The 572,194-nt window shown below is 41.9% G+C and overlaps 4 protein-coding genes across 10 annotated transcripts; 2 read left to right on the top strand and 2 right to left on the bottom strand.

Annotated features, from left to right (window-relative positions):
* Nucleotides 1-125,997: 125,997 nt before the first annotated feature.
* LOC134356293 (17-beta-hydroxysteroid dehydrogenase type 2-like) lies at nt 125,998-184,974 on the bottom strand. 3 transcript variants are annotated; one of them, XM_063067137.1, is made up of 5 exons: nt 184,319-184,974; nt 147,819-148,031; nt 137,434-137,619; nt 132,841-132,978; nt 125,998-129,220 (listed from the first exon to the last, which is right to left on the bottom strand). In XM_063067137.1, exons 1-5 carry the CDS (start codon nt 184,578-184,580, stop codon nt 128,868-128,870), a joined length of 1,152 nt encoding a protein of 383 aa, XP_062923207.1. In that variant the 5' UTR covers nt 184,581-184,974; the 3' UTR covers nt 125,998-128,867. The 3 variants fall into 3 exon arrangements, with proteins under 3 accessions (XP_062923207.1, XP_062923209.1, XP_062923208.1); XM_063067139.1 differs by lacking the exon at nt 184,319-184,974 and adding an exon at nt 177,423-177,582; XM_063067138.1 differs by lacking the exon at nt 137,434-137,619.
* On the top strand, nt 177,591-249,078 carry sdr42e1 (short chain dehydrogenase/reductase family 42E, member 1). Of its 5 annotated transcripts, XM_063067135.1 has the most exons (5): nt 186,671-187,577; nt 189,528-189,730; nt 193,779-193,858; nt 240,305-240,402; nt 242,568-249,078. In XM_063067135.1, the coding sequence occupies exons 4-5, from the start codon at nt 240,329-240,331 to the stop codon at nt 243,664-243,666; spliced, it is 1,173 nt and encodes a 390-aa protein (XP_062923205.1). In that variant the 5' UTR covers nt 186,671-187,577; nt 189,528-189,730; nt 193,779-193,858; nt 240,305-240,328; the 3' UTR covers nt 243,667-249,078. The 5 variants fall into 5 exon arrangements, with proteins under 5 accessions (XP_062923204.1, XP_062923205.1, XP_062923206.1 ...); XM_063067134.1 differs by lacking the exons at nt 186,671-187,577; nt 189,528-189,730; nt 193,779-193,858 and adding exons at nt 177,591-177,607; nt 227,231-227,317; XM_063067136.1 differs by lacking the exon at nt 193,779-193,858.
* LOC134356391 (uncharacterized) lies at nt 220,825-222,724 on the top strand. The gene is made up of 2 exons (XM_063067326.1): nt 220,825-221,434; nt 222,462-222,724. Exons 1-2 carry the CDS (start codon nt 220,927-220,929, stop codon nt 222,722-222,724), a joined length of 771 nt encoding a protein of 256 aa, XP_062923396.1. The 5' UTR covers nt 220,825-220,926.
* Nucleotides 249,079-249,159: 81 nt separating the features above from the next.
* Nucleotides 249,160-466,272, bottom strand: plcg2 (phospholipase C, gamma 2). The gene is made up of 32 exons (XM_063067131.1): nt 465,799-466,272; nt 325,061-325,213; nt 318,888-318,981; nt 314,907-314,954; nt 309,423-309,507; nt 307,124-307,207; nt 305,408-305,451; nt 301,634-301,706; nt 300,755-300,856; nt 295,181-295,299; nt 294,284-294,369; nt 293,594-293,714; nt 291,671-291,839; nt 289,320-289,430; nt 288,361-288,456; nt 283,931-284,112; nt 281,512-281,712; nt 279,283-279,402; nt 279,015-279,195; nt 277,772-277,837; nt 272,241-272,344; nt 269,657-269,753; nt 269,325-269,391; nt 269,031-269,191; nt 267,132-267,237; nt 265,549-265,764; nt 259,149-259,273; nt 256,499-256,619; nt 255,676-255,849; nt 253,164-253,252; nt 251,820-252,046; nt 249,160-250,324 (listed from the first exon to the last, which is right to left on the bottom strand). The coding sequence occupies exons 1-32, from the start codon at nt 465,992-465,994 to the stop codon at nt 250,279-250,281; spliced, it is 3,864 nt and encodes a 1,287-aa protein (XP_062923201.1). The 5' UTR covers nt 465,995-466,272; the 3' UTR covers nt 249,160-250,278.
* Between the last annotated feature and the right edge of the window lie 105,922 nt (nt 466,273-572,194).

The raw sequence follows: 572,194 nt of genomic DNA, 5'->3' as shown, positions 1-572,194 counted from the left end.
TGCAGAAGAGCATCTCTGAACCTTAGGTACATGTTGACGCTGTGCATGGTTGGGCCATAGCAGCAGAAGACCACGAATATGCTGTACCTGATGAAATGGCCACTGATTTAAAGTCCCTGTACCAATATTCCTCAATTTCAAATTCAGAAGACTAAAAAGAAATCTCTACTTTTTTTCTCTACCACCTCCTTGACCTCAATCACTATAGACTTCTGAGCAATTTGCCCTAGTTTCTGTGCGTACTATACAAATCTATGGATCATTCTTACTAGCAACCTACAAAATATTGCTTTATTCAGAATTAAAATTATGCAGTGTTTCTGGGAGGCTAAAGGATGAAGTGCAAATTGGACACATTGTTGTTCAGAAAATCATATGTACTGTATGCTGTATTTTTGTCATAATTGCCAAGAGATCCCTCTCAGGACTGTATTCTGCATTACACTTTTGGTTATATGCATTTGGCTATAACTATAGTAAGCATTATATTTTATTCATTACTTAACTAATCAACTATACATGTCTTCCAAGAGAATCTTTAGTGAATCACCTTGTAAAACTAATTTACTCTAAAATCTACTGCATTATCATTGTGTAATATTGTGAAGGAATTCAGGAAGTTAGTAAGAAAGAGCTTTATTCTTAAAGCTAATATTTTTATTATAACATCGAAGGATCCCTTTGGCCCATCAAGTCTATTCTGGCTCAAAGCGATACCATTAATTCTATTTCCACCATTTACTTCCTCATGACCTATTCTCCCTCACGTTCAAAGTTTTTCAAGGTACATTTATTATCAAAGAATGTATAAATTATACAACCTGGAGAACTGTTTGTGTGCAGGCAATCACAGAGAAAGAACCCAATTTTAAAAATTGAAATAAAGGCCAACACCTGGTGCACATAGAAAGGGGGAGGAGGGGAACACAATTCATGCAAACAATAGAAGCAAGCGACAACATTCCAGACCAAAGTGAGTCCTTGGATCCAAACCCTGGAGCAGTCTGGAGTAGGCCCAAGCCTCAGTATCAGTCCATTATATTAGCAGGCATGGAATAGAGCAGCTGGGGGCAGTCTTTGTAGCCTCAGCACCATAGGGAAAAAAGAGTGAACATCAGGGGAGAGCAAGTGAAATTGGCTTTCACTGCCGATCCTGACACCCTGCCTTTCCAGTATATCATTACAATTGTCCAAACAGCACATCGTACCTCACACCAGGTCCCAGGCACTGCTGCCGTGAAAGACTAGAACGTGCCATCCAGCAACTTGCTTTAGGCACAGATTTTGCTGCCTAGCGGAAGCCACCGTCGATTTCTCCAAATCGGATCGGTGCCTAAACCTCGCACTTGATCAATCCCATCATGACTTCCTTGCCAACCACTTAAGCTAGGGCCAACCTAAGTAGCTAAATTAAGCTACCATTCAAAAATTCTTTGAAATGCGGGAAGAAACTGGAATACCAGGGGAACCCATATAGTCGCAGAATATATGCAAGCTCCACTAACAAAGCAAATAGATAAGGGATTTCATTACAATGGAGATGTGAGGCAACACACCTTCTGGGGAACCACAGAATCCTCTCCCTAAGTGCTTTAGAACAGGTAATTCTCGAGATAGGGACATGAATCTGCAGAGAATGGAGGGGTACAGACATTGTGTAGGTAAAAGTAATTAGTTCAATGAGTCACTTACTTAGTTTGGCACAACATTTTGCTTGAAGGGCCTGTTCCCACATTTTACTATTCTGTTCTAGCTGCATTGAACAGTCAGACAATGGAGCTGCTAGGAGATCATTAGCACTGTACAAGAAAAATTTCTCTGTGTGTACATTAAAACAAAATTCTAAAAATACTTGGCTTAATTTTTGGCTGGGTTAGTCTCTTTCTTTTTGTGTTCCTTGATAATTGGTATAGAAAGAAATTGCTTGCAGGTTATCAATTACTCAGCAAGAAGAATTCATCTTCTGGTCTGCATCACCTAATTCTTGATATGATCAACACATACAAAACACTGGAGGAACTCAGCAGGTCAGGCAGCATCTATGGAAATGAATGAACAGTCAATATTTCAGGCTGAGACCCTTCTTCAGGACTGAAAAGAAGAGGCAAGACTAGCTGGAAGGTGATAGGTGCAGCCAGGTGGTTGAGAAAGGTAAAGGGCTGGAGATGAAGAAAACTAATGGGAGTGAAGAGTGATCCATGGAAGAAAGGGAAGGAGGAGTGGCACTAGGGGATGGTGTTAAGCAGGTGAAGAAAAAAGGTAAGGGGCCAGGGTGGGGAATAGAAGAAGAGGGAAGGGAAAAAAATTTACTGGAAGGAGAACTTGATGTTCATGCATCAGGTTGGAGTCTACCTGGATGGAATATGAGGTGTTGCTCCTCCATCCTGAGGGAGAAGCTTCATCATGGAAAAAGAGGAGGCTATGGGCTGCCATGTCAAAATGGGAATGGGGATAGGAATTAAAATGTTTGGCCACTAGGAAATTCCGATTTTAGAGGATGGAGTGGTACCCCAATTTACAGCAAGTCCAGCAATGTGAAGGAGATCACATCAGGAACACCGGATACAAAAGAGGACCCCAGCAGATTCACAGGTGAAATGTTCCCTCACTTGTATGGACTTTGCAGCCCTGAATGGTGTAGGGGAGGACGCGAATGGGCTGGTGTGTTATTTCTGTACCTTGCAGGGATATGTACCAGGAGGTAGATTAGTGGGGAGGGATGAATGGACAAGGGAATCGAGGAAGGAGTGATTTCTGCAGAAAGCAGAGAATGACGTAGAAGTTAAAGATGTGCTTGTGGTAGGTTCCCACTGAAGATGGCAGAAGTTGTGGAGAATGATGGGTGTGGTGGTAGGCGAGAACAAGATGAACTCTACCCTGTTAAAGGCTGTGGGAAGATGAGGTGAGTGCGGGTGTCCAGTATTTAGAGGAGATATGGGTGAGGGCAGCATCAATTCTGGATGAAGACAAACCCCATTCTTTGAAGAAGGGGGACACTTCTGAGGTCCTGGAAAGGAAAGCCCCATCCTAGGAACAGATACAGCAGATACAAAGGAACTGAGAAAAGAGAATAGCATTTTTACAGGAAACAGGGTTGGAAGAGGTATAGCCAAGGTTGCCATGGGAATCGTAGGTTTATAAAAGATGTTGGGAGACAGTTTGTCTCCAGTGATGGAGACAGCGATCAAGAAAGGGGAGAGAGGTGTAACAAATGGAACAAGTGAATCTCAGGGCAAGGTGGAAATTGGAGGCAAAGTTGATTAAATTGAGGAGCTCAGCGTGGGAACATGAAGCAGCACTAATGCAGTTGTCAAGGTAGCACAAGAAGAGCTGGGGAGCATTACCAGTGAAGGCATAAAATATTGACTGTTTTACATAGCCAATGAAAAGGCAGGCATAACTGGAGGCCATGTGTGTGCCCATGACTACCCCTTGAGTTTGGTGGAAATGGGAGAAGCTGAAGGAGAAATTATTGAAGGTGAAGACCAGTTCTGTCAGCTGAAAGATGATGGTGGTAGAGTGGAGCTGGTTGGGTCTGTTGTTGAGAAAAAAGGTGGGATAAGGGTCATTGTCTTCCTTCTTCTTCAGTCACCAGTCAGGATTGAGGATGATTTGTTTCCTTTCCCTTTCTGTTGGATCTGAGGTAACTAAGGAAACCAATATAGGTTATGCCCCCCCCCCCCGGGATACTGTCACTTGATGTGATTGGTAACTTGGGCAAATTTGTAGTTTCTGAGGTGGTGCACTTCCTCCACTATTAGCTGGACTTCTTTCTGCTTCCAATACATCAAATTGAGGTCTATAGCTTTGTCCAAAATGCCCTTTCTCCGCTCTCCCAGATGTTACTGTAGATGTTGCATTTTTTCAAGGATCTCTTGAGAAATTCATTCATTCAAAATTTACCTCATAATTTCTTTTTTGTGTCAACAAGAGTGTCCAGTTTGTGAATATGGTGTCATACATTTGAACATTATCATCTTGCCAGTGGAGTTCGGCTAATGTGCTCAGAGCCTTGACTGTCAGAATAAGGGCCAGGAGAAGATGTTAACACTGGTACATATCTTGCTAGTGGTTTTGGAGAGGGCACTGGGGACAAAATTGGTGATATATTAGGTGCCTGTTAGAAGTAGTTAAATTAGCAGAAGGAGAATGGGAATCACTGTTGCCTAGTAGACCATGATATTATACAAGGGTTACCAACTTCAAAATCCATTTCTTCGGATTGCCAAAGGCTGCCAATGATGGTGAATTTCGTGGCTGATGTTTGCTGTCATTGAATGGTGGGTCCTGAGATGTGAAAGCGCTCCATGTATTCCAGTCTTTTTGTGGGTATTTATTACAGGAACACAGTACTGGATGTATAGACCCTTTGTTTTACAAATGGTGAGTGTAAGGCCATCCTCTTTAGTAAATGACTTGACAATAGTTTGGTGCTCAGCCTCTCAACATGCAAATCTGCAAACATTCAATAGAGCTTAATGGACTATCCATTCAAATACACAGAGCATCTTGCAGATCACACTGTTTATCCCAGTGAAGGTGAAGTTTTTAATGAATCATAGACTGCGCAAAAAAATGAGGTAACTGATATTTCAGTTTTCATGATGCATTTTAAAAACAGAACTCCTAAGAGATCAAAAAGCACTTATTTCTTTAAATATTCAATCTCGTGTACCTGAAGGCAACATGAATGTTATATTAGGTTTGAGAAGCAGATTTTTTAAAGTTGCAGAGATATATTTGCTGAAGAAATGTTTTCTGAAAGTTTAAAAGAAATATCATGAAAGGTATAGATATCTCGAACTGTTAGATTTGTTTTAAAAAGATGGTTCCTACAAAATATGTATCTAGACAATCAGGTGTGTTTATTTACTGAATTGATTCTACACTACCACAAAATTCACAGACTAATATGGTTAATATTGTGCCAATATAAATAAGCTCCAAGACTTTTCCCTTAACTCTTCCTTGTGCAACTGGATCCTAGATTTCTTTACTTGCAGATCTCAATTGGTTCAGATTGGCAACAACATTTCTTCCACAATCTCCCTCAGCACAGGTGCACCACAAGGCCATGTACTTAGCCCCTGCTCTACTTGCTCTGCACTTATGACTGTGAGGCTAAGCACAGCTCCAATGCCATATTTAGTTTTCCCATGACACTACTGTCGTTGACCTAACCAATAGTGGTGACTTATCAGCGTATAGAAGGGTGACATCAACAACCTCTCATTCAATGTCTGCAAGTTCAGGAGGTGATTATTGACTTCAGGAGGAGGAAACTGAAGGTTCATGAGGCAGTTTTCATCGGGAGATAGGAAGGGGAGAGGGTCAGCAACATTAAATTCCTCACTTCAGAGGATCTGTCCTGGGTCCAGCACCTTAGTGCCATTACAAAGAAAGCATGGCAGCTATCCTTCCTTCACTCAAGAGTTTTCCCCCATTTCTTAAGCTAAGTGGATAGGTTTTATTGAAAACCAACACATCACAGTATGCAAGGAGCTGAATAAAATACAGTACTTCCTCACGAAAGATAGATTCAAATATTAATTAAAATCTCTTCAACTCATAAAAGTGCTTCTGATAAATGAAAGAATAAATATACAAGTGTTTATATAATGACCAACCTGGTGTCCAACGCAATAGTAAGTGATGAACAACAGCTGTAAATTTACAAATAAGCAATGTGATATAGTAGCTAGAAATAAAATAGCAAACCATAACAGCAGCATTTCTACTTTCTTAGAGGTTTGTGAAGATTTGGCATGTCATCTAAAACTTTGACAATTTCTGTAGATGTGTGGTGGAGAGTATATGCCGAAGGGTCTTGGCCTGAAATGCCGACTGTACTCTTTTCCATAGATGCTGCCTGGCTTGCTGAGTCCCTCCAGCATTTTGTGTGTGTTGCTTGGATTTTCAGCATCTGCAGATTTTCTCTTGTTTGTCTTTTTTTTCCCAACCCTCATATGACTCAGTTGGTTAAACCAATGAGAAACTAGACCACACATACTTCTAAAAGCAAAATGCTGCAGAAGCTGGAAGTCAGAATTGAATGGAACCACTTTTTACAAGCTTGTTTTAAAACAGGGGTCGGCAATCTTTTTGCCTCTGTGGGCCAGATCGCATATTAATGAGCAGACGGCGGGCCAGATAAATGTCATAAAAAACTCGAAATATGGAAATTATCCATTTAAATACATCTAGTTATGTTTTGCCTCAAATTAATGAATAATACATGCTAGAAAATCATTTGTGCTTAACCAAGGATGCCAGTTAGTAATCACAGTTTAGTTGCAATTTGTGTCAATTAAGGCATCTTTTGAATCTATTAAAAGGACGCAAAGAATCTTTGAACATAAAACATATGAACATGATGCATTGAATGGTGGTAAATTACGTATAATAAAAAAGAAAATTTTAATGCAAAAACAGTGGATAAATCAATGTGAAACTTGATGCTGTTTGTTGCTTGAAAGCTTCTCAATATTGGGTGTCAGACTTGTTGATGCCAAGAGCAAGACATTATCCAGATGGGCATCAGTCAATCTTGTTCTCAAATGGTTCTTGGTGTGCTTCATTTTTGAAAATAATTGCTCACACAGATGTTTCAAGATTATCCCAAGTCACAAAGAAATCCCATTTTCCCTGCAAATTTGCCAGTAACATATTCACCCCACATTGCCATCAAATTCCCAGAAAGTTTTTAGACTCACTCATTCGGCGATGCAGGAAGAGCTTCTTTCCCTCTGTCATCTGATTTCTAAATGAACATTGAACCCATGAACACTACCTCACTACTTTTATTATTTCTGGGTTATTTTTACACTATTTATGTTTTAACTTAATAATAAATTAAATTTAAGTATTTAATAGACATTTATATACTTTATGTAATTTAGTTTTTTTCTCTATATTTATTTATTATGTATTTCATTGTACTGCTGCCGTAAAGTTTACGAATTTCACGACATATGCCAGTGATATTAAACCTGATTCTTATTGTGAATCTGATCGTCCAAGACCCATGTTCAACAACACTCCATGTCTCCCAGAGAGTCACTGACTTCATTTCCTCCGAACCCTCACCTCCATAATCCTGACTTCTACTTCCTCCTCAAGACCCGCAAGCAGGACCATCTTGGTAGGCCATTATTTCAGCTTGCTCTTGGCCCATATACTGCCATTTATTTCTTTTCCCTTGACTCCATTATTTGTCATCTTATCCAGTCCCTTCATACTCACATCCATGACACCCCTGATGCTCTCCTTCACATTAACAATATATAGGTTCCTGGTGACAACTAGGAAGATGGCAATGGCAAACCATTTCTGTAGAAAAGTTTGCCAAGAACTATCATGGTCAAGACCATGATCTCCCACATTATAAGACATGGCACATAAGGAATGAATGATACCAATCAACTCATCTTCACTATAGATGTCCAAACCCACTATAATTCCATCTACACAAGATCAATCACAGAGTCATTCACGTTCTCCATGAACCCCTTTCTCCCACCACTCTCTGCCTGATGTAATTTCTTCTCACATTGAACAACTTCTCCTTTAACTCTACTCACTTTCTAAGACAAAGTTGTAGCTGCAGGAACACATGGGCTATGTGTGGCTCTTCATTAGATAAAGAGAAGAGTACTTGTTTTGGTTCTATTCAGACTTCTTCACTCAACTATGTTTCTCCGTTACTTTGATGACTGCACTGGTGCTGCATCCTGCACTCACATACAATTCCAAAATTTATGTTGCTGCCCATTTCCATTCTGTTCTCATTTCCTGAACCCCAGTTGTTAATGGTGCAAACGCTTCCTACATCTGCTCAGATTAAAACAGCACCCAAATATATTGTATACTGTAACTTCCCACAATATTATAATAAACTATAAAAAGACTAATGAACTACTGGAAAAAAGAATATTCTGTTACATTTTTCATAGCCTTGATTCATTTGAAAGAGTTACACACTTATAAAATATCAATGTTATTACAATGCAGGAAATAAATATTTCTAATTTAAATTAAACAGACTCCAGAAAGGATCAACGTGAACATGACCAGAGAATCTCTTTTTGTGGTATTGTTCAATGTTTGAAGGCTGGCCAAGACAATAGAAATAATTACCCCGTTCTTCAAAAACAATGTCATATGATTTATGCCTGTCTACAAGGGCAGAAGAGGACTTGGTTATTGCATTGCATCTGAACTCAATATTTCTCATAACGCAGCACCTAGATCCTTTGTTCAGGTCCAGGGAAAGAAATTTGCATCCACAATATCTGACAGAGACGAGATTATTATAAACTGAACAATGGGAGGCAGTTAATAACAACCTACATATTCAATGTACCAGAATACAAGGGTGCTCAAATTATTACAGTTCTGTACAAAATCTTGGTTGATCATGTGTACCTAGGGTACCGTGAACATTTCTGAGCAGTATACTGTTTGATGTCTTTGAGTGGTTGCATTGTAAATTTACTATGCCTATAAAAAGTATTTACCCACTTTGGAAGGTTTCATGTTTTATTGTTTTATAACTTTGAATCACAGTAGATTGAATTCGGCTTTTTTGCCACTGATCAACACAAAAAGTCTCTTGTGTCAAAGTGAAAACAAATCTCTACAATGTGATCTAAGTTAATTACACAAAATAATTGATTGCATAAGTATTCACCCCACTTTAATATGACACACCAAGTCATCACTGGTTCAGCCAATTGGTTTTAGAAGTCACATAATTAGTTAAATGAAGATCGCCTATGTGCAGTCAAGGTGTTTCAAATGATACACCTTTATATGGAAGGTCCTACTGCTGGTGAGTCAGTATATTGGTAAAAACTATATCTTGAAGACAAAAAAACAGTTCAAGAAATTCCACAAAACTTGTTGAAAAGCACAAGTCAGAAGATGGATTCAAGAAAATTTCCAAGCCATTGAATATCCCTAGGAGTACAGTTAAATAAATCATCAAGAAATGGAAAGAATATGGCACAGCTGTAAATCAGCATGAACAGGCTGTCCTCAAAAACTAAGAGACTGTGCAAGAAGGGGACTTGTGAGGGAGGCCTATGGCAACACTGGAGGAGTTACAAGCTCTGGTGGCTGAGATGGGAGAAAGTGTGCATACAACTGTTGCCCGGCTGCTTCACCAGTTGCAGCTTTATGGGAGAATGGCAACGAACACCTGAAATCCCAGCTGGAGTTTGCCAGAGGTCAACTGGAAACAGGTTCTATGGTCTGATGAAACCAAAATTGAGCTTCTTGACCATCAGACTAACCACTATGTTTGGCTTAAGCCTAACACTGCACATCATCAAAAACACACCATCCCTACTGTGAAGCATGGTGGTGGCTGCTTCATGCTGCGGAATGCTTCACTACAACAGGCCCTGGAAGGCTTGTGAAGGTAGAGGGTAAAATAAGTGCAACAAAATACAGGGAAATCCTGGAGGAAAACTTGATGCAGTCTGCAAGAGAACTGCGATTTGGGAAAAGACTTGTTTTTCACAAGACAATGACCCCCAAACATAAAGCCAAAACTACACAGGAATGGCTTTCCAACAACAATGTCCTGGAGTGGTCAGGTCAGAGTCCAGACCTCAATCCAATTGAGAATTTGTAGACGGACTTACAAAGGACTGTTCATCTATGATCCCCATGCAATCTGACAGAGCTTGTGCAGTTTTGTAAAGAAGAATGGGGAAAAATTGCAGTGCCCAGATGTGCGAAACTGATAGAGACCTATCCACACAGACTCAAGGCTGTAATTGCTACCAAAGGTTAATCTACAAAATACTGATTTGAAAGTGGTGAATACTTATGCAATCAATTATTTTGTGTTTTATACTTGTAATTAATTTAGATCACTTTGTAGAGGTTACTTTTTACTTTGATATGAAAGAGTCTTTTTCTGTTGATCAGTGTCAAAAAAGCCAAATTAAATTCACTGTGATGTCAATGTTATAAAAACAATAAAACATGAAAATGTCCAAGTGGGTTGAATTCTTTTTATAAGTACTGTACCAGAATGACAGCTGCTCTCTATGAATTATTTTTAAAAAAACAAAGAGACAAAGGCTGTATTCCCTAAAATTTTGAAGGTTAAGTGGTGATACAATTGAATATTTTAACATATTGAAAGCATCTGCTATGTGAGGTCAAGGGAAAGCTATTTCTAATATTGTTGATGTAGAACTAGAGGTCCTTTTCCAAAGATTAGAGCAAGGAGTGGATTTTCAGAATTAATTTATGAAGTGGATGACGTAAAGTTTGATCTTCACTTCTATGAACAAACGGTGGAAAGCTGCTTATTAATTTCAAATCTAGGGTTGTTGGGAAAGCCACAACTGACAGAGAGGAAGGTTAACTCTGATTTTTAAGGACGGAGTAAAGACACAGAAAGGAAGGATCTTACGTCAGGAAATCAAGTCGATCAGTTTGCATTGAGCTGAGAGACAGCAAGGGCCATAAAACATTGATGGGACTTGTATGTAAATTTCCAAACAGTATTAGTTAAAGCAGGACATAATATAAATCATGAAACAAGATTCCTGTGACAAGAATAACAAAAGAATCATGGAGGACATTAACATACAGGTAGATTCAGAAAACCAAATTGGCAATAATAGAATGGAAGGCATATTCAGAGTGTGGGATGTAGTTTATTAATTTCCTGTGGTGAGCAACTACCAAGGCAACAAAAAATTTAAACACAAGAGATTCTGCAAATGTTAGCAATCCTGAACAATAAACACAACTGCTCAGTAGGTTAGGCAGCATGGGGTATAAATAGTTGACGTTATGGGCCAAGACACTTCATCAGGACTGGAAAGGAAGGGGGAGGGAAAGGAAGGAGTACAATCTAGCAGGTGATGAGCAATAGGAGATTTTAGATTAGTATTGTAGAATGAGGAAAGATTAATTGATGGTTAAGGAGTTTTAGGGGAACAGTAATCATGATAACATTTTATGGAATAATTGATTGTGATTTTGTACATTTGGGGAGAGGTTGGACAAGATGTAAGTAGAAGAAGATGAATGGAAACTAAAGAAAGAGAAAAAAATGCTAAACTGTGAGATACAAAACTCTAAGCTGTTAGAAAACAGAAATAATAACTTGGAAATACCCAAGTGCAGGCTGCATTAAAAAAAGATACTAAGTTAACGTTACAGGTTGCTGACCTATTTTGCACCTTTTTTAAAATTGCAGACATGCTTTTTAAATAGCAGTTAGTTGCTGAGATCTATTTGCAAATAATTATCTTGCAGACAAATGTATAGTGCTTTGATTTAAAATTAATTTGTTCAATCCTTTAGTGAAGGACAAAGTAAGATGTCAAAATTTCAATTTGTGACCTGGATATTCTACAAAATTTCATTCATTTATTTCCTTTTGACATTGCCAACAGGAACCTTCTGAATATAATTGGCACACAAATATGCCTAGGATTTTTCTCTCAGTTTTAATTTACAATTTTGTTCCAGTTTTTGTGCACTTTCAAAAAATCTGTGTTAATGCTGAAACATATAGTACTTCTCCATTGGTGAACAAGCACAATCTCACGAAAGATTGATTGTTCAATAACATGAGTGGCCTTTGATAATCACAGGAACATGAAGTAGACCATTCTGCTCCTCTAGGCAATCTGCTCTCTAGTTAAATAATAGCTGAAACTCCCCTTGCCCACTGTAGTTTCAAATCGTTTATCCCCCTAACTAATCAAAAGTTTAGCTATAAAACTTTGATCCTCCTAACTTAGTGTCATCCCAGCTAATCCGTGCTCACCATAACTTTGGAAGGGCTATTAAATGTTGGACTTGTCAGTAAAGTCAGCATCTTTTGTAATGAATAGATAAAAATAGATCAACTTTAGTTTAATTATTGGTTGATTAGCATTGCCTGTGTATCTTGGGAACTGCTTATACAGATCAAATCATTATACTATGCATTGAGCTAGAAAAAGGTAAAATAATAACAATGCAGAATAAAGTGTAAAAGCTTTCAAAAAAGTGCAGTGCAAAGAAATGGTACATTGCAAGATTATAATGAGGTATATTGTGAAGCTAGGAGTCCATCTTATGGTACAAAAGGTCTGTTCAAGAGTTTGATAACAGTTGGATAGAAACAGACCTTAGACTGGTGCTTCCAGGCTTTTGTATCTTCTGCCCAGTGGGAGAGGGGAGAAGAAGAAAGAAGGTCCAGGCTTGGTGGTGTCTTTGATCATCCTGGCTGCTTTCTGGAGGTGGTGAGAAGTATGGATACTGTCCATTGAGGGTGGCTGATTCCTGTGATGTGTTGAGTTGTGCCCACGACTCTCTGCAGTTTCTTTGGGCCACGTGCAGTGCAGTTGCCCTAACAAGCCGTTGTGCATCTAGACAGGATGGTGCGTTGATTAAAATTGCTAAGAGTCCACAGCAGCATGCCAAGTTTCTTAAGCCTCCCGAGGAAGAAGAGGCAGATCATTTGATACCAGATTGTGAGGGAATGAGTTCATATGTGAATTTCTAACTGACTTAGTTAATGAGAGATAAAACCACTAATCAATGATCCTTACCTGCTCTGCTCCTAAATTCTTTTGCAATTTACCCATTTGCATTTGTATTAAATGTTCTCTTCTGATCAAGTTTGTACATGAATAAAACAAATTCACAAATAAAATGATAGATTATAGCTGACTTAATGTAATTTAAAAAGAATGATTATTTAGTTTGTAATTGCTTTGAATGTCATGATTAAATATCATAGCTGCTACATGAAAAATGCTGGTTCTTTCACTATAAGTTCTAATTGCAATAACCAAAGTAGAATTAGTAATATGCAGCTTGAATATAAATAGACTAGAAATTCTTTTCATATTTGCTTTCAATTTGTGGTATGTGGATGGTGTTGGCAAGCCCAATATTTATTCTCTATTCTAATTGCCCCTGAACTGAAAATGCCATTACAAGTTAAGTTCAAGTTCAAGTTTATTATCATTCAACCATACACATGTATTGAGCTAAACAAAATATTGTTCCTCTTGGGCCAAGGTGCAAAACACACTACATATAAAAAGGGATTGAGTGCTTTCCCTGCGTATATGATAAACTCTTCTTGGGTTTCCAGCCAAGTACTGGTACCAATTTTAACCAACGTTTCAATGACAAACTCTGTCATCTTCATCAGGGATGATGCCTGGGCGTGTCTAGTCTGCTGGTATTTATAGCCCCATCGTCCATCCCTCATGATTGGTTAGTCCTCAATTAGGTTTCCGCTGTCCCAGCTTGTTTACAATCGAATTCCAGTTCTTAATTAGAGCGAGACCTTCGTCTTAACTAAAATTCTTTCCCTCTAGTTTTATTTCAAAGGCTTCCTTCAACAGACAATCCCAAAAGCCATTGGTTTTTTGCTGTCAAAGTCAATCCTATAGCCTAACGAATGCAATGTTCTGCTACTGCTGATTTCTCCGGGTAATCCAGACGGATTCTCCCTCCTATACTCCTTCATGCAGATTTCCACTGTGAGTCCCGTCTGACCAATATACGCTGCTCCGCATTGACAGGGTATCCCGTACATATTGTGGGATGCAATATGAGGTGTATCCGTGTGGGTTACCCAGAGAAATCAGCAGTAGCCGAACGTTGCATTTGTTATGGCTATAGGATTGGCTTTGATGGCGCAAAGCTACTGTGCTATGCCATTGGCTTTTGGGACTGCCTGGTGAATGGAGCCATTGAAATAAAACCTGAGGAAAAGAATTTAAACAAATATGAAGGTCGCACTCTAAGTAAGAACTGAAATTCGAGAGCAAACAAAGTTGGAGAGCGTAAACCTGATAGGATGAAGATGAACCAATCAGGACAGACTAACGATGTAAATACCACCAGATTAGACATGCCCAGGCATCATCCTTGCTGAAGATGGCAGAGTTTGTCATCGAAAAGGCTAGAAGCCCTAGAAGAATTTATTCAACACTACATATAGTCACAAACAACATATATAGTTACAATCCAGCACATAAAGTTATATAATAATATTAGCACAAGTCCCTGAGTGACGTGGCCTGAAGGTTGGCAGGTTGACATGTACGAGCGGTGATCGATAAGTTCATGGCCTAAGGTACAAGGAGTCAATTTTAGAAAACTAGCTCATTTATTTTTCCTACATTTACTTAGTCCAGCAGTCGTGGAGCATATGGATCCCTTCTTTGTAGAAGTCGGCATCTTGGACCTCCAGAACTGGTCCACAGCAGAGGTGATTGATAAGTTTGTGGCCTAAAGTAGAAGAAGATGAGGAGAAACCTCAAACTTTCTGCATTTTTACACAGAGTTGAACTGCACATGCATGTAACGAGAGCTGTATAACTCATCCCCTTCTACCTTAGGCCACAAACTTATCAATCACCCCTGCTGTGGACCACCTGGAAGTCCAAGACGCTCTCATTACATGCATGTGCAGTTCAACTCTTTGAGTGATAATGTAGAAAGTTTGAAGTTAATAACTCATCTTCTTCTACCTTAGGCCACGAACTTATCAATCACCCCTGCTGTGGACTTCTCCTACAAAGAAGGGATTCGTATGCTCCACGACCGCTGGACTAAGTGTGTAAATGTAGGAGGGGACTATGTTGAAAAAATAAATGTGCTAGGTTTTCTAAAATTGACTCCTTCTACCTTAGGCCACAAACTTGTCAATCACCCCCCGTAGTGCAAGGAGGTTGTGTATGTAGGACAGTATAATGTTACTGCCACTATTATAATGAAACAAGCAGTAGAATAATTTGTGAAATGATAACAATAGAAGATGAAAGGTGAGCCGTGCAGGGTATTCAGGTGTACAGTATCTGTTTGCTGGGTGGCAGCAGGGTGTTAGGAAGTCTAACATCCTGCAGGAAGAAAACGTTACCCAGCCTGACAGTTCTGATTGGTATGCTGCGCTACCTTCTGCCGATGGGAGGTCAAGGAAATTGTGGGAAGGATGGGAGGGCTCTTTGACAATGCTGGATTCACATCAATGAATCTGGATTCATATATCAACTAAGCTGAAAGGATAGCCAATTTCCTTTTCCAAGGACTCTTAGTGAAATTATATCAGTTTCAATGGAGATCCTGTAGTTTCAGCCTTACAACTACTGTTGTCAGTCCATTATCCAAAATTTATTTACTAACTCTAATTTAAATTACCTTGCTGCCTTACTGCTTCAATGCTTCAGGTCTCTGATACAAGTACAATAAATTAATTATTAAACTACCCTTTCTATTACTTTAGGGAAGGAGGCAATTATAGAAACCTACAATACAGAAAGAAGCAACATAGTCTATTGACTTTTTGCCTGCTCTTGGTACAGCAATGCTCCTGGCAGAGTGTTGGTTCCCTTTCCATAGACTTCTAAACTATTCTCACCCAAGCAGCTTCCAATTCCCTTTTGAAGTCACAGAATGAATTTGTTTCCATCATCCCTATAGGCCGTGAATTCTAGATCAAAACTACTATCTGAGTGAAAAGGATCTTCTTAACCTCTCCCTTGTGTTTTCTTCCCAAAATTTCATATCTTTGCCCCTCAGTTCTTGAAAACCTGCGAACGAGAACAGTTCCCTCTTCTTTTTCCATCTAAACTAGACATGATGTTATAAACCTTTAAGAAATCTCTTTAGTTTTCTCCAGGGTGAGTAACACCAACGCGTTCAGTCACATTAAATACTTGAAATGTTTCATCCCAGGAACCATTTCTCAAATAAAATAATTAGGAACCATAATCAACATAATTATTCAGGTGAATAATTATGGCTGTGTAGCCTTTTCACTAAGATTGTTTTGTAAATGTGAATATGATTTTATCAAAATGTCGCATCTGTTATCTGTTGTTGTGTGTCCTAATATGGTTCTTGACCTAAAGTATTTAAGAGTAATTGTTAGTATTTTTGATGATTATAATTATATTAATATTCCTGTATAACCAAGTGCATTGTTCTTCAAAGAATTATATATTAAGATAGCTAAAACACAGAGCATTGGTTCTGTATTTTTGATTCAAACACCTAAATTAAAAGTGCTCCATTGCAGATTATTAACAGTGTGCGTAAGCAGATATCTGCTTATGCTTTACATGTGCCAGAACAGAAGGTCACCTTCATTTCTGCAAGATGATTAGTTGCTTCGAAGTTGTGTCCCTGTCCTTGTCAAACTAAACCACACTGAAATGTAAATGCATGGATGACAGTTATCTGATTGAAGTTCCTCTCCCTGATGAAACACGCACTGTATTTGTTTAGCTTTAAGAAGCAGCACTCACCTCCAGGTTCAAGGACGATGCTGTGTGTTTATTGATTTTAATTTACAACACATTAAAGTTAGTCGGCAGTGATTGTTTCAGGTGGTCGCTATGTAAGATGACATGCCAAACAAAGAGATAGTAGCATCTGCTATATAACAGCTGCTACTTTGTTGGTTTTGAAAAATGTTGAACTAGAGAGCCCTGGCTAATTTCATTCATTATCATTCACCTGCCCTACAATGTACAGGAATTTTGCAAAGTAGTTATCAGATCTGAAACCACAGACCTTAACATAACATGCTTCATTACACTGCTGCCTGTTTCAATTTAACATCTTGCACTTTGTCTCTGTATGTGGGTATATTTTATGTTCCTCATATATCATCCATAGGATTGCTCACACATCTGAGGTACAGCTGAGATATGTGGCTGCTGACCTGTACTGCTTCTGAAATGAATAAGCAAATTCAGCTACTTAAAACCTGCTGAGCACAACCAGAGGGCAATTGAAATTGATTCTAAATTCCAGGTCAATAAGCCTTTTTTTCGTGTGAGAGCTGATGATTGATGCATGTGGGCTAGACTGTTATTTGTGTATTAGCTGAATGCCCCTGGCATCGCGTATGATGGACTTGTTTCAGAGAATAGGGTAATACACAATGTATTTTGGTGCCAAGGTGCAGCTGTCCTTTCAAGGCCCAGAAGCTTGGATTTTGATAAATAAATATAGTATGAGGTTGCAGTTCGGTACCTCTGTGATTTTAATATTATTTTGCATCTATATCTAAGTGTGATGTGCCTCAGATCTGCATGCTTTCAGATGACTTTTTTAATACATTGTACAATCTATGAAAGTGCATAAGATGAATATATGTCCCTTCCAATGCTATAGGTCAATATAGATTTGGGTCAATCAAATTTTATCAGCACTTTGGTTATGAAACTACAAATGTAAAGTAAATTACTGTTTGGCTTCAGGTTCATATTTAGGAGCATGCAGGAGGTTGAGATTGATTGCTGCCTTTGAAAATACTAAATGTACAGGAATTTAAACATTTAAATATACATTATTGAGAAGATATCTAAATATTGAAAGGTATTATTTCATGGCTCCTTTCATTTCCGTAATCTAACAATGAGGAGATTCAGATTCCTTATTACTTGTGTTTGAAAAATTGTAAACCTCACTAATGTGTGAAGTTTAAAATTGGTCGTTTTTCCCCCAGGAAGACAGTAACATTTAAAATGGTGTTGGCATCCATGGAGGTTCTGTGGAAGAAAGATATTCTGGGTACCTTGGGTCCATTTGAAAATCAAATATGGTGTGAGACTGCCCTGACACATGGGCAAGGTCAGATGAATTATAGCAAGGGGAGTATGTCTAATGGCCCTGGGAGAGCAAATTGCATGCAAAATTGGGATTTGAAAAAACATTAGGAATGTTAGTAAGAGAAGAAAGTGCCTCCAAGTATCAGAACATTCAGTTATTTCTGCATTATTATATCCTTTTGCTGGTTTATAACTGAAAACAAAAGGAGAAAGGCAAAATGTAAAATGAATATCTTTTTAGGTGTTAATTAAAAATAATATCGTTCTTAAGTTATGAAGGAGCAGTGCAATTTATTTCCAAATTAGGGACAGTGGGCTGAATTTTATCATTCCTGTGCAGTGTGTGTTTTGGAGATAGTGAATTGGTCGTTTTTATAAGTAGTCTTTGCATAAGTACTTTTTTAGCAAGGCTATTGTATTAACATAATATCCCTGGGTTTTCCAATTAAGTTACCATATACTATCCTGAGATTCATTTGTTTTGCAGGCATTTATAGGAAAAAAGAAGTACAATGGGATATAACAAAAAAAACTATACATAAACAAACAACCAACATGGAAAAGAAGACAAACTGTGGAAATGAAGATAATACTGAAGAACATGAGTTATAAAGAATCCTTGGAAATGAGTCTGTAGGTCATAGGATCAGTTCAGCGGAGTGGTGAATGAAGTTATCCACGCTGGTTCAGGAGCTAATAGTTGTAGAGTCTTCCCCGTGGATTGTCACCTTGTCGTGGTTGAGATGCTTGTGTGGTCCTGTGATACCGAGAGCAATGCCGTCTGGAGCTATGCTCCTGATAGGGTCACCCATGGCGGTAAGGTCGAGGGTGAGGTCCCTGACAAAGAACAATCCAACCAAGACCTCAATGGTGGAACAGGCAGACAAAGTTACTTCAAACTCAATGGCTGTGAAGGCGAATGAAGGCTGCAACAAATCCATCAGCTCCAATTGTTGTGGTTTCCTTGTCATTGGAATCAGTTGGTTGATTTGTGAAGTATCGTGCGCTTCTTGGAGTGCAACGTCAAGTACATGTTAAACAAATACACGCACAGTCGTCTTCGCTCTGTGGGCCACTTCTTCAGAACGAAGACCATCATCCTCGACCTCGAGGGATAGCCACGAGTTGTAGAGTAATAACTGTTCCCAAACCTAAGGCTTCAGTACCTCCTACCAGATGTTAGTAGCAAGAAGGAGGCATGGCCTGGATGGAGGAGCTCTTTGATGCTGGTTGATGCTTTCTTGTGGCAGCACTACATATGAATGTACTGAATAGAAGGGAGGGCTTCACCTGTGATGGACTAGGTTTTATCCATTACTTTCTGTAGCCTTTCTGTTTCTGGGCACTGGTGTTTCCATATCAGGCTGTGATGCAACCAGTTAAGATACTCTCCACTGTGTATCTGTAGAAGTTTGTCAAAGTTTTGGTGCTGAATCCACGCAGACTTCTAAGAAAGTAGAGGCACTGTCGTGACTTCTTTGTGATGACATTTATGTGCTGGTGCTAGGACAAATCCTATGATACAATAACGCCAAGGAATTTGAATCTACTGACTTTCTCTGTCTCAGTTCCCCTGATGCAGACTGGCTCCTGGACCTCCGACTTCTTCCTGCTTTAGTCGATAATCAGCCCTGTGGTTTTGCTGACATTGAGTGAGAGGTTGTTGCTGCAGCACCACTCAAACAAATTTTCACTCTTCCCTCTATATACCGATGAGGACAGATATCAAAGCGGTAACTTTGAAATGGAAGGTGCAAAGTTGTCTAAGCTCTGGTTCAGCAGGAAAAAGAAACTGCACACCGGGGCACTGCTATAGAAATGTAGCAACAATAAAAACATTGGATATCCAGTCACTGTGTACTCTTGCTGAGAGACAGCAATCCACTTGAAGCATAAATGGAAAGCTGTCACAGTTGTTTGAAAATATATCTTCATCAATAAAACAGTGTCTTCCTGTTTGTGCCATCAAAAAGTTATTTGCAAATTTTCATGAGAGCATCATTATTACAAATGCTTGCTTGCTTAAGGGCATCTTCAAGAGGCAGTACCTCAAGAAGGCAGCATCCATCACAAAGTACTCTCACCAACTAAGACATGCAGTCTTCTCATTACTACTATCAGGGAGGTGGTACGGGAGCCCAATCCACACTCAATGATTCGGAAACAGCTTCTTCCCCTCCACCATCAGATTTCTGAACGAATCTTCAACACTCCCTCATCCTTCTCTTTTTGTGCACAATTTACTTATTTTTGCAATTTTTAATAATCTTATGGCTTTGCACCAGATAACAACAAAGTTCACATTGTATAAGTCAGTGATAATAAACCTGATTTTGATTCTCGACACACCAACTCACTGCTACAAAGAGGTCAGCAGCTCAAGCCTCTGAAAAATGGTTTTTAGATAATCACAATTTTGGTGCCACTGGCTAGTATCTAATAATTCTGGAGTTCACAAACCACTGGTTAATGTAGGGGATCATGGTATAAAAAAGGTTGGGAACTCCGACTAATACAGGGTTCCTTTTTTACCTGTCAAGATGTATGCACTAAATCTTGCGTATGTTGATGTTTGCTTATTTGGCTATCTTGATTGTACAGATTTTGGACTCATAGAGTCATACTGCATAGAAACTGGTCCTTTGCCCCACTAAGTCCATGCTGATCATCAAGTAGCCTGCAAAACTAATCCTGGTACCAGCATTTGGTCTGTAGTCTTCTGTACCTTGGGGATTTAAGTACTCTTCCAGATGCTTCTTAAATATTGTGTGAGTACCTGCCTCTACCATCCATTTTGCAGTGTGTTCCAGACCGTCTGCATGAAAAAGGTTCTTGCTCCAATCCCTTTTAAACCTTATTTGTTATATTCTTTAATAGGTCTAATTAACTATAATTGAAGGGACAACCCTCATTTTGTAAAATCAGCTGTGAGTTGATCTGCTCCCTTTTCGCCCTTGTATGGAAACAGGTGATGTCATGATGTGCGCTGGCAATATCACGACTCAAGTGAGGAGGAACGACAGACTCTGATATAGAGACATCAATAGACAATAGACAATAGTCAATAGGTGCAGGAGTAGGCCATTCAGCCCTTTGAGCCAGTACCACCATTCACTGTGATCATGGCTGATCATCCACAATCAGTACCCTTTTCCTGCCTTCTCCCCATATCCCTTCACGTCGACTAGAGTCTATTCATAGTAATTCCAAAAGAACATCGATGGCTCAGCTGAGCAACACCACGAGGAGCAACATTCTCAAAACTAGGACCCTGCGATTAGCACCAGTCGGGCGTCCGCTTAAAGAATGCAAGTAACGTGGGATCCCCGAGCCTATAACAAGTTTAATAAGAAAACACCAGGAAACTGCATTACAGAGTGAGTTGCTCAAGGAAAGCACAAGGAAATCGGAATGATTAATAATTCTCATTAAACAACAATTAACCAATTCAGGTGCTCTAAAAACCTCATACCCCAGCGCTCTCCAGCGACTCACACAGCTAAGAACAGGATTTTATTCTGATAGTATTTTCGTATTTCCTTATGGCAAAGGCCAGTCAGCTCAACAAATCCATGCCAACCCACAGAACAATCCCAGCAGCCCTGACCACTTATTTCCCTGCACCCCATTCTCTCTCAGACATCTAATAACATTCCATCTGCCCTCTGTTTCACCCCGCTATTCTGCAGGTAGTAAACAGAGCCAACTAACCTAACAAGAGGCACATTGTTGGGGGGGGGGGGGGGGTGAGAGGTAACAAGTTACCAAGGGAAGCACAGCAGTCACAAGGAAAATCCAAACAGACAGCACCAGAAATACGCGTGGAAACCTGATCACTGGAGCTGTTAGAGCTGCAACATCACTGCCATGTTTGGTTGAGATGTTTTTATAGCTGAATGGTCCTAGGACGATACTTTCCAAACCTATGCATGAAGGAATAGTAGTGTCACTGCTTAGATAAGTTGCCAGAAGGCTGCCTGTCTATACGGCTTGTATCTCAGCAAGGGGTCAATGCTTCCAGGAGAGGAATCATAAATAAATTAATAGGACAATTAAGAGGCGACGTTAAATTTTACTTGTAATGTGATGTACATTTTCGGTTGGAAGCCAATCAAGGAGGGCCCTGGAGGGGGGGGATTCTGCAGGTGCATATGTTGAGTTTAGTTGAATTAAATAGGGCAAATGAAGGTTATATTGCAGTGAGGATCGTAATATTGTCATGATTGGTGTCCGGACAACATTGGAACATTGACAGGATTTCACAGAAACACACAATCTCTGCAGACTGCTTGGATTTCAGCAGCAAGCAATTGGGATTGTTGTCACCTTTATTTAGGTGTTATGAATCCTATCTACCCTGTTCACATACTCATGAATGCATGCCAGACGTTATTGCTGGAGGGAAGCTGAGCATACGCTCACTGATCTTCCACGAGATGCCTGCAGACCCGGTAGCTTTTGACATCAGTCATTGCACAACCTTGATGCTCATGTTGCCATTTTGACAGTGAACCTTCCATCCAATTTTGCCTTCACTTAACTGTTGATAGCTAAAAATGGGTTCAACAACAAGAAGAACACTTTCAGCAGAGTTATTCCAAGGGATGATGTATTACTTGAAGAAAAAGAAGAAGAGGAAGAAGAATATCTTTATCGTCATTGTTTTGGAGAAATGAAACAAAGTTAAGCAGCTCAATGTGTTGCAGTATGACAAAGAATATATACATAAAATAAACTCTAAAACCTCAGGAGTGCAGTCCAAAATTAATAATATATGGATGGGGGGGTAGGACTATTGCACACCTGCCATTCCTGGAAGTGTGATGCATTTAGCTGCCACTGTCTTAGGAGGGGGGCGTTATATATTTCACTGCTTGTGGGTAGAAGCTGTTAAGGAGTCTCTTTGTTTTTGTCCTTAGTGCTCTGTATCTCTTCCCAGAAGGCAGAGGGGAAAACAGGTGATGTCCAGGATGAGTGGGATCCTTTGAAATACAAGTAGCCTTCTTTTGAAGTCTGCCAGTATAAATGTCTCTGAGGGAGGGTAATGTTGTGCCAATAACCCACTCTGCTACCCTCATCACCCGCTGCAAGTCCTTCCTGTTCTGTTCTGTGCAGCTGGCAAACCACACTGCACAGCAATACGTCAGGAGGCTCTCTATAGTTGTCCGATAGAAGTTGATCAGCAGGTGATGAGGGAGGAGAGCGTGCTTTAGCTTCCTTAGGAAGTAGAGCCTCTGTTGGGCCTTCCCCACCTGATAAGAGATATGGGCAGTCCAGGTGAGGTTAGCCGAGATGTGGACGCCAAGGAACTTGAAACTCTCTACTCTTTCCACCTCTTTCCCATATATCTGCAGAGCAGAGTGCCCGACGTGCTTTAATTTCCTGAAGTCTACTATCAGCTCCTTGGTTTTTGTGATGTTCAAGTCCAGGTTATTATGACAACACCATTCTGTCAAATGCTGTATCTCCTCCCTATAGGCTGTCTCATCACAGTCTGATATGATACCTATTAGGGTGGTATCGTCAGGAAATTTGACAATGGTGTTGGTGGAGTAAATGGTAGAGCAATCATGGGTGAAAAGAGAATAGAGAATGGGGCTGAGAACTCACCCCTGTGGTGTACCGGTGTTCAGGATGAGAGTAGATGATGTGTGTTCTCCCATCCTGACACTTTGGGGTTTGTTACTCAGAAAATCCAGTATTCATGAGCACAGTGAGCTGCCAAGGCCCAGGTTGCTCAATTTCTGCACCAGTTTGTAGGGGATGACTGTATTAAAAACTTGCAGACGCCATCCACCCCTCCCCGCCCCCCCACACCTGCAACTCAGTTCACTGAGATCGTATATTCTGGATTCCAGCACCTGCAGTCTTTTGCATCTTTTTATCTGTCTATGCCCTCTCCACCATTAGAAAAATGCCCAGAATAATCTTGAGGACCGGCATGTATAGCTTTGGAGATTCAGAAACAAATTTTACAATTTTCCTTTCAGTATCTGAACTGGCCATTTTTTCTGCAAGTCATCGGCTTGTGACATTGGCATAGTTTCCCTTTCTCCTGCAGGACATGAGCTATTTTGCAACTTTCCACGCTCCTTTGTTTGTAATTTTATTAATCACCTTAATTTCATAGCTTTTGTTCATTTTCTCTCTTTCTAACTGCCCCCTTTTAACTCATTGGCCAGACAAACACTACAATTTTCCTCTTCGGCAATCATGACCTCACCCTATCAGAGGTGATGAGGAGCTCCTGTCATGAGCTCTGCCGGCTTGTACAGGGAACCGGAGAGTATTGGGATCTGAGGTTTTTAGAGCACCTGAATTTGTTAATCATTGTCTTAACAAAAGTTGTTTATTGTTGGTGCTTTCTGTTTGATTTTGAGCTGATTTTGACTGGCATGGGTTTTCTGCACTCTGTAATTATCTAAGTGGTCTCCCAATTAGCACTTATCACTGGGCCCTAGCTTCGAGATTGTTATGTCTCATGGTGTTGCTCTGCAGAGCCACCAAAGTTTTGTTGGAACTCTTATGTATAAACCTTGTTCACCATCTTGACGTGGGGGTCTGTATTTTCTCCATTTTTGGGTTCAGTCTTTGCCAGTGTAGCCCCCCTGGCAAGCCTCAGTATCGCTCAGCTCGCTGTCATCTAGGGAAACAGCCCTCAGCCCCACCAAACTGGGTAATTAGTTTGTGTGGATGCTGTGTGATGTACCCCACCCTGCCAAATAACAGATAATACACCAGATACGATTAAGTGAATTACAGTTTATAGATATTACTGGAGCTATATAATTAATAGAGATAAAATATAAAAGGAAGATAAAAGGCGCCACACTTATCAAAGTTCAATCTCTTCATGCACAAACAGTTGGAGCTCGGGACCCTCCTTCTTCACCCCGCGATCCCCTTGAACCACCTCGACCTGCCGTCTGGGACCAACAACGGTGGTCGACCAGACACTCCACATGAGTCCGTCTCCGTCTCCGTCTCCTCACCTCAGCGAACACCCTGTACCTCGGACTCCTGCTCGGGGTCCGACCCCGTTAGCCTACTCACAGCACCTTGTCCATCCTCTCTCTCTCTCGTGCCTTCCGCCCAAAACCCACGCATCACAATAACTTATAGACACACAGAAAGAATAACATCTATCCCAATTGGTTCGTTCATCCTCTTATCAATAACATAATCCAAACAATCTGCTAGCGGGAGGACTTTCTCAGCAGTTAACATAACAAAGAAGCCATTTTAATTAGCCTACGCAGTAACGTAAAAGAAGAAACCCCTTACACCAGCACTCACTGGGACAAATTCCTTTGGCCTATTAATCCCTAACACAGCTTAAGCCTTAACTTGTTTTTTCTGCTTTCCAAAGAAGAGTATTCAACCTAAAATCTTAAATCTGTTACCCTTTCTACCATGTTATGTTGCTGTGAGTCTCTAAATCTAAATCTCACTGTTGGGAAGACATTGAACTTTCTCGTGGATTGAATTATTGTCCTCAACATTTGACTCCTAGCATGAAAGTTCATCACTTTCTGGTGCCATTGCCTTATTTCATTTACTTAGACATACAACACGGCGACAGACACTAACGGCAAGATAAGCCCAGGCACCCCAGTCACACCCATGTGACCAATTAACTTATTAACCTGTATATCTTTGGAATATGAGAGGAAACCAGAGCACCCAGAGGAAACTCATGTATTCACAAGGAGAACACGTGAACTCCTTACAGATAGTCGCAGAATTGAACCTGGGTTGCTGGTGCTGTAATAAAATTATGCAAACCATTACGCCCAAAAGATTATTTCTCTGTAGATATCGACAAACTCTCCTGCTTTCCCTCTCATCTTGTGCAGTGTACAAAAACCTTGGATACCTCTTTTACATGTTGTGACTTTCTTCACATTCCTAAGTTAGATTTGCATCCTGCACAATTACTAGGACCTGCCACAGCCACAATTCTCTCTCCTTTCAGGAACAGGTAGACCATGGGCAGAATAAGCATAAAAAGAGTATGTGGCCCCCGCAATATTTATTCTATGCTGTTGTATCCGGCCAATCAGTAACAACATGGTTAATGTTGACTGGTGAAAGAAACCATTCAAATAAACAGTTAATGGGAAATTGCAATCATCTGGCATGGTAAATTGTGATATCATTATTTCTGCACCCATTTTTAGGGCTTTTGAATTAAGCTGCCAACTTATCTAATTACTACAAGATAATAGAACTGTAATTGGTTCATTTTCGTCATGTGTACTAAAATACTGCAAAAAGCTTGTCTTGCCTACAGTTTGTACAGATCAAATCATTACATAAGGCAGTGTGGTAGAAAAATAGAATGGAGACTAGAGTGTAATGGTTACAGAGAAAGTGTGGTGCAGATAATCAATAAGGTGCAAGATCACAAGGTGGATTGTGGTCAAGAATCCAGTTTATTGCACCAGGGCACTATTTAATAGTCTTATAAAAGTGGGGGTGGGAGAGAAGCTTTTCATGAGCCTGGTGGTATGTGATTGTTGTGTCATCTAACCAAAGGAAGAGGGCAGAAGGCAGAATCGGGAGAGGACTTTGATTATGCCAGCTACTTTCCTGAGCCAACACAAAGTATTGACAGAGATCCTAGAGGGGAGGTTGGTTTCTGCGATCTGCTGAGCTGTGTCATCAACTCTCTGCAGTTTCTTACAAGTACGTGCAATTACGAGCAGTTACCATACCAAGATTGTACATACGCAGAGAGGATGCGTTCTGTGGTGCTTTGAAAAAATTGTTAAGAATCGATGGAAAGATGCCAGATTTCTTTAGCCTCCTCAGAAAATAGGAGCATTGGCAAACTTTCTTAGCATCTATCTGGTTGGAGTAATATAACAATCGTATTAATAATCATAATGATTATATTAATCAATTATATAATTCATTGAAACATGAATAATTATTAAAAATCAAAATACTGGTATTAAAACTAAACCAGCGTAGAAATGATACAGATACAAAAAGACAAGTAAATGCTAGCTGCTTATTTCTTTGCATTGACAATTATTTGAATTAATGTCACTGTATGATGCACCAATTCAGAGTGCAGGACATAGTTAATATCTTACATCATCATTATGGCTCAGGTTTTGTTGTCAATCTATGAATTGGAAAATCTATGAATTCAAGAGCAAAACACTTATAAAAACAAAATATATAGGAATAATTTTTATACCCTTTGCATCCCTCCCCATCTTGGATTTTGAAATACTTTAATGACCTTGTGTTAATTTTGTTTGTTTTTATTTACAAATATTTGACTAACATATCCTATGGATACCAAATCCCCACCACCCAGGACATGCCCTCTTCTCGTTGTTACCTTCAGGAAGGAGGTACAGAAGCCTGAAGGTTCACTCTTAACGATTCAGAAGCAGCTTCTTCCCCTCTGCCATCCGATTCCTAAATGGACATTGAGCACTACCTCACTATTTTTTATTTCTGCTTTTGCACTGCTTATTTATTTTAACAATTTTATATCTATGCTTACTTACTGGAATTAATTTTAGTTTCTATATTATTATGTATTGCATTGTACTGATGCTGCAAAGTTAACAATTTCACGACATATGCCGATGCTATTAAACCTGAATCTGATTTTGCTGCTAGACAATGTCTTAAAATCTATAAAAAGACTCCCTTTAAAAAACTGTGATTTTGATTTGTCATTCTGTATGATCTGCTACAACCAGCAGCTTATGCATCTCAAATGCTTTCCATATTCTTCATTGATTTTGTTGGAAGATTTCACAGAGCATCAAGTTCTCTTTGTTAAATTAAAAGAGTCAGACACAAACTAATAGATTATTCGAAGGGAGAGAAAACGTGCCTATTGGATTAGAACATTGCCTAAGTGTTTGCAAAGGTCAAAGAATAGCTAAGGAATGAAAAGGCACAAAGTAGAAGTTTAGTAGCTGGATGACATCAGGAGTTCGGCAATTTGCAACTGAACTGATCAAGCAGCTGGCAAGCTGAACTAATAAAGATGGAGCATCTGCCATAAAAACTGGAAGAAAGTAACTGTATGAAATGAGACTGAATATATTACCTGGCAGCATGGTGACCTTTTCTTTTTACATTTTGCTGAGAATGAACTATAAAACTGAAGAAAAATATTACCTTTCATATAAACAATAAAATGAGTTTAAATTCTCAGATATTTCTTTTGACCCTGGCCAGCTTCAGGAAACTAAGTGCATCCGTGATGTCCCTGTGCATTTGGTTCAGTGCACATTTAAACTGTGCATCAATGTAAAAATGTCAATTGTACTGAGAGGAGGAAAGGTACCCAGCTGGTTTGCTAAGTCTCTGCATGTTATATTGTCTTGGAATAGATGTCAATCACCATCTCAGAATACTCATATAGGCAGTGATATTTCCTTTCCCTGCATTTCCCTTGCTGATTATGGGCTGGTTTCCACCAGATATTCTTCTTCCAGGCAAATGGCACGTTCTGAAACTATATGCATAAGGAAAGTTAGACCACTCAAAATCCTTCTATACAGGAGGTAGGAGATCAAAGGAAAATAGACAACTGCCAAGCATATGTGATTGTAGCAATCCAAGAAGTTATAATGAAACCAGTTTGTGTTGTCAGCATGAGAGATAATATATCTTTGATGTTCAGTTTTATCAAAGTGCACCCAAGTGACTGGCTGATTTCACTGATGAAGAACACTGGTACATGAAGAAGTCTGGGATTTAATCCAATGTAAATGGAATATTTAACTAGATTTAATATAAACCGCATTCATCTGGAACTAGACCCAAATGAATGTCCATTCTGCTGAGAGGAGTACTGGTACAGTTGGGTTGCAAAGTTTGCACTGGAATAGGTCAATCACCACCTCAGAATACTATAATGGACAGTGCTATTTCAATGCTTCTGTTTACGTCTGCTGACTAAAGGCCATTTTCTGCCAAACTCATGATTGTGATTATGGTCATACAAGTTACCTACCACTGATAGAAACAAATATTGAACTTTTGGACACCGACAGTTCAGTTTTTAATCTATGTGCCTCGACAGCTGCTGAAACAAAAGCTACTGCCTCATGAATATGTTGTGGATTCCTTTTAGAAAATTATCATTCTACCATTCTTTGAGCGGTGTCACAAAAGGATTTAGCCACCTATCGATAGTCACAGGGCCTCTCCCGACTTATGAATCATCCCCATATCCAGACTTATGACATCAGTGAAACAGTGAGCAAAGTTTGTTTCACAATGAAGTCTGTGTGCAATATCATAAAATATCTATTTGTTTAAATAACAAAGCTACTTCAAACGAAAATAACTTATTTATTATTGATTCAGTTTGATTTGAAATTCTATAAAATATTCACAATATCCTCATGTATTTTCCCATGTTATCATTGTTCTTTCTTTAACATTACCTTCATTTTTAGATATAAAACATAGAACGGTATAGCTCATAATAGGCCCTTCGGTCCACGATGTTGTGCTGACTTTTTAACCCCATGAACAATCAATCTAACCCTTCCTTCCTACATAGCCTATAACCCTCTGTTTTCCTTGTTTATGTGTATCCATAATGTATCACCCTCTACCACTACCCCCAACAGTGCATTTCGGGCACTTATCACTCTCTGTGTAAAATTACTACGGTGCCTATAAAAAGTATTCATCCCCTTGCAAATTTTCATGTTTTATTGTTTTACAACATTGAACCACAGTGGATTTAATTTTTTGACACTGATCAACAGAAAAAAGACTGTATCACATCATAGTAAAAACTGATCTCTACAAGGTGATCTAAATTAATTACAAATATAAAACACAAAATGATTGATTTACTGTATGTGAGCATCGCCTGCTAAGCCAGTATTTATTGCCCATCCCTAGTTGTCCTTGGGAAGGTGGTGATGAGCTGCCTTCTTGAACCGCCGCAGTCCCTGAGGTGTAGGTATACCCACAATGTCATTAGGGACGGAATTCCATGATTTTGTCCCGGCGACAATGAAGGAACAGCAATATATTTCCAAGTCAGGACAGTGAGTAACATGGAGGGGGATTTCAAAGTTCAAAGCGGTGGTGTTCCAGGGATCTGCTGTTCTTGTCCTTCTACGTTTGTAGATGAGAGTGGTCATGGGTCTGTATGGTGCTGCCTTAGGAACTTTGGTGTGTTGTTGCAGTGCACCTAGTAGATAGTACACACTGTTGCAACTGTTCATCAATGGTGGAGGGATTGGATGCTGGTGGAAGGGGTATCAATCAAGTGGGCTGTCTTGCACTGGATGGTGTCAAGCTTCTTGAGTGTTGATGGAGCTACACTCATCCAGGCGAGTAGTCCATTACAATCCTGACCTGAGCCTTGTAGATGGCGAACAGGCTTTGGGGAGTCAGGAGGTGAGTTACCTGCTACAGTATTCCTAGTCTTTCATCTGCTCTGGTAGCCACTGTGATTATCTGGCTAGAAGAGTTCAGCTTCCTGTCAATGGTAATGCCCAGGATGTTGATAGTAGGGGATTCAGTGATGCCACTAAGTGTGAAGGAACGATGGTTAGAGCCTCTCTTGTTGGAGATGGTCATTGCCTGGCGCTTGCATGGCTCGAATGTTACTGGCCATTTGTCATCCTAAGCCTGGATATGGTCCAGGTCCTGCTGCACTTGGGCATGAACTGCTTCACTCTCTGAGGAGTCACGACTGGTGCAGAACATTGTGCAGTCACCTGCAAACATCCCCACATCAGACTTATGACAAAACGAGGGTCATTGATGAAACAGCTGAAGATGATTGGTGCGAGGACACTCTCTGAGGAACTCCTTCAGTGATGTTCTGAGGATCAGATAAATGACCTCTAACCACCACAACCATCTTCCTTTGTGTCAGGCATGAGTCCAACCAGAAGAGCGTTTTCCCCTTAATTCCCATTGTCTCTATTTTAGCTAGGACACCTTGATGCCATACGCGGCAAAATGCTGCCTTAATGTCGAGGGCTATCTCTCTCAACCCACCCTGGTATTTAGCTCTTTGGTCCATGTTTGGGCTAAGGGGGTGATGAGGTCAGGAGCTGAGTTGCTTTGACGGAACCCAACCTTGATGAAACCCATAAGTATTCACCACCTTCATCAGTGTTTAGTAGATGCACCTTTGGCAGCAATTACAGCCTTGAGTCTGTGTGGATAGGTCTCTATCAGCTTTGCATATCTGAACCCTGCAATTTTCCCCCATTCTTCTTTACAAAACTGCTCAGGCTCTGTCAGATTCCGTTGGGATCGTGAGTGAACAGCCCTTTACAAGTCCAGTCATAAGTTCTCAATTGGATTGAAGCCTGGACTCTGACTTGGCCATCCCAGAACATTAACTTTGTTGTTTTTAAGCCAATCCTGTGCAGCTTTGGCTTTATGCTTCGCATCATTGTCTTGCTGAAAAACAAATCTTCTCCAAAGTCGCCATTCTCTTGAAGACTGCATCAGGTTTTCCTCCAAGATTTCCTTGTAATTTGCTGCATTCGTTTTGCCCCCTAACCTTCACAAGCCTTCCAGGGCCTGCTGCAGTGAAGCATCCCCACAGCACAACGCAGCCACCACCAAAGGGAGGGTGTGGTGCGTTTTTGATGATTTTGCTTTATATAGCATTTAGTCTGATGGCCAAAAGCTCAATTTTGGTTTCATCAAACCATAGAATCTTCCTGCAGCTGACTTGCGAGTCTCCCACATGCCTTCTGGCAAACTCTAGCCGAGATTTCAACTGAGTTTTTTTTTCAACAGTGGCTTTCTCTTTGCCACTCTCCCACAAAGCTGCGCCTGGTGAGCCACCCAGGCAATAGCTGTTCTATGTGCAGTCTCTCCCATCTCAGCCACTGAACCTTATGACTCCTCCAGAGTTGTCATAGGTTTCTTGGTGGCCTTCCTCACTAGTCCCCTTCTCATACGGTCACACTGTTTTTGAGGATGGCCTGCTCTAGGCAGATTAATACCTGTGCCCTATTCTTTCCATTTCTTGATGATTGACTTAACTGTACTCCAAAGGATATTCAATAACTTGGAAATTTTCTTGTATCCTTCTCCTGACTTGCGCTTTTCAATAACCTTTTTGTGGAGTTACTTGGATTATTATTTTGTCTTCATGGTGTAGTTTTTGCCAGAATACTGACTCACCTGCAGTTGGACCTTCCAGATACAGGTGTATTTTTACTACAATCAATTGCAACACCTTGACTGCACACAAGTCTCCAAAAACTAATCTCCATTTTTTCCCAAATTATGTGACTTCTAAAACAATGTGATTGCACCAGTGATGATTTTGTTTGTCATGTTAATAGGGGGTGAATACTTACGCAATCAATTATTTTGTGTTTTATATTTGTAACTAATTTAGATCACTTTGTAGAGGTCTGTTTTCACTTAGACACAAGAGAGTCTTTTTGTGTTGATCAGTGTCAGAAAAGCCAAATTACATCCATTGTGATTCAATATTTTAAAATAATAAAATATGAAAACTTTCGAGGGGGGGTGATACTTTATAGGCCCTGTACATCTGACATCTCCCCTAATCTCCCCTCCACCTACCATAAAAAGATGGCCTCTGGTTTTAACCATTGCTGCCCTGGGAAGAAGGTGCTGACTGTTCACTCTATATCTCTTATAATTTTGTACACCTAATCTGTCCCTTTTATAACCTTATCCTAACTTTTCAATTACTCCAATTCTTTTGAAAACTTTGAACAGTCTTCTCCATTATTTCACAAATACAAGAAAATCTGCAGATGCTGGGAATCCAAATGTCCTGATGAAGGGTCTTTATTGAATTGAAAATACATGTGGACTAAGATGTTAACTGTCCTGTGCTATCACCAGTGGGATCATCAGTTGATCTGCCACCTGTCTTCAGGAGTTTCGGCCCGCTTATGATCAAGACTCCCTCGAGGTGGTGGGCCAGCAGTGCTAAAGCACCACCTCCCACTGGTGAGCTTAAAAACTTGGCATCTGCCTCTATCAGAGTTGTTGGTCACTTCCATCCAACAGATAGTCTACTCTTCAGGTGTCTATGCAACTACTGAAGGGTTTGCAAGATATGTATACACTGTCTGACTACCTGCCCCTCTGGATGTACTTGGTCCACACCCATGCTGATCCTTTCTCTGCTGCCTCAGCTACAGCCCTGCTGGTTGACTTGATCTCTCTTCTAGTGAAGTCAAGTTCATGCAGCCACTTCTGGAAAGTGACCACAATAAACCCACGGCAGCCTACTTCGAATGGATAGCATGAAACCTTCCACCCTCTGTCTCTGCACTCTGGTCTTAATTCTGCATACTTGGTTAACTTGTGCTCATGGGCTTCATCAATGTTGTCTTCCCAGGTGATTGTGAGTTCACCAGTAACCACTTCTCTACTGCTGTCAGACCATACTATTATATCTGGACGCAATGTTGTGAAAACTATTTGCTCTGGGAAACTGTCTTTCCCGTCCAGGTCAGCCTTGACACACCAATCATTGGCTGAAGAAAGTATGCTTGATCGTGAGCCTGCGCTGTACACCCTTGACTTGGAGCCTCCTTTCACAAATAATATGCGATGTTCTGTGCAGCATGGGGCATGAGATAAGTTGTGCTGCAGTTCTCTCCGCTCAACCGCTTCTGTTACAACTTTGAGAACGTTGTTATGTCTCCAAGTGTACATGCCGCTGGAGATATTGACTCTGCATGCACTCAAAATATGTTGAAGTGTTCCCTTCTCGCCACAAGCAGCACACCTGTCTGTCTTACCTTCACACCAGGTGCTGAGGTTGGCAGGTGTTGGGAGCAGATCGTACGTTGCTCTGCATAGAAATGAAATGCAGAGTGGTTCCATCTGCCACAGAACATTCCAAGATAGATGTCGTTGTTCAACACTTTCCCACCAGGTCCAAGCCCCTTGTTTGGCCAGGCCAGCTGTTTTAGTTAACCTCTTCTCCTCTTCTACCTCTTGTATTTCTTGTGCTACAAGCTCACGGTGCTCCTTACCTGTACAAGATGACCACCACTTGTGGCTTGTCCATCCCAAGTTCCTGGCGGTCTAGCTGGATAGCCCCAACTGCCTCCTTGTGCTTCAATCTAGACTCTGCCTCATCAACTGCTACACGGGCTGACCACTTCCTACCTGATCTCACATCCGGCTGGGTGTTCTTGATGACATATATATAAAGAAAACCTGTTCCACTTGCCGTTTTTCATGATTCGATGACATTGTTACCTTGGAAACACCAGAGACTGCAGGTTTTTGACCCAAGAGATCAGCAATCACACGAATGCTGCTCAGCCTGCTGAGTTCCTTCAGCAGATTTTTGTTGCTATTGTTACCATAATTATCATAATTCAACTACTTTCTGGGAAGGTAATATGGTTGTCATTCTTTCAGAGTTAAAGAATCTTTCATGAAACAGGATGACTGAAAGGTGGGACCTTTTAGAAACTAAAGACCATTCAAAGCACTTTAGAACTAATGAAAAATTTTATGCAATATGGAACATTACAGCACAAGACAGGCCTACGATGTTGTGCCAACCTTATAAACTACTCTAAGATCAATCTAACTCTTTCCTCCAACATAGCCCTCCATTTTCTATTATCTATGTGGCCATCTAAGGGTTTCTTAAATGTCCCTAGTGTATCTGACTACCACCACAGCTGACAGGGTGTTCCAAGCACCCACCATTCTCTGTGTAAAAATCTTACTTCTGGCATCCACCTATAATTTCCTCCAGTCTCCTTAAAATTATGCCCCCTTGTGTTAGCCATTTCTGCCCTGTGATAAAGTTCCTGTCTGTTCACTTCACCTATGCTTCTTTTTGTCTTCCTCAAGCCACCTCTCTTCCTCCTTCGCTCCAAAATGACATGCTCTCTAATCCAGGCAGCATGTTCTGCATTCTTTCTAAACCTTCCACATCCTTCCTGCAATGAGGTGGATAGAACTAAACATAACATTCCAAGTATGGTCTAGCCAGAGTTTTTTAGAGCTGCAACATTACCTTGCAGTGTTTGAACCTAATCCCCTAATTAATGAGGGCCAACACAGCATAGGCCTTCTTAATAATCTGATGATCATTGTGACATTAATAAGGAAAATATTTTGCACACAATAAGCTTCCACAAATAATAATATCCTAATAACCAGATAATTAGTTTTCAAATGATATTATTTGAGGCATGAATATATGCCAGGACACCATGAAGAATTTCCATGCTTTTCTCTGAAAAAATACATAAAGGGGTCTTTAATTGCTTCCTGCAAGAGCAGGTGGGAAATTTATTAATGTCAACACTCCTGCCACAACAAAAATTTCTCAGCAATCCATTGATGTGAGAGCCTATCATTTTTGTTCTCATATCTCCGGAGCAGGATTTGAACTGATTCAGATGTAAGAATGTCACGAGTTGAGCCTTCACTGGCTGATATTAATTAATAATATTTTAATCCTGAGGATGAAGTGAAAACATTATGTAAATATTTGGAATGGATGTCTTCTTTAAGATGGCTTGATATGTCAAAGTGATAACTAATTTAATGATAAATTGGAAATTTATCAATAAGTACATATATTGAATGGCAGATAAAGGCTGATTAAGTTTGAACTCTCAACCTAGTAAAGGAATGATAACTAAGATGCAACAAAGCCAGCAGGCCAAATAATATGTGATACTCCTGAGGAGATACGTTTGACATTTTTGCCTCTATATTTAGTACAAATCAGCACTTTGTTACAGAGAACTTCATACAATGGTCCAGTCAAATGCTTAAGGCCAGGTAAAATTTGAGTGGGGCTAAATGTCAAACTTGGTTTCTTTTGTTAACGCAAACACAAGGAATTCTGCAGATGCTGGAAATTCAAGCAACACACATCAAAGTTGCTGGTGAACGCAGCATCTCTAGGAAGAGGTACAGTCGACGTTTCAGGCCGAGACCCTCCTTCAGGACTAACTGAAGGAAGAGCTAGTAAGAGATTTGAAAGTGGGAGGGGGAGGAGGAGATCCAAAATGATAGGAGAAGACAGGAGGGGGAGGGATGGAGCCAAGAGCTGGACAGGTGATTGGCAAAAGGGATATGAGAGGATCGTGGGACAGGAGGCCCAAGGAGAAGGAAAAGAGGGAGGGGGGGGGAAACCCAGAGGATGGGCAAGGGGTATAGTCAGAGGGACAGAGGGAGAAAAAGGAGAGAGAGAGAAAGAATGTGTGTATAAAAATAAATAACGGATGGGGTACGAGGGGGAGGTGGGGCATTAGCGGAAGTTAGAGAAGTCAATGTTCATGCCAACAGGTTGGAGGCTAGATGAAGCCACACTCAGGTTAGAGGAACAACACCTTATATTCTGTCTGGGTAGCTTCCAACCTGATGGCATGACCATTGACTTCTCTAACTTCTGCTAATGCCCGACCTCCCCCTCGTACCCTATCCATTATTTATTTTTATACACACATTCTTTCTCTCTCTCTCCTTTTTCTCCCTCTGTCCCTCTGACTATACCCCTTGCCCAGCCTCTTGGTTTTTTTCCCCCCACTCCCCCTTTTCTTTCTTCCTAGGCCTCCTGTCCCTTGATCCTCTCATATCCCATTTGCCAATCACCTGTCCAGCTCTTGGCTCCATCCCTCCCCCTCCTGTCTTCTCATATCAGTTTGGAGCTCCCTCTCCCCCTTTCAAATCTCTTACTCGCTCTTCTTTCAGTTAGTCCTGACGAAGGGTCTCGGCCTGAAACGTCAACTGTACCTCTTCCTAGAGATGCTGCCTTCACCAGCAATTTTGATGTCAAACTTGGTTTCTTTTGTTAACTTGGCTTTTCAGTACAACATTTCAGGTAGGAAACTTGTCTTCCTCACACCTCTGTTCTCATTACATTTTAACACAAGAAGTTTTATACAAATATTAGACAGGTGCAGGAATTTTGGATAGGAACTTCAGAGACAGAAAGGCATAGTCAATTTTGTGTTGTATCTTACGGTTTTTGAAGGTATTGACTGAAAAGGGAATATTTGCAAACAGTAAAACGACAAATGTAAGGAATATTCTGCAGGTCAGATAGTATCTGCGGAAAGAAAAAGCAGTTAACATTTGAGAGTCTTGGGTCACTCAATAATTCTGAATATTTCTCTTTCCACAGTTGCTACCTGACTTGTAGAGTGTTTTCTGCATTTTCTGTTCTTGTTTCAGATTTCCACCAAGAGCAATGTTTTTGATTTTTATGTTAGCCAAGAAATTGGGTTTGTGTTTGAAAAGTTTCATGGAATATTTTACATGCATGGTCCAACTCTGAGTCCAGAGTTCAGTATTTCATCATGAATAAATCAGTGAGAATTTGGCATTCTTTTGTGCTATACTGAAGTACTGAAGATTTTAGGTTTAAATTCCATTCTGGGATTTCACCAGTGGATTTTAAACCTAAAATCTTCTGGATGAGAATATGTATGCTTCAATATAAGGAAAGCTGTCACGTTATAGTCTTATCCTATGCAACTTAAGCATTGACAAGCTCAGTCCCTTCCTCACACACATCTTTTCCTTGATTTGTCAAATTGTACCATGATCCAAAAAAAGCAGTTTTTTCATACTTTGTCAACCTTGCAATGTGTTTGGGAATTTATTATCAAAAATATAACTTATACCTTGAGAATTATTTATACTTATTTTCAGGATGGTGGCAGGTATTTCCAAAAATTAGCAAATTATATGCTTTTGTTTACAAATGACTTTTGAGTGTACTGATGCCTGACTTAGTTTAATGTAGCTAATAGCATTGCTAATACTAATTCTTTTCATTAATTGCTAAGTTGCTTCACCAAAGTTAATATAAAAAAGCAATAATTTACAAATCTTAAATCTTTTGAGTAATTTCAGTCTTCAGTTTTCAACAAATTGCTTATAAAAGCTTAACACTGCTCAAGGCAAACTGAACGCTTGGAACAATATATATTGTAGTTGAAGGTATTTATACCTTTTTACTGCCAAGCTATTCAGGATCATTAAAAATGATTCTGACCATCACAAATTTTCAAGCTAGCATCAATTAGTTCTCCTTAAATGAATGCATGTTCTCTTTTAATGAGGTCCTTAGAAGATTTGAGACATTTAGAAATAGTTTTGTCAGCATTTTGTAAAATGAGTCATGAAGATTCCATTGGTCTTATACTTGAGAACTCTGTACAGTACAAGATAAGAATATTAGACTGTATTGAATATGTAACTGGATTAATGCTAATACATAATATCGAGTTTTTAGGCAGTCTTCCATTTTCAATGTTGATCTTTACTTCACGGTTCAATGTTCAATGTAAATTTATTATCAAAGTACAAATACATCACCATATACCACCCGATATTCATTTTCTTGTGAGCATACTCAATAAATGATTAATAAAATAATAACCATAACAGAAGCAATGAAAGACCACACCATCTTGTGCATTCACTAACATGCAGCCCGTTACGATGCTGGTGTTTACGGCAGCAATGTATGTCTTCCATTTCTGGTGGTGTTCAAGGCTTCCATCATCATGGCAATAGCTTCCTTCCAGTTTTCACTACTGACAGTCATTCAAGTCCCAGTTGGAGACTCAGGAATACCATCGCACTCAGATGTAGAAGGATTTGTTGATGCAGTCAGGGTTGTTGGCCCTGCATTGAATCCCTGAACCAGGAGAACTGGTGGACTACACTTAGTCTGGCCTCTACCCTTTGATCTGTTTGGCCTGGGTGACCTACTAAGATCCAAAGTATAATGGCCTGACTCCAATCAACATAGCTCTCTGGATCACAGAGGCATGCAAACCTCCAAACTCTATCACAAAGTTATAGTCCTCTTCGAGGTTGGGCTTCAACCAGTGAACAAAAGACAACATAACAACAATAATAATAATATTGATGAACAAGCAATAAATATCAAGAACATGAGATGAAGAATCCTTGAAAGTGAGTCCATAAGTTATGGGAACTTTTTAATGATGGGGCAAGTGAAGCTGAGGGAAGTTATCACCTTTGGTTCAAGAGTCTGATGGTTGAGGGGTAGTAACTGTTACTGAGACTAGTGGTGTGAATCCTGAGACTCTTGTAACTGCAGTGAGAAGAGTGCCTGCCCTGGGTGGTGAGGGTCCCTGATAATGGATACTGCTATCCTGTGATGAAGCTTCATGTAGATGTGCACAGTGGAGGATAGAGCTATACCTATGATGGACTGGGCTGTATTCACTATTTTTAGTAGGATTTTCCATTCAAGGGCATTGGTAATTCCGTACCAGGCTGTGATACAGCCAGTCAGCACCTATAGAAGTTTTTCAAAGTTTTAGGACCATAAGATATAGGAGCAAAATTAGGCAATGGGGCCCATCAAGTCTGCTTTGCCATTTCATCATAACTGATCCATTTTCCCTCTCATCCCTTTCTCCTGCCTTCTCAAGGCAAGGAGCATTCGTAACAAGGTTGATAAATTAAAAGTGCAGATTGTTATTAATGAATATGATATAGTTGGGATCACAGAGACATGGCTCCAGGGTGACCAAGGATGGGAGCTCAACATTCAGGGATATTCAATATTCAGGAGGGATAGACATGAAAGAAAAGGAGGTGGAGTGGAGTTGCTGGTTAGAGAGGAGATTAACGCAATAGAAAGGAAGGAAATAAGCCGGGAAGATGTGGAATCGATATGGGTAGAGCTGCATAACACTAAGGGGCAGAAATCGCTGGTGGGAGTTGTGTACAGGCCACCTAACATTTGTAGTGAGGTTGGGGATGGTATTAAACAGGAAATTAGAAATGTGTGCAATAAAGGAACAGCAGTTATAATGGGTGACTTCAACCTACATGTAGATTGGGTGAACCAAATTGGTAAGGGTGCTGAGGAAGAGGATTTCTTGGAATGTATGCAGGATGGTTTTTTGAGCCAACATGTTAAGGAACCAACTAGAGAGAGCAGGCTATTCTAGACTGGGTATTGAGCAATGAGGAAGGGTTAATTAGCAATCTTGTCGTGAAGGCCCCTTGGGTAAGAGTGACCATAATGTGGTGGAATTCTTCATTAAGATGGAGAGTGACATAGTTATTTCAGAAACAAAGGTTCTAAACTTAAAGAAGGGTAACTTTGAAGGTATGAGACGTTAATTAGCTAAGGTAGACTGGCAAATGACACTTAAAAGGTTGACAGTGGATATGCAATGGCAAGCATTTAAAGATCGCATGGATGAACTACAACAATTGTTCATCCCAGTTTGGCAAAAGAATAAATCAAGGAAGGTAGTGCACCCGTGGCTGACAAGGGAAATTAGGGATAATATCAATTCCAAAGAAGAAGCATACAAATGAGCCAGAAAAAGTGGCTCACCTGAGGACTGGGAGAAATTCAGAGTCCAGAATAGGAGGACAAAGGATGTAATTAGGAAGGGGAAAAAAGATTGTGAGAGAAAACTGGCAGGGAACATTAAAACTGACTGTAAAAGCTTTTATAGATATGTGAAAAGAAAAAGATTGGTTAAGACAAATGTAGGTCCCCTACAGACAAAAACAGGTGAATTGATTATGGGGAGCAAGGACATGGCAGACCAATTGAATAATTACTTTGGTTCTGTCTTCACTAAGGAGGACATAAATAATCTTCCGGAAATAGTAGGAGACAGAGGGTCCAGTGAGATGGAGGAACTGAGTGAAATACATGTTAGTAGGGAAGTGGTGTTAGGTAAATTGAAGGGATTAAAGGCAGATAAATCCCCAGGGCCAGATGATCTGCATCCCAGAGTAGCTCAAGAAATAGTGGATGCATTAGTGATAATTTTTCAAAACTCTTTAGATTCTGGACTAGTTCCTGAGGATTGGAGGGTGGCTAATGTAACCCCACTTTTTAAAAAAGGAGGGAGAGAGAAACCAGGGAATTATAGACTGGTTAGCCTAACATCGGTGGTGGGGAAACTGCTAGAGTCAGTTATCAAAGATGTGATAACAGCACATTTAGAAAGCGGTGAAATCATCGGACAAAGTCAGCATGGATTTGTGAAAGGAAAATCATGTCTGACGAATCTCATAGAATTTTTTGAGGATGTAACTAGTAGAGTGGACAGTGGATGTGGTATATTTGGATTTTCAAAAGGCTTTTGACAAGGTCCCACACAGGAGATTAGTGTGCAAACTTAAATCACACGGTATTGGGGGTAAGGTATTGATGTGAATAGAGAATTGGTTGGCAGACAGGAAGCAAAGAGTGGGAATAAACGGGACCTTTTCAGAATGGCAGGCAGTGACTAGTGGGGTACCGCAAGGCTCAGTGCTGGGACCCCAGTTGTTTACAATATATATTAATGACTTGGATGAGGGAATTAAATGCAGCATCTCCAAGTTTGCGGATGACACGAAGCTGGGCGGCAGTGTTAGCTGTGAGGAGGATGCTAAGAGGATGCAGGGTGACTTGGATAGGTTAGGTGAGGAGGCAAATTCATAGCAGATGCAATTTAATGTGGATAAATGTGAAGTTATCCACTTTGGTGGCAAAAACAGGAAAACAGATTATTATCTGAGTGGTGGCCGATTAGGAAAAGGGGAGGTGCAACGAGACCTGGGTGTCATTATACACCAGTCATTGAAAGTGGGCATGCAGGTACAGCAGGCAGTGAAAAAGGCGAATGGTATGCTGGCATTTATAGCGAGAGGATTCGAGTACAGGAGCAGGGAGGTACTACTGCAGTTGTACAAAGCCTTGGTGAGACCACACCTGGAGTATTGTGTGCAGTTTTGGTCCCCTAATCTGAGGAAAGACATCTTTGCCATAGAGGGAGTACAAAGAAGGTTCACCAGATTGATTCCTGGGATGGCAGGACTTTCATATGATGAAAGACTGATGAACTAGGCTTATACTCGTTGGAATTTAGAAGATTGAGGGGGGATCTGATTGAAACGTATAAAATCCTAAAGGGATTGGACAGGCTAGATGCAGGGAGATTGTTCCCGATGTTGGAGAAGTCCAGAACGAGGGGTCACAGTTTGAGGATAAAGGGGAAGCCTTTTAGGACCGAGATTAGGAAAAACTTCTTCACACAGAGAGTGGTGAATCTGTGGAATTCTCTGCCACAGGAAACAGTTGAGGCCAGTTCATTGGCTATATTTAAGAGGGAGTTAGATATGGCCCTTGTGGCTAAAGGGGTCAGGCGGTATGGAGGGAAGGCTGGTGCAGGATTCTGAGTTGGGTGATCAGCCATGATCATACTGAATGGCGGTGCAGGCTCGAAGGGCCGAATGGCCTACTCCTGCACCTATTTTCTATGTTTCTATGTTTCTATGTTTCCTCGTATCCCTTCATCCCTTGACCAATCAATAATCTGTTAACTTCTGCCTTAAGTATACTTAATGACTCGGCCTCCATAGCCATCTGTGGCAAATAATTTTCTCTGGCGAAAGAAATTCCTCCTCGTCTTCGTTCTAAAAGGACTCTCTTCTATTCTGGAGCTGTGTCCACTGGTCCTAGACTCTACCAGCATAGGAATTATCTTCTCCACATCCACTCTATCAAGGTCTTTCACCATTTGATAGGTTTCAATGGGGCCACCCTCATTCTTCTGAACTCTAGTAAATACAGGCCAAAAGCCATCACTCACTCTTCATATGACAAGCCATTCAATCCTAGAATCTTTCTCGTGAACCTCCTTTGAATCCTTTCCAGTGTCAGCATAGTACTTCTAAGATAGGCGTCCAAAAATGCTCACAATACTCCAAGTGAGGCCTCACCAGTACTTTATAAAACCTCAACATTACATCCTGGCTTTTATATTCTAGCCCTCTTGACATGATTGCAAACATCACATTGCCTTCCTCACCACAAGTTTAACCTTCAGGGAATGGTACACAAGGAATCCCAAGTCCCTTTGTGCCTCAGTTTTTTGAATTTTCTCTGCATGTAGGAAATAGGCTACCCTTTTGTTTCTTCTACCGAAGTGCATGACCATACACTTGCTGACACTGTATTCCACCTGCCACTTTGCTCCTTCTCCTAATCTGTCAAAATCCTTCTGTAGCCTCTTTACCTCCTCAAAACTACCTGCCCCTCCATCTGCAACACGGCCATTTTAATTCTGTCATCCAAGTCATTGGCATATACATAAAAAGAAGCAGTCCCTACACAGAACCCTGTGGAACACCGCTAGTCACCAGTAGCCAACTAGAAAATGCTCTCTTTATTCCCACTTTTTACCCCTGGCCAGTCACTGCCTTATCCATGCTAGAAATTTTCCTGTAATGCCATGGGCTCATAGCTTGTTCAGCAGCCTCATGTGTGGCATCTTTCAAAGGCCTTCTGCAGATCCAAGTACGCAGCATCAACTGATCCTAGCAACACACATCAAAGTGGCTGGTGAACGCAGCAGGCCAGGCAGCATCTGTAGGAAGAGGTACAGTCGATGTTTCGGGCCGAGACCCTTCGTCAGGACTAACTGAAAGAAGAGCTAATAAGAGATTTGGAAGTAGGAGGAGGAGGGGGAGATCCAAAATGATAGGAGAAGACAGAAGGGGGAGGGATGGAGCCAAGAGCTGAACAGGTGATTGGCAAAGGGGATACGAGAGGATCATGGGACAGGAGGCCTAGTGAGAAAGAAAAGGGGGAGGGGGGAAAAAACCCAGAGGATGGGCAAGGGGTATAGTGAGAGGGACAGAGGGAGAAAAAGGAGAGAGGGAAAAAGAATGTGTGTAGAGTAGAGGAGGCCGTAGATAGACATATCAGAATGGGAATGGGACGTGGAATTAAAATGTGTGATCCTGCTTTCTCTGGCAGACAGAGCGTAGGTGTTCAGCAAAATGATCTCCCAGTCTGCGTCAGGTCTCGCTAATATATAAAAGGCCACATCAGGAGCACCGGACGCAGTATATCACTGATTCCGTTTTGTCTGTCCTGCTTATTATTTCTTCATAGAATTCCAACAGATTTGTCAGGCAAGATTTTCCCTTGAGAAAACCATGCTGACTATGGTCTATTTAATCATGTACCTCTAAGTACCCCGAAACCATATCCTTAACGATCAACTCTAATATCTTCTCAACCACTGAGGTCAGCCTAACTAGCCTACATTTTTCAATAGAGTGACATTTGCAATTTTCCAATCTTCTGGAACCAATTCCAGAATCTAGTGATTCTTGAAAGATCACTACTAATGCCTCCACAATCTCTTCATCCACCTTTTTCAGAACCCTGGTGTGTACATTATTTGGTCCAGGTGACTTGTATACCTTCAGACCTTTCAGATTCCCAAGAATCTTCTTCCTGACAACTTCACACACTTCTGACCCCTGACTTTCTGGAACTTTCACCATACTGCTAGTGTTTTCCATGGCGAAGACTGATGCAAAATACTATTCAGTTTGTCCATCATTTCCTTGTCCCCATTACTACCGCTCCAGCATCATTTTCCAATGGTCTGATATCCATTCTCACCTCTCTTTTACACTTTATGTATCTGAAGAAACTTTTGGTTTCCTCTTTAATATTATTGGTTAATTTACTTTTGTATTCCATATTTTCCTTTTAATTCCTTTTTTAGTTGCCTCATGTTGGTTTTCAAAAGCTTCCCAGTCCTCTAATTTCCCACTAATTTTTGTTCTATTATACGACCTCCCTTTGGCTTTTAGGTTCTCTTGACTCCCCTTGCTAGCCATGGTTGTGTCATCTTGCCTTTGGAATACTTTTTCCTCTTTGGGATGTATATATATCCTGTGGCTTCCAAATTGCTTCCAGAAATTCCAGTCATTGCTGCTCTGCCGTCATCACTGCCAGTGTTCTTTTCCAATCAATTTTGGCTAACTCCTCTTTTATGCCTCTGTAGTTCCCTTCACTCCACTGTAATACTGATGTATCTGGCTTTAGCTTCTTCTCAAATTTCAGCTGAATTTGATTGTACTGTGATCACTTGCACCTATGGGTTAATTTTACCTTAAGGTCTCTAATCAATTCTGGGTCATTGCACAACAGCCAATCCAGAATAGCTGATCTCCTTGTGGGCTCAACCATGAACTGCTCTAAAAAGCCATTTCATAGGCCTAGAAATTTCCCCTGTTGAGATCCAGCATCAATCTGATTTTCCCAAGCTGCCTGCATATTGAAATGTCATAGACAATAGACGATAGACAATAGGTGCAGGAGTAGTCCTTTCTGCCCTTTGAGCCAGCACCACCTTTCACTGTGATCATGGCTGATCATCCACAATCAGTAGCCCGTTCTTGCCTTCTCCCCATATCCCTTGACTTCACTAAGTTTAAGAGCTCTATCAAACCCTTTCTTGAAAGCATCCAGAGAATTGGCCTCCACTGCCTTCTGAGGCAGAGCATTCCACAGATCCACAACTCCCTGGGTGTAAAAGTTTTTCCTCAACTCCGTTCTAAATGGCCTACCCCTTATTCGTAAACTGTGGCCTCTGGTTCTGGACTCCCCAACATCAGGAACATGTTTCCTGCCTCTAGCGTGTCCAATCCCTTAACAATCTTATATGTTTCAATCAGATCCCCTCTCATCCTTTTAAATTCCAGTGTATACAAGCCCAGTCGCTCCAATCTTTCAACATATGACAGTCCCGCCATCCTGGGAATTAACCTCATGAACCTACGCTGCACTCCCTCAATAGCAAGAACGTCCTTCCTCAAACTTGGAGACCAAAACTACACATGACACTCCAGGTGTGGTCTCACCAGGGCACTGTACAGCTGCAGAAGGACCTCCTTGCTCCTATACTCAACTCCTCTTGTTATGAAGGCCAACATGCCATTAGCTTTCTTCACTGTCTGCTGTACCTGCATGCTAACTTTCAGTGACCAATACACAAGGACACCTAGATCTAGTTGTACTTCCCCTTTTCCTAACTTGACACCATTCAGATAGTAATCTGCCTTCCTGTTCTTGCCACCAAAGTGGATAACCTCACAACTAGCCACATTAAACTGCATCTGCCATACATCTGCCCATTCACTCAACCTGTCCAAGCCACCCTGCATTTTCATAACATCCTCTTCACATTTCACACTGCCACCCAGCTTTGTGTAATCTGCAAATTTGCTAATGTTACTTTTAATCCCTTCATCTAAATCATTAATGTATATTGTAAATAGCTGTGGTCCCAGCATTGAGCCTTGCAGTACCCCTGTCTGCCAACCAGTTTTCTACCCATGTCAGTACCCTACCCCCAATATCATGTGCTCCAATTTTGCCCACTAATCTCCTATGTGGGACCTTATCAAAGGCTTTCTGAAAGTCCAGGTACACTACATCCACTGGCTCTCCCTTGTCCATTTTCATAGTTACATCCTCAAAAAATTCCAGAAGGTTAGTCAAGCATGATTTTCCCTTCGTAAATCCAGGCTGACTCAGACCAATCCTGTTACTGCTATCTAGATGTGCCGCTATTTCATCTTTTATAATTGACTCCAGCATCTTTCCCACTACTGATGTCTGGCTAACTGGTCTATAATTCCGTTTTCTCTCTCCCTCCTTTCTTAAAAAGTGAGATAACATTAGCTACCCTCCAATCCACAGGAACTGATCCTGAATCTATAGAATATTGGAAAATGATTACCAATGCGTCCACAATTTCTAGAGCCACCTCCTTAAATACTCTGGGATGCAGACCATCAGGCCCTGGGGATTTATCAGCCTTCAGTCCCATCAGTCTATCCAACACCATTTTCTGCTGAATGGGAATTTCCTTCAGTTCCTCTATTACCCTATGTCCTCTAGCCACTATTACATCTGGGAGGTTATTTGTGTCTTCCCTAGTGAAGACAGATCCAAAGTACCTGTTCAACTCATCTGCCATTTCTTTGTTCCCCATAATAAATTCATCTGTTTCTGTCTTCAAGGGCCCATCTTTGGGCTTAACTAATTTTTTCCTCTTCACATACCTAAAGAAGCTTTTACTATCCTCCTTTATATTCTTGGCTAGCTTACCTTCGTACCTCATCTTTACTCCCCGTATTGCCTTTTTAGTTATCTTCTGTTGCTCTTTAAAAGTTTCCCAATCCTCTGGCTTCCTGCTCATCTTTGCTATGTTATACTACTTCTCTTTTATTTTTATGCTGTCCTCAACTTCCCTTGTCAGCCATGGTCGCCCCTTACTCCCCTTAGAATCTTTCTTCCTCTTTGGAATGAACTGATCCTGTACCTTCTGTATTATTCCCAGAGATACCTACCATTGTTGTTCCACTGTCATACCTGCTAGGGTATCTTTCCAGTCAACTTTGGCCAGCTCCTCCCTCGTGGCTCCATAGTCCCCCTTGTTCAACTGTAATACTGACACTTCCGATTTTCCCTTCTCCCTCTCAAATTGTATATTAAAACTTATCATATTTTGGTCACTACCTTCTAATGGCTCCTTTACCGCAAGTTCCCTTATCAAATCTGGTTCATTACACAACACTAGATCAAGAATTGCCTTCTCCCTGGTAGGCTCCAGTACAAGCTGCTCGAAGAATCCATCTCGGAGGCACTCCACAAACTCCCTTTCTTGGGGTCCAGTACCAACCTGATTTTCCCAGTCTACCTGCATGTTGAAATCCCCCATAGCAACCGTAGCATTACCTTTGCAACATGTCAAGCTTAACTCTTGATTCAACTTGCACCCTATATCCAGGCTGCTGTTTGGAGGCCTGTAAATAACTCCCATTAGGGTCTTCTTGCCTTTACAATTTCTCAGTTCTATCCATACTGACTCTATATCTCCTGATTCTATGTCACTGCTCGCAAGGGACTGAATTTCATTTCTCACCAACAGAGCCACTCCACCCCCTCTGCCCACTTGTCTGTCCATTCCATAGGACGTATACCCTTGAATATTCATTTCCCAGCCCTGGTCCTCTTGCAGCCATGTCTCTGTTATTCCTACAATGTCATACTTGCCAATTTCCAGCTGAGCCTCAAGCTCACCCACTTTATTTCTTATACTTTGTGCATTCATATATAATACTTTTAATCCATTACTCCCCTCACATTGCACATTGATTCCTATTGCACTTGGCCATACTCTCCGATCCCTTCCTGAGCTTTCTGCCCCGTTAATTCTGTTGCCTTTCTTAACTTCTCTTATTCTCTCTTTCCCTTTAACTCCATCCTTATATTTCCAGTTCGTCTCCTTCCCCCCCCCCCCCCCACTACTTAGTTTAAACACACCTGTGTAGCAGTGGCAAACCTGCCTGCCAGAATGCTGGTCCCCCGTCTGTTAAGGTGCAACCCGTCCCTTTTGTACAATTCATCCTTGCCCCAAAACAGATCCCAGTGGTCCAAGAATCTAAATCCCTGCTCCCCGCACCAGCTCCTCAGCCACACATTCAGATCCCCTATCTGTCTGTTCCTGCCCTCACCAGCATGAGCAACTGGAAGCAAACTGGAGATAACCACCCTAGAGGTCCTGCTTTTCAGCCTTCTTCCAAGTTCTCTGAAGTCACACTGCAGAATTTTCTTCCTCTTCTTTCCGACGTCATCTGTACCGACACGCACTTTCACTTCACTTTCACCCTTGAGGATGCCCTGCAATCGGTCCGTGGCGTCCTGGATCCTGGCACCAGGGAGGCAACACACCATCCTTAAATCCTGCCTGTTGCCACAGAAACCCCCTTTCTGTGCCTCTCATGCTGAGTCTCTGCAAACTTCGAAGGAAGTTTGCTGTGCCTTCTTTGTAGTTGCACTTATGTGCTGGGCCCAGGACAGGTCCTCTGTAATGATAACACCTGGGAATTTAAAGTTGCTGACTCTCTCCACCTCTGCTCGTCTGATGAGGAATGGATTATGCATCTCTGGTTTATTGGCTTCCTCCTGAAGTCAATAAACACTTCCTTAGTCTTGCTGATATTGAGTAAGAGGATGTTGTTATGACAACACTGAGCCAGATTTTCAATCTCCCTCCTTTATGCTGATTGATCACCACCTTTGACTTAGTGGATATGTCATTCATGATATCATATGTAAAAACATAGAGACCAATGGTAGTGTAATCAAAATTTGGAAAATTCATGAATTTTAAAGTCTTAATGTTAAAGTGAAAAATGTTGTTTCTTGAAACAAATCTGTGAACCAGGAACTGCGGTGCAGGCTCAAAGGGCTGAATGGCCTACACCTGTATCTATTTTCTATGTTTCTATGTTTCTAAACGACAGCTAAATGGTGTTATTCAATGGAAAGTTCCCTGTGTATGGAAATCTGTTTCTGATGCAGTGGGGTCATCCTGCTGAGAAAGAATAATGATTTTACATCTCATTGAGAAGCCAATTCCAATGATGAAATTCTTTGAAATGTATAACAAACAGGAAAGGTTAATTAAATTACTATTTAGTCACCTGGGATCACTAAATAGCAATTAGCTGAATAACAACCCAAGATCTGGGGATTTGTCAGCGTTTTATTTTTGAAAACCATCTGGTATGGAAATTGCCAGGCAACTGCTCGCAAGGTCCTGCAGCGGATTATGAGGACTGCTGATAGAATCATTGAGGTGTTCCTCATCCCCATCCAGGACATAGACCAAAGGTTGCATTTGCAGATCACTCAGCATTGTCAAGGAGCTCGCCCATCCATCCTTTGACCCCCTCTACTGGTAAGATGGCGGCGCGCTTTTCCACAGCAGCCTCTCTGTGGCCAACCAAAGGTGCTTTTTAATTATTTAAAGATCTTTTTTTTATGTCCACAAGACACTACTGGACATTGAGAGTTTCAGGTAACCTCCCAACAGTGCTGCCCTCCAGTGTTCACTCAGTGGAGGATAAGCTGGATTGCATGCTTGCGTGCATGAGTTCGTCTGCGGACGGCTGAGGGCTTGTTCTTGCCTGCAACATTTATGCTCCATCAATCCATGGAACATGTCACTCAGGACATGGGCTATATTAATTTCTTTGTGTGACTGTATATTTACTGCTATCTTATATGTGCCTTCTGCTGTGTATGATTGTTGGTACTGAGTTTTGCACTTTGGTCCTAGAGGAGCACTCTTTTGTTTGGCTGTATTCATAAGTATTAATGTATTGTTCAATAATAATTAAATTTGAACTTGAATTTGAACTTACTATCATGCTGGAGGTACCGTAGAATTAGGTCAAGAACTGTTAAGACAGGAAACAGCTTCTTCCCCCAGCTGTTTGACAACTCTACTCCCTGCCACCACTCAGGTCTCATCACGCAGGAAGCAGCAGTAGCATTGTACTGTGTACTTTTTAACTTGTGTTGCAAATGCACCTTATTATTCGTTAATTTGCTGGTGGTAACATTATGTTATCTACTATGTGTGTGAGTTATAAGCACTGTGTTGTGCACCTTGTTTCGCTTAGTGGTATACAGGTATACATGTTACGGTTGAATGGCAATAAACTGAACTTCAACTTGAACAAGGACTGTTAGGCAAGGTAACAGCTTCTTCCCTCAGGCTACGACGCCTGCTACCACCCAGTACACATTATTTATGACGGTGCCAGTAGCAGTATACTGCTGTATATTTGTTGCATGAGCACTTTGTAATTTTTAGCTGTTAATATTGTTATGTTAATATCATTTTATGTGCTGTATGTGATATATATACTATGTGTTGCATCTTGGTGCCTGAAGGATGTTATTTTGTTTAGCTGTATACGTGTGTAGGGTAGAACAATATTAAACTTGAACTTGAAATTAAATAAGCATAAACAGTGAATAATAGTTATAGAAAAGTTCAAAATCAGAATCGGAACAAAAATCAGGTTTATTATCACTGAGAAACGTGTTGTTCCATGGCAACAGTGCAATGCAATGCATAGAAAGTTATATTTTACAATAAAAAATATATAAAGATTAAATAAATGGTGCAAAAAAAAATTAAACTAATGATGTAGTATTCATAGATTCATGCACTGTTCAGAAATCTAATGGTGGAGGGGATGAAGATGTTCCTAAAGTCTTGAGTGTGTATCCCTAGGCTCCTGTACCTCCTCTCTGATGGTAGTAATGGGAAGAGGGCATATCCTGCATGGTGAGGGTCATTAATTATGGATGCCGCCTTCTTGCAGTCCCACTTTTTGAAGATGACTTTGATGTGGGGAGGCTGGTACCCATTATGGAGCTTTCTGAGCCTGCAATCGTCTGCAGCATTTTCTGATCCTGCGCATTGCAGTCTCTGCTCCAGCTGGTGATACACCGGTTCAGAAAGTTCCTAATGGTACAGCTTAGAGAGTGCTCCTAGCATTCAGGGACTGTTTAGTATTTTTAAAAGCCTATACTTTTGGCAGATATATTTAATTCCAATCTTTCTGCATTTGCCTCATGTCTTCATTGTGAGAAAAACATATCGAGACGATATCTAATGTACAGTGAAACTGAGCCTTGAGTCTTTAGACACGGGTCACGTAGGGCAGCAAATGAAGGGAATTATAATTATAATGTGACAAAGATTTAGGATTGAAGCAAAAAGGGTAAAAGCAAATTTAAAAGGCTGGAGCACTGGACTGGATTGGAATATGCACTCAGTGACCACTTTATTAGGTACAAGACCGGACACCTCCCCCCCCCCGCCCCCCCCGCCCCAGTGTGATCTTCTGCTGCCTTAGACCATCCACTTAAGGTTCAATGTGTTGTGCATTCAGAAATGCTCTTTTGTACACCACTGTTGTAATGTGTGGTTCTTTGAGTTTGGCAGGTTCGTCATTAAACCTGTGGGGTCAAAGTCTCTTAGATTACATTTCTTCCCTATTCTGATGTTTGGGCTGAACAACAACTGAACCTCGTGACCATGTCTGCATGCTTTTCTGCATTGAGTTGCCGCACATAATTGGCTGAAAATATATTTGCATTAATAAACAGTTGTATAGATGTACCTAATAAAGTGGCCACTGAGTATTCACTGACCTACAGTATGTCATAGAGTCACATACAGAGCCAGTAAAGAAGAAGGCCCTATAGCTCATCAAGTCTACCCTGAACATCAACAACCCATTTACACTAATCATACATTCAACCTATATTACTCTCTTTATAATCTCATCTACTCTCCCAAATTCTACCACTTGCCCACACAGTAGGGGCAATTTACAATGGCCAATTAACCTACCAAACCAGACATTTTTACCAGCTGAAGGAAACTGGTGAAGTCACAAGGAGAATGATGCTGAGTTTCAAAGAGAAAATGACACCATTTATATTTCATGTAAAGTTCCAAGTTCTTAAGGAGAGCTGGAAGTACCACGAGATTGAAGTCCATGGCTTTCTATACCCTTGGAAAGTTGGCAGTCCATCTCCCCACTCAACCTGAAGCTGAAAGCAATAGTGATCTCTCCCCATGATGGAGTGTTTACCACCCTGCAATAAATGACATAGATGTAGTGGACTGCCTGGGCTGGTCCAGAAGCTCGGAAGTTCAAGATGCCAGTCACCATGTCCACAACAGGTAAGGTCCAGCAAGGTCAAACATGAGTAGAGCTCTGGTCACAGAAGGTTAAAGATCTCAATCACTATTGAATCTGAAAACCATGGTCTACGAGAGCGGATAAATGGGGGATGTATAACGTACTGGAGTGAGTTTATCTCCCATCCTTCCTTGGGTTCCCAGGACACATCTGCCATGTCTCTGCCATCTATCCTGCACTCTGCTTAATGGGACCACCTCAGAAGCACCCATAACAAGAAGAAATACTAAAGCACACCCGAAGAAGTGTTGACCTGATAGTAAATAACATGCAAGCCAGTAGTATTTCTTAAGACGGGTTCCTTTAAATATATTCTCAATGACACAGGCTAGTAGTTGCTCCTTTCCCATGAGTTTATAAGGCTCCAAAAACATAATTTCCTCTCATAAAATTCACTGTTTTCGTTTTTATCTGCAAAAAGCTAATATTCTTTTTTTTTAATTACATTAAAATGGTTCATTGAAGTTCATTAAATGATTGGAAGAATATGTTTTGGTCACTACACGCTGATTTGATATAATTAATCATGTATTTTAATTGATATTTTCATTCCCATGCATGTTATAAACATATGCTGTTCTATTCAGCTGCAATTTATGGATTGTGAAGAAGTATTCCTTTGCTGCCTGTGGATATGAGATGATATGCTGTCATTGCCTTCAAATCTTACAGTATTTTCTATCCGAGCCTCTTTTCCTCTCATATCTTTTGATGTGTGGCCATAACATTTAACCATTTATGCATAAGAAGACCATAAGATATAGGAGCAGATTTAGGCCATTTAGCTCATCAGGTCTGCTCCAGCACTTCATCATAGCAGATCCATTTTCCCTCTCAGCCCAATCTCCTGCCTTCTCCCCCCACCCCCACTCCCACCCCATAACCTTTCATGCCTTAACTAATCAAGAAGCATTCAACCTCTGCCTTAAATATACATAAAGATTTGGCCTCCACAGCTGCCTGTGGCAATGAATTCCACCGATCACCACTCTCTAGCTAAAGAAATTCTTCCTCATCTCCATTCTAGAAGGATGCCCCTCTATTTTGAGGCTGTGTCTTGTGGTCTTAGACTCTCTCACCATAGGAAACATCCTTTCCACATCCACTCTAACGAGGCCTACCACAATTTCAATGAGGTCACCCCTCGTTCTTCTGAATTCCAGTGAATACAGACGCAGAGCCATCAAATGCTCTCTATATGACAACCTGTTTAATCCTGGAATTTTTATGTGAACGTCCTTTGAACCCTTTCTAGTTTTAGCACATGCTTTTTAAGATAAGGGGCCCAAAACGGCAGACAACACTCCAAGTGAGGCCTCACCAGCGCTTTATAAAGTCTCAACATTATATCCTTGATCTTATATTCTAGTCCTCTTGAAATGAATGCTAACAACGCATTTGCCTTTCTCACTACAGACTCAAACTGCAAATTAACCTTTAGGAAATCTTGCACAAGGATTCCCAAGTCCCCCTGTGCCTCAGATTTTTGTATTTCCTCTCCATTTAGAAAATAGTCAACTCTTTTATTCCTTCTAGCAAAGTGCATGATGATACACTTCTCAACACTGTGTTCCATCTGCCACTTTTTTGCTCATTCTCCTGATCTGTCTAAGTCCTCTGTAGCTCCCCATTTCCTCAAAACTTCCTGCCCCTCCACCTGCAAACACTGTAACAAAGCTATTAATTCCATCATCCAAATCATTCACATATAACATAGAAAGAATCAGATCCAACACAGACCCCAGCAACCAAACAGAAAAGGCTTCCTTTCTTCCTTTATTCTTTGCGTTCTGCCAATCAGCCACTGCTTTATCCATGCTAGAATCTTTCTGTAATACCATAAGCTCGTAGCTTGTTAAGCAGCTTCATGTATGACACCTTGTCAAAGGCCTTCTGAAAATCCAAATACACAACATCAACCAATTTCCCTTTGTCTATCCTGCTTGTTATTTCTTCTTAGAATTCCAACAGATTTGTCAGGCAAGATCTCCCCTTGAGGAAACCATGCTGACTACGGCCTATTTTAAAATGTGCCTTCAAGTACCCTGAAACCAGATCCTTATCAATTGACTCCAATATCTTCCCAACCACTAAGGTCAGACTAGATAGCCTATAATTCCTTTTCTTCTGCCTCTCTCCTTTCTTCAAGAGTTTATTGAAGGTACTGTATATTAAAGATATAGAAAATATGAATTACCAGTACTGGGAAGCAGCATTGCATTAGATCCTAATTCTTTTTGCTTGTGTAGTAAAATGAGAAATGAGAAGCATTTGTGAATGGTTATAGAAGCAAAGAGTTAGGACAAATGCAGGGAAAAATCCAATTCAGGAGCAGAGTTACTATCATTAATATATGTCATAAAATTTGATGTTTTCTTAAATGTACTGAAACAGATTGCCAGAATGTGTCTTGTAAAGGGCTCATAATAGATATCCAAATAAGCTCTGTGAGAAGAAGACAATTCAAATGATTGAAACTAGTTAGGTTTTTAAGGACGTGGTAATAGATGTTACCAGAGTCTCCACCACTTACTTCATAACTTGCACAGAACAGAGAAGATCACCCTCCTCCCCAAATTCCCCAAATACATCTGAAAGTATCTCAGTTCATTCCTACGATGGGGAGTGGGGGAAGGTTGGGTAGAAGCAGGAGTTTTTGGATTCGATGTGTTTAGATTTAGTACTCTGTGTGTCACATGAAGGCTTAGCAGGTGTGTCTGAATCTCTTATATTTTGTTGCAATGTTCTTATTTGTCTCAATCCTTTGCCGTGACAATTTTATCAGGAGGTTTTTAATGACCAATGTGATTACAATTTAAACTCCTGATCTATTAAAACTGAATGGAGTGAATCAATATACCACTAGATGTCCTCACAATCCTTCCCATCTAAGTTAATACGGTTAAGTGAGCCTAGTTACCTTTGTTTCTTAGAATGTGTTAATGACCTTCAGAGACAAGATCTTATCAAATTATTATAAGAGCACTTCAATGTTAATCAAGAATGCAGCCAAATAGTATCAGAATATTTTGAAACTACTGTGGGAACTACATTAAGAAAACATTGGGTGCATTATTTTATTGGGGTAAAATTTAATTTTTTAATACATTCATTTAATACATACATATTCTCCTTGGAGCGACAGAGGATGAGAGGTGACCTGCTAGAGGTTTAAAAGATGATGAGAGGCATTGATCGTGAGGATAGTCAGAGGCTTTTTCCCAGGGCTGAAATGGCTGGCATGAGAGGGCATTTAAGGAGCTTGGAAGTAGGTACAGAGGTGATGTCAGGGGTACGTTTTTTACGCAGAGATTGGTGAGTGCGTGGAATGGGCTGCTGGCGATGATGGTGAAGGCGGAAACGATAAGGTCTTTTAAGAGACTCCTGGATAGGTACTTGGAGCTTAGTAAGAGAGGGCTATGGGTAACCCTAGGTAATTTCTAAGGTAAGGACATGTTCAGCACAGCTTTTTTTTATGATTCTATGTTTCTATACGATTTGGGAGCCTGACAATTTCAGTATTTATTGCCAATCCCAATTAAGTGGTCAGTTAATTAAACTGAACTAAATGGCCATTTAAGTTCACTGGGCAAGGAGAGCAGATCTCATAGCTATCATCTTATTCTCCATTTATTTCATTGATTGGATATCTATTTCTCAGCTACCATGGTAGGAATTGAACTCATGTTAATGGATTTTAGGTCACATTTCCAGTAAGTTAACTGCTGTTATCATACCCTCAATTTCCTTTCTCAAGGAGAGCAAATAGTGATGTTGTAGTGGTGTGATACACACAGCGCTAGAATAACCACACGGAGTCGGTGAGTTAGAGTTGCAATGAAAGCGATTTATTCAAACTTCGCAGCCTGCTTTAAAGCCTTCCCGTTCCCACCCTCCCTGGGCGGGATTGCTGTGGGGAATGCATATTCCCAGACCTTTTCCGCGCGCGGGATTTTCCCCCTACTGGTGAAGATGGCCTGGCGCCCTTTTTGGGGCCGGCCCTCTGCCTGCACGTGCTGTTGTGAGCCGGTTTGTGTGTGCTAGAAAGTGGGTCGCCACATAACCCCCCCCACCCCCCAGAACCGGTGATACCTCCCCCAATGTCCACAGTCTGGATCGGCCTCTGTTTGGGAGGTCTGCCCCTGCGCCGCGATGCCTGAGCCTGGACCGGCTGCGCCAAGTCCACATGGGCCGGTTTGAGTCGGTCCACCGTGAAAACCTCCTCCCTCCCCCCAATGTCCAGCACGAACGCGGACCCGTTGTTCCTGATCACCTTAAATGGCCCCTCGTAGGGCCACTGTAGCGGTGCCTGGTGTCCACCCCGTCGTACAAAAAGAAACTTACAGTTCTGCAGGTCTTTGGGTACGCACGTCGGGCTCTGTCCATGCTGTGAAGTGGGTATGGGGGCCAGGTTACCGAGCCTCTCACGTAGTCTGTCCAGGACTGCTGTGGGTTCTTCCTCTTGCCCCCTTGGGGCTGGTATGAACTCTCCTGGGACGACCAGGGGCGCGCCGTACACCAACTCGGCCAACAAGGTGTGCAGATCCTCTTTGGGTGCCGTGCGGATTCCGAGCAGGACCCAGGGAAGCTCGTCCACCCAGTTAGGCCCCTCCAGGCGGGCCATGAGAGCCGACTTCAGGTGACGGTGGAAACGCTCCACTAGTCCGTTCGACTGTGGGTGGTAGGCAGTTGTGTGGTGTAGCTGTGTTCCTAAAAGGCTGGCTATAGCTGACCACAGGCTGGAGGTGAACTGGGCACCCCTGTCGGAGGTAATGTGGGCCGGTACCCCAAAGCGTGCTACCCAGGTTGCGATCAGTGCTCGGGCACAGGATTCGGAGGTGGTGTCGGTGAGCGGGACTGCCTCTGGCCATCTGGTGGTGGTCTATCATAGTTAGGAGGTACCGCGCTCCTTGCGACACTGGCAGGGGCCCCATGATATCCACATGAATGTGGTCGAACCTCTGGCGGGTGGGTTCGAACCGCTGCGGCGGAGCCTTGGTGTTCTGCTGCACCTTGGCCGTTTGGCACTGCATGCACCTTTTGGCCCATTCACTGACCTGTTTATGAAACCCATGCCACACGAACCTGCTGGCGACCAGCCGGACGGTTGTCCTGATGGAGGGGTGCGCTAAGTTGTGAATGGATTCGAAAACCCGCCAAGGCTGCTGGGACGACGGGGTGGGGTTGGCCGGTAGCTACATCACATAGTAGGGTCCTCTCACCTGGGCCTACGGGGAGGTCTTGGAGCTGTAAACCGGAGACTGCAGTCCTGTAACTAGGGATCTCAATGTCTGCCTGCTGTGCCTCTGCCAGCGTTGCATAGTCCACCCCCTGGGACAGGGCCTGTATGGTAGGTCTGGAAGGTGCATCCGCCACGACGTTGTCCTTTCCAGAAGACATGCCGGATGTCCGTCGTGTACTCGGAGATGTAGGACAGATGTCGCTGCTGGCGGAACCACCAGGGTTCGGACACCTTCATGAATGCAAAGGTAAGCGGTTTGTGGTCTGTGAACACAGTTGAAGGGCCTACCTTCTAAGAAGTACCTGAAATGCCGGATTGCCGGGTATAAAGCCAATAGCTCCTGGTCGAAAGCACTGTATTTGAGTTCAGGTGGTCGTAGGTGTTTGCTGAAGAACGCCAGGGGTTGCCAACGACCCTCGATGAGTTGTTCCAGCACTCCACCGACTGCTGTGTTGGATGCGTCCACAGTGAGGGCAGTAGGAACGTCCGTTCTGGGGTGCACTAGCATCGCGGCGTTTGCCAAGGCTTCTTTGGTTTTAACGAAAGCGGTTGCGGCCTCTTCATCCCAGGTAATGTCCTTGCCCTTACCCGACATTAGAGTGAACAGGGGGCGCATGGTTTGGGCTGCTGAGGGAAGGAAACGGTGGTAGAAATTCACCATACCCATGAATTCCTGCAGGCCTTTGATTGTGTTGGGTCGGGGGAAGTTGCAGACTGCGTCTACCTTGGCAGGCAGTGGGGTTGCCCCGTCTTTAGTAATCCTGTGGCCCAGGAAGTCGATGGTATCAAGTCCGAACTAGCACTTGGCTGGGTTGATTGTAAGGCCGAATTCGCTCAGGCAGGAGTAGAGCTGGCGGAGGTGGGACAGATGCTCCTGCCGACTACTGCTGGCTATGAGGATGTCGTCCAAATAGATGAATGCAAAGTCCAGGTCGCGTCCCACTGCGTCCATTAGCCGCTGGAAAGTCTGTGCGGCATTCTTTAGACCAAACGGCATTCGGAGGAATTCGAAAAGTCCGAACGGGGTGATAAATGCTGTTTTGGGGATGTCATCCGGATGTACCGGGATTTGATGGTATCCCCGGACGAGGTCTACCTTGGAAAAGATCCTTGCGCCGTGTAGGTTTGCTGCAAAGTCTTGAATGTGCGGCACAGTGTAGCGGTCTGGTGTTGTAGCCTCGTTCAGTCTGCGGTAGTCACTGCATGGTCTCCAGCCCCCCGTTGCCTTGGGCACCATGTGCAGGGGGGAGGCCCATGGGCTGTCGGACCATCGTATGATCCCCAATTCCTCCACCTTCTTAAACTCCTCCTTCGCCAGTCGGAGCTTGTCCGGGAGAAGCCTTCAAGCACGGGCGTAGAGGGGTGGTCCCTGGGTTGGGATGTGGTGCTGTACTCTGTGTCTGGGCATGGCTGCCGTGAACTGCGGTGTCAGTACTGATGGGAAATCCACCAGGACCCTGGTGAATTCATCGTCGGACAGCGTGATGGAGTCCAGGTGTGGGGCTGGCAACTGTGCTTCACCCAGGGAGAACGTTTGAAAAGTCTTGGCGTGGACTAGTCGCTTCCCTTGCAGGTCGACCAGCACGCTGTGGGCTCACAGAAAATCCACCCCCAGGAGTGGTTGGGCCACGGTGGCCAGTGTGAAGTCCCACGTGAACCGGCTGGAGCTGAACTGTAGCCGCACCGTGCGGGTGCCGTAGGTGCATATTGTGCTGCCATTTGCGGCCCTCAGGGTGGGTCCGGGTTCTCTATTGCGGGTGTCGTAACTCGTTGGAGGTAAAATGCTGATCTCTGCTCCGGTGTCGACCAAAAATCGGCGTCCCGACTGCTTGTCCCAGACGTACAGGAGGCTGTCCTGATGGCCAGCCGCCGTAGCGATCGGCGGCGGCTGGGCCTTGGCGTTTCCCAGGAATTTGCAGGGTGGTCTACAGCGGCGGGCCTCTGTGCCCCACCGCTGGTGGTAGAAACACCATTGTTCGTTGGGCTCTGCTGCCGGGCCTGGTCTGGTCTGTCGTTGGGCACGCGGCTTGGTGATCTGTGCGACGGATGCCCCTCTCTCCTTCTTGGCATTCCACAACACATCTGCTCGGGCCGCCACCTCCCAGGGGTCGCTGAAATCTGTGTCGGACAGCAGCAGGCATATGTCCTCGGGCAGTTGCTCTAGGAACGCCTGCTCAAACATGAGGCAGGGTTTGTGTCCTTCAGCCAGGGCCAGCATTTCGTTCATTAATGCTGACGGCGGCCTGTCTCCCAGACCATCCAGGTGCATTAAGCGGTGTGCTTGTTCGCGCTGTGAGAGTCCGAAAGTCCTTATGAGCAGGGCTTTGAATGCTGTGTATTTGCCATTCGCCGGGGGCGACTGTATAAACTCCTCAACTTGTGCAGCAGTCTCTTGGTCGAGTGAGCTCAGCACGTAGTAGTAGCGAGTGGACTCCGAGGTTATCTGCCGAATGTGGAATTGTGCTTCTGCCTGTTCTCACCCTGTCTCTTGCAAAAACGCCATCCCCTTCTCACAATTCCTCCGTCTCCGCAGCATCTGCTCTCAGGGTGAGGCTTTTCATTCTAGGATGAGGGAGATGTCTTCCTTTTTTAAAGAAAGGGGCTTCCCTTCCTCCACTATCAACTCTGCTCTTAAACGCATCTCCCCCATTTCACGTACATCTGCTCTCACTCCATCCTCCCGCCACCCCACTAGGAATAGGGTTCCCCTGGTCCTCACCTACAACCCCACCAGCCTCCGGGTCCAACATATTATTCTCCGTAACTTCCGCCACCTCCAACGGGATCCCACCACTAAGCACATCTTTCCCTCCGCCCCCCCCTGCATTCCGCAGGGATCGCTCCCTACACAACTCCCTTGTCCATTCGTCCCCCCATCCCTCCCCACTGATCTCCCTCCTGGCACTTATCCATGTAAGCGGAACAAGTGCTACACATGCCCTTACACTTCCTCCCTTACCACCATTCAGGGCCCCAAACAGTCCTTCCAGGTGAGGCAACACTTCACCTGTGAGTCGACTGGGGTGATATACTGCGTCCGGCGCTCCCGATGTGGCCTTTTATATATTGGCGAGACCCGATGCAGACTGGGAGACCGCTTTGCTGAACATCTACTCTCTATCCGCCAGAGAAAGCAGGATCTCCCAGTGGCCACACATTTTAATTCCACATCCCATTCCCATTCTGACATGTCTATCCACGGCCTCCTCTACTGTAAAGATGAAGCCACACTCAGGTTGGAGGAACAACACCTTATATTCCGTCTGGGTAGCCTCCAACCTGATGGCATGAACATCGACTTCTCTAACTTCCGCTAAGGCCCCACCTCCCCCTCGTATCCCATCTGTTACTTATTTTTATGCACACATTCTTTCTCTCACTCTCCTTTTTCTCCCTCTGTCCCTCTGAATATACCTCTTGCCCATCCTCTGGGTCACCCCCCTCCTTGTCTTTCTTCCCGGACCTCCTGTCCCATGATCCTCTCGTATCCCCTTTTGCCTATCACCTGTCCAGCTCTTGGCTCTATCCCTCCCCCTCCTGTCTTCTCCTATCATTTTGGATCTCCCCCTCCCCCTCCAACTTTCAAATCCCTTACTCACTCTTCCTTCAGTTAGTCCTGACGAAGGGTCTCGGCCTGAAACGTCGACTGCACCTCTTCCTACAGATGCTGCCTGGCCTGCTGCGTTCACCAGCAACTTTGATGTGTGTTGATTGAATTTCCAGCATCTGCAGAATTCCTGTTGTTTCCTATTGATATGTGATATTAAAAAATAAATTACCATATAACCATATAACAATTACAGCACGGAAATAGGCCATCTCGGCCCTTCTAGTCCGTGCTGAATGCTTACTCTCACCTAGTCCCATCTACCTGCACTCAGCCCATAACCCTCCATTCCTTTCCTGTCCATATACCTATCCAATTTTTTTTTAAATGACAAAATCGAACCAGCCTCTGCCTTTACTTCAATAGTAGCAGGGTTCTTGTGGTGGGAGAATTTAATTCCTCCAATATTCATTGGCGAGGGGTTTAGATGGGGTGGAGTTTGTTAAGTGTATTCAGGAAGGTTTCCTGACACAATATGTAAACAGGCCTACAAGGAGGCTGTATTTGAGAAATGAACTTGGTCAGGTGTCAGGTCTCTCAGTGGGAGAGCTGTTTGGAGATAGAAATCACAATTCTATCTGCTTTACCATAGCATTGGAGGACAGGAATAGACAAGTTAGGAAAGCGTTTAATTGGAGTAAGGGGAAATATGAAGCTATCAGGCAGGAACTTGGAAGCATAAATTGGGAACAGATGTTCTCAGGGAAATGTATGGCAGAAATGTGGTAAATGTTCAGGAGATATTTGTGTGGTATTCTGCATAGGCATGTTCCAATGAGACAAAGAAAGTATGGTAGGGTACAGGAACCATGGTGTACAAAGGCTGTTGAAAATCTAGTCAAGAAGAAAAGAAAAGCTTACGAAAGGTTCAAAACACTAAGTAATAATAAAGATCAATTACCTGTTGTAGTGGCTATTTAGTTAATTGATCTAGCTGTGCACACCACATTGAATATACAACATAGAACTGGGACACTTAGAGGAAGCAGTATGTGTTGATCTATTTATTTTACACAGCAAGTAATCCTGCAACCTTTCCTGTTCCTTTTAACCATTATAACAATGGTCTCTGCTTCAAGCATTTCCTCACCCCAGCCCACTTAATCAATCTAATCAGGTTAAATATCATCGGCATAGTCATGAAATTTGTTAAATTTGCGGTAGCTGTACAATGCAATACATAATAATATAGAAAAATACTGAACTACAGTAAATATATTCAAAGATTCAAAGTACATTTCTTATCAAAGAATGCATAAAATATACAAGCTTGACATTTGTTTGTTTACTGGAAGCCACAAAACAAGAAACCCAAAAGAACCCAATTAAAGAAAAGGAATAAAAGACCAACACCGGAGGTGCAAGAGAGAGGAAAAAATAAACACAAATCATGCAAACAATTGAAATGAACAACAACATTCCTAAACCAAACTGAATCCTCAGATCCGAATTCCGGAGCAGCCTGGATTAGGCCCAAAGCCTCACCACCAGTTCATTCATCAACTCCAGCACGGAACACAGCAGCCAAGAGCATTCCTCATGGCCTCAGTGCAATGGGGAGAGGAGTGACCATCACAGAGAGCAAGCGAAATCGGCTCTCACCTCAGATCCGGACACCCGGTCTTTTTCCGTCTATCTGGGCCGGCATTTAAATTGACCAAACAATGGAACAGTGAAAGGTTCTGGTGCCCTGGAGAGAGGAGATAACATCATGGACAGCAAGTGAAATTGACTCTCTCCTCCAAACTGGGCTGCCGTTTAAATTGTCTAAACAGCAGATCGTACCTCTCACTAGGACCCAGCTGCTGCAAAGGGCTCGGAGCCTAGATCACACTGCTCAGCCCAAAACTGCTCTCAGGCTCTTCAAATCAGCTCATCGCCTAGAGCAATCCAAACTCGCACCCGGGCCAGTTGTATGGGCATCGGAACTCCACTGCCCAGACCTCTCCTCCCCGAGTGGCTCACTGCATCTGTACCAATTCTGCATCACACCATCCTGGTTCATTCCCCAACCTCGCCACATCACCACTTGCCCCCTCACTGTTTGCAGCAATAATTTAATGCAATTTACCTCAGAAAAGGTGCTTTTAGTCAAATTTCTTAACTTTTTAACTACCCATGAGCTGTCACACGCATTCGGTAGCGTCATCTTAACTGGAAGTGCACGTATACCAAATAGTTAAATTAAATAAATAGTGCAAAAACAGAAATTTAAAAAAGTAGTGAAGAAGAGTTCATGGGTTCAATATCCATTCAGAAATCGGATGGCAGAGGGAAGGAAGCTGCTCATGAATCACCGAGTGCGTGCCTTCAGGATTCTGTACCTCCTTCCTTATGGTAACAGTGAGAAGAGGGCATGTCTTGGGTGGTGGCAGTCATTAATGATCAGCGTCGCCTTTTTGAGGCACAGCTCCTTGAAGATGTCTTAGAGACTACGGAGGCTAATACTCCATGATGTAGCTGACTAATTTTATGAGTTTCTGCAGCTTACTTCAATTCTGTGCAGTAGCACCACCCCCCCACCCGATGCAGCCTGTCAAATGCTGTCCTTGGTACATCTGTAAAAGTTTTCGAGTACTTTAGGTCACATTCCAAATATCCTCAAACTCCTAATGAAATATAGCCACTGTCTTGCCTTCTTTATAGCTGTATTCCTACATTCGCAGTAAACATTTTATACACAGAAACTGATTTTCTTACATGGAATGATACTTTGCCTCTCACAGGCTCATACTGTACACAGTCAATAGTGATGTTAATTCAACTGTGAGAATTTAAGGAGCCAATAATTGCAAACGTGGTAGGTTCCATTTGTGTAATTGATCCTTTGGCATTGATCATTTTTCATCTCATTCAGTTGACTCAGAAAAGTAATCTCATAAGAAATTGTGAAGAACAAGATCTTAAAGGTCACTTCTGTTTTCTGAAATTGAGATAAATAGTCTTGTTGGACACTTTGCATTATTAATGAAGATAGTTATTCAGATTCAATTAACACCAGGTCTATAAAAGATTTGCAGAGCAATTCTGTTCAGTCTGCAAATTTAACCCCCATTTTCTGGTTGCTATCTACTTTAATTGCCAATTCTGTTCTCCTCTGACCTTTAAATCTTTGTCGGCTCACTTGTTATCAATGATAAATTATTAAAAGTTTGAACATCACCTCAACTTTTGATTATGTAATTTGCAACCTGCTGGACTCAGAAATGATTTCATCATCAGGTCATAACCATTTTCCTACTTTTTTAAACAGCAAAGCTAATATTTTTGTGATTTTTTTTTGTTCTTATCTTTTTTTAATTGTTATTTAATTTTTCCAGTTAATCCTGTCAAAGTCCTTCTCTTTTGTTCTTTTCACTGGATCACTATCGTACATGTCTAGCCACGACTGCGCCATATAGGATATCACGAGAAGGCATGTGTGTGGAGTTAAGTGGGATCCAGGGTCAGCCATGATGGAGTAGACTCGATGGGCTGAATGGCCTAACTCAGTTCCCATGTCTTATGGTCTTGTAGGGCAGCACAGTATTGTGTGGCTAGCACACACTTTATTGCATCAGCTATAAGACTGGGGTTCAATTCCCAGCACTGTCTGTAAGGAGCCTGCGTGGATTTTCTCTCAGTACTCCTATTTCCCCCACCTTCTAAAGACATATGATTATGGTTAGTAAGTTGTGGGCATGCTATGTTGGTGCCGGATGCATAGCAACACTTAGCATCACATAACACAGCACAATCCTTCCAAATGACGCATTTTGGTGTATATTTGTACATGTAACAGATAAACTAATCTGCTATATCTCGAACATCCGCCAATCCTGACGAATATTCATTGGAATATTAACACTCTAGACCTGCTAGTTTCCGACAACTTTTAATTTTCCTTCAGATTTGCAACTTACTTACTATTTTGTTCTTGCAAAAGAATGAGTAGCCCAGGCCAAAGCTCAATCTGATGGCACTGTAGTTAGTTCTGCTGCTTGGCAGTTTCGGAATTGTAGCTCGGATCCTAACTGGAGTTTGTACTTTCTCCTCCAGATATTCTGTAGTTTCCTCCCTCATTCCAATGACAAGCCTTAGGTAAAGTCAAGTTTAGTTATTGTCATATGCACAAATGGGGAGGTACTTGCACAATGAAAAGCTGGCTTGTAGTAGCATCACAGACGTATAGATTCAGACAGCCCAGGGAATATACTGTATATACTTAAATTATACATACATTATACCAGAGAGTGAAATAAAAAATGATCTACTGTGAATTACATCTTTGTGTAGGTAAGTGGAAAAGAACAAAGGGAGAATAAATTGGCAGGTTACAGGGAAATAAGATGAAAGGAAGTTGGCCTCTTGGGATTACTTTCCTGGGAGCTGGCATGGACTTGATGGGCCACATAAAAGGTACATATATCACATCATTTTCAAGGATTTTGTCTGTTCTTTTGTCAAATAGGTTCTTCTAATAGCTTGACTGATGGACGTTTTCTTCTGAATTATTCAAGTTTGAGGCCTCATTTGTGTTGACAGACAGAGAAGAATAAAAATTTGAGATATGCTGGAGGTTAGATGCTGGTGCATCTGAAATAGTCCCCGTCACTTGACCCAGAAGATAAGTAGTGCTATGCTGAAGTGAGATCCTCGAAGCTCTTCACATCAGATCCTTAATTCATCATTAGATGAATATCAGCACTGAATCACTGACTCTGTAAGAAAGGATAAGTGCAGGTAAGTGACAGTTTTATTAGTTATTTTAAGTATCTGTGTTTCAATATGTTTCTAATTAAAATTATTTCATTTTACTTTGCCCTTTATTTTTACACTACTTATTTTTGTATCTTTACGCTACTTATTTTTGTGAATTACGTGTACTGGTTTAAATATTTTCACAGATATTAATAAAGCATTAAAGCCTTGCCACCTAGCAAACTAGTAAAGGTTGTCTGGCAATCTGAAACCTAGTTGGTAGCTCGAGCTTATTCTGCCTCAACACACACGTGTGGTCATAAAACACAAGAGGTTCTGCAGATGCCGGGAATCCAAAGCAACACACACAAAATGCTGGAGGAACTCAGCAGGTCAGGCAGAATCTTTGGAGATGACATTTCGGGCCGAGACCCTTCTTCAGAACTGAGAAGGAATGGAGAAGATGCCAGAATAAAAAAGGCCGGTCATTCAGTGGCCAGTACCTAGGAAAAGTACAGGTGGACAGAAGCAGCAGGTAGTTACCCTGCAATATAAAACTGTCCAGCCTTTACCTCAGTGCAATGGCTAAAACAGGCTGGTATAGTCAAATATTTGAAATTTAATTTGATAAATTGGACTGATAGGTTTGCTATTCATCTTACTCTACATACTACTTATTACACAGTACTATAATTTGCACATTGCACATTCAGACGGAGACGTAATGTAAAGCTTTTTGCTCCTCATGTATGTGAAGGATGTAGGAAATAAAGTCAATTCAATTCAATTCAATTCTTTCAGGCACTGTCATGGATTTGATGGACCTAGGAGCATTTTTTCTCTGGTGTGTATACGTAATTTTGTTTCTAATTTCAAACATTCTTTTCTAATATTGTACTTGTATTATAGTAATATGATAATACTGTTTCTTTATGCAAAGTAATGTACTTTGGGGTGTGGGATGATGCATTAGAAAATGACTAGCCAAGTTGTTGTAATATTTTCAGAATGTCCATCAAACCCTGAAGCAGGGTTTTGACCTGAAATATCAACAATTCCTTCCTTCCTACAAATGATGCTCAATCCACTGAATTCCTACAGCAGATTTGTTGTTAGAGAGTCATGGAGCAATATAGCACAGATACAGGCCCTTTGGCCCAATGAGTCAATGCCAAACACAGCGCTAACTCAATTAGCCCTAATTTTCTGCATTTGCTGTATATCCCTCTAGGCCTCACCCCTGCATATGCCAATCCAAGTGTTTCTTAATTGATGCTACTGTACTTGCCTCAACCATTTCCTCTTCCACTTCCACTCTATATCTTCCATATACCTCACTATCATCTCTATTTTTAAAAAAAAATTGCCCCTTGGGTCCCTTTTGAATCTTTCCCCTCTCACCCTATACTATGTCCTGGTTTTGGATTCCCCTACCCTAAGGAAAAGACTGTTACCATCCACCATGTCCATTCCTCTTGTAATTTTAAACATATCTGTAAGGCTGCTTCTTATTCTCCCACATTCCAAGGAACAAAGGCCTAACTCCGTAAACCTCTCCCTGCTCGTGGCAACATCCTTCGTGCATTCATTCTATTTTGTTGTTCTAAGAACATAATTGGTTCCAATTGTTTGAAAGTCTACAATAAGGATTGGTGAAAGTTTATTATGGTGATTACAGTGGTGTTAATTATCTATAATTGTTAATTAGAAACCTAGAGCTCATCTTTTCCAAAGATCCTGAAAAATACAGTTCCTTATCTCCTTCATATAATATCTTTTTCATACAATTGACTAAGTAATCTTGTCTTTTTTTTTGTCCAATTTGCAAAAATAGCCCTTCAGCTTTGACATGTGTTATTTGTTAACATCAAAGGAAAGCAGAGCAAATTGATTGCTATCTTTAGGATATTATTGCAGTAATCTCATGTTTCTGCATCCACAGGGAGCTCATAGTAGGAAATGATGAATGTAAAGCATTTGGTATTTCATCTCTTCAGTTTGATGGAGTAGTGGAAAGATGCTTCCGCAATAAAATATAATACATATGCACTGGAATTCTTCATGGTTTAGGGAATACAAATGAAAGAAAAGGCAGGAAATGTCAAAGCTGTTTTAAATTGGAGCAGCAGATTTCACTGGATGCAATAAAATGGTATAGGTTGTGAAGTTCATTGGACCCTTAAGATGGGGATAGATAAATAATTGAGATGACTGGGGTTCCATCCTGACGTCTGGTGCTGTCCGTAGAGCATGCTTGCTCTATGCCCATGCTGGCTTCTTCCGAGTGTTCCAGTTTCTATACAGATTAACTGGCCACTATGAGTTACCCCGTTGCAGGTGATTAGCTGGAGAATTAATAGACATTGGAGATTGAATTGCCCTGAAAGCTCACATAGACACAATGAGCCAAATGGCCTCCCTTTAAAGAAATGGAGTGGAAACAGCTTGGGTGCTCAGGGATAGGACACCACTCAAGTAGACGCTGTAAGTTAATTGTATGACATGTATAGGAAACAGGGAGTAAATAAGGTGCTTGAGGAGTATAAGAAGTGCAAGAAAATACTTAAGAAAGAAATCAGGAGGAATAAAAGAAGACATGAGGTTGCCTTGGCAGTCAAAGTGAAGGATAATCCAAAGAGCTTTTACAGGTATATTAAGAGCAAAAGGATTGTAAGGGATAAAATTGGTCCCCTTGAAGATCAGAGTGGTCGGCTATGTGCGGAACCAAAGGAAATGGGGGAGAACTTAAATAGGTTTTTTTGCGTCTGTATTTACTAAGGAAGCTGGCATGAAGTCTATGGAATTAAGGGAAACAAGTAGTGAGATCATGGAAAATGTACAGATTGAAAATGAGGAGGTGCTTGCTGTCTTGAGGAAAATTAAAGTGGATAAATCCCCGGGACCTGACAGAGTGTTCCCTCGGACCTTGAAGGAGACTAGTGTTGAAATTGCAGGGGCCCTGGCAGAAATATTTAAAATGTCGCTGTCTACAGGTGAGGTGCCGGAGGATTGGAGAGTGGCTCATGTTGTTCCGTTGTTTAAAAAAGGATCAAAAAGTAATCTGGGAAATTATAGGCCGGTAAGTTTAACGTCGGTAGTAGGTAAGTTATTGGAGGGAGTACTAAGAGACAGAATCTACAAGCATTTGGATAGACAGGGACTTATTAGGGAGAGTCAACATGGCTTTGTGCGTGGTAGGTCATGTTTGACCAATCTATTGGAGTTTTTCGAGGAGGTTACCAGGAAAGTGGATGAAGGGAAGGCAGTGGATATTGTCTACATGGACTTCAGTAAGGCCTTTGACAAGGTCCCGCATGGGAGGTTAGTTAGGAAAATTCAGTCGCTAGGTATACATGGAGAGGTGGTAAATTGGATTAGACATTGGCTCAATGGAAGAAGCCAAAGAGTGGTAGTAGAGAGTTGCTTCTCCAAGTGGAGGCCTGTGATTAGTGGTGTGCCACAGGGATCAGTGCTGGGTCCATTGTTATTTGTCATCTATATCAATGATCTGGATGATAATGTGGTAAATTGGATCAGCAAATTTGCTGATGATACAAAGATTGGAGGTGTAGTAGACAGTGAGGAAGGTTTTCAGAGCCTGCAGAGGGTCTTGGACCAGCTGGAAAAATGGGCTGAAAAATGGCAGATGGAGTTTAATACAGACAAGTGTGAGGTATTGCACGTTGGAAGGACAAACCAAGGTAGAACATACAGGGTTAATGGTAAGGCACTGAGGAGTGCAGTAGAACAGAGAGATCTGGGAATACAGATACAAAATTCCCTAAAAGTGGCGTCACAGGTAGATAGGATCGTAAAGAGAGCTTTTGGTACATTGGCCTTTATTAATCAAAGTATTGAGTATAAGAGCTGGAATGTTATGATGAGGTTGTATAAGGCATTGGTGAGGCCAAATCTGGAGTATTGTGTTCAGTTTTGGTCACCAAATTACAGGAAGGATATAAATAAGGTTGAAAGAGTGCAGAGAAGGTTTACAAGGATGTTGCCGGGACTTGAGAAACTCAGTTACAGAGAAAGGTTGAATAGGTTAGGACTTTATTCCCTGGAGCGTAGAAGAATGAGGGGAGATTTGATAGAGGTATATAAAATTATGATGGGTATAGATAGAGCGAATGCAAGCAGGCTTTTTCCACTGAGGCAAGGGGAGAAAAAAATCAGAGGACATGGGTTAAGGCTGAGGGGGGAAAAGTTTAAAGGGAACATTGGGGGGGGCTTCTTCACACAGAGAGTGGTGGGAGTATGGAATGAGCTGCCAGACGAGGTGGTAAATGCGGGTTCTTTTTTAACATTTAAGAATAAATTGGACAGATACATGGATGGGAGGTGTATGGAGGGATATGGTCCGTGTGCAGGTCAGTGGGACTAGGCAGAAAATAGTTTGGCACAGCCAAGAAGGGCCAAAGGGCCTGTTTTGGTGCTGTAGTTTTTCCATGGTTTCTATGGTTTCTATTAACATTGGTTTGTTAGGTTGAGTGTTCCACTTTTGTTGTAAATCTCATTTCAATGCTAAATCATAAGTTGAGCATCTCCAATGTCGATAATGTGATCTTTCCTGCACAGAAAGGATAGGGAACTGTTGAATCAGTTTTAGTAACTTTAAACTAATTACACATCTTGTGCTTGACCAATCTTTTATTTACATGAAAACTGAAAGGAATGTAACAAATTTTGTTACCGGCAATAGAAATAATGAAAGAATAGGTAATAAATGAAATTGGGGAAAGGAGTATATTTGCCTCATAAATTTCAACCATATTTCTAGTCATATATGGATAACATTTTGATTTTAATTTCTTTTTCTTATAAGGCCTTGAGCTTTTAATATTTCTCAATAGCCTAGAACTGTCATATGACAATTTAAAAACAGAGACATCGCGAAGTAAAATGCAATTAAGTATTAAACAAAGACTTTTGTTCGGAATGGCTCAGAATTTTACAACATTTACAACATGATGGAAAGGAGATGGTGGAATCAGAAACATATGTTAATAAGAGACATTTAGGCAAACATTTAAGTCTGTAAGGCCTGGAGGGACATGGTTCTTTTGCAGGCAGATGGGTTTAGAGCATATGGACAAAATGGTTGGCATGGACAAAACGGGCTAAAGGACCTATTTCTATGCTGAATGACTCTATGAATGCATTCTACAGAAAAAATTGAGATGAATTTGCTCTCATTGCAATAGATTCCTTTGAAAATTTACCAAACAAGTATTGTCATATCATTAGCAATAAATCAAGATATCACAAAAAACTCATACTTAACTATAGAGAACAATGACTTTCTGTATATATATTTACAGTGCTATTTATTTACCGCCTATGACGTGGAAAAAATGCAAATTTCTCTGAATGTATTTACATTGGTAGTAATTGGTAGACGGGGGAAGCGTGGAGGTTTGCATGTTAGGCTAAGGCTAAATCCACACCAGCCAGCTTCTTCACCAGTGTTCGGTCTCTGATGAACAAGCTGGGTGAACTAAGGACTTGGATCCTTACTCAAAGAAGGCTTATGGATTGCATCGTCATGTTTTTTACAGAGACATAGCTAAACAGTGATGTCCCAAACAATGTGGTGGAACTGGAAGGGCGCACAGTCTTCAGGGCTGACAGAGGTGCAACAGCAACAGGTAAAAGTAGAGGAGCTGGTTTATGCATCTACATGAATCGATCATGGTGTACTAACTCAACCATTGCTGACACTTATTGCTCTGCTGATCTGGAATACCTGATTATTAAGTGCAAACCTTTTTATCAACCATGAGAGTTTACATGCATCATTGCTGTCGCAGTTTGTGTATCACCAGATGCTAATGCTAAAGTAGCCATGAAAGACCTCAGTGTCGCTATTAGCAAGCTGCAGACATTGCAACCAGATGGAGCCTCTATTGTCGCTGGGGACTTTAATCATTGTAACCTACGTACCATGCTTCCAAGATTTTACCAAAATGTATCATGCACCACAAGGGAAATAAAACCTTAGATCATGTCTACACAAATGTGGCTGACGCTTACAAAGCCACTACCCTCCCCGACCTAGGACAGTCCGACCATCTTTCATTGATTTCTTCGGCAGTTTGAACGGGGCACGACTGCGCAAGCACATGAAAGTCGGCCCTTGAGACAGCAGGAGAGTTTAAAAAGCGAGCAGATTGAGAAGGGGCAGTCATTTCTTCAGCAATTTGAATGGGGCACGACTGTGCAAGCACGTGAAAGTCGTCCCGTGAGACAGTGGGAGAGTTTAAAAGCAAGCAGATTAACAGAGCGGGCGACAGAGTAGGAAGGCTTTGGCTCAAGAGGCTTCGGCGAGCAGAGTCTGAGGACGAGCTTACTCCCAGTGAGGTAAGGCCGGGTAAATTCCTTTAATTACTCTAATTAACTTAGGAGTAGGTAATGGAGGCAGCGGTTAGGATAGTCGAGTGCTCTGTTTGCAGTATGTGGGAAGTCCGGGTGAGGACAATTGTCACTGATGACTACACCTGTAAAAGGTGCATCCAGTTGCAGCTCCTGACAAACTGAGTTAGGGAACTGGAGCTGGAGCTGGATGAACTTCGGATCATTCGTGAGGCAGAGGCAGAAATAAACAGGATTTACAGGGAGATAGTCACCCCTAAAAGTCAGGAGGCAGGTAGCTGGGTGACTGTCAGGAGAGGGAAGGAGAATAGAAAGAATGAGCAGAGCACCCCTGTGGCTGTTCCCATCAACAATAAGTATACCGTTTTGGATACTGTTGGTGGGGACGACCTACCAGGGACAAGTTGCAGTGGTTGTGTCTCTGGCACTGAGACTGGACCCTCAACTTGGAAGGGAAGGAGGGAAAAGAGGAGAGCAGTAGTGTTACGGGATTCGATAGTTAGGAGGACAGATAAGAGGTTCTACGGAAGAGATCGAGAATCCCGGATGGTCTGTTGCCTCTCTGGTGCCAGGGTTCACGATATCTCGGATCGAGTTCTCTGTATTCTCAAGAGGGAATGTGGGCAGCCAGATGTCGTGATCCATGTAGGGACTAACGATTGCTACGCGTGCCACGTGCTAGTGAGGCTAGAAATAGGAAGATAATGCAGATAAATACGTGGCTAAGGAGCTGGGGCAAGAAGGAGGGCTTCATGTCTCTGGACAATCGGGTCTTATTCCAGGGAAGGTGGGACCTGTTCCGACAGGACGGGTTGCATCTGAACTGGAGGGGAACTAACATCCTTGCGGGAAAGTTTGCTAGTGCTGCTCCGGGGGTTTAAACTAGATTTGCAGGGGGAGGGGAACCAGAGTGTTAGAGCAGATAGTGAGGTGGAGGAGGATAAAGGTCATGAGAGAAATGCAAGTATAGTGCATGGAGTAAAGCCAGATCTAACATATAAAGAGACTTTGAGGAATGGGAAACAGAATAAAGGGTGTAAAGGTAGGAAGGTAGAAGGGCTAAAGTTCGTGCACTTCAATGCAAGAAGTATCAAGAACAAAGGTGATGAACTGAGAGCTTGGATACACACATGGAATTATGATGTAGTGGCCATTACAGAGACTTGGCTAGCACCAAGGCAGGAATGGATTCTCAATATTCCTGGATTTCAGTGCTTTAAAAGGGGGGGGGAGGGGAGGAGGGGTGGCATTACTGGTCAGGAATACTATTAGAGCCACAGAAAGGGTGGGTAATATAGCAGGATCCTCTTTTGTCAGTATGGGTAGAAGTCAGGAACAGGAAGGGAGCAGTTACTCTATTGGGAGTATTCTATAGACCCCCTGGTAGCAGCAGAGATACCAAGGAGCAGATTGGAAGGCAGATTTTGGAAAGGTGCAAAAATAACAGGGTTGTTATCATGGGTGACTTTAACTTCCCTAATATTGTTTTGCACCTGATTAGTTCCAATGGTTTAGATGGGGCAGAGTTTGTTAAGTGTGTCCAGGACGGATTCCTGTCACAGTATATTGACAGGCCGACTAGAGGGAATACCATACTAAATCTAGTATTAGGTATCGAACCGGGTCAGGTCACAGATCTCTCAGTGGGAGAGCATCTGGGTGACAGTGACCACCATTCCCTGGCCTTTACCATTATCATGGAAAAGGATAGAATCAGAGAGGACAGGAAAATTTTTAATTGTGGAAGGACAAATTATGAGGCTATAAGGCTAGAACTTGCGGGTGTGAATTGGGATGATATTTTTGCAGGGAAATGTACTATGGACATGTGGTTGATGTTTAGGGATCTCTTGCAGGATGTTAGGGATAAATTTGTTCCGGTGAGGAAGATAAAGAATGGTAGGGTGAATGAACTATGGGTGACAAGTGAGGTGGAAAATCTAGTCAGGTGGAAGAAGGCAGCATACATGAGGTTTAGGAAGCAAGGATCAGATGGGTCTATTGAGGAATATAGGGTAGCAAGAAGGAGCTGAGGAGAGCAAGAAGGGGGCATGAGAAGGCCTTGGCGAGTAGGGTAAAGGAAAACCCCAAGGCATTCTTCAATTATGTGAAGAAAAAAAGGATGACAGGAGTGAAGGTAGGATCGATTAGAGATAAAGGTGGGAAGATGTGCCTGGAGGCTGTGGAAGTGAGTGAGGTCCTCAATGAATACTTCTCTTCGGTATTCACCAATGAGAGGGAACGTGATGATGGTGAGGACAATATGAGTGAGGTTGATGTTCTGGAGCATGTTGATATTAAGGGAGAGGAGGTGTTGGAGTTGTTAAAATACATTAGGACAGATAAGTCCCCGGAGCCTGACGGAATATACCCCAGGCTGCTCCACGAGGCAAGGGAAGAGATTGCTGAGCCTCTGGCTAGGATCTTTATGTCCTTGTTGTCCATGGGAATGGTACTGGAGGATTGGAGGGAGGTGAACGTTGTCCCCTTGTTCAAAAAAGGTAGTAGGGATAGTCCGGGTAATTATAGACCAGTGAGCCTTACATCTGTGGTGGGAAAGCTGTTGGAAAAGATTCTTAAACATAGGATCCATGGGCATTTAGAGAATCATGGTCTGATCAGGGACAGTCAGCATGGCTTTGTGAAGGGCAGATCGTGACTAACAAGCCTGATAGAATTCTTTGAGGAGGTGACCAGGCATATAGATGAGGGTCGTGCAGTGGATGTGATCTACATGGATTTTAGTGAGGCATTTGACAAGGTTCCACACGGTAGGCTTACTCAGAAAGTCAGAAGGCATGGGATCCAGGGAAGTTTGGCCAGGTGGATTCAGATTTGGCTTCTTGCAGAAAGCAGAGGGTCGTGGTGGAGGGAGTACATTCAGATTGGAGGATTGTGACTAGTGGTGTCCCACAAGAATCAGTTCTGGGACCTCTACTTTTCGTGATTTTTATTAATGACCTGGATGTGAGGGTAGGAGAGTGGGTTGGCAAGTTTTCAGATGACACAAAGGTTGGTGTTGTGGATAGTGTAGAGGATTGTTGAAGATTGCAGAGAGACATTGATAGGATGCAGGAGTGTGCTGAGAAGTGGCAGATGGAGTTCAACCTGGAGAAATGTGAGGTGGTACACTTTGGAAGGAGAAACTCCAAGGCAGAGTACAAAGTAAATGGCAGGATACTTGGAAGTGTGGAGGAGCAGAGGGATCTGGGGATACATGTCCACAGATCCCTGAAAGTTGCCTCACAGGTGGATAGGGTAGTTAAGAACGCTTATGGAGTGTTAGCTTTCATAAGTCGAGTGATAGAGTTGAAGAGTCACTGGGTAATGATGCAGCTCTATAAAACTCTGGTTAGGCCACACTTGGAGTATTGTGTCCAGTTCTGGTTGTCTCACTATAGGAAGGATGTGGAAGCATTGGAAAGGGTACAGAGGAGATTTACCAGGATGCTGCATGGTTTAGAGAGTGTGCATAATGATCAGAGATTAAGGGATCTAGGGCTTTACTCTCTGGAGAGAAGGAGGATGAGAGGAGACATGATAGAGGTATACAAGATATTAAGAGGAATAGAGTGGAGAGCCAGCGCCTGTTCCCCAGGACACCACTGCTCAATACAAGAGGACATGGCTTTAAGGTAAGGGGTGGGAAGTTCAAGGGGGATATTAGAGGAAGGTTTTTTACTCAGAGAGTGGTTGGTGCGTGGAATGCACTGCCTGAGTCAGTGGTGGAGGCAGATACACTAGTGAAATTTAAGAGACTATTGGACAGGTATATGGAGGAATTTAAGGTGGGGGGGGGGTATATGGGAGGCAGGGTTTAAGGGTCGGCACAACATTGTGGGCTGAAGGGCCTGTACTATGCTGTACTGTTCTATGTTCTATGTTTCTGCTTCCCAAGTATAGCCCGGTCATTAAACGTGTGAAACCCACAATGCTGAGGTCTGGCTGGAGGGGGCTGACTCTGCTCTTCAGCACCAATTCCAGCACACAGACTGGAGCACGTTCGCTGCCCATGCCACCACAGACTCTCAGATTAACATTGACTTCTATACCAACTCTGTCCTTGAGCACATCAACAAGTGTGTAGATAGAGTGACATCACAAAAACAAATAAAAGTTTTCCCCAATCAGAAACCATGGATAAACAGAGAACTTTGCCTCCTGCTCAAAGCCAGAGATTCAGCCTTCAGGTTTGGAGACTGGGAGGCTTACAGCTCAACCAGGGCCAACCTGAGGAGGGGAATCTCTCAGGCTAAACACATATATAAACAGAGAATTGAGGAGCATTTCAACTCCTTGGACCCCCGGTGCATGTGGCATGGCATACAAGTCATTACAGACTTCAAACCACCTAGTACTGTGCCCCCTTCCAGCTCTGCTTCCCTCCCTGATGAGTTCAATTACCTCTACGCTCGCTTTGACCGAGGGAACAAGGAGGTCACCCTCAAAGCGGATCTCCCACCTGGTGAACTGCCTCTCTCACTTTCCACCTCCGATGTTTGCGCCACCCTGAGCAGGGTGAATGTATGGAAGGCAGCTGGTCCAGATGGAATACCTGGCCGTGTGCTCAGAGCCTGTGTAGAGCAGTTGGCCGGGGTCTTCACAGACATTTTTAATCTGTCCCTGGCCCAGGCAGTTGTCCCCACAAACTTCAAGATCGCCACCATCATGCCAGTGCCGAAGCATTCCACTGCCATGGGCCTAAGTGACTTCTGCCCAGTTGCACTCACCCCCATCTTTGCAAAGTGCTTTGAGAGACTGGTTCTATCACATCTGAAATCCTGTCTGCCCTCTACCCTGGACCCTCATCAATTTGCCTGTCGCACCAACAGGTCTACAGAGGATGCCATCTCTCCACGACACTTCACTCTGCCCTGACCCACCTGGACAGCCCCAACTCTTACATCAGGATGCTGTTCATTGACTTTAGTTTGGCATTCAATACTGTGATCCCCTCCAAGCTGATCACCAAACTTCGCCAGCTTGGTATCAGCGTATCCCTCTGCAAGTGGACCTTGGACTTTCTGACTAACGGACCTCAATCAGTTAAGTTAGACAACCTCTCCTCCTCCACTCTCACCCTGAACACTGGCGTGCCTCAAGGCTGTGGGCTGAGCCCTCTTCTGTACTCCCTTTTCACCTATGACTGCGTTCCTGTACACGGTTCTAACTCCATAATCAAGTTCGCAGATGACACCATGGTTGTTGGCCTGATCAGAGGGATGACGAGATGGCCTACAGGGACGAAGTCCAGCACCTGGCTGCATGGTGTGCTGACAACAACCTGGCCCTTAACACCCAGAAGACCAAGGAGATCATTGTGGACTTCAGGCATGCCAGGAGTCACACTCACGTCCCCATCTACATAAACGGAGCTGTAGTGGAGCGTGTATCAAGCTTCAAATTCCTTGGTGTCCACATTTCTGAGGATCTCACCTGGTCCCTGAACTCCTCCATCCTGATCAAAAACGCACAAGAGCGCCTTTATTTCCTGCAGAGCATGAAGAAAGCTCACCTCTGTCCCAGGATACTGACGGACTTTTACCGCTGTACCATTGACAGCATACTCACCAACTGCATCACAGTGTGGTATGGCAATTGTCCCGTATCGGACCGCAAAGCACTCCAGCGTGTGGTGAAAACTGCCCAGCGGATTATCGGCACCCAATTGCCCACCATTGAGAACGTCTACCATAAACGTTGCCTGGGCGGGGCGAAAAGCATTATCAAGTATGCATCTCACCCTAACCATGGATTTTTTACTCTCCTCCCATCCGGTAGGTACTATAGGAGCCTCCGCTCCCGCACCAGCAGGCACAGGAAGAGCTTCTTCCCTGAGGCTGTGACCCTGCTGAACCTCACATCACAGCGCTAAGCAGCATTGCATCCATATTGTACTGTCTCAGTACTTTTATATTTGTGTGCTGTAGCACTTACTTTTTATTCGCAGGTATTTTGTAAATAACACTATCCTTTGCATTTCTGGTCAGATGCTAAATGCATTTCATTGGCTTTGGATCTGTACTCGGCACAATGACAATAAAGTTGAATCTAATCTAATCTAATTAATGCTGGGTAATCATGCTGAAACTCCACGCTCTCTCAAGGCACATAAACAGAATGTGTTAATGTCCATAAAGCTTCATTTTATGTGACAAAGCCCATTTTAATAGCTGGTCTCTTCAAGCAGTACAATTGAATGTGGCAGCCAGCATTTTGCTCAATTGAAAAATGCAATACATTGAAGAGGGCGTACATGTGATGTATCATTCAAAAAAAGCAATCATTTCAGCTTTCTCTTTATTTGTTTGAACTGTTAGCAGACACTTGAGTGAGGAGTTTTTTCTCTCATTTGACAACATGGAGAAAAGCAAAACGGAAAAGCAAAACTCACACTAAAACGATAAATAAAATTAAATTCCTTGCAGTAAACATTCTGCTAACACTCATGCAACGAAAAGTGGGTAAGCTAAAAAAGAAATATATCTAATAAGCTTTATCTCAATGAAGGAATTGTAAAGTATTAATTGGTTCTGTGTTACATAGGTCCACGGATTTTGCAGCTATACCACTCATAAATGTATTTTCCCATTGAAACGTAAAGTGTTTACAGAGCATTAATGCTTCCGGGATGAAATGAGACCTTCAGTTAGGTTAACCATAAACAGACTACTATTCACTTGAACACAAGGAAATCTGCAGATGCTGGAAATTCAAGCAACACACACAAAAAGTGCTGGTGAACGCAGCAGGCCAGGCAGCATCTATAGGAAGAGATACAGTCAATGTTTCGGGCCAGATCTCTTACTATCTCTACTTTCAGTTAGTTTGTTATTATTATTTCTTTTCTCGCTCTCTCTTTTTTCTCCCTCTGTCCCTCTCACCATAACTCCTTGCCCATCCTCTGGTCTTCCCTCCCCGCTTCTTTCTCCCTAGGCCTCCTGTCCCATGATCCTCTCCCTTCTCCAGCCTCGTATCCCTTTTGCCAATCAACTGTCCAGCTCTTGGCTCCATCCCTCCCCCTCCTGTTTTCTCCTATCATTTTGGATCTCTCCCTCCCCCTCCCACTTTCAAATCTCTTCTTTCAGTTAGTCCTGACGAAGGGTCTCGGCCTGAAATGTCGACTGTACCTCTTCCTAGAGATGCTGCCTGGCCTGCTGAGTTCACCAGCACTTTTTGTGTGTGTTACTATTCACTTAAGACTGTCCTGCCAGCTGACATAGAAATCCAATCTTAAATTCTAGGTATTGTTACCACTGACTCAAGATGGTATTGTGCTGAAACAAACTGGCAAAGCTACACTGCAATGGAATATGTATTGAGTTATTGAAATAGTCCCAGTTCAACTTCAGGTAAAGGCTAAATCAGTGATACGATTTGGATGTCAAGGTGGGAGGTGAAGATGACTGCTTCCAAATAATTAACAGAAGAAAGCTTCACCTTATCTAAGATTGGATTTTGAATAGCCAGTCTGACTCTGTAGATTGTGGTGTGTACAATGTCTGGTTGGGGCAGGCTTTGTCGATCAAAGGACCCCTTCTTGTCCCATTTACTTCCTGAAACTTGTACAGCAAGATGACCATAGGGGAATGTTGCCAACTGCACATTTTGGACTGCAAGAGAATAAGTCAAGAGATCCATTGAAGCCCTACCATAACCAAAGCAAGAGCTTTGTGGGAAGGACCTCAGTCACAGTTCATTCTGTCTCTCGACATTGAGTGACTAATTCCAGTGCAGAAGCTGCTCAAAGGCATGGTTTTTTTTATTCATTCTCAGGAGGCCACATTGGTCGTATCTGTGCCACATACACAAAATGTTCTAACATGACCAAATTATTGAACTGATAACACAGGGCATTCAATCCTGAAAAGGTGAAATGATGCACTTTGGAAAGTCCAACTTGAAGGCAGATTGCAATGTTAGTAGAAGGACTGTTAGCAGTGTGGATGAACAGAGAAGTCTTGGGGTTCAAGTCCAAATGTCCCTCAAGGTTTCCATGCAAGTTGATAGAGTGGTTAAATGGTGTTGCCCTCATTGATGAGTTCAACAGACACGAGGTAATGCTGTGCTTATATAAAACTCTTCTTAGATTCCACTTGAATCACATTGTGTACAGTTCTGGTTGCCTCGTTTTAGGAAGTATGTGGAAGATTCAGAGAGGGTGCAGAGGAGATTTACCAGGATGCAGCCTGGATTAGAGAACATGTCATGTGAGATAGGTTGAGCGGGTTAGGAACAAAGAAGGGTGAGAGGTAACCTGATAGAGAGGAATAAAACGATAAGAGGCATAGATAGAGTGGACAGCCCTACCTTTTTCTCAGGGTGTGAAAGGCAAATATGAGAGGAAATAATTTTAAAGTGATTGGAGGGAAGTATAGGGGGATGCCAGAGGTATCGTTTTTAACAAGGAGTGGTCAATAGTCTGGAATGCATTGCTGGTGGTAGTGGTAGATGCTGAAACATTATGGACCTTTAAGTGATTTTAGTTAGGCACATGGATGAAAACAATGGAGGGTATGGATACATTGGCGGGAAGGGTTAGATTGACCGTGGAGTATGTTCATTATGGATGTAAGGGCCAGTTTTGAGCTGTACTGTTCTATGTTCAAACACTGAATTTATCAACTGAACAACACTACAAATGTAGAGAGAGCTATGCACTGTCTATTTTGTACTCTAGTTTAGAAATTAAAAAGTACACAAACAGCTAACTAAGATAGCTAATAGGAATGAATTTCAGGAGCAGAATAAATCATGTAAACATTTCTATACCTGTGAGTTAGGAGCCATTGTCCCGAGGATGAACTTCTACCTCATTATCATTTATTAGAAGTAGCAAGAATAAGGAACCTGTGGTTCTGAGACTTCAATCTGCCTGAAAAGAGAGCACACCACACAAATTAATAGACTGTAGCTTAATGAAATGTTTAAGTTAAATGAAATGTTGGAAAATTTTCTGTTGACTTTTGGTATAAAAATACTAATAAATAATTGTTGAAACATTTCATTAATGATCAAAGGTTCATTCAAAATCTAAAATCTTTGAAGATGTTTGAAATATTATTTAGTGTGTTGTCTCAAAACATAGAGGGAAAGGAAACGTTAGTGTTTTTTGTAACCCAGTAGTATTAAATTATCAGTAAATTCTGCTATGAAGTTAGTCTTCTTTTAACTTAGATAATTTAGAGTTTAACTTCCGGCCTTTCAAGTTGCACCACTAGCAACTCACCAGTTTAACCTTAGCCTAATCACAGGATAATTTACAATGATCAGTTAATCAACTAACCCATTCATCGGTGTTTCCAAACCTTTTTTAGTGCAACACCCCTCTAAAGCACTTTCATACTTACCAACATCACCATAAAGCACCTTCATACTTGCCAATTGCTGCTCATAGGCACAATATACTTTCCCGTGCCCCCATAGTGTAAAAGCATGTCTACCATATGCTGACATAAGAAAAATCATTCTGCTTTAAATTTTTATTTGTCTTTAAACCTAGCTTACACAGTACCTGTGCACTATACAGCAGCTTTGATAGCAATGTGATTCTTGAGCTTGATGGTTTTTAGCAAGAGCTGAAACATCTGTTTCGGTTTGTGACACCAAAAGCTTTAAATCCCCACACATAACAATGTCCAAGCGGTTTCTGATTTTTGTGAGTATAGGGTTCACTGCACTGAAGCCTCTTTCAGCAAGGTAGGAGGATGGAAATACAATGCAGAGGAGTTTGGCTCTTTTCCAAAGACCAGGAAACTTCCTATGACAGTGTAGTGACATACCTCAAAAGCCGACATTTTTGCTGCTTCATCCTTCTGAATTTTGATCATTTCTTCTTGCAAGCTCTCTTCCTGTTCTTCCACCTTGCAAAGAAATAGGTTAATTACCCAGTCTGAAATTTCCAGATCGTTCAAATTCATCTGAAAATTCTTTTCCTGTGATTGCAGGTGTAAGCAGTACTCTTGTAAATCTCTGTCTGTAATTACCAATGGGGCTAAATTAAAATAAAAGATTAACACAAACGGGGAAGGCCTACCGGATGTTGATGATGGCAGTGAGTTGACATGGTTGGTCAGGTCTCATATCTCAAGTTAGTGTGCCATTACCACCACCCACCCCTGCAAGAATCTTGAACTTCTTGAACCCCCATGACTTCTATTTCCCCTAACACCCCCTTAACTACCCCTGCTGGGAATCACTGCTGTACATCTTTGGACTATGGGAGGAAAGCAGTGCACTCAGAGGAAACTGTTGAGTTCATGGGGAAGACATACAAACTCCTTCCAGATGACATCGAAATTGAAGTCCAGACTCCAATGGCCTGAGCTGTAATAGTGTCATGCTAACTGCTATGTTCCCGTGTTACAGTTTCTGATTGAGAGGATTTCCTCCCTAGAATGTCCATTTTGGGTGAAACTGGGAAATTATTTCAATTTGCATTGGTCAGGTTTCATTTCAAGTTTCTAATAAATGTACCTGCATAATAATAAAATTCTCTATGAACCAGCACCATCAGTCATTATAGTAGAATCATTAAATCATTCTCCTTATTAACCTATGAAAGAGATAGCTTCATCAACAGCTAATCACCACGACAACCCTTGTGTCACCTTGTCAAAGGCATAGCATTTGTCACATCCACTTCTCCCGCACTATGACTGCAACTTTAAACTAATGTTTTTTTCTCTCTTCCCACATTCCAACAAGGGTCATTGACCTAAAACTATTCTTATTTGAATGACAGAATTGATGGCTTTGTGGCCAAGTTTGAGGATGACATGAAGATAGATGGAGGTGAATGTAGTGTTGAAGAAACAGGAAGGCTGCAGAAGGACCTAGACAGACTTGGAGAATAGGCAAGGAAGTGGCAAATAGAACACAGTGTCAGGAAGTGTTTGATCATGCAATTTGGTAGAAGAAATAAAAGCATAGACTATTTTCTAAATGGGGAGAAAATGAGGTGCAAGGAAATTTGGGAGTCTTCGTACAGGATTCCCTAAGGGTTCATTTGCAGGTTGAATCGGTGGTGAGGAAGGCAAATGTAATGTTAGTATTCATTTTGAGAGAACTAGAACATAAAAACAAAGATGTAATGCTCAGACTTTATAAAGCACTGGCGAGGCCTTACTTGGAGTATTGTGAGCACTTTTGGCCTCTTATCTAAGAAAGGATGTGCTGACATTTGAGACGGTTCAGAGGAGGTTCCGGAAATGAAAGGCTTATCATTGAGGAGTAATTGATAGTGTTGGGCCTTCACTCACTGGAATTTAGAAGAATGAGGGGAATCTCATTGAATGCTGAAAGGCCTGGATAGAGTGGATGTGGAGAGGATGTTTTCTAAAGTTGGAGAGTTTAGGACTAGAGAACACAGCCTTATAATAGTGGGACATCAATTTAGGATGGGGATAAGGAGGAATTTCTTTGGCCCAAGGGTGGTGAATCTTTGGAACTTGTTGCCACAGATGGCTGTAGAGGCCAGGTAATTGGGTATACTTAAGATGGAGGTTGATAGGTTCTGTATTTGTCAGGGTGTGAAGTTTATAGGGAGAAGGCAGGAGAATGGGGTTGAGAGGGAAATGGATCAGCCATGATGAAGTGGCAGAGTAGACTCAATGGGCTGAATGGCCAAAATCTGCTCCAATATCTTATGGTCTTTTCCTTTTTCCACAGGTGCTGCCTGACCCTCATAGAGACATAGAATACTATAGCATAGAAACAGGCTCACCTAGTCCATGCTGACCTGTTTTACTGCCTAGTCCCATTTACCTGCACCAAGCCAAAGGCCCCTATACCCTTCTCATCCACGAACCTATCCAAACTTCTCCTAAATGCTGCATTTCAACCCGCATCCACTTGAAGGTTCAATTTCAACATTCCACACTCACACCATCCTCTAAGTGAAGAAGTTTCCTTCAGATTTCCCCTAAATATTTCACCTTTTCATCCTAAACCTATGTCCTCTGGTTCTAGTCTCACACAACTACAGGAGAAATGCAAGTATTTACCCTGTCTCTGGGTGATGGCTATGTGGGTTGCTGCCATTTAGTCTACATCCATGAGTTGTTTTCAATCATTATTTTCAAGTGAAGAGAAAATCTGCATTTTTACTTGTGCATTTGAATCAATGATTTAAGGTCTCACACAAGGTAGCATTATAGAAACCATAGAAACCATAGAAAAACTACAGCACAGAAACAGACCTTTTGGCCCTTCTTGGCTGTGCCGAACCATTTTCTGCCTAGTCCCACTGACCTGCACACGGACCATATCCCTCCATACACCTCCCATCTATGTATCTGTCCAATTTATTCTTAAATGTTAAAAAAGAACCCATATTTACTACCTCGTCTGGCAGCTCATTCCATACTCCTACACTCTCTGTGTGAAGAAGCCCCCCCTAATGTTCCCTTTAAACTTTTCCCCCCTCACCCTTAACCCATGTCCTTTGGTTTTTTTCTCCTCTTGCCTCAGTGGAAAAAGCCTGCTTGCATTCACTCTGTCTATACCAATCATAATTTTATATACCTCTATCAAATCTCCCCTCATTCTTCTACGCTCCAGGGAATAAAGTCCTAACCTATTCAACCTTCCTCTGTAACTGAGTTTCTCAAGTCCTGGCAACATCCTTGTAAACCTTCTCTGCACTCTTTCAACCTTATTAATATCCTTCCTGTAATTTGGTGACCAAAACTGAACACAATACTCCAGATTCAGCCTCATCAATGCCTTATACAACCTCATCATAACATTCCAGCTCTTATACTCAATACTTTGATTAATAAAGGCCAATGTACCAAAACTTCTCTTTACAACCCTATCTACCTGTGATGCCACTTTTAGGGAATTCTGCATCTGTATTCCCAGATCCCTCTGTTCTACTGCACTCCTCAGTGCCTCACCAGTTACCCTGTATGTTCTACCTTGGTTTGTCCTTCCAGAGTGCAATACCTCACACTTGTCTGTATTAAACTCCATCTGCCATTTTTCAGCCCATTTTTCCAGCTGGTCCAAGTCCCTGTGCAAGCTCTGAAAACACTCCTCACTGTCCACTACACCTCCAATCTTTGTATCATTAGCAAATTTGCTGATCCAATTTACCACATTATCATCCAGATCATTGATATAGATGACAAATAACAATGGACCCAGCACTGCTCCCGGTGGCACACCACTAGTCACAGAACTCCACTCTGAGAAGCAATTCTCTACTACCAGTCTTTGGCTTCTTCCATTGAGCCAATGTCTAATCCAATTTACCACCTCTCCATGTATACCTAGCGACTGAATTTTCCTAACTAACCTCCCATGCGGGACCTTGTCAAAGGCCTTACTGAAGTCCATGTAGACAACATCCACTGCCTTCCCTTCATCCACTTTCCTGGTAACCTCCTCGAAAAACTCCAATAGATTGGTCAAACATGACCTACCACGCACAAAGCCATGTTGACTCCCCCTTATAAGTCCTTGTCTATCCAAATGCTTGTAGATTCTGTCTCTTACTACTCCCTCCAATAACTTACCCACTACTGACATCAAATTTACCAGCCTATAATTTCCTGGATCACTTTTCGATCCTATTTTAAACAACAGAACAACATGAGTCACTCTCCAATCCTCCGGCACCTCACCCGTAGACAGCGACATTTTAAGTATATCTGCCAGGGCCCCTGCAATTTCAACACTAGTCTCCTTCAAGGTCCGAGGGAATACCCTGTCAGGTCCTGGGGATTTATCCACTTTAATTTGCCTCAAGAGAGCAAGCACCTCCTCCTTTTCAATCTGTACAGTTTCCATGATCTCACTACTTGTTTCCCTTAATTAGACTTCATGCCAGTTTCTTTAGTAAATACAAATGCAAAAAACCCATTTAAGATCTCCCACATTTCTTTTGGTTCTGCACATAGCTGACCACTCTGATCTTCAAGACGACCAATTTATCCCTTATAATCCTTTTACTCTTAATATACCTGTAAAAGCTTTTTGTATTATCCTTCACTTTGACTGCCAAGGCAACCTCATGTCTTCTTTTAGGCCTCCTGATTTCTTTCTTAAGTATTTTTTTGCACTTTTTATACTCCTCAAGCACCTTATTTACTCCCTGTTTCCTATACATGTCATACAACTCTCTTCTTCTTTATCAGAGTTGCAATATCCCTTGAGAACCAAGGTTCCTTATTCCTATTCACTTTGCCTTTAAACCTGACAGGAACATACAAGCTCTGCACTCTCAAAATTTCTCCTTTGAAGGCTTCCCACTTACTGATCACATCCTTGCCAGAGAACAACCTGTCCCAATCCACACTTTTTAGATCCCTTCTCATTTTTTCAAATTTGGCCTTCTTCCAGTTCAGAACCTCAACCCTAGGACCAGATCTATCCTTGTCCATGATCAAGTTGAAACTAATGGTGTTATGATCACTGGAACCAAAGTGCTCCCCTACACACACTTCCATCACTTGTCCTAACTCATTTCCTAACAAGAGATCCAATATTACATCCCCTCTAGTTGGTACCTCTATATATTGATTTAGAAAACTTTCCTGACACATTTTACAAACTCTAAACCATCTAGACCCCTAACAGTATGGGAGTCCCAATCAATATATGGAAAATTAAAATCCCCTACCACCACTACTTTATGTTTCCTGCAGTTGCTTGCTATCTCTCTGCAGATTTGCTCCTCCAATTCTTGCTGACTATTGGGTGGTCTATAATACAACCCCACTAATGTGGCCGTACCTTTTCTGTTTCTCAGCTCCACCCATAAGGACTCAGTAGACAAGCCCTCTAATCTGTCCTGCCTGAGCACTGCTGTAATATTTTCCCTAACAAGCAATGCTACTCCCCCACCTTTCATACCTCTGCCTCGATCACATCTGAAACATCGGAACCCTGGAATATTAAGCTGCCAGTCCTGTCCCTCCTGTAGCCAAGTTTCACTAATTGCTATAACGTCATAATTCCACGTGTCAATCCACACCCTCAACTCATCCACCTTCCCCGCAATACTCCTAGCACTGAAATATATACACCTCAGAAGATTTTTACCACCACTCACAACTTTTCTATTTGCGGCTTTGCTTGAACTTTTAACATCATTTATCTTCACCCCAGCCACACTGTCAGCTCTGGCACTCTGGTTCCCATCCCCCTGCAAATCTAGTTTAAAGCCTCCCCAATAGCACTAACAAACCTCCCTGAAAGGATATTGGTCCCCTTGTAGTCCAAGTATAACCTGACTCTCTTGTACAGGTCCCACCTGCCCCAGAAGAGGTCCCAATGATCCTGAAATCTGAAACCCTGCCCCCTGCACCAGTTCCTCAGCCACTTGTTCCTCCTCCAGAGCATCCTATTCCTACCCTCACTGGCACCTAGCACAGGTAGCAATCCTGAGATTACCACCCTCGAGGTCCTGCTTTTCAACTTCCTACCAAGCTCTCTATACTCACTCTCCAGGACCTCCTCACTCTCCCTTGCTATGTCATTGGTACCGACGTGCACCACGACATCTGGCTGGTCACCCTCCCACTTCAGAATGTCATGCAAGCGATCAGAGACATCCTTGACCCTGGCACCCGGGAGGCAACAAACCATCCTGGATTCTCTGTCACAACCATAGAACCTCCTATCTGTACCTCTAACTATCGAGTCCCCTATCACTACCGCTCTCCTCTTTTTCCACCCTCCCTTCTGCACTGCAGAACCAGACTCAGTGCCAGAGATCCGGCTGCTGCAGCTTGTCCCAGGTAAGTCATCCCCCCCAACAGTATCCAATGCAGTATACGTTGTTGAGGGGAATGGCCACAGGGGAACCCTGCTCTGCCTGCCCTTTCCACTTCCCTCACCTGAGAGTGACCCAATTTCCTGTGCTTTGCTCCTTTGCCGTAACTACCTCCCTGTAGCTACTATCTATAATCATTGTCCAGAATGATCCGGAGGTCATCCAGTTCCTGCTCCAGTTCCCTAACGCAGTTTGTTAGGAGCTGCAGCTGGATGCACTTCTTGCAGGTGTCGTTGTCAGGGTCACCGGAGGGCTCCCTGACTTCCCACATGCTGTAAGAGGAGCATTCCAACATCCTGCCTGGCATTCTGTCTACTCTAAACAAACCGGACAAAAAAACTTACCGGAACCTACCCTGGCCTCTGCCTGTTCACTCCGAAGCCTGTTGAGCCAAAGCCGTCCCACTCTGACTCAGTCCATTCTGACGATGGCCGCTACAATGATGGTCGCTGTATATGGTGGTCTGTTTTTAAAGCTTGGCGTGGTACGTCATGCGCCTGCGCAGTGCAGACCCTTCTCCCCAAGCAGTGTTTAAAAAAAAAAGACTTTTTCTACCCAATTTCTTCACATCCCTCTTCTCAGCTGCTTGCTTCGACTGAAACAAGAACCATTGAAGATTATGAAATCAAATTCATAAAATCTGCTGAACATTCAACTAATTCCCTAAAGATCATCAGGTAATGGGATGTATTACCTTCACTTGACTTAGACATAATTCTAATTTCAGACTACACATTTGATTCCTAATTCTCTCTGAGGTGATCTGCAAAACTGTTTGGTTGTAAAGAAAACTACCATTGTATAGGAATCCCCACCAGTTTTGCAGGTCCATATAACCATATAACCATATAGCAATTACAGCACGGAAAAAGGCCATCTTGGCCCTTCTAGTCCGTGCCGAATTCTTACTCTCTCCTAGTCCCACCCACCTGCACTCAACCCATAACCCTCCATTCCTTTCCTGTCCATATATCTATCCAATTTAACTTTAAACAACAACATCGAACCTGCCGCAACCACTTCTGCTGGAAGCTCATTCCACACAGCTACCACTCTGAGTAAAGAAGTTCCCCCTCATGTTACCACTGAACTTCTGTCCTTTAACTCTCAACTCATGTCCTCTTGTTTTAATCTTCCCCACTCTCAGTGGAAAAAGCCTATCCACGTCAACTCTATCAATCCCCCTCATAATTCTAAACACCTCTATCAAGTCCCCCCTCAACCTTCTACGCTCCAAAGAATAAAGACCTAACTTGTTCAACCTTTCTCTTAGGAGATGAAACCCAGGCAACATTTTAGTAAACCTCCTCTGTACTCTCTCAATTTTATTGACATCTTTCCTATAATTCAGTGACCATAACTGTATACAATACTCCAAATTTGGCATGACCAATGCCTTATACAATTTCAACATTGCATCCTAACTCCTATACTCAATGCTCTGATTAATAAAGGCCAGCATACCAAAAGCTTTCTTCACCACCCTATCCACATGAGATTCTACCTTCAGGGAACTATGCACCATTATTCCTAGATCCCTCTGTTCTACTGCATTCTTTAATACCCTACCATTTACCATGTATGTCTTACTTTGATTAGTCCTACCAGAAGGTCAGCTAGAGGACGGTGATAAATCTGACCAGTTCAGCCCAGCAAATATCAAGTCTGGCATGAAATAAATAACCCTTACTCTGACTTCCTATTTCAAAGAGAAACCGCAATTTACTTGTACTTCTTTCAATTTATCAAGCTATTTTTTGCTCTCAAGATGATCTCCTTAACACAGAAGAGACCACTCAGGATGGGTGATGGCTTTGTGGGTTGCTGCCATTCAGTCTACCTCCATTTCTGGACACCTGTCATGTTATTTCCCTGTACCGTTCCTACTTTGTCTATTCTGTCCTCAGCCTCCTTCATCCTTATACTGAGGCTCAACAGCAGCCTGAGGAATAGCAGTTGATCTTTCAGTTAAGAACATTAATCGCAACCTTCTATACACAACAATTGTTGCTATGGCTGTTGTTCCTTGCTTCCGCCTTTTTGTTATCATCATCATCATCTGTTTTGTCATCTAGACTCATTTGCCTCTATTGTAGGTGTTCCTCTATTCTTTTCAACTCACTCACCCCCTCTATTTTCCTATATTATTCCGGTTTTGATTTAGTTATTTTAGCCAATTCTTTTCTTTCTCTTTGGAGATGCTGACTGGCATCATTTCCAGCTAATTCTGCTGTTCAGATTTCCATCATCAGTATCTTCTGACTTTCATAGACCACTGTCTAACTGAGTTTAAAAAGTGTGTTAACCTCTCCAAGCTCTTAGGCTTTATTTAAGTCAAGTAAATTGACAATATCCAAAAAGCAAGTTAACACAGCTGTTGTCATGTTACAGGGGAAAACAGTGGATAAAGCCCTAAACCTTCATACTCTGAAACTTTGCTCAAGGAGGCAGTGTATAATAAATATGACATTGTTAGGGTAAGTCTGGGATTCCCCAATAAACTGAGAAATAAGAACAAAGAAGGTTTAAAGAATTTTGGCAAGTAAGACATGTAAACTTGATGGAAAACAGCAGCCCCTATTCCATAAGTAAAGAAAGTAGAGCTTGCTTTTTAAAGGAATATATTCCAGCACCAGAGGTTTCATCAGTGTTGTGATGTCTCTCACTTATTGTTAGCACAACACTTTACAGTACTAGTGTGACCTGGTTTCCTCACACAGTCCAAAGGCATACCAGTTGGTAGGTTAATTAGTGATTATAAATTGTCCTGTGATTAGGCTAGGATTAAATCAAGGGCTGCTGGACAGTTCAGCTCAAAGGGCCAGAAGGGTTTAGAACGTGATGGATCTCAATAAATAAGTAAAAATAAATACCTTTATCTCTTTATGGCTGGTCTTTTTAAAGTTTTTTTTTCTGGATAAAAGCAATTTTTGAATTTTAGCAGGTACCTCCCTGAACATAGTGGCTTAGGGACTCTGTGACCAATCTTTCAATAATATTCCTTTTGCAAAGAGGACTTCGTAAAGTTGTTCTGCTTAGGAATAAGAAAGCTGCTGTGTTCTTTGTGTTCAAAGCTAATAGTCGCATTTAGTTAAACTAAAAACACAGCCCTTTTAATTTTACTCTAGTCCAAAAAGTGTCACAGCCACGGATTCAGCAGCGCAGCAGATACGGCAATTGCACTCATGAATATGCATGTGCCAGCTAATTATTTCATTGTGATAGTATTTAACTCCATTCATTCCTTCATAGTATTTGTTGAAATTTGGACACAGTAACGCTTCACTGCCTGCTTGCATTCCACCTTGCCTGAGAAATTGGGCGGTCGAGTCAACTGACTCTGAAGGCTAGCGGTATTCATTTTTATTCTTAGTTGTTCTTTTCAGCCGCAGTGTAGGCTTCGTTTTCCATTTGGGACTTTTAGTTAATGCCCCTGTTTAGCCTGGCATTTCCTGTTTTCTTTTCCTTTTAACACTGATCGCATTAAAGTCTGTGAACTATTGAATTGCTTCAGTGTCTCTCACTCCATACTTGGGCCATATCCGAACCTGGCGACAAAAAGAGCCTAAGATGTTTTAGATACATACATCTCCACAGAAGGTCAAAAAATCTGAGTTCTCTAAGTTTTTTTTAAATTAGGAAAGGTACTGCCAAATTATATACAGTGGATTCCAGTTGATTGAGCCATCGGTTAGTCAGGGCAGCAGCATATTTGGGACAACTCTTGAAGAACAAAATCTAATTGAGAAAATAGCTGGGATTTGCTTCATTTAGTTGGGAAACTTCCCTGCTTAATTGGAACAGGAGGTTGTTGCTGAGCAGTTTCTAACTAGCATCGATCATGTGCACTTGTGTGGCCATTAGACACTACACTGTACTTACAGCAAACAGTTCTTAAATAGCGTCAGTTGCGTGTGTTTTTATTCAAAAAGTAATGATTTTTATCACTGATAGTTGGTGAAAAATAAGTAGTAAGACAACTCAGAATTACTTTTGCTCACTAAAGTGGCAAGCATTCAGGCTTGAAGATGCCAGAAACAATTCAGAGTGAAAATAAAATAATTTCACTACTTCAACAAGTTAGGAACTATGAATAATTTTAAGGAATCAACGATCATCATGTACGTTCCAATGAAAATGGAGATTTGGAAGATGCAATCATCAAAAGTATCGTACGAAGGCAGCCCATTATCTAAACTTGGTATCTGCGCTAATTTTGTTCATTTACAGTCAATCATAAGAACACGGCAGCGTACACTGTATGAATTCCTTCATCGATAACTATTACGAACCAATACACAACTTTATGGTACTGTAGTAGTATTGGTAATGTTCTAATTGTTAGTGTATTTCATTTATATAGATAATTTGTTGCTCAGTTAAATGGTAATTTGCCTTTCTTTATACCTTTATAACTATTTCCATGAAACTTCAGTTAATTGGGGCAGCTACTTAATTGGGCCAAAATATACTGCTCCCAATGTATCCCAATTAACCTGAATCCACTGTATATTAAATTATACATGCGGCTTGGATGCCACTTTCCTTCCTAAAAGACCAAACTAAAAAAGACACACTAAATTAAAAATAAACTCCAATTATACAAAAGCGGGATATTCAGAAACTATCAGCATGAATCATGTTTTGCGTGTGTTCTTTTTAATTCCCTCTTATGCATTAGTATCTATCTTGCTCCTATTCCACTATATTTATTGCAGTTTAATGTGTTGTGCAATGTTAAATGGATTGTTTTTCACACATTTTCATTAGCTGTTAATCATCACAAAAGTGCAATCCATTTCTGTGCAAGAAATGAGACAAGCAATCATTTAAATACACTGTTGAGAATGTATTTGCTTCGAGTACAATGCTATTATCATTAATAACAGTAATATGCAATATTAAATATAAACACTGTATTCTTACCAAAACATATTGTACGTATGTGAAGCAAGAGAAAAGGAGATGAATCTCACAGCAATCTGGTACAACATCATGGTACATATTTGTGACATGTACAAAATGGACATTTCATTGGTCTGGTTTTGAGAAATCTGCAGATCATCGTTTGGCATAAGCTAAACTTGAAATATTCATCAGTCTCCTATAAATTATTAACTGTAGTTCTGCTGTGTCATACATAATCCAGAGGTTGCTTTGTTTAACCTATTCTAGTATTTACCCAATATTACTGAAAGCAGTTGCGGAGAAAAACAATTCATCCTATACCTTGCCGAGGCACAGCGACAACTTGTGGATACCTCCTCTTATTTACCCCTCGATCGTGACCCCACTAAGGAGCACCAGGCCATTGTCTCCCACACCATCACTGACTTTATCCACTCAGGGGATCTCCCATCCACTGCTACCAACCTTATAGTTCCCACACCCCGCACTTCCCGTTTCTACCTCCTACCCAAGATCCACAAACCTGCCTGTCCTGGCCGACCTATTGTCTCAGCTTGCTCCTGCCCCACCGAACTCGTTTCTGCATACCTCGACACTGTTTTATCACCCCTTGTTCAATCCCTTCCAACCTATGTTCGTGACACTTCTCACGCTCTTAAACTTTTCGATGATTTTAAGTTCCCTGGCCCCCACCGCTTTATTTTCACCATGGATGTCCAGTCCTTATATACTTCCATCCCTCATCAGGAAGGTCTCAAAGCTCTACGCTTCTTTTTGGATGCCAGACCTAACCAGTTCCCCTCTACCACCACTCTGCTCCGTCTAGCGGAATTAGTCCTTACTCTTAATAATTTCTCCTTTGGCTCCTCCCACTTCCTCCAAACTAAAGGTGTAGCTATGGGCACCCGTATGGGTCCTAGCTATGCCTGCCTTTTTGTTGGGTTTGTGGAACAATCTATGTTCCGTGCCTATTCTGGTATCTGTCCCCCACTTTTCCTTCGCTACATCGACGACTGCATTGGTGCTGCTTCCTGCACACATGCAGAACTCGTTGACTTTATTAACTTTGCCTCCAACTTTCACCCTGCCCTCAAGTTTACCTGGTCCATTTCCGACATCTCCCTCCCCTTTCTAGATCTTTCTGTCTCTGTCTCTGGAGACAGCTTATCCACTGATGTCTACTATAAGCCTACTGACGCTCACAGCTATCTGGACTATTCCTCTTCTCACCCTGTCTCTTGCAAAAACGCCATCCCCTTCTCGCAATTCCTCCGTCTCTGCCGCATCTGCTCTCAGGATGAGGCTTTTCATTCTAGGACGAGGGAGATGTCTTCCTTTTTTAAAGAAAGGGGCTTCCCTTCCTCCACTATCAACTCTGCTCTTAAACGCATCTCCCCCATTTCACGTACATCTGCTCTCACTCCATCCTCCCACCACCCCACTAGGAATAGGGTTCCCCTGGTCCTCACCTACCACCCCACCAGCCTCCGGGTCCAATATATTATTCTCCGTAACTTCCGCCACCTCCAACGGGATCCCACCACTAAGCACATCTTTCCCTCCCCCCCATCTCTGCATTCCGCAGGGATTGCTCCCTACACATCTCCCTTGTCCATTCGTTCCCCCCATCCCTCCCCACTGATCTCCCTCCTGGCACTTATCCGTGTAAGCGGAACAAGTGCTGCACATGCCCTTACACTTCCTCCCTTACCACCATTCAGGGCCCCAAACAGTCCTTCCAGGTGAGGCATCACTTCACCTGTGAGTCGACTGGGGTGATATACTGATTCCGGTGCTCCCGATGTGGCCTTTTATATATTGGCGAGACCCGACGCAGACTGGGAGACCGCTTTGCTGAACATCTATGCTCTGTCCACCAGAGAAAGCAGGATCTCCCTGTGGCCACACATTTTAATTCCACATCCCATTCCCATTCTGACATGTCTATCCACGGCCTCCTCTACTGTAAAGGTGAAGCCACACTCAGGTTGGAGGAACAACACCTTATATTCCGTCTGGGTAGCCTCCAACCTGATGGCATGAACATCGACTTCTCTAACTTCCGCTAAGGCCCCACCTCCCCCTCGTACCCCATCTGTTACTTCTTTTATGCACACATTCTTTCTCTCACTCTCCTTTTTCTCCCTCTGTCCCTCTGAATATACCTCTTGCCCATCCTCTGGGTCACCCCCCCTTGTCTTTCTTCCCGGACCTCCTGTCCCATGATCCTCTCGTATCCCCTTTTGCCTATCACCTGTCCAGCTCTCGGCTCTATCCCTCCCCCTCCTGTCTTCTCCTATCATTTTTGGATCTCCCCCTCCCCCTCCAACTTTCAAATCCCTTACTCACTCTTCCTTCAGTTAGTCCTGACGAAGGGTCTCGGCCTGAAACGTCGACTGCACCTCTTCCTACAGATGCTGCTTGGCCTGCTGCGTTCACCAGCAACTTTGATGTATGTTGCTTGAATTTCCAGCATCTGCAGAATTCCTGTTGTTTGCGTTTAAATTCATCCTATTTACAGCTTATGTCTGGATAAAACGTTCGGAGCCCGTTAGATCGGTCATTGTACTCTGGAGAAACAGTTAGAAGTGTTACTCAGTGGATGTGCAGGCGTGAGTGGATGCAATCTGTTCAAGGTTTTCAGAAGAAATCCTATCTGATAAAGGAGTTTAACAATTATAATTAGAAACAGATAAAGTGTGATTTTAATACGTGCTCGATGCCACCTTTGAAAGGCGATGTCTCAGAAAAGGCAGCATACTTCATTAAGGACACCCCAGCACCCAGAGCATGCCCTCTTTTCATTACTACCATCAGACAGGAGGTACAGAAGCCTGAAGACACTCACTCAATGTTTTAGGAACAGTTTTTTCCCCTCTGTCATCTGATTCCTGAGTGGACAATGAACCCATGAACACTACTTCAATATTTTTGCTCTTTTTTTCACACTACTTGTTTAATTTTTTATATATATTTCTTTTTGTGATTTGTTGTATTTTTAATGGATTGTAGTGTACAGTGGCTGCAAAACAACAAATTTCATAACATGACAATAAACGCGATTCTGATACATCCCATCTCAATTTTTGCTCCCATTGTCCAAAACCACTTGTTACAAGCTGAATGGTGGCCACTGTGTGTGATATTGTACAGAATCCTCAGCTATTAAAGTAAAGCTATGTCAAGATGTTAGAGTCATTTTCTCACAAGATCACAGTGCATTTTTAGCCTAAGGGATATGAAAATGCATAAATCAGTTTGCTGTAAAAATATTTACTCATCTTATTGAAAATAGCTTTAGATTACAAGAATCTAGAGGTTCAGCAGATATTAGAGTGGCACGGCGTCAACCCTCAGGCAGTAGGAAACATTCTTCGTACTGAATGAAGCAGCAGGCCTTTAGTTCAAGGTGAAGTACATCATCATTTAGTGCTGAGAGAAGCTCATTATACATTTATGTCTGGGCAATTTAAATATTAGCTGGTATTAAAGCCTAAGCAGAGATAGCAGTGATGCAGAGCAATGTTATTTGAACACTAGTGGATCATTTTTTTCTGCTCATTGGTTTGTAAAACGATGTACAGTTGGACTTGCATTGGAATGCAGTACAGAGTGAAGAATGGCATGATTGATAGCTATTATATATAGTAAATTTACCTATGGTCCTATATTATCGATATTGCTAATGTCTTAGTCCGGAGTACATATTGTTATGCTAAGCAACGTACAGTGAGAATTTAGAGTACTTTGATACATTGGCAATTGTGGGGATGACTTAAGGCAGACAGAAATGCTTGAGCATATGGGCATTAAGAAAGAGGATGTGCTGGAGCTTTTGAAAGGTATTAAGTTAGATAAGTCACCAGGACTGGACGAGATATACCCCAGGCTACTCTGGTAAGCAAGGGAGGAGATTGCTGAGCCTCTGGCGATGATCTTTGCATCATCAATACGGATGGGAGAAGTACCAGAAAATTGGAAGGTTGTAAATGTTGTTCCCTCGTTTAAGAAAGGGAGTAGAGCTAACTCAGGAAACTATAGACCAGTGAGTCACATTTCAATGGTGGGCAAGTTGTTGGAGACGATCCTGAGAGGCAGGATTTATGAGCGTTTGGAGAGACATAATCCGATTAGGGATAATCAGCATGGCTTTGTCAAAGGCAGGTTGCGCCTTATGAGCCTGATTGAATTCTTTGAAGATGTAACAAAACATATTGATGAAGGTAGAGCAGCGAATGTAATTAATATAGATTTCAATAAGGCACTTGATAAGGTTTCCCATGCAAGGCTCATTCAGAAAATAAGAAATCCTCGGATCCAGGGAGACCTTGCTTTATGGATCCAGAACTGGCTTTCCCACAAAAGGCAAAGCGTGGTTGTAGATGGTTTGTATTCTGCATGGAGGTTGGTGACCAGTTGTTTTCCACAGGGATCTGTTCTGGGACCCCTCCTCTTTGTGACTTATATGAATGACCTGGATAAGGAAGTAGAAGGGTGGGTTAGTAAGTTTGTTGATGACACAAAGGTTGGGGATGTTGTGGATAGTCTGGAGGTTGTCAGAGGTTACAGCGGGACATCAATAGGATGCAGAACTTGATTAAATGGCAGATGGAGTTCATCCTAGATAAACGTGAAGTGGTTCATTTCCATAGGTCAAAGTTGAAGACAGAATATAATATTAAAGGTAAGACTCTCGGCAGAGACTGCAGGAAGGATATGGATGCTATACAGAGAGTGCAGAGGAGATTTGCAAGGATGTGGCCTGGATTGGAGAGCGTACCCTATGAGAATAGGTTGAGTGAACTTGGCCTTTTCTCTTTGGAGAGATGGAGGATGAGGGGTGACCTGATAGAGTTGTATAAGTTGATAAGAGGCATTGATTGTGTGGCCAGTCAGAGGCTTTTTCCCAAGGCTGAAATGGCTAACATGAGTGGGGTATAGTTTTAAGGTGCTTGGAAGCAGGTACAAGGGGGAGGTCAGAGGTAAGTTTTTCACACAGAGGATGGTGGGTGTGTGGAATGCACTGCCAGTGATGGTGGTAGAGGTGGATACAATAGGGTCTTTTAAGAGACTCTTAGATAGGTACATGGAGCTTAGAAAAATAGAGGGCTATGTGGTAGGGAAATTCTAGGCAGTTTCTAGAGTAGGTTATATGGTCGGCACAACATTGTGGGCTGAAGGGCCTGTAATGTGCTGTAGATTTCTATGTTCCACATCCTATATTCTATACCTAGGATGCATGAGACTTTTGCACAGTACTGTATAATTGCCAACTGATATACCAACCTACACATAAAGACCAGCATATTGCTGATCTATTTGCAGAGAGGAATTGTGAGTTTGCATGTTTTCCACTAATATTCCTTTTTTCTTGGTGCTGCCAGTCTCTGCTCTGCAACTTAAAACATGCAGGTTTTAATTTTTCTTGATTTTGATGGAAGGTCAGAATTATTCCATTGGTTGAGCTAATGGCTGATATGACCCAGATCTGATGGTTTGTTTCCAAGAAATGCCTAGAGGGATGGTGGACATATTGGTTATAATCTCAAAGATTTCAAAAGTACATTTAATGCCAGAGATATGTATATAATATACATCCTGTAATACCTTTTCTTCGCAACTATCCATGAAAACAGAGGAGTGCACCCAAAGGATGAATGACAGTTACATGTTAGAACCCCAAAGCCCCTCCAGCTCCCCGCTCCCACGTGTAAGCAGCAGCAAAGACACAGACTTGCAGTACCCCAAAGACTACTCGTTCACCTGGTATTCAACATACCACAGGTTCTCTCCCTCTCTCTCCCCCTAATAAGGGAAAAAGAAGTGTCTCCATTTCACTGCGAGAGGGGAGACATAACAAACAACTCACTGATTTACAATGTTATAATCTGTTGCATCACTTTTTCCAAGCTCTGTTTCCAAAGAACTCAGGTCTCTGGGCACACAGCCAGCAGCCAACTTGCTGCGTTCTATCTTCCGTCTCCCACGACGCACCGAATTCCTGCAGAGACACCGACCTTCAAACCGCCCGTCTCCAGAGCCATGAGATCCCGGAACTCCGAAGGTGAGCTAATCTCCAAGGCCGCATCCTTGGCATATCGAATAACGGCCAGTCGTGAAACCCCGAGAGCGGGTCCCATTCCCACAAAGAACCGATGTCAGCGTGTAACTCCAGGTCAGGGTCTTCAAAAAAAACCCTGAAAGGGTAAAATAGAGATATTAAAGATGGAAATATAGCTAATTCCAAAGATGTAAGCAAAGGAGTTGCCGTTAGGCGCCATTGTCTCCCCCTAAGCTCCTCCTCTTGTTCTTTCAAGCAATCCCTAAATTCTGGAATAGCACTCATGAATTGCAGAACTACCAATGCTTTATCCTACTCACTAAGAAGTAAAATACTAAAAGTGGATAACCAGGCTAGTTAGCCAAATAACTATTTTAGAAGAATATTAGAATCACTTATTGTGGAATAGTAATGGAGCATTTGGAAAAATATGATCAGATCAATATTACTTCAAGATGGAAAAATAATCCTTGAATCACAGAGCAATAGAGTATGGATACAGGCCCTTTGGCCCAATGAGTCCATGCTGACCATGGTGCCCATCCAGCTAGTCCTAATTTCTCTCATTTGGCCTACTTCGGGATGTGGAAGTCAAGAGAACACACAAGAGTCCACATTGAAGGTCAGTGGTGGAAAGGGTGAGTAGCTTCAAGTCCCTGTGTGTCAACACCTCAGAGGATTTACCCTGGGTTCGGCACATTGATGGAATCACAAGGTCACCTCTGTGGCTGGGCTTTGCCATGAATTTTAGAATACTTGGTATGAAGGCTGACAAATCTTTTGGAGTTCTTTGGGGAAGCATCAGCCAGTGTGAATAAAAATATCTGTACCTTTAGTTAGATGATAACAGAAGTGTTTGTGGACCTGGGTGACTTTTCCAGTTCATCTGTGAAACAGTTTAAATCTTCTGTCCTCGTGCCTCTTTTTCCCCCTTTTTAAGGTGGATGGGATCCTGTTGGAGTCCGTGATCTACAGCTGCGCTCAAACTATGTTCTTCACTGGCGGTGGGTTCTCTCTCAGAATTCGCCAAGCCTGGCATTTCAGTATCTCCAGCAATGGCTTAGAACACCCTGTGGTGTGGCCCTGTGGATGACCCAATTCCTCACTGATGATACCGACTGAACCGTTGTGGGAGATCGAAATATCAAGACAACATGTGCAGCTGTTGGGGGCCTCTGCTCTCGAGCGATCACTCTCTCTTTCTCAATGGTGAGAGAGAGAGTCTGCTGGTCCTCAAGTCGGGGGAGCTCAAATAAGCAATGCCACAGATTGTAGTATTGAAACCATGAGCTTTTGGCCTCCCCTCTTGCTGTGGCAGGAGAAATGTCTCTCTTTCCCTCAGAGAGAGAGAGAGAGAGCTTGTTGAGATGTTGAAGTGTTGGAACGGACAGTGGTTTTTGATGGACTCTAGATCATGGTCACTGGGGACTTCCTATTGTTTGTGTGGTGGGTGGTGGGGGAGCTTACACATTTTGCTGGAAGAAATGGGAGAGAGCGAGGTTTGATGCTGCTGTTTTTGCATGGGAGGGAGAGGGGTTTTGTGGTTCTAATATTTCTGTCATTAATTCTTTAGGTTTTTTTGTCTCTGTTTCATGGATGGCTACGAAGAATAAGAATTTCAGGTTGTATACTGTATACATTCTCTGATATTAAATGCTGGAGGTCTGAATTCAAGCCAGCAAAAGCTGGGGGAAGAAAGCTCAGAGTCAAGCAGGATCTGTGGAAAGAGAGACCATCAAAGCTGAGAGTAAAAACAAGTGAGTCAAGGGTGCAGAGAAAATGGAGGAGCTTGGTGGAAGGAACAAAGAGAATCTCTTTGATAGAGTGAAAGAATCTAGCAGTTAAAATCAAATTAAGGTTTCTTTCTATCAGCCAAAGTAGATAGAGGGAAAAAAGATGATGCAATATATTTGGATTTTTCAAAAGCTTACAACAATGTGATACCCTAAAGGTTATTCCATCAGGTGGGAGCTCGAGATGTTGGAGGTAACATATCAATATGTATGGAGGATGAAATAACTCACAAGAAAGAGCAAAGAGGAATAAGGGGATGGTTTTCAAGTTGGCGACCTGTGATGAGTTGTGTGGTGGGTCTGAGGCATCCCTAGTATTTACAATATACGCTCAGTGGTCACTTTATTAAGTACAGTAGTAAAACCCTGTGTGAAGCCCGTTCACTTCAAGGAGAAGTGGAAGGAGCCTAGAAAAGATGGTGCCAGAGGTTTTGCAGACCTAGGTGACTTCGAGTTCATCCACGAAACAGCTTATTCTTTTCTCATGTCTCTCTTTTGAAGTTGGCTGGGGTCCTGTCGGAGTCCATGATCTTCAGCTGCTGCTCGAATTACGGTTCTCTACGAGTGGGTTCTCGGACTCACTACGCACCCTGGGGTTTTAATACCTCCAGCTGAGGCCTGGATGACGTGCGCCTACAGAGTGGATGACCTGGTTCCTCGCCAATGTCACCACACGAAGCGTCATGGGATACTGATATATCAAGACAGCAGGTAATGTGTGTTGCAGTCAGAAGAAAGCCCCTGCACTCAAGCAATCCTCTCTTTCCTGCTTTCTCTCTCGCTCTCTCTCTCTCTCTCTCTCTCTCTCTCTCTCTCCCTCTCTCTCTTTTGAAGGTGAGTGAGCGCCTGATGCTCCTGGTGTCGGGTGTCTCGGAGAAGCAATGTGGAAGATTGTAACATTGAAACTGCAAGCTGCCTGGTCTTCTACTCTTGTTTGTTGCAGAAGCAACCTCTCTCCCTCGCTTGTGAGAGAGATCCTGTCTGAGTTACCAGAAGTGTTGGGATGGGCTGTAGTTTTTTGGTGGACTCTGGATCATGTCCTCTTTGGGGGCTTTGCATGGTGGGGAGGAGGGGTCAGTGCTTTTGCTGGAGCAAGTGAGGAGAGGGTTGATGATTTTGCTGCTGCTTGTAGGTGGGAGGGGAGGGGGGCTTGGAATTCTGATGTTTCAGTCATTCATTCTTTCGGGTTTTTCTGTTTGTGGATGTCTGCAAAGAGTAGGAACTTCTGGTTGTATACTGTATGCTTTCTCTAGTATTAAATTGAACCATTGAAGGTTCAATGTGCTGTGCATTCAGAGAGACTCTTTTGCACAGCACAGCTGTAATGCAGGGTTATTTAAGCTACTGTGCCTCCCTGTTAGCTTGAACCAGCCTGGCCATTCTCCTATGACTTTCTCATTAACAAGGTGTTTTCACCCAGAGAACTTCACTCTACCAGAAGTTTTTTTTGTTTGTTTTCACACCATTTTCTGTAAACTCTAAATTGTTGTGCATGAAAATCCCAGGAGGTTAGCAGTTTCTGAGATACTAAAACCACTCCATCTGGCACCAACAATCATTCCGTGGTTAAAGTCAATTAGATCACATTTCTAATCCATTTCCGATTTTGGTTTGAACAACAACTGAACGTCGACCATGTCCGCATGCTTTTATGCATTCAGTTGTTGCTAAATGACTGGCTGATTAGATATTTGCATTAATAAGCAGGTGTACAGGTGTATCTAATAAAGTGAACACTGCACGTATATTAATGACTGACAGAACAGGAAATTATGTTAAAGAGTTAATGGTGAATGGGAAGTGGGATGGAGAGGAGGATGCAGACTGTGTACAGAGAAATAGGTTAAATGAATGGGCAAAAGTTTGGCAAATATTGTATAACAGGAAAATTGCAAAGATGTGTACTTTAGTGGGAAGATTTCATAACGTATAATTTATATTGATAAAGACTGCAGAAATCCACAGTACAAAAGGATCTGAGGATACTTGTACATGAAAGACAGAAAGTCAGAAAACAGGTGCAGAGGGTAGTTGGGAAGACTAATGGAATGTGAGATTTATTGCAAGGGTTTGGATTATAATAGTGGAGAATTCTTACTACAACTGCACAAGACACTGGTGAGACAGTAAACAGGCTGAGAAATGGCTTAGCACGGTAGTGTAGTGGTTAGCACAATGCTTGACAGTACAGATGACCTGAGTTCAATTCCCATCGCTGTCTGTAAGGAGTTTGTATGTTCTCCCAGTGATTGTGTGGGTTTCCTCTGGGTGCTTCAGGTTCCTCCCGGAGTCCAAAAACGTACTGGATGGCAGATCAATTAGACAGAGTAAATTGTTAGCCTAGATTAGGCTAGATTTAATTTGGGGGATTGATGGGCCGTGTGGTTCAAGGAGCCAGAAGGACATATTCCATACTGTATCTCAATAAATAAATACAATTATGAGAGACGTAGATGTGGTCGAGAGTCAGATTCTTCCACCCAAGATGAAAATGTTAAATACCAGAGGACATAGTTTTAAGGCAAGATGGAAGAATGTAAATTTAAAGGAGATTTAAAGAAGGTTTGCAAGAAGAGCAGTAGTTTCCTTGAACGTGCTGCTGGGAAAAGTGATAGAAGCCAATCCAATAGCGACTTTAAGAGGCATTTAGACAAGTACATAAAGGGAAATGGACCATGTTCAGACATACGAGCTTAGTTTAGATTGCCTTCCTGTGCAGTACTGTTCTATGTTCTATGAAAGAGTGTCAACTCTTACGGGGTTGACAGGGTAAGCACAGAGAGGATGTTTCCACTCATGTGTAAATCTAGAAGCAGAGGGCATTGCCTTGGAATAGGAGGGTGCATTAAGAATAAGGTGAGGAAGGATTTCTTCTTTCAAAGGGTTGTGAGCCTTCATAATTCCTTACCTTGGAAAACTGTGCAGGCAGACGTCTTGAATATATTCAAAGCTGAGGGAAATCATTTTTTGATGCATGACAGAATCCGGGATTATGAGGATAAGGCGAGAAATTGGAAAACTGAGTCGGTTATAATTCTGATTCATCTTCTACAGCAGAGTTACCAGAGTATTTCCAGCAATTTGAGTTTTTATTTTAGATTTCTAGCATCTGCAGTTATTTGATTCAATTTTGGAAATAATATATGATTGTAGTAAAAAAGCAAAAAAGCAAACTGTCTGGTATGCCTCAATTACTCAGTACTAGTTAAAGAATCACAGAAGTTCTCTTTCTTTCTTCTTCAAGGATTCATTGTGTAATTTTCATTTACACAAGGCTGTTTTCCTTGGCACTGAAATCATTTCAGGTTTCCAGCAAAAGAAAACAGTGGAGTTGACCAAAATGTAGTCTGACACTGTATTAGAGTGTTAAACATCCAGAAACAGCCTGGAGCATAAACAAAATCAATCTAATTTTGATGCGTACTCTCTTAAGTGCTTGAATCTATAAGTCAATTCCATTATACAATATACTAAGAACGCAAAGACTGTAACTTTAAATGGTAGTGAAAGCTGAGTCCATTTCAAGAACTTTACTATGAAAAAGAGGCCAGAAATTTAAGTAAACTGAAAATAAATTCTGTAAATTCAGTAAATGGAAACGTTTCGATATCCAGGCTATAAATTGGAGCCTTTGGCAGAAACTACCAATGTCGGCAACCGTCTCTTCCATTTCCCTGAAATTGTTAATGATATCATTCCTTCAATCTCAACCAACTCTCTAATGTAATAGTAAGCATGCTATGTTGAGCTATGACAGAGACCTGCTGTGGCCATTGGAAGGTTTCTCCGGTGAAGAAGTCCACACAGGGGCACAGCAAGTGAGGAGCCAGGTCATCCTGCAGACCATCATATCTCTAACGCTGGAAATATGTTGGAATGCCTAACATAAATCACAGCAGGAATTGGCATCCAATTCCCCAGCTGCCCCAATTTCACTCAGAAATTACTACTAACAAGATTCAATCAAGTTAAAATCAAAATTTGATGAAATACAGTCGGTTTGACATTTTTGGTGGTAATTGATTCTATTTCTAGTCAGTAATGTCATACAATGATTCTGCCAATCACTCCTCAGCTGTGCAATCATTATCCACACAATGACTTACCTAGGGTATATTGCATCAAAAGGTGCAATGCAGCACTTTATTTCATTCTCTGAACAGCATGCTTACATTTCTCTCAAGAGGATCCAGATCAGGTTAGCTTTTGCATTCTCCCAAAGGCTAGAGTATCATTACACAATCAGTGAAGAGAAGGGAGGTCCCTTAGCTCAGTTTGGCCAATCCAGAAATAAGACATAGAATAATACATCTCAGGCACCGGAACAGGACCTTTGGCCCTCGATGACTGTGCTGAGCATGTTTCTAATTTAAATTAATCCCTTCAGCCTGTACAGGATTCATATCCCTACATCCTCTTCATATTCTTGTGCATTTCTGACAGTCTCTTGAACACCACTGTTGTATCTGCTTCCACTACCATCCCTGAAAGCACGTTCCAAGCACCTAACTCCCTCTGCGTAAATCAAAAATTCTCTGCATATTGCCTTTATACCTTCCCGCTTTCACCTCAAGTCACAAACATGAGAAAATCTGCAGATGGTGGAAATTCAAGCAACACACAAAAATGCTGGAGGAACTCAGCTGCCTAGGCAGCATCTATAGAAAAGAGTAAACAGTCGACATTTCAGGCCGAGCCCCTTCATCAATATTGCTTTGCTCCTTACACATCGAGATCTCTGTATTAACAGTATCTAGTGTAACACCAACACTTGAAACTACATCAGTTTTCTGTCAGTTAAACATCAAGCACACAAGCTGATACACATGAGTGTAATTTTATTTAGTAAATCAAATGCAGATTTGAAAATACTTTTTTCTTATACTCTTAGTTCTTTTTACAGCATGATTTACAATGAATGATTCAATTCAAGTTACAACACACAGAATTTTACTGTAGCAGAAGAAAGTGGTTCTCTAACAGGTTTCAGAACACAACAGGTCCAAAGCAGATGCATTTCATTGCCTTCTCAGTGAACCTTGGAACAGCAGGACAGTGAAGATGCGTACATCAGGATGCTCTTCATTGACTACTGCTCACTTTCATTGCTATCAGTCCCTCAAAACTAATCAATAAGCTTCAAGTCTTTTGCCTCAATACCTTCTTCTGCAACTGGATCCATGATTTCCTCACTTGCCTAACCCTGTCAGTTCAGATTGGCAAGAACATCTCCTCCTCAATCTCCATCAGCATAGGCATATCACAAGATTGTGTGCTTAGCCCCTGCTCTACTCACTTTGTACTTATGGCTGTGAGACTAAGCACAGCTCCAATGCCATATTTAAGTTTGCTGATGATACCACTGTTGTTTTCCATATGAAAGGTAGTAATGAATTAGCATATAGGAGGGAGATTGAAAATCCGGCTGGGTGGTGCCACAATAACAGCCTCTCATTGAATGTGATTAGATGATTATTGACTTCAGGAGGAGGAAACAGTCCTCATTGGGGGATCAGAGGTAGAGAGGGTCAGCAACTTTAAATTTCTCAGTGTTATCATTTCAGAGGATTAGTCCTTGTTCCAGTACATAAATGTCATTACATTTGATAGAGTTGATAGAGAGGAGTTGCAGGCAGGTGGTCATGCCGGGGCCACGGGAGGCAGACAAGTGGGTCACGGTTAGGAGGGGGAAGGGGAAGAGTCAGGTAATAGAGAGTACCCCGGTGGCTGTGCCTCTTGACAATAGGTACTCCTGTTTGAGTACTGTTGGGGGGGACAGCTTACCCGGGGGAAGCGACAGTGGCCGTGCCTCCGGCACAGAGTCTGGCCCTGTAGCTCAGAAGGGTAGGGCAAGGAAGAGGAGGGCAGTTGTGATAGGGGACTCGATAGTAAGGGGGTCAGATAGGCGATTCTGTGGACGCAGTCCAGAGACCCGGATGGTAGTTTGCCTCCCTGGTGCCAGGGTCCAGGATATTTCTGATCGTGTCCAAGATATCCTGAAGTGGGAGGGTGAGGAGCCAGAGGTCGTGGTACATATAGGTACCAATGACATAGGTAGGAAAAGGGATGAGGTCCTGAAAGGAGAATATAGGGAGCTAGGAAGGGAGTTGAGAAAAAGGACCGCCAAGGTAGTAATCTCGGGATTACTGCCTGTGCCACGCGACAGTGAGAGTAGGAATGCGATGAGGTGGAGGATAAATGCGTGGCTGAGGGATTGGAGCAGGGGGCAGGGATTCAAGTTTTTGGATCATTGGGACCTCTTTTGGCGCAGGCGTGACCTGTACAAAAAGGACGGGTTACACTTGAATCCTAGGGGGGCCAATATCCTGGCAGGGAGATTAGCGGGGGCTACTGAGGTGACTTTAAACTAGAATGGTTGGGGGGTGGGAATCAAATTAAAGAGGCTAGGTGTGAGGAGGTTAGTTCACAACAGGGGGATGGGAACCAGTGCAGAGAGACAGAGGGGTGTAAAGTGAGGGTAGAAACAAAAAGTACTAAGGAGAAAAGTAAAAGTGGCAGGCCGACAAATCCAGGGCAAGCATTAAAAAGGGCCACTTTTCAACATAATTGTATAAGGGCTAAGAGAGTTGTAAAAGAGCGCCTGAAGGCTTTGTGTGTCAATGCAAGGAGCATTCGTAATAAGGTGGATGAATTGAAAGTGCAGATTGTTATTAATGATTATGATATAGTTGGGATCACAGAGACATGACTCCAGGGTGACCAGGGATGGGAGCTCAACGTTCAGGGATATTCAATATTCAGGAAGGATAGACATGAAGGAAGGGGAGGTGGGGTGGCATTGCTGGTTAAAGAAGAGATTAGCGCAATAGAAAGGAAGGACATAAGCCGGGAAGATGTGGAATCGATATGGGTAGAGCTGCATAACACTAAGGGGCAGAAGACGCTGGTGGGAGTTGTATACAGGCCACCTAACAGTAGTAGTGAGGTCGGAGATGGTATTAAACAGGAAATTAGAAATGTGTGCAATAAAGGAACAGCAGTTATAATGGGTGACTTCAATCTACATGTAGATTGGGTGAACCAAATTGGTAAATGTGCTGAGGAAGAGGATTTCTTGGAATGTATGCGGGATGGTTTTTTAAACCAACATGTCAAGGAACTAACTAGAGAGCAGGCTATTCTGGACTGGGTTTTGAGCAATGAGGAAGGGTTAATTAGCTATCTTGTCGTGAGAGGCCCTTTGGGTAAGAGTGGCAATAATATGGTGGAATTCTTCATTAAGATGGAGAGTGACATAGTTAATTCAGAAACAAAGGTTCTGAACTTAAAGAGGGGTAACTTTGAAGGTATGAGACGTGAATTAGCTAAGATAGACTGGCAAATGACACTTAAAGGATTGACGGTGGATATGCAATGGCAAGCATTTAAAGGTTGCATGGATGAACTACAACAATTGTTCATCCCAGTTTGGCAAAAGAATAAATCAAGGAAGGTAGTGCACCCGTGGCTGACAAGAGAAATTAGGGATAGTATCAATTCCAAAGAAGAAGCATACAAATTAGCCAGAGAAAGTGGCTCACCTGAGGACTGGGAGAAATTCAGAGTTCAGCAGAGGAGGACAAAGGGCTTAATTAGGAAGGGGAAAAAAAAGATTATGAGAGAAAACTGGCAGGGAACATAAAAACGGACTGTAAAAGCTTTTATAGATATGTAAAAAGGAAAAGACTGGTAAAGACAAATGTAGGTCCCCTGCAGACAGAAACAGGTGAATTGATTATGGGGAGCAAGGACATGGCAGACCAATTGAATAATTACTTTGGTTCTGTCTTCACTAAGGAGGACATAAATAATCTTCCAGAAATAGTAGGGGACAGAGGGTCCAGTGAGATGGAGGAACTGAGCGAAATACATGTTAGTAGGGAAGTGGTGTTAGGTAAATTGAAGGGATTGAAGGCAGATAAATCCCCAGGGCCAGATGGTCTGCATCCTAGAGTGCTTAAGGAAGTAGCCCAAGAAATAGTGGATGCATTAGTGATAATTTTTCAAAACTCATTAGATTCTGGACTAGTTCCTGAGGATTGGAGGGTGGTTAATGTAACCCCACTTTTTAAAAAAGGAGGGAGAGAGAAACCGGGGAATTATAGACCGGTTAGCCTAAGGTCGGTGGTGGGGAAACTGCTGGAGTCAGTTATCAAGGATGTTATAACAGCACATTTGGAAAGCGGTGAAATGATCGGACAAAGTCAGCATGGATTTGTGAAAGGAAAATCATGTCTGACGAATCTCATAGAATTTTTTGAGGATGTAACTAGTAGAGTGGATAGGGGAGAACCAGTGGATGTGGTATATTTGGATTTTCAAAAGGCTTTTGACAAGGTCCCACACAGGAGATTAGTGTGCAAACTTAAAGCACACGGTATTGGGGGTAAGGTATTGGTGTGGGTGGAGAATTGGTTAGCAGACAGGAAGCAAAGAGTGGGAATAAACGGGACCTTTTCAGAATGGCAGGCGGTGACTAGTGGGGTACCGCAAGGCTCAGTGCTGGGACCCCAGTTGTTTACAATATATATTAATGACTTGGATGAGGGAATTGAATGCAGCATCTCCAAGTTTGCGGATGACACGAAGCTGGGTGGCAGTGTTAGCTGTGAGGAGGATGCTAAGAGGATGCAGGGTGACTTGGATAGGTTGGGTGAGTGGGCAAATTCATGGCAGATGCAATTTAATGTGGATAAATGTGAAGTTATCCACTTTGGTGGCAAAAATAGGAAAACAGATTATTATCTGAATGGTGGCCAATTAGGAAAAGGGGAGGTGCAACGAGACCTGGGTGTCATTATACACCAGTCATTGAAAGTGGGCATGCAGGTACAGCAGGCAGTGAAAAAGGCGAATGGTATGCTGGCATTTATAGTGAGAGGATTCGAGTACAGGAGCAGGGAGGTACTGCTGCAGTTGTACAAGGCCTTGGTGAGACCACACCTGGAGTATTGTGTGCAGTTTTGGTCCCCTAATCTGAGGAAAGACATCCTTGCCATAGAGGGAGTACAAAGAAGGTTCACCAGATTGATTCCTGGGATGGCAGGACTTTCATACGAAGAAAGACTGGATGAACTGGGCTTGTACTCATTGGAATTTAGATGATTGAGGGGGGATCTGATTGAAACGTATAAAATCCTAAAGGGATTGGACAGGCTAGATGCAGGAAGATTGTTCCCGATGTTGGGGAAGTCCAGAACGAGGGGCCACAGTTTGAGGATAGAGGGGAAGCCTTTTAGGACCAAGATTAGGAAAAACTTCCTCACACAGAGAGTGGTGAATCTGTGGAATTCTCTGCCACAGGAAACAGTTGAGGCCAGTTCATTGGCTATATTTAAGAGGGAGTTAGATATGGCCCCTGTGGCTACGGGGGTCAGGGGGTATGGAGGGAAGACTGGGGTGGGGTTCTGAGTTGGATGATCAGCCATGATCATAATAAATGGCGGTGCAGGCTCGAAGGGCCAAATGGCCTACTCCTGCACCTATTTTCTATGTTTCTATGTTTCTATTACGAAGAAAGCACAGCACCACCTCTACTTCTTTAAAGTCTGTGAAGATTTGGCATGACATCTAAAATTTTGATAAACTTCTATAAATATATGGTACAGAGTATATTGACTGGCTGCATCACAGCCTAGTATGGAAGCACCAATCCCCTTGAACCATAAATCCTACAAAAAATAGTGGATACAGTCCAGTCCATCACAGGGAAAGCCCTCTCCAATATTGAGCACAGCTACATGGAGTTCAGTTGCAGGAAAGCAGCATCCATCATCAAGGACCCCCACCATCCAGGGCATACTCTCTTCTCGCTGCTGCCATCAGGAAGATGGTACAGGAGCCTCAAAACTCACACCAGCAGGAATAATTATTACCCCTCAACCATCACGTCATTGAACCAGAGGGGATAACTTCACTCAACTTCACTCACCCTGTCACGGAACTTTTCCACTGTCCCACAACTATTGACTCACTTTCAAGGGCTCTTCATCTCATGTTCCTAATATTTATTACTTATTTATTTATTATGATTTTTTTCTTTTTCTCAGCTCAAGCTGGTTCGACCTGAGATACGGGCATAGCCAAGCACACTCATTTCTCAGTTGGTAGGAAACTCCAGGCTATTCTAGTGGTGTTTAGTACTGTGGCTTTCTGGAGATTTACATAAATATTGCTCTGTCAGCCTAATTATTTAATACTATTGTGTAGTGACATTGTGATGATATCAGTGGTGGATATTACTGTTGAGATAACATATACCCTGTTCGTGTTCCATAGTCTCTTAAATTCCTCTTTTAATTCAGCATTTTTCTAGTGTTTTTCACTGATTGATGTCTGTATTTTTATGTGTGTTTGGAATGGCCAAAGCTATCAAGTAAATTGTTCTTGCTTGTTTATTCTGCAATATTATGTCCAAATGGTTATTGAGGATAGTCCTATCTGTAATAATGGATCAGTTGTAATATGCTTTGTAGGACTTTGACTCTAAAACTGGATCAGACTAGTATTTATAGTAAGGTATGGTATCTTTTTTGAGTTTGTATTTTAAAGCAAGATTTTTGGTGAATGATGTTTGCCACTTGATTGTGCCTGGGTAATAATCATATTGAGTTAAATTGCTGCAGGATCCTTTAATGTGTTGGATTGTTTCTGGTTTCTCTTGGCATTTTCTGCATTTATTGTCTTGAATTTGTTGGTCTTTTATTATGTATATTTGATAATTTTGTCTGTTAACCACCTGGTCCTGTATTGCCACAAGGAACACTTCTGTTCCTGGGAGAGGTCTCCAACTCTGAGCCAGATGTTCAACGCTTCCTTGTTGATATCTACTCTGCTCATATCGTGGGATGTCCTCCATAGAGGGTCATGCTCTTCCATTGGTTCACTTTTTCTTCAATAGTGATAATGTCTTCATTTTTCTGGGCTGCACTTTATTTAAGTTTAGTGGTGTATATTTCTTATCAGAATTGCATATGCTCACATGGAGTGCTGAATCCTGTTTTTGTTGATGAAAATATATCCTCAGAAATTTTATCTGACTGTTGTGTAGATTTTTAATGTCTGTTATTCCTCTTCCCCCTTCTGTCCTAGGTAGTGTTAATCTATGTGCATTCGAGTGTACATAATGCTTTCTGAAATTTGTCATTTCAGTTCTTATTTATCTTTGTAAATTTTCCAGATTGGATTCAGACCAAGGTATTATGCAAAGAGAATATGTTAATATAGGTATAGCAAAATTGTTTATTGCCTTTTTGGCAGATTTTCTTAAGCCTTGAAGTAAATTCTGTCAGAAGTTTTCCTTTAATAACACTATGATCTATTAACTTTCCTTGTTGATATCCCAGATACTTACTGTATATGTTTCATATTCATCCATCTGTTGTATTGTATCCTGCTGCTCTGTTTTATATTCTATTAGCTCTATGGCACCTTTCTCTATGCTTAGTATTCTGCATTTATCCAGACCAAAGTTCATGTTTATATCTTTCAAAAAGAATTCCTACTGTTTGAATTAATTACTTTTCCTTTACTGATGAAGGAGCATATAACTTCAAATCATCCAGAAGGTGTGCTAAAGTATAGTTCATTTTGTTGTTTCTGATTTGATAACCAATTCAGTAAATTATAGAGCAGGTTCAAAGTTAGACAGAACCATAGTGGACTTAGAGAGTCACCGTGGAAAATGCCTCAGTTTACTTTGATAATGGTGGTTAACAAAATTCTTGTTATTACTTATTAATAAGGAGGGAGAGAAGATGGTGGCACGACGCAGCGCATGCAGCCGTTCTGAATGATATCGTATGTGTTAACTAGGGGGCCGTGCACAATCTTGATTTGACAGAGACAGCCGTGAGAAGCACGGAGGAAGACCTGGAGAAACTTCTGAAATGCTCGCTTCGTTGCCACTGCTACTGTGCGATTGAGAATCTCCGGAGGGGAAGGCCCCAAATCCTCGGCTTTGCCTACTGCCTGCTGCTGGGGCCGGGGTCAAAGCGCTCGGCAGAGATGGTGCTCAGTGCTCGGTGTCGGAGAGCTGGTTCGAGGCTCGGCGTTTTTGGATGGACTCGGAGTCGGAATGTGGTCGGATGCTTCCAGGATGCTGCATCGGCAAGTTTGCGGCGCTAGAGGTTTACCGTCTGCGTGAGATGATGGGACTTTCAAGAGTCTTTGAGACTTTTTACCATGCCCATGGTCTGTTCTTTTTCAAATTACGATATTGCTTTGCACTGTTGTAACTATATGTTATAATTATGTGGTTTTTGTCAGTTTTTCAGTCGGTTTGTCATGTGTTTCTGTGATATCATTCTGGAGAAACATTGTATCATTTCTTAATGCATGCATTACTAAATGACAATAAAAGAGGACTGTGTGTCCTCATAAGCTAATCTAATTTTTTCTCAACTCAAACTGGTGAAACCTGAGGTACGGGCACATCCAAGCACATGGGGATGACAATTGCTAAGAGCTTTCAGACTATTCTGGTGGTGTTTAGTATTGTGGCTTTCTGATAATGTCTTCATATTTCAGGCTTGTGCTTTCATTTAGGTTTAGTGGTTTGCACTTCTTACCAGAATTGTATATGTTCGCATGGAGTGCTGAAACCTGTTTTCATTGCAGAAAGTATATCTTCAGAAGTTTAATCAGACGGTTGTGTAATTTTTAAAATGTCTGTTATTCCTCTTCCTCCTTCTGTCCTAGCTACTGTTAATCTAAGTGTTCTTGAGCGTACGTACAGTTTTCTAAGATTTGTCATTTCAGTTTGTTGTATATCTTCAATGATTCAAAGATTCATTTTATTATCAAAGGATACAACTGTGAAATTCTTCAGTTCTCTGGGTAGCCATGAAACCAAGAAAGCAAAAGAAAAGAAAGAAAACACAATAATCAACCCCCTAATCCCTCCCCTATAGAAAAAACATGAACAAAACGAATCAGACACACCAACCCCCTAATCTCTCCTCCCACACAAAAACACGAACAAAATGAATCAGGCACATCAACCGCCTAATCCCTTCTCCCTCACAAAACCACGAACAAAACGAATCAGACACATCAACACCCTGATCCCTCCCCAACACAAAGATACGAACAAAATGTATCAGGCACCTCAACCCCCTACTCCCTCCCCAACACAAAAACACAAAAAACAAATCAGGCACGTCCACCCCCATAATCCCTCCCCAACACAAAAACACGAGTAAAACAAATCAGGCACATCAAAACCCTAATCCCTCCCTGGCACAAAAAGCAGGAACAACATGCAGGTAGACTGGAAAAATCAGGTTGGTACTGGACCCCAAGAAAGGGAGTTTGTGGAATGCCTCAGAGATGGATTCTTAGAGCAGCTTGCATTAGAGCCTAGCAGGGAGAAGGCAGTTCTGGATTTAGTGTTGTGTAATGAGCCAGATTTGATAAGGGAACTCGGAGATACTAAAAAATAGTGACCAAAATACGATAAATTTTAATCTACAATTTGAGAGGGAGAAGGGAAAATCGGAAGTGTCAGTATTACAGTTGAACAAAGGGGACTATGGAGCCATGAGGGAGGAGCTGGCCAAAGCTGACTAGAAAGATACCCTAGTAGGAATGACAGTGGAACAACAATGGCAGGTATTTCTGAGAATAATACAGAAGGTGCAGGATCAGTTCATTCCAAAGAGGAAGAAAGATTCTAAGGGGAGTAAGGGGCGACCGTGGATGACAAGGGAAGTCAAGGCAGTATAAAAATAAAAGAGAGAAAGTATAATATAGCAAGGATGAGTGGGAAGCCAGAGGATTGGGAGACTTCTAAGGAGCAACAGAAGATAACTAAAAAGGCAATACAGGGGGAAAAGATGAGGTACAAAGGTAAGCTAGCCAAGAATATAAAGGAGGATAGTAAAAACTTCTTTAGGTATGTGAAGAGGAAAAAAGTTAGTTAAGCCCAAAGTTGGGCCCTTGAAGACAGAAATGAGTGAATTTATTATGGGGAACAAAGAAATGGCAGACGAGTTGAACAGGTACTTTGGATCTGTCTTCACTAGGGAAGACACAAACAATCTCCCAGATGTAATAGTGGCTAGAGGACCTAGGGTAACAGAGGAACTGAAGCAAATTCGCATTAGGCGGAAAATGGTGTTGGGTAAACTGATGGGACTGAAGGCTGATAAGTCCCCAGGACCTGATGGTCTGCACCCCAGGGTACTTAAGGAGGTGGCTCTAGAAATTATGGATGCATTGGTAATCATTTTCCAATGTTCTATAGATTCAGGATCAGTTCCTGCGGATTGGAGGGTAGCTAATGTTATCCCACTTTTTAAGAAAGGAGGGGGAGAAAACGGGCAATTATAGACCAGTTAGTCTGACATCAGTGGTGGGGAAGATGCTGGAGTCAAATATAAAAGATGAAATAGCGGCATATTTGGATAGCAGTAGCAGGATAGGTCCGAGTCAGCATGGGTTTACAAAGGGGAAATCATGCTTGACTAATCTTCTGGAATTTTTTGAGGATGTAACTATGAAAATGGACATGGGAAAGCCAGTGGATGTAGTGTACCTGGACTTTCAGAAAGCCTTTGATAAGGTCCCACATAGGAGGTTAGTGGGCAAAATTAGAGCACATGGTATTGGGGGTAGGGTACTGACATGGATAGAAAATTGGTTGGCAGATAGGAAACAAAGAGTAGGGATTAACGGGTCCTTTTTAGAATGGCAGGCAGTGACTAGTGGGGTACTGCAAGGCTCGATGCTGGGACCACAACTATTTACAATATACATTAATGATTTAGATGAAGGGATTAAAAGTAACATTAGCAAATTTGCAGATGACACAAAGCTGGGTGACAGTGTGAAATGTGAGGAGGATGTTATGAGAATGCAGGGTGACTTGGACAGGTTGGGTGAGTGGGCAGATGCATGGCAGATACAGTTTAATGTGGATAAATGTGAGGTTATCCACTTTGGTGGCAAGAACAGGAAGGCAGATTACTATCTGAATGGTGTCAAGTTAGGAAAAGGGAAAGTCCAACGAGATCTGGGTGTCCTTGTTCATCATTCACTGAAAGTAAACGTATATGTACAGCAGGCAGTGAAGAAAGCTAATGGCATGTTGGCCTTCATAACAAGGGGAGTTGAATATGGAAGCAAAGAGGTCCTTCTGCAGTTGTACAAGGCCCTGGTGAGACCCAACCTGGAGTACTGTGTGCAGTTTTGGTCTCCAAATTTGAGGAAGGAAATTCTTGCTATGGAGGGAGTGCAGTGTAGGTTCACTGGGTTAATTCCAGGGATGGTGGGAATGTCATATATTGAAAGATTGGAGCGACTGGGCTTGTAGACACTGGAATTTAGAAGGATGAGGGTGCATCTGATTGAAACATATAAGATTACTAAGGGATTGGACAAGCTAGAGGCAGGAAACATGTTCCCAATGTTGAGGGAGTCCAGAACCAGAGGCCACAGTTTAAGAATAAGGGCTAGACCATTTAGAACGGAGTTGAGGAAAAACCTTTTCACACTGAGGGTTGTGGATCTGTGGAATGCTGTGTCTCAGAAGGCAGTGGAAGCCAATTCTCTGGATTTTTTCAAGAAAGAGTTAGATAGAGTTCTTAAAGATAGCAGAGTCAAAGGATATGGGGAGAAGGCAGGAACAGGGTACTGATTGTGGATGATCAGCTATGATCACAGTGAATGGTGGTGCTAGCTTGAAGGGCTGAATGGCCTACTCCTGCACCTATTGTCTATTATCTAATCTCTCCTCCCCTGCACAAAAATACAAACGAAACGAATCAGGCATATCAAACCCTTAATCCCTCCTCCCGCACAAAAACACAAACGAAACGAATCAGGCATATCAACCCCCAACCCCTCCTCCCACACAAAAACACAAACAAAACAAATCAGGCACGTCAACCCCCTAATCCCTCCTCTTGCAAAAAAAGATTGGCTTCAGACTAAGATATTATGCCAGAAGAATATGTAATATGGGTATAGCGAAAGTGTTTATTGTCTTTGTTATATTTTTACTATCAAGCTCTGTTTGGCAGATTTTCTTAAGCCTTGGAGTAAATTCTGTCGAAAGCTTTCCTTTTATTCCATTATGATCTATTTTCTTCGTTTTTTGACATCCCAGATACTTAGATGTTTCATATTCATCCATTGTATTGTATCCTGCTGCTCTATTGCACCTTTCTTTATGTTTAATGTTCTGCACTTATTTTGTCCAAAGTTCATGTCTTTAGAAAATAGCTCTACTACCTGAATTAATTGTTTAGCTTTACTGATGAAGTAGCATATAATTTCAAATCATCCGTGTATAGAAAGTGCGTCAAGGTATAATTCATTTGGTTCTTTCTGATTTGATACCCTCTTTTCATCCAATTTAGTGAATTAGAGAGTTGATTTAAAGCTGGACAAAACCATACTGGGCTTAGAGAGTCACCTTGGAAAATGCCTCAGTTTATTTTGATAACCATGGCTGTTCTTTTTTGGTTGTTAATAGATAGGGTGATTATAGTACACCAACATTTCATCAGATGTCCTAGGAATTTCACAAGTACAGGGCGTAGCTTTCTATGTTCAGTCAAGTTTGTTGTCCTTTAGCTATATACACGTATACCATCAAACTAGACAATATTTCTCCGAACCAGACTGTAAAGCACAATAGAACACATAACACACATATAACATGTAATAACTTTGAAATGTATGGATAAAACCTACAGATGAACTTTGCATAAATAAATAAAGTGCATAAATTAAATACTTTAAGGTATAGAACAGATTAACTGGTGACACTTCAAATGTGATGCAGCAGGGAGTTCGGAAGCCTATTGGCCTGGGGGAAGAAACTGTTTCCCATCCTGACCATTCTTGTTTTTATATATTGGGGTCTCTTGACTGATGGTAGAAAGTCAAGGGGATTCTTGATGGATGAGTAGAATCCTTGGTAATACTAAGGGCCCTGCATACGCAGTGCTCCTGATAAACATGCCCGATGGCTGGTAGGGAGACCCCCTGTGATCCTCTCAGCCTTTTTTCACATTCCTTAGTAGGGACTTCTGATCTGCTCAGCTGCTCCCATACCGAATGGGAGATTAAGAGCTTCTATTAACCGTAAGCGTAGGATAGAATCAAATGCTTTGTGGTAGTCAATATAACAACATGAAAGAATTCTAGCTTTTCTGCCGGGCTTGACTTAGAATCACAGAATCGTTGATCTATTATTCTTTACATCTTTTCCCATCCTTCCGTCATCGCTTTGCTCTTCTGTAAGTATATACCTGTAGTGGCAATCTAAGTGAGTGGTGATTAGTTGCGAGATGCATGATATTACAATTTTATATATATTTTATAAACAAGTCATAGGACGACATTTTGATGGGTCATTTGTGATTTGTCCTTTAGATAAGAGATATGTTTTACCTTCTGTTAAAAATTTCTGTACTTCAGGATTTTTAAGAAAATTGTTGATATGCATTAATAGGTATTGGTACAGATGAAGGCAAGTAAATTTTTATACCAATAATTATGAATATTATCACTGCTGGTACTTTTCCAATTGTGGGCATTTTTTTATAACCTCTTTTAGCATATCCATCGTAACTTCCAGTGTTTGCATGTCTTCAGTTGTGTGGAGTGTCCTATTTTCCCTCCTTAATCCAGCTTGCTTCTTAATTGTGCTTTATCCTGTTTGACCAAAAGTTCATTATTTCTGTGTCTGCTGGTAATTTTGTGTGAGAGTTGGTGACATCTTGGTGCATTCAATTTAGTTTCAATGTCCTGCATTTTCATTGTTCCTGAACTGATAGTTCTGTTTTCTGCATCTGGTGCATTTCATTTATCTATTTACTCTGGTATTGTATGCACCAAGCTTTTGTTTTTGTGTATTTATAAATTCTACAATGTTTTTGTTGTGTGGGTTATATCTTGCATGAACCTTATACTTCCTAGTATTTTTTACTTACTTTACTCTACTTTATTGTCACCAAACAATTGATACTAGAGCGTACAATCATCACAGCGATATTTGATTCTGTACTTTGCGCTCCCTGGATTACAAATCAATAGTAAATATTAAAAATTTAAATTATGTCATAAATAGGAAATAGAAAAAGGAAAGTAAGGTAGTGCAAAAAAAAATTGAGAGGCAGGTCCGGATATTTGGAGGGTACGGCCCAGATCTGGGTCAGGATCCGTTCAGCAGTCTTATCACAGTTGGAAAGAAGCTGTTCCCAAATCTGGGCGCATGAGTCTTCAAGCTCCTGAGCCTTCTCCCCGAGGGAAGAGGGACGAAAAGTGTGTTGGCTGGGTGGGTCGTGTCCTTGATTATCCTGGCAGCACTGCTCCAACAGCGTGCGGTGTAAAGTGAGTCCAAGGACGGAAGTTTGGTTTGTGTGATGTGCTGCGCCATGTTCACGATCTTCTGCAGCTTCTTCCGGCCTTGGACAGGACAACTTCCATACCAGGTTGTGATTCGTTAGCTTTTTCCTTACCTTTCTTATTATTATGATTTTATTTTTTCTAACCTCAAGCTGGTAAAACCTGAGGTACAGGCATAGGCAATTACACTCATTTCTCAATTGCTTGGAACTTTCAGACTATTTTAGTGGTGTTTAGTATTGTGATTTTCAGGAGTTATTCATAAATGCTGCTGGGTAGGCCTAATGGTTAGTGCTATTGTGTAGTGGCATTACGATGATACCAGTTATGGATATTACTATCGAGACAATGTATACCTTGTTCATGTTCCATAATCTTTCAATTTTCTCTTTTAATTTAACATATTTCTAGTGTTTCTCACTTATTGATGTCTCTATATTATGTTTGTTTGGAATGGCTATATCTATTAGGGAAATTGTTCTTCTTAGTTATCTTGTAATGTTATATCAGGACAATTATCATGGATTGTCTCACCTGTTATAGTAGGTCGGTTGTAACATAATTTGTTGAACGCTGACTCTAAAACTGGATCAGGCTTGTATTTGTAGTAAAGTAATGTGACATACATAAGTTTGTATTTTAAAGCAAGATTTTGATGAATGATGTGAGTATTCTGTTGTATACAATAATCATCCTTCATTTTTATAGATGATTGTACTATACAATAGTACACTTCTGAAGATTGTACATTGAATCTTAAATTGGTGACAGCACAGAAGGAGGTTATTTGATTCATCTTGTCTCACCACTTATGCACCAGGGAAGAAATAGATCATACTACCTATATTCCAGAACGCGTTTAAGATAAATGTAAAATTAAAAAAAAGCAAAGATTTTTTATTTAAAATATGTAAGCAAATAAAACATCATTTGGTTCATGTCTTTGCAACGCTTTTAAATAGAGTGTCGCTTAGGTGAAAGATACTTCATAATGCAGGTACCAGTTTGATTTGAGTTTCTAATATTAAAGATGTTTAACACATCTGATACTCCAAATCAGTTTTCAAAGGACATTCAAAATAGAAATGAACAGAAATCACACAACTGTTGTGTTAAAAGGGACTCATTCCAATTTGGAGCAATGATTGACATGCCAATCTATTGTTCAGTTAAATTAATATTTTATTTTGTGTAGCTCATAGATAGACGATTTAGCTGAAGGGATAGCATTCACATGTAATGGTTGTGTAATATTGTCTACAAATTCATTTAAAGGCATATCTAACACCTTAATGTTTACAGGATTACTTACTGGTGAGACAGCATTTCAGCAACAAGGCCACTGAAGACTAAGATTTTGCAAGTTACAAATCATAAGAAAACTGCCAAAAACATCTCACTAGTGAGAATTGATATAACTCTATACTAAACCTTCATACCCTGGAGTGAAATAAAACTAGTGTTCATGTTACATTGAACAATGCAGCCATGATGCAAAGTTAAAGCTTTGATCAGTAAGATGGTGCTCAGCAAAATATTACTGCCTGTTGTAAGAAGGCACCAGAGGAATGAATGAAATAAGCAGAAATAATAAGCTGCCCACATGAAGTTTGGTGCTTACATCTCAGTAGAATTTTATGACTTTCTCCATTATATCATGAAAGCTAACAGGCAATAAACTCGGAAGATGAAATTAGCAAACCCACAGAAACCCACAAAGATAGGCGAATATTTTAAAAACTACTTGGCAGGCTGATAGTGTCAATCATATATGGCTTGTCATTTTCTTATTACCTTTTTGGTTGGTCTAACTGTTTGAATTGTGATATAGAAGTTACTTGAAAACTGAAGCAATGCAACAGTAAAGCACGCAGATGAAGTCTACAACTAAGATGGCTGCTTCTTTTTAATTTAAGGCGCATGTCTAGGAACAGAAGCTCCTGTCTGATCATAGTCAGTCTTGTAAGTACACTGAGGGAATAAATGAATCATGACCAACTGTAGGAGCTATGTATCTGTCCCCCATCTGCTTTGCATTCTGTGATGCTGGGTTTACTGTGTTTATTATGGTCACAAGTCATATATGTGGGGATGTGGTAAAAGTGAAGGAAATAAGTTATGTATTCTTGCGTATTTTATGGCAGTTTGTAGCTTGGGACCGGCGGGGTCTATACTGACTGCTGAGATAACGCTCAATAATATTTAATTGTATGTTTACTAATTGCAAATAAAGGGCTCAACTTTTGGAGCGATCATTGGAGCTGTGGGCGCATCACGCACGTACAACAGTCCATGTGGTTGTAGGCAAGTGGCTAATGTTTTCTTCTGATTTTGAATTAGTTTTGCTGCTACATCAGCAGTGTACTGCAAACAATAGCATAACCAGGTTACCACTCAACAATGAAGTCACATTGAAAATCAAAAATAACCTGCAGATGCTAGAAATCAAAAATAATAACAGAAGATGCTAGAAATATTCAGCATGTCAGGCCACATCATTTGGAAGAGAATTAGAGGTAATGTTTCAGGTTAAAAAACCTCATGCAGAACTGGGAAAGAGAGAAAATAAATAAGGAGGGTGGGGAAAGGTGATGTCTCTGATAGGATAAAACCGGGTCAGTGGTCAATGAGTAAGTGGGACCAATTAGAGAGTGAGAACATTCAGTAGACAAGAACAAGCAGAAGAGGAAGGCATGTCCAGCAGGTCAAGAGGGTTATGCCCTCCACTCACAGAGGAATAAAGAAAAGAAAGAATTCCTATCCCTTTTTGCTCTCCTGGAGTGGAGGATATGCCAAGCCTCACTGAGTAGGTATGTATTCCTTGTTCTGCATTTCCCATTTCCTGCATTCATAAGCCTTTGTTTGACTTTGTTCTCACCCTATAACTGCACCCATTCACTCCATAGAAACCATAGAAACTACAGCACAGAAACAGGCCTTTTGGCCCTTCTTGGCTGTGCCGAACCATTTTCTGCCTAGTCCCACTGACCTGCACACGGACCATATCCCTCCATACACCTCCCATCCATGTATCTGTCCAATTTATTCTTAAATGTTAAAAAAGAACCTGCACTTACCACCTCATCTGGCAGCTCATTCCATACTCCCACCACTCTCTGTGTGAAGAAGCCCCCCCTAATGTTCCCTTTAAACTTTTCCCCCCTCACCATTAACCCATGTCCTCTGGTTTTTTTCTCCCCCTGTCTCAGTGGAAAAAGCCTGCTTGCATTCACTCTATCTATACCCATCATAATGTTATATACCTCTCTCAAATCTCCCCTCATTCTTCTACACTCCAGGGAATGAAGTCCTAACCTATTCAACCTTTCTCTGTAACTGAGTTTCTCAAGTCCCAGCAACATCCTTGTAAACCTTCTCTGCACTCTTTCAACCCTATTTATATCCTTCCTGTAATTTGGTGACCAAAACTGAACACAATACTCCAGATTCGGCCTCACCAATGCCTTATACAACCTCATCATAACATTCCAGCTCTTATACTCAATATTTTGATTAATAAAGGCCAATGTACCAAAAGCTCTCTTTACGACCCTATCTACCTGTGACGCCACTTTTAGGGAATTTTGTATCTGTATTCCCAGATCCCTCTGTTTCACTGCACTCCTCAGTGCCTTACCATTAACCCTGTATATTCTACCTTGGTTTGTCCTTCCAACGTGCAATACCTCACACTTGTCAGTATTAATCTCCATCTGCCATTTTTCAGCCCATTTTTCTAGCTGGTCCAAGTCCCTCTGCAGGCTCTGAAAACCTTCCTCACTGTCTACTACACCTCCAATCTTTGTATCATCAGCAAACTTGCTGATCCAATTTACCACATTATCATCCAGATCATTGATATAGATGACAAATAACAATGGACCCAGCACTGATCCCTGTGGCACACCACTAGTCACAGGCCTCCACTCAGAGAAGCAATTCTCTACCACCACTCTCTGGCTTCTTCCATCGAGCCAATGTCTAATCCAATTTACCACCTCTCCATGTATACCTAGCGACTGAATTTTCCTAACTAACCTCCCATGCGGGACCTTGTCAAAGGCCTTACTGAAGTCCATGTAGACAATATCCACTGCCTTCCCTTCATCCACTTTCCTGGTAACCTCCTCGAAAAACTCCAATAGATTGGTCAAACATGACTTACCACGCACAAAGCCATGTTGACGCTCCCTAATAAGTCCCTGTCTATCCAAATGCTTGTAGATTCTGTCTCTTAGTACTCCCTCCAATAACTTACCTACTACCGACGTTAAATTTACTGGCCTATAATTTCCCAGATTACTTTTCGATCCTTTTTTAAACAACAGAACAACATGAGCCACTCTCCAATCCTCCGACACCTCACCTGTAGACAGCGACATTTTCAATATTTCTGCCAGGGCCCCTGCAATTTCAACACTAGTCTCCTTCAAGGTCCAAGGGAACACCCTGTCAAGTCCCAGGGATTTATCCGCTTTAATTTTCCTCAAGACAGCAAGGACCTCCTCCTTTTCGATATGTACAGTTTCCATGATCTCACTACTTGTTTCCCTTAATTCCATAGACTTCATGCCAGTTTCCTTAGTAAATACAGACGCAAAAAACCTATTTAGATCTCCCCCATTTCCTTTGGTTCCGCACATAACCGACCACTCTGATCTTCAAGAGGACCAATTTTATCCCTTACAATCCTTTTGCTCTTAATATACCTGTAAAAGCTCTTTGGATTATCCTTCACTTTGACTGCCAAGGTAACCTCATGTCTTCTTTTAGCCCTCCTGATTCCTTTCTTAAGTATTTTCTTGCACTTCTTATACTCCTCAAGCACCTTATTTACTCCCTGCTTCCTATACACGTATACAACTCCCTCTTCTTCTTTATCAGAGTTGCAATATCCCTTGAGAACCAAGGTTCCTTATTCCTATTCACCTTGCCTTTAATCCTGACAGGAACACACAAATTCTGCACTCTCAAAATTTCTGCTTTGAAGGCTTCCCACCTACCGATCACATCCATGCCAGAGAACAACCTGTCCCAATCCACGCTTTTTAGATCCTTTCTCATTTCTTCAAATTTGGCTTCTTCCAGTTAAGAACCTCAACCCTAGGACCAGATCTATCCTTGTCCATGATCAAGTTGAAACTAATGGTGTTATGATCACTGGAACCAAAGTGCTCCCCTACACAGACTTCTGTCACTTGTCCTAACTCGTCTCCTAACAGGAGATCCAATATTGCATCCCCTCTAGTTGGTCCCTCTATATATTGATTTAGAAAACTTTCCTGAACACATTTTACAAACTCTAAACCATCTAGACCCCTAACTGTTTGGGAGACCCAATCAATATATGGAAAATTAAAATCCCCTGCCACCACAACTTTATGTTTCTTGCAGTTGCCTGCTATCTCTCTGCAGATTTGCACTTCCAATTCTCTTTGACTATTGGGTGGTCTGTAATACAATCCCACTAATGTGTCCATACCTTTCCTGTTTCTCAGCTCCACCCATAAGGACTCAGTAGACAAGCCCTCTAATCTGTCCTGCCTGAGCACTGCTGTAATATTTTCCCTTACAAGCAATGCCACTCCCCCATCTTTCATTCCTCTGCCTCGATCACATCTGATACATCGGAACCCTGGAATATTAAGCTGCCAGTCCTGCCCCTCCTGTAGCCAAGTTTCACTAATTGCTACAACGTGATAATTCCACGTGTCAATCCACGCCCTCAACTCATCCGCCTTCCCCGCAATACTCCTAGCATTGAAATATATACACCTCAGAAGATTTTTACCACCACTCACAACCCTTCTATTAGCGGATTTGCTTGAACTTTTAACATCATTTATTTTCACCCCAGCCACACTGTCAGCTCTGGCACTTTGGTTCCCATCCCCCTGCAAATCTAGTTTAAAGCCTCCCCAATAGCATTAACAAACCTCCCTGAAAGGATATTGGTCCCCCTGTAGTTCAAGTGTAACCCATCTCTCTTGTACAGGTCCGACCTGCCCCAGATCATGCTACTTTACCTGATCAGAGACATCCCCCTCCCCACCTATGGTACAATGTTACAACTTCTTTTGTCTTCATCCTAGTTCCGACAAAGAGTCTTCAACCTAAACCCTCTTTTTCTCTTCCCAAAGATACAACCGGACCTGCTGAGTAGTTCCGGCATTTTCTGCTTCGATATTACGCTGCAGTCACTGTACTATCATTTGCATTGGTACAACTTGGGTAAGACAGTGGGCAACACAGATCACTTTGGCAATGTGAGACCAGAGTATTCTAAAAGCCAATATTCACAGCCTTCAGTGAGTTTACAACAGACTGGCCCGATCAATCTGCACCTAAAATGACCTGTTAAAGCAATAGTTTAAAAATTGCAATGTAGTATTTCCTTATACTCTTTAGAGTTTCCTAAGTGAATAAAAGGGACATCTTGGAGAAGCTCCAATTATGCCACTGGACTCTGTTGATGTGAAGCATGACATGAGGCATTGCTTGCTATATAACCGTCAGCTAGCTGTACATCACATTTAAGATTTAAGACCAGTAATTACAATATAACAACCTCTGTCAATAATAAAGCTGAATGTGGAATTGTCTCATGCTTACCAATGTCAGCTGGCGTACCACAATTTGCCATTTTCAACTAAGTAATATATGCAGAATTTTGCAATACCACCTCAGGTAAAAGTATTTTATATGAAGCTTTATTTTAATTGAATATACACAAAAAAAGAATTCTCAATCCAATCCTAATTCTCCATTGTAAAAGGAAATTATTTAGTATCCCACAAAATGAGTTAGTTGGTCTGCATGCAAATTAAAACTTAAAACAGAGACAAACTGATAAATAAAATTTTAAGAAGTCAATTTTCTCAAAGACATGCACTTATTGCATAAGAGTTAACAAAGGTCATATCAGAAAATGTATTCCAGAAGCCACAATAAATGTGCTGTTAAAAACCCAAAGGACAACAACAAAAGTACATCAAGATGTACTGAAAACAGAAACATGATTGGAGGTTGTCCTTCAGTTCATGCATATGATCTATTCAGTTTTGAAAAATCTTAATACACCTTTAAATACAGTATTGTGCAAATGTCTACGGCACATATATATCACTAGTGTGCCTAAGACTTTTGCATAGTACTGCATTTGTCAGCATGGAGCAGAGAGCAAGTTTGTAAATCTGGAGGGAGCAAAGGATGTTGGGAATGGTGAGAATGGAGTGTTACAGAGAGATGTGGGACGGGTGGCAGAGAAGGAATGCCAGGGACAGGGGTGGTGTGGGTGAAAGCACACCCGCCCTGAGACACCAGGCAAAGTTATTTGATTGCAAGCAGTTGGTACTGTGCAAATGTCCTAGGCACCCTAGTTATATATATGGGCCTAAGACTTTCACACAGTACTTTTGTAATTTTATGCATTGCACTATACTGTAGCCACAGAAAAATCTGGTAAATCTGATTCTGATATGGGTCTCTATTGTGGACAGAGTGTCTAAGAGTGAAAAGGGGGCAGGGAGAGGGGAATTATAGTTGGGAAAAGGGGAAGGAAGAGGGGAGGGAGCAGGAAGCACCAGAGTGAATTTCTATAATGCTCAATAAACCAATTGTTTGGAATCAAATGATCTTGCCTGGTGTCTCAGAGCTGGGTGTGTCTGCACCCATATCACCACCCAACCCTGGCACTCCTTCTCTGCCACCTATCCCAACCCAACCCATGGCACTCCACCCTCACCATTCTCAATATCCTTTGCTCCCACCAGATTTACAAACTCACTCTCTGCTCCACATTGACAAATACAGTACTGTGCTAAAGCCTTTCTTTCTTTTTCAATCTTTTTAATTAGTTTCATAAAATATAAACATAACATAGCAATAATACAAATAGTTGGAGATACATTGTTATACTTAAAATGAGTAATTATAAAACCAAATAGTATAAATTGACAAAACTCCCAATCGTGTAGGATAACAATGAATAATACAGGACAAAAAAAAAACTGGAGAAAAATCATGAAAAAGAAAAAAAAAAGAAAAAAAAACAAACCCCACTCCCCCAAAAAAACTAAACTAAACAGAATTAGTCAACTAAACTAAAAAGACATGGGCAATTCTAACAACGTAAAAATGGAAGAGAAGAAAACCTTAGTGTCAATGACTCCATTCCTCTCAACCAACAGTACAGAGAAGTAAAATAAGTCTGGAAATGGTCAAATTCCATCAAATGAAAATGCTGAATGAATGACCTCCAAGTTTTTTCAAATTTAATGGAGGGGTCATAAACCAATTCAGCAAAATGGATCTTCTAGCCATTAAAGTAAGAAATGCAATCATCCAGCGTGCTGAAGAGGTTAAATGATTTGAGTCTATCATTGGTAATCCAAAAATAGCAGTAATTGGATGAGGTTGTAAGTCTGTATTCAAAACCGTTGAAATAATATCAAAAATATCTTTCCAATATTTTTCCAACAAAGGACATGACAAAAGTCTTAAGCACCCTAGTTATACATAGTATTTGGTAAGTTTGCTTGCTCATTAATAACACAGAAATACAAACTAAAGTAACATGCTAAATCCCACTAAAACTAAAGGTGTAGCAGTACTGAAATTCCAATAAGGGAAATCTTCCTGAGTGAACAAGAAGAGAGGTAATAGATGAGCCAGTTCTCAGATCCAATTAAAGTGATTTGAAATTCTCTAGAGGTCAAGTGCATTCCACAAGCAGAGATTATTAACAAACTCCATTGTGGTTAGTACTGATTTACATCAGAAGCACCATGTGATATCTTTTGAGACCTGAGATCAAGATTGGCTAGAATGCAAACATTTATAGAATGTATGCAAAAAAAAACCCTGTGTTCCTTAATGCTAATTAAAAATAATGCAAAGTTTTCAGAGTATACAGAATCACAGATTCATTGCAGGATGGTTGGGGATATTTGATCCACTAAGTCCATACATGCTTCATGTAAGAGCAATCCAACTAGATACATTCCCAATCCTCTCTACATATTCCTGCAAATTTTGTCTAATCATCCAGGTCCTGTATGAACACAACAGAATGTGCCTCCACCATTATCTTTGGTAGTGTGTTGCAGATCCCAAGTGCCAGAGGCATAAAATAGTTTCTCCATTTTTCATTTTTTTGCTGAACATCTTCATTCATTAACTTCTGTTTCCTAACCTTCTACCTAGGGGACTGATAGTCCTGGAGTGTGAGATGTTGTTTCACTCTCTATTTTAAAACATTGTTTTAGCACTGATTCTAGATACTAGACAGCCAACTTCATAACATCTCGTGCAGTTTCAGTATCAATTTTTTTTTCTTTGGCTACTGAGTTTTGTATCTGTTCTTTTACATTGTGAAATTAAATATTAATGGCATGAGCTTGATGCTTGATAGCAAATTATTTTCTTAAGCAACTGTGAAAAAGATGACAGATTTGTCATCAAAGCAACATCACCTAGATAATGAATTACAGTACAAATAGGAATTATTTTAGTTACATTGAAAAATAATCCTGATGACAAGAGATTAAATATGCCAAAATATTTCCCTTAGCCTTGAATAAAAATCTACTTTCATTACAATGTCTAGGAAAGATTATACAATGTGTAAAATATACAATTAACTTGTAAAAACATTTTTCTGCATAATCAAATAACCATATTTGTTTGAAATGAACAAAATATTATTAATTCCGGGTCTGTATTCAGTGAATTGCAAAGTTTCATAGTCTGTTAATCAAGCTGCAAGTTATTTTTAATTTGTAGAGTAGAAATTGGTAAGTCTGTTATTTGGATATAAAACAAGCATACAAGAATCTGGGACTCTGGTTAATTTACAGAGAACCTTTTTCTCCTGAGGCAGCGGTAACAGGGGCATTAGAGAAATGTTGTAGGCAGTTTATAGCCATTTATGAAAGTCTCTGGGATACTGTCTGTTGAACAGAGCAAATGTGTCTGGTTTGCTCAGGATTTTATGTACATAAAATAGATAGATGCGAGGAAAAATTGTTTTATTAGTAGAATGTACACATCTGTGCTTACTGTAGAGTAGGCTGATGGCAGCTATTGATAGACTCCTTTTTGTTTAGCTCCATCTGGCACATTCTGAATCAGGTCAAATAGCTGAAAAATAAGAAAATCAGAGATAAAGGTGGGAAAATTGTGGTAGAGGAACGGGATCAAGAATGCGCCTAACCCAGGTGTATATAACCTCCTGGGGTTGTTTGCCAACAGTGCAGTGAGTATGTCCTTCAGAACAGGTTGCAGAGTATCAGATACATGACTCTGAAAAGCAGTGTACTGTTCTTTGAGTAAATTTAGATAGCTTTCACCATAATCTTTTCTAACTTCAGGAGAGAGCTGTTGGAAGATTTTCGTGTGCTGTTGGTTCCATTGGTCAATGGTGCCAAAGATACCTGCGGGAGAAACAAAATGGTGAAGATTGTAGGTGGTGCAACATCTGTGGTTCTATGTAAAAATAACATCAGCCAGTCAGCAGAGCTAGATAAATCGCTAACTTACCCAAAATAGTAATTCCTGGATTTTAAGAAACAAAAATCCGTAAAAGATATGGAACGATTTAAATGCCAAAATTCATATACATTTTTGCCATAACAAGTTTTATTCTCCATGCCACTTTAACACTGAAGACAATACAGAACTCATCTCTGTGCTCTTTTAACACACAGGTCGGATGCGAAGATAGTTGCAGAAGGGAAGTATTTGTTGTTACTGATTTTGAGTGACCAAATTTAAGGAAATACAAATTGAGGTGTTGGATTACTAGAGTGGGATTTAGTAGCAGGAACTTTGCTGGTGAAGCAGGGTGGTGGAGGGTGGAAATAGTAGGAATTATGGGCCCAGGATAAATCTTCAGAGATGTTGATACTCAGGAACTTGAAGCTGCTCATCCCTTCACTGCTAACAGCTTGATGAGAACCACTGTGTGTTCTGATTTCCCCCCGAAGTTCATAATCAGTTCTTAATCTAACTGAAACCGAGTGCAAGGTTATTATTGCAACACCACTCAACCAGCGAATCTCTCTCACTCCCACAAACCTTCTCGTCACCATCTGAAATTCTGCCAGCAGCAGCTGTGTCATTGGCAAATTTATATATTGTACTTAAACTGTGTCTAGCCACATGGTTATGAGTGTCAAGAGAGTAGAACAGTGGGCTAAGCACACATACTTGAGCAGCTTCTGTGCCGATTGTCAGCAACGTGGGATGTTATTTCTGATCTGCTCTAATTGGACCCCCGAAGAGGAAGTCAAGGATTCGGTTGCAGAGGGAGGTACAGAGGCCCAGGTTTTGAAGCTCGTTGATTAGTACTCAGAGGATGATGGTGCTGAACGCTGAGCTGTTCCGGTGTAGGTATCAGTATTGTTACCATTGGATCCATCTGCTCTCACTCCTCCTCTTCAGTCTAGGATAGGATTCCTACTTTCTTTACCTTCTACCCCACTAGACTCGACATTCAATGGATGTGTGTCCTGGCTCCTCTGAACCAGATTCCCAATACCTTCAGGTTATCAGACCTGACGCGAAGGGAACAAAGGATTTGACGGACCATTTGGTAAAAAAACTGTGGCTTCATTTTTCCTGCTATTGTCTCTGGCCTCAAAAGCCAGTTTCAGCCCCATTGTGGATGCCGATTAATCTGCCGCCCGTTAGTGGTTCTGAGGTCAGTGTACAGTTAATTTGAGTGCCCCTGCTGCCTGGGCTTGACAGCCTTCCTATTCCCATGATCTTCAATGGATTCAGCAGAAAGGTCAATAAAAAAACAACCAGGTCAAGATGACAGGATTTTAGAGAAACCCATAAAGGAATCAAAAGAGTGGAATGATGGAGATATTTGAAGATGTTAAAGGAAATGGTCTGGAATTTGGATACTTGGTAGATGAAGGATTGGTTGTCAATGTAAAAGGTATTAAGAACATGCAATACTGAAAAGCACAGAATCAGCGTGTATAATCATGTCTGAGGGTTATTGGGTTAGAGCCAGGGAAGAATGATGGCAGATAAAAGGTATTTGGACAGGTTCATAGGATAGAAAAGGATAGGAAGGAAATGGGAAAGTGGGGCTAGCTTAGAGGCTATCTTGTTTGGCATGGACCATTTGGGCTAAAGGGCCTTGTTTCCTGTTGTATGAATGTAACAATGTGAAAACACACAAACAAGACAGAAGAGAGAGGGCCCTGCACATTTGATCATGAGATTTTTCATTTCTGTGTCAGAGATTTTCTTGTTAGATGCAGCTCAAATCTGGTCCAGGTGGATCAGCTGCCCTAGAATAGACTTGACTTGATTGGCAATGGCCTTGGACCAAATCTTGTAATACACGTTCAATAGTGAGATGGATTGTCAATTTCTGATCTCCTCACTCTGCTCTTTCTACTTGTAGTTGAGGGTGATGATGCCCTTCTTCATGGATCCTGACATGCTATCAAGCTAGAAGCATAGCACAGGTCTGAGCCCTCAGGTTAAACGTTATAAAGCTCGCCGTAATTCCCAGTGTAAAGTGGGTTGATTTGTGACTACTTGAAAAAGTTGCACTTTTCCAACCATATTTCTTTCCTGATGATATTAAGACTGAAAACAGCCAGGCAAATTGCCATAAAGATTCCTTAGATTCATTTGAAGGTCTGGTCACACAAGCTTTGAATCAGCTTAGGAAAATATAATATTAAGCATTGTACATTATGCAAACACTGTTACAGTCTAGGCAAATGCAATTTAGCACTATTGATACTTTCAAGCCCAAAAAAATGTATGCACCTTCTCTGTTTTATTAATGAACAGTAAAAATCCTAATACTTCTCCTGTGTCTTATGGTCTTATGGTCTAAGGTAGGGTAGTGGATGTAGCCCATTTGAATTTCAGCAAGATCCTGCAAGATAGGCTGGTCCTGGAATCCAAGGGGAGCTGGTTAGGCGGATTCAAAATTGGCAGAGAGGTAGAAAGCAGAGGGTGGTGATTGGAGACCGATGATTTGTGGTGTGCTGCAGGAGTTGGTGTTAGGATCTTTGCTATTTGCAATTTTTAAGAATGGTTTGGTTGTGAATGGCTTGCAGATAACATGAAATTAAGAGCTGTTGTTGATAGTGAAGAATGTCATCACAGGAGGATTTTGATCAGTTAGGAAAGTGAATTGAGGGATAGCAAATGGATTTCATTCCAGATTAAGTGGGAAGTGATGTATTTTAAAGTCAAACTAGCACAGGATTTATACAGTGAATGGTAGGGCACTAGGGAGTGTACTGGAACAGAGGGGCCTATAAAAGTAAAAGTTCATTGAAAGCAGCATCACATTTAGCACAGTAGTGAAACAGGCATTAAGCATGCTGGTCTTTATCATTTAGGGCACTGACTATAGGATTTAGGACATTATGTTGTAGTTGTATGCAAATAAGTCATTGGTAAGGCCATGCATGGAATACTCTGTATAATTTTAGTCACCCTATTATAGAAGAGTTATGACTAAACTGAAAAGAACACTGAAAAGATTTATGAGGATGTTACTGGGACTGAGAGAGAAGTTGGCCAGACTAATCTTTCTAAGTAGGAGAATGAGGTGTAATTTTATAGCAATGTTTAAAATTATGAGAGTCATAGATAAGATGGACGGTTACAGTTTTTTCCCCAGGGTAGGGGAGTACAAAACTAGGGGGGCATAGATTTGGAGTGAGAGAGGAAAGATTTAAAAGAGACATGATGGGCAACCTTTTCACAGAGAGGGTGGTGAATATATGGAACGAGCTGCTTGAGGAAATGGTTGAGACAGGCACAGTACTACCATTTATGAAGCACTTGGATAGGTATGTGGAATGGTGTGGCTTAGAGGGATATTGGCAGAATGCAGGAAATTGGGAATAACTAGATAGGCGGAATAGATTCAGGACCGAAGAGCCTGTATTCGTGATGTAGTGCTCTGTGACTCACGAATTTAGACCTGTCCATCTGCAAAGAATATCTAGGTAACACAAAATTAATCAGGATCTTCACTGCCTTAAACCCTCCCTATGTTACTACTAACCTGTTTTGAAGCCAGATGGTTGGATGATGACCACTTTAACTCCCCAGATGGCAAGTTCGTATCTCAAAGTATTGAAAAACATGCTTAAAGCAGCTTTTGAGGCATTATATGATACATTCCTCATAAATGGTACACTTCCTGCATTGAGACAGATCAGAAAAACTTTGAAAAAGTCTTGACATTATGAAAGTTTGCCTGGGCTTTCTCAGAACATAACTGTTCATTCTTACCGTTGTTTCATGCAATGCCAGATTAGGCTTTAGATATTTAGAGTCGCATATTTAATACTGCCAAACATTAGAATCAAGGGCCAAAGGTATACTTTAAAAAAAACACTACAACTATTAAGGTCCCAAAATACTAATATCATAAATTGAGCACACTATCTGGATAACCACTTCTCTGGTTTGCAAGAGTTTGGTTGGATAGAATGTCATTTTTTATATAAATCTAAAAACTATTCTCAAATTCACTTAATTAATATCCCACAGCCTATGGACTCACTTACAAGGACTCTTCATCTCATGTCCTTGATATTTATTGCTTACTTATTCTTATTTTTTTCTCAGCTCAAGCTGGTAAAACCTGAGGTATGGGCATAGCCAAGCATACTCATTGCTAGGAACTTTCAGACTATTCTCGTGGTGTGTAGTATTGTAGCTTTCTCGAGATTTATAAATACTGCTGAGTAGGGCTAATTATTTAATGCTATTGTGCAGTGATTTTGCAATGATACTTGTTGTAGATATTACCTACACCCTGTTCATGTTCCAAAGTCCTTCAATTCCTTCTTTTACTTCAGCTTATTTCTGCTGGTTTTCACTTTTTGATTTCTGTATGTTATGTGTGTTTGGAATGGTTATATTTATTAAGTGTAAGTGTTGATTCATACTTCTGGCATCTCTTGTATTTTTCAGGCTCATGTTGCATTTGACGTGTTAATTTCTTCAGCAGAAAATGTACATGGTGTTCAACATCTAAAACTATTCAAAGTTTAAAGAAAGACAACTTGTTACGAGAAGCTCCCAACCATGACAACTTCCAAGATTTAAACGTTCTAACTCTGCTGGATCTGCACGGAATGTAGCAGTTAGCCGTCTACCTGGCATGGCCCCTTTCAAGGTGTAAGATGTTCCCATTAATTGACAAGCATGTTTTGGATGCCAAGAAATGAGTACTTAAGGAACACCGGAACGTAAGTTCAGTGCTCAATCATAAGCCTACTAGTGATTTTTGTCTAGCACTTGTTTTCTGCTCAGTTTCGTGACCCTGTTTGAGACCATGTCTCGATCCCAGCCTCAGATACTCCAGCATTTGGGTCCAAGCCATCCTTGTCAAGGACTCTCATCACAGTATAATCGAACCAATGTGGGCCCAGTGGGGTATCAGAGTTTATCGTCCACTGTGACCAGCCACAGAAAAGATATTCCCAGGCAGAGCCTGGCAACCCAGCACCTCCAAGTAGCCATTGGTCAGCTTTGGCAAGGAGGAAGCCAGAGTCGCCTGGGAGAACTAGTTGGTCCCACTCCAGAGCCAGTACCTCTTTCAACCCCGGAGAGATTCGACGGTAAACCGGGCTCTTGCTATGGCTTCCTCATTCAATGTTTGCTAATATTTGAACTTCAGTCATCCCAGTTCCTTTCGCAGCGCGGAAAAATGGCCTTCATTGTCTCTCTCCTGACTGGAAGATCTCTGGCCTGGGTCACAGCAGATTACGAATATAGGTCAGAGTACTGCACAGATTTGGAAGAGTTTATGACCACCATGAGGAAGGTGTTTCATCACCCTGCCAGAGCCAGCCAAATTTCAGACCTTGGCCCAGGAGACTGGTTGGAACAGGGAGGCTTTGGCCACACTATACCACCACAGACTTCAAGACGAACTGAAGGATGCCCTCACCTTGGGAGAGCCACAGAGAACTTAGAGGTTCTCATTGACCAGTCCACCCGTCTCAATAATTATCTGGCACAGCAAGAGTGGGACAACTTCAGGAGGTTGAAGAGAACCCGGTCCAAGCCCAGTGGACTTGGGGGCAGCAGATAATTTTCTGGATTTAGAAACTGCCCGTTGGTTCAACGTACCGCTGCGAGAGTTGAGCCAGTCCTTGCCCGCAACTGTCGTAGACGGCTAACTGCTACATTCCGTGCAGATCCAGCAAGACTGTGGAATTGCAGATAAGGATAGGGGATCATGTGGAAGATATCAGTTTCTACATTATTGACTCTCCACTCAGACCCCTGATCCTCAGGTACTCTTGGCTGTCCCAGCATAACCATCTATGAACTGGAGTGAGGGGAGAATCATTGCTTGGTCCAGTCATCGTAAGGGGCTTTGTTTATGGCATGGTGTACTAATACCCAGGCTCTCTAGTGACTAGCAACCTATAAGGGGGGAGGCTTTGGTGCAAGGGAACCTGAGACCTTCTAGAGACCTAGTCCAGTCCTCAAGAGCGTACAAGCTGTTCCGGCCAGCTCCCGACACAATCTAGTCAGAATCCCACAGGATCTAGAGAAAGGGAATTTCTAGGAAAGGGGAAGACCAAGCCTGAACGGTCTGGGAGAATTGCTGCTAAGCTGAAGAGAACCAGCTGAAAGGTCTCTACACTGATCCTTGAAGCCTATTCCCGGGAATGCAAGAGCCCTCTGTAGTGCCTCGTTGCCATTGGCTGAGGATACAGACAGGGAGTCAGACTTTGATTTGGCCACTGTTTCCTCAGATAAACTTTGTGAGCTCATAGAGAGGACTTTGAAGCCCGTCGAATCACCCCTGTCACCAACAAAGTCTCAGGAGTCGACCTTGAAGGAAGGTCTGGAGGAGAGAGCAACAACCAAGCCAGTCAAAATCCCTCTGTTTACAAGGACTTAGAGTGAGATCTTCAGCTGAGCAGTGTCACCATTTGATGTGGGTGGAGATCATCCACAACACCTCACAGCACTCGGTGCATGGAATGTCACCATTCGAAAGCCAGTTTGGTTATCCTCCCATCTCTCTTTCAGGAACAGAAAGCAGAGGTTGGGGTCCCTGCAGCAGAAGATCTTGTCTACCACAGCAAGGAGAAATGGATGAGGGCAAGAGAGATTTTGCTGGCCTCTACCCAGGAAGCAGAGACAAAGGCATACCGAAGGAGAAATCTGGGTCCCACATTACAGCCTGGGCAACAGGTCTGACAATTCATTCATGATTTGCCTCTCTGAGTGGAATCTAGAAAGTTGGCACCCAAGTTCATTGGTCCCTTTAAGACCCTGAGGAAAGTAAACCTGGTGGCTTATACGCCAAGTCCCTAAAGATCAACTCCAACTTCCACAGCTCTAAATTAAAACCTGCCTGTTCTAAATTAGCCCCACCACCATCAGCCCTGCCACCACCCAGGTTTATCGAGGAGGAGCAGGTCTTCACAGTGAAAAGACTTTTGGACTTGTGTACTGTTCAAGGTGTTGGGCAATACCTAGTAGTCGGACTGGAGGAAAGGTGCTGAATGCCGGAAAAAGACATCCTGGATCCGACTCTCATCCACGATTACCATCACCGCCTCTCTGAGCAGCCAGGGCCATCAGGAGTCAGCCATAGGGGAGCAGGTCCCATTATGAGATGCTCCCAGCCATGCCAGCTTCCGAGATTTAAATGCTATAACTTTCTGGAGTACGGATGGCTGGCATGGCCTCCTTAAGGGTGTAAGACATTCCTGTTAGTGATAAGCATATCTTGGGCACCAAGGATTGAGTATTTAAGGAACATCTGAACATAGGTTTGGTGCTCAATCATAAGCTTACCAGTGATTTCGTCTAGCATTTGTTTTGTGCTCAGTGTCTCGATCCCAGCCTCGGATATTCCAGTATTTGGGTCCAAGCCATCCTCGTCAAGGATTTTCATCATAGAACACAACATAAAGATTTTTACTCCCTCTTGTTTTGAGATGGATGTAAGAAATAAAATTCTAATTTTGTGAAGGGCTATTATTTCAGTGACGTAGAAAGAAATGGGGATCTCCTCGCTGGCTCTCAGATGATGTAGGATTATATGGAGTAGAGTGGAGCTAATGATGGTGCAACATTGTTCAGAATGGATTCCAGCAACATGGGGTGGAAGGCTTCCTTGACTCTGGAGTCAGCAAAAGGTCTTCAATGAACTTTGTAAGCTGCACTAGAAAGCCCAGCAATAATATTAACCTACTAGTTGAAATAGTTGAACACACAACAGCAAGTCAATCGATGTACCATGAACATTTTCATTTGTGGTGTTGCAGAATCTCAAGGCAACATAATATTCAACAGGATTTACTGAAGTACTTTTAACACAGTTAGAAGTACTTATTAATTATATAGTTGTAATCCTACCACAGTATTGATCTATTCTTAAATCAAATTCTTATTATTACACTGTAAACTAGCAAATGAGTTTTTTTTGATAAACATGAGATTAAAAACATTGGGTTTCAAATATATCTTGCACATTTTCTTAAGAATGTGTATTGACAACTTAACAACATTGCTTTCTGCTAACTAGTTCCTCTATCAGTATTAGCATATTGTGGAATGGATTACAAACAAGGAAAATTGAGTGCATGTTGTGTCTGGATACATGAAAGTACCACACCTGCAAGGCTTGAGATGCAAATGAGCCTGCCTTTGGTTTGCCGAAGTAGTGGAAGAAATACTTTAGTGACTTCCACAGCCCCAAAGAAATTCACCTCCATGCAGCGTTTATAAGTGTTCATGGGGATAAGTTCTGCATCAACTAGTATTTCTAGTACTCCAGCATTGTTTACAATACCCCAGATTCCTAAAGACAAAGAAACATGCTTCAGAGATCAAAATCACATTGCAACAGCTTTACCTGGAAGTTGTGTGTGAAAGGAAGTGGAGAAGAAACTCACTAGTTAAAGAAAATCACAATAAAAATATAAACTAAAGGAGTTAGGGAAAATACGACACACAGCTAGTAAAGTTTATAAGATAAAATGATATCCGCGGTTTTTCTGATTTTCATGTATTCAGGAAACTAATGAAAACTGAAATAAATAAAATGAAGGAAGAAAAAGAAAATAGAATTCTGAAAATGTGAAGTATGAAACTAGCCAGGGGTAAGGATAAAGAAGAAAAATCTTATAAAAGAAGTTGTCGTGGTCCAGTCCGTGAAGTCCGCATTCCCGTTCAAGGTCCAGTCCATCGTTCCTTATTCCAAGTTTTCTAGTTTTCACTTGTCCTTTTGTGTGCCTTAATTGAGTCAGATGATTCCCATTTTGGGCTGGCTACATAAACAGCTCCTGGGTTCAGCTTCAGTTGCTGGACTGTTCCGTTCCCTTCCCCTTCCTTCTGGAGCCTTTGCCTACCTTCACCTGCGTCCACGCTGTGAAGTTCTACTGCTGGAGGAAGACCGGAGCCTTGATGTGTCTAGATAAGGAACTGTCTTTCGTTGCTTGAAACTGTCTCTGTGTCCATGCCTCGGCTGGGTAGGTCCAGCCGTTTGCTGCTACCTTGAGTGAAGATCTGTCTCTCAGTGTTCTGTGTATGAGTCCCAGCCCTATGCCCTGCTCCCTAGGAGGGGTCCTGACTCTGTGTAGAGCCCTGGCGCCAAGTCCTGTTGCCATGGAGGGGTCCCGGCTCTGTGTTCTGCATTCCTGTTCTCTCACGACCAAGGCTCTGCATTCCTGTTCTCCCTCAACCAAGTCAAGACTTCGTGTTCATGCCCTGTCCATGTGCCTCGCCCAGCCCAGAAGAACCTCACCCAGCCTGGTGCTGGGGTTCCCTCGTCCTGTGCTGAGGTTCCCTCATCCTGTCCAGGAATCTCACGTCCAGTCCTGTTGCCACTCCTCGTCCTGTAGCCATGACTTGTCCTCGCCTAGATCCGGGGTCCGAGCCCGAGTCAAGACCCAGGTTCTGCGTCCCTGTCCAGTCTCTGGCTCGGAGTCCTTGTCCAGGTTCCAAGTTCCTAGTTCCTCATCCAGGTCCCGCTTTCCTAGTCTAGTCCTAGCCCAGGCCCTGTATCCTAACCTCATCCAGCGTCGTTTCTTCCCTACTTCCCTTGCTTTCTTGACACACATAGTCCTGTTCCTAATACTTCATTGTCTGTGTCTTGCATTTGGGTCTGCTCCCAGCGCCCCCCTTATGACAGAACAGTCCAGCCAAATATGGACCCAGTGACACAGACACTGTCGTTTTATTCTTGCCACCCGGGTTTCCCTTCTGTTAAATACCCTCCCACCCACCTGTGTTGCCCTTAGTCCTGGATAGCCTGGTCGTTCGCCAGGAGACTCCCATAGATGGGGTAGTACTGTCATGGTCCAGTCCATGAAGTCTGCATTCCGGTTCACAGTCCAGTCCATTGTTCGTTATTCCAGGTTTTCCAGTTTTCCCTTGTTCTTTTGTGTATCTTAATTGAGGCACATGATTTCCATTTTGGGCTGGCTACATAAACAGCTCCTGGATTCAGCTTCAGTTGCTGGACTGATCTGTTCCCTTCCCTTCCCATTCCTTCTGTAGCCCTTGCCTGCCACCTTCACCTGAAGCCTCACCTGCATCCTTGCCGTCAAGTTCTACTGCCAGAGCAAGACCGGAGTCTTGTTGTGTCTAGATGAGGAACTGTCTTTCATGGTTTGGAACTGTCTCTATGCCCATGCCTTCACTAGGCAGGTCTGGCCATTTGCCGCTACCTTGTGTTGGGAACCATCTCTTTGTGCCCTTGCCTCCGCTGGGTAGGTCCGGCTGTTTGCCACTACCTTGAGTGGAGATCTGTCTCTCAGTGTTCTGTGTATAAGTCCCAGCCCTACGTCTTGCTCCTTAGGAGGGGTCCTGACTCTGTGTAGAGCCCTGGCCCCAAGTCCTGTTCCCAAGGAGGGGTCCCGACTCTGTGTTCCGCGTTCCTGTTCTCCCATGACCAAGGCTCTGCATTCCTGTTCTCCCTCGACCAAATCAAGGCTTCGTGTTCTTGTCCTGTCCATGTGCCTCGCCCAGCTCGGTGCTGGGATTACCTCGTCCTGCTCCAGAGTCTCACATCCAGTCCTGTTGCCACTCCTCGTCCTGTAGCCACGTCCTGTCCTCGCCTAGATCCAGGGTCCAAGCCCGAGTCAAGACCCAGGTTCCGCATCCCTGTCCAATCTCTGGCTTGGAGTCCTTGTCCAGGTTCCAAGTTCCTAGTTCCTCGTCCAGGTCCCGCTTTCCTGGTCTAGTCCTGCACCAGGCCCTGTATCCTAACCTCGTCCCAGGCCTGTGTCTTGTCCAGCGTCGTTTCTTCCCCACTTCCCTTGCTTGCTTGACACAGCTAGTCCTGTTCCTAGTACCTCAGTGTCTGTGTCTTGCATTTGGGTCCACTCCCAGGGCCCCCCGTTATGACAGAAGTACTCTAGAGACGTAGGGAGCAATAACCAAGGAACAACCATCTCAGAACTACCACTACTACTGGTGATAGTTCTGAGTAGACTACCCACTCAGAACTCAGAGAAGACTAACCCATCCCCAATAGGAGTGAGCCTGGTAACTTTATATGAATAGCATTTGAGTCTAAACTATGAATCTTGAAATTTAGTATAAGAAGTGATAAGCTAGAACAATGGATCAAACGTGAAGTTATTACAAGGCAGTGTCATGCAAAACAACATACACAAAATGCTGGAGGAACTCAGCACGCCAGGCTGCACCTGTGGAAATGAATAAACTGTGAATGTTTTGGGCTGAGACCCTTCTTCAGGACTGAGAAGGAAGGGGGAAGACACCAGAATTAAAAAGGTGGGGAGATGGGAAGGGGGCTAACTGGAAGGTGATAGGGAAAGCCAGGTGGGTGGGAAAGGTTAAATGCTGGAGAAGAAGGATTGTTATAGGAGAGGACAGTAGACCACAGGAGAAAGGGAAGAAAGACAGGACCCAGGGGAAGTAATAGACAGGTGAGAAGATGTAAAAGGTCAGAGCAGGAAAAAGAGGAGGGGGGGAGGGGGAATAATTTTTTTACTGGAAGGCAAAATTGATATTAATGCCATCAGATTGCACATACCTATATGGAGTATAAGTGTTGCTCTTCCACCCTGAGGGTGGCCTCGTCTTGGCACAAGTAATATAAAGTTATGGCTACATTAATGGGGTGATATTACAGACTGCCCAACAGCCAGAGGGATTTGGTGGAGCAAACTTGTAGAGATTGCAGACTGCTGCAAGAAACATAAGGTTGTTACAATAGGTGATTTTAACCTTCCACATATTGACTAGGACTAGCTGGGGAACACATTGTCAAATGTGTTCAGGAAAGTTTTCTTAACCTGTACTTGGAAGTCCCAACTAGAGGGAGTGTGATACTAGATCTTTTATTAGGGAATGAGACAGAACAGGTGACGAAGTTTATGTAGGGGAACATTTTGTATCTAGCGATCACAATGCCATTAGTTTCAAAATCAATATGCAAAATGTAGGTCTAGGTCAAGGTAGGTCTAGGCAGAGAATCAAAGTGGGATGTCCAAGAAGAGGAAGAGGGATGAAAACAGGAGAAGGAGTTATTCTTGTGGGTTGTAGAATCCTTGCCAAAGAATTGGGTTCAGAGATGGAGGCGACAGAAGAAGAGTTTGACATTGTGGCGGGGGTGGAACTCACTCAGGTGCAGATGAAGGGAGACAAAGGTAAGGCCCTTGCTGAAGACAGAACAATCTGTTTCAGTGGTATGCAAATGTACTTAAGTAATTCAAGCGCAAATAAAGATTAAGTAGGGTCAACAAGCTTTAAATTACAGTCAGATTCTGACTAAAAATGTAAATCTGTTTAATGTGCAACAGGAGAATGATGCCTAAAGTTCTGGACTTCTCATAACGAACTATTCTACTAAAACTGAATTAACATAATGAGTTGAATGAATAAAAGAAAATGAACTAATGACTCTTATTAAGTTAAGTTTAATGGCTTTGCAAATGTGAACATCATGTAATGTTTCGGAAGTTGTACATTCCTCAGTTTCGTGTAGTTACTGGCTTTAAGGAACAACTCACTGAAACGGGAAGCAATTTAAATACATAAATATATGCAAATTTCTCAGGATTGGGTTATAAATCGGCAGAGTGTTCTTCAATTTCAAATGCAATGCTTTTTATAACATTTCAATGAGTAAATTGGACAGATTTTTTCATTTAAATATAGTGGTTTATGATTAGCAATTAATATCAATATAATGCATTAATCTGCACAATAATTTTTGGTCACTGTGCCAAATAACATGTAGCTGTAGATCAGAGGGTATGCAGTAGCAAACAGAAATGATCTAAAAGGAAATCAAGCCTTGTCGGGAAGGTAGAGGTTGCTGAAATTACTGAAACACAAAGAAGGGTAGGGAAACAAAACGTGAAGAGGATACTTGGAGATTACAGAGGGATATAGATGAGTTTTGTGAGTATCAAGTGGGAAGATGATATGAAGTTGTCCATCTTGTCAAGACCATTTATGTAAAAACATTTTATCTAAATGTTGAGATTACAGAGCTTCAACAATTTATTGGCCTTGATGGAAATAAAATATGTAAAAAGAACATCTAACTAGAATGACTCAAGGTCAGTGAAAGCAGGCAAGCTAAATGTCTTTGTTCTTGCCATGCACTGGAAGGAATGGAGACTGCTATTTTGTGAAACTTCTGCAACCTTCATTTTGTGAACTCCTAAAGCTCATGTATTAGCTAGATCAAAGCATTTAAACATGGACACAATGAAGCACCAACTGCTAAACTACGAAACTAGAGATAATTTCCATAGCTTTTTGTCAGACTCCAAAAATAAGAATATTATAGCAATTATGACCTTTCTGAGTGTTTATGCTGAGGAAAACTTTGGACTCTTCTTCCATCTCCATCTGTAGGTAGACCTCAGCTAATTCCACTTTGCTGAAGTGTCTTCCTCTAGAAAGGTCTATAAAGATATCCTCTATGCTGGGTAGAGGGTATTGATCTACTTTCAGTACTGGATTGATGATGATCTGAAAATCACCACAAATCTTGACAAACGCATTCTTCTTGGCTACTGGGACCACTGGCATTGCCCATAAGACTCCACTCAACTTTGGAAGAATTCCTTCAGCCTCCACTGATCTAACTCACTAGCTACTTTATCACGGATGATATAAGGAACCAGACAGGCTTTGCAAAACTTGGGTGTGGTATTTTCATTTAACACTATTTTACCCTTAATGTGTTTGACTTTTCCAATGCCATCCTTGAATACTGCTGTGGCAACATCCAGTGTGGTTTTCAATTTGGTTCCAGTTGACTCCATTGCAGGGGATGAGGCATGCAAATGGTGGGTGGATCTCCTATCAAATTGTGGTTGTCCCAGCCAATCACGCACCCACAATGCTGGCCCTCCTGTTTTTACCCACATACAGCCAAATGTGGCTTGCTGGTTGTAGCATTCCACAGTTCCAAATGCCATTATCACAGGAGTTAACTTTTCTTCAGTGTAAGTTCTTAGTTGGATATCTTTAGGTTGCAGTTCAGTATAGTACTCAAACTCATTTTGTGGAATGACTGGAACAGCCAAGCCAGCATCCAATTCCATTTTAATTAATTTACCATTCACTTCTGTTACAAGGTATATTGCTTGCCTATTAACACACAAAAATTGCTGGTGAACGCAGCAGGCCAAGCAGCATCTATAGGAAGAGGTACAGTCGACATTTCAGGCCGAGACCCTTCATCAGGACTAATGGAAAGAAGAGATAGTAAGAGATTTGAAAGTGGGAGGGGGAGGGGGAGATCCGAAATGATAGGAGAAGACAGGAGGGGGAGGGGTGGAGCTAAGACCTGGAAAGTTGATTGGCAAAAGGGATATGAGGGGATCAGGGGACGGGAGGCCTAGTGAGAAAGAAAGGGGGAGGGGGGAAGCCCAGAGGATGGGCAAGAAGTATAGTGAGAGGGATAGAAAAAATTAATAATAATAAATAAATAATGGATGGGGTACGAAGGGGAGGTGGGGCATTAGTGGAAGTTTGAGAAGTCAATGTTCATGCCATCAGGTTGGAGGCTACCCAGACGGAATATAAGGTGTTGTTCCTCCAACCTGAGTGTAGCTTCATCTTGACAGTAGAGGAGGCCGTGGATAGACATATCAGAATGGGAATGGGACGTGGAATTAAAATGTGTGGCCACTGGGAGATCCTGCCTTCTCTGGCGGACAAAGCATAGGTGTTCAGCAAAATAGTCTCCCAGCCTGCGTCAGGTCTCGCCAATATATAGAAGGTCGCATCGAGAGCACCGGACGCAGTATATCACCCCAGCTGACTCACAGGTGAAATGTCGCCTCACCTGGAAAGACTGTCAGGGGCCCTGAATGGTGGTGAGAGAGGAAGTGTAAGGGCATGTGTAGCACTTGTTCCGCTTACAAGGATAAGGCCCGGGAGGGAGATCCGTGGGAAGGGATGGGGAGAACAAATGGACAAGGGAATCGCGTACAGAACGATCCCTGCGGAAAGCAGAGGGGAGGGAGGGAAAGCTGTGCTTAGTGGTGGGATCCCGTTGGAGGTGGCGGAAGTTACGGAGAATTATATGTTGGACCCGGAGGCTGGTGGGGTGGTAGGTGAGGACAAAGGGAACCCTATTCCTTGTGGTGTGGTGGGAGGACAGGGTGAGAGCAGATTGCGTGAAATGGGAGAGATGCATTTGAGAGCAGAGTTGATGGTGGAGGAAGGGAAGCCCATTTCTTTAAAAAAGGAGGAAATCTCCTTTGTCCTGGAATGAAAAGCCTCATCCTGAGAGCAGATGCAGCGGAGATGGAGGAATTGCGAGAAGGGGATTGTCTATTGTTAGTTTCACATTGTAAATCTCAAGGTTACTCAGTTCTGTGTCACTCTCATCATTATCAGATTTTTCATCAACAGCATGCAGAATAGAGACTTTTTTAATCATTTCATCTTCCCTGTGCAGACTAATTATTTTTGCCTGTCTAACAACTCTTTGTAGGTGCCCTACTTTGTTGCATTTTCTGCCAGTTTCACCTTCAAAACTGCATTGGTCAGGTGTATGAAGCATCTCATACACCTCAGGATCTTCCCTCTGTTTTTCTACCTATGCCATTGGTATCAACATGTACCAAGACTTCTGGCTGTTCACCCTCTCCCTTCAGAATACTCAGCACCTGATCTGAGACATCCTGTACCCTAGAACCTGGGAGGCAACACATCATGTAGGTATCTCTATCAGGCTGACAGAACTTCCTGTCTGTTCCCCTCACTATGGAATCCCCTATCACTGCCACATTCCTCATCTTCCTCTTTCCCCTCTGCACCACGGAACCAGGCTCAGTGCCAGGGACCCAGTCTCTGTGGTTGTCCTCTGTCAGGTCATCCCCCTCAACCACATCCAAAACAAGATAATGATTACTGAGGGGGATGGTCACAGGGGTGCTATTTACTTTCTGAACACTTCCCCGCGCTTCCCTAACCGTCACCCGCTTATCTAACTTCTGCAGCCGCAGGATGACTAACTCCATGTAGCTCCTAATTTATTCAGTTCACTTGAATTCATTTATTCAGTTTCGTAAATGCTGCCTGACCTGCTGAGTTTCTCCAGCATTTTGTGTGTGTTGTACTGGTTAGATCATAGTTGGCATAGTATTTAGGTCACCACATTGCAGAAAAATGAGATCATTCTAGAACGAGTGCAGAAGAGATTTGTGATGATATTGGGTTTGCTGAACGCAAACTTCTAAACTCGTACAAAGTTATTAAGCCCCATATGATATAGTTATGGGTACTCTCACTAAAAGGAGGCTATGCTGTTGCCACTTTATCTTCAAAGACTAGTTCACTTCCCTGTTCACTCCATGGTGAATTTAGCTGCCAATACCCATGATTTGAGCAGTGAGACCCCTCCCTACCAAGGAGGAGATACTTGCAGCTAACAAAGTAATTTAAACACAGTTCATTTATTCTTAGATACATGTTTAAATTTGGATAAAGATGTTAAAACACATTTAAAACTCACAGAGGATTCCTATCTTATAAAAAAAATTTCAAATTACTAACAATTTCTAAAGCACCAAGGAGTTCCAAAACACAGATAAAATTCCTATAAGCTTAGATGACATACCAGTGAGTTGCTGATGAATGAATCATCCATCGCAGAAATCAAAGGCAGGTGAATGGATTCTAGTTTCCTGTCCGTCTGTCATTCTTCTTGATGTTCCTGGCCATTCCTAATAAGCCTGACTCTCTCTTACATTTATAATGGGTTTTTTTCTCCCCACTTGGGTGATTTCACACACATTTGACAATTTTTTCAGATACCTTTTTCAGATAGGTGGTCTAAAAGTTTTTGGGGACAAAGGTACCCAGATAACCATAATTAATGTTGTGATATTAATTCTTTAAGCACTCAAACCTTCCAACTATTAATAGATCAGCTATTTATTGTGTTCAGTGATGGTATCAATCTGGTCTGCAAGCTTACAATTTAGCCAGTGAATGCCAATCACTGGTTTGCTTTAAGCCAATTAACATAGCCCATTGTTTTACACTGCAGCTGTTACATTTAGTCTCATGCTGTGAGTCAGCAAGATGTGCTCTATAGACAGTGCTGTTTGTTTGGAAAGCTATCCTTTTAACTTCAGACTGATTATTGCTTGCGGTTTATATTAAGAACTGAAGACTGGCTCCCATTTATGACAAGAAGCTAATCAAAGAGTATTGGTTGGAAGTTTAACCTACGTAAAAGCTACACTTTAAACTTTAGAAGTGTTAGCTGTGATGTTTAGAAAGCTGAGTTTGGTGGAAGAGAAAGGCCCCCTGCCCTTGGTTCTATCATAGATTCACCAGAATGTTGCCTGGAATGAAGACTTTACTTATAAGGAGAGGTTGGTTAAGATGGGACATTTTACACTGGAGTTAAGGAGGCTGACGCGTGGCCAAGTGGTTAAGGCGTTTGTCTAGTGATCTGAAGGTTGCTATTTCGAGCCTCAGCTGAGGCAACGTGTTGTGTCCTTGAGCAAGGCACTTAACCACACATTGCTCTGCAACGACACCGGTGCCAAGCTGTATCGGCCCTAGTGCCCTTCCCTTGGACAACATCAGTGGCGTGGAGAGGGGAGAATTGCAGCATGGGCAACTACAGGTCTTCCATACAACCTTACCCAGGCCTGCGCCCTGGAAACCTTCCAAGGCGCAAATCTATGGTCTCACGAGACTAATGGATGCCTATATAAGGAGGCTGAGGGAAGACCTTTTACAGGCTTATAAAATTATAAGGGGCATAGATAAGGTAGACATCACAATCACTTTCTAAGGGTAGAAGTGTTTCAAAATATAAGACATAGGTTTAAGGTGAGAGGGGACATATTTATAGGTGTGTCTTTGATGATGGGTCTCAACCCAAATATGTCCACTATTCCCCTCTGAAGATGATACCTGACCCACTGAGTTCCTTCAACATGTTGTGTGTTGCTTCAGATTTCCAGCTCACTTGTGTCTCCATATTTACAGGTAATCTGAGAGGGAATATTTTCACAGAGACAGATATATGGAACAAGTTGCCAGAGAACTGATGGAGGTAGGTACAATCCTAGCGCTTGAAAAATATTTGGACAGGTACCTGGATAAAGAAGGAGTAGAGGGTCATTTGTCAAATGCAGGAAAATGGGATTAGTGTTGATAGGAATTTATGTGCTGCATGCTCTCTCTAAGATTAGACTTAAGTATTTGACAACCTGTTTAATATTTATATATTCTCATGTTTCTATCAATGAATATTATTACATAATCTATTTAGGACCCTCAAGATTTCACTTCTTGAAAGAAATCCTCGTTTACAATCCTGTCACACTCGGTTTAGCATACCACACCTTGTGTTTCCACATATTCCTTTCCAAGCCAACTTTCAGACTTTTCTCAAAACAAAGGAATTCCAAAGCTGAAGCAAACTCTGCGTTACAAATATGGAAGCATAAGAGAATGTTTAATTCCGTCCACACAGTGACACATCAGTGCAACCAAACCAAAAAAAAAGACTGATATAATGTATTTATCACCAACCTTTGTCCTCTACCTGAGCTTTTACAGACTCAAAGGATTGAGATATCTGCTGTGAATTTGTGACATCCATCTGCAGCACCGTGAGCCTGTCTGACCCATACCTCTTCAAGTCCTGAGCACCAGGCCCATTGAGGAAGAGAACACCAGCAAATACAGTGAAGCCTAGTTCATCGAGGTATTTTGCCAGTGCGTGACCGAATCCAGAATCACATCCTGGTTTATGATAGAAACAAAAGATAATGTAACCTCTGCAGGAAGCAGATCCTATGTATTGCAGACTATATCCTTTCTGAAATAACACATGATATAAAATATTAATTTGTATGGAAAATTATCAGAAAAGATCTCTATAACATGATCAACCAAAAGTACTTATGGCATCTGAGGTTGTGTTCAGAACAAAAACAAAATACCTGGTGTATTTTCAAGAAGAAACTCCTCATGTCAAATGTACAGAAAGAATTTTAATGGAATAAAGGATAAAGACCACCTTTTGCAGCTCTAAGCATAACCAGTGGACTTTGTTCAACTTTTTACATTTACATCCTCTGAATTTAGCAGTGAGGTTTATTTGCCATGAGTGTTCCATCTATTCCAACAAACATTATTTTAGCTCTTTCCTTTAAAGTCAATTCTAAATTCTTAATAAACTGCAAATCTTGTAAATCTTAAGTGTTTTTCAAAATGGAAGCTTCCTGCAGTTCAGGCTCTGATGAGGGATCTTCAGGAAAGTTACATATTAGAAGAAAGTCATGTGTACTCGGCAAGTTATAGATATGAGAAGACTGGCAAAATGCCAAAGAGTTCCAATGAAAGGTCTTTGATTTTTAAAAAAATCAGTTCTATTCCTCTTTCCACAGATAGAGTCCAACTGTTGAATGTTTCCAATATTTTTTCTGTTTTTGTTTTGTTTCCTTAAAGTCCTCTCTTCCTCTCAAACAGGTTTTAATTACTAAGAACAATGTGAATTTAAATTGCCAAAATGTTGTGATTAAAAAGTCTTCGCCCACAATGTTAGTTGTTCATTTCCCTCCATAGATGCTGTCTGAGACTAAGGCTTTGGGCCTACTCCCGGCTGCTCAGAAATTTGGATCCAAGGACTCAATTTGGTTCAGAGTGCTGTTGCTCACTTCTATTGTTTGCATGATTTGCATTTTTTCTCTTTCTCTATGCATTGGGTGTTGGAACTCTTTTTTAATTGGGTTCTTTTGGGTTTCTTGCTTCATGGCTGCCTGTAAGCAGACAAATCCCAAGGTTGTATTATTTATAAATACTTTGACAATGAAATGTACTTTAAATCTTTGACCTGCTGAGTTTCTCCAGTGTTTTGTGTGTGTTGCTCCATGTTTCCAGCATCTGCAACAACTTCTTTTGTGTCTCTCACAGATTTATGTTGTCAGGTAACATAGCTGAATCCTGATTCAAGGTGCTTCAGGGCTGTGGTCCAATTAAACTGATAGCTAGCTGGAATGGGATCGTAAACTCTTGAGATGTTTTGAACTGTCATCGTCCCATATCACACATACCATAGCTGCCTTTTGCTTCACTGCCTCACTGGAGGATCTTCATGTTTTTCATGCAGAGAGAAGATGACTTGTTCAGGTACTGTCCTTCACTAGCCTGTTCGGGTTTCACTGACCCTAAGTCACTGCAGACCCATTCACTCTGGAATGACATTCCCCTGGAGAATGGTATGTTTGTAGAATGGTATGTTCCTTAAGCGTAACACATGGTAGAAGGGGTAGCATAGCAGTCAGCATGACGTTTTACCATGCCAGCAATCTGGCTTCAATTCCCAACACTCTCTACATGGAGTCTGTACGTACACTCAGTCATCATATAGGTTTCCTCCCACATTCCAAAGATGTATGGGCAAGTTATGGTGGCACTGGAAGCATGGCAACATTTACAGACTGCCACCAGCCCGTCCTTGGATTGCGTTGGTCATTGATGTAAGCAATGCATTTTACTGTATCTTAAACAAGCGAGCTTCTAGAAACATAGAAAACCTACAGCACAGTACAGGACCTACCTTAGAAATTACTAGGCTTCTCTATAGCCCTCTATTTTTCTAAGCCTCATGTACCTAGCAAAATTCTCTTAAAAGACACTATTGTATCCGCGTCCACCACAGTTGCCAGCAGCCCATTCCATGCACTCACCACTCTCTGCGTGAAAAAACTTACCCCTGACATCTCCTCTGTACCTACCCCCAAGCACCTTAAACCTGTGCCCTCTTGTGGCTGCCATTTCAGCCCTGGGGAAAAAGCCTCTGACTATCCAAACGATCAATGCCTCTCATCATCTTATACAGCTCTATCAGGTCATCTCTCATCCTCCATCGCTCCAAGGAGAAAAGGCCGAGTTCGCTCAACCTGTTTTCATAAGGCATGATCCCCAATCCAGGCAACATCCTTGTAAATCTCCTCTGCACCCCTTCTATGGTTTCCACATCCTTCCTGTAGTGAGGTGACCAGAACTGAGCACAGTATTCCAAGTGGGGTCTGACCAGGGTCCAATATAGCTGCAACATTACCTCTCGGCTCCTAATTTCAATTCCACGATTGATGAAGGCCAATACACCGTATGTCTTCTTAACAATTCTGCATATGTTGGAAATCCAGAGGAACATACACAAACTACTGAAGGAACCCAGCAGCTCAGACAGCATCAATGGAGGGAAATAAGCAGTCAACATTTCAGGCCAAGACCCTTCATGAGAACTCACTGTATCTTTTCATGTTTTGCAGTACATGTGACAAATAAAGCTAATCTTTAATCTGTACTCGACTGCACTGTGTTCTCTGACTTTCATCACATCAATAGGGAAAGGGACACTAGAACTTAGTGTTTTCAGCAAAGCGTAATCAACAGAAACCCAACAATACTGTTCTGAGAACCTTGCAACTGGAGTTCACACTCTTTATTCAGCTTTTACTGAGATCATTTGGGAGATACCAATAAAACTGCTTTAATACCAAACAAGAAACAAGAAGCATTTTCTAAGAAAAACGCGGCAAAAAAAAAGTCAGACACACCAAGCACAGAAGCACAAATATTCAGTTAAGATTTATTTCAGTCTCAGCGATCTAGATTAAACAAATGCATTTATATTTAAAGTATGTTCTCTAAAAAGAAATCCTTCCAGGGAAGCATATATTTTTTGATATTTTAAAGTACCCTCCTGACTCCAGGCATCTCGTTTCTAAGTTTGTACATTTGTTTGATGGTTGTACTATAGCCTCTACTGCGAAGATCAGGGAGGCTTGGAGAGAGGAATTGGGCATTGAGCTATCTGAAGCTGCCTGGGACAAGAGTTTGTCTATGATACAGGCTTGCTCTGTTAACAGCAGACACCAACTGATCCAGTTTAAAGTTGTCCACCGTCTTCACTAGTCTAAACTCAGGTTGCACAGGATTTACCCTTCAGTCTCGCCAATGTGTGATAGATGTCAAGGGACAGAGGGCACGTTGTCACACGCCTTTTGGTGACTGGATTTTGGTCCAAAATATTTGACTGGTACTCAAAGGCCTATAAAAGATCCTTCCCCTTGGAAGCTGATCTCGCTATCTCTGGCTGTTCACAATCCACTCTATGCTTCCCTATAGCCATACAACAGTCTCTGAGGTTGGGGATGACTGTCACCAATAGACTTATCTTGAGGGAATAGAAATCACCCTCTCCCCCTTCTTTTCGGAGATGGCTGGCTGACATGATTTCAGTCATACAGATGGAGAGACTCAGGTTCTTGAGAACGAATTCAATTATAAAATTTTCGGCTGTCTGGGATCCATTTCTTGCTTACCTGGACGAGGCTGGGGGCAGATGAGCAATTTCCCCCCAGCTAATCTCTCACAGCCCTCATTTGAGACTTAATGTTTAGCACTTTTGAGCACTTTGTACAGCAGGCATCCTTGTAACGTTATGTTCCTTTTTTTTTGCTTATTTTATTTTTACACATGTCTGAGCTTATATGTTCTTGTTGATTTTATTGCGTTTTTGAACATTTTGAAAAGAAAGTATTTAAAAAGAAAACTCATTCATACAGTTAGTGGCTACTTAGTTCACCTGCACACCTGGATGATAATACAAATATCTAATCAGCCAATTATGTGGCTTCAGCTCAATGCATAATAGCATTCAGACATGTTCAAGAGATTTGGTTGTTGTTCAGACAAAACATAAGAATGGTGATCTGAGTGACTTTGACCGTGGAATGATTATTGGTGCCAGATGGGTGGTTTGAGTATCTCAGAAACTGCTATTCTCATGGGCTTTTCACACCTGCTAGTCTCTAGCATTTACAGAGAATGATATGAAAAACAAAAATAAAAAATTCAATGAGAGCCAGTTCTGTGGATGGAAATGCCTTGTTAGTGCGAGAGGTCAGAGGACAATGGGTAGACTGGTTCAAGCTCACAGGAAGGCCACAGTAACTCAAATAACCACCCATTAAAACAGCGATGTGCAGAGGAGCATCTCTGAATGCACAACACATTGAACCTTGAAGAAAATGGGCTGCAGCAGCGTAAGACCCCATAGGGGTACATTGTATGTATGCAAAATAATACAACAATTTCAATAGGTCTGTAAGGTACTGTATAAGAAAATATTTAGTAATATAAGAAGCGCCTTTCAGGATGTTCCAAGGACTGTAGAAATTATTGTCTGCTTTTGAACTGTAGTCATTTATGTTTGGTTAATGTCCTCAATTATTGTGGCTTTTCAATTTAACAGAAGATTGGTGATTCGTTGTGGCAAGGTTGTTGAAGAATTATTTAGTTGATCTTTTAAACAATGCTATTGGTATTGCATTCAAAACAAAAAGTGTTTTGAGATATGATGCCTGCCGGTATTGGAGACAGAAGATTTTGTAGTCTGAAAATGAAGGGTCTAACAATGACTATACTCTTCCATAGATGCTGCCTGGCCTGCTGAGTTCCTCCAGCATTTTGTGTGTGTTGTTTTGAGCTATGGGTAGCTTTCTGGGTGTAACTGGTATGTGGATTGGAAAATGCAAATACAGGTGTCCCCCGCTTTTCGAACATTTGCTTTACGAAACCTCGCTGTTACGAAAGACCCACATTAGTACCCTGTTTTTGCTTTCAGAAGGTGTTTTCACGGTTATGAAGAAAAGCAGCGCGTGCCGCCAGCAGCCACTCTCCCCCGGATTCGGAACGGCATTGCTTTAACACGTTGCATTGAGCAGCCATTTGCAAGATGAGTTCTAAGGTGCCGGAAAAGCCTGAAAGAGTAAGGGTGTTACACTTACGGTAAAACTAGACATAATTAAGCGTTTCGATCGTGGTGAACGAAGCAAGGACAAAGTGAGTTTGGCTTGTGGAAGTTGACGAGGATGATGTTGAAGAGGTTTTGGCATCCCATGACCAAGAACTGATAGATGAAGAGCTGAAGCAATTGGAAGAGGAAAGGATAACAGTCGAAATCGAATGCAACCGAATGCAGAAAGTGAAGCAACTGCGTGAGATTTTCGCTGCAATGATAAAGTACGACTTTAATTTTGAAAGGGTACATAGGTTTAGGGGATATTTGCAGGATGGTTTGAGTGCTTACAAACAACTGTATGATAGAAAAATGCGCGAGGCTCAGCAGTCAAGCAAGCCTTCCACATCGGCCACAGCAGATGACGAACCTCGACCTTCGACATCGAGGTGGGCAGTCATAGGAGCAGATGAGCTGCCTTCCCTGATCGACGATGAGATGACACCCCCGTGTCCCACCACCCGGGCCTCAGACAGATACTGTACCGATTCGCAAAGAACGTAGCGGTAGCCGGGAGGCACACAGCACATCTTTAAGAAAAAAGCCAAAATAAACATTCTAATTAATTAGGTGCCGCCTAGCACGTAATTGTTGGCCCAGATCAGAGGCGATGCAATTGGCAATCGCCTCTGATCTGCACCGACATTTACGTGCCGGGCGGCACCTAATTAATTAGCACGTTTATTTCAGCTTTTTTCTTAAAGATGTGCTGTGTGCCTCCCGGCTACCACTGCATTCTTCGCGGCAATGTATCAGGTCGGCGGCCCGGAGGGTGGGGGCCACTACACCACCCAAACTCTGACTACTCGGCCTAACACACCATCATCAGTGTGCTCAGTGCTGTCTTCCCGATTCCCGTGAGTGATACCGCACTGTACATATATTATATATACTTTATATAGGCTGTGTATTTTTACATGTTATTTGGTAGATTTGGCAGCTTCATAGTTTAAAGGTTACTGGAGAGTGCGCTTATGCCAACAGCGCTTGCGTGAGATTTTCGCTACGGAGATCTTTACAGGCAATCGTTGTAGAGAAGTATTTCTACTTTATATAGGCTGTGTATTTATCATATCATTCCTGCTTTTACTATATGTTACTGTTATTTTAGTTTTTATGTGTTATTTGGCATGATTTGGTAGGTTATTTTTGGGTCTGCGAACACTCACAAAATTTTCCTAGATAAATAAATGGTAATTGCTTCTTCGCTTTACTACATTTCGGCTTACGAACCATTTCATAGGAATGCTGTACCTTCGGATGGTGGGGGAAACCTGTAATTGGAGCAAAAGAATGCAGACAGTAAATGCAAATTATTTAGGTTTCTTTCAGAGATACAGTATACTCATAATTTGAAATGTAATATATGATAATTGGAGCAGATTTGGAAGGTACATATAACTTCAGACCTTTGATACCCAAAGATTCTAACCATCAGGTTTTCTTTGCAGTGGGTATAGTCTTTTGTATGATGAACATGCAAATAATTGTAGATCAGCAAATTCATATTGCAATGAAATCCCGACATCACCCCTAGATTTCAAAATTTTATCAACACAGTGAGTTCTGGTTAACCATTGGTTAATCAGGGCTGGCGCTTATTTGGGACAACTCTTAATGAGTAAAAACTAATCAAGAAAATAGCAGGGATTACCTTTGTTTATTTGGGATACTATGCCATTTAATTGGGACAGGAGCCTGTTGCCGAACAGCTTCTAACTTGCATCAGATGCGTGCATTTGTGTGGCCATTAGACACTACACCGTGCTTAAAGAGAACAGTTAAATAGCATCATTTGCATGCACTTGTGTTCAAAAACAATCATTTTTGTCACTGATAGCTGGTGAGAAATAAGCAGCAAGACAATCCAGAACAATTTTGCTGACTGCGGTTTCAAGCATTCAGACTTGGGAAGGCCAGAAACGGCCGGGAGCAATATTCCCTCTGTGGTGTGCGCATGCACACATTTTTGCTACTAGCGCACAAAGGAATTTAAACAGCACACAAAAGTTGTCACCAATGTTCCCTCTAGTTTGCGATGATCAGTGTACACAAAAATCTTCTGCTGTGCAATTTTTTGCCCAGTGACAACATGTGTGCACTAAATAATTTCTTCAATAAAAGCTACATAAACAAGCCAGTTCTAAAAATCTACAGACAAATCATCGCAAACTCCATGTTGTCAACACCATCCACATCAGAAACTGGAAAAGGAAATGTGATTGTGTAATATACTTAAATATACTTAACATGCCGATGAGGTAAAGGGTGGCAAACTTTTGTGCACTGTTTAAATTCCTTTGTGCACTAGGAGCAAAAGATGTGTGTGTGCACAGAAGTACAGCACAGAAACAGTCCCTTCAGCCCATCTAATCCATCATCATCATCATCATCATCATCATCATCATCATCATCATCATCATCATCAGATGCTGTGCCCAATTTGAGTTTTGACTGCCATGGCCCACACATTCCTGCTTCGGGTCAAGTGGATCAATTCTTTGGTATTCATTTCCAGTTCTCTGGCTGCTGTCTCCATCATCATTTGTCTTTGTCTTCCTCTTGCTTTCTTCCCTTCAATCTTTCCCACAATTACCGTGCATTCTAACTCCTCTTTCCTATACACATGAAGTTACGTTGCCTTTTCATGATCTCATACATTATTTCTCTTTTTGTGTTTGCTCTATTCATGACATCCTTGTTAGATATTCGTTACATCCATGATATTCTTTGCATCCTCCACAAAAACCACATCTCTGCTGCTACACAGTTTACTTCCTCATGTTACTAGATACTGTCCAACATTCTGAGCCATATAACATCATTGGATGAATGTAACATTTCAGGACTCTGAGGCAGGTTGTCATGCCTAGTTTAGTATTGGTCGGTATACTCTTCATTCTCGTAAAGGTGTCTTTTGCCATCCCTATTCTTCTTTTGATGTCCATGCCATCTGCCATCTGATGCCACCCAGCTTCCTAAGTAGCAAAAGTTCTGTACTTGTTTTGTGTCTTTCTCGTTTATTCCCAGCCTGCAGATAGGATTCTTCTTCTTTTTGGATATCACCATACATTGTCTTTTTGCAATTGATAGATAGACCCATTTTTGCACTTTCTTCAACAATTATATCAATTAAGTTTTGTAGTTCTTCCTCCATACTTGCAATTAACACAGTGTCATCCGCATATCTGAAATTATTGATGTTTTCACCGCCAACTTTGATTCCCAAAATCTCTTATTTTTTGTAATATTGTTTCACTGTACACATTAAATAAATCAGGGGAGAAAACACACCCTTGTCTATTGCCTCCCTTGTTTTTCATAAACTGACTCACTTCTCCATCTATTCTTACAGTGGCAGTTTGTTCCCAGTACAGGTTTCTGATTAAGTGGAGGTCTTTCGAATCTAGATCTAGAGTTTTCTGTAATATTTCAAATAACTTATTGTGCTTCACTTTATCAAATGCTTTTGTGTAGTCGATAAAACAAACAAACGAATCTTTTTACACTTAAATAGCTCGTTCTGATAGTATCTCTAACATCAATATTGCATTTTTTGTACAGTCAGCCCTCCTTATCCACGAGTTCCGCATGCGCGAATTCAACCAACCGCGAATCGAGAAAACCCGGAGGTGCTCTTCCAACACATTGTTCGAGCATGTACAGACTTTTTTCTTGTCACCCCAAACAATGCAGTATAACAACTATTTTACATAGCATTTACATTGTATTAGGTATTACAAGTAATCTTAGAGATGATTTAAAGTATACGGGAAGATGTGTGTAGGTTATTGTGGATTGGGATCGGAAAAAAAACCGTAAGTTCTCTTACTAAGTAAGTCGGAACAGGTACATCGATATTATTTAGCGTCAGTTAGTCAGATGTTTGTCTTAGTATATAGTATATATTTTACATTTCTATGCATATAAAACACTTTAGAAACGTATGTTTCAACGCTGGGTCAGGATCGGAATTTCCCAAGTTCGATCCAGTGACAGACCGCTCCCGAGCGCGCTCTCCATCCGTGCCGGGTTGATGTGAAGGATCAAAAACCCAAAACCCCAAAACCCAATAACCCAATAATTAAACCACTGTGTTGCTTAGTAATAATTGTAGCTTTCATCAGGGCAGTGCCTTTCTCACTTTATCCTTTAAAATTGTTCCGATCGTTGACCGACTGTAGCCTAACACTTTTCCAATGACCAATGGCGTTTCAGCTCTTTCTGATCGCTTTTTTATTTCCACTTTATTGTCAATCGTAATTGTGATTATTTTTGAGAACAGAAACACTGCGGATTCAGAGCTCCTCCGCCGGGTCCTAATGTCCACCGCACTGAAACAGGTTAAATAAGGTCCAGGGTTCCGCTGGATCCGAAGGTCCACTGAATTAAGACTGGTTGAATAAGGGAGTGGAGCATCCGCCTTTTTTGGTATCCGCGAGGGGTCCCGGAGCCAATCCCTCGCGGATAAGGAGGGCTGACTGTACATTTGTTTTTCACAAAACCACATTGTTCTTTACCTATTTCAGCTTGTATCTTACTTTTAGCTCTTGTCATCAAAATTCTTAGAAGTATCTTGGTGATATGACTCATTAAACTTATGGTCCTATGTAATTCACATTCTATTGCTCCAAGTTTCTTAGGAGGAGTGATAAGTACTGATTTTTTCATCTCTTCTGGTACTATTCCAGTCTCATAAATGTCATTGATTAAATCAGTCAGTTTTTCAATTCCATAATCTTTGGTATCTAATCCATATCAAAATTATTTAAACTGCCTACTCCCGTTGACCTGCACCGGGACTATAGCCCTCCAATTCCCCACCATCCGTGTACCTATCGAAACTTCTCTTAAACATTGAAATTGAGCTCACATGCACCACTTCTGCCAGCAGCTCATTCCACACTCTCACGATCCTCTGAGTGAAGAAGTTTTCCCTTACGTTTCCTTTAAACTTTTCACCTTTCACCCTTAACCTCTAGAGGCATTAGAGGAAGACCAAACAATTCAAAGAGAGAGAGAGCTTTGCATAGGTCGGGGAAAAAAGCTTAACAAAGGAGCGTTTCATGGGGCTCGGCACATTAGAATAGTGGGTATGACTGCGAGGCCAGTTTTCCATTCTGTGTTTCAGATGTGCGGTGTCCCGGAGGCTTCCAGCCTCCCTGATGGCCACATCTACACCAGGTGCGTTGAGGTGGAGCTCCTTAGAGACCGAGTTAGGGAACTGGAGCAGGCACTCGATGACCTTTGGCTTGTTAGGGAGATTGAGGAGGTGGTAAGACAGGAGCTACAGGCAGGTAGACATCCCAGGGCCAGAGGAGATAGATAAGTGGGTGACTGTCAGGAGAGGGAAGGGAGGGCGTCCCTGTGGCTGTCCACCTTAAGAATAAGTACTTCATTTTGAATGCTGTTGGGGAGGGCAACCTACCTGGGGGAGGCAGCAGTGGCACTGAGTCTGGCCCTGTGCCTCAGAAGGATAGGGAACGGAAGAAAAAGGCAGCAGTAATAGGGAACTCTGTAGTTAGGGGGACAGACAGACGATTCTGTGGGCTCAAAAAAAAAACAGGGATGGTAGTTTGCCTCCCAGGTGCCAGGGTTTGTGATGTTTCTGAGCATGTACACAATATCCTGAAATGGGAGAGTGAGTAGCCAGAAGTCATGGTAAATATTGGTACCACCGACATAGGTAGAAAGAGGGTGGAAGTCCTGAAAGCAGAGCACAGGGGGAGTTAGGAAGGAAGCTGAGAAGCAGGACCTCAAAGGTAGTAATCTCGGGACTGCTGCCTGGGCCAAGCGACAGTGAGAATAGGAATAGAATGAGGTGGAGGATAAATGTGTGTCTGAGGGATTGGAGCAGGGGGCAGGGATTCAGATTTCTAGATCATTGGGACCTCTTTTGGGGAAGGTGTGACCTGTACAAAAAGGATGGGTTGCACTTGAATCCAAGGGGGACCAATTTCCTGGTGGGGAGGTTTTCTATTGCTACTGGGGAGGGTTTAAACTAGATTTTCTGGGGGGGTGGAAACCGAAGTGAAGAGTCAGAGGATGGGGAGGTTGGAGCACAAGTAGAGACAGCTTGTAGGGAGTTTGTGAGGAAGGATAGGCAGATGTTAGAGCAAAGATGCACTCAGCCTGATGGTTTGAGATTGTGTCTATTTTAATGCAAGGAGTATCATAAACAAGGCGGATGAACTTTGAGGCGTGGATCAATACATGGAACTATGACGCTGTGGCCATTACGGAGACTTGGATGTCTCAGGAGCAGAAATGGCTGCTCAGTGTGTAGGCTTTAGAAGTTTCAAAAAGAACAGAGAGGGAGGCAAAAGAGGTGGGGCATGGCATTGCTAATTAGGGATAGTATCACGGCTGCAGAAAAGGAGAAGTCATGGAGGGATAGTCTACTGAGTCAGTGTGGGTGGAAGTCAGATACAGGAAAGGGGCAACAACTCTACTGGGAGTTTTTTATAGACCCCCAATAGTAACAGGAATATCAAGGAGCATATAGGAAGGCAGATTCTGGAACGGTGCAATAATAATAGGGTTGTTGTGATGGGAGATTTTAACTTTCCTAATATTGATTGGCATCTCCTTAACGCAAGGGTTTAGATGGGATGGAGTTTGTTAGGTGTGTTCAGGAAGGTTTCCTGATGCAATATGTAGATAAGCCAACTAGAGGAGAGGCTGTACTTGATCTGGTATTGGGAACTGAACCTAGTCAGGTGTCAGATCTCTCGGTGGGAGAGCATTTTGGAGGTAGTGACGACAACTCTATCTCTTTCACCATAGTGCTGAAGAGGGATAGGAGTAGACAATTTGGGAAAACATTTAATTGGGGTAAGGGGAAATATGATGCTCTTAGGCAGGAACTTGGGAGCATAAATTTGGAGCAGATGTTCTCAGGGAAATACACGGCAGAAATGTGACAAATGTTGAGGGAACATTTGCATGGAGTTCTGCATAGGTATGTTCCATTGAGGCAGGGAAAGGATGGCAGAGTTCAAGAGCCATGGTGTACAAAGAATGTGAAAAATCTTGTTAAGAAGAAATTAAAAGCTTATGAAAGGTTCAAAACACTACCTGGGAAAAAGACCTTGGCAATTGTCGGGATGACTTACAGTCATACGCTTGAGCATATAGACATTAAGAAAGAGGATGTGCTGGAGCTTTTGAATAAAAGCATTAAGTTAGATAAGTCATCGGGACTTAATTAGATATACCCCAAGCTACTGTGAGGAGCAAGGGAGGAGATTGCTGAACCTCTTGCGATGATCTTTGCATCATCATTAGGGGCACGAGAAGTACCGGAGGATTGGAGCGTTGAAAATGTTGTTCCCTTGTTCAAGAAAGGAAGTAGAGATAACCCAGGAAATTATAGACCAGTGAGACTGACTTCATTTGTGGGCAAGTTGTTGGAGAAGACCCTGAGAGGCAAGATTTATGAGCATTTGGAGAGACATAATCTGATTAGAGATAATCAGCATGGCTTTGTCAAGGGCAGGTTGTGCCTTATGAGTCTGATTGAATTCTTTGAGGATGTAACAAAACACATTGATGAAGTGTTTGTAGTGTTTATGGATTTCAGTAAGGCATTTGATAAAGTTCCCCATGCAAGACTCATTCAAAAGTAATGAGGCGTGGGATCCAAGGAGACCTTGCTTTGTGGATCCAGAACTGGCTTGCTCACAGAAGGCAAAGGGTGGTTGTAGATGGTTTGTATTCTGCATGGAGGTCAGTGACCAGAGGTGTTCTGCAAGGATCTGTTCTGGGACCCCACCTCTTTGTGATTTTCATAAATGACCTTGATAAGGAAGTAGAGGGTGGGTAAGTAGGTTTGCAGATAACACAAAGGTTGGGGGTGTTGTAGATAGTCTGGAGTGTTGTCAGAGGTTACAGTGAGACATCAATAGGATGCAGATCTCGGCTGAGAAGTGGCAGACGGACTTCAACCCAGATAAGTGTGAAATGGTTCATTTTGGTAGGTCCAATTTGAAGACAGAAGAAAATATAAATGGTAAGACCCTCCTGGCAGTGTGGAAGATCTGAGAGATCTTGGGGTCCATGTCGATAGGACACTCAAAGCTGCTGCACAGGTTGACAGAGTTGTTAAGAAGTCATATGGTTTGTTGGCATTCATCAACCATGGGATTGAATTCAAGAGCTGTGAGATAATGTTACAGCCATATAAGACCTTGGTCAGACCCCACTTGGAGTACTGTGTTCAGTTCTGGTCATCTCACTACAGGAAGGATGTGGATACTATAGAGAGAGTGTAGAGGAGATTTACAAGAATGTTGTCTGGATTGGGGAGCATGCCTTACGAGAATAGGTTGAGAGAACATGGCCTTTTCTCCTTGCAGCGATGGAGGATGAGAGGTGACCTGATAGAGGTGTATAAGATTATGAGGAGCATTGATTGTGTGGATAGCCAGAGACTTTTTCCCAGGGCTGAAATTGCTAACACGAGGGGACATAGTTTTAGGTGCTTGGAAATAGGTATCGACAAAATGTCAGGGTAAGTCTTTCCACACAGAGAGTGGTGGGTGCTTGGAATCACTGCCGGTGGCGGTAGTGGAAGCGGATTCAATAGCATCTTTTAAGAGCCTCTTAGATAGGTACATGGAGCTTAGAAAAACAGAGTGCTATGTGCTAGGTAAATTCTAGACAGTCTGTAGAGCAGGTTACATGGTTGGCACAACATTGTGGGCTGAAGGGCTGTAATTTACTTTAAATTCCTTTGTTCTATGTTCTATGTTCTAGTTGTAGTCCCACCCAATCTCAATAAGAAATGCCTCCTTTCACGTACCCGATCTATACCCCAATTTTCCCTGGGATTAATAAAGTATGACTATGACTATGACTCATAATTTTGTATACATACATCTAACAAATCTCCTCTCAATCTTCTACATTCCAAGGAATAAATTCCTAATCTGTTCAATCTTTCCATATAACTCAGGTTTTCCACACATCCTTGTAAATTTTCTCTGTACTCTTTCTGCTTTGTTTACATCTTTCCTGTAAGTAGGTGACCAAAACTGCACACAATACTCCAAATTAATACTCCTTACCGACGTTTTATGCTACTTCAGTGTATCAACCTATCTTCTGTAATCTACTAAATCATCAAACCTGAGTGAACTGAGTGAACTTCTCAGGCTTCTGATCCTAGCTGGCTGCTGCTCAAAGCTCCAAACTGCCACGAGTTGCTGCCTTTTCTACTCAATTGGCGAACCTGGGCAAACTACGTCTTTTCAGCCTTCTGATTCCATTTGAGCGCTGCTCAAAGCTCCTTAAGTCATCTTGAATGTTGCAATGAAAAGGAAGATTTTGAGGATGCAATTGCTGGCAGCATTGTATGAAGGCAGTCCATTCTCTTCAGAAGGCGTCTGCACAACTTTTGCTAGTTACAATCCATTAAAAGAATGCATACACTGGATGAATATATCTGTTGATATCTATTAGGAACTAATACACAGTTTTATAGTACTGCAGTAGTATTGATCGTGTAGTATTCAGCAGAGGAGGACAAAGGGCTTAATTAGGAAGGGGAAAAAAGATTATGAGAGAAAACTGGCAGAGAACATAAAAACGGACTGTAAAAGCTTTTATAGATATGTAAAAAGGAAAAGACTGATAAAGACAAATGTAGGTCCCCTGCAAACAGAAACAGGTGAATTGATTATGGGGAGCAAGGACATGGCAGACCAATTGAATAATTACTTTGGTTCTGTCTTCACTAAGGAGGACATAAATAATCTTCCAGAAATAGTAAGGGACAGAGGGTCCAGTGAGATGGAGGAACTGAGCGAAATACATGTTAGTAGGGAAGTGGTGTTAGGTAAATTGAAGGGATTGAAGGCAGATAAATCCCCAGGGCCAGATGGTCTGCATCCCAGAGTGCTTAAGGAAGTGGCCCAAGAAATAGTGGATGCATTAGTGATAATTTTTCAAAACTCGTTAGATTCTGGACTAGTTCCTGAGGATTGGAGGGTGGCTAATGTAACCCCACTTTTTAAAAAAGGAGGGAGAGAGAAACCGGGGAATTATAGGCCGGTTAGCCTAACGTCGGTGGTGGGGAAACTGCTGGAGTCAGTTATCAAGGATGTGATAACAGCACATTTGGAAAGCGGTGAAATGATCGGACAAAGTCAGCATGGATTTGTGAAAGGAAAATCATGTCTGACGAATCTCATAGAATTTTTTGAGGATGTAACTAGTAGAGTGGATAGGGGAGAACCAGTGGATGTGGTATATTTGGATTTTCAAAAGGCTTTTGACAAGGTCCCACACAGGAGATTAGTGTGCAAACTTAAAGCACATGGTATTGGGGGTAAGGTATTGGTGTGGGTGGAGAATTGGTTAGCAGACAGGAAGCAAAGAGTGGGAATAAACGGGACCTTTTCAGAATGGCAGGCGGTGACTAGTGGGGTACCGCAAGGCTCAGTGCTGGGACCCCAGTTGTTTACAATATATATTAATGACTTGGATGAGGGAATTAAATGCAGCATCTCCAAGTTTGCGGATGACACGAAGCTGGGTGGCAGTGTTAGCAGTGAGGAGGATGCTAAGAGGATGCAGGGTGACTTGGATAGGTTGGGTGAGTGGGCAAACTCATGGCAGATGCAATTTAATGTGGATAAATGTGAAGTTATCCACTTTGGTGGCAAAAATAGGAAAACAGATTATTATCTGAATGGTGGCCGATTAGGAAAAGGGGAGGTGCAACGAGACCTGGGTGTCATTATACACCAGTCATTGAAAGTGGGCATGCAGGTACAGCAGGCGGTGAAAAAGGCGAACGGTATGCTGGCATTTATAGCGAGAGGATTCGAGTACAGGAGCAGGGAGGTACTACTGCAGTTGTACAAGGCCTTGGTGAGACCACACCTGGAGTATTGTGTGCAGTTTTGGTCCCCTAATCTGAGGAAAGACATCCTTGCCATAGAGGGAGTACAAAGAAGGTTCACCAGATTGATTCCTGGGATGGCAGGTCTTTCATATGAAGAAAGACTGGATGAACTGGGCTTGTACTCGTTGGAATTTAGAAGATTGAGGGGGGATCTGATTGAAACGTATAAGATCCTAAAGGGATTGGACAGGCTAGATGCGGGAAGATTGTTCCCGATGTTGGGGAGGTCTAGAACGAGGGGTCACAGTTTGAGGATAGAGGGGAAGCCTTTTAGGACCGAGGTTAGGAAAAACTTCTTCACACAGAGAGTGGTGAATCTGTGGAATTCTCTGCCACAGCAAACTGTTGAGGCCAGTTCATTAGCTATGTTTAAAAGGAAGTTAGATATGGCCCTTGTGGCTACAGGGGTCACGGGGTATGGAGGGAAGGCTGGGTTCTGAGTTGGATGATCAGCCATGATCATAATAAATGGCGGTGCAGGCTCGAAGGGCCGAATGGCCTACTCCTGCACCTATTTTCTATGTTTCTATGTTTCTATGTGTTCTAATTTTGTTCAGTATCTATATACTACTAAAACTCTCATTCTCCGTTTGTCTGTTTGTGACCTCCAATTAGCACAAACGGTGCATTACAGTGGCACTATTTTTGGCTAAATCGACTTAAAATGCACTAACTTACAGAATGCAGGCAAAGTTCAGGGTCATATATTCGTATAAAATTGCTCACTCGCCAAAATCAACAACCCCGCTTTCACCCGAGAGCCAATGTCAGCCATGATGGAAACCACGACGCGACACCACGACGCATGCGCACGGCCAGCCTCAGAAGCAACTCAAGCTCACAGCAGCAACACCAACCAGAGCAAAAGGGCAGGGCAGCTCTATTTCGAGCGGTCACATTCTGCTAATCACCATCAGCATGTGCAGGATTGGGACAGATCAAACTGTGACCCATCAATAAAAGATAACTAAATCTTATTGTAATGATGTACTTCAAGACACCCATCAAACCCTCTGCTGTAGTCCAAGGACAGCGGTGATCATATCACGTCCATTTAGGAGAGCACCAACCACATCATCAAGAGTAATCAGCATCCTGGAGGCTTTGGTGTTACTGCTTCCTATCCTCTATCCAGCATTAGGTAAAAAAAAATATGGTCAACCTAATTATGCCACGTGGAAAGAGAAGGGGGACAATATGGTCAAGAGATGATGCCAAACGTCGTGGGGAAGTGGCAAGGAGAGGGAGAGAACAAGAATCGGATGAAACCAGGGCCGCATGACTTTAGGATCAAAGAGTCAGAAGAAAAAAGATGAGAGAAGATGAGACAGAGGAAGAGAGGCATGCACATCTCCAAAATGACAACAACTGGCATAGGAGGAGGAGAGACGAAGAGACAAAGGAGCTGAGAAATGCATCTCTCCAGGATCAGAGACAAAGAACAAACAGCAAAGGAGATGAAGAGACGGGGGATGAAAGGGCTGCACATCTCCAGAATGACAAAAACAGGCACAGGAGGAGGAGAGAGGAAGAGACAAAGGAGCTGAGAAATGCATCTCTCCAGGATCAGAGACAACGAATAAACAGCAGAAGAGATGAAGAGATGGGGGATGAAAGGGCTGCATGTCTCCAGAATGACAAAAGCAGGCACAGGAGGAGGAGAGAGGAAGAGACAAAGGAGCTGAGAAATGCATCTCTCCAGGATCAGAGACAACGAATAAACAGCAGAAGAGATGAAGAGACGTTGGATGAAAGGACTGCATGTCTCCAGAATGACAATGAGAGGCACAAGGGTGGCAGATCAACCAGAAATGATGCCATCAAAAGTGTCCTTCATTAAACGAGGAGGAGCTATATTTGCCTTGCCACTCGTCGTTCTTCTTTAATAAACTGAGGTTTTCTTCTTCAATTTCCAAATCAAAGTGATACCAATAGCATTCAGGAAAATTTAATGTTCATTCTGGTCACATCAGACTGCATTACCCTTCTCTCAAAGAGTGCCCCAACAGGTCACCCCATTGTCTAGTTTCAGTTAAATGCATGATTTGTTACTCATTTAAAAGGTAGTTTGTCTTTTTTATACAAGTTCCTTTTTAACCACTTCCATGAAACTTGGTCTAATTGTACAGCTGCTTAATTGCACTAAAATGTATAGGTCCCAATGTGCTCCAATTAATTGTTATGAAAGATCAAGACACTCGGAAATCAGATGTGGGTATTAATACAAATTCTATTCCAAAATTAAATAAGAAAAACCTTTCTGCGGTAACTGTCAAATCCAGTGAGGTGGTCAGCTGTATTTCCTTGTCTTAAGGTACAAATGTCCAGCTTACAAGCTGTGCAGAATTCAGTAATCAAATACTCAAAGAAGTTGCAATTAAACTTTAGTTTTTGATGTTTTCAGCTTGGTAATAGAATTATACAAGGGTGTTTTTTTTTTAATTGTATTCTCCCCAAGAAGCCAGTTTGTTAGCATAAAAGATAATGTCAACCTGTAAATCAACAATCATTTACCAATTGCGAAGCATTAAATAAATATCTTAGCCATTATAAATGACCCGTTTCTTAAATACCTATGTGAAGCTTGAGATGTAAGTGCATCCAAATATATCCATTTATTTCTTCATGTACTTATGTATTTCAATCGTGCAAACAATTTAATTTTTAACCAGAAGTTGCCTTGGAACAACAGGAATTCTCACGTATGTGTGCTTAGTCCACTGCCCTACGCTTTGTATACCCATGTCTGTATGGCTAGGCAAAACTCTGTTTATGGGTCCACAGCTTCGATTCCTGTGGATGTCACGTGATATTAGTTTCATTTACTAAGTGTGATCTATCTATAATCTTGCTTTGCCGGAAGCTTGTAGTTTTGATTCCTGGAGGCGCCACGTGGTTTACTGGGAATCCATGACTTTGTTTCCATGAGGGTCATGTGACGGTATAAGAAGAGTCGCAATCGTTTATTGGGCAGTGGCTCATGAGGGAGTCGCTCAGTAAGGAGTCATTAAGGAAACGACAGGAAAGGAGAGTGAGAGTGCAGATTGCAGGCTTCGAACGAACCCAAAGCCAGCAACACTCTGTGCATTTCGAATGTGACTGACATTTTGTATAATCCATACGTGGATTGTGGCACACACTTTTGGTTAACCCCTGCATGGTCTCGGTTGTTGTGTGGTGACCATTTTGGCGAAAGGGACACTCCCCGTCAGTTATTCTGTGAAATCTCACTCTTCCTGGACTCTTCGAAAAAGGTACTCTGCAGCTGCAAACTCCAGTAACTGTTTCTTCAAGATCGCCTCTCCGCCATATTGTGAATCTCCAAGATCGTCTCTTCGTTACATCGTAAATATACAAGTCTCTCCTTTCACTTATTTCATGAATCACCTGGACTTTCAAAACTGCCACTCTAAAACTGTGATTGAGTAAGACTTTGTTAAGAATTGTTTCTAAGTTTGACTGTTTGGGAACTATAGACGCATAACGCCGTTAACTTCTGTTTATGTTAGTCCTTTGTTTAATTTTCTATATTTCTGCATAAATGTTAATAAATTTAGTTGTTTTGCAATAATCCCCTGACTCCATTCTACATCTATTGTTGCTGGTCCGTAACAACTCCAGTGCTAGCTGCAAATTTGCTGGTGACGCAACTATTGTTAGTGATGTGAGGTGAAGGCATACAGGAGCGAGATTGATCAGCTGGTTGAGTGGCGTTGCAGAGACAACCTGTACTCAATGTCAGTAAGATCAAAGAATTGAGGTGAACTTTAGAAAGGCTAAGACGAGGGAATGCACACCAGACCTCATAGCAATTTCAAGTTCTTTGCTTCAGCATCTCTGAGGATCTATCCTGGGCCCAACATATCGATGCGGTCACAAAGAAGGCATGACAGTGGCTATATTTCATAAGGAGTTAAGGGAGATTTGTTATGTCTCCAAAAACACTCATAAATTTCTACAGCTGTGCTGTGGAGAGCATTCTAATTGGCTGCATCACTCTCTGGTATGGGGAGGCGGCACAGGATCGAAATAAACTGCAGGAAGTTGTAAACTCAGTCAGCTTCATCATGGACAGTAGCCTCCCCAGCATCCAGAACATCTTCAAGGAGTGATGCCTCAAAAAGGCACTATCCATCATTAAGGACCACTATGCCCTCTGTTCATTTCTACTATCAGGGAGCTGGTACGGGAGCCTGAAGGCACACAATCAATGGTTCAGGAACAGCTTCTTCCCCTCTGCCATCAGATTTCTGAATGGTCATTAAATCCAACAACACTACATTACCAGTTTTTAACATACAAACATAGAATGCCGAACATGTCCTGACCTTAGAAGTTACCTAGGGTTAACCATAGCCCTCTATTTTTCTAAGCTCCATATACCTATCCAGGAGTCTCTTAAAAGACCCTATTGTTTCCGTTTCCACCTCCACCACCGCTGCCGGCAGCCCATTCCACACACTCACCACTCTCTGCATAAAAAACTTACCCTGACATCTCCTCTGCACCTACTTCCAAGCACCTTAAAACTATGCCCTCCCGTGCTAGCCGTTTCAGCCCTGGGGAAAAGCCTCTGACTATCCACATGATCAATGCCTCTCATCATCTTATACACCTCTATCAGGTCACCTCTCATCCTCCGTTGCTCCAAGGAGAAAAGGCCGAGTTCACTCAACCTATTTTCATAAGGCATGCTCCCCAATCCAGGCAACATCCTTGTAAATGTCCTCTGCACCCTATGGTTTCTACGTCCTTCCTGTAGTGAGGTGACCAGAACTGAGCACAGTACTCCAAGTGGGGTCTGACCAGGGTCCTATAAAGTTGCAACATTACCTCTCGGCTCTTAAACTCAGTCCCACGATTGATGAAGGCCAATACACCGTATGACTTCTTAACCACAGAGTCAAACTGCGTAGCAGCTTTGAGTGTCCTATGGACTCGGACCCCAAGATCCCTCTGATCCTCCACACTGCCAAGTCTTACGATTAATGCTATATTCTGCCATCATATTTGACCTACCAAAATGAACCACCTCACACTTATGTGGGTTGAACTTCATCTGCCACTTCTCAGCCCAGCTTTGCATCCTATTAATGTCCCATTGTAACCTCTGACAGCCCTCCACACTATCCACAACACCCCCAACTTTGTGTCATCAGCAAATTTACTAACCCATCCCTCCACTTCCTCATCCAGGTCATTTATAAAAATCACGAACAGTAGGGGGTCCCAGAACAGATTTCTGAGACGCACCACTGGTCACTGGCCACCAAGCAGAATATAACCCATCTACAACAACTCTTTCAAAAAATACTGGTGAACGCAGCAGGCCAGGCAGCATCTATAGGAAGCGGTACAGTCGACTTTTTGGGCCGAGACCCTTCGTCATGACTAACTGAAGGAAGAGATAGTAAGAGATTTGAAAGTGGGAGGGGGAGGGGGAGATCCGAAATGATAGGAGAAGACAGGAGGGGAAGCGAGGGATACGAGGAGCTAAGAGCTGGAAAGTTGATTGGCAAAAGGGATACGAGGCTGGAGAAGGGAGAGGATCAGGGGACGGGAGGACTAGGGAGAAAGAAACCCCCTTTTGATCGGCAAAAGGGATACAAGGCTGGAGAAGGGAGAGGATCATGGGATGGGAGACCTAGGGAGAGAGAAATGGGGTTTCTTTCTCCCTCAGCCTCCCATCCCATGATCCTCTCCCTTCTCCAGCCTCGTATCCCTTTTGCCAATCAAAAGGGGGTTTCTTTCTCCCTAGTCCTCCTGTCCCCTGATCCTCTCCCTTCTCCAGCTTTGTATCTCCCTTTTGCCAATCAACTTTCCAGCTCTTAGCTCCATCCTTCCCCCTCCTGTCTACTCCTATCATTTTGGATCTCCCCCTCCCCCTCCCACTTTCAAATCTCTTACTATCTCTTCTTTCAGTTAGTCCTGACTAAGGGTCTCAGCGTGAAACGTCGACTGTACCTCTTCCTATAGATGCTGCCTGGCCTGCTGCGTTCACCAGCATTTTTTGTGTGTGTTGCTTGAATTTCCAGCATCTGCAGATTTCTTTGTGTTTACAACCACTCTTTGCCTTCTTTGGCAAGCCAGTTCTGGATCCACAAAGCAGTGTCCCGTTGGGCCCCATGCCTCCTTACTTTCTCAATAAGCCTTGCATGGGGTACCTTATCAAATGCCTTGCTGAAATACATCTACGGCTCTACCGTCATCAATGTGTTTAGTCACATCCTCAAAAAACTCAATCAGGATCGTAAGGCATGACCTGCCTTTGACAAAGCCATGCTGACTATTCCTAATCATATTATGCCTCTCCAAATGTTCACAAATCCTGCCTCTTAGGATCTTCTCCATCAACTTACCAACCACTGAAGTAAGACTCACCGGCCTATAATTTCCTGGGCCATCTCTACTCCCTTTCTCGAATAAGGGAACAACATCTGCAAACCTCCAATCCTCCAGACCTCTCCCGTCCTCATTGATGATGCAAAGATCATCTCCAGAGGCTCAGCAATCTCCTTCCTCGCCTCCCACAGTAGCCTGGGGTACATCCCATCCGGTCCCAGTGACTTATCCAGCTTGATACTTTCCAAAAGCTCCAGCACATCATCTTCCTTAATATCTACATGCTCAAGCTTTTCAGTCTGCTACAAGTCATCCCTACAATCGCCAAGATCCTTCTCCATAGTGAATACTGAAGTAAAGTATTCCTTAAGTACCTCTGCTCTCTCCTTCAGTTCCATACACTCTTTTCCATTGTCACACTTGACTGGTCCTATTCTCTCACGTTTTATCCTCTTGCTCTTCACATACTTGTAGAATGCCTTGGGGTTTTCCTTTATCCTGCCCACCAAAGGCCTTCTCATGGCCCCTTCTGGCTCTCCTAATTTCCTTCTTAAGCTCCTTCCTGCTAGCCTTATAATCTTCTAGATCTCTATCATTACCTAGTTTTTTGAACCTTTCGTAAGCTCTTCTTTTCTTCTTGGCTAGATTTACAACAGCCTTTTTACACCATGGTTCCTGTACCCTACCATCCTTTCCCTGTCTCATTAGAATGTACCTGTGCAAAACCCCACACAAATATCCCCTAAACATTTGCTACATTTTTTCTGTACATTTCCCTGAGAACATCTGTTTCCAATTTATGCTTCCAAGTTCCTGCCTGATAGCCTCATATTTCCCCTTACTTCAATTAAACGTTTCCTTAACTTGTCTGTTCCTGTCTCTCTGCAATGCTGTGGTAAAGGAGATAGAATTGTGATAGATTTTTTCTCTTTTTGCACTACTTTTTAAACTTTTTAAATAAAATACATTTCTTACTACAATTTACAGTTTAAACATAGAAACATATGTATTATTATGTATTCCAATGTACTGCTGCTACATAACAACAACATTTCACAACATATGCCAGTTGTATTGAAATTGATTCTGATGCTGAAATAAATCAGATTAAATTGACTATGATTGAAGTGGAATGATAAAACTTAAGGGAATTAGGTCCCTGCCAAGTACGTAAACATGTGGAAGCAGATGCTGAAGGGTTATACAAGAGTTTTATTACAAATGGATAAACAAATCAGTCCTGATTGATATCATTCGAAGTCGTGAACTACGTCTTGCAAGTGAAACAATGGGACAAGTCTTTGACTGTCTGAAGAACACCTGTTCTTCCATTGTGGTCCCCAAAGCAGTCTGTCTGCTGGAAGGCCAGAATTGTGTGGCCCAAGACAATGTAGTGGAGTGTTGCATCTTCCCTGGAAGAAGTAGCCATGTTCCCTCATGGAGGGCTGGTTGCCTTCCACCACAGGCTTGCTGACTGTCAAATCTCTCACTGGAATTGACCACTCCTTGACATTCACACATTTTTTAAAATACCCAAAACTTATTAAAGACAGAGATATTTGAAAAGTTCAGATTGAAATTTATTTATCACGTGTAGGTACATTGAAATACGCAGTGAAATGTGCCATATGCATTAACAACCAACACATTAGGGATGTGTTGGGGGCAACCCACAAGTGCATCCACAGATTTCAACGACCATATCGCATTCCTTCAATGCTTAGCAGAACAACACAGAATACAACAAAGCAGAACACAACAAGCAGAGGAACAACAGCAAAAGCAAGTCCCTTTCCTCCATCCCACCCACTCTGGCCATTGACCTTTGACTTCCACACTTCCAGTTGACCTTCAGACTTTGATCTCCTGGACTAGCTGAGGACGGAATCCCGAAATCCAGGTTCTGTCGCTGGGCACGCCAACTGACCAGCCCTTGTGCTTCCTGGTGCCTTAACCTCACATAGACATCTGATTCTGGGACAGCCCGACAACCACAATCGTCCTTTGTCACCCATCCACATCAATGCCCTTTGTGCACTTGAGTGGAGGACTAGACTCAGGATGACATTCATCATCCATCCATGTCGCTGGACTTTGAGCATGGAGTGGAGCAGCAATGCCCATGTTGTTGGCCTTTGAATGCAGAGTGGAGGCCTGTAGTCCACATCCCTGTCCCTAAACCCTATCCTGATCCTTAACTCTTCTTTCTGTCCCCAAAACTATCAGTAGTTAAAAGTAACATGCACAAAATGCTGAAGGAACTCAGCATCCATGGAAATGAACAAATTGTCGATGTTTCAGGCCGAGAAAAGGAAGGGGTAAGGGCACCAGATTAAAAAGGTGAGAGCTGTGTAAGAAGGATAGCCAGAAGCTGATAGGTGAATTCAGGTGGGTGGGAAAGATAAAGAGCTAGAGGGGAAGGAATCCAATAGGAGTGGAGAGTGGACCATCAGAGGAGGAGGGGCACCAGGGGCAGGTCAGGGGCAGGTGAGAAGAGGTAAGAGGCCAGAATGGGAAATAGCAGAAGGGGGAGGGGAGGAATTATTTTAACCAGAAGGAGAAATCAATATTCATTTCATCAGGTTAGAGACTACCCAGATGGAATATTACTTAAAAATATTAATATTTTTAAAGAAATTACAATACTAGTCTTCTCAAGCTTGTTGCTGGGTTCTGTTCCTGAGAACAGTTGATAGCCTGGACAGTTTGCAAGTTGCAGATGAGGCCACGAACCTAGTTCCCAGGGAGTAGAAGATGCCTGCAGTCTGTAGCAGTCAGTACATCTATCTGCTGGTCTCCATAATGGTTGTTCAGATGCACATAAATCAGTCATTTGTAAACTGAGGAGGACCTGTTCTATGTAACAGTCACTCGTACTTAAAAGTTATACACTTAAATTGCTAACTCAGGCATTGTTCCTCTTCATTGAAAGTACACTTAATCTACATTCCAGGTGCAACTTTTCTGGAAGGCATAAGGACAATTTTAGTTTACATGGAGATTTTGACAAGAGATTGCCAGGTTCTGTTAGGGATCATTACTTGGACAGTGAACAGCGTTGGGCAGTCTAACTATGGATTAACTAAAATGAGAACTCTTCTTCAGGAAATAAAACCTGAACACGATATTTAACTTTCAGCTGATATCTTTTGGCTAGAAAAAACAATCATTCTGATTCTGTCTCATTGAAACTACATGAGGAAAGACAATAGATGAATGTTCCTAGTATTATCATATTGTTAAAGGTGTTTTCCTGCCATTTACAGCACAGTTTAGAAGATAATCTGTTTGTCACTTGACCTGTAATTGCATAGTCAGAGAGGTATCCTTCAACAGAGTCACAAAAGGAGTATAGTTTAGGTGTTTGGCTTTTGGAACCAATGTTGAATATTCAAAGATGTTCTGATAGTTGGGATGTGCGACCATTGTAAATATGTAATTCTGTAAATTTACCTCACTATATTTCAAATGTTAAATTAAGTAGGAGATTACAATTGACAAAGTATCTCGGCCTGAAATGTAGACTGGTTACTCTTTTCCCTCGATGCTGCCTCTGGCATTTTGAGCGTGTTATGTAGCAATTGAAACTCCAGTTTATCATTTAATGTTATCTTTGTGCCGCTCCCTCCTGGATGCTTGCTTTGTAAATAAAGACTTTTATATTTCCCAGTTACAGCTTCCACATGGCTCAATTTTAACCAGTCACACAATAAGGGGGATATTAGAACAAATCAAACTGGTAAATCATAATAATCACCACTCCACAGCCACACTTGACTCTGGAAAAGTCACAGCCTAAGAATAAGCGCGTTGGAATGGCATTTTAGTAACCTCAATCCCTTCGTCAGGAGCACGAAGTAAGTAGTGCCAAAGCCTGCGGACTTCACACTGGCCTCATTAGTCACCTTTGAACCCAGAAAACTGAAATGGATGTCATCTCCAGAACCAAGGGATATCCTAAAAAGAAGGCAAAAGATTGAAAAGAACTCCAACTGTAAAATGCACTTCATTACAGATTTACAGATTTATTCAACAAAAAGGCAAAACACCCTTCTTCACATTTGGAACATTTGGAAATCTACCTCTAGGGAGGTGGGTCTGAGAAAATAGCACAAAACAATGATATCTTAGGCTCTTAGCTTGCATATTTGATTAATACATTTTCACTAAGATTTACAAAAGTAAAGGTTTGTCCAATTGTGAGAAATTGCCGACAATTCAATTGCCGCAGAACAGAGGAACTTTGCGCTTCAGGTTTAGACACGTGATCGAGCTGAGTCAAAAACAAGGAAAAATCCAGCAGCATGTTCTAAGAGCAAATGCAGTCATGTAAGCCAAGGGAACTTTGTACCAGTCCCTACTTCACAGAAGACACAAGCCTTACCTTTCAGAACGATCCAGTAACAGCTTCTCCCCGTCCACCCATTCACCATCAGATTTCTGAACAAACCATGAAACTGTTACTCCTCTTTCTTGCATAATTGATTTATTTTTTGTAATTCATAATAATTTTACATCTTTGAACTGTACTGCTGCTGTAACTGAACAAATTTCATGACACCTAAGTCATTAATGATAAATTTGATTCTGTTTCGCATCCTATCCAAGGCAAGGACAGAGTTATTTTAACAAGCTCATTTAATAGTTAAAAGGCCTACCACTTCTTAAAGGGAGAATGAACTGCAGTATATTTTTCTAAATTCTAAATGGCAGTGGAAGGGCACCCTGGCTTTTGTCCTTGAAGGAAGTGGGAGGAGGAAATGTCTTATCTTTCCACCACTGCAGCAAGCTGATATCCTGCCACGTGTGTGGTAACAGCAGCCAGAGGTGGGAGGGAGGTGGAAGAAAAATCAATGGATGTCATTTGCATCGGGTATTACTGAGGGTCCGGCTTCTGGATATCCGAAGGAATTGTGCTGTCTTCCTTTTCACTTTCTTAAATCTTACACCACCATGCGATGTAAAATGCTACTGCTTTGAATAATTACAACTTTTTCATGATTCTAACTGCACAGTGTGAATGGAGAAGGACAAGATGGGGAGAACACCCTCAACATGAGTAGGATATTCATATACAGAACCAAGACATTGGAAGGATATAACTGGCAGAAGCATCAATGCAGTTCAATGTCCTAGTACATCAATCACATGGAAGGCAGGTGAGAGAATTGGGCAAAGAAGAGATATAAAACTGAAGCAATATGGATCCTAAATGACGCTATAGCCACGGTTCTATACACCATTCTTACACATCTGTAGAAGAAGGATACTTATGTGAAAATGCTGTTCTTGGACTACAGTTCAGAACTCAACACTATTAATTCCCTCCAGACTTGACAAGAAGCTCAAAGACCTCGGCCTTCACCCTGCCTCATACAGCTGGATCCTGGATTTCCTGTCAGATCGCTGGCAGGTGTTAAGAGTGGGCTCCCTCACCTCTGCCCCTCTGACCCTCAAAACAGGAGCCTGTCAAGGCTGTGTCCTAAGCCCCCTCCTTTACTCTCTATATACTGTGATGCCATCCACAGCTCCAATCGGCTAATTAAATTTGCTGACGATACTACATTGATTAACCTAATCTCAAATAATAATGAGGCAGCCTACAGAGAAGAAGTCGTTGCCTTGACACAGTAGTGTCAAGAAAACAACCTCTCCCTCAATGTCGCAAAAACAAAGGAGCTGGTTGTGGACTACAGGAGGAATGGAGACAAGCTAACCCCTCTTGACATCAATGGATCTGGGGTTGAGAGGGTGAACAACTTTAAGTTCTTCGGCATCCACATCACCGAGGATCTCACGTGGTCTGCACATATTGGCTATGCAGTGAAAAAAGCACAACAGCGCCTCTTTCACCTCGGATGATTGAAGAAGTTTGGTATGGGCCCCCAAATCCTAAGAACTTTCTATAGGGGCACAATTGAGAGCATCTTGACTGGCTGCATCACTGCCTAGTATGGGAACTGAACTTCCCTCAAGCACAAGACACTGCGGAGATTTTTGCAGACAACCCAGAGCATCTGTAGATGTGAACTTCCCACTATTCAGGACAATTACAAAGACAGGTGTGTAAAAAGGGTCCGAAGGATCACTGGGGACTCGAGTCACCCCAACCACAAACTGTTCCAGCTGCTACCATCCGGGAAACAGTATTGCAGCATAAAAGCCAGGACCAACAGGCTCCGGGACAGCTTCTTCCACCAGGCCATCAGACTGATTAACTCACGCTGATACAATTGTATTTCTATGTTATATTGACTGTGCTGTTGTACATACTATTTATTTCAAATTACTAGAAATTGCATGTTGCCCATTTAGAAGGAGATGGAATGTAAAGATTTTTGCTCCTTGTGTATATGAAGGCTGTAAGTAATAAGGTCAATTCAATTCAATAAATATCCTGCAGTCTATCTGCAAAGCCAAGAGAATCACAGCTACAAAAAGGTTTTCTGGCCCTTTCCTGTCCAGGAATCCAGTGCCTATCAGCAGCCTCAGTTCCTTGTGTCCGATGATCCTAGAGTGGCCATTCAAATTGTAATCATGATGCGAACAGTCTGGCATGACAATGTGATCCCCTACTTACTCCAGTCAAAGTGCTGTGACCACCAGAAAAAAAACAGCCTTTCAGACATCTGTCATCACTGTACCACTTCCACTGCCCCAATAGTTCTGGTTCCCTAAAAGTGGAAATCAGATCAATTTCCTTTCGATTTCAAGCAACACACACAAAATGCTGGAGGACATCAGCAGGCCAGGCAGCATCGATGGAAAAAAGTACAGTCAACATTTCGGGCTGAAGGTCTTCCTGGCCAGCTCAGTTGCCCTAGCAGTTTGTGTGTGTTGCTTAGGTTCCCAGTATCTATAGATTTTCTCTTGTTTGCCCTTTGGATTACAGTTTATCGGCAATTCTCTAAGGTATTCCAAGGGCGTCAGTTTGCTTTAAAGTATGACGCAGTCCAAATCAAATAGTTGAAAAAATTAACATTGAATCTGTTTGTTAGCTTATTGGGTTTTGTTGTTCAGCTCAGTTCAATAAAGTTGTTCTTTCACAACTTCTATGCATGCAACTCACCATGACAGTTGGCAACAGTCCACTGAAAATCAGATGACATGAACGGATAAATAAATTAAGCAATCTTATTAATGCAACATACATCAAAGTTGCTGGTGAACGCAGCAGGCCAAGCAGCATCTATAGGAAGAGGCGCAGTCGACGTTTCAGGCCGAGACCCTTCGTCAGGACTAACTGAAGGAAGAGTGAGTAAGGGATTTGAAAGCTGGAGGGGGAGGGGGAGATGCAAAATGATAGGAGAAGACAGGAGGGGGAGGGATAGAGCCAAGAGCTGGACAGGTGATAGGCAAAAGGGGATACAAGAGGATCATGGGACAGAAGGTCCGGGAAGAAAGACAAGGGGGGGGGTGAGCCAGAGGATGGGTAAGAGGTATATTCAGAGGGACAGAGGGAGAAAAAGGAGAGTGAGAGAAAGAATGTGTGCATAAAAATGAGTAACAGATGGGGTACGAGGGGGAGGTGGGGCCTTAGCGGAAGTTAGAGAAGTCGATGTTCATGCCATCAGGTTGGAGGCTACCCAGACGGAATATAAGGTGTTGTTCCTCCAACCTGAGTGTGGCTTCATCTTTACAGTAGAGGAGGCCGTGGATAGACATGTCAGAATGGGAATGGGATGTGGAATTAAAATGTGTGGCCACTGGGAGATCCTGCTTTCTCTGGTGGACAGAGCGTAGATGTTCAGCAAAGCAGTCTCCCAGTCTGCGTCGGGTCTCACCAATATATAAAAGGCCACATCGGGAGCACCGGACGCAGTATATCACCCCAGTCGACTCACAGGTGAAGTGATGCCTCACCTGGAAGGACTGTTTGGGGCCCTGAATGGTGGTAAGGGAGGAAGTGTAAGGGCATGTGTAGCACTTGTTCCGCTTACACGGATAAGTGCCAGGAGGGAGATCAGTGGGGAGGGATGGGGGGGACGAATGGACAAGGGAGTTGTGTAGGGAGCGATCCTAATGCTAATGTAGGAATACTAAGCACATCTTTCCCTCCCCCCCCCTGCATTCCACAGGGATCGAGAGTAGCAGTCAAATACGCTGGGTTTACCCCGAGAAAGACTACAATGACCATGAAGCCTTGCGCGGGCACCAGCGCGCATGCGTGTACGGTTTTTTTCTACAAATCGTTTTTGGCGATTCTGTTCGGGGGATCTTAATCACGACCGGAATATCGGTGATAAGTAGCTAATACACTCAATTTCCTTTCTAAAAGGGTTTATCTAACGAATTTAATATTAAACACACAGCGCATATTTTCCTCACATGAATATAGCGATAAGTCAATTGTCAGGGGAGTTTGAAGTAAGTTTTGAACGAACTTCCAGTAGAAGTGGTAGAGGCAGGTTCGATATTATCATTTAAAGAAAAATTGGATAGGTATATAGACAGGAAAGGAATGGAGGGTTATGGGCTGAGGGCAGGTCGGTGGGACGAGGTGAGAGTAGTGTTCGGCACGGACTGGAAGGGCCGAGATGACCTGTTTTCATGCTGTAATTGTTATATGGTTATATAAGTCAATAGCATCATAACATTTTAAGTAACGTTTGGATATTAAACATGCAGCGCATATTTTCCCCATATGAACATATAAAATCATTGCAACGCACCAATATCGCTGAATCAGTGGGAGCCCTGAGCTTGTTTCCCTGCAACAATATGGTCCTATTGAGGGGTGATGGGAGACAGAGATACTCAAAGGGGGTTCCTTATGTCCAGTCTATTCCGCAATTTAGTTTTCGTTGCATTCATTGCAGAGATATGTTGGAAATGGAAGCAACGTCTTCAGTGCCTTCGTGGCTATCTCAGGATTTTTACCCTTGACTTTGATACAGAATGCCGGCAGAGATGTCAGGTCAAACATACTTTTCAGCACACCGTCATTTGCAAGCTCGAGGAGTTGATCTCCTTCCTGCGCGGACATGGATGATGCGCGGGTAATGACCTCGCATGCGTAATGGCTCAACAGTGGGCATGACAAGGAATGAGGAAAGGTGCAGCTGACTCCTATCGCCAAATCATATCGCTTCCTCATGGCCTGGTAGCGCATGCTTTGCGGCCCGGTGGTTGGGGACCGCTGGGCTACACGATTGCACCTAATTTTTATTAGCCTGCTTCCAGCAATCAAACTCAGAAAATGAACACAGTTAGCCTCTAATTTTATTGAAGTGATCACATTTACAATAATAGAATAGGCAGAAAATGAATGAATCACAATATTATAACACAATATTTCATAATGCATTTTGCTCACATGTCACAGTGCATCGAACAGTGTCACCTATTTTTCACTTGCTGCTTCCAGACACCTGACATCTCTTGGCTTTAACCAGCCTGTCAACATCAGGAACCAGTTTCTGGGCAGTTGTGATTTTCATAATGTCATTTAGATGTCTGTGCGTCAGCTGTGTGCGCAGTTTGGATTTGTTAATGTTCATTATAGAAAACGCCTGCTCACAGAGATATGTTGTACCAAACATGCAAAGGATCTTTGAGGCAAAGTCTGTCATCTTGGGGTACATCAGTCCCAGGTATTGATAGAATGAGTCCAGACCCACAGTCTCAAATTTATATTTCAAAGCCGAGTTACACTGAATTTCAATTAGTTCCATTTGGAGTTCCTCCGGCACATGTGATGCTGCGTTGGTGGCAAACGGCGAGCAAAATAGTGAGAATTCCTTCTCGAGCTGAGTGAAGACTTGGAAACGATTCTGTAACTCACTTTTCAGCCGTGATATTTTGTCCTTGTACCTGTCCATGTTGTCATTATTCCCATCAGCGACACGCACAGACTGCAAAGAGGGGAAATGGGCTGGGTTGCTCCAGGGTAGTTGCCTCTCCCACAGGCCTAATTTAATTTGAAAGGCACGAATGCTGTCGTAGTATTCCGTAACAAGTTTGTAGCGGCCTTGCATGTTAGCATTAAGCACATTTAAGTGCTCTGTTATAACCATCAAAAATGTAAGATCATGAAGCCAGTCTGGGTCATCCAGCTCTGCCACTGGCTTCCCTTTCTCGTTCATGAATAGTCCAATTTCCGTACGTAATTGAAAAAAATGTTTGAGCACAACACCTATGCTGAACCAGCGAACTTCAGTGTGGTAGGGTAGGCTGTGTCCAATATTACTTTTGGACAAAAGAGTGTCAAATTGCCAATGGTTGATTCCCTTGGCTCTAATAAAAATTTACCGTTTTGATTACTCCATCCATGACATTGTCCATTTTCAGGCTCCTGCTGCATAAGGCCTCTTAGTGTGTAATACAATGAAAATTCCGGAATTCCTGCTCTGGATTCTCTAACTGAACTTTCTCTCGGAGTTTCACAACAACACCTGCCTTTTCCCCGACCATCCCCACAAACTCCTCGGTGACGGTCAAAGATGCATGTACACCACAAATAAATATTCCCAACTGAGCTACATCAGTCACGTCGGTGCTCTCATCAATTGCAATAGGGAAGGCAATAAATGACTTCACTTTGTCTTTTAGTTGACTGTTCATATCTCCTGCAAGGTCCCCGATTCTCTCTGCCACAGTATTTCTTGACAAGCTGATATTACCAAAAGCCTGTCTCTTCTCAGGGCACACCAGCTCAGCCGACGGCAGCATGCGTGCTTTGATGAATTTCCCCTCTGAGTATGGCTTCGACGCAGCAGCTATTTTGTTGGCAATAATATAGCTGGCCTTGACAGCTCCATGAGTCTCTCAACTTTTGGTGAACACTGATTGCTGTTTTTTCAGAGCTGCTTCAAGTTCATTTACCTTTTAGTGTTCTGAGTCGTCCAGCTTACTTGTCATATTTTTCTCCGTGTGAAGTCTCATAGTGTCGTTTGATATTGTACTCTTTTGCCGCAGCCACTTGTGAACATGTCAGACACACAGGTTTGCCGTTGAGCTCACAGAAGAAAAAACGATCTTTCCAATCAATTATCGTTGAATATCCGACCTTCGATGTCAACTTTTCTTGCAAAGCATTTTGAACCACAGCAGCAAACAGTCTCAGCCTTGCTACAGATGTTACTTATCTGAGTACTCTGTATGTTTATACTGTGTCTGCTGACGTAAGTGGGGCCCTGGTGGTCTTCAGTGCGGGGCGGTAGGTGCTTATGCACAGCGGGTGGTTAACAGCCGCTTGTTGTTTTCTAAGTACACACGACAAGCTGCCGGCGCAGCAGGCGACACAGACAGCGGTGGGAGGGAGAGAGCAGCTGCCGTACAGATACATAATAAATGGTTGTGAATACATGCTTTTTTTCCCCCAAGTCATCCCGCGGGGCCGGATTGGACCCCTTTGCGGGCTGGATTGGACCCCTTTGCGGGCTGCATCTGGCCCGCGGGCTGGTAGTTTGACACCCCTGGCTTAGAGTCTGTTTTATTAACATAAAACAATCCAGCACAGGAATAAATCGTTCAGCATACAAATGCTTGTGATTAACATGCCAATTTTAACGAATTCCTTCTGCCTGCGTATGGTCAATATCCCTCCATTCTCTGCCTGTCTCTTTAATGTTGTTACTGTCTGCTTCCTGTCAATGTCAATGTATTCCAGCACCTACCCCTGCCTGTGTAAATAAACTTGCCTCGTAAATCTCCGTTAAACTTTTCCCCTCTCCCTTATAGATAAGCCCTTGTATTTGACAGTTGCACCCTGGAACAAAGTCTTTTAATTATGCATCCATATCTATGCCGCTCGTAATTTTATATATTTTACCACCCAGCCTCTGACACTCCAGAAAAAAAATTGAACTTTGTCTCCTTATAACTAATAGTCTCAAATCCCGATGAGTCTCTTCTGTTCCACATCCTTCCTGCAATGTGACAACCAGACTGCACACGATACTCGAAACTAAAGTCTTACACAGCTGCGACACAACTTTTGTATTTAATATCCTGACTGATGAAGATAAATTAATGCCACACACTTTCTTTACCATGTGTTGCCACTTTCAGGGAATGATTAACTTGCACCCCAAGATTCCTCTGTATCTTAATGCTCTGAAGGGTCTTGCCATTTAATGTATACCTTCCTCTTACGCTTGACCTCCCAGGGTGAAACACCTCAGACTAGTCCAGATTAAACTCCATCTGCCATTTCTCTGCCCACATTTCAAATTACCATGTTGAATCCTTTATGAAAATTGTCCTCACTGTCCACACCACCACCAAATTTTGGGCCACCTGGAGATTTACTAATCACCCCACTTACATTTTTGTCCAAATTGCACATTTCACAAGCACAAGAGGTCTCAGCATTTATCTAATGGTCACAGTCAGAATAACATCTCTCCACCAGTACCCAGTTCTCTACTTCCATGCATCCTTTACTCCTGATTTATTTTCCTGCACTGTACTTTCTCTGTAGCTGCAACATTACATCGTACATGCGGCTTTTGTTTCACTACCTCAGTATATCTACAGTACTGTGCGTTGTAGCGTAGATGAAATCACTGGCGATACAGAGTCACTGGTAGATACAAAGCAGCTTCTTTATTCGACACAACAAGGCATAGCAGGCATCATATGGACAGAGACAGTTTCGGTAGAAAGGTCTGGGAGCCCAATGTGAGCTCGATATTTATATGCTAAGCACAAAGGCAATCGCTACTTAAAAAATAATAGACAATGCTTCCTTTTGAAGCTACGTACAAAACATCACACCTTCTGACTTCATCCTCTCCTCCTGATGCCAACATGTCTGGGTTGGTATCCACAGCCTTTAGGAATGCAAGTTAAATCCACAGTACATTTATTTGGCATTTTACATGCTAACATAGAAGACAATTAATATTTATAAAGTATAGATAATATTGTCTTTGAAACTATGGCGCCAGAAGCATCTGGTATTCACACCTTTTTAGGAAGTGCATTGTTGTGAACTCAATCCACAGTACTTTGTTGAATAGAAGTCTGGTGGCCAAAGTCATTTAAATGTAAACAAATCATCTACCCAAAAAAACTCACTCTAACACTGTGTCTTAGTAACTTATATATAGCTGAGGTGTCAAAGACTTATTGCACAGTACTGTAGTAACTTTGTGCATTGCACTATACTGCTGCCATGAGAAAAACAAACTTCATGACATGTGTAAGTGATGATATACCTGATTCTGATATGGGTCTCTATCGTTGACTGAGAGTGGGAAGGGGGGCAGGGAGAGGGGAACCATGGTTGGGAAAAGAGGATGGAAGAGGGGAGGGAGCAGGAAGCACCAGAGCATCATTCGGTAATGATCAATAAACCAATTGTTTGGAAGCAAATTACATTGCCTATGTCTCAGGGCTAGGTGTGACTGGACCTGTGTTCAGCACTCCTTCACTGGCACCTGTCAACACACTTTTTTTTACCATTCTCAACATTCAGGTTTATAAACTCGCTCTCCACTCCTCATTGACAACCACAAAAGTCTTAGTTTATACATATGTGCCTCAGGCAGTTGCTCAATACAGTATGTATGGCATGATCTGCTTGGAAGACACACAAAATAAGTTTTTCACTGTATCTCAGTACATATGACAATAAATTTGGTAGTTGCCTTAACCTTCTGGATAAGGGACATTATCTAAAAATTTACCTAATTCCATGTACACCACATCACTGATCTACCCTCATCAATCAATCATCTTTATTAACGCAATCATTTTAAGGCATTAATTGAAAACAAACATTTCTAACTTTTATACCTGTTAAAGCTTTGATTTGTTTTTTTTACCCTTCCTTGTCGGTTGAACATGTTTGCCTCTGTGAGTGCCGCTCGCTGTTTCATTTTAGCTTTGACCATTGCGGAGAGCTCTTTTCAACGCACGATAGCAATGAATGGGCTGGGTGTATCGTTCAGTCTCGCTGACTGAAAGCGGAGACACAAAGTGTCGACGGGCTGAAAGGGAACAACCCGCTTCACTCACCTGTGATGAGAACAGCCTTTTCCTGGACAGGTAGCAACCCGGACATGGGCAGTTTCCAGTAGGCGAGCAGACAAGCCAGGGAGAAGAGACAAAAGCCGAGATAGCCAGGCATCACCTTGTAGCACAGGGGCTCGAAAAGGAGTAGGAGCAGGAGAGCCAGAGCAATTTCCAGCCCCACCTTTAGCTCCTGCCTCAGCAGCAACCGCAGCACCGCGCCTCCGAAAGCTGCTGTAGCTAGAGTGTAGAGTAATGGGAAGAGCATGTTGGCCAGCTGATTCTAGTGCTTGACAACTCCTTTTCTCCCTCAAATCTTTCCTCCCCTCGCTCTCTTTCTTGTACCCTCACTTTTTCTTCCCTCCCTCACTCCTCCTCTCTCCCTCCTCCTTCCTCTCACTTTTTCTCTCCCTCTCGTTCTCGCTCACCCTCCTTTCCTTCACCTCTCTCCCCGCTTCTCTCGTTACCTCTTGTTCCTTTGTTCCCTGCTTCCTTTCCCCCTTTCCTCCGCCCCTTTTCCTCTCCCCGTCCAATGCTAATCTTCGCAGACACTTAGCCTGCAGAGGTGCCGCGCTCCCCGTTCCAAGCGCTACCCTCAGCAACAACCTCCTCCTACTCCACAGTCTCCACAGCCTGTCCCTCTGAGCTCCCGGCAAGTGCAATCGCCGGCTCCTAACCTTTGCGATTGGAAAAACACCGAAGACAAAACCCCGCCCAAAGACAGACAAGGAGATAAGAAGGTTCCAATTAATCACCTCCTGATCTGCTAACAATTCCCACGTAGGCATTGTGAAGGCACGCACACGAAAGCGGTGAACAAATTCAGTGAGTTTGTGATGGGATGTGGCCTTCCTGGTACCAGGAAGGTGTCCTGAAAGATGAGAGGTACCCTTGCAGAGAAAGGAAAGGACACCTACAAACCATCGAGACGGGGCTAAAAAGCAACAAGATGAGGAAAATATTGATGGAGTTTATATATAACTCCAGTGCCAGGCGAATGTGAATCGGAATGAAGACATTTGCCACGATGATGAACGAAACTGAATTGAAAATTGTCTGTTCCCAGGGCTTTAGCACATGTGATAAGTAGGTATCGGTAATATAGCCAGGCCAGGGATTGATTACTTATGGACAATAGACAATAGGTGCCATTCGGCCCTTCGAGCCAGCACCGCCATTCACTGTGATCATGGCTGATCATCCACTATCAGTGTCCAGTTCCTGCCTTATCCCTATAACCTTTGATTCTAAGAGCTCTATCCATCTCTTTCTTGAAAGCATCCAGAGACTTGGCCTCCACAGCCTTCTGGGGCAGAGCATTCCATATATCCACCACTCTCTGGGTGAAAAAGTTTTTCCTCAACTCCGTTCTAAATGGCCTACCCCTTATTCTTAAACTGTGGCCTCTGGTTCTGGACTCACCCATCAGCGGGAACATGCTTCGAGCCTCCAGCGTGTTCAATCCCTTAATAATCTTACATATTTCAATAAGATGCCCTCTCAGCCTTCTAAATTCCAGAGTATACAAGCCCAGAAGCTCCAATCTTTCGACATATGACAGTCCCGCCATCCCGGGAATTAACCTTGTGAACCTACGCTACACTCCCTCAATAGCAAGAATGTCCTTTCTCAAATTTGGAGACTAAAACTGCACACAGAACTCCAGGTGTGGTCTTACCAGGGTCTCAAACCTTTCATATCTATATCTCACTGTGTGGGGGACATTAATCCGAGCTCCAGCTCCAGCAACCCATCCATACGTACTCTCCCGACGCAGCCCCGATCACACCACATGCACTGATTCCAGTGGCCAACGATAGGTATTCAATTTTGAGTACTGTTGGGGGGACGACCTGCCTGGGGGAAGCAACGGTGGCCGTGCCTCTGGCGCTGAGTCTGGCCCTATAGCTCAGAAGGGCAGGAAACTGAACAGAATGGCAGCAGTTACTTACTTACTTAATTATTTCACTTTATTGTCGCCGAACAATTGATACTAGAGCGTTCAATCATCACAGCGATATTTGATTCTGCGCTTCGCGCTCCCTCGATTACAAATCGATAGTAAATATTAAAAATTTGAACTATAAATCATAAATAGAAATTAGAAAAGGTAAAGTAAGGTAGTGCAAAACAAAAACCGAGAGGCAGGTCCGGATATTTGGAGGACTCGATTGTTAAGGGAAACAGGCGATTCTATGGACGCGAAAAGGAACGCAGATGGTAGTTTGCCTTCCGGATGCCAGGATCCGCGATGTTTTTGAACGCATTCACAATATTCTGAAAAGGGAAGGTGAACAGCTAGAGGTCGTGGTACATATTGGTACCAACGACATAAGTAGAGAAAGGGAGGAAGTCCTGGAAACAGACTGCACGGAGTTAGGAAGGACGCTGAGCAGCAAGGGTAGTAATCTCCGGATTGTTGCGACATTGAGGATAGGAATAGAATGAGGAGACAGATGAATGAGTGGCTGAAGACTAGGAGAACAGTGCAGTGATTCCGATTTCTGGATCATTCGGACCTCTTCTGGGGCTTGTAGGACCTGAACAAAAGGGACAGATGGACTTGAATCCGAGGGGGAGCAATATCCTTGCGGGCAGGTTTGCTAGAGCTGTTGAGACTGGTTTAAACTAAAATGGTAGGGGGATGGGAACCAGTGTGATAGAGCTGAGGATAAGCCAGCTGGTTTACAAGTTGATGTTGGGTGTAACGTGAATGTAAGGAAGGACGAGGCAATAATTAGATACAAATGCAGACAGAGCAAAGGGCTTAGTTGTACACGGAGGCTAAATTCATAAGGGCGAAGAATGCAGGAGTGAAAGTGCAGTATTTAAATGTTCGTAGCATTCGGAATAAAGTGGACGAACTCATGGCGCAATTATAGATTGGTCGGTATGACGCTGTGAGCCTCACTGGGTGGTGGCTGAAAGAAGGTCAGAGTTAGAAGATTAACATTAAACGATATACTTTGTATCGAAAGGACAGGCAGGAAAGCACAGGCGGTGGTGTGGCTCTGTTGGTAGGAGGTGGAATTACTGTACTTCTTTAAAAAGCGGTGACATAGCGTCAAAGAATGTCGAATCGTTGTGGGCGGAGTTAAGGAATTGCAAGGGTGTAAAAACTATTATGGGAATAATATATAGGCCTCGAAATAGTAGCCAAGCTGTGGGGTTGAGATTCCAAAGGGAGCCGGAAAAGGCATGTAATAAGGGTAATGACACAATTGTAATGGGGGACTTCAATATGCAAGGCGATTGAGAAAATCAGGTTAGTATGAAATCACAAAAGAGGAAATTTGTTGAATGCCGACGAGATAGCTTTGTAGAGCAGTTTGTGCTCGAGCCTACTAGGGAAAAGGCTATTTTAGATTGGGTGTTGTGTAATAACCCAAATTTTATTAGTCCGTTTAACTTAAAGGAGACCTTAGGGGGAAGTGATCATTATGTAATTGCATTCATACTGCAATTTGAGAGGGAGAAGCATAAGTCACGCGTATCTGTATCGCAATGGAATAAAGGGCATGAGAGAGGAGCTTGCCGAGGTGGATTGGACGGCGATACTGGCGGGGATGACGGTAGAGCAGAGGTGGTTGAAGTTTCTGGAAGAGTTCACAAAAGAGGATAGATAGGTCCCACAGAAGTTGCTCTCAAACGGTAGGGGTAGGAAACCGAAGCTGACAGAAGTTAAGGACAAGGGAAGCCAAGGAAAGGGCATATAAGTCAGCAAAAGTAGGTGGAAAGTTGTATGATTGGGAAATTTTAATCTCCAACAAGGCAACTAAATCAGCTCTAAGAATGGAAAAGATGAAATACTGTATGAGGGCAACACACACAAAATGCTGGAGGAACTCAGTAGGTCAGGGAACGTCTATGGAAAAGAGTACAGATGACGTTTTGGGCCGAAACCATTTGGCAGGACACAGCAGAGATCACGGGGGGGGGGGGCGGCAGAGAGAGAGGGTTTCACTGAACTCCTGTTGAAGGGAAGATTTAAACTTCTTCAGGGTAGGCATCCCTGGAAGAGAATTCACAGAGTAGTAATCAATTACAAACAAGAGAAAATCTGCAGATGCTGAAAATTCGAGCAACACACACAAAATGTTGGAGGAACTTAGTAGGCCAGGTAGCATCTATGGAAAAGAGTATAGTCAACCTTTCAGGCTGTACTCAACTGTACTCTTTTCCATAGATGCTACCTGGCTTGCTGAGTTTCTCCAGAATTTTGGGTATGTTGCTTGTATTTCCAGCATCTATAAGACCGTAAGATATAGGAGTAAACGTAGGCCATTTGGCCCATTGAGTCTCCCCAGCCATTCAATAGTGGGCTGGTTATCTGCAGATTTTCTCTTGTTTGAAGCATAATGGCAAACTAGCCAATAATATAGAGCGAGGCACTGGAAGATTTTTTTCAGTTTTATAAAGAATAAAAGGGAGGGGAGAGTTGATATTGGAGCACTGGATACTGGTGAGGTAGTAATAGGGGACAAATAAGTGGCAGATGAACTTCACTGTGGAAGACACTAGCTGTATGGCAGAGGTCCGTGAGTGTCAGGGAGGATGAGTGAGTGGCATTGCCATTGCAAAGGAAAAAATGCTTGGCAAATTCAAAGGTCTTAAGGTGGATAAGTCACCTGGACCAGATGGACTACATCCCAGAGTCCTGAGAGAGTTTGCTGAAGAGATAACGGATGCATTGGTCATGATCTTTCAAGAATTACTTGATTCTGGAATGGTCCCAGAGGACTGAAAAATTGCAAATGTCACTCCAGTCTTCAAGAAAGGAGGAAGACAAAAGAGGGGAAATTATAGCAACACATACAAAAAATGCTGGTGAATGCAGCAGGCCAGACAGCATCTGTAGGACGAGGTACAGCCAACGTTTCGAGCCAAGACCCTTCGTCAGGACTAACTGAAAGAAGAGATAGTAAGAGATTTGAAAGTGAGAGGGGGAGGGGGAGATCCAAAATGATAGGAGAAGACAGGAGGGGGAGGGATGGAGCTAAGAGCTGGAAAGTTGATCGGCAAAAGGGATACAAGGCTGGAGAAGGGAGAGGATCATGGGACAGGAGGATTAGGGAGAAAGAAGGGGGGGAGCCCAGAGGATGAGCAAGGAGTTATAGTGAGAGGGATAGAGAGAGAGAGAGAGAGGGGGGGAAGGGGGAAAAAATTTAAAAAATAAATAAATTATCATGGTCTGGTCCATCGATCCTTATTCCAGGTTTTCTGGTTTTCCCTTGTCCTGTTGTGTGCCTTAATTGAGGCACATGATTCTCATTTTGGACTGGACTGTTCCCTTCCCTTCCCCTTCCTTCTGAAGCCTTTGCCTGAAGACTTGCCTGCAACCTCGCCTGCATCCTCGCCTGTATCGCTGTCAAGTTCTACTGCTGGAGCAAGACCGGAGCCTTGCTGTTTCTAGATAAGGTACTGTCTTTCGTTGTTTGGAACTGTCTATATGTCCATGCCTTCGCTAGGTCAGTCCGGCTATTTGCCGCTACCTTGTGTTTGGAACCGCCTCTGTGTCCATGCTTTCGCTAGGTAGGTCTAGCCGTTTGCCACTACCTTGTGTTGGGTACCATCTCGTCGTGTTCAGCATTCTGTGTATGAGTCCCGGCCCTACGTCCTGTCCCCAAGAGGGATTCCCGGCTCTGTGTTCTGAGTATGAGTCCCGGCCCTACGTTCTGTTCCCAAGGACGGATACCGGCTCTGTGTTCCATGTCCCTGTCTCTCAAGTCCAAGGCTCCGTGTTCCCATGCTCTAGACCAAGGTTCCGAGTGTCCAGTCCTCGTCCAAGGCTCCAATGTTCCTGTCTCCCAAGACCAAGGTTCTATGTTCTGCGTTCCTGTCTCCCAAGATTACCAAGGCTCTGTGTTCTGCATTCCTGTCTCCCAAGACCAAGGTTCTGTGTTCTGCGTTCCTGTCTCCCAAGATTACCAAGGCTCTGTGTTCTGCATTCCTGTCTCCCATGACTAGGGCTCTGTGTTCTGCGTTCCTGTCTCCCAAGACCAAGTCAAGGCTTCGGGGTGTCATCCTGTCCTTATACCTCGCCCAACCTAGGAGTATCTCATCTAGTCCAAGCCACATCCAAGTATTTCATCTAGTCCAAGCCACGGCTTTGTGTTCTTGTCCTGTGCAGGAGTTCCATGTCCAGTCCTGTAGCCACATCCAGACCTGTAGCCTAGCCACGTCCAGTCCTGTAACCATGTCTTGTCCTTGCCTAGATCTGGGGTCCGAGCCCAAGTCAAGACACAGGTTCTGGGTCCCTGTCCAGTCTCTGGCACGGAGTCCTTGTCCAGGTTCCAAGTTCCTTGTTCCTCATCCAGGTCCTGTTTTCCTAGCAACACACATCAAAGTTGCTGGTGAACGCAGCAGGCCAGGCAGCATCTCTAGGAAGAGGTACAGGCGACGTTTCAGGCTGAGACCCTTCGACATGTACTTGAGTTTTGGGAAGACCTTTGACAAGGTGTTACACATGAAAATGCCTAACAAGTTAAGAGCCCATGGTATTACAGGAAAGGTACTAGCATGGATAAAGCAGTGGCTGATTGGTAGGGGACAAAGAGTGGGAATAAAGGGAGCCTTTTCCGGTAGGCTACCGGTGAATAGTGGTGTTCAACAGAGATCTGTTTTGGGACCACTGCTTTCTACATTATATGTTAATGATTTGCATGACAGAATCGATGACTTTGTGGTCAAGTTAGTGAATGATACAAAGATAATTGGAGGGGCAGGTAGTGCTGAGGAAGCCGAGAGGTTACAGGAGGACTTAGACAGATTAGAAGAATGGCCGAAGAAGTGGCAGATGGAATACAGTGTCAGGAAATATACGGTCATGCATTGTTCGACAAAATAAAAGCATTGACTATTTTCTAAATGAAGAAAAAGTTCAAAAATCTTAACTGCAAAGGAACTTGGGAATCCTTGTGCAGGACTCCCTAAAGGTTAATTCGCAGGTTGAATCAGTGGTGAGGAAGGCAAATGCAATGTTAGCACTCATTTCGAGAGAACTAGAATATAAATGCAAGGATTTAAGGTTGAGACTTTATAAGGCACTGGTGAGGTCCTGCTTGTAGTATTGTGAGCAGTTTTGGGCCCCTTATCTAAGAAAGGATGTGCTGACATTGGAGAAGGTTGAAAGGAGGTTCATGAAAAAGATTCTGGGATTAGAAGGTTTATCATATGAGAAGCATTTGATGGTTCTGGGTCTCTAGTCAATGGAATTCAGAAGAATGGGGGGGCGGGGTTGGTGGGATTTCATTGAAACCTAACGAATGTTTAAAGGCCTTGATAGAGTAGATGTGGAGAGAATGTTTCCTGTGGTGGGGGAGTCTAAGACCAGAATACGCAGCCTCAGAATAGAGAGTTGTTCATTTAGAATAGAGATGAGGAGGAATTTCTTCAGCTAGAGAGTGATGAATCTGTGGAATGCATTTCTACAGACTGTCGTGGAGGCCAGGTCAATGGGTATATTTAAGCCAGAGGCTGAAAGATTCTTGATTAGTTGGGGTATGAAAGGATCCAGGAAGAAGGCAGGAGATTAGAGCTGAGAGGGAAATGGATCAGTCATGATGTACTGGTGGTGTAGACTTGATGGCCTCATTCTGCTCCTACATCTTATGGAATTATGGTCTGTTGCATATAAGTATTGGCCTTCATCAGCCAGGCTTCAGAAACCTTCATCTAAGTTATTTTGCGTTTGATCCAAAATCCATGAAGCTTCCAGACCAAACTTAATTTACCCCTTAGCGCATCAACCATGGTTATAGACATTTTGCCTTGGGTACCCTGACAATCAACCCTCACAACACTGAGTGACTGGGCTTTCTGTCCTCAAAAGCTTTTAGTAAACCATGCCAGCTACTTTTTTCTAGCAAAAGTGTTTGTATTTCTAGAGTTGACTTGTTACTCCTATTGATAATCTACAAATCAATTGAACAATTTGTCTACCTCGAGGGTATTGGAGAAAATGTTGTCAAGGTAACGATTAAAGTTGTGTTGAATCACCTGTTGTTCTGCTTCTTCCTAAAAGTATAAAATATGATTGTACTTAATGTCAGGGTGATTTTACTGAGAGCCTGTCCTCCAGAAGGCCTGCTTATCGTAATGAGTAAATACCTTTTACAACCATTAGTTTTGATCTCCAGTGACTTAGTCACAGACACAGCAGACAGAACTGGAGGTCAGGATCAAACCCAGGACTAGAGCTGTATGGCAGCAGCACTGTCAGATGTGCCACACTACACCTTGTTGGGTCTATTCAGAAGTGGAGAGAGGAATCAATTTCCTGGGTGTCAGTATATCAGAGGATCGAACCTGGACCCAACATATCCATGCAGTGATGAAGAAGGCAAGACAGTAGCTATATTTCATTAGGAGTTTGAGGAGATTTGGTTTGTCACCTAAAACATTCAAAAACTTCTACAGGTGTACCGTGGAGAGCATTCTGACAGGCTGCATCACCATCTGGTATTGCGGATGGGGTGCTACTGCACACGATTGTAAGAAGGTACAGAAAGTTGTAAAGTCAGTCAGCTCCATCATGGGTACTAGCCTTCGTATATCCAAGGCATCTTCAAGGACTAGTGCCTCAGAAAGGTGGCGTCCAATGTCCATTATTAAGGACCCCCATCACCAGGACATGCTCTCTTCTCATTATTATTATCAGGAAGGAGGTATAGAAGCCTAAAGTTACACACTCAATGATTCAGGAACAGCTTCTTCCCCTCTGCCATCCGATTTCTAAATGGACATTGAACTCATGAACATTATCTCACCTTTTAAAAATTATTTCTGTTTTTGCACCACTATTTTTAATTTTAACTATTAAATATACATACATATATATATACACACACACTTACTGTAACTCTTTTTTTCTATATTTATCATGTATTGCATTGTACTGCTGCCGTTAAATTATGCCAAATTTCACGACATATACTGGTGATATTAAACCTGATTCTGATTCTGATGGGCACATCATTCAACTAACATCACCAGTACTTGTGTGTCACTCTCTACTGGTTTCAGTCCGATCATGTTCCTTCCACTTAGGTGTCCCTACTCTGTATGCCCATAATTAAACAATAAAGCTTACTATCTTACAAGACCCCATAAAACATAGCAACAGCAGTTTATTGAGCTCAGATCCTTATCCAGATGGTTGTAAATAGTCAGAAGATGTGATGCTTCTTTGAAACGAAAATTAAGGATAGAGAGGTCAAAGTGGAAGTGAGGTGAAGAATTAAAGTGATGGGCAACAGGAAGCTCGGGGTGACATTTTTTGACAAAGAGGGAAGATTTATGAGTGTCTTCCTAGAGCAGGATGTTTAGTTAAAGATTAGTTGGACTTACATTGTTTTCTTTACACAGAGGAAGCTGGGGGAGATTTAATCATAGTGTATAATACAATAAACGTATAGGTAAGATAAAAATCAAACCTACCAAGGGTGAAATTTTTTCTGTATGGCAGGTGGCTGGGATCCTTAATGTACTCCCAGGTATTGTGGCTGCAGTACAACTCTTCAAGAGATCTGAATAAGTTGTTGAAAGGTTAGTATGTGCACTTATGGGGAGTGGGACTGGCTAGCTTGCTCTTACAAAATCAGTATGAACTTAAAAGACCAACTAGTCTCCTTGCCGTACCATTTTGTGATTCTGTGAATATCTTGTAGCTTAGATTAAAATGTATATATAGAGGAACTAAAGGATAATTGTTTTTTCCCCTCCCAGAAAATTGTGGGGTTTAGAACTCACTCTCTGAAAGATTGGTTTAGGCAGAAATCCTCATCACAGTGAGAAGTATTTGATGGGCTGTAGCAGAGAGGTCTGCGTGCTGAGAGCTAAACAAACAGAATTAAATTCAATAGTTGTTTATGGTTAGTGTGGATACAATACAGTGAGCAGAGTGGGCTTCTGTTGTGTGGTAAATTCCCATGACTCGATGATGATTAATACATATCTATAAAGAAAGTAATGCATTTAACAGCTACAATGCAAACACGAGGAAATCTGCAGATGCTGGAAATTCAAGCAACACACACAAAATGCTGGTGGAACGCAGCAGGCCAGGCAGCATCTATAGTGAGAGGTACAGTCGACATTTCGGGCCAAGACCCTTCGTCAGGACTAACTGAAAGAGGAGATAGTAAGAGATTTGAAAATGGGAGGGGGAGGGGGAGGGGAAGGGGGGGATCTGAAATGATAGGAGAAGACAGGAGGGGGAGGGATGGAAATAAGAGCTGGAAAGTTGATTGGCAAAAGGGATACAAGGCTGGAGAAAGGCGAGGATCATGGGACGGGAGGCCTAGGGAGAAAGAAAGGGGGGAGGGGAGCACCAGAGGAAGATGGAGAGCAGGCAAGGAGTTATAGCGAGAGGGACAGAGGGAGAAAAAAAGAGAGAGAAAAAAGGGAAAAAATAAAAAATAGTAAATACATAAACAAAGGATGGGTTAAGAAGGGGAGGAGGGGCACTAATGGAAATTAGAGAAGTCAATGTTCATGCCATCAGTTTGGAGGCTACCCAGACAGAATATTAGGGTGTTGTTCCTCCAACCTGAGTGTGGCTTCATCTTGACAGTAGAGGAGGCCGTAGATAGACATATCAGAATGGGAATAGGACGTGGAATTAAAATGTGTGGCCACTGGGAGATCCTGCTTTCTCTGGCACACAGAGAATAGATGTTCACCGAAACGGTCTCTCAGCCTGCGTCGAGTCTCGCCAATATATAGAAGGCCATACCGGGAGCACCGGACGCAGTATATCACACCAGCCGACTCACAGGTGAAGTGTCGCCTCACCTGGAAGGATTGTCTGGGGCCCTGAATGCTGGTAAGGGAGGAAGTGTAAGGGCATCTATAGCACTTGTTCCGCTTACAAGGATAAGTGCCAGGAGGGAGATCGGTGGGAAGGGATGGGGGGACAAATGGACAAGGGAGTCACATATGGGGCGATCCCTGCAGAAAGCAGAAAGGGGGGGGGAGAGGGAAAGATGTGCTTGGTGGTGGGATCCTGTTGGAGGTGGCAGACGTTACAGAGGATTATATGTGGGACCCCGAGGCTGGTGGGGTGGTAGGTGAGGACAAGGGGAACTCTATCCCTAGTGGGGTGGCAGGAGTTTGGGGTGAGAACAGATGTGTGTGAAATGGGAGAGATGCGTTTGAGAGCAGAGTTGATGGTGGAGGAAGGGAAGCCCCTCTCTTTAAAAAAAGGAAGACATCTCCTTCGTCCTGGAATGAAAAGCCTCATCCTGAGAGCAGCTGGGGCAGAGACAGAGGAATTGCGAGAAGGGGATAGCATTTTTGCAAGAGACAGGGTGGGAAGAGGAATAGTCCAGGTAGCTGTGAGAGTCCGTAGGCTTATAGTAGACTTCAGTAGATAAGCTGTCTCTAGAGATAGAGACAGAAAGATCAAGAAAGGGGAGGGAGGTGTCGGAAATGGACCAGGTAAATTTGAGGGCAGGGTGAAAGTTGGAGGCAAAGTTAATGAAGTCAATGAGCTCAGCATGCGTGCAGGAAGCAGCGCCAATGCAGTCGTCGATGCAACGAAGGAAAAGTGGGGGACAGATACCAGAATAGGCTTGGAACACGGATTGTTCCACAAAGCCAACCAAAAGGCAGGCACAGCTGGGACCCATACGGGTGCTTATGGCTACACCTTTAGTTTGGAGGAAGTGGGAGGAGCCAAAGGAGAAAGTAATAAGAGTAAGGACTAATTCCGCTAGACGGAGGAGAGTGGTGGTAGAGGGGAACTGGTTAGGACTGGATTCCAAAAAGAAGCGGAGAGCTTTGAGATCTTCCTGGTGTGGGATGGAGGTATATAGGGACTGGACATCCATGGTGAAAATAAAGCGGTGGGGGCTAGGGAACTTAAAATCATTGAAAAAATTCAGAGCGTGAGAAGTGTCACGAACATAGGTGGGAAGGGATTGAACAAGGAGGAATAAAACAGTGTCGAGGTATGCAGAAATGAGTTTGGTGGGGCAGGAGCAAGCTGAGACAATGGGTCTACCTGGACAGGCAGGTTTGTGGATCTTAGGTAGGAGGTAGAAATGGGAAGTGCGGTGCGTCGGAACTGTAAGGTTGGTGGCAGTGGATGGGAGATCCCCAGAGCTGATAAGTTTGGTGATGGTGTGGGAGACAATGGCCTGGTGCTCCTTAAGGGGGTCATGATCGAGGGGTAAATAAGAGGAGGTATCCGTGAGTTGACGCTGTGCCTCGGCAAGGTAGAGATCAATACGCCAGACTACTACAGCACCCCGCTTATCAGCGGGTTTTATAGTAAGGTTAGGATTGGTGCGGAGGGAGTGGAGAGCAGAGCGTCCAGAAGGAGTGAGGTTGGAATTGGAACAGGGTGTGGTGAAGTCTAGATGGTTGATGTCCCGTTGGCTGTTAGCAATAAAGAGATCCAGAGCAGGCAGAAGACCAGAGCGGGGTGTCCATGAAGAGGAGGAGGGCTGAAGACTGGTCTCTCCTCCAGCCCGTGGTACTTCTGATGGATTATAGAGAACTATTGTTTTGTAGGGGACAAAGCAGACAATGTGATAATGGCCAGGTAAACTGTTTTAGTGAACTTGAGTGAGCAATGAAGATTAACCAGCAAGTGTGGCTAACTTCACTTCACACCTCTTCAGAGTGATCCCAAGGGATCTTTTACATCATCAGATGTTGAAGGTCTGTTAGTCTGGCTTGAACAAATGTGTCTGTGCAGTCATGCAATTAAATATAACAATTAATCATTCACCCGAAGACTGTAGCTGCAACAGTAATAATTTTCATTAATGCAGCATCATTAATGTAGCAAGGTTGTCCTTAGCCACTTGAGAAAAACGTTACTAAACTAATCCAGTTGTCAAATGGCTGGAATTGATTGATGTGAATGTAAGCGTTTGCATAAGGTAAACATATTTTTAGTTGCATCAATACAAGTTTTATCTTCTAAAAAACCCACAACCTTTCCTTCCAAAATAGCCAATTTTTTTTTCTGTTTAATTAATATGCAGAAGGCCTTGGGTTTACTTCTGCATTTATGCTTTCAAAGACTTTACACTGAAGTTACATTGAATGATCTGGAGAATTGCTGCTGGAAATTCAACATTTCATCTCAGTATTATGTTCTGCATTCACACCTATGGCTGTGTGGTTAAGTGTACTATATTCTTATAATATTTGTGATAAGTTACAAAAAATGCTTGTAAATGTACAATGACATCTATATTGTCTCTGTTTATTTACTCCATAAAATGAGCTATGCCTAATAGATTCAGAAAATATCTGTCTGAACATCACTCATCATAAATTGCACACATAGATTTATATCTGTATGCATAACTAATTCATTAGCAATATGCAATTGCACTTATTATATTTTAGTTATTTAAAAATACAGCGTGGAATGGGCCTTTCTGGCCAAATAAGCCATTCCGCCCAGTAACCCACCTATTAAACACGAGCCTAGTCACACAATTTACAATGACCAATTAACCTACTAACCAGGATGCCTTTGAACTGTGAAAGGAAACTGGAGCACCTGAAGGAAGCCCACAGGGTCACAAGTAAAATGTACAAATTTCTCACAGGCAGCACTGGAACTGAACTCTGAACTCTGACTGTGATGAGCTCTTTGGGCCTTTGCAGGGCACCAGAGAGCGTTAGGCTCCGAAGTTTTAGAGCACCTGAGTTGGTTAATTGTTGTTTAACGAGAGTCATAAATCATTTAGTTTTTTCTCCCGAGCGACTTGTTCTTTATAACGGCGCCTCCTAGTGCCTTCTGCTTAAACTTGTAAAGTTTACTTTGATAGGCTCAGGGATTCCGTGTTACTCGTAGCAGATGCCCGATTAGCTCTAATAGCAGGGTCCTACTTTTGAGGATGTTACTTCTCACTGTGTCGCTCAGCCAAGTCACTGATATTTTTTGAATTATAAACTCATGGCACCATCACAACTTCAGCGCCTGTCTTTCCTCTGCACTTGGGTTCTGATATTGCCAGCACATGTTGTGACACTGATACCCTGAGCTGTAATAGTGTTGCACTAACAGCTACGCTACTGTGGCACACTGAGACATACAGTAGCTCCCCAAAATTGAGACCTCTGCTAACTTATAACTGAAGCACAAGTCAAATTTTAAGAATTTTTCCTTTCCTTCTGTACTTCAATGGTCATATTATACTTGTAACTTATCAAGAAAATAGTATGCTCAAAATTAAAATAAATTTATTAAAACACCACAGATAGTAGAAAACTGAAATAAAAGCTCTCTGGAAACAGGAAGGCTAAGTCACAGCACAGCTTGAAACTGTTCGGATCACTGATTTGCAATGCAGTTTAGTTGATGAATTTTTCTGTCAGCTAATCCTTTAATTTTTTGTCTCATTCCCACTGCAATCTTTCGATGGGTTCCTGCATTATTGTAACAAGAAATCATTGTAAATTTAAAGAATGGTACCTTAACCCCCTTCTAGGCATATTACAGCCTTCAGACCTCAATATCAAATTCTGCAACTCCCGGTAGCTCACTCTGTCTGTCTGTAATGAGAACTGCCCACTTCTAATACATCTGTATTATTGGCTTACTTGTTCTCTCTGTATCTCTGTACTAGAATGGCCTGACATACTAGGCATTCTTACAGTTTTGTATCTCACAGTTTTAACAATCCTTACTTCAATTTTCTCTATTAGCCTATAATCCAGAAGATTTAAACCGAGTTTATCCGAGTAGGAATGCTGGCCTCATCCTATAAAGGATATTTCATATCCTTTCCACTCCCACTGTCACTGAAACTTCAAACATTTCCTTTCTCCCTTTGCCAGTTCTAAGGTCCTTAATATAATACATTAAGCTTTATTTCTCTTTCCATTGATAGTGCCTAATGTTTTGAGTTCGTCCATTATTTTGAACTTTTATTTCAGTTTTCCTGCAGTTGCAGTTTTTTAAATTTCTTATTGAAACACCCTGGTTTCCTGGGCTGCGTAAGTCTAGGAAAGACACTCTCAAGTCTCGCCAAATTTGTGAGATTGAGACTGCTCGATCCCACCGCTAACCCCGGTTTGTGTGGAAACTGTGTCATTTGTTACCCTGTTACAAATCAGTGCCATGAAATAACAGACAGTACATGCATACGATTAAAGGAATTATATTTATGAGTCTTAACTTAACTAAAAGGTTAGTAAAGAATAACAAAAAGAAAAGGGCCCAATCTAATTAAACAGTCAAATATGCACAAGGTGAAGCTCATCTTGAACTTCTCTGGCACTCACGCACTGTGACATCACCTTACGAATGTTGCTCACAATCCATCTCAAATCGGGTCTCCCACCAGATCTATGCTACAACTGGTTCTCCCCAGCATCTTCTCTCTTCACCTCCTGCCGAACAAAAGCCCAAACCCAACCTTAATGTCCCTCACCAGACAAACCGCCCCTTATTTCAACCATCCTAATTGGAAGGCACACATTTCTCATCTCTTATCTTCAACAATAACCCAAACAAGCTGCTCTTACAGAACTGCCAAAATGAAATACATACAGCATAACAGTAAAAATATGAACCAGGGCATTACATTATTGTACTCAAAGTGCTTTATTTCGGCTCTTGGTAATAATACAGCATTTGATTCTACTACTTGGTTGTGAATATAAGGATAATTTACCGAACAGATTAATTTGATTTAGAGTATTTCAATTGCAGAATTAAAACAAATTTGGACCATTTGAGATTTAATATCCAAACTGGTTATGTTTATGATTAAAGTAATACTGTTTGTGTAGCAGCAGTCATACAAAACTTCAGGTTCTTGTGAATCTGTCATTGTCATAGTCGATTTCATCAGGAGGTAGTAATCTTCCGACTAAGTTTATGCGATATTGTGAATGTGAAATGTAAACAAGGAAAGGAACAACAATTTTATATCTATGATTCCTTTCACATCCTCAGGATGTCCCACAGCACGTGAAGTAAATGCAAGTGTAATCATTTTTACAATGTAAGGAAATAGAATTCAATGCATTTACAATCGCAAACAAACCCTAGGGTGTTGATGGTAGGGTGCTTGGCAAAAAAGGGGCACCACTTAAAAAATTTTTGTTTAGATAAAGTGAAAACAAACCTACGTTGCATATACAGAATTAACTCCTTCACAATCAAACATCAATTGATGTTGTTAATTTTTAAAGTCCAATTATTAAAATGATAGATAGGACATATGTAATTCTGATTTCTGGAGCCATTAAGCTTTATTTTGCATCCTGTTGTTGTTTTACCTTGATCTACTTCACTGTGTGATGATTTTTATGTATGAACAGATAATATGACACACTTTTCACTGTATTTTGGTATATGTGACAATAAAGAACAAATTCCAGTTCTAAATGAAGGGAATTACATTGACAGATTCCCAAGATAGAATTTCAGATATTAAAGCTTGATGTTTAAGAGATGGTAATTATATGACCATAAGACACAGGTGCTTAATTAGGCTATTCAACCCATTGAATTCGCTCCGCCATTCCATCAAGTCTTTCAACCTCATTCTCCCACTCCTCCCTGTAACCTTTGACACCCTGACTAATCAAGAACCTATCAAATTCAACTTTTAATATACTCAATGACTTGGCCCATCTGTGGCAATAAATTCCACAAATTCACTACCCTCTGACTAAAGAAATTCCCCCTTCTGTCTTTTAAATGAACGTCCCTCTATTCTGAGGCTGTGCTCTCTGGTTGTAGATTCACCCACTAAAGGAAATACCCTATCCACATCCACTTTATCCAGGCCCTTCAATATTTAACAGCTTTCCATGAGATCCCTCTCATTCTTTAAACTCCAGTGAGTACAGGCCCAGAGCTGTCAAATACTCCTCATGCATTAAACTTTTCCTCCCCAACATCATTCTCATGAATCCCCTTTGGACACTCTGCAACACCAGCACATCTTTCCTTAGATAGGGTGCCCAAAACTGCTTATAATACTTCAAGTTCAGTCTGACCAATCACTTACAGTACAAAGCCTCAGCATTATATCCTTGCACTTATACTCTAATCCGCTTGAAACAAATTCTAACATTGAATTTGCCTTCCTTACCACCGACTAAACCTGCAAGTTAACTTTAGGGGAATCCCAAGTCCCTTTGCTTCTCTGATTTTTGAATTTGCTCCCATGTTCAGAAAATAGGCTATGTTTTTATTCCTTCTACCGAAGTGCATGACTATGCACTTCACGACACTATATTCCATTTGCCACTCCTTTGCCCATATTCTCAATCTGTCCAAGTCTTTCCGCAGACACTCTGCTTCCCCAACACTACCTGCCACTCCACCTATCTTCATACGGTCTGCAGATGTGGCCACAAAGCTATCAGTCCCTTCATCCAAATCTTTGACATATAACGTAAAAAGAATTGGTCCCAACACCAACCCTTGCTGAGCACCACTTGTCACTGGCATCCAACCAGAAAGTAAAGGAATCCGTTAGTCTTGCAAGACCATGGATCTGCACCTGGAAAGTCTTCACTCTCCAGCGCGCAGGCCTGGGCAAGGTTGTATGGAAGACCAGCAGTTGACCATGCTGCAAGTCTCCCCTCTCCACGACACCAATGTTGTCCAAGGGAAGGGCATTACAGCTTGGCACCAGTGTCGTCGCAGAGCAATGTGTGATTAAGTGTGTTGCTCAAGGACACAACACACGTAGCCTCAGCTGGGGCTCGAACTCACGACCTTCAGGTCGCTAGTCCAGTGCCTTAACCACTTGGCCACATGCCCACACAGCCAGAAAAGGCCCCTTTATTCCCACTCTTTGCCTCCTGCCAGTCAGCCAATCTTCAATCTATGCTAATATCTTTCTTGTAAATGCATGGATTTATCTTGTTAAGCAGGCCCATGTGCAGCAAATTCTCAAAGGCCTTTTGAAAATCCAAATAATCATCCACTGACTCTCATTTGTCTATTCTGTCTGTTTTTTCTTTAAAGAATTCCAGCACATTTATCAGGCAAGATTTCCCTTCAGGAAACCATGCTTTGGCCTACTTTATCATGCACCTCTAAACACTCCAAAACCTCATCTTTACTAATGAACTCCAACATCATTCCAACCACTGAAGTCAGACTAAATGGCCTATAATTTCCTTTCTTCTGCCTCCATCCTTCCTTGGAGTGGAGTGACATTTGCAATTTTCCAGTTCTCCAAAACCATTCCAGAATCTAGAGATTCTTGAAAGAACATTACTAATGCCTCTTCAGCTACCTCTTTTGGAACCTGGGGGTGTAGACCATCTGGTCCAGTTGCCGTACCTACCTTCAGACCTTTCACTTTCCCAAGTAACTTCTTTGTAGTAAAAGCAACTGCACTCACTTCTGCCCCATGACACTCTCAAATTTCTGGCATACTGCTAGTGTCTTCCACAGTGAAGGTTGACCCAAAATATTTATTAGGTTCATCCATTTCTTTGTCCCTCTTTACTACCTCTCCCGCATCATTTTCCAGTGCTCCGATATCCACTCGTCTCACTTTTATTCTTTATATATCTGAAGAAACTTAGTATCTTCTAATATTATTGGCTAGCTTACCTCCATATTCCATCTTTATGACTTTTTTAATTGCCTTCTGTTGGTTTTTAAAAGTTTCCCAATCCTTCAACTTCCCACTTTTTTTTTGCTCTATTATATGCCCTCTCTTTGGCTTTGATTTTTCTTGTCAGCCAATCTTGTGTCACCCTGCCTTTAGAGTACTTCATCTTTGGGATGTATGTTTCCTGTGCTTTCCTAATGGCTCCCAGAAACTGCAGCCATTGATGTCCTGCCATCATCCCTGCTGATGTCCCTGTCTAATCAGCTTTGAACAGCCCAGTCGTCCCACTGCCTCTGTAATTCCCTTTACTCTACTGTAATACTGATTTAGCTTCTCCTTCACAAACTGCAGTGAATTATTTCATATGATCACTGCCTCCTATGGGTTCCTTTACCTTAAGTTCTCTAATCAAATCTGAATCATTACATTACACCCAATCCAGAATTGCCATTCCTCTCTTGAGCTCATGCACAATCTGCTCTAAAAAGTCATTTCATAGGCATTCTACAAATTCCCCCTCTTGGGATCTTATGTCAACCTGATTTTCCCAATCTACCTGCATTTTGGAAATCCCCCATGACTATTAAAACATTGTTCTTTTTACATGACATTTTTATCTCCCATTGTAATTTGTAGCCCACATTTTGGCAACTGTTCAGAGGCTTGTAAATAACTCCCATCAGGGTCTTTTACCCTTGCAGCTTGTTAAGTCTATCAGAAGGATTCTACATTTTCTGATCCTTTGTCACTTCTAAGGATCTGATTTTTTTAAATCAAAGAGCCACCCCATTTCCTCTGCCTATCTTTTCAATACAACTTGTATCCTTGGATGCTAAGCTCCCAACTATGATCTTCCTTCAGCCACAACCCAGCAATGCTGACATTATACTTTCTAAACTCTATCCGCACTGCAATATCATGTACCTTATTCCATATACTATGTTAATTCAAATAAAACACCTTCAGTCATGTATCCTTCACCCTTTTCCATTTTGGCCGTTACACTTTAACTCATCCCACTGCCTGTCCTTCCTCACAGTCTCACTGCATCTACTTGTATACCAACCACTCTATCATTCCAGTTCCCATCCCCCTGCCAAATTATTTTCAATTCTCCCCAACCGCTCTAGCAAACCTGCCCACAGGCTATGGAACCCCCATGGTGTAACCCATGCCTTGGTTGTCTCAGTAAAGATATAACAAGTCTTTTTAAAGCAAATGTTCTGCAGCAATGATTGGAATTAATCCCTGACCTCAGATTACTTAGCCATAGTGATAGTAAAGAACAACCCATGTGGATATTTTTTGTATATTATTTAGTGAAGTAATTGCAACATCACAAGATGAGCTTTTCAAGAAAGTTAAAGTATATGATATGGCTCCAGAACCACTCATACACCTTCAAAGAGATTTTCCACATAGCGTATCACAATACTTACTTTGGTGGATCTGTTTTATAATATATGGTTTCATATCTTGGAACATTGGAGTGTTCTATTGCAAATGGTTAAATATATTCATATAGCACTTTTTTCTGTTAGTTAAATTCTTTATGCAGTATAGACATGGTTTTAGGATACACAAGAGTGTGCAGAGCAAATAGTAGTGTTTCAATAATCAGGCAATTATTTTATTGAAATTGAGTGATGCATGTAGGTCAAGACATGGGAGATAACTTCCCTTGCATTCTTCATTCCAATGTTTTGTTCAAAAAGCATTGCAGCCCTTCTGCACTTTGTACTGAAGAATCAGCTTGGAATTACGAGTTGGTGTCTTTGGCACGAGCGTTAAGCACAACCACAGCATATCAAAATGATGTACGAGATAGACACTATAGAAATCAGCAGATTTTTAAGCTTTAATGTACCATTTCTTCCTGATGTCCAAGAGGCTCATCTTAATTGTATTGGACTTTATTTCAATGACTGAGTTTTCTCTCTATACAATGAGATTGGATCTGTTCTTCCCTTCTTAAAGTTCTGCATCACCAAAACCCTGCTCCCAGGTTTAGATTTTACCCACTGCTAGAGGGGAAAATTTACTTCTCAAGCGACTGGACCCAGCAAACGCACTGATTTAGGGATATTGTTGATTGTCTGAACTTAGCTTTAAACTGTATCCTGTGAATTGGATATTATCAATTTTATATTATAGACTGACAAAAAGCTGCAGTGAGTTGTAGGCTCCAACTCCATCATAGGCATTGGCAAGGACATCTTCAAAATGCAATGGCTCAAGAAGGTGGCAACCATCATTAATGACCCCCACCATTCAGGACATAATCTCTTCTCATTACTATCAGCAGGGAGGAAGTATAGGAAACTGGAGACACACACTCAGTGTTTTAAGAACAGCTTGTTACTCTCTGCTATCAGATTCACTCCACTGTCTGTAAGATTGTATTTCTCCCCGTGACCCTGTGGGTTTCCTCCGGGTGCTCAGGTTTCCTCCTAGAGTCCAAAGACATGCCAGTTAGGTTACTTTATAAAGAAATAGACTTCTAAACAGTCCGTTAACCCATGAACACTACCGCACTATTTTGCTCTCTTAATGTACTGTGTAACTCAAAGCAAATTTTTTTTAATGTATTGCACTGTACTGCTGGTGCAAACCAACAAATTTTATGATGGATGTCAGTGTGATAATTAACCTGATTCTGATTCAGTTAAATTCAATTAATATTTACTTCTAAATGGGTAGCAAGGTTTGCCAGGGATTTGGTCCTCATTATTACAACAAATTTCCAATTGACAACACTGTGTAGGTGTTCTGCCATGCAGTAACTGAAATGCTCCCATGCATGGCCTTTGCTGCTGTGCAGCTGGAGTTTTCTATTCTATGTCTTATTAAAGTGATGTGCAGGTTTCGAGCAATGGTTGGTCCACGCAGCTGTAAAAAAATTAGAGGGAATATTGTTTGACAAGTTGTCAGAGAGCACATTTAGTGCTTTCTCTTGAAATCTCAGTATCAAATTATATGTTTTCTTTCCAACAATGATAAAAGATAAGTTTATTCCATTACACAGTAGAAATTGAGCGCTGATATAGGATCATTTAAACAGTTTTGATAAAGAGACTAATTAGTCAGAATTCTTTAACAAAATTTTATTAAAAAAAGATAACAATTAAACCTGTAAATGTTTAAAAAAAAATGGGGTGTGAAATACTGGCAGCTTATATACAGGGAAATGAATTTTGCTGGGCACACACACTAGAAAATAAATTAAGTCTATGAGTAACACACATCAAAGTTGCTGGTGAATGCAGCAGGCCAGGTAGCATCTCTAGGAAGAGGTACAGTCGAATTTCCAGCAACTTTGATGTGTGTTGCTTGAATTTCCAGCATCTGCAGAATTCCTGTTGCTTGCGTTAAGTCTATTAGTATCTGATTTTTCTATTTAATAAGGCATCTGTGTTAGTGAGTGGACTATTATTTTGTATACTCTATTTTTCCACAAGTCCATTGATTGTACATTAACAACTCATTTTAAACAACCAGTTCCTGACATTTCAGGACTGGGACATAATAAAACCTCGACAGATTTTTAACTATAAATACATAATCTTCAGTCCATTGGATTGACAGCAGCACGTCTAACCTCTTCCTGAGGCTTGAAGGCTGTGATAATTGGTTCTATGCTCTGCAACAAAAGATTTTTTAAAATATGGAGTCAGTGAGATTTCAAGAACTTGTTTAATTAACATGTGACTAAGTTGTACATTACTCAGTACAGTTAAAAGAAACAAATCATATAGCAACACATTCCAAACAAAAAGTAAATAAAAGTTAGAACTTGTTGAAACATGCACAATTCTGAAGGACAGGTACCATGAGGATTAAAATCAAGAAAAACTGCAATGGCTGGAAATCCAAAATAAGAACAGACAATGTAGGAAGTACTGAGGGCAGGAAGCAGACGCAACTTTGATTTTTTTTTGTAATTGCAGAAACCCTTGGGACGGTCATTGACAGCAGTGCATGATTAAGTTTTTGACTGCTACCTACACAGGACTTCTTAAAATTCTAAGGCACCAAGTTATAGCAATTCCCTACACATGCAGTTGGGAATCCAGTCAAGTAACCCAAATGAACCTGCTGAAAGGGAATATTCTCCCCCACTTTCACTGGAGAGAAATTACTGCTTCCCTTAATTCCTCCTAGTTGAGTTTAGTATTTAAAAAAAAAACCTGTTGAATGATTTTCAGTGTTTGTTTCAGTGCCTTATTGAAAAATCAATTTTGACAACCAGCTGTCATAGCCTATTGTCAGCCTTATGAGTTCCTTTGTAAAGAGTGTCCTGTAGGACAGGTCATTACTGTTGCTGAAGGCCATGTTGTTAAGTGTTGAGCCCCAAATGAGAGAGCTGGCTTTTCCCTCAGGCTTCCACTGAGGAAAACACACGAGAGAAGTGGGAACACTTTATAAATCAACGGTAAGCAAGGGTCGTTTTCCCATGACCTCATCTTATGGGCTTTCAGAAATGGCTATTCGAAGAACTATCATTGCGATTTCTTATCATGGACATCTCTAGATCGGCATTAAGGCAATCCACACAGACCCACATAATTTCAAATATACCATGTTGCTGACAAAACTCTGCATTTGTAGAATGGAGTTCTGCAAGACTTCAGAAAGCAGAAATATTACATTCCTCAATTATGAGACAAAGGTAAACATTCCCTTCATATCTCATCAACATTCAGCATTTGTAATGTAATAAAACATTAATAATGTTCTTGTGCAGCAATTCACAAAAAATGTCCTCAAGCCATAGAAACTGTAATTAAAACCTCGAGATGCTTCAAAGCAGGAGTTCCTTACTTTTTTTACAAAAATGGCATGAACCCCTACCACTAACAGAGGGGTCGGTGGACCTCAGGTTGGGAACCCTTGCTTTAAAGGAATACATTTGGAAAGACAGATAGGGCAGCATTCCAGAGTTTAGAGCCAACTGAAGGCAAATGAGGAAAAGTAATACAATTAAATTTAACGATTCCGCAAGAGTCTAGAACTACTGTACCTGATTAAGCAATTCTTGACACTGAATGGACTTTTTCATCACCTTCTGGGAGCCATTTAATTTTTCTAACAAGGATCCTGAAATAAGGAAATTTATAGAATTTGTTTCAGATATAGTGGGGGAAATTGTTTTATTGAAACACTCAAAGCAGAGAAGAACATTTCCTCATTCACAATAAAAATAAAACATGCACTTTGGTTTGGTTAGGGTAGTTAGGAATTTAAATTAATGTGGATAACATTCTGACCAAAGTAAAAAGCAATTTGCAAGCCGGAATGGGGAAAAAAAGTGACATGAGCAAGGAGCAACACACACACAATACTGAAGGAACTCAGGAGGTCAGACAGCATCTATGGAACTGAATAAACAGTCACCATTTTGACCCAAAATATCAACAGTTTACTCATTTCCATAGATGTTGCCTGACCTGCTGAATTTCTCCAGTATTTCGTGTGTGTTGTTTTAGATTTCCAGCATCTACAGACTTGCTTGTATTTATGAGTGAGGAGTCCAAGCTGAGGATTGGGAAAACATAAAACTTAACCCAATTTATTTAAAAAGGGGGAGGCCATTTGAAAAGTAGTTGCAAATAATTTAAATATCTGTGCCTCTATGGACACTGGAAAATGATGATGAGAAAACATTTTTGCTCAAAAAGGACCAAATTATCTTTGTAATTTTGCAAGGTACTACAGATGCTAGAAATCCATAAGATAATAGTTCAAACTAAAAGTCATTAATTTGAATTGTTAGCCCTTTTACCACAGATCCTGTTAGACCCAAATACTTGCTGCATTTTCTATCGTTAGAAATAGTTACAAAATTTATGAAATTCGATCACGTTTGTACTCTCAAACCATGGCACATTTATGGAAAGATTCCAGCAGTATTAGAATCTGAAACAAATTTGAGAACATCCCTCTTCCGGTTTTTGCAGAATTTGTTTGGTCTGAAATTGCCATGCTATATGAGGTGCAGGATAATAACCCTGTTACAATATGAAGGTTCATGAAATGCAGTGCAAAGCTAACAATTTTTATGGTATCTTTCTTTACAAAGCATCGTGAAATATTTTTCTGTTAAGTACAAATCCATAGAAAAAGAGAACTTAGATCATATAAAGTACTTTTACAACACAGACCATCTCAAAGTGTCATAATTTTTGATGTGGTCATTCAAGCCTGGCCCTGACATTGCCTAGGTTGGTTTAGGCAGTCTTGATGATCGTGCTAGTTCTGGGCAGGTGTTCACCTTTGAACTAGACACTTTAAAGTTGCTGGTTGTCTTGGTCTGCATTGGACAATTACTGGGGAGTGGGCTGGAGTTATTGAATAGTGAATGACAAAAACAAAGTATTGTACTGCAAAGTGGTCCAAGTGTTGCTGTACTGAGGTAATGATCAAGGTCATTCAGGGACCAGATAGTTGAAGGTAAGTGACTGCTCCTGAACCTGCTGGTGTGGGATTTCAGGGTTTCATTGCCTAATTCTGCAGGACGGTTCCTGGCTCACCAAATTAGGTAAATAGTAACACTACAAGCATCAATAAGGTATTGCTGCTTAAGTGGCTAGATTGTATCCAAGCAACACGCACAAAATGCTGGAAGAACTCAGCAGGCCAGGTAACGTCTATGGAAAAGTACAGTCAACGTTTTGGACTGAGACCCTTCATCAGGACCGGACATGTTCGGGTCTTGGCCCAAAACATCACTGTACTCTTTTTCATTGATGCTGCTTAGACTGCTGAGTTCCTCCAGCATTTTGTGTATGTTTCTTGCATTTCCAGCATCATCTGCAGATTTTCTCTTATTGTTCAAATCTTACCATTGCAGCTAGGAAACTTAAATTCAAGTAACTGTCAATTTGGAGTAAAGAAAGACCGACAGAAGAGACCGTAGATGTTACAAAAGGCAGGTTCAGTCCTGCTGACTGCGAGATCAGCGTACCATCTGCACCACCCCTGCATGGTCATGTAATGCAGAAGCTGAAACAGGAAGCAGCCATAGTGAAACCATCCACTAGCGGTCCAACCAGTCAGACTCAATGTTACAAGACTGCTTTGATAGTGTTACCTGGAAGGTACTTCGAGCTGAGAACATCTCTGAATACACATGTAACCCTCAGGTTCAGCTAGTGGCCTCTGGCCCAGCCAAACTTGAGAAATCTTGTCTGGGTGGATGCTGCATGATGTGTTCCCCTGTTGCAAATCAGTACCACGAAATAACAAATAGTACACAATATGCAATTAAACAATTGAGCTGTATAATTCTGAAATGACGATAGGGTTAGTAAAGAAAACAATAAAAAAAAGGCCCATTTTCATGAAACAGCCTAATGTGAATGTTGGAGCTCACTGTTCCCATCTATCCGTTCTCCATCGATTTCCCCCGAGCATCGTCAACTCTGTCCTGCAGTCTACAACTTGCCCGTTCTGGTATCTTCTCTCTCCATCTTCCACCAAGCAAAAGACTGCAAAACCTTCTCTTGGGCACGTATGAAAGAAAAACACCTCCCTTCACTGTCTAGCGCGCATTCCAAGCCCCCATTACCTCTAGTCATAGCCCAAACACTGCACTACAGAGAAACCATTACATTAGCAGTGAAACCTTTCCCAGGTTGTTACACTACCCCCCCAAACCCCCCCACCAAATTTAGTCATATCCTCATGACTTTGAAATAATTTACCAACCCTTCCTGCAAAACACAAAATCTAACCCAGATGTAAAAGACAGTGACATAGCTCCCCAAAATGGTGGGGGTCACACTCTGTTCCCCCGATGCTACATAGGCCAGCCTATCCAGTGGTCTTCTGATTCTGTGTGCCCTCTGTACCCCCTCGTCTATCACTTCATGTTCTGACACTACTGGGGATACCTCTGGTCCACTGGGCGAAGCCTCCCCGTGCCCACCCGCCACTCGACCTCTCTGTCCCTTGGCTAAGTCCTGCTTCATCCCTTACAGGGTCCCACTGCAACCCAGGCTGTCCACAGTTAGTCCTCCCACCCCCCAATTTCACCTGACTCAGCAGGAGAAGGGCTGGGAGTTAGCAAAAGGCAGCATATACCACACCTCCAGGTCCATCCTCTGAATCAGTATTTCTCTCAGGGGTGGGGGCTGCCCTAACCACTCCTGCTGTTGGCCCTGAAGTCACCCCGCGTTTCCGCGGAGTCCTCTTACTAGGTGTAAGGTCCAGGTTGAGCTCTGGATCAACCTGCACCTCTTGTCCCAGAGGCAGCAGGTGGTTCCGATGGAGAATCTTGACAGGCCCTTTCCCATCCTCTGGTTTCACCCGGAAAACTGGTAGGTTTGGCATCTGACTCTCCACCACATAGGGCACAGCTGCCCAGTGGTCAGCAACTTATGCTTCCCAGGCAGCCCCAAATTTCTTATGAGAACTTGGTCTCCCAGTAGGAGTTGGGAGAACTTCACCTTCTGATCATACCTCCTGTTTCCTTGATTCTGCTTGGCAGCCGTGACCCCAGCTAATTCATAAGCCTTTTTCAGCTCTCTTCTCATATCAGACACATACTTCAGATAAGTCTTCAGTGGTAAGTCACCCTCATCAGTCCCAAAACGAAGGTTAACAGGCAAACTTGCTTCGTGCCCAAACATAAGGTAGTATGGCGAGTAGCCTGTAGCTTCATTTTGGGTACAGTTATAACTGTGGACCAGATGTCCAATATGTTGACTCCACCTGCTCTTCTTGCTGATCTCCAAGGTCCCAAGTTAGTCTAGCAAGGTCTGATTAAACCTCTTGGGCTGGGGATGATTGGGAGTGGTCCGAGACCTCTCGACTCCAAGCATGCCCAGCAACTCATGGATGTACCTGCTATTGAAGTTCCGTTCCTAATCACTATGTATCTGCCTGGGAAGCCATAATAAATGAAATACTTCTCCTATAACACTTTGGCCACTGTGGATACCCTCTGGTCGTTGGTAAGGAAAGCCTGCGCATATCTAGCGTACTGATCCGTGATGACCAAGACATAGGCCGTGTTGCTGGCATCCGGTTCTACTGACAGGAAATCCATACACACCAGGTCCAGGGGCCCCGCGCTCGGCAAGTGGGATAAGGGAGCTGCCCATGTAGGCAGCATCTTCCGCCGAATGCATCGAATGTACGACTTGCAATATTCTTCGATCTCCGAAAACTCCAGTTTCACTGACAAATAACCATCGTATGGATAATCACCAGCACTAAGACCCCAGATCTCCAGTATCCATTGAATGGTGTCAATGGTAAACGCATCAGATATCAGTTGTAAAACCAACGGTACAGCAACATGATCTGCGACCCGGTGTCGAGTATGGCTTGAGCAGAAATACCTTCTATCCGTAGCGATACACTGGAGCATGGCCCCACTAAGCCTTCAGGAATAGAGTCTTTTGCTTTCGGGGATTCCTTGGTATATTACTGGGAATGGATTCCCCCAGAGACATCAGGCCGTTCTCTCACTGGGTCTCCTCTAAGTTTTCCCACGACTCTCTCTGCTTAGGTACCAGGGTCTCACTCTCCTTTTCATGTGACACTGGCTGCTAGCAGCCCTCCTGATTGTTTGTCCCCTTAGAGAATCCGCCTCCCCCCATCCGCTCCATCATGTGGGGGGGGGGGGTCACACCTGCTGATAACAACTGAGACATCCCAGTTTTCAACTCTGCCACAATCTCCTCTACCGCTCCCCGGGGCAGGCTACCCACGGTCACTTCACCGCAGGGAACCATTACCAAGGACTGTACCCTGCTGACAGAGGCCTCCTGCACCTCCAACGCATTCTCCTCCTCTCGTACTTCTCTGATCAGTTCAACAAACAAGGGAGGGGGATGTGTCTTATGAGACAATCGGAGACCCAAGTGATCAGGTCCTGGGACCGGGCGCCCTTTGCTATCTGGTCCATTCTTAACTGTTTCACCTCAGCCGCCTGAATGGCCCCTCTGTATCGCTAGCAATTTAGCTGCCTCTCTAGCCGAAAGATGTAGTCAGAAAGCTTCTCCTCCTTCTCCTGACGCGTGTTCTGAAACCCCGCCATGTGATTCATTGGGCTTCCTGTCGTGCAAAAGGCATTTTCCAGTGCTTCTGTAATCAGCCGTATTTGCTGGAGGGTACCATGACATGACAGTTCTCACAATGTCATCAGCCTGCCCAATCAAACTCTCAACCAATCGCTGTCACCTTGTCATCAGAGCACTGCCACTCATCCAACAACTGAGAGATCTGCTCTGCCCAAGTCTCATACTCCTCTTCGCCTTGTGGGCGTTATTCCAGCGATTAGGTGGAGCCTACCACAGCTGGGACTTTGGACCTGGGCACCTTTCCACCTATTTACCAGAGGTAAGGGCGGATAACCAACTCTTCCCTGGGGACGTGGACTAATCAGACATTCCAAATCCGACCACTCCTTCCCCTCACTCATCACAAATGATAGAACCTTGCCTTTGAAATCTCTGCCTTCAGCTACGGGAAACTCGATTTGAGATTCGGCTGGCCCCGCTGCCGCTACGTCAACACTAGTCTGCAGTAAAATGAGAGCTGAGCCCGCCATTTTATGAAACCTCCGCCAAGCAATCACAACTTTGTCAACAACTTTAACAGTACTTAACAATTCATTCGGAGTACAAATATCTACCCCACTCAACATGCATGCACTAGTTACCAGTAACCCCTGCAGATGAGCACTATCACTCTACCCCGGCAGCCATATTAGCACAAACTTAAAACACACAACCCACTGGTTCAATGTTTGGGACAATCACACAGCATCCAACAGAATCAATCCCGAACGATACCCCACAACTGTCAACCTCAGGTTCAGCTAGTGGCATTAATCTAGGGGAAGACAGTGTTACGTACCCCGTAACTGGGTTGCCAAACCAGCAGAAATGGATCACTCAGTTGGAGTTTGGAGTACTAGAACTAAGAAAGTTTTATTAAAGAAATAAGCAACACAGTAACCGAAAGGATAATAAATGCAACAGTTCAGCAATGATAACCACACATGTGCACAGAATTAAGATAACAGCATCAATCAAGCTCTATCGTTGTCTAGGGGTAAATGACCAAATTTCAAAGTGACTCAAAGTTCAGTCCAGTTTAGTAGTTCAGTTCGCAGTAATCGTTGCCATGGCGATGGATGACGTGGGGGAAGAGAGAGAGAACAGGAACAACTGATCATTCAGACACTGCTTCACTCACAGACCGGCGAGATGGCTCACAAGCAGCTTTTGGGCGGGTCCTTGGTGATGTCACCTGAGGTCACCGACTGTGACCCCTCCTCCAGATGCGGTCGATCCTCTGCAGTGAACCCGGCACCCAGGCAAGGGCGGACACACACCGGGTTCCCGCTGATCGTACCTTTCCACCCTGGGCGTTGTCCGGTACTTCCCACCGACTCGTGAGAAGCGTACCGCTTCCAGGGTCTTGTTACCTTGGGTGGCGTGTGTGTCGTGCCTTAGCGAACCGGTCCCTTTTTATCCCCCTGCTGGGGTATCGCCTGTCCATCACTTCAAACAGTTCAAGGTTCAAAGGGGGGAGCCGCTCCAGACAGCTCTCTCTCCCCCGTCCCTTCATTACACATCTCCAGACGCTGCTCCAGTGTTCCTTATCTCTCCTTCCCCTGAGGGCAGGTGGCAGACCACTTGCTGATGTCACTGATGCTAACCCAGGCCAGCAAACATCTTAATTTTATGTGTATTCTCGTTACAACAGCCTCTGGTCTGATCAAACTTGAGAAATCTTGTTTGTGTGGATGCTGTGTGTGATGTGTTCCCCGTTACAAATCAGTACCACAAAATAACAAAACAGTACACAATATGCAATCAAATGATTGAGCTTTATAATTCTTAATTTCTCAGACCAACATGTAATTGCATTTGTTACATTATTGGCCAGAAGGGCTATTTTATTGAAATGGAAAGATGCCTCTGCTCCCACTTTGATACAATGGTTCTCTCAGGTGATGCTATGTCTTAGTTTGGAGAAAATCAGAAGTCGAACTTTTGATCCTCGATTTGACTTTGAGAAAAGGTGGGTTTCTTTTGCCCGCTACTATCATCTGATGTGAGTTAATTAAGATGGCTCCCTTCTGATTCTTGTTTAAATGGAATTGAGTTGGTGGATTGATGTTTTTCTTTTATGGAAGCTTGTATGGTGTATAGCTCTGGGGTTGTGCTCCCAATGGTTTTTTTTGTTAGCGGGTTTTTTTTGTTTTAGTTAGTAGGGGTTCTTTTTTTCCTTCTTTCTCTTTTCCAAAAAAAAAGTTTTAACACTTTATTTTTTCTTATTATTATTGGTATATTGTTTAGCTTTGTTAATCAATTATTTGGTAATTTAATTCCTCATTGTACATATTGACATGATTACTTTAATGTATTTTTTTGATCTTCAATAATAATTAAAAAAATTTAAAAATGAAATGAAATAATTCTTAATTTGCCTATAGGGTTAATAAAGAAGACAAAAAAAAGAAAAAGGGTCCATTTTCATGAAACAGTCTAATGCGCATGTTGGAGCTGTTTTCCTGTCTGTCCATTCTCCATCAATTTCCCCGAGCGTCGTCGACTCCCAACCCCATTCCAAGTTCACTCCGTCCTGCAGTCTACGACTTCCCCGTTCTGGCATCTTCTCTCTCCATCTTCTGCTGAACAAAAGACTGCAAAACTTTCTCTTGGGCACACAAGAAAGAGAAACACCTCCCCTCACTGGCCAGCGCACATTCCAAGCCCCCATTATCTCTAGTCATAACCCAAACACTGCACTACAGAGGAACCATTACATTAGCAGTGAAACCTTTCCTAAATTGTCACACACGGAAGTGGTCACAAGCTTCATTCAGAAGTGCATTGAAGACATCGTTCCCCGAAAACTGGTCCAGGTTTACCCAGGAGAAATGTTGCTCTCAGTGCATGGGTTAAAGCCTTTGCCTCCAGAGAACAATAGGAGCTCAAGAGATGCCACTATGACTTACGTGGTCATCAAGGTGTCAAATGGCAACACAAGGACAAAATTCAGTCACAACTCTGTGACAATGACACTTGCAGCATGCGGCAAGGACTGCACACCATCGCTAACTTCAAGAGGAAACACAGCAGTACAGCCAACATTGCCGCCTCACTCCCTGACGAGCTAAATGTATTTTTTATGTTCGATTTGAGGTTGATAGGATTGATTCTCCAAGAAGAGCTGCTCCTTGGTCATCTCTGAGGCTGCAGCACAAAGCGCACTCCAACTTGTCAACAGCTGCAAGGCAACAGGGCCAGACAGCATCCCAGGTTGCGTCCTCAAAGCGTACGTGGAACAGCTGACTGGTGTATTTATGGACATCTTTAATCTTTCCTGTCCAAGTGTGTGGTGCCTTCCTGTTTCAAATCATTCATCAATGTCCCTGTATCCAAGAACAGGGGTCCCCAACCTTTTTTGCACCGTGGACCGGTTTAATATTGACAATATTCTTGCGGACCGGCTGACCCGGGGGGGCGGCGGGGTGCGTGTTCAAGTAGGGTTAAACTCACCTCAACATGTCTTTTACATTTAGGGTTGCCAACTTTCTTACTCCCAAATAAGGGAGAAAAGTAGCAGTCAAATACGGGACACTTGTATTTACCCCAGGAAGGACTACCATCAACATGAAGCCTTGCACGAGCACCTGTGTGCGCATGCGTGATGCACATACGTGTTGACTTTTTCCTCACAAATTGGTTTTGGCTCAATCTTCCCGACTACACTGTACATACATTATTTCTACTTTACATAGGCTGTGTATTTATCATATCATTCCTGCTTTTACGATATGTTAGTGTTATTTTAGATTTTATGTGTTATTTGGTATGATTTGATAGGTTATTTTTTGGGTCTGGGAACGTGAAATTTTTTCCCATATAAATTAATGGTAATTGCTTCTTCGCTTTATGCCATTTTGGCTTACGAACGGTTTCATAGGAACGCTTTACCTGGAGAAGAGGGATGCATACCTTAGAATGCTGTTCCTGGAATACAATTCAGCATTCAACAGCATAATTTCCTCCAGACTTGACAGGAAGCCAAGAAATAACGATCTCCACCCCACCTTGTGCAGCAGGATCTTAGACTTCGTATTGGATGATTGACAGGTGATAAGGATGGGCTCCCTCATTTCTGCCCCTCATAACAGGTGCCCCCCCCGCCCCCAGGGTGTATAGGAGGAACAGAGACAGGCTTGGCCAGATCAACATCAATGGGATTGCAGTTGAGAGGGTGAGCAGTTTCAAGTTCCTCAATACACACATTTCTGAAGACCTCACCTGGACTGTAAACATTGACTGTGTGGCAAAAAAAGCACAGCACTGTCTCTTCCACCTCAGGTGACCATCCGAAGTTGTTCAGCATGAGCCCCCAAATCCTTAAGACCTTCTACAGAGGCACCATTGAGAGCATCCTGACTGACTGTATCACCGCCTGGTATGGGAACTGCACCAACCTTGACGGCTGAGCACTGCAGAGTGATATGGACAGTCCAAAGCAACCGTGGACGTGAATTGAGCACACTGACAGCAACAGGTACATAAAGAAGATCTTGTGGGGACCCACTTTCTGGCACACACGAACAGGCTCACAACAGCGCGCGCAGGCAGAGGGCTGGCCCCAAAAAGGGCGCCAGGCCATCTTCACCGGCAGGGGGAAAATCCCGCGCGCAAAAAGGGTCTGGGAATATGCATTCCCCACAGCAATCCCGCCCAGGGAGGGCGAGAACGGGAAGGCTTTAAAGCGGGCCGCGAAGTTTGAATAAATCTCTTTCATCGCAACTCTAACTCACCGACTCCGTGTGGTTATTCTAGCGCTGTGTGTAGCACACCGCTACAATTGGTGACCCCGACGGCCCAAACGATATTTGGACCAGAGATGACCGACGCTGCATCTGTTCATGCAGTTTCGTTAAAACTGCCAAGCTTCTGGACGCTGCGAACCCAATTATGGTTCGAACAAGCAGAAGCACAATTCCACATTCGGCAGATAACCTCAGAGTCCACTCGCTACTACTACGTGCTGAGCTCACTCGACCAGGAGACTGCTGCACAAGTTGAGGAGTTTATACAGTCGCCCCCCCCGGAGAACGACAAATACACAAAGGACTTTCGGACTCTCACGGCGCGAACGAGCACGCCGCTTAATGCACCTGGATGGTCTGGGAGACAGGCCGCCGTCAGCATTAATGAACGAGATGCTGTCCCTGGCTGAAGGACACAAACCCTGCCTCATGTTTGAGCAGGCGTTCCTAGAGCAACTGCCCGAGGACATATGCCTGCTGCTGTCCGACGCAGACTTCAGCAACCCCCGGGAGGTGGCGGCCCGAGCAGATGTGCTGTGGAATGCCAGGAAAGAGAGAGGGGCATCCGTCGCACAGATCACCAAGCCGCATGCCCAACGACAGACCAGACCAGGCCCGGCAGCAGAGCCTACAAAACCCGGCGACGGGAGTGAGGAGCCCAACGAACAATGATGTTTCTACCACGAGCGGTGGGGCACAGAGGCCCGCCGCTGCAGACCACCCTGCAAATTCCCGGAAAACGCCAGGGCCAGCTGCCGCTGATGGCTACGGCGGCTGGCCATCAGGACAGCCTCCTGTACGTCTGGGACAAGCAGTCGGGACGCCGCTTTTTGGTCGACACCGGAGCGGAGATCAGCGTCTTACCTCCAACAAGTTACGACACCCGCAACAGAGAACCGGGACCCACCCTGAGGGCCGCTAATGGCAGCGCAATATGAACCTACGGCACCCGCACGGTGCGGCTACAGTTCAGCTCCAGCCGGTTCACGTTGGACTTCACACTGGCCGCCGTGGCCCAACCACTGCTGGGGGCAGATTTTCTACGAGCCCACAGCCTGCTGGTCGACCTGCAAGGGAAGCGATTAGTCCACACCAAGACTTTTCAAACGTTCTCCCTGGGTGAAGCACAGTTGCCAGCCCCACACCTGGACTCCATCATGCTGTCCGACGATGAATTCACCAGGGTCCTGGCAGATTTCCCATCAGTACTGACACCGCAGTTCACGGCAGCCATGCCCAGACACGGAGTACAGCACCACATCCCGACCCAGGGACCAGCCTTCCATGCCCGTGCTCGAAGGCTTCCCCCGGACAAGCTCCGACTGGCGAAGGAGGAGTTCAAGAAGATGGAGGAATTAGGGATCATACGACGGTCCGACAGCCCATGGGCCTCCCCCTTCACATGGTGCCCAAGGCAACAGGGGGCTGGAGACCATGCGGTGACTACCGCAGACTGAACGAGGCTACAATGCCAGACCGCTACCCTGTGCCGCACATTCAAGACTTCGCAGCAAACCTACACGGCGCAAGGATCTTTTCCAAGGTAGACCTCGTCCGGGGATACCATCAAATCCCTGTACATCCGGACGACATCCCCAAAACAGCACTTATCACCCCGTTCGGACTTTTCGAATTCCTCCGAATGCCGTTTGGTCTAAAGAATGCCACACAGACTTTCCAGCGGCTAATGGACGCGGTGGGACGCGACCTGGACTTTGCATTCATCTATTTGGACGACATCCTCATAGCCAGCAGTAGTCGGCAGGAGCATCTGTCCCACCTCCGCCAGCTCTACTCCCGCCTGAGCGAATTCGGCCTTACAATCAATCCAGCCAAATGCCAGTTCGGACTCGATACCATCGACTTCCTGGGCCACAGGATTACTAAAGACGGGGCAACCCCGCGGTCCGCCACTTCCCCCGACCCAACACAATCAAAGGCTTGGAGGAATTTGTGGGTATGGTGAATTTTTACCACCGTTTCCTCCCTTCAGCAGCCCGAACCATGCGCCCCCTGTTCACCCTGATGTCGGGTAAGGACAAGGACATTACCTGGGACGAAGAGGCCGCAACCACTTTCGTTAAAACCAAAGAAGCCTTAGCAAACGCCGCGATGCTAGTGCACCCCAGAACGGACGTTCCTACTGCCCTCACGGTGGACGCATCCAACACAGCTGTCGGTGGAGTGCTGGAACAACTCATCGAGGGTCGCTGGCAACCCCTGGCGTTCTTCAGCAAACACCTACGACCACCCGAACTCAAATACAGTGCTTTCAACCGGGAGCTATTGGCACTATACCCGGCAATCCGGCATTTCAGGTACTTCTTAGAAGGTAGGCCCTTCATCGCGTTCACAGACCACAAACCGCTTACCTTTGCGTTCACTAAGGTGTCCGACCCCCGGTCGTCCCGCCAGCAGCGACATCTGTCCTACATCTCCGAGTACACGACAAACATCCGGCATGTCTCTGGAAAGAACAACGTCGTGGCGGACGCACTTTCCAGACCTACCATACAGGCCCTGTCCCAGGGGGTGGACTATGCAGCGCTGGCAGAGGCACAGCAGGCAGACACTGAGATCCCTAGCTACAGGACTGCAGTCTCCGGTTTACAGCTTCAAGACCTCCCTGTAGGCCCAGGTGAGAGGACCCTACTATGTGACGTAGCTACCGGCCAACCCTGCCCCATCGTCCCAGCAGCCTGGCGCCGGCGGGTTTTCGAGTCCATTCACAACTTAGCGCACCCCTCCATCAGGACAACCATCCGGCTGGTCGCCAACAGGTTCGTGTGGCATGGGCTTCGTAAACAGGTCAGTGAATGGGCCAAAACGTGCATGCAGTGCCAAATGGCCAAGGTGCAGCGGCACACCAAGGCTCCGACACAGCAGTTTGAACCCACCCACCGGAGGTTCGACCACATTCATGTGGATATCGTGGGGCCCCTGCCAGTGTCGCGAGGAGCGCGGTACCTCCTAACTATGATAGACCGCTTCACCAGATGGCCAGAGGCAGTCCCGCTCAGCGACACCACCTCCGAATCCTGTGCCCGAGCATTGATCGCAACCTGGGTAGCACACTTTGGGGTACCGGCCCACATTACCTCCGACAGGGGCGCCCAGTTCACCTCCAGCCTGTGGTCGGCTATGGCCAGCCTTTTAGGAACACAGCTACACCACACAACTGCCTACCATCCACAGTCAACGGACTAGTGGAGCGCTTCCACCGTCACCTGAAATCGGCTCTCATGGCCCGCCTGGAGGGGCCTAACTGGGTGGACGAACTTCCCTGGGTCCTGCTCGGAATCCGCACGGCGCCCAAGGAGGATCTACACAGCTCGTCGGCCGAGTTGGTGTACGGCGCGCCCCTGGTCGTCCCAGGAGAGTTCATACCAGCCCCAAGGGGGCAAGAGGAAGAACCCACAGCAGTCCTGGACAGACTACGGGAGAGGCTCGGTAACCTGGCCCCCATACCCACTTCACAGCATGGACAGAGCCCGACCTGCGTACCCGAAGACCTGCAGAACTGTCTTTTTGTACGACGGGGCGGACACCGGGCACCGCTACAGCGGCCCTACGAGGGGCCGTTTAAGGTGATCAGGAACAACGGGTCCACGTTCGTGCTGGACATTGGGGGGAGAGAGGAGGTTTTCACGGTGGACCGACTCAAACCGGCCCATGTGGACTTGGCGCAGCCGGTCCAGGCTCAGGCACCACGGCGCAGGGGCAGACCTCCCAAACAGAGGCCGATCCAGACTGTGGACATTGGGGGAGGTATCGCCGGTTCTGGGGGGCCGGGGGGGGGGTTATGTGGCGACCCACTTTCTGGCACACACAAACCGGCTCACAGCAGCGCACGCAGGCAGAGGGCCGGCCCCAAAAAGGGCGCCAGGCCATCTTCACCGGCAGGGGGAAAATCCCGCGCGGAAAGGGTCTGGGAATATGCATTCCCCAGAGCAATCCCGCCCCAGGGAGGGCGGGAACGGGAAGGCTTTAAAGCAGGCCGCGAAGTTTGAATAAATCGCTTTCATCGCAACTCTAACTCACCGACTCCGTGTGGTTATTCTAGCGCTGTGTGTAGCACACCGCTACAGTCGGGAAGATCATCGGGGACACCAGTCACCCCATCCATAAACTGTTTCAGCTGCTTCCGTTTGACAAACGGTACCGCAACATTAAAGCCAGGACCAACAGACTACGGGACAGATTCTTTCTACAAGCTATTCACTTATAAATTCAGATATCAGTACTCTGCAACGGAGTCATAACGCAAAGATTTTTAGTCCCTCACGTTATGGGACATGTAAGATTTAACTAAATAAATATTACCAGTGACGTCCACATCCCAAAAATACACCTGTAAGCAATGCTCTGGGCTAACATCGCCAGCAGACGCACCTCACCTACCGAAAGTTTCATTAACAGCCGTTAACTCAGCCAGTACCGCCGTGTACTCCGCAGCCTTCAGTTTACCCGCCATCCCTGTCCCAGCATTCACTGCGCTGAGCAGTCAATCACACAACGGCCAACAGCTTTGATCAACTCTACCCGCGCCATCTTTGATCAAGGCATCACCAAATGCCACTCCGCCACGCGCCATCTTCGATCAAGGCAAAATGCCGCTTACTGCCATGTCGTGCTGTCTTTTCTTCTGGCAGTATTAACAACACGTTTTATTGGTCCGCTGGCAGCGTCGCGAACGGATTCACTAATTTTGCATCTCCTCCAGCCACGATAAAAACACGGATGTAAACGCCACCACCCCGATCATTTCGCTGAGCAGATGCTGTCAGAGCCGCTGGATCCCCTCAGCCTGCTCCCGTGTGGCTGCGCGTTTGCAGTCGTTACCGGCCGGAGCCCGACTACGTGACCCGACCGGAAGCAGCGGCCAGCGGGCGGCTGAGGGGAAGTGAGCCGGAGCGGAGCAAACCCGGTGAGTCTGGCGGCATCTGGGCAGACAGAGGGGCGGTCGTCGTTGCGGTTCGAGATCCTGCATGGGGACTGCGTGTGATGGAAGGGAGCCGCTGTATTGAAGGGGAGGGTTGAGACTGGGGCAGGGGAGGTGACAGTAGAATCGAGTGAGTTGGTGGGGGCGGGGGGGAAGAAGGAGCCTTGAACAAAGCAGCTGGTGAGCGATAAACAGGAGACAAGGGGGTCAGGTGGAGGGGTTGGTGAAGCTGGGGGGGGGGGGGGGAAACCACGGCGGATCAGGAGAGCGAAAAAAAAACACAGGGCGCAGGTTACCTGAAATTGGAGTATGAACTGTTGTTCATCCATAGAACACAGCACATCAAAGTACAGGCCCTTCGGCCCACCAAGTTGTTCTAGCCTTTTAACCTACTCTCTAACCCTTGCCTCCATAGCCCTCCGTGTTTCTGTCATTCAATGTTCAAAATTAAGTTTGTTGTCAAAATCTCCATATACAACCCAGACATATTTTCTTGAGGGCATGCTCAGTAAATCAAAGAAACAAAATAGAATCCAAGAAAGACCACACCCAACAGGACAAGCAAGCAGCTAACGTGCAAAAGACACCAAATTGTGCAAATGTAAAAGAAAAAAAATAACTTGAGAACAGGACATGAACAGTTTGAAAGTGAGTCAAAGAAAGAAATCTGCAGATGCTGGAAATCCATGCAGGACATACAAAACAAATTGCTGGAGGAACTCAGCAGGTCAGGCAGCATGTATGAAAAAGAGTAAACAGTTGATGTTTTGGGCTGAGATTCTTCATCAGGAAAGTGAGCCCAGAGGTTTTTTGGAATGGTTCAGTGATAGGGTGGGTGAAGTTATCGCAACTGATTTAAGAGCCTGACGGCTGAGGGATAATAACTGTTCCTGAATTTGGTGGGATGGGCTGTGAGACTCCTGTACCTTCTACCTGATGGTAGCAGTGAGAAGAGAATGTGTCCTGTGTTGTGGGGGTCATTGATGATGTGACAGCAATCTGTCTAGATGTGCTCCGTGGTGGGAAGGGCTTTACTGATTATGGACTGGGCTGTACCCACTACTTTTTGTTGGATTTTCTATTGAAAGGGGCTTTGGTGTTTCCATACCAGGCCAACAAGTCAATGTACTCTCTACCACACATTTTAAGAAGTTGGTCAAAATTTTGGATGACATGCCGAATCTTTGCAAACTTCTAAAGAAGTAGAGGCGCTGTTGTCCTTTTTTCATAACGGTACTTAATGCTGGGCCCAGGACAGATCCTCTGAAATGATAACACCAAGAAATTTAAAGTTGCTGACCCTGTCCACCTCTGATACCTCATTGAGGACTGGCTCATGGATCTCTTGTTTCGTCTTCCTTAAGTCAATAATCAGCTCCTTGATCTTATTGACAGTGGTTGTTATGGCACCGCTCAGCCAGATTTTCAGTCTCCCTGTTATATGCAGATTTGACATCATCTTTGATTCAGCCAACTTAAATATGGCATTGGAGCTGTGCTGAGCCTTACGGACATAGATATAGAGCGAGTCAAGCAGGGGCATACAGATTTGTGGTGTACCTGTGCTGATGGAGATGGTGGAAGAAATGTTGTTGCCAGTCCAAACTGACTGGAGTCTGCAAGTGAGGAAATTGAGGATCCAGTTGCACAAGGAGGTTTTAATGCCAAGGTCTTGAATCTTATTGATTAGTTTTGAGGGGATGGTAGTATTCAATGCTGAGCCGTAAACAATAAAGAGCATCCTGATGTATGCATCTTTGCTGTCCAGATGTTTGAGGGTTGCGGGAAGAGCCAATGAAATGACATCTGCAGTGGACCTAAGTTGCTTTTCAGGTAGGAGTTGCTACATTTTGTCACCAACCTCTGAAAGAACCTGATCATAGTAGATGTAAGTGCTTCTGGATGATAGTCACTGAGGCAGGTTACCATGTCTTTCTAATCACCAGTATAACTGAAGCCTGCCTGAAGCAGGTGGGTACCTCAGATTGTAGAAGTGAGAGGTTAAAGATATCGGTGAACACTCCATCCAGTTGATTAATGCAGGTCTTAGTAGTAGTTGGCCAGGTACTCCATCTGGGCTGGATGTTTTTCATGGGTTCACCCTGCTGAAGGCTGTTTTTATGTTGGCCTCGTTGACTGAAATTACCGGGTCATCAGGGGCTGTGGGAGTTAATGGAAGTTTTTCCATGTTTTGATAGTCAAAGCGAGCATAGAAGGAAACAAACTCATCTGGGAGAAAGCCCTTGCTGTCATCTATGTTAATTTGGTTTCACTTTGTAAGAGATAATAGCATTCAGGCCCTGCCACAGCTGTTGAGCATCCTTCAGTGATTCAAGTTTTGTATAGAATGGACACTTTTCTAATGAGATGGCTTTCCAGAGATTGTACCTGGACCTCCTGTATCTTACTTGGTCAGTGGATTTGAATGCCACTTATCTGGCCCTTAGCAGATTATGGATCGCATAGCTCATCAGAGCTTCTGTTTGGGGAGGACTCTGAATGATTTTGTGGGGACACAGTCATCTACAACTGTTTTTATAAAGTCTGCGACAACTGTGGTGTATTCATTCAGATCCTCTGATGAGTCCTCAAACACAGTCCAGTCCACCGACTCAAAGCAAAACCATAGCCATTCCTTTGGTCACTGATCTTCAGGTAGAATACTTTCCATCTGCTACCACCCTCTGCCTTCTATGGGCAAGGCAATTCTGTTGTCAATGCAGCCAAGCCAAGTTTCCCTGGATCCCATGCATCCTGACTTTCTGAATGAGCCTACCATGGGGAACCTTATCAAACTCCTTACTAAAATCGAAATACACCACATCTACTCATTATTGTGCTTTGTCACTTTCTCAAAGAGTTCAATCAGGTTCATTAGGCGTAACCTCCACCTCTCAATGGCATGGCTGACTATCACTAATCAGACTATGTGTCTGCAAATATTTGTAAATCCGGTCTCTGAGAATCTTCTCCAATAATTTGCATACCACTGAAGTGAGATTTAGTCTAAGGTTATGTCCACACTACGCCGGATAATTTTGAAAACAAAGCTTTTTCTCTTCATTTTGACCCTCCGTCCACATTGAAACGGGCGTTTTCATCCCCTGAAAAGTGAGCTTTTCTAAAACACTCCACAGAGTGTGTGAATTTGAAAACGATTATTGTGCGTTGTAGTGTGGACAGGGTAAACGGAGAGATTTAAAAACGCTGTCATGACAACACCACAACAACAATGCTTTTTCTGCTTCTGCTTGGTACTGCGCAAGCACTGCCGGACGGCTGTTGTAACGCGCAGACGGTGTGAACGGCGTGAGAGTTAAATTGTAAAGTGAGCTTTTTTGACTATTTAAAAACGCTGTCACGATGTGCCAGAATAGATGGTGGCAGTGCGGCATTTCATTGTTTTCTTGAACACAACCCCCCACACAGCCTAACAATTTCAGAACAGGCGGCAAAGAGACTGAAGCCAGAAGAGTTAGAAATGTACTCACCAAATACTTTGACCCATAGCTTACTGAATAAATAAGTATACTCACTTTGCCCTGTTTTCTGTCCTTGCTTGTATGCAGGTGGTTTACCTATTTATGCAAGTACTTCTCTGACAATAGATGTGTAACAGCTTAATGTAATGTTGTATGGAAATACAAGATAACACTGATGCAGACATGTTTTATACATTTAACAAGGTGCTTTATTAATGCAACAGAGTTAGTCAGTTTTTCAATGTTCGTCGTCAGCCGGGTGCTACTGTGCGTGAACTCCCTGTTGGTTGCCTCCATATGCTCCAGTATTTGTTGTTTTTTAGTTTTAAGTCCTCCTGCGCGAGAGCCAAGAGCAATTCCTTTAAAGTTTTTCTAGCCTGTAACTGGACAAACGCGCACCAAGTATACTGTTTCCTCTTCGCTTGTTTTCTGCGTGTCCTGTGCATGCCAGTGGAGGAGATTCACCCAAATATCAGTTCTAATGTGGACAGAGATATTTTGAAAAACACTTGGTGTGGACCCCTGTCGTTCTCACTCGAAACCAGTATTTTCAAAATTATCCCGTCTAGTGTGGACGTAGCCTAATTTTCAGGGTAATCCCTACCCTCCAGTGATCTGTAAATGGCACAAAGATCATCGCCAAAGGTGTAGAAATCTCTCAGCTCGTTTCCCAAAGTAACCAAGGGTATAGGGGTATACCCTGTCTGGTGCTGGGGACTTAGTTATCCTAACTTTTTTTTCCCCAGAAGTACTAGCTCATCCTCTTTCTTAACGTCAGCACTTTCAGGCATATCAGCCTGTTTTACGCTGTCCTCACAGATGTCAAGGTCCCTCTCGCTGGTGATTACTGAAACAAAGTATTGATTAAGAATCTCCTTTATCTCCTCCAACTCCAGGCATAATTTTCCTCTTTTATCTTTGATTGGTCCTATCTTCACCTGTTGTTCACGTGTACAACACCTTGGGGTTTCCTTTATCCTACCCATTAAGGCCTTCTCATGCCCCCATCTAGTTCTTACAATTCCATTCTTAAGCTCCTACCTGGCGACCTTGTAACTCTCTAGAGCTCTGTCTGATTCTTGCTTCTTAAACTTTAAATAAACTTATTTTTTCCTCTTGCAGATCTTCAACATCACTTGACAACCATGGTTCCTTCACTCTCCCATTCTTTTCCCTATCTCATTGGGACAGACCTATCCAAAATCCTCAGTAAGTGTTCCTTAATCAACCTCCACATTTGTGTTGTGTATTTATGAGTCCATCTGTTCCTAATTTATGCTCCCCAGTTCCTGCCTAATTCCCCCCCCTCCCAATTAAATACTTCCCTGTACTGTCTGCTCCTATCCCACTCCAAGGCCAGTTTATACTTGGTTTCAGCTGTAATGGTTCAAGTTCAATGATCATTCAACCATGCATGAATATAGCCAAACAAAATGGCGTTCCTCTGGGGCCAAGGTGCAAATTATATTACCAATGACACACAGCACACTGCAAATAGCAACTAACACAAATAGCACACTTAGTTATGATTTCAGAAAAAATATATAGCCCAAGTTCCTGAGTAGCCTGACTCTAGATTGTTCTGGCCCAACTTGTTCTTCCACAGAATGAACACTGGGGGCAGCACTGAGTGAACACTGGAAAGCAGCACCAATAGGTGGAGCCACCCCCCCTCCCAACCCAACACGATTCCAGCCTGCCCAGCAGAGGCCTGTACTCTCTTTCCTGGGCAGCTGCAGTAAGTTGCTGTGTCCGAGGTGACCCACGGCTGAGGGCTAATCTTCACCACAACCAAGGCAATGTAACTCCCTTACCGTCAGTTTCCGTATCAAACAGATTTGCGGTATCAGTGTCCAACAGGGTCCTGTGATCAAAGATAATCACTCACTCTGTTTATTGCACAATGGTATGCAACAACACAACACTACTGCTATCGAGCAACTCCCTGATGGGACAGTCCTGCAGTATGATATCTTTTGTATCCAGCAGTGACTTGCGATCGTAAGCAGACAAAAGAGGAACATATGTGCTTTTGATTGTACCCCTGAGTGTGCCGCCATCGTACTGGAAGTATGTGAAGGCAGACACGTCGATATGGAAAGGGAAGTTGAAATGATATGCAACCAGGAGCTCAAGATCGTCACTGTGGAGAGAGCACAAATGTTCAGAATGACGTTCACCTACTCTATACTTGGTTTTGCTGATCTAGAGGAGGTTACATTGAGAGCACCAAATGCAGTACAATGGGTTGGAGTTGGTATATATGAATCTTTACCTCACCTGGAGGGGCTATTTAGGTGCTGAGGGAGGAAATATCGGAACAAATGTTTCAACTAATGCTTTTGCAGGGGAGAATGCCAGAGGACTGGGAGGGCTGGCTGTGTTCCCAGGGATGAATCAATCTAGAAGTCAACGGAGGAAGTGGTCACCTTGGAAAGCAGACAGGGGAGGTGAAGATGCGACTGGTGGTAATAGGCTGGATGTGGAGACAGTCAGGGTGAAAGCTGATGACCAAGGAAACTGTTTGTTCTTTCTGGGAGTGAGGGAGAACAGATGTCCAAGATGTTTTGGAGATGCGAATGAGGGCGCCATTAACCACAGTAGGGGGGAAAACACATTTCATAAATAAGATATTTCAGCTGTCATGGAACAGACAGCTTCGTGCTCACTTAAGATGTGCAGACATCAAGATTCAAGGTACGTTTATTATCAAAGAATATATGAATTATACACCTTGAGATTTGTCTACTTGCCTGAAGAACCCAATTTAAAAAAAAGAAAGACCAAAACCACTGCGCACAGAAAGAAAAAAACACAATCATACAACCAATAGAAGCAAGGGATGGCATTCCAAACCAGATTGAATCCTTGGATCTGCTTCCTGGAGCAGCCGGAGTAGGCCTAAGCCTCGGTCTCAGTAGCACAGCAGCCAGAGCAGTTCACTGCCGAGAGATGAATGAACATAGCGGGAGAACAAATGAAATCAGACCGACCCTCGCCTCCAATCGTCACACTTTTGCTTTCCGGTGTATCTGGAGCGACGTTTATATTATCCGGGTAGTGGCTCACTATAGGACCCAAACCCTGGTGTAACGATAAGCTCGGGCCGCTCAGCCCAAAGTTGTTCTCGATCTCACCAAATTGGCTTGGCGCTTGGAGCAATCCAACCTCTCACCCAGGTTAGGTGTGGGGGCATGGAAACGATTCTGCAATGACTCCTCCCCAGATTGTTCACTCCGACTCCATCTGCGACCCCATCTTGAACATGTTGTGCTTTGACTTTGCAATGCACTCGCATGGCACATCCTTCGAATCAGCTTCGCCTCCGCCTGCTTCTTCATTGTAGTGATAGTTTACCACAAATTTCTTCAGAAAAGTTAATGTTTTTAGTTGAATTTCTCATCATTCCAACTACCAGTAAGCCTTTGGTAGCACCACCTTAAACGTGAAGCTGATAGAAATGGATGGCATCTTTTTGAGAGACTGAGTGGGAGGAAATATGGGGAAGGTAGCTATGGGATTCAGTGAGCTTGTATTAAATATCAGTGGTTAGTTTGCTAAAATTGAGACCTGTGGAAAAGCAGAGATGTTAGAAAAAGGCTGAATTTGAAGGTTGCGTGGGACTGAGTAGTGAAGGTGATAAAATTGATGTTCTGTAGGAGTGCGTGTGATGGGACAAATACAGTCATTGATTCAGGAGACAGAGTTGGGGACTGATATCAGTGTAAGTTTAGAAGTAAAACTTGAGACAGCAAAAAGTCACGCGTAGCTTAGGCCCAAACAAGTGCCCATGGCTGTAAATTTGATTTGTAGAAAATCAAGGGGATCAGGAGTTGCTCAGGATATCAAGTTATGGCAGGCAAATGATTGTTAGTGGAGTGGAGCCTGTTGGATTTTTGACCAGTCTATTCTCCCCTACATCTAAACATAGAAACATAGAAAATAGGTGCAGGTGTAGGCCATTTGGCCCTTCGAGCCTGCACCGTCATTCAGTACGATCATTGCTGATCATCCAACTCAGAACCCTGTACCTGCCTTCTCTCCATACCCCCTGATCCCTTTAGCCACAGGGGCCATATCTAACTCCCTCTTAAATATAGCCAATGAACTGGCCTCAACTGTTTCCCGTGGCAGAGAGTTCCACAGATTCCCCACTCTCTGTGTGAAGAAGTTTTTCTTCATCTCAGTCTTAAAAGGCTTCCCCTTTATCCTCAAACTGTGACCCCTTGTTCTGGACTTCCCCAACATCGGGAACAATCTTCCTGCATCTAGCTTGTCCAATCCCTTTAGAATTTTGTACGTTTCAATCAGATCCCCCCTCAATCTTCTAAATTCCAGAGAGTATAAGCCTAGTCGATCCAGTCTTTCATCATATGAAAGTCCTGCCATCCCAGGAATCAATCTGGTGAACCTTCTTTGTACTCCCTCTATGGCAAGAATGTCTTTCCTCAGATTAGGGGACCAAAACTGCGCACAATACTCCAGGTGTGGTCTCACCAAGGCCTTGTACAACTGCAGTAGTACCTCCCTGCTCCTGTACTCGAGTCCTCTTGCTATGAATGCCAGCATATCATTCGCCTTTTTCACCGCCTGCTGTACCTGCATGCCCACTTTCAATGACTGGTGTACAATGACACCCAGGTCTCGTTGCACCTCCCCTTTTCCTAATCGGCCACCATTCAGATAATAATCTGTTTTCCTGTTCTTGCCACCAAAGTGGATAACCTCACATTTATCCACATTAAATTGCATCTGCCATGGATTTGCCTACTCACCTAACCTATCCAAGTCACCCTGCATCCTCTTAGCATCCTCCTCACAGCTAACACTGCCACCCACCTTCGTGTCATCCGCAAACTTGGAGATGCTGCATTTAATTCCCTCGTCTAAGTCATTAATATATATTGTAAACAGCTGGGGTCCCAGCACTGAGCCCTGCGATACCCCACTAGTCACTGCCTGCCATTCTGAAAAGGTCCCATTTATTCCCACTCTTTGTTTCCTGTCTGCCAACCAATTCTCTATCCACATCAATACCTTGCCCCCAATACTGTGTGCTTTAAGTTTGCACACTAATCTCCTGTGTGGAACCTTGTCAAAAGCCTTTTGAAAATCCAAATATACTCCATCCACTGGTTCTTCCCTATCCACTCTGCTAGTTACATCCTCAAAAAAGTCTGAGATTCGTCAAGACATGATTTCCCTTTCACAAGTCCATGCTGACTTTGTCCGATAATTTCACTGCTTTTCAAATGTGCTGTTATCACATCTTTGATAACTGACTCTGGCATTTTCCCCACCACCGATGTCAGGCTTACCGGTCTATAATTCCCCGGTTTCTCTCTCCCTCCCTTTTTAAAAAGCAGGGTTACTATTGGCCACCCTCCAATCCTCAGGAACTAATCCAGAATCTAAAGAGTTTTGAAAAATTATCACTAAAGCATCCACTATTTCTTGGGCTACTTCCTTAAGCACTCTGGGATGCAGACCATGTGGCCCTGGGGATTTATCTGCCTTTAATCCCTTCAATTTACCTAACACTATTTCCCTACTAACATGTATTTCCTTCAGTTCCTCCATCTCACTGGACCATCGGTCCTCTACTATTTCCGGAAGATTATTTATGTCCTCCTTAGTGAAGACAGAACGAAAGTAGTTATTCAATTGGTCTGCCATGTCCTTGTTCCCCATGATCAATTCACCTGTTTCTGACTGTAAGGGACCTACATTTGTCTTAACCAATCTTTTTCATTTCACATATCTATAAAAGCTTTTACAGTCAGTTTTTATGTTCCCTGCCAGCTTTCTCTCATAATCTTTTTTCCCTTTCCTAATTAAGCCCTTTGTCCTCCTGTTCTGGACTCTGAATTTCTCCCAGTCCTCAGGTGTACTGCTTTTTCTGGCTAATTTGTATGTTTCTTCTTTGGAATTGATACCATTCCTCATTTCCCTTGTCAGCCACGGGTGCACTACCTCTCCTGGTTTATTCTTTTGCCAAACTGGGATGAACAGTTGTTGTCGTTCATCCATGCGATCTTTAAATGCTTGCCATTGCATATCCACCGTCAACCCTTTAAGTAGCATTTGCTAGTCTATCTCAGCTAATTCACGTCTCATACCTTCAAAGTTACCCTTCTTTAAGTTCAGAACCTTTGTTACTGAATTAACTATATCACTCTCCATCTTAATGAAGAATTCCGCCATATTACAGTCACTCTTACCCAAGGGGCCTCACACGACGAGATTGCTAACTAACCCTTCCTCATTGCTCAATACCCAGTCTAGAATGGCCTGCTCTCTAGTTGGTTCCTCGACATGTTGGTTCAGAAAACTATCCTGCATACATTCCAAGAAATCCTCTTTCTCAGCACCCTTACCAATTTGGTTCGCCCAATCTATATGTAGTTTGAAGTCACCCATAAAACTGCTGTTCCTTTATTGCACGCATTTCTAATTTCCTGTTTAATGCCATCCCCAACCTCACTACTACTGTTAGGTGGCCTGTACACAACTCCCACCAGCGTTTTCTGCCCCTTAGTGTTATGCAGCTCTACCCATATCGATTCCACATCCTCCTGGCTAATGTCCTTCCTTTCCATTGCGTTAATCTCCTCTCTAACCAGCAATGCCACCCCACCTCCTTTTCTTTCATGTCTATCCCTCCTGAATATTGAATATCCCTGAATGTTGAGCTCTCATTCTTGGTCACCCTGGAGCCATGTCTCTGTGATCCCAACTATATCATATTCATTAATAACTATCTGCACATTCAATTCATCCACCTTGTTACGAATGCTCCTTGCATTGACACACAGAGCTTTCAGGCTTGCTTTTACAACACTCTTAGCCCTTATACAATTATGTTGAAAAGTGGCCCTTTTTAATCCTTGCCCTGGATTTGCCGGCCTGCCACTTTTACTTTTCACCTTACTACTTTTTGCTTCTACCCTTATTTTACACCCCTCTGTCTCTCTGCACTTCTTCCCATCCCCCTGTCACATTAGTTTAAATCCTCCTGAACAACAGTAGCAAACGCACCCCCTAGGACATTGGTTCCAGTCCAGCCCAGGTGCAGACCGTCCTGTTTGTACCGGTCCCACCTCCTCCAGAACTCATTCCAATGCCCCAGAAATTTGAATCCCTCCCCATTGCACCATTTTTCAAGCCACATATTCATCTGAAATATCCTCCTACTTCTACTCTGACTAGCACGTGGCACTGGTAGTAATCCAGAGATTATAACCTTTGTGGTCCTACTTTTTAGTTTATCTCCTAACTCCCTAAATTCACCTTGTAGGACCTCATCCCGTTTTTTTTTTACCTATATCGTTGGTACCTATGTGCACCACGACCACTGGCTGTTCACCCCCCACTCCAGAATATCCTGCAGCCGCTCAGAGACATCCTTGACCCTTGCACCAGGGAGGCATCATACCCTCCTGGAGTCTCATATGCGGCCTGTCTATTCCCCTTACAATCGAATCCCCTATCACTATAGTGCTCCCACTCCTTTTCCTTCCCTCCTGTGCTGCAGAGCCACCCCTGGTGCCATGAACTCAGCTGCTACTGCCTTCCCCTGATGAGACATCTCCCCCAACAGTATCCAAAACAGTATATCTGTTTAGGAGGGAATCATAAACACAAAATAATCTGCAGATGCTGGGGTCAAAGCAACACTCATAACATGCTGGAGGAACTCAGCAGGTCGGGCAGCATCTGTGGAAAAGATTGGACCACGTTTCGGGCCGGAACCCTTCGTCAGGACTGCAGGGGGAAGGGGCAGAGGCCCTATAAAAAAGGTGGGGGGAGGGTGGGAAGGAGAAGGCTGGTAGGTTCAAGGTGAAAAACCAGTAAGGGGAAAGATAAAGGAGTGAGGGAAGGGAGGCAGGGAGGTGATAGGCAGGAAAGGTGAATAAAGAATAGGGAAAAACACAATGGGTAGTAGAAGGAGGCGGAACCAAGAGGGAGGTGGTAGGCAGCTGGGGGAGGGGGCAGAGTGATATAGGGATAGGGGAAGGGAGGGGGTGGGAATTACTGGAAGTTGGAGGATTCTATGTTCATACCAAGGGGCTGGAGACTACCTAGACAGTATATGAGGTGTTGCTCCTCCAACCTGAGTTTAGCCTCATCATGGCAGTAGAGGAGGCCATGTATGGACATATCTGAATGGGAGTGGGAAGCAGAGTTGAAGTGGATGGCTACTGGGAGATCCTGTCTGTTTTGGCGGACGGAGCGGAGGTGCTCGACAAAGCGGTCCCCCAATCTGCGTCGGGTTTCACCGATGTAGAGGAGGCTGCACCAGGAGCACCGGATGCAATAGATGACCCCAACAGATTCGCAAGTGAAGTGTTGCCTCACCTGGAAGGACTGTTTAATACTGAGGACTTGCACTCCAGAACTACCTCTGCCCCAAGCTGTTTCAATACCATGTCAACACTGCCCTCTGCCCTTCAGCGTGGAAAACAGCCCAGCATTGTGATGTTCACATGAGGCCTTCGTTGGTTAGAGTTGACCACGGATATTGCATCCTCGCTGTCTCAATATACAAGCCTGGGTAGTACATTATGGAGAGCAAGCTTTTGCCCATGTAGCAAGCTCCCCCTCTCCACACAACTGATGGCAGAGACCAATATAGTTTGGGTCCAGTAGCATCACAGGAGTTGCAAACAGTATTGAACTCAATGTAGGACTGCTTTAGGGTCTGGATTTTTCCCTTGGGGTTTATTCCCGAACACCCGCCATGCTGTTCATTACCAGGAATCTGAGATCTAGCATAGACCTCCTGAAACCAGACCTACGGATGGCAGTGCAGAATAAACAGTTCAGCTGGTTGACAAGTAAAGCAGCAAAGAGCTTCATGATTGGACAGGAAGTCATAGGGCATGATTACAGAAGACAAGTAGACACCTGGTAGGATAGCTACAAGAACTGGACCAGTGATGTACACAGTGGATGCTGGAGATCATACATGGAGATGTCACATGGACCAGCTACTGGACTTGTGACTGAAGAACACACTGACTAAATTGCATCTGACAAGATGGGACACATTACAGCCACCGGACTTGCCCCTCAGTGATGATCATGTCACTGACAGCAACATGACAATGGTAACTGAAAGCGTTGTCTTTGGCAAGACACCTGCCAAAAGTGATGCCACTCCGTGGGTCCAGAGGCGCAATCATGAATGAAACAGAGCGCCACTCAGAAGACTGAACCTTTAGAACTGTGAAGTTAGTTGTGGACTGTTACTGTGAAAGCGTGTTTATTTGGAATATGGGTTGTGAAAGGGAAATTGAATGTTTTGTATATATACAGTTTTATTTTGCATTTATCTAAAGGGGGAGGAAGTGTAATGTGTGGGTCTATTTCTTTTAGAGTAATGCCTCCCCTGAGCACTATGTATTGATCTGTTGTCTATACGTGTACATTGTTTTCTTTCTTTCTCTCTCTCTCTCTCTCTCTCTCTCTCTCTCTCTCTCTCTCTCTCTTTCTCCCCCCCCCCCAATGTAAAGTAGTAGAAGGAGGCAGAACTATGAGGGAGGTGATGTGAAATAGGGATAGAGGAAGGGAGGGGGAGGGAATTTATCGGAAGTTGGAGAATTCTATGTTCATACCAAGGGGCTGGAGACTACCTAGACAGTATATGAGGTGTTGCTCCTCCAACCTGAGTTTAGCCTCATCATGGCAGTAGAGGAGGCCATGTATGGACATATCTGAATGGGAGTGGGAAGCAGAGTTGAAGTGGATGGCTACTGGGAGATCCTGTCTGTTTTGGCGGACGGAGCGGAGGTGCTCGACAAAGCGGTCCCCCAATCTGCGTCGGGTTTCACCGATGTAGAGGAGGCCGCACCAGGAGCACCGGATGCAATAGATGACCCCAACAGACTCACAAGTTAGTCTGCATTTTTGGGGAAATGTAGCTTCCCCTTTATTGTGGTCAATGGAGCCCTCTCACATTTCTTCTACGGTCTTCCTCTCCTCTTCCTAGACAAATCTGAGATGGAGTTTCCATTGCACCTCAGCTTTCACCTTACCAGTCTCCACATCCAGGTATTGGCCATCTCCATGCAATCCTGATACAGGGTCTCTTCTTGAAACCCTTTTACCTCCACAGATGCTGCTGCTGCTTGACCTGCTGAGTTCCTTCTACCGATTTGTTTTTTTTTTGTTGCTTCAGATTACAGCATCTGCAATCTCTTGTATCTCTAGGTTAAGTATTACAGGTATCAACTGGCCAGTCTGTTGAAGGTACTTGTTGCATTTGTTAAATTTGTTAACTTAGCAGCAGCAGTTCAATGCAATATATAACATAGAAGAAAAAGAGTAAAAATAAATAAGTAAATCAACTACAGTATGTGTATATTGAATAGATTAAAAATTGTGCAAAAACAGAAATAACACAATGGCATGCAAAAGTTTGGGCACCCCTGGTCAAAATTTCTGTTACTGTGAATAGCTAAGTGAGTAAAAGATGAGCTGATTTCTAAAAGGCATAGAGTTAAAGATGACGTGTTTCTTTAATGTTTTAAGCAAGATTACTTTTTTGTTTCCATCTTTTACAGTTTCGAAATAACAAAAAAGGAAAAGGGCCCGAAGCAAAAGTTTGGGCACCCTGCATAGTCAGTACTTAGTAACACCCCCTTTGGCAAGTATCACAGCTTGTAAACGCTCTTTGTAGCCAGCTAAGAGTCTTTCAACTCTTTTCATCCTGTTGTTGCTCATTGCGACCAAAAAGTTCTATTTTAACCTCATCAGTCCACAGGACTTGTTTCCAAAATGCATCAGGCTTGTTTAGAAGTTCCTTTGCAAACTTCTGACGCTGAATTTTGGCCGCAATGAGCAACGGTATGTTTGGAGAAAAAAGGGTGCAGAATTTCATGAAAAGAATGCTTCTCCAACTGTTAAGCACGGGGGTGAATCGATCATGCTTTGGGCTTGTGTCGCAGCCAGTGGCACAGGGAACATTTCACTGGTAGAGGGAAGAATGAATTCAATGCCAGCAAATTCTGGAAGCAAACATCACACTGTCTGTATATAAAAAAAACGCTGACAATGAAAAGAGGATGGCTTCTACAACAGGATAATGATCCTAAACACACCTCAAAATCCACAATGGACTACCTCAAGAGGCGCAAGCTGAACGTTTTGCCATGGCCCTCACAGTCCCCTGACCTAACCATCATCAAAAATCTGTGGATAGACCTCAAAAGAGCAGTGCATGCAAGACGGCCCAAGAACTTCACAAAACTAGAAACCTTTTGCAAGAAAGAATGGGTGAAAATCCCCCAAACAAAACATTAAAGAAATGTGTCATCTTTAACTTTATGCCTTTTGGAATTCAGGTTGTCTTTTACTTGCTTAGCTTTTCACAGTAACAGAAATTTTGACCAGGGGTGCCCAAACTTTTGCATGCCACTATATATATTAAAAAAGTGAGATAGTGTTTATGGATGAAATGACCATTTAGGAATTAAATGGCAGAGGGGAAGAAGTGTTCCTGAAATGCTGCATGTGTGCCTTCAGATTTCTGTACCTCCTATCTGATGGTAACAACTAGAAAAGGGCATGTCCTGGGTGCTGGGGGTCCTTAATAATGGATGCAGCCTTTCTGAGACGCCGCTCCTTGAAGATGTCCTAAGAAAGACGTAATTTATACATGTTGTGGTTTTTATTCTCAAATGTTTGACAGCAATGTCCTGATCTTATTTTAGTTTTCCTGGAGACCTCAGATGAACTGTGAAGGCTATATCTCAAAATAAAGTATGGGTATGGAATAAAATGTGCATAAATACCAGCATGTAGTACACTGTAAGCAACATTATAAAAATTGGTTTGAAGTGAATACAGTGCAGTGACTGGGGTAACAGAGAGGATGTGAGGGCTAACAAGAGTGGTTGATCAAATTAACTGCCTGGGGAAAGAAACTTGTAAGATGTTGTAAAGATCTTTGTCCTGGGCACATTGAGGTCTTGCAGTGATGGTAGACTGCAGCCAGCTAACCTCTCGGCCTGAAACGTCGACTGCGCCTCTTCCTATAGATGCTGCTTGGCCTGCTGCGTTCACCAGCAACTTTGATGTATGTTGCTTGAATTTCCAGCATCTGCAGAATTCCTGTTGTTTACTGATAGTTTCTAGCAGTTTTCGTATATTGTACGAATGTGCTGCACCAAACCAAACAGTAATGGTTGATGCAACACACAGCAAAGTTGCTGGTGAACGCAGCAGGCCAGGCTGCATCTCTAGGAAGAGGTACAGTCGACATTTCGGGCCGAGACCCTTCGTCAGGACTAACTGAAAGAAGAGATAGTAAGAGATTTGAAAGTGGGAGGGGGAGGGGTAGATCCAAAATGATAGGAGAAGACAGGAGGGGGAGGGATGGAGCCAAGAGCTGGACAGTTGATTGGCAAAAGGGATATGAGAGGATCATGGGACAGGAGGCCCGGGGAGAAAGAAAAGGAGGAGGGGGGAAAACCCAGAGGATGGGCAAGGGGTATAGTGAGAGAGACAGAGGGAGAAAAAGGAGAGAGAAAAAAAGAATGTGTGTATATAAATAAATAATGAATGGGGTACAAGGGGGAGGTAGGGCATTAGTGGAAGTTTGAGAAGTCAATGTTCATGCCATCAGGTTGGAGGCTACCCAGATGAATATAAGGTGTTGTTGCTCCAACCTGAGTGTGGCTCCATCTTTACAGTAGAGGAGGCTGTGGATAGACATATCAGAATGGGAATGGAATGTGGAATTAAAATGTGTGGCCACTGGGAGATCCTGCTTTCTCTGGCGGACAGAGTGTAGGTGTTCAGCGAAATGATCTCTCAGTCTGCGTCGGGTCTCGCCAATATACAGAAGGCCACATCGGGAGCACCGGACGCAGTATATCACCCCAGCCGACTCACAGGTGAAGTGTTGCCTCACCTGGAAGGACTGTCTGGGGCCCTGAATGGTGGTAAGGGAGGAAGTGTAAGGGCATGTCTAGCACTTGTTCCGCTTGCAAGGATAAGCGCCAGGAGGGAGATCTGTAGGGAGGGATGGGGGGGGGAACGAATGGACAAGGGAGTTGCATAGGGAGCGATCCCTGCAGAAAGCAGAGAGGGGGGGAGGGAAAGCTGTGCTTGGTGGTGGGATCCCGTTGGAGGTAGTGGAAGTTACAGAGAATAATATGTTGGACCCGGAGGCTAGTGGGGTGGTAGGTGAGGACAAGGGGAACCCTATTCCTAGTGGGGTGGCGGGAGGTTGGAGTGAGAGCAGATGTGCGTGAAATGGGGGAGATGCGTTTGAGAGCAGAGTTGATGGTGGAGGAAGGGAAGCCCCTTTCTTTAAAAAAGGAGGACATCTCCCTGGTCCTGGACTGAAAAGCCTCATCCTGAAAGCAGATGCGGTGGAGACGGAGGAATTGCAAGAAGGGGATGGCATTTTTGCAAGAGACAGGGTGAGAAGAGGAATAGTCCAGATAGCTGTGAGAGTCAGTAGGCTTATAGTAGACATCAGTAGATAAGCTGTCTCCAGAGATAGAGACAGAAGTACCTAGAAAGGGGAGGGAGGTGTCAGAAATCTCTTCTCCTATCATTTTGGATCTCCCCCTCCCCCTCCCACTTTCAAATCTCTTACTAGCTCTTCTTTCAGTTAGTCCTGACGAAGGATCTCGGCCCGAAACGTCGACTGTACCTCTTCCTGGAGATGCTGCCTGGCCTGCTGCATTCACCAGCAACTTCGTTGTGTGTTGCTTGAATTTAAAGCATCTGCAGATTTCCTTGAGTAATGGTTGATGTGTGGATGCTCTCTGGCAGTGTAGAATGTTGTTTTTTGTATATGAATTCATTATATCTCAACTTCTGCACCAGTCTTTTTTATATCCTAATATTTATTTTGTTTAATATGTTAAAAAAATGTTCTTCAAATAAGTATTTTACTTTCTTCCTTGGTTCTGGTTTGTTTTTAGTAAGAACAATCCAATCTGGTTTCTGTTAAATTACAAACCAAGTCTTTGTTGCTTAATATTAGAAATCCCCAGTAGCTAAACTGACTGCAGGAAGGGTGAAATCCACACGATTTTTTTTCCTGTTTGATAACCAAACCCTTTCCCTGCTTCTCTACAATAAATCCAAAAGCCCATTTCTAGATAAGTTATTTGTCGATATCTGATATTGTGATTTTTTTTTCTTCAGAGGAGTCATATTTACATTTATTTTAAACAGCTCAGTATTGGACATCTAATCTCAATGGAGACATCAGAAAAGATTACAGCACCTGAAACAGTTCTGATAACTGGTGGAGGAGGTTATTTAGGCTGCAGGTAAGACCCTTCATGATATATTAGAGTTAAACTATAATTACATATTGTAGTTTCAGTTGGAAACTGACAAATAATAATTACATTTTAAAAGAATGTTTCTGTGCCGGGAATTTGCCTTTACATTGTGCAAAGTAAAAAAAAACCCATTCACAGTTGTGGTTATGTGCTATTTTGTTTCTGAGCATTCTGCTATTTCAAAATTTCTTGGCAGGAAACAAAATTAGATAATTTAAAGTATATTTAATCTATTAACAGTAGTGGAATAACAAGACAACATTTAATGGATTCCATTTTCCTATTTGGTTGTTCTCGAATTTTTCATCAGATGAATTGATTCCTGTTTGATTATCAGTTCGCTATCAGTTCACAGTTGAAGGATAGGAAAAACTATCACGTAACATTAGCAAAGCCATAAAATTCAATGCACATTAGGATTGTTAAAAATTCTAGTAACCTTTATCTGCAATTAGATATTCTAAAGGTTCTAGTGGATGCAAAATCTGCCTGCTGGAGTAACTGATGAATATTGAAATATTCAATACCTAAACTAAAGGCATCCATTAGTCTTGCAAGACCATGGATCTGCACCTGGAAAGTCTTCAGCTGGGCAAGGTTGTATGGAAGACCAGCAGTTGCCCATGCTGCAAGTCCCCCCTCTCCACGACACCAATGTTGTCCAAGGGAAGGGCATTAGGACCCATACAGCTTGGCACCAGTGTCGTCGCAGAGCAATGTGTGATTAAGTGCCTTGCTCAAGGACACAACACGTTGCCTCGGCTGGGGCTTGAACTCACGACCTTCAGGTCGCTAGTCCAATGCCTTAACCACTTGGCCACGTGCCCACATTCAATACCTACACTCTGCTTTACATGGTTAACTGAATGATATAGAAGTCACCAATGTGATGAGGTAGCAATAAAAAATCATAAATATGGAGTAAAAAGACCCATCAAAACTTGTACTTATCTTTCATAGAAACATAGAAAATAGGTGCAGGAGTAGGACATTCGGCCCTCTGAGCCTGCATCGCCATTCAGTATGATCATGGCTGATCATCCAACTCAGAACCCTGTACCAGCCTTCCCTCCATACCCCCTGATCCCTTTAGCCACAAGGGCCATATCTAACTCCCTCTTAAATATAGCCAATGAACTGGCCTCAACTGTTTCCTGTGGCAGAGAATTCCACAGATTCACCACTCTCTGTGTGAAGAAGTTTTTCCTCATCTTGGTCCTAAAAGGCTTCCCCTTTATCCTCAAACTGTGACCCCTTGTTCTGGACTTCCCCAACATCGGGAACAACCTTCCTGCATCTAGCCTGTCCAATCCCTTTAGGATTTTATACGTTTCAATAAGATCCCCCTTCAATCTTCTAAATTCCAACGAATATAAGCCTAGTCGATCCAGTCTTTCATCATATGAAAGTCCTGCCATCCCAGGAATCAATCTGGTGAACCTTCTTTGTACTCCCTCTATGACAAGGATGTCTTTCCTCAGATTAGGGGACCGAAACTGCACACAATACTCCAGGTGTGGTCTCACCAAGGCCTTGTACAACTGCAGTAGTACCTCCCTGCTCCTGTACGCGAATCCTCTTGCACTCACACCTTCCCCACATTATTTTCCTTTGCAACCTTTTAGAGAAGTGATAACCCCACTCTTTAGCATTGCTTAACTTCAATCCCTAGACTGTATTTTCCCAGCATTTCCTACAACTCATATACTCTCAGAAAAGCTTTGTGCAGAATTTTGTTGGAAAACATTCTTTTCTATTCCGGTAGATTTTACAAAAGCTTGGTCAATATCTGGAATTCTTAGTGCCTGTGATTTTTTTGGATGCACTTTTCCTTAATAACCAGCATGTAGAGACTTCTTTCACTGTCTCAACGCTATTCCACTCAGAATGTACATCTGCTATGTGCCCCATTTATTTTGTAATAATAGAGCACATAGTTATGCGGGTGGAATGCAGTTGCACGGTAGTGGTAGAGACAGAGTGATTTAAAAGATTCTGAGTGAAAGGGCGATGTGGTAGGAAAGCATTAGATTGTTCTTTGAGCAGATTAAAAGGTTTGCCCGACATCGTGGGTTTAAGGGCCAGTACTGTTCTATGTTCTATAAACTAGTTTTGGCAAATACCTTTAAGCTGTCTTTTTTGTGTTTTAGATTGGGGTGCACCCTGCAGAAGATGGGCCGAAAGGTGATTCTGTTTGATATTCACAGTCCTTTAGAGGAAGTGCCTGATGCAGTGAGCTTCATAAAGGGAGACATCTGCAACTATCTGGAGGTGGAGGCTGCACTCAGGAATGTAGATTGTATTTTCCATTTAGCTTCATATGGCATGTCTGGAAGGGAGCAGTTAAATATAAAGCTGATAGAGGATGTCAATCTTAAAGGAACAGATAACGTAATCAAGGCATGCATGACGAATGGCATATCAAGGCTTCTTTATACAAGTACATACAATGTTGTGTTTGGAGGCCAAGTAATTGAAAATGGAGATGAATCACTCCCTTATCTTCCACTGCATCTTCACCCAGATCACTATTCAAGGACCAAATCTTTAGCAGAGATGAAGGTGCTACATGCAAATAGCACAAAGCTAAGGAAAGGCACTGGCGTGTTACGAACTTGTGCTCTCCGGCCGGCAGGCATCTATGGACCTGGTGAGCAAAGACATCTTCCAAGGATAGTTAATTATATAGAGAATGGACTCTTCAAGTTTGTATATGGGGCAGCAGATTCTCTGGTAGAGTTTGTCCATGTTGACAACCTCGTTTCTGCAGAAATACTGGCATCAGAAGCTCTAAAAGGAGGAAAAAATTATGTAGCGGCTGGCCAAGCTTACTTTATCTCTGATGGCAAACCAGTGAACAACTTTGAATTTTTCAGACCTTTGGTGGAAGGCCTTGGCTACAAATACCCCACAGTTCGGCTGCCACTGTGGCTGATTTACTACTTTGCTTTCCTAACTGAAATCATTCATTTTTCTATTGGTCACATGTATAATTTTCAACCATTTCTAACTTGCACAGAAGTCTATAAAACAGGAGTCACTCATTATTTCAGTATACAGAAGGCTCGAAAAGATCTAGGGTACCATCCAAGGGAACACAGCTTTCTGGAAATAGTGGAATGGTTCAAAGCACGTGGTCATGGGCGGAAATCATCGCAGTTTAACATTAGGCGCCTTATGTCGGATGTCATATTTTTACTGTTGCTGTCGCTTGTTATCATGTCTTGGCTTCCTGTTGTTTCAGCATAATATTTTGTGCAATTAGTATTTTGCTGAATGTTCCTTACAGCTCAGAGTTTACTGGTAAAGTTTGAAATTTGACATGGGTTTGAAAATAGAGGAAACAACATGACTGTTCATTGTATTTTCACGATACAATGAGCTTCAATTATCTGACAGACTGAGCTCATGAGAGTTACCTTGTTTTAATTTTCCCGTCAAGATAAATTAGTGGGAAGAAAAGTTGCGGCCAGAAGGGGAATAAGAACTTAGATGCTATGAAATAAACAAGCAATGGTGTTCCTAGTGCCTGCTGCCTTTGCCCTCCTTGTTGGAAGGGTTGGAGATGTTGTTAGACTAGCTGAGGTCAGTAACTCAATAACCATAAGCATAGATGGTACGTACTGCATCCTCAGTGAGCCAATGGCAAAGGGAATGAATGTTAATTGAGGTTGAAGGGGGACCAGTTGAGAGCTATTTTGCTCAATCGTACCAAACTTCATAAGCATTGCTGGAGCTGCATTCATCCAGACAAGCATTCCTGACTTGTAATCTGATTGGTTTGAAGCTATTATTGCTTTGCAGTTTGTCTATCATAATTATAAGGAATATATTTATATGTTGAAATAGAAAAATGTAGAAACATTCTAATAAACTTAAGGAATTTAATGAAATTTCTCTCTAACTGAATTAATGGGTAACAAAAAGTGGAATATTAATTTAAAAAGATATTTTATATTAATTATTTTTTAAATAGCATTTAAAATAAGTAACTTCTCTCATTTTTGTATTCCAAATAGCATGAAGGCCACTTGGCCTATTAAACCTATGGCAGCTCTCCAGAAATTCCCATTTGTCTCATTTCCTCACTTAGTTCCCTGAAACCTATTCTCTTTTATATGCCTATTAACTTTACCTTGAATCTACTGCTACCCACCTCCAGTACAAATGATCTTTCTGCAAGCAATTAACCTACTGAGCAGCACGTCCTTGAGATGTGGGAGGAAATGAGCACCTGTCAAATGCTCGAGTCACAGGAGGAGCAAATGAACTGTGTACTGGAAGTCAGGATTGAAGCTGGGTCGCTGGAGCCATACAACAGTAGCACCACTATTATGCCATTGTACCACCAAAAAAAAAATCAATGTCTAATCTGAGTGAACTCAGTCACTAGCCTTCCAGTTATTAGCTGAATGCAATAACCAGTTGCAGTGTTGAGCCTGACATACGCCATCTTCTTCACAATACTTTGCATAAACTTAAATCACTTTGATGAATAATATATATGAATTTTAAAATAGTTGAGAGCATTTTTTACAGTTAAGCAGAAGTGAGAGAGACCTTGATGATATGAAAACATATGCAGCAAAGATTATATTATCACCTGAAGGGAATTTGGCAGATCTTTTGGCTTTTATCATGTAACTCTTACGGGGAAAGGCAAATCTGGGTTGAGGTCTTTTTAACAATTTTTATTTTAGATTTCTGGTAGTTTCTAGCAACTATTTTTGTATGAAATATTTGCACTAATAGTAAAGGAGGTAAACTTAAGCAAGATAATTTGATGGACTAATGTTTAGTAATAATTTCTGTGTAGGTACAATGCTGCATTTTAAAATAAAAATGATTGTCAGGCAAACCTATAGCAAAAAGTTATATTTTTAATATGTAGCATTTTTAAAGGTATTTATGTAAAATGTGCATTTATTAATAATAAATTTATCTTGCAAATTTCTGTTTAATAGATTAGATGACTATTTTGTGTATTGTGTTTTTAATATGAAAAATAGTGAGATTCAATATGGAAACAGGCCTCCATTAATCATCAAGTACCTTAACTAGTTGAAAATGTATGCACCTCATTTCATTGGATCTGCTTCATAAATAACTGCTTTGGCCACACTCTTTCAGAAAGAAATGTAACATTTATTGTGGTTGGCAAAACTTTGTTGTCATTAATATTCTTGATACCCACCAAGATTTATCTTTACATAGCACTTTTATATATTTAAGCCACTGCACAGAAACAAGGAAAGAAGAGAATCCCTAATCATAGGGGGAGATGTCAGGAGGGATTGGTAAGAGGTGCATTTGCCATTTGACACACTGTTTTACAACCAAAAATGTTACACAGGAATGGACAATACACAATAATGTATACCACTTTAATTATTTATCTCTCCCTCTCACAATAACTCCTTGGCTGTTCTCCATCTTCCTCTTGTGTTGCCTTCCCCCTTTCTTTCTTCCAGGCCTTCCGTCCCATGATACTCCCCCCTTCTCCAGCCTTGTATCCCTTTTGCCAATCAACTTCCCAGCTCCTGGCTTCATCCTTCACCCTCCTGTCTTCTCCTATCATTTCGGATCTCCCCCTCCCAAATGTCTTACTATGTCTTTTTTCTATTAGTCCTGATGAGGGGTCTCGACCTGAAACATCGACTGTATTTCTTCCTATAGATGCTACCTGGCCTGCTGCGTTCCACCAGCGTTTTGTGTGTGTTGAATGTATACCACTTGACTGCTCGATATTGTGGTGGCCCTTGTGTGATATCATTGGTCCAACTGACTGAAAAATATGGTACATTCGCATAAGGCAATTTTGGGATACAAGCTAGTAGCTTATATCATGGTAAAGCTTGTCTTAAGCTTCATAGTAAATAAGACATCTTTACAATTGAATGTTCATGGTGCAATTTCATACATGTAATTATATAATCTTACACAATGCTCAGATACTATGGCAGTTAATATATAATTGCGAGTACTTAATCATATTTTAGCAATCAACATACACTGAATTGGAAACATATGAATTATTTATTTGTACATGTTAAATAATTGAGAATACAAAGCAAAATCCACAATGTTCAGAACTGTTTCTCTTTTTAAAATAGCAGGAAACTACTTAAATTTATCCTTAAAAATATTGACATGTATGTCTATATTTAACCAAATCAAATTTAAAGGCAACAAGGCACTTTTTTTTCCAGAAATAAATGAAAAAAAATCAGATTCTGGAAATAACATGACCTACCTTTCATTTTGCAAGGATTGCTTCCCTTCAATTATGTGGAATTTAACTGCCAAATTGCCATAACTAGAAATCATTCATCAAAAGTTATGTAACATAACAGAAAGCAAAAAGAAAAATAAAGACACTTTCCATCAGGTCAAGAAAGTAATTAGCATTCCTTAGATTTTTATTTGAGCCAAAAATTCTTCACTGTTGTTTTGTACTTCAAATGTAGTTTTATAATTGAACATTTTAAATGCATGAAATGAAAAACTGGATTGGAAGGAAAAAGTATTATATGCTCCAAAACAAAAAGTACTTAAAATGTAAACCAAGTATTTTGCATCGTACGCCCAGTGGCTCATTTCCCGCTTACTGTGTATTTTGAGCTATGTGGGTTTGTTTCAAGTTACTATTATTGCAGTTTTGCTTTTCTGCTTGCACAATGGCTTCTTACATATATAACAGTCTAATATTGCATCGATTTACTGTTCAATTGTGTTTTTTATGGGAGAATATTGCCTCACAAAGTACAATAGTGGGATGGCTTCAATAATGTCATTCCTTCAGTATGTGACCAAATCATAACTTCAGAAGTGCATGATCTCAAATTAATATTCAAATAAATTATGTATACAACCTTCTTGAAATTTCTGCACTAATTTCTGCAAAGAATGGCCCAAAGTACACATTTTGAAGAGTGACACCAAACGGTAAAAACTAATCAGATTTACAACCGTATTGCTAAAATATGTAATTCTGTAAATACAAAGGTGTAATTCTTAAATACAATTTTAAATGATTGGAACAAGCAGTACCTTAGCATTTTGTAACTTTGGTACTTGATCAGAAAAGGTGGAAATTGTGTTAATTATCCAGAGCAGTGTTAAAAATATCTTTCAAAGAAAATTGTAACCTATTTTCAGTCTGATATTTAACAATGACTTAGACATTTATTACATAGTATTATGTAGAAGTAATGCACTCAGAAAAAGGCACATTAGAAATGTTTATATTTGTATTCCTCACATTAAATTTAGTTAAAACAAAAATAACTCACAACAACCTGGTATGACTTTTGTCAGTATAAACCAGCCACTGATATTTACATATTTAAGCTACCATCACCCTCAAAGTCCCATTTTTTTTCCTCTGTGAAAATAAAGTAACAAAAGTTGCAAACATACAAGAACTTAATGAATTTTAAATTTTTCATTGCTGAATGTATTGAAAATCTTTAGATTTTATGACAAATATACATTCATAAAGAAATTATGTAGCGCATTTATAAGAATGTACATTGAGCAAATAACTTAAATGCATTCTGTTTCTGATGAAAACAATTGCAAATATTGTAGAAATACTTGCACAGAATGCTAAATGAAGTGTCATTAAAGGATTTTTTAAAAACTTCTACACCACAGAGTTTTTAACTGTAATTCAGTTTTTTGGTAAATTATTTAGCTTCTTGTGACTTATCATTCCATATAAGATACACCTCCAGTTTTCGTTTCCATAGATGCTGCCTAACCTGCTGAATTTCTCCAGGATTTTGTGTTTCTAGCTCCAGTTTCCTTAAATCCCTGACATATTACCTCAATTATTAGTCACAGTGCACAATTAGGGTCTGTGGATGTGGTAGCATACATAAAGTGATAATTTTGAGCTACCACAATTAGGTAGGAAGAAGCTAGCCAGTGATTTTCAAGCCGTACAAAAAGTTGGAATCAAAATTATTTTTTCTTATACTTTCAATATCAAGATGCTGGGCTGGTGAGAAATATTTTTGTTTCAGAAAATAACCAAGAAGCCAGTAATGGAATACTCTCTACATTGAGTTAATAGAGACCGTTTTAGCAACAACCATAAAAATAGTTGAAGTTGAACAAATTAATCAAAAATTCAATGTGGATAATGGCTTATCAAAAGGTCAAATGCAGTTTTATACCGGAGATTAATGTTTCTTGTGGGAGAATTGGAATTTTGCAAGCCTACATAAGTTAAGCTATATAAAAAAAATTTTCATTAAATTTTTCATTATAAAAGGAGGAAGCTATTCATGTTTTAACACAAACTATAAATTAAAATATACTTATATTAGTATAAATACAAAAAAGTACTTGGTTTTCTGAACTCCATTTACTCGAAACATAGAATCTTAACATGGCTGATATAAATGGCGTATGCTGTGCATAATTCTCTGAATTTTCAGCTCAATCCATTGATTCTATCTGTTTATGTCACGATGCAATATTTTCAATAGCTGAATGCCAATCATAATCTTTAAGATAAATTATAATTTACAGTACTGTAGTATTTCCATTGAAATTATGACATAGCTGATGTACTACTATTTTTGCAACATACATCAAAGTTGCTGGTGAACGCAGCAGGCCAAGCAGCATCTATAGGAAGAGGTGCAGTCGACGTTTCAGGCCGAGACCCTTGCGAAGGGTCTCGGCCTGAAACGTTGACTGCGCCTCTTCCTATAGATGCTGCTTGGCCTGCTGCGTTCACCAGCAACTTTGATGTATGTTGCTTGAATTTCCAGCATCTGCAGAATTCCTGTTGTTTGCGTACTACTATTTTTCCTCACTATCCGAGGCCAAGCTAATTCTGTCTCTGTTCCACATTCATTGGGTATAATCATGTTGCTCACTTGATCTTTTACCAAGTTTTTTTTTACCTCTTTGAAAAATGTTTAACTTGTAAAGCAAGGCACCTTTGGTCTTTTGTTTTCTTCTGCATTGAAGATATGGGATATGTCATTAACAGTTTCAGTGCATTTTAGTTATAAGCCAATGTCTGAGCTCAAATCCTGACTCCATATGATATCCTGTTCTATATTGGACCAGTACTCCGAAAATTATCTAAAGTTGGAACACAGATAATGAGGCATATTCAGTTCTGTGCACTTTCCTATTTAACACATAATTCATTACGACGATCTCAACCCTTCATAAGCTAATCATATCAAATATGGGATAAACAAGTTGATCAGACAGCGTCTATGGAGTTAAACACAGTTAACATTTCAAGTTCTTAGACTTTTCATCAGAACTTGAGTGCTGGCAAGATTATCAACTTTAAGTTTCAGTTCTATTTCTCTTTCCACAGTTACTGACTGACCATGAGTATTTCCAGTACCATATATTTTCATTTCAGGTTTCCAGTATCTGCTTCTCAATCCTTCATATTTATTCTTTATTCATTGTTTTAATATTTAAATTCTAATCAGCAATAACTTTGAAATGTTGGTTTCTGTCTCACTTAATTTTATTAGAGTTCTTAATTGAAAAGGACTACTTGTATATCACTGCACTATAGGTTAACGTGATACCATTCAATTGATTAACATCTGTAGGACAGATTCCTTTGAAAGACTTTGGAATCAACAGGCCATCTAACGTGGAAAATGAAAGGAGCTTCATTGAAGTGGGAAGGCAGTAAATTAATGATTTTAATTACCTGATCAAAACAATAATTAGGTATAGTGCAATAAATTCATTAAATCCATTGATATACTGACCACCAATTTCCTAAAAACAAAATCTTTTAATTTACAACAGTAAATACTTTTGCTTTACAATATGATGGCACCATGCACTGATGACAAAGGCAGTCTTCTTTCATGGATAATATTTGTTGTGAGGTCTCTTCTCTTTATCTTTGCCTCTGAAAAGCAATAGTAGTACAGAAAGTATTTTTTAATATTTAACCAAGACTTCTAAAGGTCAATAGTGTGAAAGTCCAGCAACAAATCAAGCATGAAATGATTTTAGAATTCTCACTGTGGCAGTTTAATGTCTCAAAAATGATGCAAGTTCCTTTGTCTCTTGAAGATATAACTGAGAACCTTGTATTATTCTCACTGAAGCAGGCATGCTTAAGGTAACTTGCACAGGCTTTCACTATTGAGAGGCTGCTGTTGAGTAGATAAGGATAAATCTTTAAATGACAGATTTGTTGGAATCAAATTAAGTATATTTTTGGTATAAAAATCACTGGGGAATGCAGCACCTGCATTTAGTCTGTGAGGCGTTAAGATGTGGAATACACTGCCTGGAACAACTTCATTAGTAATATTCAAAATAGAACTGAATGAATATTTGAAATACCGTAGGGAAAGAGCAAGAGTTGGGGACTTGTGGTAATAATGGAACCAGTGATGATACTCTGTAGGCATGTAGGAAAATGAGTTTACTAGAATATAAATATTTACTCTGCATAATATGCTTTGAACCTTTTATGTCAGGAAAGAATATCTTAACCTGCTGTGACCAATAAACACTCAATGCCTATCCATATGTAGAATGTGGTATCTCTTAAGAGTATTGTTTGTGTTGTTTTGTTAAGACATTTTAATCAGAATAACTAGCTTATTTGTAATGTATTTACATTTTATTGTTAATCTATGCAGGCTAGAAATGTTTCAACGACAAGTTTGCACTTTTGAAACATCCCCCTTCTACTTCATTGAATTATCTTATGTATGTATAAAAGTTTATTCAAATGATTACACTACTATACAATATTCAGAACTTCATACAACACACAAATTACAGCTTCAAATTAAAATACAGTTATCACTGTCCACAGCATATTAAAGTCCCTAGCCATCCCTGGGAATTCCCCATTATACCACTGGATATATGTTATGTGGATTTGGATTGGATGAAAGTGACAAACTATGTGCCAATATATTAAAAAACTAGGCAGTGTTTGGGAGTTTTTGAGCTGCTTTTTAGCTGGTTTGGCATAACACTGTGGGATGAATGGCCTGTTCCTGTGCTGTACTCTTCTACCTTTAAGGTAGACATCAAGTGCAGCAAGGGGCTTCATTTTTACCTTTTGGGGACCCAGTCAGCACAGTGTCATGGATAATCACCTTTAAACTCACCATAAGTGCCCGCAGAACTGATCGATGCATGGAGGCAGTAGCTTAAATATCTGGAAACCCACAAATTAAAAGGGGCTACCAGCGGAAGTAGGCAGACAGCAGTCAGCACCATTCGCTGGGATTAAAGGGGAATAAGAATGTCCCTGCCTGTAATGCAGGATGTAATAAGTTAAAACTACCAGTGATAGACCATAAGACATAGGTAGTTCCTGAAGTCTGTTTATTTATCTTCCCATGGATGTTCAATGATTAGAGCTTTTACATACGTACCTCCTCTTTGGAACTTCTGGCAGTTGTTCTCTCTGACCTCCGCTCCTGAGAACTGGCAGTGTATTGGAATCATATAACATTGGATCGCATGCTTGCCTCTGACGGGGAATACTGCTACTGTATAATCCTTCTAATGTCCGTTGCCTAATCGGGGCAGTATCGTATAACCCTTCAACCGGCCGCTGTCGTAACTGCTGACGTGAAGAGTAAAGGTCTTCTTCACCTACCTGCAATGATTAATGAGAGAAAGTATTGTTTCTCTAGTTAAATAGCACATACTCTTTCCACGGATGTGATACTGGAACACAAGAACTGCATAAATAATCCTATCCCGTCAGTCTAAATCTTACTAGAATGTCAGAATCTAATGTTTCTATGTTTCTATAGGGTTCTGAGTTGGATGATCATACTGAATGGCGGTGCAGACTCGAAGGGCCGAATGGCCTACTCCTGCACCTATTTTCTATGTTTCTATGTTTCATGTGCATATTTCAAAAGACATGATTCCTGAGAAAATGGTTTGCTTGACCTCTGCTTTAAGTGGGTGTCATATTTTTAAAATATTTTCTCAGGAATCATGTCTTTTGAAATATCTTACTCAAGGGTGAATGGAAACATTCTCTAAATATTTTCACAAACGAGGTAGCTAGGTCCTTTATGAGTAAGGGGTTGGAAGCTTTCTTGAGGTAGTCAATAGGCAGGAATGCCGTGTTGAGCTGCTGCCACGAAACAACAAATTTCATGTCATATAAGACACTGGTAATAAACCTGATTCTAGTTTTGAGCTTATGGCCACATCAGGCAAGTCCTTAGTGAATGGTCGAGGGGCCAAACAGCCTCCTGCTGCTCCTAAGGTGATTGTTCTTATGTATGCTTGTGTGGAGAAGGAGGCTCCATCCTTAATATTGGTGGAGCCTGGAGTGCTAATGTCAAGGAAAAGACTGAAAGTAACTACTGCCATCTTTAGCCAGGTATGCTGCTTGAATGAGATATCTTGGGTTCCCACCATCAAGGAACCAGTAGTCAGCCCATTCAGTTCAGTCCATGTGATATCAAATGTGTCAAATTTTGTACCTGTTTGAAAAGGTAGGGTGAAAATTCATAACATTGTGCAAAATGTCTGAAGTAAATCCATGTCAGTGAATAACAACAGTAGAAAAGCTATTAACACTGTAAGCGTGTTCAGTGTGGATTTGTACTGTCAGTGAAGAACGTCTTTAGCTCATTTGTCTCTGTCGATTCATTCATGATCTTATATACTAAATTGCATTATTTGAGAAGTTTCACACTATTTAAGCTAGCACCCATTAAACAATTAGTACTATGAAGATAAACACCATTTACCCCTAAATGATTCACTTCACATTGGACTAAAAGAGCTGCTAATTCAATATCTTCATTGTAACCATTCTTAAGAGGAACAGACCTGTACCCTGGAAAAAAACGGAAAATAAAAAGCTTATTAAACATTTAAACTTATGAACACTGAAGTGACACTACAATAGCTTTTCAATTACACTGTTAAACTGATTTCACACCTAAATTCTTTGGATATTGCAACAGAAGAACAACAAAATCATGCTCCATATCCTAAGAATTTTAATATATTTTTACATTATTATTTAAAGGATAACGATTAGGTGAATTTGTAATCAAACTCTTTAAGCAATTTTTCATAAAGACTGCATTTGGAGTAATAATAGTGTACATTTGTGTCTCAGAGGTAGCTGTGGATATTTTGAGGGAAAATGGCGACTGGTACACGAAAGGATGAGGCTTACAGGGATACGAGCTGGGTGCAGGAAATTGTGACCAGCTAGGTGGGCAGCTGGTTGGCATGGACTCGATGGGCTAAAGGACCTGTAAACGTGTTGTATCGCTCTATCATTCTAGGACCATTACTGCTGGTTCGTTTTATAAAATTCCATGGTTAATTAATTAACTCAACTTAAATTCTCTAATCAATAGGGTGGTATTTAAATTCATGTTCATATGTTACAAAGGACCATTAACCAGGTCATCTGGATTACCAGCTTAGTTACATAATCATTATGTTACTATACCTTAGTGTCTCTTGTCACAGGTACTGTTAATTAAATGTATTATTATTCTGTAATAAAGATAACTAGACTTGACAAATATGATTTGATTTTCCATTCTTGCATTATTAACAAGAGATGATTTATATTTTGCCCTAAAATATGCAGATGTTTCATAGCGTATTTTATGCTAAAGAACCTTTGAACTAAATTAATGTATTCACTATTTTGGAAGCAATGGTATGGCATGTATATCTTCGAATTAAATTGTAATATTGCAAACATACTAATCAAAATAACTTTAGCCATCTGTGAAGGTTTATTCCTCGTTAGAATTAAAGCATTACGAAATTCAGTGCTGATGGCTACAATGTAGCTGGTAAATTGGAACTAATTTGGATCATGTAGTTCCATATATCAGAAGGATCGTTCAATGAAACTTCAGATCCTCCATGTAGATAATGTAGATAAGAAACATCACAAGCAGGAACTGTCACTGAGCAGATGAGAAAAACTATGAGCAAAGAAGCAAGTTCTAAGAAATACTTACAGGAAAATAAAAGATCTAGGCTAGGAGTTATAGGTGTAAATTTTAATGTTTATGGCCTTAGAACTCAACCTGTGATGTGATGACTTAACCTGGGGAAGATCATGAGGCCAGAATTTGGATTTCATTGAGTTATGAGAATGCAGAGATATGACGGGGTAAACCATGGAAAAATTTATTATCAGCAGAAAATTTCAAGTTGAGGTAAACCTAATCAAGGACTGAGATAATTGGCAAGCACAGGGCTGACGGGTGAATGGGAGTAAGGCAATTTGAATGACCTCAGAAATTAGACAGTAGATTGAGGAACAATGTCATGGGATGAGGTTTAAAGAGCAGATGAGAGATGAGCAGACAATGAAAAGCAGTCATTTTAATGACTTACTTAGTCACTTCAAAGTTTTCACTGTTTAAATACAACCTGGATTCTTCCCCAAGTATACAGCTTCAAAAATTAATTGAACCTTCTGTAATGGTATTCAAGGACTAGAGAGAAAGTGAAAATTAGGTGTTGTTCTCACATACATGGCTTAAATTGAGCTTCTGTACTTTAAAAATGGAGACACCAAAACAATCAGGCAAGATAAGTTACCCAGATATATAGAGGTAACCAAACTTGAAAATGATTTTTTATGCACCAAACTATGCTTGTGTGTAGCAATGAGGTTAGGTTGTGTTGGGTCTCAGGTGACTGCAGTGGTGGAGGCTCTACTTTTCCCCTGTACAGATACACAGATTTGTACACAGGAAAAACAGTGAAGAATTTGATAAAAATTTAAAACTAGAATTGCTGGAAATCTTAAAACGAAATAGAAAATTGCTGATAACACTCAAAGGGCCCAGCAGCATCGCTGGAAGGAGAAAAAAAGTTAATGTTTCAGGTGGAGGTCCTGACAAAAGGTTTTCAATCCCCAATTCTACTCTGTTTCTCCTTCCCGAGATGATGCCTTGACCTGCTGAGTGTTGCCAGCATTTTCAGTTTCTCTTACAGAGAATTATTTCTTCAGTCACCAATACTAAACGTGTGTGAGACTAATGGTCACCTGTTGTACTTTCCTGCACACATTGGGAACTGTAGTTAAAATGCAAATATCCAAGAATACTAGGGCACACATGGGAAGCTTCTGGCTTCTGTAAACTGATTACATGTTCTCCAACCCCATTTTTCTGCCACGGCTGAATTTAGCAGGTCTTTGCCTTTATATCCAGCTCATCTTTATGCTACTTAACATTGTTTGCTTCCACTAAGTATTTGATCTGTCAAACTAACCAGTTTTGATTCCTTTGATGGGGAAAGTAGCATGAGCCAAGAAGTTTGGATCACTGAACATGTCCTCTTCATACACAACAAATCGAAGAAATGCTAAAGAGGGATCTTGGATGACAAATTCCTTAGTTGACTCTTCAGTTGCTCCTGACCAAACTGGATTCAGGCCATTATCATCTGGAATTAAGATAATTTGAGATTTACAAGATTCCTTTTTTACAATACAAAACATTCCTAACTCTTTTTATGAATAATGGAATATTAATTTCCTAATATTGAACATTTAACAGAGATGATTATAACACAATAACTTAGACACAGAATAACAAAAATATTGAATTGTATGCTTCTAGTCTTTTAGGGCTTTTTTATGAATAAATGAGGAAAAGAACACAAAATGTCCAGTTCTTCAGTATGTTTATTACTGAAACAATATCCACATAATTACATGGTGGCGCAATAGTAGAGCCACTGCCTTGCAAGGTGCAAGAGACCTTTGGTCAACTTTGGTCTCAGTTGGTGTTGGTGTGACATTTTCACACTCTCTTTATGACATGATCCAGTTTTCTTGCACATCTCAGGTCACAGGTTGGAGGCCACTTTAAATTGCTGCTTGTGCGCAGTTAAATGTCTAAGCATGTGTAACAAATTGACCAGAATAAGGGGAGAATCATAAAGGATTAGTATAAATGGTTGGTTGTTTGTCAACACAGACTTGGTGGGCTGAAGGAGTTACTTTTCTCTGTAATTCTATGAGTAATTATATATTTGCAGATGTGTGTGTGTGTGCACGCACACACATAAACACACACACACTCAGACTTACTTATCACCACTGTCTTGAACTTCTTGTTCTCATTCTCATTCTCAGGCCCACACAGTTCCATTTCTACAAAAGGACAGACTATACTCCTGCCAGGTTTGGGTAGATGGCGGGCACCAAGAATCTGCAAAGTTAATGGGAACAGTAAATATAAAAATATTCAATAGGTTTCTAAGCCAATTGTTAAAGCAAAATGTGTAGAACTAATTGATATCTCTGCCAAGAATTGCACAGGAGCTTCCTTTGATCTTCCCCATTTGTGATGTGGGCACTGACTGCAGAGGGTATTTTAAGTGAAATAAGGTGTTACTTAAACAATTATCATGAATCTTGATATCACTTGCTAAGGAAAAGGAAGCTATGCTTTGTCACTGCTGAGAAAAAGATACAAATATGTGGCATTCAATAGTTAATGGACACTACACAAAGAACAATCTTCAGAGCAAAATATTTATTGTTAAAACCTGGCACCATTACTACGTTGTAATCTATGTGATACCACTCATAAACCTTGTGGCATTATCTTGAAATGTTTTATATAATACAATTGCGTGCAACAGTGCATTGTGTTATTTGCATCTTTCACCCATCATCCCTTTGCCCACTACACTGGCTAGTAGTTTAGGAAAGCCTTTAAATTTTAAATTTCTCATTCTTGCATTTAAATGCCTCCTTGGCCCTCTATATCTCTACATTCTGTGTTTTGGCAATGCGTTTAATAATGTGTTTTTCCTTCAAATCTTGTCTAACTTCTTCCACTTTAAAATTGGTCATCATGCCTTTATCTGCCCAGGCATAATCTCTGAGATTCCCTTCCTATACACCTTCATCTAAACTTCCCATGTATGCTAAATTAAATCAAATGTACAGTTCTATTTACTGCTGAGTTTCATGAGCTAAGTAAATGAAAATCTCAGACTGATCATCATTTGGACAAGGGATTCTATAGATTGGAAAGTTCTGGTGATATTTCATACATATTCAACAGCTCCCATTTATATAAAACTTTCAAAATACAATCGGCCCTCCTTATCCACGAGGGACTGGTTCCAGGACCCCTCGCGGATACCAAAAAATGCGGATGCTAAAGTCCCTTATTCAACCTGTCTCAATGCGGTGGACCTTAGGACCCAGTGGGAACCCTGGACCTTATTTAACCTGTCTCAGTGCAGTGGACATTAGGACCCGGCGGCGGAGCTCTGAATCTGCAGTGTTTCTGTTCACGAAAATAATCACAATCACGATTGAAAATAAAGTGGAAATAATAAAGCAATCGGAAAGAGGTGAAACGCCATCAGTCATTGTTACATCGTTAGGCTACAGTCGTTCATCGATCGGAACAATTTTAAAGGATAAAGTGAGAAAGGCCCTGCCCGATGAAAGCTACAATTATTACTAAGCAAAGCAGTGGTTTAATTATTGAGTTTTGGGGTTTTGGGGTTTTGGGTTTTTGATCCTCCACATTAACCCGGCACAGACGGAAAGCGCACTTGGAAGCGATCTGTCACTGGATTGAACCCAGGAACTTCTGTTCCGGAGCCCGATGCTGAAACATACATTCCTTAAGTGTTTTATATGCATAGAAAGGTAAAATATATACTATATACTGAGACAAACGTTTAACTAACTGACGCTAAATAATACCAGATGTACCTGTTCCGACTTACTTAGTAAGAGAACTTCCGTTTTTTATCGATCCCGATCCAGGATAACCTATGCACATCCTCCCGTGTACTTTAAATCATCTCTAGATTACTTATAATACCTAATACAAAGTAAATGCTATGTAAAATAGTTGTTATACTGCATTGTTTAGGGAATAATGACAAGAAAAAAAGTCTGTACATGCTCGAACAGCAAGTGCTGGAAGAGCACTTCCGGGTTTTCTCGATTTGCGGTTGGTTGAATTTGTGCATGCGGAACTCGCTGATAAGGAGGGCCAACTGTAGCAAGAACACCCCAAAGCGTTTTGTGAGACTTAAGCAATTCAAAGAAGCCAATCAATACAAACAGTAATTAGGCACAGAGGTAGGTTTTAAGGCATTTTACTTTGAAGTGGAAAGGAAGCCAATGAGGCAGATAACATTTGGTATTTACAACCAAGTACCATATTTCTCCAGTGTGTGATGTTTATGGTGCGTGTGCTAAAAAAAAAGTACAAAAATTGGCTTACTGAATAAATTCAAGACAAAATAGATGAAATTTATCTGAATGATTTTGAAAATATAAGAATAATATAAGAATAAAGTAGGTACAGAGGAGATGTCGGGTAAGTTTTTTTACGCAGGGAGTGGTACTGGTGGAGGCGGATACGATAGGGTCGTTTAAGAGACTTCTGGATAAGTATATGGAGCTTAGAAAAATAGAAGGCTATGGGTAACCCTAGGTAAATTCTAAGGTAATGACATATGCGGCACAGCTTTGTGGGCCGAAGGACCTGTATTGTGCTGTAGGCTTTCTATGTTTCTATGTTTCTAATAATGTTCCTTTTGTTTAGTTTACAATGGTCAAAATTAGTAGGTAGTGTTTCTTGAAACGAAGAGCTTATCCACATAATTTTTACAACCATTCTCTCCCAACACAATGGCTTTATTCCATAAGTAGTACTAATCTGAAACAAATAACACAATATATATGGAATTAACTTCCTTACTTTTATTTTAATGGAATATGGTCGGTGTTTATTGGGATTGTCACTCCTCAGTGATTCAGGCTGTAGTAAATACCCTGTTTTTCCATTCATAGAAAACAAAGCTTGATTCAGCTGCATTGACTTATCTGTAACAAAATTGGAAGGATATGTTAAAGCAATTGTCGATACGATGGGTCTGGCACACCTCTGGGATACTGCATGCAGTCTTTGCTTACGAAAATGAGGTACGGTACTTCTGAACAAATCTTTCAGCTTCTAGCCACTGGTGTAGAATTAAGTGTAAAACACCTCACCAAACATGGAACAGAAGTCATCCTCTTAACAGCATAGGTCTTTTCTAATTTTTATTCACAGTTAATATAGTAGAATTCCAGTTAATTGGAACACATCAGGATCGGCGTATTTTAGCCTAATTAAGTGGCTGCTCCAATTCACCGAAGTTTCATAGTAATAGTTAAAAAGGCGTAAAAAAGACAAACTGAGTAAAAAATTAAGTATTTAAATGAAATACAGAACAAATTGGAACATTATCAATACTACTACAGTACTATAAAACTGTATATTAGTTCCTAATAGCTATCAATGGAGGAATTCATCCAGCTGCTGTTCTTTTGACTGTAACTGAACAAAATCAGCACAGAAACCTAGTGCAGATGATGAACTGCCTCCATGCAAAGGATGCACCCTCCAAATCTTTATTTTCATTGTAATATTCAAGACAATCATTGATACCTTCAAATTCTTCATAGTTCCTAACGATGAAGTATTGAAATCATCTCATTTTCACTCCTGGCTGTTTCTGGCGTTTCCAAGCCTCAATGCTTGAAATCACAGTGAGCAAAACAGTTCTGGACTACCTGACAAATATCACTGCCTTTTGAACACAAACACATGTAGCTGACGCTATTTAAAAACTGTTTGCTGTAAGCACAATGTAGTGTCTGACCACATAAATGCATGTGACTGATGCTCATTAGAAACTGTTCAGCAACAGTCTCCTGCCACAACTAAGCAGCATAGTGCCCCAAATAAACAAAGGGAATTCCAGCTATTTTTTCCATTGAATTTTTGTTCTTTAAGAGTTGTCCTAAATCAGCAGCTGACCCAATTAACTGATGACCCAACTTTATAGTGAGTAAACTGATTAATCAAGTAAAATATTTTAGAACAGAAGTTTAAACTTTTCCCACAAATTTTGTTTGTGTTGTCCATTCAGTAGGAGATAGTCCATCTTAGACCCCTTGCCAATGGAGCAAGACTGCTCTGTCAAGACCATGCTGCTGTACACAAACATCCCAAAATGAATAAAATTACCTACAGGTATTTTACAATGCAATTTTTGGATCTGGCATGTCAGCACCTCCATGGACAACTCTATCGGCATTAGATCTGAACATCATACCACTCTCACAGCCCAAGAAATCAGAGCTATGAATGTCACCACTACTACAATGAGTGTGACATGAGCAAGCAAGATAACTTAAGGAACTTTACTTAAGTTCCAACTTAAGGAACAAGTCAACTGATATACCTTCATCAAGAAGTGCAAACCCCAAGAAGAATGTTGCATTCACAGTGCTGACTTAACCATAAAAAAATGAGGTAATCTGCATCTCATGTTTAGATTAGCTCTGAATAATTAAATGTCTCAATATCCTTTGGCGTAATCTGTTACGGGACCACAAACAATGGTCATTAGCAACCCTGAATCCATAAAGAAATTCTGCTTCCACTCTGAGGAATCCATGGCCTAAGTCAAATGGGGGGTATATTGATCCTTCTGGACAATTTCACCACGAGGATTAGAAAGGACATGAACCTCTGAGAATGTGGCATTGGCAGGTAAGGCTGAGGGAAAGCTAACTCCTGACAGAACACATGCGACAACCAATGCCCTGTTTAGTCAAAGAGACACTGTGTGTTTCATTACCTCAACACCCTCACGACAGACATTGGTAGGTGCATCATCTTCCAAACAAGGGACTGCAAGGACTAATTGTGCCACAATAGAAGTTAGACTGATCACTAACTAATAATCTTTGTCATCATCTTCATCAGCCTGGCCCAAAAGAGAAATATAGTCAGAGGATGAACATGGCTGAGGAACTCAAAAACACCACAAGAAACATTCTACCTAACACCCCATAGCATCCCAACGAGTCCCAACCTTCAGGTGCCTTGGTGCATGGACTGTGCTGGCTCAGAGTAAGCATTAGTTTTACAATTGTAGAAAATTTATGACGTTGGCAGCTATTGGCCTATTTTGTCCATGCTGTTTGAAAATTAGCTATGCAGGAACAACACAGAGCCACATTGCCTAATCTCGCCTTCTGGCATTTGCCCTTTCTTTGCTCCTTTACTCTGCACAACAGTACAATGTCCATCACATCTTTGGCACTCCTCCAGGCTGACAAAAGTTGGAAAGGTCAACCAACAACTGAATAACTAGGCTTCTGGAACCTTGCCATTTTCCACCTCAATTTACTCCAAGCTCATACGTCTAGTTACAATGTACAGACCCTCTTTGTTGGAGCCAACATCCAAATCGACATTGATTCCTTCAATGAAGATGAGTGCAGTGCTAAAAACCCAGAAGCCATCAGTTCTTCACCAACCTGCCTTGATGGCATAAAACTGCTTGCCATATTTGCCCTTCAATCAAAATCTTTACCTAACATGCATCAAGATGGATCACTTCCCATAACTTAGGAATGATCTCTCAGTGAGAGTAATCATTGATAATTATATTCACCAGAATCTCCAGTCCACCAGCACAACCTGTATATGACTAAACTGTCAGTTTTGAGACATCATTGTCCTCCGTATATTCCTGCCCTCCTGTTCATCTCAGAGACATGGGCATATTACAGTAGACACCTCAGGCCATGGAAGGAATAGCATCAGTGTTTTGAGAAAGCTGCCTCCACAAAGCCTCCAAACCCACAGGCTCAGTAAGCAACATCAACATCAGTAGTTGTTCCTGTGCCAACATCTCCAGCATCAAGGCCTTGATCCTGCTCAACAGCACTGCTGTAAGTGCAATGTTCACGTTGTCTAGTGCCCAACACTGGGCTTCCAAAATATGTACTCTGTTCTGAGCTCATTGGGGAAATAATATCAAGGAGAAAAAAAGAAAAGACTTCAAAGATACACTCATGGACTCCTTGTAAGGTGCTCCATATTCTTTCTGAAATAATATACAACATACACGCCATCAGGTTATTGTCTACCACTGACAAATCGACAAAGCTTTCAATAATTTTATCCAAGGATAGAAGCTCCATCTAGAGGTGCCTGTGAGCAAAAGCAGTTTCTGAGATTTAACCACAATTGATGCAACAAATCTAAAATCTTCATTGTGTGTGATGGACCAGGGAACAACCATAAATTTTCATCTCATATAAATATTATGTGGAACTGAAAGACCAATACCCCTTCATAGTTACCAATCAGGAATCATCTTCACTTTGATGCTGTCTAATTTTTGGGCACACACTCCATAAAGGACTGAGGTCCTTTAACATCTGTCGGACGATGCTGAGGATGTTCTACGAGTCTGTGGTGGCCAGTGCTATCATGTTTGCTGTTGTGTGCTGGGGCAGCAGGCTGAGGGTAGCAGACAACAACAGAATCAACAAACTCATTCGTAAGGCCAGTGATATTGTGGGGATGGAACTGGACTCTCTGACGGTGGTGTCTGAAAAGAGGATGCTGTCCAAGTTGCATGCCATTCTTGGACAATGTCTCCCATCCACTACATAATGTACTGGTTGGGCACAGGAGTACATTCAGCCAGAGACTCATTTCACCGAGATGCAACACAGAGCGTCATAGGAAGTCATTCCTACCCGTGGCCATCAAACTTTACAACTCCTCCCTTAGAGGGTCAGACACCCTGAGCCAATAGGCTGGTCCTGGACTTATTTCCTGGCATAATTTACATATTACTATTTAATTATTTATGGTGCAACTGTAACGAAAACCAATTTCCCCCGGGATCAATAAAGTATGACTATGACTATATTCAGTTAATTTCTTCTTATAAAAATTCAAATCTTCTCACAATTTGCAGCAAATGTTTGAGGATTAATAGATCCCATGACCAGCTCCTATCCTACTGTTACCAGACGCTTGCAGAGACTTCTTGTATGATAAGATGAGCTCATAATCTACCAGTTTATGAGCTTGCATTTTATTGTTTACCTGTGCTGCTTGTTATTGTTTTACTTTATTCTAGCTCAATGCACTACGTAATGATTTCATCTACATAAAAGTATGCAAGACAGGTATTTCACTGTATCTTGGTACCTGTAATGACGACAATAAACCAACACCGACAGCAATACGCACAAAATCCTGGAGGAACTCAGCAGGCCAGGCAGCAACTAGGAAAAGACAGAAACGTCTGCTATACTCTTTTCCTTAGATGCTGCCTGGCCTGCTGAGTTCCTCCAGCATTTTGTGTGTGTTGCTCGGATTTCCAGCATCTGCAGATTTTCTCTTGTTTGTGATTGGGTTACCAATAGCAATATTTACTTTAATCCTAAAAACGTAATTATGGCAGTAAAAATCATTGTTAAACTATTTTTTAAGAGTTTCACATATGTAAATCTATGGATAGATAGCCATAGACCTTGTCCCATGGCAGCATAAAAAAGACTCTAAAGGTAGAGGGTATAGGTTTAAGTGAGAGGGAGGTGGTATAAAGGGGATCTGAGTGGTGAATGAGGAGGTGGTGTAACAGTAACACACCCAAGCAGCATCCGGACAGGAATGTAGGGAATGGAAGTGATGCAGGCAAGTGGGAGAAGTATAGCATGACGATTGGCACAGACACAGACACAATAGGTTGAAAGGCCTATTTCAAAACTGAACAACCCTTGGATTAGACTTTCTTAAACATCATGCTTAATGTGATTTAATAATGCTTTGATAATTTCAAACTTTTATTTCACGTAAGGGAAGGCACAACGATGCAGCAAGTGGTGCTGCCTCCTCACAGTTCTACGACTCGAGTTCAATTCTGACCCTGGGTGCTGCGAATTTGTACATTCCCCCTGTGACTCTGTGGTCTTCTTCTGGGCGTTCCACTTTACTCCTGCACCACAAGACATGTTGGCAGCTTAAATGAGTATTGCAAATGAACCTTCCTTGTAGGTTAAAAAGGATCAAGGTGAAAATAAGCAACACACATCAAAGTTGCTGGTGAACGCAGCAGGCCAGGCAGCATCTCTAGGAAGAGGTGCAGTCGACGTTTCAGGCCGAGACCCTTCGTCAGGACTAACTGAAGGAAGAGTGAGTAAGGGATTTGAAAGTTGGAGGGGGAGAGGGAGATCCAAAATGATAGGAGAAGACAGGAGGGGGAGGGATGGAGCCAAGAGCTGGACAGGTGATTGGCAAAAGGGGATACGAGAAGATCATGGGACAGGAGGTCCAAGAAGAAAGACGGGGGGGGGGGGACCCAGAGGATGGGCAAGAGGTATATTCAGAGGGACAGAGGGAGAAAAAGGAGAGTGAGAGAAAGAATGTGTGCATAAAAATAAGTAACAGATGGGGTACGAGGGGGAGGTGGGGCCTTAGCGGAAGTTAGGGAAGTCGCTGTTCATGCCATCAGGTTGGAGGCTACCCAGAAAATAAATTGCAGGGGCATAGGGAAGATTAAAATGAGGGAAAAAATAGTTGGGTTGGTTTCCATTGGAAATGCCATGGACAAAATGGGCCAAAGACTTCTTTCTGTTTTTGTGATATGTATAAGATAAGAACATAAGCATTAGTACTCATTGCTGTGATTACACTTATGAATCTACCCTGAAAGCACTTTGAAATGTTTTTTCATCAAGAAGGGAATTATATTAATGTTTGTTTTCCTTCTGTGTAGAGAGACCTAGTTGAGGAAAATAACCATCACATTTTCCTTCAGCCTAAGAAGTTCATCAACACTTGTTCAGTCTAGACTCATACAATCATGGATAAATCCAAAATATAATCGGGAATTCTTGGGTTATATTGCTGTTGTTCATTCTTCACACACATTCAGAGTTACTTGCATACACATGGTAGTGTGGTGGTTAGCACAATGCTTTACAGCACCAGTGACCGGATTTCAATTCTCCCCACTGTCTGTAATGAGCTTGTACGTTCTCCCCGTGGCCTCATGGGTTTCCTCCAGATGCTCTGGTTTCCTCACACAGTCCAGTAATGTACCAGTTAGTATGTTAATGGTCATTGTAAATTGTTCTGTGATAAGGCAAGGTTAAATTGGGGGTTGCTGGGCGATGAGGGCTTGTAGGGCCGTAAGGGCCTACTCTGCGTTGTATCTCAATAAATAATTAACAAATAAATAGCATTCTTTGAAACAGTAGCAGAAATTCAATAAGCCAATATGAAGAATTTGACATACCTGGTGTTTGGAAATTTAGAGCAGCCATTTGGGATCCATGTTGCCACAGCAAAATTGGGTCGTAGTTGGAAGATTCAATGCGTTGTCCTTTGGGATAGATTCTGGAAAGTTGCTTACGGTTGTATTCTCGAAACTCTTTGGGTTTTTGCTTGAGGATAGCTTCTGCCTTATTTTCTGCAAATGATCTCATTTCCTTGTAATCAATGACATCCTTCGCTGAAAAAGAACAGATAGCACTTGTGAGAAAGGTTCTTTCTTGGCTCTATCGTTAACAAGGCAAGTGCTTGAGTTACGGGATGAGCAAAACTTGCTGCTTCAGTGGGGATGTAAGGCGACCACTGCCAATGGAAAACAAAATGAAGTGAGGTTGCATTGGCGTGTGTGTGGAGGTGGGATACAGTCAGCTTTACATCTCAGCTGAGACTAAATTCAATGAGATGCACAACTTGGGTAGGAGGCAGAGGAAACATTGATGCTGAAAATTGTGATGTATTACAGAATGAAAGAAAAATACATTGTATCAATTAATTAGTTGAGAATGAAGCTGAAAGAAACCAAGGAATTGATCTTAAATATGCACAGCGACGACTTACAAGGGAAACTGCAGGTTGTATCACAGCAGGAATAGCCTGATGGACAATACATTTCTTGAAAGCTGTGCTAAAAAATTGATTGAAATTCAAATACTAGAAATACTGCAGAGGAGAACTGTGAAGTTGGTCTCCAATGTCATAACTCTGAATGGTAAAAATGAACTAGAGAAGCATAGACTTCTCAACTTAAAAAGAAAGCATTAGGGAAATGACCTTATGAAAGTAGAGAAGATTGTTAATGGTGAAAGAAATGTTAAACTGGAATATGCAATCGACATTTCAGGCCATGATCCTTCATCCTGAGCCCCATACCCCTTCAGTCCAAAACGTCAACTGTTTATTCCATTAATGATGCCTGACTTGCTGAGATCTGTCAACATTTTGTGTGTTTTGCTCAAGATTTCCAGTACCTGCAGAATTGTGTTTAATAACATGGACTATCAAGTCAACCCATGCGAGTAGAACTAAGCAACATTGGTTTAAAATTTGTACAGACTTTGGGAAGCAATTCCTTGCAAGAAAGTGACCATCACGTGGCCTATGATTACAAACAGACTTTGGTAGCAAAATATTCTGCAGCATTGAATGAGCAAATGGATTTAACTATAGAGTGGATGGATGAATAATGTTTTTTCTCATCCATCATTACAGTGATCTTACTTTCATGTAAAGAATGTTCTGTAGAGTGAATATTATACTCCCTTTTCTTCTTTTAGCCATTGTCTGAATCTTATTTTTAAAGATATCAGGAAATAAACTACAAGGGATTTGAACATAAATCCAAGCATCACTATTCCAGTAGTACCCAGTGATCTGTCACCATCATCATTAGTACTCATATAACATACAAATTAAGCAATATTATCATTTCTGTTATGTTGCTACTAGGTTTCAGGGAAATAGCAGGTGAACAGTTTTGATCATTCTATTTCAACACAAAGAGAAAAGTCTTCAAAATAAACTAAGTAGTTAAGTTATTATAAAAATTACCAGTTGGAAAGAAGTCTTTGCACTTTGCTGGTTTGCAGTACACAACTAAGTCAGACAACTCTTTGGCAATCTGTTGTTTCCTCTCCATCTCATTTCGATTCTCCTCCTGTTGAAACAGAACTCATATCAGCATTTGTATTGTTCAGGAGAAAATTACCACTTCATTATTATGTACGTAATGAATTTCACACACAAATCCATTCATCTATAAATCAGGAGCAGAAAGACACTTAATAAGACAATTTCTAGCTCAGCTCTAACTTCTCTCAGTACCCCTCGATCCCTCCAACAGCCCAAATCTATCCATCTCTGATGAAGGGTCTGGGCTGGAAATATCCACTGTTTATTCCCCTCCATAGACATTACCTCACCAGCTGATTTCCTCCAGCATTTTGTTTGTGTTCCTTTGGATTTCCAGCATGTGCAGAATTTTGTGTCTTTCAATCTCAGTCTTGAATAGACTCAAGAATTGCACATTCACAGGCCACAGGTTTTGTTCATTCTGAAGGTCCACAACCATTTCACAAAAAATATTTTTCTTCCTTATTTGGGACTGTGACTGGTGCTTCTGATGATTATATATAATAATCCATATTTCTTTGCAGATAGGAGGCCATTTTAGTTCATCTATCCCAGATCACAGATTAATCCCATTCTCCACCAATTTTTCCTGTGACCTATTCTTCCCAAGTTCCAACTAACCCCTACCACTCACCTGCACAGCATGGGTAATGTACAGTGGCAAATTAACCTACCAACATGGGTCTGTGGTGAAATTAGCTGCACATAGGGAAAACCCAGGTAGTCAGAACAAGGTGCAAATTCCACACATCAGAGATCAAGATTGCACCTGCTGCATGCGGCATCATTCTGCTGCCCATCAACAGCATAGAAAAGCATATCCAGAATATTATTTTAAATTAAATTGCAAAGGTTAATTGAGCACAATTAACAGGATGTGTTGAATCATCTCAGTATGTATAATATCTTCCTTAACTGCAACAATTCTAAGTTTATTCAGACAACTGCTCAACACTTCTAAGACCATGGCACCTGTCAGAATTCTGAATTGGTTTTTATAATAAATTCATATAAAAACACAGCACAAAACAGGCCCTTCAGCCCATCTAGTCTGTGCTGAAACTATTTAAACTCTCTGCTCAACACCAGGACCAGAGACCTCCATATCCCAACCATTCATGCACCTACCCAAGCACATCTTAAACAATGAAATTGAGCTCGCATGCACCACTTGTGCTGGAAGCTCATTCCATGTTCTCATGACCCTTTAAATGAAAAAGATTCCCCTCATGTTCCTCTTTCACCCTTAACCAATGGCCTCTTGTTGTGGCTGCACCCAATCTCAGTGGAAAAAGCTTGCTTGCATTTATCTTTGTAATTTTGTATACATCTATCAAATCTCCTCTCAATCTTCTACGTTCCAAGGAATAAAGTCCTAACCTATTCAATCTTTCCTTATAACTTATCAAAGAGCTTGCCATTCTTCAAATTTCCACATTAAGTTTTTCATCGGGGAGGAGAGAAGGGTAAAAGACTACAATGTCTAAAATGCCCCTTGGTTTGAAATTAGTTTGAAACCAATGCTACAACTGCACTGTTGTGAAGAAGTACTTTGGCTAGGAAATTAGATCAATAGCAAATGCTATGAATTGAAAAGAGTACAGGAAAATACTAACTGAGAAGCTTACACATGGTCACCAGAGGAATTCTTACTTCACAGTGGGCAGAATTTTCTGCTTTTAATTCGGTTGTAACAATTCAACCCAAATGTACTAAATTAATCAATATTATTGATATGAGTTCAAACATAGTCAAAGGATAGGTATTCTTTATTTATAGTTTGCTTTACTTTTAAATAAGCTTTCCGCGGAGGCGTACCTGTACATATATCTTCTGAGAGCACTGTACCACTTCATGGTACCAGGAGAACAAATCTTCCAGTGTTTCAGTAGCAATATCCAGGGCCGGTGCATCCACAGGTACTTTTGGTTGGATAGTGAACACGTAAGTCATCTCATTCATCCCATTTACCTGTTTAACTGTTTTCAAAGTAATTATTATTTCAGATCTTAGAGTGGCTCTGCACATGTGAATTCCAACTGAAACTGACCAGAACAATCTAAATAATTACACATTTTCATTATTGTATATTAGCAGATTGGGCATACGTACCAACAGAACAGTTAGCAAGTTCGACAATCCCTCTGCAAAATACACCTAGGGGATTATCTTCTGTTAGCTGAACAACAAAGTGAAAAATGAAAAAAAATACAGTGATGAGATCTGCAAACTGGACAAAGTTAATTCAAGATCATTATTAGTTTAGAAGTTGTAAGCTCCATGGTCATGATGGCAAAAATAACAGTAATAGAAACAAAACTACAAGAAAAATCCATCTATGGGATTGCATTGATACGTTTAAGTAGAATTGTGCAGTTACATATGTCACGGTCAAGTCTTCGAGTCTATGAGAATATGGAAACCAACATTCAAACAAAATATACCTGGTTGTTTACTTCCTCTTGAATTTCAGCTGCTATTTCTTCCACATAGTTGGCTGGAAAGTATTTTTGTATTTGATCTCCATAGTCCCCTGTCCACCTAAACAAATTATGCAGATAGAATTATTGAGCTGTGCGAACTAAAGCAACATTGTGCCTGGGAAAAGAGAAAGTAATGCAACTGGTTGGGAGGGAACTCCTCTGAGGATTTAGCTAATCCGGATTGTGGTTATATTGCTGGAAATTAAGAGACAACCTAGAGATGGTGATAGATTGAAGAGTCAGTTCTTGACCTTTGTACTCCAATCACTTGAGTGGTATCTGAAAGCACAACATTTTGATTCTGAGGCACGAATTCTGTCAACTAAGCCAAGGGTGAGATTAACAATTATACACTCACTCTGTGGTCACTTTATTAGGTACAGGAGTAGAACCCAGTGTGGTTTGCTGCTGAAGTCCTTCCATTTCAAGGTTCAACATGTGTTCAGAGATGCTCTTCAGCACAGCACTGTTGTGACACATGGTTATTTGAGTTACTGCTGCCTTTCTGTCAGCTTGAACCAGATTAGCCAGTCTCTTCTGACCTCTCATTTACAAGGCTTTCTCGCCCACAGAACTGCCGCTCACTGGATGCCCTTTGTTCCTAGTACCATTCTCTATAAACTCTAGAGACTGTTCTGCGTGAAAATCACCGGAGATCTGCAGTTTCTGAAATACTCGAACTATTCCATATAGCACCAACAATCATTCGTGGCTTAAGTTACTTTAGATCAAATTTCTTTCCTATTCTGATGTTTGGTCTGAACTACACTGAACCTCTTGACCATGTCAATATGCTTTTTATGCATTGAGATGCTGCCACATGATTGGCTAATTAGCTATTTGCATCAACCAGCAGGTGTACTGTTGTACTTAATAAAGTGCCCACTGAGTGTATTTCCCTTCAGTCCGCCCAGAAGCTGCTTTATTTATGAATAAGTAATCTAATTTTAAGGAAAGAGTAAAGTTATAATATTGCTTCTTAGCTGCAGTAAATTGTCAATCCAAATTGATTGCTATCTTTTGCATGAAAAAGAGTTGGGCATGTGACCAAGTGGTTAAAACGTTCGTCTAGTTACCTCAAGGTTGCTAGTTCGAGCCTCAGCTGTGGCAGTGTGTTTGTGCCCTTGAGCAAGGCACTTAATCACACATTGCTCTAGTGTCTGTGCGAGGAGTGGCGACCCACACAGACTTCCAATCTGCGCCTTCTAAGGCATGAAAATGCCAGACGCTGGCCTCTCATGGTCTGAATCAACGTTCCCTCCCTCCCCTGCATGAGAAAGTTCAGCTGAGATTCTATCTAATCTCTTGTCTAGATGTAAAAAGGTCCCATCGCACTACTTTGAATAAAAGCAGGCTAGTAGCTCTGATGTCCTGGCTGAAATATGTATCCCTTACTAAGCATTTTGTGGGAGCTTTCTGTGCATAAATTGGATGCTGCTTTTCCATTTTACACTAGTTTAGAAACCACACCGTTCTGAGATACTATGCTCATGACAATGCTATATGGACAGAAGACAAGGCAAATATCAGGCATGAACTATTTCTAGATTAACAGAAAACATTTTAATGGTAGATGTCAGAATAAGTTGTGACACAAAATAATGAAGCAGAACGCAACATGACTTCAAAAATTCCTAGATCTTCTTCTAAGCTGCAGGCTAGGCACATTGTTTATGAAGAGGCAGTCAGGCCATACAAGACACACACAGACCAGGAGAGGAAGGTAATGTAATACCTATTATAAAGGCAGATGTTGGTCCCGAATGTCCTTGAAGTTGTCAGGGGCATAAAAGCAAAAATGGGAGAAATGAAGAAATTCCATTGAAGGGCTTGAGTGGAGTGCAATGGGCAGTCACTGCTTCATTGAATGCTTAGTGTACACACACACACACACACACACACACACACACGCACACACACAACAATGGGATGTCATACCCACTGCAGTTGAAGGGGAAATACTTGCTGGAGAATGCAGGAAACCCAGGAAAGAAGGATGGAAACTTGGCGACACTATAGGCTGCAGATGCTGAAATGTGGAGGAACAACGAACAACTGGAGGAGCTCGGTGGGTGGAAAGGAATTGCCAATATTTCAGATTGAAACCCTGCATCGGTTTAGGAATTTGATGATGGCATATAGCTGTAAATTTCAGGGATGCTGGCCAAGGGAGATGTTGTCCAGAGGGAATGAGGTACGTGCAGCTCGGGGATTCGTCAAAGATCTGTGGAGGTGAAGAGCCATGGTTATCAATGCAAAGTTGTTCAAAGCTGATCAGCAGTGCCAAAAAACATCTAAAGATCACACTGGAACACTGAAGCTCTACAGACTTTGTCTTTGAATATATGCTACATGTTACCACCGTCAGGATGCCCTTGGACAGTAATATGAACCTCCTACATCTTCTTCTTGCTAACTCACTAAATGAATTTCTTGTCACTGTGTCTGCTTTCCGAATCAGTCCTTAGTTTCACTATTCAAATGAAGAGGAAAAACCCTGATAAATTACCAGTTTATTTACTAGTTGCAAAACAAGAATCCTTACCATCCTTGGTCGTGCTTTTTGACATTGAAGATGATGGCACCTCTAGGAAAAGAAAGTTCATCTGGTTGTTGAGCTTGATAATCGTACAGAGCTTTCACTGAACCCTAAGGATAAAGAAACACATGGTTAAAGTCTTTAGAGACTGAATCACATTGAAGAGGACTTGTATTTATAGTTACCATACAAGGCATCTAAACAAATAATTTTATTACTTATGAGTCAATGAAGGAAGCCTTTGAATAGGTCTTATATCATTAGGATTAAGGAAATTTTGGAAGAAAGAAGTTTATAAGATTGGATACATATTAAGATCAAAGTAAATTTATTGCTAATATTGAAAGGAGAAAAATTGTATATTTAATTTTATGTAAACTGCACACTCCACCTTTCTCCTATCACCCTACATAAACCATCAACTCATATCAGCAAACTCGAATTTCATTGGCAAGTGAATATATTTGCGAGTAAGACATTTTCCTGCGTTAAAATTGCTTTTAGCGTTTTTCTTTTGATCTTAGTGCATAGCATTGAAGGTACTTTCCTCCCACTGGCAATGTCTTTTCATACTTTAATCTTTTTAATCAGCCATGAATTTGCATATTAGCATGAACAAAGTTGGTAAAGAGAGAATCAAAGTTCAAAACTATTTGCAAACCTTTAATCTACATTCCTAATTATTCAAGATCAAATGCCACAGTATGTATCTAATAAACCACCTAGAATTTTGCGTTCTAGGAAATAGCTTAGACATGAGGCTGGCCTCTGTGCTGACAAAAATTCAGTTGCTTCAAAAGTCCTCAATTGTTCAATTACAATCCCTTCCCTACTCCTTCAACAGCCCAAGCAGAAAGAGATCACGAGTCTCAATGCTTCCATTTTCCTTATTGTGAGGTAATGAGTTCCTGCATTCTTAAGACAAGAGAACGAAACTAAGGTACCAGCTGTAAGGCCCATGTCTAAACGGTGGAAAGGATGAAAATATTCATTGGAGTCCAAATTACAGTTTCCACCTTTGTTACTTCTAGTCTTGACTATTTCATAACACTCCTGACCATCCTCCATAGTCTATTCTTTGTAAAATAAGCCTGCTGTTTATTTTCCCTTTTCACCCATGCCTCAAGGATTCCCTGAGCAACACTATGAATTTAGGAAAGGTGTTTTTTTTATGTTTGCTTTCTTATGTTTGTTTTCAAATTTAATCACTCTCCTATTTGCAGTGGTGTCAACTGGTCAACACCCTGTACATTGGGTGGAATTCCCTTCCTATACTTCTGTTTTATTGGCTTGTCATAAGATCATCTTTAAAACTGTTTCAAAAAGCTGTTAGTAATCTTCTCTCATATAACCTAATGAGGCTTACAGCTCCTGGGGACCCCTCAGATGTGTTTGCTGTATTAAAAATGCTAAATAAATTTAAATTATTGTTGTCCATCATGCATACCAGTCTCAATCATCTACAAGTGTCGTAGAATTATAGAAAAATATAGCACATTAACATGCCCTTCGGGCCATCTAGTCTATGGCGAACTATTCATCTACCTAGTCCTATTGACCTGCACTTGGACCCTAGACCTCCACACCCCCCCCCCATCCACGTACCCATCCAACTTTCTCTTAAATGTGAAATCGAAATCACAGTCACCACTTCCTTTCTTTCTTTTTTTTTCAATCTTTTTATTAATTTTAGAATATATAGACAAAACATAGCAATGATACAAATAATAGGAGATAAATTGTTACACTTACAAACAGTAATCATAAAATCCAATATTGAAATTTGACAAAGCTCCCGATCATATAAAACTAACAACGGATAATACAAATCAAAACAAACTAAAAAAAAACCATGAAAAAGAAAAAAAAAACCAAAACCAAAAAAAAAAAATCCCATCCCAAAAGAAAGACAAAATTAATCAACTAAACTAAAAGACTTGGGCAAATCTAAGAACTTAAAAATGAAACAGAAGAAAACCTTATTCCCCTCCAACATTAATACAGAGAAATACAATAAGTTTGGAAATAAAGATATTACATTAAGTGAAAATGCTGAATGAATGGCCTCCAAGTTTTTTCAAACTTGATGGAAGGGTCATAAAATGCACTACTTCTAATTTTCTCCAAATTCAAACACAGCATAGTTTGTGAAAACCAATGAAATACCTTAGGAGGGTTAATCTCTTTCCAATTCAACAAAATAGACCTTCTAGCCATTAAAGTAAGAAATGCAATCATCCTTCGTGATGAAGAGCTTAAATTATTTAAATCTATCATTGGTAGTCCAAAAATAGCAGTAATTGGATGCGGTTGTAAGTCTATATTTAAAACCGTTGAAATAATATCAAAAATATCTTTCCAATATTTCTGCAACAGGGGACATGACCAAAACATGCTGGTTAGAGAAGCTATCTCGAAATGACATCTGTCACATATTGGATTAATATAAGAGTAATAGCGAGATAGTTTATCTTTGGACATATGAGCCCTACCACTTCCTCTGCCTACTTGATTCACACTCTCACCACCCTCTGAGTGAAGAAGTTCCCCTTCATGTTTCCCTTAAACATTTCACCTTTCATTCTCAACCCATGACCTTTGGTTGTAGTCTCACACGATCTCACTCACTACAACGGTCGGCTGGTGGCACAGTGAGATCAGCCGCGGGCTCGAGAACAGAGGTTCCCCAGTTCAGTCCGGTGGCAGATCGCTCCCGAGCGCGCTCTCCATCCGTGCTGGGTTGATGTCGAGCTCGCAACTCAACCTCGTTAAAAAAAAACACTGCCACCTCCAGTTTAAATTCCCACACGGAATATTGTGGAGGATCAAATACCCAAACCGAAACCTTAGTGGAAAAAGCCTACCTGCATTTTCCCTATCTATATGTCTCATAATTTTGTATTTCTCTATCAAATCTCTCCTCAGTATCCTATGCTCTAAGGAATAAAGTCTTAACCTATTGAACCCTCCCTATAACTCAAGTCTTCAAGTTCTGGCAAAACCCTTGTAAGTTTTCTCTGCACTCTGTCAAGCTTACTTTAATCTTTCCTGTAGGTAGGTGACTAGAACTGCACACAATACTTCAAATCAGGCCTCACCGACATCTTGTACAACTTCAACACAATATTCCAACCCCTGTACTTAATACATTGATTTATAAAGGCCAATGTGCCAAAAGATCTCTTTACGAACCTATCTGCTGTACCTATGACATCACTTTCAAGGAATTATGGATCTGTATTCCCAAATCCTTCAGTTCTACCACACTTGTCAGTGCTCTATCGATCACTGTATAAATCCTACCCTGTTTGGTCCTCTCAAAAGTGCAACACCTCACATTTACCTGCAATAAATGTCATCTGCCATTTTTTAGAACCCACTGCAATCTTTGATAGCCCTCTGCGCTGTCCACTACATGCCCAATCTTAGGGTTATCTGCAAATTTGCGGATCCAGTTTACTACATTACAGACATCCCACCTCTCCTGGAAGTTCCAGGAGTCTCCCGCATATTAATAGTGGCTCCCTGATGCCCGCAAATTATATACAATATCACGGAAATCAATTTTTTTGAGAGCGAGTGAGCAAAAGCAAGAAAGAGCGCGAGAGAGAAAGCAAGCGAGAGAGCAAGAGAAAAAACAAAAGCGCGCGAGTGACCACGAGAGCGAGCGTGCGAGCGAGACAGAAAGCGAGAGTGCGCCATGGCAGAGTGTTCCAAAAAAAAAAGAAAATATAAAACATACATCATCCCAGACTACACTAAAGTGGATCCCTGCCTAATAGGGGTCAAAAATAATGACAGTGTTGCTCGCTGCACTGTTTGCAACAGTGACTTTTCTATTGCCCATGGTGGGTTAAGACTGTAAAGGACGTGTTGAGGTGAGTTTAACAGGTGTCATTCATTCATTAGCGTAGCTAACGTTATTTAAACTAGCTGGCTAGCTGTTAAGGAGCTACTCTATTGCAGATATCCCACCTCTCTCGCAAGTTCCAGGAGTTTCCCGCAAATTGATGGTGCTACCTCCCTGAAATGAGTTTTTGTAGGGTGGGATGTCTGACACTATCATCCAAATTGTAGATATAAGACACCATAAGACAATAAGACAAAGGAGCAGAAGTAGGCCCATCGATGAACAAACAGCAATGGACCCAGCACCGATCCCTGCAGCACATCACTAGTCACAGGCCTCCAGTTAGAGGCAACCACTTAATACCACTATCTGACTTTGCCCGTAAGACAATGTCTAATGCAATTTACTACCTCATTCTGAATGCCAAGCCACTGACCATTCTTGATCAACCTCCCATGCGGGAGCTTGTCAACGTCCATGTAGGCAACATCCACTGCTTTGCCTTCATCAACTTTCCCAATAACTTCCTCGTAAAATTATATAAGATTAATTAGATACATACTGACTATCCTTAATCAGTTCTTGTCTATCCAAAAGCTTATATATCCAGTCCCTTAGAACACCTTCAATAAATTTCCCACTATTGCTGTTGGACTCACTGGTTTACTCTTACAGCCTTTCTTAAACAACAGAGCAACATTAGCTGTCCTCAGTTGAATCCAAGGTCCTTTCAGAAATCAGGAAAGAGGCAAAAACTTGTTGCTTCCTGATTGTTTTATTAAACGGTAATAGAAGAAAGAAAAAATTAATAGGAACAGAGGCTAGTAGCTGAAGGGAGAAGCAAAAGAAAGAGAAAAAAGATGGTGCTACCTTATAGTCAGTTCTTTTTATACTCAGAAATGGAGATAAGAAAAAATCCATTCAAATTCACAGATAAGAGTCAGCCAATCAGAAAGCCCCTATTCAAATAATACAGCACTATAGAAGCTTCCAGGGCTAGGTGTCAGTCAACACTTTGGTCTTCTGCTGTATATCATTTTGTACTTCAGAATATTTTAATTGCTGCAAAATAATGTGGGACATCATGAAAGACTTGTGCAAGGAGCAATAGCAAAGTCTTTGATTCTTTCGGAGGAGGAATGAGCTGAGGGTAAAATTAGGAGGGAATACATTTTTACTTATATTCAATTTTTTATCACTCAATAATCAATTCTACTGGAGGTTCCGCTGAGTACTTGTTGCATATGATGATGTAGTGGGCAATGTCTACTTCGCAGTGAGGTTCTTCCTTGAATATATCAAACAATATATTGGTGTTTGTATAATGTATTTGTGGTCCTGATGGCCAAAGCACTGGTCATTTTGACAAAAAAAAAGCTGCTAATTACCTAAAAGGCAGCAAATTATTGGAGAAGAATCAATATTTCTGAAGAAAGATTTGAAATTTATGTTTTATTCATAAATCAGTTTTCAAAACTTACACAATATTCAAATACAACTTAATAGTGTAAAATAAAAAGGAGGGATGCTTCTCCAAACATTTGTCCCGTCTCCCATTTGAGATTTTGGTATAAAATTTTGAAACCCAGAACAAGAATTTCACTTTAAGTTTTCTATTTCTGCCTCTCAGAACAAAATTTAGTCAATATTACCATAAGCACAAGAAAAGTCAATTTCAGAATCCTACCTTTGAAGGTGCAAGTTCATTTGGATCCACATAATTTATCCCGTAGAGACTGCCATAGTCTTTTACCTGAAAGCAGAACAAAACTGTAGTTATGGAGAATAATAAAGATTGATATGCGTGTGGTTTCAGGGCATTTTGAGGAGACCTTTCTATTAGAATAATGATATGTTAATTCTTTGAACTTAATCAAAAATCCTTTTGTGATTTATGCTTTCTTTAAAAACATAAAAGGGAAACATAATCTGAATTTACACAATGGTAGGGCTAATCTGCATTCAACAATGACAATGCCTTTGGATTTTAAATTTAAAAAGTTGAAGTCTGTCCCAAGGCCGGTGCTTATGCCATCTGAGAATATGAGACTCCACCTCCTCCCCCCCCCCCCCCGGATAGGATGCCAGTCTATCGCAAGGTTAACCCCCAGCATTTTGCTGGTACCCATTTTCAGCTGGGTGCACTGGAGCAGTGCTGCCTTGGCTGAGACTCAAACCCATGACCTTCAGATCATGAGCCCAACCCCCTAACCACTCACGCACCACACCCTTTGGATTTTAGGTACTGTATAAAATGGAGGCAAGTCCACAATTTGCTGCCGGTATTAAGCAATAAGAAAGCTAGGCATAATTTTACTTGAGTTTTTGGAATTAAGAGGATAACAAAAAATCATTTAACAAACAACAGGACAAATACAAGATGCACAGGCTCAATTGCAAGGATTAAACCCTCATTCTCTACCATCTAGAGCGCAAAGAACAGCAGGCACATTGGAACACCAGTGATTCCCCTGTGTATCATATAGTTTTCTTACCGAGTCAGAATTTTGCAAGACCCTCCCTAAAAGTACCGGAGCTGTTCTTATGAGCTGCCTACCCTCACCTCCTCAAGAGGTAGTTGGAATGGTCAGTAACTGCTAAATTCCATAAATTACAAATTAATTCAGATGTCCGCTTTCCAATCCTTATAAATACCAGTTGAGTTTTATCCTCAAGGTTTTTGTCAGGGTGCAGAAGGAGTCTTTTAAAATAGAGCTGTTTGGACGAGGACAAGCTATAAGCATCAAGTCACTCCAGTATCATGAATGATCATGAACTGATGCTGAAGACAGCCAGTTAACCTCAGGGTTAGGGAAATGAATTATTATTTTTTTTTTACACACTTTCTTGCCTGAGGAGAGAAACATATCAGCAATAACATATCACATCAGTGAAAAGAGTATTGTTAAGAAAATAAACAGAACACTTACCACACTGTAACGCTCAAGCATTTTTTCTGTGACTGGATAACGGAGTTTCATTTTTCTATATAAGGGATGTTTTTTATGATAACTGATAAGTTCCACAAGGCTGTCAAACTCTGCTGAGGTCCCTAGTATGTACTTGCCTTCGTCATAGTTAATGCGGCAGTGCTTAACCTTACTGTCGGCCCTGGGGGTAAGTCACAAAATTAAAGTTTCAGTGATGGTGCGACAGATATATTTGATTAAAATGTTTAGGAATGTTTAGTTCGCTTACCTAAAGGTAATAGCATAGGAATTTGCCTCATCTCGCTTTCGAACCAGAAAGGCCCCATCTCTGGGTATCCTCATAAGCATGTCCTCGGCTTCTCCCCGACTTAGATTTTTATAGTACCATCTGGAAATAACAAAAAACTATGCAGTGATTCAGTTCATTGAGAAATTGCTTTTCATTTCGTGGAGCTGTATTGAAACTTTTCAACCAACTTCCTGATCTTCAGCGGATCAGTTGAGGAACATCTCTCAGCAGTACTACAACCAGAGCGCTCCCTGCCAGAACAGAGCTAAATTACAGAACTAATAGGAAACCGTTGAACCTGTACTCAACTCCAGAACCATAGTCTCTACGATCGAGCTGAAGTGCCGAGATAATGTTAACACTCAGAAGCCAAGTTCCCAGACACTGTCAGCTCATTCACTGAAGCATTCAAGATGCATCTTCCAACCTATACAACCATGCCCCCAACAATACAGGTCAATGGCAGGAACAATGGAAAACACACCTCTCAGAGAAGGCAAGCATTAATGGTGAAATACATCACTGCCTTCATTAGCCTTTGACTGACTGTGGAAAATGGTGCTTGCATATTAAAACCCTGCAAAATACAGTACTTGTGGCCTGCTGGGCAGTAGCGATTCCTACCATCACATTTGCTTCTGGGAGTTAGACTGCTAACAGAAGGCATGGTACGACCAATATTTGCTCTGCAAAATCCTTCAAATCCAGTGAACCAATATTTATGCTCTCTCCCAGCCAAACATCCCAACATGGAGGCCTTATTTACACTCAGCTCTGCTGGGCAGACATCACTTGCAGACCCAGCTCCAGCTCCCAGAACATGCAATCTCCTCTGAGCACTGTCACAGGATGAGATTATAAGCGAAAAGATTAAAGGAAGTTCATAAATTGCTTAGCAAAGTTCTCAGACTGACTGCTTAACATGGAGAAGAATCAGAGGACGGCACTAGACACTTTTATTCCATGCACCAGGAGCATAACAGAAACATGGCGGACATGATGGAAGAAGCATGTCACCTCACAAAGCTACCAGCTGCCCGTCCCATCAGGCATTTCACATTCTTTCTTCAAAGGGTCTGTGTTCCCACACTAGACCTATCAGCCAGCGCTGAACCCACAGAATCAGAGTGAAAGCAAGTTTCCTCGATCTGCGGGACGACCTAAGATAAGTTTTGCAACTACTAATCTCTAGGTGTGATAATTAAACAAAGTTTGATTTTCATGATTTTTGATTATTTTTGATGTGCAACCATTATTGCTCCTTTTCCAGTGAATGGAGCTCTCACATGTTGGATCTGACTGTTTAATTCTTAGATCTGACTGTTTTATTTTTATTTTCCTTGCAGCTTAACAATTAATTGTCTGCTTGTATTTTATGTAATTGCTTATACACAAGCAACTGCTTACTACTATTCCTAGTGGCTATACGGAGTAAGATTCTGGAAAGCCTTAGAAATTTCTTTGTTCTCCATTTTCTCAAATGTGCTTTCTCATTGGTTAACTTAGCACTGTAGTATTCAAATGAGTACTTTCTAATTGATTGTCTCTTATCTACAGATTTGAATCCGTTTATCCTGAATATCCATCCATTGGCAGTAGAAAGATATTTCTGATATATGACTTCTAGATCTCTCTGTTTTTGATATATTTACGAGGGATTATTGATAACTTTGTGGCCTAAGGTAGAAGGAGTCAATCTCAGAAACCCGAGCACATTTATTGTTCAACATAGTCCCCTCCTACATTTACACACTTAGTCTAGCGGTCATGGAGCATACAGATCCCTTCTTTGTAGAAGTCGGCATCTTGGACCTCCAGAAAGTGGTCCACAGCAGGAGTGATTGATAAGTTTGTGGCCTAATGTAGAAGGAGATGAGTTATTAACTTCAAACTTTCTGCATAATCACTAAGAGTTGAACTGCGCGTGCATGTAATGAGAGCTGTATAACTCATCTCCTTCTACCTTCGGCCACGAACTTATCAATCACCTCTGCTGTGGACCACTTTCTGGAGGTCCAAGACGCCGAATTCTACAAAGAAGGGATCTGTATGCTCCACAACTGCTGGACTAAGCGTGTACATGTAGGATGGGAGTATGTTGAAAAATAAATGTGCTAGATTTTCTAAAATTGACTCCTTCTACCTTAGACCACGAAATTATCAATCACCCCACGTACATTAAGTGCAGATTTTTGATGGTGTACTTACTCCTGAGATTCATGAGGATTTGGGCAAGGTACTGCTTCAGTTAAACATAATTCAAATTCACTGCATCGTAAAGGTGTATTCTGATAGTATTGCACTAGGTCATAGACATTATGGAAAGTTAAGTTATCCGTCAGGAAGTATTTAATGCCCTCTTCATCTGTGACAGAGCGAATGCGACAGTGCTGAACTCTTCCGTTCCTCCTAGTTTCAAAAACACAGAGAAAAGAATTAAAGTGTCAGTTTTTATTTAATATTTAACATCTGTTGGAACATAACATTGTCCATAGAGTTTAGTTAGTAGATGAGAGTGTGATTAGGTGAACTGCTCTAATGCTGTTCTACTTCTAAGCGTTTTATTGGAGAAACTTGTCCCCTCACTATTTTTGGGACAGACATAGACTGTTTAGCATTTGCAGAAGTCTATCTGAGACCTGGAAGTCATCTTACAAAGCATTATGATCTGATCACAAGATACAAGTTGGAGGAGGAATGTGAGAAGGGAAGAGAACTAGTCACAAAAAGAGTATTTTTGTCCAGCTATCTGCACTGACTGATGTAGTCTTTTTAGCCAAATCCCACTTTCCAGCTTTGGGCCAATAGACATGGAGGTTCTTAAACAAAGATATTCTGAAAATGCTGGAACTCCGGAGTAACAAACAGAAAATGCCGCAGGAACTCAGCAGGTCAGGCAGCACCTGTAGAGAAATCAAGAGCTGGTGTTTTTTTGGCCGAGAAGGTCCCGATGAATAGTGTCAGCCAAAAATGTTGTCTCCTTATTCCTCTCCAAAGGTGCTGCCTGACCTGCTGAGTTCCTTCAGCATTTTGTGTGTGTCACTTCAAATGCCTATCCATGCCTACAGGGACACAGTATTTCCTTCTGCAATACAATGTGCTCCAAACCTCTGCTCCTTTGAAAAAAGAATGCCTCATCACAATTCTTTTCAGTATTAGTTGTGTATTTGTACAATTTTCTCCCATAAAGATTGCTATAAGACCACAAGAGCAGAATTAGGCTATTTGGCCGATTGAGTCTGCCCCACCATCTCTTCGTGGCTGATCCATTATTCCTCTCAGCCCCAATCCCCTGCCTTCTCTCGCTACACCTTCGTGCTTTGACCAATCAACGATCCATCAACATTCACCTTAAATATTCATAAAGACTTGGCCTCCACAGATTCCGGTAGCAACCCATTCCACAGATTCACCAGTCTCTGTCTAAAGAACTTCCTCCTCATCTCCATTCTAAAAGGATACCCCTCTTCAACTGAGGCTGTGTCCTCTGGTCCTAAACTCTCCCTCATAGGAAATATCCTCTTCACATCCACTCTATCAAGGCTTTTTACCATCCTATAGGTTTCAAATACTTTTATCTGTTTAACTCCTCTAACACCGCCTTGTTCTCCAAAATGACTTAATTCTCCTAGGAACCTATGTAAAGTTAATAACTCTGCTGATAAATCATCTTGTCCAAACACTTGGTGAAATATAAATAATCATTAACTGTCAAGTTCTTAGGCAATATATATTCATGGCTATCCAAAGGTTATGAATACCAATCCATGCTACTATTAGCAGGAACAAGGCTTAAGGTTGCATTGTCAAATCATTTAAAGAAGTTTACTGTGATGATCACTGGCAAATGATGACACTTAAACATTTTCAGTCCTTATTGCAGAAGCACTGGGCACAGGCTGGTTAATTTAGTTACACACAGCTACTTGCCTCTGCTATTGTAATGAAACTAAATACATGCTTGATCTTCTTTGTTTTGTTGACTAATTTGTCCGATTGTCCAAGACATGTTCCCAATGTGGGAGACTCCAGGACCAGAGGGAACAGCCTCAGAATAGAAAGACATCTCTTTAGAAAAGTGATGAGGATGACTTTCGTTAGCCAGAAGGTGGAGAATGTGTGGAATACATTGCCGGAGATGGCTGTGGAGGTAACATCAGTGGGTATACTTAAAGAGAGGTTGACAGGTTCTTGATTAGTAAGGGATTAAAGGTTATGGAAAGAAGACAGGAGAGTGAAGTCAGGAAGGAAAATAAATCAGCCATGATCAAATGGTGGAGCAGACTTGATTAATCGAATGGCCTAATTCTGCTCCTATGTCTTATGGTATAACTTTATTATTTTAATATCTTTAATGAATGCAACGGTTTAGTATTTTTGCTGCTATTTCTGCACTTCTATAATCACATTTTACGACAACACTTTCAATCCATTATATGGATAAGTGAAAAGCTAGAGTTTACCTTTTATTAGATTGTTTGCCATTTTATCTTTTTTTGCCTTTTTTTTTAATAAACTTTCTTCAAATATTTCTGCAGCCAACACTGTCATATAAACATTGCTTTTATGGAATAATTATGACTGAGGAAACTTTGGTAGATAAAGTTTAGTGAAAGTACAGCAATACCAAAATGACAAGGTGAAGTCTCCGGGGAATGTATCACTCTCACGGACCAAAAACGTTCCGTCTCGTCCCGATGTTTCTGCACAGAACTCCTGTAACAGCTTCTCTGCTCGCTGTCTGCCATCCTTGCCCATTTTCCCATGAAACCATTTCTCATTGAAGTGACGAGTCATGCTGTCGATTTTCTAAATAGAAAAATTTCATCGATTAATTTTGTACATGATTATGAGTTAAGAATTACAGTAAAGGAAGTATACAAGAAGTAAGCCAAAGAGTACAGCTGTCTTACTGAAATTTTGTAGGGCCCTGCACTATTGAATACAGGTCTGGTTTCTCTTGCTGAGGAAGAGGGGGAGGATACCTTCACATTAGCATTTACTAAGAAGAACATTGCAGCAGGAGAATTCAGTAAACTGGGTATGGGGGCAGGGAGAGTGAAATTCTAGAATATTTTAACATTTTAAATGAAGTATTAGGTATCTTAAAGGGCTTAAAGATGGATAAAGCATGAGGACCTGATGAGATGCATCCCAGACTGCTGTAGATGACAATAAGCTTGCTGGAATCCTGACGGAGACACCCAAATCTTAGCTGGCCACAAGTGAGGTGCGAGATCACTGGAAGGCAGCTGGTATGGTAACTTTAATCATGAAGAGCAGCAGGGTAAGCACGATAACTACCAGTAGCTGTGTGGGGCTGAATGACGTACACCTACTTCAATTTATGTTCTTTTGTTCCTACGTTAAGTCTTTGGGGTTCAGATCTTTGAGAGATCGCGAACTTGAGTTTTTGGGAGATATGACTAAGAGGATTTCCGAGGACAGGACAGTAGATGTTGACTACACGGCTGCCCTGGAAAGTATGATCACATGGGATACACAGTAATCTAGCCAACTAGATAGAAAATTGTCCTAGTGGTAGGAGGTTTCATTTTCACATTGAAGGGATGTGACCAGTGGTGTGTAGCAAGAATCAATGCAAGGTCCTCCGTGGTTTCTCATCTATATTAATGTTTTGCATGAGCAAATAGGTGGCATGATTAGCAAGTCTGAAGAGGACACCATAATTGGTGGTGTAGTGACAGTGAAGAAGTTTGTCTGAGTTTACAACAGGATATCATCTTGAAATATGTGCAGGTGGACTTTAACTTAGACCACTGTTAAGGAGATGCATTTTGAGAAGTCAAACCAAGCAAGAAATATACAGTAGATCGTGGGGCACCAGGGAATAATTTTGAACAGACAGACCTTGGGGCACAACCACATAGTTCCCTGGAATTTGAAACACAGATAGTCAGAGTGATGAAGACGGTGTACAATATGTTTGCCTTCATTGGCTGTGGTAGTGAGCACAAGAGTGGTGACATCACGTTACAGTTGTACACAATATTGGCTAGACCATACTTGCAGTACTGTGTGCACTTCAAAGCTCAATGTAAATTTATTATCAAAGTACATACATGTCACCATGTACAATCCTGAGATGCATTTTCTTGCGGGCAGTCACAGTGAATACAAGAAACACAATAGAATCGATGAAAGACCGCACCAAAAAGGACAGACAAACAACCAATGAACAAAACATAACACACTGTGCAACTCAAAAGAAAAATGAAATAATAATGATAACATTAAACAAGCAATAAATAGCAAGAATGTTAGATGAAAATTCCTTCAAAGTGAGTCCATAGTTTGTGGAACAGTTCAGTGTTGGGGCAAGTGATGGTTCAAGAGTTTGATGGTTGAGGGGTAATAGCTTTTCCTGAACTCGGTAGTGTGGGTCTTGAGGCTCCTCTACCACCTTCCTGATGGCAGCAGTGAGATGAGAGCACAGCCTGGATGGCGAGGATCCCTGATAGTGGATACTGCTTTCCTGCAATAGTGCTCCATGTAAGTATGAGCAATGGTGGGGATGGTTCGACCTGTGGTGGACTGGGCCGTATCCATTACTTTTTGTAGTAGGATTTTCTGTTCGATGGCCTTGGTGTTTCCATCCCAGGCCAAAGTGAGAGGGTGAAGATATCGGTGAACACGCCAGCTAACTGATCAGCACAAGTCTTTAGTAATCGGTCAGGTACACCACCTTGGCTGGATGCTTTCTGTAGGTTCACCCTCCTGAAAGAACACCACACCACAGAAAGATGCGACCAAGCTAGAGATGGTGCAGAAAAGATTCACGGTGTTGTTGCCAGGATTGGACAGCTTCAATTATAAGCAGAGATTTGATAGGCTGGCACTGTCACAGGAGGTCCAGGAAGCTGGAACAGTAACAATATGGAAGAGACATTTGGACAGATACTTGAATGGGGAAGGCACACAGAAGGATACGGAATTAATACAGGCAAGCGTGACTAGTATAGTTAATGTAGGAATGAGGGTTAGCATAAACGTATAGCTCGAAGGATGGGTTTCTATGCTGTACAGCTCTATGTCTATCTACAAAGGCTCTGTCAGAAACTGGTGATTTTGTTGTTCATAAAGAGGTCTTGCAGTGGAGACAAATAAAGGGAAATTGAACTGAGGCAACTAAAACTGATTTCTCTTCGGTTGATAGGAAGATTCCCTTGGGCAAGTGAAGTTTTAATCAGGTCACACATAATTCCTGTGATTGGAAGATATATTTGATATATTTTTTATTGCAGCAAATTGTGTTGTCCTGAATGCAGTGCCTAAGGAAAGTTAAGTCAATAGCTACTTTTAAAAAAGAATTAAGGATATGCTTGTAAAGGAAACATTTACAGGGCTATTGAGAAACAGCAGTGGAGCAGTGCTTTCAAAGAAAAGAAGCAAGACTTTTTCAATGCAGTTTGGAGAAATTTATAGAACATTTGGGCAGGGAGTGTGGCAGAAGGAAGGAAGATAAAGTTAATGCTGGGGATAGGGATCCTCTTATCCTCACCTACCACCCCACCAGCCTTTGTGTCCAACACATAATTCTCCACATCTTCCCCCAGCTACAGTGGGATCCCATCACCAAGCACATTTTTCCCTACCCCGTTTTCTGATTTCCACAGGGATCACTCCTGATGTGACTCTCTTATCAACTCGTCCCTCCCCACTGATCCTTGCAAGCGGAACAAGTGCTACACCTGCCCCTACACCTCCTCCCTCACTATCATTCAGGGCTCCCAAACAGTCCTTCCAGGCGAGGCAATACTTCACCTGTAAGCCTGTTGGGGTCATCTGCTGTATCCGGTGTGCCCTCCTGTATATCAGTGAGACCCGACATAGATTGGGAGACCGCTTCGCCGAGCACCTATGCTCTGTCTGCCAGAAAAAGCGGGATCTCCCAGTGGCCACCCATTTTATTTGCACTTCCCATTCCAATATGTCAGTCCATGGCCTCCTCTACTGTTTCAATAAGGCCACACTCGGGTTATAACATCTTATATTCCATTGGGACAGCATCCAACCTGAAGGCATGAACATGAATTTCTCAAACTTCTTGCAATGCCTCCCCCCCACTTCACCATTCTCCATTCCCATTTCCCTCTCTTACCTCATCTCCTTACCTGCCCATCTCCACCCTCTGATGCTGCTCCCTATTTTCTTTCTTCTATGGCCTTCTGTCCTCTATCAGTTTCCCTCTTCTCCAGCCCTGTATCTCTTTCACCAATCAACTTCCCAGCTCTTTACTTCATCCCTCCACCCCCCCCTCCCTTTTCAGGTTTCACTTATTACCTTGTGTTTCTTCCTCCCCTCCCTCCACTTTCTTACTCCCACTCCTCATCTTTTCTTTCCAGCCCTAATGAAGGGTCTCAGCACAAAACATCGACATTGACTGTACTCTTTTCCACAGAGGCTGCCTGGCTTGCTGAGTTCCTCCAGAACTTTGTGTATGCTGCTTTAACGCTAAATAAAGCAGTTAATTTATACAGGGTCATAGGTGGCAAGGAGCAACATTCAGATTCCGATACATTTATTTATCATCTGAACATACAGTGAAATGCAAAGTTTGTGTTGCCAACTAGCACAACCTAAAGATGTGCTGAGGGCAGCCCGCAAGAGTCACCACACATGGCGACCTAGCAGGCCCACAATACTTGGCAGAACAACACAGAGCACAACAAGCAACATAACTACATCAAAACAACCCCCTTCCCTTGACCCCACCAACCCACATAGACAGGTAGTTCGTAATCGTTAAGACAGGCCTCCGGCCTCCAGCAGACATTATAGAAGAGGCATAAAGTTAAATTCACCGGGATAATACCAGTGACAGTGACAATGAAGAGCAATTCGCTAGCAGTGAAAAAGTTGGCGGATGGGTCATGAAAGAATGTAAGTGTAGAAGACCTTGATTTCAGTGTTGATCTTTGAATATGCAATTTAGAAGAAGCCAACACAAAATAAACTTTATACTATTCACTGCTGGGGGGGGGGGAACAAACAAAAAAAAAGGGGAAAGACAGGAATAAACACATTAAACTATACCTGGCATGATGCTTTTGTGCATTCATTATCATCATCACTTGGATCTGAAAAATACAGCTTGCCATCTACGATTACGCAATAATGTTTGTACCATTTCTGTCAAAAGAAGTCAAACAGAATTGAAAACCACATCATGGTTCAAGTTGGTATGCGATTAGTACCAATAATGATGTACAAAAAACAGAAATGTAAAGTTTGATAATACTACATTGCTCTGTGATGAGAGTCTTTGTTTAATTTAGTGTTTTGGGATGATCCACATTCAATACGTAAAACTATTGTACCAGAGTTCTTTCCCCAGTAAATACATGAAGAGCGAGATGTGACTCAGGTCTGTTCCCGTGAAGAGCACACTGAAGAAAGTGGACTATACTTACACAAGCTCATTCAAGTAGCCTAGTTTTATTCTGGCACTAGAATTACTCTCAGAACTGCTGCTGTTTTTAAGTTCAAGAAACCAAAGCTGATTTTATTTTAATACTGTCATTGCTTTACAGTGTTTTCCATAGCAGTCAATATTTGCACATTTCTGAATTAATTTCAATTCACCTTGACCAAAATTTCTAAATTTGTAATTCCTTTGATTATCCATATTCAGGAAATTAGGAATAGGAACAGTTAATGGAACTATAAATGATCTGAATCTAACCATAACTTTGCATTCCCCTCTACCTGAACTTACTTTCCACTCCTTTGCTTATCAAGAATCCTTCTACCTCTGCCTTAAAGATGTACAAAGATTTTGCTTCCACAGCCCTTTGAGTAAGAGCTTAAAAGACTCACAACCCTCAGAGAAAAGAAATTTCTTCTCATCTATGTCTTAAATGGTGAATCTAATTCAAGATGACTCCCTAATTCAAGATTCTCTCCCAAGAGGAAATATCCGTCCTGTTAAGACACCTCTATAATTCCAGTCTAAGGCATGAAGAATGTGTGAATATTGTTGCTTGGAGTCTTACCAGATCTATTGGATCCAGCATATAGAGAAATCCAGACTTCTTTTCAAGCTCCTTGAAACTGGTGTAAATAGTTGAGCATGAAGTCTCTTGCTGGGAATCCAATTTTTTGTGCTGAAACAGTGGCAGAAATTTCAGGGTTACTACTGCAGATCTGATCAATGGCTGAGCCATCTAACCAATGCCAATCCGATGACTGGCTACAACACATGTTACAAAGATTTCGGGCCTCATTAACTGTGGCAGGTCGCATCATGGCTACAAATGTGGCATGGAATCAAAGCCATTAGTGGGCATTATAGGATGTGTGTAAAGCAACATAAGCAGATGCATTTTTGCTCAATCTCCCTGAGATAGAACTTAGAACATAGAACAGTGCAGCACAGGAACAGACCTGATGGCCCAGTGTTGTGCCAAACCAGCTAAAAAGTAAATCAAAAACAGCCAAAAACTAGTCTCTCCTACCATATCTATACATCTTCATCACATTCATGTGCCTATCTAAATGTCTCACATACTCACAGGGAACAAGCTATTACAGTTTATTGTACAAGGTTTATTCTGTTGCATCTTGCCCTATGTCCATCGCCAACCATTGTGTTAACTCCATCCGGATCTTACTCCCTTCCCCTCCCTCTCACTCCCTTTCTCTTCATCCCACAGGCTGATTCCTTCAGCTTGGACTCCAAGCTATTCTCTTTGATTTCCCTAGCCATGCATTTAAAAATATAAGTGTTTAAGTAGGAAAATTTTAAGAGCTGGGAGCTCAGTTGAAGTTGCAATAAGCTAAAAATTGGTTTCTCAGAAACATTTGCTAAAGAAGCAACATCCAGAGCGGTTTGGATTCTATTTGAGCCACAGTGTCAAATGATTGATGGAGACAATTTGTTTCGGAGCTAACCTGGATTATGGTTAGGATAGATTTATGCATCAAGGTACTATGACTTGCTATATTGCAGAACTCATTTAGAAACTACTTGATTTTATGTCTACATGTAGAATAATAAAAAAAAATTGAGAAAGGCCAGCATATTCTTTGGCTCTACAAACATATGTCTTTTCTCTTGTGTCCTACGTTTGATAATAAAACATTCAATAAAATTGTCAGAAGTCAAGTGGGATTTTGATTCAGAGCAGTCAAATATGTATTAAAAAGTGTGATGTAAAACTTAAAAAGCATTAGGATTTTATGGGCGCTTCCAGGCTGCAGTCAGCTCACATACCAGGCCTGACTGAACAATTATCTCAATCTCAATTTCTTGCTTTTTCCGAAAAGAAAACATTTCAATTATTCATCTTATTCCCTCTTACATGATGACTGACACACCCTTAATTGACCTGTGGGGTGAAGAATTTCTCAAATTTGCCTTTGAGATTCATCTCTGTCTGATGGAAATGGGCATGTTATATGCTTTATATTTTGTTCCGAGAAACCTTTCCATTGCCCTCACTGGAATGAATTTCAGAAGGAGATACAACATGATATATTTAAAAAGAAAAGTTGGAGGTTGAATTTGAAGGTGGAATACAGGGTTAATGGCAGGATTCTTGACAGTATGGAGGAGCAATGGGATCTTGGGGGTCCCCATTTATTGATCCCCCATGATTGCCACAGACAGGGTTGTTAAGAAAGCAAATGTTGTATTGGCTTTGATTAGTCAGGAGATTGAGTTCAAGAGCTGTGAAATAATGTTGCAGCTCTTTAAAACTTCGGTTAGATCACATGTGGAATATTGCATTCAGTTCTGAACACCTCATTATCGGAAGGATGTGAAAGCTTTAGAAAGCGTGCAGAAGACACTTAGCTGGGTGCTGCCTGAACTAAAGGGCATGTCTTTTGGGGATAGGTTGAGTGAGCTAGGGCTTTTCTCTTTGGACCAAATAAGGATGAGAGGTAACTTGCACAGGTGTACAAGATGATGAGGCACAGATTGAATAGATAGCCAGAGATTTTTTCCCCCCAGGGTGGAAATAGCTAATAAATTAGAGGGCATAAATTTAAGGTGATTGAACAGGGAGAATGTCAGAGGGTGCATGGAACATCCAGGTAGTGCCAAAGGCAGATACGTTAGGGGCATTTAAGAAATTCTTAGCTAAGCGCATGGGTGATAGAAAAATGGAGGGTTATGTAGGAGGGAAGGGTTAGGTTGATTTCAGAGTAGGTTAAAAGGTCTGCATAACATTATGGGCCAAAGTGGCAGTATTGTGCTGCACTGTTCTATGTTCTATATTCAGTTCTAAATTTGTGAACAACTTTTTGTGAAAATGTTCTTCTAAACTCTCCTATTTAACAGTGCTTTTAATGCGTAAATTTAAGTATTTTAGAAACAGCAAACACATTATGACAGCCTCACCTTGATGATAATTTTGTTCGTAAGCTGGGCGGGTGACGGTAACTGCTCTGCGTTTGCTTCAATGGGTTTGGTTATAAGCATAGACCCGAAGGTGTCCTTGAACTTAGTGGCCATGTGTCGCTGCTGCTCAATTGTGCAGTGCTCTTCGATCGAAAGGATGACTGGATACCTGAGGAACCCAATAACAGTGTTAGTACAGCATTCAGTGCGCTGGCTATACGTTCTGACTGAATGATGTGTGAAATCGGACAACTATAGTTGTAGTAACAGATGCTCAATAGTCAATAAAATCTGTTCCAGAAAAAACTGTAAGAACATCTAAGTAGGAAATAGGTGTGTAGCGGTTACTTGAAAATAAACCAAACCGCACTGTATATGGGAGTTAACACCGTACGACGCACTTCCAGAACAACTGAATTCCGAGTTTAAAAAAGCATATTCGATCCTTTATTAAAAAACTAACAATAATGAATGACCTTATAGCATTAAACAAACAATGAAACAAAGTTAGCGAATTAAGAATAATTAACTTTCAAATTAGCAAAATTAAGCAAAGGTAGTAAATAAGCAGTCAACAAGTACATATAATTCCCCGGCTGCCTCTAACAACTAAACTAACGAACTAAAACAAAGCGAGAATATGTAACTAAACTCTTTTACCTTTACCATGCGCCAACCCACCTGACAGATTACCCATAATAAACACACGGCACAAAGTACAATATAGACAGACAGCAAGTGGCTCCTGTATGGCTCCTACAGGGTGGTTCAGTCAGCTAGGCATCTTCACATCAGAAGAAAGTCCCCGATGTCCACAGGTCTTATGAGGGATGTGCCTGAGTAGTCTCAGTGCATTTGTAAAGAGTTGGGGGGTAGGCGGCAACTGACAATGCCATTCAAACAGAATTGAAGGCAATGCTGTACTAGAGCCAAAGAGAATTTCATCTCGTACCTTGCTGTGGCGCTGTGAATGTGCTGTTGGACGACTCCTACAGAAATGAATCCATTACCTGTGACTGAACTGCCACGTTAATGAGCACAAAGCTTACGCCAGAATTCATCCTCGGTTGGTTATCACTCAAATCTATTTTCAACCTCTGCGCTTCATTACGTTGCATTAGATGTGATCAAACAGCACTTTTAATCTTATTAACCAGGGAGCATTTGTAGGCAACTGAATTTATTAAAAGGTAAGCAAACTCATGAAAACAACAATCAAAATAGCTTTTTTTACAGAAAAATTTTCAAAAAATATATTTAAAGCTATGCAAAATATGCTGGATATGGGGCAAAACAACTTTGCATAATTTTATGTAAATAGAATGGACTTGACATTACAGTCCTTCCTCAGGCCCAAACAGACTCAAAGGATTAAGCGATCTACCCTTATACTCTCTTCCTACCTATTCGTACTAACCTTACCTCCAAGTCAATGGTTACGTGTCTGGACCTGATTCCGACACCCTGCTACTTCAGTGGAGTACTTGGAGTCATCACAGGACAACTAATACAGGTAACAAGTACCGAGCTGCCAGTGTGAACCATTTTCTAAAGGCAACTTTCTGAATACAAAGCTCATGTTCTGGAGTTCAACTGCTCCCTGGGACAATATAGAAACAGTTCAGGTTTCCAGCTAGCATTCTCAGTGCGAAACACACTGAATAAGTGCAAAATTATAAATAATAGAAATCAGAAACAGATAAGGACTAGTGCTGGGTATACACCGAAACCCAGTCTGCAGCTGCAAATATGAAAGATAAAGCAAGCAATTAACATTGCATATTTCAAAATTTCAACACCAGGAACTGTCCTGTTATCCAGAGTTTATAGATTAATGAATGGAGATAGTACCGGGTGCAATGATAGCTCTGGCTAGCAGTGACAATAATGAGCACTAAGCATAATAAGGTAGTTCAAACTTACTCTGACGAAACAAAGGCATGACTTTTGATGGCATCGACAACATCGTCGAACTTGATTTTGGAAGTAAGTGTCCAACCGTGATAAATAATGGGTTTGCCGTCTGGCCCATCCCAACAATCCACTAAAACATTTAGAGTAAAAGGCATTATGAGTATTATGGAGGGAAAAAAAGAACACAAAGTTTTCAAATGTTACAAAGGACAGGGTATTATGACCATACGATCATAAGACATAGCAGCAGAATTAGGCTACTTGACCCAACAAGTCTACTCCAGTATTCAATCATGGCTGATTTATTTTCGCTCACAATCCTGGTCTCCTGCCTTTTCCCATAACCTCTGACACCCTTACCAATTGAGAACCTATCAACCTCCACCTTAAACATACCCAATGACTTGGCCTCCACAGCTGCCTGTGGCAATTAATTTCATGGATTCATGGCTCCCTGGCTAAAGACGTTCTTCCTCATCTCTGTTCTGAAGGATCGCCCTTCTGTTCTGTGGCTGTGCTCTCTGGTTCTCAACTCGTCCACCAATGGAAATATCTTTTCCAAGTCCACTCTATCAGGGCCTTTCAATTTAGTTCTAATCTGGAGCTAAGTATAGAAGCGGTCAAGAATTTAAGATACTGAGAATCACTATAGACCTAGATGAGGGACTTAGAGCATATATATTCCATATATTGTCTTACATTCAATACAGCGACATCCCATCCGCAAGCATCTAGCATATGCCTCGGTAGATGAATCACTACGAAGCTGATCTCCTGTGAGGTACCTATGAAAAAAGTGGCAAAATATGAGTTTAGTAAAAACAATTAAATTATACTAATAAAAATTTAAATATTTATCAATATTGCTCTATTTACTAGAAAGACAGGCAATTATTTTAAATAATCAGATGGAATTTTATACAGCTTGAGCAGGGATACAGGGGATGCACATTTGAGGAGCAAATACCTTGACACTTTACTATGCCACTTGTAACTCAAAGTTATGTTTTCTACCTGACAGATGCCGCGAATAGCTTTTCTAGTTCGTGGCTGGAATTCATGTTGAGTTTTAAATGTTACTATGAATATTGTCATAAGTTGTGAAAAAGTGATATTCCCAGAGGGAAATTTTGAAAACCTAAGCAGGAGTCATGTGATTGATGTGTGAAATATTGAAAAAATATCAAATATTTAATTGGTCTTCCATTGGTAGGATTGGTGACCAGAGCCATAACTTTTATGTTCATAATGTTAATTCAATCTAACTCTGGAATTAAGATTCAGAAATTTTTAGAATCAACATAACACCAGAAACATAAATGCGATGACCTAAGTAAAGTTGGCAGGAAAGCATTGTCTAGGGCTCTGTGCACCTTATTTTATCCAAGACCCTCAATCTTGTTTGAACATTAGGTCAACCTCTGGACCATGAGGTCAAAGACTATAGTGATGAATCAGCAAACCCATTCATGATTTCGGGTAGCAGGAACTGATCACCTTTTATTGACAGGTGCAACGTCACCTTAACAAAAACAAAATATTAGTTGCTCTCTTACATACAAATCCTTCTAAAATGGACAAGAATAAACTTCTTACGTGTTATGTGAAGATGAGATCCAGTAATGTGACAATGGGTTATTCATATCCTGGATGCAGATGGAATCATACTTGGTGTCCCAGATGGTATTTTCTTTTGAAAACAGATATGACAGAAACTGCAAATGCATAGAACAGACATTATGGAAATGTAATTTCTGTTGAGAATAAATATGAATTGATGAAACATTCCACTGATTTATAGCCAACCAATTCATTATAGGTTTTAATTGTTAGTGTTCAATAACTAAACATTTTTTTTTAAATACTGGGAAATTCTTGAGATTCCCCTGACAAGATACGAAGGAGTTGTTTCCTGACAAATGGTTCAATGTGATTGTTGGTTCAAAGAGACACGGAGAATTTGCTATGATCATATTTTTTGTTTCTCTCATAAGTCTGTAGAAATTTGGACGAACAGTACTGATACAGGAATTATATTCTTCCGGTATATTTACATGTAACGTTTACAATAAAAACACAGTGTGCGGTGGAGAGTGTCCTGATGGGCTGCATCATAGCCTGGTATGGAAACACCAATGCTTGTGAATGGAAAAGCCTTAAAAAAAAATGGTGGATACAGCCCTGCTCATCTCAGGCAATGCCCTTCCCACAATTGAGCACATCCATAAGAAGCACTGCGACAAAATAAGCAGCATCCCTCCCGTCCAGGCTATGCTGCCATCGGGAAGGAGGTACAGGAGTTTCAGGTCCCACATCACCAGGTTCAGGAACTGTTCTTACCCTTCAACCATCAGGCTGTTAACTCACCTCAACACTGAACTGATCCACAGCCTATGCCCTTACTTTCAAGGACTCTACAACTCATGTTCTCTTCATTTAATTATTTATATATTCCCCCTCCCCCAGCACACACACTTTATTCTTTTGCTTTGTATTTGCACCATTTGTCTTCTTTTGCACACTGGCTGCTTGTCAGTCTATTCGTGTGTAGTTTTTCATTGATTCTTTTGCATTTCTTTGTTCTACCATGAATGCTTGCAAGAAAATGAATTGCCAGCAAGTAAATAGTGACATATATGTAATTCGATAATAAAATTGCTTTGGACTTTGAACACAGAATTTTAAATTGCAATAATTATTTTAATTTAAACAGTTAATTTAATAGCCTGACTCTGCTTTGGACACTTTTAACTTGCACTGGACGTTTATAACTTGATTTTAACTGACATGTGGCTGTTGTGTTTTACTATTTATTGTTAGGTTTATTATTTAGTGTTGAGTTTGTTATGTTATGATTGCACTGCTCCTGGGAAACGCTGTCTCATTCTGCCCTGCAGAGCTGATGTCTGGTTAGAATGAGAATAAAGTTTTTTGAATCTTGAATCTTATGCCCATAGGATTTTGAGTTTGTTTTCCTTTCATTGGCTTAATTGCACTCTCTGCTGTAACACTGCACAGTTCCCATCTGAGGAATTGACTTGCTCAGTTCCTGGTCCACAGCTTCACTTTGATTAAGCGCAGGAGATTCTACAGATGCTGAAAATCTAGAGGTTTTTGTGTTGTTCACTTTGATTATCCTTCTTTTGTTGCCCTGTGTCTCCTCCTGCTGGGCACAGCAAGATCAGCAAGTATAATGCAAGGAAATTGTGAATACATCTTGGGCAATTTCTGCATCAACTGATACCTCCCTCCCCCGTAACTTTTTAACATGACCTGCATCCTACACTTCACCAGCTATTCTAAAAATAAAACAAAGAGATTCCATGGGAGTTGAAGCACTTACATTTCTGCGAACACATAACAAAGTACCAAAACAGCAAATGTCAGAAGAATAAATCTAACTTACTAGTTCAGAATCAGAATCAGGTTCATTATCACTGACATTTTGTTGTGAGATTTTGTTGTTTTGCAGCAGCAATACATGCAATACAAAATATACTGTAAGTGACAAGAAGAAATATCTAGAAAAATAAATAGTGCAAAAAAGAGCAAAATAGTAAAGCAGTATTCATGGGTTCGTGGATTTCTCCTTGGAACGAGAATTTGATACTGGCTTGGTCAATTCCTAATCAGCCCACCTTCTGTTAGAATCTGTCTGGTGACTTAAACATAAATTTCCTGACAATACTTGCCTTCCAATGTATAAAAAGATGTGCTTTGATTTGGATTACGATAAGGTATTTTCTGACAGACCAAATATGTTGTTGATTATGGAAATAAAAATGATAAAAACCTTCCTGCTTACCACACTTGTACTGAAACATCCCACAGGTTGAAACTGGTGACAGGACAATTGCGTCCTGGACAACTGTGTCCCGGTCAAATGTAGTCCCGGTCATTGGTGTCCCTGGACATTTGCCTCTGCTTTTTTGCGTCCCAGACATTTGTGTCCCAACATATGTATATCTCATATTAGATTTGTGTCCCAATATATGTATATTTCATAAAAAGAAATAATTTTACATATTCATGTATTTTTTAAAATCAAAAACAGTTTTATTAATTAAAAAAGGGATGTAGCATGCATTTTATTGATTAAAAAATTTAATTTATAAGTCCAGACTTAAAAAGTACGCAAGTTGTGGGCAACCCCTTGAAAGAAACCTAATTTTTCCTCAGGATTGTAACGTGCAATTAATGATTGAAGGTGCTTACTGATGTTCTTATTTCTTGGTTGGACAATAATCCCTCTTTGGTAGTCAGTTTTCTTCTTTGTGGCCATAGCTTCCTCTTTCTTCAACACATCAATTAATTTCCAAACAGAGGGGTGTTGACAAGTAATTGAATTTTGGATAGCATTATGCCACCCCTCTAAACGATTGTTAGATCTCAGCAAGTCGTTCATTGTTCGATCATGAACATTCCAAGATTCAATGGAAAAGGTTGCTGCAATCCTGTGCCCACTTCTACTTCCTGCTTGGCCAATGTATGTAATTTCAAAGTATGTGATGAATTCGGGAGGCAAGTCGTGATTTTCACTCAGATCCAAAAAGCCTGCTACCACTTCATTTATCAGAAGGAAAGCTAATGCAGAGAAATATCTAATTTTTAAATTGAATTCTTGATCTTCGTTATATCATTGTCCTAAACCAAGGTTGCATATTCTCTTAAGATGGATTTTGACATATGGAAAATACATGAGTTTATTGTTGCATTAGGACATGTTTCTGCAATACTCTTTCTTGCTCCTAGTTCAAAATCCGTCAGCACTAATTTGGGATTAAGTTGAGGGCAAGTCTGTAACAAAAGAGTGAATAGGCGGTCATATATTTCTTTACTCTTATTGAGTAGAAAATCAAAAACACGGGAAATACTGAATATACCATCTTGGACATGGATGCAGTACAATTGATAATAGATTTGTGGGCAAATTTTGTAAGTGCCATCTGCTGCCCGATTCTGAAATCGTGTCAAGTCATCCAAACCCTCTTCAGAAGCAAAGATGAACATTCTATTTTCATCAATTATGTCAGTATCAATTGCAAGAAACCTTTGTCCAGTGGGGAGAATACAACATTCTTCTGGTATTTCGTAATTACATCTTTGGTTTGGTATAGAAGGAGCATTTTGTGCCTTCTGTCTCCAACGATGAACATTTCTCCCCATTGCAGAGACAGAGGGCATTTCTGCCATTGAAAGTTCATAGTGTTTTGACAAAGTCGTTCCCTTGAGATGTCCTGTTGGTTCTTGTGAGGATATCGCTGTTTCTTTCAACTCTAAAACCGATTCTTTTGCTCTAATTGCAGCAGCAGAAGAACCATGGTTATGTTCATTAATTCATTTTGTTATTACATCGCGCTCGGTATGAACTCTTGCTTTGCAAGATCGTACCACACATCTCCCGTAAGTTTTCGTGCCCACAGCATTTTTCTTATCATAGTGATAGATATAATTTCCGTCATCAACAAGTATGTTTCCACCTTTGCGTGCTTTCAAGAACTGAGACATAGCTTAGTTTCTGAAAAAAAAGTAAATTTAAAGCCAAATTGTAATAGGAAATGTGGGGGTTTGTTTATAAGTAGCTCAGTTGCAAACGAGGCACCCTCATTTGCCTACAATTACCCTAATTGATTAGACGGTTGCTTTTTGAGCTGAGATAAGAGTCTTAGCATATATAACACCAGGTTTGTTGCTAGGGTATTTGTGTATAGTTACATATAGTGGGACGCAAATGTCCAGGGATGCTAATGACTGGGACACAATTGTCCAGGATGCAAATACCCTACTACCATTGAAACTCATTAAATGCTGCAAATGCCCTTCACTCGAACTTTGCAAGAGCTGAAACTTCTTTATGTTGATACTCCCCACTGCTAAACCCACTCTAAAGTGGAAAATGCCGCCAAAACTGAAACGGCCTGTGGTAAGATTCCAACAGCGATGTGACACCGGTTTACAGGAACTATATGCACTTTGATTGGTTTCAGAGCTGACACACAGTCAGGTAAATATTGTAGATTATTGATAAAGGATCACTGCTGAAGGTGACATTAGAAATAAGTTATATTAGTCCTACAAAAGATGCAGTTCACATGCCACTTTCCAAAGTTCAAACATTCGATGTTCAAAATAAATTTATTATTCAAGTATGTATATGTCACCACATATTACCTACCCTGAGATTTGTTTTCGTTGAAGCATTCACAGTAGAACAAAGAAATACAATAGAATCAATGAAAAGCTACAAAGACTGACAATCAATGTTCAAAGGAAATGCAAATAAACAGATAAAAAAAATCTTTCGCCATCCTTAACAGTTGAAAGGAGAAAACCATGGGTTGGTGAATGCAGAAGGGAAAAACCCAGCCAGTTTCTACATACTTCATTCATTACAATGCTGGTATACTTTAGAGGTAGTTACAAACAATCTGCTGGAGGAATTCATTGGGCCGAGCGGCATCTGTGGGAAGAAAGGAATTGTTGATCTTTTGGATGGAAACCCTACATCAGGACCAGATCATGATCAGGGAGGAAGGTGATTGGCAGTACAATGCTTAGAACATCCTGGAGCACAAAGGGCACAAAAAGGGCACAGAGGGCACAGAGGGAATGCAAGATAGTTTTAAATTCGGCATATCCGGAGCAAATAATTGTCAGTATCAAAATAAAGTGCTACAAATCTGAAATAAAACAGAAGACACTGGAAAACCTCAGTAAGTGAGGCAGCTTTGTGGAATGTTAATGCTGCTTCCCTCTTCACAGAAGCTGCCTGACTTGTTGAGTATTGTGCTGTATGATGCTACACACAATAGGCGGAATTGGTAACTTTCTGCTAACATCATTGTCCCTCAGCAAGAACTCCCTTGACCAAATGCAACCGGCAGTTTTTAGGTGTGGGATTGGTTGGAGCGTTTAATGGGTGTCAATGGTCAGAAAGGAATGGCAGAGTGAAAGCTGTGTGCTGTTACTAGATCTGTTGAAAGGAACTTTATGGATAGTACAAGCCATCTTTCAAAGATGATAAGGTAATGCAGTTAAGTAAGGAGGACATTAATTTCGTGTTCAACAGACAGGATGTGATTAGAATGAGCAGGTTGACTTGTGTAAATGAATTGGGGTTGTTAATCACATATACTTAAATCTAGAAAACTACTGTAAAATGTTATATACCTCATTTACGTAGAAGAAGGGCTCGTTTGTTTCTCTGTAAGTGTCATAAATACATCTAGTCATCAGCTCTCGAACTTTTTTAACATCACTGGCCCATGATTCCTGTATAGTGGAAAAGATGTACATGAGATTTAAGTCCTAATAGGTGTTTATTGTTACATGAAAACAGGGTTTTCCAAACTCAGCATTAAACTTCATCTTTGTAAATCTTCAGTTGCTTAGGGAGCAAGACACAAGTGTCAAGCTTACACATTCATAGAATGAAAACTCACTTGAAGGATATCAGCTTTGAGGTCAACGCATCCAGTCTTATTGATCACCAATGGGTTAAGCATGGAGGTGTAATAGCTAGTTCCATGCCCTCACATTTCCTGAGTTTGATCCTGGAATATTTCACACAGCTCTACAAAAATATCTTTGGATCAAACAAATCCTCCTCTTTGTTTAAGGAGTAGCCACCAATAGTATCTTGAAGAGCTGCTCATAAGGTCACTCAGCAGTCCATGTATTGGTGCACAGGAATGACACCATGGGTAGGATGGGGTCTAGTCTACATGACTAGATACTGAGCTAAGGCTTTTGCTTCTTTAGGACCACAAATTTCACAGTAGCTCAGGGCTCATGTCAAATGTTCATCTTAGGTCACCTGAACCTTAGTGTAAGCACTTTGGAGGCAGACCGAAATCATTGTACCACTAGTAGATTTACCTGTTGACTTTACTGTATTGACAATTGTTAATATTCTAATGAGTGCTGGACCTTGAATATATTAACCTAATTTACAACTTGTTCATAACTTTAAGTTAGACCCAATTTTTTTTCAAGGCAAGTTTGATCCTTTCTTGGGATTCTTGCCAAAAGAGATTATTCTCTTATTACCTTCTGTTCATGGAGCAGGAAGCGTTGGAAGTCATGAAGGTACAAAACTGAAGCATTGAGTTTATCTGTTCTTCTGCAGATAGAAAGCAAAGTTAGAAGTCAGACACCCCAAGCTGATTAAAAGTATTTGAGATGTGTGATGGGTACAATGCTAAATTTCAGTAGACCCCAACATTATTTTGTGAATTTTGTTATCTGGGGATTGTACACTTTCATTATTGGGACATAACACCCCTCCCAGGGATGTACACATAAGTTTTAGTCTGATGCTGCAATGCCACACCATCAGAGGCAGCACCATCTGAATGAAATATCGAATTGAGAAACCATCTGATCTCTCAAGTGACTATATGAAACCCTGAACTCTATTCAGACAACAGTAGACTAAATCTCCCTGGTGTCCTGATGAACATTTGATGTTGCTAACAGATCACATATAACACTAAACATTTTTCAATCTTGTACGCACACTGGTCACAATATTCCCTACAAATTAAAAAGAACTGCGCATCAAAAGCACTTAAGTGGCTGCAAAGTGGTTTGTGGTGCCTTGAGATGTAAAAGGCTTAATGTAATTAATTGCAGGACACTTTCTTGAAGGTGTCAAGATAAAAAGTAGATAACTTTAATGATTGGTAGCAGAAAAAAGAGCAGCTGGAGACACCAGTGAAATTCTGAGAGATAAGGGTAGAAAGGTGTCAATGATTGGTTGTGGGCTCTCTGTTTCTTCGAGCATGTCCTGAACCAGGAGACTAAGCTACAAGGTTGACTTCTCAAATGAAAATAAAAATGTTCTTAAGTAATAAGAAGCAACCAAAAATTTAAAATCTCTAAACACAGGGAGATAAAATTGGGCAGCTCAGTGATGGATGAAATGGAGGAATGCTGTGAAACTTAGGTTCATTGAAAGTTGGAATTGCCCTCATCAAGCAGATATGACAAAAACTTTAATTCAATACCAGATAGGATAGTGGGTTTGTAATTTTATAATTTGCATTGATTATTTAACTCAGATTAAACACTTCTAAGGTCTATACTAGTGGTTTAAAGATGCTATGATCTCATACTCTCAAATGAACTTACGACACAGCAGGAGTCCATGATGTCTCCCAGAACAGCGGTTCCCAAGCACCGGGCCGCGGACCGGTACCGGGCCACAAAGCACGTGCTACCGGGCCGTGAGGAAATGATATGAGTCAGCTGCACCTTTCCTAATTCCCTGTTACGCACTGTTGAACTTGAACATAGGGTTGCCAACTGTCCCGTATTTGCCAGGACATCCCGTATATTGGGCTAAATTGGTTTGTTCCACACGGGACCGCCCTTGTCCCGTATTCCCCCCGCTGAGGTAGAGCGTTCCTATGAAACTGTTCATGCCGAAATGGCGTGAAGTGAAGAAGCAATTACCAATAACTTATATGGGAAAAATTTTTGAGCATTCCCAGACCCAAAAAAATAACCTAACAAATCATACCAAATAACACATAAAACCGAAAATAAACACTAACATATAGTAAAAGCAGGAATGATATGATAAATACATAGCCTATATTAAGTAGAAATAATGTATGTACAGTGCAGTCGGGAAGATGAAGGCAAAACCTATTTGTGGGGGGAAAAAAAAATCAGCACGTACGCGCATGCGCACACAAGTGCCCGCGCAAGGCTTCATGGTCATGGTAGTCTTTCCTGGGGTAAAGTGTCCCGGGATTTGACTGCTACTTTTGTCCCTTATTTGGGAGTGAGAAAGTTGGCAACCCTAACTGTAAAAGACATGTTGATGGGAGTTTAACCCTACCTGAACACCCCCCTCCCCCTCCGGTCGGTCGGTCCGCAAGAATATTGTCAATATTAAACCGGTCCGCGGTGCAAAAAAGGTTGGGGACCCCTGTCCCAGAACAATCCCACCATTCCCATCCTCCCACTTATTCTCTAGTAACCCATTCTCTTATATATGCCCATTAGTAAAGCTGGGCAGTTAGCAGCCAGCATATCTTTGGGATGTGGGAGAAAATCGGAACACCCAAGGGAAATGTATCAAGTCACAAGCAGAATGTTCAGTTTCAATTTAGACACAACATAGGGTCAGGATCGAACATGCACCAATACAGCTACAGTCCCTGTACAAAGTATTCATCCCCCTTGGAAGTTTTCATGTTTTATTGTTTTACAACATTGAATCACAGCAGATTTAATTTGGCTTTTTTGACACTGATCAACACAAAAAGACTTTTGTGTCAAAGTGAAAACAGACCTCTACAAAGTGATCTAAATTAATTTCAAATACAATACATAAAATCTTTGATTGCATAAGTATTCACCACCTTTAATATGACACACCAAATCATCACTGGTGCAGACAATTGGTTTTAGAAGTCACATAATAAGTTAAATGGAGACCTGTGTGCGGTCAAGGTGTTTCATTTGATTGTAGTAAAAATACACCAGGAAGGTATCTGGAATGTCCAACTGCTAGCGAGTCAGATTCCCAGCAAAAATTACACCATAAAGACAAAAATCACTCCAAGAAACTCTGCAAAAAAGTTATTGAAAAGCACAAGTCGGGAGATGGATACAAGAAAATCTCCAAGTCACTGAATATCCCTTGGCGTACTGTTAAGTGAATTATCAAGAAATGGAAAGAATACGGCACAGCTGTAAATCTGCAGATTGTCCTCAAAAACTGAATGTCCATGCAAGAAGGGGACAAGTGAGGGAGGCCACCAAGTGATCTATGACAACTCTGGAGGAGTTACAAGCCTCAGTGGCTGAGATGAGAGAGACTACGCATATAATAACTGCTGCCTGGGTGCTTCACCAGTCGCAGCTTTATGGGAGAAGGCAAAGAGAAAGCCACTATTGAAAAGAACTCACATGAAATCTCAACTAGAGTTTGCCAGAAGGCATGTGGGAGACTCTGAAGTCAGCTGGAAGAAGGTTCTATGCTCTGATGAAACCAAAATTGAGCTTTTTGGCCATCAGACAAAACACTGCACATCATCAAAAGCACACCATCCCTACCGTGAAGCAGGGTGGTAGCTTGTGATGGCAGAGAGTGAATGCTTCACTGTAGCAGGCCCTGGAAGGCCTGTGAAGGTAGAGAGTGAAATGAATGCAGCAAAATACAGGGAAATTCTGGAGGAAAACCTGATGCAGTCTGCAAGAGAACTCTGACTTGGGAGATCTGTTTTCCAGCAAGACAATGGCCACAAGCATAAATGGCTTTAAAACAACAAAGTGAATGTCCTGGAGTGGCCAATTCAGAGTTCAGACCTCAATCCAATTGAAAATTTGTGGCTGGACTTGAATCTGACAGAGCTTGAGTAGTTTTATAAAGGAGAATGGGGAAAAATTGCACTGTCCAGATGTTCAAAGCTGCTAGGGACCTAGCCACACAGGCTGAAGGCTGTAATTACTACCAATGGTGCATCTACTAAATACTGTCTTGAAGGGAGTGAATACTTATGCAATCAATTACTTTGTGTTTTAAGTTTGTAATTAAGTTAGCTAACTGTGTAGAAATCTGTTTTCACTTTGACATGAAAGAGTCTTGTGTTGATCAGTGTCACAAAAAGCCAAACTGAATCCACTGTGATTCAATGTTGTAAAAAAAACATGAAAACTTCCAAGGGGAGGGGGTGAATACTTTTTATAGGCACTGTGCGAGGCAACAGCACTACCTGCTGCACCACTGTGCTGTCCTCAAACATTCAACACTATAGTGATGGAAGAATTCCTATTTCCCCAAACAGACAGAGAAAAAAATCTGCTTACCCAAGAATAAACACAGATCCCTCCACTTTAAACATGTCAAGAATCTAGAAGAGAGATACTTTTGAGTAACACATTTTAATTTTAATATTTATTTTAAACAACTGTGAGGCAACCATGAAAAATGTCCATATGAACACCGATCAGAAATTACAGGATAGATTTTTTTTAACCAGTTAGAGCAATTCTGCAATTCATTCGCCCAAATAAAACCATGAAAATAACTACAATGTTATAAAATAGACACCTGACCTTAAATTGTGAGCCTTGATTTTAAATCTAATTGAGCGGCCATAACTTGAAATGGACTGAAGGCCAAGTAGTAAAATGCCCAAGCTCTAATGTTATATTCTTAGTCCATTGGGAAGTCATACAGTAGGCTTAAGAGTAGTCTACATTTTAGGATTGGGTGTTGGACCATCCTGGAACATCTACACAATTAAGGGCAAGGATAATAAAGTACAGGTAATAGTTAAGGTATGGAAGCCTAAGTTTTTCTTAAACTATTCCTGCTTCCACTAATCCTGCATGGAAAATTAAAGGCATAATTTTGGAATTATTTTATTGGAACTGCTTGCACTTCCTGGCATAAACCTGGCAGCTTAGTAGAACCTGATTTCTGATTCTGACATTGTGAAAGACTTGCTTGAAGTGGGCAGCCTTTTCGTCCGCCCAGCTCAGCTGGAGAGAATTGCAGATGGTTACTGCTGTTCAATGGAGCAACATTTCACTTGCTCTATTTCTGTCTCTTTGCAACTGACTCAAAAATCAGGTTTGATTATGTGGTCGTGGTCTGTCTGTCTGTCTGTCTCTCTCTCTTGCAATTGACAGTGACACCAATGCCATCTATATAGATTGGAGATCTGGAGGCCGCAGAGACTGGAAAGAGATTGCTACATTTAACATTGAAATGAGCGAAGTACTTAAAATAAAACATTAAAAATGCAGGGATGTCAAATCAAATATCTGAGTAATAATTGGAGTGTATTAAGGTACATATTTAATCATTGATTGATTGATGGTTTTATTTCGAGATACAGCATGGTAACAGGGCCTTCCAGCACAATGAGCCCGCACCACACAATGACGCCCACGAGACCAATTAACCTATTAACTGTTATGGCTTTGGAATGTGGGAGGAAACCGGAGAGAACCCGTGTAATCACAAGGAGAACATACACACAGCAATGGAATTGAACCCGAGTCACTGGCGCCATAATAGCATGATGCTAATTGCTGTGATATAGATGGGGACTAAATGAGCTTTGGGGTAGCCACTGATCTTTAGCTGAACACCATAATATGATAACTGAAACTGTTGACGTGACTATGAATGATTAAAAATGATTAAAGAGGGGTTCCCACTGAATTTACTTTAAGACAGTTTTTGAAACTTAAAAGCCATTTCACTAATTCTTTATTTTTTTCACCACTGAAGAAAGCGTTTTATAATCAATAGTAATAGCAACTTGTGAACGAAGTCTGGTAATACATACAAATTATCCTTCACTTTCTCTGTAACTGTAACATTATACCCTGCATTCTGTTTTAATTTTCTTTTGTACTATCTCAATGTAATTAATGTTTGAAATAATCTATCTGGATGGCATGCAAACAGAAGTTTTTCACTGTATCTCAGTACATTTGACAATAATAAACAATTTATCATTACCAATTAAATATCATGATATGTGAATTACACTGCCGTGATTTACTTACCAACTTCTGGCTTTCAAACATTAGGTTCTTGTAGAAGTGGTGAAAGTGTTCAAAGCTAAGATCATCTTTAGAATTTCCCATGTCCTGAAAGCATTGACAGTGGTTATTTTGGATAAAATAATGAACATTGACTCTCCTTAACAAAGAACCTTCAATATCTGGTACAAGAATGATGCTGTTCCATAACCCACGGAACCTGCCTTGAAACCAGTATAACTGTGACACTGTTGTGTGCAGACTGGCACAAAATGACAGAAAATGAAATAACAGCCCAGATATAAACTCTCGTCATTCTAAACATGAACAATGGCAAAGCATTTTCTCAAGATGAAACCAGTTCTGTCATGCCCTACTTTTCTTCAATAATAATGGACGAGAGAATTGCAACAGCTGATGTTCTTTCACCAGCATCGATCAAATGGGTGCTCAGAGTTTAGAGAACATAACGGAGAAATAGATAAATAAAGCCCACTTTACAGAAATTACTTCGGAAGTACTGAAAATTACCAAAAATGAAGAGTAAATTTGACATGGAACAGATATTAGTTCTAACTTGTAAAATGGTATATATACTTTTGAGCCTGGGTTATTGAAGAAAATCAGTTTCCAAAGTTATTAATCACTAATGGACAAATTATTACAATGAACATATTATGCCTTGATATACCAATCCAAAGAGTAATAAAATATCTATCTTATCAAGTAGTTTTAAACCGCTGCTGGATAGTTTAGTTGTGGGATGATCCATAAATGTCACTACTTTAAAACAGTCCTGGCACACTTGGAGTAAGCTTCTCCACTACTTAAACTGCTAACTGTAGTTGTATTAATCCATCAATGAAATCCTTACTCTTACGTTATTGTGGTTATTGAAACATCTGCAAAAGGGCTGAATCACAAGTCATTTTGGCTGACATCCACACTAGAAAATATACCTGAATTATTATCCGAAAATTATGTTCTATTGCTCTAAGCACAATGTCTTATCATTGCCCCAGCATTTGCACTTTGTATTCAGTGGCTGACACACCGCACAGAGGAGTGGGCCCAGTTTCTGCAAAAGAGACAGCAGACACACAACAGACACCTATGGCTGTCCTCTCCAGACTCCTTCACTGAAGGACATGGAGATCCTTCATCGGCACAGCAAGAACTGTGAACTCCATGAGCACAGGAAGCCAAAAGGCCTCAGTGCTCTAAAACTGTGAGAATCCTTCCCACTGTGGAATGACTGACTTGAACTCTTCCAGACATACAATGATAATGGCCACATGGAAATCATAAACTCTGCATGCTGGGGATATGTGTAGAAATATACTTTGGATGGCTTATGTACCAAGTATACCATAGTATAGAAAGCTAGATTTTATTGTTAAGATGAAAGAATGCAATGCCCAAGGTAACGAATAAAAATGATTAGGCTGCTCCTCCAACATAGCACCACGTAGCATCTAGTTTACCTCACTGAACTGCTTATTTTTTAAAAATCCGGGTAATCATTTGCACAGATCTAGTTTCTGCAAACAGAGATGATTTCTATCTCCCAGGTAACTGCAGTTTGGACACACTATTCTACAGTCATGTTCCAGGTAAATACATAACTTGCAAGATGCTTGTGGGCTGGAGATGTTGTGCAGTATGAGACTTCTGTGTAGCCTGAATCTGCTTTCAATTCTCTGATCTTTGTGCTGATTTTGAACATTGCCACAGTTATGCACCATCTTTACCTCGACATCATTAATGGTAATTATTGTTTTTTTTAAAAACACACCAAAGGTGAAAAATAATTGAACTATTCAAGTGCAATCTAGTAGAGAACAATATTAATAGGATCAGTAATGTCCTAAATAGGTTAAATGGAAGGTCTACAACTTGAGATGTTAGTGTAACAAACATACACAATGCAGGATAAAGTCAGCAGACCAAGTAGTGTCTATGGAGAGGAATAAATGGTCGATGTTTTGTGCCAAGACCCTTCATCAGGGTGTTAATTCTATCTTTCTGTCTAAACATGCGATCTATTGAGTAATTCCAATATTTTCTAACTTTGGGCTGAAGCTTAAAAGCAGAAAAAGTACAAAATTTCTCACTTGACTCTTGTTAGAAGCTATTGAGGAAATCTAAACCTTCAATGCAATTTTTCCTGGAATATGCACCCCCAGCAGCGAATACAAGGCAAAACCCCAACACAGAAATGAAAACCAAGTTTCAGAATTTTTAACAAACAAATAAGGAAGGAATAAACAAAATATAGCAACTTCAGAAACAGTAATTGGCAAAAAATGTAAAGGATAAATACCCCCATCTTGTCCTTAAGGAACTTCACATTTGGTACTTTGAAATTCACTTGAGGTAGCATTATCTTCAGCTCCTTGAAGGTGATGCTGAAAAAATGTAAGAAGTTAGTTGATTCAATCATATGGGAAAGAAGCCAAATATAGAAAGGTAAATTCACAAATCACGCACTCCAAGTCATATGTAAGGGAAGCATGGGTCAGACACTAAGGTCACAATGCTTCCACTACAAGTCTTCACCAGGGAGTGAGAGCTGGGAATTTACTCCATAAAGTAGGAGACATACCCATTGCGGTGGATATTCACTGTCTAGGGCCAAAAGGGAGCCTTGTTTTCACCATGCTCAGTGTTCTACATACAGCAGTTGACACTTGTAAAGATCAAAGGGCTGTTTCTGAATAAGTTAAAACTTCCAACTTATATTCCTTGCTTAGCTTCTGATCATAAGCGGGAGCCAGTCTTCAGTTCTCAATATAAAAAACAAGCTTTAGTCAGTTTGAAGTTAAAAAGACGGCTTTGAAAACAAGCTCTTGTTCACAGCACATGGACTAACTGCTAAAGAGGTGCAGTGTAAGATAATGGATTATTTAACTGAGCTTGTTTCAAAACAGACAACAATGACTGAGTTGTTTAGTTTAAGGAAGCTTACAGACCAGATGGATACTATCATTTAGTACATCAGATAGCTGATCTATTAATAACTTAGAACGCTTGTTTATTCATAGAGTCAGCTTCACAGCATTAATTGTGGGTACCTGGGAGTTCTGTCGCCGGAAGCTTTTAGACCACTTGCATTAAAATGTAAAAATATCATGTGTGCAGTCACCCAAGTGGCAAAGAAATTGTATAAACGTAGACAGCAGTTCAGGCTTTTTAGGAATGGTCCAGGAATATACAGAAGAATGACGGAAACACGAGGTGAACCAGAATCCATCCCTCTGTCTTCGGTTTTTGTGACGGATGACTCACGAGTTTGTGGCTTGTGGGTACATCTTTATAGCTTATGGGAATTGTTTCTGTGTTTTGCAAATCCTTCCTGTTTTAGAAACAGTTTGTAATTTGGATTTCTTTTATAAGATAGAGATCTTCTGTGAGTTTTAAATGTGTTTTAAGAATGTTGTGTGAATTTAAACATGCATCACTGAAAATAAATTGTACTTAATCTGAAATTATGTTCTCCTTGGTAGGGAGGGGGTCCTACTGCCCAAATAGTGAATATTGGCAGCTAAACTCATCATGAAGGATATACAGGGAAGTGAACTAGTCTTTGAGGGTTGGGTAGTTGCAGTATAAGCTCCTTTTAGTGAGAGTACCCGTGGCTATTTATATCAGATACAGCTTGAGGACTTTGTTTGAGTTGATAACTTCACAGTCAGCAAACCCAATACCATCATATCATCAGTACACATAGGCTAAGGCCAAAGCAGTTTTTAGCAAGCTGGTTGAACAGATTAATTCTATCCTTGCATTTCAGAATGAGAATTTTTTTTTATTAGAAGCTATTGAAAAGAAATTGAATTGAGAACATATTGGAGCATTTAACAGTGATGTATTGCTATTCCACCTGGGATGTATGGAAGCAAGTGGCATTTCAACTAAATCTTGTTATGCCAAAGGCAAGGCCCAGAAGGACAGTTGTCTTTTTCTGAAATATTGTCACTCCCTCCTTCTTTCACTGCAAGTAAGAAATGATCCCAAAATGATGGAAGTTTCTTCCAGAGCTGAAAATCCTACAACAGTGTGTGTGAAAACCTGCAATATCAATTAATCTCAAAAGGATTATAAATACTTCACTTAAAATTGTAAAATGGCAGAGTTTTCTGCCTAAAGCAACAGAGCAAACTGTATTTTAAAGGCAGACTGTTCCTGCATTTAAGTGGAGAACTGAACCTATAATATTTTTCTAAATTGAAAAGTATCTTCACTTGAAAATATTTGGAATGAACTCCAGTTTAGGTGAAATAAGTGGCTAGCAAACAAGCTTGGGGTATTCCATTCACACACTCAAAACTAAGCGTCTAACTAAACCACTGGTTTGGCAATTCCTCTGAGTGATGGAAGGGTGAGAAAAGATATGGAATGCTGAGAGTAAAATGTAATCCAAAATAAATTTTAAAAAGCAAGGTGAAATTAGTTGCACATGACATAGACCATTAAGAACCTAAGTTTCACTACTACACTAAAACTCAGTTCTTCCAAAAAAAAACAAATTCAGTTCTTTTAAAGATTTTTTTTAAGCAAAGCACCGTATCACAAAGACCATATATGTAAGGATTTTTATGCTTAAGCCCAGATGAGGCACGTGATTACAACAAACCTGTCAAACAAGATGAATTTCAAAGGTATAAGGAAAGATGGATCTTCCAGAATGCCTGATTTAAGTAATTTTTGAACTCTGAATTATTTCCATTCCTAATGTAGAAACATAGAAAACCTACAGCACAAAACAGGCCCTTCAGCCCACAATGCTGTGCTGAACATGTACTTACTTTAGAAATTACCAACGGTTACCAATAGCCCTCTATTTTTATAAGGTCCATGTATCTATCCAGGAGGCTCTTAAAAGAATCTATCATATCCGCGTCCACCACAGTCACCAGCAGCCCAATCCACACACTCAACACTCTCTGTGTAAAAAACTTACCATTGACATCCCCTCTGTACCTGCTTCCAAGCATCTTAAAACTGTGCCCTCTCATCATCTTAAACATCTCTATCAGGTCACCTCTCATCCTCCATCGCTCCAAGGGAAAAAGGCTGAGTTCAATCAATCTATTATCGTAAGGCATGCTCCCGAATCCAGGCAACATCCTTGTAAATGTCCTCTGCACCCTTTCTATGGTTTCCACATACTTCCAGTAGTGAGGTGACCAAAACTGAGCACAGTACTCCAAGTGGAGTCTGACCAGGGTTCTATACAGCTGTAACATTAACTCTCAGCTCTTGAACTCAATCCCATGGATGAAGGCGGCCAATGCACCTTATGCTTTCTTAACCACAGAGTCAACCTGCACAACAGCTTTGAGTGTCCTATGGACTCAGACCTCAAGATCCCTCTGATCCTCCACACTGCCAAGAGTCTTACCATTAATACTATATTCTGCCATTATTTCTGACCTACCAAAATGAACCACTTCACACTTATCTGGGTTGAACACCATCTGCCACTTCTCAGCCCAGTTTTGCATCCTATCAATGTCCCGCTGTAACCTCTGAAAGCCCACCACACTATCCACAACAGCACCAACCTTCGAGTGATCAGCAAATTCACTAACCCATCCCTCCACCTCCTCATCCAGGTCATTTATAAAAATCACAAAGAGAATAAGTCCCAGAACAGATCCCTGAGGCACACCACTGGTCACCAACCTCCTTGCAGAATATGACCCGTCTACAACCATTCTTTGCCTTCGGTGGGCAAGCCAATTCTGGATCCACAAAGCAAAGTCCCCTTGGATCCCAGGCCTCCTTACTTACTCAATAAGCCTTGCAGGGGGTATCTTATCAAATCCCTTGCTGAAATCCATATACACTACATCTACTGCTCTACCTTCATCAGTGTATTTAGTCACATCCTCAAAAAATTCAACCAGGCTCATAAGGCATGACCTGCCCTTGACAAAGCCATGCTGACTATTCCTGATCATATTATGCTTCTCCAAACATTCATAAATCCTGCCTCTCAGGATGTTCTCCATCAACTTACCAAGCACTGAAGTAAGACTCACCGGTCTGTAATTTCCTAGACTATCTTTACTCCCTTTCTTGAACAAGGGAACAACATCTGCAACCCTCCAATTCTCCAGGATCTCTCCCGTCTCCATCGATGATACAAAGATCATTACCAGAGGCTCAGCAATCTCCTCCCTCACCTCCCATAGTAGCCTGGGTTACATCTCATCCAGACCTGGTGACTTATCCAGCTTGATGTTTTCCAAAACCTCCAGCACATCCTCTGTCAGGAAACCTTCCTGAACACACCTAACAAACTCCACTCCATCTAAACCCCTTGCTCTAAGGAGATTAAAATCTCCCACCACGACAACCCTGTTACTATTGGGAGGTCTATAAAAAAACACCCAGTAGAGTTATTGACCCCCTGCTGTTCCTAACTTTCATCCACAGAGACTCAGTAGATAATCCCTCCATAACTTCCTCCTTTTCTGCAGCCGTGACACTATCTCTGATCAGCAGTGCCACGCCCCCACCTCTTTTGCCTTCCTCCTTGTCCTTACTGGCATAGGGAACATCTTGTGAAACACAAGAGATTCGGCAGATGCTGGAATTCCAGAGAAACACACACAAAATGCTGGAGGAACTCAGCATTTAAGGAAATGAACAGTCATTCTGCTGATAACGTGATACTTCATCTCTAAAATAAGGACTGTTTATTCATGCCAATAGATGCTGTCTGACCTGTTGAGTTCCTTCAGCATTTTGCATGTGTTGCCACAGAGAAAACCTTGGCCATTTCCAAAAGGGCAGCATATATTAAGCATTTAACCATTGAAAGGTTCTTAACAAATTTCCTGATTTTGTCCAGTAATACATAGCAGGTTATTCCTATCAGTTTGGGTCAGTCTTGGATTATTTAAGGAACATGTACACAGATTTCCACTGATAGTAAACTGCAAAGTTGCTTCAATAACTGTATATTAGATATTTCCAAAGATTCACTATTCCTTGAATGAAGAAATTTCTCATCTCAGTGCAAACTGGTTGATCCACTTCCTAAATGCAGATCCGTACATTCTTTTGATTTCTCAATTGAACTGTTGAGAAGACAGCATCAGAATGGAACATTTTCCAGATTGAAATATTGTAGTGGATTACCAATTAACATGAAGGATGCTTTATCTCCAAAATAAAGATAAATTTTGTCTGTTCAGTAGTCAACCCATCACCATTGCTTAGTTATCAGTAAAGTGGTGGAAGGAGATAAGAACAATTTCATATACAGGGAAAGACTCACAAATACCTTGCTTACTACTGCTGAATGGTATTAGAATCACTTGACGCTGGTCTCTATCTCAAACACATGTATGCAAGATGTGAATGCCAGAGGAAAGGAAAATGGACTTTCCTCTTTGACTGAGTATAAAAACAATGATCCCTAGGAAACATGATGCAGAGATAATTCTAATTATCAGAGGCCTGTGATTGCAATTTTCAGGGAGTAACTTTTAGTCCAGATGTCAACAGCTCCTTTGACTAAAAACTCGCTTCAGTCAGGAGACAGATGCCAATAGTTGCTAAGAGCAAAACATGGAAGATGTTCAAACATTAGTACAGTAGATAAGTGATAGATTTGACATATGACGAGTCAGTGGCAGACAAAGACAACCTTGGCCAACAAAAATCCCATAATTCCCTGGTCTTGGGTAACACCTGCATTTCCATATCCACACCATTATCAAGAGACAAACTTGGCTCAACCAGCCTACCTAACACTGCGGTTCGAGAAGCACAGAAAGTCAATGAACTTTACCTGATTCTCCTTGTGTAGTCCACAGAATAAAATTGTTTCCTCAGCCAGCTGAAAGTGACAGAAAAAACATATCAGAATGGGAAGAAGTCACAAAAGCATTGTTACGTTTTCACTTGTGCATTTCCAGCACCAGATTACAAGGCAGCAACAAGAGGACATATGTCACAATGCTCTATACCAAGAATTAAAAGTAGTGCAGTGTCAAACTGCAATCAATTGCTCGCAGAATTTCATGCAACTCCAAAGAACACTTCAGATTTTTGAGATCTTCTAACATAAATGTTATTAATTTTTGTTTATGAAGTTTTATATGGGAGTAAACCAGTATTGAATGGAACTGACTTTATATTTCTTACATCCTTCATGTACACGAGGAGTAAAAATCTTTATGTTATGTCTCCATCTAAATGTGCAATGTGCAATCATAGTAATTTATAATAATTTATAATAACTAGAACAATCAATGTAACACAGAGACACTCAAATCAGCATGAGTTAATCAGTCTGATGGCCTGGTGGAAGAAGCAGTCCAGGAGCCTGTTGGTCCTGGCTTTTATGTTGCGGTACCGCTTCCCGGATGTTAGCAGTTGGAATAGATTGTGATTGGGGTGACTCAGGTCCCCAATGATCCTACAGGCCCTTTTTACACACCTGTCCTTGTAAATGTCCTGAATCATGGGAAGTTTGCAACTACGGATGCATTTGGCTGTCCGCACCACTCTCTGCAGAGTCCTGCGATTGAGGGAAGTACAGTTCACATACCAAGCAGTGACACAACCAGTCAGGATGCTCTCAATTGTGACCCTGTAGAAAGTTCTTAGGATTTGGGGACCATACCAAACTTCTGCAACTGTCTGAGGTGAAAGAGGCACTGTTGTACCTTTTTCACCACACAGCTGGTGTGTACAGACGTGAGGTCCTCGGTGATGTGGATGTTGAGGAACTTAAAGCTGTTTACCCTCTCAGTCCCAGATACCAAAGGGGTACACATCACTCTTTTGTCTAGAAATTGGATTTTACCCATATTTGGTGTGCTTCACATGCACTGCACTAATACCCATTCAGATCTCCCAGAGGATATCATCAAAGTGGCCAACAATAGTCTAAAGCACGACCTAAATCCAGGATCATGTAACACCAGATGAAAGTTGCCTCAAAACCTACTGAAAGCCACGGGTTTTCTGTGTTGATCACTGGGAAGGTAGTCAGATGTGAAAGAAATTCTCCCCATAGCTTTCACAAAGGTGTAAAAGGTTGCCAGAGAAATGAGGAAAATCATTCGTGAGGCAGAACTTGACAATTAAGTCCCATACAATGCATGGCTCATATCACTGTTAGACCACTGTGGCACAAATCTCAACACATAGTGTGAATGTGCATGGTATAAATAGGCTTAAACCAGTGATGGAGTAACTTCCTTTGCAGCTTAAGGACCTTTGGCATTTCACCAAATAGTCTATTGAACAGATACACTATAGAAATTATCCTGACTGGTTGGTAATTGTCTGAAATGCATGCTTTGATAGGGAAAGTGACACAACACAGCATCTGGCAACACTGTGAGCTCTGTCTCAGAAGCTGACATCAAAACATCCTTCAAGTGCATAAACCCTCACAAAGCACCAGGCCTTGCTGGTGTACTTAGCAGGGTACAGGAAATCAGTGACAACCAGCTGGCTGGAGTGTGCAAGGACATGTAACTGGAGATTGCAACCTGCTTTAAAAGGGCATTAGTCATGCCCACGGCCAGTTCCCTCAATGACTATTGCACTGTAGCACTCACAGCTACAGTGATGAGGTGTTTTGAGGGGTTAGTCATAGCTAGAATTAACTCCTGCCTAAGCTAGGACCTGGACCCATTGCAACTTGCCCACCGACCCAATAGGTCTAAAATTGTACAATCTCACTGGGCCTCCACACAGCCTTAGACCACCTGGACAACAGCAATACCTATGGCTGGCCTCTGATTACAGCAACGTGTTCATCCCCTCAACAAGCTTCAAACCCTGGACCCTCTGCAACTGGATTCTTGACTTGCTTATCAATCAGTGTGGATCGGAACTAACATTTCCTCTTCGCTGACAATCAAGATGCACACTTAGCCCAGTGCTCTACCCTCTCTACACTCACGACAATGTGCTTGGGCGCCGCTCAATCATCATCTATAAACTTACAGATAACGTCACTGTCATTGGCAGAATCTCAGACTGCGGTGAGGAGGCACACAAGAGTGAGATAGCTCAGCTGGGGTTGAATGGTGTCACAACAACCTCGCACTTAACGCACGTCCACAGAAATGATTGTGGACTTCTGGAAGGGAAAGTTGGAGTACACGTACCAGTCCTCAATGAGGGGTCAGTGGTGGAAATGGTGGGCAGCTTCAAGCTCCTGGATGCCAACATCTCAGAGGAGCTGAGTCCAACACTTTATTGCAATAATGAATAAGGTAAGCCATTAGCTCTACTTCATTAATGATATACTATCTCTAGATTTGGTATGTCACCAAAGACTTGTAAATTTCTACAGATGGAGAACATGGTGACCAGTTGCATCATAGCCTGGTATGGAACCTTGAAAGCAGAGCATTTCAAGAGACTGCAGAGGAGTGTAGACACAGCCAGCTTCGTCATTGGCACAATTCTTCCCACAATCAACAACAGCTTCAAGAAGTGGTGTTCAAAAAGGTGGGCATCCATTATTATAGACACTCAGCATCTGGAATACGCTCACTTCAAGCTGCTACCTTCAGAGAGGAGATACGCGAGCATGAAGACCCACACAAAACGTTTCAAGAACAGCTTCTTCTCCTCCGACGTCAGATTTCCGAACAGCAGATGAAGCCACGAACACTACCTCATTATTCCTCCCTTGCACTACTTTATTTATTTATTGTAACATAATAATATTTATGTCTTGCACTGTTAACCACTGGCACAAAACTACAAATTTCATGACATATCACTGATAATAAACCCTGACTCTGATTCTGAAATTATCCTGACTCATGGCCTTTTACAGCAATTTCAATGCAAGTGTACATAAGAAGCTGTCAATAGTGGTCACAGCTTCGTCCATCAGGGGCACAGCGGTCCCCAACATCAAAAGCATCCACATGAGGCACAGCCTCAGGAAGGTGGCATCTATCATCGAGGGTACTCGTCATCTGGGCAACATCCTCCTCTTACCTCTTCTATCGGGCAGGGGGTACAGAAGCTTGAAGCCCCACACCATCAGGTTCTGGGACAGCTACTTTTTTTTTTTGAAACCATAAGGTTCTTGGACTAACCTGCTCAACTCTAATCCTCCCTCAGCTATTGAACACTGTGGACCACCTTTTGCAGTACAATGGTCTTGCTTCTATTTTTTTTTGCACTGACGTCTTGCCCAGTCCTTTTCTTTGCTGTATTATATTGCAAATGAATAATGTCTGTATCAGTTATGTTCTGATCCTATGTGCATGTGATGCTGCTGCTAGTTTTACACTGTAGCTGTACCTCACTGTACTTATGACAACAAACTTGATTTGAACCAGCGATGAGGTGTTCACACCCCGATCATTGAAAGCTGAGGCAAGCAGAAACTGGGCAGAACGTTGGAATGGAGACCCGCTTGTTGCAGTGTGCTCCAAAGCTCACTTTGTCCATTTAGTAGGCGCACCCAAAAGATCCAACTTTTGTCAGAATGGTATAAAACATATAGTGCAGGAAAAAATGCAGAATTGCATCAGACAAGATAAGATGAATTATACATGAGAGTGCCCAGGTTAATTACCCAATGGACATAATATCATCCAGAAATTATTAACAGCGGGATGTAATTCAGGTTAAATTACTTCCTTGCAGGTGCAAAATGATTTAATTTTTCTATGCATGAATGTATACTGAAAAATTACTTGCGTGTTCGATACTGTTTCAGGTTTGTTTGTATAGAAAAGCAATCGGCGAAGAAACTTAAGCACGAGACTGCCATGCATTCCTCTACCTTTCGATTAGTAACGGTGTTGGCGCACATTGAGCTTCTTGGTGGAGGATTTCCAGACCCTTTATCCATTTGGAAGCTTCTTCTTTTGAATTAGCTGTAGAGACAGAAGACAATTGTGAAACGCTTATCAATGCTTTTTTCAGTCAGTTCACTTACAGCCGTAGTTAGACCTGCAAGGTGAGTGCAGTTAACTCAAAGTAAATTGATATAAAAAGAATCATGCAGCTGTACCATATTGACAGTTTTGCAATGTGCTGTTATGAATTAACCCAGTATATACAAGGAATTGTCAACACTAATTCGCTCTCTTTTTGTACTGTTTTAAAATATATTCTTAAAGCAGTTTATATTAATTTTTATGTACTACATTTTGCTGCGGCAAACACAGAACAACAGGTTTCACAATATATGTCAGTGATAATAAACCTCATTTTGATTCTGAAATAAATGATTTAAGCACAAGGCAAAGTAAATAAAATCTTAATTATGCAAAGACACAGACACCATTGGTTGGTGCATTTGTGGAGTCAGTCAAATAAACTATGAATGACAAGCTTTGCAATTGAATGTGAGAGTAACAACCACAGTGCTGACAGACCCAAAGGGTCAATGAAGGATGATAAAGGTTTTCCTCACTCACAAATGAGAAGCAAGGGATTTAAGAATCTCAGGTTAGGAGATATTAGAAGGACACTTTATGTATTTAGAAGTTACAGTTTTAATGCAGAGTTTTCACAGATTTGACTAAAAAGTCTGTCTGCATTTTAGTCTGGGATGGAGCATTCAAACTAAAAAGCAGACAAATCCTTTGCCCCATTTGCCTGACGTCAGGTAACTCGGGCAACACTCAGCAATGTCAGAGACTGATCAACACCTCCACCCATAAACTCGATCACTACTTTATTATTTCCCATCAGTCACCTTTTGTACAGTCTAGCCTCACTTTATGGACGTACAATCAATGTATATAAGCTATCATATGTATTTATATTTATTGTGCGTTTTTTTTATTGTGCTCTTTATCTTTTGTGTTTTCTTTGTGCGGCAACAGAGCCGGACTAACAATTATTTTGATCTCCTTACTCTCGTGTTAGCTACTCACCAATGAGAGGGAACTTGATGATGGTGAGGACAATATGAGTGAGGTTGATGTTCTGGAGCATGCTGATATTAAGGGAGAGGAGGTGTTGGAGTTGTTAAAATACATTAGGACAGATGAGTCCCCGGGGCCCGACGGAATATTCCCCCGGCTGCTCCATGAGGCGAGAGAAGAGATTGCTGAGCCTCTGGCTAGGATCTTTATGTCCTCGTTGTCCACGGGAATGGTACCAGAGGATTGGAGGGAGGCGAATGTTGTTCCCTTGTTCAAAAAAGGTAGTAGGGATAGTCTGGGTAATTATAGACCAGTGAGCCTTACGTCTGTGGTGGGAAAGCTGTTGGAAAAGATTCTTAGAGATAGGATCTATAGGCATTTAGAGAATCATGGTCTGATCAGGGACAGTCAGCATGACTTTGTGAAGGGCAGATCGTGTCTAACAAGCCTGATAGAGTTCTTTGAGGTGGTGACCAGGCATATAGATGAGGGTAGTGCAGTGTATGTGATCTATATGGATTTTAGTAAGGCATTTGACAAGGTTCCACATGGTAGGCTTATTCAGAAAGTTAGAAGGCATGGGATCCAGGGAAGTTTGGCCAGGTGGATTCAGAATTGGCTTGCCTGCAGAAGGCAGAGGGTGGTGGTGGAGGGAGTACATTCAGATTGGAGGATTGTGACTAGTGGTGTCCCACAAGGATCTGTTCTGGGACCCCTACTTTCCGTGATTTTTATTAACGACCTGGATGTGGGGGTAGAAGGGTGGGTTGGCAAGTTTGCAGACGACACAAAAGTTGGTGGTGTTGTAGATAGTGTAGAGGATTGTCAAAGATTGCAGAGAGACATTGATAGGATGCAGAAGTGGGCTGAGAAGTAGCAGATGGAGTTCAACCTGGAGAAGTGTGAGGTGGTACACTTTGGAAGGACAAACTCCAAGGCAGAGTACAAAGTAAATGGCAGGATACTTGGTAGTGTGGAGGAGCAGAGGGATCTCGGGGTACATGTCCACAGATCCCTGAAAGTTGCCTCACAGGTGGATAGGGTAGTTAAGAAAGCTTATGGGGTGTTAGCTTTCATAAGTCGAGGGATAGAGTTTAAGAGTCGCGATGTAATGATGCAGCTCTATAAAACTCTGGTTAGGCCACACTTGGAGTATTGTGTCCAGTTCTGGTCACCTCACTGTAGGAAGGATGTGGAAGCATTGGAAAGGGTACAGAGGAGATTTACCAGGATGCTGCCTGGTTTAGAAAGTATGCATTATGATCAGAGATTAAGGGAGCTAGGGCTTTACTCTTTGGAGAGAAGGAGGATAAGAGGAGACATGATAGAGGTGTACAAGATAATAAGAGGAATAGACAGAGTGGACAGCCAGCACCTCTTCCCCAGGGCACCACTGCTCAATACAAGAGGACATGGCTTTAAGGTAAGGGGTGGGAAGTTCAAGGGGGGTATTAGAGGAAGGTTTTTTACTCAGAGAGTGGTTGGTGCGTGGAATGCACTGCCTGAGTCAGTGGTGGAGGCAGATACACTAGAGAAGTTTAAGAGACTACTAGACAGGTATATGGAGGAATCTAAGGTGGGGGCTTATATGGGAGGCAGGGTTTGAGGGTCGGCACAACATTGTGGGCTGAAGGGCCTGTACTGTGCTGTACTATTCTATGTTCTATGTTCTTGTATACATTAATCAATCTTGAATAGAGACACCCGAGGAGAGAGTAACACCTAGAAGTATTTGCTAACAGTTTACAACCTGTTTGTAATGAAACGCAAGGAGTTCAATTGGATCAACATTAATTGGCAGCTCAGGTTCAGATGTATTTATCATGTGTATGTTGAAATGTACAGTGAAATGTGTTATTTGCATTAACAACCAACACAAGCTAACAAAGTGCTGGGAGCCGCCCACAAGTGTAGCCACACATGTCAGTGCCATCATAGCATGTCCAATGCTGAAAGAGAGCCAATATCCTTCAACGGTCGAGAGCTCTCATAGCTATGTTGCTAATTAAAGACGCTTTGGGGTTTGATCCGTGACACCTACGCACTCGAAAAGCTTGAGTCGTGAGAAGGTATTCATTGGAGGACAAACAGGGCAAGGACCCCACCAATGGTACAATAAAACAAAACACACAAAATGCCAGAGGAACTCAGCAGGTCAGGCAGCATCTATGGACACAAATAATCAGTTGATGTTTTCGGGCCGAGGCCTTCCTCCGGTCCTGAAGAAGTGCCTGGGCCTGAAACGTTAGTTCGTTTCCATAGATGCTGCCTGACCTGCTGAGTTCCTCCAGCATTTTGTGTGTGTTGCTATAGATTTCCAGCATCTGCAGATTCTCTTGTGTTTATCATTTGGCGCTATAAAGCAACAGAAATGTGGTTCTGTGGTCATGGAGTTGAATTCTTTTTAAATGAATGTCAGGAAGCAAAACTTCAAAGAAATCTAATGTACATTCTACACGTAAATGACAACAAATAGCTCAAAAGTGAAGATGTCCCTGGGAGACAATGGTTAATTTCAACAAGGCTGAAGCACTGATAGTAAATAGATTTTATCATTTGGTGGAGGATGCAGATCAGAAGGCAAGGACATTTGGAGGCTGTTGAAGGTTTGAGAGAAATGGGGGTGTCTACATGATCAGAAGTTGACAACACTGTTTTAAAACTATGTTTTAAAATCTCCTTGAATAATGTCTTCCATTCTCCTTTCAATATAACCCCTGAAAATGAGTAATATTTTGTTTTCTAACTGATTTATAACGTGTGATTGCTCTATAAATGTTAATGTATTGCAAGTTAGGAGATTGCATGACACACTTAAGAAAGATAGAGAGGTGAGTGAGGAAATGAGAAGTTGGTAGGCGTGTTTTCAGTGTTTGTGCGAGAAAGATGAAACATACCAAGGCGTCAGTGAAAGGAATCTAGATTCAGTTTGTGTGAAAGTGTGTGCGACTGTTTGCTGAGGTGTTCCGTATTTGAAAGTAGCTCTTTAAAGAATTTATATTAAGTGTATACTCTTCCTCAGAGGTGAAAACTATTGTGATCCTGTCATTGCTTTTCAAAGTGTTCAACTTTGTACAGTCTTAGAAGTAAATCTGAACACTTTAGAGTGAACAGCCTTTAAGTGCAGATATTGCAACAAACACAACATGCTGGAGGAAATCAGCAGGTCTGGCAGCATCTATGGAAATGAATAAACAGTCAACATCCCAGGCCAAGACCCTTCATAGGACTGGAAAGGAAGGGAGGAGGAGGAAGAAGGACAAGCTAGAAGGTGATAACCACACCCACCTACCTCCACTTACCATCTTCTAGCTTTTCCTCCCCCGCTTCTTAATTTAATATCTTCCAGTCCTGATGAATGAATCGGCCCAATATGTCGACTCTATTACTTTCCATAGATGCTGCCTGACCTACTGAGTTTCACCAGTATTTTGTTTTTGTTGCACCGTATTTCTAGCATCTGCAGAATCTTCTGTGCTTATGATTTGCAGATAATGCTCTGTCTTCTTTTGACAATAGGACTTCTTGACAACTATGTAAGATTAATAGTGTAATGAGTATGATATGGCCTTGAAGACAAAATTCTAACTTACAGTGTTTGGTTTTAAATTAATTTACCTTTGTGAGGTACAACTGAACTATGGATAGAAACTATTTTTGTTGCATGCAATCTAAATTCAACTGAGTGGGATCACTAACACAGTTTGATTCAATTACTGTAAGAATGGGAACTAGTACTTCCTATTCACACTTTCCTCATGGACAAGGAGAAGAAACTATAAATGTCAGAAAAGAGATAAGGAAAAGATTTTGTCCTCTTCCTCTATTTTAAGTTGAAGAATTTCCTTTATACTTTAAGGGCAGACCTTTTTGAAAAGCTTGTTTAAAATGGAAGACTTCACAAGTTCTGTGAATCTCCAACCTAGTTATCCTCCTTATGCAAGAGCGTTGGAAGTTTTAGTAATACAATAATGACTTCCTTCAGTATTATTTAGTACTTGGAAACCCACAGGCGCCTAAAGAAAAGATGGCAATGTTGTAATTTACTGGAGTTGATTGCAAGCACGTGCTCTCTGTCTCTGTCTCTCATTCTGACTTTCATCAGGTAGCAAGTATTGATTTGAATTATATTTTGAGAAATAAAGACCCAACTTCCAAAATAATTCTATACAATTCTGGTTTATGTATGGTGTGAATTATGACAATCTCTAATTATGGATTCAAAGTGCCCACATATTAAAGCAAAACACTTCTCCAGTTGATATTTTTGGAAACAGTTCGAGAAAGAGTAGGATGTAATCTCAAATGCAAGCTTCCTTAACAAGTTTCACCTATCTAACAAAAAGAAAATTATTTTAAAAACAACCTATACAGCAAGATCAATGGGCTGTTTATTACAATCTCTTTAGCAACTCTAAAATAACTGTTATTAAATTTGCAAGCTTGAAAGCCAAAAGCTTTAGCATAGTCACTTGAAAAAATGAACATAGCTGAAAATGACAGAAGACCCATTTTGAGAAGTCAATGCTTTGTTAATTTTTAAATAAAAGATATCAAATAAATCTATAGTAAGCATTTTAGTTTTTGTGGATGGGAACATGATTCTGTCATGGAAACACCTGCTACCTTCAAGGTCATCTCCAAGCCACACACTTTTCTGACATGGAAATATATTGCCATTTCCCTAAAAACGCCGGATCTAAATTCTGAAAGTCCCTCCCTGAAAACATAATGTAAGTTTCTTAACCAGAAGGACTGCAGTGATCTAACAAGGCATTTCAACATCACTCACTGGGGATGAGCAATATGTATAAACACTGAACAGTAATCCAAACACAATTGTGATAATAAAACTGCACATTTTTGAGGAAACTCCATTACATTTCCCAGAACACTTATCACTTTGCACAGCATCTTGCCTTCCAAATAGTCAGTTTCACTTTCCCAGAAGTTTCTATTCTTCTTAACAAGATGTTCTGTCGATTCAGCTTGAATCTTCAAAATGGAGAATGGCTTCACTATATTGATCAGGAACAATGACAATGACCGTGATTTATTTTCTATTGGTCTGAGCACTCACCTGCCAAACTGAGATTGTTGAGAACAAATTCAGATCCGTAGTACACTGTGAAGCAGACATCATCACTGTACTTGTCTCTTTGATCTTTTGAAATCTGCTCAAAGTCCTTCGAGTTTTTCCCAAGGCGAAGTTCTTTGATCTCTTGTAAATCAACTAAAAGCAAACAGAAGATTTATATCAGATACTGAACATTAGCTTTTAGGTGAGAATGTTTTACACTCATCCTGGGACTAAATATCTTTTGCAGCTAGATCCTTGACATCCCAACCAACAGACCACAATTGGTAAGGGTAAGCAACAACACTAGTGCCTCACAAGGCTGCCTCCCAGCCCCCTACTCTACTCAAAGGTTCAAAGTTCATTTTATTATTAAAGTATGTATGTAGAATATAACTCTGAGATTTGTCTTCTCAAGATAGCCATGAAACAAAGAAAAAGAAACAAAAACATGCAACCCCCAAACCCTTAACCCACTCCCTTGCACAAAAACTCCCTGTGCACTCACCATTGCACAGCCAGACTCTGCTCTAACTCCAACTACAAGTTTACAGATAATACCCATGTACTCGGCCATATATCACAAATAACAATGGGTCAGAGTATAGGGGGGTGATAGACAGCAAAGTCACATGGTGTCATGACAACAACCTTTCCCTTAATGTCATCAAAGAGGTTCAAGAGCTTCAAGTTCCCAGGAATGACCATCAAGAATGTTCCTAGGAGGATCAGGATTATCAGCGGTGCTGCGAACATGGGGCCCATAGCATTGTCAATGATCCCTTCCATCCAACAATCTCTTTGACGCCCCCCCCCCCACCATCAAGCAGGAGGTCCTGTAGTATTAGGACAAGGTACGTTAAGCTGGGAAGTAGCTTCTTCCCCGAGGCTGTGAGACTACTGAACTCCCTGCTACCACCCAGGTCTCATCACGTATGAAGCATCAGTACCTTTATACTGTTTGCTTTTGACTTGCATTGTAAATGCACATTATTTGTTAATTTAACTTTACTTATATTATTTCTGTGCCATATGTAAGTTTTATGAGTCATAGTCCACAGGAATGTTGTTTCATTGGGAGGTCTATATGTACAGTATATAGTTGAATGACAGTAAACTTCAACTTGAACATCGCTAATGTTCCTGCCTGACCTGGTCCAACTACACTGACACCACAGCCAAGAAAGCTCACCAGCATCTCTACTTCCTCAGGAGGCTGAAGAAATTCAGTATGTTCTCCTTGACCCTCTCCAATTTTTATCGAAGCTGCATAAAATGCATTCCATTTGGATGCATCACAGCTGAGTACAGCAACTGCTCTGCCTGTAACTACAAGAAACTGCAGAGTTATGGAGACTCAACACATCGCAGGAGACAGCCTCCCTCTATGGACTACATCTGTCTACACCACACTGCCTCGGTGAAGCAGCAAACGTAACTAAACACCCCACCCACCATGGACATTCTTCTCCCCCCACCCCATTCAGAAGGTACAGAAGCCTGAAGATATGTACCACCAGGGTCAAAAATAGATTCTATCCTACTGTTTCCCTGATTTATAAGACAGACTCTTGACCTTATAATCTGCCTCATTGTGACCTTGCACCTTATTGTCTAGCTACACTGTACTTTCTCTATAACTGTGTCACTTTTTTCTGTTCTCTATAATTGTTTTGCCTCATACTACCTCAAAGCACCGTGTAATCGAGGCAATCGAAGGGCAGCACAGTAGTGTAGCAGTCAACATGACTCTATTAGAGTGCCAGGGATCAGGGATCAGGGTTCAGGGTTCAACTCCCACTCTTGATTGTAAGGAGTCTGTCATCTCTTCCCATGACCACATGGGTTTCCTCCAGGTGCTTTGGTTTCCTCCCACATTCTAAAGTGTGGGTTAGGATTAGTAAGTTGTGGGCATGCTACGTTGGTGCCAGGAACATGGCAAAAGCTGCCGGATGCCCCAGCACAATCCTCAGACTCTGTTCAGCGTGGGCACAAAACAATGCACTTCACTGTATTTTCCATTTTTGGTTGGTGTATATGCGACAAATAAAGCTAATCTTTACTAACACTAATCTTTAAAGAATTGATCTATATAAACAGCATACAAGATGTGACTTTCACTGTGTATATGTGGCAACAACAAACTAATTTACCAGTTACCTTAAAATATCTTAAAATATACAAAGAGCGACATTTGTGACAATTATTCAGTGAAGTGATGTGAATATTGACATCATTCACAAAGTGTCTACTGGCCCCCAATAGATGTCAATACTGTTTGAAGCAATTCTATACAGTTTGATAATCTGATTCTCGGTCATTTAATGAGTATCTTGAATAAGTGCAGTATAAAGAGAACTCACATTTCCACTTAGCTTCATGTGGTTAAGCCTTTTCAGAAAGTAATGAATTGTCACATTAACATACAGTATGTACCCATGATATCCATTTCAACACGTTCTGTTTAACATTTCCACACCCCTTTATAAAATTCGTCTTCCGTGTTAAGTTCCTCTACGTGCACCATTTCCTGAACAAAGTTCAGTGCTGTGTACTTGGTGATTCTGTAATTGACCACAAGAAGTTGCTAGCTGATTTTCTTTCCTTTACTGAGCCAATGACCGTACTTCTCATAATAATATGTGCCATGCCCTCAAATTGAGAAGGCAAATTACCATATGGGAACACAAATCAGATTGCCTTGTTGCAGCGAATTTCTCTGGGTTCATTTCCCATTGTCATTGCTTGATCATTGAAATGTTGATGCATTTTGTCTCCAAAGAGTGCAGTCTGGGTAATGCAGTGATACCACACTCATAATGCCATACTATTTACGTCCCTTCCTTCACAGTGTAATGGTCTCACAAGTGGGCAAAGTACATTTATCTCTAAAAGTTAAGATAAAATCTTCAAAACTTACTGAGATGAGTGCCTGGCATCTGTTTCATTTGAGTACTGCAAGACAAAAAAGAAATGTCTATACATCATAAATGGCATCATTGATGCCATTCAGCCTGTTTGAATTGTACTAGCTCTTTGGCAGACACTTAAAATTTGATTAGCGTGCTGTTCATTCCCACTGTCCTGATCATTGTTTGCATTGCTATTTGCAAAGCTGAAAATTGCTTGCTTGATTTTCCAACGGGCTGCAATTGCAGGAACAAGAAGGGTGAAATCCTGCCCAGAACTAAAAAAGGGTGAGAGCAAAGATGCAGAAAATAGCGATGTAGTCAAGAGCTCTGTCCATTATGAGGAGCCTTACTGTCACTGGAAAAACTAACGCAGACTGGATGATCACATTATGGAATACCCACCTTCAGTCCACAGGAGTGACCCTGAGCTTCCAATTCCATGCCATTTTAACTCTTCATCCCACTCCTATTCTGATCTCTCTGTCAGTGGCTCATACAACATAATGAGACAAAACACAAGCTTGAGAAAAAGCGTCTCACCTTCCACCTGGGTATAGTGCAATCTTCTGATTTAACCTTATCTCTCTAACTTTATGTACCATACTCTGAATCATTTTCCCCTTGCATTCCTTTTTTTCCCCTTTTCCTTCCGTGTATGGTCTGGTCTTCTGGACATGTCCCAGTACACCAGATCACATCAACCACAATTTATTCAACCATAGTACTTTATCAGTGAAATTCCCTTGGCTTTCCCCTATCATAACACCCCACCTACTCATCTTTCTCCTTACCTGGCTTCACCTATCACCTGCCAACTTGTACTCTTTCCTCTCCCCCCTCCTTCTTATTCTGGCTTCTTCTCCCTTCCTCTCCAATCCCAATGAAGGATCTTGAGCCAAAAGGTTGACTGTTCATCCTTTCTTCCGATGATTCCTGACCTGCTGTGTTCCTCCAGAACTTTGCACATGGTCATCAAGATTTCCAGCATCTGCAGAATCTCTTGCATTTACCTCTTGGCTTCACCTACATTTTATTGCTACCCAGACCAATCTATTTTTCTCCTTCCCAGGTCTGGAAAAAGGTCCCTTGTCTGAGATGTTAAATATTTCTCTTTCTCTTTCTACAGAAACTGCCTAATCTACTTCTGCTTTCTCTGGGGTGGGTCGCTCCCACTACAATTTCCTTGTCCATCCGTCTCCCTCCACTCACCACAAATCTCCCTCCCGGCAATTATCCCTGCAAATGGCTTCAGTGCTATACCTGCCCATACACCTCCCTCAACTCCATTCAGGGCCTCAAACAGTCCTTACAGGTGAGGCATTACTTCACCTGCCAATCTGCTGGGGCTGTCTATTGTGTCTGGTGTTCCTGCTGCAGCCTCCTGTAGATTGGTGAATCCTGTCGAAAATTGGGTAACCACTTCGTCGAGCACCTCCACTCCATTCATTACAAGCAAAGACTTCCCAATGGCCAATCATTTTAATTCTGTTTCCTATTCCTTCAGGATGGAGAAGCAACATCTTATATTCTGTTTGAATAGCCTCCAAGCTAATGGCATGAATATTGATTTCTCCTTCCAGTTAAAAAAAATCCCCCCCCCCCTTTGCTCAATTCCTCACTGTGACCTTTCACCTCTTCTCACCTGTTTATTACTTCCCCCAGGTCCCCTCCTCCTTCCCTTTCTCCTATGGTCCACTCTCCTCTCAGGTTCCTACTTCTCCAGCCCTTGACCTTCCTCACCCACCCATCACCTTCCAGCTAGCCTCCAACCCCCTCCCTCCACCTTTCTATTCTGGCATCTTCCCCCTTCCTTCTCAGTCCTGATGAAGGGTCGCAGCCTGAAACGTTGACTGCCTATTTATTTCTATAGGTGCTACTTCACCTGCAGAGTTCCTCCAGCATTTTGTGTGCATTGCTTTGGATTTTCAGCATCTGCAGACATTCTTGTGCTTCTAATCTGCCTAGTTTTTTTTTAACATTTTCCTTAGAGGACATGGGTCAAGGGTAAAAGGTGAAATATTTAAGAGGTATCTGAAGGGGATCTTCTTCACTCAGAGGATGCCGAGAGTCTGGAGCAACTGCCAGAAGATGTGGTGGATGCAGGTTCAATTTTAACATTTACAAGAACTTGGATAGGTATATGGCTGAGACAGGTATGGAGGGCAATGGTCTGTATACAGATAGGTGGCGCTATGCTGAAAGCTAGGCAGACACCGACTAGATGGGCTGAAGAGACGGGGTCTGTGCTGCTATGCTCTATGACTCTATGAATATATGACTTCCATTTTGTTTTTATGTTCTTATCCTACATATACCAGTCTAACCTGCCAGGAAGCCTAACAGCCTAATGTGCTGATACAACCAGGATCATAACATTATACAACATAGAAACCAGCCACTTGTCTATACTGACTATTTACTCTATTCTCATGTTCCTGAATTAATTCTATATCCTTCTATACTTTGCTCATTCATGTCCAGATACACCTTAAATGTTGTTACTGTTCCTGCCTCCACCATTTCCTCTGGCAACTCATTCACCAGTACCACCTGCTTCTTCGGGAGGCTGAGGGAATTTGGCATGTCCCCCTTTACCTGATTTTTATCAAAGCACCGAAGGAAGCATCCTATCCAGATGCATCGCGGCAACTATTCTGCCCATAACTGCAAAGGAACTGCAAAGTTTCTGTGGCCACATCTTGTCATATTATAAAAACCAACCTCCCCCTCCACAGACCGTCTACACTTCTCACTACCTCAGTAAAACAGCCAGCCTAATCAAAGATCCCATCTACCCCCCCCCCCACATTCTCTCTTTTCCCAGTTACCATTGATCAGAAGATAACAAAAGCCCGAGGGCCATACCACCAAGCTCATGACTACATCGTTCCCACTGTCAAACACTACTGATAGCTGCCAAGTACTTGCCTGGTTTTATATTGCCACAATGCACTGTTGTAATGATCTGTATAACAGGTATACAAGACAATGTATTCTTTGTCTCGGTGCATGTGACAACAATAAACTAATTTACATCCCTCTTCCACCTCCCCTTCTACTGGAAGTCCTGTTACATCTCTCCTTTCCCTGGTTCGAAAGTTTGGTTAGATCGCATTTGAAATATTGCATGTAGTTCTGGACACTACAGTATACTTTTTTTCTTACCTTTATTCACAGGCCCATACTTTTTTTTCTGGTTTATTTAAAATATATTTTTAAAATATTTTCAACAAAATGTAAGTAAATTAAAATGTTGCTGTCTGTCTTGTGATGCCTTCCAGTCTCAGAGTGTCTGTATGAAATCACCACGTTCTCCCTCTCCAGCAACATGTGTGTGATTGTAAACCTCTGAACTGGAACTGACGGTCAAATCCAAATAGACCTCTGAGAGCCTTGACTTCCCTGGACACAGCTCGGCACATCACGGGAACCAGCCTCCCCACCCCGTCCATGGACTCAGTCTACATTTCTGAACTTGTGAATGGTTCACGAGCAGACCAATGAAAAGAAGATTTCCAAAACACCCTGCCCAAACATGACCCCCTCCCCCATCCCCGTGTCCACAGAGCTGCAGTTTCTTGCAGTTCTGAGCAGAGTAGTTGCAATACTGCCCCCTGCTGGTGTACAGAAATCCAGAAAGTAGTGCTGAAATGCAGCCAGAACATTGTGCCTTCCTGTCAAGCAATTGCGTTTCACATTTAATCTGCACAGTGAGGGACAAATGACAGGACATTTAATACACAAAATCAAAAAGAAGATCTCAAACTTGGCCTTATGTTGTATCTATTTCATCCCATTCCAGACTTCGTAACATGAACGACAACTCTCACTTGATTCAAGTGGGCACCTAACTCTCTCTACACACATCAAAGTTGCTGGTGAACGCAGCAGGCCAGGCAGCATCTCCAGGAAGAGGTACAGTCGACGTTTCAGGCCGAGAACCGTCGTTAGACCTGATGAAGGGTCTCGGGTGAAACGTCGACTGTACATCTTCCTAGAGATGCTGCCTGGCCTGCTGAGTTCACCAGCAACTTGGATGTGTGTTGCTTGAATTTCCAGCATCTGCAGAATTCCTCGTGTTTGCGTTTTTAAAAACCTATCTCTCTCTCTCTGGCTATCCATCCCATAGGATGATGACGGTTCCTTTCAATCAGTTAGTGGGGTTTGATATGTGTGTCCTGGAGTGGCTGTACAGGATGATCCTTGACGGGCACTGCTTGCCACATACTTGGCAGGTGAGGCCTGGAGGGACAGCAGGGGCAGAAGCTGTGTTGTGGCGCTTCCTGTGCCTTTGCCCTGTTGCCACGTTCAGCTTGTTCTCAGCAGCGTCCACATCTTTTCTGATGGCGTCCCTCCACTGTGAGCGATCTTGAGCCAGATCCTCTCATGTCGATGGGGCAACATCAGCTTTCTTGAGGCTCCTGTGTAGAACATCCTTGTACCATAGTCGCTGGCCTCCTCGTTTTCGGGTACCACTGGACAGTTGGCCATACAAGGTGTCCTTGGGCAGAATTCCGTCAGGCATTCTGACAACATGTCCTGCCCAGCGCAGTTGGGCTGACATCACCAAAGTTGAAACTGCTGGCATTCTGGCTCGAGAGAGGACCTCGATATTGGAGACCTTGTCTCGCTAGGTTATCTTCATCAGAGAACATAGGTGACGCTGCTGCAGTTGGTCAAGCTGGTGTAAGTGTCTCTGATATGGGCACCATGTCTCACATCCGTATAATAAGGTTGATATGACAACGGCCCTGTATACCTTGCACTTGGTGGCCAACCTGATGTCCTGTGATCAAACTCGATCTTTCAGCTGACCAAGGGCAAAGCAAGCTTTTCTGGATCTTGACTCCAGAGAAGCTGAGGATGTTATTATGCTGCCCAGGTAGCAAAACTTGTTGACAGCATTGAGAAGAGTGTCATCAATGAGGACAATGGTTCTTCGTAGCTTGAGTCAGGAGCTGGTTGGTACAAAACATCTGTCTTTTTCAGGCTGATTGTCAGTCCAAAGCTTTTGGCTGCACTGGCAAAGGGACTGGTAATCTCTTGTAAGTCTTCGAGAGAGTGGTCAACTAGTGCACAGTCATCAGCAAACTGTAGCTCATGCACCACAACGTCCCTGACTTTTGTTTTTGCTCTCAGTCTTGCGAGGTTCAGGAGCCTGCAATCAGCCCTCGTTTGTAGGAAGATCCCTGACTTCAGGTCTGATGTGGCATCCTGAAGAACAGCAGCGAAGAATAGTCCAAACAGAGTAGGAGCCAGAACACAACCTTGTTTTATGCTGTTGCTAATGGAAAATGGGTCTGACAACTCACCACACATGTTGATGCGGCCTTCCATGCCTTTGTGGAACCGACAGATGATGTTGGTTAGGCATGGGAGGCAACCGAATTTTGGTAGGAGCTTCCACAGGCCATCTCTACCAACAGTGTCAAACGCTTTGGCTAGATAAACAAATGTGAGATAGAGACTTCTCTGCTGCTTAACACATTTCTCTTGGAGCTGCCTCAGTGAAAAGATCATGTCCACTGTACTACAGCCTGTTTGAAAACCACACTGGCTTTCTGGAAGATGTCATCACTGATGTTGGACACCAAGCGTCTAAGGATGATCTTCGCACGGCAATTTCCCACAACTGATAGAACAGAGATACGACAGTAATTGCTGCAGTCTCTCTTGTCTCCCTTGTTCTTGTAGATTGTCATTACTGATGCGTCTTTGAAGTCCTGTGGTAGTTCTGCAGCTCCCCACAACTTTGTGAACAGCTGGTGCAGGCATGATGTCAGTGTGTGACCACCATACTGGTAGATCTGGGCTGCGATACCATCAGGCCCTGGTGCGGTGTTGGGTTTTAGCTGTTTGATGGCTTTGATGACCTCGTGAAAAGTAGGAGCTCTAGCTCGAACAGTATGGGTCGAGGGTGTACTCTACCCAGTGCTTCATCGGTGATGGTTCCTGGTCTGTTCAGCAGCTCGTGGAAGTGTTCTTGTCATCTTTTCATGTGCTCTGACTTCTCAGTGAAGATTGTCTTTGCTCAGGAGTTGTGAGGTGCCTTGTTTTGATGGGCCATACACAACCTTGATTGCTTCATAGAAGCTTCTTTGGGTCATTACAGTCAGCGAAGGCTTGTAACTCCTTGGCCTTGTTCGTCCACCATTGGTCTTTCATAGCTCTGAGCTGCCTCTGCAGAGTTGATTTTGCACTGGAAAAAGGCACGTTTTTTGGAACTTGAGTTTGGGTGTGGAAGAAGAGCCTGGTGTGCGGCTGTCTTAGCTCTTAGAAGCTCTTGGACAGATTGGTTGCTCTCCTGATGCTGGCACTTGACTTTCCCCAAGGTGTCCTGGGCAGCACTGTAGACCGTTTCTGTGAAGGCATTCCAGCGCTCAGTAATATCGTCTGGTGGATTCTCAACCAGTCTGCTTAGAGCAGTTTCCATAGAGGATTTCAGGGCATCAGCACACTCGCGATGTTTCATTTTGGTGGTGTTCAACTTTTTGAGTGGTTTGGCAGCATTCAGTCTGCGTGGAGGTTTGATTCGTAGACGTAGATCCGACCACACCATTTGATGATCAGTTGAGCACTCTGCTCCACGCTTAACCCTGGTGATACGAACGTCAGAGATGTCTTGTTGGCGGGTGATGACATAGTCAATGAGATCGTAAACACGAGGAATTCTGCAGACGCTGGAAATTCAAGCAACACACATCAAAGTTGCTGGTGAACGTAGCAGGCCAGACAGCATCTCTAGGAAGAGGTACAGTCGATGTTTTGGGCCGAGACCCTTCGTCAGGACTAACTGAAGGAAGAGCTAGTAAGAGATTTGAAAGTGGGAGGGGGAGGGGAGATCCAAAATGATAAGAGAAGACAGGAGGGGGAGGGATAGAGCCAAGAGCTGGACAGGTGTTGAACAAGGGTCCAACATATTATTCTCCATAACTTCCGCCACCTCCAACGGGATCCCACCACTAAGCACATCTTTCCCTCCCCCCTCTCTGTTTTCCACAGGGATCGCTCCCTACACGACTCCCTTGTCCATTCGTACCCCCCATCCCTCCCCACTGATCTCCCTCCTGGCACTTATCCTTGTAAGTGGAACAAGTGCTACACATGCCCTTACACTTCCTCCCTTACCACCATTCAGGGTCCCAGACAGTCCTTCCAGGTGAGGCGACACTTCACCTGTGAGTCGGCTGGGGTGATATACTGAGTCCGGTGCTCCCAATGTGGTCTTCTATATATTGGCGAGACCTGACGCAGACTGGGAGACCGTTTTGCTGAACACCTACGCTCTGTCCGCCAGAGAAAGCAGGATCTCCTAGTGGCCACACATTTTAATTCCACGTCCCATTCCCATTCTGGTATGTCTATCCACGGCCTCCTCTACTGTAAAGATGAAGCCACACTCAGGTTGGAGGAACAACACCTTATATTCCGTCTGGGTAGCCTCCAACCTGATGGCATGAACAGTGATTTCTCTAACTTCCGTTAATGCCCCACCTCCCCCTCGTACTCCATCTGTTATTTATTTATATACACACATTCTTTCTCTCTCTATCCTTTTTCTCCCTCTGTCCCTCTGACTATACCCCTTGCCCATCCTCTGGGTCCCCCCCCACCCCCTTTTCCTTCTCCCTGGACCTCCTGTCCCATGATCCACTCATATCCCTTTTGCCAATCACCTGTCCAGCTCTTGGCTCCATCCCTCCCCCTCCTGTCTTCTTCTATCATTTTGGATCTCCCCGTCCCCCTCCCACTTTCAAATCTCTTACTCACTCTTCCTTCAGTTAGTCCTGACGAAGGGTCTCGGCCCGAAACGTCGACTGTATCTCTTCCCAGAGATGCTGCCTGGCCTGCTGCGTTCACCAGCAACTTTGACGCGTGTACTCAATGAGATGCCAGCTTTTAGATCGTGGATGCAACCATGTGCAGTTGAGCTTGTCTGACAATCTGAACAGTGTGTTAGTAATGCACAGTTTTAATTCCGTGCACATCGCAAGGAGCAGTAGACCGTTACCGTTACTGTTGCCAACCCCTTGGCGTCCAATCACACCAGGCCACACACTGGACTCCTTGCCAACCCGAGCATTAAAGTCTCACAGCAACAGTAGCTCATCTGAAGTTGCCATGCTACTGATGGTGGTTTTCAGCTCACTATAGAATGCCTCCTTGACTTCACTGGGATGAGTCAGATTTGGGGCGTAAACGTTGACTATGGTGAGGTGGCGTTTTCCTTGCAAAGGTGTACGCAAGCCCTGGATTCAGTCATTTATAGCAACAGGCAGGGTCGGCAGCTTTGCTGCGAGGGAGCTCTTGATAACCAATACACACCAGATTCTCTTCGTATAAAGTTGCAGTGATCTAAGAATGAAGAGGTCAGCTTCATGTAAGTTATGGACCTCACATCTGGGTGAAGTTATGAAGCTGTGCATAAAACTAGGTCAGTACTAAGTGAGCACTGGTTCCAAAACAGCCATCTTGTGGATGAAACATTGAAATGGAGGCCATTATCTCCTCAGCTAATCTTCTTACACAGACATCAACAATTCTACACTTTACTGAAAGAGCAGCAAATGTTCTACCCTATATTATATATACAAACACAATACTATTCCCTTGTGGTTTATGGGACTTTCCTGAATATAAATCAATTCCTACATTCCATCAGCCATTCCATGTCAAAACTACAATGTAAAACACACAGGGAAATCCTCAAATCACAAAAGGCTCCAGGAAAATACAACCTTATTCCTTCATTGCAATTATCCATTTCTCAGCACTAAGCATGGAGGCAGAGATTAAAAATCTTCAACTAGGGTGTTAAAATGGCTTTAACTAAATTTGCATTACTGTTGGATGTAACAAATAAACTGAAGTTTCAGTGATTGTCTTCATACTTGAGGACTACACTATCACGTCTTGATTTAATATCTTGGTCCCTTCTTTCATTTACAAGATGAATTGTAATTACAAAGTGAACTCATTGACTGAGCCTAGAGGATTTACTTGCATGCCACAAGCTGCAAAACAATTTTTACTCAGGAAAATGAAAACACTTCTAAAACAACTTTTCTATCTCCACCCTTTAACTATCAGTTATCCTCCTCTCCAGAGATATTCACATGAAAAAGCTGCAAATTAATCCCAAGAGGAATTGTTTTTTTTTTGCTTTGCAAAAAGCAAGTAAAGAAATTGCTGCCATGTTGCAGCAACACGAGAGAGAAACACGTAACGACTGAAATAGGAAAAGCACAAGGAAGCGGTTGGTGTCACAGCAGTCTTAACAGTGTAGTACTTGCTCGATGTAATGTGAGAAAAGAGTGAATTCATTTCTTTCAGCCCTCTGGATGTGTAAATGTGCTGTAAATCTTGCACAGTCAGTACCTTAAGAAGAACCCTTGGGTGTTCAACATGACTTTTCCCGCTTGATTAATCAAATGATGATGTGACCTGTATCATTTCCATCTTTCTTCAAAGTTATTGCAAGCCTTCTTGTTAAAGCAATTTTTATTCGGTGACTATATTTAGACATTTTCACAGAGCTACCACTCAAAATACAAATAATATTATTTAAAATGCATGACAAAATGTTTAATAATACTACTGATGTGGGTTTGTCTGCATTACATAAAGTGCAGAGGTTACTGGCTCACACATCCCAGGGCAGACTAAAGAAGATCTACCATCTACCACGGAACTAAATTTGAATGTGTATTACTACATTCATTAATGTCGGAATCAGCCCTTCCAAACCTCTGCAATTTGATCACTATTCTAGGCCACTTCCATTTTCCTGCCCTACTGTGGTTGCTTTCCCACAGTGCTTCATTATTTAAAAATGAGCCTACACCCACCCACCCTCTCTCTCCTTCTCCTGCCCATTCAGTAACCACCTCCCCCCCTCCACCCAAGCTCATAATCATAGCTTTCAATGCGAGTCCCACAGTGCATAGTTAAAACATGAAGTTTTGCCGGAACGCAAGGGGTAGTGGAGGTACAATTTGTCCATCTGTGCTGATCACCCCATCCTTGACTAAGCTGTTCCACTGTGAACACAATCTATTATGAGTCAGCATGATGCCTTCAGATCAGGTCATGCATAGCACATACCTCCGCCACACCGCTCCAGTGTGTTTCTGGGGTACAGGGGCTAGCGACCCTCGTGCCTGTTCTGTGTTCTATCGCTGAGCAGCAGTGAACCATCTGATTGGCCTATCAGAGTTCTCTTTGGGAACTAGTTGACTTAATCAACATTTCTGATCTGGCTATTGCTCACAACTGCAGTTAATATAATATACATGCTAATGGAATACAGTGCAGAAATTAGGGGCACACGAGATATTCTGGAGATCTGGACAGTGCACACATGAAAAATGCTGGAAACAAATCAGTCCTGGTCATGATGAAGGGTCTCAGCCCAAAATATCAGCTGTTTATCTCCCTCCACAGATGCTGCTTAACTTGTTAAGTTTCTCCAGCATTTTGTGTGTGTTACTCCAGTACTGAAATTTGAGTAATTCTGCATTGCTCACCCACAAGCCACTGTGATGTAAAACTGCTTTCAATTTCATCTGCCATACCTCATAAACTTGCATTTTATCTTCTCGGTTGGTTTGGCTTCCAGATAGCTATTCTTTATTAAGCAGGCGACACAAAAGAATACAGGAAGTAACTGCTAGTTTTCTGGTCATAGCTTGTTGCTAGCAGCTGTCAATTCATTGCCTGGGGGCCTGAGAGTGCCAGTTTCCTTTCTATCTCAAAGTTAAAAGATTTGCGGGAAAACCATACTCAGTCAAAGCTTGCTTGCTATGGCAAATTTAACAACTGGCACTTTGAGCAAAACTAAATTCATTTTCCTGAATTCTACTATATTCCAGAAACACTTTTTTCCAGTAATTTATTCAGATGGGCATGAAGAAATGTGAAGAGACTGGAGCTGTGGGAACAGTTGGATATCAACTGATGGCTTGAAAAAAATATATGGGACCTATACCGGAGCCTAAATGATCATTAGTTCACATTGCTCTAGGTTTTCATTATCTCTTGCTGTGAAAATGCACCTTAATTGAGTAGTGGAACAGTACGGATCTTCTGAAGAGAACAACCAACCACATTGTGCTTACTCAGTCTTGCAGAGGCATGCCACTAAATGATACCAGCCACCGGGCGCCACAGTTGCGTAGCGGTTAACGTGACGCTATTACAGCCGGTGTGTTGGCGTTTGGAGTTCAATCACACCATCCTCTGTATGTGCCCCCCCCCCCCCCATAGGAAGTGTGTGTTTTCCCTGGGCAAGACGTACGAAAAGGTTAATTGGTCTTTGTAAGTTCTTTACGATTAGGTTAGGGTTAAATCAGGGTTGTCGGGCGCTGCTCGAAGGGTCAGAAGGGTCTACTCCACCTCTTATCGCTAATAAACAAATAAGTAAGCATTCAAGATAAGCCTCAATATCACTCATTTCAGTATAAGATTTCAGGGGTATGGATAACAAACAGCAGTTCAAATAGTTTGCAAAGACTTTGAACTGGTCTGCATAACTGCAAGCCACAAGTCACATCTGAGAATGCACAAAATGTACAATGTGCTGCACAGTATCTTTAGCGGGACAAATAACATTCTAACTTAAATAAAACAAAACTTCAAATGCTCTACAGATCAGGCAGTGTCTGTTGAACTACAGGGTTAACATTTTGGATTAATTCTGAAATGTTAGCTCATTCACTCCCTCCACATACGCTACTTAATCTTCTGAGTGTTTTTAGCATATTCTGTTTTTGCTTAACATAGCACTTTGATGTACTTTCACCATATCGCGTTACAGCTGCATCCAGAGGTTTGGACTATTGTTTTGGATACTTTGTTGTTTGTGTCCCACCTGGGAAATTTAATTCCAAATGAGTAAACAAGTCCAGAAATAGAAAATCTAATTTCACGAATTGTAACCATCTACAACTGGACTGTTGTGACAAGCAGCCTGGTTCACTAAATGCACCTTGGGTCATGAAACCTGCCATCCTTTCTCATCAGGCTTGTGTGTCAACTGCAGCCAAGGTGGACCACTTGATAGACCTGACCTGCGAGGCTCACCTGCCGTGAACAAATGTTTAGAGATAACAAGTTTTGGATACTGAGAATGCAGTGAGGGGAAGAGAGACAAAATGAGATGTTCTGTTTGAGCAGAAGCCATGAGCGATTAAATGGCAAAAGTTAACAAAATAATGTTACAACATGCCTTGCTGAGAGATGAGGTATTTTAGATGGTCTTGGATAGGCCAAAAGAGTCTACCGAGAATGGAGGATTATGCGCATTGTTTGCCAGAATGGATTTATTTAGTTAAGCACTTAATTACTTGTTTAATAAGTTTGGCACAATATCATGAACCAAACAGCCTGTTCCTATACCGTATCGTTCTATGTTCTTGACAGGATGTTATTCCCCAACTTTATTGGAACAGTGGAGCACGCTGTGCTCAGAGATAGATGATAGGAAAGAACTGTAGAGTGTCAGGTGTCCGTTCACATTCGTTGCCAAAATGGAGGCATCGTGAAAAAGGGTGTGCTAAAATGTAAGAGATACAAACACATTACCATTTAACCTGTTGTGTGTTTCCATAATATAAGGGCTCTCTGGATTACAGAAGAACTGATTTACAGAAATTCAACTTTATTCAAAATTCTCCCACAAATTTTTAAAGAAATTTTCAAGATAATATTAATAATGTTTCATGATGTTAATTATCAATTGTATGCCCTGTTAGGTATGGTATTTTATTGATTCTAATACGTTTCTTGGATTTACTATGTATGCCTTCAAGAAAACAAATTTCATGGTTGTACATGTGACATATATGAACTTTGATAATAAATTTTGGATGTGATATACATTTAATTCATTTTATAATGGGTGGTGTTTGGGTGAATACTCAATGAAAAAATTATTGGAAATGTATTAAGAAAACTATGATATGGGAAGCTAAAGAAAATGGACATTTCTGACTTAAACAAAATTGATATAAGTACTGTTTTTCAGGAGCAGAATTCTTGTGTAACCGGGGACTGCCCAGTCTGTTTTACTTCAGATTTTCAACACGTGCAATACTTTGCCTTTGTATCCCTAACCTCAAGCAAATGAGATATTTGAGCTTATTTTCGACCAGTTCAAATTCATGAACATTCGATTGGAACGGCTGATAGAATTAAAAAGCAGGAGATAATTCAACACAGGAAAATCATGAACATGTGCAGTACTGTCTGAATACAAATAATGTTTACAATCTAATACTGGAGAGTTCAAATATGATTTTAAGCTTTTATACAAGGTTTCAGCAAAATTAGTTTGATGATAAAGTAGCTATTAGAAGTCACATGGTCTATAATCTATTACTAAAATATTGGGAGATATAGAAAGTTAGAACAAGAATGGAAACCAGTATGATGTGTGTTATCACCAGCCATCCTGCATTACCCCTTACGAATATATGAATCTTGAGTTAAAATTATATTTTCAACAGCTGATTTATCAATGGGATTAATTTTGCATTTACATGAGACACAGAATTATGCAGAAATATTTCACATATTTACATTGTCCCAATGTTTGTCAGATTGAGATGTTTGCTCCTAGTTTATAATTATATTTAAATTTGACTTATTACTGTTCCTCTTTCTCTTTCATCTAATACTTTTCTCTTCCTTTCTGTTCTCTCCCATCGCTTATTCATTCTGCTGATTGAAGAGTTTCATTTCTGGAAAAGGACAGCAAAAACTGATGTCTTGGCTGCACCAGATACCATATCTGCAGTAGCAAAAGCTTTCTATATGATGATTGTTTTAGTAAACCACAGGCTGGTGAGCACAGTTGCAGAAAACTAAGTTGTTCACTTTCTGATCTTAATTTTTATTTTTTATAATCTGAAAATTCATGAAATATCTGACTAGATAGTGATAGTTGTACAATGATGTTAAGTGCTCAGTGCACAAACATGGGAATGGCTGCTAGTAACTAATGGGAGGAAAGCAGCTTTCCTTAGGCACCTCAAGATGATTTGCAACCAGGCCACAGGCGAAGGAAATGCTTGCACAAATGCATCTGTTGAAGAGTCCTTCTTTTTCGTGGTACTGCATTTCTTGTTTAATATTATTTTGCAAATCATCTTTGTTGTATTTGAAATATTTTGTTTGAACTCATCTCATGTACACACACCTAGTCTATATCTCGTTTTAATGGCTTGACAATGCAAAACTGTAAAAGCAAATGATCGGAAGTTTGTTTCAGCAATAATGTCAACTAACTTCAAACTGAAAGAATAAATTGTGAAAGAGTCAGGTGCATTAGCATTGCTTGGACAGCTTCACTGAGGATTTTTTTTGCTGTTTAGCTTCTAACAGATTATAATGTAAGAAAAACAGCCAATAATATTTGAAGGGGGATAAAAATGAGTTTCCACTTAGAAAAATTACACAATGGCATTGAAAATTGGCAAAGATTCAGAGTACATTTATTATCAAAGCATGTATGCAGAATACAACTCTGAGATTTGTCCTCCTACATACACACACATCTGCAACGTTGGGAAATTCGCGGGAACTAAAAATCAGTAAAATCCTGGAAAGACCTAGCAACTCAGGAAGCATCTCATGAGAGGGCAACAGTTAACATTTCACTGTGATGAACATTCATCAGAAATAGGAAACTGGCAAATTTTAACTTAGAAAGGAAGGAGAGGGGGTCAGAGAACAAAGAAACATCTATAATTGGTTGGAGATTAAAAGAAAATTAATCACCCAGGTTTCGTGTCAACTGAAAGAGGCAGCAAGGACTGATTAATAACCATTAATCATGAGGAGGTTTAAAGAAAGAAAATGCAGAGGTGAGAGAAACAAAATTAACAAAAATATGTTGGAACAAGATACAGACAATGCAGCTGCTAAAAATCTGAAATAAAGGAGAATCTGGGAAAGACCAACAGGATCTATGAAGAAATGAAAACTGAATTACATCTAGACCTGGCCAGTAGAAATAAAAATCTGCAGATGTTGGAAATCAGAAACAAAAAGAGAATATCCTGGAAACTCAGGAGGCCAGGCAACATTCATGGAGGTTTAAACAGAGTTAATGCTTTAGGCTAATTGTGAAAACATTCAAAGATGGGAACATCAAAAAACTGAGAAATTAATTACTAATCACACTTATAAATATTTAGGCAATTGCATAACTTTATACGCTCAGTGGCCACTTTATTAGGTACACCTGTACTTCTCAATAATGCAATATCTAATCCACCAATCCTGTGGCAGCAATTAAATGAATAAAAACATGCAAACAAGGTCAAGTTGTTGTTCAGGCCAAGCAGCAGAAAGGGAAAGAAATATGATCCAAATGACTTTGGCCGTTGGTGCCAGACGAGGTGACTTGAGTATCACAGAAATTGATCTCTTGGGATTTTCACCCACACCCATCTCCAGAGCTTACACAGAATGGTACGAAAAAAAACCCAGTGGGCAAAAATGTTAATGACTGAAGTCAAAGCAGAATGGCAGATTGGTTCAAGCTGCCAGGAAGGTGGCAGTAACTCAAATAACCATGATTACAATATGGTATGCAGAGAGCATCTCTGAATGCACAATACATCGAACCTTGAAGCGGATGGGCTATATCAGCAGAAGACCATGAATGTATCCTCAGTGGCCACTTTATTAGGCATGGGAAGTACCTAATAAAACCACCACTGAATTTACATTTAAAATGAGAATTATGGCCAAGTGGTGAGAGATGAGGTAGGATTATAGAAGTTTGTGAACCTGCTTGAATTAGTGGAAAAAAATAATCCTCCAGACCGACAATTACTGCGTAAAGATATTAAACCATCTTGCTTCCCTTTACTGCTAAATTTTGAGAAAACTGGGAAAATACATCTGCAAAATATTGGAAACATGTGATCTTTGGGGAAATGGTGAGTAACGAGGCAGAGACACGTCTCTACCAAAGGAGATGTAAGGTGCTACTTCCCTCTGCTAGCCTGCAGGTCCGACTTGGGCAAGGTGTAGCACCTGCTTAGTCCACAGATCAGGGTCACATGAAGCCATGTGAGCAGTTGGTGGATGGTTGTATGAGCAGCTGTTGCATATCGCAAGTCCTGGTTATGCAACCACTGATGCCAGACAGACAACCTCTGAAGAGTATTGATAAGGGCTGGGGCCATCTGTTTGGTAAAGACACTGCCCAGAAGATGGCAATGACAAACCACTTCTATAGAAAAATTTGCTAAGAGCAATCGTGGTCATGAGACCATGATCACCTTATACAACATGGCTCATAATGATGACGATGATGGGGAAATGAGAGATATAATCTTCTTTAAGTCCTCTGTTGGCTGCACCAATCAGGGAGCACAGATCAATTATCTTCTGCTGAAAACAGTAATCTGAAATTTCTACATTTAAAACTTGTTATGTAGACCCACCTCTTCGAAGAACCCCAATGTGTCAATTACAATGTTACTGAATTTTCTCTATTTACCTGGATTGTTTTGATATGCAAAATAACATGGAAGAGACTGCAAGAATCAAAATAGTTCTGTATGAAGAACTTCTCAATGCTCTCTACAATTTGTATGTAACTAATTTGCTTAAAAATGAGTAAACAATGGTAACTGTACAAGTTCTATGTAAAGCAGGCCTTGCTACTCTGAAGAAAATTCCGTGTAGGCCCATCTCACGCAAATTAGTTTACTCAAATGTGGTTGGGATTTTTTGTTTCATCCTGACTTTGTTCAAAACACAGGAAGTTTTCATAAGAAAATGTTGGAAAAACAAGAGAAATGTCAAGAGGTCAGAATTTGTGACAATGCACATCTTATTACAAATAGAGGAGAAAGTAAATTCATGTTCCTTTCATGTCTTGGCCTAAAATGTCAACTGTTTATTCCCCTCCATAGATGTTGCCTGACTTGGTGAGTTCTTCCAGTATTTTGTGTGTGATGCTCAAGATTTCCAGCATCTACAAAATCTCGTGTTCATATTTAATTAAACATTTCTTCTGTCTAGCTGAATAGTCTAGGTCTCAAATGTTTAACTCTCTTTCTCTTTACGCTGCCTGACCTCTGAGGGCTTCCAGATTTTTCTGTACTTATTTTAGTGTTTCCTTCATCCAAATCAGGAGAGAACGAAAGTGAAGGTTTTCACCTGCATGACATCATTGGTTGTATACCAGACAAGAACTGCCCACAACCTAGAGGTTTTGGAGACCTTTGGGATTTTTTGGCCAACGGCAATCTCAGGATCAGAGGGCAAATATTATGAAGGTGTTGAAAGTGAGGAGAGGAGGCTGGCTTTGATACAAGGCCTCAAAACAACTTGCACTGACAGGTAAGAAAGAGGCAAACATGTAGAGACCGACAAAGAATGTGATCTTTAGACAGGCTACAGTCTGGCAACTGCAGTTTCCTTATCCAGAAAGCCAAATGCCATTTGAGACACAAGTGGACTGCATGAATGAATAAGTTGTCTCTGCTACACCAGTCAACTTTAAAACCAAATTTACAATCTCAGATTTGAGAGGCCAACAAATTGCAGGTGACAAAATAGGCTGAACAGATAGAATCATTGGCCATTAGTTCAGAGCTGTACCATTCTTGAATAATGTGATATGCATCTATTTTTGGCAGTATTCTTGTCATGATAAAACAGTAAAATAAGATCTATAGCACCATACTGCAGATGCGTATAAATGTGATTAAAATGGCTTTAATTAATCTGGCTCATCGTGTCTGTTCTTCCCCCAAGAGCTGCAATTTTATTATCCTTCAACTACTTAGAAAAGCAACAAGTTATTAATCCTGAAATGACAAAATTTACTCAGAAAATTGGCAGAAGGTACATCTGAAGCATTGCTGAGGAAGAACTCAGGAAGTAATAGTTGCTTTCTCCTTCCCTCCAGGCAGAACCCTGACCTTAACTTGGGCAGATAAACCTGGCAGCCTTTCAAGTGAAGCAACTGTAGATATTAATCTGCATTTTGACTCTCAAATAATGGTGTAATGATGCTCAGGTTATTTAGGGTTTTTCCTTCTGAAAGAAAAATAATTATCGGCAGAAAAATATATAACTTTTTTAATGCAGTGGCTGCATGCCTTTCATGCCAGTAACTCACCCCTCTCAAGAAACTCTCTTACATGGAATTTACTTTCCTTTTGACTAGATTACGCATCATCACCTTGTGGATTTTTCATTCTCCATCTCCACTAAATCAGCCTGTTCATGACTGTACCAGCTTTAAATTATGTTACTCAACTCTTTCACACTCATTTCTATACGACGACTGACCAACCTTTGCTCCCAGCATTCCATTATCTCATATTTAAGGCTCTTGCACCTGGAAAATGATTTTTACATGTAAAGCATGCATAAAAAGTTAAAATCCTTGTTGGCACGTTTGCAGACCAAGTCAGCTGATCAGGAAATCGGACCGGGCAGTTCTGTGCACAGCTCACACTAAGGAAGGTTTTAATTCCCTCTTGTATTTCCCACATGTGATGACATCATTGACATGAACAGCTCACTCTAACTTAATGACAGTAATTGGATCAGAAGTCATGGATTACAAGCTTTGTCCATAATTTATATTGAAACAAGGAGTACATCTTGGTTAAAGAAAAGAAATCTGCATCAATTACATTGTTTCCATATTCAAAAATTCTTTCTTGAAATGATTATTTGTAAAAATAAAAAAATAAATTTCAGGCGCAGTCATGTATAAAGATTAAGTTTCTGTGAACTGTAAGTGAGGTTCACAGATCAATTGGCATTAGTCGGGGGATTTCCACAGGAGATCCATATGTCATTACCCTCCCACCCTCTTTCCCATCCACCCCCTTCACCTGGCCTCTGGTTTTGGTGATTGTTGCTCCCATTTTCCCTTTATACCTTTGGCAGCTGCCACGTGTTAGATGTGCAAGCTGGGGTTTTATGCTCCTAAAAGGAAGGAAGCCAGAGTTTCAGCTTTGTGTATTTTTTTTTGCTATACAGTACACAGCATCGTTAACTAAATCAAAAATACTTAAGGTGCAATGTCTACAGATTGGTGTTTAAAATCCTCCCCATCTCCGTACTCTCTCCAACGTTATAACTCTCTCTAACCTGTGCTCTACATTCTTCTGATTCAGCTTTCTTGCGTATCACTCATAGCTCTAACAAACCTCTACCCACTCCTCCTTACTCTCCAGTCTCTACAACACAAATGCAACTTGAGCTGCCTAGTTTCATTTTCTGGGAGTTCTTCCTTAAAAACATGCATTGCAGCCCATTCTCCACCCTAACTCCACCTTCTTTCGGATCCTCCTTTTCTCTGACTAAGCTTTTGCTTCTTGAGTTTGGCAATTATTTTGAACATCTAAAATTAAGGAACAACATAAATGTAAATCATCGACAAGGATTAGGAAGCTGAGTGTTTTATTAGCTTTGCCAATGACTTTCCTTTGTTCCACTGCTTCACCAAGCATGTTGGCATAATAGTTACGTGGTAATCCAAGAGCTGAGTGTAAAGATGCAGAGACATAAACTCACACCCGACTTAAATTTGGTGAATTAAACAATTCTGTAAAATAATAACAACACAAAATATCAAACTACTACTGTATTGTTAAAACATCATTCAATTCACTTCACCTATGCCTTTTATGGGAATGATTCTTACATTTTAAACTCAGACTGTTTCTGTGACTCTTGACCTACAGTAATCTAGTCGACTGAAACATACCAGCAAATTGCTCAATTGTCAAAAAAATGGGATTACTGCCCATTTCCCCAGGTCGTGAAAGTTGGACAATTAATGTCAGCTTCCTGAAATAAGACCATAAGATGTAGGAGCAGAATTATGTCATTTGGCCCATTGTGTCTGCTCTGTCGTTCAATCAGGGCTGCTTTATTTTCCCTCTCAACCCCATTCTCCTACCTTCTCCCCATAACCTTTGATGCCCTTACTAATCAATAAACTATGAACCTCCACTTTAAATATACTTAATGACTTGGCCTCCACAGCTGTTTGTGGCAATGAATTCCACACATTCATCACCTCTGGCAAAAGAAATTCCTCATCTCCATTCTAAAGGAACGTTCTATTCTGATATGCTGATAAGAAATAGAAATGATATTTTAATCGTGGCCTAATTCGAGCTTTATAAACACAAAATAATCTGCAGATGCTGGGGTCAAAGCAACACTCACAACACACTGGGAGGAACACAGCAGGTCGGGCAGCATCCGTGGAAAAGATCGGTCGACATTTCGGGCCAGAACCCTTCATCAGGACTGTAGAGGGAAGGAGCAGAGGCCCTATAAAGAAGGTGGGGGGAGGGTGGGAAGGAGAAGGCTGGTAGGTTCCAGGTGAAAAACCAGTAAGGGGAAAGATAAAGGGGTGGGAGAGGGGAAGCAGGGAGGTGATAGGCAGGAAAGGTGAAGAAGGAATAGGGGTAAACACATTGGGTAGTAGGAGGCGGAACCATGAGGGAGGTGATAGGCAGTTGGAGAAGGGGGCAGAGTGACATAGGGATAGAGGAAGGGAGGGGGGAATTACCGGAAGTTGGAGAATTCTATGTTGATACCAAGGGGCTGCAGACTACCTAGATGGTATATGAGGTGTTGCTCCTCCAACCTGAGTTTAGCCTCATCATGGCAGTAGAGGAGGCCATGTATGGACATATCTGAATGGGAGTGGGAAGCAGAGTTGAAGTGGGTGGGTACTCCCCCTCCCCCAGCTGCCTATCACCTCCCTCATGGTTCCGCCTCCTTCTACTACCTATTGTGTTTTCCCCTATTCCTTCTTCACCTTTCCTGCCTATCACCTTCCCGCTTCCCCTCCCCCACCCCTTTATCCTTCCCCTTACTGGTTTTTCATCTGGAACCTACCAGCCTTCTCCTTCCCACTCTCCCTCTACCTTCTTTATAGGGCCTCTGTCCCTCCCTCTACAGTCCTGACGAAGGGTTCCGGCCCGAAACTTCGACTGATCTTTTCCACGGATGCTGCCCAACCTGCTGAGTTCCTCCAGCGTGCTGTGAGTGTTGCTTTGAGCTTTATAAAGACTTTCCTACCTCTGCAGGAATTTAAATCTTTTAAGATGACAGGCCCAATTAAGAACCCCCATATAAGCGTTAGCTTTATTAACAGAAGGCCAAGTGCACCAATAGGGAAACAGTGGCAAATATGTACAGACCTCTGCTTCCAAACATGGTTCCATTGATTATTATACACTTTTACATCAATCATTCAGTCCACGCAACCATGAATTAAATTCCATGCCACAGGGTGCTAAACATCTGAAAAAACATAGGTTAGGTTTCAGATGAAGTACTTCTGTGCATCAAACTTCAAGGCAGCTGAACAGAGGCAATTTTCTGGAATAGTACTGGAGGGTCAGTACCTGAGCACTGGGACTGTTGTGCTCAGAATGGTGAAGAGTAATATGTGATTGGTTAGTATTTAAAATCATTGATGATAGAATAAATAACGAGACTCTGCTTCCAGAGGCAGAAGTGATCAGGAGCATGGAGACTTAAAATAACTGGCAAAAGCAAACAAAGGTTTTATGCAGAAGTAAGCATTTTACTTATGAATTCTAATGAACTGAGAACCATTGCTTTGAATCACAAGCAAAAGAAAATCTGCAGATGCTCCTGATGAAGTACCTTGGCCTGAAACATTGACTGTTTACCCTTTCCATTGAAGCTGCCTGGTCTGCTGAATTCCTCCAGCATTATGTGTGCATTACCATTGCTTTGAGTTGGGGTGGAAAAAATGCAATGTTAATTGCAGTGGTATGGGGAAAAAGCAGAGGAATGGAATTAATTAGAGCTTTCAAAGAGCTGTCAGGCATAATACTCACCAGTTCTGACACCTCTGTACAGATCATTTTAACAGCCCACCGGTTTAGCACCAGACAGATGAGATTTAAATGATTTAAGTTCTTTCCTATATCAGGTTTGGTGTTAGCTGTTATGTATTTAATATTTTTGTAATATTTGAGTAATATTGTAAATATATTATTCGGTTAAGCATTCTTTGTTCATTTAAATGATTCTCTATGGGTTATACTGTATGTAAAAGTATGTGATTGGCATACATCATTATGCTACCATGTCAAAAGTGAGTGCCATACTAAAGAATAGGAGAATAAAAATGAAATAGATCTGCTATCCCTAGCTCCATGATTTTCTTTTGATGAGTTTTGGAGTTACAAAACATAATCATAGCGATAAGTACATTTTAAAATGAACCCAAGACAGCAACCTACCTGTTGAAGTGCAAGGAGATGTTCCAGTTTTTAAAAAACGCAGCATGTTTATTCTTCAGAAGCAGAGAAAGAGACATTCACGTTAAAGAAAAGGCAGAAAGCACATGAAATTCATCGGTTCATAAACAGCCAGTACCAGGTGATAATAATAAATAAATATAAAGCAGAAATGGCTGGCCACATCGAAAAGATAGACGCATTTGACTGCACAACAGATAACTGGCTGATGAATACTGAATGAATTGAGCAGTATTTTAAAGAAAATGAAATAGCCAATGAGAAATGAGTTCCAGTTTTGCTAAGTACAATAGGTAGAAAAGAATACAGTTTGCTTCAAAGTTTGACTGCTCCAACCAAAGCAGCTGGAATGAGAAAGTAATGCAGGAACATTTGAAACTGAAACTATTGATTTCAGAATGTTTTATGTTTTATAAGCAGAATCAAAAGGAAGGGGAGTCCATTTCAGCTTACATAGCTGAATTTTTTTTAAAAATTGAGTATTGCCAGTTCAGTGATGGGCTTAATGATGCACTGAGAAATCATTCAGTTTGTGGAATAAAAGCACTGAAAAACTGCTCCTAACTGAAACACAATTCACATTTAAAAGAACAGTTGAAATCACTGTATGAACAGAAACAGCAGTTAAAGATACAATTGAGTTGCAGTCAGGAATGAAAGTGAGAGTGAACAAAGTTGCAACATCTAAACCAGTGGTCCCCAACCACCGGGCCGCAGAGCAGTACCGGGCGGCATAGCATGTGCTACCGGGCCTCGAGGAAATGATACGATTTGGCAATATAAGTCAGCTGCACCTTTCCTCATTCCCTGTCACGCCCACTGTTGAACTTGTACGCACGCGTCATCCATGTCAGCGCGGGAACATCAACTCCTCGAGCTTGCAAATGACGGTGGGCTGAAAAGAATGTTTGACATAACATCTCTGCTGGCATTCTGGATCAAAGTCAAGGGCCTAAATATCCTGAGATAGCCACAAGAGCACGGAAAACATTGCTTCCATTTCCAACATACCTCTATGAAGCGGAGTTTTCTGCAATGAATGCAACAAAAACTAAATTGTGGAATAGACTGGACATAAGGAACCCCCTTCGAGTATCGCTGTCTCCCATCACCCCTCGATGGGACCGTCTTGTTGCAGGAAAACAAGCCCAGGGCTCGCACTGATTCAGCGATATTGGTGTGTTGCAATGATTTTATATGTTCATACGAGGAAAATATGCGCTGTCTGTTTAATATCCAAACGTTACTTAAAATGTTATGATGCTATTGACTTAAGTGACTTATAATTGACTTATCGCTATATTCATGCGAGGAAAATATGCGCTGTGTCTTTAATATTAAATTCATTAGATAAACCCTTTTAGAAACAAAATTGAGTGTATTAGCCACTTATAAGTGACTTATAGTTGACTTATCACCTATATTCCGGTCGTGATTAACCCCCCCCCCCCCCAGGGTTGCCAACTGTTCCGTATTAGCCCAGACATCCTGTATATTGGGCTAAACTGGACCACTCTTGTCCCGTATTTCACCCGCTAAGGTAGAGCGTTCCTATGAAACCTTTCGTGCCGAAATGGCGTAAACCGAAGAAACAATTGCCATTAATTTATATGGGAGAAATTTTTGAGCATTCCCAGACCCCAAAAAAACCTACCAAATCATACCAAATAACACATAAAACTTAAAATAACACTAACATATGGTAAAAGCAGGAATGATATGATAAATACACAGCCTATATGAAGTAGAAATAATGTATGTACAATGTAGTTTCATTGAACAGAATCGCCAAAACCGATTTGTAGAGAGAAAAAAAATCAGCACGTTCATGCATGCGTACATAAGTGCCCGCGCAAGGCTTCATGGTCATGGTAGTCTTTCTCGGGGTAAACACAGTGAGAAAGTTGGCAACCCTACCCCCACGCCCCCCCCTCCCCCCGATCGGCCAGTCCACAAGAATACTGTCAATATTAAGCCGGTCCGCGGTGCAAAAAAGGTTGGGGACCCCTGATCTAAACAGAAAGCCGTCTGGCCGAATAAATTGTGTTATCGTTGTGGCAGGGGCTCACAGACAGTACTGTATAAAAGTCTTAAGCACCTATATATAGCTAGGAAACATAAGACTTTTGCACAGTACTGTAGTAATTTTATGTATTGCACTGTACTGCTGCCACAAAAAAATCATGATGTGTGAGTGATGATAAACCTGATTCTGATAGGGTCTGTATCGTGGACTGAGAGTGGGAAGGGGGCTGGGAGAGGTGAATCATGGTTGGAAAAAGGGGAAGGGAGAGGGGAGTGAGTGGGAAGCACCAGAGAGACATTCTGTAATGATCAATAAACCAATAATTTGGAATCAAATTACCTTCCCGGGTGTCTCAGTGCTGGATGTGTCTGCACCCATGCCACACCCCACCCCTGACACTCCTTCTCTGCCACCAGTCCCACACCCCTCTTATGGTGCTCCACTCTCGCCATTCCTAATATCATTTGCTCACGCCAGATTTACAAACCCACCCTCTGCTCCACATTGACATATACAGTACCCTCACTATATTTCTGTGCACACTGTACACCAGTCCAATGCTGGTTTAAAGGAGAAACGTCCTGAAAATGCCACAAGGTAGGACACATACAAAGGAACATGTTGGGCCAACAAAGTAAATGGACTCCACAGGAAAGAGAAAAAGATAAAAAGTTAAGTTGCAGTTTCAAAAAGAGCACTAATGGGGATGGAAGAAGAGTCTAAAGTTTTTCTCACCATAAACACTTACAAAGGGCCTTATAACTATAATAGGCCTTTTTCTGGAGTATAATATTCCCAGAGTCAACTCCTACAACCACTTCAGTGCCCCAGAACCTGAGTTTGTTTCACAGTCATATTATATATTGTGACGAGAATACACATAGATTAAGATGTTAGCTGGCCTGTGCTGGCACCAGTGGGATCAGCAATTGGTCTGCCATCTGTCTTCAGGAGAAAGAGAGATAAGGAAAACAATGGAGCAGCATTTGGAGATGTTAATGAAGGGACGGGAGAATTTAACGGAAGGAGAGCTGTCAAGATTGGCTCCCCCTTTGAACCCTGAACTGGTTGAAGTGATGGACAGGCGATACCCCAGCAGGGGGATAAAAAGGGACAGGTTCGCTACGGCAGGACACACACGACACCCCGAGGTAACGAGACCCTGGAAGTGGTGCGTCTCCCACAAGTCGCTGGGAAGTTTTGGACAGCTGGTCGCGGGATCAAGCCATAGGCGCACAGGGTGGAAAGGCACGATTGGCGGGAACCTGGTGTGTGTCCACCCTTGCCTGGGTACCAGGTTCACCACAGAGAAACGATCGTACCTAGAAACGGAGGGGTCACGGTCGGTGACCTCAGAAGACATCACAAAGGGCTCACACGAAAGCTGACTGCGAAGAATATCGAAGGTCTGTGTGTGGAAGCCGTTTGAATATTCATTCGTTTTGCTCTCTCTCTCCTTCCCCCCACTGTCCAACTCCCACGGCAGCGATTACTGTGAACTGAACTGAACTAAATTGAACTGAATTTTGCGTCACTTTGAAACTGGTCATTTACCCCTAGACAACGATAGAGCTTGATTGATCCTGTTATCTTAATTCTGTGTACATGTGTGTTTATCATTGCTGAACTGTTGCATTTATTATCCTTTTGATTAGAGTACTGTGTTGCTTGTTTCTTTCATAAAACTTTCTTAGTTCTAGTAATCCAGACTCCAACTGAGTGAACCATTTCTGCTGGTTTGGCAACCCAATTACAGGGTACGTAACAATATATATATAGATATAGATATAGATATATATATATATATATATATATATATATATAGAGAGAGAGAGAGAGAGAGAGAGAGAGAGAGAGAGAGAGAATATACAGTACATGTCAACATGTACATGTAAATAAGTTGAGATGCATTATATATTAAGCTGGACATTATAGCGAAGTAAGGTGGAGTTTGTGCATTTAATATTTCATTAATCTTGTACATATATTGCTTAAGCATTCTTTGTTTAAATAATTCATTACAAGTTATATGTTAAAGTACATGAATGGCATACATTATTATGCCACCTCCTCTTAAGTGAGCTCTGTACTAAGGAAAGTAAAAATGAAATAGACCTGTTAGTCACCCCCCTCCACCCCCCATTATCCCTGTTCCGTGATTTTCCTTTGATCAGTTCCGAAGTTACAAAACATAACATTAGTAATAAAAAGGGTGTTACTTTTCAAAATCTAATCATTTGGGGCAGCTTGCTGCAATCAAACTGACCAAGGTCTCATGTCTGGCTCCAGTGATGCAGAACAAGATAATCTGCCAACTACCAAATCATTGACAAGTTTAGACATTTTGCATTCAGCTGCATGTTCCCTTCTGCAAAATAATATCTTTGAAATGTAAAGTGTCAAAATGCCTTTTACGTGTGTGTGTGTGTGTGTGTGTGTGTGTGTGTGTGTGTGTGTTAATATTGCAGCTCTTTGTCCATCTCACTGCCTGCAGCAATAGTGGTTTATTTGCACAGCAGAGCTACAATGAAAAAGCTGTCATTATTGTGGTACATTCATCACACCTGCCCGCATATCTGCAGATTGATAAGGGAAAAAACAAAACTGAGACGTTATTTGAATGAACAATACGCATGCATTATGATCCATATGCATTCCCAAGTCTTGCTCAGACATCTCACCCTGCAAAAACTCATTTCAGGGAGGTAGCACCATCAATTTGCAGGAGACTTCTGGGAGAGGTGTGATGTCTGCAATAGAGTAGCTCCTTAGCAGCTGGTCAGCTAGTTTAATATAAACGTTAGCTATGCTAATGAACGAATGACACCTGTTAATCTCACCTCAACATGTCTTTTACAGTTTTAACCCACCATGGGCAATAGAAAAGTCACTGTTGCAAACAGTGCAGTGAGCAACACTGTCATTATTTTGACTCCTATTAGGCTGGGGTACACCTTAGTGTAGTCTGGGATGACTTACGTTTTTTTTTGGTTTTTTCTCTTTTTTTTCTCTCGCTCGCTCTCAAGCGCTCTCGCTTGCTTTCTCTCTTGCTCTCTCTCTCGTTGTCTCTCTCGCGCTCTCTCTTGCTTTTCTCTCGCGCGCTCTCAAAACAATTGATTTCCGTGATATTGTATATAATTTGCAGGCATCAGGGAGCCACTATTCATATGCGGGAGACTCCCGGAAGTTCCGGGAGAGGTGGGATGTCTGCTTGCTCAACTCTGATACATATTAAATCAGTTTACTATAAAAACCCCTAAAAAACGTGTATTCCTTTGCAACACAAGGATAAAATACTTAATTTTTCACTCACAAAATGCTGGAAGAACTCAGCAGGTCAGGCAGCATATATGGAAAGAAATAAAGAATCAACATTTTGGGCCAAAACCCTTCAGCAGGGCTCATGCATTTCCTCCAGCATTTTGTGTGCGCTATTCCAGAATCACTAGTGTTGATGAGTTTCACTTACGATAGGTAGTAATAACCTTAAAAATCTAAAGTTCATTTTTGGTTTCACAGGATCCCCATTTCAGATGAATACCATATGTACATTTTCCAAAATATTCCTACAGGAGATACAATGAACCCTGCAAAATTCACTAACACTTAGGTAGCAAGCTAGGGAGAGGCTGTGGACTAGCAGATAAAATCAACAAAGAAAGAATAATCTTTACTTAGAATAGCAAAAAGACTCATTACCAAAGCAAAGGAGCAACTATATACTGTATACTTACTTACAAATTACAAGGCTAGCCTGCTAAACGTTGACTGATAACCTCCAAGCTCTTTAGATAACTTAGTCTTCACTTGTTTTATCAGACTGTTGGATTCTCTTTTAGTTTAGATCACTTTCACGAAGGAATACTTACTGCAACATATTGAGTCTATATCAGTTAGTCACAAACTAGTTCCCATTCTGGCGGCCCAATCAGCAACAGGAGCAGGCCACAGTGACGAGGTTTCTTGCAGGTTGGCGACACTTGTTTAAGAGGAGAACTTCACGGGTGTTTGGGCGCATTCCGCAGCCCAATCAGCAGCAGGGGCAGGCCACAGTGGCGAGCTTTCTTGCAGGTTGGCGATGCTTGTTTAAAAGTACAGAAGGAACAAGCGGGGCGGCCATTATTGGGAGTAGGCCAGTGCTGAGAGTAGACGTGTCAGGCTTTGGCTCAAAGAAGGCTTCAGCTCAAATAGTCATTGGTTCTGTGTAAGTTTCTATTAAGGTTCCCTTTCTTTCCTCTCTTACTGTACCTAGTGTAGTAAACAGCCATTATGTGTTATTCATGTCAGATGCTGAAGTCCTGCGAGACCCAGAGTCTCCCAGGGAACGACATCTGCGTAAAGTGCATCCAGCTGCAGCTCCTTGAAAACCATTTTTAGGGATCTGGAGCAGCAGCTGGATGACCTTTGACTTGTATGGGAGAGTGAAGGGATCATTGATCAGAGTTACAGGGAAGTAGTCATCCCTAAGTTGCAGAAGGGTAGTAGCTGGATGACTGTCAGGAAAAATGGAAATGTGAATAGAGAGGATATAGGACCACTAGGAAATGAGGCCAGAGAAATAATAATGGGGGACAAGGAGATGGCAGATGAAATAAATGAGTATTTTGCATCAGTCTTCACTATGGAAGACACCAGCAGTGTGCCAGATGTTGAAGGGTGTGAGGGAACAGAAGTGAGTATCATTACTATTAGAAGGGAGAAGGTGTTGAAAAAGCTGAAAGAGCTAAGGGTATACAAGTCACCCAGATGAGATGAACTGCACCCTAGGGTTCAGAAAGAAGTAGCAGTAGAGATTGTGGAGGCATTAGTAATGATCTTTCAAAAATCACTGGACTCTGGTATGGTGCCAGAGGACTGGAAAATTGCAAATGTCAATCCACTCTTTAAGAAAGGAGATGATAGACCAGTTAGCCTGACCTCAGTGGTTGGGAAGATGTTGGAGTCAATTGTTAAGGATGGGATTATGGCGTACTTGGTGACACAGGACAAGATAGGGCAAAGTCAGCATGTTTTCATTAAGAGAAAATCTTGCCTGATGAACCTGTTGGAATTTTTTTTTTGAGGAGATTACAAGCAGGATAGGTAAAGGGGATGCAGTGGATTTTGTGTATTTGGATTATAGAAGGCCTTTGACAAGGTGCCACATGTGCGGCTGCTTACCAAGTTAAGAGCCCATGGTACTAAAGAAAAGTTACTGGCATGGTTAGAGAATTGGCTGATTGGTAGGAGGCAGTGAGTGGGAATAAAAGGATTCTTTCCTAGTTGGCTGCCAGTGACTAGAGATGTTCCACAGGGGTCAGTGTTGGAACCACTTCTTTTTATGCTGTATATCAGTGATTTAGATGATGGAATAGATGACTTTGTTGCCAAGTTTGCAGATGATACCAAGATTGGTGGAGGGGCAGGTAGTGTTGAAGAAGCAGGTAGGCTGCAGAAGGGCTTAGACAGATTAGGAGGATGGGCAAGAAAGTGGCAGATGAAATACAATATTGGAAAATGCATGGTCATGCGCTTTGGTAGTAGAAATAAATGTGTAGACTTTTTTTAAATGGGGACAAATTCCAAAAGTCTGAAATGCAAAGGGACTTGGGAGTCCATGTGCAGAACACCCTAAAAGTCAACATGCAGTTTGCATCGGTAGTGAGGAAGGCAAATGCAATGTGAGCATTCATTTCAAGAGATCTGGAATACAGGAGCAGAGATGTGATGCTGAGGCTTTATAAGGCACTGGTGAGGCTTCACCTTGAGTACTGTGAACAGTTTTTGGTTCCTCATCTTAGAAAACATGTACAAGCATTGGAGAGGGGTCAGAGGAGGTTCACAATGATGATTTGGGAATCAAAGTGTTATCATATGAGGAACATTTGATGGCGTGGGGTCTGTACTCACTGGAATTTAGAAGGATGAGGGGGGATCTCATTAAAACCTTTTGAATACTGAAAGGCCCTGACAGAGTAGATGTGGAAAGGATGTTTCCCCTGGTGGGGGAGTCTAGGACAAGAGGGCACAGCCTCAGGATAGAGGGGCATCCATTTAAAACAGAGATGCGGAGAAATTTCTTCAGCCAAAGGGTGGTGAATTTGTGGAATAAGTTACCATAGGCAGCTACGGAGGCCAGGTTGTTGGGTGTATTTAAGGCAGAGCTTGATAGGTTCTTGATTGGACACAGCATCAAAGGTTAAGGTGGGGGGAAGGCCAGAGAGTGGGGCTGAGGAGGGGGAAAAATGATCAGCCATGATTGAATGGCAGAGCAGACTCAATGGGCCGAATGGCCTAATTCCGCGCCTACGCCTTATGGAAGGCCTCAGGTATCAGGCACTCTATAAATATATGTGAGAGCCTTCACGCCCTGATCAAGCATGGTTGTAGGTAGAGGCAGTGTCAATGACAACTAGAGCAGATTTTTACTTCCCATTCTGAGTGGAATTGAATAGTGTGAACAACTGTGGCTGATTTTATGCACATAATTTACATGCAATTATAATTTACTCTGTCCATCTTTTCCAGGAAAATATTACCTTGATCTACTCCCCGTCTTCAATGAAAAGATAGTTTTTTTGTGGCTTTCATACAATTCGCTTGAACTCTAGCTCAATGGCTGATGCAGTCTTGCTGGCAAATGTTGTTGAGGAACAGGTCCTGATACCAGTAAGGAGCCTTTCCCAATATCGCGGCTGACAATATTACTGACTCAGGATAGGTGAACACACTCTGCCCACCCTGTTGCTTTATCGACTGGCAGCTTAACAACTGTGCAACTAATAGGGAGGCCTGATAGCACGGAGGTGAGCATAATGGTTTACAATACTATAGACCCACCGCTGACTGCAAGAAGAATATCTGTGACTCACTGGGCTTCCTGTGGGTACTCTGGTTTCCTTCCACGTCCCAAAGATGTACGAGTTACTAGGTCACTTAGGGCCGCATGGATTCAATGGACCGGAAGGACCTATTACCATGTTGTGTCTTTAAATAAAACAGAAATAAAAACCAATGCAATTAAGCTCAACAGATTGCAACCTTAAAATCTGTTCTTATGAAATTGAAGTCTGAGATGAGTGACAAATTTACAAAGCATGGAGTAGTTTCAAAAGTTCACATGAAAATGCAGAAAATGTTCTGAAAACTGACAGCCGAATCAAGTCAGGATTTTTCATGGTCCTGCAGCTTCTGACTTCCACCAGAGGTGGTGCCAGAGAGTCAAGTTTTCAACTGAAGCACTGCAAGGTCTAGCTAAATCTGTTGTTTATTAAAAATTGGGATGCTGCATAGTTGTTGATTTCTGGAATCAATTAATTTCAAGTAATGGCTGTTACATGGTTTTACTTACTGGTGAAAAATATAAAATGACTTCCAGCTTTTTTTTATCAAAGCTAACAAGATGAAAATCTCACTTCCTTACTTCCAGACCCCAGTCAGGTCAGATTGGCAAAAACATCTCCTCCACAGTCTTGAACAGCACAGGTGCACCACAACGTTGGGTGCTTAGCCCCTGCTCTACTTGCTTAATAATTACAGTACGACTGTGAGGTTAAGCATCGCTCCAACACCAATGCCATGTTTAAGTTTGCTGATGACACCACTATTGTTGGCCGAATCAAAAGTGGGGATGAATCAGAAAAAGATTGAAAATCTGCCTGAATGGCGTCACAACAACTAACTTGTTACTCAATGTCAGCAAGACCAAGGAGCTGATTAATTACTTCAGGAGGAGGAAACTGGAAGTCCAGGAACCAGTCCTCATCGGTTGGAGGGCAGGGACTGGTGAGGAGAGAAATTAGAGGCGGAGAGCATCAGAAAATTTAAATTCCTCAGTGTTATCATTTGAGAAGATCTGTCCTGGGTCCAACATGTAAGTGGCATTACAGAGAAGGAAACAGCAGTGCCTCTACAATCCCTAGAAGTTTGTTAAGATTCAGCATGACATTTAAACTTAGACAAACTTCTATGGATGCATGGTGGAGAGTATATTGACAGGCTGCATCACAGTCTGGTATGGAAACACCAATGCCCTTGAATGGAAAAGACTACAAAAAGTAGTCTTTTATTATCAGGGACCCCCACCGTCCAGGCTTTGCCATCTTCTCACTGCTGCCATCAGGAAGAAGGTACTGGAGCTCACAATCCACACCACCAGTTTCAGGAACAGTTATTACCCCTCAGCCATCAGACTCTTGAACCAGAGTGGGCAACTTCACTTGCCCCACCACTGAACTGTTCCCACAAGCAATGGACTTACTTTTAAAGACTCTTCATCTCGTGTTAGATATTTATTATTATTTTTAAAATGTTATATTGTCTCTTGCACATCGGTTGTCTGCCTGTCCTCATGGTGCGGTCATACATTGATTCTACTGTGTTTCTTGGATTTATTGTGTATGCCGGCAAGAAAATTAATCTCAGTGTTGTATATGGTGACATGTATGTACTTTGATAATAAGTTTACTTTGAACTTTGAATTAGGGTGAAGTAGGACAAAAGTTGAAAATTATGTTTCCCATTGTTGAGGTGCTGGATTAAACATTTTATTCAGAGTAGACATTTTAAAAGTAGCTACATAGCTGCTGTGGTATTCTACACCCATGAGAAGTGAGAGATATGCATGGGACTAATGTTTCTCTGCATTTTCACCTGAAGATCAGTGCAAATTGGTTGCAAAAGTGATTTGAAGGAGGCAGAAATTTGGATGTGACTTGCTCGACTGCATTATACACAGGTTTCCGATCTCCACTGACAAGGTACCTGTGCACCCCATTCCCAAATGCGAGCATCCCCAATGGATTCACAGTAGTCAGTCCAAATTTTCAGTCATTTTCATTCTTAAAATTCAACTTTCATTGTTTTTGCATGTTTATTTTCTCTAAGCTCAGCACTGATTCTTTCAGAGGAGTTTAAATCTATGCAGTTTAAGTGTGGATTTGGTATTTTCTTTGCACTTTCCCATCAAGAAGCTCTGATGATTGGTTTCACTGAACTATGCCCATTTGGGACCTTCTTAATAAGACTGGAAAAATGACCAAGTGTATCTTAACGTTGGCAAAATGGCTGAGACTTCTGGCACAACTCTAGACAGCTCTCAAGGAGCAAAGTCAATGTTAACTGACATTAGGCACCATAGAAGTGGTTAGTGAGATGCTATTACAACTTGGGGCATCAGAGTTTGGAGTTCAGTCCCAGCATCCTTTGTAAGGAGTGCATACATCCTTCCCAGTGGAATGCATGGGGTTCCTCTGAGTGCTCCAGTTTCCTCCCACAGTCCAAAGACGTACTGGTTCATAAGTTAATTGGTCTTTGTAAATTGTCCTGTGATTAGGCTAGGGTTAAATTGGGAGTTGATGGTGGCACAACTTGAAGAACCAGAAGAGCCTGTTTGCACTCTCTCTCTACATATATGAGAGTGGGGAACAGGAGTTTTTTTGTCCTGAGTTCATAGGAACTAGAGGTGTGGATTGTGGATCACTGGGAAATTGGAGTTCAGAAGTATTTACTAGAGTTCAATTGCTTCAGATCAAACTACAGTAAAGTTACTTAGTTGAACAGTAAGATCCAACAGAGCAGGGACTAAATTGTAATCAGGTTCCTTTCACCAATATCCATCTCCCAGTATACATTCTTGTTCACTACCTCCCTTCCTCAAACCATCCATTGCCCTAATGCTGTTTTCAGCACCTGTGCATTTTACACAGTTACACTAAAGACCCTTTGGCCAGCCCAACTGTTACCTAGCAAGCAGAATCAATATCACCAGCGTATGTTGTGAAATTTGTTAACTTTGCAACAGCGGTACAATGCAATACATGATAACAGAGAGAAATAGAAAAACATGAAGGTAGATATATTAAAAGGTTAAAATAAATAAATGGTGCAAGAAAAAAGGAAATAAACAAAAGTAGTGAGGCAGTGTTCATGGGTTCAATATCCAATCAGAAATCGGATGGCAGAGGGGATAAAGCTGTTCCTGAATCATTGAATCTGTGCCTTCAGGCTTCTGTTCCTCCAACCTAATGGTAGCAATGAGAAGAGGGTATGTCCTTACCAGTGGAGGTCCTTCATGACCGACTCTGCCTTTCTGAGGCACCACAGGATAAACTTTACAAGGAGAACAGTGGTTTTTGAAGGCAGTTCACCATCACCTGCTCAAGGGTAAATACTGAAGCATATAAACAGCCAGTCTTTCCAATGACACCCACGTATACGAATAGAAGTAATAGGAAGCTGCATATTTACTTTAATTCCTTGATTCATAGTGTCTAAAATCACCGATCATCTACTCTGGCGAAAAAGCTGATTGATAAACTTCAGCTAGCAAAAGTCTCTAGAAGCAAGCAAAATTGACCATGGACTCAAGGAATCTGATTACAATTTGGACCTGTTCTATTGGATCTTACTCTTTGACAAAATAGCTTCACCATAGTTCCAACTGAAATTATGAAAATATATCCGGAGGGATAAGAGATTAATGTCGGATTTGTTTTCCCAGCCATTCTTTGCAAATAGTCCAGTTTTTTGTTGCTGAAGATGTTTTCAGACACTTCATCTCTTTTTGAAGTCTCTTTGAAGAAGCAAATAACTTCTCAAAGGACAAGGGATCAAATCCTTTCATCCCTTTGATTGTACAGATTGCATGCTGAATTCTGAAAAACTCCATATGTTCTGAATGTAGCCTCTCTGCAGGAAATAAACTACAAGCTGTGGGTACTCAAATGCATTGGTGTGGTTCAAAGCTCTTTCCAACTGTTGCACGTTAACAGCATTCATTCAATAAAATAAGATTTTGAGAGAGGCTATGAAAGATTTTGAGACATGAAAAATCTTAATCAAAACTAATACTCTCAGTAAATTCCCCCCATGATATAGCTAGTTTGTTTGCTCTTTTGATTAAAACCTTGCCGTCAATTTTTAAGAAATTTCAGTTATGTCTTGGATTGAAATGTCGACCCATTATTCCTTCCCATAGATGCTGCCTGACCTGTTCATGTTGATGCTATTAGTAAAGCTAACAATTAACATTTTTTTTACAATGAACATACATTATTGATAGTAACGAAATTGCTTAAAATTTAAAACACATTTTCCCATCTGAAACAAGATGTGCTGACATTGGAGAAGATCCAGGAGGTTCATGACAATGACTCTGGGAATGAAAGTTTTAATGTCTGAGGAGAGTTTGATGGCTCTGGGCCTGTACTTGCTGGACTTCCAGAAGAATGAGGGGGAGATCTCAATGAAACATATCGAACGTTGAAAGGCCAAGATAGAGAGGATGTGGAGAGGATATTCTTTTAGTGGGACCACAGGGCACAGTCTCAGAAAAGAGGGACAAACATTGAGAACAGAGATGAGAAGGAATTTCTTTAGTCAGAGGTGCTGAACCTGTGGAATTCATCGCCAAGGGCAGCTATGGAGTGCAAGTCATTGAGTATATTTAAAGCAGAGGTTGACAGATTCTGGTCGGTCAAAGTGTCAAAGGTTACAGGGAGAAGGCAGGAGGATGGGGATGAGAGGGATAATATAACAGCCATGATGAAATGGAGGAGCAGACTCAATGGGGCTGAATGGCCAAAATTCTGCTCTATGTCTAATGGATTTATGAAACTTACGCAAAACAAATTTCTTGAATTTGATCACTTAGTGCATTTTTTTTTAAAATGGAAGTAAAATTATGTTTTGACATTCATACCTGAATTCTTCCAGTAATGGGTATGTGATCCAATTAAATCTACCATAAAATGGACGGTTTAAGGGAGACACTAACTGAGTCTTCTTGCTGATAATCAAAACGGGCACACTTCAAGGATGCGTGATTAGTCCATTGCTCCACTCTCTCCGCACAGCTCAAGTGCTATCTATAAATTCACTGATGACATTATCGTTATTGGTAGAACATGAGGTGGTGATGAAGAGGCATACAGCAACTTCCCTTTCCTGGGTGTCAACATCTCACAGCATCTATCCTGGGCCCAACATATTGATGGAATTATGAAAAAGGCATGCCCCCTGTTAGGAGTTTGAGAAGATTTAGTATGGCACCAAAGACTTGCAAACGTTTGCCTGAATTCTTCAGATTTATGAAGTTATTCTCCACTTCATTTTATAATGTTCATTTTCTTAATAAATCACACATTTTCTGAAATGAGAGATGCTGGTAAGGGGTAGAATGGATATATAGAGCAATTGTAAGTGCACTTTCAGGAACTAAGTGTACCACATGATATGGTTATGATATATGATTGTACATTTAACTTGAGAATAGTTGCCTCCAATAAAGGAAAATTCTGTTTTTAGTGATGCTTAGGCAGAGAGATCATATTTGAAATAATGCCAAAGGAACTTCAAGTATCACTTTTACAGATGCTGATTGAGAAGACTTTGTGCTTGTTTAACACACTTAGCAGAGAGCCTACAAGTGACGCCAATACTGAGAAACAATTCCTACACTGAATAAGGGGTAATGTAACTCAAAAGGTCACATTTGTGCTGAATGTTCATTTGAACGGCACCCCAGTAAACAGAAAAAAGGCACCAAAACATCTGTATTGAAAAATAGCTCACTTTGAGGTACGTAAACACGAGGAAACCTGCAGATGCTGGAATTTCAAGCAACACACATAAAAGTTGCCGGTGAACGCAGCAGGCCAGGCAGCATCTCTAGGAAGAGGTACAGTCGACGTTTCGGGACGAGACCTGATTGAAGGGTCTCGGCCCGAAACGTCGACTGTACCTCTTCCTAGAGGTGCTGCCTGGCCTGCTGCGTTCACCAGCAACTTTTATGTGTGTTGCTCACTTTGAGGTATAATGCTTGTAGGCAATAAATACAATCAGATTTTGCAGGGATCACATCTAAGAAGAAATTACAGAATCAGAATCAGGTTTAATATCAAAGGCATATGTCATGAAATGTGTTCATTTTACGGCAGCAGTACAATGCAATACACGATAAATAAATATAGAGAAAAAATGAATTACTATAAAATAATAGTCAAGTTAAAATGAGTAGTGTCAAAAAACAAATAAGAAAGCAGAGTCCACTTAAAAATCATATGGCAGAGAGGAAGAAGCTGTTCCTGATTCACCAAGTGTGTCCTCTCAGGCTTCCGTACCTCCTTCATGATGGTATCAATGAGAAGAGGGCATGAGTTAAGCAAAAATAACTGGGCAGCGTTCCTAATTAAAATGTAGAAGCGTTGTGCAAAAAAGACCGATGTGCTAAAATTTACACCGTAGCTGTTCATTATTTATGATAACCAGTCATTAGCAGTTCTATTCTGGCACTGTGCTTTAATTTATATCAGATTAGCTGGGGAATTGATGGATTCTCTAATGTTTCAGATTGTCCTTAATTAACCCAGCATCTCCGAATTATCTTCAGTATTCAGTTCTTACTTTTTTTCTCTTATCTGCATCTATGGACTTTATGGTTTCAGACTGTAAGAAATAGATCCAGTTTGTTCTTCTGTGCTAACTTTTATTTTTGTTTACAGATTATTAAAAAGAAAAGAACTGCCTTCTTATAGAGTGGTGCAGTGATACTTCCAGAGACTAGGGAGCCAAAAGGTTCTGTTCCCCTTGCAAGACCACACACAGAAATATTTCAATGTCAACACAAACTGCCCAAGATTGTAGCAGTGGACCAAAGCACAGTGATGGACCTTGGGCAACACAGCATTGCATCTGTCTTTCAATTCAGTGATCCAGATTCAAGCCTGACTTCCGGTGAAGTTGGCACAACCTTCCGCTTGGCCACTGTTACACCACCATCCAGAGTGCTTACCATGCTCTTCCACGCCCACACTTCAGAAAGTCTGGTTACATGGCTGTACTTCTACTCCCTGAGTATAGGCAGAGACTGAAGACTGCAGCACCAGTAATGAGGACCAACAAGCTATGGACAAGGGACACACAGGAGCGCTTACAGGGCTGCTTTGAATCAGTGGACTAGACTGTATTCAGGGATTCATCTTCGAATCTGAATGAGTATGCCAGTTGCTACTGACTTCATTAAGACCTGTGTGGCTAAGTGTGTGCCTATGAAAACTTGCTGTACACTCCCAAACCAAAAGCTATGAATGAAGGAGGAGGTTCATCGTCTGCTGAGGAGTAGGTCTGTATAAGAAACCCAGGTATAACTTATGGAGAGCTACTTCATGAGCAAAGAAACAATTCCTTTGGAGGTAGGCAGCGACAACGGATGCGTGTCAACTCTGCCAGGGTTTGCATGATGTTACTTTCTACAAAGCAAAACCCAATATCATGAATGGTAGCAATGCTTCACCACCAGATGAGCTCAACACCTTTTACGCCCGCTTTGACAGGGAGAACGTAACTACAGCTGTGAAGATTCCTGCTGCACCCAGTGACCGTGATCTCTGTTTTGGGGGCTAACGTCTGGCTGTCTTTCAGGAGGGTGAACACTTGCAAGGCGGCAGGCCCTGATGGAACACCTAGTAAGGCTCTGAAAAACTCGTGCCAACCAAATGGCAGATGTATTCAAGGACATTTTCAATCTCTCACTGCTACGGTCAGGAGTTCCCACCTCCTTCAAAAGGGCAACAATTATACCAGTGCCCAAGAAGAGTAGTGTGAGCTGCGTTAATGACTATCATCCAGTAGCGCTCATGTTTGCTGTGATGAAGTGCTTGGAGTGGTTGGTCATAGCTAGAGTCAACTCCTGCCTCAGCAAGGACCTGGACCCACTGCAGTCTGCCTATTGCTACAATACGTTTATGGCAGACACAATCTCAATGGCTCTCATGCAGCCTTAAATCACCTGGACAATGTGAAAATACCTACTGTATGTCAGGATGCTGTACATTGACTATAGCTCAGCATTTAACATCATCATTCCTACAGTCCTGATCAATAAGCTACAGAGGCTGGGATTTTGTACTTCTCTCTGTGCTTGGATCCTCTACTTCCTAACCGTTAGACCATAATCTGTGCAGATTGTAAATAACACCTCTACCTCACTGACAATCAACACTGGCACTTCTCCTGGGTGTGTACCTGGCCCACTGCTCTACTCTTTCTATAACCATGACTGTGTGTCAAGGTATAGCTCAAATACAATCTATAAATTTGCTGACGATACAACCATTGTTGACAGAATCTCAGATGGAGAGGGTGTACAGGAGTGAGATATATTAGCTACTCGAGCGGTGTCGCAGCAGCAAACTTGCACTCAACGTCAGTAAAACCAAACAGCTGATTGCAGACTTCAGGAAGGATAAGATGAGGGATCACAAACCAAGCCTCAGAGGGATCAAAACTGGAGAGTGTGAGCAATTTCAAGTTCCTTGGTGTCAAGATCTCTGAGGATCTAACCTGGTCCTAACATATCGATGCTGTTATAAAGAAGGCAAGACAGCGGCTATATATCATTAGGAGCTTGAGGAGATTTGGTTTGTCACCTAAAACAGTTGAAAACTTCTACAGATGTATCGTGGTGAGCATTCTGACTGGCTGCATGACTTGTCTGGCATGGGGGAGGAGGCTACTGCACAGGAACAAAAGAAGCTTCAGAAAGTTGTAAAATTAATCATCTCCACCATGGGTACTAGTCTCCGTATTATCCAAGATACTTTCAACGAGCAGTGCCTCAGCAAGGCAGCGTCCATTACTAAGGACCCCCATCACTCAGGACATACCCTCCTCTCATTGTTACCATTGGGAAGGAGGTACAGAAGCCTGACAGCACACACTGCACAATTCAGGAACAGCTTCTTCCCCTGTCATACAATTTCTAAATGGACATTGAACCCACATTGAACCCATGAACACTACCTCACTTTTTTAATATTTCTTTTTTGCATTATTTTTAATTTAACTATTTATTATACACATATATATACACTTACTATAATTGATTTACTATTTTTAACATTGCCATGTACTGCATTGTACTGCTGCCACTAAATTAACAAATTTCACAACATATGCTGGTGGTATCAAACCTGATTCTGATTCCTCCTGCGAACACACAGATTTCCCTCTAACACTCCTACGTCCTCCACAGTTCAAAAACTGGAATTCATTGGTTACTGTAAATTACCCTGGGTGTGTAGGTGCACAGTAGAATCAGGGAAGAATTGAAAAGAATATGAGGAGAATAAAATGTGACTAGTATGAAGAGTGCTTAATGGTTGGTGCAGACTCGAGGAGCTGAATGGCCTATTACATTGCTGTATCATAGATGACAAAGATTGAGGAACACCTGTTGGATGAGATGACCAAAATCGGGTACCTCAATGTATGTTAAATTGGTCAAGTAAGATACAATATTTGTGCTACAGTTCCAGTGTCCAGGCATACTATAGATTTGCCTGATGTACTTATAATGAGGAGTGTTATGTCGACTCTGGGCCTGTACTTAACTCAGTTCAGAAGGATGGAGGGGTGGGGAGAAAGCTCATTGAAACTTCAGATACTGAAAGCCCTGGAAAGGGTGGTTTTAGAGATGATGTTTCTATTAGTGGGAGAATCCAGGATCGAAGGATATAACCTCAGATTAACTAAGATGAGGAGAAATTTCTTCAGAGTACAAGAAATCTGTAAAATTCATTGCTCAGAGGGCTGTGGCAGCCAATTAATTTTGTATATTTAAGACAGAGATTGATACGTACAAAATGCTGGCAGAACTAAGCAAGTTGGGCAGCATCTATGGAGGAGAACATAAAGTAGATGTTTCAGACTGAGATTTCATCAGGACTCAGGAAGGGTCTCGGTCTGAGACGTCGAATGCTTCTTTCCCTCCATAGATGCTGCACGACCTGTTGAGTTTCTTCGGTATTTTGTGTGTTACTCAAGATTTCCAGTATCTGCAGAATCTCGTGTTTACAGATTGATAAGTTCTTCAGTAACAAGAGGTTAAGGGTTAAGAGATGGCAAGAGAATGCAGTTGAAAAATGGGAGAGCAGCCCTGATGGAATGAATGGCCTAATTCTGCTGTTATTTCTTATGGTCTTATGGCCTATTCTCGCATGATGCACTGTTCACTGAATGTAAGGTACTAAAGTAGCAAATCTGGCAATTTCTGCTCACGTTTCAGTGTGGTTACAATTACTGACAGGGACCAGTGCCTTTCTCTTAAATGAAGATAATATGTTCCCCCAGTTCAAGACCACAAAATGTATTGAAACTTTGAGTTGACTTAACTTTCCTGAGAGCTTCTTTGGCTCACAGAAGATGCAATGAAAACTTTAAGCAGGTAATGCAAAATCCTTACATATACAATCACCATAGTCTCAGGACATCCAGCACTGATAATGAATTTCTTTTGGTGAGCAGCTGGTGTGGTTTTGTATGTAAACAACAAGGCCAGTTTGTGCAATGGAAGCTTTCACAACTAATCAGTTAAACTACCAATGAATATTTTCTGGTTATGCTAAGAATTTAAATAGATCTATTTTGATTGCTGAATGGACTGTTTGAACCTCGGCTTAAAGTAAGAAAACAGCATTTAGTTTTATTTGAGATAATATGCACATCTTTTTTTAAATTCCTGTAAGGGTTCAAGTCCACGGTTTCAGAGCCCAATGTGTGCATGGCAACATTTGAGGAAGTGAATGCTGTGCACTTCCTCCAGAGGTAAACAAGATGAGAAGCGTCGGTAAAACAAGATAAGAAAGGAAGGAACAAAGCTGCACTACAGAGAGTAGCTTATTTAGGACAACCGTCTTGTGAACATATTTGAGAAGACGGCAAAGGGCTGAGAAAGTCATTAGGATATTATTGAACAAGTTCTCAATAAAAATTATACCTTTCAGAAACCTGGTTGGGAAGAGGGAATATAAGGGAAATGTAACAGGCAAGTATTCTCAGTGAAAAAATAGACTACAGATGAAGAAAATCTTAAATAAAAGCAGAAAATGCTGGAAATGTGGGAAGAGAAACAAAATTTTTTTTTTGACTGAATCACAGATATGGCCTAACTTGCTAAGTGTTCACCCCATTTCCTGCTTTTATTTCAAACATTCTGTCAGGTTTACCTGCATCAGTCAGGTGGTATAGCTATCTGTAAAACTCTCTTACTTTATCATAAGGGATCAAGCCTTGCATTTTTATCCAAGGAAAACAACAAATCTATGAATTTGGCACTTGTATTACAATTAGCAATGACACAATCTTGCAAGAACAGGATTCCAGAAAGCTAAAAAATAGCAATGTGCCAGAAAACAACGCCAGTCACAGCTAATTTTGTTAAGTTTCATTGTGAGGTAGAAAGTAGAGAAGACAATGATTTTAAAAAAAAGTCATTCTATGGAAGAAGGTTCTATCAAACCCAGAGCCAGACGCAGCAAATAAAATATAAATACTGAATGCCGTAAATGAAGTACAAATTAACAGTGGAGTGATGGGGCTAACAGTTTTTAAAGGACACCATTTTTCGATGGACCAGATGGCCTAATTCTGCTCCCGCATCTTATAGTCTTACGGACACAATGAAGATTGGAATATTGATATAACAGTAAATACAAAGGACTTCATGTAGCTAGAACTTTACTACTTAATGTTGATTTTATACATGTGATAACAAAATCAAAATATTGCGACCTAAGGCCTGTCTGAAACTTGAAGTACCAACGAATCTGCATCAAACAGCAGCCACGACAATTCTGGCCACCACTCTTCAAGAAGGGTGTGAAGGTCCAAGAAAAGACTCAGAAGACAAAGGTAGACAGTTGAAAAGATGTAAGAATTCATCTTTTATTGTTCTTGCAGCAAGGAAGAGATTTAACAAATGTGCACAATTTTGTGAATGATTTCGATTTAAAGTTATGCGCAATACACTGTACAATGAAAGTGCGAGGGATTTCCTTTGACAGTATGATAATCTGAATCTCACTGTCTCTCCAGCTAGTTGATCTGCACAGGTCTTTGGTACACGGCCATATTACCATATAGGCCAAATGCTTTCCCTGGGTTCACCCTCCTGAAAGATGCTTTCACATTGGCCCCTGTGATTTCAGTCTCTGAGGCCAATGTGAGGGTATCCTTCAGGAGGCTGAACCCACAGAAAGCATCCGGCCCCGATGGGGTACCTGGACGAATACTAGAGACGTGTGTTGATCAACTGGTTAGATTGATCACCAACATCTTTAAACTCCCACTTTGGCAGACTGAGGTACCCATTTGCTTCAAGCAGGCTTCAATCATACCGGTGCCTAAGAATGAGGTAATCTGCCTCAATGACTGTCATCCAGTAGCACTTACATCCACAGTGATGAAGTGCTTTGAGAGATTGGTGATATACCATCAACTTCTGCCTGAGAAGTGACTTGGATCTGCTCCAAATTGCCTAGCAGTGGTCCCCAACCTCCAGGCCGTGGACTGCTACCGAGCCGCAAAGCATGTGCTACCGGGCCGCGAGGAAACGATATGATTTGGCGATATGAAACGATATGAGTCAGCTGCACCTTTCCTCATTCCGTCACGCACTGTTGAACTTGAACACCCCACCCCCACCCCCCCCAGTCGGCCAGTCCGCAAGAATATTGTCAATATTAAACCGGTCCGCAGTGCCAAAAAGGTTGGGGACCCCTGGCCTACAGGCACAACAGGTCCACTGCAAATGCCATCTCATTGGCTCTTCACACAACCCTGGAACACCTAGACAGTAAAGATGCATATATCAGGATGTTCTTTATCAACTACAGCTCAGCATGGAATACTATCATCCCCTCAAAACTAATCAATACACTTCAAGACTTTGGCCTCAATACCTCTGGTGCAATTGGATCTTCGATTTCCTCTCTTGCAAACCAGCCAGCTCGGATTGGCAACAACATCTCCTCCACAATCTCCATCAGCACAGGTACACCATAGGGCTTAGATACCTGCTGTACTCATTTTACATTTGAGTCTAAGCACAGCTCCAATACCACATTCAAGTATGTTGACAACACTACTGTTGTACGCTGAATCAAAGCTGGTGACGAACCAGCAGAATGAAGGGAGATTGAAGATCTGACTTAGTTGTGTCACAACAACAACCTCTTATTCAATGCCAGCAAGACCAAGGAGCTGATTATTGACTTCAGGAGGAGGAAAGAGGAGGTCCATGGGCCAGTCCTTACTGGGGAATCAGAGTGGAAAGGATCAGCAATTCCTGAGTGTTGTAATTTCAGAGGATCTGTCCAGGGTCTGGCTCAGAACTACAATTACAAAGAAACTACAGCAATACCTCTAACCTCCATAGCAGTTTGCAAAGATTCAGCATGAGATCTAAAACTTTGATAAATTTCGACAAACTTCTATAGATGTGTAGTGGAGAGTATATTGACTGGTTACATCACAACCTGGTATGGGAACACCAATGCCCTTGAGTGGAAAATCCTTCATGTACGTTCGAATGCTGTTCATAGACTTCAGTTCAGCATTCAACACAATCATTCCTCAGAAACAGATTGGAAGTCTGAGCCTACTGGGCCTGAACACCTCCCTCTGCAACTGGACCCTAGACTTCCTGACTGGGAGACCTCAGTCAGTCCGGATTGGAAGCAGCATCTCCAGCACCATCACACTGAGCAAGACCCTGCAGCGGATAGTGAGGTCAGCTAAGATCATCAGGGTCTCTCTTCCCGCCATTAGAGACATTTACACCACACACTGCATCCATAAAGCAAACAGCATTACGAAGGACCCCATGCACCCCTCATACAAACTCTTTTTCCTCTTGCCACCTGGCAAAAGGCACCGAAATATTCAGGCTCTCATGACCAGACTATGTAATAGTTTCTTCCCCCAAGTCATCAGACTCCAAAGCCTGGACTGACACCAACCTACTGCCCTCTACTGTGCATAGTCTTGTTTATTATTTATTGTAATGCCTGCATTGTTTTGTGCACTTTATGCAGTCCTGGATAGGTCTGTAGTCTAGTGTAGTTTTGTGCTGTTTTACATAGTTCAGTGTAGTTTTTGTACTGTTCATGTAGCACCATGGTCCTGAAAAATGTTGCCTCATTTTTACTGTGTACTGTACCAGCAGTTATGGTTGAAATGACAATAAAAAGTGACTTGTCTTGACTTGACTTCAAAAAGCAGTGGATACAGCCCAGTCCATCACAAGTACAGCAATCCTCATCATTGATCACATCTACACAGGGCGATTTCACAGGAAATCAGCATCCGTCATCAAGAACCCCCATCACCCAGGCCATATTCTATTTTCATTGCTGCCATCAGGAAAAACAAACAGGAACCTCAGGACTCACACCACCAGGATCAGGAACAGTTATTACCTCTCACCCATCAGGCTCTTGAACCAGTGAGGATAGCTTCACTCGTCCTATCACTGAATTCTTCTCACTTTCAGACTCACTTTCAAAAACTCTTCATCTCACATTCTCTATATACTTATTATAATTTTTATTTGGTATTTGCACATGGGTTGTTTGTCCATCCTGTTGGGTGTGGCCTTTCACCGATTCTAATACATTTCCCAGATTTATTGAGTAGGCCCGCAAGAAAAGGGATCTCAGGGCTGTATATGGTGACATACATGTACTTCAGTAATAAATTTACTTTGAATTTCTTTGAATTGTTCAAAGATTGTGTAAAGAGAATAAATTGGTACATTTGAGCCAATTTTATAGGGACTCAGGAAAGAACAGTTCACATTTCTATGGAGCTTACCTGGGAAATGGGATGGACAGGATTACACACCATGGTGCTGCTATTACCTTGATTGGACAAAGGGCCTTATTCCAAGCTGGACCCAGCTCAGTGGAGCTGGGAGGCAGCTGTTCTACTATAGCTAGACCCCTGCGCCACTTCTTCCCCTGAGCACTACAGTGCAGAAGTCAGGACGGCACATCAAGATCAAGACGGTGCCAGTGAACAAAGCAACCAGTGGCGATGCCTTGCAGATAGTTCATGAAACTACTTCTTTCAAATATGATTTTACTACTCAGCTGTTTGCAACCGGAACCTATAATTTACATTTTGATGGCGTGTTTTTGGACTGATTGAGTGATCAGGCATTTTGCTGTCTCTGAAGGAGCTTGGAGCAGAGGGTTCAGCCTAGAGGCCTGAAAGCCCGAAGACAGGACGCAAGCCCAAGATCGACTCCATTGCTTTTCTCCGATCAAGACGTCAAGCAAGGTTGAAGTCAAAGAGGACAAGAGTGGAGGACAGGCAGGTGTCTGATGCCGTCTGTCTGTGCTTGACCAGTCTTCCTCTCCCTTTTACTGTTGGACGAAAGTGCAGGAGCTTTTGGATCCACTTTGCAAGGATTGATTGGGGAGGCTGTGGACGCATTTTGGGGGACTTCGGGATCTATGTTGCATATGTTCCTGGATTCTTGCTACTCTTTTTTGCTGTTTTTCAGAGCTTCAGCAAAGAATGTTCTGCCCTGCAGCTTACACCGGCCTAGCGGCGCAGTGATAAACTGAGTTCAACTGAATATGACTGGACTCCTGGTCTGATGATTGATATTCTACGTGTTGTCCGCTTGCTTTTTGCCAGTAGAGCAATTTGTTCTTTTTTCATGCATTGGATGTTTAATGTTTTCTTGAATGCGTTCCACGGTGTTTCTTTGTTTTGTGGCTGCCTGCAGGAGGACGAATGTCAGAGTGGTATTCTGTATACATATTTTGATAATAAATAGTCTTCGAATCTTTGGATAGGTGGCCTCTGTTCCACTGGTACTATCTGGAAGAGGTACATAGCTGGGTGTCATCTGCATTGTGGAAAGCATAGCTGGCGGAAGTAGTGTGGCCTAATCATTTGACTCACTGAATATCGATGTACTGCATGAAACAGTTACCAAAGTTACAATTTTAAAATGCTTTAACTGTGTCAAATGAAAATAGCTGATAGTGCAGACCCTTATTGTAAACGTTTACCAGCTACAGCTGGATTTTCTGCTTAAAAACTTTTACTTACATCAAGAATTCTCAAACCTTGTACTTAGACATGTGACAGAACTTTTGATGTAACTGTGGTCTCTCTGCTATTTTTATATGAATAGCAACCCACATCAGAGCCTTGTGCTTATGTTAAACCATCTTTGTGCATTCACTTATGTTGATGGTGGAGACTTCTGCAAAAACTATATGACTAAAGATAATCAATCCTGGGAATGGACATTAGGCTTGCAATGCGAAGATATTCTATTCTATTGCTGGTCCCATGAGCAACATTCCAACTCTGTGCTACTTTCTCATAATTGTGCTTTTGATTTACTGCACACGACAGCGGTGGCCTTTTCCTGACTGACTAAGTACATAAAAGGGTCTTTACTTAAAGTCATCCTGCATCTCTTAAAGGGCAGGTGCACTGTAGTGGTGTTATGATATGAAGACATTCTAATACGTGGCTTGGGGTTCTGATTATCTTTTACTGCCCTCACTTCAAGTACCTCGGGTCAAGAGTGATGAGTTCCGAGAAGGACATAAAGATACAGAAGGCACTGGTGTGGAGGGCTATGAATGACATGAAGGAAATCTGCAAGTCAAACCTGACCAGAGGGCTTAAAAAGAGGATCTTCATAGCAGTCATAGAGTCCAATCTCACGTACGGATGTGAGACGTGGACACTCACCAAGACGATGCGAAAGTCTCTAGATGGTTGCTATACGAATGCTCCAGTTGGCTCTTGATGTGAGTCAGCAACAGCACATGACGAACATCGGGCTCTATGATGACCTTATGATGCTCACCACTAAAATCGAGGCGAGAAGATTGCAACTAGCGGGGCACTGTCTACGCCACCCCGAGCTACCTGCCAGCCTAGTCATCATATGGGAGCTCAAGCAGGGGAGGACGAACCCTGGGTGCCTTCCCAAGACTATGGTCAACACGTTCCTAGAAGACAGCGCCATGGCTAATGTAGATGAACTGAACACACTGATGAGGGAGAGGGAGAAGTGGACAGTCCGTTATCGTGCCCGATGCCGAACCCCTAGGCCTGAGGAGTTGTCGCCGTAGTAGTAGTAATAATAGTAGGAGTAGTAATAGGAGGAGGAGGAGGAGGAGTGACAGCAACAGCCCTCACTCAGCAGAAGAACCATTCACTACCCTTGCTAAACATGACCTGGAAGAAGCAATAATGGTAAAGAACATGGGCCGCGTGAAGAGAATCCAACTTCTGTTGCAAATAGTGCCTCAAGTTTAAAAGTACTAATTAAGTTGGTAAGTTCTGAGGGATGTAACTTACAGACTGAGCCTGTTGCAGATGCTGAGGAAATCATCAGATCTGGTAACCTTACCGAGTCTTGTCCTGTTCAATCCACCTGCAGGAGATGAGGCTATTCTTCATATTATTAAGAACATTGAGGAAATCTTCAAAAGGCAATGTCTCAAGAAGGCAGCAACCATCATTCAGGATCCATCTGGAATATGCCGTCTTCTCATTACTACCACCAGGGAGAAGATGCAGGAGCCTGAACACCCACACTCGATGGACTTGTAAACTAGGGACCTCTTCATCGAGCACCTCCGCTCCATCCACCAAAAGCAGAACTTCCTGGTGGCCAAACATTCTAATTCTTATTCCGTTCCTGTTCCAACATATCCATCCACGGCTGCCTCTGTGCCATGATTGGGCCACCCTCAGGATGGAGCAGCAACAGCTCATATTCTGTCTGTGCAGCCACCAACATGATGGCATGAATATCGATTTCTCCTTTCAGTAAAACAAAATTCCCTCACTCTCCCCTCTTCTTCTATTCTCCACTCTGGCCTCTTACCTTTTCTCACCTGCCTATCACCTCCCCCTGGTGCCCCTCCTCCTTCCCTTTCTCCTATGAATTCAAAAATGCAAACACGAGAAAACCTGCAGATGCTGGAAATTCAAGCAACACACACAAAATGCCTGTGGAACGCAGCAGGCCAGGCAGCATCTATAGGAAGAAGTACAGTCGAAGTTTCTGGTCAAGACCCTTCGTCAGGGCTAACGGAAAAAAGAGCTAGTAAGAGATTTGCAAGTGGGAGGGGGAGGGAGAGACCTGAAATGATAGGAGAAGACAGGAGGGGGAGGGATGAAGCCAAGAGCTGGGAAGCTGATTGGCAAAAGGGATACATGGCTGGAGAAGGGGGAGTATCATGGGACAGAAGGCCTTGGAAGAAAGAAAGGGGGAGGGGAGCACCAGAGGAAGATGGAGAGCAGGCAAGGAGTTATTGTGAGAGGGAAAGAGAAAAAAAATTAGGGATGGGGTAAGAAGAGGAGGAGGGGCATTAACGGAAGTTAGAGAAATCAATGTTCATGCCATCAGGTAGGAGCCTTGAAATGATCGAAGTTGTGAAGATCCCTTCATGGTGTAGTGGTTAGCGTAACACTGTTACAGCTCAGGGCATTCAGAGTTCAAGTCCAGCATCCACAGTAAGCAAGTTTCTACATTTCTTCCCGGGCGCGCGTGGGTTTCCTCCGAGTGTTCTGCTTTCTTCCCACAGTCCAAAGAGTCCATTAGTAGGATAATTGGTCCCATGATTAGGCCAGGCAGGTCAAGGGCCAGAAGGGCCTGTTTTGTGTTGCATCTCTAAACAAATAAAGGCCCCTACGTTGTGGATTAGGTTAAAAGGTCAGCACAACATCATGGGCTGAACTTTTCTGGACTGTACTGTACAGAGCAATGGTGGAACTGCACTACGCTGGGCGAGCCTTTGGGTTAGGTGCCGGCAGTGTGAGGTAAGAGGAAACTGGAGAGGAAAATGAACTTCTACGGCAACCTCATCCTGATTAGAGGTCAAACTGCATGACCATCAGATTTTCACTATCGCCACCCTGGCCCCTGCAAATAATCAAGCTTCTATCAACATTTGTATCTGCCGCATGCAAAACTAACCCTGTTGTTCAGAAGGTCTCCTTTATTGGAAATGTGCAGGTAATGAAAATACTTTAAAGCCACTCAGCAGCATCAAATGTCCTTGCAATTATAATCAGACCTAGAACGCACAGCTGTTGAAAGCTGCTCAGTTATACAACAGTAACATTCGAAGCACTAATACATACCATTAGTATTTGCTCTCCTATGTCCATCTGTAATTTATCATTTTCCCTTGCTCTGCTTGATGAAAATCGATGTATTGCAACAAACAATTGGCCAATTATTTATGTAAACTATACTGAACGTTTATTAACGCCTGTGTCGGAAGGAAGTTGATGTTTGTCTTGATACAACAGTTTGCACAGTCTTTTTGAAGCCTGTGAAGCAACTTCCCCAAAAGTAATTAGTCTTGGTTCTCTGGCAGAAGTTTTTAACCATAAAATCAAGTAAACATTAGTAAAACAAGCAGTTTGTAACTTACGCTCTTTGTTCATTTTTTTTAGATCCGGCCACCCATGGAAAGGACAAGCAGGTGACGGCCATCCCTATTTGCCATTGTTAAGCTGTATTCTTCAATTGTACCCCAACAATGTTGTCAGGTGGACTTCCAGGAGTTAGAGTCAAAAATGATGAAGAAATGGTGATATATCGTCCTTCCAAGTCAAAATTGCCTGCAACTTGGAGGGGAATCTGCAAGTGGTGGTGCTCTACAGCCCTTCTCTCTTTGGATAGAAAAATTCAAAGCTGCATTCAAAGTAACCAAGGTGAGTAATTGCATACCATCTGGGACAGTGCACATTCTGCAGCAAGGAGTGCACCATTAGTGCAGAGAGTAATGTTTCGGGTGTTGCATTTGTAAACCTTAAAAAGTACACCTCCCAAACCTACCTCCTAACACCATCAGCCGAGGATCACAAAGTGCTGGAGGAACGCAGCAGGTCAGGCGGTATATATGGAGAGGGAAAAAACAGTATATGTTTCGGTCCAAGACACTTCATCAGGGCTGGAGAGGAAGGGAAGGATTTCAAGCTGGTAGGTGACAGGTGAAACCACACGAGGTGGGTGGGTGAGGGAAGGGGGAGTGAATGAAGTGTTGGGTGGAAGAGGAAAAGCGCTGAAGGAGGAATCTGATGGGAGAGGACAGTGGACAATGGGAGGAAGGAAAGGAGGAGTGGCACCAGATGTAGGTGATGGGCAGGTGAAGAGAAAAGAAGGGTAAAAGGGTTGCTAGAAATGAGAATGGAAAAAGAGAGAAGAGGAAAAGGGAGAAATCAACGGAGGTTAGATAAATCAATGGTCATGCCAAGATGACCCAGGTATGCTGAGTTTCTCCAGCACCTTATGTATTCCTCAAGTATTCCAGCATCTGCAGAATCTCTTGTATTTACCATCACCTGAGGTTCTCTTTCAAATTACACACCTTCTTCACTTGAAAGAATTTCACAATTGCAATATTAGTCCTAGCTAGAGATTCCAGAACTCCCAACTCAACAATACTACTAAGTCTTTTCATCTTCTCAAGAGCATGTAGGGATCAGCAATAACTGAATAAATGTTAAAACTTGCTGGTTAAGAGGAAATCAACACACACACACACAAAGTGCTGGAAGAACTCATCAGGTCAGGCAGCATCTATGGAGTGGAATAAATAGTCAATACTTTCAAGTTAAGACCCTTCATCAGTTAAAAGGAAATGTGTCTTTTCCGTGTTATTATTAACCAATAGATTTTTGGTTCATTCAGTAAAGGTACACATGTGCACCAAAGAATTTAATTCCTCAGCTAAGTTAGCACAGCCTGCAGAATCTGATTTATTAACTTGTTTAACCAAAAGGTGCACCCAATTATTAGAGGTAGAGATATGGTGAACACATGTTGTCTTTTTCGCAGGAAAGAACAACTAAAAACTAGAGGGCATGGGTTGAGGGTGAGAGGTGAAAGATTTAAAACAGGCCTGATGGGCAACTTTTTCCACAAAGAGAATGATGCACATATGGAAGCAGCTGCCAGAGAAAGTGGTTGAGGCAAGTATATTACTATTAGTTAAAAGACATTTGGGTAAGGTTGTGAATAGGAGAGGTTTTGGCCAAACATGGGCAAATGGTCAGCATGGACGGGTTAGGCTGAAGGATCTGTTTATGTGCTATGAATCAAACAAAAAAAAACAGCTGATACTGGAAATCCAAAAACAGAACAGACATGAATATTGATTCAACTGCATCTCACATTTATTTCCCAGAAAACTATCCTCAGAATTGCCACACATAAAAGTTGCTGCCTGGCCTGCTGCATTCACCAGCAACTTTTATGTGTGCTGCTTGAAATTCCAGCATCTGCAGATTTCCTCATGTTTGCGTATCCTCAGAATTGCCTCAGTTGATAAAAGGGAATGGTCAATGACTCAAATCCCATACACCTACCATTCTATGCCCAGACTCCAACAATGCCTTAATTTAAAATATATGTCCTGGTTTTCAAATCCCTTCATAGCTTGACTATTCACCAACTCTATAATCTCCTCCAGCTCTATACTCCTGAAAATTGTTTCACTCCTCCAGTCCAGTCTCTTACATATTCCCCATTTTCAACATTTGTAGTTAATGCTTGCAAAGGTGCAGCTCATTTTGTCTAAAATTCCCTCCCTGCAAAGGAAAAAAGGATTCCCCTCCTTTAAGACACTCCATGGTGCATAACTCTTTATCCTAATATCTCCTTCCGTAGTACTGTGTTAAACTTTTATTTATAATGCCAGAATAAGGAAGCTTTCATAAAATGAAAGTGATTAATAAGTAATTGTAGATGTTGGAGATCTCAAGCAGATAGGGCAACTTCCATCTAGAGGGAGAAACAGTTAAAATTTCAGGTCAATGACCTTCCATCAGAACGGAAGCTTCCATTTATTTATTTAAAGATAAAGCCCTTCAAGTCATTTGAGCTGCAATGCACAGCAATGCCCAATTTAACCCAAGCCTAAACTCGGGATAATTTACAATAACCAATTAATCTACTAACCGATAAATCTCTGGACTATGGGAGGAAACTGGAAAACCCAGAGAAAACCCATGCATTCCACGGGGAGGATGAACAGATTGCATTGGAATTGAACCCCAAACGCCGAAGCCATGAGCTGTAATAGCGTCGTGCTAACTGCGACATTACCATGGCGCCTGGTAAAATAAGAAAACAAGCTGGTTTTAAGATGTGGGAGGGGAGGATAGCGGGTGTATGAAGAGCAGAACGGGGAATGTTGTAGGGTGGTACTGTCAGTGCACAAGTGTGACCTTGAGTTTCCAATTACTTTTATTCAGTTAGTTCTTTATTTAATGAATCAGCCCAGAGTAGGTCCTTCTGGTCCTGCGAGCCACACCGCCCCAGAAATCCCCAGCAAATTCAATTGATCCTAACCTAATCACGGGACAACTTACAATGACCAATTAGCCTACCAAATACGTCTCTGGATTGTGGGAGGAAACCGGAGCACCCAGGGAAAACTCACGCATTCCACGGGGTGGATGTCCAGGCTCTTTACAGACGGCGTCAGAATTGAACTATGAACTCCAGTATGCACTGAGCTCTAATAGTAGCATGCTAACCATGGCGCAATAGCAGCGGACCAATCAATTTGAAAAGAGAGAGACAGAGCTTCACACAGGTTAGGGAGAAAAGATTTAAAGAGGAGCATTTCGTGGGGCTCGGCGCATCAGCAGCAGACCTGCTGATTCAAAGAGAGAGTGAGCCTCGCGCAGGTCAGGGAGAAATGCGCTGACGCAGTGGCTCGTCATTGTGCAAGGATGCCGAGGAAGGTCTGAAATAGAGAGTCCAGCGGAGCGGTCGTCAGAGTGGTGCAAGTCAGAGTAGTAGGGCTTTGGCTCATTGGGGCTTTGGCGAGGATGGGCCTAGGTGAGGTAGGTTACTGTTTTTTTTTCTAACAAGAATAGTGGGTAATGACTGTGAGGCCAGTGTTCTGTTCTGGGTGTCAGATGTGGGATGTCCGGAAGACTTCCAGCCTCCCCAATGGCCACATCTACTCCAGGTGCATCGAGCCGCAGCTCCTTAGAGACCGAGTTAGGGAATTGGAGCTGCCGCTCGGTGACCCTCGGCTTGTTAGGGAGAAGGTGATAGACAGGAATATAGGCATGTAGTCACCCCAGGGTCACAGGAGACAGATAAGTGGGTGACCATCAGGAGAGGGAGGGGAGGGCATCAGATAAGGGTTATCCCACATAACAATAAGTACTCCATTTTGAGTGCTATTGGGTTGGGGAGACCTACCTGGGGGAAGAAAGATTGGCTGTGCCTCTGGCACTAAGTCTGGCCCTGTGGCTAAGAAGGATAGGGAACGGAAGAGAATGGCAGTGGTAAGAGGGGACTGTATAGTTAGGGGGACAGATAGGTGATTCTGTGGATATGAAAAAGAAACAAGGATGGAAGTTTGCCTCCCGGGTGCAAGGGTCCGTGATGTTTCTGAGCGGGTCCACAATATTCTGAAATGGAAGGGTGAACAGCCAGAGGTCGTGGTACACACTGGTAACAACGACATAGGTAGAAAAAGGGTGAAGGTCCCAAAAGCAGAATACAGGGAGTTAGGAAGAAAGCTGAGAATCAGGACCTCAAAGGTCGTAATCTTGGGATTGCTGCCTGTGCCAGAAGACAGTGAGTATAGGAATAGAGTGAGGTGGAGGATAAATGCGTAGTGAGGGATTGGAGCAGGGGCAGGGATTCAGATTTCTGGATCATTGGGACCTCTTTTGGGGAAGGTGTGACCTATACAAAAAGGACGGGTTGCACTTGAATCCAAGGGGGACCAATATCCTGGCCGGGAAGTTTTCTATTGCTACTGGGGAGGGTTTAAACTAGATTTGCAGGGGGTGGGAACTGAAGTGAAGAGTCAGAGGATGGGGAGGTTGGAGCACAAGTAGAGACAGCTTGTAGGGAGTTTGTGAGGAAGGATAGGCAGATGTTAGAGCAAAGATGCACTCAGCCTGATGGTTTGAGATTGTGTCTATTTTAATGCAAGGAGTATCATAAACAAGGCGGATGAACTTCAAGGTGTGGATCAATACATGGAACTATGACGCTGTGGCCATTACGGAGACTTGGATGTCTCAGGAGCAGAAATGGCTGCTCAGTGTGTAGGCTTTAGATGTTTCAAAAAGAACAGAGAGGGAGGCAAAAGAGCTGGGGCATGGCATTGCTAATTAGGGACAGTGTCACAGCTGCAGAAAAAGAGAAGTCATGGAGGGATAGTCTACCGAGTCAGTGTGGGTGGAAGTCAGAAACAGGAAGGGGGCAATAACTCTAATGGGTATTTTTTTTTCAGACCCCCCCAATAGTAACAGGGTTATCGAGGAGCAGATAGGGAGGCAAATTCTGGAACAGTGCAATAATAATAGGGTTGTTATGATGGGAGATTTTAACTTTCCTAATATTAATTGGCATCTCCTTAGCACAAGGGGTTTTGATGGGATGGAGTTTGTTAGGTGGTTTCAAGAAGGTTTCCTTACGCAATATGTAGATAAGACTAGACAAGAGGAGAGGCTGTATTTGATCTGGTATTGGGAAATGAACCTGATCAGTGTCAGGTCTTTCAGTAGGACAGCATTTTGGATGTAGTCATCACAACTCTATCTCCTTTACCATAGCGCTGGAGAGGGATAGGAGCAGACAATTTGGGACAACATTTATTGGGGTAAGGGGAAATGCGATGCTATTAGGTAGGAACTTGGGAGTATAAATTGGGAGAAGATGTTCTCTGGGAAATGCACGACAGAAATGTGACAAATGTACAGGGAACATTTGTATGGAGTTCTGCATAGGTATGTTCCATTGAGACAGGGAAAGGATGGTAGGAGTAAAGAACCATGGTGTACAAAGGATGTAGAAAATCTAGTTAAGAAGAAGAGAAAAGCCTACGAAAGGTTCAAGAAACTAGGTACTATTAGAAAATTAAAAACAAAAACAACAGGAATTCTGCAGATGCTGGAAATTCAAGCAACACACATCAAAGTTGCTGGTGAACGCAGCAGGCCAGGCAGCATCTCTAGGAAGAGGCGCAGTCGACGTTTCAGGCCGAGACCCTTCATCAGGACTAACTGAAGGAAGAGTGACTTCAGTTAGTCCTGACGAAGGGTCTCGGCCTGAAACGTCGACTGCGCCTCTTCCTAGAGATGCTGCCTGGCCTGCTGCGTTCACCAGCAACTTTGATGTGTGTTACTATTAGAAAATTACAAGGTTGCTAGAAAGGAGCTTAAGAATGGAAATTAGGAGAGCCATAAGGGGACATGAGGAGGCCTTGGTGAGCAGGATTAAGGAAAACCCCAAGGCATTCTGCAAGTATGTTAAAAGCAAGAGGATGAGCCATGTGAGAATAGGACCAATCAAATGCGATAAAGGAAATATATGCATGGAGTCGGAGGTGGTAGAGGTGGTACTTCATAATTACTTTGCTTCAGTATTTGCCAGGGAAAAAGACCTTGGCATTGTGGGGATGACATACAGCAGACTGAAATGTTTGAGCATATATACATTAAGAAAGAGGATGTGCTGCAGCTTTCGAAAAGCACTGTTAGATAAGTCACTGGGACCAGATGAGATATACCCCAGGCTATTTTGGGAAGCGAAGGAGGAGATTGCTGAGCCCCTTTGCATCATCAATAGGGACAGAAGTACTGGAGGACTGAAGGGTTACAAATGTTGCTCCTCTATTCAAGAAAGGGAGTAGAGATAACCCAGAAAATTATAGACCATTGAGTCTTACTTCAGTGGTAGGCAGTTTGTTGGAGAAGATCCTGAGGGGCAGGATTTATGAGCATTTGGAGAGACATAATCTGATTAGGGATAGTCAGCATGGATTTGTCAAGGGCAGGTCATGCCTTATGAACCTGAATGAATTCTTTGAGGATGTAACAAAACACATCGATGAAGACAGAGCAGTAGATGTAGTGCATATAGATTTCAGTAAGGCATTTGATAAGGTTCCCCATGTGAGGCTCACTCAGAAAGAAATGAGGCATGGGATTCAAGGAGACCTTGCTTTGTGGCTCCAGATTTGGCTTGCCCACAGAAGGCAAAGGGTGGTTGTGGATGGTTCATATTCTGCATGAAGGTCAGTGACCAGTGGTGTTTTGCAGCGATCTGTTCTGGGACCCCTCATCTTTGTGACTTTTATAAATAACCTGGATGAAGAAGTAGAAGGGTGGGTTAGTAAGTTTGCTGATGACACAAAGGTTGGGGGTGTTTTGGATAGTCTGGAGGGTTGTCAAAAGGTTATAGCGGGACAACAATAGGATGCAGAACTAGGCTGAGAAGTGGCAGATGGAGTTCAACCCAGATAAGTGTGAAGTGGTTCAATTTGGTAGGTCAAATTTGAAGACAGAATATGATATTAATGGTAAGATTCCTGGCAGCGTGGAGGACCAGTGAGATCTTGGGGTCCATGCCCATAGGACACTCAAAACTACTGCGCAGGTTGACAGTGTTGTTAAGAAGGCATATGGTGTGTTGGCATTCATCAACCATGGGATTGAATTCAAGAACCATGAGGTAATGTTACAGCTATAGGACCTTGGTCAGACCCCACTTGGAGTATTGTGTTCAGTTCTGATCACCTCACTACAGGAAGGATGTGGATACTGTGGAAAGAGTGCAGAGGAGATTTACAAGGATGTTGCCTGGATTGGAGAGCGTGCCTTATGAGAAAAGGTTGGGTGAACTCGGCCTTTTCCCCTTGGAGCGACGGAGGATGAGAGGTGACCTGATAGAGGTGTATAAGATGATGAGGAGCACTGATTGTGTGGCTAGCCAGAGGCTTTTTCTCAGGGCTGAAATGACTAACATGAGGGGGTATCGTTTTAAGGTGCTTGGAAATAGGTACCGAGGGGATGTCAGGGTTAAGTTTTTCCACACAGAGAGTGGATGACTACATGGAATGCACTGCCAGCGGCGGTGGTGGAAGCAGATACAATAGGGTCTTTTAAGAACCTCTTAGATAGGTACATGGAGCTTAAAAAAATAGAGGGCTATGCGCTAAGGAAATTCTGGGCAGTTTCCAGAGTAGGTTACATGGCTGGCACAATATTGTGGGCCAAAGGGCCTGTAACGTGCTGTAGATTTCTATGTTCTACTTTAACCACCTTGCTACCGCGGTGCCCCGGCTTAACTTTCCATTGCACTCCCACTCTTACCTCTCTAGTTTTGGTCTGCGTACAGTTCCAATGAAGCTCAGTATAAACTAACAGAACTGTGCCTCATCTTCCATCTAAACATGACTCAAGGCTGATAATCTGAGATAATTAGTCTTTCCTGTTTGTGTCCAAAGTGTCACGTTGTGATACTTTGCATGCTCTTGCTATGACCCCATGGGCTTCCTCCCCCCACCTCAATGACATGCTGGTAAGCTAATTGACCTTACAGGGAAACAGATGAGGACATGGGACTTGATTTTTCACTCTCTGAAGATGCTGCCTAATCTGCTGTGTATTTACACCAGGTTTCTTCCATTTCAATTGTCCAGTAGTTGCTCTGTTCTGCATCTCCCACTGCCAAGAATTGAACTCTTACCCTAAGTAGCATCAATTGCATCTGTTCCCTGTACAATCTTAGGTCTGCAGCTAGCCATAGACATTCCTCCTGTACTCCCGACCCTTTCCCTTCTTTTCTCACTTTTCCAGTTCTGATGAGACATGATCACCCTATCCAGGGTAAGTGCAATTATGAAGAAAGCACACAGCAGCACCTCTACTTCCTTAGGAGCTTGCAAAGATTCAGCACGACATCTAAAACTGACAAAATTCCATAGATGTGTGGTGGAGAGTATATAGACTGCCTGCATCACAGCCTGGTATGGAAACACCAACGCCCTTGAATGGAAGTCCTACAAAAAGTAGTGGATACAGCCCTGTCCATCACGGGTAAAGCTGTCCCCACCACTGAACACATCTGCATGAAGCACTGTCGCAGGAAATCAGCATCATCAGGGACCCCACACCCAGGTTATGCTCTCTTCTCGCTGCTGCCAACAGGAAGAAAAGTACAGGAGCCTCAGGACTCACACCACCAGGTTTAGAAACAGTTACTACCCCTCAACCATCAGGCTCTTGAACCAAAGGGGATAACTTCACTAACCCCATCACTGAACTGTTCCCCTGACCTATGGACTCACTTTGAACTCTCTTCATCTCATGTTCTCAATATTTATTTATTATTATTTCTTTCTTTTTGTATTTGCACAGTTTGATATATTGTTCACACCAGTTGAACACCCAGGTTAGTTAGTCTTTCACTCATTCTATTATGGTTATTATTCTATCATAAATTTATTGTGAATGCCTGCAAGAAAATAAATCTCAGGATTGTATATGATGACATATTATTTTGATTATAAACTTACATAGAATTTTGAACATCAACACCATTTCTCCTTTCCTATATAAATGTACATTGCTCCATATTTTTAGAGCTAATTCAATGTAGTTAATAGTTTCACTATGAGGGTGTGTTCTGCCAACCTGATCTCTTTATAGGTAGATGAGGGGTCTAGCAAAGATAGCACTGAGGTGACACGGTGACTCTTTGTAGGCAGCTAATAAAATTATTAACAATTCTACTAAATATAATATTTTAGGACTATGATCACTGCAATCCGCAGCCTATAATTTCCCTTTGGGAGTTATGTTTGACCCGTCATTTTTTTGGTACCCTGAAGGATTCAGCAAACTGGACTCTCAAGAATGTAGATACAGCCACAGTGGCCTTTGCTGGAACGGATTGGGGACGAACTGAAACTTGGGGCCGGATTGAAGAGGCGGGGCCCAGGCCCAAGAGGGAATAACTGATTTAAACACGGAGCTAGATTAAAAGGATTAAGGTGTCGAGACTGAGGACGAAGGATGAACCGGTGTTCAGTTTACAATTCCATAAGGCTTTATTTGTCTCAGTGCTGAACTGAATCTGCAGCTGTGGCCTGCAGCCATCAGTATTCGCCTCAGCACTGAACCTGGCTCCATAGCTGTGCAATCACTTTCGCTGATGTTCTGTGCTCTGTCGCTGATGTTCTGTGCACTGATCGCTTTTTTTTAAATTGTTTGCACAAGTTCTTCTTCCTTTTTCGCACATTGGATGCTTAACAGTATTGTGCTGTGTTTTTTTGGTGTGAATTCTATTGTGTTTCTTTGTGGCTGTCTGCAGGAAGATAACTTGCAAAGCTGTGTATGGTATACATACTTTGACATTATGTACTTCGAACTTTCAAGTCTGTGAAGGGAGATTCAGAGGAGGAAGTCTTGATTATTTAAAAAAGTAATAAAATAAAAGGTTTTATCCCCAATTTTAAAATGGGATGGGTTAGTGGGTGCAATGTCCTATATGCCTGACACAACCCCTCCCCTGCTCCCTACCTCATTGCCGTAAGATCCAAGAGTCACAACTCCCTGATATTCCCCACTGCCTTAATCCAGTGACAAAATTCCAATTCTCTTCATATGTACAGTACTGTTCTTATTAATAGAAGCAAACATGCATCAGATATGATTAAAACTGATCTTTACTTTGATCTGCTGTGATCTTCTCACTATGGACAAAATCCAGAGCTCTTTAATTTTGTCCTTGGACATCATTTTATTACAGAACACAGGACAAGAGTAAAGCCATCTAGAATTTATATTGTGCAGCTGGACTCTTAGGCAGAGGCACTGTCATGGTGGCACTAAATTGGGACTCCTTCATGTTCATCTGCAAAAACAGCTTATTTTCTACCTTTGATCTCTCTCCTTTTCCCTTTCAGGGCGGATGGGGTCCTGTTGAAGACCCTGATCTGGAGTAATACTCAGACTTTGGTTCTTTGTGGTGGTGGGACACACTCCCGGGGGCTCATGACCAGCTGCTTTTCGATATCCTCAGGGAGCAGTCTAGAAGACAAGTGTGCCTTCGGAGTTCTGAGATTTCTCTGCCCTGTGGACAGGCTGATTCTAAGCTGGTGTCACCAACTGAAGCATCGCGGGAGAGAACAGAACATCGGGAATAGCTATTTGAGGCTGTGTGCTCGGCAAGTCGCACTCTCTCTCTTGTCAGTGGGTGAGAGATTGTTGTCGATTTTCCAGTCATAGAGAAAAAAGCGCCGTGACAGAGTTAAGAGTTAACACCGTAAAGCAGCGAGTTATTTGTTAGTCCCCTCTCACGGTGAAAGGGGACATCTCTTTTTCCCTTTATGGGGAGAGGGGGAGAGGGGGAGAGGGTGTTGTGGAATGTTGAATTGTCATGTGAACAAATTTTAAGTTGTACTGCAGATCATGGTCTTTATTGGAGGTTTTACTAATGCAGGCTTTGTGGGTAGAGGGTGCTGATGTTTTTTTGCAGGTGGGTGGGGGTGGGGGAGGGTTGTTGTTTTGCTGCTGCTTGTGCGTGGTGGCGGGGGGGAGCGGGGAGGGGCTTTGGGGTACTAACGTTTTTACTGTCATTCATTCCTTGGAGTACTCTTCTATTTTCATGGATGTCTGTGAACAAAAAATTTCAGGATGTATGTTGTATGTATTTCTCTGACATTCCATGGAACTATTGAACTCTTGGAGTAGGTAAAAATTCCAAACATTCTTGTGTTTCCAATGTGAAGGACCTTTGTAAAATCCTTGGGTGTGTTCCAAGAGTTCTCCAGGTGGGGTTAACTGAAATTCTCTGTTGCTAAACATTGACTGAGAGTACATGACTCCACTTTAAGCCTGATTTATACTTCGGCGTTAACTTGACGCCGTAACCTACGCAAGTGACTTACGCGCATTGTGAGCATTTATACTTGTGCGTTGGTGTGTCTGCATCGCTCTGCAATTCACATACGTCACACATGCGCGCACACCTGCCCGTGCAAGGCTTCATGGTCATGGTAGTCCTTCTCGGGGTAAACAAGAAGCGAGCGTCTTTTTTTCGTAAAAGCGAAATGTGTCCTCCATAATTTCGGAGGTCTGTAAAGCTTTATGGAAAGCATTGCAGCCAGAGTTCCTTCCCTGCCCTTCAGTCGGCCAATGGGAAGCTGTTGCAGCGTAGGAGGAAATGTGATGCTACCAAGCGGACCAATCACAGTTGTTGCATTCTGCGTTGCCGCGATGCGCAGTTACATTTTGGGAGAGGTGCGCGTCAGGGTCTGGCGTAGGGAACTGCGTCAGCTCTGCGTAGGGTTTGTGGCGATGCAGTACTTACGGCGTCGCATTGAGGTAGAAGTATAAATCAGGCTTTACCCTGTATACAGTATTGGAGACAGTACTGAGCCAAAGGGCCAAATACACATAGCCAAGGACGGAAACAGCAAACTTGATTAGAAAAATGAGCACAAAACAGGGATTTACTTTGCAGCCATTTAATAAGATATTGGCTAATTGGATAGTGAGCCCAACTTCAAATTCCAATCTACCTCACCTGTAAGCTCTCACTCTGGTGCCTGTCAGTAACCTATTGATCGCTGCCTTAAAAATATTCAAAAACTCTGCTTCCACAGACTTTAATGAAAGCTCCAAAGGCTCAATACCCATTAGGACAAAGAAATTGACTCATCTCTGTCTTAAATATAAAAGATTTCTGTCTTTTTTTTAAGTGAGCCCTATAGATTATCCGACAATAGGAAATATGCCCTCCACATCCATCCTGCCAGGAGCCCGCAAGACGTTATATGTTCTAGTCAGTTAAAGGTCAAGTTCAGTTTATTGTCATTCAACTTGTATACTGCCAAACGAAACAACATTCCTCTGGACACAGTACGTATAACACACACATAACACATAAAGTAATATTACCACAAATAAAGTAACAAGTAATAAGGTGCCTATATGATAAAAGTTAAAAAGTTAGCGGGATAATTTTACTGGTGTTTCATACGTGATGAGAGCTGGGTGGTGGCGGGGAGTTCCATCGTCTTACAGCCTGGACGAAGAAGCTGCTTCCCACCCTAACAGTTCTTGTCCAAATGCTACGGTACGCCCTACTTGATGATAGAGAGTCAAAGAGATTGTTGTTAGAAAGGGAAGGATTATTGACAATGATAAGAATCCTGTGTACACAGCACTCCTGATAAACATCTCTAATGGGAGGAAGAGAGAGCCCAATGATTCTCTCAGCAATACTCACATTCCTTTGTAGAGATTTGCAATCAGGTGCCTTCTAATTTCCGTATCAGACAGTGATGCAGCCAATCAGAGCACTCTCGATGGCGCTACTGTTGGGGCCGGGGTGGGAGGCTCACTCACCTCAACTTCCTCAAGAAGTAGGGATCTTGCTGTGCTTTCCTGATCAAAGAGGTGGTATTAAGGGACCAGGTGACCGAGTCTCCTTTCACTTTTCTGAACTCCAACACACACAAACCTAGTTTGTTCCACTTTTCTTGACAAAGCGTTGAGACCTCCCTGAAATGAGTTTTTGCAGGGTGGGATGTCTGCTATGATTCTACCCTTTTGCACCCCAGAATTCTATAATGTCTCACCTTTCTACTGTTCCCCTGGCAAAATGGGCAATTCCACATGTTACACATTATTGTTTATTTACCAGATGATTGCCCACTTAACAAAGACATGTACTTTTGTAGATTTTTTTTTGTATTATTCTGGTTTAATTATCTCTGTTACATCAGCAAATTTAGCAGCCACATTAGTGCTGCCTTCATCCAAGTCATTTATAGAATAGTTAAAACAACTGAGGCCCAGGCACCACTCGGTGCATGCAAACACCACATGGAGAGCATTGGAGATCAGGGCTGTACCTGGGATATTGCACGCAAGAGGCACAAGGGGCTGAACCACTTTGCTGTGCAATTGGTTAACCTAGCTGGCTGCCTCTACTGGGACACCTGCCAGGTTCACCCAGATATATACAAGTCCTAGGAGCCAGACTCCTAGCAGAGGCAATTCACTTACAGAGGCATGTGCTCAGTGTCTGCAGATGGTATTGAACGCAAGATGAATACAGTATATGGAAAGAATGCTCTATTTATTTGCTTGGGGTCCTCTGTCTAGACCTATACCGATTTTCATTATTTTAAATAACTGGACCATTTCTCTCCTCAGCCTTCCCTCCAGATTAGAACCAAATCGAAAGGTCCAGTTAAGGTGGACGTGGAGTCTAAGAACAACAGCACACAGCTTCAGAATAGAAATACAGCCCTTTAGAAAAGATATGAGGAGGAACTGTGGAATTCATTGTCACAGACGGCTGTAGAGGCCAAGTCAATGGATATATTTAAGGTGGAGGTTGGTAGGTTCTTGATTAGTAAGAGTGCCAAAGGTTTCGGAAGAAGGCAGGAGAATGGGAGTGAGAGGGATAATAAACCAGCCGTGATGGAATGGTGAAACAGACTTGATGGGCTGAATGGCCTAATTCTGCTCCCATGTCTTATTATAAGACTGTATCTTGGGCTGCACTGGAACAAAATAGCTCATGTGTAGTTGACCAGTATTTTCACAGTAATACCAGCCCTGCTCCATTGTCTACAATTACTTTTGAAAGCAGGAAATGGCAGTATCACAGCAAATGATTTAATATCTACAAACATTTGTATGAACATGATAAATACCAGAGACATTTCAGTAAAGCTGAAGTAGTAACAATGTTGATTTGGGAAAATTCATCAATGTGTGTGTTGATAACATCAGGGGGGTCCATTAAAACAGAATAATTGACATTTAAGCAGATTGAAAATGATATTTAGTGATACAGGAAGAGATCATCATCCTCGCCTTCAATATTTGACAAAGGCTTTAAAAAAAAACCTTGAGGAACAAAATAGAATTCCACGATTGATTATAAAGGAGCTGAACAATTTGACAGAGGTACAAGAGACAAGTGCAACCAACAAGTTGAAAGTTACAATGAAGTTTCTTGTAAAAGTTGTGTATAATTTGTATTCCTTGCAAGTCTTGTGAATCTGATGCTATATGACTGTCACACCAAAAAGACAAAGACAGCAGAGACTCTCTTAATGGGGAGATTGTTAAAATGACAGTCAGGCAAAGTGCAAAAAATAGAGTACACAATAGGGAAACATAAATTAGGATTTGCTTCCGATTCCTACAAAGGGAAATGTCTTCCAATCACACCTGTGCATACATATATTTGTGCACTTGGGAATAAACTCAACTTTGACTTTGAGGTGTTGCCAAGCAACCACTTCAGAAACCTGACCTGCTGGCCGTGTCTTCCTACCCTGCATATTTCAGAACTGCTACAATTTTCCATCTGGGTTCTCACTCTCCAGTGGCTCCCATTCGCTCACTGACTAGCTAAACGTCCTTACAGCACATCCCCCATAATCATCCCAGATTTATCCCATCGACGTTCACTTTCTCCCACTCTCCGTAGCTGAATGGGCTCCATTTGACGATTCCCAATTCTGAACATTTGCTCTGTTTCTCTTCCCAAAGCTGTGGCCTGACATGCTAAGTACTTCCAGCGTTTTCTGCTTTTACTTCAGAACTTTATAGGCTACCCTGATACCATTAGTACTTATGACTGAAATTTCCAGTCCCACATGATTGCTGTTGCAACTTTCCTGAGCTGCCCGTCATTCATAGGAAAAAGAGCAGAATCAGATTTATTGTCATTGACATAGGTCGTAAAATTTGTTGTTTTGTGGCAGCAGTGCAAGGCAAAATGATTAAGTTGCGCAAAATAAATAAATAGTACAACAGAGGAATAGCGGGGCAGTATTCGTGGGTTTGTGGCCCATTCAGAAACAGGTGGATGAGAAGAAACTGTTCCCAAGGTAGTGTGTGTGTGGGGTCTTTAGGGTCCTGCATCTTCTCCCCATTTGTAGAAAGAAGGTATGTAATAAAAAATTTAATGGGTGAAAAAAATGTAGAGAAGGAAAAGATATGGAGGGAGAGGGGAGTGGAGAGAGTTCAAGAAGGATTCACCACAGTGGATTTTATAGATAAAGGTGATTTTTACCAGGCTAATGTATTCTGTGCATTCCATGTCTTCCTGCATAGTGCTGATCCAATTGATATTGAATGGTTGTTAAGTAAGTGCAAAAGGAAGATGGAGAACCTGGAATCTGGAACCTGGAACAAGACACAACACACTGGAGGAGCTCAATAGGTCAGACAGCATCTATGAAGGGAACCAGACAATCGATGTTTCAGGAAAGGTTTCAGCCCTCCATCGACGCTGCCTGACCCACTAAGTTTCTCCAGTGTGTTGAGCATTACTCCAAATACAAAAGAAAGGTTGGTACACAGGTGTATCTTGTGAAATCCTAGAGCCTCGCTGGGGCTGCATGCCATCAGTTTAAAAGTCTTGAGCTAACTTAATGCCTTGAGATTCCTATTTTACATTGCAATGTGTGTGCATGTGCTATTTCAAAGATCTCTAAGTTGTACAGATGTTTAGCTTCATTGAGAGATGACCCAGCATATATCATCTACTGAGTATCTATTATTTGGTCTCATCTTGCCATGTCCCTCAAAGTGTTTTTATCTTCTCTTGTTCTTCTTTCTACAGGCAGTTTCTGCCAGGGTGCCTCTTTCTGCAATGTGCAGTGAACAGTCTTCTTCAGAGATCTTGCCTGGAAAACTACCCTTCAAGCTACCATCTTCCCTTCCTCGACATCCACTCTGCCATCTATTGAACTGTAATTGGAGGATGTTTCCCTTCTGACAACGGGAAATAGATCTTGTATTATATTCCCATTTGTATACTGTATCCTTCCTGGTTTGCCTGACTGTATGTTTTAAGAGCATCCAACTATAGTCTCTACTCTCTTTGTTTTAATGCCTTGGCAAAGCTCTTTCCTTCACCCTCCTAAATACGGCCACTTGCATTTAAATTAACTACTTGCTTTAAACTAAGCAGCAGCTCTTTAGAGCTTCATGGTCCTTAACCGGCAGGTTTCTTTATCCTACATGGTCTGTATTCGAACATTTGATGAAGATTATGCAAATCATTTAATCTGACACAATCTAACAAAGTTTAATAGCCATTCTAACAGTGTGGGAGTGCAGAATGTGCCGGAGTTATTGGCAAATTATCATCATTAACAAGTTTCCAGACATTATTTCTCACTCCACATTATGACCTTTAGTGGTTAACCTTTTCACGTCAGCAACCCAGTTTCGTTGACCACATCATATGGCAGCATAACAGAAGAAACAAGGAGTCCGCAGTAGTATTTTGTTCTTTTCCCTACTCTTACTTAAATTTTAGATTACGTGCTCCAAAGTGTAGGAAATGAACCTGCAAAGCTCTGGCAGAATAACACTCCTGAATAAGAGAAACCAGCAAAGCAAGTCAGAACTTCCCAGGAAATGGCAGTAATTCTATGCTGAACTGCAGGCAATGGTTACGTTTCAAAAATACCTAAGTGCTTTGTGATATCTTAAAATACAAGACCTCCTTTTCTGTTGGCTAAAAAGTATTGTTGTGGTCCTGCGGCTCTTAAATTGCCTTGTGCCAGTAATTGCGGTTCTGCTGCATGTTTGCTGACACACCAAGTCGACAGTGGAAAGAAAGGCTGAAGAGTTAGAAAAAGCTTATTCAAAGTTTTCTTTACATTTATCTTTGAAGTAAATTCACATGTCTCATTTTATTTTGATATGTTGCCCCAACCCATTGTTGCCCTGATCCCTAGAGACCTGGACCAATGCAGCATGACATCCAAGTCTCAACTCACTAGAGTGGTCTGCGAATTCCACAGTTTCCTTTTACAAATTGCAGCGTGTCTAACCAAGTGAATAATTAACAGTAGAACAACATTCAAAAAAATCAATCTCCTCTACCCATATCAGACAAATTAATGAGCCAGTACCACTAAACAAACATATTGATTGCAATGGTTAGTAAACGTTTTCATGCTGCTGGTTTTTAAAAACTTTTCAGTAAAAACTAAGCTGTCATAAATTGGGAGGCAGGTAATTCAATTGTCACAGTGTAGTTTTAACAATACAGGTACTGAGAAAGTAAAAAGCAGCCCTGGAAATTTTTTTTTTAAATCCACTTTGGCGGTCAATTTGTGGCTAATGTTCTGTACATATTACTTGTGTGGACACTGCTTGCTTGCTTCAGCTTTCGCAATAATATCTGAGGTTGTGGCAAGGCCATTACAAGTGTAACTGGTTGCTGCACTCCAGTTTGCTTCACGGCTACTTCGCTTCTTGGATAGTGTGCAAATTAGCCTTTTTTTTTCTTCTCTGAAAGAATGCTTTACAACATTTTCATCTGATAGTAATAGGGACACATTAGGAATTCTGAACAGATTATATGAACTGCAAAATACCCCAAAACTTTGCACGGTAACAGTGGTTGGATGGCAATACGGAAGCACACCCAGTCTATGAATTATACTTTGACCTTCAGTGCTTAGTAGCATTCTGACAGTAAGGATTGCACAAAATCAATTTCAGCTTTGCTTCACTGCAGACAATAAAGACATCTAAAAAAATCCTGGCTGAGGTTGGGCCAACTGCAAGATTTCTTTTGAAATCTATGATTATTTTTCAGGTTCAAACACCAGTAAGTTAAACTCTCCACATCTTTAAATGATCAAGACATTCACAGATACACAGCTTAGATTCTGACAGCATTACTGATGCAACAAATGGATCAGGGTATCAGTGTTCAGGGCATTCTTTGTTCATCGCACAGGTAGCTTGACTGGCAACCCTCAAGTTCTAATGCAGGGAAACACCTGCAAGTCAGAAAGGAACATAAGCACTGTGTGGAAGAGGATCACAGAAGCAGCTGTGACAGGAGAGCGGGCAGGCACGGGAGGAGCGGCTACCAGCTGACGTCACTGACTCAGAGAATGAGTGAGTAACCCTGCTCAGCGCTCCCAGTTCAGGTTGGCTTAAGCTAGCCCCAACTGTGCAGCTTGTGGTTATTGGGGAGAGACGGCATCTAGAAATGCTTCACGCCACTCCCAGCCAACTGAAGATGACTGCAGCTGACGCATCCATCCGCACCTGCTTGGGGAGGACCTGCGTTCTCAATGGAACAGAATTAGATCAACAAACACCAGGATTTAAGTCATCCAATCAGAAACTAACAGACTTTAAATTTGGAACAAACTATCTGCTATGTAATGGTACTGTGAGTTAATATAGATCCAAGAGAATTAGAAAGCCAAGCACTTTTGATTACTTTGTGGAGTCTTCATTTATATACATGACTATGTCAACATCAGCAGAGCTTTTCCTAAACTATACAAATTTAAATCGCAAAAGTTACACTTCCTAACACAGTGTCAGTCAATAAAGTTACATTTAATGGTGCTGAAGTAGTGGATGTTATAAAAGGTGGTACCAAAAACATTTAATGGATATCAAGGTACTTCAGTTGCTCCTGCTGTCATTTGGAGAACATGAATGCCAAAGCGTGCATTCAACAAACTGCAATCTGATCTGCTTTTTATTTTTGTGATGCTGATTGAAGAGAAAAACAAAGCATTTGCCATGTCATTAAGAGCACACCTCTGCCCTTATATGAAATCATGCCCAAGCACATTTGGAAGGGCAAGAAGGGAAATGGTTTAATGCCCCATTTGACAAACTGATTCCCGATGCATTTCATCAGTTGCTGAGGCAAGGCACGTCTGTTTCCTACTCGTAGCAGGCTCAAGAGTTCAAATTTATACTTCAGATAACAATATCTGAAAGCAGCAGGCCTACATATTTTAAACAAAATGTTGAACAAAAAATAATTTAAAGTTTTAGGTGGATTACCGATTTACAGTTCAGTTGGCTGGAGTGCATTTCTTTGCACGATACAAGAAATAGGAAGCGGAGAGCACACTTGTAACCAATGATACATACACATGAACTCTCCTTAATTAGCAGATCTGGTGTCATTTATAATTTGACTTCCAATGTTAAACCATGTGCTAAAGAAGAACCTCTAAAATTTTATATGAAAAGTTACCAACAGGATGGAACACAATATGCTTCATGATAGGTTTCAAGAAATGTGGGCTTTCAAATACATCAAACACCAATAAACTGGATACTACCCAGTAAATGCAGGCCAACTGATCGGATCCCTTCCACCACCATGAACATTAATTCCCTCTACCCTCCGCCACTACTTTTCACAGAGGTTGTAGTGTCTACCACCTATAAAATGGTTAATTACTTGCCTTGGGGTGGCACAGTTGTATAGCAGTTAGCACGATTGCTTTACAGCACCAACAATCACTGATTGGGGTTCAATTGCCCTAGATACCTGTAAGGAGATTGTGTATTCTCCCCGTGACTGCATGGATTTCCTCACGAATTCCACAGATGTACGGTTAGGGTTAGAGAATTGTGGGCATGCTATGTCAGCGCCGGAAGGATGGTGACATTTCCATACCGTCTCTAGCGCAATCCATGCAGATATGGTTTGATGCAAACAACCCATTTCAGAATTAGAATCGGGTTTAATATCACCAACATATAACGTCAAATTTGTTGTTTTGCAGAGGCAGTACATGCAATACATAACAATAAAAAACTATGAATTACAAGAAATACATATTAAACAATTAAATTAAACAAGTAGTGCAAATAAAAGAGCAAAATAAAAATCATACATGGGTTCATTGTCCATTCAGAAATCTGACAGCGGAGGGGAAGAAGCTGTTCCTGAAACATTGAGTGTGTGTCTACAGGCTCCTGTACCTCCTCCTTGATGGTAGCATTAGGGAGAGGGCACGTCCTGGGTGATAGGGATCCTTAATGATGGATGCCACCTTTTTGAGGCATTGCCCTTTGAAGGTGTCCTGGCTACTGGGGAGGCTGGTTCCCATGATGGAGCTGGCTGAGCTTACTGCAGCTTTTTCCAGTCTTGTGCAGTGGCCCCTCCATACCAGTCGATGATGCAACCAGTTAAGAATGCTCTTTGCATGTTTCAGTCAGTACAGGTGACAAATAAAGCTAATCTATTCCTTAATCTTTGGCTATTCTGGTCACACACCCCAAACTTACAACCTCTACCATTAAGAATGACAAGGGCAAAAGGAGTATTGGAGCACCAGTACTTGGAGATGTTCCTGCCCCACCCACCATTCTGACTTGTATCACCTTTCCTTCACCGTCACTGTTTTCTTAAAGCCTATATCTCTCAACCTACATCTAACAACTGTGTGAGTACCTTCATTGGAAAGGTTGCCACATCCTCATAAGCCCAATTAGGGATACATGATAAATGCTGGCTTTGTCAGCAACGTGCCAGCCCAGCAAATAGATTAGATGATAACATCTTTCAAAAGCAAAATTTACATAGAGGCAGCATTCTTCTATGACAGGGGTTCCCAAACTTTTCTATACCGTGGGCCAAAACCATTAAGTAAGGGGTCTGTCGACCCCAGGTTGGGAATCTCTGCTTTATGGACTCTTCTTAACTGACCTCATGGTACTAGACTAAGTTTCTAACTTTTCTGCATCTGGGATATTTGGGAGTTTTAGTAATAATCCCAAGACTTGCTGAGATCCACACACAGCTGAGAACCATAGCGTTCTCCTGCCGGCTGTGAATAAAATCAAGCTGTCTTTCACAAGAAGCAGGAGGAACAAGATTTGACTTAAAACGGCAGCGAACTCAGCAAAATGCTTACAGAAGAGCAATTTGTCCTCTGTTGCATGAGCTAACTGCATAACGTAGCAATGCAACTCCACTGAAACCAAGTTACAAAGGTAGATTTCCAATCCATCTGCTGCTTCAGCGCACAAACAGCTGCTGGCATGAAGGATAAATGCTTATTCTATTGCATCAACACACCTGAGCAGTGGAAAAATTGTTCTTTTAAGTTGTTAAATCAAAATGGGTTACTTGGAGAATTCCACAAAGTAAGTAGAACAAAGCTCTTCAACGAAAAGCTTTTGTCATGAAACATGACTACTTACTCCATTGAAACTGCCTGATGTCGAGGACCTGCAGCACATTTTTAATTGAATTCAATGTACACAAAATGCTGGAGGAACTCAGCAGGCCAGACAGCATCTATGGAGAAGAGTGAACAGTCGACGTTTCAGGCAGAGTTCTGTAGAAGGGACTCGGCCTGAAATGTTGACTGTTTACAATTTTCCATAGATGCTGCCTGGCCTGCTGAGTTCCTCCAGCATTTTGTGTATGTTGCTTTGGACTTCCAGCATCTGCAGATTTTCTCAGTCCTGATCATTTTAATTCATCTTATCAGCATCTGCAGATACCTTGCTTTTTAACTTCTTTGATCCTGACAATCCAACAGTAAAGAGGACACCCAAGTAAAAATGATGTGACACAAAAACAGTAAAATTGATCATCTGCCTCTAAATTTAAAATACTAAATTGATTCTATTATTTTCAGTAGCAATTCTTTATTTTAAATAAATAGTAATATTTGACCAGGCCAGAGGTGTTTCCCTATTAATTATGATAACCTGTTTCCATCTGATTACATTCCTGTGGGAACATTCACCACTTTGAATCATATAATTGTTTGTGTTATTCCAATGTTTACCAAATAGGATACTTGACCTCACAACCTACCTCATTATGATCTTGCACCTTACTGTTTACTGCACTGCTTTTTCTCTGCAGTTGTTGCACTTTATTCTGCATTGGTATTATTTTACCTTGTTCTATCTCAATGCACTGTGATCAGATGATCTGATGAACAGAATGCAAGACGAGCTGTTCACTGTATCTTGGTATACGCGACAATACTAAACCAACGTTAATAAAACAACAAAATTTCAGCCATTGCAACAATCCCTAGACGTAGACTTTTGGCCAGAGATTCTCATCTTTAGAATCTAGGTGGAGTGGAATAGTTTTGAGATGAGATCTTCCATTAGTGGAGATCTGCTCTTGCTGTTAAAACACAAGTAACGGGAGAGAGCTACAAGGGGCAAATGATATTATGGTGATCAATTAACATTTGTGAACAAAGGCAAATGTCTACCCTAAGCGACTTCCTTCAAAAACCTGCAAACCAATACCCTTTGCTAATTTGGACAAGACTGGTGGATTGTAATTATATTGTGTGACACATTACATACAATAATTTTTTTTAATATATATTAAAACAGTTAAACAAGACAATAAAATAAAAGAATCAAGGACAGTAGGACACCTTCTGAACTTTCGAAGGCTTCCCACCAATAATGTCATTCCCACCAGATGGAGAAGTTAGGACTATTCAATTTGAAGGACTATTCAAACTGGGCCAACATGTTCCTATGTGGGGAAAGGCATGGACATCAATTCATGAATCCTGGGTATCAGGGGATTTCAAGGGCTAGGTAAATGCAAAAAAAGCATAAAGCAGATATAAACGTCTGAAAACAAGGAGAGCTCTTTAAAAGTAATGGAAGTGTAGAGGGGTACTTAAAAATGAAATCTGGAGAGCAGAGTGGGCACAAATACCACTGGCAGGAAAGATTAAGGATAGACCCAAAGCATTTTATAAGGCTATTAAGTGCAAGTGGGTAACCAGTTATTAAATATGGCCCATTCCAACCAAAATTAATTTCTGTGTGAGGAGCCAAAATAATCAAGTTCTTGAATGAATGCATCTCATCTGTATTCAAAAAGAATACAGGACATTAAGTCTGATGAATTGGATGGGGGAGGAGTAAAATTTTAGAGCATGTTATCATTAGAAGTTGAAGATACATATGCTTTAGCAGACCCCAAGGTGAATAAATCTTCAGGGCTTAATGAGATTATCCTGAACGATGATGGGAGACAGGGAGGAGATTGATGACACCCTCATAGTTTTAAAAATCTTCGTTGATCACAGGTGAAATATCAGATGACTGGAGGACTGAAAATACACTGCTCTTGATCAAGAGGGGCAACCAAGTCAGATCATTACAGGCCTATAAGTTTAATGGCAGTGGTAGAGAATTATTGGGAAAAAAAAATTCAGAGAAACAGGATTAATCTGTGCTTCAAATACCAGGGAGTAAACAAATAGTGCCAGTATTGGTTTTGAAAGGAGGAGATCCCTACTAATCAATTTGATTGATTTTTTTTTAAAGTGAGAAAATAAGGCAGCATGATTAATATATACCAGCACGAAGTACGTACCCCTCATTGTACCACTAGTTTTAGATCTCAGGGCAGAATTTCTCTACGTACAGCTGACGGCTAGAATAGTTTTTAGAGTGCTTTGCAATGATGCTCCTGAGTGCAATTGTTCCTCAGTTCATGAACTTCATACCCTAGTCATCCAACTACACATCAGGCGGATCAATGGGTTTGTTTTTTTTAATTTAGACCATGACATAGTATGAGCAGAATTGGACAATTCAGCCCATCACGTCTTTCCAGCCAATCCATCATTGCTAACTCTCAGCCCCATTCCCCTGCCGTATCCCCATAACCTTTAATGCCCTGACTAATCAAGAATCTATCAAACTCCACTTTAAATATACCCAATCCACAGCCATCTGCGGCAATTAATTCCTCAGTTTCACTTCCCTCTGGCTAAAGAAATTTCTCTGTCCTAAATGGATGTCCCTCTATTCTGAGGCTGAGCTCGCTGGTCCTAGACTTCACCACTACAGGAAACATCCTCTCCACATCCACTCTGTCTAGCCCTTTCAATAATCAATAGGTTTCAATGAGATCCCATCTCTCCACATTCCCCCCACCCCCCACAATTCTTCTAAACTCCAGCCAGTACAGGCGCAGAGCTATCAAACACTCCTCACACATTAACACTTTCATTCCAGGGATCATTCTAATGAACCTCCTTTGCACACTCTCCAATGCCAGCACATCTTTTCTCAGATAAAGGACCCAAAACTGCCTACAATACTCCAAGTGCGGTCTGACCAACGCCTTATAAAGCCTCAGCATCATCTTTCTTTTTATAGTCTAGTCCTTTTGAAATTAACTCTAATATTGCATTTCTTTCCTCACCATTGACTCAACCTGCAAGTGAACCGTTAGGGAATCTTGTATGAGGACTCTCATGTCCATTTACACCTAAATTTTTAAATTTTCTCCCTGTTTCGAAAATAGTCCAGGCTTTTATTCATTCAACCAGAGCGTAAGACCATCCATTTCCCCACACTATATTCCACTTGCCACTTCTTTTCCCTTTCTGCAAATCTGTAAACCTCCCCACTTCCTGCCCCTCCACCTACCTTTGTATTGACTGCAAACTTGGCCACAAAGCCATCAATTCCATCATCTAAATCATTGATGCATAATGTAAAAAACAAGCATTCCCAGTGCTGGCGCTTGCAGAACACTACTAGACACTGGAAGCCAACTGGAAAATGCCACCTTTATTCTCACCCTTTGCCTTCTATCAGCCAGCCAATCTTCTAACCAGGACAGTATTGTTCTTGTAATATCATGAGCTCTCGTTAAGCATTCTTATGCGCAGCACCTTGACAAAGGCCTTCTGAAAACACAAGTAAACAACATTCACTTACTCTCCTTTGTCCATCCCACCTGTTACTTCTTCAAAGAATTCCAACAAGTTAGTCATGCAAGATTTCTCCTCAATGAAACCATGCTGACTTTTGCCTATTTAATCATGTGCCTCCAAGTACTCTGAAACCTCATCCTTAATTATGAACCCCAACATCCTCTCAACCACTGAAGTCAGGCTAACTGACCTATAATTCTTCTGCCTCCCTCCCTTCTTAAAGAGTGGAGAGATATTTGCAATTTTCTAGTCCTCTAGAACTATTCCAGAATCTAGTGATTCTTGAAAGATCGTTATTAATATCTCCATAATCTCTCCAGTCCCCTTTTCAGAACCCTGGAGTGTATTCCATCTGGTCCAGGTGAATTATCTACCTTCAGATCTTTCAGATTCCCAAGCACCTTCTCCTTATTTATAGGAGCTACACTCACTTCTACTCCCTGACACTCAAATTTCTGAAACATCAGGCTTCTGAACAGTGCACAAACACTACCTCACTTTTTGCATTACTTTTTTATATATTGGTCATTGCAACTTAAGAGTAATTTTTATGCATAGTATTGTATTGCTGCTGAAAAACAATAAAGTTCATGACACATGTCGGTGACAATAAACCTGATTCTGATAGGTTACAAATACATTAGTACTTTAAGAGCCAGTAAGTTTTGCTGCCCTCCACATCATGGGCTATCACACAACTCTAAATTGTTAGATAAAATTTCTCTGCCTGAAGCCACGGTAAATGTGCTCGAGTTAAAGTACAAGCATATTTGTTCACAGAATTCAGAGGTCATTGGTGGTTTGGGCATGACTGGCACAATGAGCAGTACCTCCAGAATACAGAGATCAGTAACCTCTGATGCTGTCTTCGTGGGATTTGCATCTTCTCCCTGTAACCACACTGGTTTCAGTTCTCCAGTTACCTCCCGCATCCCAAAGAATAGAGTTGGGAGATTAATGGGCCACTGTAAACTGCCTGCAAGTGTTTGGACAAGAATAGGGGTATGAGAGAGAGGTGTGGATCGTAAAGTGGGATTATTGAGAACGGGTACTTAATGGTGCAAGATCAGTGGGCCAAGAGTGTACTGTATGACTCTTTGACTCTGCTGCTCAGCTCTAACTTCCTTATGTACTGAATGGGTTGCTAGGTCACTTCAGAGGTCAGTCACAAGTGAACTTCATCTGTTGGACTAAGGCCACATACAGAACAAAGTAAGCATGGATGTAAGATGTCCTGCCATGAAAGAAGTTCCAATTAAATCCAGTAAGACCTCCGTGACGGAAAATGAAAAATGGGGATCTCTATTTGCAGACATGAGAAAATCTGTAGACGCTGGAGGAACTCAGCAGGCCAGGCAGCATTGATGGAAAAAGGTAAACAGTCAATGTCATGGACCAAAATATCAACCGTTTATTCTTTTCCATAGATAGTATCTTTATTTGCCCTCTTGGATAATTTTACTTATTTTGTTTTACAAGTGATCTCTGTTCCCACCTAATGTATCCAGCCACATAAATGCTTCTTTAATCTTCCTTCTTACCTTCTTACTCTCATCACCAGACTGCTTTTCTGTTAACCTCAATGGTCATAAACTGGTGAAAACAGTTCATTTGTCAGACATGATACCTATTCTTTACACTGATGAGTCAACCAATCTGCTAGTACAGACAACACACTTATTGCTGAATGATCTGGTATTCACAAGAATGCTATGAATGGGTTTCTAGAATTTCAGATTATTTTTAGCTCTGATCTCCTGCTGATAGGCTTACTCGATTCATTGATTAAATCTGATTGCTTGGATGACATTACACTATCTTACCTTGGCCCATGATAACAGTGCCATCAATAAATTATAAAAACTTATAAAGCAACTTGCAACAGTATTAACTTGATATTGCTGACTAGCAGGTAGATTGGAAGTGTTGTGGATAATCAGTCTGAAACACAAAGTAGGAGAGGTTAGAAAGAGCCGGGAGAAATTTTTGGGCTGGGTGTTGCTAATTTAAATGTTGAAGTTGACCCTAAATCTGGGAACAATGTCACTAATCAATTCTACATTAGCATTGTTGTCCTGAAATTTAGGGTCAACGTCAAGGGAAGAGGCAGCACATCATACGGTAAGTGAATCTTATACACAATTTTATAGAACCAATCCCACTCAGCTGGACAACGGATAATGCACTGAAGGAGATGTTGCCAAACAGTTCTCAGGCTGCACGGAGGCTGTGGAGGAATAAGCACATAAGAAATAGGAGCAGGAATAGGCCATCCGGCCCATCCAGCCTGCCCCACCATTCAATAAGATCATGGCTGCTCTGTCCATAAACTCAGCTCCATCTACCTGCCTTTTCCCCATAACCCTTAATTCCCTTACTATGTAAAAACCTATCTAACCGTATCTTAAATATATTTAGTGAAGAAGCCTCAACTGCTTCCCTGGGCAGAGAATTCTACAGATTCACCACTCTCTGGGAAAACTATTTCTCCTCATCTCTGTCCTAATTCTTCTCCCCTGAATCTTGAGGCAATGTTCCCTCGTTCCAGTCTTACCTACCAATGGAAACAACTTTCCTACTTCTATCTTATCTATCCCATTCAAAATTTTGTATGCTTCTGTAAGATCCCCTCTCATTCTTCTGAATTCCAGAGAGTATAGTCACAGGCGACTCAATCTCTCGTCATAAGTTAACCCTTTCATCCCTGGAATCAACCTGGTGAACCTCCTCTGCACTGCCTCCAAAGCCGGTATATCCTTCCTCAAGTATGGAGACCAGAACTGAACACAGTACTCCAGGTGCAACCTCACCAGTACCCTGTATAGTTGCAGCATGACCTCCCTGCTCTTGAATTCAATCCCTCCAGCAATGAAGGCCAACGTTCCGTTTGCCTTCTTAATAACCTGTTGAACCTGTAAGCCAACTTTTTGTGATTCATGCACAAGCACTCCCAAGTCCCTCTGCACAACAGCATGCTGCAATCTTTCACTACTTAAATAATAATCTGCTCATCTATTATTCCTTCCAAAGTGGATGATCTCGCATTTACCAATGTTGTATTCCATCTGCCAGACCTTGGCCCACTCTCTTAACCTATCTATATCCCCCTGCAGACTCTCCACAGTTTGCTTTTCCACTCAGTTTAGTGTCATCAGCAAATTTTACTACGCTACACTCAGTCCCCTCTTCCAAATCATCAATGTAAATGGTAAACAGCTGCGGGCCCAGGACTGAACCCTGTGGCACCCCACTCACCACTGACTGCCAACCAGAGAAACACCCATTAATAATTGTCAAAGGTATCAGTCACATTAGATGCTATGTGACTTTACACAGAGCTCTTTCAGAGCTGTGTGTAAAAAGGAGCCTTGGAGCATAACAAAAAAAAACATTTTAACCCATGTGTACTATTGTGGTTTTTCTGTCATTTAAATACGAGTAAACATGAATCAACTGAACCACGAATAATCAATGGAATACTTTATGCAAAACTGACAGGAGTAATATATGACACACTTCCTGTTGCCTGACGACTTGAATCAACCTTTAACAGACGGCCCTGTTCAGCTTTGGTTTGCATATAATTTGCATTGGGGGAAGGCACACTTTTACATTTTTCCTTTTAACTTTGTTTGGTGCTGTTACTCTACAATCCATGCAGCACACCTGCACACTTCCTCCATTGCCTTTGGCTTCTGTTAACTCTGAGGGCAGAAGTTGACTTTTGTCGGTTTCAGGGATTCAGTATCGCTTTCCACCACAATACTTCTGCCCGCCCCCAGAAATGTCAACTGCCCAAAGCCCCAGGCAATTATGAGAAGAGCTGCAGAGTGGAACAAATATCACATTTCGATCTCCTATCACTGGATGCAGTGAGACGCTCTGCCCAATTTCATCATTCATCAGTTGAAAGGCTTGCGTCATTTCCATTCTGGTGGCTGTTTTCTTAAGTCTGCAGTTACTCGTTCAACAAAATGACACATTCTTTCTGCCCTACCCTTTGACATTATTTACTTCCTTCCTTGAAAGTAATGCAGTATATGGTCCCCCCATGCCCCAGTGGTGTCAGCCACTCGCTCTACAGCTTCCACACGAGGCTGGATCACAGTTCCTCAGCAAGATGCAGAGCAGAACAGGGTCTCCCACGGTGCAGAGAAAGTACACATCTCATAGCTGTTGAGCCCCTGCCGCCCAGGCTCAAAACTGTTTGTAAACGTCTTTGCCCTTCACTAACATTCAAAATGACCCTGGACACGTGATAAAGTATAAACATCAATGAACAATAAAAAGAACTTAAAGAGCTGAAAGCTAGTTAAAGCCAGCTAACACACAAATCTCTGCTGTACTGATGGCAAGTGTTGGGCGCAGCCCAGTCCATCACAGGAAAAGCCTTCCCCACCATTGAGCACATCTACAAGGAATGCTGTCACAGTGAAGCAACATCCATCATCAACGACCCCCACCATCTATGCTACAGTCTCTTCCTGCTGCTGCCTTTGGGGAGGTGGTACAGGAGCCCCAAGGCCCATATCACCAGGATCAGAAACAGTTATTACCCCAACTCCCGACCATCAGACTGTACCAGCTTGGATAACTTCACATATCTCAACTCCAAACTGATTCCACAACTGGTGGAATCACTTTCAAGGACTCTATAACTCATGTTCTCAGTATTATTTATTTACTCTTTTTTATTTGCACAGTTTGTCTTCTTTTGCACATTGGTTGCTTGTCAGTCTTTGGCTACGTGCAGTTTTTCATTGATTCTATTGCATTTCTTCATTCTGCTGTGAATGCCAGGAAGAAAATGGAACTGAATGTGGTGGCGTATACGTACTTTGATAATAAATTTTCTTTGAACTTTTTTGAACTCACAGCACCTTGATTAGCCCCATTTACTTCAGTGAGCCTGAGGGCTGGGAAATCTGTGCAAATTCCCACTGTGCCGCCACAAGGAGTCCACCAGCACAGTGCAGATGCCCTGGGGCTGGAGCTCAGCTGAACGCAGGGCTGCACATCGGAGCATAAAGAGCCCAGCTATGGGTCAAGATGCCAACAGACCCAGGCAGATCATGGTGGCAGATCCAGCTCATCAATTTGTACCCTAGTTCTCAATTTGTGCAGCAGGTCAATTTTGACATGTAACTTGATGATGAGTAGACACTGCATTTATCCTTCACTCACTGTGGCTGAGTCTTCCAGAGGCCCCAAATTCACACAATTCCAAAGCACCTTTAGTACAGAAAATCATCCAAGAACAAACGACTTGCATCTTTTACAGTGCTTTTCATATCCCTTTTGGGATATCGAAAGTGTTGCACAGCTGATGAAGCATTTTTGAACTGTCATCACTTGCTGTGAAAGGACTCATCAAATTGAATCCTTGGTGGGTGACACTTTACAAAAGATAAATATTACCCAGAACTCTGAGGCAAACTGCCTTGTGCGCCACCCCCCCCCGCCCCCCCCGAAGTACAGCCATGAGATTTTTTTCATATCCTTGAGAGGGTCTCGGTTTTTGTACTGTCCCAAAGACAGGAGCTCTGATGGTGCCATGTTCCCTCAATCCCACACTGAAGTACCAGTCTAGACACTGTGAAGAACAAGAAATTCATGTTGTATATTGTATACAATCTCTGCTATTAAATGGAAATATTAACTACAGACTCTTCTGCTCATGTCGCTGCAGTATCTCAAACATTTTCACTCAGAGGCAAGACCAAGGAAATCATTGTGGGCTTCAGGAAGGTGCAAATGAACCATACCCTTCTGCGAATACATAGCTCTACTATAGAGAGAATTAAGTGCACCAAATTCCTGGGAGTTCACCTCATCGGTTCCTCAACATCATCTTCCCGAACCAGACGGTACAGCAGCACCTCCACTTCGTAAGGAGATTAAGGAAAGTGAGCCCCCCGCCCCCACCATCTTAACTGAATTTTACAGAAGCATCACTGGGAGCATCCTGACAAGTTGCATCTGCATCTGGTATGGGAGCAGCCGAGCATTGGACTAGAAGTCCCTACAAAGGAGAGTGAAAATGGCTGAGAGGATCATAGGGGTCTCCCTACTATCCATTGGGAACATTTATCAGGAACGCTACATATGCAGGACCCTTAGTATTATCAAGGATCCCACACATCCATCCAGCATCCTCTTTGATTTTCTACCACCAGGCAGGAGACCGATACATAAAAACAAGAAATCAGGATGGAAAACAATTTCTTCCCTCAGACCACTTGGCTTCTGAACTCCTTGCCAAAGATTCAAAGTGCCACTGGTTAATCTGTTCTGTACCTTATAATATTTAATTTATGTACTTTACTTTGTTTATTTATGCATAATTTATCTGCAGATGTTATCCTTACTTCCCTAAATTATTGCGAGTAATGTGTACTGCTGTGCTTTACACTCTGGTTTGGAGAAATGTCGTATCATTTGATGGTCTATATGTAAATAGTCAAATGACAATAAACTTGACTTGAGTTCTACCAACCAATCGGGAGTGATGCAGCAAAGCAGCATTATCAGACAGAGTATGATACTCAGTACAAATAGAGTTACAACTCCTCAGGAGTGAGCCAAGGAAGGAAAAGAATATAGCTGCCTAGAAATTCTTTCACTCCAATAAAAGCAGGATAGTTTGGTAGAGACCCAGCCTTTGGCAAAGCCTCCACACCCAGCAGTGAAATTCCATCACACAACAGGCACAAGGCTTTGCCCTGAAAAATATGATCTTGTACCTGTCAATATGCACCAAAGATTATCCTCTGCTGTCAGCTCCCCCTTGGGGGCAGTAATCTGGGTTGCAGACCGTGGGAGGGGAAGTTGAAGGGGTAGTCAGGAAGTTGGAAGTGACACTGAGAACACCCTCTGTCTGGGTGGAAATCTGGAGATAATCAGATGACAATAAGATACCCTACAGAGAATGAAGAGAGCTTGTGGGTGGGGCGGGGGGGGGGAAGGAGGACGTCATAGCAATGAGAGCAAACCCCTCAACTCTCCGGTTAAAGGCTCTTTGCCGCGATTGGCCCACACTATCTGCAGGATTTGGATAGGCAAGTGAATGCAAAATCTTGTTCTCTTTCTATGGTGATTTCGTAAGACCATAATGAGATGAAGTCAAATTGACTGACTGGACAACTGCAAATTCGGAGTTTATAAAAAGGAGGCTCAGGCTCCACAGCAAAGTTTGTACACACTGTTCCTCAGGGAGCAACAGGCTTTAGAGTGAGGGCTTTGGATGGACGGGACTTAGTGTTGAAGTTGAATAGGATTGGAAATGGTTTGTTATTGTCACCGTGTGCTGAGATAAACTGAAAAGATTTCCTTGCATAGTGATCCGATCGTTGCACGGTGCATGAGGGTAGAACAAGGTCAAACAACAGCAATGCAGGAAAACGAGGCATGATGGCACAGTGGTTAGGCTTTGCAGTGCTAGCAATCCGGGTTCAATTGCCACCACTACCTGAAGGGAAGCCACAAGTTCTCCCTGTGACTGTGAGGGTTTCCTCCAGGTGCTCCAGTTTGCCCCCACATCCCAAAGACTAGCACATGAACTGGTCACACAGGTGTTACCTGGAGGACTGGGTTGGAGGATTATCTGGCATGCTCATTGGGTTGGAAGGGCCGGTTACTGTGATAAATCTCTAAATTAAAAAAAAAATGAACAGCTATAGAGAAAGTGCACTACAGGTAAATGATAGGTGCAAGCTCATAACAGGATATTGTAGATCATGAAGTCACAGGTTCATCCTATCCTACCAGGAACAATTTAATAGTCTTATAACAGCAGGTAGAAGATATCCTTGCGCCTGTGGTTTCATGCTTTTGTACCTTCTGCCTAATGGTGGAAAGGAGAAGAGAGAATGTCCTGTGAGGGTGGGGACTTTGATTATGCTCATTGCTTTACTGAGGCATAGAAGGAGGCCAGGTTTGATAATGTGCTGAGTTATGACCAGAACCCTCTGTAGTTTCTTGTGGTCGCATGCAGAGCATTTGCCATACCAAGCCATTATGCATCCAGGTAGGATGCTTTCTATGGTGCATCAATTTTAAAAATTGGTGTGGATTGACAGGGACATGTCAAACTTCTTTACGCTCCAGAGGAAGTAGAGGCATTGATCAGCTTCCTTGGCCGTGGTGTCGACTTGGTTGGATCAAGACAGTTGAGGTTCACTCCCAGGAACTTGTAGTTCTCAACCTCAACACCACGGATGTAAACAGGAGCAGGTGCAACTCCTCCCTCACCCCTCCCTCTCAAAAGTCAGTGCCCTGCCCTTTTGTTTTGCTGATGTTGAGGAAAAGGTTGTCATCATGACATGTTACTAAGCTCTCTTTCTCCTTCCTGTACTCTGTGGTAGACCATATCTTAAATAACGATGAGTCAGAGTACAGGAAGGAGGTTGAGAGCTTCTAGATAGAGTTAGAGCAGAGTGTACAAGATACAGAGTAGGGGGCAGAGGAGGCAACCTTGTAGAGCACCAGTGTTTAGACGAACTATGGTGGAGGTATTGCTGCCTATTGTTACCGATTGTGATGTTTTGGCCTGGAAGTCATAGATCCAGTTGTAGAGGGAAGTGCTGTCTCCCAGTTACTGAATTTGGTAAAGGGAATTCCAGGAATTATAGTACTGAAGGCAGAGCTGTAGTCAATAATCAATAGTCGGTGTCGTTATTATTCAGGTGCTACAGCGATGAGTTTAGGGCCAGGAAGACCTGTTTTGAAGGTAGGCAAATTGCAGTGGGTCAGGATTGACTGGAAGGCTGGAGTTAATGCATGCCACAACCAGTCTCTCAGAGCACTTTATGATGGTGGATGTCAGAGCCACTGGGCAGTAGGCATTTAGGCACATCTTATTTTACATTGAGGAACATTATCTCAACACCATCTATTAGCAGATTATCAGTTAAAAGGTGGCATCTATCATTAAGGATTCCCATGAGCAAGATATGTCCTCTCCCCACTGCTACCCTCAGGGAGGAGGTACAGGAGCCTAAAGACACACACTCAATGTTTTAGGAACAGCTTCCTCCCCTCCACCAAATTTCTGTATGGAAAATGAACCAACCCATGAACACACACACACAATAAGAAATATATATATTTATCTTATTGTAATTTATAGCTTTTTTGTGTATTGCACTGTACTGCTGCCACAGAACAACAGATTCCATGACATATCCCAATGATATTAAAGCTGATTCTGATTCTAAACAATGCAATTTGGGTCAGCGTATGGCGAGCCTTTTCTAACATTTTTATGATTTATAAATTGTTTGTCCGGGTGAAGCGTAGCAGGGCAGCTCTTCCAGATGCGATGTACTTCCTGACCCCTACGGGAGGTTCCAGATAGAACCAGATGCCCCAGAGATGCCTCCAGCTGCAGCAGCTCGAATTCTGCATTTTGGAATTCGATAGGCAGCTGGAGTCACTGTGGTACCCCTGTGAGACAGAATTTCATGGACAGCACCTAACAGAGTGATCGCACACAATTTAACTGTGAGCTGGCAGACAAGACAAGGGTGACTGCCACACATTAGGAGTCCTCTGCCTCGAACCCATTCTCAACCAGCTGTTTCCTTTTAGGTACTGATGGTTCTCTGGTGGAGCAGCACCATGAGTGGAAGGAAGAAGACTGAAAGAGCAGAAGATACCAGCTAGGGGGACCAACGGGTGGATCAGGCTCCAAGATGGTACAATTTCCTCCTGTGGCTTGAACCAAGGATGTAACTGAACAGCTACAGGACGTCCAGAAAAGTTAGGGTGATTATCCGAAGATCAAGCTGCACATCAGTGCTATTGAGATCAACAGGAAGTTTATAAAGCTGGAAAAGAGGATACACAAAAAAAAAACACTGCCTCAAAGATAACCCAATGCCACAAATATGACTGTAGGCAACACACATAAAAGATGCTGGAGGAACTCAGCAGGCCAGGCAGCAAAATGATAAAAGTACTCTCGACGTTTCAGGCCGAGACCCTTAAGCAGGACTGGGAGAACAAAAAAGATAAGGAGTAGATTTAAAAAGAAGTGGGGAGTGGAGAGAGAAACACAAGGAGATAGGTGAAACTGGGAGGGGGAAGGATGAAGTAAGCTGGGAAGCTGATTGGTGAAAGAGAAACAGGGCTGGAGAAAGGGGAATCCGAACGAGAGAACAGAAGGCCACAGAAGAAAGGAAAGGGAGGGGGGAGAGTTCCTCTGAGTCTGGTGGGGTCATATCCTGTGTCCAGTGTTCCCGGTGTGGCCTCCTGTATATCGGCGAGACCCAGTGTAGGTTGGGATACCGCTTTGCTAAGCCCTTATGCTCCATCTGCCAGAAGAAATGGGATCTCCCAGTGGCCATCCATTTTATTTCTACTTCCCATTCCGATATGTCAATCCACAGGCTCCTTTACCGCCGTGATGAAGCCACACTCAGGTTGGAGGAACAACACCTTGTATTCCGTCTGGGTAGCCTCCAACCTGATGGCATGAACATTGATTTCTTGAACTTCTGGTAATGCCCCCCCCACCTCTCTTTCACCACTCTCCATTGCCTTTTCCCTCTTTCACCTCATCTTCTTGCGTGCCCATCGCCTCCCTCTAGTGCCTCTCCCCCCTCTTCTTTCTTCAATGGCCTTCTGTCCTCTCCCATCAGACTCCCCTTTCTCCAGCCCTGTATCTCTTTCACCAATCATCTTCCCATCTCTTTGCCTCCCAGTTTCACCTCTCATCTTATGTTTCTCGCTCCCCTACCCCTACCTTTTAAATCGACTCATCTTTTTCTCTACAGTCCTGCTGAAGGGTCTCGGCCCGAAATGTCGACTGTACTTTTTTCCCCATAGGAGCTGCCTACCTTGCTGAGTTCCTCCAGCATTTTGTGTGTGTTACTTGGATTTCCAGCACCTGCAGATTTTCTCTCATTTGTGAATATTAATGTAGGGGCTCTCTAAGTTTTGATAGACTTGACTTACAGAAATCTAGTTTTATGCAAGTTCATCCAATTTATTTTTAAGAGGCTTTATCAAGATAAGACAATAAGACCATAAGATATAGGAGCAGAAGTAGGCCATTTGGCCCATTGAATCTGCTCTGCCATTCATGGGCTGATCCAATTCTTCCAGTCATCCCCACTCCCCTGCTTTCACCCCATAGCCTTTAGTGCCCTGGCTAATCAAGACCCTATCTACCTCTGCCTTAAATACACCCAATGATTTGGCCTTCACAGCCACTCGTGGCAACAAATTCCACAGATTTAACACACTCTGGCTAAAGTATTTTCTCCGCATCTCAGTTCTAAAAGGACGTCCTTCAGTCCTGAAGTCCTGCCCTCTTGTCCTAGAATCCCCTACCATGGGAAATAACTTTGCCATATCTAATCTGTTCAGGCCTTTTAACATTCGGAATGTTTCTATGACATTCCCCCCTCATCCTCCTGAACGCCAAGGAATACAGCCCAAGAGCTGCCAGACGTTCCTCATACGGTAACCCTTTCATTCCTGGAAAGTTAGTTACAGAAATGCAAACATCTTCAGAGTTATAGAATAAGAGTAGCAGCCAGTTAATTCATAAGACAACACTCTTCAGAGAAATCAATTTACATGTAACCTCCCCACAGAAATCAAATGAAATCCATTGCCTGCTAAAAACACAGGCTGCCACTTAAGAGATTTGCTTTGGAAACTGACAAGGCAACCACTTCTACTGGCACTTGTGAACTACTTCATCAAACAATATGACAGCCAAACTCTCTACAGAGAGTGGCAGGAATTGAATGCTGATCGCTGATTCTGTAATAGAATAACGCTATCAGATAGAGCAGACTAATCACCTTGTTGTCAATGGGCCTTCGATGGAGAGACACCATAATATGAATGAATTGTACTTTAGCTTCAAAATGATGCAGTTCAATGCAAAAATACGGTCTTAAATCTAAACAAAGGAAACTATGAAGTTCCAAGACATTGAGCTACCATTGATCGGAAAAATACGTTGAAAGGCGTAACAATGACAAACAATTGGGGGCATTTTAAGAAAAAAATAAAGTTGCAAAAAAATTCTATTGTGGCACAAAAAATGAAAAGGAAAATGGATTCATCCATTGCTGAGCAAAGAGATCACAGTATTAAATCGAAAGGGGCCTGTAAAGCAGGCTGAGAATTGGAATTATTTTAGAACTCAGCAATGGAGAACAAAATAGTGATAAAGAAAGAAGATGGCAGCTGATGACTGAGAAACAACAACAAACAGCAAGGGCTTTTATAGCCATGCATAAGGAAGACGACGAGCAGGGCAAGTGTGTCCCCTTACAGACAGGGGCAGGAGAATTGAAAATGAGGAACAGGGAAATGGGAGAGGAATTAAACAATTATGTTACATCTAAATTCATGGAAAAACACATAAAACTTGCCGGATATACAAGAGAACAGTGAGTCTACCGAGAATGAGGAACTAATGGAATTCAGCATTAGTCAAAAAATACTCGCAGAGAAGTTGCGAGCTTAAAGTCTGATGGTGTACATCTGTGAATTTTGACAGAGGTGTTGTTTTATACAGATGATGTACAGTGGTTATTACGGATATACAGTGGTTATTATCTTCCAAGTTTCTACAGATTAGAGAAGTACTGAGTTTAAGAAAGGAGGGAGGAAAAAGGGAGGCACTGACCTATTAGCGTGATAGCAGTGGGAAAAGGAGTCTGTAATATTTGTAACAACAGAACACCTTGAAAAGAACAATCGGATTGAAAGTCAGTTTATGAACGGAAAATCATTTACTTTATACTTTATTGTCGCCAAACAATTGGTACTAGAATGTACAATCATCACAGTGATACTTGATTCTGCGCTTCCCACTCCCTGGATTACAAATATTAAATATTAAAAATAGTTAAAATTAGTAAATATTAAAAATTTAAATTATCAATCATAAATAGTAAATAGAAGAATGGAAAGTAAGGTAGTGCAAAAAAAAACAAGAGGCAGGTCCGGATATTTGGAGGGTACGGCCCAGATCCGGGTCAGAATCCATTTAACTGATTTGTTGGGTTTATTCAAGGATGCAAAGAATCGTAAATATAAGGGAGAAGTAGTGGAGTGTGGCACATTTGGTTTTGCAAAAAATTTTCATAAAATTTCACTGAGGAGGACGGTTAACCAGATTTGAAAGAAAAAGGAATTCTTAAATTCACATGCACGAGCAGGTCATCTTGCTCATTGACCCTGCTCTAACATTCATCACAAACACAAGAAATTCAGACGATGCTAGAAATTTTGAGCAACACATAAAAAGATGTTGAAGTACTCAACAGGTCAGGCAGAATCTATGGCGGGATCTCTCCATGGATGCTGCGTGACCTGCTGGGTTCCATCAGCATTTTGTTTGTGTCGCAATCATTCATCGTGAGCGTGGCTGAACTTTGATCTTAATCCCAGTTTGCTCCATTTTCTTCACATCCCCAGCTTTCGTTAATATCCAGAGATCTATTGATCTCGGTTTTGAAAGGACTCAAGCACCGAACCACCAATAGCTTCCCTGAATTTCTAAATTCACTACCATCTGTGTGAAGAAATTATGCCACAACTCCAGCCGATGTGATTGACCTTTTTGTTCTGCGCCTTTGATCTCTATAACATCAGCCTACACATTATGAAACTGAATTAAACTTTAGAAACACTTTCAAAAACTTAAACTTGAACTATACACAATAAAAACCTGAACAGTCACAGTAAATGGGTTTATATGAATTATGAGCTACCTGTCCAAGTTTGCGCAGAAGTAATTCTAATCCTGAAAATTTTGGCAGGGTAATTTCAGAGTTCGGAATCAAGAGGCTGCATTTTTCCCACCACTGATACCATGGCTGACCAAAAGAATGATGCATAATTGCCATTACTCAGGATTTAATTGGCTCACTAAAGTTAGTTTAGCCTGCCGAGGAATTGAAGGGCAGCTGTTACGTTACCATAGACCTGAAGCGATTACTGGAAATGTTGTTTCCTCTGTCCCTGGAACCACGCTGATTAAGACACACGCCTCATTGTCTTTCAGTAAACTGAGACATACTTCTGGCCAGCAGTCCCAGAGAAAGCTGTTAACTCAAACTCAAACTCTTTGCCATTCAACTCATCCTGAACTTTTGGGCCTGTGACTTAACCTGTTGAAGTGAGAAACATTCTGATGCCATGCACCTGAATACACTCCACCACCACCCCTCCCCACTCCCCCCCCGCAATAAACTCTGCCAAAGGACTCAACACTGATGCATTAACATCCTGAGCTAATGAGTTAGAATAACTTCTTTTTTTGACTTACTTCCAGTATTTAAGATTCAATTAATTAACATCTATTTGATTTTTTTTTTGAAAAGTCACCAACCTTCAGTGTCAGCAGACCATCAAGATGTTTGGGAACTGCCACCCGAGGTCTAAATGTTACTCCTGGGCTTCATCTGCCTGGAGGCACCTGGGCCTCAAGTTTAATTGATGATACAAAAATCAGACAAGTCTGTCTCTGGAAAGACCACAGGGGAGGGAGGGAAGGAGAGGGAAAAGTTTTTTTTCTACATTTTTCTGCATTTAAATCAATCAAATCAGAAGCAGACTTCACATCTTTTTTTTCTTGTTTTTTTCCCTTCACTATCACACTTAACACATCTGCCCATAAACCTCAAATTTATGATCAGGCTCATTTCTCTGTCTATGCACATACACAAAATAATAGCAAAATACACCCAGTTTCATTCTATCAGATACAAGTTCTCTTAAAGCTGTTTCGGTTCTAGGGTAGATGATGCCAGAAAGAGTCAAGCAGACAGAGCAAGTTTCCTGGCAACTGCTTTTTCTTCCACCCCCCCCCACCCAAACTCTCCTGCCCCAGCACCCCCCACCTCTGTTGAAAACAGGAGGGAAGTAAAACTAAGAATGCAGCTCACTCATTTCAAAAGGAGTTCTGTACCATAAAGTTAGATCCTGAAGACAATCCAGTTTAAAATGTTGCATTCTAGTTCCGCGAAGCAGGAATCCAGACATCCCACCTCTCCCGGAAGTTCCAGGAGTCTCCCACATATCGATAGTGGTTCTCTGACACCCGGAAATTATATACAATATCCTGGAAATAGAATTTTTTGAGAGGGACAGGGAGAGGGAGAGGGAGAGGGAGAGCGAGCATCCTGATTGGTCTCTCTTCGTGCCAAGAGTGGTTCCCAACAACCGGGCCACGAGGAAACAATATGATTTGGCGATATGAGTCAGCTGCACCTTTCCTCATTCCCTGTCATGCACTGTTGAATTTTAATGCACACGAGGTCATCAATGACCCAAGACATGCAAAGGAATGGGTCCATGACCTGGTTAATCATCCATGTTAGCGCAGGAAGAAGATCAACTCCTCAAGCTTGCAAATGATGGTGGGCTGAAAAGTATGCTTGACATAACATCTCTGCTGGCATTCTGGATCAAATTCAAGGCTGAATATCCTGATAGCCACGAAAGCACTGAAAATGTTGCTTCCGTTTCCAACATGCTTCGGCAAAGCGGAGTTTTCTGCAATGAATGCAACGAAAACTAAATTGTGGAATAGACTAGACATAAGGAGCCCCCTTCGAGTATCACTGTCTCCCATCACCCCTCGATTGGACCTTGTTGTTGCAGGGAAACAAGCCCAGGGCTCCCACTGATTCAGTGATATTGGTGTGTTGCAATGATTTTATATATTCACACGAGGAAAATATGCGTTGTGTGTTTAATATCCAACCGTTACTTAAAATGTTATGATGCTATTGACTTATAAGTGACATAATTCAGTGGCCACCAACCTCTGGGCCGCGAAGAATACAGCGGTGGCCGGAATGCACCCAGCACATCTTTAAGAAAAAAGCCGAAATAAACAAGCTAATTAATTAGGTGCCGCTCGGCACGTAAATGTCAGCCCAGATCAGAGGCGATTGCCAATGGAACCACTGTTATAATTGACTTATCACTATATTCATGCAAGGAAAATATGCACTGTGTGTTTAATTTTAAATTCGTCAGATAAACCCCTTTAGAAACGAAATTGAGTGTATTAGCCACTTACAAGTGACTTATAGTTGACTTATCATCTATATTCCGGTCGTATTTAACACCCACTCCCGGGGTCGTCCGGTCCACAAGAATATTGTCAATATTAAAGCGGTCTGCAGTGCAAAGAAGGTTGGGGACCCCTGATTTAAACTAGCTGGATGGCTACCAAGGAGCTACGCTATAGGCCAAACACCCTGTAGACTTGCTTAAAGTTGTAATAGAATAAACATGATAATGTAAATACATATTTTAATGTCACATTTGTTGCATATACCCAACTTTGTTTACAGATTAGACAAAATCACAAAACAAAGTATTACATACACTCTTGGAGGTCAACGGGGTGGGGGGGGGGGGTGCTGCCTCCCTGAAATGAGTTTTTGCAGGGTGGAATGTCTGGGAATCCACAATATAAAACTGCCTATACTGCACAACTAATTGAGCTTGGCAGATCAACTAACGAAAGATGGGGAGGGGAGTAATTAAGAAGGACAAGAAATGTAAATACTGTATTATTGGAATGGCTGTAGATTTTTTAGACACAGTAACTTTGGAACAGCAACATCTTAGAATGTTCCTCCTGTAGATGATCAAAGGACTATAAACTACTATTAGGCAAAAGCAAAGAGAAAATCTTCCTAATCCTCGCCACATACATCATTTTAATGAGGAAACATTCTATTACATCTTCCTAAGCTCTATTTTGACCTAATTAGAACAAAATGTAACTGGCTTTGATGCAATCTATGCTTATTGGCATTCCTATGCTTAAATGGCTGCAGCAGCACTTCCCAATACATGCTAGGCCAGACAACATTTCGGTATGCTTCGCCTCTGGGTGGCAAAGCGCATTCCTTAAGAAAGGTATGAATTGAACACACCAATAAAACCAATCAGTCCTCTACTGTTACCCAACAGTTACCAGCCTTATGTTCTCGGCAAATTGCCTCTCAACTAGTATTCAAACCTGACCAAAAATTACAAATGAGAAAATCTGCAGATGCTGGAAATCCAAAGCAACACACACAAAATGCTGAAGGAACTCAGCAGGTCAGGCAGTATCTTTGTAAAAGAGTAAACAGTCGACTTGAAGAAGTGTCTTAGCCTGAAATGTTGACTTTTTACCCTTTTTTCATAGATGCTGGCTGACCAAAATTATTTTGCTCGAGCATTCTTCCTCCATCCACAGCCCCTCACTGGTCCTCGATTGGTGGCAGTATTGCTGCCTCACTGCTCTGAGGACAGGGGTTCAATCCTGACCTTGGTGCCACCTTTCTCCCTGAGACGGCACAAGATTCTCTTGGGTGCCCCATCCCTGCCACATGCCACGGAATTCCAGGTTGGTGGACTAGTTAGCTACCATAAATTCCCCCTGGTGTTGATGGGAGGCAGCAGAACAGGGATGACGGAAATTGATGGAAATGTAAATTCAAGAAATGGGATGAGTCGAGATGAACAAACACAAAATGCTGGAAGAATTCAGCAGATCAGGCAGCATCCATGGAAATGAATAACTAGTCAACGTTTTGGGCCAAAACACTTCTTCAGCACTGGCAAGGAAGGAAGAAAAGATCAGAATAAAGGGTGAGGGGAGGGAAGCGGAAGGGAAAGGAGGACTACTAGAAGGTGATAGGTGACACCAGGTGGATGGGAAAGGTAAAAGAGATGGGGAAGGAGGAATCTGATAGGCGAATCAGATTGGACCATGGGAGAATGGGAAAAAGGAGAAGAGGTAAGGTGTCAGAGTTGGGAATAGAAGAAGAAGGAAGGGGGAGGGAAAACAATTACTGGAAGGAGAAATCGATGTTTATGCCTTCTGGTTGGAGGCTACATAGAAGAAATATGGTTGTTCCTCCACCCTGAGTGGCCTCATTGTGGGAAAAAGGGAGGTCATGGTCTGACATGTCAAAGGCAAATGGGGATAGTTTAGTTTACTCACCTCCAACGACCTATCTTCCCCCTCACCTGCCTTCACCTATCACCTGCCAGCTTGTACTCCTTCCTACCCCCTCACCCCCACCTTATTCTGTCTTCTTCTTCATTGCTTTCGGCACTCATGAAGGGTCTCAGCTCAAAACATCAACTGTTCATTCGCCTCCATTGATGCTGCCTGATTTCCTGAGTTCGTGCAGCATTTTGAACATGCTGCTCTGGATTTCCAGCATCTGAAGAATCTTTTATCTTCATGTAAAAATTGTTCCCCAATCCATAGTGATGAACATACAATTCAGAGCACATTGTACTCCACTCTAAAAGTATAGGGAACCTATGTTGAGATTATATTGCATAGCAATATTTAACATAAAGCTTGTACTTTATAGAAGATTTTTGGAATATGCAATGTGTATCTATGTCAAATGAATGAGTCCTTCATTTGAATCACTTAAAATTTCCTTCGGTTATGTAATGCATCTGTATTTCTCTTGGATGATGATGTAGCTTCCTTTTTAAAGGGAAACCATGTCAATTAATCTACACCAGGTTCTACACTACAGTGAATGCAAATTGGCTGAATAATTGAGCATCTGGCCTAAAAGCAGAACTGCAGACGTTGAAAACCTGAATTGGAAGATCGAAGGCTGGATTTATTTCTGAGGTGTCACCACACTTGCATTTCCTTGACAAATGCTAAGTTGCTATGTACTGCATCTCCATTTATTTAATGCAATCCTTAATTTGTCCAGATCTAATGCATCCTGCTCTATTGGTTCATCAAGCTTAATCAATGTCAATGATGCACTGATAAATTTACCCTCCTAAACTCCATTTCAAGTACGGGCAAGGTTAAGTATATCACCTCAGTTTTCATAGCTTGTCAAATACTATAGTATAATCTTGCTGTGTGTTTGTTGGTGGAATGCAATGACAAAAAGTACAGATTCTAATACCTTGAAATGCAATCCAGGGTAGTGTTGCAAAATATATGCTTTTGAATCAATATTTGTTCTGTTAGTCTTTCAAAACTCTGCCTAAGCAACTTCAGTGATACCAGCAGAAGAAAATATGAAGGAGTGAATTTCTTGCCCTCAATCTTTTTAAGGTGGCTACACAGCAGGGAAATGGACGTCATTCAAAGAAAGAGAGATAGACTTATATGGAAAACCAGTGTCACCAACGTCCACATCGAATATGGTACCTAGACAGACAATCTTTTTTGAGCTCTTCAAAGGCTTCACTTCCTTGAATTGAAAGAATGTTGCTGTACCTGCAAAATCTGCAAAAACATTGTTCTAAACAATTTGGACTCATCACGCATCTGTAAGGGCTGTAAATGAAAGCATGTGTTCATCCTCTGATCTCTCTTGTGTTTTACTCCTATGGCATGCATCTTAAAGGCAGTCAGGGAGCAGACATTTGGAATTTATTTGAATGGGCAAAAACTTCCATTCAAGTTTCATCACACGTTGTTATAGACACCCATTTACATTTGTGATTGTTAGGGCATTTTGGGGGTGAGGACATATAGTGAATATTGACTTCAGTGACCAACTTTCAGATCTGAATATGCATTGAAGATTAAATCTAAAATCAGCTCTAAAGGGTAGATAATTCTGATTTAAATTCATTATCTGTGTGTATTTAGGCATCTATAGTATGTGTGTGAAGGAGGGAGGTGTGAAAGGGGTGTGTATTTAAAAGAAGGCATTGAGTCCTGACGAAGGGTCTCGGCCTGAAACGTCGACTGTACCTCTTCCTAGAGATGCTGCCTGGCCTGCTGCGTTCACCAGCAACTTTGATGTGTGTTGCTTGAATTTCCAGCATCTGCAGAATTCCTGCTGTTTGCATTGTTAATATGGAGCTGTTTGAACTGCCCTGAATTTTCTTTAACCTTCAGCACATAAAATGTTGGATAGTGTTGGGCCAGGCAGACCTTTTCCAGAAAGGGCCTCAATATCTGTAACACACATCAAAGTTGCCGGTGAACGCAGCAGGCCAGGCAGCATCTCTAGAAAGAGGTACAGTCGATGTTTCGGGCCGAGACCCTTCGTCAGGACTAACTGAAAGAAGAGATAGTAAGAGATTTGAAAGTGGGAGGGGGAGGGGAGATCCAAAATGACAGGAGAAGACAGGAGGGGGAGGGATGGAGCCAAGAGCTGGACAGGTGATTGGCAAAAGGGATATGAGAGGATCACGGGACAGGAGGCCCGGGGAGAAAGAAAAGGAGGAGGGGGGAAAACCAGAGGATGGGTAAGGGGTATAGTGAGAGGGACAGAGGGAGAAAAAGGAGAGAGAGAAAGAATGTGTGTATATAAATAAATAACGGATGGGGTACGAGGGGGAGGTGGGGCATTAGTGGAAGTTTGAGAAGTCAATGGAGGTTTCTCAAACTTCTGCTAATGCCCCACCTCCCCCTTGTACCCCATCCGTTATTTATTTATATACACACATTCTTTCTCTCACTCTCCTTTTTCTCCCTCTGTCCCTCTCACTATACCCCTTGCCCATCCCCTGGGCTTTTTCCCCCCCTCCTCCTTTTCTTTCTCCTCCCGTCCCATGATCCTCTCATATCCCTTTTGCCAATCAACTGTCCAGCTCTTGGCTCCATTCCTCCCCCTCCTGTCTTCTCCTATCATTTCGGATCTCCCCCTCCCAATTCCACTTTCAAATCTCTCACTAGCTCTTCTTTCAGTTAGTCCTGACAAAGGGTCTCGGCCCAAAACGTCGACTGTACCTCTTCCTATAGATGCTGCCTGGCCTGCTGCGTCCACCAGCAACTTTTATGTGTGTTGCTTGAATTTCCAGCATCTGCAGAATTCCTCGCATTTGCGTTTTTAAATATAGACAGATATCTCTCTTGGTGACCTTTCAGACTGTGTTGCAGTTGAAGTAAATACAGGTTCCCCTTTAATTAGTTTTGCTACCACATTATTTATTTTCTCTCAAAGTGAGGAACTAACCTGCCAAAGTATAGCCATTGAGATCACAGAAATCTCTATTCTTACTGGATCTTTTTCAAAACCCTTGCAAGATATTGGCTGCTATCCTACTTTCTTTTGATTAACACAATGAAGGACCAATAGGACCATCTTGCTTAAAATAAAAGAAAAGACTGCTTTTAAAAAACTATCTATCCAAATTAACACACACAAATGCTTGAGGAACTCAGCAGGCCAGGCAGCTTGTATGGAAGAGAGTACAGTCAAATTTTCGGGCCGAGATCCTTCAGCAGGACTGGAGAGAAAAAAATGAGGAGTAGATTTAAAAGATTGGGGGAGGGGAGAGAGAACCACAAGGTGATATGCCAAACCTGAATGGGGATGGATGAAGTAAAGAGCTCGGAAGTTGATTGGTGAAAGAGATACAAGGATACAGGGCTGGAGAAGGGGGAGTCTACTAGCAGAGGACAGAAGGTCATGGAAGAAAGAAAAAGGGGAGGGGGCAGGGGGAGGAAGGAGGAGCACCAGGTGGCCACTGAGAAATCTCGCTTTTTCTGGCAGATGGAGCATACTGTAGGTACTCAAAGCAGTCTTCCAATCTCTGTCGGGTCACACGGCCCACAGTATATGACCCCAACAGACTCATAGGTGAAGTGTTGCCTCACCTGGAAGGACTGTTTGGGGCCCTGAATGTAGTGAGGGAGGAGGTATAGGGGCAGATGTAGCGCTTGTTCCACTTGCGAGGATAAGTGCCAGAAGGGAGATCAGCGGGGAGGGATGAATGGACAAGGATGTTACATAGGGAGCGATCCCTGCGGAAAGCAGAAAGTGGGTGGGGGAGGGGAGAGGGAAAAATGTGCTTGGTGGTGGGATCCTGTTGGAGACGGAGACTGGTAGGGTGGTGAGGAGGATGGGGTGAGAGCAGACATGCATGAAATGGAAGAGATGTGGTTGAGGGCAGCATTGATAGTGCAGCCTAAGCTCCATCCGTCAGAAGCAGGATCTCCCAGTGGCCACACATTTTAATTCTACTTCCCATTTCCATTCCAATATATCAATCCATGGCCTTCTCTGCTGCCACGATGGGGCCAAGCTCAGGTTGGAGGAACAACACCTTATATTCCGTTTGGGTAGCCTCCAACATGATGGCATGAACCTCGATTTCTCAAACTTCCTGTAATGCACCCCTCCCTTCACCATTCCCCAGCACCTATCCCCCTTTCCCTCTCTCACCTTATCTACTGGCTTCCTCATCGTCTTCCTCTGGTGCTCCGCTCCCCCTCCCCCTTTTTCTTTCTTCCATGACCTTCTGTCCTCTCCTATTAGATTCCCCCTTCTCCAGCCCCGGATCTCTTTCACCAATCGACTTCCCAGCTCTTTATTTCATCCATCCCCCTTCAGGTTTTACCTATCACCTTGTGTTTCTTTCTCCCCTCCCCATCTTTTAAATCTACTCCTCAGCATTTTTTCTCCAGACCCGCCCAAGGGCCTCGGCCCGGATGTCGACTGTACTCTTTTTCATAGATGCCGCCTGGCCTGCTGAGTTCCTCCAGCATTTTGTGTGCGTTGCTTGGATTTCCCAGCATCTGCAGATGTTCTCTTGCTTGTGATTAGTCTATCCAAATTGTCCAGGTAGTGTTTACGCCTAAATTCCACACTGAAAAGAGATCACACTATTTAACCTGCCATGTACTAGTTTTTTTTTCTTAAATTGGTTTTGTTCATACAGTTTATTTGGGGAAAACACGATAGGTAATATTTCTCCTGGATTCTTCTGTGGCCCAGAATGAGGTTGGAGAGAAACCAAAGCATGCCAGTAACTAACCTGCAGTACATCTACCCAGAACTCTACTAACCACAGAGGGGCTATGGCCAGCAAACTGCTCCTTCCTTCCAGCGACATTAGCTTCAGGTCACAGCAGAAACATTCTAAACATTAATCATCGAAAAACTGCATTGCAAAGAAACTGCTGAAGAATTAATAACACTTATGTCTGTTTCTATTTTAAGACACATTTAGTTTGATATCTTCTTGAAAACTACATGCATATATGCAAATGTTGAAAACAACTTGGAAAATCTGTAGCTCGGGTGGTTGATGTTTGGGCTGAGTTGTCCTCCGATCTTGGCACTCCATTTGCAAACGTTTCATCACCATACAAAGAGATATCATCAGTGCACTGTTCACTTGTGGTGCGTCCTCCGAATGCTTGGCCTTTATACTTTCCCAGCAGCTAATTGGTCAACATTACTGAAACTCAACTGTGACATAAGAAGGGGTCTTGTTGCTGCAAATGCATTTATTCTTTCAACTTTCACAGTCTGCAGACTGGAGATAGCCAGGAAGGGGAACTACAAATGTGCAGAGGGTTTAATCTAAAATTTCAAGAAAAAAAGCAAGAGATCTAGTTGTGTTCTGTTGACGGTTAAGAGAGCAGTGTGTAATTATAAAGACAGCAATTGGATTAGTTTAAATAGCAGGTTAAAATAATCACATTCTTCAGCAATTGGAGTAGGGGATTTATTAAGTAACACAGCAATATCACTGTATCAGAGTCATGGTAGTGCAACATGTATTGTGGTGTACTGAGGAGAATCAGTAAATATTGCAATCCTTTTATTGCTGGACATCAGTGCTCCAGTAGCCACATATACCTACTTGAAGGCAGACAAGATTAGATGATGACATAGGTAGAATTGGAATATCAAATACAGAGAACACGAGAATGACAGAGAGAAGAGAACAAAAGAGAAAGAGAGATAGAAAAAGGAGAGTGAAAGAGAAAAATGAGAGGGAGACAGAGAGAAAGATATGTTGAGAAATTAAGGCAGACAGAAGAGGAAAATATGAAAGAATCATCTCTTCAACTCCATGTAAATGGTACTACAGGGAATCACGAATATTCATTACATTCAAATAATAGCTCTGGACCATAAAGGTTGGTATATAGTCTTCTCATTAAGAAAGGCAACTTCATCATAAGACACATATTTTCCAGTAGTTCGAACTTAGCACTAGCTTAGTTCAAAATTCAAAGTTCCAACTACATTTATTATCAATGTATGTATACTACATACAAACGTGAAATTCATCTTCTTGCAGGCATTCACCAAAGAAAGTAACACAATGGAATCCATTTATAAAAACCCACATAACAAAGACCATCAAACACTCAACATACGAATAAAAAGACTGTGTTGAGCCAGTCCAGAGCTCAATGGCTGCAGACCACAGACACGGAACCAGTTCAGAGGTGAGGTGAGTGAAGGCAGTGCAGGATCCTGCTGGATGCAGACCACAGCCATGGAACCAGCTCAGAGATGGGGTGAGTGAAGCCAGTGCAGGAGCCCAGTGGCTGAAGACCACAGCCCTGAAGCCAGTTCAGAGCCGAGGCAAATGCCTTTTCCCTAAGTTGGCCAGTAGCCAACAATTCCGAATTATAAAAATTTGGACAGAGCTGACAGTAGAAGCTGTTACACATTAGCCATCTATAAAAATGCTTTTGTTTTTGACATACACACCTGAATGGAGGGAACTTATTCTGAAGTATTTATCCTGATCTAAAAAAAGTGTTAATTTATAACAAAACTCTCAAAAGTTTACTACAGACCAAACATAAAACTGCAGTATTTCTATAATACAGGAAAGTTTCACAGATACTTAACGCTAATTTTATCTTGTTTCCAATCAGAAATTATACAGTATTTACACAACATCTTTAATGTAGCAAATCCCAAAGATGATTCAAGGGCAACGATCAACAAAGACTGTTTTTGATTCAAAGGAGAACCCAAAGACCAGAAATCAAAGAGGCATGTTTTATGGAACTCCTCAAAGAAGGACAAAGACATTAAAAGGTTGAGAGGCTTGGGGGGGGGTGGGGGGAGTCAAGAGCTCAGAATCTTGTCAACTGAATTCAAGGCAAACTTGATCAGTTAATATCACTGACCATCAAGAAGCCAGACCTGGGAGCTTGCAGGAGGGTTTATAAAGCTGAAGGTGATTATAAAGGTATGGAGGTATACAGTCTTGGGAATATTGTTTAGCCAGGAGCCAACATAGGGTAAAAAGAAAACCATGTGGCTAAAAGCGTAAGACGAGGAAACACAAACCAATCCTCAGAAGGGTCAGAAGTGGAGAGAGTGAGTAATTTCAAATTCTTGAGCATCAGTATCTGAGAATTTAACCTGGTCTCAAAATTAAAACTTGGCCTGAAACATCCACCGCTTACTCTTTTCCGTAGACGCTGCCTGGCCTGCTGAGTTCCTCCAGTATCTTGTGTGCGTTGATAGGAAGCTGTAAAAATGAGTCAGCTCCATCATGGGTCCTAGCCTCCATAGTATCCGAGCATCTTCAAGGAGCAATGCCTCAGAAAGGCGGTGTCCATTATTAAGGACGCCAGTCAACCAGGACATGCCCTCTTCTCATTGTTACCACCAGGAAGGAGGTACAGAAGCCTGAAGGCACACGTTCAGCAATTCAGGAGCTGTTTCTTCCCCTCTGCCATCCAATTTCTAAATGGACATTGAACCCATGAAGACTACCTCACTTTTTTATCATATCTGCTTTTACATTATTTTTCATAAAACTATTTAATATACATAGATACTTAATGTAATTCTTTTATTTCTATATTTATGATGTATTGCATTGAACTGCTAATGCTAAGTTAACAAATTTCCCGACATATGCTGGTCATATTCAACCTAATCGGTGTGATATAGAATCTGTTTTATTAGCATCATCTTATATGACATGAAATTTGCTTCTGGTTGGAAACAGACAGCAGAGTTTAAGATGGGAAGTACAAAGGAGAATAGCTTGGAGAATATTGGAATAATCAGGTCCAGATTTAACAGAGAATTGAAGGATCTTTGAAGAACAAATGAACTGAAGTAAAGAGGTGGGATCAAGCAATGGTTTGGGCTGAGTAAAGTGTGACCTAGTTACAGAAATTTATACACATACAGAATTGACTGTTGGACAAGAAGTGTGGTAAAGGCAATGAAGAAGAGACAAAGGTGTCGCCTTGTGTGCAGAAGTGAACCTTGTCTTTAGATGACATTGTCAAGGGAGCAGCATATTAGTATGGAATAAGCAGACTGTGGGTATATCTTTGATGGATTCAGAGGTGTCATTGTGGAAAATGAAGTTCGGTGGGCTGGAAGGGCCTGTGATTGTGCCGGCTTCTTATTTTCCCCAGTACTTGCTCTCATCAGGTTATAGCATGCTATAACTATTCATAATCCGGACAGTTCGCAAGCTGGAAACTCAGCTGTGAACTGAATTTCCACACAGCATTAGATGCCTGCAGTCACACAGCACCTGAGAAATCTATCCCACCATTCTCTCAGATGCTCAGTTGTACAGGCAGTACCTGCATTTAATGAGAAAACTAACAAGGCTGGGAAGAAAATTAGATCAAAATCATATAGAACGGATCTTAAAGGTTTGAGAGCTTCAAGTTTCTAAGTGAAAACATCAATAGCAGCCTTTTTTGGTCCAACTACATTGATGTCATAGCCCAGAAAGCTCACCAACACCTCTACTTCCTCAGGTGGCTGAAGAAATTTGCTTGCCCCCTTTCAACTCTGACCAATTTTAATTGATGCATCACAGAAAGCAATCTGTCTGGATGCATAATAGCTTGCTATGGTGACTGTTCTGCATGTGACCACAAGAAACTGCAGAGTTGTAGACAACTCAGCACATCACAGGAACCAGCCTCCCCACTGTGAACTCTGTCTGTACTTCATGCTGCCTCAGTAAAGCACTCAGACCCCACCCAATCCACATCCTCGATTCTCCTCCCTTCCTTGGGCAGAAGACAAAAAGGTATGAAAGCACATACCACCCTGATTCAAAGACAGCTTCTGTCCTACAGCGGTAGCCTCAGAAGCTCACTCACATGGACTTATACCTCAACAATAATAGCTAGCATCATGCCTCCCAACATGGAGTGGTTTCTTTCTACTTTGATTAATCGTGTGAAAACTGTTTCAGACTTGGATTCTCCATGAGGAAATAAGATGATTATGTAGCATGTTCCTGCAGAATGGCTACAAGTTGAAAGAAATCAATCAGGACCCTAAAAGGGCTAATGGAATATACAGGAAACCTAGCAATGAGGAGGAACCCATCACTACCACCAGGACCATGAGGAAATGTGCCATGCCCAGTTTGAGTTTTGACTGCTATGGCCCACACACTCCTGTTTCGGGTCAAGTGGATCAATTCATTGGTATTCATTTCCAGTTCTCTGGCTGCTGTCTCCATCATCATTTGTCTTTGTCTTCCTCTTGCTTTCTTCCCTTCAATCTTTCCCATAATTACCGTGCATTCTAACTCCTCTTTCCTATACACATGAAGTTACGTTGCCTTTTCATGATCTCATACATTATTTCTCTTTTTGTGGTTGCTCTGTTCATGACATCCTCTTTAGATGTTTGTTTCATCCATGACATTCTTTGCATCCTCCTCAAAAACCACATCTCTGCTGCTTCAATTCGATTCCTCATGTTACTAGATATTGTCCAACGTTCTGAGCCATATAACTGGATAAACGTAACATTTCAGTACTCTGAGGCGGGTTGTCATGCCTAGTTTAGTATTGGTCAGTATATTCTTCATTCTTGTAAAGGTGTCTTTTGCCATCCCTATTCTTCTTTTGATGTCCATGTCACACCTGCCATCTGATATCACCCAGCTTCCTAAGCAGCAAAAGTTCTGTACTTGTTTTATGTCTTCCCCGTTTATTCTCAGCCTGCAGATAGGATTCTCCTTCTTTTTGGATATCACCATACATTCTGTCTTTTTGCAATTGATAGATAGACCCATTTTTGCACTTTCTTCAACAATTATATCAATTAAGTTTTGTAGTTCTTCCTCCGTACTTGCAATTAACACATGAAGAAATACCAGATTAATACCATCCACAAATCCATAAGGAAGCTCAAATCACAGTTTATGTGGGTCAAAGGTGAGCTGGGACTCAGGATGGCTGACGTTTATAGGATTCCCTGTGAATGCGGAGCAAAATATAATCGGCCAGAAGGGGCACACAATGGAAACCTGCCACAAGGAGCAGAGGAGTCATATCCGTTTGTGTTACCCAGAGAAAACTGGCAGTAGCACAACACTGCATATGCAATAACCTGCAGGATTGTGTGACTTTGATGGCACAAAACTACTGTCCCGTGCCAACGGATTTTGGGACCACCGAGTGAAGGAAGCCATTGAAATAAGACTAGAGAATAAGAATTTCAACAAAGATAGATGTCTCACTCTAAGCAAGAACTGGAAAATGGTTTTACTCAAGGTGAGACAGCAGAAAGCTGATTGGTTGAGGAATATCTAATCAGGAGTGATGGATGATGGGAGTTGAGTATATATACCACCAGACGAGACAAGCCTAGGCATCATCACTGTTGAAGGTGGTGGAGTTTGTCATCAAAATGTTGGTTAAAATTGACTCCTGGGCACGGCTGGAAGCCTACGAAGAGTTCATGCGTCATATATACCGGGAAAGCACTAGATCCTTTTTTCAATCCTACTGTTACCAAACCTCTTGTAGGATAAGATGGACTCCTGGCCTCATTATAATCTTGCACTTTATCATTTACCTGTTTTAACAAACCTATACCAATATAAAAATATAATTGGTTTTGAACAGAACTGCCGGTTTTTGCTACGCATATCTTTCGGATGCCATCCCTTTAATCTCACAGCAGCCATTTCAATTCTGTTGAAAGATGTTGGCTATTGAAGTTCTCTATGTTGACACTAATTATGGTACAGTATTGTGTAACATGGCTTTTCCTATTATTTCTGCACACAATCAAATTATTTTCATGGTGTTCCAAAGCACAGCACTTCAAGTTTTCCTTAAAGTTAAATCTTGCCTGATGAACTTGTCAAAATTTTTTTGAGGAGATTATGCATAGCATAGATAAAGGAGATGCAGTGGATGCTGTATATTTGGACTCTCAGAAGGTCTTTGACAAGGTGCCACATATTCGGCTGCTTACCAAGTAAAGAGCCCATGGTATTACAGAAAAGTTACTGGCATGGTTAGAGCATTGGCTGATTGGTCGGAGGCAGTGAGTGGGAATAAAAGCACACAGCACTTCAAGTTTTCCTCGTTGACTGCCAGTGACTGGTGGTATTTCGCAGAGGTCAATGTTGGGACCGCTTCCCTTTATGCTGTATATCAATGATTTAGATGTTGGAGTAGATGGCTTTGTTGCCAAGTACGCAGATGATATCATATGTGGAACGTTTTGATAGCTCTGGGTCTGCACTCGCTGGAATTTAGAAGGATGGTGGGGGGCGGGGGAAGGGAATCTCATTAAAACCTTTTGAATGTCGAAAGGCCTGGACAGAGTAGATGTGGAAAGGATATTTCCCATGGTAGGTGAGTTTGTGGAATTTATTACCACAGGCAGCTGTGGAGGTTAGGTCGCTGGGTCTATTTAAGGGAGAGTTTGATCGGTTCTTGATTGGATCAAGAGTTGTGGGGAGAAGGCTGGGGAGTGGGGCTGAGAAAGGGATAAAAGCATCAGCCACGATTGTAGGGCGGAGCAGACTCAATGGGCCAAATGGCATAATTCTGCTCCAATGTCTTGTGGTCTAATATAACACGATCAGTAGTGGCAAAGTGGTTGGTTTGTATGCTCAATAATAACTGATCTGTCATAATTGATGACAGAGGAACTAGCTTTTATCTTTCTAAAACTGCAAGGTCACAAATGTGAATGATGGTTAAGACTGAATGAGATGGGATTGTTGTCAATCAGCATCTGGGGTGTGGACATTGAAAGATAAGATGCAGCATTCAACAGGCAACAACTAAGCAGAGAAAATTGGTGCAAATTTAATTTTTAGAATCAGAGCCACAGAATATTAGTTCAGGAAGTGAGAACATTCGTTGCTGATATCTGAAAATTGATGTATAGAGTGAATGCTGTCTGAAATGAACCTCAGGACGCAATGTTAAATTGAACATAGAACTCTACAACAGGATAAATTAAAGATCTCTTTCATGCATGAGGTGTGGGGCTTGTGATTCCTTGCTAATTTTCATGCTCTCAGATCACGAGTAGGCAAGGCGCCATTATCTTTCAAAGAATGGAAGAACTGGGAGGAAGAAAGTGAAACAACAGCAGATTCTCAGAAACACGAAGTGTAACATCCTTAACACTATACTGAGCTGCCTGCATTCAATATGAGCTCCTGTGCTGACTCATCTTGTAAAATGAGACTCCAAATACTTTTACAGTTATCTACTGCTTTCTAGATACAAGACAGACCAAGAGAAATACCAACTGGAAAATTACTATCCTTCAAAATTAAAACAAGTTTATTATGCCTTTATGCCTTGTTTAATTATTATTTGAGTTACATTTTCAAATATATTTTCAAACTGGTTGTTCACAGTGAGAATACTCAGTGGCCACGTTTCACCTGTTTGATAATGCAAATACCCAATCCTGTGAGAGCAGCTCAATGCATAATAACAGGGAGACATGGTCAAGAGATTCAGATGTTGTTCAGACCAAACATCAGAATGTGAAAGAAAGCAACTTTGAAAATGGAATGATTGGTAGTGCCAGATGGGGAGGTTTGAGTATCTCAGAAACTGCTGATCTCCTGGGATTTTCAAACATAACAGTCTCTAGAATTTACAAAGAACGGTGAAAAAAAAAAATCCAGTGAATAGCAGTTCTGTAGGCGAAAATGTCCTGTTAATGAGAGAAGTCAGAGGAGAATGACCAGACTGGTTCAAGCTGACAGGAAGGTGACAGTAACTCAAATAACTGCGTCACGACAGTGGTGTGCAGAAGAGCATCTCTGAATGGATATGTCAAACCTTGAAGTGGATGTGCTACAGCAGCAGAAGACCACGAACACACACAGTCAGGGGCCACTTTATTAAGCACAGGAGGACCCTAACAGAGTGGTCACTGGGCGTATATCCCACTTTGAAATTAACCTGCCACAAAGCCATTGACTGCACAAGAAGTCTTGATGACTTCCTGCTGTTCCGGCTCTGTAGAAAAATGCCACTAAACCCCAAGATTCAGTTTGAGATTAATCTATTAATCACACGTATAATTGAAACATACAGTGAAATGTACAGCCGACACAACCCAAGGATGTTCAGTGAATTAAAAACTGTTTGTATTGTAGCTGGCAGAAAGCATGTGTAGGACTCAATCAATTAATTTCACTCACTTACCGAGTTTCATCACTGAGTAATAAAACATCACCCAGCAATCAAACCACTTGCGTTCCATAGTTATACAAGAAGTCACTGGGGTATTTTGTGTCATAGTAAGGTGCAAGAGGGAGGAGGTGAAGGATTTTAACAAGACTCCACTGCTGTGCTGGGGTCTGGGTATGAGAATGTGGAGAAGAGAATCAAACCTACAGTGTTGGGTGTCTGCTCCAACTACCATGCTCAGTCTTTGGCAGTGGAACCTCACAGAGTTTACTCAGAAAATGTGTTACTTCCACTGGAGTTTTGAAGTACGCAAGATGACAAGACATCCAAGTTTTAAAGAGTGACTGACAAGGAAGACACTGAAAAATAGTTTTGACTTGCAGGGGACTAAAAAGCTTGAGAATGTAGATATTAAGAAAGGGGCTGTGCTGGAGCTTTTGGAAAGCATCAAGTTGAATAAGTCACTGGGACAGGATGAAAGGTACCCCAGGCTACTGTGGGAGGCGAGGGAGGAGATTGCTGAGCCTCTGGCGATGATCTTTGCACCATCAATGGGGACTGGAGAGGTTCCGGAGATTGGAGGGTTGCAGTTGTTGTTTTCTTATTCAAGAAAGAGAGTAGGGAGTAGGAAATTATAGACCAGTGAGTCTTACTTCAATGGTTGATAAGTTGATGGAGAAGATCGTTAGAGGCAGGATTTATGAACATTTGGAAAGGCATAATATGATTAGGAATAGACAGCATGGCTTTGTCAAAGGCAAGTCGTGCCTTACGAGCCTGACTGAATTTTTTGAGGATGTGACTAAACACATTGATGAAGGTAGAGCCATAGATGTAGTGTATATGGATTTTAGCAAGGCATTTGATAATGTACCCCATGCAAGACTTATTGAGAAAGTAAGGAGGCATGGGATCCAAGGGGGCATTGCTTTGTGGATCCAGAACTGGCTTGCCCACAGAAGGCAAAGAGTGGTTGTAGACGGGTCATATTCTGCATGGAGGCCGGTGACCAGCAGCTGTCAGAGGTCACAATGGGACATTGACAGGATGCAAAACTGGGCCGAGAAGTGGCAGATGGAGTTCATCCCAGATAAGTGTGAGGTGGTTCATTTTGGTAGGTTAAATATGATGGCAGAATATAGCATTAATGGTAAGACTCTTGGCAATGTGGAGGATCAGAGGGATCTTGGGGTCTGATTCCATAGGACACTCAAAGCTGCTACAAAGGTCGACTCTGTGGTTAAGAAGGCATACGGTGCATTGGCCTTCGTCAATCATGGGATTAAGTTTAAGAGCCAAGAGGTAATGTTGCAGCTATGTAGGACCCTGGTCAGACCCCACTTGGAGTACTGTGCTCAATTCTGGTCGCCTCACTATAGGAAGGACATGGAAACAATAGAAAGGGTGCAGAGGAGATTTACAAGGATACTGCCTGGACTGGGGAGCATGCCTCATAAGAATGGGTTGCGTGAACTCGGCCTTTTCTCCTTGGAGCGACGGAGGATGAGAGGTGACCTGATAGAGGTCTACAAGATAATGAGAGGCATTGATCCTGTGGATAGTCAGAGGCTTTTCCCCAGGGCTGAAATGGCTAGCACGAGAGGGCATAGTTTTAAGGTGCTTGGAAGCAGGTACAGAGGAGACGTCAGGGGTAAGTTTTTTTTTTATAAACGCGGAGAGTGGTGAGTGCGTGGAATGGGCTGCCAGTGGCAGTGGTGGAGGCGGAAACAATAGGGTCTTTTAAGAGAGTCCCGGATGGCTACATGGAGTTAGAAAAATAGAGGGCTTTGGGTAAAGCCTAGGTAGTTCTAAGGTAGGGACATCTTCAGCACAGCTTTGTAGGCCAAAAGGTCTACATTGTGCCTTGTGTTTTTTTCTATGTTTCTTTCGGTTGGACAACCTAGAAATGGGGAACAAAATAAAAGGTCGACCAACCAGCACAGAGAGGAAGATTTTTATTTTTCTCAGGTGACTGTAATTCTTGGAATTATTTATCCCAATGACATGGAGGTGCACAGCTATGAAGAATACTTAAGTCAGAATGCAACACATCGTTAGTGTCCCAGCGAATCAAGAACTGGGGATTGGGCAGGAAAGCCGACTTGAAATGCAGGACCTGCTGTAACCTTATTAAATGGTGGAATAAAGCCAAGGGCCATCTGGTGTACCATGCTTCTGTGACTTCTGTCTTACCAAGTCTAAACAGCAAGTATGATGGGACCAAGTTTAAAAAACGTATGATGGGACCCAGTTAAAATAAAATCTGTGATAGATCTGAGTATTAAAAAAATGTGATGGGACTGAAATATAGTTCAGGGGTTTCAGCAATGGAAAACTAAACAAATCAAATCCTCCTACAGAGAAACAGTGGGAAAAATGGAACTGATGTAACCAGCTCAACTAGAAGAGCTGGCACCATCACAATGGCCTTTTTCTCTTCAGCAACTTCGATGATTTTATGGAAAAACAAACTTGATTTTAAATACATTAAGAAAGATTTTTTTTCCACTGTTTGTGCATTTGGCACAAAAATATCTATGGTTTAGATTATTGTTTTTATTACAAGTGTGGCCCAGTGATTTGAAGTCTGCAGTCTGAATTTGATCCACCATTTTTTTTCTTCTGGCTCCAGTTGTAACTTTTGAATTACAATATTTAAAACCTGACTTAACAACGGCCCCCAGAGACCAAGCAGGATGTTTCAACTGGCCTGCCATGTGCTCACGTTTTAGCTAGAACTGAGCAGCCCCAGTTCTGGCCCAGTGCTCTCCGCAGCCCAAGCAGGAGACAAAAAAGTTCAGTCAGAAGCCTGCTTATTTAACTGAACATATTCAGTGTGAAAAATAATTCAGTCCAGTAAGTGTTGTTACCTTCAATGGCTGTTACTCGCGTTGAACAGTGAAATATTTCACACATGGATGATGAGGGAGAGTGCATTTTGGTCCAAGGAGCCCAAATATTACAAGAGATACTATGAGCTTCTGTTCCCTACTGCAAATGAGACCAATTAGAAAGCAAAAAGTAGAAAATGCTGGAAACACTCAGCAGGTCAGGAAGCATCCTAATTGGAAAGCCGCTTCAAAGAGCTTAAATCCCCACCTCCTTGAATGCTGTGTTCTACTTCATTAATTGTTTACAATATTCCCAATGTGACATCTTATGGCCATCAAGAGGAAACTAAGACAAAAGTAAAAGAATTTGATTTGTCATTTTAGGTCAAAGGAAGATAGAATACCGTCTCCAGTACCTACTGCAACAATCTGCGGGAGGAACTCAGCACATTAGCAGCATCTGTGGTTTTTAACATGCTAAGTTCTTCCAGCAGATAGCTTGCTGCTCCAGATTCCAGCATCTATAGGGTCTTGTACCACTCTCATACTTGCATATTAATTATTTGGAAAATGTGCAATTGCAAATGCATTTGGTTAATTCACTGCCTGTAATTCAGAATCGATTTATTGCCAGCATTTGAAAAATACAAGAACTGACTGTGGTTCAGTGCCAAGCACAAAACTCAGGACAATACCAGAACAGACAACACAATAGCAGCCAATAACTTACAAGACAATAGGACAAACAGCCTTGAGCAATCAACAATCAGCAGGACGGTCACACGTGCAAACGTCAATAATCAAACTTAAATAAATGTGAACGTATGAGCAGACTCAATGATTATCAACAGAATAAGGAAAGCTGGAAAGACCATTTAATGGATGTTATGCAGAGACAGTTATGCTATTACACCCGAGTGAGTTTTGTTGAGGAGCTGGAGAGCTACAGGAAAGAAGTTTTGGAGATGAAGTGTAGCCCTGGTGGTGACGGACTTGTAGTGTCTCCCTGACGGCAATGTGGGGACTAGGTGGCTGCTAGGGCAGATAGAGTCAGCAGGACTTTTCTCAGCCCTCTGGTCTTCTAATGCTGGCAGCTAGTAGCCAATGATCTCCGCTAAGTGGACCACTTGTTACAAACAGGACATTGAGCAGAAGGAGGCGACAAGAAACCAAATGGTCATACAGGTGGTCACAACACTCCCAAATTGAATTGAATTGTCTTTATTACTTACGATCCTGCACGTATATGAGGAGTAAAATTCTTTACTCTCAATGATGACTGAGTGAAAATTCATCAGGATACATCGAGGTGTTAAGTTTCCTAAACTAGCATTGGAATAACAATTTCTGCTGGGCTCTCCTAGTGATGAACATAACATGCTTGTCCCACTTCAGTGTATTGGTAATAGTAGCCCCCAGGAATCTGAATGACTCAACCACAGGCACAACCTGACCACTAATTTTCAAGCGGAGGGATGGAGGTCGAGGGTTGTTGGTGGAAATCAATCCTCATTTCCACTACGTTTGTTGTGGGCAAAATCAACTATCAAATTTTATTTAAAGTAGATGCTTTTAGGACTATATCAGTTACAATGCTCAAATTATATCTGAGGGAATATTGGAGCGTACAGATTGGGTACAATGGCTAAAATACTCCCTATGGATAAAAGGGCAAGGCTCTGTTCATACTTTGCCCACCACAATCACATTGAAGTTTCCTCTATCTGATCCCATACTAAAAGAGCAGCACGGTAGCATAGCAATCAATGTAACACTTTACAGCACCAACACTAAGATCAGTGTTCAATTTCCACTGCTATCTGCAAGAATTTGTACGTACTTCCTGTGACTTTGAGAGTTTCCTCTGGTGCTCCAATTTCCTCCCATATTTCTAAGATTTACAAGTTAAGGTTAGTAAGTTGTGGGCATGCTACATTGGTGTCAGAAGCATGGTGACACTCATGGGCTGCCCTCAGCACATTCTCAACACAAATGATGCATTTCACTGCATGTTTTGATGTTTTAATATAAATGTGACAAATAAAGCTAATCTGTAAAAGAAATCTTTAAAGAGCCAAGCCTAGAAAACCCTTTGAGCAGTTCTTGAAAACAAAATAATGTCAAGCATCTGAAAGTCAGATTAACTGAGACTAGTGCAACTTTGGAAATAAAAGTTGCCACTTGATAAAATGCCTGAAATCCTCAACCACTTGAGCAACATCTTTGGAGACAAAAACGTTGTTAATGTTTCATATTACTGACTCTTCAGTGGAACGGGTGAAAACAAGAAAAACAGATTTAAAGTTACACAGAAAATGGGGTGGGGAAAACAATAAAAAGGAGAACAGAAGGGAGTTCCTATATAACGTAGAGACCAGAAACTGTGAAGCGAAGAGTGGCAGTGACTGAAAAAGACCAGCAAAGTCGAGTGAATAACAATAGGCAGACAACGTCAATAGGAGGAAATCAATTAAAACAAAAGTCAAGTGGAAGTTCCTTATGGATTGAATAGCATTCTGCAGTTTATGCCCATTTCTGGTTGTCCTTGCATCTGGAAGAACAAGATGATTCCTAATGATTCATCAGAATGTTTTTTTGCCCTAGCAGTTATCAGCACAGAACTGATGTCAGCTTACCATTTCTGTAAGTGCACACTGTGACCTGTAAAATTCAAAACAAAATGTTCAGTGGAACTACTGTGAGTGAGTTATGTTTGCTGGCCCAAGTAACACAGTCCATGCACAGAATAAACATGTTTCCACTGTATTCCGCTACACTACTGATAGAATGGCGCCTTCTCGTAGCAGCTCAGGAGCGCACCTCTGATTTTATTTTTATTTAATTTCTCTTAAAGTACAAAATTAAAAAATTTGGAGCAAACACGAAGCCCAAGGACTGAAGCGCTAGGGAGAGGAAACAGAAAGTCATGGTGAACGTTGTATTGCAGAAATAGGATGCTGTGATTTCTGCAAGGATCCATACTACGGTCACTGCTCTTCTTAATATCTCAAAGACGTAGACACAGGCATGTGGGAACTATTTCAAGATAGAAACTTAGATATGTGATAAAAACAGGCTGATGAAATCACTGACATGTGGCAGAAATTAAATGTAAAGTAGTGATGCACTTGGTGGAAAGTATGAGGCAAAACTATTTAACTCAAGGGTGCAATTCTAGAATAAGAACAGAGAGACCAGGGTATGTAAGTGCACAAATCTTTGAAGATGGCAAGGCAGATAGAAAACTGATTAAAACAACATGCAGGCTGCAGTGATGACTGGCTTCGCAGCTGTAGACTCACTTTGGTGAACTTCTGTTGTTCGCTTGCTTTTCTTGTTAGCACAATTTGGTTTTTTCCTGCATATTGGGTGTTTGATGGTCTTCTTATTTTAATGGGTTCTATTTGGTTCCTTTTTTTGTGGCTGCCTGAAAGGAGACGAATCTCAAGGTAGTATATAGTATACACACTTTGATAATAAATATACTTTGAACTTTGAGGATCACAGAGACACAAGCTTGGAGACAAACTTGATCCTCTCTAAATAACTAGTTAGGTCATGACTGGAGAGGTGCATCCAATTCTGGTTACTGAACTTTAGGAACCAGGTGAAAACCTAAACTGTATCTATGGAAGTATTTAGGATATCAGTCCTGGGGATGAGGGATATGGGCTGCGTGAAAAGACCGGATTGACCTCCTTGAGGTAGTTTGAGAGGCAACTTGGTGGAAGTGCTCAAAACCATAGAGACTAAATGATGGAGAATGACAGAGAAACAGATATAAAGTGAATGGTAGGATGAATCTCAATGGGAAAATTATGGACGTGATTAGTGGACAGGGCAAGTGAAGAGAGCTGTGGGAGAAGGGACTCACAAGAAGGGAGGTAAAAAGACAGCGACGAACAATTGAGACACAAGAGGATACAGAGGTTGCAACAAAGAACCTGCTGGAGGAACAACAGGCTGAGGAGCATCTGTGGGAGGAAAGGAGTCAACGTTCTGCGTAAGAAAGCAAATCTATCTGGAAGGTGAGCCCAGTCCTGCCCAGCAGATTGTACCATTAAAATCTGCCTCTTCTAAGAGCACTCAATGACAGAAGCACATCAGAACAACATAACCTAACTTGCAAAGCTTTGACAGAGACTTGTAGAGGGAAAGAGTCATTCCACGTGCCTGTGACACAGATATCACCTCACTTGTGCAAGTAACATTCAGCACTAGGTTTATATGTACCAAGCATCATTCACATGATTAAAGTGTCAGGCAGCAACCAAATCACCAAACCTTGATATTCACTGGTTTTACCATCATTTAGTTCCACTTACATCAATATAATGAGATTCATCATGAGATAGGAACTCAGAAGGACCATCCAGATAAATTCCTCATCATTCAGAGCAACTCACAGGATTTACTTCTCGATACTCAAGGTCTTTCCACCACCTACTAAATATATGTGTCAGAAACATGGAATGCTCTTATTGGCCTGGACCAGTTAGGACAAAGTACCCCAACCCCTGCATCAGGACCCCAAAATCTCGACTATCCCTTTTGCTTCCATAGATGCCACCTGACCTGCTGAGCTCCCCCAGCAGCTCGCTTCTTTCCTGCTCCAGATCCCAGCGTCTGCAGTCTCCTTTGTCTGCACCCACACAACACCGTTGTGACTAGCCTCAGTGACCAAAGTCCAGTAGCAATTACGTTAACCATGCTGAAGTGCCTCGAGGTTGGTTATTGCACAAATCAACTGCTGCCTCAGAGACGACCTGGATCTGCTCCATTATGCCTACCACCATGACAGGTCAACAACAGATGTGATTATTGAAGCTCTTCACTCTTCTCCAGATCATCTGGACTACAGGAACTCATAGATCAGGCTAGAATTCATCGACTAGAATTCAGCATTCAACACAATCATCCCATCCAAACTCATCATCAAGCATTAAGACCTGGGCCTCTGTGTGAAGTGAATCTTTTGCTCTAATTGTGTTTTATCTTGTAAAAATTGTATAGGTTTTACGTTTAAAATGTGTGTTTCTTGTGAATGCTGCATATCTAATGCCATCTGCCTGTGATGCTATGGCAAGAAGCTTTTCCACTACATTTCTGCAGATGGGAATAAACCAGACTTTGACCCAGTTTAAACTGACAGCACCTTCCAAACAGACCATCTCTACTACCTGGAAGGTTAAAGGCAACAGCTGCACACAAACACCACCACCTCCAAGTCATACATCATACTCCAAGTTTCTCCTCCAAGTCGTACTTGGAAATATATCACTGGTTCTACATTGCCACTGGGTCAACATGTTGACATTCATCCTCTAAAAAAGAACTATGTTGTATATATTAAGCCGAGAGGGGAAGTGAAACAGAAAATAAGATGGAGAAAGAGGGAGGATGAGAAAATAATGTTCTAAAAAGAAAACTCAATACCAATTTGAGACACGGGAACTGATCAATGCATTGAGGCAGCAAGAAGCTTAGATTTCTTTTTGAGTACTATTCACTAGTCTTTACCAAGGACATGTCTATCTTGGTTGCGGAGTTTACAGATTTGCAAAGCCCTATCTGAGTAGCCTCAGCAAGTAACAGCAGTACATTTTGCAGAGAGTGCACATTAAAGATATTCTGCTCATCAGGTAAGAGCCTAACATGACTTTTAACTCCCCAGCTGCTGATTTCAGGGATAATAAGGGATCAGCTATAAATGCTGGCCCAGCCATTATCCGCTACATCTTGTGAATTAATAAATTAGGCCAAAAAGAAAAGGGCTACAGGACTTGTCAATGCAATTATTTTAAAAAGTGCATCTGATCTCAAAGATGAGGTCAGATTTACCTTAGTGATGGGAAAGCTTTTAGAAACAAAAAAAACACAGAATTAATTTCTTCAAAGTCTTTTGTTTCTCAAACGTTCCTCATCACAAAGATTGATCACATGAAGAAGTCCATGTAAACAATGGAGGGTTTAGTCAAACGAGATTTGCCTTTAAAAAACAACCAATGATAATTTGATGAAATAATGGTAAAAGGGGATAAAGGGGATGTGGTCGATGTAGTCTACCCAGATTTTCAGAATAAAATTGATGAAGTCCCACACAGAAGGCTGCTAAAGAATAAATGAATCAGTGGCAGCACTGAATAAACAAAAAGCCAAAATTTTGTGGTAAACAGTTAACATTTCTAATTTGACAATGATAGACAACAATGCTCCTCAAGAGTCAGTGCTGAGATTTCAGCAACAAGCTGTGCCAAGTAGTTCTTACATAGCAATTGCTAAATGCCAGTCATTCCATATCCAGGCCAGTTGACAGTTCTGCATGAACACATTGAAACAGTGATTTCAAATGCTGTAACCTTCACATCTGGATTTGCCATTAACCCCAGCAGCAGAACAATGATGCATTGAAGTGAGAGTTTGGATGCACTTCACATCCAGCTCCCAGCTTAACAGCAATAAAAGCTGGTGCATTTACAGAGACCACATATAAATGGGGTCACCAATCCTGCAGAAAAGACATGAGTGGGTCATTGTGCAACTTTTATTGTTTTTTAATTATTTCGTTTGCATTTTCTGTGTTTTTAATAAGTTTCTTTAATTTTCTTCCTATTTTTTAATTATTTAAGTTTAGCTGATACATTTTTAAACTGTCCCTGCCAATCAGAGCATTTAAAAGTCATTCACAAACCTTCAACGGAGACAAGCAGTCAAGGACATCCACGCATTCCTCGGGCGGGGTCCCAATAGTTCACTGTCTCTGCTTGAAGTCTGCTCTGCCTCTCGAACATTGTTGGGCCAGTTCGTCTGTCACTCTGCATTCAGAGAGGATTCTTTTGGTGGCCAAACCCAGATGAGTTGAACAAACTAACAACTTAAGAATCAATAAACTTTAAAAATGACACTAAGTCTGGAATGAGGTCCGTAAGTTATTGGAGCAGAATTAGGCCATTCAGTCCATCGCGTCTGCTCCACCATTTGATCATGGCTGACCCATTTCCCCCTCAATCCCATTCTCCTGCCATTTTGCCCCCTGTACCCTTTCACGCCCTGACTATCAAGAAGTTATCAACTTCTGCCTTAAATACACTCAGTGACCTGGCCTCCACAGCCACCTGTGGCAACGAATTCCACAGATTCATTGCCCCTGGCTAAAGAAACTCCTCATCTCCGAAGTCAAGGATGAGGAGAGAAATAGCAGACTGCAAAAAGACAGAATATCCGTTCAAGCAGAGGGTGAAATTTAATACAGAGAAGTGCAAAGTGTTATGTTTTGACAGAAGAAACAAAGAGAGGAGGGACAGTATAGACTAAACAGTACAGCTTTAAAGAATGTGCAAAGACAGAGAGCCTTGAGAGTCCATGTACACACGTCTTTGAAGATGGCAGGAACTGTTGAGAGTGCATGTACTATCCTAGGATTCAGAAACAGAGGCAAGGAGTACAAGATTAGGCAGGATAGCTATATACTTGAATATAAACTGTGCTAAGGACACAAAAGTGTATTGTATTCAGTTCAAATCACTGCACTTTAAGAAATCTATGAAGGCCGTGGATGAGGTGCAGAGCAGAACTGCAAGATAATGAACTTCAGGCTCAAGGGGAAGAACAAAAGAAGGTCGAGAGGAGATTAGTCAGAATTGCAAAAGGAAACTATTCCCATTATTTAGTTAGCTAAAGATAAAAGGAGGGAGGTGGGGGCTGGAATGTGAGGAAAAACATTTTATTTAAATGGTGCTTATACTCTTTAGAACTTCCTACCTATAAAAGAGTCAGCCAGGGCTTCTTGGATAAGCTATTGAGGAAAAAATAACTTGTAGGGTTAGAATGAAAGAGGAGATGGAACACCCAGAATTTTACAAGGAGCTGGCAGGGATTCAATAGGTCAAATGATTTCCTTCTGTGAGGTAGTCATTGTAAGATTCTGAGAGTTTTGCCTTGTTTTCATATTGCATTTATCCTTCTGTTTATCTGAGAAAAATCTAGTACTGTTATTTTATTCTACACAACCTTCTGTGGTTCACTGCCCCAGTTCAAGGTCGTAACTATAATCTGTTCATCTCTCCTGCGTTGGCTTTAGCTTTTGAAATGAAAGATCCAAACTAGTGCGTGGCTGCTAGTTGGAATTAGGTTGCAGGATAACAAAAAATAACAAAATTCTTATGCAAAATATGTCACTATTGTCTGTTGAGATTATGCAGTAAAATTAATCCACAAATTTTCATATATACTAATTTGTCAGAGGGAAGGATGGCAAAAAGTTTGTCATAGAAAGGCATTCTGTAGTTGAAATCAAAACTTAAAGGTAACTTGTCTCTTCTCTATTTCTGATCTTTGACATGAAATATTAACTCAATTTCTTATTCCACAGATGCTGGCTGACCTGATGAGCCTTCCTAGCATTTTTAATTCAGATACTCTGCAGTTATTGCCTTGACATTGCCTTTGGTCTCTGGACAATCCCAGAAACCAGATCTAATTTTCATAAAACACACAGCATTCAAATAAGTAAACTGCAATAACAAATCCACTTATCACATGCCAGTACTTGCTCCACTACTCGCCCCATTGTTTTATACTTGCTCTCTCCACTTTATCTTTTAGAGCCGATGACAAGTCTCAACCGAAAATGTTGACTGCACATTTCCCCCCTTAGCTGTAAAATTCAGCTGGAGGAACCTGCCAAGTTCCACATCCAGTTTGTTGTTCTGTATTCAAATAGGCATCCAATGCTGCTCGAAACTCAGAAGTTCACTGGTGAAAGTGACTGAGAGTTTTGTCTAATAAAGTGCATCCACTGGGAATTGAGACCTTCAGGTGAACACATTGAATTAAGAAATTTCTGGCTCCAGATTTGGAAGGCATTGCTAGATGAGGGTGTTGAAGGTTGTTTCACTTTGTCAGAACCTCCAGACGTGGGAGCCAGAGACTAGCTATTTATTGTACATGGTCAGAATCAACAAAGGGCTACCAGTACTTGTTTCAGAAGCCTAAATGGTGGTGGGGACTGGGGGAACGGGAGCCAAAATTGGCCACCATAGATCTTATTTGGTCTGTGCTATGGCCCAGGGTGGTGTGGGCTCTGAAGCACAGGACACTGGGAAGTGGGGGGTGGTGCCAAGGGGGGGGGGACATCTGGACACCATCGGCTGAATGTCTATATATGGAGGGTTCAGGAGGCTCATAATGGGGACTCCACAATGTTATACTTGGATGGACTCAGTAGCACATGCCCTACAAGAATCAGATTGACCTTTCTCACTGTAAGATACCTGTTATATTGGGCTCCATGGTACTAAACTCAAGAATCAGAATCAGGTTTATTATCACCAGCATGTGTCCTGAAATTTGTTAACTTAGCAGCAGCAGTTCAATGCAATACATAATATAGAAGAAAAAAATGAAATTAAATAATAATAATAAATAAATAACAACATAGGTATATTGAATAGATTGAAAATCGTGCAAAAAACCACAAATACTGTATATTAGAAACTGAGGTAGTGTCCAAGGGTTCGATGTCCACTTGGGAATCAGATGACAGAGGGGAAGAAGCTGTTCCTGAACCGTCGAGTGTGTGCCTTTATGCTTCTGTACCTGATACCTGATGGTAACAGTGAGAAACGGGCATGCCCTGGGTGCTGGGGGTCCTTAATAATGGACACTGTCTTTCTGAGACACCGCTCCTTGAAGATGTCCTGGGTACTTTGTAGGCTAGCACCCAAGATGGAGCTGACTAAATTTACAACCCTCTGCAGCTTCTTTCGGTCCTGTGCAGTAGCCCCCCCAACCAGACAGTGATGCAGCCTGTCAGAATGCTTTCCATGGTACATCTATAGAAGTTTTTGTGTATTTCTTGACATGCCAAATCTCTTCAAACTCCTCAGAAGTATAGCCACTGTCTTGCCTTCTTTATAACAGCATCGATATGTTGGGGCCAGGTTAGATCCTCAGAGATCTTGACGCTCAGGAACTTGAAACTGCTCACTCTCTCCACTTCTGATCCCTCTATGAGGATTGGTATGTGTTCCTTCATCTTACCCTTCCTGAAATCCACAATCAGCTCTTTTGTCTTACTGACGTTGAGTGCCAGGTTGTTGCTGCAGCACCACTCCACTAGTTGGCACATCTCACTCCTGTACACCCTCTCGTCACCATCTGAAATTCTACCAACAATGGTTGCATAATCAGCAAATTCATAGATGGTATTTGAGCTATGCCTAGTCACACGTCATGTGTATAGAGAGAGTAGAGCACTGGGCTAGGCACACACCCCTGAGGTGCACCAGTGTTGATCGTCAGCGAGGAGGAGATGTTATTACCAATCCACACAGATTATGGTCTGCTGGTTAGGAAGTCGAGGATCCAACTGCAGAGGGAGGTACAGAGGTCCAGGTTCTGCAACTTCTCTATCAGGATTGTGGGAATGATGGTATTAAATGCCAAGCTATAGTTGATGAACAGCATCCTGACATAGGTGTTTGTGTTGTTCAGGTGGTCTAAAACCGTGTGAAGAGCCATTGAGATTGCATCTGCCATTGGCGATAGGCAAATTGCAATAGGTCCAGGTCCTTGCTGAGCCAGGAGTTCAGTCTCGTCATGACCAACCTCTGAAAACATTTCATCATTGCAGATGTGAGTACTACTGGGCAATAGTCATTAAGGCAGCCCACATTAATCTTCTTAGGCACTGGTATAATTGTTGCCCTTTTGAAGCAAATGGGAACTTTCACTCGTAGCAGTGAGAGGTTGAAAATGTCCTTGAATACTCCCACCAGTTGGTTGGCACAGGTTTTCAGAGCCTTACCAGATATTCCATCGGTACTTTCCGCCTTGTGATGGTTCACACTCTTTAAAGACAGCCTAAGATTGGCCTCTGACACAGAGATCACAGGATCATCAGATACAGCAGGGATCTTCACAGCTGTAGTTATGTTCTCTCTTTCAAAGTGGGCATGGAAGGCATTGAGTTTGTCTGGTAGTGAACCATCACTACCATTCATGCTATTGGGTTTCGCTTTGTAGGAAGCAATGTAAAACCCTGCCAGAGTTGCCGTACATCTGATGTCACCTCCAACTTCATTCAAAATTGTCTCTTCCCCCTTGAAATAGCCCTCCACAAATCATACCTGGCTTTCTGATACAGGCCTGGGTCACCAGACTGAATGCCACAGATCTAGCCTTCAGTAGGCGACCTACCTCCTGGTTTGGGAACACACAGTAAGTCTTTGTAGGCACACACTCATCCACACAGGATTTTAATGAAGTCATTAACAACTGCAGCATACTCACCCAGATTTAAAGATGAATACAGTCCAGTCCCCCGATTCAAAACAGTCCTGTAGGCGCACCTGTGCTTCCCTTGTCTGTATCTTTTTGGTCCTTACTACTGGTCTTCAGGCTCTGCCTATACTCAGGGAGTAGAAGTACAGCCAGGTGATCAGACTTCGCAAAGTGAGGGCGTGGATTAGCACGGTCAGCATTCTTGATGGTGCTGTAACAATGATCCAGTGTGTTGTTTCCTCTAGGATTGCAAGTGATCTGTTGATGACAATTGCTTCATGATTTTTTTTCAGATTGGCCTGGTTAAAATCGCCCAAAATGATGCTGAAGGTGTTAGAGTGCACTGTTTCATGCATGTTGATCCCATTGCTCAGATCATCTAAAGCCTGAAATATATTTAACTCGGGGATTCCCAACCGTTTTAATGCCATGGGCCAATACCATTAAGCAAGGCGTCCATGGACTCCAGGTTCAGGACCCCTCATTTAACTGAAAAGTTTCAGCACATGACCAGCTTTCTGGAATTCCCCAGAATTAAGTACACATTTGAAAAATGATGGTGCACTGCTCCATTGATTAAACTGAAGAACTGATATTATTTGCATCACATTCTTTAACAACCTGTCAGCAGCAATGTTATGGAAACTAAATTAACGTCCTTCCTAACAATAGATTCCTAAAACACATGACCCTGTATGTTTTACAGATGCTGCATGCAAGAAATCATAACTTTGCATGATGATTATTTATACATTCACTAAGAAGAAGAAGAAAGCCCTTAACTCCGAGTGGAGTCATCGGGACACAAACATGACAGCATATTTTTAGCAGGCTTTCTTATTTTTACGAGGTCGAGTTGCTAGCTCGATGCTCAACCCAGCACGGATGGAGAGCATGCAAGGGAGCTGGCTGGATTCGAACTCGGGAGCCTTCGCTGGCAGGTGTGCAATTTCCACTTCAAAGTAGGATAAGTCAAGATGAACTTAGAATATCATAAATGCCATTTCGAGTGACGGTCAGTCACCAGTACCTTTGCCTTGTTTAGAGAATGGAAACACCCTTCTTGGCCCAACTGGCCCTTTGTGACAACAGCATCCTCCCTGCTATTTCCAGGAGGCCCTCGCCTGGCCCATAACCCTTTAAGCCCCCCCCCTGCCATGTAGCTTTTCTAATGCCTCTTAGCGCCTCAATTGTACGTGCCCTGATCACTTCCTCTGGCCGCTCATCCCAAGCACTCATCACTTTCTGTTTAAAGAAATTACTTCCCAGGCTTCTTTTAAAGCTCTTCCCTCTTATCTTATATCTGTGCCTTCCAGTTTTGGACCCCCCGGCCCCCACCAAGGAATAAAGTTCCAGTGTGGCCAACTTCTCCCTCTAACTCAAACCCTCTGGTCCAGGCAGAATCCTCATTAATCTCTTCTCACCCTCTCCAGCTTGACAACGCCTTTCCTATGACAGGGTGACCAAAACTGTACACAATACTCCCAAGTCTGGCTTCACTAATCACTTATATAATGGCAATATAATGTCCCTACTCCCAAATCCAATACCTCGATTGATAAAAGCCAGGATGCTAAATGCCTTCTTCAACACCCTGTCTATCCGTGCTGGCACTTTCTGGCATCTTTGAAGAGCAATTGTGACTGACAGCGTAATTGCATAACATATATTTTGGTTGTTTGTTGTCTCAGTTCAGATTTCAAAGTAGTCAATGGGTATTATTGTAGCTTTTTATAAAAGTACTTAAGTGTTTTTTGCTTCACTAAGCAACTGATAAATTGAGGCCAGTGTAGTGCTCTGCAAGCTATCCAATTTCCTGTACAAACATAGATAGTCCAAACAAAAAGCCAAGAAAACCTATGAAAATTTCAGTCAGTTTGTTTGTATAGGAGCAGCACTATGAAGGTTAGCAGCACTGGATTGACTTCAGTAAAGATGATTCAAAGTTGCTTTGTTGTTGTGGTCAGCTGCAAAGTTGATCTAATGTAGTAAAATGTCCCAAAGCACTTCATAGGAGCACTTACATAAATGAAATAAGACACCAGGGCCCAGCAGGAGATATTGGAGCACATGAGCATCGTTCCCCTGCTTGTTCAGGTGAGACACAGTGTAAAGTCTTGTTTGATTAAACATTTGAGCAACTTCATAAAACAATTATGACATACATGTTTCATTTCAATATTCTCCAATATGATCTCACAATCAGATGTAATATCACTGGTATACATTGTGAAATTTATTGTTATGCAGCTGTACTTTGCAATATATACTAACATAAACTGTAAATTACAGTAAAGACAAATTTAAAAAGTTAAATTAAATTCTGTCAGGCTGCATCATCGTCTGGTTTGGGATGGGTGTGGGGGGGGGTGCTATGGCACAAGATCGAAGTAAGTTTTAGAAACTTGGAAAATTAGTCAGCTCCACCATGGGTACTGGCCTCGGTCGTATCCAAGGCATCTTCAGCAACGGTACCTTATGAAGACTACATCCTTCATTAAGGATCCTCAACACCCAGGATATGACCTCCTCACACTGTTACTATTGGGAAGGAGGTACAGGAGCCCGAAGGCACACACACAGCCATTCAGGAACAGTTTCTTCCCCTCTGTCATCATTGGACTCATGAACCCTAACTCACTACTTTTTTATTTTCTGTTTTTTGCACTACTCATTTTAACTTAACTGTTTAATAGACATATGTACACTTAATGTAACTCAGTTTATTTTTCTCTCTATTTATCATGTATTGCATTGCGGCGCTGCCATAAAACTTAACAAATTTCCCGACATATGCTGATGATATTAAACCTGATTCTGATTCAATAATCAAATTCACTAGTTATCAATGCTATATGGTAAGTTGTACAGTTATATGCAGTTTGTTTACATGACATCCAACATGAATAAAGATAAATTAAATATTAATTGCTTCACAACTTCAAGCATACAATAGCTAAGTTGTCATGTTACCAGGTTAGCAACTGAGAATTCAAAATTCTTATTCACCTGAGATACATGTTCGAGTATCAATGAAAAGCTGGTGAATTTGAGTTCAAGTCATTAAATAAATATGAAATAACAAAATGAGATTAGCTTTTGGTTAAAAAAAACAAATTGACACATTAAACTGGCTGGTTCACTCATGTTATTTAGGGAAATAAATCTGCTGTTTTTGCCCTGCCTGGCCATTTATGACCAGACCTACAGAAACTTGGCAGTGTCTTAACTGTCCTTTGAGATACCTAGCAATTATGGATAAGCAATAATTGCTGCCCTTACCACCAAGACCAATATCCCAGATGAATTAAAGCGTGTTTACATAATGAATGATAATTTCTGAAGTTGTTGACAAAGTGAGGCCCTTTGGTCATTCAAGAAGAAAGAAGAAATCCAACAATAATGAATATTTTGGAACAGACATTATTCATTCTTGAGGGATTTAGACCTAGCTTGACTAATAGAGTTTAAGAATTACTGCACCATTTTTTAGAAAAATAAACAGTTTAAAACAATCAAATCTAATGGGAATAGTGAATGCAAAGACGGATCTCAATGTTTACCTCACAACAAAAGGCATTGTAAATATTCATAACAATTAACAATGCATTGTATAATAAATCTGCTTAGGAACTTGCATAGAAAGTGTCAAGAAATTACAAGTAAAGCTGTTGGTTCACCAAAGCCATTTAATCATGAGCTGCCAAATTCTTAAGGACAATATTGTGGTTCTTCCAATGGTTCCTGTCAGGAAGAGTTTCTGTGTCAACATATCAGGAGCTTCTGAACAAAGATGAAGTGCTTCTCCAGAAAGAGGTCAAATCAGCCTCTCAACATGCAGCAAAACTAGCCCTCGGATTTGGTCAGCTAACTACCTTTCTACATCAAAGAAAAAAATGCATGTGGTTTTAAAACAAAAAAGCTCAAAGAGCAATTCAAAAACAGAGAAAGGGAACAACTTTATGTTGTAGAAACCATATGCAAATACCTACAGAACATCTGTACAACAGTAAGTTATTAATAGCACATTTTGAGCATGCTGAGACATGCATTATTTTCTTCCATCTCTATAATATTAAAAATATGCTCATTACATACTTGAGGATGCAAGCAGAATTCTACCCACCAAACAGGTTATACATTTTGTTATCCGGCTTCTATTTAAACCAAAAGTGCCCTGGGTTTTCCTGTAAAACTTCTAGTGCTTTAAATAACTTACTATGTCTTCAATACACTTCAAACAAAATAAATATATGCCAAACAATATGCAACTTTGAACAATATGTAATTTCCTCTTGCACCAACAACACTGCAACATTTTCCATTGTGTTCAACCCACCACCAACTTCCTCGTGATTATTACATTTCCGAATTTGGGGTCACAGGCCATCCCAAGTTATGAACACCCAAAATATAGGCACCCCTATGTACGATCATACTCCTATAATATTGCTAAAAAGTCTTACATCTACACATTCATTCATATGAACAACAGAAATAGTTTTCTCACTGACTCCAGTTTCAATAATTGTCCTTTCATATTAGTCCTGTGTGCTTTTGATACCATTCTTTACAATACTGTGGAAATATTGTAATATCAAGTGATTTTGTGTACTTCCTGACCCAAGAAGACAGTTAAGACAAACATCTGTAAAAACAGAACCCTATTGTTACCCGAGGACAGCATGTATGTGCAGAGTTTGAAGCCATAGAAGTTACTACTAATTCCAGATATTGATAAATGTTAAAAGAAGCAGTTGGTCTATGTTCCTCTTAAGCAGAGGTTCCAAACCTTTTGGCAAGACATCTCCTCTCCAGGCTTGTGATATATTTTCACTTTCTGAGGCTTCGAAAGGCTTTTTGCCAGACTCAGCTAACACAGCATCTGGCTCTTCTGGGGTCAAAGAGTTGCTTTTAAACAAGTTAAACTTGTTGTCGTAAACAAGTTAAACCTGTTGTAGTGAACAAGTGAACAATAGTGTCCTCATTGGTCTATTATTTAATCAAGAGAAAACAATGTTGTCTACTTCAGCTTAATTAAACAAAGTATTCATCCGGACTGACGAATGCAACTGAAAAACATCACATACGTGTAAAGTCACCAAGTCACAAAACACAGTACAAATTTTAGAGAGCAGTCAGGCTTCTTAGGAATAGTCAAGGAACAGCAAGAAGAATGACAGAAAAATGGGATGACTAGAATCCATTCCTCTATTTTTGATTTCTGTGAGGGACGACTCATTCATTGGCAACTTGATAATATGTCATTTCAGCTTGTAGGAATTGCACCTGTGTTTTGGAATTCCTTTGTGTTTTTGATATAGATTGTAATTTTAGAATATAGAAATCCTCTGTGAGTTTTAAATGTGCTTTTAAGAATTTTATCTAAATTTATACATGTATCACTAAAAGTAAATGAATTGTGTTTAAGCTACTTCGTTAGCTAGAGGTACCTCCTCCATGGTGGGGGAGGGGTGGGTACCCACCATTCAAATATTAGGCATTGACAGCTAAACAACAGGAAGAATAGTAAGAATGCTTAACTACTCCAGGAACTTCATGCACATGACAGCTAAGTTGTTGTGTTACTGGGGGGATAATTAAGGTGCCCAAATTCTTATTATCCACAGATATAACAACATTGCTACAGCAGCTGGAGTATTTAAATGCAATTAATTAAATGAAATTAAAATGAAATAAGATGATAGTATAGTGAATAAAATAAACATTACAGATTTGCAGATGCTGGAAATCCAAAGAGAAACACACAAAATGCAGGAGGAACTCAGCAGGTCAGGCAGCATCTATAGAGGGGAGTAAACAGTCAATATTTCAGGCCCAGACCCTTCAACAGGACAATGACGGGAACAGAAATCCTGAAAGAGAAGGAAAAGTTAAATACACAAAAGAGATTCTGCACATCATAAACATGAGAAAGCCCATTTTGTGTGCTGGAAATTCAGAGAGTCACATAACAGAAGTGCAGAATCAAATATCGCTGTGATGATTGTACGTTCTAGTACCAATTGTTTGGCGACAATAAAGTATAACATGCTGAAGGAACAGAGCAGGTCAGGCAGCACCTATGGAGAGGAATAAACAGTCCATGTTTCAGGCTGAGATGTTGCCTAGCCTGCTGAGTTCTTCCAGTAGAGTAAAAAAATCTTTTAATCGGGCATGATCAGGACTTTGATGGTGCTCGACTAGAAGGTTTTCCAATAAAGTTCCATCACATACTTAATTGACCACTTCTTTAAATGTTACATAGTAAAGAAATATATTATCCAGGGGAACTTAACTTTAAAAGACGAATAGGTAACAAGGGCCCAGTGCGTTTCAAGGGATTGTGGGAAGGGAACAAGCTAAGCCTCAAAGGAGCTCAGTCGTCAGAACAAGGCGAATGGAAAGGAAGCAGAGAAAATGGGGCATCAATGAATGAAGGACAGAAGGTGAGGGAATCAGAGCCCTAGTAAGTATATGAGGTGCAGAAACAGGACTTGCAGGAAAGGGAGAGAGGGGGCAGCACAGGAACCTGAGCCCTGTGAATGGAGAGAGACTCTGGAAATGGATTCCAATGAGTGGACAAGGGTGCAAAAACAGAACTCCCAGCAAAGGGAGAGTGAAGCGGGCACAGGAATCAGTGCTTACTGCATGGATGGGAAGCACTGATTGTCAGGAAAATATTGTAGGCTAGCAAAGACTTGATCATACCAGATTAAAAGATTTGATACTATGCCCCAGGATTACACCATTTTTACTTAATTAATAGAATTTAAATGCTACAGCTGCTTTGAAGTCACATCTTCAGATATCAAAGGATTGAATGGGAGTCGATGAACTAGGGCCCAGTGACTGGATTGTGGGGGAACTGTGGCCCTGATGAATAGGAAGGGAAAAGAGGTCCAGGGTCCATACAAATTGGAAAGGACGATGGGATCAAGGGTCGAATCAAATGGTCAGCAAGAATGGCAAATATCACCTTTTGCCTTTTAAAACGCGTAATTTTGGCCAGCTGCACTCATTCATTTGCCGTATTCTTTTCCTTCACAAGCCAAGTAGTGATTTCAGATGGTAAAGCAAATACTGAACAATTGATCACACAGCAGATTATCAGACTATAACTGTAGCAGTAATGGCAACCACAAAACAGCCAGATTAATCTGTCAAATTCACTTATGTCCTTACGAGAAAGACATCAGACCAATTCATGACTTCAGACCTACAGTAGTATGGTTGATTCCTAGCTGTCTTTTGATAAGGCCAGTAATTATGATAGGCAATAACTGTTGGCCTCACCAACAATAACAATATCCCGTGATGAATTGTAAAGCAGCATGTTTACACGCTGAATGACTGTTATAAACTGATAAGCAAACTGAAGTACACTGAACATTTAAGCAAGGGAAAAAAATCATTAAGAATTGGTAACTTGGAAAGATGTCTGGCTAAGTAGGTTTTAAGTCCTTGTTTGACTAGGAAGGCAAGACAATGGCTGTATTTCATTAGGAGTTTGAGGAGATTTGTTTTGTCAACTAAGACACTCAAAAACTGCCACCATTTTAACTGGTGGCATCACTGTAAGGTATGGTGGTGGGGGGGGGGGCTACTGCACAAGATCGAAGTTGCAGAAACTTGTAACATTAGTCAGCTTCATCATGGGTACTAGCCTCCATAGTTTGCAAGACATCTTCAAGGAGCAGTGCCTTATTAAGGACCTCCCACCAGCCAGGACATGCCCTCTTCTCATTGTTACTACCAGAAGCCTGAAGGCACACAATCAGTGATTCAGGAACAGCTTCACCCCCTCTGCCATCCCATTTCTAAATGGGCATTGAACCAATAAACACAACCTCACTACTTCTTAATCTGATTCTGACACATCTAAATAATTGCCGCACAATATTTTGCAATAATGAATTTTGTTCAAAAACAAACACATCCTATGGGAATAATGAACGAGGAGACGGATATCAATGTTTACCTCACAACAAAAGGCTTTGTAAATACTTATAACAATATACGTATACAGTATAGTAAATTTCTGCTTAGGGATTTGAATGGAATGTGATGAATATCCTGTCAGGAGATTATAAATGAAATCTGCAGTCTACATCAGCCAAGCAGCCTTCTGGTGTGAACTGCTGGTTCCCATGGACAATGCTGCAGTTCTTTCAATGATGCTTGACAGAAAGCGTTTTTGGATCACTGTTACCAAGGAGCTACTGAACAGAGATCAGGTGGTTCTCTAGAGAGACTTAATCAAGTAAGGCAAGTCGTCCTGACGTTTGGTCAATTTCCTGCCCTTCAACCAACTCAAAACGAAAATATACATGATTTAAGCAGAGGAAATAAACTCGAAGCACAACATGCAAACTGAGATAGGAAAGCAATTTTTAAGGAAGGTTTAGTGCTGCAGAAATTATTATGCAAATTTCTGCAGAACATCTGTACAACAGCAGCTTATTAATAGCACATTATGTACCTATTCAAATATGCACTGTATTCCTCTATCTTGTTTTAATATTATAGTATTAAAGCACAAGTCCACAATGGACATAAGATTGCAAAAAGAATCTCAGACATCACAAACATTATCCAATATTTTTTTAAAAAAGCAAAATAGTGTCATGGAAATCTGGCTTTAAATAGCTTGCCATGCCTGCAATACACTGTCAAAAACAAAATGAATCCATACAATATGCAATTTCCTCCTGCATCATGTGTCTCCAACTACACTGAAAGATTTTCCATTGTGTTCAACCCACAATGAACTTCCTCATTGTTTATTATATTTCTGAGTTTGGGTTATGTTCAAACTTTGAAATCATGTCACACATTAGTGATTCCAGATCATTAATAAATATCAAAAGAAGCAGTGGTCCCAGCAAAATGTACATGAAGCCATTACTTCCCAATGTTACAAGAAAGAACTGCTCACTCTCACCATCTGCTCTCAGACCCTAAGGCAATTTCATAGCCACACAGTTGTAATTTCATCAAATAACAAAGTATGACTCCTCAGAGCAGCTGCCTCACAGCCCCAGTGAACTGGATTCAATCCAGGCCTCTGGCACTGTCTGTCTGTGTGGAGTCTGCACGTTCATCTTGGAATAGCATGGGTTTCCTCCAAGTAATTATGTTTCCTCCACATTCCAGTGACACGTGGGTTGATTGGTTTATTGACTGTTGGTAAATTTGGGAGGGAGTTGATGGATATGAAGGGGAAACAGGGTAGCACAGTAGCACGGTGGTTAACACAATGCTTTACAGTACCAGCGATCTGAGTTCAATTCCCGCCGCTGCCTATAAGGAGTTTGTACGTTCTCCCCAGGACCAGGTGGGTTTCCTTCAGGTGCTCTAGTTTTCTCCCACAGTCCAAAAAGGTTGGTAAGTTAATTGGTCAATGTAAATTGTCCCATGATTAAACCAGGGTTAAATTTGGGGCTGCTAGGCAGCGCAGCTCAAAGGTCCAGAAGGGCCCGCTTCAAGTTGTATCTTCAATAGTTCCATTGGATATTAAAGAAATTATATGCAATATACATCCTGATATTCTTGTTCTTCACAGACATCCATGAAAACAGAAGAGTGCCTCAAAGAATGAGTGACAGTTAAAATGTCAGAACCCCAAAGCACCCCCCCACTACGCACAAGTGGCAGTAAAGCAATGACCCCTCCCCCACCCCCTCAATAATAAAACTGCTCAGAGTAGAATTAATGTAAATGGTGTTTGATGGTTGTATGGATTCAGTGGGCCAACAGATGTGTTTCTGCACTGTCACTCTCCACAGCACGATGAAAATCAACTCTATGAAGTTAGTCCAACCAGAGTAATTTTTATTAAATATCTCAATTCCTCTGTCCCCACCACATCTGCTCTCAGGATGAGGCCTTTCATTCTAGAATGATGGAGATCTCCTCCTTTTTCAAAGAAAGGGGTTTCCCTTCCTCACCACATCTTTTTCATTGCACACACGTCTGCTCTTACCCCATCCTCCCACCATGCTGCCAAGAATAGGGTTCCTCTTGTCCTCACCTACCACCCCACCAGCCTCCATGTCCAGCACATAATTCTCCAAACTTCCACCACCTCCAACTGGATCCCACCACCAAACATATCTTGCTCTCCCCCCCCCCATTCCACTTTCTGTTTTCCGCAGGGTTCATTCCCTACGTGACTCCCTTGTCCATTCGCACTTCCCCACTGATCTCCCTCCTGGCACTTATCCTTGCAAGCAGAACAAGTGTTACACTTGCCCCTACACCCCCTCCCTCACTACCATTCATGGCCCTAAGCAGTCCTTCAAGGTGAGGGGACACTTCAGCTGTGAGTCTGTTGGGGTCATATACTGTGTTTGGTGCTCCCGGTATGGCCTCCTGCATTTCGGTGAAACTCAATGTAGATTGGGAGACCGCTTCGCCAAGCACCTACGCTCCATCCGCCAGAACAAGTGGGATCTCCCAGTGGACACCCATTTTAATTCCACTTCCCATTCTGATATGTCCATCCATGGCCTCCTCCACTGTCGTGATAAGGCCACACTTAGGTTGGAGGAACACCACCTTATATTCAATTAAGGTAGCCTCCAACCTGATGGCATGAACATCAATTTCTCAAATTTCCAGTAATGCCTCCCCCTCCCTTCAACATTTCCTATCCCCGTTTCCCTCTCTCATGTTATCTTCTTGCCCTCCCATCGGCCCCCCCCCCGCACTTTTTTCTTTCTTCCTTGGCCTTCTGTCTCTTTCACCTTTCAACTTCCTAGCTCTTTGCTTCATGCATCCCCCTCCAGGTTTCACCTATCGCCTGTCGTTTCTCTCTCCCCTCCTCCACCTTTCAAATCTACTCCTCAGCTTTTTTTCTCCAGTCCTGCCGAAGGGTGTCAGCCCAAAACATCAATTGTACTTTTTTTCCATAGGTGCTGCCTGGCCTGCTGAGTTCCTCCAGCATTTTGAGTGTGTTGCTCAGATTTCCAGCATCTGCAGATTTTCTCTTGTTTATAAAATCTCTGTTAACTTTCTCTTGCTAATCAAATCCAAGTGACTGGTGTGCCATATTTTCTTTGCTAAAGTCCCCAACAGTGATATTTAACTGACTGGTGAGTGTTTACATTCTTGTCCCCACTCACTTTCTCTCACTCTCTAAATATATCATTTCCTAATTTAACCAAAGACTGGAAGTATATTGCAAATCTCTCTACAATTTCAACCTTGTATACAAGTATATAAAGATTTGAAAAAGCCAGCATTGATCTGATAAGGACAAATTGTTTCTAATTAACTTGACAGACTTCTTTGGTGAAGTACAAAAGAAAGCAAGTGAAGGAAATGGAATCACGAAACTTGCAAAAAAATTTGATAAGGTAAATTAGAAGGCTTAATTCAAACAAGATACAAGAACTGAGAGATGTGGAAGTATTTGTTCAAAGTTCATTGGATAAACATCCGAGATAATGGGCTTTATAAATACAAGCTTAGAAATCATGATACGTTATAAACCACAACTGGAATATTCTGTTCAGTTCAACATGCTACACTTTAAGAAAAACAACGGGTTTCGAGACAATGTAGAAAAGATTTAGCTAAATATTTCCAGGGGTGCTTAACCATAGCTACCTTGATAGAGTGGGGAAATGGGTTAGCTTTGAAACTAAAGTCTCGTGCAGAAATCTGATAAATCTATCTTAAATGACAAAAGGAATACACAGAACAGACAGAAATGGTTTCACTGACGAAGGTGCGAAGAGTTGGAAGAAATAAGATAACAGTAAAAACTGTTTTAATGCAGTAAGTAGTTAAGATCTGTAATGCACTGCTAGGAGCAGTTGTGGAGGCAAATTTAAATATCTGAAAAGAAATATTTTTTTGCCTCTGAGGATGGCAGAGAAAATGGAATAGTTGGACTCCTATTGTGTCAAGGTGGCTTAGACTTGAGAGACCATGTGGCCTCCAGTTACCCAGTATGATTCTTATTTCAAGCTCTGACAATCGACTGTCTACTCTTCATCTATTTTCATCCAATCAAATTTCTGAACTATCTCCTTGCTTATTGTACTTTATACCTCTTCTTTAGTGAATACAGATGGGACGCACATGCATAATACCTCAGCTATGTCCTTAAGCTCTACAAAAAGACCTATTTTTGTTCTAGATGGCATATCCTTCCTTTGAATATCTCTTATTACATAGAATTTTTTCCATCCCTTTTTATACTACCCACTGATTTGTTCCATAGATTTTCTTTGCACTTAAAATGTGTCCAATCTGTATCTGAAAATCTCCTCTCAGAGGAATTCTGGCCGACAGTTTACTGTTCCATTTACTAGTCTGTAATTCCAAATCAATCAGGCAGATCTACTTCAAGCTCATTTGGATGAGCCCTTCTTCAGTTCGAGTATTTCAACAATGGAAATGAAAAGAGCATAACCAATGACTTCTTTACCATAATGAATGTTATCCCTTGAATGTCCTATTGAACTTTTTGCACTGTTATTTCCCCAGTATATATTCAGATATTGAATGATATTTTTAAAATCACAGTGCTGGAAGTCTCAACCAAAATCAGAAGATACTGTAAATGCTCAAGTCAGGCAGCAGATGTGGAAAGAGAAACAGTGTTAATGCTTCAGATCAAAGATCCCGCTTCTCAACTCATCAAGAGGCCTTCAGCCTGAAAGACTATCTGCTTCTCTCTCCGTTGATGCTGCCCATCCTGAGTGTTTCTAGCATTTTTTGATTTTATTTGAAGTTGATTATTAGTGCAGATGTGAAAGATATTTCTGAGATCTGCCAACAAAATTACTCTCCTGTCCTAGCCTAAAGTACAAAACAAGCTGCATAATAGCTCCTCTATTGTTCCTTAATTCTAAGCAAATATATTCTGTCTTTGAGGCCTTAAACAAATTATTTTCTATCATGTAGACGTGGTTTTGAATAATATAACAATTCTAACTGCTACTTTTCTCCTTCCCTGTCTTTCCTGAATGCACAATGGTGAGAATGTCCAAGTAATCATTCCTAATTTTAGAAGACTCTGTTAATTGCATTATGCCACAATCCAATGTGGCTATTTGTGATCAGTTTCTCTGATTTTCTGCAAATGCATCCAAATTTCATCATAGCTGGCTTTAATATCCCCATCCATGTCCTCCAACTGCAACACCTCTATATCCTATCTCATTATCTCCTTCCACCCAGGCCCAATCCCTTCTTTTTCTAACTACTCATTATTCTAATACTTTTTGCTTCCTCCAGGCCTATAAACACAAGTATGTTCCCTCATACTTTGGCTTCATCCGTTTTCCAATTCTCTCACAAATTAAACCCTACCTACGAACACACACCCCTCTCACTCCCCTCCTTCTGCCAAGTACAGAACTGACTAACCACACTAAAACACAAGAACACGTGGAAATTGAAGTAGAGGTAGCCACCTGGCCAGTGAGCCTGCCTCCCCCATTCAATATGATCATGGTAGACCTACTCTGGGCCTTACTTCTTGTGTGCACTAGTTTTCTTCAGATCCTCAAATTTATGATATTTCAAACATTCATCTAACACGTTGATCAAATTCTCCAGGGATCTAGACTCGTTAGTATTTCTGGGTAGAGAATTCCAGAGATTCACTGGCAAACTACCTTTTGAGAATGCTACCAAGTGAGGCATGACCTGCCCATTGTGTGCACTAAGGAGCTTCCCAGTACTAGGTACAAAGCCTCATGGGAATACAGCGAGACTGATGATCCTGCAGCAACACTGCTGAATGTCCCTCCATTTCTCATAATTCCAGCTGCTCTTCAGACTGAGACTTCAAAGGCTTGAATTTCAGCAACAGAAACTACAGACAGCTGTCCCATTATTTTGCTGACCCTTCCTCTAGAATTGGGAGTTATTTTATTACTGTCACATGCACAGTGAAAAGTGCATTGAGGAAATATGAGGTAAAACCATAACAAAATGCAGAATAAAGTGTAACAGCTGCGGAGAAAGACAGTGCAGTTAGACAACAAAGCACAAGATCATAATGAGGGAGACTGAGAGTCCATCTTATCGTACTAAGGAACCAGTCAAAAGTCTTACAGAGCAAGTTTCTTGAAGCTGAATGGAAACAAAGGTCCAAAGTACATTTATTATCAAAGTATACAATCTGAGATTCGTCTTCCCCACAGAGAGCCACAAATCAAAGAAAACCATGGAACTCGCTCAAAAATAAAAACGTCAGCACCGCCCCCATACACAAAAAGAACAAATCACCCGAACAGCAATGAAAAAAAAACAAGCAAAAAATGCAGAATATAAAATCCAAAATCAGAAGAGTCCAAGCATATTCAGTTCAGTGTTCGTTATCTGCAGGCCGTACCAATTCAAAAATCGCCCAAAATAGCTACCAAAAAAAAGTGACCAGAAACCAGAAACACATCATAACGTGAACTACAGAATCCAATCCACAACCTTCCTAATTATCAATAAAATGTCTCAGATTTTCATTTAATACAATACAGACCCCTTTGATGTGGGTTTTATCCACTTACTTAATTAGTAATTGGCTTATTATTGTCAAATGTACATACAGTAACAAAACACAATGTTTTGATACCATCCAGCCAGATGCAGGTACATTGAGGCTGTACAAAGGGAATGCAGAATATAGTGTTACAAGTACGGAGAACATGCATTGCAAGAAGACAAAAAAGCTGCACAAGCTATGATGAGGTAGATCAGAAGACCAAGTTTTCACCTTTATCATACAAGAGTTCCGTTCTACTTTTAATCATTCTAATCAAATCACACACTATTTAAAAGTGCCACTTGGTTTAAGATACAGAGCATCTCCATGCATCTCTGCAAGTGCTTCCAATTCTCACCAAATGTATACTTTCATTTTGTTCAGGAAGCCAAGCAACTTTGCTTTCACCATACTTTAACTGAGGTTCAAAACTCTGAAAGAAGTATAAAATTTAAATCTTTAATATGGAGCATAAGGTCCACATCTGGATCACTTACTCCAATAAATATGAACCATATTGAATAACTAAGTCCTGTATATGCAGCAGTAGAATGAATTTTAGAAAAGCAAGCTTCTTGAGAAACCCCTAGTGCCACATTAAATGTTCTGACACGAAAGAGGACTATTCACAAGTCTTAACAAAGACATGTGTGTTGTTTCAAGGAATTCAAATGTTTGCAGAGTTAAAATGAGCATACTGTTTCCAATTAGTTGGCATTAATTTTTTCATGAATGCCAAACTGCGAATATTAACTCAGAAGCAATACATTTTTTCACAAATTTGATTATAAAAAGTAATAAGTATATAAAAACTGATGACTTAAGATATTCAGGATCCATGCTAGGGTAAATATTGCAAAGTTTTCACTAGTGAGAAAGTCACGAACGGACCACAGTTACAAGATGAAGGGCCAGTTATTTAAAAAGAAGCACATTTCTTCTCTGGGAGGGCGGTGAACCTCTGGAACTCTCTGCCTCACAGGGTGGTGAAGGCTAGATCATTAAAAAACTTACGGTGGGAATAGTCAAATATTTTAACAAATAAATGAGAAATTGCTCGATTTTGGCACAGGAGGGGCCCTGATCACATTGAACAGCAGGACAGGCTCAAAGGGTTGAGTGGTCTCCTGTTTTCTTGTGTTCACCGTCCCCTGGGGTTGCTGGCACACCTCCAGTGCAACTAACGAGGATTATAGTGAGGAAGAGGGAAGAAAACACTCATCCCCATTTTTTATTGGCATGCATTATATTCTGTCATGTTGCAAATCCAAGAAATTAAGTTTTTGAAAGCCATTTTTTCATACATTTGTAGATATTTATGAGGCAGAAGGAGACCTTTGTGTCCATGATGGCCAAATATAGCCATCAGTTTGATCTTACACTCCATCTCTTCACATCCCTAAGAAAGTGCTTTTCAGATATGGTGAAAATAAGCAAGCAGCCAATGCTGTCTCTGCAATACAATTTAATGGTCATAAAATAGAGTTATTTTCTTCTTCATCATCATCATCATAATAATAAATATTTTGACCCCGGGTGGGAAATACTTTTGTTACAACCTCAATGTTTAAAAACACACTTAGTGTGCTGACTTAACTAATAATACAGTACAGAACAATATACACAATAATTTACCTATGTGCAATAATTTACCATAACGTGCAATAATTTACAAAGTAATAAAACAGACCATTGTGCTATGAGATGTGTTCTCCCGTCGCACAGAGATGAACTGTTGTATTTGCTCATTGCATTTGGTAGGAAAGATTTTCTGTAACAATCCTTGTGACAGCAGAGCTGAATGAGTTTGTTCGAAAAGGTGCTCCACTGCTTATTCAGGAGATCTTGGGGAGGACATGCCAGATTGGCCACAAAGGATAATATTACCCTTTGCAGTGAGTTTCACTACATCCCCACATGTCGGGCAAAAACCTTCACCCTTCTGCCAATTACCTGAAATCGATGCCTCAAGTTACCGGCTTCACCAGAAAAGGGAAATACCTCTTTTCAATCTTGGAACCATATACACTCCAATGCAACCTCCCTTCTGCCTCCTTTGTAGAAGGGAGATTTCAAAGGGGTGTTTATGGCTACTAGATAGCAACTTCAACCTTTCAACAGTCATCAACATATCCCTTGCACTTCCTGGGATGTAACGAGAGGCCCAGAGTCACAAAGTCAAACCAGTAGATCGCATCCACAGCTTCCACCGCAACATTAGAACCAAATGTTTCAAGACACACTGGCCTGGCCCGTGCCAGCAAACAATAAGTCAACTTGAAAGTATGTGTGCTCCACAAACTGGAGCAATTTTCCAACTCACACTTCAAATCAAGGGTCCTCAACTTTCCTTTAATGTCATGGACCACTACAATTAACCGAGGGGTTCGTGAACCCCAGGTTAGGAACCCTGCTTAGGAAGCCTTTCATCAGTCACAAGCAATGGTGAACTCTATCAAATCGACATATTTTCTGAACGGAAACGATTTGATACGATATACGCAGAGGATGATTTTTTTGAGACGATCCTTTTGAACTGAACTCGGAGTGCAGCGTGATGGTTTAAAATAAAGAGCCCCTGGAAGGGATTGAGAAGGAGGGCATTCAAATACTCACGGACACCCTCGATCTTGTCCGCCGTCCTGTTCCAGGATAGCTGCTGAGTTTCCATTATCACCTGCAAGGTTCTCCTCTCGGGCTGGGACTTTTTCAGGCTAAACACAGTCATAACGGCACCCAACTCCAAGATCCTTTTCAACTGGCTTTTCTCCGTCTCCGACATGCTTTCCAACCCGTCTCTATTCCAAGACATTGTTCTGCTCTCTTTATCCGGCTCAGGTCTTACAGCCACACTCCTTCCGATACTGAAATGAAACCAGTTCGGCGTCCGTCTCCCTGCCGCCTCTTGAATGCACAGCAGAGGTTATAGATTAATTTGCGCTCAATACCATTCTCTGGGAAGTTTCGCAGGAGGACAAGGCGCGAGGAATCACCTTTCGGGTCACTCTAAGCACACATACAGAGCGTTCTTCATGACTGCACCACTATCATCTTGCATGTTCCGCTATTTAGCAGCATGAGGAAGTTGGCCGAAATGCTTTAAAAAAAACTCTTGATCCGGAAGCGGCGTTGATACGATCTATATGCAAATCGACCAAGCAGTCCAAAGGTATGTACTATTCGCCAAGCCAATTGGTGTCTCTAACACGTCTCGAGCGCCATCTGCTGCCTGTCATTCCACTCTTGGGCATTACATTGAATTGAGCTTCATTCGATACAACTGTCCACCTGCTTGTTACCGCAAATATCTAATTATATAATCGTGTGACAGCAATTCAATGCATAAAAGCATGCAGGCATGGTCAAGAGGTTCAGTTCTTCTTCAGACCAAATGGCAGAATGGGGAAAGAAAGGTGACTTTGACTGTGGAATAGTCATTGGTGCCAGATGGAATGGTTCGAGTATCTGAGACGGCTGATCTCCTGGGATTTTCATCCACAACATGCTCCGGAGTTTTGCAGAGAATAGTGTGAGAAGCAAGAAGGAAAAACAGTGAGCTGCAATTCTGAAGGTGCAAATGCCGGACTGGTTGTAGCTAATGGGAAGGTGACAGCAATTCAGATAACCATGCACTTCAAGAGTGGTCTGCAGAAGAGTATCTCTGAATACACATGTTGTACCTTGAAGTGGATGGGCTACAGCAGCAGGAGAATATGAACATACACTCAGTGTAGGTTTAATATTAATTTTCATTTCTACCAAAATTAATGTCGTTGGGCTAGCAAAATAACGTGGAACACTGTAGAGTACATAGAGTATCCCATACTAAAGCATTCTGAACTTCAAATGCAGATTTATTTGTCAAAGAGACATTGAAGCATACAGTGAAATGCTTCATTTGTCAGAACAACCAACACACACAAGGAATGTGCTGAGGGAAGTCTGCAAGTGTCACTACATAGTCAGGCGGTAACACAGCACTCCCACAGTGTTCAGCAGAACAACACAAGCAACAACAATGACAAGACAACGGCTGTAAAACAAGCAACACACATAAAATGCGGAGAAACTCAGCAGGCCGGGCAGAATCTGTGGAAAAGTGTAGACAGTCAACATTCCGGGCTGAAACCCTTCATCAGGGAAGGTGGCGGGAAGGGAGGAAGGTGATAGGTGAAACCAGGAGGCAGGGAGGGGTGAATTAAACAGCTGGGAAGTCGACTGGTGAAAGAGATAAAAGACTGTAGAAGGGGGGAATCTGATAGGTGGGGGCAGAAGGGAAGGGGGAGGAGCACCAGAGGAAGGTGATGGGCAGGTAAAGGAGAAAGGTGAGAGAGGGAAATGGGAAAGGGGAATGGTGAAGGAGGGGGAGTGCCATTGCTGGAAGTTCCAGAAATTGATGTTCATGCCATCAGGTTGGAGGCTACCGTGAAAAAATATAAGATGATGTTCCTCCAACCTGAGTGTGGCCTCATCATGGCAGTAGAGGAGGCCATGGACTGACATGTCATGAGAATGGGAAGTGGAATTAAAATGGGCAGCCACAGGGAGTCCCTACTTTTTCTGGCGGACGGAGCGTAGGTGCTCAGCAAAGCTGTCTCCCAATGTACGAGGGGTGATTGATAAGTCCGTGGCCTAAGGTAGAAGGAGGCAATTTTAGAAAACCTGGCACATTTATTTTTCAACATAGTCCCCTCCTACATTTACACACTTAGTCCAGTGGTCGTGGAGCATACGGATCTTGGACCTCCAGAAAGTGTGGCCTAAGGTAGAAGGAGATGAGTTATACAGCTCTTGATACATGCACGTGCAGATCAACTTTTTGAGTGATTATGCAGAAAGTTTGAAGTTAAGAACTCATCTCCTTCTACCTTAGGCCATAAACTTATCAATCACCCCTGCTGTGAACACTTTCTGGAGGTCCAAGATCCGTAGGCTCCACGACCGCTGGACCAAGTGTGTAAATGTAGGAGGGGACTATGTTGAAAAATAAATGTGCTAGGTTTTCTAAAATTGACTCCTTCTACCTTAGGCCACGAACTTATCAATCACCCCTTATATGTTGTGTATATTGGCCACCCATTTTAATTTCACTTCCCATTCCTATTCCGACGTGTCAGACCATGGCCTCCTATATTGTTGTGACAAGGCCACGCTCGGGTTGGAGGAGCAACACCTTATATGCTGTTTGGGTAGACTCCAACATGATGGCATGAACATCGATTTTTCAATCTTACGGTAATGGTTGCCCCCACCCCCTTCACCATTCCCCATTCCCATTTTCCTCTCTCCTTGTACCCTTACCTGCCCATCACCTCCCTCTGGTCTTCCTCCCTCTTCCCTTTCTTCCATGGCCTTCCGTCCTCACCTATCAGATTCCCCCTTTTCCAGCCTGTTATCTTTTTCACCAATTGACTTCCTGGATCTTTGCTTCACCCCTCTCTGGGGTACCACCACCTTGTTGTGGTGGAGAGGCTTGTGTGATCCTAAGAGTGATGCTGTCTGGAGCTTAGCTCCTACCAGAGTCAGCCATGGTGGTAAGGTCAAAGGGGAGGATCCAGACAAACTACAGTCCAACCAAAACCTCAGTGGTGGAACAGGTGGCAGATTTTGGTAAATTTGAGTCTCCGGAATCTCGGAACAGTGAGGACCACCACAATGCTGCGAAGGCAGAGGAAGGCTGCAGCAGAAGATGGCCCCCCCCCCCAATCATCTTGGTCTCCATGCCATTGGACTCTGGCCCTTTCTCTGTCAACAACTGCGTGATGGCTGCTTGTGTATCAGTCTTCTCACACACAGGGACTTCTCCTGGTTTGGTAATCTGATTGATTAACTTGGACAAAGCCCTATGGCAATCAGGAAGTGGTGACGGGAGCAGGACAGTGAAGTCTGGGAGCTACCAGCCACAACCGGGCACTTAGGCGGTGGGTGTTAGATACTGTCATCTTGCTCGTGGTCTGAGGCTGATAGAGTTTTTCAGCAGCTGCACCCATGACTGAGCAGCCCAATTTAGGACCCGCTCTACTCATCCCACATGGGGAAGGGGCTAGAAAAGATGCCCTCAAAATAGCCTGTCTCCTTACTCCTGACTGGATTACTGCATCTGGTGGGATCACCAAACTGCAGTCTGAAACAAAAGCATATAAACTTTGGAGCCTGGGATGTGCAGATGCTTACAGTGAAACCAGTGATTGTCCTGAAAGACGTACTGCCGTCATCTCAAGAGAGCTGAGAAGATTCCAAATTGACCTTGCCACACTTTCTGACATGCAATTGACCGAGGAAGGACAATTGAGGGAGAGGAGGGTGGATACACCTTTTTCTGGAAGGGGAAATAAGTAAACGAAACCAACATTCACAGAGTTGGATTTGTTGTAAAGAGCAGCATTATCAATCACCTCTCTGAGTTACCAGTTGTCATCAATGAATTCCTCATGACCATGCGCTTTAAGCTTGCTAACAACCAAATGGCTACAGCTGTGAGTGCCTCAGCTCTAGACTCACCAGACGATGTTAAAGGGACCTATCATAGCTCACTCTGACGAGGATCTGCAGTGCATAATGAATGCTTTTGCCGGAGCATACGAGCTCCTGAGACTTGATCTAAATATTAAGAAAACCCAAGCCCTGCACCAGCCTGCTCCAGATCAAGCTCCTAAACCTCCAGTCATCCAAGTTCACAACATCCCTCTGGAGAACACTGATTACTTCTCATATCTTGGCAGACTTCTCTCTTCAAGAACCAACATTGACCTTGAAATAAATTGCAGAATAGGCTGCGTGAGTGGAGCTTATGCCAGGCTGAGAAAGAGGGTTTTTGAAGACCAGGATATTAAGACCAACTGGCTTCTGGTTTATAAAGCTACAGTCCTTCCTTCCTTGCTATATGGAGTGGAGATGTGGACAGCATACAACAGGCACATAAAACCACTGGAAACTTGTCATCAAAGATGCCTCCAAAAAGTTCTGATAGTTAGCTGGAAGAACAGGCATACTAACGCCAGCATCCTGGAGGAAGCTAACATTAATTCCATAGCCACAGTCGTGACTCAACACCAATTGCAATGGGTTTGCCAAATCATCCATGTGCCTGACTCCCGGCTCCTTAAACAATTCCTGTTCGGCCAACTGCAGGATGAAAGTGCACTACTGGAGGGCAGGAAAAAGTAGTTCACAGATAATATCGAGACACACCTGAGAGAGTGCCACATCAACTTGAATGGTTGGGAGAAATTAGTACGGGACAGGAAAAGCTGGTGAAGGACTGTCGATGAGGGGACTGCACAGCTCAAAGAATACATTGACTGCTGCTGAGATGAAGCTGCTTCAACTTAAGGAGAGGCTGGGAAAGGCTCAAACAACTACATCCATCACCACTTCAATGACCTACACCTGCCAACACTGCAATAGGCCTTATGGATCACGAGTAGGCCTCTTCAGTCATCTCAAAATCCACGTAACCAGATCAACCACCAGGAGAAGAATCATACTTGACTAAGAGTGATCGTTGATAATGATCTTTACTTCACCTCTCCGCCCTCCTGGTTTCATCTATCATCTTGTATTTTTTCCTCCCCTCCCCCACCTTCTTACTCTGAATTCTCATCATTTTTCTCCAGCCCTGATGAAGGGTCTTGGCCCAATACGTTGACTGTTTACTCTTTTCCACAGATGCTGCCTGGCCTGCTAAGTTCCTCCAGAATTTTCTGTGTGTTGCTTGGATTTCCAGCATCTTCAGATTTTCTCTTGTTTGTGAATAGTAAAACAAACCCCTTTCCCACCATCTCACTCAGTCACTCTATCACTTATACAGACAGGCTACCTCTGGGCCTCCAGATTTTTGCCCTGGACTCACATATGTCAGATCTCTGATCTCTGGACAAGTCATCTTCAGTCTTCAACCTTTGGATTTCTACCTCTGGACTCACAGAGCTCTGGCCTTCAACCTTTGGCTTTGCCCTCTGGACTTTGTCAACCTTGGGGTAGCAACTCCAGGACTCCCCAGTCACGGGTTTGACCTTTGGGATTCAACACCAGGACTCGCAGATTATGAGCTTGACATTTGAGCCTTGCCCCTTGGACTACCAATCACAGGTTTGACCTTAAGACCTCAACTTCTGGACTTGCACGGACTCTCAATCTGGGACCTGAGGATATCCTGCTGGAAGGTCATCAATTCAGTAAAAGGTACTCTTTGGTCTATCCAAAAATTATTAGTCTTCCAGGACATTGAGGTGCCCATAAAGGAATGATGTTGATTGCACATTCCAGCCTGCAAGGCTATGTCAGAATCAGAATTAATATCTTCGACATATCATGAAATTTGTTAACTCAACAGCAGCAGTACCATGCAATACATGATAAATACTGAAAAAATTGTATTACGGTAAGTATACAATGTATATTAAATAGTAGTGCAAAAACAGAAATAATATAAAAAGCGAGATAGTGTGCATGGATTCAATGTCCATTTAGGAATCGGGTGGCAGAGGGGAAGAAACTGTTCCTGAAGCACTGAGTGTGTGCCTTCAGGCTTCTGTACCTCCTTTCTGATGGTAACACTGAGAAGAGGGCACATCCTGAGTGATGGAGGGTCCTGAATAATGGATACCTGCTTTCTGAGGCACTGCTCTTTGAAGATGTCTTGGATATTACAGAGGCTAATACCCATGATGGAGCTGACTAATTTCACAGTGTGTGCTGGGCACACTGAAACTCAGCGAAGCCAGTGCCATGGCTTTATAAGAAAGGACTGCAGTCTGAGATCCTTATATCACCAGACATTGAGGGTGCAGAAGTCTCATAAACATTTGAAGTATGTATCTTCCCAAGAGGCCACATGAGTGACTATGGTACCATTGACACAGCATGTGCAAACACTACCAATTTATAGAACTGATAACATTGTAAATGTATAAACTGAAGGATACTACAAATGTAAAGAGACTACTGTGGTTTCTTGTATTTTTATCTATCTTTATAAATCAAGTTTATTTGGGAGAAATATATGATTTATTGGTGAGCTGAGAAACACACTTATAGATTGTATATTCAAATATATACAGTATATTGAAATAAATATGCTGTATTTATTTTTCTTGATTTGGCTTCCTTCCATAATTTGAATTATTATAGCCTTAAGATAACAACATCTGTAATAACTCTTGCAGATACTTTCCATCATTGTGATACATTACAAGAACAAGTAGGCTGGCATTTCTTGAAATAACACATTTATCCCACATCATTCTTTACCATTTTATCAACTTTCCTTGAATAGTCACATATTTTGTTTCTCCTTTCTGTTGCATTTTACTCATTTCAATTTTGATTTGTGTGACTCCCTCATTCTTTTTCTCTTCCTCTTTCTGCAATAAAAATAGAAGAACATTTCCTTTCAAAAGAAATTATATGGCCATGCTTCAATCTAATTAGTGTTGTGAAGTGAACAGCTGCAAGTATTGTTATGAAAGCTGTTTTCTGGTAAATAGGCTTGTGTGTGTGCACAGATTGTATTTGAATTTGCTGCTTGGTATCTTGTGTCAGTGACATCGGTGTTTGAACTAATGGAAAGTAGTTGAACAATCAAAGCATTCAAGTTCAGAGTTTATGTTTTGGAAAGAAAGATATGTGGGAGCTTATGTCACTGACCAAGACAGTTTCACCACCTTATTTTCATTACCTTTCCCCTGACGATGATCTGTCCTATCTGTAGAAGTTCATAGAATTTAAAAGAGTAAAAAAGTACTAAGTTATAATGGGAGTTGCTCGAAGTTCCATCAGAACTGCCACTTTACCCTACAAAATCCATTTAATGCTTTGCAATTGCTGGAGAAGATACGTGAACCATTGTTTCCTGATTTTGGGAACAGAATAAGAATACAGTATCTCTGGTTTGTGGGTGTTACATGTTGAGTTAGGAAACTGAAGTACACTTTTCAAATAGATACAGTACGCCGGGATAAGATAGGAACCAGATGTCATGAACTTCCAAGGAAGGAAAACCACCTGACTTAAGAGCAGATTCAAATGGGTGAACAGCAGTTGACTTGTGGAGAGATCTTGGTGATCAAAGCTACAGGAACATTGAAAAGAAGAAACCTATTGGCCAGAGATGTTTCTTTTTAACACATAAAATAATTCATGTTTATAAATGATATATATTTAGATTATATTCTAAATGACTGCTTTAGAAATTTTTAAAATATCAATTTAACAGAAAATGATATTTGATGTTGACATTAATAATTCACTCTTGAAAATTATTTATCGGTGTTAATATACTGTGGTAAATAATACAATGTATTAACATAAAGGATATAAAAACAAAATATGTACATTTATAATTGCATGTACAAGATCATGGTAAATCCTGAAGTATTTTGCAGGCAGTAAATGCTTTAAAAAGATCATGTCACATTTTATAATATCAGCTACTGTACATGGCAGTCAATTTGCGCACACCAAGTGTTGACAAACAGTAATGTGATAAAAATACTATTTTCTGTATCGGTGATATTGCTCTTCTCTGAAATAGTGTGACATATTCCATCCTGCCAGGAGCACAGACTGGTCTGACGTCTCACCTAAACATCTGCAGTTTATAAGATGATTTGTTCCTTAATAGGAATATTAGACCTGTGTTTAGCATTTCACCCGTACTGGATCATAATGGAATGTTAGGATTGCAGTTTTTTATTGCCACCCACATAAAAATGTGCAGGTCTGTCTTCACTTGATTATGTTTCCTAATAATTTCACATGGCTGCCAGCACTTAGCTGTCACACCAGGGCTCCAGCATGAAAAAGCAAACTTGTTGCTGTGTGATGGATAAGAAAGACCAACCTGAAGTTTCTGGTGAATGAAACCAATGGCAGGAGGGAAGTATTTTGCACAAGGCAGATCAGCAAGCCTTCAACAACCACATTTTATATGGCTGGATAATAACAGAACTGTAGACCATGAGGCCAAAAGTCATTAAGATAAGAGAATCTGATAACAGTGTGATAGATGTTCTTCAGACACACAACCTGATTGGGCATGCGGATTAAGTCCTCATTTTGAACTTTCAAGATCAACAACATAACTAGAAACACTGAAGCTACCTGTTATGCAATTTTTTTGTTGTCCCTCCTCATCCCGCACTCTCCATTGAATTATTATTATGCCTTAATATCTATTAGTCAGCCAGTAAAGAACATGCAAATAGCGCTCAATCAAGAATAGATGATCCAGTTATGCTGCATTTATTAACAGAATCTCTCCAGAGTATGGAATATATGGAGGTTAAGATGGCACTACCGAACACGTGCGATGGTGCTCTGGTAATTAAAAAGATAAGAAACCTGACTAAAAACTTCACTAAAAATACCTTTGCTGAGGTAAATTGAGTTAAATTATTGCTTCAGAAAGTGAAGGGGGCAAGTGATGGTGAGGCAAGTTCGGGGGATGAGCTGAGTTGTTGTGTTCCACGAAGTTTCGATGCCGGTACAACTAGCTTGGTTGCGAGGTTGAATCGCTCTGGGAACTGAGCTGATTTGAAGAGCTTGGGAGTGGCTTTGGGCTGAATGGCAAAACCTGGGCCCAGAGCAAGTCACTGGGTGGCATGGTCTAGGCCTGGAGCCTTTCACTGCATCCAGGTCCTAGAGTGAGGCACAATTCGCTGAGTAGACAATTTAAATGTCAGCCCAGGTCAGAGTTGAGAACCGATTTCACTTGCTCTCCATGATATTCAGTTCTCTCTCAGGGTGCCGGAGCCTGTTGCTGTCCATTATTTGGTCAATTTAAACACCGGCCCAGATAGACTAAAAAGACAGGGTGTCAGAATCCCGGACAAGAGCCAATTTTTCTTGTTCTCCACGATGATCACCATGGCACTGAGGCTATGAAGACTGCCCCAGTTGCTGTGCTCCGTGCCTGCTAATATAATTAACTGATAAGCGAGGCTTTGGGCCTACTCTGGGCTGCTCTGGAGTTTGGATCTGAGGACTCAATTTTGGTTCAGAATGTTGTTGTTTGCATCAATTGCTTGCATGATTTGTATTTTTTTTCTCTTGTACATCAAGTATTGGTCTTCTTTAAATTTTTTTTTTCTTTAATTGGGTTTATTTGGGATTCTTGTTTTGTGGCCACCTCTGAGCAAGCAAACCTTCAAGGTTGTATAATTTCAAAAGTTCAAAGGTTCATTTATTATCAAAGCATAGAACTCTGAAATTCTTCTTCTCCAGATAGCCATGAAACCAAGAAAAAAACTTATATATTCTTTAATAATAAATGTACTTGAATTTTGAATCCAGTGGTAAGTAGAGAAATGGGACTGATGAGAACGTTGTGAGAGCCAAAATGATCTTAGTACACCAGATAGTATCCTTCTTTGTTGGATCCTTCGATGCTGCACAAATTTTGAGGACTTGAAAATAGGTCCACCCTTGCATGTTGCTGCTGAACGCCTCTCTGAATATAGGAATGACATCTTCTGTTGGAGTCTGGATGAGAGATCAAGAGGAGTAAGCAGGAAGAGTGTGTTTCCTCACTGCCTTATCATATTTGTTCTTGTCATACTAGAATAACTGATTGTTGTTTTATAGGCAGGGGATGTATACCAGCAGCCTAAGAGCCCTTGGAGTGTGATCTTCCGGTCAGTCCGTGGGGAAAAAAATCTCTTCCTTTGCCTGAGGTACTAATTTGTTCCCCTAACCAGTGATGGCTAAGTGTTCAAATGATAGATGTTCTGCTTTCTATCCAAATGCCATAAAATTTGCCTGCTTTGATAAGTCAAGATAAGATGGACTGCCTGAGATTGAATGAACATAATGAGTTCCTGCCAGTGAATATCAAACACTTGCTCTCATGATCAGCCATAACTGGAAGTTGAATGGGCAAAGCCCTTCCAGTCCGGGAAGATTTCCAGAATTGAACGTAAATGTGAGGCGCAGTCTAAGTGCTGTCCATCATTACTTACACCATGTAAAATGTGCACTACTGAAACTTCCATGTTCCTGTTCACCCTCACATTTTCTGCTGAGGACAAAGTAGAAATACCTTTTTTCCATGAGCATAGAATAGAAAGTTCCATAATACTGCAGAGTTGGATGTTACGTATTGATATCCACGATGTGATCTGAAGACTATGACATTGAAAGTGACAATGTCCCTGATCTCCATGAGCAGCTCAAGCTCTTAGAAGATTATCCAAATACAAAACACTATAGGAAGAAAGAGACCATTCAGTAACTCATGCTGATAGAGCCAGTTGTGGGCACGTGGCCAAGTGGTTAAGGCATTGGACTAGCAACCTGAAGGTGAGTTCCAGCCCCAGCCGAGGGAACGTGTTGTGTCCTTGAGCAAGGCACTTAATCACACATCGCTCTGCGACGACACCGGTGCCAAGCTGTACGGGTCCTAATGCCCTTCCCTTGGACAACATTGGTGTCGTGGAGAGGGGAGACTTGCAGCATGGGCAACTGCTGGTCTTCCATACAACCTTGTCCAGGCCTGTGCCCTGGAGAGTGAAGACTTTCCAGGTGCAGATCCATGGTCTCCCAAGACTAACGGATGCCTTTACTTTAGAGCCATTCCTTAGAGTGCAGGAGAGTCAGATCCCGTCTATCCAAACCAAGAGACAAGTTTGTTCGATCTAAGTGCCGGGGCGATTTGGAAAGGTCAGGTACAGGCTGGAAAGTGGCAGCAGGGCCCAGGTCTGAGAGCGAGGACCGACCTGCTATGTGGATAATTTAAATGCCAGGCCAGGTGCACTGAAAAGGCAGGGTGTCAGGGCCAGAGGCAAGGGTTGGGCTCCGCGACGTTTACTCCGCTCTTTGCTGCACTGTGCGCCTGCTCCGGCTGCTACGGGCTTTGTGTCTACGAGCTCCGTGATGTTTTGCTCTCTGTGTGATGAGCTGCGGCTGAGGCTGTGGGCCTGCTCCGGCTGCTCCGGGCTTCGTGTCTATGGACTCACTTTCATTCTGAATGCTTTTGCTTGCTTTAATTGTTTGCACAATATGTGTCGTTATTCTCTCCTTCTGCACATTGGGTGTTTGCCCGTCTGTTTTTTCATGGGTTCTTCTGATTTCTTGTTTCTTGTAAGGAGTTGAATCTCAAGGTTGTGTAATGTATAATAAATGTACTTTGAAGATCGCGAATAATATTTTCCTAGTTGTCACTTTAATGTCTAACCTGATATTCCTTTTTCTCAATCACCGTCATAATAGGCAGAGAGAAGTTTGTCTATTACTTCTTGGATATTTTGAGGCAGAATGTGTGTAGACTCAATCCTGGCATTGAAGGTGATGTTGGCTTGCAGATGGATCTCTTTAAAGATCTATGTCCATGTTTGCACTGCCTTTAATCTTTGGCCTGGGTCATCAAGTACTATCAGCATTACCACCATGTTAGCAGCTGTTGAATTGGCACTGCCTTTTGATTTGAATACTGGCCGCTTTCGGAATGGGCAGTCAACCTCAAGAGGGCTCCACAGCAGCCTCAGTAGTTAAAATAGAAATATAAGTGACTCTTTAGATCCCACAGCTGCAGATCAAGCAGCACTGTCAGGACTCAGATATCGGAAATCTAAAATAAAACTGAAAACGGTTGGGAATACTCAGAGGACAGGCAGTACCTAGAGAGGGAGAAGCAGGGCTAGTTTCTCATCTCAGTGACTGCTGGGGTTTGGATGGGCGATGGGACAACACGATCTAATTTTTATCAGTCATTCTCACCAATGGTGTCAAATAACATCATTACATGCACTGTATTATTGGTGACGGGAAATTCTCATTACCGTTATGTTATGCTGCAGGAATATAATTTTCACATGTGTAGCACTGTAGAAAACAGCACCACATTATCATTTTTTTTTTGTTTAGAATCTGCCCGTAACGTACAGCAAATCAGGTTTGCAATTTTCTCGGGTTCCTCCTTTGAGAATGCAGAATTCATAGAGTCACAGAAAAGTACAGCACAGAAGTAGGCCTTTTGGCCTATCAAGTCCACACCAAACTATTCAAACTGCGAAGTCTCAACGACTGCAACCAGACCATTGCCATCCATTCCCCTACTATCCATGTACCCATCCAAACTTCTCTTAAATCTTGAAATTGAGCTTGCATGCACCACTTCCCCTTTTTCACTTGCTTTGTGCTTGCCTCTGTGAATATGTGCCTTCAAACGCTGCCCGAAGAGAAAGATCTTGCAGAAATTATATCCCTTCGTAAAAATATTTTCCACCAGCAGCACATTGCAACTTCTCCTTTCAGATCTTGTGACGTTGTTAACACATTTCCTGTTGTCATCTGCTTTCAGTCTGGGGGCAATTTGGATGGGCAGAAGCTGCAGCAACAGAATTGTGATTATCTTCAGCTTGTGAAGAGCAAACATCAAGCTGAGGATTTTCATTAAAAATTCTTTCCCTCTGAGATACAGTTTTTCTGATACCGCATCAGCTAAAAGTTAGAGTAATAAGTTTCCTAGTTTCAGTCCAATTACACTAAAACCTCTTATTTTAATAAATGATATTTTCCCCTGAATTTCCATCGAGTTTATTTGCATAAAACCAAACAAAATTCGGCCATGAACCAGTGATGTTTCTCGGCATTTTAAAATTTATGCTTTAACGAAGTCCTGATAATTTTAAAACAATTAATTTTCCTCAATAGCAGTGTCAGTCTATCACTACTGAGCAACTTGATTGTAGACCACCAAATTTATTTAAACAAATAAATAAAAACACCCCAGATATTCTGGAATCCACTAATTAGTTTCATTTCAATTAAAAGAAAAGTCATGCTTAAATCTATTAATGTGTGACTTTTAGTGCATCCTTGGAAGTCTTCAAATAGTTGCATTATTTAAACTGCTTCAGTAATCACCAAAACCCAAGTTGAGTTGAATGCAAATATAGATTAAAAATATACTGGAAAGCAAAGAGTACAATGAATAAAAATTCCAGGTCATGATGTTAATCTGTATTTTACTGAAGGGGTAGGGCTTTCGTCTCTGCTACAATTTATGCAATTATTGGAAATTCCTTCTAATCTTCAACAGAAAAGGAAACCGAGATATGATATTATTCTGCATCAGAGATTAAGGAGCTATCACTCAACTTGGCTCAGTGATAACACTCATAACCCTAATACTGAAAATCATAATTTCAAGCACCATTATACAATGTGAGAGAAAGATAGATTTTCATTCAATTTGCATCTTTTAGACAATCAAATACTTCTTCAAATGTGCCCATTGTAATAATAGACAACGGTCAATTTATTGAACAGCAATATTCTGCAATCAGCAAAGTGACAAAAACAAAATAATCTGCTGTAAGATATTGATCGAGGAATTAATATTTATAAGAATATCAGGAAGAAGATCCTGCTTTTTGAAATAACGTCAACAGATTTTCACCAAAGATAGCAAAAGAAGCTGATATTTCTTGTTTTCATTTGAGGTCACCTCCAATAATATAGCATTCCCTTAGTGTTGCATTGCAATAACAACCTAGGTTTGCTGAAGTGGAACTTGAGGCCACACCATTCTGACTCAACTTTCTCATGATTTGAAAGTGAGAATAAAATTACACCTATGTGAATCCCTGTCTCGGAGGCTGACATCAGAACATCTTTCAAGAGTGTAAACCCTCAGAAAACGGCAGGCCCTCTCGATGTACCTGGTAGGGCTCTGAAAACCTGTGCCAACCAACTGGCTGGAGCATGCAAGGACATCTTGAATCTCTTATTGCTGAATCTGGAGGTTCCCAGCTGCTTCAAAAGGCTGACAATCATACCAGTGCCCAAGAAGTGCTTTGAAGGGTTGGTCATGGCTAGAATCAAATCCTACCTAAGCAAGGACCAGGACCTGCTGCAATTTGCCTGTCAGCACAATAGGTCTAGAGCAGATGCAATCTCACTGGCTCTCCATTCAGCTTTCGAGCACTTGGACAATAGTAATATTTTTGTCGGGCTACTGTTCATTGACTACAGCTCAGCTTGCAACAAAATCATACCCTCAGTTCTAATCGAAAAGCTCCAAGATCTTGGCTTCTGTACTTCCCTCTGCAACTGCATCCTTGACTTCCTCACTGGGAGAGCACAGAGTCTGCAGATTGGAAGTAACATCTCCTCCTCACTGACAATGAGCACAGATACACCTCAAGGATGCTTGCTGAGCCCACTGCCCTGCTCTCTCTACACCCATGACTGTGTCGGGGTTGGAAACAAGAGCTGAGCTGTGGATGAGCCAGCAGGTTTACAAGTAGATACTGGATGTAACATGAATGTAAGGAAGCAGAAGCCAATGACTGGGTACAAATGCAGACAGAGCAAAGAGTTAAATTGTTCCACAGAGAGAAAATTCGAAAGGGCAAAGAATACAGGACTGAATGTGCTGTATTTAAATGTGTGTAGCATTTGGAATAAGGCAGATGAATTCATGGCACAATTAGAGATTGGTCGGTATGACATTGTGGGCATCACTGAGTTATAGCTGAAAGAAGGCCATAGTTGGGAGCATAACATCAAAGGATATACAGTGCTTTGTATCAAAAGTACAGGCATGAAGGCGGTGGTGTGGCTCTGTTGATAAGAGATAGAATTACATCTTTAAAAAGAGGTGACACAGGGTCAGAGAATGTTGAATCTTTGTAGGTGCAGTTAAGAAACTGCAAGGGTTAAAAAAAAAACATCATGGGAATCAGATGTAGGCCTCCAAATTGTAGCCAAGGTGTGGGGTTGAGATTGCAAAAGGCATGCAAAAAGGGTAATGACACAATTCTAATGGGGGACTTCAGTATGAAAAGGGATTGGGAAAATCAGGTTGGTGTCTGATGGCAAGAGAGGGAATTTGTTGAATGCCTACATTTTAGGACAGCTTGAGCCTGAGCCTCCTCAGGGAAAGGTATCTTAGACTGGGTATTGTGTAATAACCCAGATCTTATAGAATTTTACATAGAATAGTACAGTACAGTGCAGGCCCTTCGGCCCACAATGTTGTGCCGACCCTCAAACCCTGCCTCCCATATAAGCCCCCAACTTAAATTCCTCCATATACCTGTCCAGTAGTCTCTTAAACTTCACGAGTGTATCTGCCGAGGGAGCTTAACGTAAAGGAACTCTCAGGAGGCAGTAATCATAATGTGATTGAATTCATACTGCAATTTGAGAGGGAGAAGCATAAGTCACATGCAGTAGAATAAAGGGAATACAGACGCGTGAGAGAGGAGCCTTCCCAGGTGGATTGGAGGAGGATACCAGCAGGGATGAAGGCAGAGCAGAGATGACTGAAGTTTCTGGGAACAGTTCAAAAGGCACAGGATAGACATACCCCACAGAAAAAGTAGTTCTCAAATGGCAGGGATAGGCAACTGTGGCTGACAAGGGAAGGTTAGGACTGCATAAAAGCTAAGGAAAGGGCACATAAGATAGCAAAAGTGAGTGAGAAGATGGATTATTGGGAAGCTTTTAAAATCCAATAAAAGAAAACTGAAAAAAAGCTAAAAGAAGGGAAAAGATGAAATACGAGGGCAAACCGGCCAATAATATAAAGCAGGATACCAAGGGATTTTTCAGTTATATAAAGAGTAAAAGGGAGGTGAGAGTTGTGATAATTGAACACCGAAAAATGATGCTGGTGAGGTAGTAATGGGGAACAAGGAAATGACAGATGAAGTCAATGAGTACTTTGCATCTGTCTTCACTGTGGAAGACACTAGCAGTGTGCCAGAGGTCTGAGAGTGTCAGGGAGCAAGAGTGAGTGCCATTGCTATTACAAAGGAAAAAGTGCTAGGCCTCAAAGGCCTTAAGGTGGGTAAGTCACTTGGACCAGATGGACTACATCCTACAGTCCTGAGAGAGGTTGCTGAAGAGATAATGGATGCATTGGTCATGATCTTTCAAGAATCGCTTGATCCTGGCACACCCAGAGGACTGGAATATTGCAAATGTTGCTCCACTCTTTAAGAAGGGTGGAAGACAAAAGAAAGGAAATTATAGGCCAGTTAGCCTGACCTCAGTGGTTGGGAATGTATTGGAGTCTATTGTTAAGGATGACGTTGCAGGGTACTTGGAGACTAATGATAAAATAATTCAAAGTCAGCATGGTTTCTGTAAAGGGAAATCTTGGCTGATAAATCTGTTAGAGTTCTTTGAGGAAGTAACAAGCAGGGTGGACAAAGGAGAGGCAGTGGATGTCACTTACTTGGATTTTCGGAAGGTCTTTGATAAGGTGCCACACATGAGGCTGCTTAACAAGATAAAATCCTTTGGCATCACAGGAAAGATACTGGTATGGATAGAGGAATGGCTGACAGGCAGGAGGCAGTGAGTGGGAATAAAAGGGACCTTTTCTGGTTGGCTGCCAATGACTAGTGGTGTTCCTCAGGGTTCCGTATTGGGACCACTACTTTTCACATTGTTTGTCAATGATTTAGAATATGGAATCTATGGCTTTGTAGCAAAGTTTGTGAGTGATACGTAGATAGATGGAGGGGTAGGTAGTGCTGACGAAACAATGTGATTGTAGCAGGATTTAGACAAATTGGAAGAATGGGTAAAAATGTGGCAAATGGAATACAGTGTTGGGAAATGTATGATAATGCATTTTGGTAAAAAAATGATAGTGCAGACTATTTTCTAAATGGGGAGAAGGTTTAAACATCAGAGGTGCAGAGGAACTTAGGAGTCCTTGTGCAAAACTCCCAGAAGGTTAATTTACAGGTCGAGTCTGTGGTAAAGAAGGCAAATGCAATGTTACCAGTTATTTCAAGAGGAATAGAGTATAAAAGCAAGGAGATAATGCTTTTTTTCAAATCTTTTTATTATTATATTATTCAAAAAAGATAACGCAAGTATATCAAAGTAACAACACTTACAATGTCTCAAGGAAAAAAAAATCTTAAAGATTGAAAAGTCTTGTGTCTTGTGATAATAAAAAAAACCCTACTAAGCAGAAAAAGTTGGGGGAAAACCCCATTTAGGTGCATCAGTATGGTACTTAAACGGATTAATGTAATAAGTTGGAATGTACGTGGTTGGAATCATCCTATCAAACAAAAAAAGACTTTTAAAATTAATAATCGATTCCAACCTGATATAATTTTTACTCAGGGGACACATATCAGGGCGGGTGATCCAAATAGATTTTTTGGATGTTGGAGAGGCTCACAATTCCACTCTACCTCTCAGAGTAAATCTAAAGGCGTGTCTATCTTTATTAAATCCAATATATTTATTCAAGAGGATATTGAATCAGATTCTAATGGTAGATTTTTAATTGTTAAAGGAGTGATCTGTAACAGAAAAGTTGTTTTGGTCAATCTGTACAGTCCTAACTTAGATGATCCTTCTTTTTTAAAAAGGTATTTGCTTTACTGCCTGATTTAAATGAATATATGTTGATAATGGGCGGGGATTTTAACTGTTGTTTAAATGCTATGATTGACAAGAGCTCAGCCAATCAGCAACTTTCAAATCGTTCCGCATCACTTATTAACTCCTTTTTGATCGATTTTGGGTTGCTCGAATTGTGGAGGCATCTGCACCCTGATAACAGGAATATTCCTTCTTTTCATATGTCTTTAAAAAATATTCGAGGATTGATTAAAGTATAATTGATCCCCGCTTTTTTCCTAGTGTTAAAAATTGTGAATATGACGCTGTTGCTATGTCTGATCATGTGTCTCTGAGTCTCTGAGTTTGTCCTTTGAATTTGATGATGTCATTCATGCCCATCCACCATGGCGCATGTCTCAGACATTATTGCAAAACTCTGACTTTGTCAGTTTTATTGAAAACCAGATAAAAGAATGTTTTCTTTTTAATGATATAGGGGGTACGTCCAAATTAATTATATGGGATACATTTAAAGCATTTTTACGTGGTCAGATTATTTATTATTCAGCTAAACTTAAAAAACAGACTAAAGTAGAGTTAGATGAAATTTCAAAACAAATTAAAGATTTAGATAATATTTATGCAATTTCCCCTAATATTGATTTATTCAAAGAAAGGGTGGAACTTCAAGCAAGGAGATAATGCTGAGCTTCTTTGAGACACGAGACAGGCCGCACTTATTGTTCGCAGTTTTGGGTCCCATAACTCAGAAAGGATGCTTTGTCATTGGAGAGAGTCCGGAGGAAGTTCGTGAGGATGATTCCGGGAATGAGAGGGTTAACATAGGAAGAGTGTTTTGCAGCTTTGAGCCTGTACTCACTGGAATTTAGAAGAATGCAGGGGGATCTCATTGAAACCCATGGAATTTTGAAAGGGCTAGATAGGGTGGATGTGGAGAGGATGTTTCCTATGGTGGGGTATCCAGAACTAGAGGGCACAGCCTCAAAATTGAGGGGCGACCTTTTAGAACAGTGGTAAAGAGTAATTTTTTTAGCCAGAGAGTAGTGTATCTGTGGAATGCTCTGCCCCAGACTGTGGTGGAGGCCAAGTCTGTGGGTACATTTAAGGTGGAAGTTGATCATTTCCTGATCGGTCAGGGCATCAAAGGATATGGTGAGAAGGCAGGTGTGTGGGGTTGAGTGGGATCTGGGATCAGCCATGGTAGAATGCCAGAGCAGACTTGATGGGCTGAATGGCCTAATTCTGCTCCTATGTCTTATGGTCTTATGGCCTTAAGTTCCTGGGTGTCGACGTCTCTGAGCATCCATCCTGGGCTGAATATATTATTACAATTATGAAGAAGGCATGACAGTGGCTATATTTCATTAGGAGTTTGAGGAGAATTGATATGTCACTGGAGACACCTGCAAGTTTCCACAGATCTACTGTGGAGAGCTATCTAATTGGTTGTATCACCATATGGTATGTAAGAGCAACTGCACAGGATCAGAAATAGCTGCAGGAAGTTGTAAACTCAGCCAGCTCCATCATGGTCACCAGCCTCAGCACAGTCCAGAATGCCTTCAAACAGCAATACAGTACCTTCTGTATCAGCATCTGTACCTTCGGCATCCATCATTAAGGGCCCCCATCACCCAGGACGTGCCCTCTTCTCATGGCTACCATCAAGGAGGTGGTACAGGAGCCTAAAGACATGCACTCAACATTTCAGGAACAGCTTCTTACCCTTTACAAACAGATTTCTGAAATGGATAATGAACCCATGAACAATTCCTTACTGTTTTTTTTATCTTTTTCTTCACTTATGTTTTGTGTTACTTATTTATTTTTAACTTATGTACTACTTATTACAATCTATGGTTTTTATTAGTATTAGGTATTGCAATGTACTGATGCTACAAAACAACGTCGGTGATATCAAATCTGATTCTCAATGTTTTACCCATTGAGCTAAAGCTGACCCATCAGCTGAATGACCAGTCATAGAATCACAAAAAGTTTATAATACACTTGAAAGCTCATTGGCCCATGCTGGGGATAAAAGAGCTATCCAGCTTTATCTTACTTTCCAAAGTTAGCCCTGCAGTGCCATGGCTGTTCAAATGCTCATGCATGTGCTTCTTAAATAAGATAATAGTTTTTGCCTTTACCATCCTGGTAGGCAATGTGCTTTTACTGAGTTCTTGGGGATAAATGTTTCTTCAACTCCCTAGCAGGTACCTTACCTTCAACCTCCTAATACCTTTCCCCTCTGCTGAAAAGTAGTTCCTTACAATTTGCTCTCAGTCCTTCATAATTTTTTACGTCATTTAAATCACCCGTTATTCTCTGCTGCCCCAGTGTTAATTTATCTGTTCTATGACAGTTTGGCAACCATCTGAACAAAATCTCAGTTGTAGCACATAATTATATTTGGCAATTGGCTGGAATACCGGGTACAGATTAATTTCTAAGGGGAAACCTCTTTCAAATGGGACATCAGACCATTTTTGGATGAGTGGTTTTATCACAGTGGTGCTGCTCAGACAAGATTAGAGACACATTTGGTGGTCTGACCTAAGTTATTTCCTAGAAAAAAATAACAAGGCGGCCTATTAATTGTTCCATTTTAAAGTTATGGACCTATAACATTGGGGCAAAATGTATTCAACTCTAATCCACAATTCCATAGAGCAAAAGACTAGTGGAAAAAGATGAAGATCATGGAAGTGAAGACAAACTATTGATCTGTTTAGGAAATGGACTGAGAATCAGGAGATTCAAACAAGTTTGCAGACGACACAAAGGTTAATGGTGTTGTAGATAGTGTAGGGGATTGTCGAAGATTGCAGAGAGACATTGATAGGATGCAGAAGTGGGCTGAGAAGTGGCAAATGGAGTTCAACCCGGAGAAGCGTGAGGTGGTACACTTTGGAAGGACAAACTCCAAGGCAGAGTACAAAGTAAATGGCAGGAAACTTGGTAGTGTGGAGGAGCAGAGGGATCTGGGGATACACGTCCACAGACCCCTGAAAGTTCTCTTACAGGTAGATAGGGTAGTTAAGAAAGCTTATGGGGTGTTAGTTTTCATAAGTCGAGGGATAGAGTTTAAGAGTCGCGATGTAATGGTGCAGCTCTATAAAACTCTGGTTAGGCCACACTTGGAGTACTGTGTCCAGTTCTGGTCGCCTCACTATAGGAAGGATGTGGAAGCATTGGAAAGGATACAGAGGAGATTTACCAGGATGCTGCCTGGTTTAGAGAGTATGGATTATGATCAGAGATTAAGGGAGCTAGGGCTTCACTGTTTGGAGAGAAGGAGGATGAGAGGAGACGTGATAATATACAAGATAATAAGAGGAATAGATAGTGTGGATAGCCAGCGCCTCTTCCCCAGGGCACCACTGCTCAATACAAGAGGACATGGCTTTAAGGTAAGGGGTGGGAAGTTCAAGGGGGATATTAGAGGTAGGTTTTTTACTCAGAGAGTGGTTGGTGTGTGGAATGCACTGCCTGAGTCAGTGGTGGAGGCAGATACACTCATGAAGTTTAAGAGACTACTAGACAGGTATATGGAGGAATTTAAGGTGGGGGGGTGTTATATGGGAGGCAGGGTTTGAGGGTCGGCACAACTTTGTGGGCCAAATGTGCTTTTACTATTAAAGAAGAAAACTAAATTAAAGATGGAGAACAGGGATAATGGACGTGTCCTAGAGTTGTCAGAGAATAATTTATCTTGGTCTTGCAAAGAGTTGTTTCAAGGTTCCAAATGAATCAAGGTTGTAATGTCATAAAGATGGTAAACACTGCAGGTTTAAACATTAATTTATGAACAGTTACTAATTGATTAGGTGAATAAAAATGTGGCTTATAGGCTTCAATGTATGAAAATAGGAGTTAATCCATTTTCAACAAAGAATGTAAAACATTGATCATTGTAAATCCCAGCTCAGATACTGAAAATAATTTAAAAACAATGGACATTATCCCCTACTTGAAAAAGACTGTAGTAAAAAGAATTGACACTTCACTGTGCAGCATCTTCTGACATGCAGTTCCAACGAGAACTGAGACGCTCATTGAACCTCATTTGGTGACCTTAGCAAGGATAACAGTAGAGTGAAATATATGCCAAGGCAGATTATTGGAGATTGCAAAAGAATCCTGGTCTCAAGCTGTGGATGGTCCTCAGTATCTTAGGAATTCTCACTTTTGAGGAGCAGGTATGTTCTTCAATAAATCCACAGCTTTCCTACAGAGTAAGGGGGAACTGCCCTTCTAAGGTAATCTGTTAATGCTTTTGGAATACTTTTGAGGTCATGGAAGGAGCTATACAAACAGAAGTCAGAAGGATAATGCTGATTAGCACTTTGGGGTTGAATTACTTGATTCTATGTTATAATTGACATAACACTTTTATCTAAGGTTATTCATTTTACTAAGGCTTGAATTTCTAACAAATTTAAACAAAAGAATTTCTGTTACAGCATGACATGCACTCACGGGCCACTTCATTTTAGTATACCGGCTCATTAATGCGATTATCTAATTCGGCAATCATGAAGCTACAACTCAATGCATAAAAGCATCCAGACATAGTCAAGAGGTTCAGTTGTTGCTCAGACCAAACATCAGAGGCAGTGTGACCTAAGTTACTTTGCCTGTGGAATGATATTTTTGGTGCCAGATGTGTTGTTTAGGAATCTCAGAAACTGCTGCTCTCCTGAGATTTTCATGCTCTATAATCTCTAGAGTTTATAGAGAATGGTGCAGAAACCAAAATAAATTAACTTTTTAAATAATTTCACTTCCTTAATTTGTAAATTTCATTTGTAAATGTGAACGTGAATGCTGATATCTGTAACATTACTTCATTGCCTTCTGCTCCAGAGGATTCAAGGTTTAGATTGCAAATGAGCCTTCTTGATTGAAAGAATATGATATTTTATTTTGGAACACTAAACCTATGATACTTGGAATCACTTGTTGAGCCAGAGCAGAATATTACCACTGTCCCACTAAGCAGTGCTTTTGGGTGTTTGCTATAATTCCTCTTTTCTATTGTCAACATGCATTGCAAGTGCTCAGAAGATTAGGTAGCATCTGCAGAAGGTGGAAGAGAGGTAGCTTTTCATTTGAACTCAATTTATTTTTCAGCATCTTCAACTGATGCTGGAAATATTCTATTAACAGAAAATTTACTGTTGTCTGGAGACAGCACAGCGATTGACAACAGGGCATAATTACTCTACTCACTGCATTCCAATAATGCTATAGCTTTGTACCCTTAGGTTTTAAAGGGAATCTAATTAGTGTTGAATTGACAGATGAATTCTGGTTGATAAAATCTGACCTCAATTCATAAAGTGATACCAAATAACAAATAATGCAATGGAAGAAGAAGAGAACAAAACATCTTCAAAACTTGGTGTCTCAAGAAGGTGGCATCCATCATGAAGGACTTTTACCACCCAGGGCATGCCCTCTTCTCATTACTACCTTCAGTGATCTGGTACAAGACCCTGAAGATGCACACTCAATGTATTAGGAACAGCTTCTTCCCTTCTGCCATCAGAGTCCTGAACGGTCCATGAACCCATGCACACAACCTCACTATTTTGCTCTATTTTTGCACTATTTATATATTGAGGTGTTTGCCGAGCTTGGCAAATTTGCTTGCAGATGTTTCATTGCCACTGGAGGTGACATCCTCAGTGCACGGTTGTTGGTACTTCTCTCTGGGAGTGCAAGGGTTTATATAGGGCCCTGTTCTCTTGCCTCAATTCTGATTGGCTACCCCTACAGTTGACCTTTGAATTCTATTGACTCACATTTCTTTAGCTCATAGGGGTTCATAGATTACGACAAACACAAAGCAGGCATATGAATCTTCAGAAGCATGGCTCTCTTCTGATAACCCTCGACACAAACATATCGAAACAGACAACATCTGCAAATCCCTAATAGCCAAAGAAGTGTGAGCCAATAGAATTCAAAGGTCAACTGAATGGGTAGCCAATCAGGACTGCAGCAAGTGAACTGGGGCATATATAAACAAGAGCACTCTCAGAGAGAAACACCAACGACCATGCACAGACGATGTCACCTCGATTGGTGAGGAAATGTCTACGTTAGTTGCCAAACTTGGTGAACACCACAACATCAAGTGCCTCAACCTGAGCTTCCAGTATTTACCACCATCCTGAACTACGCATATGTTTTATATATATTCTTACTTTAACCTCTAGTAACTTTTAATGCATTGCACTGTACTGCTGTCACAAAATAACAATTTTCACAACATATGTCAGTGATAATAAACCTGATTCAGATTCTGATTCTGATGAGTTGACATAATATCTGTTATGAATGCATAGTACAAAGTGGATTTATTAATAGGCACGGTGTAAAATTGCCAGATCTGATTTTCATCGACATTTGAGGAAATTGTTGACACTGATTTTTTTATATATATGATCTTATAACATATGAGAATTGTATATGTAGTTTTATCCATCAATTCCAAAGATTTAATCTGTTAATTAACTTCCCAAGTGATCCATGAGGTAGCAAGTATATACAAGCTCTTCACTGAAATTCTACAGTCCGCAATCTTGTTCTAGACTTGCTAAAATTCTTGTTTTTGTAGTTATTTGTTAATGTTTGTAGTTAATGTTTCACAGAGAAGAGATAGATTTTAATGTTTTAAAAGCAAGGATAAGATAATATTTGTACTTCCAAAGGCCAGTTTGAGCTTTACTGACCTCAGAGTTGACTCTGTTCTCACACTCTGACATCCTTCTTCAGTAATTAAGTTTATAAAGGCAATCTGCCTGCTCCAGTCAGCATGCTGGGCTTGGGCAAATCAGACAGTCTCCAGATTTTCCAGCGACACTCCAGTCTGTAGCCTTGTTAGTTCATATTGGAATTCTTTTATCCTTTCATCATTAATTCAGCCTAATTCTTCTTTGTGTATAACATATCTGTTGCCTTTATTATCTCCATTGTTTGTCTGCCTTCTGTCCATTCAAAGCTGGTTCTTATTTTGCATACTCCATCCATTCAAATAGTAAAATAGTCCACTTCTAGTTAATACTCCTTCCATTATCACAGTTCTGGGCATTTGCCTTTCCTTCTCATTGTTTTTTTTAAACATGCAATTCATTTACCCTCAATGGTTGTCTTGTCATCTTCCTTTCGTTCTCACAAACTTTCTTTTTTCTTCGCTTTCTCCTTTCTTATTGCTGTCTGCTGCCCCTCCAATCTCCTGTGCATGTCCCTTCCCGTCATTTTCTCATGAGCAACTGCCTTTCTTCCTTCACTGTCTATTTCCTCCTTGCCATGCACTCGACCCTCTTCCCTCCAGTTCACAATACTCTGTTCCTTCCTTGCATTCCCAGGAACTCCACCCTCCCCTTTGATTTGTTTTTGATTTGCCTTCTTATGTCCACTTGCCATATGTTCTTTCACTTCTCTCTGCTACTGGCGTCTCAGATTCAGTTTGGTCTGGAAGGGACAGATTGCCTTTATGAACTTGATTATTGAGGAAGTATGCAGACTATGTGAACTGGATCAACATGAGTTCAGTAAACTCTGACTGGTAGTACAAATATTACCTTATCCTTGCTCTTTAAAACACTAAAACCAATCGCTTACTGATGAAGCATTAAATATGAACATTGCCAGATAATTACAGCTCCTGCAGGAGTTTAAGATGATTACTTTTGTAGGAATTCAGTTATGAACAGTATTCGTTGCTACCTGATAGAGCACACAAAAAGTTAGTTAACATTGAATCCTCAGAAGTGACAAGTAGGATTTTGACCCAGAACATTGACCACTCCTCTGCCACCGCAAATGCTGCCTGACCTGTTCCTCCAGCAGCTTGTTTTTAGCTCCAGATCTTCAGTTTCTTATGTCTTCCCTGAACCCTTCCCATTACCATGCATTCTTCTTTGTATACACATAACTACACACATGTAAGTAATCCCTACCAAAGTTCCTACACAAGTTCGTACATCCGATGGTTTAATTTAGTTGGCCATTGAAACTGTTCACCTTCATAGTCCATAATTCCTAGTTGGACCTTTGACATAAATCAGGATTTCTCTCCATGTTCTAATCTTAATCACTATTTAAATTAAGCTCAACATTGTGGGCCGGATGGCCTGCTCCTGTGCTGTACTCTTCTCCAAACTGGTTTTCCATTTCTATATCCCATCCCTATTACAAACCCTAACAGCTTCTCAATAAAATTCCTGTTGCACTAACAGTGATTATCATCACAGCAGCAATTGGATGATTTTCTTACCTGAAGTAAAGGTAAATTTTTGTCAAAGCTCGACTAGTCTACACAAAGCTTCAGTCAAAGGCTCAGGCCTAGACTATTGTTTCCTCTAGGCTTAGTACTTCACCTCACAGGTTCCTATACTTCTGTTATCAATACAGCTCCTTCCCTCGCTCAGCTGCAGCCCCTTTTCTCCCAGCCTAAGACCATTGCTCACCTCAACCCTCATATGAAGGTTGATGTCAGGCAAAAAGTGAAAGGAGGAATTCCCACTGAGAATTTCTGTGTGGTGCATGTGGCATAGTAGAATAATGGTCAGCACGATCGTTTTACAGTGCCAGTGATCACCAGTGAAGGTTCAAATCGTGCCACCGCCTGTAGAGAGATTGTACATCCTTTGCTTGACCACGTGGGTTTCCTCTGGGTGTTCCAGTTTCCTCCCACATTCCAAAGACATATGGTTAGGGTTAGTGTGTTGTGGGCACGCTATGTTGACGCCAGAATTGTGGTGACACTTGTAGGCTGCCCTAGCACGATCTTCAGACCATGTTGGTCATTAATTGAAATAGCACGTTTCACTCTATGTTTTGATGTACAATGTACATATAACCATATAACAATTACAGCACGGAAACAGGCCATCTCGGCCCTTCTAGTCCGTGCCGAACGTTTACTCTTACCTGGTCCCAACGACCTGCACTCAGCCCATAACCCTCCATTCCTTTCCTGTCCATATAGCTATCCAATTTAACTTTAAACAACAACATCGAACCTGCCTCAACCACTTCTGCTGGAAGCTCGTTCCACACAGCTACCACTCTCTGAGTAAAGAAGTCCCCCCTCATGTTACCCCTAAATTTTTGCCCTTTAACTCTCAACTCATGTCCTCTTGTGTGAATCTCTTCTACTCTCAATGGAAAAAGCCTATTCATATCAACTCTATCTATCCCCCTCATAATTTTAAACACCTCTATCGTCCCCCCTCAACCTTCGATGCTCCAAAGAATAAAGACCCAACTTGATCAACCTTTCTCTGTAACTTAGGTGATGAAACCCAGGTAACATTTATTTGACATGCGTCAAATAAAGCTAATCCGTTCTTTAACTGCAAGGAAGTTTGAAACCCTTTCAACAGCACTAGAGGTCTTGGGCCTCACTGCTGATATTTGTAAATGATACATACATGACTAAAATGTCCTTACAATACCTCTTCAATGACTATTTTGTGCATTCTTTTGGGTGAACCAGAATGTCCTATTGAGATTCTTTATGTTTTGTTGATTGAAGAGAAAATAGTAACTAGCTTTCTAGGAATATTCCCATGATCTTCAAAAATGCCACTGAATTCCATTCATCCATTCAAGTAATCCATAAAGCCTTTAGCTTCATCCAAATAAAGACACCTCGATCAGTGTAGGACATATGCTGGGTGGAGATGCAGGCAGGGAGATCAAATAGCTGGAGCAGATTTTATTCTGATCTCCTCTGGCTCACAATGCTAACATTAGCTGAAGCAAATATGAGTGGTATTTGCTTTATACTTTGTTATTCCTTTCAGCTACAGTGTAGGCTCCATTTTTCATTTGAGAGTTTTAGTTAATGGCCCTACGTGGCCTAGCGTTTATTGTTTTCTTTTCCCTCTAACTCTGTTTGCATTAAAGTCTGTGAACTAACAGTGTCCCTCACTCCGCACTTGGGCCATATCTGAACCTGGTGACAGCAAAATGAATGTAGAAACCATAGAAAAACTACAGCACAGAAACAGGCCTTTTGGCCCTTCTTGGCTGTGCCGAACTATTTTCTGCCTAATCCCACTGACCTGCACACGGACCATATCCCTCCATACACCTCCCATCCATGTATCTGTCCAATTTATTCTTAAATGTTAAAAAAGAACCCGCAATTACCACCTTGTCTGGCAGCTCATTCCATACTCCCACCACTCTCTGTGTGAAGAAGCCCCCCCCCTAATGTTCCCTTTAAACTTTCACCCCCTCACCCTTAACCCATGTCCTCTGGTTTTTTTTCTCCCCTTTCCTCAGTGGAAAAATCCTGATTGTATTCACTCTATCTATATCCATCATAATTTTATATACCTCTGTCAAATCTCCCCTCATTCTTCTACGCTCCAGGGAATAAAGTCCTAACCTATTCAACCTTTCTCTGTAGCTCAGTTTCTCAAGTCCCGGCAACATCCTTGTAAACCTTCTCTGCATTCTTTCAACCTTATTTATATCCTTCCTGTAATTTGGTGACCAAAACTGAACACAATACTCCAGATTCGGCCTCACCAATGCCTTATACAACCTCATCATAACGTTCCAGCTCTTATACTCAATACTTTGATTAATAAAGGCCAATGTACCAAAAGCTCTCTTTAAGACCCTATCTACCTGTGACGCCACTTTTAGGGAATTTTATATCTGTATTCCCAGATCCCTCTGTTCTACTGCACTCCTCAGTGCCTTACCATTTACCCTGTACTGCTAGTCTTCACAGTCAGTTGACTCGACAGTCCAATTTCTCAGGCAAGGCTGAATGCAAGCAGGCAGCGAAGCGTTGCTGTGCTGGGTTCAAGTCTCAACAAGCACTATGACGGAAAAATGGAGTTAAGTACTATCACAATGAAATAGTAATGAGCTGACATGTGCATATTCACGAACGCAATTGCCGTATCTGTTGCGGCACCGAATCCATGTTTGTGACAGCTATGGGTAGAAGAATGAGAAAAAAAATAGAGGAAAAATTATTTTTCTTGCAGGATAACTGGATTGGGAAGCAATGGTTTGGCTAGGACAGAGAAGGCACAATTAATGGCCTGTACTTGTGCCATTATTTGCACGATTCAATGATTCAAGAAGATTTGCTAAACTTGTTATCCTTTTGAAATATAATCAACACATTTCAGATTTCCAGCGTAACATGGAAGCATCTGTTTTATGTATTTCAATTGGTGTTCTTAGGCCTTTTGCGAAACAGAGCACCATTTCATATGGCCTTATGCATTGTCGTCCTTCCTAGTGTTCAAATATCCTGAGTAGGTCACCCCTATGCCCTGATCCTGACAAAACTACAATTTGGCTATCTATTACAATTTGCATTCATGAACTACTTAATTCTCAGATAATAAAGATTGCTGTTAAAAGAAATATTTATTTTATATTGGTCCTGATTAGCTCCAACAAGTCTTTTAGATATGAACATAAAAGAGAGACTATAGATGCTAGAAATCTGGAGCAACACACACAAAATGCTGAAGGAACTCAACAGGTCAGGCAGCACTGAGGGAGGGAAATGAACAGTCAAATTTTTGTACTGATTCAGGATTGTAAAGGAAGATGGCAGAAGCCAGAATAAAAGGCTGGGTGAAAGGGGAGGAGCATGAGCTGGTGGGTGATAGGCCAATCCAGGTGAGGGGGGATGAGGAGAAAGGAATGATGTGAGAAGCTAGGAGGTGATAGGTGGAAGACAGGTCAAAGGACAAAGAAGAAGGAATCTGACAGGAGAAATCAGTGGACCATATACTTTAGGCCTTTGCCTTTTTCACCTATTCCTCCTAATTTCTCATATCATTCCCTTTCTCCCCCTTTCCTACATTTTCCTAAACAATACCCTCCACCCATCTAGATTCACTAAAACTCACCAGCTTGTGCTCCTACGCCTCTCCACACCCTTTTAATTTGGCTTCAGTCCTCTTTCTTTCCAGTCCCAATGAAGGGTCTCAGCCCAAAACATTGACTGTGCATTCCCCTCCACAGATGCTGAGTTCCTCCTGCATATTGTGTGTCTTTTGGATCAGGGATAATTTTATTTATTTTTAAAAATTATACAGCATTTTCTTCAGTTCGTAATAAACATTATGCAATTCCATAATATCTGGTTTCACTGGAAGCCAGCATGTCAGTTACTAAGAACTACTTGGTTTTGAAATGTCATGCCCTGCAAGTTAACAAATTAAGTTCGAAGTACATTTATTATCAAAGTACGCATACTGTACACAACCTTGAGATTCATCTCCTTACAGGCAAGCGCAAATCAAAGAACCTCAGTAGAACCCAATATAAAAAAAGGTGACTGTCAAACACTGTCAAATGTGCAGAAAAAGACAAATCGTGCAAATACTAAAAGTAAGCAAATGACATTCAGAACTGAAGCTCACGAAAGTGAGTCCACACAGCCACAAAGCTAATCACAGCTAATTGAGGAGCCCATTTGTTGCAGGCCGCAGCCTTAGATCAATGCAGAGATGAGGAAACGCCGTGAGCAGTGAACACTAGTCCGTCCCTCTCTTTTGGCCCGGACACTTTGAACTTTTCAATCAGGCCCGGTGCTTAAATCAGTCAGTAGTAGTTACAGTAATAGTAATTAAATAGTACCTTTGAATCTCTATATTGTGAAATATAGAAATGACCAAGACAACATGATTTTATTTAATTCTCCATCTTCTAAATTTGTTTCTTAAAAAGATTAAGCTGTACTTATTAATTTGGCTGCTCCTATACCTTGCTTTTGTGGAAGTGAATTGGTGCTCCCTGAAGGGATGAAACACTCAGTTCTTTACGTTTGCCCATTTTTTGTGATATTTTACAAGAGAGTGAGTACTGTCACATACCCTATGGGTATCTTGTGACTGTCTTATGAGCATGATGTAATGGTCTTGCGGCGGTCACATGATGTAATTTTCCCACCAGTGTGAGATCACATGATGACCTGTTCTCAACAGGTATATAAAGGGAAACCCTGGTGTGACGCAGTTACTTTTTCAGTTGAGTTGGTGTTTGCTTTGTTAGTTACTCTGTATTCGTCTCATGACGCAGTTTCGTTTTAAAACGGAGTTTTACTTTCTATTGTAAGGTAAAATCATTGTGCCGGTAGTTTCATCAATCGCTACCAGCTTTGTTGGTGTACTTTTGATTTACCTTTACAGTAGTATTGGAGAGTGAAGACCTTACTAAAGGACGGGAACCTGAAGGATCAAATAAAGTTGAAGTCGTTTCTGTTGTTTAATGAAGGATCGACCTTATTAAGTCTTCATTCAGAAAAGTGACCTGTACTTGAGATAACTCTTGCAAGAGCAGAGAAGTATGTACAGTGTTCACTCACCAGGAAAAGGTCAGTTCCTTTAAGCCGTTTTATTTCCTTTGATGTGAATCCTTTGGAGAATCAGGAGTAACGTCACACCTTCGAAGAAATCCATTTCCAGAGAAGTCTCTCCTTATTGACTGTGTAAATCACTTGAACTTTCAAATTTACCGCTTTAAGAACTGTTTTTGAATTTACCCTTTTAAGAACTGTTCCAGAGTTGCTGTATAGGAGTTAACTTCCGGTTAAGTTAGTCATTTGAATGCTTTTCGCTATTGTTGAGCAGAGTCCAATAAATGTCTGTTTGTTTTTTATAAAACCTGCCTCAATTGATAATTCATTGTTGCCGATCACGTGACAGTACAGATGGACACATTTCTGTTGTTATTGTGAGGGTTGTTTAAATCTGAAGAGATAAACTCAACATGGTTTTCAAATAGAATATTCACAATATAACTAACATAAAACCAGCTAAGGATGATTGTCCAGCTGTCTGTAGGTCAATCCAGATGCTGAAATTCAGAGAACCAAAGTGCAGCAGCAATTGATTCACTCAAATTATTAAAATGGATGTAATTCAGTACAAAAAAATTAACGGGCATATTTCTTTCTCATAAATTGTAAATGCATAGAAGATTTCCAATCAAGGAATCTTAATGTTGAGTTAGTTAGCACTTTCAGAGATTAGCAGGATAAATACCTGATTTGGAATAGGACTGAGATTAAATACCTCAAAGAAGAGCAATTATAGAATCACACAGCACAGAAACAAAACTTTGGCCCACTGGTATGTTGACCATCAAGTACCCATTTATGCTAATCTTATTTTATTCTCCTCGTATTCCTATATAATAGAGGTAATTTATAATGACCAAATATTCCATCATCATGTCTTGAGGGTGTGGGAGGAAACCCGATCACTAAAGGGAAAACCAAGACATTCACAGGGAGAGCAATAATGGCTGGAGCTTCTGGGAGCAATTTGGAAAGTGTAGAATAGACTCATGCTAAAGGAGAAGTATTCTAAAGGAAGGATGAGGCAACCATGACTGATAAGGGAAGCCAAAGACACCATAAAAGCGAGAGAGGTCATACAATATCTAGTATGGAAAGCTAGAGCATTAGGAACCTTTTCAAACAACAGCTAAAAAACAATAAGAAAGAAAATAATAAATATGAAGGTAAGCTATCCAAAATTATTCATATACATAAAGAGTAAAAGAGAGGTAAGATTGGATATCAGACCATGGAAAATGACACTGAAGACGTCTAATTGGAGACAACTGGCAAACAAACTCAATAAGTATTTTGCGGATGATACAAAGATAGATGGAGGGGCAGGTAGTGCTGAGCGAGCAGGGAGTCTGCAGGAGGACTTGGACAGAGTAGGAGAATAGAAGATGGAAGATTGTGCGGGGAAGTGTCTGGTCATGCACTTTCATAGAAAGAATAGACTATTGTCTAAATGAGGAGCAAATTCAGAAATCAGAGGTGCAAATGGACTTGGAAGTCCTTTTGCAGACTTCCCGAAATGTTACCTTGCAGGTTGAGTCAGTAGTAAGGAAGGTAAAAGCTATTTCAGCATTCATTTCAAGAGGACTAGAATATAAAAGCAAGAATGTAATACGAAGCTTTATGTAGCATTGGTCAGACTGCACTTAGAATATGGTGAACTGTTATAGGAGAAAGAATATGACTCTGGGCCTGTACTGACTGGAGTGTTGAAGAATGATGAAGCTTCTCATTGAAACCTATCGAATATTGCAAGGCCTAGATAGAATGGATGTGGAGAGGATGCTTCCTATTGTGGAAACTCCAGGACCAGAGGTCACAGCTTAAGAACAGAAGGGCACCCTTTCAGAACAGACATGAAGATGAATTTTTTTAGCCAGAGGGTTGTGAATCTGTGGAATTCATTGCCCCGGATGGCTGTGGAGCCAAATTACTGGGTATATTTATAGTGGAGGTTGACAGATTCTTGATTATTATGGGTGTTAAAGGTTATGGGTCGAAGGCAGGACAATGGGGTTGAGGGGGTTAAAAATCAGCATTGATAAAATGCTGGAGCAGACTCAATGGGCCGAATGGGCTAATTTTGGACTTATGGTCTAAACGCCATTTTTCAAGGGGCTGGAATTTGGTTTGTAAACAAACTAGAATTTATGTGTACTCACCAAATGTAAAGCAATTGAACTTGCATGTGTTAAATCACTGCTTAGAGCTTCACACAGGCAGAATAAAATGACTTAGCGGAATATTGAAACTGGTTTCACTGGGAAGTGATTGAGAAGAAAAACATAATAATTTATCTAGTGTGCTGTTATGATCTGTAATGCACTGCCTGAAAATGGTGAAAATGTAATTAGTTAGAGATAGAGCATCGATTATGCCTTTCCAGCTCTTCAAGCCTAATCACGGAACAATTTACTATGACGAATTCACCTACTAACCGGCACGTCTTTGGACTGTGGGAGGAAACCAGAGCACGGGGAGGAAACGCATGCATTCCAAAGTGGGGATGTACAAACTCCTTACAGAGGATGCCAGTTAGGTTTTGCAAGAAAAAGATGCAAACCCAAGAGGTGTGTGTCTAACTTCATTTTTCCTTCAAGTGAGGCACGCATGCGTGACCTGGTAACGTCATGACTTGTGCAATCAGTTTATTTTTACACATAAACCACAATGAATTATTTAACCAAACAAGAATGCTTAATCAAACCATATATTTACAATGTTATACAAATACTACTGAAATATTAAATACACAACAATGCTGGGTTGGAACTCCAATCTCCGACACCCTGAGCTGTAATGGCATCGCACTAACCACTACGCTGTCATGGGTATTCAATATTAAAAATTCAATTAAAGTAATTTTATTTTAATAAAATATAATTAATATATAATTGATTTATATCTTGGTTATGTTCTTTATAGAGAATGCGCATTCTCCCTGTGACTGTGTGGGTTTATTGGAAGAATAACTGGCTAGAGTAAACCACTCCTAGTGTAGGTGGGTGACGCCATAAAAGGGGAGAGGTTATGTACATCAGAATCAGAATCAGGTTTAATATCACTAGTATAGCCATGAAATTTGTTAACTTAGCGTCAGTACAATGAAATACATGACAATATAGATAAAAAACACATAAAATAATAAATCAATTACAGTAAGTATATATCCGTATATTAAATAGTTAAATTAAAAATAGTGCAAAAACAGAAATAATATAAAAACAAAAAAAAAAGTGAGGTAGTGTTCATGGGTTCAATGTCCACTCAGGAATCGGATGACAGAGGGGAAGAAGCTGTTCCTGAATCGCTGAGTGTGTGCCTTCAGGCTTCTGTACGCCCTACCTGATGGTAACAATGAGAAAAGGACATGCCCTGGGTGCTGGAGGTCCTTAATATGGACATCGCCTTTTTGAGGCACCATTCCTTGAAGTTAGCTTAGATGCTTGGATACGTAAAACTGAATAACTAAATAGATTACAGGGAAATAAGTGGACAGCTGGGAATGATGGTATTGCTCCAAAAAACCAGCAGAGACTCCAGGTTAAAATAATTAACATAAACTACTTTTCTGTATCATTGCATAGCCTTGTTTAACTGTTGTAATGATGGCAAAGCTGTCAGTATTCACTGTAAATATACAACAAAATTGCCTGGAACCTTCAGATTTCCATATTTGTTGATTAATTTGGAAATCCAATCATTGCTCTCAGCCCTCCTACATAATCTTTATAATCTAATAGCCTTCACTAACAGTCAGCAAAGATCATCAAAATTTATGAAGATTTTGGATATTTATAAACTCATCCTGATGGACATAAAGTCCGACAGAATTTCTTATTGAGTTCTGAGGCACTACGGGACAATGCTACTTGAATACACAGTTATTGTCCATGATCTTTTCATTCACCTAATCTTCACAACCAGCACTGGGGTGGTTTGAGACCTCAGTGATCCTTGGCCTCAGATAATGCAGTCCTGATGCCTGCTCAGTTAGCGTCAGAATCGCGGCAACACTTGCAGGCTGCCCAGCACAATCCTCACTGATTTGATCTGACTCAAATGACACGTATTACAGTTTGCTTCCATGTTTCAATGTACATGTGACAAATAAAGCTAATCTTTGATTTTTGAAAACCCCTTTCACAGCAGACAAATCTGGTGGAGGGGTTTCAGTTTCAGTGTAGGAATATAAAAGTTTGGTAACATTTTTTAGTGCTTCTGATATTCAGGGACATGGAAAATCTATTAGCATTTTCTTTAAGTAATTAAAATAAAAAATTATCAACAAATTGTTAACTAACTTATTGAAGCATTTAGAATCAAAAGCATTAAAACAGAGTAGATTTTTTAAAATGGCTTAAATTCCCCAACTTACAGGCCATTTATTTAAATGCGTTCTCCAGTATTCTGCCAGGTTTGCCTTACTAAGTCTCATAGTGCCAAATTTCCAGAGAGTCCATGAAGTCCAGAATCTGGTTGTTTCCACATTAAACCATGCAAGAGACTGAATAATCCAGCTCAATTCCCCCTTCCCACCCCTCTACTCCCCTTCCCACCTCCCACAAGTTCCCGTACAGCAAACCCTCAGCCCATAAGAAAATGTATCTCTGGTTACCACTTCACTTGCAAGCATATCTCCAAATGTGATGGAATTTAAAATGAATGAACCTATAGCTTATATTCTGAAGCAACAGCATTCATTTCTGGCCTTGAAAACTGCTGGTAACCGTAGTGTGTTCTTCACTTTGGCCTTTTCCCATAACTGTCAGCTTTCTGTCAAGGGGAGCCCTAGCCTTTAAGAGCATGATGTCATCAAGCTCCCTGAGCAGCTGATCAAAGTGATGAATTTTCACCGTTAGTGAACCAGAAAGGAAAACACAAAATTTTTAGCTGACAGATTCAATACTTTACAACGCAATAGATGAAGGTTAGAATTGTTGGCGTGTGGCCAAGTGGTTAAGGCGTTGGTCTAGTGATTTGAAAGTCGCTAGTTCGAGCCTCAGCTGAGGCATCGTGTTGTGTCCTTGAGCAAGGCACTTAACTACGCATTGCTCTGTGACAACACCGGTGCCAAGCTGTATCGGCCCTAGCGCCCTTCCCTTGGACAACATCGGTGGCGTGGAGAGGGGAGACTTGCAGCAAGGGCAACTGCCAGTCTTCCATACAACCTTGCCCAGGCCTGCGCCCCTGGAAACCTTCCAAGGTGCAAATCCATGGTCTCATGAGACTAACGGATGCCTATATATATAGTTACATACCTCAAGGAGATCTTGTGACTTTTTTGTGAGAATGATGTAATGGTCTTTTGAAGGTCACCTGATGTAATTTTCCCGCCGATGTGAGGTCACGTGATGACATGTTCACCACGGGTATGAAATGGGAAGACCCCTGGTGACGCAGTGAGTTTTCCAGTTAGAACGTCAATGAGAAACTCCACTCCGCTGTGTATTTGCAGTATGACACAGTTTTGCTTTTAAACGGAGTTTTATGTTCTAATGTAAGGTACGGAAGTCTGAGCCAGCAGTTTTACAATCGCTGCCAGGTTTGTTAGTGTATCTTTTCAGTAACATTAGAGAGTGAAGACGGGACCCTGAAGGAGATGTTTGACAGGTTTGGAAAGGATCGACCATTATTGAATTCGTTCACGAAAGAGTGATCTGCATGAGATAACCTCTACTAAAAGTGGCAGAAAGGCTGTGCAAGATTATTCTATGGAGGAGGAAGGTCAGTGCCTTTAAAACTGTTTTATTTCCGTTGCCGTGAATCCCCTGGACAAGGCAGAATCCGACTGGGAGTGGCAGTGACGCCGTGTTTTCGAGGAATTCGTTACTTCATGAAAGTCTCTCCTAATTGACTATGTACATCTCTTGGACTTTAAAATTTACCATTCGAAGAACTGTGTTTGAATTTATCGCTTTAAGAACTGGTTTCGCATTATCGCTTCAAGAACTAGTACTGAGTAGTGGTTTACCGAATGACCACATAGCCGTTTACTTCCAGTCAGGGTTTTCGTTTTTTTTTTCATTGTTTATCAGGGTTTAATAAATGCTTGTTTGTTTATAAATCCGGACTCGATATATTCATTGTTGCCGATCACATGACAATATAAATATATATAAGTGATTTGAGATTAAAAACATTTGAGACTGAACAAAGTGATATTTTATAACCATCTGTCTAGAAGTTGGACACTGTGTATATTTTTGAAGAACAATTTGCAGATTAAAGGCCATTTTGCACAAGCTAGTTGTGTTAGATGTCATTTCTTGGTGAATGGCCACTATGAAATTTGTCCTTGCTCTTCTCTGTACAATTAATCTTAGTTCAGTCAACAATGACTGTGCATCAGTCATGCAGTTACTAGTGTCAATTATCACATAAAACATAGTGATCCACCACACAGAAATGGATGGGACTGGGTCTGGGGTGGGGAGAGGGTAATAAGGCTTTCATTTTTAACTAATTAAACACCCAAGAGCACATTGTTCAGGGCTTAGTAATGAGAACGTAATTAAGAAGTCTACAAAGTCACTTTCTACCTGAGATATTTTCTCTTCTCCCCTTTCAGATTGGGCAGAAGGTAATAAAGATTGAAAACATGCAACATGAGCCTGAAGAACAGCTTTAAAATGTCTTGTATGGTAACTGTTGACCTCACAATCTTCCTTGTTATGGGCCTTGCACTTTATTCTCTACCTGCATTGCATTTTCACTGCAACTAATTGGCCTCAACTCAGCACCTCCTGGTCTCAGAGTTCAATGAGAACCATGGCATTGAATAATCCACCAGAAGTCCAGTCAATAAGCAAAACCTATTTCTTGCAATCATGGCTCCATTGATAAGCCCCGGGTGACTTGAAGCCATGTATGAAAAGTGTATGTTGTGGTTCCCCAGTTTCACGTGATTTCTCCTCACTTCCATGGCAACACTGTGATGGCCATGATGAGTCGCTTCTCAGTAGCGATTGCACAGCACCAAAGAGGTCCACTGGAAAATGCCAGGTCCTATTTTTAACACCAGCATTGATGCACTACACTCAATAGCGATATTCAGTTATCTTTGCCATTTTTGTGAATGTTTTCAGGAGTCTGGAGTAGATGTTATAGAGTCATAGAAAAGTACAGCACAGAAACAGGCCCTTCAGCCCATCTAGTCTGTGCCAAATCATTTAAACTGCCTACTCACATCAACCTGCACTGGAACTGTAGCCCTCCATATCCCTACCATCTACGCACCTATCCAAATATCTCTTAAACATTGAATGAAGCTCACATGCACCATTTAATTCCATATACCTCTATCAAATTTCCTCTCAGCCCCCAATCTTGGTGTCACCCACTATTAGCTTCATATATTGGTGTTTGGTTTCACTAACGCAGAGGAGTGCATATTGTGAACACCAAATGCAATACGTGCAGTTGTAAGTGCAAGTGAATCACAGCTTCATGTGGAGAGCAGTTTGAGTTTCTGGTCAGTGGGAAAGGACGAGACAGCAAGTCAGGTAATTCATTTCTTGCAAAGCACCATATGATAGGGAGTAATAGGTAGGAATGGAAAGGCAGGCCAAGCAATTGCAATGACAGCAGTCCCTTAGAGGTGCCAAAAAACACGTGGACTGGAATCTGTATCTGAAGGTGGAATCTAGTTAGATCTGGCTGAAGCTTCAAAAGATGATCCATGAATGTGGAGACTTTGGAGGTGGAAGATATGACCAAGACAACTATGTTCTTGGACCGTCCAGGATGAAAGCAGGTGAGGCAGTAGTGCCAGTAGCTCAGGAAATAAATGAGACGGGGATTAACGGCTCTGCTTACTATGGCGGAAAGGAAGACATGGCTCAGGAAGAAGAGATTTTAAACTCCCCTGAGTGGAATGTCTCACCATCTAATCCTAACAGTTACTCCTACTTTTACATGAATTCATTTGATTTCAACCTATCAGTAATATCCCTTTTTCTCAACTCATTTTTCATGTGTTCTCAAAATTAACTTGTTGCTCTTTTTCTGTGTTCCAATGAACAGAGCTTTGGACCTGAAACATAAACTATTCTACATTTCCACTGCAGCTGCATGACCTCTTGTGTACTCATAGCATTTTTTGCTCATATTAGCTAACTTTTCATGGCGCTAGCTTTCATTTGTTGGCACTCCGGTGAAGCACCTTGAGATATTTGACCACTTTAAAAGCGCTTCCCAAATAGAATCTGTAGTTGTTGCTATTATACAAAGCCTTGCTCAGAATCCAGCTGGAAACTTAATTCAGTTTTAAATCAGAATCAGAATCATTGTATCTGAGAGATTATACATAGGATTTGGCAAGAATAGAACACCGACTCACTGGATAAGACAAGGGATTAAAGGCTTATAATAACAGAGCCAAGTTGCATAAATTTGGCTTGTATTCCATTGTGCTTCTGAAGCTGCGGCCTTGAGGCTCTTAAAATGAGAAAAGGATATGAGAGAATAGTGGCTTATTCAGCTTGATGCATTCAGATCACAGGAGCGTAATCATAAAGCAAGAATGTAGTGTTGACGTTTTATGAGGCCTCACTTGGAGCACTGTGAGCAGTTTTGGGCCCCTCATCTAAGAAAGGATGTGCTGACATTGGAGAAGGTTCAAAGCATGTTCACAAAAATAATTCCATGAATAAAAGGTGTAGCATATGAGGAGAGTTTGACGGCTCTAGGCCTGAATTTGCTGGAATTTAGAAGAACGTGGGGGAGGGGGATTTCATTGAAAGCTTTTGGATGTTGAAAGGTCAAGATAGAGTGAATATGGAGAGGATCTTTCTTATAACGGAGGAGCCTAGGGTCAAAGGATACAACCTCAGAATAAAAGGGCATCCATTTGGAACAGAGATTATGAGGAATTTCTTTAGCCAGAGGGTGATGAATCTGTGGAATTTGTTGCCACAGGTGGCTATGGAGACCAAGTCATTGGGTATGTTTCAGGAAAGGGTTGATAGATTTTTGATTAGTCGGAGCATGAAGGGAAACAGGGAGAAAGCAGGAGACTGGGGCTGAGAGGGAAATGATGAAATGCTGAAGCAGACGCGATGAGCCAAAAGGCCTAATTCTGCTCCTATATCTTATGGTCTTATGGCCTTTTAAATTCAGAGCTATAATTCAGGTTTGAAATCAGGAGACCAGAACTTCTCTGCAGTTCCCTTTTACTGAAAGGTGATACTGATAAAACCAATTTTAGCTTCTGCTTCTCAAACTGCCAAGCAAATTCCTTCATATTATGATCACTGCCTCCTAAGGCTTCTTTTACCTTAAGCTTTCTTATTACATTTGGTTCATTGCACAACACTGAGACAAGAATTTACATTTGGTTGGTAAGTTGATGGAGAAGATCCTGAAAGGAAGGATTTATGAATATTTGGAGAGGCATAATATGTTAGGAATACTGGTGTCCCCTGCTTTTCGAACGTTCACTTTACGAAACCTCACTGTTACGAAAGACCTACATTAGTACCCTGTTTTCACTTTCAGAAGGTGTTTTCACTGTTACGAAAAAAAATCAGCGCACGAAAAAATCAGCACACAATAAAAGGCAGCCCGCGCCCCAAGCAGTCGCTCTCCCCCGGATTCGGAACTGCTTTGCTTAAACACGTGCCTGTGAGCAGCCGTTTGCAAAATGAGTTCTGAGGTATTGGAAAAGCCTGAAAGAGCTCGTAAGGGTGTTACACTTAGCGTAAAACTAGACATAATTAAGCGTTTTGATCATGGTGAACGAGGTAAAGGCAACGTGAGTTTGGCTTGTGAAAGTTGACGAAGATGATGTTGAAGAGGTTTTGGCATCCCATGACCAAGAACTGATAGATGAAGAGCTGATGCAATTGGAAGAGGAAAGGATAACAATCGAAACTGAATGCAGTAGCAAAATGAATGTGAAGCAACCGTGTGAGATTTTCACTGCAATGATAAAGTACGACTTTAATTTTGAAAGGGTACATAGGTTTAGGGGATATTTGCAGGATGGTTTGAGTGCTTACAAAGAACTGTGTGATAGAAAAATGCGTGAGGCTCAGCAGTCAAACAAGCCTTCCACATCAGCCATAGCAGACGACGAACCTCGACCTTCGACATCGAGGCGGGCAGTCATACGAGAAGATGAGCCGCCTGCTCTAATGGAAACAGACGACGATGAGATAACACCCCCGTGTCCCACCACCCCAACCCCCGGGCAGATACGGATTCGCGGAGAATGCAGCGGTAGCCGGGAGGCACACAGCACATCTTTAAGAAAAAAGCCGAAATAAATGTGCTAATTAATTGGGTACTGCCCGACACGTAATTAATTAGCATGTCTATTTCGGCTTTTTTCTTAAAGATATGCTGCGTGCCTTCCGGCTACCGCTGGACCCCTGCATGCTTCGCGGCAATGTATCGGTCGGCGGCCCGGAGGGTGGGGGCCACTGCATCACCCAACCTGCGTTGACTCAGTCTAACACACCATCATCAGTGTGCTGGGCGCTGAACCAACTCCGGTAAGTGATACTACACTGTACATACATTATTTCTACTTTATATAGGCTGTGTACTTTTATGTGTTATTTGGTATGATTTGGCAGCTTCATAGCTGAAAGGTTACTGGAGAGAATGTTTTAGCCAATAGCGCTTGCTTGAGATTTTCTGCCGAGAGCGCTTGCGTGAGATTTTCGCTTCGGCGAACAGTGCCAGCAATGATTGTGGAAAAGTATTTCTACTTTATATAGGCTGTGTATTTATCATATTATTCCTGCTTTTACTATACGTTCCTGTTATTTTAAGTTTTATGTGTTATTTGGCATGATTTGGTAGGTTATTTTTGGGTCTGCGAACGCTCACAAAATTTTCCCATATAAATAAATGGTAATTGCTTCTTCGCTTTACGACATTTCAGCTTACAATCTGTTTCATAGGAACGCTCTACCTTCGGATGGCGGGGGAAACCTGTAGTCAGCATGGCTTTGTCAAAGGCAGGTCATGCCTTATGAGCCTGATTGAATTCTTTGAGGATGTGACTATACACATTGATGAGGGTAGTGCAGTTGATGTAGTGTATACAGATTTAAGCAAGGCATTTGACAAGGTACCCCATGCAAGGCTTATTGAGAAAGTAAGGAGGCATGGGATGCAAGGGGACATTGCTTTGCGGATCCAGAACTGGCTTGCCCACAGAAGGCAAAGAGTGGTTGTAGACAGGTTATGTTCTGCATGGAGGCCAGTGACCAGTGGTGTGCCTCAGGGATCTGTTCTGGGACCCCTACTCTTTGTGGTTTTTATAAGTGACCTGGATGAGGAAGTGGAGGGATGGGTTGGTAAATTTGCTGATGACACAAAGGTTGGGGGTGTTGTGGATAGTGTGGAGGGTTGTCAGAGGTTACAGCAGGACATTGATAGGATGCAAAACTGGGCTGAGAAGTGGCAGATGGAGTTCAACTCAGATAACCCAGACAGGTGAGAGTAGATATAGGACCGATAGAAAATGATGCTGGAGAAATTGTAATGGGAGATAAGGAGATGGCGGAGGAACTGAACGAGTACTATGCATCAGTCTTCACTGAGGAAGACATCAGCAGTATACCGGACACTCAAGGGTGGCAGGGAAGAGAAGTGTGTGCAGTCACAATTACAACAGAGAAAGTACTCAGGAAGCTGAATAGTCTAAGGACCAGATGGAATGCACCCTCGTGTTCTGAAGGAAGTAGCTGTGGAGATTGCGGAGGCATTGGCGATGATCTTGCAAAAGTTGTTAGATTCTGGCATGGTTCCGGAGGACTGGAAGATTGCAAATGTCACTCCGCTATATAAGAAGGGGGCAAGGAAGCAAAAAGGAAATTATAGACCTGTTAGCTTGACATTGGTGGTTGGTAAGTTGTTGGAGTCGATTGTCAGGGATGAGGTTACAGAGTACCTGGAGGCATATGACAAGATAGGCAGAACTCAGCACGGATTCCTTAAAGGAAAATCCTGCCTGACAAACCTATTACAATTTTTTGAGGAAATTACAAGTAGGCTAGACAAGGGAGATGCAGTGGATGTTGTATATTTGGATTTTCAGAAGGCCTTTGACAAGGTTCCACACATGAGACTGCTTAAGAAGATAAGAGCCCATGGAATTACAGGAAAGTTACATACGTGGATAGAGCATTGGCTGCTTGGCAGGAAACAGAGAGTGGGAATAAAGGGATCCTATTCTGGTCGGCTGCCCATTACCAGTTATGTTCCACAGGGGTCTGTGTTGGGGCCGCATCTTTTTACATTGTACATCAACAATTTGAATTATGGAATAGATGGTTTTGTGGCTAAGTTTACTGATGATATGAAGATAGGAGTCTGCAGAAAGACTTGGATAGATTGGAAGAATGGGCAAAGAAGTGGCAAATGAAATACAATGTTGGAAAGTGTATGGTTATGCACTTTGGCAGAAGAAATAAACGGGCAGACTATTATTTAAATGGGGAGAGAATTCAAAGTTCTGAGATGCAACAGGACTTGGCAGTCCTCATACAGGATACCCTTAAGGTTAACCTCCAGGTTGAGTCGGTGGTAAAGAAGGCGAATGCAATGTTGGCATTCATTTCTAGAGGAATAGAGTATAGGAGCAGGGATGTGATGTTGAGGCTCTATAAGGTGCTGGTGAGACCTCACTTGGAGTACTGTGGGCAGTTTTGGTCTCCTTATTTAAGAAAGGATGTGCTGACATTGGAGAAGGTACAGAGAAGATTCATTAGAATGATTCCAGGAATGAAAGGGTTAACATAAGAGGAATGTTTGTCCGCTCTTGGACTGTATTCCTTGGAGTTTAGAAGAATGAGTGGAGACCTCATAGAAACATTTCGAATGTTGAAAGTCATGGACAGAGTGGATGTGGCAAAGTTGTTTTCCATGATGGGGGAGTCTAGTACGAGAGGGCATGACTTAAGGATTGAAGGGCGCCCATTCAGGATAGAGATGCGAAAAAATTTTTTTAGCCAGAGGGTGGTGAATCTATGGAATTTGTTGCCACGGACGGCAGTGGAATCCAAGTCATTGGGTGTATTTAAGGAAGAGATTGACAGGTATCTGAGTAGCCAGGGCATCAAAGGTTATGGTGAGAGGGCGGGGGAGTGGGACTAAATGGGAGAATGGATCAGCTCATGATAAAATGGTGGAGCAGACTCGATGGGCCGAATAGCTGACTCCTGCTCCTTATGGTCTTATGGTCTAAGTGTGAGGTGGTTCATTTTGGTAGGTCAAATATGATGGCAGAATATAGCATTAATGGCAAGACTCTTGACAGTGTGGGGGATCAGAGGGATCTTGGGGTTCGAGTCCATAGGACACTCAAAACTGTAACGCAGGTTGATCTGTGGTTAAGAAGGCATATGGAGCATTGGCCTTCATCAATCGTGGGATTGAGTTTAGGAGCCGAGAGGTAATGTTGCAGCTATATAGAACCCTGGTCAGACCCCATTTGGAGTACTGTGCTCAATTCTGGCCACTTCACTACAGGAAGGATTTGGAAACCATAGAAAGGGTGCAGAGGAGATTTACAAGGATGTTGCCTGGATTAAGGAGCATGCCTTATGAGAATGGGTTGAGTGAACTCGGCCTTTTCTCCTTGGAGTGACAGAGGATGAGAGGTGACCTGATAGAGACGTACAAGATAATGAGATGCATTGATCATGTGGATAGTCAGAGGCTTTTTCCCAGGGCTGAAATGGCGAACATGAGAGGGCATAGTTTTAAGGTGCTTGGAAGTAGGTACAGAGGAGATATCAGGGGCAAGTTTTTTTTACGCAGACAGTGGTGAGTGTCTGGATTGGGTTGCCGGCGGTGGTGGTGGCAGAAACGATAGGGTCTTTTAAGAGATTCCTGGATGGATAAATGGAGCTTAGCAAAATAGAGGGCAATGTGTAAGCCTAGGTAGTTCTAAGGCAAGGCCATGTTTGGCACAGCTTTGTGGGCCGAAGGGCCTGTATTGTGCTGTAGTTTTTCTATGTTTCTATGTTTCTATTTCCCTTGCGGGCTCAAACACAAGCTGCTCTAAAGAGCTATTTCATAGACGTTCTACAGATTTCTTCTCCTGGGAGCAATACAGCCTGAAGATGTGCTGGGGCAGCCTGCACATGTCGCCATGCATCCAACGCCAACATACCATGCCCATACTTACTAATTCTAACCAGTACATCTTTTTAGAATATGGGAGGAAAGCGGAGCACAGGGAGGAAACCCACACGGTCACAGAACATACAAACTCCTTAAGGACAACAGCGGGAATTGAACCCTGGTCTTCCGATTGCTGACTTTGTAAAGTGTAATGCTAACAGCTACGCCACCCTCTCTACTCTACCAGGCTGCCAGGTCAGGGTATTCGCGTGGAAAGAGAAGCAAAGCTAGCGTGGAGAGTCTTAGACATGAAATGCTAACTATTTCTCTTTTTCACAGATGTTGACGAACCTGTGGAAAGCTTCCGGTATGTAAATCCTAATTGTTCCTCAACCGTATTTAAATATTCGGTTGTGAATGCGACTAAAACTTTACCGGCTCTTCACGTGTTATGGAAATCATCGTAAGGAACAACAGTTTCATCATTAGGTTCACAACGTTGATCTTGTTTTCTAAAATATACAGAACAAAGTTATGATTTAAGGAAGACATTCAATCTCTAGAAATGATGTCCTGATATCCTGCTTATTCCTATCCATAGATGCTGCCTGACTTGCTGAGTTTCTCCAGCATTTTGTGTTTGTTGCTCTAGATGTCCAGCATTTTCACAAACTCTTGTGTTCAGAAGAAGTTTGAAACTCTCAGTGAACAAGGCAACACCTGGGGAAAGAAAAACAGTTCACATTTCAGGCTGCACACCCTTCATCCGAATGAGAAAGAGAGAAGACAAGTTAGAACCATAGAACATAGCACAGAAACAGGCCTTTTGGCCCTTCTTTGCTGTGCCGAACCATTTTTCTGCCTAGTCCCACTGACCTGCACCTGGACCATATCCTTCCATACACCTCTCATCCATGTACCTGTCCAAGTTTTTCTTAAGTGTTAAAAGTGAGCCCACATTTACCACTTCAGCTGGCAGCTCATTCCACACTCCCACCACTCTCTGTCTGAAGAAGCCCCCCCCCAATGTTTCCTTTAAACTTTTCCCCCTTCACCCTTAACCCAGGTCCTCTGGTTTTATTCTCCCCTAGCCTCAGTGGAAGAAGCCAGCTTGCATTCACTCTATCTATACCCATCATAATTTTATATACCTCTATCAAATCTCCCCTCATTCTTCTACGCTCCAGGGAATAAAGTCCTTACCTATTCAACCTTTCTCTGTAACTCAGTTTCTCAAGTCCCGGCAACATCCTTGTAAACCTTCTCTGCATTCTTTCAACCTTATTTATATCCTTCCTGTAATTTGGTGACCAAAACTGCACACAATACTCCAAATTCGGCCTCACCAATGCCTTACACAACCTCACCATAACATTCCAAATCTTATACTCAATACTTTGATTAATAAAGGCCAATGTACCAAAAGCTCTCTTTACGACCCGCTCTACCTGTGATGCCACTTTTAGGGAATTTTGTATCTATATTCCCAGATCCCTCTGTTCTACTGCACTCCTCAGTGCCCTACCATTTACCTTGTATGTTCTACCTTGGTTTGTCCTTCCAAAGTGCAATACCTCACACTTGTCTGTATTAAACTCCATCTGCCATTTTTCATCCCATTTTTCCAGCTGGTCCAAATCCCTCTGCAAGCTTTGAAACCCTTCCTCACTGTCCACTACACCTCCAATCTTTACATCATCTGCAAATTTGTTGATCCAACTTACCACATTATCATCCAGATCATTGATATAGATGACAAATAACAATGGACCCAGCACTGATCCCTGTGACACACCACTAGTCACAGGCCTCCACTCAGAGAAGCAATCCTCTACTACCACTCTTCTGGCTTCTTCCATTGAGCCAATGTCTAATCCAATTTACCACCTCTCCATGTATACTTAGTGACTGAATCTTCCTAACTAACCTCCCATGCGGGACCTTGTCAAAGGCCTTACTGAAGTCCATGTTGACAACATCGACTGCCTTCCCTTCATCCACTTTTCTGGTAACCTCCTCGAAAAACTCTAATAGATTTGATAAACATGACCTACCACGCACAAACCCATGTTGACTCTCCCTAATAAGTCCCTGTCTACCCAAATACTTGTAGAAACATGTAAAATTTGTGAAATGCTGTTCAGAACCATAGGAAATGCCCAGGAGATCTGGCAGTTTCAGTGGAGGGACAGAAAGACTGAGCTTATATTACAGAGCAGAAAGAAAATTACCTCAAATTGCTGACCCTGAAGGCTGTGACATGCCCAGACTAACAATAAGCTGTTTTTCAAGCTTACAAGGTGTCTCTTTGGAATAGTATAGAAGACCATGGATAGTTAGTTTAAAGTTGGCGTTCGATAAGGAATTAAGCTGTAAGGCAACTCGATGGACTGCCTTCTTGAGGTGAATGTAAGTGCTTCTTTAATGAAATGTTCAACTCCCTTATAATCATAGTCTCAAATGAACACTAGATGGCAACAGTTGCCCGTAATCAGCAGGGTAATTGACAACCTTTGAGATTCTCAATCTCCCCACCAGAATAAATAGCCACCTGGACTTCTTGGTATTAAAGTGGCCTTATGGCTACTCTTGTGAAAGTTGTATAAAGAATTGAGACGCCAGTGGTGAGTTTCACAGAAACAATATCATGGGGATTCCCTCAAAGATGCAATGCTGAAACTAAGTTTGCAACTGTGTTTTTTCGTGATGTAAATTCTCACACTTTTAAAAATGTATCAAAACAGGAGCATTCTTCACACATGCACAGCTCCAACTCAACCCACTTTATTCTCACTACATGCTTACTTGGGCCTGTGGCTTCCTGTCTCCCTCCTCTACCCACCAAATCTAAACCAGTGGGTGTTAAGTTTTGGCATTAGTAGTACCCAATAACATTCAATAGAGAGTAATGCGCCCACTACCCACTATATATATATATATAAATAAAATTAATTTTAAAGTGGAAGGTGATAAATATTTGCAAATTAAGAAAGGAATAAGGAAGGGGTGAGAAAAGTGTCACTCCAAAACATGAAACTAATTGAAAGAAAAATGGAGCCGGGAGATAATGCATGTCTAGTTTCATCGTTTAACCTTTAGCGAAATGCACACTTATGACGTGGTGGCGTGATGACGTATGCCATTCCTGTACTTTTACATATGACCTGTAATGAAGCATGTAAATAACAAAAAATGCTTAATCAAACAATATATTTCATGAGGAGACTGTGGTCCTATGGAGTATGCCAGCCCCTCCTTCACATGTTGTTGCCAGTACAATTTTCTGTGTGGTGGTGTGCTGGGGCAATGGCATCAACACGGATAATGCAACAGGCTCAATAAATCAATTAGATATGCTGGCTCTGTTACAGGAGTCAAAATGGATACACTGGAGGATGTGGTAGAACAAAGGACCCTACCGAAAATCCCAGCAATTCTGGATAATGTTTCTCACCCTCGGCATGCCACCCCACCTTGGCTGTTCAGGGGAGTACTTTTAGTAATAGACTAAAACAACTATGCTGCTCCAAAGAGCACTATATAAGGTCATTCTTACCATCGGCCATTAGGCTCTATAATGAGCCAATCTATAGCCAGGGAAGTGATGATCCCCTCCTACTAGACTGTTTGAGGTAACATTTTTTATTCTTTCCTACTTCTCTTCTGATATTTGTATATCTGTGCACGTGTAATGTAACTGTGACACTAAGTTCCTTTGGGATCAATAAAGTATCTATTTATTTACAATATTGTTCAAATATTACTGAAGTATTAAATATACAACACTCCTCCCTGCTTAGCTGTAAACTCCAATTCAACTTAGAAAGCATCTCAACCATATACACAACATACTATATAATACAACTACTCTATTGACATCCACAGCATGGTAAATTTTAAATTGTCCATTCTTGTCTAAAGATTTAATCGTGGCGGAAACTTTCTTACTCTTGTGGGATAATGTCTTTCCGGACAAGGGGGATCAGTCTGTTTGGCAGGTGAGACTTGTGGCTGTGAAACAATCTGAGGTTCTGGGACGTGAGCTTTCTCAGCACACTTGTGTAGCATTTGTGCGTCAATGGTGTGACAACAGCATGTGATGATTGGTTTAAAGAATTCACACATGTTGCATCATGCTCTGAACCCATAATCTTCTAATCTTTTTAACACTGTTCTGCAACTTTGGAGATGATCTTTGCCAATGAACTTTGCCATCCTTACCAGTAACAATGATGTCATCCAGGTAAAACTGAGTGCCTGTGTAGCCTTGCCAGAGTGCACGTGCAGATGTTATTCCAAAAATAGGCCTATTACAGCAATAAAGCCCTTTTTGAGTGTTTATGGTGAGAAACACATTGGGCTCTTTTCCATCTCCATCTCTAGGTAGGCCTCAGTTTTGCTGAAGTGTTTTCCTCCAGAATGGTTTGCAAAGATATCCTCCATCCTGCGCTAAGGGTATTGATCTACTTTCAGTACTGGGTTGATGGTGACATTAAGATCACCACAGATCTTGACAGATCTGTTCTTTTTTGCTAACCACAAAAATAATTTGCAGATGCTGTTGTCAAAGGAACACTCACAATGCGCTGGAGGAACTCAGCCGGTCAGTCAGCATCAGTTGAAAAGGTTAGTCGACGTTTCGGGCCGAAACCCTTCGTCAGGACTGAAGGAAGAACTTTGGGGAGGGTTTGAAGAATGCTGGTCGTTGAGAAAAACAGTAATTTTAAAGAGCAGAAGCAGGGAGGTGATTGGCAGGAGAACAATGCGAAGTAGTAGAAGGAGGCGGAACTATGAGGGAGGTGATGTAAAATAGGGATAGAGGAAGGGAGGGGGAGGGAATTACCGGAAGTTGAAGAATTCTATGATCATACCAAGGGGCTGGAGACTACCTAGACGGTATATGAGGTGTTGCTCAACCAGCCTGAGTTTAGCCTCATCATGGCAGTAGAGGAGGCCATGTATGGACATATCTGAATGGGAGTGGGAAGCAGAGTTGAAGTGGGTGGCTACCGGGAGATCCTGTCTGTTGTGGCGGACGGAGCGGAGGTGCTCGACGAAGCGGTCCCCCAATCTGCGTCGGGTTTCACCGATGTAGAGGAGGCCGCACCGGGAGCACCGGATGCAATAGATGACCCCAACAGACTCACAAGTGAAGTGTTGCCTCACCTGGAAGGAGTGTTTGGGGCCCTGAATGGTGGCAAGAGAGGAGGTGTAGGGACAGGTGTAGCACTTACGCTTACAGGGAAAAGTGCCGGGTGGGAGATCCGTGGGGATGGATGTGCGGATAAGTGAGTCGTGGAGGGATTGATCCCTGTGGAAAGCGGAGAGGGGTGGAGAGGGAAAGATGTGCTTAGTGATGGGGTCCTGTTGAAGGTGGCGGAAGTTGCGGAGGATAATATGCTGGATCCAGAGGCTGGTGGGGTGGTAGGTGAGGACAAGGGGAACTCTGTCCCTGTTGTGGTGGCGGGAAGATGGGGTAAGGACCGAAGTGCAGGAAATGGAGGAGATGCGGGTGAGGCCATCATAGCAGGTAGGAATCAATAAGTTGCTTATCGAGTATAAGAAATATAAGAGAACAATTAAGAAAAAAATCAGGTTGGCTAAAAGAAGGCATGAAGTTGCTCTAGCAAACAAGGTGATGGACAATCTTAAGGGATTCTTCAGATTTATTAAGAGCAAAAGGTTTGCAAGGGATAAAATTTCTGGAATATCAGAATGGTAATACATACGTGGATCCAAAACAGATGGGAAGGATTTTGAATTTTTTTGCATCAGTATTTACTAAGGAGGCGGACACAGAGTTTATAGAAGTAAAGCAAAATCTCGTCATCTTCAGGGACCTTGTACAGATTGCAGAGGAAGAGGTGTTTGCTGTATTGAGGAAACTCTGGGTGTATAAAACCCCAGGGTCTGACAAGGTGTTCCCTCAGACTCTGCGGGAAGCTAGTGCAGAAATAGTGCCCTAGCAGAGATACTTAATTCATCCTTGGTGACAGGAGAGGTAGCAGAGGACTGAAGGATAGCCAATGATATGCCACCATTTTTGAAAGGTGCTAACATAAACCAGAACATTAAAGGCCAGTGAATTTAATACCAGTTGTGGGAAAGTTATTAGAAGATATTCTAAAGGACCAGGTATATAAATACTTGGATAGATATGGACTGATTAAGGGTAGTCAGCATGGCTTCATGCATCATGTCCACCCAACCTTATAGAGATTCTTGAGTTAAGGCAACACAGTGAAGGTTGTACATATGGACTTGAGCATGACATTTGACAAGGTTCCGCATGGGGGTTGATCAAGAAGGTTCAGTCGCTCAGCATTCAAGATGAGGTAGTAAATTGGATTAGACACTGGGTTTAAGGGAGAAAGTTAGGGAGTGCAGGTAGATGGTTGCATCTCTGACGGGAAGCCTGTGATTAGTTCTGTGCCACAATTTTCGGTGCTGGGTCCATTGTTGTTTGTTATCAAATGATCTGGATGATAATCTTGTTAACTGGATCAGCAAATTTGCAAATGACACCAAGATTGGGGGTGTAGTGGACAGTGAAGAAGGCCATCATGGCTTTCAAAGGGATCAGAATTAGGTTTTAAAAATGTGCTGAAGAACGGCAGGTAGAATTTAATGCAGACAAGTGCTAGGTGTTGCACTTTGGTAGGGTTTACACAGTGAAGGGTAGGTTACTGAGCAGTGTGATAGAACAAAGGGATCTGGGAACAGAGGTACATAATTCATTGAAAGTGGTGTCACAGATACGTTGTAAAGAAAGGTTTTAGCACATTGGCCTTCATAAATCAATGCATTTAGTACAGGAGACGTGACGTTATATTGAGGTTACATAAGATATTGCTGAGGCCTAATTTGGAGTATTGTGTGCAGTTTGGTCATGTACCTTCAGGAAAGATGTAAGTAAGATGTAAGATGTAAGTACAGAGAAAATTTATAAGGATGTTGCCATGTCTGGGTGACCTGAGTTATAAGGAAAGATTGAACGGGCTAGGATTTTATTTCTTAGAACATAGAAGGTTGAGAAGAGATTTGATTGACAGAGGTATACAAAATTATGAGGGGCATAGACAGGGTAAATGCAAGTAGACTTTCTCCACTAAGATTGGGTGAGCCTACAAACAGAGGTTATGGGTTAAGGTTGAAAGGTGAAAGGCTTAAGGAGAATATGAGGGGAAACTTCTTCACTCAGAGGGTCATGAGAGTGTGGAATGAGCTGCCAGCACAAGTGATGAGTGCTAGCTCAACTTCAACATTTAAGCGAAGTTTGGATAGGGGTATGGATAGTAAGGGTAGGGAGGGCTATGGTTCCTGTGCAGGTTGATGGGAATAGGCAGTTTAAATGCCTTTGGCATGAACTGCATAGGCTGAAGGGGCCTGTTTCTGTGCTGTACTTCGCTATGACTCTGCGACTCTGCAGTCCATTTCTTTTTGTCTGCCCAGCATGCTCTTTGTATGCATCCTACTTTGCTGCAATTTTCTGCAAGTTTTGCATTTAAACCTGGACTGGTCTGGCGTAAGTGAGCCCCAGCCACAATGGTGATACAATTTGTTCAGCCAGACTGGTTTCTGTTTAGATGTTGCAAGTTCAAACTCACTTTGATTCCTGACTGCAGCTCAGTTGCATCTCCGTCTTTTATTTCCATTGATACAGCAATTTCAACTTCTCTTTTAAATGTGAGTTGTGCTTCAGTTTGGAGTCATTTTTGGAATGCTTTCTTGTAAGATTCTCAGTGCATCACCAAGCCCATTACCGAACTGACAATGCTCAGACAATCTCTTCAGTTCAGTTGCTTACACTGAAATGGAATCCTTTTGATTCCGCTTATGAAACCTAAAGCATTCTGCAATCAACAATGGTTTCAGTTCTAAATGTTCCTGCATTACCTTCACGATTCAACAAAGCTCTTTTCAACTGGTTTGGTTGGACCGGTCAAACTTCAAAGCGAACTCTATGCTTTTAAACCCAATGCACTCAGGACAACTGGCACTCAATTCTCATTCGCTATTTCATTTGCTTCAAAACACAGCTCAATTTGCTCAGTATACATCAAACACTCTGGTTCTGTCGGCTGCATGAGTCTAGGGAAGACAATCTCGGGCCCCGCCAAACGTGTGAGATTGAGTTGCGAGCCCACCCCAAACCCCCTATTTGTGTGGATGCTGCGTGATTTGTTACCCTGTTACAAATAAGTACCACAAAATAACAGACAGTACAGCACATACAATTAGACAACAGACAATAGGTGCAGGAGTAGGCCATTCAGCCCTTCAAGCCAGCACCACCATTCATTGTGATCATGGCTGACCATCCACAATCAGTACCCTTTTCCTGCCTTCTCCCCATATCCCTTCACTCTGCTATCTTTAAGAGCTCTATCTAACTCTTTTTTGAAAGAATCCAGAGAATTGGCCTCCACTGCCTTCTGAGGCAGAGCATTCCACAGAACTACAACCCTCTGTGTGAAAAAGTTTTTCCTCAACTCCATTCTAAGTTGTCTACCCCTTATTATTAAGCTGTGGCCTCTGGTTCTGGATTCCCCCAACATCAGGAACATGTTTCCTGCCTCTAGCGTGTCCAATCCCTTAATAATCTTATATGTTTCAATCAGATCCCCTCTCATCCTTCTAAATTCAAGTCTATACAACCCCAGTCGCTCCAATCTTTCAACATAACACAGTCCCGCCATTCCTGGAATTAACCTCGTGAACCTACACTGCATCCCCTCAATAGCTAGAATGTCCTTCCTCAAACTTGGAGACTAAAATTGTACACAATATTCCAGGTGTGGTCTCACCAGGGCCCTGCACAACTGCAGAAGGACCTCTTTGCTCCTATACTGAATTCCCCTTGTTATGAAGGCCAGCATGCCATTAGCTTTCTTCACTGCCTGCTGTACCTGCATGCTTACTTTCAGTGACTGCTGAACAAGGACACCTAGATCTCATTGTACTTCCCCTTTTTCTAACTTGACATCATTCAGATAGTAATCTGCCTTCCTGTTCTTGCCACCAAAGTGAATAACCTCACATTTATCCACATTAAACTGCATCTGCCATGCATCTACCCACTCACCCAACCTGTCCAAGTCACCCTTCATTCTCATAACATCTTCCTCATATTTCACACTGCCACCCAGCTTTGTGTCATCTGCAATTTTGCTAATGTTACTTTTAATCCCTTCATCTAAATCATTAATGTATATTGTAAATAGCTGCGGTCCCAGCACTGAGCCTTGCAGTACCCCACTAGTCACTGCCTGCCATTCTGAAAAGGACCCATTATCCCCTACTCTTTGTTTCCTGTCTGCCAACCAATTTTCTGTCCATGTCAGTACCCTACCCCCAATACCATTTGCTCTAATTTTGCACACTCACCTCCTATGTGGGAGGTTAAACAATTTAAACAATTATACAATTTAGCTTTATAATTCTTAATTTGACTGAAGGGTTAGTAAAGAAAAAGCAAAAAAAGAAAGGGGCCCATTTTAATGAAACAGTCTGATGTGCACAAATTGGAGCTCATGGTTTCCCCTTCGCTGATTCTCCTTCATTCTCACTGGCCTGCATTGAATCATGGCCCTGCTGCTCTGGGTGAAGTCTTACAACCTCTTCTCTCAGGCATCGCCTCCCACTGAACAAAAGACCCAGCTCACCCCGGTGTCAGGCACACAACATGAAAACACACTGCCTTCATTGGACGGCTCACGTTCCAAAGCACCCATAACCCAAATACTGCTTCTGCAGAAAGACCATTACTTTAGCAGTCAAACCTTTTCCAGGGTGTTAGATACATATTCCAGTTATCTGCTGTGGAATCAAATGTATCTTTCCGATCTAGCCAGCTATTTCTGTTTTTTTCAAATTTACAATTAATTATCACCTGGTACTGCTGTTTATAAACCCATGAAGTTGTCTGCTTTTTGCCATTTTTTAACTCGACCTTCTTCTCCGCTTGCAAAGAAAAACAACTGCTGCACTTCTTTTTAACTCAGACATCTCACTGCACTTCAACAGATAGGAAGTCATCTCAGATTCATTTAAAATGTCCTTATCTCTAAAACATAAAGCTAGTTGAAAGAAAAAACTAGTAACTGATGGATAATTCTTCTGTAGCTACATTTTCACTTTTGGCAAAGTGTGCACTTATGCCGTGGTGGCATGATAATGTATGGGTTACTTTTAGAAGCAACCCATAAACAATTATATAATCCACAATAAGGAATGATTAATCATGCAATATATTTGCAATATTACTGAAATATTCAATACACAACAATAAGGATCTAAGTGGAATGCTCCTTTGGAGAAACAAAACAGCTGTGATGCACTGAATGTCAAACTTACTTAAAATAAAACTCCAAGACTATAAAATTCTGCCTCCAAATATCTGCTATAACCTAATACAGCCTGTGGATATAATTCTTTCAAATCCACAAGCAATGCTAATTCACTGTGCTTTACAAAAGCATCCTTTCTCAAGGATAAACTATGACTATTAATTTGTGGAATTTAGATTCCCAAGATGAGTGAGTTCCATTCTTCTGTTGTGGTCACATGAGATATGTATCCATAGTGATGATGATTTAGTGAAACAATTTTAGGTTTTTTTAACTCACTCACAGTACAGACATAGTTCATTCAGCACCTTAAGTTCACATCCCAACTCCTAGCAGAGCAATCTAGGAATCTAGCAATCTAATCAATTCCTTTCTTTTTTTCTTATTTGGTTTGGGAAGGGTGGATGGGACAAAAGCTATGTCTGTCATAGGGCTCAGTCAGGGGAGCTATGGCAATAAAATGCATACCTGAGGTACACCTTTGTTGCTTGTCAGTAAGGAGGAGATGTGATCACCAGTACACAGTGGTCTCCAAATGAGGAAGCTGAGGATCTAGTTGCAGAGTGAGGCACAGAGGCCCTGATTTAGAAGTCTGATGAATAATACGGAGCAGGGTGATGGTATTGAATACTAAGTTGCAATCATCATCCTGATGAATGTTTTGCTGTTGTCTGGGTGCATCAATGTATGTGCTACATTATCAGGAACACCGGAAGTTCTTGACCTTTGTACTGATAATGAAAGCTGTTCCATTAGAAGCCATGGAGATTTCCATCATCTATTCTGTGTCCTGGAGGAGTTTGGAAAGGACGTTGAAAAACTATTTGAAAGGGAGTACAAGGACTGGGCAGACCGCCAATCAAAATAAAATTCATGTTTCTTTACAAGTCTAACTTTTTGGCTAACATGAGAGGGCACAGTTTTAAGGCGTTTGGAAGTAGGTAAGAGGAGATATCGGGGTAAGTTTTTTTATGCAGAGAGTGGTGAGTGTGTGCAGTGGGCTGCCGGCAATGGTGGTGGAGGTGGATATGATAGGGTCTCTTAAGAGACTCCTGGATAGATACATGGAACACACACAAAATGCTGGTGAACACAGTAGGCCAGGCAGCATCTATAGGAAGCGGTACAGTCGACGTTTCGGGCCAAGACCCTTCGTCAGGACTAACTGAAAGAAGAGGTAGTAAGAGATTTGAAAGTGGGAGGGGGAGGGGGATATCCGAAATGACAGGAGAAGACAGGAGGGGGAGGGATGGAGCTAAGAGCTGGACAGGTGATTGGCAAAAGGGATACGAGGCTGGAGAAGGGAGAGGATCATGGGACGGGAGGCCTAGAAAGAAGGAAAGGGGGAGGGGGGACCTTAGGAAAATAGAGGGCTATGGGTAACCCTAGGTAGTTTCTAAACTAAATACATGATCAGCACAGCATTGTGGGCTGAAAGGTCTGTATTATGCTGCAGGTTTTCTATGTTTTTTCCTTATCAGGCCAAAAAAGTGGAACAACAGCTCCCCCCCTCTCCAGCTTAAAAAAATGGATAATGTATCTGAGATGAGATAATGTGAAACTGCACTTGTTGGCAGCTTTAGAAACAAGTTATCTGTTTTCCCACAGATCTTGTGTTGTGGAACCTCAATGCTGAACATGTCTGGGTTTTGATTAAAAAGTTGATGACGCACACAGCACAATCTCAGATTTGCTGGTGCCACAGACCAAAAATCTCATGAAGTACCAACAACTTTCCTGAAAGTCGATTGCTATAAGAAGAAGGATCAATTAACAGGGACTAGATAAGCACAGTAAATGTGTGCTTACGTGTGAGTGTGGATCTGATGTCCACTTAAAAAGAAAGGACAATTTAAATTCAAATTGGTGTTGCAGTCATAAATCAATCCAAATTAAACACTAACAATACTGTAAGAAATATTGTAAGTTCCATTTGCCAGATATTCATTCATACCAGCTTTGTTTTAATATTGATACATTATTTAACCAATGCCTGCTTTCATTCATAATGCTACTTATCATGTTGGATGCTGTCTTCTTCCATGCCTCCTCTTTTCAAATGTTTCCCTCCATCAGTGTGACTGACTATCTTGCCTTGTAGATCTTGACAAAAAAAAAATCATAGATTTGGACTTGTCTCAACCTGAACATGGTATGTGGAAATTGTTAATAACTCTTCCTGCTTCTGGCTGTTTCAGAATGTTCAGTATGGAGTCTGAAACCATCAAAGTGAATTACATCAAATATTGCAAAATTAGCTTTGCTTAACCCATGGAGAATGTTGCAAAATACTGCATAAATCAGTGGGCTTATACTGTTAGATTCATAATCTGTGGCTTTCCACTCCTTAAAAGACTTACATATCTTACTTGCAACATCCTATCACACGACAAGATTCACTTGACTGCCACTGCTACTTTTTCTGGAAAACATTCAATATTGATCTCTTTGGGTGGCGCGGTTAGTGTAACGCTATCACAGTACCAGCAACCTGGATATAATTCCCATCACTGTCTGTACATTCACCCCGTGACTGTGTGGATTTGCTCCCACGTTAGTCACATGGGTTTAATTGGGCAGGGTGGGCTCGTTGGGCTAGAGAGGCTGTTACTGTGCTGTAAATTTCTAAATCTAACTCAAACACACCCCATTTATACAACTCAGACGTGTTCAAATTCCATCTCTGTTTTGCTGTTCCAGAATATAGCCACTGTTATGTCTAAAGACTGCCTGGCATAGTTACAAATGTACTGAGGAGGGTGTGTTACATATCAATTACCATGTTGGGAATGGGCTATCCACCACAAGGTCTGCCTGTCGCACCTGTTCCTTTTTGCACTGTGGACCATGTAAAGACAAATAGACTGAAACTGACACAGGACCCATGGCTGGGGTCAAGAGGGAAAGAGTAGAGGTGGCTTTAGTATGCCTGGAAATTGGGAATAAGAGTTACTGTATGTGGAGTAAAATCATGTATAGTTGGGCTGAGGTGGGATGTTGACTCTGAAGAATGGGGCAGATTGGGGTGGGGTAGGTGAATGAGTCAGGAGTCAGAGTCTGGTTGGGAGAATATGAGAGAAAAATTCAGGCCATTGATAGGGTGATGGCAGGAGATTTAGGCCTGGGAGGAGATACGGTATGAGATTGTGTCCGGTATCTCTTGGTATAAAAGAGGCTTGGATGTGCTATGAAAGGTTGTAAGGGCTCCTACTGAGGTACCAAAGGGAAACAGACAAGATGAAAAAATTTAAGGAGGACCTCTCTGGATTACATTCCCAATCCTTGCATGGCTCCTGCTCCAGGCTGCTCTTTTTAAATAGCATCTTGCAAACATGGTTGTACCCAGAATCACCGATGGCTTATATTCTTTGGAACAATGTGACAATATTTTCCAGGCACTAGGATCAACGTGAATTCATGAAGGACTGCCTTACAGTTTGAAGCTAGAGTGCACTGCTGAATTTCCAGTGCATCGTGGTTCAATCATACAGTTGTCATAACCATGGTTCACACCAAAAGAAAATCATTCTACACCCAGAGTGTGGTGTGAATGTGGAATAAACTGCCAATGGGACTGGCAGATGTGGGTTCAAAGTACAGTTCAAGGGAAGCTTGCATAGATACATGGACGGGAGCATTTGGAAGGATATGACCAGCTAGTCAGGACTGGTAAGAAAATCGGGTCAGCATGGTTAGATGGGCTGAATGGCCTGTTTCTGTGCTACAGTACTATATTACTATGATTCACATATGTGTATTGCTGAGATAAAAGGCTCTTCACAACTAAATTTCTGGACATCTGCATTATCTACTCCTTTTACCAAATGACTGTGGCCACTATTTACATCTGTTCAGCAACTCCCTTTCATTCTTTAATCAGTTTTGTAAACACAATTCCTTTGCCAAGTTTTGGTTGTGCCTCTGTTGCCCACTCCCCATTCCAATGGTTACCTACTCCCATCGGGGAGAAGGCTACATAACCCACTCTCATCAGGGAGGAGGCTATATAGCAACCACACCAGGACCATCAAACTCAAAAACAATTATTTTCCCCAAGCTGTAAAACTGATCAACAGCTCCACCCACTAACCTACCCCTCAACACCCCCAACCACCACTACTTTTTCAGACACTGGTGTCTTTAGCGACACCTTGACATACAATCAATCTATGTACAGTATATAAGCTATCTTATGTTTTTATGTGTATTTTGTTATTTTATCATTGTATTCTTCATCTTATTGTGTTTAGTTAAATGCTGCATCAGATCCATTTTCTTTTACTCTCGTGTACTGGAAATGACATTAAACAATCTTGAATCTTGAATCTCACTCTCTACTCATATTGGGTTATGCCACTACAAGGCATGAATGGAAATCCGCTAACAATGAATATGTTACACAAACACAAGTTGACATTGACTTAACTGTATCAATTTGACGTTCATTGTGCAGGTAACACTCAAATATTTTCTCATCGTTTTCACCCAGTTACATATTCTGCATTTCAGTCTAGATATAGAGTTTGATGACGTCTGCAAATTAATGTCAAGTACAGTTTTAAACTATCTGTGAAAAGAGAGATTAAGTAGGAACATGCAAAGGAACTGGGAGTATGAATAGGCCAGTTAGCCCTTTGAATCTCCTCTACCTTGGGAACACATACTTTAAAAAAGGAGACCTATTTTTCTGCCTCTTGTCACTGTGTGATGATTTTAAACGTTCATAAATCAATCTATCATTAATTAATTTGAAAGCTCCAGATCAACAAAGAACTCCATGTACCTTCACAACCAATTCCCTGGTTCCTCTGTTGTCCAGCATAACTGTCACAGCCAAAACTGCTAAAGTTGTGGTGCACAACATCTGGCCCATGGACCACATCCAGCTCATTAGACATTTCTTTCCAGTCTGCAGCAAAGACTCTGGCATGTTTGGAGGCCCAAGTAACCATCATACATTTCTCCCGTACAAAATATGCAAGTATCCACACCGTTATCTGGACCACAAAACCAAAAGAAATAGGAACAGGAGTTGGCCATTCTGTCTCTCAAGCCTGCTTCTCCTGTTCTCTTTCCTGTCCTCTCACTCCTCATATATCTAACTATCTGAGACTTATATAGATTCAAGGATTCAGACACCACAGCTTTCCAGGGCAAGGAATTCTAAAAATTTACCACCCTTTGAGATATAAAAAAAATTCTTCATCTTATTAGTAAATCCTGATTTGATGAAGACAGACATGAGAGTACGGAGGAACATCTGGAGAAACTTCTGAAATGCCCACTTCGCTGCCGCTGCTACTGTGTGGTAACTGGAATCTCGGCTTTGCTTCTTTCAGTGGCCGGGGCTAGGTCGAAGGCGCTCGGCAGAGGATGGCGCTCGGGAGGCTGTATTGGAGGGGCTGGTCGGAGGCTCGAGGTTTTCAGATGGATGGACTCAGTGTCAGCTGTGGTCGGCTGCTTCCAATGCATCGGCAAGTTGTCGGTGCCTGGAGGTTTATGGCAGGGAGTTTCTCCCTTTTGCCGCCTGCTATTAGGGACTCGGGAGTCGATCGGGACTTGAGACTATTTTTTTACTGTGCCCATGGTCTGTTCTTTATCAAATTATGGTATTGCTTTGCACTGCTGTAACTACATGTTATAATTGTGTGGTTCTGTCAGTGTCAGTCTTTGGTTTGTCCTGTTTTCTGTGATATCACTCTGGAGGAACATTGTATCATTTCTCAATGCACGTATGCATTTCTAAATGACAATAAAAGAGGACTGGGTGTTCTCATAATCTAAATAGGGGCTCTCTCATTTGTCACACATGACAACCTATAAGCTTCTGTCTTACTATCAATCAACTGGTAGTTAATGAGGTCTCAAATATATTATTTTACCCTGCCCTTCTGTAGTACAGTGGAGTTACTTAACCGTGGAGCATAAAACATCATAGCAGCATTGAACAGATAGTAGCAAAATCATCTGGTCATAAGGAAACTGTTGCTATTGGCTACACCAGCTGTCATGGTGGCATTATATTTGGTTCAATTTAATGCTATGAAGCTAAAAGTAGTGTCCTCAATTGGGATGGAGGGATTTATGTGTATTTATATATAATCCTCCATTAAAATTTATGTCATGTTTTAGAGACCACTTGACTCATTCATCCAAGGATCAAAGACAACTTCTATCTCCTGGTACACTTTAAGTTTCTTTAGTTCAATATACCCAGTCCAATTGCCGTGGGAGCCCTAGTGTGCAGGTAAACAGTATAGCAAGATGCCAGATTGGATGACCTGAAACATACAAGGCTGCTGGAAGCAAATTTGTGCTCCTGAACCTAATTTGGGTTTGCCATTTGTAGAAGGTGATGTAATGATTCTAAATCTGTGATGTAGAATCAATAGCGGGAATTATTGGAATTAATTGTTTTTTTTGTATTTTTGCAAGGTATTAGTTGAATTAAAAAGTTTTTAACAAGATTGAATCTGAAGTTTTTACTAACATACAATTTGTATTTTTATCAAACTTGTTATTTTCAGAATATGTGGCATTTCTCTCCATGTACTGGTAACAAAGCAGTATAGCAGTCACATAATGGTTTATCACCTTTTCGGTTTTCATTGGCTAACTGTTAGCACATGACACATGGCTGTGATTGTGTATCTTTTAATTGGCTCTTGCAAGATCTAATATCTTACGTCAGTAAAACGTGCCAGTTTTTGCAAAAAAAATTTCAATTTTATCTTTGTCTTCGCCCAAGTTTTCATCTCTTTAGTTTCATGTGTGCTGTACCTGGTTTTTTATTTGTTGTTTAAACTTTAAGATAAATAATCATAAAGCAACAAGTTTTCACTTATTCTTGGACGCCTAAAGAAGCTTTCAATAGGAAAATCACCATATCCCACAGCAGAGAGGTGTGGTACGGATGCCTGTGTGGTGAATCTGCCATACACAACCATGTCAGGCTCCCACATTGGCACGTGCTTCATGGGATTATGTTGATTTCAACCATTTTTCCTTTCAGTGGATTTTGCAGCAAACCTTGGAGGAAATAGTTATGAATACTTTTGTAATACACTTGGTAAATTTGTATAGTTAGAACATATAACAGTACAGCACAGGAAACAGCCCTTTGGCCCATCTTGTCAGACTCAGATTGATCAGCTATTACTTTTTGCCAGAGCAGCAAAAGCTAATATCAGAGGATATCTTTTTAAGGTGAGCGGAGCGAGGTTTAGGAGAGATGCCAGAGGTACAGAGTTTTCACACAGTGAGTGTTAAGGACCTAGAATATACTGACAGGATGGTGGTAGAGGCAGATACATTAGGGACATATAAGAGACTCTTCAATAGGTACATCGATGACAGATAAATGGAAGGTGACGGGCTACATAGGAGGGAAGGATTAGATTGATCATGTAGTAGGTTAAATAGTTGGCAAAATATTGTGGGTCAAAGGGCTTGTACTGTGCTGTAACAACCCAAACTTTTATCAATGGATAAATTAAGTGATCCTATGGGACAAAATGGTGAGAGGTCAAGGCTACTGCCTCACTGAGCTATATGGTATTATCTCACTGTTATCTAATACAGTGGATGAATTGGTTCATAGAATTTCAAAAAACAATAAGATAACACAGCTTGAAGTTCTTGCTGTTTGGAACAGTTATCTATTTTAGCCCCTATAATCCTGAAAATTAGTTTTTGAAAGTCCTTGTGGAATCTAAGAGACAGACTTTGCATCCGTCTCATTATTTTCCTTTTACTTTTTCTATCAGTTATTTAAGATTTGTGTCTCTTTGTTATTGGGGAGAAGGCAAGACAATGGCATTGAGAGGGATAATAAATCAGTCGTGAAGGAATGGTGAAGATGCCGCGATGGGCTTAATCTAATTCTGCTCCTATGTCTTATGGTCTTATGGTTATCAACTCACTTACGAATAGAGAATTTCACAGAGTCAAAGGAAAGTACAGAACAGGTCCTTTGGCCTATCTAGTTCATGCCCAACCACTCAAAATACTGACTCCCATTGACCTGTACCAGGACCATAGTCCTCCATACCCATACCATCTATGTACCTAACCAAACTTCTCTTAAACATTGAAACTGAGCTCATATGCACCACTTGTGCTGGCAGCTCATTCCACACTCTCACAGCCCTCTGAGTAAAGAAGTTTCCCCTCATTTTCCCCTTAAACTTTTCATCTTTCACCCTTAACCCAAGACCTCTGGTTGTTGTCCCACCCAACTTCAGAAGAAAAAGCCTGCTTGCATTTACCCTACGTACACTCCTCATAATTTTGTATTATGAGTTCGCCGAGTCTGCCGCGAAGTGCAGAGTTCTCCTCTTCAGGGTCAGTCCACGGGTCCACTCAATGATTAGATACCAGCCGAGTTACAATGGCGTGATGAACGCCCTCAGAAGACAATACCTGCGGCCGGAAAGACACCGTCTATGCACGACATCGCTTAGCGGTGCAGCAGCAGCGCTTGGAGAGTCGAACACTGAGTTCGTCTGGGCCCTACAGACACTTGTGCGGGCCTGCGATTGCCGGGGGCTGACAGCAGAGCTCCTAGTAAGAGATGCCTTCGTCACGGGGACCAGGTCAGTGTATGCGCGCCAGCAGCTGCTGAACACGCCAATCTTACCTTACGTTTGGCGATTGAACTGGCCGACACGCTGGAGGCCGCTCTGCACAACTCTGATGCTCTCCAGGCATGCGATCTCCTGGCGGCCTTGTGGATGCCGCAGACCCCGCAACCCGCTGGTGAATCGACCACGGCTGCTGCCGGTCGTGAGTCCGCGAAGTGCTACTTCTGCGGACTCGAGAAGCACCCCCGGAAACGCTGCCCGGCCCGACAAGCTACCTGTTCCAGCTGCGGAAAGAAGGGCCACTTCGCCAAGGTCTGTAAGTCAAAACCGCGAGTGGGAACAAGCAATGCCATGTGCGAGACATGGGGGCAACCATCTTGGTCAGTGCCACCTTGCACTGCCTACGACCCACGGGTGCTCACCAGGCACCCCACCGCGCTGGACCAAGACAGCGACACAACTCTGGCCTCCGTGACCCTCAACCAAAGCGCTCCCCACCAGCTCGCACAGTCAATGATGGACATCCTGGTGGAGGGGCACAGGACAAGTTGTCTGTTTGACACAGGCAGCACAGAGAGTTTTATCCACCCGGACACGGTGCAGCATTGCGGACTCATGATACAGCCGGTAAGCCAAAGGGTCGCCATGGCTTCTGGGTCGCGTATTACAGACATCCGGGGGGCGTTGTGTAGCAACGCTAGTAGTGCAGGGCACAGAATATCGAGACTTTACATTACTGGTCATGCTTCAGTTGTGTGCCCCTGTGCTATTGGGGCTCGACTTCCAGAGCCACCTGAAAAGCGTGACAATGGAGTATAACGGGCCCCTCCCACCAATCACTGTCGTAAATCCTCAGTTTTGTAGGAATACGTCATATACCCCGCTACTGTCCAGCCCCACACACCGACCTCCACATCCCACCCAACACCACGCCAACTGCCGCACTACCGACACCACTTGCGGCCTCTCTACCCTCAACATCCATCCCCCACCTCTGTTCACCAACCTGACCCCCGACTGTAAACCTGTGGCAACTAAAACAGGAGGTACAGCGCAGGGAACAGAGTTTTCATTAAGTCGGAGGTGCAGCGGCTGCTCAGGGAGGGGGTCATTGAGGCAAGCACAAGTCCTTGGAGGGCCCAAGTGGTCGTTGTTCGGAATGGGGATTGAAATAGGATGGTCGTGGACTATAGCCAGACCATCAATAGGTTCACGCAGCTCAACGCGTACCCTCTACCCCACATCGCAGATATGGTCAATCAGATAGCACAGTACAAGGTGTACTCAACCATAGACCTAAAATCCGTTTACCATCAGCTCCCCATCCGCCGGGAGGACCGCCCTTACACTGCGGATGGCAGGCTTTATCAATTCCTGCACGTCCCCTTCAGTGTCATGAATGGTGTATCTGTCTTCCAGAGGAAAATGGACCGGATGGTGGACCAGTGCCAACTGAAGTCCATGTTCCCATATCTGGATAACATCACCATCTGTGGTCACGACCGGCAGAATCATGACAACAACCTCTGAAAATTTCTCCAAGCGGCCAAAGCCTTCAATCTCACCTATAACAAGGACAGTTCGGAACCACCCTACTTGCTATCCTTGGGTGTGTCGTGGAGAACAGAGTCATCGGCCCTGATCCCGACCATATGTGCCTCCTGTTGGAACTCCCTCTTCCCAACATCCTCAGAGCCCTCAAAAGGTGCCTGGGCTTCTTTTCATATTATGCCCAATGGGTCCCTAACTACGCAGACAAGGCCCACCCCCTGGTCAAGTCCACCATATTTCCTCACTCAGTCGAGGCCTGCGCAGTCTTCAGCTGCATTAAAGGCGACATTGCCAAAGCAGCAATGCCTGCGGTGGATGAGACCATTCCCTTCCAGGTAGAGAGTGACGCCTCCGACTTTGCACTGGCTGCTACCCTCAACTGGGCAGGATGACTGGTGGTATTCTCCTCCTGTACCCTTCAGGGCCCTGAAATTCAGCACTCCACAGTGGAGAAAGAGGCCCAGGCCATAGTCGAAGCTATTAGGCATTGGAGGCACTATCTCGCCGGCAAAAAGTTCACCCTGCTAACTGACCAGCGCTCAGTCGCATTCATGTTTAGCAACCAACAGCAGGGCAAAATCAAAAATGATAAAATTCTGAGGTGGAGAATCGAACTCTCCACCTACAACTATGACATCATGTACAGGCCTGGGAAGCTCAATGAGCCCTCCGATGCCCTATCCCAGGGAACGTGCGCCAGGGCGCAGATCGATCGGCTATACGCCCTACATGTAGATCCTTGCCACCCGGGGGCCACCCGGCTTTTCCACTTCATGAAAGCCCGGAACCTGCCTTACTCCCTTGAGGAGATCAGGACGATGACCAGGGACTGCCAAGTCTGCACAGAGTGCAAACCGTACTTCTACCGAAAAGGCACAACTAAGCAAGGCCACCCGCCCCTTTGAGCGACTGCGTGTCGAATTTAAGGGCCCCCTTCCCTCCACCAACTGCAGCGTGTACTTTCTTAACGTAATTAACGAGTACCCACAGTTGCCCTTCGCCATCCCCTGTCCCAATACCACTACCACGTCAGTTATAAAAGCCCTGCGCAAGCTCTTCACTCTGTTTGGATACCCATGCTATATCCACAGTGACAGAGGGTCCTTGTTTATGAGTGACGAGCTGCGGCAATACCTACTGGCTAGGGGAATTGCAACCAGTAGGACCAGGAGCTATAATCCCCGGGGGAATGGACAGGTGGAGAAGGAGAATGGCCCGGTGTGGAAAGCCACACTCTTAGCCCTCAGGTCAAAGGGACTGCCGGTCTCCCGCTGGCAGGAGGTCCTTCTCGAGGCACTCCACTCCATCCGCTCCCTGTTATGCACAGCCACCAATGCCACCCCTCATGAGCGGCTCTTTTCTTTTCCCAGAAAATCGACCACTGGAACCACCCTACCAACTTGGCTGACGTCCCCGGGGCCAGTGCTGCTTCAGAAACATGCGAGGAGCAATAAATACTCCCCGATGGTCGAGAGGGTTCACTTACTTCATGCAAACCCCCAGTATGCCTACGTGGTTTTATCTGACGGGCTCCATCCGTGACCTGGCGCCCGCAGGAGCACCGGGCCCCTACCCTGAACACTCCATGGTGACTATTAACCTGTACCCACCAATATATATATATATATATATATACACACACACACACACACCCAGGAGACACCGCGCACTCCAAGCCCTACATAGACACCACACGACACTTCCATACCAGGTGCGACGCACACGCACGAGGGATTAACAATGCCTAACGTGCTGGCACCTCAGTCAGGCCGGAGCCAGCACAACCACCATCGCCAGTGCAATCACCACCGGTGCTACGTAGATCACAGCGACGGACTCCACCGCCGGACAGACTTGACCTGTAAATATACTTGGTTTTAAATATTGTCAGTCACTTCACCCCGCTGGACTCTCTTTTTATAAAAAGGAAGGGTGAATGTGGTAAAACATGTATATAGGTAGTAACTGGGTTACCTGCCTGGACAGGCCCCTCTGCTGACTGCTCCTGTGGCTCCTCCCACAGACCCCTGAATAAAGGCGATTGTGTCACTGCTCCTCCTCTCAGTCCAGGGCAGATACTCAGCATGGACATGGGTCCATTTTACTGTTAATAAAAGCCTTTCAGTATTTGCTCTACTTCCAGTCTTTTTGGAGTAATTGATAGTGCATCAGCCTCCATCAAATCTCCTTTCAATCTTCTACGTTGCAAGGAATAAAGTCCGAACCTATTCAAACTCTCCTTATCACTCAGGTCTTCCAGACCCAGCAACATCCTTGTAAATTTTGTCTGTACTTTTTCAACATGATTTACAACTTTCCTATAAGTAGGTGACCAAAACTACACATAATATTCCAAATTAAGCTTCACTAACGTCTTATACAACTTCAACATAACATCCCATCCCTTTCAAGGAATTGTATATCTGTGTTCCCAGATTCCTCTGTTCTGCCCATCACAGTGTAAGGCTTAGTCTGGTCGATCCTCTCAATGTGCAACATGCTTGTCCACATTAAATCCTATCTGTCAGTTCTCAGCATATTTTTCGATCTGGTCCAGATACAGAATGGTGAGCTTTCCTCGCTGGTCCACTACATAGAAATATAGAAAACCTACAGCACAATACAGGCCCTTTGGCCCACAAGGCTGTGCCGAACATGTCCTTACCTTAAAAATTACCTAGGCTTACCCATAGGTCTCTATTTTTCTAAGCTCCATGTACCTATCCAGGAGTCTTTTAAAAGACCCTATTGTATCTGCCTCCACTGCCGTCGCTGGCAGCCCATTCCACGCACTCACCACTCTCTGCGTAAAACACTTACCTCTGACATCTCCTCTGTACCTACTTCCAAGCACCTTAAACCTGTGCCCTCTCATGCTAGCCATCTCAGCCCTGGGAAAAAGCCTCTGACTATCCACACGATCAATACCTATCATCTTGTACACCTCTATCAGGTCACCTCTCAGCCTCTGTCGATCCAAGGAGAAAAGTCCGAGTTCACTCAACCTATTCTCATAAGACATGCTCCCCAATCCAGATAACATCCCTGTAAATCTCCTCTGCAGCCCTTCGATAGTTTCCACATCCTTCCTGTAGTGAGGTGACCAGAACTGAACGCAGTACTCCAATTGGGGTCTGATCAGGGTCCTATAGAGTTGCAACATTACCTCTTGGCTTTTAAACTCAACCCCACTGTTGATGAAGGCCAATGAACCATATGACTTCTCAACCATAGAGCCAACCCGCACAGCAGCTTTGAGTGTCCTACACTCCCAATCTTGGTGTCATCCACAAAACTGCTGATCCTGTTAAACACATTATTATCCAGATCGTTGATATAGATGACAAACAACAATGGACCCAGCACCAATCCTTGCTGCACTCCACTAATCACAGGCCTCCAGTCAGAGAGGCAACCAACTCTGGCTCTTGCACAAAGCCAATGTCTAATCCAGTTTGCTACTTCATCTTGAATGCCAAGCAACTGAACCTTCTTGACCAAACTCCATGCAGGACCTTGTCAAATGCCTCATCAAACTCGTGCAGACAACATCTACTGCCTTGCCTTCATTCTCTTTCCTGATAACTTTCTCAAAAAACTCTCTAAGAAATTGTTTAGGCATGACCTACCATGCATGAAGCCATGCTAACTATACTTAATCAGTCCATGTCTATCCAAATACTTTTATGTCCTGTCCCTTAGAATACATTCCAATAACTTTCCCACAACTGATGCAAGGCTCACTGGCCTATAATTTCCTGGTTTACTTTGAGAGCCTTTCTTAAATAGTGGAACCACACTGGCTATTCTCCAATCCTCTGGCACCTCACCTGTCACTAAGGATAAACATCTCTGCTTGGGCCCCTATAACTTCTGCACTTGCCTCCCACAGAGTCTGAGGGAACACCTTGTCAGGCCCTGAGGATTTATCCACCCTAATTTGCCTCAGGACAGCAAGCATCTCCTCCTCTGTAAACTGTACAGAGTCTATAATGCTGCTTTGCCTCAGTTCTATAGACCCTGTGTGCTGAGTAAAAACAGATGCAAAAAGTTTTTTTAAGATCTCCCCCATCTTGTCTGGTTCCACACATTGATTAGCATTGTGATCTTCCAGAGGACCAATTTTGTCCTTTGCAAACCTTTTGCTCTTAAAATATCTATAGAATCCCTGACAATTCTCCTTCACCTTGTCTTCTAGGGCAGCCTCATGCCTTCTATTAGCTCTCCTGATTTCTTTCTTAAGTGTTCTCTTGCATTTCTTATACTCTATAAGCACCTCATCTGTTCCAACCTTCCTATATCTGCTATGCACCTTTTCTTTCTAAACCAGGGCTTCAATAGCACTTGAAAACCAAGGTTCTCTAAACCTGGTATCTTTATCTTTTATTCCGACAAGCACACATAAGCTTTGTATTCTCAAAATTTCACTTTTGAAGGCTTCTCTTTTGAAGGCCTCCGACTTGCCGAGTGCACTTTTGCCAGAAAACAGCCCATCCCATTCCACACTTGCCAGATCCTTTCTGATGTTATCATAATTGGCCTTTCTCCAATTTAGAATTTCAACCTGTAGATCAGACCTATCATTTTGCATATGTACTTTGAAACTAATTGCATTATGATCACTAAATGCAAAGTGTTCCCCATATACAAATTTCTGAAACCTACCCTGTCTCATTCCCTAATAGCAGATCAAGTATCACACACTCTCTCATTGGGACTTCTACATACCAATTTCCTTCTGTATTTCTTCATACTTCCTCAATCAAAACATTTCCTAATTCTGAAAAACTGTTAGGTTTCTCCTTAGTTTTTTCTGCTCTGGGAAAACACACCCAGTTTCTCCAAATACTCCAACTGACTGAAGTACCCCACCTCTCAAAGCATCCTGGTAAATTTCCTTCATAACCACTCCAAATTTTAGATATAATTTCTGAAGTTTATAATGCTAAGCCTTTTGTGACCTAGTAATGCATAGAATTTTTGCATGATTTCACTGTATTAATTACCAGTGTTAACAAAGCCAAGAGTTTTAAACTACCTCACATGATTGAAAGCATTTGTGAATATACCACAATAAAACCTTTAAATAATAACATATAGAATATATGAAGTCTTCATGACAGTTTCTCTCAAAGGATATTACATCACTTTTATCCACATAAAATTGCATGTGCTATGGGCCATCCCATTTCAATATTAAGCTTTCTTAAATTATGTTACAATTTCATCAGTTATTCACTAACCAGTTAAGATTATATCATCTGCATACTAGGAAAGTACTCGTACTACTAAAATCTCTGGTTTCTGCAGGGTAAGAGAATTCATCAAATATTCTCCAGTCAGAAACCTACCTGCTGCCTTATTTTTTAGGACTTTGCTACACACTATCATGACCATCTAAACTATTTTCTAAACAGGTTTGTAGTGAAGTTCTATATCACATTTCTTTTAAAAGTCCGCAAATGCAACATTTCAGTATGAGCATTGTTAACTCTCTCTATGATATCATGGAACAAGTCCATGAAGTTAAGCAAACACTCCCTTTCAGTCTGACTAGTGAACATTACAAGATTAAGCGATAAAAGGACCATGTCATAAAATGCATTCATTAGCCAATAATATAACACAATTCATTGGCACAAAGGAAAAAGGCTTGACTCTGCCATCATGATCGGATAAGAGAGATATTCATCTCTTGAAAAATAATAAGTAGTAAAATGACAGGGATAGAATGACATTTTAAACATGTAAATTCTTGCAGTTAAAAAAAACATCCTGTTAGGGATTGCAAAAGATTTGTCACACATAGGAACATTGCATTTTGTTCTCCAGAGCCAACCAGCATTAATCCATTGAACAATCATTGCAATGTTTCACAAAGTTGGCTCATTTAGCCACTGCATCGTGCAGCACGGGTGGCAGGGTGGAGATCTGTCTCTACCAAAGGAGGTCCCTTCCCTTCACTAGCATACAGGTCACCCTTAGGCAAGGTGTAGCACCCCCTTGAAGCCATGGGAGCAGGTGGTGGATGGTCATATGAGTCAGCTGGTGCACATCAGAGGTCCTGGTTATCCAACCACTGATGGCAGGCAGACAACCTCTGAAGAGTACGGATAAAAGCTAGGGTGACTTACCTTGTAATGACATTGCCCAGAAGAAGGCAATGGCAAACCACTTCCGTCAAAAAATTTGTCAAGAGGAATCATGGTCAAGACCTTGATCACCCACGTATGGTGACGATGATGGTGAGATTGTGCAATGAAAATAAGGCTGTGAATACAATATGTGAACCATTCTTTTCCAATTTTCAGGATAATATTTATCACAAAAAATCGCATTTAAATATCTTGGTCTTAGTACTTTAGAATGAATGATAATGATAAGTGTCAGCAGGGTCTGTGAAAAGATGTTTTAGAGGAATGTGGTGTCTGAACTAACAGTGCTAAACCTCAAAAATAAAAATGTTAATTTCCTTTGTATTCCTTGTTCTAGGAGAATTCACTGCATAATAGTTTGCATTTGGAAAGGTACTCACTTCTTCATTCATGGCTATACTCCTGGCGTATGTGGTGATAAAATTAGTTAATAAAAGCGAGGAAAGTAGAAAATAAATGTAACCAGGTGACCGTTGGATCTTATTCAGTATCGTTAAAAGTGTACTTAGGCACCCAATCCGGGTAATGCTAGAATAGTTGTCTACGCCTTTAAGGGAGATGGTGATGTCATAACGCACGCGCGGGATAGTGGGGAGACCATCTTGCTTTCTGCTGAAGACGTGGTAAGGTGTTGGAATTTGGGCTCCTCCCGAGGCTGGGCATGGTGAGGAAAGGTGAACATTAATTGACAATATTCATGTGAATTCATCATTTCTTGTTGGCTGATTGAGAATATCGGCAATTTGACATGTTTTACATGTCGATGCTTTAGATTTCCACGAGTGAAGAAATCAACGCTGGGTAGCGTGGCTTATACCAAGTTCCTCACCATCCAAGTAGGTCAGTCTTCTTGTAATTTAACTACCAGGCAATATCTTGTAAAAGTTGTGCCAAAGTGTACCTTTTGTCTAACTTTATGGTATCGGGACTGATTGGGCATGTAACCGCGTAACGTGAATGTTTAGTCTCTGTTCGGAATTTCAGCACGTGTGTACGTCTTAGATGAGATGTATTCGCTTACAGTTTTCGCTGTTATGTATAAGATTCAGGGTGGGTGGGGTTCTAATGTTGTTTGTATTGTGTTCCTTCAGGATTGCCACTACTGTATTTGTACCGTATTAGTTCTGGTATTTTTTATACTGCATACGCAATTCTGTCCATACACGAGGGTGTGGATCGAAAGTTAAACTGAGATTGTAATGGCACGAACTGGTTGTAAATTCATTCATTTTGTTTTGCGACCCTCTTCTGGCACTTAAACATCAAAAGCCAATAAAGGAATTAAAACCCGAAAAAGTCTTTGTTGTCCTGAGCGTGTACTTTTCCCCAGACTACGTAAACAAGGAAAATATAGTGACTAAGCAAGCTAACCAGCAGGAATCGATGTAATTGATGAAAATCCATACCCCCACCCCCATCAACAACTACATTTCAATTTATTCTAAAAGACTTTTTTGTAATATCTCAATAAACTTGTACATTGAGGTACTTTCATGCACATTCATGCTTTTTGACCTCCATATGGAGTATTAATTCTTCAGTAGATTTTTGTGACACGTTGCCATTCAAATATTTTATATTATCTTTTATTGAATGGTACTTACCACAGGACAATGATCGCGTCTTTGGTAAGAATTTACAGAGGGTTTTATCTCTGAGCTCCCTTGGTGGTATTTGTTTAAAAGAACAAAAAGAGAGAATAAGAAGACTCGTATTTAAACAGCAGCTCAATGTATCTTACATAAAGTACTTCTGAGTTTGTACAGATTGTATTCTGTTGCATCTGGCAGTTACATTGAGCCAGTATTTCAGATTTAAATTGTTTATTCTCTGTGTCATTAATGGAGAGGTGGGAACATTCCACCATATTGCATCTGTATAAATTCATAACACTGCTTTTCTTTCTATATATATATATATAGACTCTGGCAATTTTTTAAAGATTAAAACTAGTGTAGAAAAGCAATGCATAACCAGATCTTTAGGATGGCATGGTCCATGAATATTGTTGATGTAAGATTTCAATTCAAAACTATCTGATCATGTGAAAGTTTGAATGTCCAAATACAAAAATATCTTTGTTTCTACATTCCTTTTTGTATGCCTCTTGTCAAAATATGCCAGTGCCCACTCTCTGGTTCAATCTCGTATTGAATCAGTCAATGCCAGAGTTACAGTGGTGCTGCTGGTCAATCTGACATTCAGTAATGATTAATTATGCTGCCTAATTGAAAAGCAGGAAGATTGAAGCTGTTGTTTTATTTCTTCAGCTAAATCCCCTGTCTCGGACCCATTGACTGCAATCATGAAATTCCCAGGATTGAGTTGTAAATTGAGTATCCTATCCGAGCAAAGCTTCAAGCCTCTTCTGCAAGTCTATTTGTGCTCCCTGTACTCCAGCTATGCAATCCTATTCTTAAAGTCTTCTGCTTCACATTCTCTCTTTGCAAAGCATAACTATTGGGACTCATACCTTGACTCCATTCTATCCCCGCTGGTTCACACGTACATCTGTGACACTTCTCATGCTTTTGATCTCCTCAGTATCTTTCAATTACTCAACCCTGACTGCCTTAATTTCACCATGGATCTTCAGTCCCTGTACAATTCTATCTCCCTTAAAGCTCTCCACTTCTTTCACAATAAAATAACTATCCAATTCCTCTCCACCTGTCTGGTAGAACCGGTCCTCAACCTCAACAATTTTTCCTTTGGCACCTTCCACTTTTTCCAGTCTCAAGGGGTAACATGGGCCTCAGCTATGCCTGCCTCTTCATTGGCTACGTAGAACAGTCCATATTCCATGCCTTCCCTGGGTAATGCTCCACACCTTTTCCTCCACTGCAATGCTGCTGCTTCATGTACCTATGCTAAGCTTGTCAGTTTCATCAACTTTGCTTCTAACTTCTACCCTGCCCTTAAATTCATTGGTCCATTTCTGACACCTCTCTCCCCTTTCTTGATCTCTCTGTCTCCAACTCTGGAGACAGACAGTTGACCAACATCTTTTACAAACCTACTTGTTCCCATGGTTATCTTGACTATACCTCTTCCCACCCCTTATCTCCTATAAAAATGCCATTCTCTTTTCTCAGATCCTTCATCTCCACCTCATTTGTTCCTAGGATGTGGCTTTCCATTCCAGGATATCAGACATGTCAACCTTCTTCAGAAAACAGGGATTTCCTCCTCCATTGAAGCTGCCCTCACCCACATCTCCTCCATTTCCCAAATATCTGCGCTCACCCCATCTTCCCGCTGCCTTAACAGTGATAGAGTTCCTCTTGTCCTTACCTACCACCTCATAAGCCTCTGCATCCAACACATCATCCTCTGCAACTTCTGCCATTTCCAAAGGGATCCTACCACCAAACATATCTTTACCTCAACCCTCTCTCCACTTTCTGCAGGAATTGCTTCCGCCGTGATTCCCTTGTCCATTTGTCCCTCTCCACTAATCTCCCTCCTGGTTCTTATCCCTACAAGCAGCCTAAGTGCCACACCTGCCCATTCACCTCCTCCCACACCTCCATATAGAAAACCCAAACAGTCCTTCGAGGTGAGGCAACATTTCACCTGCGAATCTTCTGGGGTTGTCTATTGTGTCCAGTGCTCCTGATGCAGCCTCCTCTACATTGGTGAGACCTGTCGTAAATTGGGGGGCTGCTTCACCGAGCACCTGCATTCCACCTGCCAAAAGTGGAACTTACCAGTGGCCAAATGTTTTAATTCTGATTCCCATTCCCATTCCAACATGTTGGTCCGTGGCCTCCCCTTATGCCAAGATGAGGCCACCTCAGGACAGAGGAGCATCACTTTATATTCTGTCTGGGTCGTCTCCAACTTGATGGCATGAATATTGATTTCTCCTTCTGGTAAAACATGTTTCCCTCCCCCTCCCCTTGTCTTCTATTCCCCACTCTTACCTCTTCTCACCTGGCCACCACTTTCCCCTGTGTCCCATTCTCCTTCCCTTTCTCCTATGGTTCACTCTCCTCTCCTATCAGATTCCTTCCTCTCCAGCCCTTCATCTTTCCTACCCACCTGGCTTGGCCTTCACCTTCTAGCCATCCACCTTCCCCTCTCCCACCATTTTATTCTGCCACTTTCCCTTTCCTTTCCAGTCCTGAAGAAGGACCTCGGGCCGAACTGTCGACTGTTTATTCACTTCCATAGATGCTGCCTAACCTGCTGACTTCCTCCAGCAATTTTTTTGTGTGTTGCTTTGTATTTCTAGCAGATGCAGACTTTCTCATGTTTACTGTTTGGACTCTCCTTTATTCTCTCACTAAATCTTGGCATATCTCCATGTTTTATCTGTGAAATGCCTAGAGATAATAGAAGAATGTAATTTGTTATAATTTAAGTTCTCAGTGGTTTGCATTGGAGATTCTTAAGCATGATGATGTGGCTTTACACTTTAGAATGGTTTTATTCTTTTCCAGTCTCCTGAGTCAAAGCTCTCAGCAGTCAGCCAACTAACTCGCCTTTGTAGACAGGATTTTGGAAAGCAGCTGCCAAAATTCTCTGAAGAAATATGTATAAAGCTATAGATTTGGCAGCTCTTTTAAAAAAAACAGCGTTTATAAACAGCTTACACATGGTGTTGCAAAAGCAGTGATGTCCATTATTCTGTCAGTCCAATCATCATCAAGACTTCTAAAACATAAATTTATATTTTCTTGTGGCCACTATCCTGAGACTCTGGTTCATTAGAAATGTTCTAGTGGTTCAGTGAAATGTATTCTACAATTGTGATCATGGGGAGAGTGAGGTGGGGGTTAGGTGCTGGATTTTCAACCCCTCCACTGTGTGTAAATTTGGCAGTAGTATCTGAACTTGTGGGATGATTCCTATTGCTTGATGTCATTTCTTTTAAAGTGAGGGAGAACCTCAAACAAGCAAGGGAAAGTCATTAAAAGATTAAAGACCAACAGTTAAAATGGTGAAGAAAATAAAAGTGGCTCTGATAAAAAGAGGATAAAGAGAATAAAGTCAACCAGAAGGGAAAACATCTGCAGATACAAGAGGTCAGTTTTTATTTTGTGCTTGTGATTGACTTATTTTTATTAAATTTTGTCTTATTTTGTGGGCCTTCTCTTTTTTCTCAACAGGCTGCATGGATTTTAATATACTTCTGTTAAAAATTTGTTGTGCCTTCACAGATTGTCTGTTATGTCATCTAATATCCTTTGGTTTCCATTGGTAAACAGTTCAAGAAAATAAAAGAAGGATTAATTTGGTTACTAAGTATCAATCCGTGCTGGAAAACCTACTAGAGACTAGAACAAAGTCAAGATGACTGCAAAATTATAACCTCATATTTGTCTGTATCGATATTTGTCATTTCCCTGCTCACTTCAGTAACTGAGAAGTTTCCCCTGTAATCTATGTTAACCTTTTTCACTGTTAACAACACTTCCTAATTTTGTGTCATCCACAAACTTGCTGATCAAGCTTTATGCATTTGAATTCAAATAGTTTATACCAGTGGTCCCCAACCACCGGGCCGCAAAGCATGTGCTACCGGGCAGCGAGGAAATGATATGATTTGGCGATCTGAGTCAGCTGTATCTTTCTTCATTCCCTGTCACAGCCACTGTTGAGCTTGAACGCACACGAGGTCATTACGCACGCGTCTTCCATGTCAGCACGGGAAGAAGATCAACTCCTCAAGCTTGCAAATGACGGCGGGCTGAAAAGTATGTTTGACATAACATCTCTGCCGGCATTCTGGATCAAAGTCAAGGCTGAATATCCTGAGATAGCCACGAAAGCACTGAAAACGTTGCTTCCATTTCCAACATATCTCTGCAATGAATGCAACGAAAACTAAATTGCAGAATAGACTGGACATCTGGAACCCCCTTCGAGTATCGCTGTCTCCCATCACCCCTCGATGGCACCGTCTTGTTGCAGGGAAACAAGTCCAGGGCTCGCACTGATTCAGCGATATTGGTGTGTTGCAATGATTTTATATGTTCATATGGGGAAAATATGTGCTGTTTGTTTAATATCCAAACGTTACTTAAAATGTTATGATGCTATTGACTTATAAGTGACTTATAATTGACTTATCACTATATTCATGCAAGGAAAATATGCGCCGTGTGTTTAATATTAAATTTGTTAGATAAACCCTCTTAGAAACGAAATTGAGTGTATTAGCCACTTATCACCTATATTCCAGTCGTGATTAACGCCCCCTGAACAGAATCGCCAAAAACGATTTGTGGGAAAAAATCGGCACGTACACGCATGTGCACTGGTACCCGCGCAAGGTTTCATGGTCATGGTAGTCTTTCTTGGGGTAAATTCAACATATTTGACTGCTACTCTTGTCCGTTGGCAACCCTACCCCGCCCTCCCCACCCCCCCACCGCCAGTCGGTCGGTCTGCAAGAATATTGTCAATTATAAATCGGTCCATGGTGCAAAAAAGGTTGGGGGACCCTGGTTTATATAAACAATGAACGAGAAGTGTCCTGAAACTGACCCCTGCGCCACATCACTGGTCATCAGCCTCAATTCCAAGACACAACCTTCAATCACCACCCTCTGCTTCCTAACTCTGAGCCAGATTTTAATCCATTAGCCAGCTCTCCCATGGGACTTAACCTTCCAGACTAGTCTACCATGTAGGATGTTGTCAAAGGTGTTGCTAAAGTCCAAATGGACAACATCCACTGCTCTACCCTTATCTACCTTTTTGGTTGCCTCTTCATAAACCTCAAAAAAATTCATTAAGCATGACTTTCTATAAATAAAGGCATGCAGACCCCTCCTAATCAGACATTGTCTACCTAAGTGCTGGTAGATCATGTCTCTCAAAAAATTTCTCCAGTAACTGATGTCAGTCTATCCAACTTGTTGTTCCCTGACATGCTCTAGCTATCCTTCTTAAACAACAAAATTATATTAGCCACCTTCCAATCTTTCTGAACCTCACCATTAGCTAACAACGAAGTCAATATATCCACAAGAGCCTCCACAATTTCTTCTCTAGTCTCCCACGAGGTCTGAGGCTGCCCTGGGGATTTATCCCCCATAACGTTCTGTAAGGCTGCAAATAACTCCTCCCTGGTAATACAAATTTTCTCCAAAACATCTCCACTTGCTTCCCTTATCTCTTGAGGAACCATGATTTTCTCTTCAGTACATACAGAGGAAAAATATTAATTAAAAATCCCACCAGTCTCACACAGCTTGAGACATAGGAGGCCCTGCTGATTTCTAAGGGGGCCTACTCTCTCCCTAGCCACCCTTTATTCTTAATATAGCGATAAAACCTCTTGGGATATTCATTAACCTTACCTGCCAGATCCATGCCATACTCCCTCTTTGCTCTTCTGATTTCTCTCTTAAGAGTATTCTTCATTTTTTATATAGTCATCAAGGGATTGAATCATCCCATAAAGCCAACGCATGCTATAAGTTCATTCAATGAAAAACCAATAAATCATCAGGGTTACATCTGCTTGCTCAAGGTCTCCTTATTGTCACGGGAGAGGGTATATTGTATGCCAGTTGCTAAAGAAAATAACCTATGTGCCTTAGACACAAGGGAATGAAGGGGTGAACCAGTTCTCTAGGGTAACATGTGCACAGAAAAATTGGATAATGAGGAGTAACAAATGTTAATCAGTGCATTCTGCACACCTGAGGAGAATAATAACGAAAATACTTTTAAGGGCACCTTACTGATTGGGGAGACAGTTTTACTGTGCTCATTGATTATGTTGCAAGCTGGTCCTTTGTCAGTCAAGAGTGCGTTGGAAATACCTCAGTCATTTTCCATAGAGAGAAAGAACAAATGGTATTGAGCACGTACACATGGAGGCTCTCTGTGTTATAAGACCAAAAGATTTTGGAGCAGAATTAAGCCACTTAGCTGATCCATATTCCCTCTCAGCCCCAATCTCCTGCCTTCTCCCCATATTCACTCATGCCCTGACTAATCAAGAACTTATCAACCTCTGCTTTAAGTATACCAGTGACTTAGCCTCCCACAGCCACATTTGCTAAAGAATTCCAAAGATTCAACAATCTCTGGCTAAAAAAATTCCTCCTTTTTTGCATTCTGAAAGGACATCCCTCTATTTTGAGGCTGTGTCTTCTGGTCTTAGACTCCTTCACCACAGGAAACAGTTTCTCCGCATAGACGTTGTTGACGACTTTCAATATTTCATTGATTTCAATGAGGTCACCACCATTCTTCTGAATTTCAGAAGAATTCTCCTCATAAATAAGCCTTTCAATGCTGGAATAATTTTTGTGAACTTCCTTTGAACCATCTCCAAGAGGTTATGCAGGAAGTTAACTGTTAGGTCCCCAGTGGAAACAAATGTAGTTAATCATAGAGTAATAGATCACTACAGCACAGAAACAGCCCATCTAGTCTGTACTAAACCATTAATCTACCTAAACCCATCGGCTTGCACCTGGACCATAGCCTTCCATATGACACCATTCATGTACCTATCCAAATTTCTCTTAAATGTTGAAATTGATCCTACACCCATCACTTGCGCTGGCAGCTCATTCCACACTCTCACCACCCTCTGAGTGAAGAATACCCCCCTCCTGTTCCCCATAAACATTTCACCTTTCACCCTTAACCCATGACCTCTAATTGTAATCTCATCCAACCTCGGAGGAAAATGTCTGCTTGCATTTACCCCCTTATAATTTTATATACCTCTATCAATTCTCCCCTCAATTTTCTACCTTCTAGGGAATATAGTCCTAACCTATTCAACCATTTCCTATAACTCAGGTACTCAAGTCCCAGCAACATCCTTGTAAGTGTTCTCTGCAATCTTTCAATCTTTTTCAGATCTTTCCTGTAGGTAGGTAATCAAAACTGGACAAAATACTCTGAATTAGGCTTCACGAATGGCTTATATAATTTCAACATCATATCCCAACTCCTGTAATCAATCCATTGATTTATGAAGGCCAATGTGTCAACAACTTTCTTCCTGTAACATCACTTTCAAGGAATGATTGATCTATATTCCCAGATCCTTCTGTTCTGCTGCTAACTGTGTAAGATTTTCTTGGGTTGGTCCTCCCAAACTGCAACACTTCACACTTGTCTGCACTAAATTCCATCTGCCATTCCTCGGCCCTTTTCATCAGCTGGTCCATAGACCCCACTGCAGGCTTTGAGTCTTCCTCTCTGTCCACTACACCCCCCTCCCCCAATTTTGGTGTCATCCATAAATTTGCTGATCTAGTTAACCACATTATCATCCAGATCTTTGATGTATGTGACAAACAATAACGGACCCAGCACCAGTCCTTGGGGCACACCACTAGTCACAGGCCTCCAGTCAGAGAAGCAACCATCTACCACCACTCTCTGGCTTCTCCCACAAAGCCAATGTCTAATCCAATTTATTACCTTGTCTTGAATGCTGAGCGACTGAACCTTCCTGACCAAACTCCAGTGCAAGACCTTGTCAAATTCCTTGCTAAAATCCATATAGATAACATCTACCGTATTACCTTCTTCATCTTTTATGGTAACAGTTTGAGGATAAAGGGGAAGCCTTTTAGGACCGAGATTAGGAAAAACTTCTTCACACAGAGACTGGTGAATCTGTGGAATTCTCTGCCACAGGAAACAGTTGAGGCCAATTCATTGGCTATATTTAAGAGGAAGTTAGATATGGCCCTTGTGGCTAAAGGGATCAGGGGGTATGGAGAGAAGGCAGGTACAGGGTTCTGAGTTGGATGATCAGCCATGATCATACTGAATGGCCGTGCAGGCTTGAAGGGCCGAATGGCCTACTCCTGCACCTATTTTCTATGTTTCTATGTAACTTCCTTGAAAAACTGTATGAGATTGGTTACTCATGACCTACCATGCACAAAGCCATGCTGACTATCCCTAATCAGTCCCTGTCTATCCAAATACTTATACATCCAGTCCCTTGGAATACCTTCTAATAATTTCTCCACTCCTGACATTAGGCTCACCAGTCTATAATTTCCTGGCTTTTTCCTGGCTATCCTCAAATCTTCCAGCACCTCACCTACAGCAAAGGATGTTGTAAATATCTCAGCTAGGCCCCCTGTAATTTCTGCATTTGCCTTCCACAGGATCCAAGGGAACACATTGTCAAGCCCTGGAGATTTTCCACCCTAATTTGCCCTAAGAAAGCAAATACCTCCTCCTCTTTTATCTGTATGGGGGCCATGACCCCACTGCTGCACCACCTCACGTCTATAGATTCTCTGTCCGTCTCCCAAATAAATACAGATGCAAAAAATCCTTTTAAGGTCTCTTCCATCTCTTTTAGATCCATGCACAGATTATCATTCTGATCTCCCAGCAGACCAATTTTGCTAGCCTTTTGCTCTTAATATATCTGTAGATACCTTTGGGGTTCTCCTTCATCTTGTCTGCTAGACCAACCTCATATCTTCTTTTAGCTCTCCTCATTTCCTTCTTAATTGTTCTTTGGGTCAGTTATGGATTTGGAATATGCACCAGAGATTTTGAGCATGTATTGAACTGAGTCAGTCAAACTGAGGAGCTACGTGGTTCAGGGGAACACAGTGTTGAGCAGCGAACAATTCACAGAGAAACTCGTGCTTCAAGGTGTACAGGCCATGCCCAAACAGACTGCTCAAACATGCTACATCATAAACACAAGAGATTCTGCATGATGCTTGATATCTTCAGCAGTGCACGCAAAATGCTGGCCAGACTCAGTAAGTCAGGAGGGGAATAAACAGTGGACATTTGAAGTCTAGGGCCTTCATTAGGACTGGAAAGGAAGTGGGGGGGAGAGGGGGCAGAAACCAGGTTAAAAAGGTAGAGGGAGGGGAAGGAGTACAAGCTGGCAAGAGAGAGGTGTGACCAGGTGAGTATGAGGGTGGGTGTGTGGGAGAGTGGGGCAAAGGTAGAAGAGGTAAAGGGCTAAAGAGGAAGGAATCTAATAGCAGAGGATAGTGGACCATGGAAGAAAGAGAAGGAGGAAGGGATCCAGAGGGAGGCGATGGGCAGAAAAGGAGAAGAGATGGGGTGAGAGGTTCAAATGTGCCCAACCCTCTCAAGCCTATTTGAGCAATTAGCACTTCTTCCTGACAGCTGGCACTTGACAGAGCAGAGTCAATGGTGTCATGAGCCCCGTGGGCCTCTGTGGCTAGCTGTAGTGTTGGGCTTCTCGGTTTCTCGAGAACCTGTATTTACTAATTGTCTTAACTGGAATCATTAAGCTCTTGTGCCTTCTGATTAATCTTGTTGAGTTAATCGTGACTGGCACGAGGTTTTCTGCATTCTATGATTTTAAGCATCCATTAGTCTTGCGAGACCATGGATCTGCACCTGGAAAGCCTTCACTCTCCAGGGCACAGGCCTGGGCAAGGTTGTATGGAAGACCAGCAGTTGCCCATGCTGCAAGTCTCCCCTCTCCACGACACCAATGTTGTCCAAGGGAAGGGCATTAGGACCCACACAGCTTGGCACCAGTGCCGTCGCAGAGCACTGTGTGATTAAGTGCCTTGCTCAAGGACACAACACGTTGCCTCAGCTGGGGCTCGAACTCACGACCTTCAGGTCGCTAGTCCAATGCCTTAACCACTTGGCCAAGTGCCCACATTCTATGATTAGTTAATGCAAAACCATACTCTGCGCTCATCGCAGAGTCCTTGTGTTCAGTATGATTTGTATCACAGTGTCGCTCACTCATAGCACCAATGTTCTGCTTATATTCTGATGTATAACCTCTTGTTTCCATCTCAATATGGGAGTTCAATCACCGTGACAGAAGGACCCTGTGATCAATGGACCCAGTGGAGGCACTACAGTGGCTTGGACATCAGTTGGTTGGAGGTGAGGGTGCCTTCTACATTCAGCTCACATCCCAAGTGTCATGTCCTGAGCTTTTCCAAGGTTCTCTGGGTCAACAAGGTTCCTGCGGCATGAGTCTCCTGTGGTATTCATTGTTTCTGAGTTATATGCAAAGTTATGAGTTATATATGCAATGTTCCCAAATTACATGTACTTTTTCGAACCTTCCAGCCCTGTATCTAGAACCATCAGGTTTGTTCCGAGTTTTCCAACCGTGTCTCAAGAGTTCAGGGTATGCTCCAGGTTTTTCAGTCCTGTTCTGAAAGCATCTGGTCTGTTCTAGGTCTTCCAGCCATTTCTTGAGCTCCCCTGTGCTCCCATGGCCATAAGGTGCCAGCCTTAGGGAGGGAGATACTTTCATAAGCACTGCAGGCCCCTGCCGCTCACCAAAGAGCACTGGCTTTTAGGTTTCTTGAGCACCTGTATTTAATCATTGTTGTCATTATTTTCTGTTTAATCTTGTCAAGTTAATTGTGACTGGCAGGGGTTGTTCCACATTCTATGATTATTGAATGCGGACCCCTGTATAGTGCTCATCACGGGGTCCTTGTATGATTTGAATCACAGTGTCACTCACTCATGCCACTGCCATTCTGTTTATAGTCCTATGTACAGTATAACCTTTTGTTTCTATCTTGGCATGAAATCTGCCGTTTCTCCACACTTGGGTCAATCACTGCCAGCGTTCACCGTCACAACTGGTCGCAGCTCGAACCGTTTAGTCAGGAAAAATGAGAGATCAGTGGCTGTCAGGCAACAGACAGAAAGAACAAAGCACAGCATAACCTTGGAATAAAATGCAGCGAACGGGTAGAGCTCTCTCCACGAGGGTGAGGTACACACTCCGAGCAGCAAAGGCACCACCATCGTCATCAGTTGGAATTTGATGAACTGAAGAGGAGTGTGAAGCTCGGACTGGTGGAAGAACGAGGAAGGAAATTGCAAGAGTTTTCTGAGTGGGAGGCAAGCCTGCAGTTCAACAGGTGCATGGAAAGGTTGTCTGCTGGAAGAGGTGAAACATCAGAGCAATATAAAGGAAGGGGCCGTTGTAAATGTGAATTATTTATTTAGATTATGAGAACACCCAGTCCTCTTTTGTTGTCATTTAGAAATGCATACATGCATTAAGAAATGATACAATGTTCCTCCGGAGTGATATCACAGAAAACAGGACAGACCAAAGACTAACACTGATAGAACCACATAATTATAACATATAGTTACAGCAGTGCAAAGCAGTACCATAATTTGATAAAGAACAGACCATAGGCACAGTAAAAAAAAGTCTCAAAGTCCCGAGTCGATCGACTCCCGAGTCCCCGATAGCAGGCAGCAAAAGGGAGAAACTCCCTGCCATAAACCTCCAGGCACCGTCACCTTACCGATACCTTGGAAGCAGCCGACCCCAGCCGACCTTGAGTCCATCCATCCAAAAACTCCGAGCTTCCGACCAGCCTCTCCGATACAGCCTCCCAAGCGCCATCCTCTGCCAAGCGCCTCACAAGAGATTTGTGATGGGAATGGGTATTAACAATAAAGAATGTTCAATCTGTGGTATAAGCAGAATATCAAGTGATTCACTGAAAGTCAGAGGTTTGTAATACGGCATGTCTGGCAGGGAGATATGGGCACATGCCTGTTTTGTTGAGAGTAAAGCAAATATTTTATTTAGTGGTACCCGAGCAGAAGGTACCACAGAAACATCTGTGGAGATCACCACGATTGAGGAACAAACCCATAAAGAGTGAAGAAACTAGCAGCCAGAGAAGAGTGCAGAGTGAAACACAGTCTATTCTGTATAATATAGAGTAAGTCCAAGGCAGCATCTGGGCGGTGATTTAGGGCTTACAGAGTGATGAGACTTTTCACGACCCTTCATAGCAAACAGCCTGAAGGAATTCAGTAATCTGTTTTGGGTAGTTTGTTTCCAGGAGATTCAGGACAACTGTACCACCACAAGAATCCACTGAAGAGACAAAAGGCAGAAGGCTTGCAAAGGGCAGTGTGGTGAGGTGATATTAATTGATTCCATTACGGTCAACAGTGCTGTAGAAGATAAAATGGCATGGGAAGAGCTCAATGTCTTGGTTGTTTACAGAACTGTTCATTGCCCTGAATGAAGCATTGATTAAATTGGATGCTTTCAGAGGGAAATGCATTGCCATGTGGAGCCAGTTCAAAAGCTCAGACAATCTTATTAAGGTAAGATCTTTAGTGGGTATGGATTTAGTGATGAGAGTCCAGCACAGCGTAGTGCACCAAGATGGATTGGAAGAACTGATAGCCTTGGGCTCAATTCAGAAATGGAAAGTTAGAGGGAATGATTTTGAGGCTTTATATGGGACAGCAGCAAAGAGGAAAGGTCTGGTATCGATGGAGAATCAGAGCAAATGTCAGGATGTGGGAATATTGTGAAAACAGAAGAAAAAAGAGAGAGAGAGAGAGTGATCAAAGGTAAAGATGGATGTGATTGAGTTCATTGTACCCCATAGACCACAAAATAACTTGCATTATTTTAACCACTGTAATGCATAAGAGCTATTAACCAACTTTCCTTAATGTTAAGAAATGGTGTTTAGAATATGTGATACAATATATTGATAATTATTTATACATATATATACTGTTATATTAAGGAAACTATCTGTTGTGAGATCAGATGTAAATGATCCACTGAAGTCATCAATGAATGAGTGGATATTTTGAAGTCTGTGGTATATTCTTCTTCTTCTATTTCCATCTGTTTAGACACATCTATGCATATTACAGCCCTCCACAGGATGTATGTTAATTATAGAACTTCAAGGAGCTCAAATTCTCGAATACAACCTAGACTCACGTATAAACTGAATGATAGACTCTTCAATCAGATGTTGATTCTCTTGATGGCCAAACAAAGATTTAATAGAAATCCAGAATAAATTTAAGCCAGATAGCCTCTTGAACAGCATGCTTCTTTCAATTTTGTATCAATTTCAGCTCAGCAGAACATGCTGGACTGTCTCTGGACTACCGCAGTCACATAATCCAGTAATATGATTTCCTATTATCTTTAAATAATAGTTTAGCCCACAATGCCCCAACCTAAGTCTTGTAAATTTCACCATATCTCTACGACTTAAAAGGTAACAGTCTGAGACTTTTTTAACTAGTGGGTGACTGGAAAAATAATGCCTGCCCCTTACACGAGGAAATCTGCAGATGCTGGAAATTCAAGCAACACACATCAAAGTTGCTGGTGAACGCAGCAGGCCAGGCAGCATCTCTAGGAAGAGGTACAGTCGACATTTCGGGCCGAGACCCTTCGTCAGGACTAACTGAAAGAAGAGATAGTAAGAGATTTGAAAGTGGGAGGGGGAGGGGGAGGGGGAGATCCAAAATGATAGGAGATGACAGGAGGGGGAGGGATGGAGCCAAGAGCTGGACAGTTGATTGGCAAAAGGGATATGAGAGGATCATGAGACAGGAGGCCTAGAGAGAAAGAAAAGTGGGAGGGGGGGTAAAACCCAGAGGATGGGCAAGGGGTATAGTCAGAGGGACAGAAGGAGAAAAAGGAGAGTGAGAAAAAGAAAAAGAATGTGTGTATATAAATAAATAACGGATGGGGTACGAGGAGGAGGTGGGGCATTAGTGGAAGTTTGAGACGTCAATGTTCATGCCATCAGGTTGGAGGCTACCCAGACGGAATATAAGGTGTTGTTCCTCCAACCTGAGTGTGGCTTCATCTTTACAGTAGAGGAGGCCGTGGATAGACATATCAGAATGGGAATGGGACGTGGAATTAAAATGTGTGGCCACTGGGAGATCCTGCTTTCTCTGGCGGACAGAGCGTAGGTGTTCAGCGAAACGATCTCCCAGTCTGTGTCAGGTCTCGCCAATATATAGAAGGCCACATTGGGAGCACCGGACGCATTACATCACCCCAGATGATTTAATTCATTTTTCCAATCCTCCTGCCACTTCTTCTCTATACCTTTTTAAATCCTACTTCTCAATTCTGCTCTGCCTAGAGGAACTCTAATTTCTACTTGACTGCTCTGTATGGAAGACTTTGCAATGCCATCCACAGTTTCATTTCCCTCCACCCCAGCATGCCCAGGTATCCATGAAAATCTAACTGCACAGCCCATCTTCCCTACTCTAAACAACACTAAGAGAATCTCAACAACTATGTCAGGACGAGCTTTTGATTTACTCCCTCTTATAGACTCTAAGGCAGCAGCAGAATCCGAACAGATGATAACCCTATGTGGTCGAGAGTCTTTTATCCACCATAAGGCCCAGAGGATTGCTGATAATTCTGTTGCAAAGACAGAAACACCATCTGAAACCTGGTGACCAATCTTAACTCCAAGTTGAGACATATACATCCCAAATCCTGCCCTACTGCTCTCTGGGTCCACTAAGCCATCAGTAAAAATCTTCAGATAAGATCCCCATTTATTATTTAAATATTCATTTGTGATCAACGCTGATGAAATTGCACTGCTTCCTTTAAGCTGAAAAAGGAGGAATAGGTCTACTTCTGGTTCTGGAAAGAGCTGATACTGATTCTGGATACTGCCTGAGCTACTAAATATTTGCAGCTTTTTCAGATTTTACTAAAAGTTATCACTTAATACAGTATGAGTCTTTAATGTTATAAAGAGAAGTTACTCTGATACATGCAGTACGTAATCACCTGTGGCTTTTATGTGATAATGGATATCTACATATTGATTTTGGTTTAAGAAAACTTATGTATTTAATACAGCAGAATGAATAATGTTATCTGATTATTGTTGGGATAGTTTTCTTTCTCATAATTAGATGGTGCAATATAAAGAAGGTTATATTATCGAGCATAAGGTCTTGCAGTTCCATCAGAAGACATATATTTATAGTTAACTGTAATTTTATGTATATACATTTTTACATTTTTGATGATTTGTATTTCCTTGTTTATAGTATATATATACACACACATCAGTGAACATTTAAAAACTAGATGATATGACCATTGAAACATTGTTGTACCATCTACTGCTGTTAGTTGCAAGTTTATTGCCTTCAATAAAAGATGCTGGTTGTTTCAACTTTGTTGTTTGCCTTTGAAAGCAGGAATTCAAAAGACTTACGATATGACGTATGCAAAAAACAGTATTAGCATAACTTTTATAATTGCTTTTAATGGCCTTTTATCATTTTTATTATCTGTAGTTGGGAAAGAGTATCCCAACCTTTGGTGCCAAATGTTGCATTGCTACCCTTAGGGATTGCTTCTCAAATTCTGGATACATTTCAGATTTTGAAGAGGGCCACAGAGGGACAGGAAACTGAAGTTAAGAGTTGTCAGCAGACAAACCCAAGCAATAATGTGGGAGCAACAAACCTGTTCCTGGTGTTTCTGGGGAGTCATTCGTTAATCCAGATTGGGTGACTCCTGAGGGTGTTTGGACTGATTGAGTCCCTTTCATTCAGGGAATTCTCAACACCTTGATGTACCCAGAGAAGGAGCATCTGATCCCTGTGTCTACAATGTGGTCTTCAGTGACTGGGAGGCACCACAGGGACTGGAGAATCTATTGGCCACAGACAATCATCTTATCAATTTATTTATTATTTAGAGATACAGTACACAAACAGATTCTTCTGGTCCAACAAATCGCCACTGCCCAGTCACATTTTTGGTTACATCATTGTGACCAATTAACCTACTAACCCATAAGTCTTGGCAATGTGGGAGGAAACCAGAGTACCCAGAGGAAACCCTCACTGTCATGGGAGAACATACAAATCTGTTACGGACAGTGACGGGGATTGAACCTGGCAGTGTAACAGCTTTACACTAACCGCTGCACACGTGAGGCTGTATTTAGTGAAATACAGCAGAGGTGTTAGAAATCTGAGGCAGAAACAAAATTACTGGAGGTGACCAGGAACAGACCATGTAAATCTGAAGGGAAACAAAGTTAACATTTCAGGTCAAAGATCCTACATCAGAATATTATATGATTTGATAAACTTCCTTTGGCTTTTCTGAATTCTACTGCTAGTACCTAATGAAAACAGAGGCACTTTTATTGTACTTTATGTTTGATGATATAACATGATGATAACCCCATCTTTTACTGGATTTTATAAGGAAAAAATGACGAACTAAAACAATATGGAATTAATGATAACAAACTTAGCAGTCAGATGGAAAATGCTGCAAATTGCAGCTGTATGGGAGACCTACAAATGAGTTCCCCAGAGACATTAATTAATCCCAAACTCAGTTACAATTTTACTATGTATTAATTACAGGTGAAAGGTAATAATAATTAAAATATTTTAGGTGTTACATCTGACTCATATTTTCTCTCCAGTTTCCAACAAGATCTATGAAATCCCAGGAAACAATGGTTGTTCCAGTGAACTGTTTGATCTAAAGAGAATTCCTCTCTTTGCACCTGTTAACATTATATTAATCTCATTACATTCAAATACCTCAGCTAGCTTTCTTGGTTTTTTTTATTCAAAACTATTGTGTACCTTTGAAACCATTCACACAGGTTGCCAAGGGAATTATACAATTAAGAGCATTGGCTATTCCTCAGTGAAGATGATATTCCCATGGTGATTCTTATGTCATCTGTGCACAGATAAGGAACTACATTATAACCATTGTCTGCAGCATACTTTTTGGGATTTAACTTTTCAGTTAATTCTTTGCCAGCTTCAGAATGTTTTACACTAAAAGGAAGTAAACATAATTAAGTGAATGTTTTCTTGTAAGGAATTCTTTTATTTAAGTGGCTCAGTTAACCAAATATGGTAGCATTGGTAAAATAAGGTGTGTTCCATAACCACAATTTTAACACAATTACAAAACATCTTTTATTAAAATATAAGTTTCACTTCCTTGCTTCTGTTTTAACTAGGTGTATAACCTACTGAAAGTGCAAGCTTTGAACCTTTCATTACATATACAACAAAAAGCTGATTAACTTTGAATATTTTCTTATAAATAGATGAAGCATCAACAACAGACAAGTCTATGCAAAAACCAACAGATGAAGGTGATCAGCCTGAAACATCGACTCTTTATTCCTTTCCGTAGATGCTCCGTAACCTGCTGAGTTCCTCCAGAATTTTGCACATGTGCTAAGGGAATTGACAAGATCTAAAATGTCAAACAATGTCTTCCCCACTGTCCTCACATACAGCTGTTGCTTGACCACAGAGTTTCTCTAGTATATTATATTTGTGCCAAATACAGACTGATAATCAGACATAGTAATACTGGACAAGGAACAGAAGAAAGCAATAGTAATAGATGTGGCAATCCCAAATGACAGTAACATCAGAATGAAAGAATATGAGAAGCTGGAGAAATACCAGGGCTTGAAAGAGCAGATAGAAAGGATGTGGAAGGTTAAAGCCAGAGTAATCCCTGTGGTGATAGGAACACTTGGAGCTGCGACACCTGGACTGGGAGAGTGGCTCCAACAAATCCCGGGAACAACATCTGAGATCCCAGTCCAGAAGAGTGCACTACTAGGAACTGCAAGGATGCTGTGCCAGCCTCTGATGCAGGTCTCGAGATTGAGGGAAAAATACACACGCACACCACCCATAAGGAGTGAGGAAAAAATGATTTATAAACAGAATATTAAAATAGAAAATTTGGAGATGAAATATTTGTGAAGATCCCAGTGACCACATGGGTTTTGTCTGGATGCTCCACAGTCCAAAGGTCATCTGGGTCAGTGGGTTAGCTGGCCTCTGTAAATTGCCTCAGTGTGTAGGAAGAATCTGGGAAAGTGGGGAGAATAAAAAAGTGGGATTAATATAGGAGTAGTGTAAATGGGTGGTTGACGGCCAGTATGGATTAGTGGGCTGAAAGGTGTATTGACGTAACTTTGGAATGTTTTTCAGAACAGTAAATGGGTTGAAAAATAATATAGTTTTTTTCATTGCTGGCTAGTACTGAAATTCCCATTGTTATGAGGTCATAATTGTTTTTGAAATTTGTGTACTCTTTCTCCTTCTAGTTACCTAATTTATTGTAGTCACGGAGACTCTGGGTGACATATACAGTACGAAAAAAAGTCTTTAATTTCCATGTAAGCAAAGATCATGAATGCCTCAGCAATTCCCCTGTTCATTTTTAAAATATTAATATTATCTGGTAATTTAAATGATCAACAGAGCTATTTTATTCATGAAGCAGTCTACAGTTCTTTCTGTTGTTCCTATGATTGCTCTCTTTCTGATAGCCTGCTTCTGGAACTTCCTTAATCCAAACACTATTGGATTAGCAGCCACAGTCTGTCACATGAAACAACGTTTAAACAGGCAATAGCATTTAAGGAACAGTGATGCCCATGGCATGATATGACAAACGTTACATGCCTGCTTTTTAATAGTATCAAGCACGGGACAAAGGCAGAAAATAGATGGGAAAGTCACTTCACATCCATGTTGACACGTACCATCGTAACTCAAACAGAATTGCCTTTTGCTTATTTGTTCTGGAAAGAAAGCCTGGAACTCCCAGTCAATTTCAAGTTCAAGTGTATTGTCATGCAACCGTACATGTATAGCGCCAAATGAGACAACGTTCCTCTGGACCAAGGTGCACAACACAGTACACATAACTCACACACATAACACATAAGGTAATATTACCACAAATAATAAGGTGAATATATGACAACAAGTTAAAAGGTATACAGTATAGCACCACCGGCACTTCATACATGATGAGACCTGGGTGGTGGCAGGGAGAGAATGAAGAAGGAAGACCAAATCAAAGGCCAGAAAGCCAAAGCAATAAAGATATCAGAACAGCATACAAATATGGTGTACACACATGTGAGGGAAAGACAAATAGAGCCATGTGAATCAACATGATATAAGAAATAGAGCCAAGGACGAGTCCAAAGGCATTTGGGAATACTTCAATCATACAGCGTGCAGCAGGTCAATGAATCCATCAGGATCTCTCAAAACATGACTAAACCGAGGCAGTAATTTTGGGAGAATCACTTTATTAAAAATTACTTCAGTCCATCAGTATTATAAACTCATGGGCTTTATCTCTGTGCATATTCAGTAACCTTAACGGAAACAAACGATTGTGAAGGGGCTTGATATTTTAGTTGCAGAGAGCACAATTCCCCTTGTGGAGGAGCATAATACGTAAAAGCGCAGTACTCCCCTTAAAGTAGAGAAGATGAGGAATCCATCCCTTGATTGTTATGGGTCTTCAGAAAACCTGTGGCTCAGAGATCCTGTAGATACTGTGAAAAAAGAAGACTTGGATTTCTACACCAAAGAAGAGTCAAGGGTGAAAGAACAGGCAGGAAATGGAGTTGAGACAATGATTGTGTTCCCTCTGATATTAAAAAGTGATGGAGCAGACCAAAGGAGCTATCTGCCCTCCTGGATCTATTTCTTATAACCATATAACAATTACAGCACGGAAACAGGCCATCTCGGCCCTCCTAGTCCGTGCCGAACGCATGTCTATCATGTTATATCATATCTATTTGTCTTTCCCTCACGTGTGTACACCATGTTTGTATGTTGCTCTGATATCTTTATTGTCTTGGTTTCCTGGCCTTTGATTCAGTCTTCCTTCCTCTTTCTCTCTTCCTTTGAATGTCTAATTAAGGTCCAAGTACAAACTGGTTGAATTGCTTTACAAGCATAAAACAACAACCTGCTTCCAAAAATGATAGAAAAAATAGATGGAGATTCCTTTACAGAAAATTCTAATGAATTCTTCAGGTATTAGAAGAACCGTCTTTCTTCTCCTTTTTGACGAACACAGGCTGTTTCCATCAATTGAGACAATTCAGCAGAGAACAGTGACTGGAGGAAGCACAGGAAATTCCAGAACATTTTAATGATGGAAGCTGGGCAGCATCTATGGAAGGAAATAAATTACAGTTGACTTTCATGTAGAGATCTATCGAACAGGTCTGGGAAGGAAGGGGACAGAAGCCGGAAAACGGAGGTGTGGGAAGAGGAGGAGGAGTACAACTTGCAGGTGAGAAGTGAGTGGAAAATTGGGCATGTGTTGGGGGGGTGGTTGAAGTAAGAAGCTGGGAGGGGATAGGTGGAAGGAGTAAAGGGCTGAAGAAGAAATCTGACAGGAGAGGAGAATGGACCATGTGAGAAAGGGGAGGAGGAGGGTAACTGGAGGGAGGTGATGAGGTGTGAGAGGGTAACTAGAATGGGGAATGGAAAAAGGGAGAGGTAGGTGAGAGGGTAGTAATTACAGGAAATTAGAGAAATTGATGTTTGTATCATCAAGTTGGAGGCAGTCAGGATGGAATACAAGGCATTCCAACCTGATTTTGGCCTCATTGTGGGAGTAGAGGAGGCCATGGACAGACATGTCAGAATGGGAATTGAACTGGCTAACAGCCAGGAGATCCTGCCTATTGTGGTGAGTCACCATCCAAAACATGAGCTGTTTATTCCCCTACGTACTGTAGATGCTGCTGAGTTCCTCCACCATTTAGTGTGTGTTGCTCAAGATTTCATGAAGGGGAATTTCTAGACTGCCTTTTTAGAGCAGCTCTTGGTTGAGCCCTCTAGGGGATCGGCTATTCTGGAATGGGTGTTGTGCAATGAACCGGAATTGTTAGAGAGCTTAATGTAAAAGGCGATCATAATATAATTGAATTCACCCTGAAAATTGCGAAGGAGAAGCCAAAGTCAGATGTGTCAGTATTACAGTGGAGTAAAGGGAATTACAGAGGCATGAGAGAGGAGTTGGCCAGAATTGATTGGAAAAGAACACTGGCAAGAGAGACAACAGAGCAGTGATGGCTGGAACTTCTGAAAGCAATTCAGAAGGCACAGGATATATACATCCCAAACAGGCAAAAGTATTGTAAAGGAAAGATGATACAACTATGGCTAACAAGAGAAGTCAAAGCCAACATAAAAGTCAAAGAGAGGCATATTATTGAGCAATAATTTGTGGGCAGTTAGAGGATAGGGAACCTTTTAAAAACAACAAAAGGCAACTAAAAAATTATTCAGAAGGTAAAGATGGAAAATGAAAGTAAGTTAGCCAGCAATATTAAAGAGGATACCAAAGGAATTTTCAGATATATAATGTGTAAAAGAGAGGTGAGAATGGACATTGGACCACTGGAAAACAATGCTGGAGAGGTAGTAATAGGGGACAAGGAACTGGTGGATGAACTGAATAAGTAGTTTTCATCAGTCTTCACTGTGGAAGGCACTGTAGAAATTCCAGCTGCCGGGTGCAGAAGTGTGCGAAGTTGCTATAACTAGAGGGAAGGCTCTTGGGAAATTGAAAGGTCTGAATGTAGATACGTCAAGTGGACTAGATGATGTATACCCCAGGGTTTTGAAAGAGGTGGCTGGAGGGATTGTGGAAGCATTAGTAATGATCTTTCAAGAATCACTAGATTCTGGAAGACTGGAAATGTCATGGCTCCGTTTGGCTGTTCCCCTTTAACGCTCCTTTCTCCCTGATTAACCATATAAACCATATATATCCATATAAAAATTATAGCACAGAAACAGGCCATCTCGGCCCTTCTAGTCCATGCCGAACTCTTACTCTCACATAGTCTCACCGACCTGCACTCAGCCAATAACCCTCTTGTCCTGTCCATATAGCTGTTCAATTTAACTTTAAACGACAACATCGAACCTGCCTCAACTACTTCTGCTGGAAGTTCGTTCCACACAGCTACCACTCTCTGAGTAAAGAAGTTCTCCCTCATGTTACCCCTAAACTTTTGCTCTTTAACTCTCAACTCATGTCCTCTTGTTTGAATCACCCCCACACTCAATGGAAAAAGCCTATCCACATTAACTCTATCTATCCCCCTCATAATTTTAAATACCTTTCTCTGCAACTTAGGTGATGAAACCCAGGTAATATTCTAGTAAATCTCTGTACTCTCTCTAATTTGTTGACATCTTTCCTATAATTCGGTGACCAAAACTGTACACAATACTCCAAATTTGGCCTCACCAATGCCTTGTACAATTTCAACATTACATCCCAACTCCTACACTCAATGCTCTGATTTATAAAGGCCAGCATACCAAAAACTTTCTTCACCATCCTATCCACATGAGATTCCACCTTCAGGGAACTATGCACCATTATTCCTAGATCCCTCTGTTCTACTGCATTTTTCAATGCCCTACCATTTACCACGTATGTCCTATTTTGATTAGTCCTACCAAGATGTAGCACCTCACATTTATCAGCATTAAACTCCATCTGCCCTCTTTCAGCCCACTCTTCTAACTGGCCTAAATCTCTCTGCAAGCTTTGAAAACCTACTTCATGTTCCATTATTATGCCCTAATTTCAGTTATTAGATTTCCAATTGCCACTAGTTTACCTAATTACAGTACACCTGGTTTTCATCAAAGTCTGTGAAATAAGTACGATGGCTTCTCTATCACAGGTTGCCAGTTTGTTGGTTTAGTCTTGTGTGATACCACGTTCTCTTCTCTGCTTAGAACCGTTAGTTCTAAGTTTAGTTCCAAGTTCTGCTCTAGTTTCAAGATAGTCCCTGTAGATCCTGTCTCCTTGTCAAGATTCCTCCAGTTTGCTGTTCGACGTTTATGTCTACGCCAGCATCCCCAACTCAGTCGATATAACGGTGTTCTGCACTTGGTTTCTCCTCAGTTGCCCCGTGGAACAGGAAAATTGCAAATGTTGCACCATTCTTCAAGGAGGGAGGGAGGCAGAAGAAAGGAAACTATAGGCCATTTAGTCAGATCTCAATTATTGGGAAGATGTTCGACTTGATTATTAAGGATGAGGTCTCAGGGTACTTGGAGGCAAATGATAAAATAGGCCGCAGTCAGCATGGTCTCCTCAAGGGAAATTCTTTCCTAACAAATTTGTTGGAATTCTCTGAAGAAATAACAAGCAAGATAGACAAAGGAGAAATGGTTGACGTCGTGTACTTGGATTTTCAGAAGGCCTTTAACAAAGTGCCACGCATAAGTCTACTTAACAAGCTATGAGTCGATGGTGTTACAGGAAAGATTCTAGCATGGATAAACCAGTGGCTGATTGGCAGGAAGCAAAGGGTGGGAATAAAGGGAGCCTTTTCTGGTTGACACTCGATGACAAGTGATGTTCCACAGGGTTCTGTGTTGGGACCAATTCTCTTTACATTATATGTCATTGATATGGATGATGGAATTGATGGTTTTGTTGCAAAGTTTACAGGCAATATGAAGATAGGTGGAGGGCAGATCATTTTGAGGAAGTAGAAAGGCTACAGAAGGACTTAAACAGATTAGGGGAACAGGCAAAGAAATGGCAGATGAAATACAGTGTTGGGAAGTGGACGGTCATGGCTGAAGAAATGAAAGGGTTGACTATTTTCTAAATGGAGAGAAAATACAAACAGCTGATGTGCAAAGGGACTTGGGAGTCCTTATGAAGGATTTCCTAAAGGTTAATTTGCAGTTTGTATCTGTGGTAAGGAAGGCAAATGCAACATTAGCATTCATTTCAAGAGGTCTAGAATATAAAAGCAAGGATATAATGTTGAGACTTTATAAAGCACTGGTGAGGCTTCATTTGGAGTGTTGTGAGCAGTTTTGGGCCCTTTGTCTTAAAAAGGATATGCTGAAACTGGAGAGGGTTTAAAGGAGGTTCACAAAAATGATTCCAGGATTGAGTGACTTGTCATATGAAGAGCGTGTCATATTGATAGCTCTAGGCCTGTATTCACTTGAATTCAGAAGAATGAGGGGTGACCTCATTGAAACCTATTGAATAGTGAAAGGCCTTAATAGATTGGATGAGGAGAGGATGTTTCCTATGGTGGGAGAGTCCAAGACCAGAGAACACAGCCTCAGAATAGAGGGGCGTCCTTTTAGAACAGAGATAAGGAGCAATTTCTTCAGCCAGAGAGTGGTGAATCTAAGGAATTATTTGCCACAGGTAGCTGTGGAGGCCAAATCTTTATGTATATTTAAGGCAGAGCTTGATAGATTCTAGATTCTTTTCCTTCTTTTTCCTTCTTTCTTTTTTAAGAAAAAAATATTTTGTTTTTTCTTCTTATTATTGATATATTGTTTAGCTTGGTTGATAATTTAACTCTTATTTTACATATTGATATGTTGACTTGATTACTTCAGTGTATTTTTTTTGTTGTTGATTTTCAATAATAATAAAAAGATTTAAAAATGAAAATGAAAATGATTGGTCAGGGTGTGAAGGAATATGGGGAGAAGGAAGGAGATTGGGGCTGAGAGGAAAATGGCAGAACAAACTCAATGGGCCTAATTGTGTTCCCATATCTTATGGTCTTATGGTCCTGTGTTTATGATCCAGCACATTTTATATGTAATGGAAAATATCACATGGATTGCTGTGATGGGATTCGTTGTGTAACTTTGTGGGTGAGGGACTGAACAGGTGAACAAACTCAAACTTCAGCACAGAATGACTGCATCCCATGGGAATCTCCAGACTGATCTGGCAGGTCTCAACATGTAATTGCTCCAACTGGGAGAGGAGTTGAACACATGACTCAACACCTAATGAGCTAGCGATCTAAAGACCACAGTCCCCTTTTAACAGAACCTGTGTTACAATTTTTATGTACCATCTGATGTTCTTTCTAATTAACATGCAACCTAATTATACTTTCCAGAGAGTCCAGTGCAAGTGGAAAGCCCCCGTAATTTTTCCAGTATTTGTGATGGTGATATTACTTAACTCCTGGGTTTCAGTTTAATTTTACTGAGTTTCCCCTTGCAATTTCTAGGGTACCTTCGGTTCTAGTTAAAGTGGAAACATATTACTTTAAGCCAAATTGCTTTCAGGACTTTGAGTTTTCACTATTATATCTTCGCACATGAAAAGAGCTGTCTCTAAGTGTTCTGGAGGCCCGTACAGAGGACATGAGGACAAAGGAGGAGACATTGCTCCCACTACTGACAGAATCATCTCGAAGAGAACTACAGATTTTGCTTCTTCAGGGTAGGGGTTTTCCAAAGCTTGAGTGAGAATGGACTTTTCTTCTTGTTAGAAATGAAACAAGATTTTGAGAGACATTGATGGGGTACCGTCAGGCAAGCTGTTTTCTTCTGCTTGGAGCATCTGGAATTGGGAGATATAATATCAAGAATAAAGAATTGTCAACCAAGATGGAGAGTAGTTGAAATATTTTTTATGCAGGGCTTCCGAATCATTGAAATTGTCTAACCAGAGGTTGTTGTGCTTTTGTACATTGAAAAGATTTTAAGATTCAAAAGGCTGTTTAGTAAGATCATTTTTTATGTTCTCACAAATCATTAGACGAGAATAGAAATGGGTTGTAGTGGTGGAATCACTCGAATTGAGTATGATGTTCTCCCAAAGGTTATTCCCTGTGCGTATGACTGGCAGCCATGGTATTGTCCTTGACCATTGGGGTCAGGGTCCAGTGGCACGGAATGCAAGACATCTGGGGACCTTTCACCGCTGCAGTCTTCCTCTGCCTTCAGCACTGTGGTGATGTGTCACCATCTTGCACCAGCTCCACCACTGAGATCTTTGTCTGGAGGCTCCACCTTCACCTTACTACCATGTGTAACCCTACCAGGAGCTAAGCTCCTGACAGCATCAGCCTCTGGATCTCAGGAATTCACAAGTCTCTCCACCAAGACAAGGTGACGATCCTCAGAGAAAAGAGTAATGCGATTGGAAACCATTGCTATCAACTTCAGCTGCGGGGAGACTTCCAATATCTTCAGAACAGCAGCAGATCTCTTACATTTCATCTATCCATCTGTCTCTGCTACACTTGATAACACTTGATAACCTCCACTTCAGCCGTTCATCCTTCTCTGAAACATGACATACTGCATTAACCTTTCCTCTCATTCTTTGAATGCCACATATTCTTTCCTCATGCCAACTCCTGGTCTCTTTTCAAATACCTACCTTTGTGTAATATGCAAACATGTCCCAGAAAGCAATGTTTTACAATAAGACACCAAAGTCAACTATATCTCATTTATATAACAAAGAAACAAGAGAAACTTTGCCAAAATTGCCTATGAAAATAATCAGGAAACAGAACTAATTTAGTACAGATGTGCTCAAATTTGTTGAAGCATTTGGTAACAATTTGTTTAATGCTGCAATGTCTTTTATAGTGTACTAGCATTTCCAAAGCTGACTGACAAATTCAGTTTGGTAAAGGGATTTGCATTGTTTTGAACAGTTTTAAATAGAAGTGAACTCATCACGTCAGAGTAAATATATATTCTGATCACTCTTTTGCTTTGAAGACTTTTGTTGATCTCAGTCCAGGTCTCTGCACATTTCACCACAAACATAAAATAAGTTCCTTCTCCTTCAATCAATCCTGTTGTGGGTCACCAGAAGATTTTTCTAATGTGATTACCTCAATTCTCTTTCGGAAGCAAATGTGATGTATTTATTCTCAGCAAGACCTCAACTGCCAGACATTTTCCAGAACCGCACTGCTTGAATGGATGCATCTCACCCTCCCAAAGAGTAAGCAGATCATCATTTAGTAGGCATTGAATCGAGAGAGAAGTAATGTTATTGTCTGAAGATCCCCGGGGAAGAGCGACCATAATATGGTGGATTTCGCCCATTAAAACAGAGTATGCTTATTGATTCTGATACTAGGGCCTTGAATGTAAATCAATGAAACTATGAGGTAAATTTTGGCTAAGGTGATGTGGAGAAGGTTGCTCACGATAGTGGATCAGCAATGACCAACATTGAAAGACCACATGGATGAAGCACAATTATTAATTCCTGGCTGGCACAATAATAAAGCAGGAATGGTATCTCAACCTTACTGATAAAGAAAGTATTAGATCAACGAGGTGCAGCGTGGTAGTGTAGTGATTAGCGCATTGCTTTACAGTACCTTCAACCCAGGTTCAATACCCAACGCTGTCTGTAAGGATTTTGTACATTCTCTCCTTGACTGCATAGGCTTCCTCTGGGTGCTTTGGTTCCTCCCACAGTCCAAAGATGTACTGGTTGTTAGCTTAATTGGTCATTGTAAATTCTCCCATGATTAGACTTGAATGAAATTGGGGGTTGCTGGGCAGCACGGCTTGAAGGTCTGCAAGAACTTATTCCACACTATATCTCAATAAATAAATTAACAAGTAAACAAAATTATAAATTGGCCTGATTTAGTAGCAAACCTGAGGACAGAAAACAAATAAAAGTTGCTGGTGAACGCAGCAGGCCAGGCAGCATCTCTAGGAAGAGGTGCAGTCCACATTTCAGGCCGAGACTCTTCCTAGAGATGCTGCCTGGCCTGCTGTGTTCACCAGCAACTTTTATGTGTGTTACTTGAATTTCCAGCATCTGCAGAATTCCTGTTGTTGACAGAAAACAAAAGGGGGATTCGAGTACCAAAGGGGGATTCGAGTGATTGATTAAGAGGAAGGGAAAGTAGAGTGTTCGAGTACAAGAGTAAACTTGCTGAGAATGTAAAAACTGACTATAACTGCTTCTACAAATACTGCAGGTGAAGAAAAAACAGATTAGTAAGGGCAATGGTAAATAGCTTGTAGTCAGATACAAGGGAATGTATAATGGTGGGAAAAAAAGAAATGAAATGGCATGCCAGATAAGCAAACACCGTGTCTCTCTTCACAAAGGAAAAAAAAAAATCTACCAAAAATGTTTGGAAAGTCCAGGGTCTATAAGAGGAAAGACCTGAAGGAAATCAGAATGAAGGGGGAGATGATATTAGTGAAATAAATGGGAATGAAGAATACTTCAGAAATTAGCTCTCAAAGTTCAAAGTAAATTTATTATCAAAGTTTGTATATGTCACCATGTATAAACCTGAGATACATTTTCTTGTGGACATACTCAATAAATCCATAATAACACAATAACCACAACAAAATCAATGAAAGACTGTACCAACCCAGGCATTCAACCCAGTGTGCAAAAGACAACAAACTGTGCAAATACAAAAAGAAAGAAGTAATAATAATAAATAAACAAAAAATATAGAAAACATGAGATGAAAAGTCCTTGAAAGTGAGTCCATAGGTTGTAGGAACATTTCAATGATGGGGCAAGTGAAGTTGAGTGAACTTATCTCCTTGGATTCATGAACCTGATGGTTGAGGAGTAATACCTATTCCTGAACTTGGTGCTGTGAGTTCTGAGGCTCCTGAACTTTCTTCCTGATGCCTGGAGCAAGAAGACAACATGCCCTGGTTGGTCGGGGTCCCTGACGATGGATGCAGATTTCCTGCAACAATGTTTCATGTAGATGTGGTCAATGGTGGGGAGGGCTTTACCCATGATGGACAGGGCCATATCCTTTACTTTTTGTAGGATTTTCCATCTGAGGGCATTGGTGTTTCCATACCAGGCTGTGAAGTCAATATACTCTCCACTATACACGTCAAAGTTTTAGTTGTCATGGTGAATCTTCGCAAACTCCTAAGGAAGTAAAGGCACTGCTGTGCTTTCTTCATAATCGCACTTATGTGCTAGGCCCAGGACAGGCCCTGCAAAATAATAACACTGAGGATTGTGGATACATTAATTGTCATTCTTTGGAATCTGAATGAGTTTCAGTAGTTTGGGAGGGGAAGGGTAACTAATGTAATTCAACTTTCATAAAAAGACAGAGTGAAAATGAAGGATCACAGACTTCAGACGCGGATCAGTAATGGGGAAATTGGTGAAGTTTGTTATCAAAGATGTAATAGTAGAACATTCAAAAAAATAGTGACAGGATCAGCTAGAGTCTTTAAAAAGATAAAGCAGTTTTTGAGGTTATAATGACTAGAGCAGATGGGAAGAGGCAATAGATGTAGAAGACTTTCAAAAGCACAAGAGACAATTGTGCAAAGTGAAAACATGTACTGACATGGAGAGAGAGCTGGATGACGGTCAGAGAATAAAGAATAGGAATAAATAGGACTATTTCTGAGGAGCAGACAGTGACAAGTTGGTTACCACAAGGTTTAGTGCTTGGACCACAACTTTTCACAATACAGTATTAATGATTAGATGAGGGCAGCAATTAAATACAATGGAAGACATGTCCCTGTTCGCATGTTGATGTCAAGAGGGTTGAGAACTCCAGGTTCCTAGGTGTGCAAATCACCAAGAGCTTTTCCTATCCAACCATGTAGACGCCATGGCCCAGAAGGCTCACCAGTGTCTCTACTTCCTCAGGAGTGTAAAGAAATTTGGCATGTCCCCTTCGACCTTCACAAATTTTTATCAAAGTACCGTAGAGAGCATCCTATCCAGATGCATCACAGACTGGTGTGGCAGCTGCTCTGCCCATGGCTGTCAGATACTGCAGAGTGTGGTGGACATAGAGAATCTCACTCCATAATGGAAACCACCCTCCCCTCCATAGATCCCAAATGCACTTCTTGTTGACTTGATAAAGCTCCAGCATCATCAAAGACCCCACCCACAATGTCTTCTCACTTCTCCCCCCTGCCATTGGGCACAAGATACAAATCCTGAAAGAACGCACCTCCAGGCTCAAGGCCATCTTCGATCCCAATGATATAAGACTATTGAAAGGTCCTCTAGTATGATACAGTAAGCTCTTGACCTCACTATCGACCTTGTGTCTTAAAGTGCAGTGCAGGTAGACAATAAGACACAAGGTCGATAGTGAGGTCAAGTGCTTACTCTTTTTCTGTACTGTTATTATTTTACTTTCTACTACCTCAATGCACTATTGTTATTTTGAGAAACAGCACGGAACAGGCCTCTCTGACCCAATGAGCCACAATGCCTATGAACCCACCTATTTAACCCGAGCCTAATCCAAGACAATTTACAATGACCAATTAATGTGCTAGCCAGTACACCTTTGGAATGTGAAAGGAAACTGGAGCACCCAGCGGAAACCTAAACACTCACGGGGAGGATGTACAAACTCCCTATTGATGGCGTTGGAAATGAACTCCAAACACCAATGTCCCAAGCTGTAACAGCTTCACCTACTACTATAGCTGCACCAAGGAGTTGATCTGTATAAAGGGCATGCAAAACAAGTTTTTTCACTGTACCTTGGTACATGTAAGTAAAAGTAATTCAACAGTTTACCAAACAGGAGGTCATCTCCTTTGGTAGAAAGTCAGGAAGGCAGATTTTTATCTGAACAGAAAGAAGGATTTCTGACTAGACCTGGTTATCCAAATACACCAGCAGATAATTGTAAGCATAGAGGCGTTGTGCGCTGGAACTTCACAGTGTGCGGAGTTGAACACAGGAGCAGGACACCTTACTGCAGTCATAGTCCTAGTCATAGTCACACTTTATTGATCCCGGGGGAAATTGGTTTTCGTTACAGTTGCACCATAAATAATAAATAGTAATAGAACCATAAATAGTTAAATAGTAATATGTAAATTATACCAGTAAATTATGAAATAAGTCCAGGACCAGCCTATTGGCTCAGGGTGTCTGACCCTCCAAGGGAGGAGTTGTAAAGTTTGATGGCCACAGGCAGGAATGATTTCCTATGACGCTCTGTGCTGCATCTCGGTGGAATGAGTCTCTGGCTGAATGTACTCCTGTGCCCACCCAGTATATTATGTAGTGGATGGGAGACATTGTCCAAGATGGCATGCAACTTAGACAGCATCCTCTTTTCAGACACCACCGTCAGAGAGTCCAGTTCCATCCCCACATCATCACTGGCCTTACGGATGAGTTTGTTGATTCTGTTGGTGTCTGCTACCCTCAGCCTGCTGCCCCAGCACACAACAGCAAACATGATAGCACTGGCCACCACAGACACGTAGAACATCCTCAGCATCGTCCGGCAGATGTTAAAGGACCTCAGTCTCCTCTGGAAATAGAGACGGCTCTGACCCTTCTTGTAGACAGTCTCAGTGTTCTTAGACCAGTCCAGTTTATTGTCAATTCATATCCCCAGGTATTTGTAATCCTCCACCATGTCCACACTGACCTCCTGGATGGAAACAGGGGTCACTGGTACCTTAGCTCTCCTCAGGTCTACCACCAGCTCCTTAGTCTTTTTCACATTAAGCTGCAGATAATTCTGCTCACACCACGTGACAAAGTTTCCTACCGTAGCCCTGTACAGGGCCTTGGTGAAACCTCATCTTGAGTACTGTGTGTGGTTTTGATCTCTTAATTGGAGGAAGAATAATTTCGCTATAGAGGAAGTGCATTTAAGTTTCCCCAGACTGACTCTTCGAATGATACATGCAGGGTCCAGAAAATCATTGCAATGTGAAGCTCAGTAATTCATCCTCCATAGTATTGTATTAATTTGATGCACTCAATTTATACATAGATTAAGGTTCCCGTGTTGTACCCTTCTTTACTGTTTGACTCCTCAACATCATCTCCACTATTTGGAGGACTGTATACAATTTCCACAAGGGTTTTCTGTCCCCATCTTAACTGTACCCAAACAGATGTCACATCATCTCAGCTAATATCATTCCTCACTATTACATTAATCTCTACTTTAACCAACCTGCCTTCATAGCAAACATTCTGCTGTGTGTTTAGTTCCCATCTTTGGCCTCCTTCAACTATGTCCCTCATCCCAATCACATCTGTTTATATCGATTTGCACAACTCATTTATTCAACTTACTGCAAATCCTGCATGCTTTATAACACAGAAAGCCCTTTGACTTGTCTTTTTTTTAACATTCTTAATCTCTAACAGGGTGGCCGGGTGGAGATACGTCTCTACCAAAGGAGATGTAAGGCACTCCTTCCTCTGCTAATCAGCAGGTCCCCCTTGGGCAAGGTGTAGCACCTGCTAAGCCTCCCCAATGAGGGTCACACAAAGCCATGGGAGCAGATAGTGGATGGTCGTACGAGTAGCTGGTGCATATCACAAGACCAGGTTGTGCGACCACTGACGCCAGACAGACAGTCTCTGAAGAGCATTGATAATGGTTTGGGTCACCTGTCTTGTAATGACACTGCCCAGAAGAAGGCAATGGCAAACCATTTCTATAGAAAAATTTACCAAGAACAATCACGGTCACGCATAGACCATGATCGCCCATATCACATAACATGGCACGTAATGATGATGATAAATCTCTAACATTATTTTACACTTTGGCCCTACTTATATTGCTCTTTATTTTATTTACCCTTCACTTTTCTTCCTGACCACTTTTTCTTTCTATTCTTATCTTCTCTTCCTCTAGTTTCCATATAGTTTCCCATCTCTTTATCATTTTAGTTTAAAACTTATTGTGAAAAAATTATTTTTATAAACATTCTTTGAAATCACAACACTTCAGCTATTTGTTTAATTGAAACCCCAGAGCCTGTTCCTGCTTTTCTCTAGTAACTGGTGTTGCTCTGGGATCTCTGTTTGTGCATGAGGGCAGAGTTTCTCACTGTTCTTGCATCACAATCATAATTCTACTCATCCAGTGGATTTCCAGAACTTTACATTTGTGCAGGCCCTCCCTTTGAGCTTAGTCCTTTGATGTATTTTTAAATGTCTACAATTACTTAACTGAAGAAATGGGGCGTTTGCCTTGGACAGGACAGCACTTGATTCTTTTTATGCTAAACACTTGTTGAAAACCGCCAGCAGATACTGAAAGTCACGTGTATGTTTCTAAACATGACCACAGCACAGTTTTACAACATAGGACAGTACGGCATAGGAACAGGTCCGACGACTCATGATTAAATAAATGGCTAACTAAACTAATCTCTTTCTCCTACACAATGTCCATATCTCACCAT

The sequence above is a fragment of the Mobula hypostoma genome, chromosome 14 (assembly GCF_963921235.1).
Source record: "Mobula hypostoma chromosome 14, sMobHyp1.1, whole genome shotgun sequence".
Taxonomy (NCBI): Eukaryota; Metazoa; Chordata; class Chondrichthyes; order Myliobatiformes; family Myliobatidae; genus Mobula; species Mobula hypostoma.
Note: the sequence above shows the minus strand (reverse complement) of the source record. Positions and strands in the feature narration are given on the sequence as shown.

Bases quoted from the DNA above. Each gene is read 5' to 3' on its own strand.
- LOC134356293 (XM_063067137.1), bottom strand. From the start codon at position 184,580: ATGCTCTTCCCATTACTCTACACTCTAGCTACAGCAGCTTTCGGAGGC. The intron at 148,032-184,318 runs GTGAGTGAAGCG...ATCATAAACCAG, and splicing joins AAAGGCTGTTCTCATCACAG to GATGTGATTCTGGATTCGGT. The intron at 132,979-137,433 runs GTGTGGTACTTT...GTCTCAATGCAG, and splicing joins TTGCATCTCAAGCCTTGCAG to GAAGTGTACCATTTATGAGG.
- LOC134356391 (XM_063067326.1), top strand. From the start codon at position 220,927: ATGGCCCGCCTGGAGGGGCCTAACTGGGTGGACGAACTTCCCTGGGTC. The intron at 221,435-222,461 runs CTGTGGACATTG...TTCGCTGAGCAG, and splicing joins CAAACAGAGGCCGATCCAGA to ATGCTGTCAGAGCCGCTGGA.
- sdr42e1 (XM_063067134.1), top strand. From the start codon at position 240,329: ATGGAGACATCAGAAAAGATTACAGCACCTGAAACAGTTCTGATAACT. The intron at 240,403-242,567 runs GTAAGACCCTTC...TTTGTGTTTTAG, and splicing joins GGAGGTTATTTAGGCTGCAG to ATTGGGGTGCACCCTGCAGA.
- plcg2 (XM_063067131.1), bottom strand. From the start codon at position 465,994: ATGTCTTGGAATAGAGACGGGTTGGAAAGCATGTCGGAGACGGAGAAA. The intron at 269,754-272,240 runs GTAAGGATTCTT...TAATTTGTTTAG, and splicing joins AAAAAGCACGACCAAGGATG to GTGGACAGGGGACTATGGAG. The intron at 269,192-269,324 runs GTACGTATGCCC...CTTTGAAAACAG, and splicing joins ACTTGCTAACTGTTCTGTTG to TTAAACAGGTAAATGGGATG.